Here is a 576,716-nt window from a genome sequence, read left to right on the forward strand (position 1 = left end):
AAAAGGAAGTTATAGACAGATCAGGTCCGAATCTGACAACATACTGATTGTTGAAAGGTATATCAATAAAACTAGTAGGACCTTATACGTCAACTTCTATAATTCAAGTAACAGTGCCTATAATGGTCGAAATATTGCTAATTTAGATAGCATTTTAAACTCAGTCTTACAGAATATCTCCTTTGTATTTGAGTTAGTTTTACTAGGTGATTTTAACATTCATTTATGCAATTTAATTTGTAAGGGAAGAGCAATATGTGATGATGAGGATGCTGCCTTGGATGCCCCCCACTTCGAACATACCATAGAGGGACAGGAGCTCGAAGACCTACTGGCTAATCATAACCTTTATGAGCCCAATTTCGGTGCCAGAACGCCAACTTTCAACGGCAGCCAGAATGGTTCCGTGATAGACTACATTTTTGTTTCCCTTGGTATTCTACCCCTCATCATAGCATATAGGACGGTAGAAACCCATTTCAGCGACCACAATTCAGTGCTCCTCGAAGTGGCGTGGGGCAGTAAAATGGGCACAGCACCATCTCCCGTAAACTCAGCCTCCTCGTTGAGGCCTACAGACCAAGATAGAAGAATAAAATGGGCAAAGGTAATCCCGGAAGACTTCTATAAAAAATGTTTCCCCAAAATCAAAACGCAGACCGAGCTATGTCAGAACTCCGACACCCAAGGGAACCTACTGGTCTCTGCTTTTGAGGAAATTTGTGAACAGGTCTCGAGAGATCTTAAAGCTAAACCTCTTCCAGGAACCCAAGTTCATAAGCGTTGGTTCGACGCTGCATGTTCGAAGGCACATAGAGACCTGCTGGCGGCTCTTAAAATTGTTCCAAGACCAAAAGAGGAGATTGTGAGGCTGAGAAAAATTTACAAGTCAGCAGTAAAGAGCCGTAAAGACGCTATTAAGCGCGAAACATGGGAGGAACTCCTCTCAGCCTCGGTGCTTAAGGACAGCAGAAGATTCTGGGCAATCATCAAGCACCCTCTTTTTATGGAAGATGATAACTTACCGATGGACTGTGTGATCACAGAAGAAAAATGGCTATCCTTTTTTAAAAATGTGTATGGGGACAATGCAGCTGTTGAAGACAATAATAGTCATTTACCTTCTTATGGGATGGTCAACCCTATTGTTTTTAATCCCCAAGAAGTAGAAAATGCACTTATGGATACAACCAAACATAAGGCCCCGGGCCCGGACGGAGTCCCGGCCGACTTCTTTATGTTCTCTCCCAAAATGTGGTCAAGAGTGTTATCTAATGTGTTTAATGCAGTAAACTCCAGCACAGCACCCGCCTCATGGGCCAGTTCTATTATTGTCCCCATTTATAAAAACAAAGGCCAGAGGGACGATCCAGCTTTTTATAGGCCCATATCTCTGTTGGACTCTACTGTAAAGATTCTGGGGAAAGTTCTTCTAGTGAGATTGAGGGAGAACGTTGAGGGTTGTGGCGGGCTGTGTGACTTACAATATGGCTTTAGAGAGAGTAAAGGCACGATTGAGCAATGCATTAATTTGTATTTACTCATCTCTAAGTATACAATGGCTAAGGAGGGCTCAGTTTTTCTGGCCTTTATGGATCTTTCGTCGGCCTTCGACCTCGTCAACAGGTCCAAACTATGGCCAATCCTGTTAGATATGGGAATTGACGAAGCCCTAGTCATGTACATGGCCTCGCTGCATCAGGAGCTGTTCGCCGCTGTTAGAGTGTCCAACAATGGTAGGTGTACTTCCTCATTTAAATCCCTCAAAGGAGTACGCCAAGGCTGCATTCTGGCCCCTACGCTTTTCACCATTTATATTAACGGCCTTGGGGCACATTTGAGGGGCAGGGGCACGGATGTACCGCGTGCAGGAGACGCCCATATTCCGGCACTCTTGTACGCGGACGATGCCGTATTGATAGCCCGTACGGGTGTTGGCCTGCAGATTCTTCTTGACGCCTTTGGCTCCTTTATGGAAAATCTGGACCTAAAGGTTAACGCATCTAAATCCCATACCATGGTTATGGGAATAGAGGGCGCAAAGAGAAGACACAAATCATTTTTTTGCAGGGGGACCGCCGTGTCTGAGGTAACCACATTTCCATATCTGGGAGTGCTGTTCGATCAAAAATGCACTTGGGGTCCACAGATCAACGCAAAGAGGTTGGCAGTAACTAGATCTTCCTCCGCTATAGTGGGTTTTGCCGGGAAATTGGGTGCCAGACCCATGGAAGCGTTGTTGAAGTTATACAAAAGTAAGCCTGTTGCCATCGCATCTTATGGATCCCCTCTGTGGGGTTATGTAAATCTTGACCCCATTCAGAGAGCAGAAAACAGATTCATAAGATCCCTTCTTTCTGTCCCCCAATCAACCCCTACCTATTCTATCCATAAGGAGGTTGGTTTGCCATATGTATCGGACCTATTGAGCGCTGCACCCCTGATTTTGTGGCTGAAAATATGGCTTAACGCCGATTTACCTCTGAACCATAAAATTCTGAGGGATGTCCTATCCTTGGACAACCAGAGTAAAATTCCTTGGCTGGCCTATCTATGTAAATCATTTTCAGATCTGGGTCGCCCAGAACTTTTTCGTTCTCCTGAGAAAATTACGACCAGCGACATAGCTCAAACTAAAAAAGCCTTTTTAGAAAGGAAGGAAGCAAGCCGTGAGGCAGTTGAGCTTCAGAAGCCTGCAGTTAGGGCTCACTTCCTATTGCTGAGCGATTTTCAATTGGCCCCATACCTTCGTTTTGTAACTATCCCTTATCACAGGTTTTTATTAACCAAATTAAGGTTTAACCTTATTCATTTTCACCTAGGTTCCTTTAAGGGATGGCAGAAGCCAGAACTAGCCGCCCCTTGCAGCTGCGACCACTTCTCTGTGCAGGACACCATGCACTTCATTATGTTCTGTAGTTTATATCACGAGCAGAGAAAAAAGCACTTACTTCCATTGCTAAAAAACGCTGGGTTCACACAGGTGAGACCCGCGTTGCTCTATCTACAGCTAATGGCTAACCCATGTATTGCATTTGGTCTTGCAAATTTTTTGGTCGCGGCAGCTAGGGCGAAAGTTGCTGGTCAATCTTCGCCCTAAAAGTTTATTAAATGTATGAAATTACAGTATAGGCATGGTTTTTATATATACATACCTTTTTATCTAAGTGTAAATAGTATTTTAAATGTGTATTGATATAATGTATACTTTTTAACGTGTTGTTCTAATGCTTTTTCTCTTTGTATGACTTTAATAAGTCGAATAAAGATATTCTGACTGACTGACTAATACATGCGATCACCAGTTCAAAATACAGTAAGTAAATGAAAAAACATTGCAGTTGACTGCCAGCATACATGTTACAATATCCTGATGGGATCCTTAATGCAGTATTGCAGTTGGGTTTGACAGGCATTTGATTACACCAGCTAAGGCTTTGAAGGCACTTTCACCTATGGAAAAAGCAGGTTGATTGGTGTTTGGTCCAAGATTCAGGTCAGATGTACATTATGCCTGTGCTTAAAGGCAATCAGATTTTTCTTTGGCACACTTTTTTTGTGGTAGTAAAGGGGCCTTTAGTGTGGCAAAAGCATTCATAGGTTTGAAGGCTAGAAGCCTGTGTGCTCTTGTGTATTTCTGGGTCTAGCTGAGGTTGAAGGTGTGCATATTATTCTGACATCTCCTTCCAACTCATCTGAGTCTAAATAATCTTTCAGCATGGAAGCATAAATTAATGGTGGAAACAGCCATTAGAACACAGCCGTTACCACATACTGCCTTTATTAGTCTTCCTTTACAACGCAAGGGCCATTGCCACCCAGGATTTTACAATTCATATGCATTTACCACGCATGCCTTTACAATGAATTTTGTTGTAAAGTCATAAATGGTAAAGGCATATGCATTTTACATGCAAGTATTAGGTAAGTATTATATATATATATGTTCCAGCCACAATCGGATGATTTTAGGCATGTTAAAACTCTGTTTGGAACAGAATTACTTCATTTTTAATGGACAGATATATCAGCAACTGAGGGGTGTGGCCATGGGGGCTTGCTTCTCCCCCAGCTTTGCGTGCTTGCACATGGGGCTGTGGGAGGAGCGGGTCCTCATGGGGTCACATGGAGACATCATGAGAACCAATGTCATGCTGTATCTGAGATATATTGATGATCTCTTTTTAATTTGGAAGGGTTCGAAATCCAGTGCTGAGGAGTTTGTTAAATTGATAAATGTCAATTCTTTAAATTTGCAATTTACTTCTCAAATAGACAATGTCTCTGTAAACTTTTTGGACGTAGAGGTATTCATCAGCAACCACAAACTAGGGACTAGACTACATAGAAAAATAACTACGGGAAACACAGTACTTCACGCCATGAGTCAACACCCGCGCCACCTCATCAATAGCATCCCCTACGGGGAGATGCTTAGGTTGAGGAGAATCTGTAGCGCGGACAGTGACTGTGAAGCTGCACAACAGGAGAGTAAGAAACGCTTCCTAGAGAGGGGTTGGACAAAGCCATCAGAAGGACTAGAGCCAAAACAAGAGAGGAGGCCCTAATTCCTAAAATTAAAGAACCAATAATTAACCCTGACAGCACGCATATTAATTCTAGAGTCATAGTCCCCTATTGTCAACAACACTCAGATTAAAAAGATTTTCCTCAGGAATTGGAACCTAGTAAAGGGGGATCCAATCATTGGGGGTGATGTCTCGATAAGACCAGAAATCACTTTCCGTAAGTCTCCAACAATGGCGGATGCCCTGGTTAGCAATAACTTGGAGACAACCCTGTCCGGCACATGGGAGGCCCTAAACAAAGGTTTCAGAAAATGTGCTTTTTGCAAAGCTTGCCGCTATGGGGTGAATAAAACTCATTATGTGAGTCCATTCAGGGTGAAACCTATACCCATCATTAAACGCTTGACTTGTAAGATGGAGTCTGTAATTTACGTTTTGCAGTGCCCTTGCGGCTTAAACTATATAGGCAGCACGCGGCCCTCAGCACATAAACGTATACTCCAACACATTAGAGCGATAACTGGCAAGGATCAGTCTTACCCGGTGGCACGTCACTTCGAATCATTGCACAACAGTGACCCCAGTAGTCTTCAATATTATCTAATTGACACGGTACTACCCTTAAAACGGGGAGGAGATAGAGAGGGCAGGTTACGCCTCTTGGAGACCAGGTACATTTTAGAAATGAATAGTAAGAGTCCGGCGGGACTCAATGACCGGGAAGACTTATATACTTGTCTAAAGGAACTATGAAGTTCACTTAGAATAACATGTTTACTTGCCACCATAACCAATATCAGATCAACTAATATACATTTTTTTAATTTTCCCTCCGTTGTGTGTAGGTAGTTGCCCTTGATCATGTTCTGATTATGGATGCTAAGCATACCCCTGCTGATGCTTTAAAATCAATGTAGCACAGCTATTAAATAACTGTATGAATCTTTAATGCTCGGGTATCCACAACTTCCATCTTTTCTGTGAAACATTTTTAATATGATGATGCTATTATTGGAAATTTTCTATTTTTGTGGCACGGGCACTTTACTTCAAACACTTTAGGTATATTTCACAGCTGCTTTTGTGGGGTTTTGTATTAAATAATATATGGTAGGCGATGGCGGCGTATTTGTGGCTTGGATGAGTTGCTCACTTGTGCTCATCCAAGAATTATTTTACACAAGCATAGATTATTATGCACAAACTTATCAATTTGAACAATTTGATATTCTTTTCCCACAGGATATGTATACATGACTAATTTTTAATGTGTATATACTTACATGATATTTTTCTATATATATATAGATCAACATATTTTTGATATTTATATATATATATTTATGTGTTTTTTATAAAAGATTGTATATAGATATATTTTTGATAACTCTGATATTTTAGTTATCTATATTCAGATGTAATTAATTATGTACATAGAATGAAGATGAATTGAAATTCTATGTGTTTGATTTTACGTGTTAATCTTATGTGGGATCTAAGTTATTGGGCACTATGCCCTCAATTTTGTTTCAAATTGGCAAAAGTTTGAAAAAAGAAAAATGCATATGCACTGTTCACTGTAAACGCTATCAGGTATGCCACGCCCCCATTTGGGATTATTTAAACCCCTTGTTTGTTTCATTGCACGTCATGTGATCAAGCCTCGTTTGGGAGGTGAAACGTGTCATGGCGGATGGCTGGCAACACACTTGCACAATAAATCACTGAAGAATCAGCACAAATCCTGGGCTTACTCGCGTTATTCTTCTGAAAAGATGAATGGTTGTGAATAACGGTTTCGTATCTATCTATGTATATATATATATATATATATATATATATATATATATATATCTATATCTATACTACTATTATAAAGAGAGAACTGTGTCCTTTGAGCCAGGTAAACTCGAAAAGTACACCACCAATCCAAACACCCAAGACATCTTTGAAAACCTCAGGGCAAGCAGAAGGACATAGGCTATATAAAAATAAAAAATATACGTTCTTTAAAAAATTTAGGAATAAAAAAAAGTAGTCCCTTGCAAGTAGCGCCGGCCGTCTGCATTACACACCAATGTTAAAAGGTATGAAATGTTCAACCAATAAAATGGTGTAGCAGAGCAAGGGAAAACGAACTGAGCAATGTTAGTTTGTGATGGACTTTAAAAACAAACGCTGGAGAAATGCAATATTCAGGGCAGCATGACAATATGGAGCCGTTTTGTGCACTTGTGGAGTAATGAAAAATGAAAGAAAATCGTTCAGCCAACAATTCCACTGAAATAATGAATAATTGTGAAAATGAATTGTTGACTGGATCTAAAACTTATTATGAACTTCCCAGCGCATTATGGACATTTTAGTACACTAGGACTGCAAAGTGACGTCGCAGTCTTAGTTAAAGGGGGCACGAGGAAGGTCACGCCCTCAATTATCCAGAAGGCTCACCTGTGACCAAGACTCTATATGAGTTGAAACGCGCAAGGATTTCCATGCTGCCACTGCAAAGTTTTCATGAATAAAAGCGCATGTTTGCAGAGTCTGGTTTCGGCGCTCTTCTTTTGTTCTTACAAAGGAGGTTTCTGTGGATATATATATATATATATTCAATGAAAAAACCATAGGTTATAGACCATATATAGTTAGGAATTCGCATTTACAAAACCTTATTTTACTCGCATAAAACCATTGAAATTCCATATATAGTTAGTTGCGCTAACTATATATCGCGCACCCGCAATCCACTGCTGATGATGTCACATATTACATCATTCATGACATGGTCAGTGACATCTCAAATGACATCACTGATGACATCTCAAATGACATCACTGATGACATCACTGATGACAACATCCAGTGACTGTATGTTTCTGTGAAGTTAAAATATGTCTTACATATTGAAGAATGAGTGGATGTATAAGTGTCTGGATGAAGGATTTAGTAGGTGCATGACTGACTGTATGAGTGAGTGATTAAATGTGTCTCACTGAGTGCATGGGTTAGTGACTAAACTGTCTTAATTTGTGCATCATTATGTCTGTTGTTCTGTAAACTGTTGCATGTGTTGATAAGTAGCTATATGAGTAACTATATGGGTTATTGATTGGTTACCTTAGTATTTGTATGGGAGACTGAGTGTGTGTGTGGGTGGCTGGGAGGTGTATGACTCTGTGCATAGATGTGTGAGCAGTTGATTCACTAGAGGTATGGTTTCAAAAGTGCATGTGGTAACAGCTGTATGGGCGGTTGACTGTGTGCATGAGTGTATTGGTGAGTGAATGGATATCTCAGTGCTACATGTCAAAGTAAGTACATATGTAAAACACAGTACATGTGAGAGTTGACATATATAAATAACTGTGCATAAGAGCCAGTGAATGTGTGAGTGGCTGTATGGATCATTGTGAACTTGTATCAGGGATTGTATAAGAGAGTAAATATGTGTTAGTATATGTTTGAATAAGTAAAGTTTGCATAACTGTATAGTTGAGGAAATGGAGGTGTGATTGATTCTTTGCATGACTGACTAGGTGTGTGAGTAACTCCATGGATGAGTGACAGTCTGTGAGTGTCTGTTTACACTGATTGTATCTAAGGTTATATTAGAGTCTGAAGAGGTTCATCGTATTATCACATGAATGATAAAATCAGTGATGTGATCAGTAATGTCAAATGAGATGTCATCAGTGATGTCATCAGTGATGTCATTTGAGATGTCATCAGTGATGTCATTTGAGATGTCACTGACCATGTCATGAATGATGTAATATGTGACATCATCAGCAGTGGATTGCGGGTGCGCGATATATAGTTAGCGCAACTAACTATATATGGAATTTCAATGGTTTTATGCGAGTAAAATAAGGTTTTGTAAATGCGAATTCCTAACTATATATGGTCTATAACCTATGGTTTTTTCATTGAATTTCAATGGTTTTTTAAATGCAAATTTCTAACTATATATGGTCTATAACCTATGGTTTTTTCAGTGAATTTCATTGGTTTTTTAAAAGCTAACATCTGTAGCTGTAAAATGTATTATTCTTTAAATCCCAAAATATATTTAGATGTTTATTGATAATTTTTTTTTTAATATTTTTTTTCTTCGCTTCTAGTTCGCGAACCGGGAAGCTTTCCGTTAGCTCATCTTGATGCCGCGATCTAGTCCGCGAACCGGTCAACGTTACGTTAGCGGAACAGTGACGCGCCGCGGAAGCGCGACGTATCACGTTATCGCGTAATGCGTCTAATGACGCGCCGCGTTAGCGCTCCCGGAAGTGCTCCGGACCGCGAACCGGAAGCGATCTGGGACGCGGCGCGCGCCGCGTAACGTAAGCGGAACAGGTCATGTGACTTGTTTATCAAACTTCTCATTGGTTCATTTCACTTTTGGTTTCCAAATGATGTATGACTAGGTCATGTGACCTAAAAATAACACTTTTCATTGGCTCAGAACTTTTGTTTTCCCCAAATCAAGTAAACCCCTCCTTATTTCCTCACTCTGACTTTCATCTTGGTGAGAGAAAGACCATTTATCTGAAGATCCACAATGGCTTCCATTGTTGCTGCAGCTGGTGCACCCCCACCACCACCTCCACCTCCCCATAAGAAGAGAGGACCACCCAGTCAAATTATGACTAACAGAGAGGAGGAAGATGAGGAAGAAGAAGAAGAGGAGAGAGAGGGACAACAATTTGTTGATGAGTTGCCCCGGGTTTCTAAAAGAAAAACCAGTTTCATCTGGCAGTTTTTCACCATCCCTCCTGGAACCAAGAAAGTGAATGCAAAATATGCCACCTGCCTCATCTGTGACCACAGATTGTCGAGAGGCACAGAAAAGAAGTACAGTATGGGGAACTATACAATGCACCGTCACATGAGCAGGTGGCATCCCTTGAACTACAGCCGGGCTGAGTTAAGGGATCTTGTAGACAATCCGACGGCAACTCCTGTGGCAAGATCTACATCCACATTGTCTTTGACGGGAAGAGAGGCACAAGAGACTGTGCCAAACATCCAACGTAACTTCCAGCACATGAAGGTGTCTTGTATTTACTGTGGTGCTATGCTGTCATATGGCAACATGAGTGTCAACCTCATGAACATTGCATATGAAAATCATAAGTGCCCTAATGCACCCAAAAAGTAATTTTCTTTTTTTTTGCTCCAGTTGAGCCGTTTTGAAAGCCTGTTTTTTGTTGTCTCCCCTCCTTAAAAAACACAAAAAAAACATAAAACAGTTCTAAAAATACAAAAAAATCAAAAAATGTTCAAAAAATTACAAAAAAAACATAAAACAACAAAAACAAAAAAAAACAGTTCTTTTCAGAACTACCTCCCCTTTCAAACAAAATTGCTAGAATGTTTATCACTCTGGCAAGCTCTATTTCTTTTGGTTCGCTTCAAGTTCGCTGACCGGTTCGCGAACTTTAAGCGAACTAAAAAAAATATTTTTTTAAAAAAAAAGAAGAGTTAGTATAAGGGAAGTAAACAGAGAATAATGTAAAAAGAAAGACAGCTAGAGAGAGTAAATGAGAGATACTGTCAATGACATCATCAGCAGTGCATTGCGGGTAAAAAGAGTGGAAAACATTTACCTTATAATTCTTGTTACCTTTTTTAAATATTTTTTCATACTTTCAATCTGTAAAACAAAGAACAAACATTTCAAAAAATATTAAAACATGTATTTAAAAATTAGAAAAGACAAGGGAAGAGGTTCCCATAATCAAAATCTAAATTTGCCAAGCACAAGTGGGAGCGTATTTACAAGACACTTGTCCCATGAGGAACACTTTACATTTTAAAAGGCGAACACAACATCTTAGACACTCAAATACCTTATAAATATGGCCCAAAACAACCTATGAAGCTCTAGCAGTACATATCTAGAAATGTAATTGATTTCTTAAATCGTTTTTAAAAGCAACATATCTGTTTCAGCTTACATAACAGACCATGAAATGGCCTCCATGTATTACAATATCTTGTGTAACTGCATGCCAGAATGTTACACCAAATATGCAATTATAATTTCTCTTTGAAACTAATTCTATTAGTATATCACTAGAGACAAAACCACATTTTAAAAACACAGCTTTCTTCATCATTTTCTCCTTAAATCATACTATTCTCTATCTAAATTAAATAAATCTTTTCTCACCTTAGCAAATATTTTTTGAGTTTTGAAAACAGTCTCAGAAATACACCAAATTGTCTTCAGCAGAAGAAAAAGGATGCACTCCAAAGGCTGCAGCTATTGAAAGCACAGAAATACAGATATTCTTTTCACATATCTCTCATATTAGCCAATCATACCTCTTCCCTCACTTTTTTCAAATCAAAACCCTTCCCCCCTCTGCCCTGTCTGCCTTGTTTCCATAGCAACCACCTCCTGGAAGACCTCTCATGTTTGCAAATTCACACAACAATGTTTCAATTGAACTCTGAACTCTCAGTGCACCTGCGTATCCAGTGCAATCTTTCATTAAATGTTTCTTCCTTGACCATTCAAATTACATCTTTCAAAGAACACATCCATGCACCCTAACTTTCTGTTTTCAGAAATGGAAATGCACCAATCACTGCTAATGAATCATTAGCATTGTAAATCCACAGTTTTTTTTCTTTAGAAACTCCTACTGTTTCAACTGCCCTTTCATTACCACACTTCATCTGACTGCAGAACAACCTTCTTCCACCATGTTTAACGTCTGGATTGTTGGACATAGTTACATCCACTGGGCTCAAAGGTATGCTGAGAGCAGAAATTTACACAACCTCAATTTACAAGATGTGGAAATTAAGTGGTTGGGCCAAAGAGGATTAAAATGTCACCAATTGATACCATTGGTGAAAACCTTTATGCATTTGCCAAAACCTGACCTGTTAATAGTGCACTGTGGAGGTAATGATTTGGGCACTTTGACAGGGGTAGGTCTGGAAATGCTTTTAAAGGACACCTTGGAGCAATTAATGGCACTTTTTCCTCAAACTGCCTTGGTATATTCCAATATATGCCAAAGACAGAAATGGAGGTGGTCCAACCAATTTTGTCCACAAATTGAGAAAGCGAGGAAGCATGTAAACAAATCTGTTTCAGCTTACATGAGAGACCATGGAATGGGCTCTCTGTACAACAATAACTTGCGTTACTACATGCAAGATATCTACAGAGGAGATGGAGTTCACTTCTCAGATGAGGGCAACAGAATTTTCATTCTGAATTTAAGACTCTGCATTGGTACCTACTTATAAGTACCTAAATGTACCATAAACCCAAAAGCTCTTCTCAGAGCTACCCTACATCTGATCACTCACAATTATTATTTTTCTCTAACTTTTTTCACTAATTTTCCACAAAATTCGCTCCCCGGAGCGCTACCCGGTTCGCTAACCGAAAGCTAACCTCGCGGAATTTTTTTAAAAAAAATTTTTTTTCCGCACATATAAGCCTCCTCAGCCACGCTCAGAAAACCTAGGGGGTCAAGATAAGTCTACCATGACCCCTTCTACCCATTCTAAACATTATTTGCCCTCCATCTTGTATCTTAATGCGAACGAAACACAAAATGGTGGACTCCCGTGACGCTTAAGGTTCGCTAACCGGGCAGCTTCCCGGAAAGCGGTCCTAAAAAAAGGCGGGAAAGTAATTTACAGAATAACGACTAGAAACACTCTCACCAAATATAGATTAGCTCATACTACATAACAATCCCTTCCATTCTCACAAATTTCATTGAAATTCCATTTAGCCATTTAGCCTGTAGACCTCTCCAAGTACCGTGAGGTAAATTACTTCACAAAACACATCTGAATTGTTGGAATTGACAACCAATGAAAATGTTACTTTCATTTTCTACTTTTATTACCTGACATTTGATTGGTTATATACCTGTATATATATAAAGGGAGAGAAGGAAACACAGCCATTTTGACTACTACTTCTTGTTGTACCTCCTATTTCAAAAGCTTCAAAAAACTTCAACTTCTTTGTGAAGGTAAGTTATAATTTAATATATTGTGCACTATGACTTAATATAGTAGACTTTTTCTGCTACATATACACTATCCCTCTGTAGTAGTAGTGTCTTGGTTAAATCACATACACTTTTTTTTAGTCCTATTTCCACTCTCATACTATACACTGCCAAAAGATAAATTCACTGATAAAAACTGCCTATCTAAAATTAATCCCAACAGTGCCCTATCTCTACTAATATATATTTTTTTAATCCAAATTTCAGGCAAAATGGAAGGCGAGCAGCAAGTTTCATTTTCGATTGAACTGAAGGAGAGCAGCCAAGACAAACTTGATGACTTTATGGATGACAGTAGAGACCACGAACTTCTACAATGTGTTGAAGCAGTAGACAACTTGCTTCAAAATGAAAAACAATTACACCCTATAATAAATTATGACATTTCTGACAATGAAATGTTAGAAAATTTAATAAAGTATGAAACACAATCATAATAAAAAAAATAAATAAATAAAGAAAACAAAAAAAAACAAGAAAAACAACAAACAATTAACATACAGTATTAGAAAAGTCTTTCATTCTTTTATCCATAAAGTTCGCTGCCCAGAAAGCTATCCGGTTCGCGAACTTGGCGCTTACCACGCAAAAAAAAATTTTTTTTTTTGGACCCTCCTAGGCCCTTTTAAAACCTCCACATAAAACCTAGGGGGTCAACGAGGATCTACTATGCCCCCTTATGGTAATTTCCCCCTTTGTTTTGGCCTCCTCTTGTCTCTCGATCCTACCGAGAGACAAGATGGCGGCCGCTCCGGACTGTTTAGAATGTTGACAGACACCGGAGGGCCAATCAGCTTCTCATCGCAAAGTTCCGTTACGCGAAAGGTTCGCGAACCGGATCGCTGCCCGGAGCGCTGTTACAGATATATATCTTGATTTAAACGTTAATTTCTCAAAATCCACTGAAGCACATATATTGAGACCTAGCAAAGGCACATCGGGCTAACAGTCCCTACAATTTTGCCAAGTTTCGTGAAAATCCATTCAGCCGTTCGGGCTAAAAGTGAGTCCAACCGCCCTATGGAAATTAACATGGGAAAAAGGCGTTTTGGGACCCCCCTTTTTTCTCGGCCCCCCCTCCACAAAACCCCCCCAAATTTTCAAGGTCTGCTCAGAAACAAAATGTGCCATTTTCCTGAAAATTTCAGCCAATTCCGTCCACGAACGCAAAAGTTATTAGGCATAGAATTTTCAGAAATCCCATAGGGAAAAAATCCTAACTATATATACCTACTGGCGACCGCCAGTAGGTAATATATATATATATATATATATATATATATATATATATATATATATATATATATATCTATACTACTATTATAAAGAGAGAACAGAAACCTTTTGGCAAGGTAAACTCGGGAACAACAGCGCCAATCCACACACCCAATACATTGTTGTAAACCACAGGGTGTGTAGATGGACATAGGCTGCAAAAAATAAAAAATAAACGTAAATTAAAAAAATAAAGTTTTTAAAAAAAGTAGTCCCCTAAAACAAGCGCCGGCCGCGACGTAGCGCTGACCGCGACCTACACCTGCGTGATGACGCGCGGGGTGGAGCGGGGACGAGGGCCGACGTGCGGCGAGGAGTGACGAGTGGCGCGGCGGCTCAGGTAAGGCGAGGCGGGAGCCGGGAGGCGGTCCGGGCAAGGCAATGTCGGGGAGGGCGGGAGGCCCGGCCGGGACTAAAGAAATCCTCAAAATGCAGCCCCCAGCCCCCTTCTGCCCCCGGGCAACGCTGGGGCGGGCTGGAGGTGGCCGGGAGGCAGGCAGTCGGGCAGCGGTACAACCAATGTCGGGGCAGGCGGGGGGCCGGGACTACACGAACACTCAAAATGCAGCCCCCTTCTGCCCCCGGGCAACGCCGGGGCGGGCTGCTAGTATATATATATATATATATATATATATATATATATATATATATATTCACTGAAAAAACCATAGGTTATAGACCATATATAGTTAGGGATTTGCATTTACAAAACCTTATTTTACTCGCATAAAACCATTGAAATTCCATATATAGTTAGTTGCGCTAACTATATATCGCGCACCCGCAATCCACTGCTGATGATGTCACATATTACATCATTCATGACATGGTCAGTGACATCACTGATGACATCACTGATGACAACATCCAGTGACTGTATGTTTCTGTAAAATGTAAATATGTCTTACATATTGAAGAATGAGTGGATGTATAAGTGTCTGGATGAAGGATTTAGTAGGTGCATGACTGACTGTATGAGTGAGTGATTAAATATGTCTCACTGAGTGCATGGGTTAGTGACTAAACTGTCTTAATTTGTGCATTATTATGTCTGTTGTTCTGTAAACTGCTGCATGTGTTGATAAGTAGCTATATGAGTAACTATATGGGTTATTGATTGGTAGCCCAGGTATTTGTATGGGAGACTGAGTGTGTGTGTGGGTGGCTGGGAGGTGTATGACTCTGTGCATAGATGTGTGAGCAGTTGATTCACTAGATGTATGGTTTCAAAAGTGCATGTGGAAACAGCTGTATGGGCGGTTGACTGTGTGCATGAGTGTATTGGTGAGTGAATGGATATCTCAGTGCTACATGTCAAAGTAAGTACATATGTAAAACACAGTACAAGTGAGAGTTGACATATATAAATAACTGTGCATAAGAGCCAGTGAATGTGTGAGTGGCTGTATGGATCATTGTGAACTTGTATCAGGGATTGTATAAGAGAGTAAATATGTGTTAGTATATGTTTGAATACGTAAGGTGTGTATAACTGTATAGTTGAGAAAATGGAGGTGTGATTGATTCTTTGCATGACTGACTAGGTGTGTGAGTAACTCCATGGATGAGTGACAGTCTGTGAGTGTCTGTTTACACTGATTGTATCTAAGGTTATATTAGAGTCTGAAGAGGTTCATCGTATTATCACATGAATGATATCATCAGTGATGTGATCAGTAATGTCAAATGAGATGTCATCAGTGATGTCATCAGTGATGTCATTTGAGATGTCATCAGTGATGTCATTTGAGATGTCATCAGTGATGTCATCAGTGATGTCACTGACCATGTCATGAATGATGTAATATGTGACATCATCAGCAGTGGATTGCGGGTGCGCGATATATAGTTAGTGCAACTAACTATATATGGAATTTCAATGGTTTTATGCGAGTAAAATAAGGTTTTGTAAATGCAAATCCCTAACTATATATGGTCTATAACCTATGGTTTTTTCAGTGAATTTTCAAGGTTTTGTAAATGCAAATTCCTAACTATATATGGTCTATAACCTATGGTTTTTTCTGTGAATTTCATTGGTTTTTTAAAAGCTAACATCTGTAACTGTAAAATGTATTCTTCTTTAAATCTTAAAATATATTTTAGATGTTTATTAATAATTTTTTTTTTAATATTTTTTTTCTTCGCTTCCAGTTCGCGAACCGGGAAGCTTTCCGTTAGCTCATCTTGATGCCGCGACCTAGTCCGCGAACCGGTAAACGTTACGTTAGCGGAACTGTGACGCGTCGCGGAAGCGCGACGTATCACGTTGTCGCGTAATGCGTCTAATGACGCGCCGCGTTAGCGCTCCCGGAAGTGCTCCGGACCGCGAACCGGAAGCTATCCGAGGCGCGGCGCGCACCGCGTAACGTAAGCGGAACAGGTCATGTGACTTGTTTATCAAAGTTTTCATTGGTTCATTTCACTTTTGGTTTCCAAATGATGTATGACTAGGTCATGTGACCTAAAAATAACACTTTTCATTGGTTCAGAACTTTTGCTTTTCCCAAATCATGTAAACCCCTCCTTCTTTCCTCACTCTGACTTTCATCTTGGTGAGAGAAAGACCATTTTCCTGGAGTTCAGCAATGGCTTCTATACTTGCTGCAGCTGGTGCACCCCCACCACCACCTCCACCTCCTCATAAGAAGAGAGGACCACCAAGTCAATTTATCTCCAACAGAGAGGAGGAAGAGGAGGAAGAAGAAGAAGAGGATAGAGATCAACCAGAATTTATCCCGGAGTTGCCCCGTGTTTCTAAAAGGAAAACAAGTTTCATATGGCAGTTTTTTTCCATCCCTCCAGGGGACAAGAAGGTCAATGCTAAATATGCCACCTGCCTCATCTGTAAATACAGATTGTCTAGAGGCACAGAGAAAAAATATAGTATGGGCAACTATACTATGCATCGCCATATGGCCAGGTGGCATCCCTTAAACTACAGCCGGGCAGAGTTAAGGGACCTACAAGATAATCCCCCGACAACTCCTGTGGCCAGATCTACGTCAACAATATCTTTGACAGGAAGAGAGGCACAGGAAACTGTGCCAAACATTCAGCCAAACTTTAAACATATGAAGTTTACCTGTATATATTGTGGTGCTATGCTCTCGTATGGGAACATGAGCGTGAACTTGATCAATATGGTGTTCGAAAACCATAAGTGCCCTAACGCACCCAAGCAGTAATTTTTTTTTTGCTCCTGTTGAGCCCTTTTCAATGCCTGTTTTTTTGTTGTTTCCCCTCCATAAAAAACACAAAAAAAACATAAAACTGTTCTAAAAATACAAAAAAATCAAAAAATGTTCAGAAAAAAAAAAAAAAAAAACAACAACAAAAACAAAAAAAAAAAGTTCTTTTCAGAACTACCTCCCCTTTCAAATAAAATTGCTAGAATGTTTATCACTCTGGCAAGCTCTATTTCTTTTGGTTCGCTTTCCCGTTCGCTGCCCGGTTCACGAACTTGAAGCGAACCAAAAAAATATTTTTTTAAAAAAAAGAAGAGTTAGTATAAGGGAAGTAAACAGAGAGTAATGTTAAAAGAAAGACAGCTATAGGGAGTAAACCAGAGATACTGTTTAATAGATCTATTTATTAATTCAGGATGACGATAAGGTGTGATCTGTCCTGAGGTTTGTTTAAGGTGAGACCTACTCAGGGTTACAGATCAATTTTACACTTGTTGAAGAATACAGAGCAGATAATGCATGTGAAGGCCTACCAATGAAGTAAGTCATGTCCTCTTATTACATCATTCATGACATGGTCAGTGCCATCATCAGCAGTGCATTGCGGGTAAAAAGAGTAGAAAACATTTACCTTATAATTCTTGTTACCTTTTTAAAATATTTTTTCATACTTTCAATCTGTAAAAGAGAGAACAAACATTTCCAAAAATATTAAAACATGTATTTAAAAATTAGAACAGACAAGGGAAAAGGTTCAAGAACAAACAGTTTTTCAACAACTTTGACATTTACAGAAGCCTCTGCTTCTCTACGTCCCCTACACAATCCTAAACATATATATTTTAAACAAACTGTATCTTGATGTTGATGAACTGAGGCCTATTTTGGAACATGGTGCTTCTTTTGCACTGCTAATGTCTCACAATAGTGATGCAATAGCAGCGCAAAAAAGATGTAAAGCCATCATAAAATTGAGTCTAACATTTTAAATGATTGTTTCAGGATGCAAATAAGATGTGTGCTTTCAAGAGCTTTCTTTGAGGTGAGGCCTATTCATTTTTTTTAAAAAAAACAGTACCCAGAAGTACAGCTCTGTAAGCATTAACATTGACACTTACAGAAGACTCAGTTTCTCCATATCTACCTCACATTTCTAAATGTATATCATAAGTACAAAAAGCAGAACATTAATTATACATGTTAAATGGTTTATTTTTGCTGTTCTCAGAATGTATCAAATTTCACTTAAATCAGTGACTTGAAGGTATTCATCATGTAACAGCGGGGAAAAAAAAACACAATCAAAATGATTGTGTTTAAAAAACCCATTCAACATAAGAAATCTGAATTCAAAACTCCTTAAAATTAACTTACTTTCAATGACGTCGAAGGATGTCCTATGAACAGCGTCCACTGTGTTGTGCTATAAATATTGTCAGCCCGCCACTTTCTGAAAGAAAACCTCCAACGATTCGAAAAATATGTTACATACAAGAAAAGACTTCTCACATTCTACCACATGTTTCCACTTGGCCAAATCATGTTGCAGCTATTCACAAGTCTTGTAATTCTTCCAATCAAATCCCGTCATTTTCTATTTTCGCAACTTTCAAAAAGAAAACATTTAAGATAATTTTCACAATCCTGGACTACTAATATCTTACCCTTCTTTGTCACTCATGTTCTCCTTTTCCTATGACACTGATACTGCTTACTATGAAGCAGACTTACTTGCATCAGGTTTATATAGTCGGATTTTACAAAATGACATTATAATTAAAAGTTTTGGACCAATAATCTAGACAGCATTGCAGACTTACATTCCCTCAACTTCATGAACATTTTGCAATTCTTCACAGGAAATCCCGAGATTCTTTCTTTAAAATTTTGGTTTTAAAAACACCAGGTAAGAATTTTTAAGGTCAAACGGCAATTTTTTTTTGAAAGTTACAACGGAATCATTGCAGAATGACCAGCCGTTTCGAGACTTTAAATAAGCTGTATAATGTCCTGAAGTTGTTGAAGGACCGTCGTGATAGATAATTGCTACAGTTACAAAAGTCCTTCCTGATATTGAAAGCTGAGAAGCCACAACATTTTTTATTAAAGTTGACAATTTTGATCCATCAGGCCTACATCGTTGCATCATTAAAATGACATACTGTCCATATCTACGTATAAGTAATGTTGACATCATTTCAGATTTACATTGGCTACACTCCATGTTGTGATCCGCTGCATTTACTAGCTTATTAAAGGAGACTGATTTACTGTCTGGCAAAGTTAAATAAATAAATCTTTCTGAGTCTACACTAGTAGTACTTGATACCCTACAATTCTCGCAGTCATGCTGCCATTGATAAGAAAGCCCAAACAGGTGATCTACATCTACACCCTCATCTTGCAATATATCAAGCATATACATTAAAAACTCCTGACAATCTTGCTGATTATTTTCAGAGAAGTCTGTTTGACCTGAACATTCATCTAACAGATAACGAACTTCAGACACACTTTCTACTTTTGTTCGATCAGTGCTACATTTTACGAAAACAGAATTCAACAAACAGCATAAAATTTGTTCTGAATTCAACAGAATCTGTTCTTTTAAACTCTCTAGTGAAAAGAGAACATTAACCACTACATTTGCATAGCAGTTGACACCAGAACTGTTTTCAAATTGAAAACCGACAACATCTTCAACAGAATCCACTTTCTTTCTGCTAACAATTTTCGGTTCATTGACTTTTAGTCTTTTTGCAACAACCTCCCTACTATTACTGCTATTTCTACGTTTCCGGCCTACCACACGTTTCTCAAACAAAGGATATTGAGGCAAATGTGGCGCATACTCTCTTCTTAACCTATTGTATTCCTTAACACAATCTAGATCCGCACAAATGTTTGTGACATCACAGTCAATCAAGTACAATCCCGATAAAGTTCTAACTCGTGACAATGCCACATATGCCATACCCTCCTTGAACACAGAACTGCCAATATTCACCAATGCACAGTCTACACTTAAACCTTGCGATTTATGGATTGTCACCGCATATGCCAAGCAAACAGGAAACTGTTTACGGCGAACATATAAGTCTTTAACAAGCAAAAACCTAGCAGAACAACGACCAATTTGCTGTACTTCCTCAATGCCATCAAATTTAATTCTTAAAAATTCTACTCCATCTCTATTTCTGTATTTCTCAAAATCAACAACATTACCCATTGATCCATTTACCAGACCTCTTTCTACATGTAAATTCCATCTCAAAATGATTCGGCAATTTAAACACACATTCAAAGTCTTTTCAAAACCCGCTGTTTTAGATATAGTCTTCTCTAATGAATCCAATTTTGATTTCAAATTGTCTGACAAAATAATTGTTGATCCCATATGCTCTAATTTGTCGATAGCTTCAAGTTTCACAATCTCTTGCTTTTCTAAATTCAACATTTTGTTGTTGAAGATGGCACATTCTGCAAGAGTTGGCATGAGACATATCCCGGATTTCTTCTCAGTAATTTTCTGAAAAATATTCTCAGGCACAATCTCTTGTTTGGGATATAAATTTGACAGTAATCGTGCATTTAAAGCTTCTTTCCCATGCTCGGTCACTTTTCCAATTCTAATATCTTGTAGAATATTCTTGTAATCTTCATCCTTTGCCTGACGCATATTTTGATGCAGTTCAGCATAATTGAAGTTTAACCATATATTGACGTTGCCAATGCACCCTAGGCACTTCCTGGTATCTTCATGTGTGAGTATTTTGAACACAGGTTGACCTTTTACTGGTGTCAGCTGCAGAAGATCTCCGAAAACAATGATGTGTTTCCCACCAAATAACACATCATATTCAGTTTTAAGTACTTCTTGCATTCTCAAATGCACAAAGGCAAGCATGACATTGGAAACCATGCTTACTTCGTCAATGATAAGTAGTTTCATTTTCCTCAAGACTCTTGAAACTTCACAGCAAGCATCTCCAGATAACTTGTTGTATTGTAATTTGTTGTCATGCTCCACCGGCAGCATCAGTAGACGATGCAAAGTAATACCTTTAATGTTATGTGCTGCCAGTCCAGTAGGAGCGGTGACAACACAAGACAGCGATGACTCAGTCTTTTCCTGCAAATAACAAGAGATTGCTTTAATGAGGAAACTTTTTCCAGTTCCCGCTTCTCCACTCACGTACAGTCGGACAGGCTTCAACGATGTACATGAGCACTTGTTCTTCTCATGACTTAATCCGTGCTCAATTTCCTTGGTAACTTCATCATATATTTTCCTCTGCTCAACGTTGAGTTGTTTTTCCAAGTCTTCTAAGTTAACTGAATCCTCCTGAGCATGTGCCATGGCTCTTTCTACTTCATTCATAGCAGTGGCAGCTTCATTTTCGATAATAGGTCCTCCAAGTGGATCTTGACTCAATGAAACAGAACTCTGACTGTCCTGAGAACTGTCTCTGGCAATCTCGGCTGCAATCGTTGCTTCCTGCTCAATTTCCAAAGTTAGCATTTCTTGATATTTAGAAAAAGCAGGACATTCTATGGACTCCTTGGCTGCATTGAAAGAGTCTTCGTAACAGAGGAAATCTCCAAGCAGTTCCTCTTCTGCACGCCAAGGCTTGAAAAGTTGCAAAAGTGCTAAATAAAAAAACTCCTTTTTTTCTGGAGATTCACCACTCAATTTTCGATGGTTTACTAATTGGCATTTTCTTTGCTTGACCAGGCATCCCTCACTTCCAATTACAGCATACACTCCTTTCTCAATATCTTCTTTGATGTTCCTCTTGAATATATAATTTTGGAGAACCTCATATAGACAAACATTCTCAAGGTGACTGCTTCGATTTGGATAATATGTATCCAACATGTTGGTCTTCAAAATGTCGGTACTGTTTGGTTCCTTTTCTGCCAAATACTCAATTTCCCGGACAGGTTTTAGAACTCGATTTCGCGTTGCAGCAAGACCAAGACTCGCCCAAACGAGACTCCTGGATTTGGCATAGAGACTTGCTGAAGACAATCGATCAGAACATTCGTAAGCTCCGATTTCTCGATGCGACAACATCTTCAGACTGAAACTGTACAACTTCTTGCTGAGGCTCTTTTCATGGGAAATGTCCTCCCACATATCCTTCAGTTCGGTCTTTTCTTTTTTGGTGATGTAAGATGTCACATACCGAGCCACAGCCATACAGTTGTCAGCCACAAACTGTATATCCATGTTAGCATTCCACATGGACAAAATCACTGGGTTGTAGTCATTGATGTACTTGGACTCTTCGTTCCTTTTCAAATTGTATGTATTCTTGGGTGATTTCCTCGTCACATTATGTCGCAGCGAAGACATCAAACTGTTCACTCTTCCTTTAGAAATCACCGGTCGTGGAAAGTTGAAACGACATTTGGTGTAGAACTTGTCCTTGTTTCTGAATTTACGACGACAGTACTTTCCACAACGATGGCTTTGGAAACGTAGAACTTGTTCTCTTAGACTTTTTTTCTCCGTTGCGTTTGGAACAGCACACGTAGAATACTGTTCTATGAAATTCATCACTAAGTCATCCGGATCTGTTCCAAATTTAGGTGCATCCTTGATCCACAACAACATATGTATATGAGGGGCACCTCTTGCTTGGTACTCCTTTCTCCAGAAGAAATCCAACACCTCTCCAAGAGGTGGATTCTTTTTATTTGTGATGAAAGACATCATAGCTTCAAATCTATGATTGAAGTACCTGCATACATTCACTGGATCCAAAGAACACAGTTCTCCAGGTGTCTTGAATTCAATGTTTTCAATATTTCCATTTGCCTCTCGTAGAAATTCAAGTAAGTCTTCCCAGCCATACTCGGCACAGCTCAGAGTGAGGAACCATGTTGGAGTTCCTAAGTTCCTCAGCATACATTTTAAATCACCATGACGACGGTACCAGTACTCATTAGTACCACGCTGACACGCCATGAGATTAATTAAGTGAGAATCCAAAATACTGTCTTGGACATTGACTTTATGCATAAAGTCACTTGCCGAGATGTTTTGCATCTGTATACCACTTTTTAAAATGTGGTTCACTGCATATGACAGTCCTGACAGATCGCTTTCAAACAGGAGATGAAACAAATAGGGAATGCATTGCCGAAACCTAGGATCTTCTGCATACAATCGTAAAGTCCGGTATTCAGACGCAGGAATTTGATGAGGTCGCTCATCATATCTTCCTCCTTGACCTGTGGGAAATAGCTGTGGGAAACACCGAGCTTCCAAACTTTCCTCCCAAACACTAATGGGACTCCCTTTGGCTTGTTTCATTTGAAACAACTCAATAGCATTCCCCATGACTTCCTTGGAATGCAAAGGATGAACACTATAATGTTCATATATTTCTTCACTTTTAGAGGCCTCTACTTTCTCAATTTGGCCAGCACACAAATCGCTATCCTCTTCATCACTTACTTCCTCTTCTGCAACATATACATTCTTATAGTACTTATTATTTTTCTTCAAATACACTGTTGCCTTTTTGACTTTCCTAACATCCACTAAATCTTGCCATATTTTCTTATTCTTTGTCGGAACCCCATTAACCAAGATAACCAGAGGTTCCTCTTCCACTTTTTCTATTCCAATTGTGTTAATGTTTTTGTTCAAATCTAGAGGCAAATAAACAACTCTTCCCTTTAATCCTCTCTGTAAATCTGCTGGAGGCAACTTCCCTGTCTTTGGCTCCATTCTTACAATAGCCTGAAAGGGATGGATACTTTGAATCAAAATAGATTCATAAGTATTTAAATCCTTCAATTCTGAAGGAATCTCAACCAATTCCAGATTATTATGAACCGCCCTAGCAGGCATCTGGTTTTGGTTTAATTTGTTACAACAATAAGTACACACACGTTGGTCCACTCCCAAATCAAAACAATTTTCTACCATCAAGTATGTGGCAAAATCCTTCCATTCACTATTATTTTCCCTTTCACTTTTTGCATATAAATCCACTACCTTAGTCTGATTCTTATAATAAGTGCGTCGACAACATACACAAGAGAAATTAGGCCTCTCACTTGATTTCATCTGAAACGTGGCAATTTCCTTCTGAAAATAATCTGTACTGGAAACCTGTACATTATCTTCAACATTACCCTCTACTTCAGGGTCAATTTGAACATTCTCATCTTTACTACCAAAGTAACAAAACTCAATTTCTTCACAAATATTCTTCACATCTATTTCACAACCATGCAAAAGAGCAGCACATAATTGTTTAAGCATAATTGCTGGACTCTTAGCATAATACAACATTCTCACTAATTTTCTCACTTTATTATGATGCACTGCTAGCATCCTGAAATGATGAAAAACACTCTGGCATACTCTCCTGGAAAGACAAGCCAGTGAATGACCACGCAAACCTGTCATTTGTCTCACTCTGCAAGGATCTAAATCTTGCAACAACTTCATTTTCTGCTTCAAACTTTTCTTATTAAATGTCCGTATAAAATCACAAAGCAAATTGATGGAAACCTGTCGCACACTGCAAATAGAACTACACTTCCAAATGTACACAGGACCCTTAGGACGTCTTCCTAAAACCTCATCACTTAGCGCCTCTTCTGTCTCTGTTGTCACAAGTTGTTCTTTTTCAACTGGACAACCATCCTTCACTTCATAAGCTCGACCACTGGTGTCAACTGCAAACACCAAATCATTATCCTGAAAATAACTCTCTTCATTAAAAAATGCCTCACAACTTGAACTATGCATCCATTCTCCGAAAAAAACTTCACAAAAGTTAGTACGATTTACTACTCTCTTCCATCTACTTTTTGTTTTGAAATCAGAAATTACCTTGCTTAGTTTCCTAATTCTATTGATTACCAAAATAAACAACTTTCGCTTAATTTCAAAAGCATGATCAATAATTTTCTCTACATTTTTCTTCTTCTTATAAAATGCCGCTTTCTGTTGGCCTTTCTTTTTAATATTTTTCAATAAATTAACTAATATCCTATTACGGAACATTCGATTTCGAATGTCCCTAAACTGTTGTTTCCTTCTACTATCATGCACAGAGTTATCTCTTCCTCTACCAGTAACATTTGTGATGGGTCTCTCCTTTCCATTTAAATTACTTTTCTTTTTGTGGACTGAAACATTTTTTTGAGCAAAACTTTTTTTACTACAAATATTTCTTAAGAATGATTTCGTGCTCTTACCCGGACCTTTCTTGGTGTTTTGACAAGTATTTGGGGAAGAGGACTGCTGCAATAAAACATCATCCTGCTGTCTTTGACGTTTTCTAGCCTTTCTTATTCTACTTTTTGTAGGCATTTTCCAAACTATGAAAGAATCTGCAGTTGAATCTGTGGAAAAATATAATATAAAATGTTATTAACCACTATTACCAAACAGTAAATAAATAACAGTCATCTAAAACTTAATGCCCTACTAATTATTTAACATAGCAAATGTTTTCCACCAGCACTGCATCACAAAAATGACACTCAATGGTACAAAACAGGCATACAACAATCATAAATCACTCCCTAATATTTTAAATGATTAATTCAGGATGACGATAAGATGTAGCCTATCTAAAGATTTGTTTAGGCCCAGATCTTTAGACTGGGGTGAATGTGTGTCATTGATCCACATTCAGTCCATCACCTGTTTTGTTTATTTGAGGTGAGGCCAACACATGGTTGCAGATAAGATTTTCACTGTAAAAAACCAAGGTAAAAAAACATGTGAAGGCCTACCAATGAAGTAAATCATTAAACCAATACATTTCTGGAAATATGCACTGCTAGTGCTTCATAAGATGTTTTGGGTCATATTTATAAGGCATTTGAGTGTCTATTATGCTATTTTACGTTCTTCATGGTGCAAATTTATTGTAAATACGCTCCCACCTGCGGTTGGCAAATTTAGATTTTGATTATGGGAGTTACATAGGCATGTTAATAATTTCCCAAAAATGGTGTATGACCCCAAACAACCTTTGAAGCAAATGCTCTTAGCCATGTTATCCACCTCCCATTGGATAACATGGCTAAGAAGTGCTTGCAAATGGGAAAAAAAACGGCCGCAATGCATGAATATCGCAGAAAAGTCAGCGATATTCATGCATTTTCCAGCAAATGCTCTTAGCCATGTTATCCACTTCCTATTAAATAACATGGCTAAGAACTGCTCAGGGCCCCATGAGGAACGCTTTCCATTTAAAAAGGGAAAAATAACATCAAAGACACTGAAATGCCTTCTAAATATGACCCCAAACAACCTATGAAGCTCTAACAGTACATATCCTGAAATTTAATTGATTTCAAAATTCGTTTTTAAACACAGCATATAAATCAATTGTATACCTGCATTCATGAAGAAATGACTAAAAATGTCCTTGAGACACATGAAAGTGTTTTCTGGAATGCCCTAGCACCATTTTTGGGACACTATTAACATGGCTAGGTAACTCCCATAATCAAAATCTAAATTTGCCAAGCGCAAGTGGGAGCGTATTTACAAGACACTTGCCCCAAGAGGAACGCTTTCCATTTAAAAAGGTAAACATAACATCAAAGACACTGAAATGCCTTCTAAATATGACCCCAAACAACCTATGAAGCTCTAAAAGTACATATCAAGAAATGTAATTGTTTATCACAAATGCGATTAAAAACGGCCGCAATGCATGAATATCGCTGAAAAGTCAACGATATTCATGCATTATCCAGCAAATGCTCTTAGCCATGTTATCCACCTCCCATTGGATAACATGGCTAAGAACTGCTCGCAAATGCGAAAAAAAACGGCCGCAATGCATGAATATCGCTGAAAAGTCAGCGATATTCATGCATTTTCCAGCAAATGCTCTTAGCCATGTTATCCACCTCCCATTGGATAACATGGCTAAGAACTGCTCGCAAATGCGAAAAAAAACGGCCGCAATGCATGAATATCGCAGAAAAGTCAGCGATATTCATGCATTTTCCAGCAAATGCTCTTAGCCATGTTATCCACTTCCTATTAAATAACATGGCTAAGAACTGCTCAGGGCCCCATGAGGAACGCTTTCCATTTAAAAAGGGAAAAATAACATCAAAGACACTAAAATGCCTTCTAAATATGACCCCAAACAACCTATGAAGCTCTAACAGTACATATCAAGAAATTTAATTGATTTGAAAATTCGTTTTTAAACACAGCATATAAATCAATTGTATACCTGCATTCAAGAGGAAAGGACTGAAAATGTCCTAGAGACACAGAAAATCGTTTTCTTGAATGCCCTACCACCATTGTTTGGACATTATTAACATGGCTATGTAACTCCCATAATCAAAATCTAAATTTGCAAAGCACAAGTGGGAGCGTATTTACAAGACACTTGCCCCATGAGGAACACTTTACATTTTAAAAGGAAAACATAACATCAAAGACACTCAAATGCCTTATAAATATGGCTCAAAACAACCTATGAAGCTCTAGCAGTACATATCCAGAAATGTAATTGATTTCTTAAATCGTTTTTAAAAACAACATATCTGTTTCAGCTTACATAACAGACCATGGAATGGGCTCCATGTACCACAATAACTTGTGTTACTGCATGCCAGAATGCTACACCGAATATGCAATTACAATTTCTCAAAGAAACTAATTCTATTAGTATATCACTAGAGACAAAACCACATTTTAAAAACACAGCTTTCTTCATCATTTTCTCCTTAAATCATACTATTCTCTATCTAAATTAAATAAATCTTTTCTCACCTTAGCAAATATTTTTTGAGTTTTGAAAACAGTCTCAGAAATACACCAAATTGTCTTCAGCAGAAGAAAAAGGATGCACTCCAAAGGCTGCAGCTATTGAAAGCACAGAAATACAGATATTCATTTCACATATCTCTCATATTAGCCAATCATACCTCTTCCCTCACTTTTTTCAAATCAAAACCCTTCCCCCCTCTGCCCTCTCTGCCTTGTTTCCATAGCAACCACCTCCTGGAAGACCTCTCATGTTTGCAAATTCACACAACAATGTTTCAATTGAACTCTGAACTCTCAGTGCACCTGCGTATCCAGTGCAATCTTTCATTAAATGTTTCTTCCTTGACCATTCAAATTACATGTTTCAAAGAACACATCCATGCACCCTAACTTTCTGTTTTCAGAAATGGAAATGCACCAATCACTGCTAATGAATCATTAGCATTGGAAATCCACAGTTTTTTTTCTTTACAAACTCCTACTGTTTCAACTGCCCTTTCATTACCACACTTCATCTGACTGCAGAACAACCTTCTCCCACCATGTTTAAGGTCTGGATTGTTGGACATAGTTACATCCACTGGGCTCAAAGGTATGCTGAGAACAGAAATTTACCTAACCTCAATTTACAAGATGTGGAAATTAAGTGGTTGGGCCAAAGAGGATTAAAATGTCACCAATTGATACCATTGGTGAAAACCTTTATGCATTTGCCAAAACCTGACCTGTTAATAGTGCACTGTGGAGGTAATGATTTGGGCACTTTGACAGGGGTAGGTCTGGAAATGCTTTTAAAGGACACCTTTGAGCAATTAATGGCACTTTTTCCTCAAACTGCCTTGGTATATTCCAATATATGCCAAAGACAGAAATGGAGGTGGTCCAACCAATTTTGTCCACAAATTGAGAAAGCGAGGAAGCATGTAAACAAATCTGTTTCAGCTTACATGAGAGACCATGGAATGGGCTCTCTGTACAACAATAACTTGCGTTACTACATGCAAGATATCTACAGAGGAGATGGAGTTCACTTCTCAGATGAGGGCAACAGAATTTTCATTCTGAATTTAAGACTGTGCATTGGTACCTACTTATAAGTACCTAAATGTACCATAAACCCAAAAGCTCTTCTCAGAGCTACCCTACATCTGATCACTCACAATTATTATTTTTCTCTAACTTTTTTCACTAATTTTCCACAAAATACGCTCCCCGGAGCGCTACCCGGTTCGCTAACCCTCCTAGGCCCTTTTAAAACCTCCACATAAAACCTAGGGGGTCAACGAGGATCTACTATGCCCCCTTATGGTAATTTCCCCCTTTGTTTTGGCCTCCTCTTGTCTCTCGATCCTACCGAGAGACAAGATGGCGGCCGCTCCGGACTGTTTAGAATGTTGACAGACACCGGAGGGCCAATCAGCTTCGCATCGCAAAGTTCCGATACGCGAAAGGTTCGCTAACCGGATCGCTGCCCGGAGCGCTGTTACAGATATATATCTTGATTTAAACGTTAATTTCTCAAAATCCACTGAAGCACATATATTGAGACCTAGCAAAGGCACATCGGGCTAACAGTCCCTACAATTTTGCCAAGTTTCGTGCAAATCCATTCAGCCGTTCGGGCTAAAAGTGAGTCCAACCGCCCTATGGAAATTAACATGGAAAAAATGCGTTTTGGGACCCCCCTTTTTTCTCGGCCCCCCCTCCACAAAACCCCCCCAAATTTTCAAGGGCTGCTCAGAAACAAAATGTGCCATTTTCCTGAAAATTTCAGCCAATTCCGTCCACAAACGCCAAAGTTATTAGGCATAGAATTTTCAGAAATCCCATAGGGAAAAAATCCTAACTATATATACCTACTGGCGACCGCCAGTAGGTAATGTATATATATATATATATATATATATATATATACATATAGATAGATAGATAGATAGATAGATAGATAGATAGATAGATAGATAGATAGATAGATAGATAGATAGATAGATAGATAGATAGATAGATAGATAGATAGATAGATAGATAGATAGATATTACGTACTGGTGGTTGCCAGTAGGTATAGTTAGGACCATACTTGTATAGAAAAAGCTTCTCTTGACTTGCCTATATCTTTGGAGTAGTTTGTTCATGGAAAGTTTTGGGGTGATCTGTCAAACTGGGGCTGAGAAAAAGTGGAGAAAATACGATTTCCCATGTTAATTCGCATAGGAGCTTTGAACACAACTACAGCAGCCCGAACCACTGGACGGAATTACACCAAATTTGGCAGGAAGGTAGATTTTTGTTTGCAGATCATGCTTTCGGTTTTTTGGTGTAAATCCGTTTAGTAGTTGTTGAAAAATGTACGGGAAATCAAATAAGGATATGTGGGTGGAACCTCAGCACAGATCTAATGGTGAGATCTGATTAGCTGTCAGCTCTTCAACCAGAAAGTACTGGCAGCCATCTTGGGACCAATATACACAAGAGTATTAAGTAAGCACGGATACCACATGTATCTTTAAAGAAAGATTTATCCATGACTCGAGCCTCTGGCTTGAGCACTTCCAGCATAGAAGTCTTCCTTCTCTGACATCCCCTTTCCAATGACCGTAGTCGCTGTGTGACCTCATGATATTCTATGAGCTCGGGGATTACTCGAGCTCAAGCATGCGTACGAGTGAGCACAACACCTCCCCCTTCCCACAAAACAATAACATAAATCTTTGTCTTAACACAATAAATAATACAGAAGATACAATGGTACTATACTTGACTACCCATATAAATCTTAACATGTTATCACAAGAAAACTCAGGGAAAAAGTGAACCATAGACATATGCATACAGTCATAATATAGTCATTCAAGTGTTTAGGCTTCAAGCTCATTCTCCTAGACCTAGTTGTCTTATGAGGAATTTATTCCATATTTATAAAATTATTTGAACTTACATCCCTGGATGACTCTCAAATCCCTTCTCCCACAATTGAACCTTGACGCAATTGAACAGAGATAAGATTCACACCTGATCCAACTTTAGTGGATACATCATCCACCCAATCGTATTTTCTCACTTTAGCACCCAACTCAGAACCTTCCCCTCTCGAACTAGAAACAGAAGTCCTTCTGAATACTGTTTGTCTCTTGGCATGCCACACTTTCCTATCACTTAGCAGAGTAGAATTACACAATATCAAAATACCTTCAAGGGTGTGGAATATTTGTTTTCACCCTTGCACACCAATCTTCCTCTTTTAACTTTCATGAGGTCTCCACCACTAAGTTTGACTTTTATTTACACCATGCAGATACTCAAATCTATCCTTATACTTTACTTGCTTCAATTCCACGAGGTTCTTCACCTTCTCGGGTGACCATGAGAACATTTTTGGGCTCTCTAACCACCCCATGTTGTCCTTGGTGCATGGTGACCTCTCCTCATCAACTCAAAAGGGCTATGCTCTGTTGACTCGCACAGTGTAATACTGTAAGCGACCGCCGTCTTCCTAAGCTCATTTTCCCAGTCCATCCATTACTGTTATATACTTCAATTATCACATTTATGACACTGTTGAAAAGCTCAACATTCCCAATGCCTTTGGGATGAAAGAGGGATGTAGTCCTATTTATAATATTTGTTTTCTTAATAGAAGTTTTGAAATTATCCACTATGAATTGTCCTCCATTGTCAGAGAGTATTACTTTAGGTAATCCCTCTCGGGAAAACACCTCCTCTAAAAAACAGTACTATAGACCAAGTATCTACTGTCTGTACCTCCTTGACCTCAGGCCACCTTGAAAAATGGTCACTCAATACAAGTATATATTTGTGCAGTTCACTCACATCTTGCATTGGACCAAACATGTCAATCCCCCCTCTTTCCCAAAGCATATCTGGATCACAATAGGATGCAAAGGAGGCTTAAAAGTGACAATGGTTTTGTATGAATTATTACATTTCACACAGTCCCTTACAAACTTCTCAATCATCCTATCTATTCCTGCCCACCAATACAATGGTTTCACTATGCCAAGGTGGTCTTCATGACACAAATTTAGTACCTTGTCCTTAAATTCCCAGAGAGGAACCAGTTTGCCTCCTCTCAGCAACAACTTTTCTGCCATAGATATCTCATTTACACCTCTCAGACAGGGAAACAGTCTTTACTCAACTGATTTTTCTCTGGCCAATCCTCCGAAACATGTTTCAAAATGGTACATAACATGCCATTCTGATTGATGGCATCGGTCCTTCAGGACCTATGGATTGTAGTTCTTCTGTAAAACCCCTTGCAACCATACAATCATCCCAGTCACTTTTGACCCCATTGGCCGTAGGTAGAGGCAACCTGCTCAAGAAAACTGCTATCCTGTTACGGGTACCAGGAACGTACTGCACATCATACACATAATCTAATACTTGCATTGACAGTCTGGATATCCTAGGAGACACATTATTCAGACTTTGTGATGTGAGGATCTTAGTAAGAGGCTTATGATAAGTCCCCACTATGACTTTGGTACCCCAAATAAACTGTCTACAGTTCCTTATACCCCACACACACATAAAGGCCTTCCTTTCTATAATTGAGTACTCCTCAGCCATAGGAGTGAGTGCACTGGACTCAAAGACAACAATACCTTCTGTACCCTTGTTCTGTACTTGAGAAAGTAACCTCCCTAACCCCTTTTCGCTAGCACCTTTGGTAATGGAAGTCCTAAATTTGGATATGAATCTTTAAAGGACAGGAACAGAGCAGATATCCCTCCTAATTCTATCTAGATTAAACTTGCATTCTTCAGTCTACTTAAACTTGCAACTTTTCTTGAGTAGCTGACAAATAGGAAATATCTTCTCTGAAAAGTTAATAACAAATTTGGAGTAAAATTCAGCTAATCCTAAAATTGATCTTCCTTCGTCTTTATTCTAGGGTAAGGAGCTTTCCTACTGGCATTGACTAATTCAAACTTCGGCTGATCCCTTTGGAACTGATCTCACGGCCCAAATACGTGACAGTGTTCTTCCCAAACTTGCATTTGGACGCCTCGGCTGTCAACCCGTAATGTTCCAAATTTCTTAGTACATCAACCAATGTCTCACTGTGTTCCTTCTCATTTCTACCCATAATTAGGTTGTCATCCTGAATTATATTTGTCTTGCCTTTGAATAGTTGATACATCAGATGTTGAAACATGGCAGCAGCTAGTGCTCTGTCAACACTTTCCCAATTAGGTTTGCGCTTCATCATGTAAAAGCTAATGCGCAGATCAGAGCACAAACTGTTGTGACTGGCCAAATCCAAGTTTGTTGATGGTACCGTACTAAGTTTAGGAATTGTGGTGTGCTGTAAGTTAAATTCACACTGTGAAAAAGCCTTCCGCTGGGATTATATCAATCATGTTTAAGAGAAAATAGTTTTCTCATGATTTTTCCATAGAGGTTATAGACGATGCTCCAGAAGCTAAAATGAGAGCATATTTTCTGTAAATCCATACTGTGTTTCTCAGATATATGAGAATGAAGTCGAACATTTTCAGTAAAACGTACTTCCAACAGGAGCAGTCTTTTAGTTGATTCTTGTGTGTTCTTCTGCAGCCTCCTAGCGTGTTCAACGAACAACTAAAGCGCTAACAGTCTTACTTATTATAAAGGTGTGGTACACTTGAAGCCATTATGTTTTAATCAAACTGGTAAAACTTGAAACATTCAATTTAGAAAGAAACACAATGAGGGGGTTCAATTTGTCATAGAAATTATGGTTAGTGCTGTAGAAAGAAAAATTAGGACACATTTTAAGTGAGTTCTCAAAAATCTTCCTCTTCCATATCATTAAAACATTCTGACATGCAGACTGAAACATGCACTTTCAACACCAGCAGCAGACTGCTAGTTAACTTCCTGGTGATTAGCAGTTTGCTGCAGTGTTCTGATGAGCAACTACAGTGGTAACATTATTTGTTATGCCAAAAGTGTGGCACGTCTGACCCCCCATCTTAATGGAATCGAAGTGGAAAACTGAAAGCATTTTCTACTGATGATACTGCAGTACATCAGGAGATTAGGAAGCTTCATAACAAATGAGTCTCCCAAGATGGTCACCAGAGAGAAAAGATCCCAAATGTACCAAAAATATCACCCAAATGTAGCCCAAGTACAGCCCAATGTCAGAAGTGTGCAAAACACAAACACATTGGGCTTCTTTATAAAAGTACATGAAAGGGTTAACACACACTAACCATTCAGGAATGAAGTGACAAAAAAAACATTAATACATTTTTTTATTTGCTGCCTTCCACCCTATCAGAGGGTGCAAAGTTGAAAATGCTGTCATTAATGGTTGCTTTGTGCAAGAGTGGTATGCCATTCTTTATGCTTAGTTTTAAAGCACCTCCAGGCGCTGAGGGCTGACAGGAGCGGCAACGTCCGCGATGCTGGCTGGGACATATAGTCCTGTGTTCCCCTCTGGCCGGAATAAACAAACAAGTGCAGGCAGTAAAATCGGGGAGTCAAAAGAAATAATGTTTTTTTTTGTTGGCTGTGAAATGTTTTCTGAATCTGATAGATGCTCTCCTGCTCTGTAATAATACAAATCTTTGTTAGGGTAGAGCGTTAAATAATACATGCGATCACCAGTTCAAAATACAGTAAGTAAATGAAAAAACATTGCAGTTGACTGCCAGCATACATTTTACAATATCCTGATGGGATCCTTAATGCCGTATTTCAGTTGGGTTTGACAGGCATTTGATTACACCAGCTAAGGCTTTGAAGGCGCTTTCACCTATGGAAAAAGCAGGTTCATTGGTGTTTGGTCCAAGATTCAGGTCAGATGTACATTATGCCTGTGCTTAAAGGCAATCAGATTTTTCTTTGGCACACTTTTTTTGTGGTAGTAAAGGGGCCTTTAGTGTGGCAAAAGCATTCATAGGCTTGAAGGCTAGAAGCCTGTGTGCTCTTGTGTATTTCTGGGTCTAGCTGAGGTTGAAGGTGTGCATATTATTCTGACATCTCCTTCCAACTCATCTGAGTCTAAATAATCTTTCAGCATGGAAGCATAAATTAATGGTGGAAACAGCCATTAGAACACAGCCGTTACCACATACTGCCTTTATTAGTCTTCCTTTACAACGCAAGGGCCATTGCCACCCAGGATTTTACAATTCATATGCATTTACCACGCATGCATTTACAATGAATTTTGTTGTAAAGTCATAAATGGTAAAGGCATATGCATTTTACATGCAAGTATTAGGTAAGTATTATATATATATATGTTCCAGCCACAATCGGATGATTTTTGGCATGTTAAAACTCTGTTTGGAACAGAATTACTTCATTTTTAATGGACAGATATATCAGCAACTGAGGGGTGTGGCCATGGGGGCTTGCTTCTCCCCCAGCTTCGCGTGCTTGCACATGGGGCTGTGGGAGGAGCGGGTCCTCATGGGGTCACATGGAGACATCATGAGAACCAATGTCATGCTGTATCTGAGATATATTGATGATCTCTTTTTAATTTGGAAGGGTTCGAAATCTAGTGCTGAGGAGTTTGTTAAATTGATAAATGTCAATTCTTTAAATTTGCAATTTACTTCTCAAATAGACAATGTCTCTGTAAACTTTTTGGACGTAGAGGTATTCATCAGCAACCACAAACTAGGGACTAGACTACATAGAAAAATAACTACGGGAAACACAGTACTTCATGCCATGAGTCAACACCCGCGCCACCTCATCAATAGCATCCCCTACGGGGAGATGCTTAGGTTGAGGAGAATCTGTAGCGCGGACAGTGACTGTGAAGCTGCACAACAGGAGAGTAAGAAACGCTTCCTAGAGAGGGGTTGGACAAAGCCATCAGAAGGACTAGAGCCAAAACAAGAGAGGAGGCCCTAATTCCTAAAATTAAAGAACCAATAATTAACCCTGACAGCACGCATATTAATTCTAGAGTCATAGTCCCCTATTGTCAACAACACTCAGATTAAAAAGATTTTCCTCAGGAATTGGAACCTAGTAAAGGGGGATCCAATCATTGGGGGTGATGTCTCCATAAGACCAGAAATCACTTTCCGTAAGTCTCCAACAATGGCGGATGCCCTGGTTAGCAATAACTTGGAGACAACCCTGTCCGGCACATGGGAGGCCCTAAACAAAGGTTTCAGAAAATGTGCTTTTTGCAAAGCTTGCCGCTATGGGGTGAATAAAACTCATTATGTGAGTCCATTCAGGGTGAAACCTATACCCATCACTAAACGCTTGACTTGTAAGATAGAGTCTGTAATTTACGTTTTGCAGTGCCCTTGCGGCTTAAACTATATAGGCAGCACGCGGCCCTCAGCACATAAACGTATACTCCAACACATTAGAGCGATAACTGGCAAGGATCAGTCTTACCCGGTGGCACGTCACTTCGAATCATTGCACAACAGTGACCCCAGTAGTCTTCAATATTATCTAATTGACACGGTACTACCCTTAAAACGGGGAGGAGATAGAGAGGGCAGGTTACGCCTCTTGGAGACCAGGTACATTTTAGAAATGAATAGTAAGAGTCCGGCGGGACTCAATGACCGGGAAGACTTATATACTTGTCTAAAGGAACTATGAAGTTCACTTAGAATAACGTGTTTACTTGCCACCATAACCAATATCAGATCAACTAATATACATTTTTTTAATTTTCCCTCCGTTGTGTGTAGGTAGTTGCCCTTGATCATGTTCTGATTATGGATGCTAAGCATACCCCTGCTGATGCTTTAAAATCAATGTAGCACAGCTATTAAATAACTGTATGAATCTTTAATGCTCGGGTATCCACAACTTCCATCTTTTCTGTGAAACATTTTTAATATGATGATGCTATTATTGGAAATTTTCTATTTTTGTGGCACGGGCACTTCACTTCAAACACTTTAGGTATATTTCACAGCTGCTTTTGTGGGGTTTTGTATTAAATAATATATGGTAGGCGATGGCGGCATATTTGTGGCTTGGATGAGTTGCTCACTTGTGCTCATCCAAGAATTATTTTACACAAGCATAGATTATTATGCACAAACTTATCAATTTGAACGATTTGATATTCTTTTCCCACAGGATATGTATACATGACTAATTTTTAATGTGTATATACTTACATGATATTTTTCTATATATATATAGATCAACATATTTTTGATATTTATATATATATATTTATGTGTTTTTTATAAAAGATTGTATATAGATATATTTTTGATAACTCTGATATTTTAGTTATCTATATTCAGATGTAATTAATTATGTACATAGAATGAAGATGAATTGAAATTCTATGTGTTTGATTTTACGTGTTAATCTTATGTGGGATCTAAGTTATTGGGCACTATGCCCTCAATTTTGTTTCAAATTGGCAAAAGTTTGAAAAAAGAAAAATGCATATGCACTGTTCACTGTAAACGCAAACAGGTATGCCGCGCCCCCATTTGGGATTATTTAAACCCCTTGTTTGTTTCATTGCACGTCATGTGATCAAGCCTCGTTTGGGAGGTGAAACGTGTCATGGCGGATGGCTGGCAACACACTTGCACAATAAATCACTGAAGAATCAGCACAAATCCTGGGCTTACTCGCGTTATTCTTCTGAAAAGATGAATGGTTGTGAATAACGGTTTCGTATCTATCTATGTATATATATATATCTAATTCCCAAGTTTGCTTCAAAGACGAGTTCCGCACTCCCAGGCAAGGTAGGAAACAACCTTTATTGGTAATACAAGCAGTTTCTCATCCCGTTTTTCAAAGTCCTTTAGCCTGACGCGTTTCGGGGAATTCATTCCCCTTCCTCTGAGGCTTGCGTGAACAGCTTCGGTTTACAGATTTCTACCATGTCCCCTGCGTGTTCTTTCTTTAATTTATTGACCTCCGGTGTGTCATCACGCTGCATCAGCAATTATTTCGCTCCATTGGTGCTCCTGTTGCACGCTGGGACTTGTAGTAATTTGCATCTAATTTTACCCTTTGGTGGGTTAGTTTGCTCACGCCGTTTTCCGGACAACGTGTCATGGCGGATGGCTGGCAACACACTTGCACAATAAATCACTGAAGAATCAGCACAAATCCTGGGCTTACTCGCGTTATTCTTCTGAAAAGATGAATGGTTGTGAATAACGGTTTCGTATCTATCTATGTATATATATATATATATATATATATATATATATATATATATATATATATATATATATATATATATATATATATATATATATATATATATATATTACCTACTGGCGGTCACCAGTAGGTATATATAGTTAGGATTTTTTCTCTATGGGATTTTTGAAAATTCTATGTCTAATAACTTTGGCGTTTGTGGACGGAATTGGCTGAAATTTTCAGGAAAATGGAACATTTTGTTTCTGAGCAGCCCCTGACAATTTGGGGGGGTTTCATCAAGGGGGGGCCGAGAAAAAAGGGGGGTCCCAAAACGCATTTTTCCAATGTTAATTTCCATAGGGCGGTTGGCCTCACTTTTAGCTCGAACGGCTGAATGGATTTGCACGAAACTTGGCAAAATTGTAGGGACTGTTAGCCCGATGTGCCTTTGCTAGGTCTCAATATATGTGCTCCAGTGGATTTTGAGTAATTTAGGTTAAAAAAAAGATATATATTAGGGCGGAGCCTAACCACACATCTGATCTGATTGGCTGTCAGCACTTCATCCAAGAAGTGTTGGCAGCCATCTTGGGACCAATATACATGATAGCACCTCATTAAAAAGCGTTGTAGTTAATAGAGGGTTTTAGGACTTTAGTTACATTATAAATCATATGTTGATGGTACCATACTCGTTTTAGGAATTGTGGTGGGTTCTAAGGTGATTTTACCATGTGAAAAAACCTTCTGCTGTGATATCATTAATATTGTTTGAAAGAAAACTAATATCTCATGATTTTCCCACAGTGGTTTGGAAGGGGATCTATAAGCTAAACTGAAAGCATATTTTCTGTAAATTCACATTATCTTTCTCAGTCATGTGAAAATGAAGTCTGACATTCTCAGTAAAACATGTACATCCAACAAGGACAGAGACTGTCAGTTGATTCCTTTGTGTTCTACTGCAGCCTCCTAGAGTGTTCTAAAGAACAACTAGAGCGCTAACAGTCCTACTTATTACAAAGGTATGGCACACCTGAAGCCATCTTGATTGGAATAAAGTGGTAACTCTTAAAACATTTAATTTAAAAAGAAACAACATGAGGGGGTATATTTTGCCATAGAAAGTATGATTAGTGCTGCAGAATGAAAAATTAGGGCACATTTTGAGTGACTTCTCAAATCCTTTTCTATTTCATTAAAACATTCTGACATGCAGTCTCCCAAAATGGCCACCAGAGACAAAAGAGCCCAAATGTAGCCCAAATATCACCCAGATGTAGCCCAAGTATAGCCCAATGACAGAATGTCCCAGAGTGTTCTAAAGAACAACTAGAGCGCTAACAGTCCTACTTATTACAAAGGTATGGCACACCTGAAGCCATCTTGATTGGAATAAAGTGGTAACTCTTAAAACATTTAATTTAAAAAGAAACAACATGAGGGGGTATATTTTGCCATAGAAAGTATGATTAGTGCTGCAGAATGAAAAATTAGGGCACATTTTGAGTGACTTCTCAAATCCTTTTCTATTTCATTAAAACATTCTGACATGCAGTCTCCCAAAATGGCCACCAGAGACAAAAGAGCCCAAATGTAGCCCAAATATCACCCAGATGTAGCCCAAGTATAGCCCAATGACAGAATGTCCCAGAGTGTTCTAAAGAACAACTAGAGCGCTAACAGTCCTACTTATTGCAAAGGTATAGCACACCTGGAGCCATCGTGATGGGAATAAAGTGGTAACTCTTAAAACATTTAATTTAAAAAGGAACAAAATGAGGCGGTATATTATGCAATAGAAGGTATTATTAGTGCTGCAGAAAGAAAAATTAGGGCACATTTTGAGTGACTTTTCAAATCCTCTTCTATTTCATTAAAAAATTCTGACATGCAGTCTCCCAAAATGGCCACCAGAGACAAAAGAGCCCAAATGTAGCCCAAATATCACCCAGATGTAGCCCAAGTATAGCCCAATGACAGAATGTCCCAGAGTGTTCTAAAGAACAACTAGAGCGCTAACAGTCCTACTTATTACAAAGGTATGGCACACCTGAAGCCATCTTGATTGGAATAAAGTGGTAACTCTTAAAACATTTAATTTAAAAAGGAACAAAATGAGGGGGTATATTTTGCCATATGAATTATGATTAGTGCTGCAGAAAGAAAAATTAGGGCACATTTTGAGTGACTTCTCAAACCCTCTTCAATTTCATTAAAAAATTCTGACATACAGTCTCCCAAGATGGCCACCAGCGACAAAAGAGCCTAAATGTAGCCCAAATATCACCCAGATGTACCCCAAGTATAGCCCAATGACAGAATGTCCCAGAGTGTTCTAAAGAACAACTAGAGCGCTAACAGTCTTACTTATGACAAAAGTATGGCACACCAGAAGCCATCTTGATTGGAATGAAGTGGTAAGTCTGAAAACACTCAATTTAAAAAGGAACAACATGAGGGGGTTAATTTTGCCATAGAAAGTATGATTAGTGCTTCAGAAAGAAAAATTAGGGATCATTTTGAGTGACTTCTCAAATCCTCTTCTATTTCATTAAAAAAATTCTGACATGCAGACTGAAACATGCACTTTGAATACCAGCAGCAGACGTCCCTGGTGAGCAGTAGCTTTACTACAGTGATCTAATGTGCAACTAGAGTGCTAACATTCAGAATTTATGGCAAATGTGTGACACATCTGAATGCCTTCTTGATGGAACCAAAGTAAACAAGCATTGAAAATGCAATAGATCTCTCCCTCGTTTAAGTTAAAGCCATTCTGTTTGTAATGAGGTGGCTTTTTAGCTTTGCTTTTATTAGTGTTTTTTCAACTTTCATGTAAATAACATGCATCTGTATGCATATAAGTATATGTATTCCATACTATCCAAGTTAGACGCGCACTCAGAGGTAAAGTGTACACAGTGTCGCTTTATTTACAGCAAATAAAGCGACACTGTGCACACTTTACCTCTGAGTGCGCGTCTAACTTGGATAGTATGGAAAATAATTGACTGGCGGGGCTCTGCCAGCCGTGACCGCGCCACCGGACTGTGGGAGGTTCCGCCGCGAAAGAGCCGTGGAAAGTAAGCATAAGTATATGTATGCATGCATTTATGTTTGTATTTATATAGATATACAGATGATATATGTTTATATATGTATGTATATATATATATTCACTGAAAAAACCATAGGTTATAGACCATATATAGTTAGGAATTAGCATTTACAAAACCTTGAAAATTCACTGAAAAAACCATAGGTTATAGACCATATATAGTTAGGAATTAGCATTTACAAAACCTTGAAAATTCACTGAAAAAACCATAGGTTATAGACCATATATAGTTAGGAATTCGCATTTACAAAACCTTATTTTACTCACACAAAACCATTGAAATTCCATATATAGTTAGTTGCACTAACTATATATCGCGCACCCGCAATCCACTGCTGATGATGTCACATATTACATCATTCATGACATGGTCAGTGACATCACTGATGACATCACTGATGACATCTCAAATGACATCACTGATGACATCACTGATGACAACATCCAGTGACTGTATGTTTCTGCAAAGTTAAAATATGTCTTACATATTGAAGAATGAGTGGATGTATAAGTGTCTGGATGAAGGATTTAGTAGGTGCATGACTGACTGTATGAGTGAGTGATTAAATGTGTCTCACTGAGTGCATGGGTTAGTGACTAAACTGTCTTAATTTGTGCATCATTATGTCTGTTGTTCTGTAAACTGTTGCATGTGTTGATAAGTAGCTATATGAGTAACTATATGGGTTATTGATTGGTTGCCCAAGTATTTGTATGAGAGACTGAGTGTGTGTGTGGGTGGCTGGGAGGTGTATGACTCTGTGCATAGATGTGTGAGCAGTTGATTCACTAGATGTATGGTTTCAAAAGTGCATGTGGAAACAGCTGTATGGGCGGTTGACTGTGTGCATGAGTGTATTGGTGAGTGAATGGATATCTCAGTGCTACATGTCAAAGTAAGTACATATGTAAAACACAGTACATGTGAGAGTTGATATATATAAATAACTGTGCATAAGAGCCAGTGAATGTGTGAGTGGCTGTATGGATCATTGTGAACTTGTATCAGGGATTGTATAAGAGAGTAAATATGTGTTAGTATATGTTTGAATAAGTAAAGTTTGTATAACTGTATAGTATAGGAAATGGAGGTGTGATTGATTCTTTGCATGACTGACTAGGTGTGTGAGTATCTCCATGGATGAGTGACAGTCTGTGAGTGTCTGTTTACACTGATTGTATCTAAGGTTATATTAGAGTCTGAAGAGGTTCATCGTATTATCACATGAATGATATCATCAGTGATGTGATCAGTAATGTCAAATGAGATGTCATCAGTGATGTCATCAGTGATGTCATTTGAGATGTCATCAGTGATGTCATTTGAGATGTCATCAGTGATGTCATCAGTGATGTCACTGACCATGTCATGAATGATGTAATATGTGACATCATCAGCAGTGGATTGCGGGTGTGCGATATATAGTTAGTGCAACTAACTATATATGGAATTTCAATGGTTTTGTGTGAGTAAAATAAGGTTTTGTAAATGCGAATTCCTAACTATATATGGTCTATAACCTATGGTTTTTTCAGTGAATATATATATATATATGTATATATATATATATATATATATATATATATATATATATATATATATATATATATATATATATATATATATATATATATATATATATATATATATATATATATATATATATATATATATATATATATATATATATATATATATATATATACTACTATTATAAAGAGAGAACTGTGTCCTTTGAGCCAGGTAAACTCGAAAAGTACACCACCAATACAAACACCCAAGACATCTTTGAAAACCTCAGGGCAAGCAGAAGGACATAGGCTATATAAAAATAAAAAATATATGTTCTTTAAAAAATTTTGGAATAAAAAAAAGTAGTCCCTTGCAAGTAGCGCCGGCCGCCTGCATTACACACCAATGTTAAAAGGTATGAAATGTTCAACCAATAAAATGGTGTAGCAGAGCAAGGGAAAACGAACTGAGCAATGTTAGTTTGGGATGGACTTTAAAAACAAACGCTGGAGAAATGCAATATTCAGGGCAGCATGACAATATGGAGCCGTTTTGTGCACTTGTGGAGTAATGAAAAATGAAAGAAAATCGTTCAGCCAACAATTCCACTGAAATAATGAATAATTGTGAAAATGAATTGTTGACTGGATCTAAAACTTATTATGAACTTCCCAGCGCATTATGGACATTTTAGTACACTAGGACTGCAAAGTGACGTCGCAGTCTTAGTTAAAGGGGGCACGAGGAAGGTCACGCCCTCAATTATCCAGAAGGCTCACCTGTGACCAAGACTCTATATGAGTTGAAACGCGCAAGGATTTCCATGCTGCCACTGCGAAGTTTTCATGAATAAAAGCGCATGTTTGCAGAGTCTGGTTTCGGCGTTTCTGTGGATATATATATATATATATATATATATATATATATATCTATACTACTATTATAAAGAGAGAACAGAAACCTTTTGGCAAGGTAACCTCGGGAACAACAGCGCCAATCCACACACCCAATACATTGTTGTAAACCACAGGGTGTGTAGATGGACATAGGCTGCAAAAAATAAAAAATAAACGTAAATTAAAAAAATAAAGTTTTTAAAAAAAGTAGTGCCCTAAAACAAGCGCCGGCCGCGACGTAGCGCTGACCGCGACCTACACCTGCGTGATGACGCGCGGGGTGGAGCGGGGACGAGGGCCGACGTGCGGCCAGGAGTGACGAGTGGCGTGGCGGCTCAGGTAAGGTGAGGCGGGAGCCGGGAGGCGGTCCGGGCAAGGCAATGTCGGGGAGGGCGGGAGGCCCGGCCGGGACTAAAGAAATCCTCAAAATGCAGCCCCCAGCCCCCTTCTGCCCCCGGGCAACGCTAGGGCGGGCTGGAGGTGGCCGGGAGGCAGGCGGGCGGGCAGCGGTACAACCAATGTCGGGGCGGGCGGGGGGCCCGGCCGGGACTACACGAACACTCAAAATGCAGCCCCCAGCCCCCTTCTGCCCCCGGGCAACGCCGGGGCGGGCTGCTAGTATATATATATATATATATATATATATATATATATATTACCTACTGGCGATAGCCAGTAGGTATATATAGTTAGGATTTTTTCCCTATGGGATTTCTGAAAATTCTATGTCTAATAACTTTGGCGTTTGTGGACGGAATTGGCTGAAATTTTCAGGAAAATGGCACATTTTGTTTCTGAGCAGCCCCTGAAAATTTGGGGGGGGTTCTTCAAGGGGGGGCCGAGAAAAAAGGGGGGTCCCAAAACACGTTTTTCCCATTCATTTTTCCATAGGGCGGTTGGACTCACTTTTAGCCCGAACGGCTGAATGGATTTGCACGAAACTTGGCAAAATTGTAGGGACTGTTAGCCCGATGTGCCTTTGCTAGGTCTCAATATATGTGCTTCAGTGAATTTTGAGAAATTAACGTTTTAAACAAGATATATATCTGTAACAGCGCTCCGGGCAGCGCTCCGGTTCGCGTACTTTTCGCGTATCGGAACTTTGCGATGCGAAGCTGATTGGCTCTCTGGTGTCTGTCAACATTCTAAACAGTCCGGAGCGGCCGCCATCTTGTCTCTCGGTAGGATCGAGAGACAAGAGGAGGCCAAAACAAAGGGGGAAATAAAGGAAAGGGGGCAAGGTAGACCCCTTCTGACCCCCTAGGATTGATGAGGGGGATATTATAGAGCCACGCGGGGCAAAAAATTTTTTTAAAAAAAATTCAGATTTTTTCGCCGTAGAGACGCGTCCCGGTACGCGAACCGGGCAGCTAACCGGGCAGCTAACCGGCAGCGTAACGGGAGTCTGAGGAGTAGCTGATTGGCTGTCAACATTGTAAACAGTCCGGAGCGGCCGCCATCTTGTCTCTCGGTAGGATCGAGAGACAAGAGGAGGCCAAAACAAAGGGGGAAATGAAGGAAAGGGGGCAAGGTAGACCCCTTCTGACCCCCTAGGATTGATGAGGGGGATATTATAGAGCCACGCGGGGCAAAACATTTTTTTTTTAAAAATTCAGATTTTTTTCGCCGTAGAGACGCGTCCCGGTACGCGAACCGGGCAGCTAACCGGGCAGCTAACCGGGCAGCTAACCGGCAGCGTAACGGGAGTCTGAGGAGTAGCTGATTGGCTGTTAACATTGTAAACAGTCTGGAGATCGAGAGACAAGAGGTGGAAAAAAAAAAGGTGTAAATGAAGGAAAGGGGTAAGGTGAACCCCTAGGATTGATGAGGGGGCTATTAAAGTTGCCCGCGGGGCAAAAGAAAAAAATATTGCGATTTTTCGCGGTAGAGGTGCTTTCCGGTTCGTTAACCGGGCAGCTAACTGGCAGCGTAATGGGAGTCCGACATATTGTGTTTTTGGAACGTTTGTGATATGTGCACGTGTGGATTTTGTCTAATTAAGGTAAAAAAAATATATATATATCTTTAAGCGTGCTCTGGCGCGCTTACGTTACGGGTTTGGTTTGCGCTGCAGAGACGATACGTCACGGTTATGCGATGCATAATGAGGCGTCTCATGGGCTACGTGATACGTCACGTAATAAAGAATATATTTTACAGCTATAGATATTAGCTTTTAAAAAACCAATGAAATTCACTGAAAAAACCATAGGTTATAGACCATATATAGTTAGGAATTTGCATTTACAAAACCTTGAAAATTCACTGAAAAAACCATAGGTTATAGACCATATATAGTTAGGGATTAGCATTTACAAAACCTTATTTTACTCGCACAAAACCATTGAAATTCCATATATAGTTAGTTGCACTAACTATATATCGCGCACCCGCAATCCATTGCTAATGATGTCACATATTACATCATTCATGACATGGTCAGTGACATCACTGATGACATCACTGATGACATCTCAAATGACATCACTGATGACATCACTGATGACATCTCAAATGACTTCACTGATGACATCACTGATGACAACACCCAGTGACTGTATGTTTCTGTAAAGTTAAAATATGTCTTACATATTGAAGAATGAGTGGATGTATAAGTGTCTGGATGAAGGATTTAGTAGGTGCATGACTGACTGTATGAGTGAGTGATTAAATGTGTCTCACTGAGTGCATGGGTTAGTGACTAAACTGTCTTAATTTGGCAATCATTATATATGTTGTTCTGTAAACTGCTGCATGTTTAAATCAGTAGCTATATGAGTAACTATATGGGTTATTGAATGGTTGCCCAAGTGTTTGTATGGGAGACTGAGTATGTGTGTGGGTGGCTGGGAGGTGTATGACTCTGTGCATAGATGTGTGAGCAGTTGATTAACTAAATGTATGGGTTCAAAAGTGCATGTGGAAACAGCTGTATGGGCGGTCGACTGACTGCATGAGTGTATTGGTGAGTGAATGGATATCTCAGTGCTACATGTCAAAGTAAGTACATATGTAAAACACAGTCCATGTGAGAGTTGACATATATAAATAACTGAACATAAGAGCTAGTGAATGTGAGAGTGGCTGTATCGATCATTGTGAACTTGTATCAGGGATTGTATAAGAGAGTAAATATGTGTTAGTATATGTTTGAATAAGTAAGGTGTGTATAACTGTATAGTTGAGGAAATGGAGGTGTGATTAATCTTTTGCATGACTGAGTAGGTGTGTGAGTAACTCCATGGATAAGTGACAGTCTGTGAGTGTCTGTTTATACTGATTGTATCTAAGGTTATATTAGAGTCTGAAGATGTTCATTGTATTATCACATAAATGATATCATCAGTGATGTGATCAGTAATGTCAAATGAGATGTCAGTGATGTCATCAGTGATGTCATTTGAGATGTCATCAGTGATGTCATCAGTGATGTCACTGACCATGTCATGAATGATGTAATATGTGACATCATTAGCAATGGATTGCGGGTGCGCGATATATAGTTAGTGCAACTAACTATATATGGAATTTCAATGGTTTTGTGCGAGTAAAATAAGGTTTTGTAAATGCTAATCCCTAACTATATATGGTCTATAACCTATGGTTTTTTCAGTGAATATATAGATAGATAGATAGATAGATAGATAGATAGATAGATAGATAGATAGATAGATAGATTGATAGATAGATAGATAGATAGATAGATAGATAGATAGATAGATAGATAGATAGATAGATAGATAGATAGATAGATAGATAGATAGATAGATAGATAGATAGATAGATAGATAGATAGATAGATAGATAGATAGATAGATAGATAGATAGATAGATATTACGTACTGGTGGTTGCCAGTAGGTATAGTTAGGACCATACTTGTATAGAAAAAGTTTCTCTTAACTTGCCTATATCTTTGGAGTAGTTGAGTAGTTTGTTCATGGAAAGTTTTGGGGTGATCTGTCAAACTGGGGCTGAGAAAAAGTGGAGAAAATACGATTTCCCATGTTAATTCGCATAGGAGCTTTGAACACAACTACAGCAGCCCGAACCACTGGACGGAATTACACCAAATTTGGCAGGAAGGTAGATTTTTGTTTGCAGATCATGCTTTCGGTTATTTGGTGTAAATCCGTTTAGTAGTTGTTGAAAAATGTACAGGAAATCAAATAAGGATATGTGGGTGGAACCTCAGCACAGATCTAATGGTGAGATCTGATTAGCTGTCAGCACTTCAACCAGAAAGTACTGGCAGCCATCTTGGGACCAATATACACAAGAGTATTAAGTAAGCACGGATACCACATGTATCTTTAAAGAAAGATTTATCCATGACTCGAGCCTCTGGCTTGAGCACTTCCAGCATAGAAGTCTTCCTTCTCTGACATCCCCTTTCCAATGACCGTAGTCGCTGTGTGACCTCATGATATTCTATGAGCTCGGGGATTACTCGAGCTCAAGCATGCATACGAGTGAGCACAACACCTCCCCCTTCCCACAAAACAATAACATAAATCTTTGTCTTAACACAATAAATAATACAGAAGATACAATGGTACTATACTTGACTACCCATATAAATCTTAACATGTTCTCACAAGAAAACTCAGGGAAAAAGTGACTCATAGACATATACATACAGTCATAATATAGTCATTCAAGTGTTTAGGCTTCAAGCTCATTCTCCTAGACCTAGTTGTCTTATGAGGAATTTATTCCATATTTATAAAATTATTTGAACTTACATCCCTGGATGACTCTCAAATCCCTTCTCCCACAATTGAACCTTGACGCAATTGAACAGAGATAAGATTCACACCTGATCCAACTTTAGTGGATACATCATCCACCCAATCGTATTTTCTCACTTTAGCACCCAACTCAGAACCTTCCCCTCTCGAACTAGAAACAGAAGTCCTTCTAAATACTGTTTGTCTCTTGGCATGCCACACTTTCCTATCACTTAGCAGAGTAGAATTACACAATATCAAAATACCTTCAAGGGTGTGGAATATTTGTTTTCACCCTTGCACACCAATCTTCCTCTTTTAACTTTCATGAGGTCTCCACCACTAAGTTTGACTTTTATTTACACCATGCAGATACTCAAATCTATCCTTATACTTTACTTGCTTCAATTCCACGAGGTTCTTCACCTTCTCGGGTGACCATGAGAACATTTTTGGGCTCTCTAACCACCCCATGTTGTCCTTGGTGCATGGTGACCTCTCCTCATCAACTCAAAAGGGCTATGCTCTGTTGACTCGCACAGTGTAATACTGTAAGCGACCGCCGTCTTCCTAAGCTCATCTTCCCAGTCCATCCATTACTGTTATATACTTCAATTATCACATTTATGACACTGTTGAAAAGCTCAACATTCCCAATTATTATTATTATTGCATTTCTTATATAGCGCCAGAATCGACCCCCGAAGGGGTATCTCCGCGCTTGCCTTGGGAACCCGTCCTGGTTTTTCCCTGTGAGATAGCCCCTACAGGGCATCCCCAAGGTGAAAGCCAGGCATCCCGCTGCGGGGGGGGGCCGTTGTGGAGATTAAGCAAGCTTAATGCCCAGAGTTGCAGAGTGTGAACCCATGATTAGTTCAGGCACCGAAGCGAGAATTATCGAGTCCGTGGACATTTGAGCTCAACACCCTGCCGCGTCGGGAATCGAACCCTGGTCCCGGGTCTGACCTCTGCTTCAGGGTCTGCCTGCTCTAACCAGTGAGCCACACTTCTCCACTTTTCATCCCGAATGCCTTCGAATGAAAGAGGGATGTAGTCCTATTTATAATATTTGTTTTCTTAATAGAAGTTTTGAAATTATCCACTATGAATTGTCCTCCATTGTCAGAGAGTATTACTTTAGGTAATCCCTCTCGGGAAAACACCTCCTCTAAAAAACAGTACTATAGTAGACCAAGTATCTACTGTCTGTACCTCCTTGACCTCAGGCCACCTTGAAAAATGGTCACTCAATACAAGTATATATTTGTGCAGTTCACTCACATCTTGCATTGGACCAAACATGTCAATCCCCCCTCTTTCCCAAAGCATATCTGGATCACAATAGGATGCAAAGGAGGCTTAAAAGTGACCATGGTTTTGTATGAATTATTACATTTCACACAGTCCCTTACAAACTTCTCAATCATCCTATCTATTCCTGCCCACCAATACGATGGTTTCACTATGCCAAGGTGGTCTTCATGACACAAATTTAGTGCCTTGTCCTTAAATTTCCAGAGAGGAACCAGTTTGCTTCCTCTCAGCAACAACTTTTCTGCCATAGATATCTAATTTGCACCTCTCAGACAGGGAAACAGTCTTTACTCAACTGATTTTTCTCTGGCCAATCCTCCGAAACATGTTTCAAAATGGTACATAACATGCCATTCTGATTGATGGCATCGGTCCTTCAGGACCTATGGATTGTAGTTCTTCTGTAAAACCCCTTACAACCATACAGTCATCCCAGTCACTTTTGACCCCATTGGCCGTAGGTAGAGGCAACCTGCTCAAGAAAACTGCTATCCTGTTACGGGTACCAGGAACGTACTGCACATCATACACATAATCTAATACTTGCATTGACAGTCTGGATATCCTAGGAGACACATTATTCAGACTTTGTGATGTGAGGATCTTAGTAAGAGGCTTATGATAAGTCCCCACTATGACTTTGGTACCCCAAATAAACTGTCTACAGTTCCTTATACCCCACACACACATAAAGGCCTTCCTTTCTATAATTGAGTACTCCTCAGCCATAGGAGTGAGTGCACTGGACTCAAAGGCAACAATACCTTCTGTACCCTTGTTCTGTACTTGAGAAAGTAACCTCCCTAACCCCTTTTCGCTAGCACCTTTGGTAATGGAAGTCCTAAATTTGGATATGAATCTTTAAAGGACAGGAACAGAGCAGATATCCCTCCTAATTATATCTAGATTAAACTTGCATTCTTCAGTCTACTTAAACTTGCAACTTTTCTTGAGTAGCTGACAAATAGGAAATATCTTCTCTGAAAAGTTAATAACAAATTTGGAGTAAAATTCAGCTAATCCTAAAATTGATCTTCCTTCGTCTTTATTCTAGGGTAAGGAGCTTTCCTACTGGCATTGACTAATTCAAACTTCGGCTGATCCCTTTGGAACTGATCTCACGGCCCAAATACGTGACAGTGTTCTTCCCAAACTTGCATTTGGATGCCTCGGCTGTCAACCCGTAATGTTCCAAATTTCTTAGTACATCAACCAATGTCTCACTGTGTTCCTTCTCATTTCTACCCATAATTAGGTTGTCATCCTGAATTATATTTGTCTTGCCTTTGAATAGTTGATACATCAGATGTTGAAACATGGCAGCAGCTAGTGCTCTGTCAACACTTTCCCAATTAGGTTTGCGCTTCATCATGTAAAAGCTAATGCGCAGATCAGAGCACAAACTGTTGTGACTGGCCAAATCCAAGTTTGTTGATGGTACCGTACTAAGTTTAGGAATTGTGGTGTGCTGTAAGTTAAATTCACACTGTGAAAAAGCCTTCCGCTGGGATTATATCAATTTTATTTATTTCTGGTATTTATAGAGCGCGACATTCATCCCAAGGGATATCAAGGCACTAAAAAGAAAAGGGGACTGCTGAGTCAATCATGTTTAAGAGAAAATAGTTTTCTCATGATTTTTCCATAGAGGTTATAGACGATGCTCCAGAAGCTAAAATGAGAGCATATTTTCTGTAAATCCATACTGTGTTTCTCAGATATATGAGAATGAAGTCGAACATTTTCAGTAAAACGTACTTCCAACAGGAGCAGTCTTTTAGTTGATTCTTGTGTGTTCTTCTGCAGCCTCCTAGCGTGTTCAACGAACAACTAAAGCGCTAACAGTCTTACTTATTATAAAGGTGTGGTACACTTGAAGCCATTATGTTTTAATCAAACTGGTAAAACTTGAAACATTCAATTTAGAAAGAAACACAATGAGGGGGTTCAATTTGTCATAGAAATTATGGTTAGTGCTGTAGAAAGAAAAATTAGGACACATTTTAAGTGAGTTCTCAAAAATCTTCCTCTTCCATATCATTAAAACATTCTGACATGCAGACTGAAACATGCACTTTCAACACCAGCAGCAGACTGCCAGTTAACTTCCTGGTGATTAGCAGTTTGCTGCAGTGTTCTGATGAGCAACTACAGTGGTAACATTATTTGTTATGCCAAAAGTGTGGCACGTCTGTACCCCCCATCTTAATGGAATCGAAGTGGAAAACTGAAAGCATTTTCTACTGAAGATACTGCAGTACATCAGGAGATTAGGAAGCTTCATAACAAATGAGTCTCCCAAGATGGTCACCAGAGAGAAAAGATCCCAAATGTACCAAAAATATCACCCAAATGTAGCCCAAGTACAGCCCAATGTCAGAAGTGTGCAAAACACAAACACATTGGGCTTCTTTGTAAAAGTACATGAAAGGGTTAACACACACTAACCATTCAGGAATGAAGTGACAAAAAAACATTAATAAATGTTTTTATTTGCTGCCTTCCACCCTATCAGAGGGTGCAAAGTTGAAAATGCTGTCATTAATGGTTGCTTTGTGCAAGAGTGGTATGCCATTCTTTATGCTTAGTTTTTACATTTCCTGACAGTATTGTATCTATCTCATAAGGCATATTTGATCAACAAACTCAATTTTCATGTATGTGAATTACACTTAATTTGGAGATAAAATTATTGAAAAGGTAAAATGTCTATGTCGGAATGTTATAAGAGAGTATCACATATTTGTAAGAAAATATTGGAACTATTTGAGGTAATATATCAGTGGTTTTGTGAGTGGCTTTGTATGTTTAATAACAGGTGAATAAGACACTTTATGAGTGTATGAGAATGTGACAGTTTCTCTGATTTACAGACCAGGTACCTGAGAAGTTGGTTCACAATCTGTTGTTTTGAATTAGTATGTTGCACATTTGCTTCTTACTACATGGTGGAATTGAGAGTAAAATAACTGTAGATTAAGAGTTAAACTTTTAGTTAGCAAGGCAGTAGAAGACGTGGAACAATTTACATGTGTATATATGATGTGCTGTTCTCAAAGAGTGTTTTTCTTTTAATTCTGGGTCGTGTAGTTCTGTTACACAGCTTTCTCAGACAGCTACAGAAGCACATATACACTCAGTCACTTACCGAGAAACTACTTGTGCATGTAGCAGATTCAAACATAGTTGTAGTCATATCTATATTTCTCTCTTTTCCGTAACACAGGCACTGAAGTGTTCATTTATAGTTGCATACATAGCTATTTAGAGAGCCATATAGATAATAAAATAGACAGTCACACACAAGCACATTTACTTAATCGTCTAATGGCACTGCTACAAGTGTACTCCTACAATTTCTCAGATATGTTGGCAAGTACTGACACAACCTTCTCATTCATGTAGAGAAATACTCTTTCAAACATGAATGATGCTTGGTAGTACAGGTCTTGTGGTTGCACTTTCACTTGGAGCTTGATTTGCCATGTAAAAGCTGTTTGTCAAGTCTTGAATCCAAGTTTGAGTATGCACAAGTCACAACTTAGAGATGCTGTGGGTGTCCTATAAAGCATGCTGGTTTGTGATTAAAAGACGAGAAATGTGCTTTTCAGTTCACTAAGTTACTGGTGAACTTGCATGCCCCTATGCCAAGTACTAAATAGAGTTCATGTAGCATATAGGTACAATGAAACATAGGTTACAGTGGCAGTTTCAAACAGTGTTTATTCCTCAGAAGATCTGATCCATCATTCCCCAAAGCTGGAGTAACTGACAAATTCCATGACCATACATGAACTCCATGACCTGTACAGTGTTACATTAAGAGATGTGCAATGCCACAATGAACAAGCCCAGCTCCCACACACCTCCCTTTCTCAAACACACAAAAAACAATTTTCAAGAATGGCTTAAGTTTAAATATATCCATAAATAAGTACATTTAGACATAGTCCTCTAGAAAAGTAGGTTGTTTCTAACCCTGGGCATAGTGGGCATAGTGGGGCTACGCGAAGCACCACGAAGTTGGGGGAAATCTATGCCCACACACACACTTCGCGTAGACCCACTACGCGCCGCCCGCACCCTTCCTGCCCTCTTGTAAATGCCCTCAAAATGATTTTATTTTCTCGCCACTTCTTCCTGACAAATGCGCATGCGCGGGCGCCCGCATATGCGCATTTGTCAGGAAGAAGTGGCGAGAAACTAGGAAGAGGGAGCCCCGGGACGCGGCATGTCAGGTAAGTCGTTTTAATTAATTTTACAATGTTTAAAATCATTTCGAGGGCATTTACAAGAGGGCGGGAAGGAGGCGGGTGGCAGGCAACTTCTCTCTGCCATGGCGTGTGCGTAGTTTTGCCTACTATGCCTACTTTGCGAATCGCGAAGTAGGCAACACTACGCACACTCCGTGGACGGAGCGGAGCGCTACACCCACCCCTAGTTGTTTCACAAACTCTCTTAGGTTTTCTAACTACAGAATTTCTTTTAATTTCTTCGTTACCTCCAACCCCAGACTGATTCTTCCCATTCAAATTGCCAAGTGGGTCGGCATTCCTCTTTAAAACCACAAATCTGTTGAGATTCCAGATGTGAAAATCTTGAGTTTTAACAGCATTGTTAAAGATCTACACAACACATATAGGCTTCCACACTGCCTTCTTGTTGTCAAAATAAACTATTCTTTTCTCTACCTTCATCTGCTCCTTAGCACGTACTTTACTCTCTTCACACTTTTTTGATTGCAAGATCTCATAATTGCTAACCCATAATGGGTCAACCGAAGTGCGGGATAACCTTCCACAAAAAAAGCACCTCCTTCTTCCAGCTCACAGAATTGAGCTTGGTCATTCTTATAGTCTCCTTGAGCACCCTATTCAAACTTTCAACCATCCCATTGGCCTCTGTGTGATAAAGTGCACATTTTTTATGTTGAATTCCCCCCTTCTTTAAAAATTCTTCCCTCTCAAAAGAAACCAGTTGTACACCATTGTCATTTAGAATTGTCTCTGGAATCCCTTCTCTGTATGTTAGTTCTTACAGAAAACTGATAACATATTTGGTTTCTATAGTAGGCATGAAGAAAAACACTGGCCAATGTGAGAAAGTGTCTATCACCACAACTATGTATGTCAGCTGTACTTCCCCATGAATAGGTCCCAGAATGTCCAATGCAAAATCTTGCCAAGGACGAGTGGGACGCTCCTTTATAACCATAGGTTACACTCTTGGACTCTTAGACTTATCTCTCAACACACAAGGATAACATTCACGTACAACACTCTCCACCTGTTGATCCATTCCAGGCCACCAATGAGAAATCCTCAACCTCTCCTTGGTCTTTGTGATGCCCTGATGTGTCTTGTGGAGAAAATTACAAAAAACAATTTGATGGACAGAATGTAGATCAATGTCTTACATTCACCCCAGTACAAGGATCTGGGCCTAAATCCATCGTTTTTTGCACTCCACACCACCCTGGGTCAGATAATGGCTTTATGCAAATCAGCTCTGACCCTGTGCCCCATGGGAACAGTCCAGTCCGAACTACAACAGCCATATCTTTCCCAGACCGGAATCAAGCATCCGAGGACCGGACCGGTTTCGAGGTAACACCTCTCATCAGCCCGGCTAGCTTGACTCCAGTTGTGTGGAGGCTCTGGGACCCACGTCTGAGCTACCCCAGTACACTCAGGGAGAAAATTACAAAAAACAATTTGATGGACAGAATGTAGATCAATGTCTTACATTCACCCCAGTACAAGGATCTGGGCCTAAATCCATCGTTTTTTGCACTCCACACCACCCTGGGTCAGATAATGGCTTTATGCAAATCAGCTCTGACCCTGTGCCCCATGGGAACAGTCCAGTCCAAACTACAACAGCCATATCTTTCCCAGACCGGAATCAAGCATCCGAGGACCGGACCGGTTTCGAGGTAACACCTCTCATCAGCCCGGCTAGCTTGACTCCAGTGGTGTGGAGGCTCTGGGACCCACGTCTGAGCTACCCCAGTACACTCAGGGAGAAAATTACAAAAAACAATTTGATGGACAGAATGTAGATCAATGTCTTACATTCACCCCAGTACAAGGATCTGGGCCTAAATCCATCGTTTTTTGCACTCCACACCACCCTGGGTCAGATAATGGCTTTATGCAAATCAGCTCTGACCCTGTGCCCCATGGGAACAGTCCAGTCCGAACTACAACAGCCATATCTTTCCCAGACCGGAATCAAGCATCCGAGGACCGGACCGGTTTCGAGGTAACACCTCTCATCAGCCCGGCTAGCTTGACTCCAGTGGTGTGGAGGCTCTGGGACCCACGTCTGAGCTACCCCAGTACACTCAGGGAGAAAATTACAAAAAACAATTTGATGGACAGAATGTAGATCAATGTCTTACATTCACCCCAGTACAAGGATCTGGGCCTAAATCCATCGTTTTTTGCACTCCACACCACCCTGGGTCAGATAATGGCTATATGCAAATCAGCTCTGACCCTGTGCCCCATGGGAACAGTCCAGTCCGAACTACAACAGCCATATCTTTCCCAGACCGGAATCAAGCATCCGAGGACCGGACCGGTTTCGAGGTAACACCTCTCATCAGCCCGGCTAGCTTGACTCCAGTGGTGTGGAGGCTCTGGGACCCACGTCTGAGCTACCCCAGTACACTCAGGGAGAAAATTACAAAAAACAATTTGATGGACATCACCATCACCTGTTGTTTTTGCATATTCCGCCCTAAGTGCGCTGGGGATGCCCAGACGTGGGTCCCAGGCACTCCACACCACTGGAGTCAAGCTAGCCGGGCTGATGAGAGGTGTTACCTCGAAACCGGTCCGGTCCTCGGATGCTTGATTCCGTTCTGGGAAGGACATGGCTTTTGTAGTTCGGACTGGACTGTTCCCATGGGGCACAGGGTCAGAGCTGATTTGCATATAGCCATTGTCTAACCCAGGGTGGTGTGGAGTGCAAAAAAACGATGGATTTGGGCCCAGATCTTTGGACTGGGGTGAGTGTGTGACATTGATCCACATTCGGTCCATCACCTGTTGTTTTTGCATATTCCGCCCTAAGTGCGCTGGGGATGCCCAGACGTGGGTCCCAGGCACTCCACACCACTGGAGTCAAGCTAGCCGGGCTGATGAGAGGTGTTACCTCGAAACCGGTCCGGTCCTCGGATGCTTGATTCCGTTCTGGGAAGGACATGGCTTTTGTAGTTCGGACTGGACTGTTCCCATGGGGCACAGGGTCAGAGCTGATTTGCATATCGCCATTGTCTAACCCAGGGTGGTGTGGAGTGCAAAAAAACGATGGATTTGGGCCCAGATCTTTGGACTGGGGTGAGTGTGTGACATTGATCCACATTCGGTCCATCACCTGTTGTTTTTGCTGATGTGTCTTGTGTGCTGCATAAATCAATTCCTTTCTGAGACTACATGGAGAAACTAACGTCATGCCCCAAAATAATAAGTATATAGAGACACTGAGTTCCTTACTCGCACTCCAGAAAGGCTCCGAAGCATTTGAACCTTGCCTCTTGTTATACCACCCAATCTGAACAAGAGACATAGCCTCAACCAGCACTCAATTCATCTCATCATCTGTGCCCAGACACCGCATTACTATCCAAAAAACACACCCATTCTGCTCATCCTCAAGTCACTCTCCACCATATTGATGGGTATAAGACCTACCACGTGCTATCAATAAGATCTATCCATGGGAGAAATAAAGGAGGTATATGTGTTTATATCAATAATTTGCTGTGGGTTTTGAGAATAGAAGCGAGCATAACAACCACTTTTTACCAAATTGTTATTGTTTATTTGCATTGTAATTTAGCTGTACATGTCAATTTTTATAATAATATTGAGAGGGGTCAACTGGGGGAGTTTCCAAAAACACTTAGGGGGTCATTAGGATGGCGGGCGAACTTAGTCCGCCCGCCATCCTATCGGTGATTGGGACCGCCCGCCATAAGGGTGGGAATCCCGTGGGGGGCATTAGGATGCGCCCGCCACCGTGGCGGGCACATCCTGCATTTTTAGCATTGTGGCGGGTGGCGCTCTCACACCGCCTGCCACAATGCTAAAAATGCACATATGCATTTGCATACACAAAGCAGCAGGCACCGCGCGGTGCCTGCCGCTTTGTCTATGCAAATGCAGTGGAGTTTGCACCCCCCACCTCTCCTTCATTCTGGGGGCCTACAGGGGGCCCCAAAAGTGAAGACCGCATGCCTTTCCTTGGCGGCGATGAGGCATCTAAAGAAGCCCATGTTAATATGGATGGCGGTGTCTGATAGACACCACCACCATATTAAACCTTTTCCGTCCCGGTCGCCTTGTGACCGGGGTGGAAAAGCGGCAGACGGTCTTTCCGTCCGCTGCCGCCCCCCCCGCCATCCTAATATGGCGGGGGGTCATTTGGGTGAGGATGGCGGGCGGATTGCCCCCGCCAGGCCGGTGGTGGCTACCGCCAGCCATCCTAATGACCTCCGTAGCGAGGAATTAAATAAGATAAGAGCACAAAAACCTCTGACATGATTATAATCTGGGGAGGTGATTTTAATTTAAATATATGCACACTGGCAGGAACAGGGCAGTGTGGAGTAGTAAATGAAGGGAATGAACCCATGTCTCATTTCACATATACTGATAGGGGAGATAAGTTTAATGATCTAATGGCCACACATGATCTGGGTTTTGCAAACATGCTGTGTTCCCCTCCTGTGGATTTTGATCATACATTTATTGGCAGAGGCTGTAAATCCACAATAGATTTTATAGTTATTCCAACCCCTATATGCTACTTGGTTTGGAAATTTTGAAATACACACCAATGTCCTGAGTGACCATTTGCCCCTTAGTATTGAGCTAACTATCCCCAAGTGGGGGTCTTACTTTAATAGTTTGGCTTGAACACAGAATATTATCCTATCACGCCAAAATGGTTACTAACCGTTGGGGTACGAAAGACCCAGAGGAGTTGAACAAAAACATCATTACTAAATCATATGACCACATAGTAGAATGCCTAAATGAAAACACCACTTCTGAAGACACCTTGAGGGCTTTTGCTGAAATCACTACTGTGGTTCAAGATTCGCTTATAACAAAGATAAAGGGTGGCTCCACTAAGGAAAATGGTTAGTTTGATTCAAACTGTACTAGATCTAACACTAAACTGAACACTGCACTGCATAGAACTGTAAGAGACCAGAGGGAAATTAGAGAATGTAGGAGGGCATACAACCTTGCCAGAAAGGTACGAATGAAAGAACTAAAAGACCAAGCTTGGGATGCACTGTACGAAGCAGCTCTACGCACGGACTGTACCTCGTTTTGGCAGGTGGTAAATGCCCCGTTTTTTTCCTGTGGAGATGGAGCCAATATTGAGGTGCCAATTGATGAGAAATCATGAATTGATTTTTTTGCTAACGTTTATAGTTCTCAGTGGTTGGATGGTAATATTTTGGCCTATGCAAGCGAAGGAGGCAAGCCACCGGACCCTGATGGGGTCCCGATGGATTTATTTAGGTCTACTCTATCTTTATGGTCCCCGCTGTTGACTAGGGTCCTTGATGTTTGTGCAAGGGGTTTTATCAGGACATGGTTGGTATCCGTGATCATTCCGATCTTTAAAAAGGGTGATCGGAAAGATCCTGCCTGCTACCGACCAATATCTCGCCTAGATGCTTTGGTGAAAGTGGCAGGCAGGGTTGTCTTAAACAGATTACAAATATGGGCCAAAGATAACAACATACTGAGCCCCGTACAATACGGTTTTATAAGGGGGCTTGGGACCAATTAACAGGTTTAAATTTAAGTTTAGTTATGGGGAAGTACGTACAAGCTAAGGCTGAGAGACTATATGTAGCTTTTGTAGATCTCTCGCCCGCATTTGATTGCATCATCTATACCAGACTGTTGCAAATTTTGACGGATTTAAAGTTCGATCCAGTACTGGTACAATTTTGAAGACAATTATATTCGGGGGGCTAGTGCCAAGGTGAGGTTCGGGCTAAAGGGAGAATGCACAGCACCGTTCCGCGTGGAGAGAGGGGGTGAGACAAGGTTGCGTCCTGGCCCCATTCTTACTCTCCTTATATACCAATGCCCTAGAGGAGGAACTGGTGGCCGGGTCGAGAGACCCCCATCGGATTAACAACAAGCCAATAGTCTACCTTCTTTACGCGGACGACACAGTGCTTATGGCTAGAACACAAATCGGCCTTCAGCGAGCCCTCGCCATGTACGTCAGCTTCATGGATAGCCGAGGATTAAAATTAAATGTAAAAAAAACTTTAGTAATGTCTTGCGGTAAGGGGAAAAGTAAAGATAGTAGACTAGCGGTTGGTAAAGATAGGATTGATTCAGCAAGCCTTCTCACGTTCATTCTAAGATCAGCAACATTCTTAACAAACTTGCTATAATATTCCACCATTCCCAAAAACATCATCAACTCACTTTTGGATGAAGGAGAACTCCTTTTGTGAATGATGAAAAGCAATTCAGCCTTTGGTTTAATACCCTCTCCGGTGATATTATGGCCAAGATGGTTAATGGTATCAGTGCGGAATTTGCATTTTTCCAACAGTAACATTCCAGTCACTTAATCTTTACAAAACCTCTCTGAGACGTTTGTTGTGCTTTTTCTCATCCCTGCCAAAAACTAAGATGTCATCCTGGTAGATACACACCCCATCAATACCACGTATCCCTTTTTCCCTAACCAGTTAAAAAATGGGGGCTGCAGACACCAGCCCAAACAGAAGCTTCACAAATCTGCAGGTCCCAAAAGGCATAATAAATGCTGTAAAATCCCTTAAGGACTCCTCCAACTCAAGTTGATGGAACGCTGAACACCTTTGCACAATCGAGCAAGAACAACAACTCAGTAATGTTGAGCAGAGGGTACCTATCCATCACAACATTTTATTAAGCTGTCTTAAGTCTATGTATAAGCGCAATCTGCCATTTGGTTTTCTGGCTGCCACAACAGGAGCCAGCCATTATGTACCTTCTGCCTCTTCTATAACACCACCACTCAACAGCTTCAAAATCTCAGCATGCAACTCCTCTCTGAGGGTGATTGGTATATTTCTAACTTTCCAACAACTTGGTTGAGCATTTTGTTTGAGTTTTATTTTATGTTTGTAGTGTTTCTGGCAACCAAGCTTCTCCCTAAAAATCCTTGGAAAATCATGTTTCAGAACCTGCACAGAATCATCAACAGCTTGTGATTCAACAGTACATATGTTGACACTCTTTCTCAATACAATAGGTGGATCTCTATTGGTATCCAACATTATCCCTACATCACCCTGGTGCATCCAGCTAATGGTGCTATCACCTTTTTTGAAACATAAATTTTCCTAGTAACCAACCTTTGCTTGTATTCTATTGATCCTATCAAATAACCTTGTAAATTTATCGGTTTCCCATCATAGGCACAGGGTTTTATATCTGGTTTAAATTAAAAAAACTTTGTCCTGGAGCTTAGTATGAAAAAACCTGTTGAAAATGATGGTGATTTTAGCACCTGAATCAAATAAAACACTGGTAGCCTCCCCTTCCATTAGTATGCTATCCAAAGGACCAGACTTGCTTTTATTTTCTCCAGCCACCTGTAGCACAATCTGCCCACTCTTAAAATCATCTCCTGTGTATCACTGCCATGCTCAGCTTCCACACCAACCTTCCTGACGTTGGGTTTCTCTTTGCTCTTCCACACAACCACACATTGCCCTTTTTCTTACATTTCATGCCTGAGGATTTCAAAGCTGGGCATCTTTTATCATTGGCTAGATGACCAACCTTGTCACACATGTAACATTTACGTACCATCATTTTACTTTGGTCAAAACACTCTCCCCTTGATCCCTTATCTTAACGTCTTTATGTTTTTCTTTTACTACCTGCATCTTTTTGATCTTTTTTGCAGCCTTTTTTGATAACTGCTACACATTTCATAGTGTTTAATGCCTTTTGCTACCACCAAAACCTCGTAAATAGGCTCATCTCCTACCCATAACTCCTCCTTCACATTTTCAATGTTACATCCTACCATAAATTGGTCATGAATACGCTCTACAACAAAACCCACAAATTTACATGAAGAAGCAAGTTTCTTCAAATCAGTTATATAATCCTCCACAGACTCACCTTCCAATTGAATCCTCTTATCAAAACGGTATCTTTTTAACATAGTACTGATTTTTTGGAATAAAGTGTTTTCTAGTTTTTTTTTACTATTTCATATTTATTCAGGTCTTCAGCCTCCAAAACAGGGATATCAGAGAGATTATAAAAGACATCTTGTCCTTCCGAACCTAAACAGTGTAATTGTAAATATGTTTTCCTTTCTGCACTTACTGTGGTTCCACATTCTCTGCCATACCTGTCAAATACCTCTTTCTATTTTTCCATTTGATGGGAGGTGTGCCTGGAGTAGATGTAAAGAACGGTGGAGCGGTAATATTCTGTATACTTCCTTATGTGTGTTGTTATTTATACCAGTCACAGCACAAGACGAGAATATTAAGAAATATTATTGCACATAAATGTAAGATCACTTAAATAATTTAAAAATTATAGTTTAGAGATATAATAATTTATATAGTAAGAGTACTTGAAAATGTAGTCGGTTTGCATGACACAGATGTCAAACTCAGGAACATACTGAATTACAGGCAAACTGTGGGTGTCACTGCTGTTACGATAAACAGAAAAGGCAGAATTACCAAAAGTGTGAGTTTCACTGCAAACACAATGAACACAACATGCAGAATTATGCCTACAGGCTACGTGTCACTGTAAACTCAAAGAACAGGACACCCAGAATTATGCCAGAAGTGTGCGTGTCACTGTAAACACAAGGAACAGGGCCGGACTGGTAATAGCGGGCACCGGGCATTTCCCCGGTAGGCCGCTAGGGTGGGGGCCGGTTTAGGGCCCCTGGGGGGCCGTTTTGTTACCGGGGGTCGGCATAGTCGGCCCTCGGTAACAAAATCGGCCGAAACCGGCCCTGGCAAACGGCTCAGCTGGCCCAGCTGAGCAGTTTGCCAGGGCCGGTTTCTGTTCTCAGTCAGGCCCTGACAAGGAACCGGACATGCTGAATCATACCACAAGTGTGTGTGTCACTGTAAAGTCAAAGAACAGGACACGCAATCCTAAAGAAAAGGAATCGGTGTATTACAATCAAAGTGTGCCTGTCACTGCAGTAATAACTCACTGAACACACAAGGCAAGGACACATTGAATTATGCCAAAAGTGTGCATGTCACTGTAAACACAAAGAACAGGACACGCTGAATTACAACCTGAATTATGCCCAAGGTGTGCATGTTACTGCATTAATAAGTTGCTGGACACGAAAGATCACACCTATAGTGTGCGTGTCACCGAAAAGGCCCATGCAAAACAAAGATGTAGATGCCCCGGTAAACAAAATGTTTCTGCAGCTCTTCTGAGTTCGACACACAGAACGTCTTCAGAGGTGCCGACACGCCACCAGAGGAGCGGAACTGAAATGGTAGCGGAAGGAGAAACAGCTTCTGAAGAAAGAGAAGCTGTGACAGAAGCTGCAGAGAACAAATAAGACTTTCACAATTTAGTCACAGCGGAGTGCAGTGTAGTCTGAGAGTGCATCAGTGCTAACTTAGCACACGCGAGTGCTGGCCCGTAGGAGCAGCTGTCAAGAGCGAGACCAGACACGCGTCCAATTATGTCCTTCAGGCAGTCTGAGACAGGCGCTTACCGATAAACAACAGGCAAGTCCCCTTTAGGCTAAAGTTCAGATTACAGTTCTCTTCAAGCTAGCACACTAGGCAATAATAGATAGGAAGTCTACAAGAGAACAAACTTACCCAAAACATAGACTGAATCTGAAGATCCGCAAAACAGACCGGTAGTGTCTGTCGAATTCAAGAACATAACTTGTGTTGAGATCTTCGTGAGGCCTGCGACCAAGCCAACTGTAGAATCTAGATACAGTGAAACTCAGGATACAGTGGCAGGTTCAAACGATGTTTATTCCTCAGAAGATCCCATCATCCACTAAAGAGGGAGTAACTGACAACCCACACTTTCCATGGCACAGCCTATCTAATATGCACTTAAGACATATGTGTACTCCATAGAAGAACTCCATGACCTGTAGAGTGTTCAATTAGGAGTGTCCAATGCCACAGTCAACAAGCACAGGTACCACAGTATGCCATCCCTGAAGCAACTGACATATATGTTCAGAAAAACATAAAGCCTCTGTTTCCGCTATTGAGACAGCTACAGAAGCATGTACAGATTCAGTAATTCACCAGAGACTATTATTACGTGCAGCAGACTCAGAGGTAGTTGAAGTCACCCTTATGTAGCTCTCTGTTGTCTAACACAGGCACTGAAGTATTTCTGTAATCACTTACATACACATTTAGGCAGCCATAGAGGTATTTTAGCAGATATTTGCATACCAGCACATTTACGTAAAAATGTCATGGCACTGATAAAGGTGTCCTTCTACACTTTCTCAGATATATAGTGAAGTACTGACACGATCTTCTCAATCATGCAGAGAAATAGTATTTCAAATTGGGTGATGGCTACTGTCACTGCAAGCTTCACTTGGCATGTTATAGATGTTTGTGAAGTGTAAAACTCTAATTTTAATGCACCTAACACACTTCTAAAATATGATGCACGTATGCCATAAAGGATCCTATTTTGTGCTTTTAGACTGACAGATGTCCTTTTGAGTGGAATAAGTTACTTGAGCACTTGTAGGCCCCTCTGCAAAGTACTACATGGAGTATGCACCCCTAAAGCAACTGAAATGCATGTTCACAAAAGCATAGACCCTCCTTTCAACCTAATATGATAGCTGCAGAAGCACATATACATTCAGTCACTTACTAAAAGCTACTTTTTCCTTCAGCAGACTCAAAGGTCATTACAGTCACAAGTTCATAGCTCTCTGTTTCCTTACAGAGGCACTGAAGTATCTGTGCAGCCACTTACATACATATTACACAGCCATAGAGCTACTAAAACACCCCGTCACATGCCAGCACATTTATTTAAACATCTTATGGAACTCATACAAGTGTACTTTCACAGTCACTTACATATTTAGGAAAGTACTGACACAACCTTCTGAACCATGCAGAGAAATAGTCCATGAAACAAGGGTGATGGCTACTAGAGCAGACCTGTCTGTGTATTCCCACTCCGAGCTTCACTTGGCATGTTATAGGTCTTTCTCAAGTATCAAACCCACATTTTAGTGCACATAATTCACTTCTAAGATATGCTGTAGGTATGCAAAAAAATGATGTTTTGTGCTTAAGAGATTGAGAGATGTCCATTTGAGTTGAATAAGTTACTTTTGCACTTGCAAGCCTCTATTGCAAGTACAACCTAGAGTATGCTATCCCCAAACCATTTGACATATATGTTCACAAAAGCATAGAGCATGTCTTTCAATTACAGAGACAGCTACAGAAGCACTTATACATGCTGTCACTCACTAGAAACTATTTATACATGCAGCAGACTCAAAGGTAGTTGTAGTGACACCTACATAGCTCGCTATTTCCTAACACAGGTACTGAAGTAGAATCACTGACAGAATATCGACCTAGAAAATATCGGCCTACAGAAATCTTGACGCTGGAATATCAAAGGCAAGAATATCGACATCCTATCTACAAGATGGTAAGTACAAAAATATCGAGAAAAAAAATAGAGTTAAAAATATTGTAATTACAAATATCGTTTTTTTTTAGTTAGACATTTTTTGTAAAATAAAGTAAATAATACTTATAAATAAAATAAACATAGTTAAATATTTAATAATGTTTAACTTTAATAAAGATTACATATATAATAATAAAACATTAATTATCGTATACATAAAATATATAATATATACTTACTTAATAATTCGTTTTAATAATTATTTCAATAACTTATAAATTCTACACACATAAAACAATAACATAAATAAAAAGTAAATAATTATGTTTAATAAATTAAAAAAATTAAATATACTTTCAATATTTTTAAAATTAATTATATACTACATTATCTAAAATAAGACAACACATTTTAAATAGCTAAAGAAATAAAACTACTATTCAAAGTAAAAAAAAAGTACGGTAATGAAAATGTTGGATAGCGTAGGGCTTAAAATTACTATTCCCACTCCAGAAAATGCAACAGTAGGGAAAGCGTTGGATAGCGTAGGGCGTAAAAATTACTATTCCAACTCCAGAGAGTGAAACGGTAGGGAAAGCGTTGGATAGCGTAGGGGTAAAAATTACTATTCCCACTCCAGAGAGTGCAACAGTAGGGACAACGTTGGATAGCGTAGGGGTAAAAATTACTATTCCCACTGCAGAGAGTGCAACAGTAGGGAAAGCGTTTGATAGCGTAGGGGTAAGAATTACTATTCCAACTCCAGAGAGTGCAATAGTAGAGAAATTGTTGGATAGCGTAAAAGTTAATTATAACATACTTATAAATAATTTTTGTATTTAAAATATTTATTAATTACATTTTTTAATAACTCTACATCATTTACAAATACCCATTAATAATAATAAAAAACATAATTACTATTGAATAATTAATTAACAATAAATTAACAATAAATACCAATAAATATTATGTAATACATATTAATTACCAAATAAAAACATTGAATAAAATATTTTTCATAACAAAAACATATTAATTATTAAAAAATTGATTGACAATTTAAAAATATTAAACAATAAAGGGATTTTTTATCTCGAAAAATACATTTTATTAAACATTAGTTACCAATTAATAAAACATATTTTCCAATTAACAAAAATTAATTACCAATTAAAAATATGAATTGCCAATTCCAAAAATTAATTACCAATTAAAAAAAATAATTACCAATTAAAAAATTGCCAATTAAAACATTATTTACCAATTAAAAAATAATTACAAATTAAAAAAGTAATTACCAATTAATAATTAATTAAAAAATATATATTTATCAATACCAATAAATAAAAATAATTAATTACTTAACTACAATTAAATTACTTCCCACCCAATTCCCCTATAAACCCACAACCTGCTACAGAACTTAAACGCAAAAATGAATTTAAATAAATTTATAATTCCTAAAATTTAATAATTCATTTAGTATAATTAAATGACTTTCCACCCTATTCCCTTATAAACCCACAACCCGCTCCGGTAATAAAACACAAAAGTGACTTAAAAATTACATTATTAACATATACAAATAGTATACATATAATTTAAAACCAGTAGAATACTTAACAAAAAACATATAACACATACATATTAAATACATAATAAAATACATAGCAATAATACAAATATCTATATTAGTAACATCGATATATTTGATATCGATATTACTAACTTCGATATTACTTACATCATTATAATAAAATTAGATATTACTTACCTTAGGGTCGATATTCTGTCCAACAATATTCTTGACCTCTATATTCTTTACCTTTGATATTTCCAACTCGATATTACTGTGGGTCGATATTTGGGAATCGATATTTAGACTGTGTACCACTGAAGTATTTGTGCAGCCACATACATACACATTTAGCTATAGAGGTATTATAGCAGGCAGTTGCATACCAGCACATCTCATGGCACTGATAGAGGTGCACTTCTACACTCTCTCAGATATGTAGGCAAGTACTGACACAATCTTGTCAACCATGTACAGAAAAGAGTCCTTCAAACATGGGTGATGGCTGCTAGTGCAGACCATGTCTGTGCTCTCTCGCTGCAAGCTTCACGTGGCATGCTATAGGACTTTCTCAAGTGTCAAATCCACTCAAGACTCATGAACACAGTCACTCAGTCACTTACCCACTCAGACACTCATGCACCCACTTAGACATCTACTCAGTCAGAGACTCACTCAGACGGTGATGTACCCATGCACACACCCAGTGAGACTCTTATGCAGGTAGTCCCAGACCCACTCAGACACACACACCCAGTCACACACCCAATGAGACACTCCTGCATTCAGTCACACACCCAATGAGGCACTCTTTCACTCACTCATTTTTAAAATTTACAGGTAGGAAATAGGATTTAAAAAAATGTGTAAATTCACAGAAAAAAGCAAAAGTTACAGAGTCATTATAGTTAGGAAATAGAATTTTAAAAACGTAGAAATTAACTGAAAAAAGCAAATGTTACAAGGACGTTATATTTAGGCTCACATTTTACTCATAGCAAACCAGTGAAATTCAGCTGTTATAGTTACCTGACCTAATTATAACTTACTACCCCGCAATGCACTTCTTATGACTTCACATATTACATCACTGATGACATGGTCAGTGACATCACTGATGACATCTCAAATTACATTACTGATGACATCCTCCAGTGAGTGTGTGTTTTCTAAAAGTTTCTGAGTGTTAAGGATAGACACTAAGGAACTACAAAACTTAAGTATAGATTGTGTACTTCTAAAAAGTAATCCTAATTGTTTGTAACACATTTTATGTTAGTGGCGGTTTGCCTGTGTGTATCTGTGTGTGAGTAGGTGTCTGAGTGGCTCTATGGGTGTGTGAGTGGTTGTATGGGTGAGTGAGAGACTGTGTAGCTGTGTGGGTGAGTGGGTGTGTCAGTGATGTATGGGTAAGTGGGTATGCGAGAGGCTGTATAGGTGAATGATGGGGTGTGTGAGAGGCTGTTTGGGTGAGTGAGTGGATGCATAAGTGGTGTATAGATGAGTGCTAGGGTGTGTGTGAGTGACTGTATGGGTGAGTGCGTCCTTGTGTTGGTGACTATAGGTGTGTGAGTACATGTGTTAGTATATGTATTAGTAACTGAATGGGTGGTGAGTGACTGTATGGATGAGTGAGTAGTTTTGTGAGTAGCTGTATGGGTGACTGACTCAGTGTGTGAGTAGCGGTTTGGGTGTATGAGTAGGTGGGTTGGTGTCTGCATGGCTGTATGGCTAAATTTGAGAGTGGGTGTCTTGGTTGATTAATGAGTGGGTGCCTGAGTGGCTGTATGGGTAAGATAGTGGGTATGTGAGTGGCTGCATAAGTGAGTGGTTGTGTGAGTGACTATGAATAAGTGAATGGGTGTGTGAGTACGTATATGAGTCTGTGAATGTGTTTATGAGTCGTTGTGTGGGAGTAGGTGAATATGAAGTTGCATAGGGATATGAACGGGTGCGTGAGTGGTCCTGTGGATAATTTGATCAGTGATGTAATTTAGGTTGTCATCAATGGTGTCCTCAGTACCATGTCATGAGTGATGTGAGGTCATAAGCAGTGCATTGCGGGGCATATGTTACAGTTAGCTCAGTTAACTATAACTGCTGAATTTCACTGGTTTTGTATGAGTGAAATCTGAGACTAAATTTAACGCCACTGTTACCATTGTTTTTTTCAGTAAATTTCTAAGGTTTTTCTAATTGTATTTCCTAACTATAACATCCCTGTAACCTTTATTTTTTCAGTATATATATATATATATATATATATATATATATATATATATATATTACCTACTGGCGGTCGCCAGTAGGTAGTTATAGTTAGGATAATTTTCAATGTTAAATCTCAACATTCTATTTTGAATAACTTTGGCGCCGGTTGACGAATCTGCCTGAAATTTTCAGGAAAATGGTCTCATGGCGGTCCGGTCCTTCCCTGAAAGTTTGGGGGGGATTCGTCAAGCGGGGGCCGAGATAAAAGGGGGGTCCCAAAACGCGTTTTCCCCATGTTAATTTCCATAGGGCGGTCGATTTCACTTTTAGCCCGAACGGCTGAATGGATTTCCACCAAACTTGGCAAAATTGTAGGGACTGGTAGCCCGATGTGCCTTTGCTATGTCTCAAGATATGTGCTCCAGTGGATTTTGAGTAATTTAGGTTCAAAAAAATATATATATCTATAGGCGCTCTCCCGTGCGCGCACCGGAGTGCGCTCCAGGCGCGACACGCGACTTGCGCGCAGGAAGCTGATTGGATCTCAGTTGTCTGTAAACATTCTAAACAGTGCGGAGCGGCCGCCATCTTGTGTCTCGGTAAAATCGAGACACAAGGGGTTTGAAAAAAAAAGGGGCAAATGACCATAAGGGGGAAGAGTAGACCCCCTCTGACCCCCTAGGTTTGATGTAGGGACTAAAATAGGGTCCTGCAGGGCATTAAAATTTTTTTTTCGTTTTGCGCGGGGGAAGCGCATGGTACGCGCACCGGCGAAGCACGGGGAAAATCCAGGACCATATTTATGAAGGCCTTGCGCTGTTAGTTTTGCGCTTCCTGTGCGTCAATTTTTGTGACGCACCAGCGGTGTAAAAAAATGCGCACTGTTATGCAATATTTAAAAAGTGACGCATCTATCTAGATGCGTCACTTTTTAAATATAGTGCAACGAGGTACATTTTATTACACTGCTGGTGTTATGCGTCACTTTTCTGTGCGCACTCCTTATGACATTCCAGATGTGTCATATTTAATGTATGACGAATCATGTTGCAGATACAATATGGCGCAGAGTTTTAAAAAGTGACCCATGTACCTAGATGCGTCACTTTTTAAAAATAGCGTCAGGTATAATGCATGCAGAGGGGGTGTTCTCCCGCAAAAAGCTTTGTAATAGCGACGCAGTGAAATCTTTGAGATTTCACTGCGTCAGTTTTAGGATGCTGTTGCGTCAAAATCTTGTGCCTGCTTTACAGCAGGTGTTAGACTGAGGCAAGACCTTTCATATGCTGCTTTCCCCATTTGAAAGGACACATTACTGGAGTTGCGTCACTTTTGTGACGCACTCCAGCAATGCGTTACTTGGAATGTCATAAGGAGTGCGCACAGAAAAGTGACGCATTGCACCAGTAGTGTAAAAAAATGTGTTGCGTTGCGTTATATTTAAAAAGTGAGGTATCTAGGTAGATGGGTCACTTTTTAAAATCAAGCGCCACATTATATCTGCGTGAGGTATAATGCATGCAGAGGGGGTGTTCTCCCACTAAAAGCTTTGTAATAGCGACGCAGTGAAATGTTTGAGATTTCACTGCGTCACTTTTAGGATGCTGTTGCATCCTTTAAATATAGTGCAACGAGGCACATTTTATTACACTGCTGGTGTGATGCGTCACTTTTCTGTCCACAGTCCTTATGACATTCCAGATGTGTCATATTTAATGTATGACGAATCATGTTGCAAGGAGTTACAGATACGTCAGTATTTCTGACATATGTGTAAACATAAAAGTGATGCGAGGCCGGCGCAAAATTTTGACGCAATAGCATCCTAAAAGTGACGCAGGGAAATCTCATAGATTTCAGTACGTTGTTATTACCAAGCTTTTTGCGAGGGATTGCCCCCTCTGCATACATTATACCTGATGCAGATACAATATGGCGCAGAGTTTTAAAAAGTGACCCATGTACCTAGATGCGTCACTTTTTAAAAAATAGTGTCAGGTATAATGCATGCAGAGGGGGTGTTCCTTGCAAAAAGCTTGGTAATAATGACGCAGCGCGTCACTTTTAGGATGCAGTTGCGCCAAAATCTTGCGCCTGCTTCACAGCAAACCTTTCACATGGTGCTTTTTCCATGTGAAAGGACACATTACTGGAGTTGCGTCACTTTTGTGACGCACTCCTGCAATGCGTTACTTTTGTGTTTACAGATATGTCAGAAATACTGACATATCTGTAACTCCTTGCGAATTGATTAGTCATATATTAAATATGACATATCTGGAATGTCATAAGGAGTGCGTCCAGATAAGTGACGCATCGCTATTTTCACGTAGCGATGCGTCACTTTTCAGAAATGAGGCCTCCAGTTTATTCACTGTGTCATAACTTTCTTTTCTAACACTCACCTTCTTTCAGTCCTCCTACTTCACTTCCTTTCACCTCTCATACCTTTCTGTTCTTTCTTACTCATTCTCCTTTCAATTATCAATGCACTATATTTCACTTACTCTTCATTTTTTAAGATTATAGCTCTTTGATGAGAATTGGAGGTAGTTCTGAAAAGAACTTTTGGTTTTCTTCTTTTAACTGAAGAGGAACAAAAACAGGGAATAGAAACTGCTCAACAGGAGCAAAAAGAAAAGAAAAAAATTAGGGGTGGGAAGGGCAGTGATGGTTCTCCAATGCCCGAACCATGAGCAGGACACTTTGCTCCCCATAGGTGAGGAGTTGATTGCAGTATCTGCATCTGACGACCCCATGGTTGAATGCAGGTTGAATGTTTGCTACCTGCCCCTGAGATTGTTCTCTTCCAGAAGAAGTTGCTCCTCCTGTTGATGTAGAGGCCCCATCTCTGGGAACCTCCTGTGCCAGAGCCCTGACACTTTCCCGGGCAAAATTCTGGGGGTGCCTCCTCTCCACATGGCGAATCATGGTGAAGTTGCCAAAAGAGTATTTTTTTGGGGGGTTACCCCGTGACAGGACCTGTTTGCAGATCCTGCACTCTACTTTTGGTGCATTCACCTTCTTCTGGCCTTCTGGAAACTTAAAAAATTTCCAGATGAAATGTTCCTTCACCTTTGGGGTAGGAGGCTCTTCATCAATGAAATCATTGGAGTCATCTTCACTGCTGGATGGTCTGGCAGCCATGATGAATCCAGGAATATGGAGCAGCAAAAAAGGCAGGTCTTTCAGTCACAAAAGTGAAAGAAGAAGTGAAGGAAATGGGTGGGGATTTCATTCATTGTAAAAAAAAACTGTTAGCAACCAATGAAAAGTGTTATTTTAGGGTCACATGACCCGACGCGTTTACGCTGCGCACTCCGGAGCACTTCCGGGTGCGTTTACGCAGCGCGATCGTAGGCGCTTCCGGGGCGCAAACGTGGCGCGATCGTAGGCGCTTTTCCGTGCGTTTATGCGCCGCGCACGTATGCGCTTCCGAGGGCACTTACGTTGCGCGCCGAAGTGACGTCATCAATCTTTTATAGAAATGCATAATCATTTTCCATATTAAAAAAAACAAATTTTATTTGTATGGTACGAAATGTTTTGCATTATTATTAACTTTTCATTCATATTTTTTTTCACGAACGACAGTTGCGCTCTGGGTGCGCTTTCAGATGAGCTCTCGGAGAAGCTTACAGGAGAGCTTAGCTGAAAGCTTCCCGGAGCGCGCACCCAGAGCGCAAAAGAAAAAAATTATAAAAAAAATGAATACTTAAAAAAAAACAGCAAATTGTAAAAAAAAAAAAGGTTAGAAACTCGATATACAAAGGAATTAGCATTTAAAAAACTATGAAATTCACTGAAAAAACCATAGGTTTCACACCAGTTATAGTTAGGAATTAGCATTTAAAAAACCTATGAAATTCACTGAAAAAACCATAGGTTTCACACCAGTTATAGTTAGGAATTAGCATTTAAAAAACCTATTAAATTCACTGAAAAAACCATAGGTTTCACACCAGTTATAGTTAGCTGGAAATTTTACTGATATAAAACCATTGAAATTCCCATGTTATAGTTAGATGGACTCACTATAACTTGCGCGTGCAATGCACTGCTGATGATGTCTTATTAAGCCAGTTAACCAATCAATTTTTAAAAACCATCCATTTAGACACTTATTTAAACATTTATTCTTCCATCAACTTTTACATATACATATATAAAATATATTTATTTTTCAGAAAGACACACATTCACTGGATGGTGTCATCAGTGATGTCATGAGTGATGTCACTGACCATGTCATGAGTGATGTAATATGTGATGTCATCAGCAGTGCATTGCACGCGCAAGTTATAGTGAGTCCATCTAACTATAACATGGGAATTTCAATGGTTTTATATCAGTAAAATTTCCAGCTAACTATAACTGGTGTGAAACCTATGGTTTTTTCAGTGAATATATATATATATATGTATATATAGGGGGGGCCGAGAAAAAAGGGGTGTCCCAAAACGCGTTTTTCCCATTCATTTTTCCATAGGGCGGTTGGAATCACTTTTAGCTCGAACGGCTGAATGGATTTACACGAAACTTGGCAAAATTGTATATATGGTTTGCCCAACGTGCCTTTGCTATGTCTCAATGTATGTGCTCCAGTGGATTTTGAGAAATTAACGTTTTAAAAATAGATATATCTGTGACAGCGCTCCGGTTAGCGCCCCGGTTCGCGTACCTGACGCGTAACGGAACTTCACGAGGAGTAGCGGTTTGGCTCCCCGGTGACTGTCAACATTCTAAACAGTCCGGAGCGGCCGCCATCTTGTGTCTCGGTAGGATCGAGACACAAGAGGTGGCAAAAACAAAGGGGGAAATGAGCATAAGGGGGCAGAGTACATCCTCCCTGACCCCCTAGGTTTGATGAGGGGGCTCTAAAGGGTCCCCGCGGGGTAAAAAAAAAAAAAATTCTTATCGTTTTTTTTGCTGGGGGAGCGCCCGGTACGCGCACCGGGAAGCGGTCCGGGGAGCGTTATATAGGGAAAAAAGAATGAAAGAATGTTCAAATATTGTATGTTTATTGATTGTTCTTTTTGTTGTATTTTTTTTAATTTTTTTTTATTTAAGTACCAACATGTAGGTACCAATGCAGAGTCTAAAAATAAATATACACCGTTTCCTTTGTAGATATCTTGCATGTTGTTTCAGAAGTTATTGTGGTATATGGAATTCATAGCATAGTCTGTGAGGAAAGCAGAAAGAACATGGAGGCAGGAGATGATAAAGAGATGTTAAATACACATTGGAAATAATATAGTGAGAGAAAGGAAGTAACTATGAGCAAACTTACTATGTAACACAAAAAAGTTGCACAGTATATTTTAAGTCTCAGTTTATATTTTATCTTTTTGGGTACTATTTCATAATTTTCATATTAAAAAGAATAATGTCTCAAACAATTTTAACTTTTAAAATTTAAATTTATAGTTCAGATTTTTCAAAATCTAAGAGAATTTGTAACATTAAATCATCAGGAATGTCCTCCTTTTCATTCCAAGAATCACATTCACATTCTTCAGCACATTTTAATAATTGTTGGTCTACTGATTCATCCATAAAGTCTAGTTCTTCTTTTTCTTGGTTTGGATTGCTTTCAATCTTAATTTCAAATGAAATTGTATTTTCTTTTTGCTGTGCTTCCATTTTCTTGCTGTAAATTGCATTAAAAAATATATCAGTGGAGATAGGGCACTGTTGGGTTTAAGTTCAGACAGGTGCTTGTGATTTTTTAACAGTGAAGTAATCTTTGAGCAGTGCATGGTTTCAGGCAGGAAGTAGTACTATTAAAAAGTGCCTGTGATGAAGCCTAAGTAAATTCATAATTATACCACAGTAGCCTAACACAATCAATAATTTTAATAATTAAGTCTTTCTCAATGACTAACTCTTATAGAGGGACAGTATGTAACTATCTGAAAACGTTTTCCCTATTTAATTTAAAGTGCATAACATAGTTCTCCTTTCAAATGTTTTACATTATATCTTACCTTTGAAAAAGAAGTTAAAGTTGACAGTGAAAATGCTCTAGAAATGTACTTCAGGAAGTAGTAGTCAAAATGGCTGTGTTTCTCTCTCTTTCTTTATATATATTCAGGTACATAACCAATCAAATGTCTTGAAATAATAGTAGAAAATTAAAGTAACATATTATTTGGTTGTCAATTTTAACACTTCATATGTGTTTCTGTCATGTAATTTACCTCAGGATATTTAGTCAGGCCTACAGCATAATTTTCTCAATGGAATTCCATCAAATTTGGGTAAATGGTAGGGACTGCTATGTAGTAGGGCCTATTCTATATTTGATGAAAGTGTCTCCAGTGGTTTTTCTGTAAATTACTTTCCCACCTTTTTTTATCGAGCGCTTCCCGGTTCGCGCACCGGTACGCGTACCGGCAGCGTTACGGGAGTCCTCCATTTTGTGTTTCGGTAGAATTGAGACACAAGATGGAGGGCAAACAATGCTCGGAATGGGTAGAAGGGGCACGGTAGACACTTCCTGACCCTTTAGGTTTTCTGAGGGGGGCTTAGGACGCTCATATAGGCCAAAAATAAAAAAATAATTAAAAAATCGCAGGGGGAGCGCCCGGTACGCGAACCGGGCAGCGCTCCGGGAAGCGCAACAAAGAGAAAAAAAGAAAGACAGGGTGTAAAAATGTTAGCAATTTTGATATAAATGGAAGGTAGTTCTGAAAAGAACTGTTTTTTTATTCTTTTTCTTCTTTTTTATTTTTTTAATTAATTTTCAGAACAATTTTTTGATTTTTTAGGATTTTTGAAAACTATTTTGTGTTTTTTGTGTGTTTTTTTAGGGGAAATAACAAAAAAGCAGGGTTAGAACATGTCTCAACAGGAGCAAAAAAAAATCAAAAGGAATCAATGTTTTGTCTTCTTGTTGCATTTATGATTTTCTCCAGCTCGGATAATCAAATTAATACTCTTTTCTCCAAAACTGATAGTTCCTCCACAATATATACAAACTATTTTGTAGTTTTCAAAAGGAGTTTGAAAATTGTAGACCATTTCTCGGCCTTCTGGTCCGGCGAATGAGCTTTGTCCACTGGAGGTGCTGGGGATGACATTTGGGGGGTTGGCAGCAAGATCCCTTACTTGTGCTTGGGAATGGCTCTGCATGGTGTTTCTGTCAGGAACTGCTTTACTTGCTCTTCCTCCTCCTCTTCATCCTCATTATCTTCCTCTACACCAAAGTCCAGTGTTGGAGGTGGTCCTTTTGGTGGTGGTGGTGGTTGCTGAGAAGCACCAGCTGCAGCTAAAATAGAAGCCATTCTAAAAAACAGGTCTTGCTCTCTAGAAGTAGAAAGTAAGAATGAGGTAAAAAGGTGGGGGCTTTCATCATTTTGAAAAAAAAAATGTTCACAACCAATAAAAAGTGTTATTTTCAGGTCACATGACCTGTTACGCTTACGTTACCCGCCCCGGGCCGCGCCCCGGGGCGCTTCCGGGGCGCTGCCCGTCGCGCTCCGGAGCGCTTCCGGGTGCGCTAACGCAGCACGTCATAAGACGCATCACGCGGCAACGCGATACGTCCTGCTTACGCGACGCGTCACGATGTTGTTTTCTAACGCGGCATTTGCGCTAACGGAACGTTTACCGGTTCGCGGACCGGGTCGCGGCACCAAATTGAGCTAACGGGAAGCTACCCGGTGCGCGGACCGGTAGCGAAACAAAAAAATATATATATACATAAAAAAATTATATTAAAAACATATAAAATATATTTTTCCTTTAAAAGAAGAATACATTTTACAGCTTTTGATATTTGCTATTAATAAACCATTGAAATTCACTGAAAAACCATAGGTTATAAACCATATATAGTTAGGAATTAGCATTTACAAAACCTTGAAAATTCACTGAAAAAACCATAGGTTATAGACCATATATAGTTAGGGATTAGCATTTACAAAACCTTTTTTTACTCACACAAAACCATTGAAATTCGCATATATAGTTAGTTGCACTAACTATATTTCGCGCACCCGCAATCCACTGCTGATGATGTCACATATTACATCATTCATGACATGGTCAGTGACATCACTGATGACATCACTGTTGACAACTCAAATGACATCACTGACAACATTACTGATGACATCATTCATGTGATAATACGATTAACCTCTTCAGACTCTAATATAACGTTAGATACACTCAGTGTAAACAGACACTAACAGATTGTCACTCATCCATGGAGTTACTCATACACCTAGTCAGTCATGCAACAAATCAATCACACCTCCATTTCCTCAACTATACAGTTATACACACCTTACTTATTGAAACATATTCTAACACATATTTACTCTCTTATACAATCACTGATACACGTTTTCAATGATCCATGCAGCCACTCACACATTCACTGGCTCTTATACACAGTAATTTATATATGTCAACTCTCACATGTACTGTGTTTTACATATGTACTTACTTTGAAATATAGCACTGAGATATCCATTCACTCACCAATACACTCATGCACACAGTCAATCACCCATACAGCTGTTTCCACATGCAGTTTTGAACCCATACATCTAGTGAATCAACTGTTCACACATGTATGCACAGTCACACACCTCCCAGCCACCCCCACACACACACTCACTCTCCCATACAAATACTTGGGCAACCAATCAATAACCCATATAGTTACTCATATAGCTACTGATCAACACATGCAGCAGTTTACAGAACAACAGATATAATGATGCACAAATTAAGACAGTTTAGTCACTAACCCATGCACTCAGTGAGACACATTTAATCACTCTCTCATACAGTCAGTCATGCACCTACTAAATCCTTCATCCAGACACTTATACATCCACTCATTCTTCAATATGTAAGACATATTTTAACTTTACAGAAACATACAGTCACTGGATGATGTCATCAGTGAATTCTGTACAGGTTAACAAAATTCAAATATGCTGCTATTTTGGAATTTGTCATTTATTGCACTGGCACTTTATCCCCAAATTGACTCGCACTAAGCACTTGAACTTTATAATTAGCCTATATTGCGATATTAAAAGTGTAGGCGGTTGGGTTCATTACACATCAACATCATGGTACTTTAATTTACCTGTACAGGACAAACAGACATGCTATCTAGTAATCAACACATCTGTGATTTTATTATTCCGATCAATGAGGCTCTGGTGGCAGCAGGGTCTTGCACACTCAGTACTTGAGCCAGGCACTGACAGGATATAGAAAGATACCTATCGCCCCGACACATGATTCAAATATTGTGCTACAATAAAAGTTTTTTTTAAATGTATAAAAAGCAGTTGTTAGCCATTCTGACGCAAGTAAAAAACAAAAAGAGAAATTGAAAAAAACAAAACGAAATAAATATATGTGTGTATGAGATGTATGATAAAAATAAGAGTGGTCTCAAAACGGGGACAGTGCAAATAAGGATGGAAAGTAAAAAACTGAAATAAAAAAGACACACATACAGTATGTTGTCAGTGTCTATCAACATGTGATGTCAGAAAATGAGTTTAAAAATGATGTAATGAAATGGTGCTCGTTGTGTGAGCAAGGTAGGGGATCCTGTTGAAACACGTAACAGCCTTTCAAGACAAATAAATGTTTGGAAACCTACCTTCGGTTTGCGGTGTCGTCTTTTTGGTGAATCTGTGGAGACCAGAAGTGGTGAAGGATTTTGAGCCGCTATGCCAAGAGCAGCTGAATTGACACACCTTTGATTTGGAGCCTCTGCCGATACTTGACCCTTGTGGAAATGAGTGCGGTGCACACTGTGGAGGCCACCCCCAAGACAAACCAAACAATAGCAGCCACAGGACCCGAAGCAGGAGAGCTGCCGCGGCCGGAGCGTCTGAGGACGCCAGGAAGCAGTTAAGCGCCCGCAGAGGCGAGTGACTGCCCTGTTGGTAATGGGGGAAAGGGGTAAAAGTGCTCACGGACGCAGAAGATGTCCGGTTGTAGCAAAACCAAAAGGTCTGAAAAAAGAAGTGGACAAAGGGCTAGTGCTTGGCAACAAAGAAGTTGTCAGGCACTTGGAGCATAGACAATTAAAGAGATACATACATCTAAAAGCAATCTTGACAGCGCGTTTAAAACGCAGATGGAGAACTGGATTAAACTGCTGGAGGAAGCCAGAGGCTCGGTCTTTGACGAGGAAAGACCGGGTACGAGAGGAACAGACAATGCACAGGCAGGAGAAAGAGGCACACAAAATAATGATGCGCAAATGGTAATGCGAAAAATTTAGAAATTACGACGTTTAGAAATCTCCAAATGGTGGAAGATCAAATACCTAGATAAATATATTGAAGTGGGCAGAGTACCTCGAGGTCTGGGTATCCTGACCGCCCCAACTTTAGAAAACTCGGATTCAGAGATGCTGCAAGAATGGGCTAACAACAGTGCAGAATCTTCAAATAATATGATGAAGATATTAGTGAAATACGCCAAGAAGGACAGAGATAGAATTTTAGATGAAATCAAAAAGTTGGAATCAGAACTAACCAATTTGACAACCCTTGAAGTAATAAACAAATGTGAGAAAGATCTGGAAGTAAAACTGGGTAAATACGAGAAATCAATAAAAGAGAGAAAGGCGATAAAATTCACTAGAGACCGTTTGGACTACCAGAGGGGGCAAATCTACACTCTTGCCAAGCGGTTGATACTCTACTTAGACAAAAACTAAACAATACAACGAAACAGGCAAATAAGAACAAAGAAAAAAAGAGAGCCAGTGATACTAGCTCTGAATGGAGCTCAGAACTAGACAACAGATCTGGAGGATGGCGCTAGAGCCAAGGGAAATGTGGAAAAACCCTCAACTGTAATAGAAGAATTCTGTTTTCTAGGCCTAGACAGAAGCTTCAGTGCCAGACAAGGCCCCATAAAAAGAGTAAGAGGCCGGGGATACAGAGGAACCAACAAAGAAGTAGGAGAAGGCATGGAGCTGAGATCAGGAAGCAGAACAAAGAACTTGAAATGGAGAAACTAAACACAATGGCAACTTCCATCACTGTCATCAACCTCATGGATTTAGTGTTATCAGAATCAGCAATGGACATTTTAAGCCTGGGATTATCATTCTATCGCAGAACTAATTTTAATTATGCACAGACACAAATTGACTTGTTCCACTACATAAGAAAGCTTAAATTAAGAAAATATTTTAGTAACCAGTCAAACAAAAGGAATAAATGAATGGAAAACCAAGGACAAGACATAGAATATAATCTAGTGATAGATGATCTAAACCTACTGAGTGACCTGGAGAATCTAGGAAGATCTTTCACTGGCTGTCCCCAAAAAAACGCCAGATTGGTTATGTTTCCACGGATAATGGCGCCAATGTAGTTAGGGCCATGGATCTGGGTCACTATTTCAGAGTGCCGTGTTTGGTATAAACCTGGTTGTTAAAAAATTATTGAGTGAAGACAGTCCAGCGTGCGAGTTAGTGGCCACCTGCCGAAGAATGTGCAACCATTTCAGCCATTCTTTTAAGGCCCGGAAGCATCTGAGGAGCCTGCTACATGAACGTCGAATGCCAGTGAAAGCACTCATCCAGGAGGTGCCAACACGTTGGAACTCAACCTTCTACATGCTTGAGCGTCTGTATGAACAGTATACGGTACTCGATCACTATTAAGGAACAAATTCTACGAGCACTATGGACTTCCATTACAGTCGACTATGACAGTACACCAGTCTTATTCTTCTTCTTCTCTCTTGTTTAGGAAAATTGGTACGTTATCTTATGCAAGCCGGCATAATGCCAGCGCAGTGAACTTGCACCCAAAAAAACAGACGCACACCATGATGAGTGAGACAGACTTGCGTTACTGTACCGGTCCAGTACATGCAGGTGGTGAAGCTCTTACTTTTCTATTACGGGTGGCACTGAGAATACTCTGTTAAAAGGGCTTTGTCCTTTCTGCCGTCCTGGGAGTGCCGTCCCGGTTGCCTGCCTTCACCGCCTGCCAAGACTCAACGCCTCGCGGCCCCCGCTCCGCGGGTGCCGCTCGTAGGCTAAAGACATCAGAAGGGAGCAGGCTAATCCTTTTCCGTTGTGCATCGGAGCACCAACGCGCTATCTTAAAAGTACTTTGTCAGCTCAAGCCCAGAGGCGGGACTGCGAGGACCAGCCTGCTGTGCGGCGCAAATCGGCCGCAGCTGGTCCTCTTCCCGCCCCTTCCTCCTGCTTAAACAGCTGCGGAGAGTGTGTTCCTTGGGTTTGTCCTTTCTGCCGTCCTGGGAGTGCCGTCCCGGTTGCCTGCCTTCACCGCCTGCCAAGACTCAACGCCTCGCGGCCCCCGCTCCGCGGGGGCCGCTCGTAGGCTAAAGACATCAGAAGGGAGCAGGCTAATCCTTTTCCGTTGTGCATCGGAGCACCAACGCGCTATCTTAAAAGTACTTTGTCAGCTCAAGCCCAGAGGCGGGACTGCGAGGACCAGCCTGCTGTGCGGCGCAAATCGGCCGCAGCTGGTCCTCTTCCCGCCCCTTCCTCCTGCTTAAACAGCTGCGGAGAGTGTGTTCCTTGGGTTTGTCCTTTCTGCCGTCCTGGGAGTGCCGTCCCGGTTGCCTGCCTTCACCGCCTGCCAAGACTCAACGCCTCGCGGCCCCCGCTCCGCGGGGGCCGCTCGTAGGCTAAAGACATCAGAAGGGAGCAGGCTAATCCTTTTCCGTTGTGCATCGGAGCACCAACGCGCTATCTTAAAAGTACTTTGTCAGCTCAAGCCCAGAGGCGGGACTGCGAGGACCAGCCTGCTGTGCGGCGCAAATCGGCCGCAGCTGGTCCTCTTCCCGCCCCTTCCTGTCGCACCCTATGACATTGAGTCTCACCCACGCGCACGCGGGACGCGCGCGGGGCAAAGGCCGGGGCGAAGACCGGGCAAAGAGCGGGCCGTTGTGTGGCCGTTAGGTGGCTGGTGAGGCTGGGCTGGGCCCTGTCCCTGAGTCTTTCGGGCATAAACCCTGGTCTGGAATACTTAATGCATGTTTCCTCACTGTGCTGTACCACGCGGCTGAGGTGATTGTCAAGTGGCTGCCAAGTCCCTCTGACTCGGTGGCTGGTTAACTTGTGTGACGGTTGTTTTTAGTTATTTTCCATAGCTGTCATCTTTTGTTATAATGGACATGGTCTCACCTGGGAAAGCGGGGGCAAATCCCAACAAGGGCACTTTGGACAATTACTTTAAGAAATCCATCTCTGAGATTGAAAGAGAAGAAGCTTTGGAAGAGAAAAGGATGGAGCGTCGTCGCTCCATCGAGGGTCATAAGGCTAGATCCACCTTGGGTACATCCCTGCCTATACGAGTACCTAGTATAGAATTGATCACTGAGGACCCGTTCACATCTCAGGGTGTCCCTGAACTCTTAAGAGATATCTCTTCCGCACCACTTTCTCTTGTGGATCCCTTCAGTCCATCTTCTCCTGCCCCCCCATCACTGGGTAACTTTGATGCAGCCCCGAATCCCCCGTCAGTTCCTACCCAAATTGGAAAAGCCAATCCCAAAAATCAGCAGAGGAAGGTTGTGGCCCAGATAAATCATGGTCCTCCGCCCAAAAAGAGAATGAGGAAGGGGGGCTCCTTACAAAAAAGCAAAATTAGTCACACTGAATTTGGCAAGGGCAAGGGGGGGGGGCAGCTATAGCTTCTGCTTCTGCTTCTAAATCAACTGAAGGCACAAGACTTGAAACCCCAACAGTAACCATACAAGACACTCCATCTCTCTCAGTTGTTACTACCCCTCCAAACCTAAACTCTGAGGAGATCCTCCCGCTTGCCCCCACCTCGGAGTTTCTTGGGCAAATGCTCAGGACGCTCACTTCCCCAATTATGGACAAATTAAGGGCCATTGAAGAGCGGCTAGGGAATCTGGAGCAGACCATTCATAATAAACTTGACATCCAGATGGTAGCTCCCGTATCCACTACAGTGACAGCTTTAGCTAGCTCATCAAATGGTTTAAAATCCTCTGTACCTAAGAAGCCCCTCCCAACTTCCTCCAATCTAGCTAAGACGGCTCACACAACCACTACCATTGCCACAACGGCCTCTCTCTCCGTGTCCAATCTCCCCACCAACAAAGTGGTCAATAATCTCTTGGGAACTTCAACTTCCAAAAATGATTCTACAACCGACATGCACTCGAATGGTGCCATTCCCAAGGGCAAAAACACGCTACCTAGACCAACCCAGACGGTTGAAGAGAGGGAACCCCCTAGTATAGTTCAAAAACGTAGGATCCCTCAGGTTGAACTGCCTCCGGAATCACTACCTTATGTAGTGGTGCTTACGGGTGTTCCCCCCCTTGACCCTGATAAGCGAGAAGGCCCGCAACAACTTAAAAACAAGACCATGTATTGGCTGTCTAAGAACAGACCACTCCCTGGGAATGTAAATGGGGATATAGTGCATGTGCGCCGACTCCCTTGGTTGGGGGGGCGGGTGAAAGACATAGATGGCGACCTGATTGTGATTAACTTCAGGGACCCGGAAGCTGTCAGGCATATTCTGAGCTGGATGCCAGGGAATCTTGGAAAATCCATCATGCCGTGTGATCTTACATATTTTTACCCTAGAGCTCTAGTGGCCCCCCTGTCATGTCCATGGGCCTCTATGCCCTCGACAGGCATTAATGGTCCTAATCAAATCAACCACTATCCTCCCTTGCACCCTGACTCCTTGATCCTAAAGAACGCTCATAGGTGGGGATCTGTCCCTCAGAGGGGCTATGGCTCCAATTATAGGAGTCTGGACCATTCCTCCCAAATGGGGGGGATGGACCACCTGCTTCCTTTTACACCTTTGGAAGTTAGTAACAGATTTGAAGCATTCTCTGGCTTGGACTTCTGTGATTGACTCGAGGGGTGCTCCTCTGGTCACTCTACTGTTGAGGGGGCCTCAAGTGAACATCACGGTAATCCCGATGCCCAAGCTCTTAACCTTTCTCGGCAACTGCTTGGAGATGTCTATGGCATAACCCCAACCCATCTAGCGGGAAGTAACCACAGTTTATCTGGAGTCATTTTCGAGGGCCAAGGCTCCTCACTCCATACTAAGCCCAGAGCCCTGAGGGTACTTTCATGGAATGTTGCAGGGATTCTGAACAAAATACAAACCGAAGAATGGGATTCTCTGATAAACAATTATGAGATCTGCCTCTTTCAAGAGACATGGGCGAGGGAACCGGTCCACAAGACTGGTTATGCTGTATTTGAAATCCCTGCTACTTGGAATGGAAGGGGAAGGCCCTCAGGCGGTCTGGCGGTGTGGATAGCATCTCACACTGGGTGCATAGCGGAGTGTATAGCCACACTTTCCCAGGATATCCAGTGTGTTTTACTAACTTGGACGGGCGTCCCGAAGTTGGCAATAATAAACGTTTATTCCCGCCCAGTAGGACCAACGGCGGAGTCTACCACACTAGAAGACCTTGCATCCTTTTTGAGTCAGCTTCCGCCAGACTATAAGGTGATCTTGGGGGGTGATCTGAATTGTCATTTTGAACCCTTAGAGGGCCTGAGGGAAGGGGCCCTCATGGCAGAAGACGACTACTGGGGCATACCACCGTGCCAATCTCCCCATCCCAGAGCCTGGTCGCCACTTGCGGTTCAAATTATGGCGCTAACTCTTAACTATGCGTTGAGAGCTTGCAATGGCCGCACACCTTCAGATACCCCCTCAAAATGCACATTTAATAGACTAAACCATGAGTCAAGACTGGACTATATTTTCGTTGACACGAGTCTGTGGCCAAAGGTTGAGGATTTTAATATAAACCCCCGCACAGATAGTGATCATAACGCCCTTTCACTCACCTTGCGTTACCTTCCTGAGTCCATCGGACTCTCCTCTCTGGGGAAAGGAGATGAACGGGGAAACCTTGTATTAACTTCTAACAGGCGCAGGGTGAGATGGCAAAAATTCTCCAAGTCGGAAGAAAATATTGGGAAAATTTACAATCTCGTCCTCCCAAGATTTGAGGCTTTGGAAGAAGTAATTAGTCACTCCAGTGCCCAGGACCTATCTAAAATCTTACCTTCTATACACGAGGACTTAGTGGGAACTCTGGGTGAGGTCCTCTATCCAGAGGTACCTAAACCCAAGCACAAAACTAGAACTTCCACTTGGTACAACTCTGACTGCAGAAAGGCCAAATCTGATCTTATTGCTGCAGTCAAAGAGGGTGCTCCCCGTAATAGGGTGTCTGCTTTGCGGCAACTTTACAAGGACATTATGGCCCGTGCGAGGTCAGACTGGGACTGGGATAGATGGCATGGTCTCTCAGCAGCATTAATAGCGAAGGATGCTAGAAGATTTTGGTCTATAGTCTCCACTGGCTCAGGGGAACCCAAAGCCGCGGTTGAGCCCAATATAGCTGCATATATATGGGAAGACCACTTCGGGAAACTTTATGCAGACGAGCTAGAAAACACTGATGCCACTATTGCGGCACTTCTTTCCCTCCCTGGGGATACTTTGGAGTTTACATTAGGGGAAGTGGCTAGTGCAATAGATGGCTTAGCAATGGGCAAGGCCCCCGGACTTGATAAATTGCCTGGTGACCTCTTTAGGTCCCATCCAGAAATTTGGGCGCCGTATCTCCTTATCCTTTTCAACTCAATAGCAGGTGGAATGGCGATCCCCTGCACTTGGCTGGGGGCAGAGATAGTCCCTATCTTCAAGAAGGGCTGTCCTCTGCTCCCATCCAACTACAGGCCGATCAGCCTGATTGATGTCCCTCAGAAGATTTATTCGCGACTTTTACTAGACCAACTTATGGATTGGATGGAGGAAAATGAAATTTTAAGTCCCCTCCAGGCTGGCTTCAGGAAAAATACGTCCACCATGGACCAAATCTTCCGCCTCGTTCTCCTTTATTGGAAAACGGTGACCATCGAGGGCGGGAGATTATACATGGTGTTCGTAGACCTGAGGTCAGCCTTCGACCTTGTACCACGGAAAAAGCTCTGGGAGGTCCTGAGGGAGATGGGAGTACCCATTAATCTACTCCAGGCAATCATAAGACTTCACCAGGGTAACTTCGCCCAGGTACGTTGTGGGAGGGGTGGTGTTCTGACACAAAGGTTCCCTGTCTCCCGAGGGGTTCGGCAGGGGTGCGTACTTGCCCCAACTCTTTTTTGTCTTTATGTGAATAGTGTCATCTCGCATTTAGCCAATGTTGGAGACAACGACGCCCCGGTTCTGGCAGGTAGGAGGGTACCGGCAATTATGTTTGCGGACGATACCCTCCTGCTTTCCAAATCGCCCATGGGTATTCAGAGAACTCTGGATGGCTTTGATCTCTTCTGCAGGCAGTTTGGCCTCGAGATCAACGCCGGGAAGACCAAGTATATGATTTTTAACCCCTCCTCCACAACCAGACCCAACCCGTCCCTAAATTCTATAGTTTTAGAGAGGGTAAAAACATTTCAATACCTGGGCGTTACCCTTCAAGAGAATCTGTCATGGTGTCCACAGGTTGCAAATTCGCGATTGAGGCTATCTCAACTGTCTGGGGCTATCCTGAAGATTACTAACACCTCAACATATAAACCCATATCCCCCGCAGTTGAGATGTACAAAACCCAAGCAAAACCTGCTGCATTATATGGCAGCGAACTCTGGGGACACCAAGCTGCAAATGAGTTGGTACGTGTGGAGAACAATTTCATGAGGCGTCTCCTGGCCCTTCCAGTTGCAACTCCATTACTTCCCCTACGTCTTGACTTGGGCTTATCATCTATCAGGGAGGATGCTGAACTTAACCCTATAAGATTTTGGCACAGACTCTGGTCAACTAAGGAGCTTAACCACTACAGGAGTGATCTTGTGCATGTAATGAACCTAAACGTCAATGACAAGATCCCCTGGCTAACTTTTGTTAAAAAAGAGTTGTTCCGGTTAGGCCTCAGTGAACTGTGGTTGGCCCCCGAAACTGGTTGTATCAAGGTCCCTCGGAAAAGCTTAGCGAAAGCCTGCAAGCAACAAAATCTTGTAACCCAAATGACTGCACCTAGCACTGGCACTTTAACCCATTGTTTTACCCAATCCAAAAATACTTATAAATTTGAATCTTTTCTGGATTTTATTTATCCGGTCGCAGCAAGGAAGCTTTTTCTACAGTGGCGATTTGGAACCCTCCCCCTTAAATCCTTTACGAGTAAATGGACCAATGGAGGGGATAAATTATGCCCTGGCTGCAATTCCTGTGATGAGGAGGAAATCCATGTCTTATTTTTCTGCCCCACCTATAGGTCCCCAAGGAAGTATTGGTTGGTGCCTTTATGCAGAAACATGGCAATAAGAAACTGTTCCACTTCTTATAGAATATTGAAATCTGACTCCTCCCCTCACATTGTTTTTGCAGTCTCAAAATATCTGTTCGCCATGTGGCGTATTAGGTCCAAGTTGATTAAGGCTTCACCAACATAGGATGATAGTTCCGGCCACTGTCTTAAATTAAATTTTAGCCCTTTATGGCAAAGTTTTTATATCAATATTATTTAAATTGAATTAATAGAATTGTGATGTATCTTTTTATCCACTTTTATCTCATCTAACCTTTATTCCCAAAACTTGTATCCATTGTATTATATGTACCAAATGTTGATGTAAAATGTTGTATGTTTTTTTATGCATCTTTTATGGTCTTAATGGCCGAAATAAAGATCTTTTGGATTGGATTGGATTGGAAAAGGGCTACCGCTTAATTAATTTAACTTTCACCCTACAGTGCAAATGAGTACTAGAAAAGGAAAATGAAGAAGCTAAATAATCTGATTATCTATCACTTCACATGGGATGTATTTGATTACATATGGGATGACTTTAGGTGCTTTGCTTTTTATTGAGTGAACAGTGATACACCCACACATGAATGATGTACTACTACTAAACTAAAGTTATTACGAGAGGTAGGGAGTGTCCACCGTAATAACCGGATATATGCTGTGCTTGCAGTTGCAATACAAACTACTGCTACTATTCATGGTAGTATTTGGACAAAATTACAACTTCTTTTCCTTGCCTTTCCTACACTGGAACGGACGTGCGGGTGCGGTGTTACATGCTCCTCAAAGTAACACTTAGTTCATCCAGTGACCGTCTACTCTCTCTAGATACACATATGCTATCTAAGAGTCAGATAGTACCATGATCCAGGCATCCATCCATTCAAAGTATATGCACACATATAGTTTCTGTTTCACCCACCCAGGCTGTTCTCCTTCCACCCATCCTTGCTTCATCATTCACCCAGACATGCACCATACCATATTCTTTCCTTCCCAGCCACCTCGGGGACCAAGCAAACACATATCATTCTTCTTTGCCAGTCATCATTAAATTTCTCGTCCTTCCACACTTACTTACACCCTACTTTCACTTTTCGTTCATCCCATCCATCAAGTTCATCTCAGATCTGATTGGGATTCTTCTCGCCAAAAACTTCACAGCTAAGTCGAAGTACATTTAGAGGAGGCTACTACCTGGTTGATTTATAATACACCCGTGCAGAAAGCACACTCTGCAGTCTTCAATCTCAATAAGTAAGGAATATATAGCTTACCTCTACCCGCCGCCACCGTGTGAACCCTCACAGGCACATTAGTGTAGTCCGGCACTTGCATCGCCGCCTCCTCCCCAGAAGTGTTCTCCTCATCCAGCACCACCAACTCCGCGCTGGCTCCGCCACCAGATGTTCCACCTACAAAGTACATTTAAGAATGTTAGAATACACCACTCACTACTATATAATATTTGGTCTAGGAATAAAGAAATGTGAAAAAAACAGAAAACAATGTAATAATTTGTGACTGTCTACTCTAAAGTAAAAATGTCCCTTTTCCAGGGAAGGCTGTTGTCTTGCTGCACTTTTTGGCACAACTGATGAATGATTGCTTTTTATTTTTAACAAGCACCACTTTTTCTCCTAACAGACAGAAGCTTGACTTCTAAGAACACGAGCAAGATCAAGTTCAAACCAGGTGAGAGCTCGGCTCGACCACAAGAAATGTGTTCAATTAATCGTCAGCACTAAGCACTTTTCCATTTTCAGTTAAACGTTTAGTTTTATGACAAACTTGATTTTAATAAATGTGTTTACTTTTAATAAAGCTTTTAAACTTAAATAGACTCTGTGGTTTTTGGTCCTCCAGACTAGAGTGGCTGAGCTAAAGGTTTTGCAATTTTTGCAAGCATGAGTCCGTGCCTCTGACACTTCTTGACTCTTGTCCTGCATTGGATAATAATCATCATCGGGGATCAATCATCGGTGACTTTGGGAGCTAAATGACTCTGCCACACTATCTAGTCAGTAAGGAGATTGGGGGTTCAACTACAAAGTCTGTTATCACTGAGGTATGTGGAAAGTCTAACAGCGCCTATTATAATTGATAAGCTAAGCAATGCGTTATTTAGTGTCCATAGTTCTGTTTGTGCAGATTTGTCCCTGCAACAGTAGTAGAATGGATTGTCCTCCTATCCAAACCAAAAGTAAAGTAGTATCCTATTCTTTCTTGGTGGTCATTCACCTTTTTATTGTTGGCAATTGTCAAAGCATAAACATTTAGAAGACTTGAAAAGACATTATGGACAATCCCAGAGGACTGCACTCAGTGCATAGAGCTATTGCTGACTAGACTGGGAGTCCAATGGAATTGAAAAATGTGCAATCTTAGTTAGCTACACAGACAGACGAATAAGAATAATCTAGTAATACCACAGGGAGTCATAGTCGAGGCAGGATAAGAATTTAGATACAGTCTACAAGAAGAGCAAAGACGATTTAGAAAAAATCAAATGAGGAACGCTAGGAAAAAATAGGTACTCTATATTAAAATTAAAACTTACCGGGGCCAGCAAAGGAGCCCTCGCCTGCCCGATCCGGGCCTGCATCCTGTTGAACAGCAGCCTCCTCCTCCTGTGTCCTCTTGCCCCTGGGGGGAGCTGATGTACAACATGAAAGAAAGAAAGACCAGAAAACATGGATGATATTTGTCAACCAAATCAAACATTTCAAAAGAACAATAACAAAATATTTTGGCGAAATAGCAAATAGACAACTATTCCACGGGATATATTGACCGATCTCATGTGGTCTACTACGTTATTAGTATTGCTTGATTTGCACGCGAAGTGACAGACAAAGTCCATCGTGATTGCAGATCAGCGACAACACTAAAAAGTTTCCTACTACATTAACCAGTCATTAAACTACTCAAACTATCAATCCACCACCACTATTTCTTCTTATCGCCATGTGTACAAAGGAAGGACTGGACTTGAGTCTGTAGGGGCTGATTTAGAAGCCCCTTGCGGCTCTTTTGCTCCATTGTTGCGTGACTTTTGTGACGCAGCGGCAGAACAAAAGAGCCGCCATGGTGCGGCGTATATTAACAACGTGACGCATATGGGAGATGCATCACGTTGTAAAGCTCTGCACCATCAGGGGGCGTTCCTGCGCAGGAACGTATCCTAAAAGTGGCTGAGGGAAATCTACAAGATTTCAATCAGTCACTTTGAGGACAATGATGCGTGAATCAAACCCTGCTCCTGCTTGAAGCAGACGTACGGCTTGACGCAGCATTGGGGAGATAGGGCACCCCAGAGCATTGCTGGAGCTGCGCCATTGTTGCGACGCAACTCCAGCAATGTGCCGCCTTTACGGCACAGATGCGTAACGCCTTGGTGACATTTTGGGCCCATGGTGCGCCGCATTGTAAATACGGCGCACCATGGGTGGTGGTGGCGTGGCGCACAATTACTGGCGCATCCCTGCTACTTTGCAGGGATGCGCCGGTAATTAAAAATCTGACCCTTAGTGTCTAGCATTACGCAGTTCTTTAAACTACACTCATACATAATTTCACAGGCCAATGAAATGAACACAAAATTGGAAACAAATAAGCATAGTAGCAACGCTACTGAGAAGGAGAGCAGTGAACCTGAAATGCACAGAAGATTTTGAAATATAATTTACCTACAATGTAATCAGCAGCATTAATGCTCTTGGTAAAAAACAAAAATGTGCAATATAATAACACACAGAGCAGGAGAAAACAGAGTAGTAAAGAAATAGCTACTACTACTCACCAAGCCCGGGGATCTCAAGGCCAAGTAGGTTGAGCAGATCGCGTTCCCGGTCCAGGAGATCCGTCCAACGGTGGGTGGCCTGGTTGTAGGTGCGCCGGACCCGAGAGTGTTGGTACATGGCCCGGCACACCTTCTCCCACCGCTTCCGGCGCTCCTGGATCCCGTACCCGCGAGCGATCTTGCCGCCTGCCATGATGGTCCTGGGGAGGCGGCGCTGAACATAAAAAATTAGTGTGGCCACCTCCTCCGGGCTGAAGATCTCCCGGGGTGCGACCTGCTCCCCCCTCAAACGCCCGCACGGGAGTCGGGCACGGGGTGAGGGACCCTTCCCCTTCTCGGGATGCTTCCCGGCTCCCTTTACCATGGTCTGGGCAGAAAGGAAGCTAAATAATAAAGAAAATAGAATAGGGAAGAAGAAAAGAAAAGAGTTTAAAAAAGTAGTTTAAAATTAACCAAAAGTAGCAGAAAACACAAAAATATAGAGCTAGAAAAATAGAAGGATAGATAATAAGTAAAATAGATCAAAAAAAACTTCAAACAAGCAAAGGATGGCAGAGATTCAGAGAGGATACAGAAAGCATGCCCAGAACCATAGCAATGAATGAGAAACAAGATGGCCGCGCCCGTTCACGACCGCGTGGGTAAGTTCGCGCGAGATTTTCCTCGCAATCACACGCAAAATTGTACTAGCGAGCCGCACACTTTGCGAGATTACACATCGCTCCTGGAAACGGAAATACGTCATGCAAACAAGATGGCCGCGCGGCTCGCTAAAACGCACAAAACCTTGTGAACTAACACGCCGCAAAAAACAAATCGCATATTCGCACGAATTCGCGGCTTCCGAATTCGATCTCGCGCACGTTCGCGCCCCGCGAATCCCGCGAAATTGCAGAAAAACGAGTTTTGCAAAACTGAAAGCACTCAGCAGGTGCAAAAGTTCAAACTCATCATTAGTAACCATTCCCTGTAGTGCTTCCTGACTGGGGCCCCTCCAGAGTTCAGTTGCTAGTTGCAACAATTGTATGACCCTGCTCTGACCCTCACAGCAGGATCATAGAATAGCTATAAGTAGGCCACAAAGGTCCTGGAAAAAAAAATTGCACTGCAACAGAAAGCAAATTACAGATAAGGAAGCAGGTGCCAGACTGGAATTTTAAAACAGTGACACATTAATAAATCAACCCCAAATTAATTCATGTCAGTTGAAGCTAAGCATGAGCGAATTTTGCGGATCTCGCGTTCGCGAATTTTGCGGATTTGCGGATTCGCAATCCGCAAAATCCGCGAATTCCCGCGAATTAGCGGATTTTTTTTTTTTTGTGTTCGCCCGTGTTTCTGCCAGTTCGCGAGGGTTTTGTACACTTTCGCAAATTGCGAACTTACCTGTCGGGTCGCAAGTTTCGCGAACTTGTTGTTTCTACGTGTCCAGCCTGTTTGGGACACTCTTCTTCATCACTGCCACTCTCTGTCACCACTGCCACTCTCTGACTACTCATGCCACCCTCTGGCCCACCCATGCCACCCTCTGTTTCATCACCACACCCTCTGGTTGTCCAGTGTACATTATTTTCGGCAAAGCAAAGCACACCTTCCCTGCCTCAAGTGACCTGAATTAATTTGGGGCTGATTAATGTGTCACAGAATATTTTTTTAGCTGGCACCTGCTTCCTTAGTGCGCCCTGATTAGTGATCTTTTGCACTTGCTAAGTGCTTTCATTGTTGCAAAATTAGTTACAACACCTGCCCTGCCCCAACTGACAATAATGAATTAGGGGCTGATTAATGGATTTTAACTTCCAGCCTGGCTCCTGCTTGTCTCCCTTAGCTGTAATTCAGGACCTTTGTGGCATATGTGTAACTATTCTGAGGTTCAGAGCAGGGTCACATAATAGTTTCAACTGGCAACTGAACTCTGGAGGGGCCCCTCAGGAAGCACTACAGGAAATGGCTACTAATGATGAGCCTGAACTTTTGAACCTGGTAAGTAGTTACTTTCAGTTTTCCTAAAATCGTATTTCTGCAATTTTGCACTTATTCGCGGGGCGCGAACTCACGCGAACTCACGCGAACAGTGCGAGCAGTGCGAGCAAAATCCGCTGCTCGCGGATTTGCGGATTTTGCGGGAGATTCGCAAATCTCGCGGATTGCGGATTTCCCGAAAATCCGCAAAATCCGCGAGCGGAACGGATTTTCCGCCCATGCCTAGTTGAAGCAGGGCAGGTGTGCTTGCTTCCCCCCCCCATAATCTACAGTGATGATGATGAACCAGAGGGTGGCATTGATGTACCAGAGGGTGGCATGGGTGAAACAGAGGGTGGCAGTGTTGAAACAGAGGGTGCTGTGAACCTGTGATGATGAACCAGACGTAGAAACAACATAGTCGCGACCGTTGCGTGCCGACAAGTAAGTTCGCAATTGCAAACTGGTACAAAACCCTCGCGAACTGGCAGAAACCCTTGCGAACACAATAAAAACAAAAAAATCCACAAATTCGCGAGAATTCGCGGATTTTGCGGATTGCGAGTTTGCAAATACGCAAATTTGCGAAGCCAGATTCGCAAAATTCGCCCATGCTTAATCCCCTATGCGGAACAACTACGTAGCTCTAGCACAAGTGGAATTGACAGGAAGATTCAGGGAAAGAGGGTTCAGCAAAGCAGTTTTAAATCAGGCACTAGCGAAAGTAGAGAAAAACTCCTAATATCAGATCCTATCAGAGAAAAAAGAACAGAAAGAAATGAAGAAGTCCAGAGCTCAAGAAATCCGAATGATAACCAGGTACAGTGCCTATCATGCAAGGGTGAGAGACTGATGAATAGGCACTGGCACCTGGGGAAATCAGATCCTAGCTTGGGTAGCAAAATCTCCTGTAAACCCAAGCTTACATATAGAAGGGCTTTCTCTATGAGACAAGATCAAGTGAACAGCAGCCCTGAGAGAGTGGAGAGTGGGAGCTGGCTTACAGCCAATCCAGGCTTCACTAAAGGCCTACAATGTAAAGCTTGCAGACCTGGGAAAAACATGAAGGAAGTAAAACTGCCCCTCATTGAAAAACCGTGGAGGATTCCACGTTTCCTAAACTGCAAGAGTGACCATGTGGTTTACGTGTTGCAATGTACATGCCTCTTAATATATGTGGGAAGTACTATCCACATGGCTCACATTAGAATTTTGCAACATTTAAGGGTAGTAAAGAACAAAGATCAACCATACCCTGTTGCAAGGCACATGAATGAGGTTCATGGTGGCAAAGTGGAGGACTTGACATTGTATCTGGTGGACTCAGTCCCAAGATGAAGAAGAGGTGGGAACAGAGAAGTAAACCTAAGGAAACTTGAATCTAGACATATTTTAATGTTTGACGGCAAAACCCCAAATGAGCTGAACAGTGGTGAAGAACTGTATGTTCATTTGACTTAAAGACTTAAAAACGAAAAGATGCTCAGTTATGTTAGTCCTCCCCTCTTAAGATTTTAAGCAGTTTTTCAATAAATATGTTATTGCAAGAAATATGATTAGGGTGTAATATGAACTCTAGGTAGGCTAGTTGATAAAACTTATATTTTTAAAGATATTTATTTATACCACAACAAATGAACAAGGGTTATTTCATTAGATGATTGTAACTTAAGGGATGCCACCAGTATAGAAGATGATAGGGAAAGTATTGATAGCACTATAATGGAGAGTGATAAATGTATGTGTAGTTGAAGGACTAACAATTATTTATTGGTTCATCAAAAAAGAAAAGAACCGACTGGGAAAGAAAGCACTTGCACTTTAGTATATATAGGAATATATTTGCGCTATTTGCACAGGTATCATAGAGGTATCTGTTAAAGGAACTGTATCCAGAAGAGGGAAGGACAGTACACTCTATAGCACTTGCACTGTATCAAATTTGCCTAATTTGCACAGTACTCTGAAATCAGAGTACGCTGCTATGATATACGAGTTTGATACTCAGGTGCACTGGCACTTTATTCTCTTTGCATAAATTTGCACAATTACACTTTCAAGCGATGGAACTATAACAGCAGAACCAATTAACAAGCATTGGAAATGCAATAGGTCTCGCATTAGAAAAGTTGGAGTTATTGGTCTTGTAAATGACACATTTTATTTATTTGTTGGTTTTTAAAATTGCTAAATTGATGGCTTTGTCATTTACAATGCCAATAGTTATAACTTTCGCGAATGTGACACCTATAGCATTTGGAATGCAACATATTTTGTATTTACGTGACTTAGATGGCAGCTCTGGTCGTTAGGCCACATCTCTAGAGAGCAGGAGAGTGCAGCAGGGGAGAGAAGCACAGCAATGCAATAGGTCTCGCATTAGGAAAGTTTGAGCTATTGGTATTGTAAAGGACACATTTTTTATTTATGTGCTTGTTTTGAAAATAGCGAATTAATAGCTTTGTTATTTACAATGCCAATAGTTTTATCTTTCGCAAATGGGACACCTATTGTAACACAATATGTGTTGTGAGGGTGAGTGAGGGTGAGGGTGAGGGGTTGAGGGTGAGGGGTTGAGGGTGAGTGAGGGTGAGGGGTTGAGGGTGAGTGAGGGTGAGTGAGGGTGAGGGGTTGAGGGGGAGGGGTCGAGGGTGAGGGGTTGAGGGTGAGTGAGGGTGAGGGGTTGAGGGTGAGTGAGGGTGAGGGGTTGAGGGTGAGTGAGGGTGAGTGAGGGTGAGGGTGAGGGGTTGAGGGTGAGTGAGGGTGAGTGAGGGTGAGGGGTTGAGGGTGAGTGAGGGTGAGGGTGAGTGAGGGTGAGGGTGAGTGAGGGTGAGGCTGAGGGGTTGAGGGTGAGTGAGGGTGAGTGAGAGTGAGGGTGAGTGAGGGGTTGAGGGTGAGGGGTTGAGGGTGAGTGAGGGTGAGGGTGAGGGGTTGAGGGTGAGTGAGGGTGAGGGGTTGAGGGTGAGTGAGGGTGAGGGGTTGAGGGTGAGTGAGGGTGAGGGTGAGTGAGGGTGAGTGAGGGTGAGGGTGAGTGAGGGTGAGTGAGGGTGAGTGAGGGTGAGTGAGGGCGAGTGAGGGCGATTGAGGGTGAGTGAGGGTGAGTGAGGGTGAGTGAGGGTGAGGGGTTGAGGGTGAGTGAGGGTGAGGGTGGGTGAGGGTGAGGGTGAGGGGTTGAGGGTGAGTGAGGGTGAGGGGTTGAGGGTGAGTGAGGGTGAGGGTGAGTGAGGGTGAGGGATTGAGGGTGAGGGGTTGAGGGTGAGTGAGGGTGAGGGTGAGTGAGGGTGAGGGTGAGGGGTTGAGGGTGAGTGAGGGTGAGGGGTTGAGGGTGAGTGAGGGTGAGGGTGAGTGAGGATGAGGGGTTGAGGGTGGGTGAGGGTGAGTGAGGGTGAGGGTGAGAGAGGGTGAGTGAGGGTGAGGGTGAGTGAGGGTGAGGGTGAGTGAGGGTGAGGGTGAGTGTGAGTGAGGGTGAGTGAGGGTGAGGGTGAGGGGTTGAGGGTGAGTGAGGGTGAGGGGTTGAGGGTGAGTGAGGGTGAGGGTGAGTGAGGGTGAGGGGTTGAGGGTGAGTGAGGGTGAGGGTGAGTTAGGGTGAGGGGTTGAGGGTGGGTGAGGGTGAGTTAGGGTGAGGGTGAGGGGTTGAGGGTGAGTGAGGATGAGTGAGAGTGAGGGTGAGTGAGGGGTTGAGGGTGAGGGGTTGAGGGTGAGTGAGGGTGAGGGTGAGGGGTTGAGGGTGAGTGAGGGTGAGGGGTTGAGGGTGAGTGAGGGTGAGGGTGAGTGAGGGTGAGGGTGAGTGAGGGTGAGGGGTTGAGGGTGAGGGTGAGTGAGGGTGAGGGTGAGTGAGGGTGAGGGTGAGTGAGGGTGAGGGGTTGAGGGTGAGTGAGGGTGAGTGAGGGTGAGGGTGAGTGAGGGTGAGTGAGGGTGAGGGGTTGAGGGTGAGTGAGGGTGAGGGGTTGAGGGTGAGTGAGGGTGAGTGAGGGTGAGGGGTTGAGGGTGAGTGAGGGTGAGGGGTTGAGGGTGAGTGAGGGGTTGAGGGTGAGTGAGGGTGAGGGTGAGGGTGAGTGAGGGTGAGGGGTTGAGGGTGAGGGGTTGAGGGTGAGTGAGGGTGAGGGGTTGAGGGTGAGTGAGGGTGAGGGGTTGAGGGTGAGTGAGGGTGAGGGGTTGATGGTGAGTGAGGGTGAGGGGTTGAGGGTGAGTGAGGATGAGTGAGAGTGAGGGTGAGTGAGGGGTTGAGGGTGAGGGGTTGAGGGTGAGTGAGGGTGAGGGTGAGGGGTTGAGGGTGAGTGAGGATGAGGGGTTGAGGGTGAGTGAGGGTGAGGGGTTGAGGGTGAGTGAGGGTGAGGGGTTGAGGGTGAGTGAGGGTGAGTGAGGGTGAGTGAGGGTGAGGGTGAGTGAGGGTGAGGGGTTGAGGGTGAGTGAGGGTGAGGGTGAGTGAGGGTGAGGGTGAGTGAGGGTGAGTGAGGGTGAGGGGTTGAGTGAGGGTGAGGGTGAGTGAGGGTGAGGGTGAGTGAGGGTGAGGGTGAGTGAGGGTGAGTGAGGGTGAGGGTGAGTGAGGGTGAGGGTGAGTGAGGGTGAGGGGTTGAGGGTGAGTGAGGGTGAGTGAGGGTGAGGGTGAGTGAGGGTGCGGGGTTGAGGGTGAGTGAGGGTGAGGGGTTGAGGGTGAGTGAGGGTGAGAGGTTGAGGGTGAGTGAGGGTGAGTGAGGGTGAGGGGTTGAGGGTGAGGCGTTGAGGGTGAGTGAGGGTGAGTGGGTGAGGGTGAGTGAGGGTGAGGGTGAGTGAGGGTGAGGGTGAGTGAGGGTGAGGGGTTGAGGGTGAGTGAGGGTGAGGGTGAGTGAGGGTGAGTGAGGGTGAGGGGTTGAGGGTGAGTGAGGGTGAGGGGTTGAGGGTGAGTGAGGGTGAGGGGTTAAGGGTGAGTGAGGGTGAGTGAGGGTGAGGGGTTGAGGGTGAGTGAGGGTGAGGGGTTGAGGGTGAGTGAGGGTGAGGGGTTGAGGGTGGGTGAGGGTGAGGGTGAGTGAGGGTGAGGGGTTGAGGGTGAGTGAGGGTGAGGGTGAGTGAGGGTGAGTGAGGGTGAGGGTGAGGAGTTGAGGGTGAGTGAGAGTGAGGGTGAGTGAGGGGTTGAGGGTGAGGGGTTGAGGGTGAGTGAGGGTGAGGGTGAGGGGTTGAGGGTGAGTGAGGGTGAGGGGTTGAGGGTGAGTGAGGGTGAGGGTGAGGGTGGGTGAGGGTGAGTGAGGGTGAGGGGTTGAGGGTGAGTGAGGGTGAGTGAGGGTGAGGGGTTGAGGGTGAGTGAGGGTGAGGGTAAGTGAGGGTGAGGGTGAGTAAGGGTGAGGGTGAGTGAGGGTGAGGGTGAGTGAGGGTGAGGGGTTGAGGTTGAGGGTGAGGGGTTGAGGGTGAGTGAGGGTGAGGGTGAGTGAGGGTGAGGGTGAGGGGTTGAGGGTGAGTGAGGGTGAGGGGTTGAGGGTGAGTGAGGGTGAGGGTGAGTGAGGGTGAGGGGTTGAGGTTGAGGGTGAGGGGTTGAGGGTGAGTGAGGGTGAGGGTGAGTGAGGGTGAGGGTGAGGGGTTGAGGGTGAGTGAGGGTGAGGGGTTGAGGGTGAGTGAGGGTGAGGGTGAGGGTACATGCTTTTCACTTTCTTCAATGGTTGTCCGTGCATCAAGGGTAGTTGACTGAACTTTAAGTATAATAATTGTACATACTCTTCGGTGGCATTGAGCTCACACCCTCGAATGGTCTTCGGTAGTATTGTTTCCTGTAGGATTCTATTTCCTGCTTATAAAGCGCATGTCTCGGTCAGTATCAGCAAAGTGGTATGTGCATGTGAAAGTCGGAGAGTTGGAGGCGGTTAAGGAAATGCAGAACATTCTGCAAAAGTAATGGGAAACCATTTTTATCTTGAAACTGTTTTTAACCGACAGTCTTTTATTCCTAATCATAGATGAGTGGGAGTAATACAGGGACTGGAGCAGCAGTGCCTCAGTTTGGATTGGTGTGGCAGGCAGGAGAAAGTCAGGAGAGGGAGGAGAGGGAGGAGGGGGAACTGCTTGCGAAATGAAATTAAAAGCGGCCGGGCGGGAAATGCTCTCGGTAGCATTCGTTTGAAGTGTGAAGCAGGGGGCGGGAGCAGCCTTTGATGTGCGGATAATTAGGGGAGGAGCAGCCAGGAGATCCAAGCTGGGGAACAGATGGCTGGCGATTTGGTGCTGTGCACGCGCATTTTAGGTCAATGCGCTTGCGCATTGACCTAAAAGCCACGGGCACAGCACCAAATCGCCCAGTTAGTTTAACTCTGGTTAAAGCCCTATATCCTCGCAAGCTCGATGCGCATGCGCATCGAATAGCGAGACCTAAAAACTTCCATATGTCCCTGCACTATAGCTGAAAATTGAAATTCTGTACAGGTTAACCAAATTCAAATATGCTGCTATTTTGGAATTTGTCATTTATTGCACTGGCACTTCATCCCCAAATTGACTCGCACTAAGCACTTGCACTTTATAATCAGACTGTATTGCGATATTAAAGGTGTAGGTGGTTGGGTTCATCACACAGCAACGGCATGGCACTTTAATTTACCTGTACAGGACAAACAGACAGGCTATCTAGTAATCAACACATCTGTGATCGCATTATTCCAATCAATGAGGCCCCGGTGGCAGCAGGGTCTTGCATACTCAGTACTTGAGACTGGCACTCACAGGATATAGAAAGAAACCTATCCCCGACACTTCATTCAAATATTGTGGTACAATAAAAGTTTTTTGAAATGTATAAAAAGCAGTTGGTAGCCATTCTGACACAAGTAAAAAAACAAAAAGAGAAATTGGAAAAAACAAAACAAAATAGATGCAGGTGTGTATGAAATGTATGATGAAAATAAGAGTGGTCTCAAAACGGGGACAGTGCAAATAAGGATGTAAAGTAAAAAACTGAGAAAGAAAAAAGACACACAGAGAATACTTTGTCGGTGTCTATCAACATGTAATGTCAGAAAGTTAAAAAATGATGTAATGAAATGGTGCTCGTTGTGTGAGCAAGGCATGGGATCCTGCCGAGATGCGTAGCAGCCTTTCAAGACAAATAAATGTTTGGAAACCTACCTTCGGTTTGAATAGTCGTCTTTCTGGTGAAACTGTGGATACTGGAAGTGGCGAAGGATATATATATATACATATATATATATTTATTATTGCAGCTTGTAAAGTGCCTGGTTACTCCACTCTGTAGTGCCCCCGTGCTGAATTCCTTCAAGGCTAAGATCATTGGGGAAACTGAACAAAGTACGACTAGAGGGTGAGAGATTTATTTTTAAATAACCAAGTTTTAGGATGTTTACTGAAAGCTGCTTCTGATGCCTCCAATCTAAGATGCAGAGGTAAAGAGTTTCACTGCTTGGCAGCTAGATACTTGAAGGAGTTGCCACCAAAGCTTTTTCTGTTATATTTTGGGATGCTAACCAATCTAGTTCCAGCAGATCTCAGACAACGCGTAGGCTGGTAGGAATATATCATAGGGCGAAGATATTTCAGACCCGTGCCCTTTAGTATTTTGTTAACATAACATAGGGCTTTAAAAGAGATCCTCTCCTGAATAGGGAGCCAATGGAGAGTATCCAGGGTTCGTCCCGTGTACCGCATATCTAGGGATGTCCGGGCTGCTGCTTTTTGCCCCCGTTGGAGCATGTATATGCTCCTTTTCGATGCCCCCAGATAGAGAAAGTGACAGTAGTCTAACCAGGATGTCACCAGAACCTAGATAGCTGTCATTTTGGCAGTGTCCGGGATGAGTCCTTGAATTTTACTGAGCAATTTTTAAATCTCAAAACAAGTAGCTGGGAGGGCAGAGATTTGGTCGAAAAAGGATAATGTGGAGTCAAACTCCAAGATTTATTACTTTGTGGCATGGAGAGGGTGAAGATCCTAACTTGCTAGGCCATCAACTCGGGGACCAGATAGAAGGTTGTTTCCCTATCACTTAGATATCCGTTTTATTGGAGTTTAGTCTGAGGTAGCTACAATTCATCCAGTTTGCCATGTCCTCTAGGCATAGCTTAAAGTACTCTGCCACTTGGCCGTTGTCATGAACCAAGGTGAAGATCAGCTACGTGTCATCGGTATTTGACACCATCTGTACTCCATGTTTGTCCAAAAAGGTCTGCCTCCGGTCGCATATATAAGTTGAAATAGGTCGGGCTCAAAGCTGCGCCCTGAGGCACACCCTGTTTCAGCTGTTGAGTGGTTGGCGCATAGGGTTGAAGAGTAACTTGAAATGTGCGATCCTCCAGAAATCTCGCCAGCCAGCCTAGTGCAGTGCCACCTACCCCTGCCTGATATAATCTATAAAGTAGCAAACCATGAGAGACCATATCAAATGCAGCGCTCAGGTCAAGCGTGACTAGTGCTGCCGTTTTACCTTCATCAGGAAATTTACGGATTGAGTCCAACCCAAGAAGTAGCTCCGATTCAGTGCTAAAGGATGCTCTAAAGCCAGACTGTGTCTCATGGAGGAGTTCCTTTTTCTCCACAAACTGCATTTATTGCTGATTGACAGATTTCTCCGCAATTTTTGCAAAGTAAGGTAGAAGTGATATGGGCCTTAAATTCTCAGGCAGTAGTGGGTCTAGGTTTGGCTTTTTAAATAGAGTGTGTTCCCACTCTTCAGGGACTATGCCGGAGGGAAATGACAAGCTGAGCAGCTCCATTCCACTGGTGCAAAGATGACTCTGCCCTGTTCCAGAATCGATGGATATGCGGGGTCAAAAGGAGATCAAGATTTAACTTTAAGAATTAAGCCACATGTGTCAGACTCTGAGATAAGTTTTAGATTAAGAAGCTTACCTGGAGCATTAGGTAGCGTACAGTTAGAAATAGACATTTTTAATGTCCTAGCACTTTCAGGAAATGAGATGAAGATGTTGTCGACCTTTTTTCAAAAAGGGTTGTGCAATCTGGTCCAAGCAGTCCGGAGAAGGAGGAATTGTGGCTTCGGTATGTTCCAAGGACGTTCGAGACTATTATTTGAAAACTTTATTATTTGAAAGAGTTTCCTGGTTGAATTTTTTTCAAACGTTCAATTTGAAGCGCATAGTAATTTGCACTGGAATGCTTAAGATATTTGTGATGTGTCTTTAAGCTGCCAGGTACGTGAATTTATGATGTTCATTGTACTCTTTCTAAGTAGGAGCAGTCAAGTTGCGGTATGGTGTGACTGCGAGGCACTGCATCTAATATATCGGGGGCTGTGACTTCTGCCAGCCATGCTTCAGTTATAAAAAGTGCGTCTATATATATATATATATATATATATATATATATATATATATATATATATATATATATATATATATATATATATTACCTACTGGCGGTCGCCAGTAGGTAGTTATAGTTAGGATTTTTTTCAATGTTAAATCTCAAAATTCTATTTGGAATAACTTTGGCACCGGTTGACGAATCTGCCTGAAAATTTCCTGAAAATGGCCTCGTCGAGCTCCGGTTCTTCCTTGAAAGTTTGGGGGGGATACGTCAAGCGGGGGCCGAGATAAAAGGGGGGTCCCAAAACGCATTTTCCCCATGTTAATTTCCATAGGGCGGTCGATTTCACTTTTAGCTCGAACGGCTGAATGGATTTCCACCAAACTTGGCAAAATTGTAGGGACTGGTAGCCCGATGTGCCTTTGCTATGTCTCAAGATATGTGCTCCAGTGGATTTTGAGTAATTTAGGTTCAAAAAAATATATATATCTATAGGCGCTCTCCGGTGCGCGCACCGGGGTGCGCTCCAGGCGCGACACGCGACATGCGCGCAGGAAGCTGATTGGCTCTTGGGTGTCTGTAAACATTCTAAACAGTCTGGAGCGGCCGCCATCTTGTGTCTCGGTAAAATCGAGACACAAGGGGTTTGAAAAAAAAAGGGGCAAATGACCATAAGGGGGAAGAGTAGACCCCCTCTGACCCCCTAGGTTTGATGTGGGGGCTAAAATAGGGTCCTGCGGGCCATTAAATTTTTTTTTTTTTTCGTTTTGCGCGGGGGAAGCGCATGGTACGCGCACCGGCAAAGCACGGGGAAAATCCAGGACCATATTTATGAAGGCCTTGCGCTGCCAGTTTTGCGCCGCCTGTGCGTCAATTTTTGTGACGCACCAGCGGTGTAAAAAAATGCGCATTGTTACGCAATATTTAAAAAGTGACGCATCTATCTAGATGCGTCACTTTTTAAATATAGTGCAACGAGGCACATTTTTTTACACTGCTGGTGCGATGCGTCACTTTTCTGTGCGCACTCCTTATGACATTCCAGATGTGTCATATTTAATGTATGACGAATCATGTTGCAAGGAGTTACAGATACGTCAGTATTTCTGACATATCTGTAAACATGAAAGTGACGCGAGGCAGGCGCAAGATTTTGACGCAACAGCATCCTAAAAGTGACGCAGAGAAATCTCATAGATTTCAGTACGTCGTTATTACCTAGCTTTTTGCGAGGGATTGCCCCCTCTGCATACATTATACCTGATGCAGATATAATGTGGCGCAGAGTTTTAAAAAGTGACCCATGTACCTAGATGCGTCACTTTTTAAAAATAGCGTCAGGTATAATGCATGCAGAGGGGGTGTTCCCCTGCAAAAAGCTTGGTAATAATGACGCAGTGCGTCACTTTTAGGATGCTGTTGCGTCAAAATCTTGCGCCTGCTTCACAGCAAACCTTTCACATGGTGCTTTTTCCATGTGAAAGGACACATTACTGGAGTTGCGTCCACAAAAGTGACGCATCGCTGTTTTCACGTAGCGATGCGTCACTTTTCAGAAATGAGGCCTCCAGTTTATTCACTGTGTCATAACTTTCTTTTCTAACACTCACCTTCTTTCATTCCTCCTACTTCACTTCCTTTCACCTCTCATACCTTTCTGTTCTTTCTTACTCATTCTCCTTTCAATTATCAATGCACTATATTTCACTTACTCTTCATTTTTTTAAGAATGTAGCTCTTTGATGAGAATTGGAGGTAGTTCTGAAAAGAACTTTTGGTTTTCTTCTTTTAACTGAACAGGAACAAAAACAGGGAATGGAAACTGCTCAACAGGAGCAAAAAGAAAACAAAAAAATTAGGGGTGGGAAGGGCAGCGATGGTTCTCCAATGCTCGAACCATGAGCAGGACACTTTGCTCCCCATAGGTGAGGAGTTGATTGCAGTATCTGCATTTGACGACCCCATGGTTAAATGCAGGTTGTATGTTTGGCACCTGCTCCTGCGATTGCTCTCTCCCAGAAGAAGTTGCTCCTCCGGTTGATGTAGAGGCCCCATCTCTGGGAACCTCTTGTGCCAGAGCCCTGACACTTTCCCGGGCAAAATTCTGGGGGTGCCTCCTCTCCACATGTCGAATCATGGTGAAGTTGCCAAAAGAGTACTTTTTTGGGGGGTTACCCCGTGACAGGACCTGTTTGCAGATCCTGCACTCCACTTTTGGTGCATTCACCTTTTTCTGGTCTGCTGGAAACTTAAAAAATTTCCAGATGAAATGCTCTTTGACCTTCGGCTGAGGAGGCTCTTCATCAATGAATTCAGGCTCATCTTCACTGCTGGATGGTCTGGCAGCCATGATTATCCAAGAAATATGCAAGAGCAAAAAGGCAGGTCTTTCAGTCACAAAAGTGAAAGAAGAAGTGAAGGAAATGGGTGGGGATTTCATTCATTGTAAAAAAAAACTGTTAGCAACCAATGAAAAGTGTTATTTTAGGGTCACATGACCCGACGCGTTTACGCTGCGCGCTCCGGAGCACTTCCGGTGCGTTTACGCAGCGCGATCGTAGGCGCTTCCGGGGCGCAAACGTGGCGCGATCGTAGGCGCTTTTGCGTGCGTTTACGCGCCGCGAACGTAGGCGCTTCCGAGGGCACTTACGTTGCGCGCCGAAGTGACATCATCAAACTTTTACAGAAATGCATAATCATTTTCCTTATTAAAAAAAACTAATTTTATTTGTATGGTACGAAATGTTTTGCATTATTATTAACTTTTCATTCATATTTTTTTTCACGAACGACAGTAGCGCTCTGGGTGCGCTTTCAGATGAGCTCACGGAAAAGCTTACCGGAGAGCTTAGCTGAAAGCTTCCCGGAGCGCGCACCCAGAGCGCAAAAGAAAAAAATTATATAAAAAAAATGAATACTTTAAAAAAAACAGCAAATTGTAAAAAAAAAAAAAAGGTTAGAAACTCGATATACAAAGGAATTAGCATTTTAAAAACCTATGAAATTCAATGAAAAAACCATAGGTTTCACACCAGTTATAGTTAGGAATTAGCATTTAAAAAACCTATCAAATTCACTGAAAAAACCATAGGTTTAACACCAGTTATAGTTAGCTGGAAATTTTACTGATATAAAACCATTGAAATTCCCACGTTATAGTTAGATGGACTCACTATAACTTGCGCGTGCAATGCACTGCTTATGACGTCACATATTACATCACTCATGACATGGTCAGTGACATCACTCATGACATCACTGATGACATCATCCTTGAGACAGAGTGACAGACCTCCTTTCAGTGTAACGTAACCCATGAAACACATATTCAAAAATAGAAATTAACATTTTCAAAAAATGGAGATACACATAAAAGTTACAACAACCAATTCAATAATTCCACCATCTATATACACATCCACTCATTCACCAACAGTTCTATATAGTCACTCATACATATACTCACTCATCATATGTAGTGATACACCTATACATCCTGTTACACACCAACAGTCATCCAAAAGTTACTCTCACACATACTCACACATGCAAGTAAACTATTGAACATCCATTTATTTGCATATACATCTAAACACACACTACCACCTTACTTCTAAGGAAACTTACACATACTTACTCTCTTAAACAATCACTTATAGAAACACATACTTATTTAAACAGGAACTCTTACAATCTCTTACTCTCACATATACTCACTTATATACATCAATATTCACATATACTAGATTAAAACATATGTAGTTACTGATAAAGACACTAGTGAGACAGTCATTCACGCAGTAACACACACATATACACACTCATCCACCCATACAGTCCTGCACATATGCTGTCTTCAAAACACATACAAAGAGAGAGTCAGTCATTCATGCATCTATGTGATAAGTAATACCCCCACCAAACCATACAAACACTCATACTGATACTAAAAAAACATCTAATAACCCATATACCTACACATGTAGCTACTCACCAACCCATGCAGCCACTTATAAACAAAGTGAAACACTAATACATATATTTAAATATTTAAACATTACTCACTAATATATGTATTCACTAACATACACTTAATAAGCCAGTTAACCAATCAATTTTTTTTAAAAAACCATCCATTTAGACACTTATTTAAACATTTATTCTTCCATCAACTTTTACATATACATATATAAAATATATGTATTTTTCAGAAAGACACACATTCACTGGATGGTGTCATCAGTGATGTCATGAGTGATGTCACTGACCATGTCATGAGTGATGTAATATGTGACGTCATCAGCAGTGCATTGCACGCGCAAGTTATAGTGAGTCCATCTAACTATAACGTGGGAATTTCAATGGTTTTATATCAGTAAAATTTCCAGCTAACTATAACTGGTGTTAAACCTATGGTTTTTTCAGTGAATATATATATATATATATATATATATATATATATATATATATATATATATATATATATATATATATATATATATATATATATATATATATATATATATATATATATATATATTCACTGAAAAAACCATAGGTTATAGACCATATATAGTTAGGAATTCGCATTTACAAAACCTTATTTTACTCACACAAAACCATTGAAATTCCATATATAGTTAGTTGCACTAACTATATATCGCGCACCCGCAATCCACTGCTGATGATGTCACATATTACATCATTCATGACATGGTCAGTGACATCACTGATGACATCACTGATGACATCTCAAATGACATCACTGATGACATCTCAAATGACATCACTGATGACATCTCATTTGACATTACTGATCACATCACTGATGATATCATTCATGTGATAATACGATGAACCTCTTCAGACTCTAATATAACCTTAGATACAATCAGTGTAAACAGACACTCACAGACTGTCACTCATCCATGGAGTTACTCACACACCTAGTCAGTCAATCAAAGAATCAATCACACCTCCATTTCCTCAACTATACAGTTATACAAACTTTACTTATTCAAACATATACTAACACATATTAACTCTCTTATACAATCCCTGATACAAGTTCACAATGATCCATACAGCCACTCACACATTCACTGGCTCTTATGCACAGTTATTTATATATGTCAACTCTCACATGTACTGTGTTTTACATATGTACTTACTTTGACATGTAGCACTGAGATATCCATTCACTCACCAATACACTCATGCACACAGTCAACCGCCCATACAGCTGTTTCCACATGCACTTTTGAAACCATACATCTAGTGAATCAACTGCTCACACATCTATGCACAGAGTCATACACCTCCCAGCCACCCACACACACACTCAGTCTCCCATACAAATACTTGGGCAACCAATCAATAACCCATATAGTTACTCATATAGCTACTTATCAACACATGCAACAGTTTACAGAACAACAGACATAATGATGCACAAATTAAGACAGTTTAGTCACTAACCCATGCACTCAGTGAGACACATTTAATCACTCACTCATACAGTCAGTCATGCACCTACTAAATCCTTCATCCAGACACTTATACATCCACTCATTCTTCAATATGTAAGACATATTTTAACTTTACAGAAACATACAGTCACTGGATGTTGTCATCAGTGATGTCATCAGTGATGTCATTTGAGATGTCATCAGTGATGTCATCAGTGATGTCACTGACCATGTCATGAATGATGTAATATGTGACATCATCAGCAGTGGATTGCGGGTGCGCGATATATAGTTAGTGCAACTAACTATATATGGAATTTCAATGGTTTTGTGTGAGTAAAATAAGGTTTTGTAAATGCGAATTCCTAACTATATATGGTCTATAACCTATGGTTTTTTCAGTGAATTTTCAAGGTTTTGTAAATGCTAATTCCTAACTATATATGGTCTATAACCTATGGTTTTTTCAGTGAATTTTCAAGGTTTTGTAAATGCTAATTCCTAACTATATATGGTCTATAGCCTATGGTTTTTTCAGTGAATATATATATATACATACATATATAAACATATATCATCTGTATATCTATATAAATACAAACATAAATGCATGCATACATATACTTATATGCATTTTAGGGTTGTTAGGGCGTTTTCGTGTGTATTATGTTGCTTTTTTAGGGCTTTTGGGTCAATTAAGTAGGGTTCCCGGAGCCTAGGGCTGAGGGGCCGGTTCAGTTTCGTGCGTATTGGTGTTGGCAAGGTTTTGAGGGATTTTGGCGGTTTTTGGTCGAGATTTGGCCGTTTTATGGCTTTTTTTGTGTTTGCGGGGGGCGCGTATTCGGGTTGAAATTCGTCCCCGTTTCAGTGGATGGATTGGGCTAATTTTTGGTGAGATGTTAGGGAATCGCTGGAACTAGTTTCCAGCCAAGTTTGAAGCGGATCGGAGCAGTGGAAGTGCTTTAAAGAGCAATTTTTGTGCGGAGTAGCGAATTGTCATGTTATTCAATGGGAGTTTTTGGTGCGCATGGAGAAGGTGAATTTGGGGTGTTCCAGTTGCGCTAGAGGGACGGGGCTTGGGTGAGCTGTAGGGAGAGTGGATCGGCAGGTGTGCCGAATTTTTGGGATTTGTTGGCCGAAGGGAAGGGTGTGATTGGGCAAAGTCGATTTGGTGAAAACGGTGCGTTATTTACATGAAAGTTGAAAAAACACTAATAAAAGCAAAGCTAAAAAGCCACCTCATTACAAACAGAATGGCTTTAACTTAAACGAGGGCGAGATCTATTGCATTTTCAATGCTTGTTTACTTTGGTTCCATCAAGAAGGCATTCAGATGTGTCACACATTTGCCATAAATTCTGAATGTTAGCACTCTAGTTGCACATTAGATCACTGTAGTAAAGCTACTGCTCACCAGGGACGTCTGCTGCTGGTATTCAAAGTGCATGTTTCAGTCTGCATGTCAGAATTTTTTTAATGAAATAGAAGAGGATTTGAGAAGTCACTCAAAATAATCCCTAATTTTTCTTTCTGAAGCACTAATCATACTTTCTATGGCAAAATTAACCCCCTCATGTTGTTCCTTTTTAAATTGAGTGTCTTCAGACTTACCACTTCATTCCAATCAAGATGGCTTCTGGTGTGCCATACTTTTGTCATAAGTAAGACTGTTAGCGCTCTAGTTGTTCTTTAGAACACTCTGGGACATTCTGTCATTGGGCTATACTTGGGGTACATCTGGGTGATATTTGGGCTACATTTAGGCTCTTTTGTCTCTGGTGGCCATCTTGCGAGACTATGTCAGAATTTTTTAATGAAATTGAAGAGGGTTTGAGAAGTCACTCAAAATGTGCCCTAATTTTTCTTTCTGCAGCACTAATCATAATTCATATGGCAAAATATACCCCCTCATTTTGTTCCTTTTTAAATTAAATGTTTTAAGAGTTACCACTTTATTCCAATCAAGATGGCTTCAGGTGTGCCATACCTTTGTAATAAGTAGGACTGTTAGCGCTCTAGTTGTTCTTTAGAACACTCTGGGACATTCTGTCATTGGGCTATACTTGGGCTACATCTGGGTGATATTTGGGCTACATTTGGGCTCTTTTGTCTCTGGTGGCCATTTTGGGAGACTGCATGTCAGAATTTTTTAATGAAATAGAAGAGGATTTGAAAAGTCACTCAAAATGTGCCCTAATTTTTCTTTCTGCAGCACTAATAATACCTTCTATTGCATAATATACCCCCTCATTTTGTTCCTTTTTAAATTAAATGTCTTAAGAGTTACCACTTTATTCCCATCATGATGGCTCCAGGTGTGCTATACCTTTGTAATAAGTAGGACTGTTAGCGCTCTAGTTGTTCTTTAGAACACTCTGGGACATTCTGTCATTGGGCTATACTTGGGCTACATCTGGGTGATATTTGGGCTACATTTGGGCTCTTTTGTCTCTGGTGGCCATTTTGGGAGACTGCATGTCAGAATGTTTTAATGAAATAGAAAAGGATTTGAGAAGTCACTCAAAATGTGCCCTAATTTTTCATTCTGCAGCACTAATCATACTTTCTATGGCAAAATATACCCCCTCATGTTGTTTCTTTTTAAATTAAATGTTTTAAGAGTTACCACTTTATTCCAATCAAGATGGCTTCAGGTGTGCCATACCTTTGTAATAAGTAGGACTGTTAGCGCTCTAGTTGTTCTTTAGAACACTCTGGGACATTCTGTCATTGGGCTATACTTGGGCTACATCTGGGTGATATTTGGGCTACATTTGGGCTCTTTTGTCTCTGGTGGCCATTTTGGGAGACTGCATGTCAGAATGTTTTAATGAAATAGAAAAGGATTTGAGAAGTCACTCAAAATGTGCCCTAATTTTTCATTCTGCCGCACTAATCATACTTTCTATGGCAAAATATACCCCCTCATGTTGTTTCTTTTTAAATTAAATGTTTTAAGAGTTACCACTTTATTCCAATCAAGATGGCTTCAGGTGTGCCATACCTTTGTAATAAGTAGGACTGTTAGCGCTCTAGTTGTTCTTTAGAACACTCTAGGAGGCTGCAGTAGAACACAAAGGAATCAACTGACAGTCTCTGTCCTTGTTGGATGTACATGTTTTACTGAGAATGTCAGACTTCATTTTCACATGACTGAGAAAGATAATGTGAATTTACAGAAAATATGCTTTCAGTTTAGCTTATAGATCCCCTTCCAAACCACTGTGGGAAAATCATGAGATATTAGTTTTCTTTCAAACAATATTCATGATATCACAGCAGAAGGTTTTTTCACATGGTAAAATCACCTTAGAACCCACCACAATTCCTAAAACGAGTATGGTACCATCAACAAATGATTTATAATGTAACTAAAGTCCTAAAACCCTCTATTAACTACAATGCTTTTTAATGAGGTGCTATCATGTATATTGGTCCCAAGATGGCTGCCAACACTTCTTGGATGAAGTGCTGACAGCCAATCAGATCAGATGTGTGGTTAGGCTCCGCCCAGATATATATATTTTTTTGAACCTAAATTACTCAAAATCCACTGGAGCACATATATTGAGACCTAGCAAAGGCACATCAGGCTAACAGTCCCTACAATTTTGCCAAGTTTCGTGCAAATCCATTCAGCCGTTCGAGCTAAAAGTGAGGCCAACCGCCCTATGGAAATTAACATGGGAAAAATGCGTTTTGGGACCCCCCTTTTTTCTCGGCCCCCCCTTGATGAAACCCCCCCAAATTGTCAGGGGCTGCTCAGAAACAAAATGTTCCATTTTCCTGAAAATTTCAGCCAATTCCGTCCACAAACGCCAAAGTTATTAGACATAGAATTTTCAAAAATCCCATAGAGAAAAAATCCTAACTATATATACCTACTGGCGACCGCCAGTAGGTAATATATATATATATATATATATATATATAGATAGATATAGATATATATATATCCAAAAGAAAACACACTCCAGTGGGAGATTCCACGCCTTTTGCCGGGGTGGCTCGTAGGCGGCGGAGCAGCCAGTCAATAATATCCATACACAAAGCGGCGTTCCTACGAGCACTCGGGTCAATCAATTCACACACAAGGGTCAACATCTTCAGATCAGAAAACCAGGTTTATTAACTTCCATAAACCCGTTGTGACGTGTTTCGCGCTAAGCAGAGCACTTGTTCACACAACTTAAGTTGAATAAAGTTTGTTCATTTAAACAAAACAATACGAGCAGTAATCCATCAACATGAAAAGAGGACTGCCTCTTTGCAGCACAGCGCGCGCCATCTTAGAAAGGTTTTATAAACATAAACAATAGTGATTTTTTATCTATTTGCGATTCTAACATGTTAATCAAAGGTCTGTTTACTTGACCGGAATTGCACAATGTTATTATCGACTGTCGCAAAATGATAGCGTAACTTTCAATAGTTTTACATTTGGTAAACATTGACTATTCTTGTTGTAGCGCTGTAGATGGATGACAGGTTGAGATTGGTATTGCTGTAATACATGTTAGGATTCTAACCATCTGCACTCCTTTTGTATAGATTAAGTTAGACCCAAGGTGTTAAAATCTGATAGAGCATATGTGATTAAGTTGAAAAAGAGGTATATAAATGCCGGCTATAGATGCAATTTAAGATTAATGTTTGCATTCACATCACCCTTTGTAGGAATCTATATTAGAATAATCTCTTCCAAGGGTTGTTGATATTATTGGCTTGTTAGTGCCTTGTACCACATCTGGCTTGTATATGTATAACTCAGTAAGTGAGTTATGAAAAGTATAGATAAGGTGTAAGATCTCAGTTCAAAATGTTTCCTTGTCACATCTTGATACAGAATGGTGACTGTAGAGTGTATTAGTCTAGTGGAGTTATAAAGATAGAGCCAAGTTAAGTAAATTGGCATGTACTTGTGTGATAGCTACTTTAACTACCAGGTCTGAGAATCAGAATACTTGTTGTATGCAGTATAGGACGAACCTTATCAAATTTCCTGGTTATAAACAGTGTTTAACCCGTTGGCTGCTGCCGTCGGCCATTGGCCGACGGCAGCACTACCTCGCTGGTGCTGCTGTCGGCCAATGGCCGACGCGACCGCGCCTTTTTTTTTAAAACGGCCGCACTGCCGCAAAAAAGCGGAAGCAGCCAACGGGTTAAGTGCCCTCAAAAAATAAATCATCATATCTTAATCCACACCCAATATAAAAATCGGTTGTTGCAAAAGGAGAAAGAGTAGGAGGACACATTCATGGAGAAAGGTTTAGGGTGCTGATGCCGCAATCCTGAGACAGAGCCCCTCCCTTACTTCCTATGAACGAAAAGAAAGAAAAGAACAAGATTAAAATTCCCTTGTGGAACAATTTCAACATCAAATACAGTTTAGCATACTTAGGAGAAAGGTTTAGGGTGCTGGTGCCTCAATCCTGAGACAGAGCCCCTCCCTTACTTCCTATGAAAGAAAAGAAAGAAAAGAACAAGATTAAAATTCCCTTGTGGAACAATTTCAACATCAAATACAGTTTAGCATACTTATTAGATTCATTTTTAAAAGACAATTCCTAATATTACCACTAAGAGACTGATCAGGGCAGCACACTATACTTTGGGTGTATATCTTATCTATTGATTTTTCAAATGTACAGCCATTTCCTCATCCAAATTATGGCTTTTCGGATATCTAGTGCACATACTTATACTGTATCTAGATTCCTTTTGGCGGAGTTTCAAAATGCAGTTACCACCTCTGTGATTCAAGTTAACCTGTTCTAGGATAAAATAAGACAATTTATTGGGATCAGAGAAATGATGGGATTCAAAATGGCGAGCTATGGGGTATTGTTTATCGTTTTTTGTTATAGCTCTAATATGTTCTAGGATTAGTTTTTTTTGCCATGTGCGTAGTGTTGCCCATGTATTTGAGATCACATGGGCAGACCAGCACATATACGACAAAAGAGCCGGTACAGGTCAGAAATTGATTGATCTTATTGATGCTGCCTGTACTGGGATTCCAATATTCCTTGACCATGTGGCTGTTGTTACACGCTTTACAGTGTCCACACGGGTAAAAACCATGAAGATTTATCCCTCCACTAGGCCTACCGCTCCCTATGTCATTGTGTATTAGCAAATCCTTGAGATTTCGCCCCTTTCTGTATGTTATCTTGGGGCGGTCAGATAATGAATCCCCTAATATAGGATCATTTCTCAGTATGTTTCAGTTCTTATTAATGCATTTCCTTATCTGTTCTGAGTTGCCACTGAAATTCATGATGATATGAGTAGGTTCTGTTACCTCTTTCGATTTTTCAGTCGAAATCGAGGAATCAAACAGTGAATCTCGTTCAATCATTTTTACTTTATCAGTTGCTCTCTTTATTACCCATCTTGGATAGCCTCTTTCCTGAAATCTTTTTACCATTATGCTTTGCTCTTTCATGTATGCTTCAATTGTGCTACTGTTTATTTTGATCCTGAGCAGCTCCTCATATGGAATGCTCCATTTGAGGTTCTCTGGGTGGCTGCTCAGGCCATGTAGAAGGGTGTTACTAGCTGTGCTTTTGCGGTAGAGTATAGTTTGAAGTTTGTTGTTCTTTATTTCTATTTTGTGTCTAAATATTCTCCCTCTTTCTCACTCACATTGCTAGTTAAGGTAATATTCAGATGATTTTGATTACGTCTGGCTATAAAATCAAGGGCTTGATCTTTGGAACCCTGCCAGACGACAAAAATGTCGTCTATGTAGCTTAGCCAGATAATAACTTTCTCAAAATCACTTTGAAAATTTTCGCACAAAATGATATCATTTTCCCACGCCCCCATGAACAAATTTGCGAAACTCGGCGCAAAACAATGTCCCATTGCGGTGCCGTGGGTTTGCACATAAATGTCATCATTAAATAAAAAGAAATTGTTGGTGAGGCAAAACAATATCAGATAAAGGCGGTAATATTGTGATCATGCCCAGGACCATGTATATCAAAGAGGCTGAACGCCAACTAAATGACATGAAAACATACAGAGCCGTATGTATCAAGCCTTTTGCAATTCGTTAAGGCCGAAATTTGCAGAGTTTCGGCCTTAGCGAATTGCAAACGGCCTTTTTACTGATTTTGGAATGTATGAACAATTAGCAAAATAAGGAATCGCAAAAAATTGCGATTTCTTATTTTGCTTAAGCATTTAAGGAATCGCAATTTTGCGATTCCTTAAATGCTATGTATGAAGCTTTTTAGACTTGCGATTTCAGGTTTAGAAATCGCAAATTACCACCAACTTGTAGTTGGTGGTAATTTGCGATTTCTTGTAAATATGCACAATTGTGCATTTGTGAGGGTGCCATATGACGCACATACCTGCCCCTTGGGCAGGTATGTGCGCCATATGCACACACATGTAATTTACAGGGGTGCAGCAGGGTGTCCTTGAGACACCCCTGCACCCTTGCAATAATTCTCAAATTGCGATTAGCAAATTGCGAATTCGCAATTTGAGAATTATTTTGCAATTATTCCTATGGGCCTCCTGGCCCATAGGAATGCATTGGAAATTATTCCTTAATTGCGTAATCGCAAAATGCGAATTCGCAATTAAGGAAGATTAAGGAATCGCTAAAAAAAGCTAATTTCTTCATACATACCATTTTGAGATTCCTAAATAGCGATTCCTTAAAAATCGCTATTTAGGAATCGCAAAACGGAACTATGATACATATGGCCCACAATCTTTTTAATCTTGTTCTTTTCTTTCTTTTCTTTCATAGGAAGTAAGGGAGGGGCTCTGTCTCAGGATTGCGGCATCTGCACCCTAAACCTTTCTCCATGAATGTGTCCTCCTACTCTTTCTCCTTTTGCAACAAGCGATTTTTATATTGGGTGTGGATTAAGATAGGATGATTTATTTTTTGAGTGCACTTAAACACTGTTTATAACCAGGAAATTTGATAAGGTTCGTCCTATACTGCATACAACAAGTATTCTGATTCTCAGACCTGGTAGTTAAAGTAGCTATCACACAAGTACATGCCAATTTACTTAACTTTGCTCTATCTTTATAACTCCACTAGACTAATACAATTTACAGTCACCATTCTGTATCAAGATGTGACAAGGAAACATTTTGAACTAAGATCTTACACCTTATCTATACTTTTCATAACTTACTTACTGAGTTATACATATACAAACAATTTGTGTTATCCTGAGCACTCTGTAAACTCTTTCGACAAAGATTGCTTTGAATTTCCTGGTGGGAGCCCTCGTCGTCGCACGTAGCCTAAACGTGCCTTAGAAAATGAAACGAATATTGAGATTAGGACCACTAGCCTCTAGACTGGGCTCTCCAATGATCACGAAAACACAGTTTTCTCCTTAGATTATTCACATTTATTTCAGTTCAAACATTTCAAAATCTGTTTTTAGACTTGATATTTGATGTTTACATTTCTTGCCAACATAATAAACTCTTATGTTGTGTTAACCATCGTTGAATTAATCCAAAACTTCAAAGTTTTCAAAATACCCAATGCATTTCGGGTCAAACAACAGCCATGACCCTTCGTCAGGGGTCTAGATAAAGGAAATCAAACAGGACCAAATTAGTCACCTGACAACAAGGTCAACAGTATAGTCACCTCATTATACATCTCACTGTGTGGTAAAGGAAAACAGAAAAAGTGGTGCAACAAGAACCCAAATGAGCCAAAGTCAAACGATTAATACCTGGCTAAACAAAGCAGAAACGAGCAGAAGAAGGCTCCACCTATGTGCTTATAAAAGAATCTAAGCGTTAGTTGCTGGCTTAAGTTGAAGCGCACTAGCATTGCTATACACAAACGAAATGCAACACTAATATCCAAACTTACAGGTTTAAACGCGCGTTCGCGCTTCCATGGACATCAACCGGTTAGTCACTGTCCAACTAACTGCGTGCTCATAGGTTACACTGAGTGTCACGTGATCGCGGTTGCAACCAATGGCGTTGCACAACGGCGGTCACGTGAGATGAGTATGCTTGCTTCAAAACAACGAAAATGAAGTGATCGCGTTAAATAAACATGCACCCTCGGGAAGAAGGTCAATCAGCGCGTAGTGAACGCAAAACATAAAACATTGCAGGTGAAACCGAATGTAAAACGGAACTGACGAATTAAACAAAATGAAAAAATGAAAAATACAATATCAGAATAATTAAACATAACTACTATCGAAATACATCTCCTGGCAACTTAACATTTATGTAGGGACACAGGGTCTGGGCACAAGTCGATGAATCATAAAACCCACGCATACTCTATGCGATCATTCAACCCAATCGGCTGGGCGGAGTTCAATTTTTTGATCCAGTGAAACTCTGCTTTGAGTCTTTGTTTCATAGGATCCATGTCGGGGCGCTGATGGATGACCTCTAGAACCATGAATTTTAACTGAGATATCTGGTGATTAGATTCTTTCCAATGGCACGCTATTGCTGACTTAAGGTTACTGAGCCTGATATTGCTTTTATGTTCTGTGATACGGATTTTCACTTTGCGCTCCGTTTGTCCGATATATACCTTGCCACATGGGCATTTTATTAAGTATATGCAATTCGTAGTATCACAATTGCCAGAATGCTCCAATTCGATGGCAAAACCTTTGGTTGGATGCATCAAGGTATTTCCACAGATGACATTGTTGCAATGAATGCAATTAAAACATTTAGACATTCCTTTCCAGTTCTTTTTCTCTTTACTAGGGGTATTCAGCAATTCCTTCAAATTTTTAGATCTTTGATATGCGAAAGTGACATGATCATTGTATATCTCTTTTAAATCCGGCTCGTTTTGTACCAGGTGCCAATGCTTGTTGATAATTCTTTTGATTTTTCCAGAATCAGTAGAATATTTCAGTACGCATACAGTTTTTTGGGTGGTTGATTTGATTTTGGGTGTCAATAAATCAATTCGCTTTATTTTGTCAACTTTAGCTATGGCTTGTATGAGAATATCATCAGGGTACCCTCGTTTTTTGTACTTTGCTGTTTGTTGCAACATTGATTTTTTGGCTTGTTCTCCGTCCGATGTTATTCGCTTTAGTCGTGTATATTGCGAAAATGGCAAATGTTTTTTCAATGGCTCCGGATGGAAGCTTTGGAAAAGTAAACTGGAGTTTCTGTCAGTAGGTTTTTGGAATACTTTGGTGCTGATCTCATAATTGGCGATGTTAATGTGTACGTCAAGAAAAGATATCGAGTTTTGAGATATGGTGTAGGTGAATTTGATCCTTTCATTTTGATCATTGAGTATCTTAATGTTGTCTTCCAATGCTTCTCTGGAACCGCACCAAATCAAAAAAATGTCATTGATAAATCTTTTAAACATGGTGAGACCTTCAGTCCATGTTCGATTGCCAAGTATATGATCATATTCAAATTTTTGCATGAAAATGTTCGCATATGAGGGGGCCCCCCCAAAACCCATGGATGTGCCATTGGATTGATTATAAAATGCTCCATTCCATTCAAAATAACTATGATACAGTGCATACTGCATCAGTTCCAAAATCAAAACTCTCTGGTAATCTTCTAAGTCGCTGTTCAATAAACTCCATTCCAGAGCTTCAATGCCCTCTTTGTGTGGGATTGAAGTGTACAATGCCACGACGTCAATCGTGCATAACCAATACGTGTCGCTGGGTGATAGTTTCACACTGTTTAACATGTTCAAAAAAGAAGTGGTATCCTTGATGTATGTAACGCTTTTCTGAACAAGCGGCTGTAAGAATTTGTCGACAAACTTGCCAATTGGTTCCGAGATCGACCCGCAGGCCGAGACAATGGGTCTGAATGGTGGTCTAATGGGGTCCTTATGTATCTTAGGCAACATGTAGAGTTGCGGTCTCCTAGGAAATTTGAGATGAAAGAAAGCATGAGTCTTCTGGCTTATCCATTTCATACTCAAGGCGTGGTCTACAATTTGATACAAAATTTTTTGATACTCTGCTGTTGGATCTGCAGTTAGTGGTAGATAAATATCTTGATTCTGAACGTGATCATTGACGCTGGATGTGTAGAATTCAGTGTCCATGACTATCAGGGCACCTCCCTTGTCGGCTTTTTGAAAAGTTAGATCTTTGTCTTTACTGAGGTTTTTTAGAGTGTTCCATTCTTTGATGCTTAAGTTTGATCTCTTGGCTTTGTTGAAGGAAATTTTTTGAATTTCAGACATCACTGATCTCTCAAATGCTTCTAATGTTTTGTGAGTGGTTGGAGCACAGAAGGTGCTCGGTGGTTTGAATTCTTGATCCCAAACTGGGATGAGATCGGTTTGGCTGGTGTCTTTGAAGAAATATTTCAACTTTAAGTTCCTAAAAAACCTAAAAAGTGAAATTTCGGTCTCTCCAATGTTGGACCTGTATGTTGGTACAAATGTGGTTCCTTTATTTAGTACTGCCAGCTGCATGGAGGTTAATGGTTTCTCCGAGATGTTAATCACTAGGTTATTTTCTGTACTTGACTCCGTGTTCGCTTCGCGATTTCCTCTGCTGTTTCTTTTCCTTTTTGCCCTTCTTGTTGCGACATTGTAGGTGGAGCGTTTGCTGCTGGACTTATATCTAAAAAAGTTGGTTGTGACACGTTTGTTTGGCCAGTTGATATTACTTCTGTTTGTTTGCTGGTTTTCGTTAAGGGTAATCTGTTTTGCGCAATGTCTGTATCGGATACTACGCTTTCTTGAGAGGATGTGGTTGCTGATTGTTTTTGTTGAGATTGTGGTTGCCATTTCCTCTTATTATATATTTCAGCCCAAGAATAAACCTCTTCCAGTTTATAGTCTAATGTATCACGGCGATACTTGCGGATTTTCCTTTCGTTCACCTCCTTAGCGTATCTGTCCAGTTTCAAGTTTATCTCCTCCAATAGTTTTTCTAGATCAGGAATATTATTGAGCTCCTCTTTCACAGTTTTGATCTCTTCTTCTATTTCTATCAACACTTTAGATAGTTCCTCGACTATCAACAGTATCAAGTCTAGGGAACACTTGTTCAAAATTTGGTACCACTTTTCCAAAAAATTTTTGTTGTTAGAGCAGAGCATCGGCTTGAGCGCTATCCTGAGTCCCCTGGGGATCCTTTGGTTTTTATGATAATGTATGAGGGTGGTTGCATGCAACCGTTGATTTATTTCCTTTTTGCTTATGTATTCGAATTGCCTGAGAATTTGCGCTGTAGTAGTTTTTTGAGGGGTGACGCGTCTGGTCTCCTGGATGAGTCCATATATTTCCTTGGCGGCTTCTGTTGTGTAAACTAAAGTTTCAGCTCTATTGGTGGTAGAGAGTGCTATGTCATCCAATTGCATATTTAGGATTGGTGCTCAAGGATATATGAGGCTGTAATCCTGTGACAAACAATTTGTGTTATCCTGAGCACTCTGTAAACTCTTTCGACAAAGATTGCTTTGAATTTCCTGGTGGGAGCCCTCGTCGTCGCACGTAGCCTAAACGTGCCTTAGAAAATGAAACGAATATTGAGGTTAGGACCACTAGCCTCTAGACTGGGCTCTCCAATGATCACGAAAACACAGTTTTCTCCTTAGATTATTCACATTTATTTCAGTTCAAACATTTCAAAATCTGTTTTTAGACTTGATATTTGATGTTTACAAAGTACAAAAAACGAGGGTACCCTGATGATATTCTCATACAAGCCATAGCTAAAGTTGACAAAATAAAGCGAATTGATTTATTGACACCCAAAATCAAATCAACCACCCAAAAAACTGTATGCGTACTGAAATATTCTACTGATTCTGGAAAAATCAAAAGAATTATCAACAAGCATTGGCACCTGGTACAAAACGAGCCGGATTTAAAAGACATATACAATGATCATGTCACTTTCGCATATCAAAGATCTAAAAATTTGAAGGAATTGCTGAATACCCCTAGTAAAGAGAAAAAGAACTGGAAAGGAATGTCTAAATGTTTTAATTGCATTCATTGCAACAATGTCATCTGTGGAAATACCTTGATGCATCCAACCAAAGGTTTTGCCATCGAATTGGAGCATTCTGGCAATTGTGATACTACGAATTGCATATACTTAATAAAATGCCCATGTGGCAAGGTATATATCGGACAAACAGAGCGCAAAGTGAAAATCCGTATCACAGAACATAAAAGCAATATCAGGCTCAGTAACCTTAAGTCAGCAATAGCGTGCCATTGGAAAGAATCTAATCACCAGATATCTCAGTTAAAATTCATGGTTCTAGAGGTCATCCATCAGCGCCCCGACATGGATCCTATGAAACAAAGACTCAAAGCAGAGTTTCACTGGATCAAAAAATTGAACTCCGCCCAGCCGATTGGGTTGAATGATCGCATAGAGTATGCGTGGGTTTTATGATTCATCGACTTGTGCCCAGACCCTGTGTCCCTACATAAATGTTAAGTTGCCAGGAGATGTATTTCGATAGTAGTTATGTTTAATTATTCTGATATTGTATTTTTCATTTTTTCATTTTGTTTAATTCGTCAGTTCCGTTTTACATTCGGTTTCACCTGCAATGTTTTATGTTTTGCGTTCACTACGCGCTGATTGACCTTCTTCCCGAGGGTGCATGTTTATTTAACGCGATCACTTCATTTTCGTTGTTTTGAAGCAAGCATACTCATCTCACGTGACCGCCGTTGTGCAACGCCATTGGTTGCAACCGCGATCACGTGACACTCAGTGTAACCTATGAGCACGCAGTTAGTTGGACAGTGACTAACCGGTTGATGTCCATGGAAGCGCGAACGCGCGTTTAAACCTGTAAGTTTGGATATTAGTGTTGCATTTCGTTTGTGTATAGCAATGCTAGTGCGCTTCAACTTAAGCCAGCAACTAACGCTTAGATTCTTTTATAAGCACATAGGTGGAGCCTTCTTCTGCTCGTTTCTGCTTTGTTTAGCCAGGTATTAATCGTTTGACTTTGGCTCATTTGGGTTCTTGTTGCACCACTTTTTCTGTTTTCCTTTACCACACAGTGAGATGTATAGTGAGGTGACTATACTGTTGACCTTGTTGTCAGGTGACTAATTTGGTCCTGTTTGATTTCCTTTATCTAGACCCCTGACGAAGGGTCATGGCTGTTGTTTGACCCGAAATGCATTGGGTATTTTGAAAACTTTGAAGTTTTGGATTAATTCAACGATGGTTAACACAACATAAGAGTTTATTATGTTGGCAAGAAATGTAAACATCAAATATCAAGTCTAAAAACAGATTTTGAAATGTTTGAACTGAAATAAATGTGAATAATCTAAGGAGAAAACTGTGTTTTCGTGATCATTGGAGAGCCCAGTCTAGAGGCTAGTGGTCCTAACCTCAATATTCGTTTCACTTTATACATATACAAGCCAGATGTGGTACAAGGCACTAACAAGCCAATAATATCCAAACCCTTGGAAGGGATTACTCTAATATAGATTCCTACAAAGGGTGATGTGAATGCAAACATTAATCTTAAATTGCATCCACATAACAAGAGCCGGCATTTATATACCTCTTTTTCAACTTAATCACATATGCTCCACCAGATATTAAAACCTTGGTTCTGACTTAATCTATACATAAGGAGTGCAGATGGTTAGAATCCTAACATGTATTACAGCAATACCACTCTTGCGCCGTCATCCATCTACAGCGCTATAACAAGAATGGTCACTGTTTACCAAATGTAAAACTATTGAAAGTTACGCTTTCATTTTGCGACAGTTGATGATAACATTGTGCAATTCCGGTCAAGTAAACAGACCTTTGATTAACATGTTAGCATCGCAAATAGATAAAACATCACTATTGTTTATGTTTATAAAAAATTTCTAAGATGGCGCGCGCTGTGCTGCAAAGAGCCAGTCCTCTTTTCATGTTGATGAATTACTGCTCGTATTGTTTTGTTTAAATGGACGAACTTTACTCAACTTAAGTTGTGTGAACAAGCGCTCTGTGAAGCGCGAAACGCGCCACAACGGGTTTATGGAAGTTAATAAACCTGGTTTTCTGATCTAAAGAAGTTGACCCTTGTGTGTGAATTGATTGACCCGAGTGCTCGTAGGAACGCCGCTTTGTGTATGGATATATATATATATATATATTTGAAAGAAAAAGGTTGCCCTCCTTTGGTTCACACTCACTGGGGGGTATATATATTTATATACATATATGGGACCTCTAAAAACTTTTTAGAAAACGCTGAATCACCCCATTCCCGGAATTTTATATATATAAATATATATATATATATCAATCTGAGAACTCAACCTGACACACTTTTTCTAACTGAAGCATGGCTGGCAGAAGCCTCAGCCCTGATATATATTAGAGGAAAGGTTTTTTAACCGCTTCGATGCTAGGCCTTCCCCCGTGCTAAGTCTTTTAAAAGTATTTGGGGTAGTTCACGCTTAGGCCCTTGTAACTTTTTGTCCAAACAACGTATCCATGTCAAATTTGCACAATTTCTTTCCAACACCCTGAGGATTCTCAAGGTACCCAGGATATTTGTTTAAATGGGAACCAGTGCTGCAGGTGAAATAGTCTGTTATTTCACCTGAAAATGGCATCCACAAAGAGTTTGTGATGCTGAAATCAACATCTTCTCAGCTTACAGAGACAGGCATACTTTTGACAGAAAATCAAAATTTTCTACACAGTTTTGGCATTTTACTGAGACATAGCCTATTTTTGCTATTGTTTGTTCTTTCAATCTCCTTCCAGTTAGTGGTAGAAATTGGTGTGAACGCAATAATGGATCCTGGAAAGCTATACATTTCTGAAAAGTAGACAAACATTTTAATTCAGCAAGGGGTAATTAGTGTAGATCCTTCAAGGTTTTTATATAGAAATTGAGTTGAAAAAACAGCCATTTGTGCCAACGTTTTAACTTGTAACTTCTTCTAAGTATGTTAGATTTTTTAAAGCAATATACTGATACATCCACTGGACCCTTCTGGTTGTAGGGATATATAGGACTTGTAGGTTCACTATGAACTAGAGAAACCCAGAGCCAATAACTGAGCTGTGTCTCGCAATGGTTTTTCATTGTGTACCGGGTATATAGCAATTCATTTGGTAAAATTTGAAGAGTAAATAATAGGTACCAAGGAAACCTATATATTTCAGAAATGGAAACATAATATTTACAAGCAGTGGTTATTTGCACTTTTCCGAATTGTGGGTACCCAAACAAGCATGTGAATTAGAGGTCATTTTTCAATATGGCTTCTTTTTTTACCAATTGTCTTACATTTTGAGGCAGAAATGCAAAGAAAGTCTATTGTTAATAACACTTGTTCTAATATTCTGTGTTTCCTTAAGTCTTCCGATAAAAATGCTACCTCACTTGTGTGGGTAGGACTAGTGCCTGCGACAGGAAACTACCCAAAACACAAAATAGACACATCAGATTTTCCCACAGTAAATTGATCTTTTTTTTTAAATGTGCTTAGCTGTGGACTTTGAACCCTAGCTCAGCTGGCACCAAGGGTAACCTAGCAAACCTATACGTTTCTGAAGACTAGACACCCAGGGAAAACCAGGATGGGGTGACTTGTGCGGCTCTCACCAGGTACTGTTAACCAGAATCCATTGCAAACCTCAAACTTTGATTAAAAAAAACACATTCTCCTCACATTTCTGTGATGGAAAGTTCTGCAATCTGCATGGATCCACAAACTTCCACCCAGAACGCATTCCTCAAAGTGTCCCAATAAAAATGGAACCTCACTTGTGTGGGTAGGCATAGTGCCTGCAACAAGAAATGGTCCAAAACCCAACATGGACACACCACATTTTTACAGTAAAAACTGACCCTTTTTGTGCAAAATGTCTAGCTGTGGATTTTGAACCATAGATCAACCTTCACCTAGGGAAATATAGCAAATCTATACATTTGTAAACACCAGTCACCCAGGGGAATCCAGGATGGGGTAACTTGTGTGGTTCTCACCAGGTGGTTCTGTTACCCAGAATCCCTTGCACACCACAAACTTTGACAAAACAATACATTTTCCTCAAATTCATGTGATGGAAAGTTCTGGAATCTGCGTGGATCCACAAACTTCCACCCTCCCAACATTCCCCAAAGTCTCCTCACTTGTGTGGTGGGGCAAGTACCCACGACAGGGAAGGTCCCAAAAGGTATTGTGCAGTCATTAAAATGACCTATCACAAAACGACCTGGCTTTGCAAGGAGGTTCACCTGGGTTTTTGGCCCTAGGTTTTGCAGCCATCTAGAAATACCTATCAAATCGAGTCATTTTTGAGAACTAGACACACAGGGGAGTCCAGGGATGTATAGCTTACGTTGATCCCCCAATGTTTCCCTACCCAGAATCCCCTGCAAACCTCAAATTTAGCAGAACGGATTACATTTTTCTCACGTTTTTTATGTGGGAAATTTGTGGGATCACCGGACTGACACAAATTTCACACCACCCAGTGTTCCCCCAGGCCTCCTGATAAACGTGGCACCTCCCTAGTGTGGGTGGGGCAAGTGTCCGTGACAGGCAGGGGCTCATAATGTATTGTGGAGACATCAAAATACCTATCACAAACCTGGCCTGGTTTTGCAAGTGGGTCACCTGGGTTTTTGGCCCCGTGCTCGGTGGCCATCTAAGGAAACCTTCCAGACCCAGACATTTTTTAAAACTAGAAACTCGGAGGAGTCCAGGAGGGTATAGCTTGCATGGATCCCCAAAGTCTTCCTACCCAGAATCCCATTCAAGCCTCAAATGTTGCTGAAAAAATCAAACTTTTCTCACGTTTCTGTGTGGGAAAGTTGTGGGATCACCAAGCTGACACAAATTTTACACCACCCAGCATTCCCCCAGGTCTCCCGATAAAAATTGTGCCTCACTCGTGTGGGTGGGCCAAGTGCCCACGAAAGGCAAGGGCCCAAAATGTATTGTGGAGACATCAAAATGACCTATCACAAAACAACCTGGTTTTGCAAGTGGGGTTACCTGGGTTTTTGGCCCCGGGCTCAGTGGCCATCTTGGGAAACCTACCAAATGCAGACATTTCTGAGAACTAGACACCTGGGGAAATCCAGGGAGGTATGCCTTGTGTGGATCCTCCAAAATTTTCCTATCCAGAATCCCCTGCAATCCTCAAATTTATCTGAAAATATTATATTTTTCTCAAATTTTTGTGTGGGAAAGTTGTGGTATCACCAGGCTGACACAAATTTAACACCACCCAGTGTTGCCCCAGGTCTCCCTATAAAAATGGTACCCCACATGTGTGTGTGGGCCATATGCCCGTAACCTGGTTTTGCAAGGGTGGGTCTTCTGGGTTTTTGGCCCAGGCGCACTGACCATCTAGGGAAACCTAGAAAACCCAGACATTTTTAAAAACTAGACACCCGGGAGTCCAGGGAGGTATGGCCTGCATGGATCGCTTAATGTTTTCCTACCCAGAATCCCCTGCAAACCTCAAATGTAGCTGAAAATATCAAATTTTCCTCACGTTTCTGTGTGGAAAAGTTGTGGGATCACCGGGCTTGTCTCCCGATAAAAATTGTGCCTCACTCATGTGGGTGGGCCAAGTGCCAGTGAAAGGCAAGGGCCCAAACTGTCAGAAATCATACTTGCGCCTGCCTTACTGTGTTTGGGAGTTGACAATGTGCAGTAAATAAGACGGGCGCTTAGCGAACTACATTACCCAGAATCCTCGGTTAGCCTATTTGAGTTCCTGTGACACGCATCCTGTTGCGTGTTATTCCGCTTTGTTGCTTGGATTGAGCGGAGGGAGAAGGAGTCGGGGAATACGTGCTTCAGCAGGGAGGTTCTGTGTTCGTTGTTACTCTTCCTCCAGGTAGGAGCGGTTCCCCGCCTTGTTGTGATCGCCATTGAGCGGAGCGCTGTGGGGGCTCCCACGCGTTGCCGTGATTTCCAGCGCGCAGTGACGGAACTGCGGCGCTTGTTTGTTTTGCTTCAGCATTGTTAACTGTGGGGCGCGGAGGAGCAGGTTCGCCTCCGTGGGACAAACGCTGAGCTCTTGGTTATTGCCCGTGGTGGCATATGGACATTAGAGCGGAGCGTGGTAGTGTGAGGAGCTACACGCTGCCGTCTCTTATTTGGTTTCTTTCATTTTCTACTTCGAGTAGGTGGTGCACGGTGGTAGCAGCTGCTCCGTGTAGCCAGAACAAGCGCTTGTGTTTTCTATGCTCTATATCTATTAGTGAAGCTTGCGGAGCTCGGCGGTGGTAGTCACTGCGTGTTACCGTGGCTCGAACACTTGAATACATATCGAGTGAGCTGACTCAGTATCACAGTATACCATATCATTCATATTACCTGCAATAATTCTTAAACGTTACATTCAAGTACCTGTGTTCCTAACAGAGGCTGGAGTGCATTGACTCGCAGAGCGGAGTGCTGTGGTTCTTGCTTCCCACGCATCACCGTGTCTGTGTGGCTAACAACAACAGCTTCTCCTTATTATTTTCTTTGGTGTTCAGTTGTTCCTTTATCAAACCTTCACCCAGAACTCCTTATGATGGATAGCTTGTGTTTCCGCCAAGGTATATAGGAGCTTTTGATGTATTCATATGTATGAGTTTATGCAGGTGATGTTTTTCTTAACTTATGCCTGTTTCCATTAGGGCCCAAGCCTATATCCTTAGAGGGGAATCCAAGACCACCCAATTACCGAGTTTATGTTTGTTCTCACAGGTACTGAGTTGCAGAGGAATTAGTGGTTTATTTGATGTGTTGAGTGTATGGTGTTCTTACCTGTGTATGCTCTGTCGTTTCAGGTACATCCCTTCCCAGCTGACCCCTTTCTTCCCTTCCCTGTTTATTATTTTGACAATTACCCCTCGCCTAATGGCTCAAATCCTCTGTTGATATTTGTATATCAGAGTGTTTGTGACGTTTGGAGGTGGGCCTTCTATTCACCATCCGGATCCCGTGGAGCATATCCTGACAGAATAACACGCCCACGAATACAAGCTACACCCGATCCGGGTGGGGACTAAAATGGCTACCTTAGATGAAGTGCTTCAGGCATTGATATTGGTGCAACAGGAACTGGTTGCTTCAAAAGCAGAGGCTACTGCTCTGAAAGAAAAAGTAGATAGGCTAAGCAGAAACCCCTTCGATGCCTCTCCCTCACAAATACAGGTCACGGTACCACCTCCCATTCCTCTCGCTAATCCAGAAAGGTATTCAGGAGACCCAGCTAAGACACAGATCTTCCTGACACAGGTTTTGATGCATTTTTCGTGCAAGCCGGCCTCCTTCCCCTCCAATCACTCCAGAGTCGCTTTTGCCATTTCATATCTAATAGGTGATGCGGCCAATTGGGCAGTGCCGTTGGTTCGCAATGACGACCCCGTGTTAACAAATTGGAATGCATTCCGGGCAGAATTTGAGCGCGTATTTGACCAAAGGGCCACTACGTTTAGTGCAGATAGAGAGCTCCTGATGCTGAGACAGGGGAAAAGAGACTTGATTTCGTATTTGACGGATTTCAATAGGCTGGTGGCTGAAACAGCTTGGCCTGAGGAAAAAAGGATGTCTCTTTTTTATCAAGGATTAAGAGAAGGGCTTAAGGACATCATTGCTCAAATAGACCCTCAGCCAGCTACATGTAAAGACATGATCAATTTGACCCTACGTTTAGATGGGAGAATGAGTGACAGGAAACGTTGGGAGCGGGGTTATTCAGGGTCCGATTACAGTCCTCGCAGGACGGTGTCATCCCCCGAGTCCAGTTCAGAACCCATGGAGTTAGGGGCTGTAAAAACCCCTCTGTCTAAAGAAGAAAAGGAACACCGTCGAGCCCTGGGTCTGTGTCTCTACTGCGGGAAAAAGGGACACTATGTCAGGGATTGTCCTACTAAACCCAAGACGAGCGGGGGATGGAATCGTAACAAAAGATTAGCCATTACCGCTGTAGGGGTGACTGGGGATGAAGAAGCGAAGGTAGACCCTCCCCTAGCAATCAGGACTCCTCTCTATCAGATTCCATCCTTGTCAGTGATGACGCTATTAGAAACAGAGACTCACATACTCCTTCCCATGTATCTGGAGAGTCAGGCACAGAGTCATCAGGTGAAGGTGATGATAGATTCAGGAGCCACGGGGAATTTTATCGACAGTGGATTGGTAACTGCTCTGTCTTTAGTGCGAGTGCCAAGAGACGTTCCTGAGGACGTATTGGCAGTAGATGGTGTTTTGTCCGTGGATATTCCAGAGGGCTATCATAGGGAGGAACTGACCCTGAACATTATCGAGGCACCTCAATACGAGGTTATTTTGGGTATGCCTTGGTTAAGTCACCATAACCCCACGATTGATTGGAGAACGAAGGAGGTCCGGTTTGATTCCGAAGAGTGCAGAGAGCACGTGGTTTCCTCTTGTGGAACAACCACGGCTGTGTCATTCCTGCCCTTGATAGTAGCCACTGCTGCTGAGAAACAGGTGGTCTTACCCTCGCAATATAGGGGTTTTGAGGAGGTTTTCAGTGAACGTTTGGCGGAACAGCTACCGCCTCATCGTCCATATGATTGCCGGATAGATTTGGTAGATGGGGCTACTCTGCCTTCCTGTCGGGTGTATGCACTCTCAGTTCCGGAAACAGCACACCTAAGGGAATATCTCGACCACTATGTAGAGATAGGGTTCATTCGTCCCTCGAGGTCCCCTGCGGCTTCTCCTTTATTTTTCATCAAGAAAGCCAATGGGGAGTTGAGGGCGTGTGTCGATTATAGGGTGTTAAACAAAAACACAGTCAGGAATCGATACCCCTTGCCTTTAATATCAGTCCTGTTGGATCAGGTGAAGGATGCCAGAATATATACTCGTCTGGATCTCAGAGGTGCTTATCACCTGGTCCGGGTAAAGGAAGGCGATGAGTGGAAGACGGCCTTTAAGACCAGGTATGGTCTTTACGAATATACTGTCATGCCGTTCGGGTTGTGTAATGCCCCGGCGGCATTTCAGTATTTCCTGAATGATGTCCTAAAAGAGTTTGTCGACATATGTGCAGTGGTTTATATAGACGACATTCTCATTTATTCAAACACCACCACACAGCATCACGCTCAGGTGTCTCAAGTGTTACAGAAACTAGGAGAGAACAGGCTGTTCTGCAAATTGTCCAAGTGCGAATTCGATGTGTGTGAGGTGGAATTTCTTGGAGTGATGTTGAGCCATTCAGGGTTGCAAATGTCAGAGAGAAAGGTGAAGGCAGTACAGGAATGGCCGGTTCCAGCGAGTGTGAAGGATGTGCAAAGATTCTTAGGGTTCTCTAACTACTACCGTAGATTTATTGCTCAGTTTTCTCAGGTGGCTGCCCCCTTGTCCAGATTGCTTAGAAAGGGGGTTCCTTTTATGTGGACCAAGGACACTGAAGGAGCTTTTCAGACTCTAAAGAATGCATTCACCACCGCACCAATACTGGCCCATCCTAAGCCGGAACATCCTTACATAGTCGAAGCGGATGCTTCAGACGAAGCAGTGGGGGCTATCTTATCGCGAAGGAATCATATCTCAGGGCAACTACATCCTGTTGCCTACCTTTCAAAGAAACTCAATCCGGCAGAAAAGAACTACACGATAGCCGAGAAGGAACTGCTGGCCATTAAAAAGGCACTCCAAGAATGGCGCCAATATCTGTGGGGGGCGGCGTTCCCTGTTACCGTATATTCCGATCATCGGAACTTGCAGTACATGAAAACAGCACGCAATCTCACTCAGAGACAAATGAGATGGATGCTGTTTTTCTCTGAGTATGACTTTGTGATCACTTTTCGTCCAGGGGCTGACAACAGAAAGGCTGATACGCTTTCCAGGCAACATCAGGGGGAGAACTCAATAGGGATTCCCAAACTTGAGTCCATCGTGGATCCGGACAAGGTTGTGTGTGTGATACACGCGGATACCTTCTTGGATCGCGTCAGCCGAGCAAAGACCCCTGGAGAGTGGGTAGCATGGGCCACCCAGGGAAGAGGTCGCATGATAAAGAAAGGACTTCCTTTTCAATACACCAAACTCTTCCTCCCCGATGATGCTACAAAAAAGACCGCTTTCAACTGGTGTCACGATTCTCAGTTGGCTGGACATCAAGGGGTGGGTAAAACAGTACAGCTGGTGCAGAGGTATTTCTGGTGGGACACAGTCAAGAGAGATGTGGTGGACTGGGTAAGATCGTGTAGTGAATGTGCCATGGCCAAGAACGAGACAGGGAAAAGGAAAGGACTATTGGTTCCCCTTCCGACTCCTAAAAAACCATGGCAAACCATCAGCTTAGATTTTGTCATGGGTTTGCCTCCGGATCAAGGGATGACTGCCATATTAGTTGTGATTGACAGTCTTACCAAATTGGGCCATTTCGTTCCCTGTGTAAATCTGCCCACAGCCGGACAGACGGCACAGCTCCTATTGTCCAACATCATTAGGCTACATGGGGTACCCGAGGTCATTATATCAGATAGGGGTCCCCAGTTTATCGCCAGATTTTGGAAATTCTGGTGTCAGGCCTTGGGCATCCGTACCTCCCTTTCAACCAGCTTCCATCCGCAAACGGACGGACAGACGGAACGGTTGAACCAAACCCTGAAAAAATATCTCAGGTGCTATGCCGCGGAGGCACATGATTCATGGGTTTCCTTATTGTGGATGGCGGAGGTAGCATACAATAATGCTTGGCACTGTTCTCTGGGGGTCTCCCCGTTCTGTGCTACATATGGGTATGATGCTAGGATCCTTCCAGTTACCATCCCTGAAGCGATAGACAATCAACCAACAGTTTTGGGTCAAATGAGGAAAGTTCAAGCCATTCACCGGAAAATCAGGGTTCATTTGACCAGGGCTAAGAAAGAGTATAAGAACTATGAAGACAGACACAGGAAACAGGGACCAACGTATGCAGTGGGTGACAAGGTATGGCTGTCAACCAGGAACATCAAATTCAAACTCCGTAGCATTTTTCACCCTCGGTTCATTGGGCCGTATGTAGTGGTAAAGCAGATCAATCCGGTGGCATACAAATTGAGGCTGCCTGGTTCCCTTCGCATACACCCTGTCTTCCATTGTAGCCTGTTGAAACCTGCATTTTCAGACAAACGCAGGGCTCCCCCTCCGGTGTTGTGTGATGGGGGCTTTGAATATGTGGTGCGGAGCATCAAGGATTCCAAGTACAGGAGGGGTGTGTTGTGGTATCTGGTATCCTGGAAAGGATATTCGGTGGAAGACGACTCGTGGGAACCAGTATCCAATATCCATGCCCCTGATGCTATCCGGTCCTTTCATCGGAGGTTTCCTACGCGCCCTGGGCCTAGTAGGCGCTGAGAGGAGGACCTACTGTCAGAAATCATACTTGCGCCTGCCTTACTGTGTTTGGGAGTTGACAATGTGCAGTAAATAAGACGGGCGCTTAGCGAACTACATTACCCAGAATCCTCGGTTAGCCTATTTGAGTTCCTGTGACACGCATCCTGTTGCGTGTTATTCCGCTTTGTTGCTTGGATTGAGCGGAGGGAGAAGGAGTCGGGGAATACGTGCTTCAGCAGGGAGGTTCTGTGTTCGTTGTTACTCTTCCTCCAGGTAGGAGCGGTTCCCCGCCTTGTTGTGATCGCCATTGAGCGGAGCGCTGTGGGGGCTCCCACGCGTTGCCGTGATTTCCAGCGCGCAGTGACGGAACTGCGGCGCTTGTTTGTTTTGCTTCAGCATTGTTAACTGTGGGGCGCGGAGGAGCAGGTTCGCCTCCGTGGGACAAACGCTGAGCTCTTGGTTATTGCCCGTGGTGGCATATGGACATTAGAGCGGAGCGTGGTAGTGTGAGGAGCTACACGCTGCCGTCTCTTATTTGGTTTCTTTCATTTTCTACTTCGAGTAGGTGGTGCACGGTGGTAGCAGCTGCTCCGTGTAGCCAGAACAAGCGCTTGTGTTTTCTATGCTCTATATCTATTAGTGAAGCTTGCGGAGCTCGGCGGTGGTAGTCACTGCGTGTTACCGTGGCTCGAACACTTGAATACATATCGAGTGAGCTGACTCAGTATCACAGTATACCATATCATTCATATTACCTGCAATAATTCTTAAACGTTACATTCAAGTACCTGTGTTCCTAACAGAGGCTGGAGTGCATTGACTCGCAGAGCGGAGTGCTGTGGTTCTTGCTTCCCACGCATCACCGTGTCTGTGTGGCTAACAACAACAGCTTCTCCTTATTATTTTCTTTGGTGTTCAGTTGTTCCTTTATCAAACCTTCACCCAGAACTCCTTATGATGGATAGCTTGTGTTTCCGCCAAGGTATATAGGAGCTTTTGATGTATTCATATGTATGAGTTTATGCAGGTGATGTTTTTCTTAACTTATGCCTGTTTCCATTAGGGCCCAAGCCTATATCCTTAGAGGGGAATCCAAGACCACCCAATTACCGAGTTTATGTTTGTTCTCACAGGTACTGAGTTGCAGAGGAATTAGTGGTTTATTTGATGTGTTGAGTGTATGGTGTTCTTACCTGTGTATGCTCTGTCGTTTCAGGTACATCCCTTCCCAGCTGACCCCTTTCTTCCCTTCCCTGTTTATTATTTTGACAATTACCCCTCGCCTAATGGCTCAAATCCTCTGTTGATATTTGTATATCAGAGTGTTTGTGACGTTTGGAGGTGGGCCTTCTATTCACCATCCGGATCCCGTGGAGCATATCCTGACAGAATAACACGCCCACGAATACAAGCTACACCCGATCCGGGTGGGGACTAAAATGGCTACCTTAGATGAAGTGCTTCAGGCATTGATATTGGTGCAACAGGAACTGGTTGCTTCAAAAGCAGAGGCTACTGCTCTGAAAGAAAAAGTAGATAGGCTAAGCAGAAACCCCTTCGATGCCTCTCCCTCACAAATACAGGTCACGGTACCACCTCCCATTCCTCTCGCTAATCCAGAAAGGTATTCAGGAGACCCAGCTAAGACACAGATCTTCCTGACACAGGTTTTGATGCATTTTTCGTGCAAGCCGGCCTCCTTCCCCTCCAATCACTCCAGAGTCGCTTTTGCCATTTCATATCTAATAGGTGATGCGGCCAATTGGGCAGTGCCGTTGGTTCGCAATGACGACCCCGTGTTAACAAATTGGAATGCATTCCGGGCAGAATTTGAGCGCGTATTTGACCAAAGGGCCACTACGTTTAGTGCAGATAGAGAGCTCCTGATGCTGAGACAGGGGAAAAGAGACTTGATTTCGTATTTGACGGATTTCAATAGGCTGGTGGCTGAAACAGCTTGGCCTGAGGAAAAAAGGATGTCTCTTTTTTATCAAGGATTAAGAGAAGGGCTTAAGGACATCATTGCTCAAATAGACCCTCAGCCAGCTACATGTAAAGACATGATCAATTTGACCCTACGTTTAGATGGGAGAATGAGTGACAGGAAACGTTGGGAGCGGGGTTATTCAGGGTCCGATTACAGTCCTCGCAGGACGGTGTCATCCCCCGAGTCCAGTTCAGAACCCATGGAGTTAGGGGCTGTAAAAACCCCTCTGTCTAAAGAAGAAAAGGAACACCGTCGAGCCCTGGGTCTGTGTCTCTACTGCGGGAAAAAGGGACACTATGTCAGGGATTGTCCTACTAAACCCAAGACGAGCGGGGGATGGAATCGTAACAAAAGATTAGCCATTACCGCTGTAGGGGTGACTGGGGATGAAGAAGCGAAGGTAGACCCTCCCCTAGCAATCAGGACTCCTCTCTATCAGATTCCATCCTTGTCAGTGATGACGCTATTAGAAACAGAGACTCACATACTCCTTCCCATGTATCTGGAGAGTCAGGCACAGAGTCATCAGGTGAAGGTGATGATAGATTCAGGAGCCACGGGGAATTTTATCGACAGTGGATTGGTAACTGCTCTGTCTTTAGTGCGAGTGCCAAGAGACGTTCCTGAGGACGTATTGGCAGTAGATGGGAAACCTTTGAAGTCAGGAAAGATTACGGAACATACAGACAAGCTTGTTTTGTCCGTGGATATTCCAGAGGGCTATCATAGGGAGGAACTGACCCTGAACATTATCGAGGCACCTCAATACGAGGTTATTTTGGGTATGCCTTGGTTAAGTCACCATAACCCCACGATTGATTGGAGAACGAAGGAGGTCCGGTTTGATTCCGAAGAGTGCAGAGAGCACGTGGTTTCCTCTTGTGGAACAACCACGGCTGTGTCATTCCTGCCCTTGATAGTAGCCACTGCTGCTGAGAAACAGGTGGTCTTACCCTCGCAATATAGGGGTTTTGAGGAGGTTTTCAGTGAACGTTTGGCGGAACAGCTACCGCCTCATCGTCCATATGATTGCCGGATAGATTTGGTAGATGGGGCTACTCTGCCTTCCTGTCGGGTGTATGCACTCTCAGTTCCGGAAACAGCACACCTAAGGGAATATCTCGACCACTATGTAGAGATAGGGTTCATTCGTCCCTCGAGGTCCCCTGCGGCTTCTCCTTTATTTTTCATCAAGAAAGCCAATGGGGAGTTGAGGGCGTGTGTCGATTATAGGGTGTTAAACAAAAACACAGTCAGGAATCGATACCCCTTGCCTTTAATATCAGTCCTGTTGGATCAGGTGAAGGATGCCAGAATATATACTCGTCTGGATCTCAGAGGTGCTTATCACCTGGTCCGGGTAAAGGAAGGCGATGAGTGGAAGACGGCCTTTAAGACCAGGTATGGTCTTTACGAATATACTGTCATGCCGTTCGGGTTGTGTAATGCCCCGGCGGCATTTCAGTATTTCCTGAATGATGTCCTAAAAGAGTTTGTCGACATATGTGCAGTGGTTTATATAGACGACATTCTCATTTATTCAAACACCACCACACAGCATCACGCTCAGGTGTCTCAAGTGTTACAGAAACTAGGAGAGAACAGGCTGTTCTGCAAATTGTCCAAGTGCGAATTCGATGTGTGTGAGGTGGAATTTCTTGGAGTGATGTTGAGCCATTCAGGGTTGCAAATGTCAGAGAGAAAGGTGAAGGCAGTACAGGAATGGCCGGTTCCAGCGAGTGTGAAGGATGTGCAAAGATTCTTAGGGTTCTCTAACTACTACCGTAGATTTATTGCTCAGTTTTCTCAGGTGGCTGCCCCCTTGTCCAGATTGCTTAGAAAGGGGGTTCCTTTTATGTGGACCAAGGACACTGAAGGAGCTTTTCAGACTCTAAAGAATGCATTCACCACCGCACCAATACTGGCCCATCCTAAGCCGGAACATCCTTACATAGTCGAAGCGGATGCTTCAGACGAAGCAGTGGGGGCTATCTTATCGCGAAGGAATCATATCTCAGGGCAACTACATCCTGTTGCCTACCTTTCAAAGAAACTCAATCCGGCAGAAAAGAACTACACGATAGCCGAGAAGGAACTGCTGGCCATTAAAAAGGCACTCCAAGAATGGCGCCAATATCTGTGGGGGGCGGCGTTCCCTGTTACCGTATATTCCGATCATCGGAACTTGCAGTACATGAAAACAGCACGCAATCTCACTCAGAGACAAATGAGATGGATGCTGTTTTTCTCTGAGTATGACTTTGTGATCACTTTTCGTCCAGGGGCTGACAACAGAAAGGCTGATACGCTTTCCAGGCAACATCAGGGGGAGAACTCAATAGGGATTCCCAAACTTGAGTCCATCGTGGATCCGGACAAGGTTGTGTGTGTGATACACGCGGATACCTTCTTGGATCGCGTCAGCCGAGCAAAGACCCCTGGAGAGTGGGTAGCATGGGCCACCCAGGGAAGAGGTCGCATGATAAAGAAAGGACTTCCTTTTCAATACACCAAACTCTTCCTCCCCGATGATGCTACAAAAAAGACCGCTTTCAACTGGTGTCACGATTCTCAGTTGGCTGGACATCAAGGGGTGGGTAAAACAGTACAGCTGGTGCAGAGGTATTTCTGGTGGGACACAGTCAAGAGAGATGTGGTGGACTGGGTAAGATCGTGTAGTGAATGTGCCATGGCCAAGAACGAGACAGGGAAAAGGAAAGGACTATTGGTTCCCCTTCCGACTCCTAAAAAACCATGGCAAACCATCAGCTTAGATTTTGTCATGGGTTTGCCTCCGGATCAAGGGATGACTGCCATATTAGTTGTGATTGACAGTCTTACCAAATTGGGCCATTTCGTTCCCTGTGTAAATCTGCCCACAGCCGGACAGACGGCACAGCTCCTATTGTCCAACATCATTAGGCTACATGGGGTACCCGAGGTCATTATATCAGATAGGGGTCCCCAGTTTATCGCCAGATTTTGGAAATTCTGGTGTCAGGCCTTGGGCATCCGTACCTCCCTTTCAACCAGCTTCCATCCGCAAACGGACGGACAGACGGAACGGTTGAACCAAACCCTGAAAAAATATCTCAGGTGCTATGCCGCGGAGGCACATGATTCATGGGTTTCCTTATTGTGGATGGCGGAGGTAGCATACAATAATGCTTGGCACTGTTCTCTGGGGGTCTCCCCGTTCTGTGCTACATATGGGTATGATGCTAGGATCCTTCCAGTTACCATCCCTGAAGCGATAGACAATCAACCAACAGTTTTGGGTCAAATGAGGAAAGTTCAAGCCATTCACCGGAAAATCAGGGTTCATTTGACCAGGGCTAAGAAAGAGTATAAGAACTATGAAGACAGACACAGGAAACAGGGACCAACGTATGCAGTGGGTGACAAGGTATGGCTGTCAACCAGGAACATCAAATTCAAACTCCGTAGCATTTTTCACCCTCGGTTCATTGGGCCGTATGTAGTGGTAAAGCAGATCAATCCGGTGGCATACAAATTGAGGCTGCCTGGTTCCCTTCGCATACACCCTGTCTTCCATTGTAGCCTGTTGAAACCTGCATTTTCAGACAAACGCAGGGCTCCCCCTCCGGTGTTGTGTGATGGGGGCTTTGAATATGTGGTGCGGAGCATCAAGGATTCCAAGTACAGGAGGGGTGTGTTGTGGTATCTGGTATCCTGGAAAGGATATTCGGTGGAAGACGACTCGTGGGAACCAGTATCCAATATCCATGCCCCTGATGCTATCCGGTCCTTTCATCGGAGGTTTCCTACGCGCCCTGGGCCTAGTAGGCGCTGAGAGGAGGACCTACTGTCAGAAATCATACTTGCGCCTGCCTTACTGTGTTTGGGAGTTGACAATGTGCAGTAAATAAGACGGGCGCTTAGCGAACTACATTACCCAGAATCCTCGGTTAGCCTATTTGAGTTCCTGTGACACGCATCCTGTTGCGTGTTATTCCGCTTTGTTGCTTGGATTGAGCGGAGGGAGAAGGAGTCGGGGAATACGTGCTTCAGCAGGGAGGTTCTGTGTTCGTTGTTACTCTTCCTCCAGGTAGGAGCGGTTCCCCGCCTTGTTGTGATCGCCATTGAGCGGAGCGCTGTGGGGGCTCCCACGCGTTGCCGTGATTTCCAGCGCGCAGTGACGGAACTGCGGCGCTTGTTTGTTTTGCTTCAGCATTGTTAACTGTGGGGCGCGGAGGAGCAGGTTCGCCTCCGTGGGACAAACGCTGAGCTCTTGGTTATTGCCCGTGGTGGCATATGGACATTAGAGCGGAGCGTGGTAGTGTGAGGAGCTACACGCTGCCGTCTCTTATTTGGTTTCTTTCATTTTCTACTTCGAGTAGGTGGTGCACGGTGGTAGCAGCTGCTCCGTGTAGCCAGAACAAGCGCTTGTGTTTTCTATGCTCTATATCTATTAGTGAAGCTTGCGGAGCTCGGCGGTGGTAGTCACTGCGTGTTACCGTGGCTCGAACACTTGAATACATATCGAGTGAGCTGACTCAGTATCACAGTATACCATATCATTCATATTACCTGCAATAATTCTTAAACGTTACATTCAAGTACCTGTGTTCCTAACAGAGGCTGGAGTGCATTGACTCGCAGAGCGGAGTGCTGTGGTTCTTGCTTCCCACGCATCACCGTGTCTGTGTGGCTAACAACAACAGCTTCTCCTTATTATTTTCTTTGGTGTTCAGTTGTTCCTTTATCAAACCTTCACCCAGAACTCCTTATGATGGATAGCTTGTGTTTCCGCCAAGGTATATAGGAGCTTTTGATGTATTCATATGTATGAGTTTATGCAGGTGATGTTTTTCTTAACTTATGCCTGTTTCCATTAGGGCCCAAGCCTATATCCTTAGAGGGGAATCCAAGACCACCCAATTACCGAGTTTATGTTTGTTCTCACAGGTACTGAGTTGCAGAGGAATTAGTGGTTTATTTGATGTGTTGAGTGTATGGTGTTCTTACCTGTGTATGCTCTGTCGTTTCAGGTACATCCCTTCCCAGCTGACCCCTTCCTTCCCTTCCCTGTTTATTATTTTGACAATTACCCCTCGCCTAATGGCTCAAATCCTCTGTTGATATTTGTATATCAGAGTGTTTGTGACGTTTGGAGGTGGGCCTTCTATTCACCATCCGGATCCCGTGGAGCATATCCTGACACAAAATGTATTGTGGAGACTTCAAAATTACCTATCACAAAGCGACCTGGTTTTGCAAAGGGGGTCACCTGGGTTTTTGGCTCCGGGCTCGGTGGCAATCTAGGGAAACCTACCAAACCCAGACATTTCTGAAAACTAGACTCCCGGGGAGTCCAGGGAGGTATGGCTTGCATGGATCCCTCAACGTTTTCCTACCCAGAATCCCTTGTAAGACTCAAATTTAGCTGAAAAAAAGCACATTTTCCTCACATTTCTGTGTGGGATCACTGTGCTGGCACAAATTTCCTACCACCCAACATTCCCCTCAGTCTCCCGAGTAAAATGATACCTCACTTGTGTAGGTGGGCCAAGGGCCTGTGACTTGGGAAGGGTCAAAAACATAGGGATTAAGGGGATAGCACAGCAAACTGTAAGCGCTATATTTGTTTTTAAATATGTTTTTAGGTGATTCTGCATTGGACACCCACACAAATGAGATATCATTTTTTTCAGGAGACCGAGGGAATGCTGTGTGGTAGAACATTTGTGCCGGCACAGTGATTCCACACAAAAATGTTATCTTTTTTAGCTACATTTTAGGTTTGCAAGGGATTCTGAGTTGGAAAATGTTGGGAGATCCACGCAAGCCACACATCCCTGGACTCCCCCCCAGGTGTCTAGTTTTCAAGCCCCCAAGGGGGGCAGAAACAGCCAAGGTAATCACTCCCTAAAAGGTGATCGACCCTTGCCCAAGGGGCCGCCCCCCAATTGCAGAAATAGATTTTGACAAAATCCCAGGTGCGTAGTGGCTTCTGTTCCCCTTGGGGGCTTATGGGCCTAAAAACATATGGCTGATCTGCCCCCGAAGGGGGCACAAATGGCTAAAAAAATCACCCCCAATAAGGGGGAGGGACCCTTGCTCTAGAGGCCGCTCTCCGACATAAAAAAAAAGATAACCCTTGTTGCCTAGTGGGGCACACAAAATTCAAAATAATCAGCTGAAATGGACCAAATAAATGCTCTCCAAAGGGGAGCGGCCCTTGCCCATGGGTCCGCTCCCCCCAAACACAAAACTCATTAAAAAAAGTACATATATCCCTGGTGGCCTAGTGGGGCAGATAATATTCAAATTAGTGAGCCAAACTTCCTCCCAGGGGGTCAGAGATGGCCAAAATAATTGCTCCCCAAAGGGGTGCGACCCTTGAACAAGCCGCTCCCCCAAACACAAAACTGACTTAATAAAAATTTTTAAAACGAGATATCGTAGGAAAGGAAAACCCTTACCTTTGCTCTGACGCCTCTTTATGTAAACACCCCCCCCCCCCCAAGAAAAAACGTACCTGTTTTGTTTGGACACTCTGGAAGCAAATGGCTACCAGCGTGTCCGATTGCCTCTAATGATGTCGGCGTGCGGAGTGTGCTAACGTCTTTAGATGCCATGGAGGGGGAGCAAGGGGCAGCGGAAGGGCTTGTGCTAGGGTGGTAGGGAGTCGCACATACCCACTGTGAGCCGTCCAAAGCACAGAACAGGTTAAGGGTTTAGAGTGGGCATTTTTGTTGTTTAGGGTCGCTATAGGTATTGGTTTTTAGATGCCAAGGGTAATTTTAGGGGGATAGGGTGGGTAGGATTTTTTTGTTGGGAAGTCCAATGTTAGGGTTTAGGGTAGGTAAGGGCTTTTGGGTGCCAAGGAAATGAATATATCAGTGATGTCACTGACCATGTCATGAATGATGTAATATGTGACATCATCAGCAGTGGATTGCGGGTGCGCAAAATATAGTTAGTACAACTAACTATATAGGAGCAATTTCAATGGTTTTTTAAATGCTAATGATGGAGCAAGGATTCGCAAAGCAAAGCGACTTGCTCTGATTCAAGAACCTCGCCTAACTTGTAATCATATTAATTCAACTGTCCATCATTTGTTTAGCATTTTCCCCAACACGCGGGTGTCCCCAAGAGGCTTGCCTGTGTGTCTTTTCATCCTAAAAATGCTTGCACTACGGAAATGACTGCTTTGCCGAAATCCAGTCTGCGCATGCGTCGGTCATACTCACATGATGTGACGCACTCGCATTCTGGAGGGATTATGTTGCTCATGCGCACTGTTGCAAACATGGCCGCTTGTCTCTCACCACGCTCTCTGCTTGCCACCGCTGCTTCAGCCTATCTGTCTTTTTGCACTAAACTTTAATGCTATAGATATTATAAAATAAGGGGTGCAGTGAAATCTATAACGGTATACAGTGTGATCATTTTTACGTATGATTCTAATTTGTTTTCGCTTACTTTTCATGTACCACGTATCTGGGGGCTGGGGAAAACGGGAGCTGCGCCATACTTGAAGCTCTTCTGAACCCTGTCACGTGACATGGGAGAAACCCCACTGCGCAGAAGCTAAAACAAGCCAGCTGGCTCCTGAAGCCCGATGCGCCTGGGAACCCATCTCGACGATGCTGTATTCTACCTTGACCAAGATACACTGTTGCTATATACTGTGCACTTGTATTGTCTTCTGTATTCCTATGCCTGGGAACGTGAACCCAAGGGGCGGGTATGCAAAATTTCATAATAATGATGTGAACACGAAATTCTAGGAGGTGACAATGACCAGATCACCTCTCCTGACCAATCATAATGTGGGAATCTGTCACTTGCAACATTTGTGGGTGGTCTAAGGGTCCCAAAACTGTATATCTAGCCTAGTATAGCTTAGAAAAATTGTCCGACTTGTCCGAGTAGCAGACCTGTCACTGACCCTACGAACTCTATAGGTGATCAATCTAGGGTGCTGCGGAGCACTCTGTCCATACTTTCTACAAACTCCTAGGGGTGGAAATAGTCCTAAGTGCTGGCGAAGCACTTTGCTGGGGAAATTCGAAAACCCAATCGGGGTTACTGGCGGATTACTTGCAGAGAGGGGTAACGCAGGCGTTGCTTCCGAAGCTGTGGGTGTTGGTCGTACCTTGGTGAGCCCAGTCCTGACCCAAAATCTGAGGGGTATCCTGTCCTGTCTGTCCGTGAGCTGTACCTGCTCGCATTCTGGTATTCCATTCCTTGAGGGTCCTTGTCCCCGTCTTTCCAAACTGACCCATGGCCAGGGTTAGTCCTCAATCCTAATTAGGTAATTATTAATCTGAGGGTTTACGTCTTCCTATCTCTCTTTCTTCTCTTCTAAATAAAGCACTCTTGCCTGTGATATTGCCCTATCACCTTGGAATGCAAATTATATGCAATTGTTTATTAGAAATGTTCCACTTCTCTCCCTACCTGTAGGATATTATTAAACTATCGTATTTTATTAGTGTGTTCCATTTTTCCCCTTTCCTTTAGCATGGTTGCAGTGAAATCAGTGAGAATAGCATAACTAGCCTAGTTTAAGTGCAGATTTTAGGTCCTGTTTATGTCCCATGTCCTAGCTTAAACCTGCGGTGAATAGCTCTATTCCTAATACTCTTACCCTGTAGTGTTCCAAGTATTCTAATAGTACTTGCCCTAATCCATAGTTACATTGTGGCGTTAGTTTTAAATAATTGATGTGTTATTTTGTATTTGGCTTATCATCTTGGCATATTCATTCTGAAATTTCTTGATAAATCTTTAAAACTCATCAGGTGTCTGTGGTCATTTTACAGTATAAAAGTGTGAATAAATGTACTTGGTTTATAAAAGTTTATTTCCTCTAGGAATCTTGTCACCTGTCCACTGCTAGCTCCTGATCCGTCAGGAGTAATGTGCCTGTGGTAAGTCAGGTACATGAACAGTAAGTGGTGTGAATGTCACCCCCCGAATTACTCATAGTAGCGTGTAAGAATCACCCGGTTCACGCAAACACAGTCATCGTATGCACGCCAGGGCCCAGTGCGTGGAAATTGGTAAACTTGTGACCCGGGTGACCTGCGCGCTCTATCAGTAATTTTCTGGTAGCAGTAGTATGGTTAGGACTAGTTAAGATAGGTAGACAGGATAGTTGATAAACAAACCGTGAAAATAAAATGTGCTGCTGAAAATTTCTATTGCATTGATTCAAATATTGCGCAAATGTTTAAAGGATTCATATATGTATGTAAATGATTTTTGCATTGCTGCTATAAGTGTTATATGTGATATTAACAAAGAATAGTTTGTAAGTGTTCAGTGTAGTCCGAATCCCCGGGGAAGTATATAGCTAACAGTGAGCAGAATCCGGTTAGCTGGTAAGGTCACTTGTCTCGAGTCATTAGTGCAGGGTTAGGAATACCTGGAAGCACTAATTAGGATCTTTTTGCATCTGAATAAATGATAGCTACGAGTCCTTTTGTATAAAACTTCCATTGTGATATCACCTAGTAAGGGTCACATACGGAAGGAGTAATAGGGTCTCCGAGGCTTGAATGGTAAGTAAAATAGTCCGCTGGTGAAATCCTGACTTAGTATATATCCCGGAAAGAAGTGGATGAGTCAGAGGAGTAGCAGGTTCTATATTGCTCGTGTGAGAGGCTAGACAGAGAAGTCTATCCGGAGTGAATGAAAAGTAGACAGAAGTGGTTTACTTGTAGCGAGAGAAAATTTTTCTATCTGTTTAGAACACTCAGACACAGTGGCAAACGTTGTGTGTTGTTGACTAAAATTTGCACTCGCACTTTAGGAAAAGTTAAAAGTTTCCGTTACCTTGTGAAGGAGGGAGTCGGTCGGAAAACTGCTCTGACGTCACTCCGTGCCGCGCTGGTATTGGTCGAGACAGCGGGTGTGTAGGGAAGCTGAAATTGTAAGGGAGGGGTGAGTGCCGGAGCGTGAGACCTTGTCTTGCAAAAGGCCGCGCACCCATTGGATAAGGATTTTTGTAGTCGCGGTGTTGATTGGTTGCTGCGAGATAGAAGTCGCGCTAGCATTGGAAGCACAAAGGTAAACAAAATTAATCCAGCCGAGTTAGAAGCGAGTCTGGAAAGGCGTATGTGGTATCCCGAGTTTATACCTAATCCACAGTACCTAGGATTTCATAAGGATCAGATTTTACGAGGTAGACCGCGCATAATGTATGGAGTAAAAAGAAAAATGTCCTTTGCCGATAAAATAAAGAATTTTTTTTAAACGGATAAACCCATTAGAACGAGGGAGGGTGTGATCATCCCTCCACCAAATACTCCTGCCTCTTTCATGATGTTCGAAAAAGGGTATCATACCTGTGTATGGTTAGAAAACTGGGCAAAGTATACTGCAGATGACGGAGTCCTAGCATTCCCTATTGATGGTTCCTTTAATGGCAGAATCCTGTTTAACTTGAGGACCCGCATGAACGAATTACATCCCAGACCCAGATTAACGCAGTACGAAGCCCTAGAAGAATGGGAAATTGAGGCCCTGGAAAGAGATAGACCCCGGATGGACAAGGGAGTAAGCAAATGGTATCCGAGGGTCCATAGAGAAACCAAAGAGCGGAAAATGAAACAGTGGAGACAGAATATGATGGTCGAGGGATTGTTTCCAATGATGGGGGTACTAGAACAAGGGAAAGGGAAATGTAAAGAGAAAACCCATCACTTAATGGCCGTGGGGGACTCTGAAGATGAGCACCTAGAGGATTTATTGATGAAAACCCCCCCTCCCTATGTTGCAGAGTCAGAGCCTCTGAGTTCACCAAACCCGTTTTCTAGATATCCGAGATGTCGGAGGGATAGTGAGACAGATGGAACGGGAACGGATAGTAAAACCAGTGATGGGGATGGGTTTTGTAAACCTAGTTCCAAGGTCCCAAATTACCGCCCATTTGGAGAAGACCCACCTCGGTTGGTTACTCCGACTGCCCCAAGTATTTACCCTCCCTTGGTACCCCAAGTTTTGCATGACAATTCTGCAGAAAAGGCTTTACGAGAGCGAGAGAAGGAAGCTCTAGCTAGACAGCGAGATGATTTAGTTCGGACCATAGCCCAGATACATCCCCATCCAGATTATCTGACCATCCCAGTAACTATTGGCCCCGCTATTCCTCTTTACGGGGATAGACTGGCCAGTCCTCGTCCTCCTGTTATCACCCCAATTATGCCAACCCCAAGTATTCCACCCCCAAGAAAGGAGACACTCATAGTTGATGATCAAGAAAGTGACTGTGAGTCAGTAGTCCTAATGGATATGCCCATTAGGGAATCTAGAGCTAGTATGCCAGGACCAAGAAGTCAGAGTAGGGCAAAAGAAGTTCTGATTGAAAGCACATCAGGGGTTAGGAGTGCCACAGTTGTATCTCCAGAAGAATTGGACAGATGGACCAAAGAGTTAGAAAAAGAGACCACACCCCAACCAAAACCCTTAGAAATCTACAAATTAAGAATAGAAATAGAGGAACTAATGGCTGGAAATGTAGGATTAGACCGATTAAACTCCTTCAGCGAAGAAGAGTTACTGTTCATCAGCAAAAACCTTACCCGGAACGCTAGATTGCTCCATGAGAGATTGATGGACACTGCCACAGAAATGGGAATCGATGTCAGTCGCTCCAAAATCCTTCAGAAACCCTACAGAGTAGATTTTTCAGACAAAGACTTAGAAAGCTTGAATGTGGTAGGAAAACAGATCCAGATAAAAGAATTACTGAAACTCTTACAGAAATGGGGGGATGTAGGAAAGTGGAGAACCCGATGGGCAAAGAAAAAGGAAGACAGTAGGGCTAAGTCTCAAGCTTCAGAATACGTGCTCAAAGAAGTGAGTCCAGCAGAAAAATTGTGTCCCATGAGGGAGGTCCCGGGGGGAAAATACGTCCATGTCCCTTGGTCCCGACAGGATATTGTGTCATTTACAAATGACTTTCCAAAATTACGGGAAAAACCAGTTGATTGGTACCGACAGGTCGAACGTTTCATAAAGGTTCAGAAATGTCTCCTAAAAGACCTGGATGGGTTTTTCGACATTGTGGTGCCTGTAGATTTGTGGACCGAATGCAAAATTGAAATTGATTGGCCCAATGAGGAATATGCAAGAGACGACAAAACAGGAGCTCCCTCACCTGAAGTAATGAGGAAGTATGATCAAGTCATACAATACCTCAAGAAAAAGGTGCCCGCAAAGGAAACCGATTTGACCCGGATAGATAGAACTACCCAAGAGCGCGATGAAACTGTCCACTCCTTTTATGAAAGGTTGCTACAAGTATTCAAAACTTACAGTGGAATCGATAATGTGGACATGAAGGACATGACCCATTTCAGTTACAGATTCGTGCTAGGATTAAGGCCTGAAATATCCCAATGGATTCGAGACAATAAAATAAGTTGGCAGGGAAAGCCCATAGATGATGTCCTTAAGTACGCCAAGTACTGCGAAGATGAAATAGAGAATAAAAAGAAAGCCCTCAAGGAGAAAGTTATGTGGGCACAAGTGAAATTGGCTGAACAACAAGAAAAACAGTTAAGTAAATTGAATTCTAATAATAATGGCCAGAATACCAATGCTGGGGGAGGAGGGAAGCCCCGGGCAAAAATGAGTCGGGAAGAGGCTATGAAAAAGTTCCCCTGCCACGGGTGCGGCCAGATAGGGCATTGGAGAGACGAGTGTCCACACCTACAGGCCGGTAATGCCCCTATAAATGGTTTAAATCCACAGGTGCAGAAGAGAGGGGATAAGAAAGAACCAGCAACAGGTAAAGCTACCTCCAGTACCTCGCGCTCCCAGACAGAATTATAAGAATCAGGGTCAGCAGAATGAAAGGGCGGAAATATGGGAAGGTGAGAATGAGAGAAATGCAGCAATTCCGCAGTACTTGTTAAACGATTCTTTCCTCTGTGATGAACAAGATTGACGGGGCCTGAGGGGGGAGGATAAGGAGTGCGTGCTTGGCGCCTCCTTACCGGTAGACCAGACTGGACCATACATTGAAGGAAAGGTTGAGGGAAAAGACGTCACCTTTCTGTTGGACACTGGTGCTACCCGGTCCACTGTGAGAACAGTGGATGTTCCTAACCTACCCCTTTCGGGAGAAGCAATCCAAGTAGTGGGTGTCTCCAATCAAATAATCAGTACTCCAGTAACTGATCCTATGGAAATCTCTATAGGAAATTTTAAAGAAATGCACAGATTTGTGGTCTGTGATTCCAGTCCTGTGAACCTGTTAGGACGCGATTTGTTGTGCAAAATGAACTGCACCATCTTTTGCACACCAAAAGGGGTCGTAATTCAGACCCCCGATGAAGATGGCTTGTACAAACTGATGTTAGTGAGACCTGACACTGATATTAGACCCTTGTCTGTTGAAGACTTACCTGAAGAGCTCCAGTTAAGAGTGGTACCCGAAGTAAGGGATTTCACGGGAAAAGATGTAGGCTTAATGGCAAATGTGGACCCAGTTAAAATAGCAATAAAAACAAATGCTGTATACCTCAGAACAAGACAGTACAAAATGATTGCAGAAGTAAAGGCAGGAGTCGCAATTGAAATTAACAGGTTGCTCGAAGCAGAAATCATACAGGAAGTAATGAGCAGTCCCTGCAATTCGCCCATCATTGGGATTAAAAAGCCTAGTGGAAAGTACCGGGTAGTGCAGGACTTACGCAAGGTAAACCAAATTGTTGTACCCTGCTGTCCCATTGTGCCCAACCCTGCAGTGATACTATATCAGATTCCTTGGAATGCGGAATGGTTCACTGTCATTGACCTGTGCCATGCATTCTTTTCCATCCCATTGCATCCAGAAAGCAAGTTCCTTTTTAGTTTTGAATTTGACAGCCATATCTATGTCTGGAATCGTGTCCCTCAAGGGTACACTGAAAGTCCATCGATTTTCAACCAGATCCTAAAGAAATGCCTTGAATCTCTAGTACTGCCAAGAGAGTCCGTTTTGGTGCAGTACATAGATGACCTGTTAGTGGCATCTAAAACTCAAACTGACTGTGTCACAGACACCATCGCCTTGCTGAATCACCTAGGAAAGGGAGGACATAAAGTATCACCTGACAAATTACAGTTCTGTAAAAACTCAGTAAAATATCTGGGGCACCAGATAGAAAAAGGGATCAGAAAAGTCACTACAGAGAGGATCAAAATAATTAAACCAATGGACCTACCCCGAACTCAGAAAGAGGTGAGAATGTTCCTAGGAGTTGTGGGTTACTGCAGGCAGTGGATTGTAGGATTCGCAGCTCTAGCCAAACCTTTGATAAAAATGACCAAGAAAGGAGTAGAAGACCCAGTCAGTTGGGACAGTGAAAGCATGTCCGCTTGGGTAACATTGCGAAATTGTCTATGTACCGCTCCTGCATTAGGTATGCCTGATTATTCCAAGCACTTTGAACTGTTCTGTGACACAAGGGAAAATTGTGCTCTCTCAGTCCTGACCCAGGAGCATGGGCTGGTCAGGCGTCCCATGGCCTATTTTTCGGCCACTCTAGATCCAGTGGCTGCTGGATTACCAGGATGCCTGAAGGCAGTAGCTGCTACTTGTGTCAGTCTAGAACAGAGTGAGAATATTGTCATGGGACATCCTGTCACCGTATATGTTCCACATTCTGTTGTAATCCTACTGACGAGAACCAAGACCCAGTATCTCACACCTAGTCGGCTGACTAAGTATGAGAGGATTTTGATTGGTGCTGAGAATGTAATAATTTCTCGGTGCAATGTCTTAAACCCTGCAACACTGTTACCTGTACCTCTGGATGTAGACACCGAGGATGAAATGGAACATAACTGCATTGATTTAACAGAATTCAGCACTAAGCCCCGCCCTGACATCCGAGAAATAGCTTTACTTGATGGGGATCTTACACTCTTTGTGGATGGCTCGTGTTTAAGACATGAGAGTGGAGGTCTGTGTGCTGCCTATGCTGTAGTCACATTGACAAACACCCTGGAAGCCTCTTACCTATGCGAAGTGAAATCTGCACAAGTAGCAGAGCTCATCGCGTTGACAAGAGCATGTAAGAGGGGTAAAAACAAAAGAATAACTGTTTATACCGACAGCCAATACTGTTATGGGGTTGTTCATGACTTCGGCCACCTATGGTTACAAAGAGAATTCATGACTTCCTCAGGTACCCCTATCAGGAATGGAAAGGTGGTACAAAACTTACTGGAAGCTATTCAATTGCCCAAAGAATTGGCTGTGGTCAAGTGTGCGGCTCACAGATCCGGAAATGATGATGTGACAGCCGGAAACCGATACGCTGACCAAATCGCCCAGTTTTGTGCCCGCCACCAAATGTCCCTCCAAATTGGGTTATGGGGTGGTGGAAACAGCTGCCAACTGATGTTGTTTGAAAATGTGTCAACATGGGAGGAATTGAGAGACTTACAACAGGCAACAGACAGGGAAGAAAAAGGCAGATGGAGGGCGAATGAATGCAGAATAAGGGATGATGGTGTGGTGGTGAACTCAACTGGGGTGCCTGTACTGCCCGACAGCCTGATAGATCCCATGGTCAGGATGATACATGAACCAACACATATGGGAAGGGACGCAATGTGTCGTGTGTTTGACAAGGTGTTCTATAACTCAAGGTTCAGGAACCAAGCGGAAAGGCTTTGCCAGAGGTGCCTAGTGTGTCAGCAATTCAATGCAGGAAAGAGGACTGTAGTAGAACAGAGTACCATTGGAAAGGCAGTAGGTCCCTTTGTCAGGATGCAGGCGGACTTTATAACAATGCCCAGATGCAAGGGATATAGGTATGTCCTGGTCATAGTTTGCCTGTTCTCCAGGTGGGTGGAGGCCTACCCAGCAAAGAAAAATGATGCCCTGACCGTAGCCAAACTGTTGCTCAGGGAGTTGATACCTAGGTATGGAATTCCTGAGACGATTGAAACAGACCAAGGTGGGCATTTTGCCAACGATGTCCTAGAAGAACTCTGTACGGCATTTAAGATGAAGCAAAGACTGCACTGTCCATACCATCCAGAGGCTTCTGGGGTAGTTGAGCAGATAAATGGTACGATCAAGTCCAGATTGGCGAAGATGTGTGATTCCACCAAAATGAACTGGATAGAAGCTTTGCCCCTTGTGCTGATGAGTTTGAGAAGTATTCCGAATCGAAAAACAGGCCTGAGCCCCCATGAAGTGCTAATGGGGAGAGTGATGTGACAGGCATGGGTACCTGGACACAAACTGCTAAGCATTTCTGATGATTTGGTGCTAGAGTACTGCAAGCAGCTGGGTGACCAAGTGCGTTCTCTCTCTCACCAGATTGGAGAGACAGCTGACGACTGGCCCAAGACTCCAGCACATAAACTGCAACCAGGTGATTGGGTGGTGTTAAAGAAACACACCCGGAAGAGTTGCCTTGGACCAAAGTGGGGAAAGCCAAGACAAGTGATCCTTGTCACCACTACTGCTGTAAAGTGTGCTGGTGTACCGAAGTGGATCCATGCCAGCCACACGAAGCGGGTAACTGGAGAAAACGCGACTGGAGCTGAAGGCAGCACAGCTGAGGAGACTCCCGAAGAGGGTCCGGATCTCGCTGACATCGAACTGCCGAGCACAAGTCGAGACGTTGATTGGTTCCCTGCGGACGACCAGGTTCTTGATCCAATACGAACCAGGAAATATTCCTACCTAGACAGTGAGTGGGATAGTCCAGGTGAGACAGAACGAGAGGACGAAGGTCAGGTCAGCGAAACTCACATCACACCTGATCAGGAAATAGGCCAAATAGGGACAGATCAATACATCGACACTCCTCCTGAAACTCCGGAGTCCGGAAAGGGACAGATAGTGGTCAAAGTTGAAGTTCATGCGGAAGAAAATGAAGGGAACGAAGTGCATGAACAGGAGCAGATAGAGATAGATGAACGTGTTCAGGAAACAGAATCCAGATCGCCTGAAAGCAAAGAACACATACAAAGCCAACCTGAAGAAGGCCAGCTTAGGGACCAGGCAGAAGAAATAGATGAAAGACCTGGAACTAGTCAGACAGGAAGGGAAATAGACTCTGCCAACACCACAGTGCCACAAAGAAGTGAAATAAAAAGAGGACACGAGGAAGGCCAAGTTTCCTCGACCACGGAAAGTCACAGAGACAAAGGTGCACCCCGATACATCAAAAGGCTGAGGCTCCGAATAAAGACAGTCGAAGAAAAACTGAAAGACCGAAAGAGGGCTGAAAGTGAAAGGAAAGCAGCCCGAGGCAAGTCTCTGAGAAAGAGCGACAGAGTAAAGAAACAGAACAGGCTGTATCGGAGCCCTGAATGGACATACTTGGTGTTGGAAGAAATTGATGAGCCCAACCACAGTGGCAAAAGTGACAAAGAGTCCAGTGCTGATCCGAGTTCTGACGAAGATCCTCCTTGAAACAAAGCCGAGTGAACCCTTGGTGTAAGAAAACAAGGAAGGGTTGCAAAAGCCACCTGTAAGCTATAATGTCTGATTCAAGCGTAACTGGAAGATCCAGATTTGGGTGTTGCAAAACTTGCTGTAAAATATGCTTATGTAGTATAGCCATGCTAATAGTGATGTGGATAGGACTAACAGTCTTTATACCTTTTATGATAAGTAAAGATCCTAACTTGTCCCCTACTGAACCTGAAACGTTAGACACAGACATTGTACAGACTATAGAAACTCCACGAAGCTTGGAACGACGTGACAACCCAGTTAGTCTGAGACACACACGACCAAAATTAGAAGCATCAGATGAGGGCGGACTACATTTTCACAAGATGAGAAACCGGACACATTTAAATGTTTTCGCTAACCTTTTAGTGCATTATGTAGAGGCTATGGAAATAGAAGATTGTTATGTCTGCATGAAGCTACCCACTTCTGTAGCCGAAGGTGTGACATATCACCACTTACCCCTAACCTACGGAATTTCCTGTAGTATATTAGCTAGCTTGTTTTATAGAAGCACTTTACAGTACTACTATTCAAATGCTGACGTTATCTTTTCTGAACTTCCTATTAGGGGACACCTGAACCTTGTACATATTAGGAGCGAGGTAACCCGTTATATGGGAGAATATTTCCTGACTATAGGTGACATAGACTTAAATGAAGCAATCTGACCTGTTCTTTGCAAGATCAGGAAAAGATGTTTATAAAAATGGCAGACAGAAGGAGGGAAAAGTTTCAGAAAAAAGCAAATGACGAAAAGGATAGAGTCCCTAGGTGGGCAGAACACATGGACAACACCTCGCAAGGCGAAGCTACTCCTGCTTTGTTGCTGGATTTTGAACGGAAAGGGAAACTTTGTCTCCATAGAGAAAGGACAGAATATTATAACAATGTATTCATCGGTTCCAGCGAGTGTGAACATAATTACAAGGTAATTGGAGGTTGGGGTTTCAAAAATGGGTCAGAACCTGTGTTTCCCGGAATTTATTATATATGTGGGAACAAGGCTTATTTCAAATTGCCGGATCACTGGTATGGAAGCTGCTACTTTGGCATTGTCTTCCCGAAAGTATACCATGTGAATAATGCTGCTGGAAGCAATGAAGAGACTAATGGCTTAGCGCGCAGAAAACGTGAAAGCGTAGGCGAAATTATAGGTGATATTTTTAGTGCACTGATACCTGGAATGGGGGTAGTTCTGAATACTCACAGAATTTGCAAATTGTCTACAGTAGTGGATCGGTTATCAACTGACACTGCTGCTGGATTCCTGCTGGTCAATACTGAAATGGTTGCGATCAGATCCATGGTTTTACACATTCGCCTTGCTCTTGACACCTTATTAGCAAAAGAGGGCGGAGTCTGTAGAATGCTGAAGGCGCAACATTGTTGCACCTACATACCTGACAAAAGTATCGAACTTAAGAAATATGTAAGGAACATAACTAATTTGGAAAAAGAACTCAAACCATTAGAGGTTGACAGTGCCTGGACAAGACTGACTGGAGGTCTCTCCTCTATAGGTAGTTGGTTTTCTAACTTAGGTAAAAATCTTCTATGGAAAATACTGATGCCAATAGCTGGAATAGGGGTGGTTGCACTGATCATATTCATCTGCTGTAAATGTCAAAAATGCAAAAAGTACACTGTGAATAAGAGAGGAGTGAAGAGGAATATTGATGAGTTAGAATTAGAAGAATTGAGGAATCAAATCTACAAAAAGGCAAAGAATTACCACTCTCATAAAGATTCCGATAGAAAACTCAACAATAAGTTTGTTGAAATTGAAATGCATGATATGGAAGAATGAAAGTTGGCATCTGTTTCCTTTATAGTGATGATAGTAAATATCATCAAAGAGGGGATTGATGGAGCAAGGATTCGCACGTAAAGCGACTTGCTCTGGTTCAAGAACCTCGCCTAACTTGTAATCATATTAATTCAACTGTCCATCATTTGTTTAGCATTTTCCCCAACACGCGGGTGTCCCCAAGAGACTTGCCTGTGTGTCTTTTCATCCTAAAAATGCTTGCACTACGGAAATGGCTGCTTTGCCGAAATCCAGTCTGCGCATGCGTCGGTCATACTCACGTGATGTGACGCACTCGCATTCTGGAGGGATTATGTTGCTCATGCGCACTGTTGCAAACATGGCCGCTTGTCTCTCACCACGCTCTCTGCTTGCCACCGCTGCTTCAGCCTATCTGTCTTTTTGCACTAAACTTTAATGCTATAGTTATTATAAAATAAGGGGTGCAGTGAAATCTATAACGGTATACAGTGTGATCATTTTTACGTATGATTCTAATTTGTTTTCGCTTACTTTTCATGTACCACGTATCTGGGGGCTGGGGAAAACGGGAGCTGCGCCATACTTGAAGCTCTTCTGAACCCTGTCACGTGACATGGGAGAAACCCCACTGCGCAGAAGCTAAAACAAGCCAGCTGGCTCCTGAAGCCCGATGCGCCTGGGAACCCATCTCGAAGATGCTGTATTCTACCTTGACCAAGATACACTGTTGCTATATACTGTGCACTTGTATTGTCTTCTGTATTCCTATGCCTGGGAACGTGAACCCAAGGGGCGGGTATGCAAAATTTCATGATAATGATGTGAACACGAAATTCTAGGAGGTGACAATGACCAGATCACCTCTCCTGACCAATCATAATGTGGGAATCTGTCACTTGCAACATTTGTGGGTGGTCTAAGGGTCCCAAAACTGTATATCTAGCCTAGTATAGCTTAGAAAAATTGCCCGACTTGTCCGAGTAGCAGACCTGTCACTGACCCTACGAACTCTAAAGGTGATCAATCTAGGGTGCTGCGGAGCACTCTGTCCATACTTTCACAAACTCCTAGGGGTGGAAATAGTCCTAAGTGCTGGCGAAGCACTTTGCTGGGGAAATTCGAAAACCCAATCGGGGTTACTGGCGGATTACTTGCAGAGAGGGGTAACGCAGGCGTTGCTTCCGAAGCTGTGGGTGTTAGTCGTACCTTGGTGAGCCCAGTCCTGACCCAAAATCTGAGGGGTATCCTGTCCTGTCTGTCCGTGAGCTGTACCTGCTCGCATTCTGGTATTCCATTCCTTGAGGGTCCTTGTCCCCGTCTTTCCAAACTAACCCGTGGCCAGGGTTAGTCCTCAATCCTAATTAGGTAATTATTAATCTGAGGGTTTACGTCTTCCTATCTCTCTTTCTTCTCTTCTAAATAAAGCACTCTTGCCTGTGATATTGCCCTATCACCTTGGAATGCAAATTATATGCAATTGTTTATTAGAAATGTTCCACTTCTCTCCCTACCTGTAGGATATTATTAAACTATCGTATTTTATTAGTGTGTTCCATTTTTCCCCTTTCCTTTAGCATGGTTGCAGTGAAATCAGTGAGAATAGCACAACTAGCCTAGTTTAAGTGCAGATTTTAGGTCCTGTTTATGTCCCATGTCCTAGTTTAAACCTGCGGTGAATAGCTCTATTCCTAATACTCTTACCCTGTAGTGTTCCAAGTATTCTAATAGTACTTGCCCTAATCCATAGTTACATTGTGGCGTTAGTTTTAAATAATTGATGTGTTATTTTGTATTTGGCTTATCATCTTGGCATATTCATTCTGAAATTTCTTGATAAATCTTTAAAACTCATCAGGTGTCTGTGGTCATTTTACAGTATAAAAGTGTGGATAAATGTACTTGGTTTATAAAAGTTTATTTCCTCTAGGAATCTTGTCACCTGTCCACTGCTAGCTCCTGATCCGTCAGGAGTAATGTGCCTGTGGTAAGTCAGGTACATGAACAGTAAGTGGTGTGAATGTCACCCCCCGAATTACTCATAGTAGCGTGTAAGAATCACCCGGTTCACGCAAACACAGTCATCGTATGCACGCCAGTGCCCAGTGCGTGGAAATTGGTAAACTTGTGACCCGGGTGACCTGCGCGCTCTATCACTAATTCCTAACTATATAAGGCCAGAAACCTATGGTTTTTTCAGTGAATTTGCAAGGTTTTTTAAATGCTAATTCCTAACTATATAAGGCCTGAAACCTATGGTTTTTTCAGTGAATTTGCAAGGTTTTTTTAAATGCTAATTCTATTAGTGGATAACGTTTAAATATATAATATATATATATATATATATATATATATATATATATATATATATATATATATATATATATATATATATATATATATATATATATATATATATATATATGTTTATATATATATATATATATATATATATATATATATATATATATATGTTTATATATATATATATTACCTACTGGCGATAGCCAGTAGGTATATATAGTTAGGATTTTTTCCCTATGGGATTTCTGAAAATTCTATGTCTAATAACTTTGGCGTTTGTGGACAGAATTGGCTGAAATTTTCAGGAAAATGGCACATTTTGTTTCTGAGCAGCTCCTGTAAATTTGGGGGGGGTTCGTCAAGGGGGGGCTGAGAAAAAAGGGGGGTCCCAAAACGCGTTTTTCCCATGTTAATTTCCATAGGGCGGTTGGACTCACTTTTAGCCCGAACGGCTGAATGGATTTCCACGAAACTTGGCAAAATTGTAGGGACTGTTAGCCCGATGTGCCTTTGCTAGGTCTCAATATATATGCTTCAGTGAATTTTGAGAAATTAACGTTTAAATCAAGATATATATCTGTAACAGCGCTCCGGGCAGCGATCCGGTTCGCGTACTTTTCGCTTATCGGAACTTTGCGAAGCGAAGCTGATTGGCTCTCCGGTGTCTGTCAACATTCTAAACAGTCCGGTGCGGCCGCCATCTTGTCTCTCGGTAGGATCGAGAGACAAGAGGAGGCCAAAACAAAGGAGGAAATGAAGGAAAGGGGGCAAGGTAGACCCCTTCTGACCCCCTAGGATTGATGAGGGGATATTATAGAGCCACGCTGGGCCCAAAAAAAAAAAAAAAAATCCGTTTTTTTCGCCGTAGAGACGCGTCTTGGTACGCGAACCGGGCAGCTAACCGGGAAGCTAACCGGCAGTGTAACGGGAGTCTGACGAGTAGCTGATTGGCTGTCAACATTGTAAACAGTCCGGAGCGGCCGCCATCTTGTCTCTCGGTAGGATCGAGAGACGAGAGGAGGCCAAAACAAAGGGGGAAATGAAGGAAAGAGGGCATGGTACACCCCTTCTGACCCCCTAGGATTGATGAGGGGGATATTATAAAGCCACGCGGGGCCCAAAAAAAAAAAAAAAAATCCGATTTTTTCGCCGTAGAGACGCGTCTTGGTACGCGAACCGGGCAGCTAACCGGGCAGCTAACCGGGAAGCTAACCGGCAGTGTAACGGGAGTCTGAGGAGAAGCTGATTGGCTGTTATCATTGTAAACAGTCTGGAGCGGCCGCCATCTTGTCTCTCTGTGGGATCGAGAGACAAGAGGTGGAAAAAAAAAAGGTGTAAATGAATGAAAGGGGTAAGGCAGACCCCTCCTGAACCCCTAGGATTGATGAGGGGGCTATTAAAGTTCCCTGGGGGGTGAAAAAAAAATTGCGATTTTTCGCGGTAAAGGTGCTTCCTGGTACGTTAACCGGGCAGCTAACCGGCAGCGTAACGGGAGTCCGACATATTGTGTTTTTTGAACGTTTGTGATATGTGCACGTGTGGATTTTGTCTAATTAAGGTTAAAAAAATATATATATATCTTTAAGCGTGTTCTGGCGCGCTTACGTTTTGGGTTTGGTTTGCGCTGCAGAGACGATACGTCACGGTTATGCGATGCATCATTAGGCGTCTCACGGGCTACGTGATACGTCACTTAATAAAGAATATATTTTACAGCTATAGATATTAGCTTTTAAAAAACCAATGAAATTCACAGAAAAAACCATAGGTTATAGACCATATATAGTTAGGAATTTGCATTTACAAAACCTTGAAAATTCACTGAAAAAACCATAGGTTATAGACCATATATAGTTAGGGATTAGCATTTAAAAAACCTTATTTTATTTGCACAAAACCATTGAAATTCCATATATAGTTAGTTGCACTAACTATATATCGCGGACCCGCAATCTACTGCTAATGATGTCACATATTACATCATTCATGACATGGTCAGTGACATCACTGATGACATCACTGATGACATCTCAAATGACATCACTGATGACATCACTGATGACATCTCAAATGACATCACTGATGACATCACTGACATCTCATTTGACATTACTGATTACATCACTGATGATATCATTTATGTGATAATACATCTTCAGACTCTAATATAACCTTAGATACAATCAGTGTAAACAGGCACTCACAGACTGTCACACATCCATGGAGTTACCCACACACCTAGTCAGTCATGCAAAGAATCAATCACACCTCCATTTCCTCAACTATACAGTTATACACACCTTACTTATTCAAACATATACTAACACATATTTACTCTCTTATACAATCCTTGATACAAGTTCACAATGATTCATACAGCCACTCTCACATTCACTGGCTCTTATGTTCAGTTATTTATATATGTCAACTCTCACATGGAGTGTGTTTTACATATGTACTTACTTTGACATGTAGAACTGAGATATCCATTCACTCACCAATATACTCATGCACACAGTCAACTGTCCATACAGCTGTTTCTACATGCACTTTTGAACCCATACACCTAGGGAATCAACTGCTCACACATCTATGCACAGAGTTATAATCTCACACATCTATGCACAGAGTTATACACCTCCCAGCCACCCACACACATACTCAGTCTCCCATACAAATACTTGGGCAACCATTCAATAACCCATATAGTTACTGATATAGCTACTGATTTAAACATGCAGCAGTTTACAGAAGAACATAAATAATGATTGCCAAATTAAGACACTTTAATCACTAACCCATGCACTCAGTGAGACACATTTAATCATTCTCTCATACAGTCAGTCATGCACCTACTAAATCCTTCATCCAGACACTTATACATCCACTCATTCTTCAATATGTAAGACATATTTTAACTTTACAGAAACATACAGTCACTGGGTGTTGTCATCAGTGATGTCATCAGTGATGTCATTTGAGATGTCATCAGTGATGTCATCAGTGATGTCACTGACCATGTCATGAATGATGTAATATGTGACATCATTAGCAGTGGATTGCGGGTCCGCGATATATAGTTAGTGCAACTAACTATATATGGAATTTCAATGGTTTTGTGCAAATAAAATAAGGTTTTTTAAATGCTAATCCCTAACTATATATGGTCTATAACCTATGGTTTTTTCAGTGAATATATATATATATATATATAGATAGATAGATAGATAGATATAGATATAGATATAGATATGTATATATATATATATAGATATATATATAAGCTTACCCTTCGCGCGTTGCTGCGATCTCAGAAGAAAGGAAATTTATGGAAACTTGTTATGATAACATTCAATTTACATTGTGTCATTTTTATTGAAACTTATTCATTTTAATATGGAAATCATTTTAAAGTGTTTTAATTCTGTTCATTTATTGGAGTGCTTGTGGTTACACAGTATTTTTTGTTTTTCCATCTGGTGCGTACACAAATAAATCAGAAGGTTTTCCGACGTGTGAGCTGGCCACATACAGTTGTCCATGTAAGAAGCACGGATTCTCCAAATGTAGTCCACACACTTGCAGTGATTGTCCTTGTGCTTTGTTGATGGTCATTGCAAAAGCGAGTCGCACCGTAAACTGTAAAAGTTCAGTATTGGAAAGATTATGAGGGCCCTGGGGGGCGGGTGGGCCGATATTTAACTTTTTTTTTGTTGCCAGAAACCTTTGCGGGAGTGTACTCAACAACTTCCCAAAGTTTCATGGTGATCGGATGAATGGTGTAGTCCATACTAATATAATAAAGAGAGAGCCCAAACCTTTGAGGCGGGTAATCTAAGGAACCACCGCACCAATCAGAACACCCAATACAGCGTTGGAAAGGGCAGTTGCAGCAGAATGACATAGGCTATGCAGACGCCCACCATATACATTTAAAAGGTAAAAGAACCGTGCCAGCAAAGTAGTCCCTTGTGGGTGTGTCTGCGTTGTGCTGTAGGCGTGTGCTGGGGGCGTGACAAACGCTGGCGGCGTGTGGTACGTTCTGCCCTTCATGCCATGTCTCATATCGTGTGCTAATCCCACCCTGCTCCCTTTAAATACCCCTGCACCCCATAATCAACACCCTTAAACACTAACCCATCTTAACCCTAAAAATACCCCTGTACCCCAAAACACAAACCTAGCCCTGAACCCTATAAATACCCCTGTACCTCAAAAGCCAAACCCACGCCTGAACCGTAAAAATATCCCTCCACCCCCAAACCTAGCCCTGAACCCTAAAAATACCACTGTACCCCAAAACCCAAACCTACCCCTGAACCCTAAAATACCCCTGTACCCCAAAACCCAAACCTAGCCCTCAACCCTTAAAATAACCATGTACCCCAAAGCCCAAACCTACCCTGAACCCTAAAAATACCCCTGTACCCCAAAACCCAAACCTAGCCCTGAACCCTAAAAATACCCCTGTACCCCAAAACCCATACCTATCCCTAAACCCTAAAACTACCCCTGTACCCCATAACCCAAAACTATAAACTATACCTGAACCCTTAAAATACCCAAACACTCCAAAACATATACCTCAGTACCCCAAAACATATACCCCTATACCCATACTTACCGTATCCAAACATTAAAAAAAAACATGCTATTACCATTCATGCATTTGCAACGAATTTCGTTGTAAATGCATGCTTGGTAAAAGCATATAAAAGCATATAAAATGTAATGCCATGCGTTATAATGGCATTGCGGAGTCATGGTACTTTCGTAATGAAAGTATGCGGAGTGATGGTATGCGGAAAGAAAGTTGTGGGAAAATGGGTGTTTACCCTCCCCCAGTAAGTACATTGGTGGCACGGCGGCCCACATCTCCAGCAACATACTCATATTTTTTCACCACCCATATGAAAAATGCACAGGTCTCTCTCATTGATGGCCAGCACCGACATACACTTTTAGACACACCTCCCACCACAAGTTCTAGAATTACGAACTTTAGAGCTGGGGAGCTATGTTCGAATCTCGGCATCAGCTCAACATCCTGTGATTCTAGGCAAATCGCTTTGTCTCCCCGTGCCTACCACAAATGATTGTGTTCTTCTGTAATGTAAATTGTGCTCATGCCATGTTGTCGAGTTTGCGCTATGTAATATTGCAAGGAAAAATAAAGTAGGGAAACTCGAGTTCACACACTACTGAACGCGCACTCTTAAGTGCATCAGCAGTGAACTGTGAATCGGAGCGTTTCACAGGCCTGTCACAGATAAGAAGTGCTATCAAAACGAAACCCTACAGAACAATATACTACTGGCCGGCAGCAATTCATACCCGGACAACATCGGAACGGGCTGCTAGTAATGTATAAAGGACAAACAGATATACTTTCGTTTTTATATATATATATATTACTATTAGTAATTCCATTCTGAACCAATTCTGCATTAACTAACAACTACTCTTTTTTGCAACTAACTTTTTAAGTAAACTTCCTTTTCGTCCCCTCAGACTACTTTTTAAATAATGAAATATTTTATCACTTTTTTATCTAATTGGGCACACCTTTTTTTATTTCACACTGGTAGCACTTTATGAGTATATATGCGTGATGTTGCACATACAACCAACATGCACTGAACCTCTAGCGATTTTTGCACAAGTGAATGAATTGCCCACATGGGCATTATCAAAAAACATGTATTTTTATCATTATGAATTGATTTTAGAAAACATTGTATTTGATCAACATGTTTTTAATTGATTTTACATACGGTTAACAATTTTAACATGTTTACTATCTCAGCCAATCCTACCACAAAATGAGCTGTACACACTACGTGCATAATCAAAAGTTGTTGTTGTAAGTTCGGTGCCAGCAAAATCAATTCTGTGTATTTATACAGCTAAACTGAATTTTAATGTATTTTACTGACAGCATATCATGTTGGTTTTAATGATCTTGCCAATATTGTAATGCATTTGTCATAGTATGTTTACTATATCCATCACGCACTTTGCACTTTAAAAATGGTGGCCAGGCCCCATGACTGCGTCATGTGATCAAGGCTTTTGGTAGCCAAAACGCGTCATGGCAGACTGGTGTTGGGCGCAATAAAACTTTAACACCAAGATTTGGGTCTCGTCTCGTCTCTACGTCGATTTGACTGCATGTGTTGTGGTTAAGAAATTGGAGTACGATTCATACCGCATATATATATATATATATATATATACATTTATATATATATATATATATAATGAGGGGTTATGATGATAAAAAACTGCTATCCAGCATGATGAAAGCCAATAGAATGGACAGGCAGGTACTGTTAGACCCCCTTAGACCGAAAATCAATGTGACCCATTCCGAAACACAAGACAGCAATACCATACGTTTAATAACGGGGTACAGCCGTCAAGCCAAAGCAATCACCAAACTCATCAAGCGTGAATGGCCTATAGTCATGACCGACAATGTCCTTAGAGACATTTTGCCAGAATCCCCCACTGTCACCTTCAAGAGGGCTTATTCTATGCGTAACAATCTAGTTAAGAATAGCCCGGAAACACCATCTGATAACTGGCTTTCCCCACGTAAAGGTTTCTTTCGCTGCATAAGCTGTAGGGCATGTAAATTTGGTGTGAATATGAAATCTTTTCCAACACCATTTGACATACAACCCATCATGCTCAAGTCCCACTACACCTGTCGTACTGAATTAGCAGTATATATATTACAATGCAGCTGTAACCTAATATATGTGGGAAGCACCAAAGGGGCGGTATATCTACGCATCTTACAGCATTTGCGGGCCATAGTTAATGCTGATCCCACCTATCCGGTGGCTAGGCATTTTCAACTGGTCCACAAACAGAATTTAAATCACTTAAAATATTTTGTGATAGATGCGATAATCCCCAACAAGAGAGGAGGTGATAATGAAAAACGCCTACGCCAACTGGAGTCAAAATATATAGTTTTACTCAACAGCAAACACCCTGGGGGTCTGAATACAGGGGAAGATCTGCGCAATTTCTTGTAGGCCATTACATATCTAAGTCACTTATATGTCTATTAACTGAAGTATATTAGACACAGATTTTGAGCTACAATGGGGAGTGTGTATATGCATGGCTGCATTAGAGTTTCGATTTGTGTCCATATTTTGCATTGAATTTGTCTACAGGTACTAGAATTTCCCCTAAAGGTCACATGTGTTAGAAATGTCCAGTACAATTTGTATCTAATATGAAATTCTGAGTAAATGTACATTAATAGTAACTAGGGGCATCTAGATCTTTTTTGTCTTATAATATTTGTTTCATATATTTACACTTGAGCACTTTATTAGTTCAAACGCACATTAACACGGCTCTCATGATATTTATATGAGTAGTATCGTTTTTAAGCCTTCACTTTTTTGGAGTGTCCAACATCTAATGCAATGACCATCCCTGCATAAAAGAAGACGAGTAAAATTGATTTAGTGATGACATACTCATTACAGTCAATCAATTAGGGAACACAATGGTTGGCTATTTTTTGTACCATTGGCCACATGTGTGGGATCTTTCAATGTAAGATATTCTAGTTTGGGGTATTGGTGTAAACACCTTTACATAGCGAGTACCAAGGGGTACGGTTTATATATGTAATCATATCTCAACTTATATCTTTTTGTCTGAATTAGTTTTTAGACATTCATTGCCAAAGAAATTCATAGGCGTAGGAATAAATGTTCACACATTTGGCTTTTGAGTTTATCACACGTATTTGTACGGACATTGCCTTCTCGTCTTAAACTCTAACAACATGCAGTGGTATTCATATAAGGCATCGAGCAAATTTGATTTAAACATGACATGGGAAAATTTTTTTTTACCTATTGTACAGTCCTAGTATGAGGAGATACATAAAAACAACAATGTATTGTTCAATTGCAATTGACATACTGTGTGGCATTTGAGAAATTGCTGAAATAATATGTATTTGAGCAAACACTGTATATAGTATTGTCCACGCATACCTGTGAAATGTGCCACAATGCTCTCCTCTGGCATGTACATATGTTAACATTTTTTCATTAATTTTTATGACATGATTTATTTTGCTCGATGTAACCACAACAATGCTATACATAAATGCATATTATGGTCTAAGCACGCATTTATATTCCAACCAGTTACCATTACAAAATGGCGCCCACCATTTAGGGCTTGGTATATGACTTTATTTTTGAGTCCACCAACTATGTTTTGTTTTCTGGTTTAGGCGCGAATTACAATTGTGTACTAACCTTGTATATATTGTGGACCTCCATTTCACTCGCTCATCAGTGAGCAAGGACGTAAGTCCGAAACGCGTCTGATGACTGGCGCCACCTTTGCCATTTGGTAATAAATATCTTTTGTAACCGAAGCCTGGTTTGCGGAGATTATTGCAGTAGTCTGTGAACTTGTGTGTGCTGGCTGACGGCTGCCGCCGGCAACAGGTTGGATTTGATATATATATATATATATATAAATATATATTTATTTTTATTTTTTCTGAATTACAAAAGTGATTTTGTGACTCACTCCGAATTGCAGTTAGGACCAGGCATGAAATAATCATTCCTCTCTCCTGCTCACTCTTTTCCATCTTTCATTCATCCCTCAGTGCTTTGAAGCATCCTTACGGTTACATAAAATGCTACACAAATGATCAACATACTATGACATAATGTACGGTCTTACTATATATGATTTGACTGTGAGTGGCAGGAGTTACCGAAAAAGCCAGAACTATAAGTTTTGCAGGAACACCAGATCTCCATGGTGTTAAACACAGAGACTTTGCCCACTGCAGGCAGACGGTGTATCCAGGAGGGTAATAACGTGTAAAAATAATCACATGTCAGATATTCACAGTTTATTTCATAAAACCTCATCATTCTTTTTATGTCCCCAACCATGGAATTCCAGGACTACTGATAACAGTATTTTTTGATGGGGATATAAATGAAGTGATCACAGCCCCCTTTCTTGGGCTGAATTTAACTTTCATCTATTAGAAAAAGATACAATTACTAGCTATAGTTGGGTAAAAACACCTTTTTTAAATAAAGGCATCAGTTTGAGATATGTGTTATAGAAGTGGACAGAAAGACGGTATCATATTTATAGTCTGAGGTGTTTTCTCTACAGCACTGGCAAGGGTGAGGAGCCCTTCAACAGATTCTCAACTGGCAAAGACAGGGCAAGCAATGCAATTAGTCAGCAGGTAACCATGGAGACTGCAGACTGCAGGTACCAGAATTTACAGAGAGCTCAGACAAGAATTGTGTGTGTAGGGAGGGGATAGCCCTTCCCAAGCAGGGCAGAAAGTAGTCCCTATGCCCCCTCCTGCACTCTGGTTGTATGCTACCAAAAATATCAGCTAACTGAAATATCCTACTCCCTACATGTCATGACCATTATAATTTATTTTTTTAGAGAAAGAAAATTACAGCTATGGGAGTTTCTTTTCTCCAACCCAAAAAGTTTGCTAAATGGGTTCTTTAAACATGGCACATTTTCTGCCAACCTCAGCTCTGTGAGGGCAGCCATGGTGGCTCTAGTCAGATCTAAATAGGTCAGATGGGTTTCTGCCTCTGGTGGACCATCCACCACGGCATAAGTGGCCCATACGTTTTCTTAAGCAGTGTGAGTTGAATTGGACATTGACGGGTCTGGCTGGTAAAACACTTTCACTCCGCATTTTTCACTCCGCATACATTCACTCCTCATACCATTACAATGCAAATACCATTACTCCGCAATACTTTTAAATCGCATACCATTAAATTTTATATGCTTTTACCACGCATGCTTTTACAACGAAATTCGTTGTAAAAGCATGAATGGTAAAAGTATATGTTTTTAATATTTAAGTTTAAGGTAAGTATATGGTTTTAGTTTGGGGGTGTTGGGGTATATGTTTTAGGGGTTCAGGGGTATTTTAAGGGTTGGTTTGGTTTATGGGGTGCACAGTGTATTTTTTGTGTATGTTATTTTTAGATTATAGGGTTGGTTTTGGGGGTGCTTGGGTATTTTTAGGGTTTATGGGTAGGTTTGGGTTTTGGGGTACAGGGGTATTTTTAGGGTTCAGGGCTAGGTTTGGGTTTTGGGGTACAGGGTTATTTCTAGGGTTTAGGGATAGGTTTCGGTTTTGGGGTACAGGGGTATTTTAGGGTTTAGGGCAAGGTTTTGTGTTACGGGGTAATTTAGGGTTCATGGGTAGGTTTACCACATATATATATATATATATATATATATATATATATATATATATATATATATATATATATATATATATATAGTAAGTACATTTTCAAAGTTTACCCTGCATATAACTTCACCACACATGCCTTTGCGTTGTAAAGGCATGCGTGGTAAAGTTATATGCGGGGTAAAAGTTTGAGGAGTGATAGTATTGCGGAGTAATGGCTCCGCGTTGTAATAAATGCGGAGTCATGGTATACGGGATTTTGGATTGAGGGATTTCGTCATATATTCGTCTGGCTAGGTGAGTTTGAGTGAGATAGCGGGTCTTTCAGGTGGTTTCAGCTGGTTTTACTGTTGATGGATTTGGATAACTTTAGTATGGTGTACATTTAATGGCAGTCTACACGATAATGTAGATTAGGTAAAGGGAGTTTGGTTGGGAGTTGGCAACATTGAGTTAGTTGTGATGTAGTAAAATGGACTGCCATTTAAATTGTCCTAGTGTCAGGTGCTCTGGAAACTGACAGTATAGAGCTAGCCTAACTAGCCCCAGCTCGCCATTGCAGTCCATCAGAAAAATCACTGCAGCGTGAGTCCTTAGCAGCATGTCACTGACGTCAGTGGCACCTGCTCCTACTCCAACCCAGCACCTGCTCGTGGCTGAAGGATTAACACAATGCCTCCCTTGCATCTGTGAAATTGAGGCAGCAACTGCATCACCGTTGCAGCACGCCTGTTTTTTTTAACGCTTTGCCCCTCGACACTGACTCTTTGTCGACACACTGTACCGTAGTATGGAATTGAGGCTGTGTGTCCGGAAACTGATGCATCACCTCTCTTTTTTCTGTGAGTGATAGTCTGCACACCTTTTAAAGTTATGATAATCCACTCTTTATTGGTTGATGCTATTAGGCTAAATTTATGCATGCAGAAGCGTTTGTGCTATGCACCCACAGCACTTCCTCGATAATTCACCAAACTAGTGGAGCATAAGTAACCTTCCACACTTGCAACGCGCAGTAAAGTATGAATTCTGAAGAACTCTGGTTTATTCCATATTCCATTTTAATCAAAAAAATGTATCCACAATATAATCGATCATTTAATGACATTTATATTCGTTCAAATCTCACATATTTTTCAACTGTTGAAGAAACGCCTATACGGGCCATTTCGACAGCACGTGGGAAATACGCAGCCCCTTGCCAGTAAGGAATTGACAAATCATCTCCTGCGTCCAGCAGAAAGGAACTAACACATCACCTCCCATGCCAGTAATGAACCGACACACCACCTATCCTGTGTAGTAAGGAACCGACACATCGCTTTGCTTTTCTGGCGCCTCGCCTCCCCTGCGCCTCGCACCCACGGCCAGACTGAGAACGAAAACCATCCCGGGCAATTAAGTTGGATTGGCTCCTGGGGGATCAGAGGGCGGTGGGTGGTGCTGGGTGGTGTTGAGGGGGAAACACTGTTGCTGCTTTTGTTATTTTGTTACGGGGCTGCTGCAAAAAACGCCCCCAGTAACAAAAATATGTCCCAAACCGCTCCAAAACTGACACCACCCTCCCAGCCCACCGGGAAAATGCCCGGTGCCCGCCACGGCCAGTCCGACCGGGCTTGCACCGTTTTAATTTTCTTTTATGCATCTGTGGTACTTTGTGCTTAAACTAAAGCATCTATTGATTTCTGTGGACTAAACTTGCTTAGCCTTTTAAAAGTGATATTTTTACTTGTATATGTTGGATTTTTGTCATTTTAGTCTTGTTTTATTTGATAAATATTGGCTATTTTTCTAAACTGATGTGGCCTCCTTTTGTAGTATTTACAGTGTGTGTGTGTGTGTGTGTGTGTGTGCGCGTGTGTGTGTGTGTGTGACCACTAACACCTCATTTCTAACAGTGACAAGAAAACATTTTTAACAATTCTCTATTTTTGTATTGTGCTTGGTGCACAGAGACAAGCAGAGGACTGACTGTAGATACTACACCACTTATATAACATTATTAGTGTAGGCAGATGTATAGAGAGACCGTACATGTTTTACTGTTTTTACTATGTGCTAGTTTACTGAGAGTCAGAAACAAATTCTAAACTCTCAGCTACTTTTCCAGGATGTACTTACAGTTGTCAAATACATGGATTGTAAACTAAAAGCGCCTTGCACTGTCGCAACTCCCAAGTTACCTGTGAGTAGCCCATTCAAAGAAGGGATTTTGTACAATGGGATTTGTTGTCATGTTTAACCCATTATAAACCCAAGACTACCTCTGCCAGAATAATACAATGAAAATTCCAGTACTGGATGAGTTAGTCAGGCATGGAACTGGCAAACTTGGGAACCCTGGTATTATATGCTTATATGCTTATTACAGCTAGACGCACAGAAAAAATGTAAAAACTGCACTGTTTATGCCAAATGTTTAGTGTAGGCCTACAGGCAAACACTACCGAGACTTAGCACAACATACATACAATGCAGTATTTACTGTCTGTGTGTTGCATGTGTGTGACTGCACTGAGCTCCTGAAGCAGACAGTGTAGCAGCTTGCTCCCAGAGTCTTATAAAAATAGTGCGGACAGATGCAGGCAGCACAGGTAAGAGCTGTGGGGCAGAGCGTGGTGGGGATGGGGAAGTCGACAGATGACGGAATAGGCAAAATTAAATAAAATAAATAAATAAAACCTTTTACTTTGCGCCTGCCACATTGCCTGGTCGGGGATGCGCGAGTGCAAGGTAAGTGGTTTAATTCATTTTTTTATTTAATTTTACCTCTCCTGTCATCTAGCGACTAAACTATCCTTACCTGTGCCAGCCACACCTGAGTGCAGAAACCCCCATGAACAGAACTCCTGCTTTTTGGTAAGTATGTTTTCCACATTTCCATCTGTATTCCCTATATTTTTCTTTCTCCTCTTATCAGTATTTCTCCATATTTGTTATGTGCCCGGTGAAAAATGAAATTGAAACCTATTTATTTCCACAATTATTTCAATAATAAATGCATATGCACACTTGGACGCCCGAGTACGTTCTGTGACGTAAGAGCTATGTAGTTAATGTAAACAGACATCGATCTTAAAACATTAATATTGTAGTAGAAGCAGATGTGCATGTGCAGATATTTAAGCTCCAGGAGGAAAGTATGTCCCTTTCTTTAACTATTGTTTGCTAATTTGCACAGGAAAAGAACTAACAATCATGATTAAGAGTGTCAAAGAACGTATTTTCCATTATTTAAAATACGTACAGAGGAAAACAGGTTTAAGTTTCAAGTTTATTTTAATTTGATATAGACCTCGACTGAGGTCAACAAATATACAAACACAGTTTTAAAACATTTAACATAGAACTCATATCATCAACTTTAAACATTTATGATGTTAAATCCATTCATCATAGCTTTTTAAGATGACTTTAACTCAAATCTGTTTAAGAGTTATACCACTTAAAGTATTTTTGTTCGTCCTGTGGTTATTTTTCAAGATTTAGATAGACCTTATATGGAAATAAGGTTGGATCAGGATTAGAAAGGCCATAAAATCAACTTTGGATAGTTAGAAGTTTAAAATCGTTAGCATCATACACTTTAAAACAGCTATAATAAATCTTTAAAAATGTGTACAGTTGGCATCAAGCAAATTCATCCGGTGGTAATTTACAGAGAGTGATTAGGCTTTGTACAGAAGGAACATTGTATCGGTTTTTCTTAGGGGCATTAGATACCTCCGCCTGGCTTCTACTAAAGTTAAATTTGGGCAGACTGCTAATACATGAGTTCGATCTTGCATTCCTCCCTTACACAAATCACAGAGCCCTGTTGTGTTTTCAGAATTATTCCACTTTGCTGTATGTGCATTCTGAGGGAGGTTTCACAACATCAGTAAGAGAATACAGCAGTGAATCCTGTGATCTAATAGAAAATATGTATATTTCCCAGGGGATATATACACTATAGTTTTTGTATATTCTATATAGTGTTTAAATTTAAGACAATGTTCTACGTCCAGGTCAAAACTTAATTTAGAGGTCAGGTTCTTTAAAAAGAGCTTCAAATGTGTTGGTGTCCAAGTTTCTAAAACTGCTACTGTGCAATGAGATAGGCTAAAAGCTATCTTAAGATTCTTACTAAAAGTGTAACGTGACGGCTCTTCTTAAAGGTTTCCAATTTTTAAATATGCCTTAAGGTACCAGAGTCGGCGTGAAAATGATGGTAAGGCCATCTTATTCAATTAGAGATGGCCCTTACGTATATGCTAACTAAGGAGAATTCAAGGCGTAATGCTTGGGCCAGGACAGCTTGATGTATTCTTATTAGTCTCCGTAAAGCATTCCCTTCTCTCGTTTTTACTGATTTCCAGGTTTTTGGTTTTTATATGCATATATTCTAGACCATAGGTTAAGATAGGTGAGATTTTCATGCGATATACCTCTAGCATAGGTTAGAAATGCCTATTTCCAGAAGAGGAGTATAGCCTCAACAGTGCTCCTACATGGGCATCCACCTTTTGACCTATGTGTTGTAGATGGGAGGAGTTTTGTAGGGTTTGGGTGAAAATCCGACCTAAGTACATGTTTTCTTTAACTGACTTGAGTGGTTTTCCCCTAATGTCCAATTAAAGTGTCGCAATCGCTTTTTCCCCCCAAAAGGTAGGATTTTGATTTGCAAATTATTTGGAGAAAAAAAAATTATCATCTGCGTAGCTACTTGATGCAGTTGTTTTCTACCTGTATTTATGTGTACAAATCAGTAAATATGTAAAATATGAAACTTTATAAACAAACTGTAAACATTTGACTTTGTATCACACACCCAGGACTACCGGAATTAAGCTACTCTGCTGCAGCACTGTTTTCTGCATAAATATGGCTTTGCCCATTAGTCACATATATCATTATCTTCTGCATAATGTGCAGATTTTATAAACATCTTTATTATAAATGCAGTGACGTATGTTGCTGGGCAGTGGAACCCCTTCACAGGAGTTGACTGGTCACCTTTCAAATACCAGTCTCTTTATTGGAATGTTAAATTGTTACTAATTGGGTGAAATCTTTTCCCAGACAGTGCTAATGTGTCTACAAACAAACTAAATAATGTAGTAATACTGGCACAAAGCATGCCACATCATTTTCCTTTTTTTGCCACATGATTTACTCACTATGCCTCCTAATTTGGTCCTCCCCTGATTCATAATTCCAGTGCCCGCAAGTGCCATAACATGGTAAACGCACGTCTGTGATTATCACTCACAACATTAAAGCACTTTCCACTTAGGTTCAAAACAACAACACTCTTCCACCACACACCCTACATGGTGTAGCTTACTATCCATGTGGATAAGTGCTACAGTGCCGCATATAAGCGTAGTTCGAGTAGTGCAAATGCTATAATACTGTACTATCTAACACAATACAATAAAATACCTAGGGCCTCATTTAGGAGGCTGTGCGTCACTTTTACGCTGCCGGTGCGTCACTTTTTGTGACACACCAGTGGCGTAAAAAATGTGCCTCGTTGCGCCATATTTACAAAGTGGCGCAGCTAGGTAGATGCGTCACTTTGTAAACCCCTGCGCCACATTATACCTGCGCCAGGTATAATGTATGCAAGGGGGGGCGTATTGACGCAAGGAAGGGTCGTAGAAGTGATGCAGTGAAATCTATGAGATTTCACTGCGTCACTTTTAGGACGCCGTTGTGTCAAAATTTTGCACCTGCCTCACAGCAGGCGTAAGACTGAAGCAGGCCCTTTCACATGGGGCTTGCCCCATGTGAAAGGACGCATTGCTGGAGTTGTGTCACTTTTGTGACACACTCCAGCAATGCGTCACTTTTGCGCTTACAGATACGTCAGAAATACTGACGTATCTGTAACTCCTTGCGACATGATGCGCCATAATGTAAATATGACGCATCAGGAATGTTGCAAGGAGTGCGCACTGAGAAGTGACGCATCGCTGCTTTCACGCAGCGATGCATCATTTCTCATAAATGAGGCCGCAGGTGCAGCCAGAGAGAAAGACTGTAAAAAGTGAACAAACTATATTATTTGCTTACTGCTGGCAGACACAAGTCAGTCAAGAAGGAATGCCACTCTTGAGAACTCCTATTTATAGGGCATGTTAGTCTTGACCACCCCCTGCTTTGGTATCCCCTCTCTTGGTCCCTTCCCATCACTTTAACATTATATTGTGTATTTGAAATGATAACGCTGTTCCTAACCAGACAAAATTGAAGGTGAATCGAATTTTGAAGACTCACTTACTTTTTATGTATCACATACTCCTGGGTATGCTGACTCCTTATATCCCTGTGGCTGACAGAGCATGTATCTGTGATGCTTGCTTGGTATGGTACCAGAATTCTATTATCAAAATATCATCCCACAGAAATGTTGTGGTCAAAGTTTAGTTTACAAAAATACATATCCAGTTGGATATTCTTGCAAACAATATTTAGTTTACAATGTTTCTGTCATAATATATGTGTGCTAATAATATTCTGACACACAGCCGCAAAACATGGTAGGGAGTTTCCCCCCACTACAAATTGGCCAGGGTTGGCTCTGTAACTAAAAACAAACAAAAAACACCGGGGGGAGGGGTGCAAAAGCAAGGACTTGAGCGGGCTGCAAAGCAAAACGGGAGGAGCGGGTGGTACAGAAGCAACAGATGGATGGAAACAACATGGGAGGGGCAGAGAAGCACACGTGAGACAAAGCAACACGGGTGGGAGAAGAGGAGATCGAATGGCGAAAGAGAGAAACAGAGATGGGTGGAGCACAGAAGCACAAGGTGAGAGAGACTAACATGGAGACAGGGTGGGAGCAACACTGAGGACGAAACAACATGGGAGGCGAAGAGAATCACATGGCAAGCAAGACAGAGCAATATAGGGATGGTGGGAGCACAGAAGCACACAGTGAGATAGAGTAACACAGAGACAGGGGCAGGGAAGCCCCCTGAAAGTCAGAGAAACACAGAGAAGGGGAGGAGAGAAGCACACTAGGGCAGTAGATGAAAAAAACACACTCTTTTAGAGTGCTTAACTAAAAAGAAAGAAGTAGCACTAAAAAAGCAGTGAAAGGAGACAGTAATGCGTTGGTGCTCCAGGGGAGGGACAAACTAACAACAGGAATTAAATCAAGAAAATGAGAGTGACAATGTAGCCAACCAATGGTAAACAATGGGCGGGCTCTAATTAACACTTAGCTAACAAAATGTCTCACAGCAGACAGTGCACACGCTGTCATATATGAATCCTAAAAAGGCGCTAAACTTTGCTAATAAAAAGACCGAATAAAGAAGAGAATTGACATAGCTTTCTTAAGAGCCCATTATATGTAAAGCTAAGAAGTCATTGTTTGTGTGTTTCTGAGTATAATTCTTGTTGGCTTTTCAACTAGACCACATATTTGTGAAATGTTCCACATTTGAAGTAGAAATTAGCATTAATATTAGTCATTCCACATCTGAATTCCCATGTGTATTAATATATAGGTATTGCAATTGAAACATCCTTATGATGCGTTGTGTGTGTTTGTCGGGCATAGACTACACTAAGCCTCAGGTAGGCCTCAACGCCATCTTTGTTAAAAGGGCTGCCTTATCATGACGTTCCTTCCGCATTTATGTCTCTCTCATAACACAATACACAGGAAGATGTACATTGTATATTAGTAGGACATATTGCTCTTGAAGAACTCACTGGAGGAAGCCTTTTGCTTCAGTCCAAGGCTCTTCATGCTAGCACCCTTTTCTGCATCCATTCACAATTGTTTTCTGCTGTTCATGTAACTCGTTTGTTTTAACGCCTTTACATGGCATTAGGTCCGAAAGGTGAATCAATGTCTATTCTGTGGCTTAGAGATAAAATGATAGGGTTAAGTGATTTGCTGTATTGCAGGTAGCAGTTACCGTGATTTTTCCCATGATTTCTAATGCTGAAAATAGCTATATAAACTGCTGAAATTGGGGGTGAGTCAGAGATCCTCCTGGCTTCTAGGGATGCTTCCAGATTTTTTACTGATTTGATGCACATTTGAGAATCACTCTGTTAACTGATATTCGCTCATTACCGCTTTTTTTCTGTATTCAAGAGACTTTAGGGCTATTGACTTCTATGTACTTTATGGATTCAATGAGATTGCTGTTGCATGTTCACTTTCTATTTTTTCTGTTGTGCACTTTACATTTTTAATAAATCTCCTGCTATCTAGCGACCACCTGTGCCTCTAGCACGTGCACCTCCTGCTATATAGCCACCGTCTGTGCCTCTAGCGCACTCTCCTCCTGCTTTCTAGACACTGGCTGTGCCTATAGCACACGCATCTCGTGCTATCTAGCGACCACCTGTGCCTCTAGCACGAGCACCTCCTGCTATCTATCCACAGGCTGTGCCTCTAGCACACGTGCCTCCTGCTATATAGCCACCACCTGTGCCTCTAGCACACTCTCCTCCTGCTATCTATCCACAGGCTGTGCCTATAGCACACGCGTCTCCTGCTATCTAGCCACCGCCTGTGCCTCTGGCACACTCTCCTCCTGCTTTCTAGACACTGGCTGTGCCTATAGCACACGCGTCTCCTGCTATCTAGCCACCGCCTGTGCCTCTGGCACACTCTCCTCCTGCTTTCTAGACACTGGCTGTGCCTATAGCACACGCATCTCGTGCTATCTAGCGACCACCTGTGCCTCTAGCACGAGCACCTCCTGCTATCTATCCACAGGCTGTGCCTCTAGCACACGTGCCTCCTGCTATATAGCCACCACCTGTGCCTCTAGCACACTCTCCTCCTGCTATCTATCCACAGGCTGTGCCTATAGCACACGCGTCTCCTGCTATCTAGCCACCGCCTGTGCCTCTGGCACACTCTCCTCCTGCTTTCTAGACACTGGCTGTGCCTATAGCACACGCGTCTCCTGCTATCTAGCCACCGCCCGTGCCTCTAGCACACTCTCCTCCTGCTTTCTAGACACTGGCTGTGCCTATAGCACACGCGTCTCCTGCTATCTAGCCACCCGCCTGTGCCTCTAGCACACTCTTCTCCTGCTATCTATCCACAGGTTGTGCCTCTAGCGCATGTGCCTCCTGCTGTCTAGCCACCCGCCTGTGCCTCTAGCACACTCTCCTCCTGGTATCTATCCACAGGCTGTGCCTCTAGCGCATGCGCCTCCTGCTGTCTAGCCACCCGCCTGTGCCTCTAGCACACTCTTCTCCTGCTATCTATCCACAGGCTGTGCCTCTAGCGCATGTGCCTCCTGCTGTCTAGCCACCCGCCTGTGCCTCTAGCACACTCTCCTCCTGCTTTCTAGACACTGGCTGTGCCTATAGCACACGCGTCTCCTGCTATCTAGCCACCGCCCGTGCCTCTAGCACACTCTCCTCCTGCTTTCTAGACACTGGCTGTGCCTCTAGCGCATGTGCCTCCTGCTGTCTAGCCACCCGCCTGTGCCTCTAGCACACTCTCCTCCTGGTATCTATCCACAGGCTGTGCCTCTAGCGCATGTGCCTCCTGCTGTCTAGCCACCCGCCTGTGCCTCTAGCACACTCTTCTCCTGCTATCTATCCACTGGCTGTGCCTATAGCACACGCGTCTCCTGCTATCTAGCCACCGCCCATGCCTCTAGCACACTCTCCTCCTGCTTTCTAGACACTGGCTGTGCCTATAGCACACGCGTCTCCTGCTGTCTAGCCACCGCCTGTGCCTCTAGCACACTCTCCTCCTGCTTTCTAGACACTGGCTGTGCCTATAGCACACGCGTCTCCTGCTATCTAGCCACCGCCCGTGCCTCTAGCACACTCTCCTCCTGCTTTCTAGACACTGGCTGTGCCTATAGCACACGCGTCTCCTGCTATCTAGCCACCCGCCTGTGCCTCTAGCACACTCTTCTCCTGCTATCTATCCACAGGCTGTGCCTCTAGCGCATGTGCCTCCTGCTGTCTAGCCACCCGCCTGTGCCTTTAGCACACTCTCCTCCTGCTTTCTAGACACTGGCTGTGCCTATAGCACACGCGTCTCCTGCTATCTAGCCACCGCCCGTGCCTCTAGCACACTCTCCTCCTGCTTTCTAGACACTGGCTGTGCCTATAGCACACGCGTCTCCTGCTATCTAGCCACCGCCTGTGCCTCTAGCACACTCTCCTCCTGCTTTCTAGACACTGGTTGTGCCGATAGCACACGCGTCTCCTGCTATCTAGCCACCGCCTGTGCCTCTAGCACACAATGTCTCCTGCTATCTAGCCACCGCCTGTGCCTCCAGCACATGTGCCTCCTGCTGTCTAGCCACCCGCCTGTGCCTCTAGCGCATGTGCCTCCTGCTGTCTAGCCACCCGCCTGTGCCTCTAGCACACTCTCCTCCTGGTATGTATCCACAGGCTGTGCCTCTAGCGCATGTGCCTCCTGCTGTCTAGCCACCCGCCTGTGCCTCTAGCACACTCTCCTCCTGGTATGTATCCACAGGCTGTGCCTCTAGCGCATGTGCCTCCTGCTGTCTAGCCACCCGCCTGTGCCTCTAGCACACTCTCCTCCTGGTATGTATCCACAGGCTGTGCGTCTAGCGCATGTGCCTCCTGCTGTCTAGCCACCCGCCTGTGCCTCTAGCACACTCTCCTCCTGGTATGTATCCACAGGCTGTGCGTCTAGCGCATGTGCCTCCTGCTGTCTAGCCACCCGCCTGTGCCTCTAGCACACTCTCCTCCTGCTTTCTAGTCACTGGCTGTGCCGATAGCACACGCGTCTCCTGCTATCTAGCCACCGCCTGTGCCTCTAGCACACAATGTCTCCTGCTATCTAGCCACCGCCTGTGCCTCCAGCACATGTGCCTCCTGCTGTCTAGCCACCCGCCTGTGCCTCTAGCGCATGTGCCTCCTGCTGTCTAGCCACCCGCCTGTACCTCTAGCACACGATGTCTCCTGCTATCTAGCCACCGCCTGTGCCTCTAGCACACAATGTCTCCTGCTATCTAGCCACCGCCTGTGCCTCCAGCACATGTGCCTCCTGCTGTCTAGCCACCCGCCTGTGCCTCTAGCGCATGTGCCTCCTGCTGTCTAGCCACCCGCCTGTACCTCTAGCACACGATGTCTCCTGCTATCTAGCCACCCGCCTGTGCCTCCAGCACGCGCGCCTCCTGCTTTCTAGCCTGTGCCTCTAGCATCTCTTCCCACCAGTCGATCACACCGTAGTGGTTAGACTGCACTTCCTACTTTTCCATCAACCTTCCTACCACCCAGAACTTACATTTTCCGAGACAACAAACAAGGGTGAAAAGCATCAGGGACCCAAAAACTTGAGTGCAAAAATTTGGAGGGAACAGTTAGTAACGAGGATTAAGTTAAGGGTCCGATAAGGAAAGAAACAAAGGAAAGGAGGTGAAGAAATATTGAAAGAGAAGACAATATTAAAAAAGAAGTAAGAAAAACGTTTCAAAAGTGGCCAAGGTACAGAGGAATCACGGTGCAACCCTACCCTAGCTAATACATTATTTAATCAAAATTAGCAACTTGAAAAATTGTTTCGTAATAAAGTGATATTAATTACACAATCTTAATGAAATATAACATCAAACATATGATCTCCCTATTAATCAATCTAGAATGAATCTTGAATTACGTAGCAATTAATTAACTTGATAAAATCAAAAGTTTGCCTTATCCTGAGGAGAATATGCAAATGGTTAAAACCTCTACCTTTAAAATCAGAGACATTGTGGACAATCCTTTAGATTGGACATTTTTCAGGAAAATGTTTCATACGGTGCATGTCTAAAGCACTTCTCACTTATTTTTCTTGGATAATTTGAATTTTAAAAAATCACAATGCCTCGTATTTAGAAGCAATCTGTCCCAATTTTCTGTCTATAAGTAGGATTTTAAGATACAAAAAAATCATAAATAGGCATAGGCGCTGGTCTCTTAAAAATTTCTATAAAAAGAGCTGAATGGTCACCGTTTAGCCAAGTAACGTTTTTAAAACGGAATAATTAATTGCTGCATTTGATCCATAACGTAGGCCAGACAGCAGCAACTGGCCCCACAGTGTAACGTTAGCCCACAATAAACACATAATCAGAAGGAAACAATACCATATTGGGAATACATTTCTTGCGTAATCCATCCTAAATTGCTGAGTCTGAGACAGTCCTGGATTACCCATCCACTAATGTACACAAATATTGTTAAGAAGCAGTTCATGATTAGGGCAAGAGTGGGCCGTGAGGAAAGGGAACTGCAGAAGCAGGCATGGAGAAGACATTATCTACTAGTGAACTCCATTGCACTTGAACCCTACCTAAGTTTTGTCACAAGGCCATTTCACAGGTTTCTTCTGACCAAGTTCAGATTTAACCTTATACATTTTTATTTGGGCGTTTTAATACATGGGATAAACCAGAGTCAGCCCCGCCTTGCACATGTGATCATTTTTCTGTTCAAGATACCTTGCATTTTGTTATGTTTTGTGGTTTCTTTTCAGAGTTTAGGAAAAAACATCTGTTACCTGTTTTAAGGGAGGCTTGTTTCTTCCAGGTGAGACCAGCTTTATTTTATCTCCAATCACTGTGTAACATTCGCATCACATTTTGCATCGCAAACTTCTTAGTGGCGGCGGCTAGAACTAAATCATGCAAGACATTACCAGGTCCTTCCCAATGAGTTGTATTTTAAAATCTTTTTATAGCCCAAATATTTTGTTACATGAATTTGATTAGTATGAAATTGTATAATAGTTTTTTATCTGTATATAAAAATGTTTTTATCCTCTTTGTAAGATTTTTAACTAAATCGAATAAAGATTCTTTGACTGACTGACTGACACTAATGTACACAAATAGTCTCAGTTTACACCTCTCACTCAGGCAGAGGATTATATGGGAAGAGAGAAGTGCAGGCACTCAGCAATGTTTGTGGGTGGAGGAGTCAGGTGAAGGGACAGGGCTAGGGTTTAAATGAAGGCTCTTGGGGTTAAGAGGTGGGACTTCTCAAAATTCCACCACCCTATCACAGAGGAATCCATTGATACGTTCACCCATTCCTCTCCCTGCCTCACGCCACTTCATAATCCCCTAGCAAATCATTAATAGTTAATTAATACCCTGTTCACACACCACCTTTGTTTGAAAACTGCTGCGTATAGTGGAGCCAAAAATAAAATGATACGTAGCAGAAAGTGAAATCCAGGACTAGATGAAACATTCACATCTAACATGATATGATATGACTTACACTGCGATAAATGATTACAAGCCCCCATGTAAAGGGCAGGAATAACCCGCACTGTTGTTGTTTTGTGCAGAGTTTTTTACAGCAGAAACTTGACCTGAAGGTACTACGTTTGGCACTGAGTCCAACCCAATAAAAAAGATAGTGACAAAGAACTGGCATCTTATACACAAAAATTGAACCACAACTGTAGCCACCTCGCTTTGCCTTTTAAAGGGCGTGGTTTTGAGAGTGGAGAAGATGTCAGTTTAGCCTTCAGCTCCTTCTTAACAGAACGGATAATCGCAGATGATCAAAGTAAGAGCCCATTTTCTTTGGCAAAAAGCGATGCCTCCGATGTCCCTCCGATGTGTGCGATGCGAGTGATCAAAAGCATTCCTTGAAGGGAAAGCGCAGTACTGCCAATGGTGGCGAGGTGCTGGAGGGCCCCACAGGGTGCTGCCGCTAAGCTCCCGAGTCCTCTGTGACACCGCCGTGAAGCTGCTGGAGTGCACTGCAGTCGCATCGGACCCCTTGTGTGAGGCAGCCGGCGCGATCTCAAACGCGGTGAGGCACTGCACAATTGACCCTCAGCGAGTCGGCGCTGCACGGGCTGTGCTGCCTAGACAAAGGGGGCACTTTCGAAAGACCCAATGACAGACTCCTGGGTCCGCCGCAACTGCCGCAATCAGCACTGAGACCCCCGCTGTGATTGTTGCAGCCTTTCCAGTCACCCGGCATTGAGCTTGGTCGGTGGAGGAAGCAGATCAAGCAGTTCAGGGACGTCTTTTAGACATCGGGTGCCACCAGATATTCCTCAAAAAAAAAAAGAAGGAATGAGACGTCACGCTTTGCCACGATGATCGGCAATCTGCGCCCTCACAGTTGCAAGGTGGGTAGGTTGAGTATCCTGGATAAAATGATTTTGTGTAACCGGATAAAGTGACTTTTTAGTAGCAGTTTTGGATTGCTCTGCTCCATTATCTATTGTTCTTTCACTGCTTACACTGTACACTTTTATGTACTGCTCACAGTAGCTGTCATACTTTTACAATAAATTACTACAAGAAAATCAGATTATAATAGTGGCATAAGGAAAGGAGGTTCAAGGAAATGCATAATGCATTAATTACCATATCTAACCAATGCGATACTAGCAATGTTACCGAATAAAACAGTTATGACACAATACCGATGCCTCTTCTCTGCACCTGACCTTAAGATGGAGGAAAGTTGCAATACTGCCAGCTATCTAATTGTAATCTGAGCATATACTGACTTCATTCCAGTGAATTCTGTCTGCAAATAACTGCATTTAACTGCAAATAACTGCATTTTGACTGCAAATAACCTCACAATGGAGGAAAGTTGCAATACTGCCAGCAATCTATCTGTAATCTGACCATATCCTGACTTAATTCCATTGATTTCTGACTGCAAATAACTGTAAACATCTGCATTTTGACTGCAAATAACTGCATTCTGGCTGCAAATAACTTAGAGAACCATCAGCTATCTATCTTCCTGCATGCCACTCCCCAGGGGAAACTCGCACCACATCTCATCTGGTTTATCTCCAAAAGCCAATAGTGTATCAATTTATAACTTGGCACCTGCACGTGCTACACGACCTGCTCGATCACTTGAGCTTAAAGACTCAAATTACAAAGAAAGGATCTGTACCGACATGGCTGAGAAAGACTCCAAGGCGAACCTAAAAAGAGTAAAATCGGACCCGCCATCACCAGACTCTCCATTCAAACCCAAACAAGACATCAGCACTTCCATGGAGACCATCTTAGTAAAACTAGCGGAAGTCCACAAAATTGCTAAATCTACTAAAGATGAGATATCTGCAATTCGCACAGATATGAAAGAGGCGAGTAATAAAATTACTGAAGCTGAAAATAGAATCAGTCAGCTGGAAGACGATATGGTGACAACAAAAAACTGATCACGACCGTGAATCAAATCTGAATCTTTTAACAAGCAAATTGCAGAATTGGAGAACAGAAATAGAAGAGGGAATCTCCGCATCTTTGGAATTCCTGAAGGAAGTCAAAGTGAAGCGGGCTCCTGCATTGGTTTCCGAGAGAAATGGTTGACACTAATGACAAAAATAAAATTTGACAAACCACTGGAATTTGACAGGGCCCACAGAGTCCCAACGAGGAGAAACCCTACTCAGTCTCATCCTAGACCAATTGTCTGCAAACCGCTAAGGTATCAGCACGTGGAGGTACTATTTGCTTTTATGAGGAAGTAAAATCATCTGCTTTGGAACTCAAACAAAATCTTTATCTCACAGGACTACTCAAAAGCAACCGTTGAAACAAGGAAGAGCTTCCTAGCGCTCCGTCCAAGAATGAAAAAACTGGGCTTCCAATATTCTTTTGCTGGCCCGGCTAGATACTGTGTTATTACCCAAGGATCTACTCATGTCTTCTGCGATGGCTCAACACTCAAAAACTTCTTAGATAGTTTCGAAGACCTCTCAACTGATGATCCCTCAATGGAAACATCTAAGATCCCAGATCATGTTCAGAGGGGCAACAGTGTGACCCGAGGCTTGAGGCTTGAATCACGGCCGTATGATCTCTTGTTGTATCCTGTTATATCTCTGTTATATCCTGTTATACATGATTATCCTAACTACATCCACTAACATGATCCCATTATATTTCAGGCTAACAAGAGATTAGCAAGAATTTACAAGAGTTAAAACACCTCTCATGACATTCGACACTCCTCTAATACTACCCGTATGCTAGTTGAATTACACCAAGGTTTCATTACCGCACCATTTACTAAAGAGCTGTGAATGTACTAACAATGGTTTTAGGTATTGGATCTGGAATACTTAGACATTGCTCGAGTTTTACCTTGTGCCCTAGTAGGCACTACCAATTCCTTTATACGTGCATCAAACAGACACTACAACACAACACAAATTCAAAACAACACTAATTCATATAATCCAATCATTGATATTATACATTTCTCTTATGGTTCAGCACGGTTTAAAGAGTTCCCAGAAAATGTCACACATAATGTTAAATGTTAATAGGGTTTTGACAAAACATAAGGTTTTACCTGTTCCAGTGGGGAATTGACATTTTCCTGCAATCGCCACGTCATATTACACGCATTTAGGGGTGGGTGGGGAGGGAGGGGTGGGGGTGAGGGGGAGTGGAGGGAATGGGGGATCCCGTTGATGGGGTTGTTGACAGGTTTAATGAGATTGTTACTATATGATAAGCCAGACTTAGACACCTTGACAAGATATGTCCCTCCTGATGTTATTTTTAGTTGCTTCGTTGTTTCTTTCCATGCATTTCTTTTTCTCACTTGTCCTTTTCTTCTTTTCTCTCTCTTTTCCTTCTTCTTTCTTCCGCTCGGTAGCCAAAGTACAATGAGAATATTTTGTCTTACAAATATTTTAAAAAAAGGATCACATACACACGTTACTCGCGGAGATGGTCTTCTATTATCCTCATTACCAACACAATAGACACAAAAATGAACTCGCTACTTAAGCAGATTAAAATTGTCTCTTTAAATGTTAAGGGCTTGAATCACACAGTAAAAAGGAGGAAAATTATGGACTACATTGACAAGCAGAGAGCTGACATCATTCTCCTACAGGAGACAAAAGTAGATAATAAATTAGCAGAATCGTTGAAAGGTAGCCTTTATTCAGAAGTTCTTTGTACAGGCGCATTAGGGAAGAAGAATGGAGTAATAACTATGATAACAAAAAGATCTAGGTTAGAATTAATATCATTTGTTACAGACAAGCTAGGGTGGTGGATTACCGCTAAATTACAGAGAGAAAACTCAGTCCTCTTTGTAACCAATTCTATGCCCCGACTAATGACGACAGCTTATTCAGGGAAGACCTAGAAAATAACATTATCAGGATCCCGGACTCTGCTCCCTCCATATTCGCAGGAGATTTTAACCTACCTTTAGATCCTTGTCTTGATAGGAACTCCTCTTGTAAATTCAAAGTTAATAAATAACACAAGGCACTTATACACTTATGCAAAAGATTCAATATGCTAGATGCTTGGAGGTTGCAAAACCCCACGGAGAGGGACTACACATTTTACTAGTTTCCCCATAACTCATACTCAAGGATAAATTTCTTTTTGATATCAGGGAATGATATAAGCAGGGTCGACCAATTGACTATTGAACGGAGAGTGGTATCCGACCACTCCTGCATTACATTGACGCTTACTGACACATCCTCACAAACCAAAGAATCTCTCTGGAGATTTAATAATGAGGTCTTAGACTCACTGGAGCACAAAAAAATTATTGAGAATTCCATCATTAATTTTCTGGTTGGAAAGAAAGTGAATGCCACCTCTCATCTTTCTAGATGGAAGGCCATAAAAGCAACTGTGAGATGAGTAATTATAAAACTTCGATCTAAGATGAACAAGGAGGCTAACTCAAAATTACAGAAGCTAGAGGAAGATATTTTAAGACTGGAAAAAACACACATCATTACTAATGAACCCTGGACTCTAACAGAAATCCTGAATAAAAAATACTAATATAACAAAATTATTAGGACGAGTGCGGGTATCTGGGCAAACAAACAAAAAAGACTTCACCTGTGTGAAGCAAACAAAGCCGGGAAAGCTCTGGCTTCTTATTTAAAATTTAAAGCCCAGAGGTACGCGATCAAACGTATCAGAGATGGAAAAGGAACAGTTCAGACAAACCCCCCAAAAATCTCAGATACTTTTAAAGAGTTTTACGAAAAGCTATATAGTCGCAATACCGAAATAAAATCACATAAAGCACAAGAATATTTAGAAAAGGCAGCATTGAACTCACTAAGTGACCATGAGAGGGACTCCATTAATGGATTCATCACGATGGATGAGCTCAAACTGGCCATTAAAAAAATTAAAACTGGTAAGGCCCCAGGACCCGACAGGTATAATGCATCCTTTTATAAGTCCTTCGAGGAACACATAGGTGTACCTCTGCTACTCCTGTACCAACAGTTTGCAACCTCTGGGCAAATAACTGGTACACCATCGGAAGCCATAATCACAGCTATCCCAAAAGAAGGGAAAGATGACTCATTGACAAAAAACTATAGACCAATTTCGCTCATAAATCTTGACTGCAAATTATATGCAATGATTTTATCCTCCAGATTACAAAAATATATAACTAAACTCATTCACCCCTCTCAAACAGGATTTCTAAAAAACAGGTTGCCCAGTGACAACATCAGAATATTTTGCCATGCGATAGAGAAAGCCAAATTACTAATCTCACTGATGGTCCCAATAACGCTCGAAGCAGTAAAAGCATTTGATAAAGTCGACTGGACATTCCTAGAGGCATCACTCAGGAAATATATTCTAGGTGAGAACATGATCAAGATGAACCAAGAGCTAGAGTGAGAGCGGGAGGAATGCTTTCAGAATCTTTCCTGTTAAAACAGGGCACCAGGCAAGGCTGCCCATTATCGCGCTCCTTATTCTTACTAGTGATTGAACCTCTCCTCCAACATCTACGGACCAATGAGGAGACACATGGCATAGATTTTGGAAAAAACACATTCAAGGTCGCAGCATACGCGGACCGACATTCTTGCCGTGACCAAGGACGCAGCAAACACCATTCCGGCCCTCATGAAGTCGATCCAAGCCTATGCCGAAGTTTCCAGGTATACCCTCAATAGGAATAAGACCAAAGTAAAATTACTCAATCTATGTGACTCCAGAGAGATCTTGGGCGAATCTGGACAGTCATGGCAACCTGGACCAATAAAATATCTAGGACTGGAATTCACAAACGACCTCATCTCCACTCTAGAGGTTAACAAATCCATCATTTAAAAAAAATCACAAATCTTCTGGATGGGTGGTCTCCAAAATTCTTATTGGGTGGGGAAGAGTTGAAACAGTCAAAATGACGATCGCTCCTCTCATAAACTATCTTGTTAGTATGCTCCCCATGATGCTATCGGATAACTTTTTAAAGAAGGTGGACAAGGCTATTAGTAACTTCCTATGGAAAAGGAAAAAAGCAAGGATCTCCACAAGTAAATTAAGGCTTGGGAAGAATATGGGAGTAGTTGGCCTCCTGAATTTCAAAAATTATCAAATATCATTCCTCTGCAAACAGGGAACTGCATGGTTCTTACATCACCCTAATTACAGACCCCAATGGGTAGATGTGGAATTAGAGCTCACTAAAGGAATCCCCCTTCAAGCGGTTATGACTATGCAGACAAATAAATTGGAACACTCTAAATACATCATAACAAATACAAAAAAAAAACTAAAGCGACTAGAGTCTATCCTCACAACAAAAATGGGTGCCTCTAATTTACAGGCGATCCGGAACAATCCTGCGATAAAAATAAATAAATAAAGAAACTGTATTCTGGAAAGATTGGTCACACAAAGGGATCAACTTCCTTAAATACCTATATAATGAGGCAGATCCGATTCCGTTCTCCACGCTTAAAAAAGATAAGGCATTAACAGAGTTAGATTTTTATGACTCTATACATTGTGGGAAATGGCTCATCCCTTATTTGAAGACTGCAGAGTATCTTGAATTCCAGAACCCTAATCCGAGGACAAATGGCTACCCGATTCCAATGCATTTCTTTAGGGGTAGGCATGCTGATTTCTTTAAACTGCGTTTTCAGCCTCTGTCGTTTATAGATCACTTATTTGTGAAACCGAAAGCAAACAAATATAGGGACCCTGAATGAGTCTACCAGTTATACGCTACAAAGAGGGTCGGAATAGACAAATGGCAGACAATAGTAAATCTGCATACATCATATAGTGAAAAAGATAAAGAGTTCATGGTGCCTCGCCAAATCCCAAGGGACCTCGGAAAGCAGTTGACTGCAAACCAAATCCGGTTATTGAAAAAAAAAAAACTTGCTATGTGTGTGGGTGAAAAAGAAATGTAGAAAAGGGATTCACCTAGCAAGTAAAACTTTGTTTCTCTAGAATAAAAAACACAAAATGTTAACAAATAAGTCATTGTAGTTCAGCCAGTACATATAATGTTGCACAACCAACATAATAAATTAGACTAGTACTAAAACAGGCAAAAATATTTGATAACAAAACTGCATTTATTAGTAGAAATGTCATCAAAGCAAAACATATGCTAGAAAGCAGGCTGTTCAAATTGTATTTTATCATTTATAATTGAAACATTTTTTTCCAACAGCAAGACCCATTTCTTAAATATGTTTCAGAACTTTTATTTTAAGTAATCCATATATATATATATTCACTGAAAAAACCATAGGTTATAGACCATATATAGTTAGGGATTAGCATTTAAAAAACCTTATTTTATTTGCACAAAACCATTGAAATTCCATATATAGTTAGTTGCACTAACTATATATCGCGGACCCGCAATCCACTGCTAATGATGTCACATATTACATCATTCATGACATGGTCAGTGACATCACTGATGACATCACTGATGACATCTCAAATGACATCACTGATGACATCACTGATGACATCACTGATGACAACACCCAGTGACTGTATGTTTCTGTAAAGTTAAAATATGTCTTACATATTGAAGAATGAGTGGATGTATAAGTGTCTGGATGAAGGATTTAGTAGGTGCATGACTGACTGTATGAGAGAATGATTAAATGTGTCTCACTGAGTGTATGGGTTAGTGATTAAAGTGTCTTAATTTGGCAATCATTATTTATGTTGTTCTGTAAACTGCTGCATGTTTAAATCAGTAGCTATATCAGTAACTATATGGGTTATTGAATGGTTGCCCAAGTATTTGTATGGGAGACTGAGTATGTGTGTGGGTCGCTGGGAGGTGTATAACTCTGTGCATAGATGTGTGAGCAGTTGATTCCCTAGGTGTATGGGTTCAAAAGTGCATGTAGAAACAGCTGTATGGACAGTTGACTGTGTGCATGAGTATATTGGTGAGTGAATGGATATCTCAGTGCTACATGTCAAAGTAAATACATATGTAAAACACACTCCATGTGAGAGTTGACATATATAAATAACTGAACATAAGAGCCAGTGAATGTGTGAGTGGCTGTATGAATCATTGTGAACTTGTATCAAGGATTGTATAAGAGAGTAAATATGTGTTACTATATGTTTGAATAAGTAAGGTGTGTATAACTGTATAGTTGAGGAAATGGAGATGTGATTGATTCTTTGCATGACTGGCTAGGTGTGTGAGTAACTCCATGGATGTGTGACAGTCTGTGAGTGCCTGTTTACACTGAGTGTATCTAAGGTTATATTAGTCTGAAGATGTATTATCACATAAATGATATCATCAGTGATGTAATCAGTAATGTCAAATGAGATGTCAGTGATGTCATCAGTGATGTCATTTGAGATGTCATCAGTGATGTCATCAGTGATGTCATTTGAGATGTCATCAGTGATGTCATCAGTGATGTCACTGACCATGTCATGAATGATGTAATATGTGACATCATTAGCAGTGGATTGCGGGTCCGCGATATATAGTTAGTGCAACTAACTATATATGGAATTTCAATGGTTTTGTGCAAAAAAATAAAGTTTTTTAAATGCTAATCCCTAACTATATATGGTCTATAACCTATGGTTTTTTCAGTGAATTTTCAAGGTTTTGTAAATGCAAATTCCTAACTATATATGGTCTATAACCTATGGTTTTTTCTGTGAATTTCATTGGTTTTTTAAAAGCTAATATCTATAGCTGTAAAATATATTCTTTATTAAGTGACGTATCACGTAGCCCGTGAGACGCCTCATGATGCATCGCATAACCGTGACGTATCGTCTCTGCAGCACAAACCAAACCCAAAACGTAAGCGCGCCAGAACACGCTTAAAGATATATATATATTTTTTTAACCTTAATTAGACAAAATCCACACGTGCACATATCACAAACGTTCAAAAAACACAATATGTCGGACTCCCGTTACGCTGCCGGTTAGCTGCCCGGTTAACGTACCAGGAAGCACCTTTACCGCGAAAAATCGCAATTTATTTTTTCTTTTGCCCCGCAGGGAACTTTAATAGCCCCCTCATCAATCCTAGGGGTTCAGGAGGGGTCTGCCTTACCCCTTTCATTCATTTACACCTTTTTTTTTCCACCTCTTGTCTCTCGATCCTACCGAGAGACAAGATGGCGGCCGCTCTGGACTGTTTACAATGTTGACAGCCAATCAGCTACTCCTCAGGATTTTTTTTTTGGGCCCCGCGTGGTTTTATAATATCCCCCTCATCAATCCTATGGGGTCAGAAGGGGTCTACCTTGCCCTCTTTCCTTCATTTCCCCCTTTGTTTTGGCCTCCTCTTGTCTCTCGATCCTACTGAGAGACAAGATGGCGGCCGCTCCGGACTGTTTACAATGTTGACAGCCAATCAGCTACTCCTCAGACTCCCGTTACACTGCCGGTTAGCTTCCCGGTTAGCTGCCCGGTTAGCTGCCCGGTTCGCTTACCAAGACGCGTCTCTACGGCGAAAAATCGGATTTTTTTTTTTTTTTTTGGGGCCCCGCGTGGCTCTATAATATCCCCCTCATCAATCCTAGGGGGTCAGAAGGGGTCTACCTTGCCCCCTTTCCTTCATTTCCCCCTTTGTTTTGGCCTCCTCTTGTCTCTCGATCCTACCGAGAGACAAGATGGCGGCCGCTCCGGACTGTTTAGAATGTTGACAGACACCGGAGGGCCAATCAGCTTCGCATCGCAAAGTTCCGATACGCGAAAAGTTCGCTAACCGGATCGCTGCCCGGAGCGCTGTTACAGATATATATCTTGATTTAAACGTTAATTTCTCAAAATCCACTGAAGCACATATATTGAGACCTAGCAAAGGCACATCGGGCTAACAGTCCCTACAATTTTGCCAAGTTTCGTGGAAATCCATTCAGCCGTTCGGGCTAAAAGTGAGTCCAACCGCCCTATGGAAATTAACATGGGAAAAACGCGTTTTGGGACCCCCCTTTTTTCTCGTCCCCCCCTTGACGAACCCCCCCCAAATTTCTAGGAGCTGCTCAGAAACAAAATGTGCCATTTTCCTGAAAATTTCAGCCGATTCCGTCCACAAACGCCAAAGTTATTAGACATAGAATTTTCAGAAATCCCATAGGGAAAAAATCCTAACTATATATACCTACTGGCGACCGCCAGTAGGTAATATATATATATATATATATATATATATATATATATATATATATATATATATATATATATATATATATATATATATATATATATATACAAGGGTAACATGGGAGCAAGAGTGCGTTCAAATGAAGCAGCAGCCCTGGTGTCCTTGCCTCATACAGTACTTTAAAAAGAACCAATCGACTCTAAAATGACGTTTTTCTTTACATCGCAGTAACATAGAAAAATATGAAAAAAATGCTTACATGGTATTCAACAACTTTAAATGGGTGCCTATAAAATATTAATGTGAGTGAATCTGGTGGCTTCTTGATTGAAAATATTAATTTAGTTCGGACATCAACACATAAATAAATGGGGATTTGAAAGAACTTTGCAGCCGTTTCCGGTTATGCATTAACGCTATTCTTTAGAACATGCTAGAACGGTCAACCCAATGGAAACACTATTTGAATCATTATATGAAACGCAGCATGAACATAGTGAAGCAAATGTTCTGTTGGAATGCTGAAAGTCCAAAACTAAAAAATCTATCCAACTGGCAACTGTGGACAAAGACTTAAAAACAACCCTGTTCACAGAAGCCTTCATCTCCCATCCATCCATGAAGCATTAAGCCCCATTTCTCCCCCTACCTCTCCCCCCTCTAGAATGGTCTTGGCCATGTGTACATTTTGAGTCCTTAGAAGATCTCGTCTGAAAAGTCTTGCTTGCCCAACCATCCACAATTGTGAATGCTGGTTTTATCCAATTAGTCCAGTACACCAACACACTCATCAGCTTTACTAAATGACAATCCATCTCTGTGCAATGCTTTCGCAAATAATTGAAATAAATATATTTATAATTCCTGCTATGCTTTGGCCCACTGAACAATTGGGTGTTTCTGAACCAAAGAAGATGGGTATCGTTTCTTAAGGCCGGCCTAAAATGTGATGACATTAATGTCTCAATTATTGGATTGTCAACAATAAGCACTGGACTATCTCAGCCTGTTTATGAAACTTAGGTACACTTGCAACGAAAGAAGTATATTTTAAGAAAAAAATAATATCTGAGCTTCAATGTCCTCAATAGCAACAAAGCATTGTCTGATCAGTCAAACATTTCTATTGAAAACCAGTATTAATCTCGATATTTTCTCTAGGGACTGCCTAGTATAACGTGTTGGGCAAGGGAGCAAACTAAGGATAGATCACTCCCGTAAGGGGTAGCTGAAAGAAATCGAAGGCGCCCTGTAGACTTTTGGAACTTTCATAATTTCTTCATGTTTTCCTATTGTCCTGGTCTCCATTCAAACATTTAACGACATCTCTGCCATTAATTACCCTATCAGGGAGAGTGCAATTGAGCATAATAGACTAAATTGTAAGAGAGTCCACTCTCAGTTCTATTTTTGGACCTAATTTTGCAGCGATTGTACACACTAGGAAAGATGTATGTGGCTTCCCATTGACAATATTTGGTGTTGAAGCGAGGTACACAAATAAAAATGCTGTTAATCATATGTAGTAGGTTGACTCAAACAAAGGTATAGTGCATCTTTTTTACAAGCTGGGATTTTTCCTGTAGATTTAGGTAATGTTGGGCACGTCTGGGTCGCCGGGAGGAGAAACAATAGTGGTGAGATAAAACTGTGTCCCAGTCAGAACAGTTAGTGGAGCCACTCCATATGTATTTCTTTTATATTATGCTGGCCACGGCCAACACTATCAATCAATCATGAAATTTGTAAAGCTCGCTACTCATCCGTGAGGGTCTCAAGGCGCTTAGGGCTGGGGGGGCTTAGTTCGCTACTGCTCGAACAGCCAGGTCTTGAGTTGTTTCCTGAAGGAGAGATGGTCCAGGGTCAGCCGCAGGTGAGCGGGGAGGGAGTTCCATGTCTTGGCTGCCAGGTAGCAGAAGGATCTACCTCCGACGGGTGGATTTCCGAAAACGTGGGACGAGGGCGAGGCTGGCGGATCGGAGCTGGCGGGTGGGTGTGTAGAAAGTGAGGCGGCTGTTGAGGTACTTCGGGCCCGTGTCGTAGAGAGCCTTGTGTGCGTGGGTGAGGAGTCTGAACGTGATCCTTTTGTTGACGGGGAGCCAGTGCAGGTTGATCAGGTGGGCAGAGATGTGGCTGTGGTGAGGGATGTCCAGGATGAGTCGTGCTGAGGCGTTCTGAATGCGCTGGAGTCTTTTCTGGAGTTGGCTGTGGTTCCAGCGTAGAGGGTGTTCCCGTAGTCCAGACGGCTGGTGATGAGGGCCTGGGTGACCGTCTTCCTGGTTTAGGTGGGGATCCACCGGAAGATCTTTCGGAGCATGCGCAGGGTGTTGAAGCAGGATGACGAGACGGCATTCACTTGCTTGGTCATCGTGAGGGAGGAGTCCAGGAGGAAGCCCAGGTTGCGTGCGTGGTCCGTTGGTTTGGGTGCGATGCCCAGGGCAGGGGGCCACCAGGAGTTGTCCCAACCAGAGGGAGATGGTCCTACGATGAGGACTTCTGTCTTGTCTGTGTTCAGTTTCAGGCGGCTGATCTTCATCCATTCTGCGACGTCTTTCATTCCTTCCTGGAGGTTGGCTTTGGCGGTGGTGGGGTCGTTGGTGAGGGAGAGGATCAGCTGGGTGTCGTTGGCGTAAGAGATGATGTTGAGGTTGTGTTGGTGAGCGATGGTTATGAAGTCTCGGGCACGCGCCAGATTACACTGTGGCCCAGTCACTACTTTAGCAACATATTTTTTAAATGCTAATAACGTATATGACACTTGCTTGTAAGTAATTCATTACAGGGCTCTGTGTAGTCCAGGATTGTGCATGGTCTATTGTTGGCACTGATTATTGTTTGATAACACTCAATAAAAAGATTTGAACCTAAAAAAAAATATATAGATTTTTATGACTTCCTGAAACTGAAAGTCCAGATCTCGTAACTTACCTCTAATTTTAACCCCCCTCACTCCCCTCAAGACTCACCCAATTAGTAGGAGTAGGCCACAGAGTTTCAAGGATTTACAAACTTCTGATCCGAGAGCCACGCAAACAACATTTGAATAACGTGGCAAAGTGGGAAGCAGAACCAAACAGTAAAACAATAACACTGGACTGGAAGCAAATACACACAATGGCCTTCAAACACAAAATCTCCCCTACTCTCTCACAAACAAAATTCATGATCATAAATAGGTCATATTGGACCCCTTATAGTTTATTTAGATTAAAGCTAATCCAATCACCACTCTGCTGGAACTGCAACGCCCACACAGGTGACTTATCGCACATGCTTCTGATGTGCCCAATGCTAGAAAAGTTTTGGAATAACATTTTCAAATACATTTCACTGACTTTTAACATCCGACCGGTTAAAGAACTATCTTATATTCTGGCTGGCTTTTTGGACCCTGACTTGACAGAAGAGGATGAACGCTTTCTGCTTGACTTAGGGGCCGATTCCAATCCGGTAAAAAGCGCTCCGAATAGCCGTTCGGAGCGTTTTTCCTGTACGAATCATACCCTGCAACGTCCCCCGTACGGGTATACAGCCCATACCCCCCATGATCACAGGGGTACGCGCCGTACCACTGCGATCATGGGGGGTACGCGCCGCACGGTGTGTATGTGATTGTGCGCTTTTCCGTACGAATCGCCCTTACCTGATGTGGACCGTACGACTCACGTCCTGATACCCCGGTCTGGATCGTACTCATCGGGTCGTACGGCGTGTGTACGAGTCGTACAGAGACGGCTCCGGATGCGATTCGTATGGACGGTAATTTTACCGGATCAGAACCGGGCCCTTAATGTTAACACTTGAGTGTAATTATAATCCTTTGTAATTGGAAGAACTTTGGTAAAATCACATTTAAGAAATGGTAAGAATAGTTAATGTTTTTAAGAGGAGCAGATAATATTGTGCTAAATACTTCCCCCTGGAAACCCAGACACAGGAAACTATAGAAGGCGTTTGACGCTAACACGCAGGTTTTTAAACCCCTTGAGCTGCTAGATCAAAATGATCAAGCCCCATATCACCTCACGACCTTACTGCCCTTTGAGAACTCCCGTGGGATCTAATTGAGGGCTTCCCCCTTTTCTATCTGACTTTATTCACTACCTCAAGTTCTTTGGCTCCGAGCTCTAGCCTACCTCCTTTTAATTTCTCCTCCTGCTGTACCTCTTCGCTCTCTGCTTTCCTTTCCCTTTCTCTTTCTGTTGTTCTCTCCTTGTTCTGCGGTCCTTGTGTTGTGCAGAATTCAAACCTTGCTAGAATTTGATCTACCAGCAAACTAGTGGATAATATGCTGTGCATGACGTCCGGTCTGATAGTATTATGTTGTCCATTCCATCACTCATTTCTTCTAGTATTGGTTACATGATTCACGTGATGTACATACAATACTTCGCCCGCTCTTTTATGGGTTTTTTTGTGTTGTAAGAAAACTCAATAAAATTTCATTGAATTAAAAAAAAGGGCAATACATTTGAGGGATCACCTGGTTAAAGCATATAGAGAACCAATCCCTACTGCGTTACAACATATATGGGGTTTAACGCCTATTGTAGGTCATTATCCATGTGGACATTGTGCAGCAAGTCCAACTACATCTATGGTTAAATCATGTAGTTTCAAAGGAAAGGAATGGGTATTGCGACAGCATTCTAACTTTTTAACCAGGAACATCATTTATTGTATACAATGCCCATGTTCTTTGTATTACATAGGCAAGACAACACAGGAGGTAAAAAAACGAATAATGCAGCACCAGTACTGTATTCTATGTAAAATTGCCACTGCACCACTGGTGGAACATTATTTAGAAAAGCAACACGCCCCGTTAGACATGAAATGGTTTGTTTTGGAGATTGTTTAAAGCTCAAGAAGGAGACAAAATGTGGATCGTCTGCTTATATTCAAAGAAAATAGGTGGATTTGGGCAGCTAAAACTGTGGAAAAAGGATTGAACTCTTTTGTGGAGTGGCAAACACTGGCAACCCTGTAAAGTTCATTACAGATCATTGAATACAAAATCTGGTTGTACCTTGATAATTTTACAATAAGTGTTGGGTACGAAATTAGCTGGATTTAGTTGGTGAGTGGTCTCTTCTTTAACTGACTTGAGTATTCAGATATATGTGGGTTCAGTAAATATGAGATGACACAATACCCTATATAATTGGTGACAGCAAGGTGTATATAGTTGTTGAATGTCCAAAGACATTAAGCTTACGAGGTTGGTGTTTATTATAAATGCCACCAGGCTTTATTTATTTAAAAGAAGAGACATAGTTTTTTATAAAAGAAGAGACATCGAGGGTTGTGCATTATCAAGCGTGCCTGACTAGTTGCTATTATGTGGAGCGTCAGTCACAAAAGATACTCCCAAAATGGCCAACATGCTTTAGCGCCAGAAAGGTCATAGGGCCTCTGAGACGCCGCATCCTTACTCGGTCTGATTGTCGAGTGAGGATCAGAGTAATACAAGTTTCCTAAAGTAAGTTTTTAACTTTATAAGATATGGACATGTTTCCTAACAGTAATGGTGAACACTATTGTAATTCCAACGCGTTATGTTCACCTTGCAGATAAAGTTTCAGGTTAATGTGCAGACTTCGCTGTCAGTATTATGGCATTATGTATCCTCACTCGAAGGTTATCAGAGTGAGTACCATTAACTGACAGAATATATATATGTGCTCTGATTTTAGATGAAATGACAAAGTGGCAGAAGGTAAGAGTAGGAGTAGGTTGTCACAAGTGGTGATTAGTGGTGGTTTTTGAGAGGTATCTCCGGAGTCATTCATGGTCGGATGTGGTTTTCTTTTAGGACACTGCTGTTGAGGACAGGTTTTAATTACCTGGCATCCCTGTGAGTAGTTTTTTGTGTGTTTTGGTGGATTTACTCACCAGTTTTTGGGTGGATTTACTCACCTGTGGTAATAAAGATGGTGGATTCTTCTTATAGGGGTTCTACACTAGTTTTACCTTTGATTGCACTGTGTCTTTGGTGGAGTTTATGAGTTCTGGCGTATGGTGACTTGTATATTGGAGCACTTAATTTTCAGATTGAATGATGAGCAGACGATACATATTTTGAACTCAAGGTTTTTATAAATATCTTTTCTGAATATGTAAATATTGTATGTTTTATGTTAGCTTCATGGTGCAACATACGTCCTGAGGATGGTCTCTTGGATTTGATTTACCGTGTATGAGACTAGTTGAGTTACACAAGGGCACATTCATTAGGTCTTGCCTAGGCAGCTTGCATGCCCTGCTCTAGGAGATGGCCTTTAGAAATCGGTCAGCTCTTTTCAAGCACTTGTGCTTGTGCTAGCATCCACCTTGCAGGAGCGAGAAGCGGCGCAAGTGCTAATTGAAAACAGATGGCCCACTCGCCGCTCCTCACTCCAGCAAGGTGGATGCCAGCACAAGCATGAGTGCTTGAAAACAGCTGCTGCTTGTTTTAGGTCTCTTTCTGTTTGCCTCTCAGCACCGCTCATTCGTCCGCCCTCTCTTGTTTTAGGTTTTTCTGTTTGCCTCTCAGCACGCTCATTCGTCCGCACTCTCTCTTTTTCATCTTTTGCTTAGATGCTCCCCTGAGCATGTCTTTCTAAGTCTGTGTCTCCGCCCGTCTCTCTCTTGTTTTCCCGCTCTTACACTTTCCCTCCGTCTCTCCGACTGTCTCTTTACCCCTACAGCCCTCGTTTCCCTTTGTCACTGTCCGCCATCCTCGCACGTTCTTCCTCTCTCTCTTGCAGTTGTTGGATGTCTCTGCAACTCTCTGTTTGTGACTTTCAGATGCTGCATCTGCCTGTTTGCTTGTCCTTTTATTACCTTTCATGACGTTATATATTTCAATGTGACCCCGTCTTTCTTGTTCTCTCTCTCTGTCTATCTCTCTTTCTCTCTCTCTCTCTGTTTGACTGTCCCTGTCTCATCCAGTCTCTATCTCCCTCTCCCTCGCTCCCTCTTTCGTTGACTGTCTCTGTAGCTGTCTGATTATAGCTCTACGTGTGCCTCTTGACTCTTCTGTTTCTCCTTCTGACGCTTTCTTGACCTGTGAATCTGTGTGTCTGTTTTGTGTGTGTGTTCTTCTCGCTCAGTATTTCAAGGCGCCTGACTCTCGGTCTTTCTTTAGATGTATTTCTATCTCTCCCTCTCTTACTCTTTTTCACTCTCTGTCTTCAAAAACCTCTTTCTCCCTCTTTCTATGTCCCTGACTTTGTGACTTCCTGGCTGTTCTCGGACATATTTCGTCTTCAGCTGTTGATTTTTTGCATATTTCAGGTCAATAGAGATTCGACTCTGTGATGGCATATATATAAATGACAGTGCTCATCCCCTTACTCAAAGTTTCATTATTTACATTTGCTCTGTCTGTTGCTCCCATCGTGCACTCACTACCTACTTCTCGTTCGCAGTGTCTCTTTTTTCCCTCAGCTATTTCTCACTTATACTCTTTCTTCTCTCTGTCATTGTTTCCTGGTCTTCCTCTATTGCTTTATTTCATAGGATCTGTCTCTAAGCCCTTCCCTTCGTCGCTTTCTGACTTTCCCTTTGTACAGGTCTGTGCCTACTTTTGTTCCCTGTTTGTCTGTTTCTCTTCTAATTGCGACACCTTCCCCGTGTCACCCTTTCACCTCTATTTGTCATTCTTTAACTTTCCCGCCTTGTTTTGATCTCATCTTCTCACTCCATTCGTCTCTACTCCTTTTTTCTGTGTCAGATTTACCTGTTACTTCTATCTCAGTGGCACTCTCCTTGTCTCTTTTCTTTTTCTGTACCTCTGTCGCTGCACTTTCTTTGTCTCTCTCAGTTCTTCCCACCCTCTTTCAGCTCACGGATGTATGGTGCTCTATCTCGGCTGCACTTTCTTTTTCTCTTCCGTTCTACTTTCTCCGTCTGTCTCTTTCTTTCTCCCCCCTCGCTTCTTCTTTACCTCCTAACTATCTGTCTCTTTCTCACTCTACGTGACTCTGCGATAATCTCCTTTATCTACATCTCTCCCATTACCTCTCTTTCTATGTGGCTGACTGTCACACTTGCTCTCTCACTGTCCCATGCTTGCCTTTCTGTGTCCTCCTCACCATCTCTTCTCTGACCTGCTCTCCCTTCTCCGTCGGTTGATCTTTTTTGCTCCTCTAGGAATGTAGCCATTCTTGTTTATTATAACTTTTCAACATGCTGCACAGTAGACACACTGCTCTATTACATAGCTTAAAAACAAATGCCAAGCCAAAACCTCTGGCTAAACACTTATAAGGTCCCAAAGGCGAGACCTATTGGCTATGCCAATGCTTGTTTTTGATAGGCACGGAAAGATTAAGTGATTTCCCCAGAATAACTGAATGTTGAGTGTCATTGCCAAGACTTGAACCCGGATTCCTCAGATTTGAGATCGACCACCCTAGCCATTATGCCACATCCGCTTGCCACATTTCTCTCAGTGACATTCTTGACTGCGCTGCATGGCACATGAAGGGGAGCAATGCATCTAACAACTTGAATAGTAGCTTCAACAGAAAGGATGGATATAAGCAGTGCTTAATTTGTGCCAGGGTTTTACTAGTGTTTGGCACTAGCATCTATTTTTAAACACTGGCCCAGATTTATGAGAAGGAACCACATGGTGGGGCTATGTATTTTCTTTAAGCAACATTCATTAGTTAAGTAGTAACCTATTTAAAATATGCTATATAAATGATCAAATGAACTTAAACCTGCAATTTGAAGTGATGTGTGCTATGCCAGCTGCAGTGAACCAGTGAGTATTAATACCTCGGGCCCTGGCACTTACTTTTTTTTACAAGTTAAGCACTGGACATACGATTGTATAATTTAACATCATAATACAAAACACTGTTCATATACAACAGGCCCTCCACTTTGCTACTAGTGTGCCAAGCATGAGTAAACCAGCCCAATACAGTTTTTATTTTTATTAGGACGAGCCTGGGTAGCGCATGCTCAGCTTTACGAGGCATGCAGTATTCAGGTAGGGACTTGAAGCTCAGCCCACTCTCTGGCCATATTTCTGATTGTCTTGTGTCATTGTCCATTGTAAAAAGTGGCTGTTCATTGGTTAAAAGGCTTAGTAGTCCCTATTTAGTTCCGCCTTGTTTCATTTTGTAACCTCCCAGAGCAGCTAACAGAAGAAGCACAGAAAAATAAAGAGAATGGCAAACTCAGATAGGAGTGGGAGAGTGATAAGGAGTGTACAAAGTAAAGTAAATGGAGAAAGGTAAAATAGTCAGGAAGAAACATAGAAAAAGGCATTTGGTAGAGAGGTAATGTTATAGAGAGAGGTAGGAAGGGAGATAGCTAGAGATAGGGAGAAGACATCATAGAGGCACTGCCACCCGGGTATTCCATGGTCAGAATTGATAGAGCAGAGGGTAGAGGTGGTGGGATTGCGATTGTCTCCAGATCCCCCCTGGAGTGCACTATGGAGCCTATCTCTATATGTGATAGCGAGGCGGGCCTGTTTACACTAAAGATTAATTCTAATTCCACGGTTACTGGGATTTTGATATATAGGCCACCAGGATCCTCTACACGTTTTAGACCCAGTTTGCTTGAGAGTTTTGCCCATCTAGTTATAAGACGAAGCAAGCTCTTCGTTTTAGGGGACCTGAATTTACATTTGGAGAATCCCCTACATAAGGAAGCATCCGATCTGCTTCAGGACCTACAGTCACTACATCTGGACTTAAAATCCTGCTGTCCTACACATCAGCAAGAAACACCTACTAGACCCGGTGTTTACCAGTTGGGAGGATGTGGAGGTGATGACTCCTCTCCCTATCCCCTGTTCCGACCATTTTCGGGTCCTGTTTACAGTATCTCTGTCTTCGCATGTTTGCCAAGTGGGCAATTCGAGTGGTAACCCGCGTAGAAAGTGAAAAAACTTTGATCAGGACAATTTTAACAGAGAACTGATGGGGGTGGCCCACCGGGAGGGTCTGACATTAAAACTGCATGTGAAAATCTAGAGAAGCGCATCAATGTTGCCCTCAATAGGGTGGCACCGCTTCTCCCAAATGCAGTTAGGGACAGAGGGCGTAAAACCGCTCCCTGGTTTACTCCCGCCCTACAGGTGGCCAAAGCGGCATGTAAACACCTGGAGAGGCAGTGGAGGAAAGGCTTTAAGATTCAGGACAGAGAGCTATATCGGCTGGAGCAAAGGAGTTATCAAAACATGCTTAGACGAGCGAAAGCCACAAACTATAAAGACAGATTTGTAGTGGCTGAAAACTCTACCAAAGAACTTTTTAACATTTTTAAAGAAATTTCCTCCTTGGCTATAGTTCCGAGCGCTGGGTTTGTTGAAGGATGCAATTGGATAGCAGAGTATTTCTCGGCGAAGAGGGAGAAAATCTATTCAACCTTCTTAGGGAGCACAGTCAGTGGGGCTGATTTTGAAGAATGTTATGTTATGTTAAAAAAATGTGTTACCGCGCACGGACACCAATTGGTTTCATGGCGCTAATAGACAAAGTGGAAAAACAAAGCGGTCGGTGTGAGTAGAGAAATTAATCATAAGCTAGCTGAAAAAGATAAGTTTTAAGAGTTTTACGGAAAATGGTGTAGTCAGAAGAAAGCCGGATTGAAAGAGGGAGAGAATTCCAGGTAGAAGGAGCAAGAAAAGGGAAACAAGAGCCACCATGTTTCTTGCGTTTGAACCTGTAGGTGATTAAGAGGTTATGTGCAGAAGACCTAAGATGCCTTGAGGGGATGTGGCGTTTGAGACTAAGAGAGGTAAAGGTGGGGGCAAGTGCAAAAAGAGATTTGAAAACAGTACAACCCATTTTGAAAATACAGCGGGAAGCGACCGGAAGCCAATGCAGTCTTTTCAGCAGGGGCATGACGTGTTGGTGCTTTGGCTGTTGGAAAACCAATCTGGCCGCCTGGTTTTGTACCAGCTGAAGCCGATGGAGGTGATACGCAGGAATCCCCACATACAAGCAGTTCGCGTAGTCAATGCGCGAAGTGACAAGGGCCATAATAACAAGTATGAGAGCCTCTGTGGAAAAGAACCTAAGGATTTTGCCAATTCTGCGTAGATGATAAAAGCAGGCCGAGGTAACAGAGTTGATTTGAGGTCTCATCGACAGGTCACTTGAAATGATGACACCAAGGCTCTTCACGGACTTGACTGGGCAAGGAGGAGGGCCAAGAGCTTGGGGCCAAAAGCTGGAACTCCAAGGATTTGAGGACCCTCCTATTAAGACCAACTCAGTCTTGCTGGGGTTAAGCTTCAGCTGACTGAAATTCATCCACTCAGAGATGGTGAGCATGATGGATTGAAAATTAGAGCAAGAGAAAGAAGAGGGATCAATAGGAAAGATTAGCTGTAGGTCGTCCGTGTAATTGAAGATGGTAACAGGGGTGTGACGGAGAGAGGCTAAGAGGGGTTGCATGTAAAGATTAAACAGAAGGGGCGATAGAGCAGAACCCTGGGGGACACCACAGGAAAGTGAGGATTGAGGAGCAGAGAAGGTAGAAAGCTGAACCGATTGAGAACGTTGTTGGAGGAAGGACCCAATCCAAGTTAAGGCCAGGTCCTGGATACCCGCATTTTCAACACGGTCGATCAAAATAGCATGATCGACCGTGTCGAAAGCGGCCGACAGGTCTAATAACACCAAGGCCTGGGCCAAGTTCTTGTCAGCCCCCTGTCTCAGCGCATCCATCACGGCCACAATGACCGCTTCCGTAGAGTGGGCCGGTCTAAAACCGGCCTGCTGGTCATCTAAGAAGTGAGATTTTTCAATGAAGGCGCTCAGACAACGGGTGACATGAGTCTCCAACACCTTCCCCAAATAGGGGAGGAGGGAGATGGGTCGATGATTGCCCAAAACAGTTGGGTCAGAACCTTGTTTTTTGAGAATGGGTACTACAACAGCTTTTTTGAAAGCATTGGGGACAGAGCCTGTAGCGAGAGAATAGTTAAAAAGGTCTAATGGGGGACCTGGACAGGCCAAGAAAGCATCTTTCAGAATTTGAGGGGGGCAACAGTCATTGAGGGAACCAGAACTTACTACATGTAATAAAGAAATGAATTCAGACTGAGAGATAGGAGGAAATTCGTACAAGCGGCAATGATTCGTGGGGGGTAGAACACAGACATTAGGTGAGGAAGGGGAGGGAATGTTATTTTTAATAGTTGTGATTTTGTCAATAAAAAATAGATTGAGGGAGTCGCAAAGAGCCTGTGAGGAGAACTGATGCAGGATAGGAGTTCAGGGCTGAGATTGACTACATTTGTGGTCCCTCCCCCTGAGCCCTTAAAGAGCATCTGTTTGAGTGTAAAATCTGGGTCCCCTAGAGACCCTGCTCCTCCTAAAGTGATGAACGCTAGTTTGGATGCCCTTGAACCGTATAACAGGCACGTACTGGAAACTTCGTTTACACAGCATACGTTGCCGGATTGCTGGAAACGAGCTATTGTCCTCCCTATTAGGAAAAAAACGAACGTTAGCCTGGACATATTGGAAAATCTGCGTCCTATCTCCCTCTTGCCCTGTCTGGCTAAAGTGGCGGAGAAGGTGGTCAATCAACAACTTATGGCCCATGTGGATGCCGCCTCTCTCCTTCACCCCTCACAATCTGGGTTCCGGGCGGGACACTCTACAGAAACGGCACTACTTCTTGCTACGGAAACCCTTAGACAAGGGCTGATGCAGGACACACCATGGCACTGATTATGCTAGATCTAAGCGCCACATTATACACTGCGGCACACTATACTTTGCTACAGTGTCTAAATAAGGGTGGTGTCTCAGGTGCGGCGTTGAAATGGCTTGAATCTTTTCTAATCGGTCGCAGTGTCCAGGTCAGGCAGGGAACACACTACTCCGAGGATACTAAATTAGAGCAGGGAGTTTCTCAGGGATATGCCCTTAGTCCCTCCCTGTTCAATTTATACATGTCTCCTTTGGCGGAGATTGAACAGGGCTTCGGAGTAGATGTAGTCTTGTATGCTGATGATACCCTGCTACTGATTTCCCTATCCCAGGCGCCCAGGCTTGCGGCTTCCAATTTCAGAGCCTGCATACAGGAGCTTGCCTCCTGGATGAATAGGAACTGCCTGAAATTGAATGGTAGCAAGACTGAGGTGTTGGTAGTGGGAGGCAACAACTCTAGCTGGACCTCGGAGTGGTGGCGTCCGAGTCTGGGCCCTACCCACAACCCTAGCACTGAGGCAAAAAACCTGGGGATTTGGGTTAATCCAACTCTCTCGTACGAAGGTCACATTATACGAGTTGTGGGGAAATGTTTTGGCATACTAACAAAACTACGGAAAACGCTGGATCTTCTCCCATTAGGTGCTAGGAAGACGTTGATCCACACATTAATCACGTCTCGCCTTGACTATGGAAATGTGCTCTACCTGGGAGCCACTGCAAAGGGCCTTGGGAGACTCCAGGTTCTACAGAATGCCGCCGCTCGGCTGGCGCTTATGCAGCCTAGAAGGGCGGCTTCAATAAAGGCACTTGACTCATAGCACTGGCTCCCTGTTAAACAAAGAGTACTGTTTAAAATGTTTCTTATATGCCACCGTATTGTCAATAGCGAGGGGCCGTCATAACCAAGAGATCTAGTTACTAAGTATGTTCCCAGTAGATCTCTTAGATCCTGCGGGAGGGGGCAGCTGGTAATCCCCAAGATAAAGAAGGCCAGAATGGGTGGTCGTTGTAGGAAGGTGGCTACCTGACTATGGTTACCCCAGATTTTTTGCCTTGTGTTTAGCTGGTTTTCGACTTAGTTGGCCTGGTTCCCTGCTAATCAGGGCCCCAGGATATCTGCTCTCTCTGTAAAATGGATTCCATGTACCCTAGGTGCATTACAAAATTGGCTTGGGTCACCTTAACAGCCCCTGTACAGTGCACTATTGGTGCCCAAGGCATAGGTGCATCCAAGGCCTACCAGGGGCTGCAGCATATCTTTTGCCACCCCTGGCTGGCTATCCAAAATTGACACAACTGGCTGATCACTCAGCTGGGGCAAGGTGGTGTAATCACCCCTTGCTTAGATATAGTATGCCTATATCTAAACCTATCTGGACACATATATACCTATAAGTCACTCCTATGGCAGGCCTTAACAATCCTGGAGGCAGAGTGCTTGGTTTTATGTGAGATGGTGCTCTAGCATGAGCTGAGCCTGTCTGCAGCTGTCGGGACCAATTCCCTAAGCTGTTCCGGGATAATGCCATACCATATACTATTAAGTGCATTGTAATCCTCGCGGTTATATGTTAACTTTGGTTTGGCTTTATCAAAATGTGTTGTGTAAGGTGTCATACGATTTGGAATACTATCCCCTCGACAGTCCTATTGACGGAGATAGCATTCCTCGCCTGTAGAGGGAGATGACATGTTACTTTGCTAAAACGTGGTTGATTTTAAAAGGAGCCTCAGCACCACAAAATGGATGCTTCTGCCACAGACACGAGTCTGACCTCCTGCTGCTTACCGAAACTCAGCAAAGGAGGCCTGGACAAAAGGTTTCATGTCACAGGGAGGTGTCACACCACCCCAGACAGGAGATAGTGGATTGTAGCAGGGAGGTTTGAAAGAAACCAGACACTGCCTGGGGAGCACAAGGCTTCCCCTTGCATAATCCGGTCAAACCGGTTCTGGGGCACACCAGCCCCAGTCCCAGCACGACCTGGACAAAGGGAAAGGGGTGTAACCACCCCCTTCCTGGGTCCCACCCATAGTAGGGGACCTAGCAGGTAATCCAGCCCCCTAGATTGGTATAAGAATGGGAGCAGTGCCAAAGCACTCAGATTATCCTGATGAAACATAAGAAACAAAACTCTGGACCCTTCGACATCCTACTCGACGTAGAAGACTGAAGAATCTCCCTTGTGGTCAAGGAGTGACCACCCTGTGCAAACAGGCACCATCCAGCACCTCGACGTTTGCTTTGTTGCAGTTCTCGCCGGAACTCAAGCAACAGAGATTGACAAGACCAAGCGTGCCTGCCTTCTAACAGCCCGATCCACAGTCCCTGCAGAGCTGAGACCCGTGGAGGCCTCAGGAAGCGTGGGGCCCGCCATCTTGGAAAGACCATGAGACGCTGACCGTGCAGCCCACGAGTGATCCTCGAAGCTGTACATCGGGGTTTAAGAAGCCCCAGCCCTGAGCCTTTTTTGCTCTGAAGCTCACCCCTCTACACTCACCGAATGCTGTGTGGGGCTCTTCTGCTTCATTTGGCTCAACGCGTTGGCCCGGTCACTTGCCCGTTGGCTTGTGGCCCCTGTTCCGGCGAACTGCAAAATCTAACTTGTGATTCTGGTTGCTCCAGACTTGCACTCGCTCCTCTGAAAAGGAGCACCCGCTCTGACCCTCCTGGTCCGAGTGAGAAGCAATCTTCCTGTCTGCGTGGATTGCTCTTGCCAAGTGTTGTTTGTTCCAATCCTGAAGCCATCACCGCCAACCGCGAGAACCTTTGTGGGACAGCTCGTGATCCGCTCCTGGACGTCGCAGATGCCCTAGAGTCGACGTGGCAGCAGAGAGAAGCTTCTCGACAACCACCTGATTGCGCCCGACATTGCCTGGTTCCGTCCTGGTTCCACCCTGGTCACTGCTGGGTGACCCAGACTCTGTCCCCTCTGCTTTCAGGTACTCTACAACTCCGATCCACCCTTGGATCACACCGGACACTTCTCCTTCACACCGCCTGCAGCATCTTCAGCTCCAAGCACCATCAACCAGCGTGACAAAACCCGACACTACTTCGCACCTGTGCACCCGCTTCCTGTGGGTGAGGTAACTCATCAACGCCAGTGTTCCCACACTGGTACACACCTCTAGTGTATGTGTCTAAAGTTTCATATTGCTATGTTAAGCGGAAGTCTCCTTAAACTATAACTTTATAACTTTTACGCACCATTGACTTTGCATTGGTGCATGCTTGTGCTTTAAGCTCTGCACCCGAATCCCGCGGGCTTTTCCCGACTTCAGCATTGCTAGTCCCGACTGTTCCCAGCGATTCCCTAGGCCCTAGTTCTAACCACTGTTCGATTGGTATCTCTTATACCACTTTTTTAATATATGGTTTGCGTGGCCCCCCGGCCTCATCCATAATTGTGCAACTTTCATATGTTTAACTGTGCTTTTGTTTTAACGCTTGTGCCTCTGCACTCATAAAGAGTACAGAGGATTATTTTAGAAATAAATACATATATTTTTATATATAACTTGTCTGGTGTCCTTTCATTTGGTATTACAGGATTGTGATTGGTAAAACAGCTCTCTTAACACGACCTCTTGAGTTTAGCATTTAAGGCTGCTTAGTCCATGCTACCACTAGGATAGCTTGTCTATAAGGTTGACTTACAACCAGACACCATAAGGGATTGTTTGGACTGATACAAGGTGGTTCCAGAATTGGAAACATTACATATCAGGCCAACTTCTCACAGTTGTTCCTTCCGGTTTCTAGCTGCTCAGAATTGGAATAGACTGCCGCTCCAGCTGAGGCTAGAATGTTCGGAAACCAAGTTTAAAAAGCTGCTAAAAACCCACCTGTTCGCTGCTTAGTGCGAGGCACTTCTGCGGTCGCTTCTATCTTCTCCCTCTCACCTAGCGCGGGGACACGCCGAGATGGCGTAACCAAGCGCTTTAGAAATTCTACTATCATTAAGATAATGTATATAGTGGAAGGAGTGGGTAAACCTAGGGGTGTGATAGAGACAGAAATAAGGTGGGAAGTGACACAATTTAAAGAGAGAGACACATGTGTAGAGAGACGTAAAGGAGGGAACTAGAGACGGACCTGGACAGGGAGATGCACAGAACAAAGAGGTGAGGTAGAGACAGGTGCAGAATAAGAAGAGGTATTGAAAGATAGGTCAGTTCATGAGTAATAAAACAATGAGGAAGGTACAGGGTAGCGACTGAAGAATAGACCGAGACATGTGCTGGGAGAAAAGAGGTGAGATGGAGAAACGGGTGAGAAGGAGAAAGAAAACCGACGCAGGTACAGGGTAGAGAGAGGATGAGGTTTACAGCTAGAGCTGAGGTAGAGATAGAGAAGGGGGTTAAAGAGGAATTAATAGAAGTAGAAAAGTCTGGTGGAAAGAGTGAGTTAAAATGTTAAGGATGTGCATAGAGTTGAGAGAGAAGGTCAGTCACAGCTGCTACCTGGAAGTAGCAAAGGGGCGGGGGGATCGGGTTTAAAAAAACACTTACTCACGGCTGGCCGGCCGCTGCCACCTCTCCTGCATCCTCTTCCTGGCTTCTTGGGAGAAACAGTGAGCAGGAAGCACCAGGAGTCCCACGCTCCTTGCAGCCAATCACAACGCTGCAAGACAGCATTGTGATTGGTCTGGCATTCATCCAGGGGCTGAAGGGGGTGGGCATGTTCTCCATGCAGGCTGTAATGCAGCCTGCATGGAGAACAGGGAAAGTGCGCATGACTGTTTTGGGTGCCCCGAGAGGGCCGACCAAACAGTCAATGCGCACTTAGGCAGGTTGTACCACTCCTCCCCTGCTCTGCAGCCCCGCCCCACCCCTCACGCAAGCTGCTACAGCAGGAGGACAAAAGAGAATGATAATAAAATGTGTTATTATCGTTTATTTTTTCCTTTCTTTTGCTGCTTCAAGGTAGTGGGGAGACGCTCTTCAGCCTTAGCGGAGGAGCCACTACTGGAGAAGGCAATGCTACCGATAGAGGCAGAAATATTATTATTATTCTTAAACAATCTTTATTTGGCAAAGAACACAGTCATAAAAGATACAAGATATTAAAACAATATCAAATTCATTAAGAGAACACATATATCATTATAACAAACAATTTTAAAATGACATTTGACAATATACACTCCTCATAAAAAAAACCTCTGGCATGTACACAGGTATAAATGCGTGTGCAATCCCTATGTAATCTGTCAACATGAAACCGTTCACAAATCCCCCCATTAGATTCAATCCTATCTGATTTTCCTAGATCTTATCATTGCTCTTAACACCTTCGCTGCGGCAACTATTCTGTCGCAGCGCTAAGGGGGCGGGGCAGCCGCGCGGCATGCCCATGCTGGTGACGGAACTGCTCCGTCCCCAGCCTCGGTTGAGCTATGCTCATGACGGAGCGGTTCCATCATGGCTCCGCCCGCTCAATGGAACGCCCAGCTTAGGCGCGGAATCCGCGCAGCGCAGGCGCGGTGAGTGGGCCATGATGGAATTGCTCCGTCATCAGCACAGCGTTACCGCGGCTGATAACGGAGTGGTTCCGTCATCAGCATACAAGGGGTTAACAAAAGAATGTGTCCATCTGTAACGTAACGGGTGCTCACCTAAAGCGCTCTGATACCTTCGAGTCCACATAGCGCTATGTAAAACTCCAAAAACAAAAATGCCGGTGAATGAATGATACATTAGATGGAATCAAGATGAAGCACCCTTTGTATTCTGCAACCCCAACATTCGGCAGCACCGGCCACGGGCTTCTATGAAAAACTTTGAGCATCTGCACATATACAGAGCAAGCACTGCTGGGGCACAAGTAATGATTGGTGAGTCAGTCGTGTGTAGTGGAACCCTGTATACCTGCACCCAAAGGTACAGAGATTGCCTGCATTGACTTTTCTGGGAAAATCAGTTTTTAAAATGGGACGGTACTGTCCGGTACTGAGTACCAGCACATTTTTATTTTCAGAAGGAGAGTCATGAGCAATTTTCAAGAGAAACGCAGTACTTTTAATTGGAGAGTACCGTCATTAGCTGCGGTGGCGCTGTGCTGATGACGGAGCGGTTCCGTCATGGCCCGCCCGACGCGCCTGCGGTGAGCGGGCATTTGAGCGGGCGGGGCCACGACGGAGCCGCTCCGTCATAAGCACAGCGCAACCGACGCTGGTGACGGAGCGGTTCCGTCACCAGCATGCGCCCGCCGCTCTTCCGCCCCGCCCCCTTAGCACTGCCGCGTAATAGCCGCCGCAGTGAAGGGGTTAAGCAGAGAGAGATTATGATTTGCTCAGAATCACAGGATGTTGAGTGTCCCTGCCGAGACTGAATCCTGGTTCCCTAGCTTGGAGGTCGAGCACTCTATCCGTTTAGGACACATCCTCTCATTCACTTTATTACACTATTGCTGGTTCTTTTTCATCCCTGCTTTCTCCTTTTGCCAGTGATTTTCTGTCTTTTGCGTGCTTGGTCTCCCCCTCCTTTCTGCCTTTCTCTGGCTCTTGTTCTGTGTCAAAGTCTGATGATGAAAAACAAATGCTGGTCATGGCCCAGGGGTGTCCCGAACCACTCGCCTTGGAGGCTTCAGCTGGGATGTAGGCTTCTATATGGACCTCTTCCGTCTGCAACTCCGCAGACAAAAGTTCACAATGAAAGCCTTACGTAAGAAAATGTGAAAGTCAGGGTTGATTAAATAAAAGTATTGTGATAGGATGAATGAGTAGGTGGATGAATGAGTGGGTGGATGGATGTCTGAATGGATAGATGGAAGGACGTGTGAAGGGATGGCAGAGTAAATGGAAATGTGAGTGGATGGATTGCAAAGAGGATCAGTTTTTTTAATGAAAGGCTTTACTGATGGATGTGTACAACAAAGCAGTCACGGCTGGCATGACTTACGGGTGGGGGGGTTGGAGGTTGCGTGGGTTGGGGGTGTCACATGGGGGAGGGGGAGGTTTAATTAAAAATTAAAATAAACAAAAAAAAAGTTAACTCACCTTCGACGGCCCGTTCCCGCGTCGTCTCTGCTCCACTCCTGGACGCAGAAAGCCTCCCTCCCATCCTCAAAGCCAATCACAACGCTGCAATGGCAGTGTTGTGATTGGTCGGGACACAGACTATGGGGAGGACATTTTCTCCCTTTAGGCTTCATTCAACCTACATGGAGAAAAGGCAGAGTGCGCATGACTGGTTTGAGGGCCAACCAAACAGTCAGTGCCCTCAGCAGTGGGCATGCCACTCCTCCCGTGCCCTAGAGCAGGACAGCCCACCCACCCGCCCCCAACCAAACCCTTCTGCTTTCTCGCAGTGCGAGATGCACAAACATAGAATGATATTTATAACATCATTTTATGTTTCTGCTTTTCGCACTGCGAGAAAGCAGTGGGGTGACCCTCCTCCGCCCACATGGGGGTGACGCTCCTCCGCCCACATGGAGGGGCCACCTCTGCATCAAAGGATGAATGTATGGGTGGATGGATATATGGACAGAAGCCTGCATAAATGGTGGCTGTGCGATGGAATGGTGAAAGATTGAATGATGGTTGAAAGAATGAATGTTGACAGCATGTAAAGGTGAAATGGTAGATTACAATGGGTTGATGGAAGGGTGAAGGGATGAATGGGTAGATACTCGGATGGAAGAAACAGGAGCGCCCTTCTGGGAAGGGTTGGACTCACTTCCTTCACTTGCTTGTGCCATGAGAGCTTTGTTGAAAGTGTGTGTGTGTGTGTGGGGGGGGGGGTGTTAATGTTCTGTATTCTCCCTTGCCCTTCATTCTGGTTCTCTACAAATAAGTTCTGGTGCCCCCCCTGCAACCAGTGGCTCAAATTAAGCCCTGTATGGCCAGTTCATGGAACATTAATCACCCTTGTTAAAAGAAGTGTCATTCTAGGTGGACTGCCACAGTCTAGCTGAGTCGGGAACTGTTGGTAATTGTATGAGGAATTCAGGTAGAGCTGCTGAAGGTTGACTCGTGACATGGGTCATGTGTGCTGGAAAACATACCAGATCTTTCAACACAATGAGATGGGAAGCAGGGTGACACATGGCTTTAAGCATGGCTTTAAGTGGGATGAAAAAACTGAGGGGGTCTCTCAAATGGGCGTGGCCAATGTAATTACGGACGTGGCTGAAACACGTAAGCTAAAAATCTGTGCTTAGCATAGTGTGCCGCCCGAGCTGTATTTTGCTGTTTCCGTCATTGCATCCTGTTATGATACAAGTAACATCATATACCTACAACAAGTCAGGACTATTGTCTTTGTCAATGGTTGTTAGTTGCATAAGATAAATGAGCAGCAACTATGGCTTGAATATAATATTGAAAAAGCTTTCACTTAAAGCCCTGGTGACCCCACAACAATGTTAGGGCTCCTGAGTTTCAAAAAGAGAAAAGGAGCAGTGTGTGGTGTGCAGCAGTGTGCGGCGTGCAGCATTGTGAGGCATGAGGCATGCAGTAGTGTGAGGCATGCAGCAGTGTGAGGCGTGCAGCAGTGTGAGGCGTGCAGCAGTGTGCAGCATGCAGCAGTTTGAGTAATGCAACAGTGTGCAGCAGTGTGAGACAAGCAGCAGTGTGAGGCGTGCAGCAGTGTGAGGCATGGAGCAGTGTGAGGCGTGCACCAGTGTGTGGCATGCAGCAGTGTGTGGCGTGCAGCAATGTGCAGCATGCAGCAGTGTGAGTCATGCAGCAGTGTGCAGCAGTGTGAGGCGTGCAGCAGTGTGAGGTGTGCGGCAGTGTGCAGCATGCAGCAGTGTGAGTAATGCAGCAGTGTGGTGTGCAGCAGTGTGTGGCGTGCAGCAGTGTGAGGCATGCAGCAGTGTGAGGCGTGCAGCAGTGTGTGGCGTGCAGCAGTGTGTGGCGTGCAGCAGTGTGTGGCGTGCATCAGTGTGAGGCGTGCAGTAGTGTGTAGCGTGCAGCAGTGTGTGGCAAGCAGCAGTGTGTCGTGCAGCAGTGTGTCGTGCATCAGTGTGCAGCATGCAGCAGTGTGAGGCATGCAGCAGTGTGTGGCATGCAGCAGTGTGTGACGTGCAGCAGTGTGTGGCGTGCGGCAGTGTGAGGTGTGCAGCAGTGTGCAACATGAAGCAGTGTGAGTAATGCAGCAGTGTGCAGCAGTGTGAGGCGTGCAGCAGTGTGCAGCAGTGTGAGGCGTGCAGCAGTGTGAGTCATGCAGCAGTGTGAGGCATGCAGCAGTGTGAGGCATGCAGCAGTGTGTGGCATGCAGCAGTGTGAAGTGTGCAACAGTGTGAGTCGTGCAGCAGTGTGAGGCGTGCAGCAGTGTGAGGCGTGCAGCAGTGTGAGGCAGGTGTGCAGCAGTGTGCAGCATGCAACAATGTGAAAAAATGCAGCAGTGTGAGGTGTGCAGAAGTGTGAGGCATGCAGCAGTGTCTGGCGTGCAGCAGTGTGTGGCGTGGCGTAGTGTATGGTGTGCAGCAGTGTGCAGCATGCAGCAGTGTGAGGCGTGCAGCAGTGTGTGGCATGCAGCAGTGTGTGGCGTGCAGCAGTGTGTGGCGTGCAGCAGTGTGTCGAGCAGCAGTGTGCAGCATGCAGCAGTGTGAGGCATGCAGCATTGTGAGGTGTGCAGCATACAGCAGTGTGAGTATTGCACCATTGTGCAGCATTGTGAGGCGTGCAGCAGTGTGAGGCGTGCAACAGTGTGATGCATGCAGCAGCATGAGACGTGCAGCAGTGTAAGTGCTTTGATACTAGAGTATGCATGCTCTCGTTTCTGTGCACGCATGCTCTGCTGCAACAGTGTGCGCGTTCCATTCTCAGGGTGAGTGCGTTTCGGGTTCTTAGTCACAAACAGTATGAATGAAGGATGAAAACAGGAAGAAGGGCAGTCATGCGGGGCGTGCGTGTTTTCTAATCGGAAATTGTGAGCGAGTGAACCAACGCAATGGTTTGTAAACAACAACAAAAGCGGACATCAAAGGAAGGGTATGAGGGAGCATATGGGGTGTGAGTGATAACGAAAGTTAATTGTTGTAAGAGGGGGAGCAGGAAGTGAGGCTGAGCGTGCGCTGGCAAAAGCAGTCTGCTGCTTTCAAGTCCGATGCCAGATGCCAGCTTCGTGCTTGAATGCCTCACATGCACTGGCAATAAACCGCATTCCAAAGGTCTTTGGGGGCATTTTCTGGTGCCCCTTACTAAATCTCTCGCATAGCGATCGCTTACGCGAGAGCTAGGCGAGACCTAAAAAGACTGCAAACAAGGGTGAATATAGAGTCGTTGTTTTATGACCCCGCCATACAGATATGAACGTTGGCCATTCGGAAGGCATCAGTATTAAGCGGTGGACCGTTGACATAGCGCCTAAAGCAATTGGTATGACCTCAAGGCACTTACACAGTATTGGGCACCTTTTCTAAGTCGGAAGGGAACTGTAAAGCAACCAGCATGGTCCGTTGTGGGTTAAGAACTCGCTCAGAAGAAATGTCGTGATCTGAAGGTCATGGCCCGGCCTTCCATCCTTCCGGAGTCAGAAAACTGAGCATCGTTAATTTGAACATTAGTAATACCTACCATACACAGCGCCTAAAAACAAGTAGTTCGAAAGGAAGCCCGACCTACAAAACAAGTTATTCTTGTAATTGTTTCTTGATTCGGCCTGCAGACGGACCTCAAGTGTGGGGCCTCAGGGCCGGACTTGGTGCCAGGCGCACGATGCTGGGTCGGAAGAGATGGGTTATGTTGCTTCATTAGCTGAGCACCGAGGCCTTTAAAGCCAGGGCTTTAAGTGGGCCAGGTCTCAGCGGTGCTGACCAACGGCAGTTTTTTTAAAGGGGGCCTCGAAACAGGTCTCTATCGTGTTATGTTTTGTGGCCTGGCACAGGCGGTCCGTTTTTTCCCAGATTGTAGTGACAGAAGGCACATGGATTTGTGTGTGCTCACACTGCTCACTTCTCACCAGTCACTACTTACTTTTCACCAGTGGAGAAGTTACAGCATGACGCATGTGAGGCATTCAAGCGCGAAGCTGGCATCTGGCATCTGGCATCGGACTTGAAAGCAGCAGACTGCTTTTGCCAGCGCGCGCTCGGCCTCACTTCCTGCTCCCCCTCTTACAACAATTAACTTTTGTTATCGCTCAGACCCCATATGCTCGTTCCCTCATACCCTTCCTTTGATGTCCGCTTTTGTCGTTGTTTACAAACCATTGCGTTGGTTCACTCGCTCACAATTTCCGATCAGAAAACACGCACGCCCCGCATGACTGCCCTTCTTCCTGTTTTCATCCTTCATTCATACTGTTTGTGACTAAGAACCCGAAACGCACTCACCCTGAGAATGGAACGCGCACACTGTTGCAGCAGAGCATGCGCGCACAGAAACGAGAGCATGCATACTCTAGTATCAAAGCACTTACACTGCTGCACGTCTCATACTGCTGCATGGATCACACTGTTGCACGCCTCACACTGCTGCACGCCTCACAATGCTGCACAATGGTGCAATACTCACACTGCTGCATGCTGCACACCTCACACTGCTGCATGCCTCACACTGCTGCATGCTGCACACTGCTGCTCGACACACTGCTGCACGCCACACACTGCTGCACGCCACACACTGCTGCATACCACACACTGCTGCACACCTCACACTGCTGCATGCTGCACACTGCTGCACACCACACACTACGCCACGCCACACACTGCTGCACGCCAGACACTGCTGCATGCCTCACACTTCTGTACACCTCACACTGCTGCATTACTCACATTGTTGCATGCTGCACACTGCTGCACGCCTGCCTCACACTGCTGCATGCCTCACACTGCTGCACACCTCACACTGCTGCACACTGCTGCATTACTCACACTGCTTCATGCTGCACACTGCTGCACACCTCACACTGCCGCACGCCACACACTGCTGCACGCCACACACTGCTGCATGCCAGACACTGCTGCATGCCTCACACTGCTGCATGCTGCACACTGATGCACGACACACTGCTGCACGACACACTGCTGCTTGCCACACACTGCTGCACGCTACACACTACTGCACGCCTCACACTGATGCACGCCACACACTGCTGCACGCCACACACTGCTGCACGCCACACACTGCTGCACGCCTCACACTGCTGCATGCCTCACACTGCTGCACGCCACACACTGCTGCACGCCTCACACTGCTGCACACCACACACCGCTGCACACCACACTGCTGCATGCTGCACACTGCTGCACGACACACTGCTGCATGCCACACACTGCTGCACGCCACACACTGCTGCACGCCTCACACTGCTGCACACTGCTGCATTGCTCACACTGCTACATGCTGCACACTGCCGCACGCCTCACACTGCTGCATGCCTCACACTCCTGCATGCCTCACACTGCTGCACCCCACACTGCTGCACGCCTAACACTGCTGCACGCCTCACACTGCTGCATGCCTCACACTGCTGCATGCTTCACACTGCTGCATGCCTCACACTACTGCACGCTGCACACTGCTGCATTACTCACACTGCTGCATGCTGCACACTGCCGCACGCCTCACACTGCTGCACGCCTCACACTGCTGCACACTGCTGCATGCTGCACATTGCTGCACGCCACACACTGCTGCATGCCACACACTGCTGCACGCCTCACACTGCTCCATGCCTCACACTGCTGCACGCCTCACACTGCTGCATGCCACACTGCTGCATGCCTCACGCCTCACGCCTCACACCGCTGCACGCCTCACACTGCTGCACGCCTCACACTGCTGCACGCCACACACTGCTAAATGCCTCACACTGCTGCAATCCTCACACTGCTGCACGCCTCACACTGCTGCACGCCTCACACTGCTGCACGCTGCACACTGCTGCACGCTGCACACTGCTGCTGTTGGACGTGGCCCATCTGGCAGGTCCGCCCCTGAAGTTTTTATGGTATATGTAACCTGGGGAGGGTGATTTCCCCTCTGAGTGAGTGTGAGGAGAGAGCGACCTACCCTTCCATAGGAATGCATGGGGAATGGATGAGTCCTCGGTAGTTCCCGATGCGTAGGGTGTGCAGGGTCAAGTCTGGTATGTATGAACTCGTGAGATTGAATGCTGCGCAACGGTATATGAGGTATGAGTGTGTCTAGTGTAGAAGTCCCCCTTTTGGAAGTTGGCATATTTGTGGAATATGTGCCTGGCGTATGATTGGCCGGGGCTGGCTGGTGAGCCTGGCTCCCAGGATCTGGGAGGGTCTGCCCCGGTGGTGAATGGAGTGTTTAGCATACTGATGTGAGGGGAGGAGTGAGCCTGGGTCTGCTTGTGGATTGACTGTCTGGTTTGAGTGTCATGAATGAGGCTGGGTTTTCCCCAGACAATGCTGGCTCCACCCCCTGGGGTGCGGCTGATGTTCCTAGCCTGGCCAGTGTAAAGAATCCCCCCATAACCAGTTCCAGCTGGTTCTCCCCCTGCCTGCCCCTTCAGACCAAGAATGTGTGTATAAAAAGGGTGCTGTGACACTCTGGACTTGTTCTTGTTCTCAACTTGAATCTACCAGGAGCTGCTGCTGCTTGGGCTCAGGGTTGGCTTGCCTCCCTGGGCCCTGCCCTACTCCTGGACTCCTGATGGTTTTCCCCCTCCCAGGAGCGGCTACGCTCCACCTGAGGTCCTAGACTCCCTATGGACTTTGCTACCTTCATCTGGCCTCTGGGGAGCGCTTTTCTCCTGATCCCTAGCGCTGAGAGCGCGGCATCTATACCCTAGCGCTTAGGAGCGCTGGGTTCATCGAGCCGGTGCCACCCGGCATTTGCCCTGCCCCACGGAGTTGCCAGACGCCCAGCGAGTGCCTACCTCGCCTACCCCCTTGCGTGGCATGTTTACGAGGGAGCCTACTCCTCGCTACCTCCCCGAGTTCACCGCTGCAGCCCGGAGTCGGCTGTGGAGGCACTGTGCCCGCCTCCCTATCCAGGGCCGCGCTGCCATTGGCGGCCCCGGAGAAAGCATTGCCGCCCCGCCATTGGTCCTGGCCGCCGGGACTCCTACCGCGTCATTGCGGGGCCGCGCAGGGATTGGCCCGACCTTGGAGGGCTTCCCCAGGCGCACCCGGCAGTCTATGGCTCTCCCGGAGGAGGGAGCGCCGCCATCGCCACGCCAAGGAGCTGAGGCCCCGTGAAGCCGCCGCCTCTATCAGCCGGTGAGTGCGGACGCTCCTCTGCCAGGGGGAGTGCTGTGGGCCCGCGAGGCCTCCTCCCTGGGCCCCAGAGTCCGGAAGGACTCCCACGATGCTCCGCATACGGCTCCTCCTTCCTTGAGCCCCAGAGAGGCTCCCTCTTGGCCCCCCTCATCTCTGAGCCCGGCGAGGCTCCCCCTTTGGCCCCCCTTACTTCCGAACCCGGCGAGGCTCCGCCTTGGGCCCCCTTCATTTCCGAGCCCGGCGAGGCTCCGCCTTGGGCCCCCTTCATCTCTGAGCCCGGCGAGGCTCCCCCTTTGGCCCCCCCTTTACTTCCAAGCCCGGCGAGGCTCCACCTGTGGTCCCCTCTCAACCCCAGAGCCCGAGAGGCTCCACCGTGCCAATGCCCCCCTCGTTCTCGAGCCCGAGTGGCTCCTCCAGTTGGCACTCCTTGTCCCCAGGGTCGGCGAGGCCCACACGACGTCCCTCAGTTGCCCAGCACTTAGTGGGCAACTGCTACGTTTAGGTTTGCCCTGGGCTCCCTGCCATGAACATCGAGACTCTGGGCCCCTTGCCCCAGAAAGGCCCGCTGGCCTGTGGATGGCTATGGACTAAGACTAAAGTGATCCCTACAAGTATTCTATGTTGCACCTCTACCGGTGCTCCTGTATGTTGTGTACCTTCACCTCCTTCGCCCCCCTCTGAATACCAGATGTCCCCTGTATGTGAGTCCTAGCAGTGGTCCCTTGGCCCTGCGCTGTACCTTCTTCCCTGTAGCCCCTGCCCGTGCCCCTGGCACCTTGTACAATGTATGTTCCTATGTGTCCTGCTTAATACAGAAACTATTTTTATATATATATATGGTGTGGAGTTCCTTTTGTGGGAGGCCGGGGATGTTGTTGTTGGTGGGTGCGTGCGCAAATGCTTCACATGTCCTCCGAGTTAGGCCTGGCTGCCCGCGCCGCGTTACCTAGGGGGCGAGCAGGGGTCGATTTTACATAGGAGTGGTGGTCTCTGACTGGCTGGGGTGCAAGTCCTGGCCGGCCGGGGGTCTCATTTCCTACAGCTGCATTACACAAACTGCTGCATGCTGCACACTGCTGAATGCCTCACACGGCTGCACGCCTCACACTGCTGCACTCACACTGCTGCACACCTCACACTTCTGCACGCCTCACACTGCTGTACACCTCACACTGCTGCATGTCTCACACTGCTGCACACTGTTGCATTACTCACACTGCTGCATGCTGCACACTGCTGCACGCCTCACACTGCTGCATGTCTCACACTGCTGCACACTGTTGCATTACTCAAACTGCTGCATGCTGCACACTGCTGCACGCCTTACACTGCTGCACGCCTCACACTGCTGCATGCTACATAGTGCTGCACGCCTCACACTGCTGCATGCCTCACACTACTGCACGCCTCACGCCTCACACTGCTGCACGCCGCACACTGCTGCACACCACACACTGCTGCATGCCACACACTGCTGCACACCACACACTGCTGCACGCCTCACACTGCTGCATGCTTCACACTGCTGCACACCTCACACTGCTGGACACTCCACACTGCTGCATTGCTCACACTGCTGCATGCTGCACACTGCTGCACGCCTCACACTGCTGCACGCCTCACACTGATGCACTCACACTGCTGCACACCTCACAATGCTGCACGCCTCACACTGCTGCACGCCTCACACTGCTGCACACTGCTGCATTACTCACACTGGTGCATGCTGCACACTGCTGCACGCCTCACACTGATGCATGCCTCACACTGCTGCATACCTCACACTGCTGCACTCCTCACACTGCTGCACACCTCACACTGCTGCACGCCTCACACTGCTGCACGCCTCATACTGCTGCACGCCTCACAGTGCTGCACACTGCTGCATTACTCACACAGCTGCACGCCTCACACTGCTGCATGCTCCACAATGCTGCATTACTCACACTGCTGCATGCTGCACACTGCTGCACGCCTCACACTGCTGCATGCTACACACTGCTGCACGCCTCACACTGCTGCATGCCTCACACTACTGCACGCCTCACGCCTCACACTGCTGCACGCCGCACACTGCTGCACACCACACACTGCTGCATGCCAAACACTGCTGCACACCACACACTGCTGCATGCCTCACACTGCTGCATGCTTCACACTGCTGCACACCTCACACTGCTGGACACTCCACACTGCTGCATTACTCACACTGCTGCATGCTGCACACTGCTGCACGCCTCACACTGCTGCACGCCTCACACTGATGCACTCACACTGCTGCACACCTCACACTGCTGCACGCCTCACACCGCTGCATGCCTCACACTGCTGCACATTGCTGCATTACTCACACTGGTGCATGCTGCACACTGCTGCACGCCTCACACTGATGCATGCCTCACACTGCTGCACGCCTCACACTGCTGCACACCTCACACTGCTGCACGCCTCACACTGCTGCACGCCTCATACTGCTGCACGCCTCACAGTGCTGCACACTGCTGCATTACTCACACAGCTGCACGCTCCACACTGCTGCATTACTCACACTGCTGCATGCTGCACACTACTGCATGCCTCACACTGCTGCACGCCTCACACTGATGCACTCACACTCCTGCACACCTCACACTGCTGCACGCCTCACACTGCTGCACGCCTCACACAGCTGCATGCCTCACACTGCTGCACACTGCTGCATTACTCACACTGCTGCATGCTGCACACTGCCGCACGCCTCACACTGCTGCATGCCACACACTGATGCACGCCTCACACTCCTGCACACCTCACACTGCTGCACGCCTCACACTCCTGCACACCTCACACTGCTGCACGCCTCACACTGCTGCACGCCTCACACAGCTGCATGCCTCACACTGCTGCACACTGCTGCATTACTCACACTGCTGCATGCTGCACACTGCCGCACGCCTCACACTGCTGCATGCTACACACTTGCTGTTCACCCTATGTGGGAAGGGTATGCCCAGACGTGGGTCCTATGCTCACTACGCCACTGGAATCAAGCTGTCCTGGCTGAAAATGGCTGATAGCCAGAAACTGGTCCTAGGATGCTTGATTTCGGTCCAGGGAAGACATGGCTTGGCAGTTCGATCTGGACTGTTCCCATGAGGCACTGGGTCAAGACTGATTTGCATATGGCCATGTCTGAACTGGGGTGGCTTGGTGAGCAAAATAACGATGGATTAAACCCCGATCTGTGACTGGGGATGAATGTTTTGACATTGTGCAACATTCTGTCCATCATCTTGTGTGTTTTGCTGGTCACCCTATGTGGGAAGGGTATGCCCAGACGTGGGTCCCGTGCTGACTGTGCCACTGGAATCAAGCTAGCCTGGCTGAAGGATGGATTAAACCCAGATCTGTGACTGGGGGTGAATGTTTTGCCATTTGCAACATTCCGTCCATCACCTTGTGTGTTTTGCGGTTCTAAGTACCAAGTCAGACGTTTGGCTCGGCTCTGGCTCGACCTTTCCTGTTAGCTTGCTGGCTCCACTCCACTAACCTCTGTTTTCACCAGAACCTTCCAAGACACCCAGATCTTTGATTTATGGTGAAAAGAATGCATTGTTTTCCATACCCAAGGCCTAGTTGCTTCACACTTGTGCGGGAATGTGCTTAATGGATGATATTGGCAGGTTCCAAATGCCAGATGCCTGGTCGGTATGCGGGCTGGTAGGCCCGCGAAGGTATGTATATATGTATGTCTTGGACACGCCCATCCAGGCCCTCGAAGCGAAGTGGGGTGAGCGTCAGATATCTCATTTAATAAGGCAGGGGATCCAGGGGCCCGCCCGGGGCTCTGTATGACGCATAACTGCAGCCAGAAAGGGGACGGCGGTGGAGGCAGGAGGGGGGCGGGGGGCGAAGGGAGAGGGGCCCTGCACTATGAATAGTGCTGCAGTGTTATGGCTGTGGATTTTAATGGAATATCTACTTCTGCTCTATGGGAAAGGAGCTAAAAATAGCGCCGGTCGGTCTCGGAGGGCTGATCAGTCTGTGACAGTAACTGGAAGACACCGGAGCCCGGGCACAGCACTGCGGGGCTGCACCGGGGGGAGCACAGCCTGTGGCGCCCGGTTTTTATCCTGTTGGGTGTTTTTTTAGCGGGGATACTTTAGACCCTGCTGCAGAGACGCCGGTCTGGGCGCGCGCGTCTATAAATAACGCCGGCGCGAGGGATGCAGCATCCGAGGACCTGGGTACCGGGGATGCGGGAGGATGTAGCCGGGATGAGGCGCCGGTGTGTCCCAGCGGGTACCAGAGGACGGAGGACAGCGGCCAGAAGGTACGGCGCTCCGAATCAATGAACTATGTTAAAAACGCGTGCCTGTCCCGGTGTTTGCGATCCGGCCCGTGCCGGCTGGAGGGACTTTGGGGGTTGGCAAGCTAGGGGCGAGAAGCCGCGGATTTGGACTCGGCGCTTTGCGGTGCCGCTCAGAAAATGGGATGCCCTGGCTCGAGCCACTCCAGGGGATGGTGCTTGGCAGCAAGGTGGCATAGGCAGGGCTGCGGTCATACCTCTGCAGGCTGTGCCAGCTGCACCCAAGGTTAATACGGTACAGTGGCACCGCTTCCCGCCCTCTAGGAATCTGCTCGGCAATGCACATATTCTATAGATACCATCATTTGATGTGCTTGACTTGATTGTATAATGATCTATGTATGCATGCTCGTATGTCTGTAGGCATAGCGCTTCAACGCCTCCTCAAGGGCAGCTGGCGCTATATAAATGCAATTATAATGTAATATGTATCTATGTGTATAAAGAGAATATATAATTCATATGCAATCCTTCATTTGAACAAAAGTACACGTTCCTGACAGTGTATACAACACGAGCAGCCTAGCTGCACCCCTTTAGAGAGAGCCCTCTCCCTAGAACCAAGGCACCCACAGGAGCAGTGGGTAGTCAAACTCATATCATAGGGGGATCATGGTAGCATGTGTGTGTTTGTGCGCGCGCATGTGTGTGTACACAGAGAGAGAGACAGAGGTATCTTAATGAATGCATGCATCACATCCATGGATATAGGGAAACAGAGAGCTAGGTACAGCGATGGGTAGAACGATAGATTAACTGTCACTCACACAGCCCGTTAAAAGACAAGTGGTTAGATAGATAGATAGATAGATAGATAGATAGATAGATAGATAGATAGATAGATAGATAGATAGATAGATAGATAGATAGATAGATAGATAGATAGATAGATAGACAGATAGGCAAATAGATAGATAGATAGATAGGTTGATAGATAACATAAGGGCATATGGATTAAGTGACTGGTGGGTGGTAGACAGAATAATGGAGAAAGAAGGATAGATAGATAGATAGATAGATAGATAGATAGATAGATAGATAGATAGATAGATAGATAGATGGATGGATGGATGGATGGATGGATGGATGGATGGATGGATGGATGGATGGATGGATGGATGGATGGATGGATGGATGGATGGATGGATGGATGGATGGATGGATGGATGGATGGATGGATGGATAGATAGATAGATAGATAGATAGATAGATAGATAGATAGATAGATAGATAGATAACTGAATGACATATGGATGATGTGACCTGTTAGTGGGTAGAAAGAAGAACTAATGTACAGAACGAGAGATAGATAGACAGACAGATAGATAGATAGACAGACAGACACAGAGGTTTCATTAGCATCTCTTCTCTCTCGAGGGAACCCTTTGCTGCTGTCCTCTGCCGCGAGCCTCTTTCATTTCTCATTTCTCCACTGAGTTGGCACGTCATTCGAAAGCCCATGTAACCATCGTTTTCACAGTGCTGTAATGCATCATGTTCCTGCCCTAAATCTGTAGGGCTATATTTGGTCCTGTGTTGTCAGATTGCTCAGTAATAAGAGAGAGTCATGCATGTACACGTTGTCAGATGCGTTGTTATCTAACTGATCATATATTTACATAGAATAAAACCGAAATTCGACCTCTGAGCAGTTAGATGAAAAATGGAAGCGCTTGGAATGGAATCTCCCCTGATGTGTCCAGGGGCGCGAGCCCTATTTTTAGCAAAGCGTTTACAGGGAAAACAGAGGGGTCCTGGACTGAGAGGCAAATGCTTTTTAAATATATGTGGGTCTGACCCCCTGTTCAGCTCTCTTTGCTTCGATTGTTTTAATATCAATCATGGGGGATTTGTACATACATGAATGAGTGCATGAAAAAAGCATGTACTTGCACAGGTATGTAACGCTGCAGTCGTTTCCACTTAAATCCAATGTTGAGGGTAATCTGTTGAAACTGACTTTCTGTTTGAAAAGTAAACTTTACCAGCAGCTCATTTTAATTTTATTTGAAAATCTAGGCACCACGCCTCATAAGTAAAGTTGTCCCTCGAGGCCCACCATAATTGTTGTTATTTATATCGAATTTAATGTTAACCTTTTATTCAAGCTCAGATTTATTAAAGCCTGATTCCACTCTCACGAAATGTCTAGAAAAGAGCCGGGCGCTGCAAGCAGAGCTCTTGCGAAGGCGCTCGCAATACCACACTAACCTTACGCTGCTTTGTGTGCAACCCTAAAGGAGTAAAACCTGTGCATGTTTTTATTAATAGGACAAGTGTATCGTGCCCGTTCCTTTATGTGCCCTGCTCTTTATGCCGTAGGCCCCGTCAATGGAGACATTATTCCCCCTACTTTACCTCTATGGTTGCATCCACCCCTCACTACCTCTAATAAATATTAATCTGTCCCTTACCTCTATGAATATATTAATCTGTCCCATTCCTCTATGATTATATTAATCTGTCCCTTACCTCTATGAATATATTCATCTGTCCCTTACCTATATGATTATATTAATCTGTCCCATTCCTCTATGATTATATTAATCTGTCCCATTCCTCTATGAATACATTCATCTGTCCCTTACCTCTATGAATATATTCATCTGTCCCTTACCTCTATGAATACAATCATCTGTCCCTTACCTCTTTGATTATATTCATCTCTCCCTTACCTCTATGAATATATTCTTCTGTGCCTTACCTCTATGATTATATTCATCTGTTCCTTACCTCTAAAAATATATTCACCTGTCCCTTACCACTATGAATATATTCACCTGTCCCTTACCTCTATGAATATATTCATCTGTCCCTTACCTCTATATATTCATCTGTCCCTTACCTCTATGATTATTTTCATCTGTCCCTTTCCTCTATGATTATACTCATCCGTTCCTTACCTCTATCAATATATTCATCTGTCCCTTACATCTATGATAATATTCATCTGTCCCTTACCTCTATGATTATACTCATCTGTCCCTTAGCTCTAAGAATGTATTCATCTGTCCCTTACCTCTATGATTATACTCATCTGTCCCTTACCTCTAAGAATGTATTCATCTGTCCCTTACCTCTATGAATATATTCATCTGTCTCTTACCTCTATGAATATATTCATCTGTCCCTTACCTATATGATTATATTCATCCACCCCTTACCACTATGATTATATTCATCGGTCCCTTACCTCTATGATTATATTCATCCGCCCCTTACCTCTGAGAATGTATTCATCTGTCCCATACCTCTATGAATATATTGATCTGTCCATTACCTCTATGATTATATTCATCTGTCCCTTGCCTATATGATTATATTCATCCACCCCTTACCTCTATGAATATATTTATCTGTCCCTTACCTCTATGATTATACTCATCTGTCCCTTACCTCTAAGAATGAATTCATCTGTCCCTTACCTCTATGAATATATTCATTTGTCTCTTACCTCTATGAATATATTCATCTGTCCCTTACCTATATGATTATATTCATCCACCCCTTACCTCTATGAATATATTCATCTGTCCCTTACCTCTATGATAATATTCATCTGTCCCTTACCTCTATGAATATATTCATCTGTCCTTTACCTCTATGATTATACTCATCTGTCCCTTACCTCTATGATTATACTGATCTCTCCCTTACCTCTATGAATGTATTCATCTGTCCCTTACCTCTATGATTATACTCATCTATCCCTTACCTCTAAGAATGTATTCATCTGTCCCTTTCCTCTATGATTATATTCATCTGTCCCTTACCTCTATGGTTATATTCATCCGCCCCTTACCTCTATGAATATATTTATCTGTCCCTTACCTCTATACATATATTCACCTGTCCCTTACCTCTATGATTCTACTCACCTGTCCCTTACCTCTATGAATATATTCATCTGTCCCTTACCCCTATGATTATATTCATCTGTCCCTTACCTCTATGAATATATTCATCCGCCCCTTACCTCTATGAATATATTTATCTGTCCCTTACCTCTATACATATATTCACCTGTCCCTTACCTCTATGATTCTACTCATCTGTCCCTTACCTCTATGAATATATTAATCTGTCCCTTACCTCTTTGATTATATTCATCTCTCCCTTACATTTATGATTATATTCATCTGTCCCTTACCTATATGATTATATTCATCCACCCCTTACCGCTATGATTATAATAATCTGTCCCATTCCTCTATGATTATACTCATCTGTCCCTTGCCTATATGATTATATTCATCTGTCCATTACCTATATGATTATATTCATCCACCCCTTACTGCTATGATTATATTCATCTGTACCTTACCTCTATGGTTATATTCATCCACCCCTTACCTCTATGAATATATTCATCTGTCCCTTACATCTATACATATATTCATCTGTCCCTTACCTCTATGATTATACTCATCTGTCCCTTACCTCTATGAATATATTGATCTGTCCATTACCTCTATGATTATATTCATCTGTCCCTTACCTCTATGATTACACTCATCTGTCCCTTACATCTATGATTATATTAATCTGTCCCTTACCTCTGATTATTTTCACCGGTCCCTTACCTCTGATCATATTCATCTGTCCCTTGCCTCTGATTATATTCATCTGTCCCTTACCTCTATGAATATATTCATCTGTCCCTTACCTCTATGATTATACTCATCTGTCCCTTGCCTATATGATTATACTCATCTATCCCTTACCTCTATGAATACATTCATCTGTCCCTTACCTCTATTAATATATTCATCTGTCCCTTACCTCTGTGATTATATTCATCTGTCCCTTACCTCTATGATTACACTCATCTGTCCCTTACCTCTATGATTATATTAATCTGTCCCTTACCTCTGATTATATTCACCTGTCCCTTACCTTTGATTATATTCATCTGTCCTTTACCTCTGATTATATTCATCTGTCCCTTACCTCTATGAATATATTCATCTGTCCCTTACCTCTATGATTATATTCATCTGTCCTTTAAATCTTTGATTATATTCATCTCTCCCTTACCTCTATGAATACACTCATCTGTCCCTTACCTCTTTGATTATATTCACCTCTCCCTTACCTCTATGAATATATTCATCTGTCCCTTAACTCTATGATTATAATCATCTGTCCCTTACCTCTATGAATGCATTCATCTGTCCCTTACCTCTTTGATTATATTCATCTCTCCCTTACCTCTATGAATATATTCATCTGTCCCTTACCTCTATGATTATATTCATCTGTCTCTTACCTCTATGAATATATTCATCTGTCCCTTACCTCTATGATTATACTCATCTGTCCCTTACCTCTATGATTATACTCATCTGTCCCTTACCTCTATGAATATATTCATCGGTCCTTTACCTCTATGAATATATTCATCTGTCCCTTACCTCTATGAATATATCCATCTGTCCCTTACCTCTATGATTATATTCATCTGTCCCTTACCTCTATGAATATATTCATCTGTCCTTTAAATCTTTGATTATATTAATCTCTCCCTTACCTTTATGAATACATTCATCTGTCCCTTACCTCTTTCATTATATTCACCTCTCCCTTACCTCTATGAATATATTCATCTGTCCCTTAACTCTATGATTATACTCATCTGTCCCTTACCTCTATGAATATATTCATCTGTCCCTTACCTCTTTGATTATATTCATCTCTCCCTTACCTCTATGAATATATTCATCTGTCCCTTAACTCTATGATTATATTCATTTGTCTCTTACCTCTATGAACATATTCATCTGTCCCTTACCTCTATGAATATATTCATCTGTCCCTTACCTCTAAGATTATACTCATCTGTCCCTTACCTCTATGAATATATTCATCGGTCCTTTACCTCTATGAATATATTAATCTGTCCCTTACCTCTATGAATATATTCATTTGTCCCTTACCTCTATGATTATATTCATCTATCCCTTTTCTCAATGATTATATTAATCTGTCCCTTACCTCTAAGAATTTATTCATCTGTCCCTTACCTCTATGATTATATTCAACTGTCCATACCTCTACGAATATATTCATCTGTCCCTTACCTCTATATATTCATCTGTCCCTTACCTCTATGATTATTTTCATCTGTCCCTTTCCTCTATGATTATACTCATCCGTTCCTTACCTCTATCAATATATTCATCTGTCCCTTACATCTATGATAATATTCATCTGTCCCTTACCTCTATGATTATACTCATCTGTCCCTTAGCTCTAAGAATGTATTCATCTGTCCCTTACCTCTATGATTATACTCATCTGTCCCTTACCTCTAAGAATGTATTCATCTGTCCCTTACCTCTATGAATATATTCATCTGTCTCTTACCTCTATGAATATATTCATCTGTCCCTTACCTATATGATTATATTCATCCACCCCTTACCACTATGATTATATTCATCGGTCCCTTACCTCTATGATTATATTCATCCGCCCCTTACCTCTGAGAATGTATTCATCTGTCCCATACCTCTATGAATATATTGATCTGTCCATTACCTCTATGATTATATTCATCTGTCCCTTGCCTATATGATTATATTCATCCACCCCTTACCTCTATGAATATATTTATCTGTCCCTTACCTCTATGATTATACTCATCTGTCCCTTACCTCTAAGAATGAATTCATCTGTCCCTTACCTCTATGAATATATTCATTTGTCTCTTACCTCTATGAATATATTCATCTGTCCCTTACCTATATGATTATATTCATCCACCCCTTACCTCTATGAATATATTCATCTGTCCCTTACCTCTATGATAATATTCATCTGTCCCTTACCTCTATGAATATATTCATCTGTCCTTTACCTCTATGATTATACTCATCTGTCCCTTACCTCTATGATTATACTGATCTCTCCCTTACCTCTATGAATGTATTCATCTGTCCCTTACCTCTATGATTATACTCATCTATCCCTTACCTCTAAGAATGTATTCATCTGTCCCTTTCCTCTATGATTATATTCATCTGTCCCTTACCTCTATGGTTATATTCATCCGCCCCTTACCTCTATGAATATATTTATCTGTCCCTTACCTCTATACATATATTCACCTGTCCCTTACCTCTATGATTCTACTCACCTGTCCCTTACCTCTATGAATATATTCATCTGTCCCTTACCCCTATGATTATATTCATCTGTCCCTTACCTCTATGAATATATTCATCCGCCCCTTACCTCTATGAATATATTTATCTGTCCCTTACCTCTATACATATATTCACCTGTCCCTTACCTCTATGATTCTACTCATCTGTCCCTTACCTCTATGAATATATTAATCTGTCCCTTACCTCTTTGATTATATTCATCTCTCCCTTACATTTATGATTATATTCATCTGTCCCTTACCTATATGATTATATTCATCCACCCCTTACCGCTATGATTATAATAATCTGTCCCATTCCTCTATGATTATACTCATCTGTCCCTTGCCTATATGATTATATTCATCTGTCCATTACCTATATGATTATATTCATCCACCCCATACTGCTATGATTATATTCATCTGTACCTTACCTCTATGGTTATATTCATCCACCCCTTACCTCTATGAATATATTCATCTGTCCCTTACATCTATACATATATTCATCTGTCCCTTACCTCTATGATTATACTCATCTGTCCCTTACCTCTATGAATATATTGATCTGTCCATTACCTCTATGATTATATTCATCTGTCCCTTACCTCTATGATTACACTCATCTGTCCCTTACATCTATGATTATATTAATCTGTCCCTTACCTCTGATTATTTTCACCGGTCCCTTACCTCTGATCATATTCATCTGTCCCTTGCCTCTGATTATATTCATCTGTCCCTTACCTCTATGAATATATTCATCTGTCCCTTACCTCTATGATTATACTCATCTGTCCCTTGCCTATATGATTATACTCATCTATCCCTTACCTCTATGAATACATTCATCTGTCCCTTACCTCTATTAATATATTCATCTGTCCCTTACCTCTGTGATTATATTCATCTGTCCCTTACCTCTATGATTACACTCATCTGTCCGTTACCTCTATGATTATATTAATCTGTCCCTTACCTCTGATTATATTCACCTGTCCCTTACCTTTGATTATATTCATCTGTCCTTTACCTCTGATTATATTCATCTGTCCCTTACCTCTATGAATATATTCATCTGTCCCTTACCTCTATGATTATATTCATCTGTCCCTTACCTCTTTGATTATATTCACCTCTCCCTTACCTCTATGAATATATTCATCTGTCCCTTAACTCTATGATTATAATCATCTGTCCCTTACCTCTATGAATGTATTCATCTGTCCCTTACCTCTTTGATTATATTCATCTCTCCCTTACCTCTATGAATATATTCATCTGTCCCTTACCTCTATGATTATATTCATCTGTCTCTTACCTCTATGAATATATTCATCTGTCCCTTACCTCTATGATTATACTCATCTGTCCCTTACCTCTATGATTATACTCATCTGTCCCTTACCTCTATGAATATATTCATCGGTCCTTTACCTCTATGAATATATTCATCTGTCCCTTACCTCTATGAATATATCCATCTGTCCCTTACCTCTATGATTATATTCATCTGTCCCTTACCTCTATGAATATATTCATCTGTCCTTTAAATCTTTGATTATATTAATCTCTCCCTTACCTCTATGAATACATTCATCTGTCCCTTACCTCTTTGATTATATTCACCTCTCCCTTACCTCTATGAATATATTCATCTGTCCCTTAACTCTATGATTATACTCATCTGTCCCTTACCTCTATGAATATATTAATCTGTCCCTTACCTCTTTGATTATATTCATCTCTCCCTTACCTCTATGAATATATTCATCTGTCCCTTAACTCTATGATTATATTCATTTGTCTCTTACCTCTATGAACATATTCATCTGTCCCTTACCTCTATGATTATACTCATCTGTCCCTTACCTCTAAGATTATACTCATCTGTCCCTTACCTCTATGAATATATTCATCGGTCCTTTACCTCTATGAATATATTAATCTGTCCCTTACCTCTATGAATATATTCATCTGTCCCTTACCTCTATGATTATATTCATCTATCCCTTTTCTCAATGATTATATTAATCTGTCCCTTACCTCTAAGAATTTATTCATCTGTCCCTTACCTCTATGATTATATTCAACTGTCCATACCTCTACGAATATATTCATCTGTCCCTTACCTCTATGAATATATTTATCGGTTCCTAACCTCTATGATTATACTCATCTGTCCCTTACCTCTATGAATATATTCATCTGTCCCTTACCTCTATGGTTATATTCATCTGCCCCTTACCTCTGATTGTAGTCATCTGTCTCGTATCTCTAAGAATGTATTCATCTGTCCCTTACCTCTATGATTATATTAATCTGTCCCTTACCTCTAGGAATTTATTCATCTGTCCCTTACCTCTATGATTAAATTCACTTGTCCATACCTCTATGAATATATTTATCTGTCCCTTACCTCTATAATTATATTCATCGGTTCCTAACCTCTATGATTATACTCATCTGTCCCTTACCTCTATGAATATATTCATCTGTCCCTTACCTCTATGAATATATTCATCTGTCCCTTACCTCTGATTGTAGTCATCTGTCCCTTATCTCTAAGAATGTATTCATCTGCTTTCCCTTACCTCTATGATTATTCTCATCTGTCCCTTACCTCTATGAATATATTCAACTGTCCCTTACCTCTAAGAATGTATTAATCTGTCCCTTACCTCTGTAAATATATTCATCTGTCCCTTACCTCTAAGAATATATTCATCTGTCCCTTACCTCTATGATTATACTCATCTGTCCCTTGCCTCTATGATTATACTCATCTGTCCCTTACCTCTATGAATACATTCATCTGTCCCTTACCTCTATTAATATATTCATCTGTCCCTTACCTCTGTGATTATATTAATCTGTCCCTTGCCTCTATGATTATACTCATCTGTCCCTTACCTCTATGAATACATTCATCTGCCCCTTACCTCTATGGTTATATTCATCCACCCCTTACCTCTATGAATATATTCATCTGTCCCTTACATCTATACATATATTCATCTGTCCCTTACCTCTATGATTATACTCATCTGTCCCTTACCTCTATGAATATATTGATCTGTCCCTTACCTCTATGATTATATTCATCTGTCCCTTACCTCTATGATTACACTCATCTGTCCCTTACATCTATGATTATATTAATCTGTCCCTTACCTCTGATTATATTCACCGGTCCCTTACCTCTGATCATATTCATCTGTCCCTTGCCTCTGATTATATTCATCTGTCCCTTGCCTCTATGATTATACTCATCTGTCCCTTACCTCTATGAATACATTCATCTGTCCCTTACCTCTATGGTTATATTCATCCACCCCTTACCTCTATGAATATATTCATCTGTCCCTTACATCTATACATATATTCATCTGTCCCTTACCTCTATGATTATACTCATCTGTCCCTTACCTCTATGAATATATTGATATGTCCCTTACCTCTATGATTATATTCATCTGTCCCTTACCTCTATGATTACACTCATCTGTCCCTTACATCTATGATTATATTAATCTGTCCCTTACCTCTGATTATATTCACCGGTCCCTTACATCTGATCATATTCATCTGTCCCTTGCCTCTGATTATATTCATCTGTCCCTTACCTCTATGAATATATTCATCTGTCCCTTACCTCTGTGATTATATTCATCTGTCCCTTGCCTCTATGATTATACTCATCTGTCCTTTACCTCTATGAATACATTCATCTGTCCCTTACCTCTATTAATATATTCATCTGTCCCTTACCTCTGTGATTATATTTATCTGTCCCTTGCCTCTATGATTATACTCATCTGTCCCTTACCTCTATGAATACATTTATCTGTCCCTTACCTCTATTAATATATTCATCTGTCCCTTACCTCTGTGATTATATTCATCTGTCCCTTACCTCTATGATTACATTCATCTGTCCCTTACCTCTATGATTATATTAATCTGTCCCTTACCTCTGATTATATTCACCTGTCCCTTACCTCTGATTATATTCATCTGTCCCTTACCTCTATGAATATATTCATCTGTCCCTTACCTCTATGATTATATTCATCTGTCCTTTAAATCTTGGATTATATTCATCTCTCCCTTACCTCTATGAATACATTCATCTGTCCCTTACCTCTTTGATTATATTCACCTCTCCCTTACCTCTATGAATATATTCATCTGTCCCTTAACTCTATGATTATACTCCTCTGTCCCTTACCTCTATGAATATATTCATCTGTCCCTTACCTCTTTGATTATATTCATCTCTCCCTTACCTCTATGAATATATTCATCTGTCCCTTACCTCTATGATTATATTCATCTGTCTCTTACCTCTATGAATATATTCATCTGTCCCTTACCTCTATGATTATACTCATCTGTCCCTTACCTCTATGATTATACTCATCTGTCCCTTACCTCTATGAATATATTCATCGGTCCTTTACCTCTATGAATATATTCATCTGTCCCTTACCTCTATGAATATATCCATCTGTCCCTTACATCTATGATTATATTCATCTGTCCCTTACCTCTATGAATATATTCATCTGTCCTTTAAATCTTTGATTATACTCATCTGTCCCTTGCCTCTATGAATACATTCATCTGTCGGTTACCTCTTTGATTATATTCACCTCTCCCTTACCTCTATGAATATATTCATCTGTCCCTTACCTCTGTGATTATACTCATCTGTCCCTTACCTCTATGATTACACTCATCTGTCCCTTACCTCTATGATTATATTAATCTGTCCCTTACCTCTGATTATATTCACCTGTCCCTTACCTTTGATTATATTCATCTGTCCTTTACCTCTGATTATATTCATCTGTCCCTTACCTCTATGAATATATTCATCTGTCCCTTACCTCTATGATTATATTCATCTGTCCTTTAAATCTTTGATTATATTCATCTCTCCCTTACCTCTATGAATACATTCATCTGTCCCTTACCTCTTTGATTATATTCACCTCTCCTTTACCTCTATGAATATATTCATCTGTCCCTTAACTCTATGATTATACTCATCTGTCCCTTACCTCTATGAATGTATTCATCTGTCCCTTACCTCTTTGATTATATTCATCTCTCCCTTACCTCTATGAATATATTCATCTGTCCCTTACCTCTATGATTATATTCATCTGTCCCTTACCTCTATGAATATATTCATCTGTCCCTTACCTCTATGATTATACTCATCTGTCCCTTACCTCTATGATTATACTCATCTGTCCCTTACCTCTATGAATATATTCATCGGTCCTTTACCTCTATGAATATATTCATCTGTCCCTTACCTCTATGAATATATCCATCTGTCCCTTACCTCTATGATTATATTCATCTGTCCCTTACCTCTATGAATATATTCATCTGTCCTTTAAATCTTTGATTATATTCATCTGTCCCTTACCTCTATGAATATATTCATCGGTCCTTTACCTCTATGATTATATTCATCTGTCCCTTACCTCTATGAATATATCCATCTGTCCCTTACATCTATGATTATATTCATCTGTCCCTTACCTCTATGAATATATTCATCTGTCCTTTAAATCTTTGATTATACTCATCTGTCCCTTGCCTCTATGAATACATTCATCTGTCGGTTACCTCTTTGATTATATTCACCTCTCCCTTACCTCTATGAATATATTCATCTGTCCCTTACCTCTGTGATTATACTCATCTGTCCCTTACCTCTATGATTACACTCATCTGTCCCTTACCTCTATGATTATATTAATCTGTCCCTTACCTCTGATTATATTCACCTGTCCCTTACCTTTGATTATATTCATCTGTCCTTTACCTCTGATTATATTCATCTGTCCCTTACCTCTATGAATATATTCATCTGTCCCTTACCTCTATGATTATATTCATCTGTCCTTTAAATCTTTGATTATATTCATCTCTCCCTTACCTCTATGAATACATTCATCTGTCCCTTACCTCTTTGATTATATTCACCTCTCCTTTACCTCTATGAATATATTCATCTGTCCCTTAACTCTATGATTATACTCATCTGTCCCTTACCTCTATGAATGTATTCATCTGTCCCTTACCTCTTTGATTATATTCATCTCTCCCTTACCTCTATGAATATATTCATCTGTCCCTTACCTCTATGATTATATTCATCTGTCCCTTACCTCTATGAATATATTCATCTGCCCCTTACCTCTATGATTATACTCATCTGTCCCTTACCTCTATGATTATACTCATCTGTCCCTTACCTCTATGAATATATTCATCGGTCCTTTACCTCTATGAATATATTCATCTGTCCCTTACCTCTATGAATATATCCATCTGTCCCTTACCTCTATGATTATATTCATCTGTCCCTTACCTCTATGAATATATTCATCTGTCCTTTAAATCTTTGATTATACTCATCTGTCCCTTACCTCTATGAATATATTCATCGGTCCTTTACCTCTATGATTATATTCATCTGTCCCTTACCTCTATGAATATATTCATCTGTCCCTTAACTCTATGATTATACTCATCTGTCCCTTACCTCTATGAATATATTCATCTGTCCCTTACCTCTTTGATTATATTCATCTGTCCCTTACCTCTATGAATATATTCATCTGTCCCTTAACTCTATGATTATACTCATCTGTCCCTTACCTCTATGAATATATTCATCTGTCCCTTACCTCTTTGATTATATTCATCTCTCCCTTACCTCTATGAATATATTCATCTGTCCCTTAACTCTATGATTATATTCATTTGTCTCTTACCTCTATGAACATATTCATCTGTCCCTTACCTCTATGATTATACTCATCTGTCCCTTACCTCTAAGATTATACTCATCTGTCCCTTACCTCTATGAATATATTCATCGGTCCTTTACCTCTATGAATATATTAATCTGTCCCTTACCTCTATGAATATATTCATCTGTCCCTTACCTCTATGATTATATTCATCTGTCCCTTTTCTCAATGATTATATTAATCTGTCCCTTACCTCTAAGAATTTATTCATCTGTCCCTTACCTCTATGATTATATTCAACTGTCCATACCTCTACGCATATATTCATCTGTCCCTTACCTCTATGAATATATTTATCGGTTCCTAACCTCTATGATTATACTCATCTGTCCCTTACCTCTATGAATATATTCATCTGTCCCTTACCTCTATGGTTATATTCATCTGCCCCTTACCTCTGATTGTAGTCATCTGTCTCGTATCTCTAAGAATGTATTCATCTGTCCCTTACCTCTATGATTATATTAATCTGTCCCTTACCTCTAGGAATTTATTCATCTGTCCCTTACCTCTATGATTAAATTCACTTGTCCATACCTCTATGAATATATTTATCTGTCCCTTACCTCTATGAATATATTCATCAGTTCCTAACCTCTATGATTATACTCATCTGTCCCTTACCTCTATGAATATATTGATCTGTCCCTTACCTCTATGATTATATTCATCTGTCCCTTACCTCTGATTGTAGTCATCTGTCCCTTATCTCTAAGAATATATTCATCTGCTTTCCCTTACCTCTATGATTATTCTCATCTGTCCCTTACCTCTATGAATATATTCAACTGTCCCTTACCTCTAAGAATGTATTCATCTGTCCCTTACCTCTATAAATATATTCATCTGTCCCTTACCTCTAAGAATATATTCATCTGTCCCTTACCTCTATGATTATACTCATCTGTCCCTTGCCTCTATGATTATACTCATCTGTCCCTTACCTCTATGAATACATTCATCTGTCCCTTACCTCTATTAATATATTCATCTGTCCCTTACCTCTGTGATTATATTCATCTGTCCCTTGCCTCTATGATTATACTCATCTGTCCCTTACCTCTATGATTATACTCATCTGTCCCTTACCTCTATGAATATATTGATCTGTCCCTTACCTCTATGATTATATTCATCTGTCCCTTACCTCTATGATTACACTCATCTGTCCCTTACATCTATGATTATATTAATCTGTCCCTTACCTCTGATTATATTCACCGGTCCCTTACCTCTGATCATATTCATCTGTCCCTTGCCTCTGATTATATTCATCTGTCCCTTACCTCTATGAATATATTCATCTGTCCCTTACCTCTGTGATTATATTCATCTGTCCCTTGCCTCTATGATTATACTCATCTGTCCCTTACCTCTATGAATACATTCATCTGTCCCTTACCTCTATTAATATATTCATCTGTCCCTTACCTATGTGATTATATTCATCTGTCCCTTGCCTCTATGATTATACTCATCTGTCCCTTACCTCTATGAATACATTCATCTGTCCCTTACCTCTATTAATATATTCATCTGTCCCTTACCTCTGTGATTATATTCATCTGTCCCTTACCTCTATGATTACACTCATCTGTCCCTTACCTCTATGATTATATTAATCTGTCCCTTACCTCTGATTATATTCACCTGTCCCTTACCTTTGATTATATTCATCTGTCCTTTACCTCTGATTATATTCATCTGTCCCTTACCTCTATGAATATATTCATCTGTCCCTTACCTCTATGATTATATTCATCTGTCCTTTAAATCTTTGATTATATTCATCTCTCCCTTACCTCTATGAATACATTCATCTGTCCCTTACCTCTTTGATTATATTCACCTCTCCCTTACCTCTATGAATATATTCATCTGTCCCTTACCTCTATGAATATATTCATCTGTCCCTTACCTCTTTGATTATATTCATCTCTCCCTTACCTCTATGAATATATTCATCTGTCCCTTACCTCTATGATTATATTCATCTGTCTCTTACCTCTATGAATATATTCATCTGTCCCTTACCTCTATGATTATACTCATCTGTCCCTTACCTCTATGATTATACTCATCTGTCCCTTACCTCTATGAATATATTCATCAGTCCTTTACCTCTATGAATATATTCATCTGTCCCTTACCTCTATGAATATATCCATCTGTCCCTTACATCTATGATTATATTCATCTGTCCCTTACCTCTATGAATATATTCATCTGTCCTTTAAATATTTGATTATATTCATCTCTCCCTTACCTCTATGAATACATTCATCTGTCCCTTACCTCTTTGATTATATTCACCTCTCCCTTACCTCTATGAATTTATTCATCTGTCCTCAACTCTATGATTATACTCATCTGTCCCTTACCTCTAAGAATGTATTCATCTTTCCCTTACCTCTATGATTATATTCAACTGTCCATACCTCTACGAATATATTCATCTGTCCCTTACCTCTATGAATATATTTATCGGTTCCTAACCTCTATGATTATACTCATCTGTCCCTTACCTCTATGAATATATTCATCTGTCCCTTACCTCTATGATTATATTAATCTGTCCCTTACCTCTAGGAATATATTCATCTGTCCCTTACCTCTATGATTATATTCACTTGTCCATACCTCTATGAATATATTTATCTGTCCCTTACCTCTATGAATATATTCATCGGTTCCTAACCTCTATGATTATACTCATCTGTCCCTTACCTCTATGAATATATTCATCTGTCCCTTACCTCTATGAATATATTCATCTGTCCCTTACCTCTGATTGTAGTCATCTGTCTCTTATCTCTAAGAATGTATTCATCTGCTTTCCCTTACCTCTATGATTATTCTCATCTGTCCCTTACCTCTATGAATATATTCAACTGTCCCTTACCTCTAAGAATGTATTCATCTGTCCCTTACCTCTATAAATATATTCATCTGTCCCTTACCTCTAAGAATGTATTCATCTGTCCCTTGCCTCTTTGATTGTATTCACTTGTCCCTTACTTCTATGAATATATTCATCTGTCCCTTACCTCTAAGAATGTATTCATCTGTCCCTTACCGCTATGATTATACTCATCTGTCCCTTACCTCTATGAATATATTCAACTGTCCCTGACCTCTAAGAATGTATTCATCTGTCCCTTACCTCTAAGAATGTATTCATCTGTCCCTTACCTCTTAGATTGTATTCATCTGTCCCTTACCTCTATGAATATATTCATCTGTCCCTTACCTCTAAGAATGTATTCATCTGTCCCTTACCGCTATGATTATACTCATCTGTCCCTTACCTCTATGAATATATTAATCGGTCCCTTACCTCTATGAATATATTCATCTGTCCCTTACCTCTATGTTTATACTCATATGTCCCTTATCTCAATGATTATATTAATCTGTCCCTTACCTCTATGATTATACTCATCTGTCCCTTACCTCTATGAATATATTCATCGGTCCTTTACCTCTATGAATATATTCATCTGTCCCTTACCTCTATGAATATATTCATCTGTCCCTTACCTCTATGATTATATTTATCTGTCTCTTATCTCAATGATTATATTAATCTGTCCCTTACCTCTAAGAATTTATTCATCTGTCCCTTACCTCTATGATTATATTCAACTGTCCATACCTCTACGAATATATTCATCTGTCCCTTACCTCTATGAATATATTTATCGGTTCCTAACCTCTATGATTATACTCATCTGTCCCTTACCTCTATGAATATATTCATCTGTCCCTTACCTCTATGATTATATTCATCTGTCCCTTACCTCTGATTGTAGTCATCTGTCTCGTATCTCTAAGAATGTATTCATCTGTCCCTTACCTCTATGATTATATTAATCTGTCCCTTACCTCTAGGAATTTATTCGTCTGTCCCTTACCTCTATGATTATATTCACTTGTCCTTACCTCTATGAATATATTTATCTGTCCCTTACCTCTATGAATATATTCATCGGTTCCTAACCTCTATGATTATACTCATCTGTCCCTTACCTCTATGAATATATTCATCTGTCCCTTACCTCTATGAATATATTCATCTGTCCCTTACCTCTGATTGTAGTCATCTGTCCCTTATCTCTAAGAATGTATTCATCTGCTTTCCCTTACCTCTATGATTATTCTCATCTGTCCCTTACCTCTATGAATATATTCAACTGTCCCTTACCTCTAAGAATGTATTCATCTGTCCCTTACCTCTATAAATATATTCATCTGTCCCTTACCTCTAAGAATATATTCATCTGTCCCTTACCTCTATGATTATACTCATCTGTCCCTTGCCTCTATGATTATACTCATCTGTCCCTTACCTCTATGAATACATTCATCTGTCCCTTACCTCTATTAATATATTTATCTGTCCCTTACCTCTGTGATTATATTCATCTGTCCCTTGCCTCTATAATTATACTCATCTGTCCCTTACCTCTATGAATACATTCATCTGTCCCTTACCTCTATGGTTATATTCATCCACCCCTTACCTCTATGAATATATTCATCTGTCCCTTACATCTATACATATATTCATCTGTCCCTTACCTCTATGATTATACTCATCTGTCCCTTACCTCTATGATTATATTCATATGTCCCTTACCTCTATGATTACACTCATCTGTCCCTTACATCTATGATTATATTAATCTGTCCCTTACCTCTAAATATATTCACCGGTCCCTTACCTCTGATCATATTCATCTGTCCCTTGCCTCTGATTATATTCATCTGTCCCTTACCTCTATGAATATATTCATCTGTCCCTTACCTCTGTGATTATATTCATCTGCCCCTTGCCTCTATGATTATACTCATCTGTCCCTTACCTCTATGAATACATTCATCTGTCCCTTACCTCTATTAATATATTCATCTGTCCCTTACCTCTGTGATTATATTCATCTGTCCCTTGCCTCTATGATTATACTCATCTGTCCCTTACCTCTATGAATACATTCATCTGTCCCTTACCTCTGTTAATATATTCATTTGTCCCTTACCTCTGTTATTATATTCATCTGTCCCATACCTCTATGATTACACTCATCTGTCCCTTACCTCTATGATTATATTAATCTGTCCCTTACCTCTGATTATATTCACCTGTCCCTTACCTTTGATTATATTCATCTGTCCTTTACCTCTGATTATATTCATCTGTCCCTTACCTCTATGAATATATTCATCTGTCCCTTACCTCTATGATTATATTCATCTGTCCTTTAAATCTTTGATTATATTCATCTCTCCCTTACCTCTATGAATACATTCATCTGTCCCTCACCTCTTTGATTATATTCACCTCTCCCTTACCTCTATGAATATATTCATCTGTCCCTTAACTCTATGATTATACTCATCTGTCCCTTACCTCTATGAATATATTCATCTGTGCCTTACCTCTTTGATTATATTCATCGCTCCCTTACCTCTATGAACATATTCATCTGTCCCTTACCTCTATGATTATATTCATCTGTCTCTTACCTCTATGAATATATTCATCTGTCCCTTACCTCTATGATTATACTCATCTGTCCCTTACCTCTATGATTATACTCATCTGTCCCTTACCTCTATGAATATATTCATCGGTCCTTTACCTCTATGAATATATTCATCTGTCCCTTACCTCTATGAATATATCCATCTGTCCCTTACCTCTATGATTATATTCATCTGTCCCTTACCTCTATGAATATATTCATCTGTCCTTTAAATCTTTGATTATATTCATCTCTCCCTTACCTCTATGAATACATTCATCTGTCCCTTACCTCTTTGATTATATTCACCTCTCCCTTACCTCTATGAATATATTCATCTGTCCCTCAACTCTATGATTATACTCATCTGTCCCTTACCTCTATGAATATATTCATCTGTCCCTTACCTCTTTGATTATATTCATCTCTCCCTTACCTCTATGAATATATTCATCTGTCCCTTACCTCTATGATTATATTCATTTGTCTCTTACCTCTATGAACATATTCATCTGTCCCTTACCTCTATGATTATACTCATCTGTCCCTTACCTGTATGATTATATTCACTTGTCCATACCTTTATGAATATATTTATCTGTCCCTTATCTCTATGAATATATTCATCGGTTCCTAACCTCTATGATTATACTCATCTGTCCCTTACCTCTATGAATATATTCATCTGTCCCTTACCTCTATGAATATATTCATCTGTCCCTTACCTCTGATTGTAGTCATCTGTCCCTTATCTCTAAGAATGTATTCATCTGCTTTCCCTTACCTCTATGATTATTCTCATCTGTCCCTTACCTCTATGAATATATTCAACTGTCCCTTACCTCTAAGAATGTATTCATCTGTCCCTTACCTCTATAAATATATTCATCTGTCCCTTACCTCTAAGAATATATTCATCTGTCCCTTACCTCTATGATTATACTCATCTGTCCCTTGCCTCTATGATTATACTCATCTGTCCCTTACCTCTATGAATACATTCATCTGTCCCTTGCCTCTATTAATATATTCATCTGTCCCTTACCTCTGTGATTATATTCATCTGTCCCTTGCCTCTATGATTATACTCATCTGTCCCTTACCTCTATGAATACATTCATCTGTCCCTTACCTCTATGGTTATATTCATCCACCCCTTACCTCTATGAATATATTCATCTGTCCCTTACATCTATACATATATTCATCTGTCCCTTACCTCTATGATTATACTCATCTGTCCCTTACCTCTATGAATATATTGATCTGTCCCTTACCTCTATGATTATATTCATCTGTCCCTTACCTCTATGATTACACTCATCTGTCCCTTACATCTATGATTATATTAATCTGTCCCTTACCTCTGATTATATTCACCGGTCCCTTACCTCTGATCATATTCATCTGTCCCTTGCCTCTGATTATATTCATCTGTCCCTTACCTCTATGAATATATTCATCTGTCCCTTACCTCTGTGATTATATTCATCTGTCGCTTGCCTCTATGATTATACTCATCTGTCCCTTACCTCTATGAATACATTCATCTGTCCCTTACCTCTATTAATATATTCATCTGTCCCTTACCTCTGTGATTATATTCATCTGTCCCTTGCCTCTATGATTATACTCATCTGTCCCTTACCTCTATGAATACATTCATCTGTCCCTTACCTCTATTAATATATTCATCTGTCCCTTACCTCTGTGATTATATTCATCTGTCCCTTACCTCTATGATTACACTCATCTGTCCCTTACCTCTATGATTATATTAATCTGTCCCTTACCTCTGATTATATTCACCTGTCCCTTACCTTTGATTATATTCATCTGTCCTTTACCTCTGATTATATTCATCTGTCCCTTACCTCTATGAATATATTCATCTGTCCCTTACCTCTATGATTATATTCATCTGTCCTTTAAATCTTTGATTATATTCATCTCTCCCTTACCTCTATGAATACATTCATCTGTCCCTTACCTCTTTGATTATATTCACCTCTCCCTTAGCTCTATGAATATATTCATCTGTCCCTTAACTCTATGATTATACTCATCTGTCCCTTACCTCTATGAATATATTCATCTGTCCCTTACCTCTTTGATTATATTCATCTCTCCCTTACCTCTATGAATATATTCATCTGTCCCTTACCTCTATGATTATATTCATCTGTCTCTTACCTCTATGAATATATTCATCTGTCCCTTACCTCTATGATTATACTCATCTGTCCCTTACCTCTATGATTATACTCATCTGTCCCTTACCTCTATGAATATATTCATCGGTCCTTTACCTCTATGAATATATTCATCTGTCCCATACCTCTATGAATATATCCATCTGTCCCTTACCTCTATGATTATATTCATCTGTCCCTTACCTCTATGAATATATTCATCTGTCCTTTAAATCTTTTATTATATTCATCTCTCCCTTACCTCTATGAATACATTCATCTGTCCCTTACCTCTTTGATTATATTCACCTCTCCCTTACCTCTATGAATATATTCATCTGTCCCTCAACTCTATGATTATACTCATCTGTCCCTTACCTCTATGAATATATTCATCTGTCCCTTACCTCTTTGATTATATTCATCTCTCCCTTACCTCTATGAATATATTCATCTGTCCCTTACCTCTATGATTATATTCATTTGTCTCTTACCTCTATGAACATATTCATCTGTCTCTTACCTCTATGATTATACTCATCTGTCCCTTACCTCTATGATTATACTCATCTGTCCCTTACCTCTATGAATATATTCATCGGTCCTTTACCTCTATGAATATATTCATCTGTCCCTTACCTCTATGAATATATTCATCTGTCCCTTACCTCTATGATTATATTCATCTGTCCCTTATCTCAATGATTATATTAATCTGTCCCTTACCTCTAAGAATGTATTCATCTTTCCCTTACCTCTATGATTATATTCAACTGTCCATACCTCTACGAATATATTTATCTGTCCCTTACCTCTATGAATATATTCATCGGTTCCTAACCTCTATGATTATACTCATCTGTCCCTTACCTCTATGAATATATTCATCTGTCCCTTACCTCTATGAATATATTCATCTGTCCCTTACCTCTGATTGTAGTCATCTGTCCCTTATCTCTAAGAATGTATTCATCTGCTTTCCCTTACCTCTATGATTATTCTCATCTGTCCCTTACCTCTATGAATATATTCAACTGTCCCTTACCTCTAAGAATGTATTCATCTGTCCCTTACCTCTATAAATATATTCATCTGTCCCTTACCTCTAAGAATGTATTCATCTGTCCCTTGCCTCTTTGATTGTATTCATCTGTCCCTTACTTCTATGAATATGTTCATCTGTCCCTTACCTCTAAGAATGTATTCATCTGTCCCTTACCGCTATGATTATACTCATCTGTCCCTTACCTCTATGAATATATTCAACTATCCCTTACCTCTAAGAATGTATTCATCTGTCCCTTACCTCTAAGAATGTATTCATCTGTCCCTTACCTCTTAGATTGTATTCATCTGTCCCTTACCTCTATGAATATATTCATCTGTCCCCTACCTCTAAGAATGTATTCATCTGTCCCTTACCGCTATGATTATACTCATCTGTCCCTTACCTCTATGAATATATTCATCGGTCCCTTACCTCTATGAATATATTCATCTGTCCCTTACCTCTATGTTTATACTCATATGTCCCTTATCTCAATGATTATATTAATCTGACCCTTATCTCAATGATTATACTCTTCTGTCTCTTACCTCTATGAATATATTAATCTTTCCCTTACCTCTATGATTACATTAATTCGTCCCTTACCTATATGATTATATTCGTCTGTCTGTCCCTTCCCTCTATGATTATATTCATCTGTCCCATACATCTATGATGGTAATGGTCTGGTTAAGTGTGCCCACCAGTGTAGCCAGGCCCCTCAGTGGAATATTAGGAGCATAATGCAGTGGCGTGTTCATAAAATGGAGGGCGCATCTCAAGGGTATAATGACATAGTGAAGCAGGAGAGAGAGACGAAGGGGGTCGTATCACTCAAGGTAACAACAGTCTGTGAAGTGTGCCCCCTCTCAACATATGTCCAGCATAAACAATTTCATTCAGCTGCAACTCTGCTAACCAATAGGACAGCCATTGTTAATACCAGGCCAAACAATGGACCTTAAAGTCGGGTACTCCCATCTTCCCCTCCCCTATCCCCGGAGGCAACTGTAACTTGTGTACGGTAACTCGACTTCTACTTGTACCCCAAATGAGGTCAGTCAACAGGGAATTCAATGTTCTGAATATAGCCATGGGGACCACAACCGGTAGGTTGACGAAGTAGTATAATAGATGCAGCATTATCCCCATTCTAGGCAATGTTACCCATCCTGAAATCAACAGGGGCAGAGTAGTCCAGAATTTGATCTGGGATTTTAAGGATGTGATGGTCTTAAACAAATTACTGTCTATCAGGTCTATGAGTTACTTGTAAATTTAGATGCCTAGGTACCGAAATGTTTATTGTGCAGCTGTTATAGACTGATAATCAGGGAATTTGTAAGCACAGCTACTACACTTTCGAAAAGGACTCAAGGCTCTGAAGGTGGGGGGGGGCACAGCACTTGGGAGATCACAGTGATTTGTCGAAGAGCCAGGTCTTGAGGTCCTTTAGGAATTTGGAGAGTGTTGGTGTCTGTCGGAGGCGGAGAGGGAGGGTGTTCCATGCCTTGGCCATGGGGAAGGGGTAAGGAGCGTCCTCCTGTTTGGGTCTTTTTGATGAGTGGTATTGTTGCAAGAGAGAGCTGGGCCTAGGGGAGGGATTTTTGGGGTGCGTAGAATGAGAGGCAGTAGTTCATGTAGGTAGGTCAGGTGTTGTGGAGGGCTTTGTGGGCATGGGTGAGATGTTTGAAGGTGATTCTCTTCTCAACGGGGAGCCAATGTAGTGTCCGTAGAGGTTGGTTGATGTGGCAGTGTCGCAGTAGGTTGAGGACTAGTCTGGTGGCGGCGTTCTGGATGTTCTGGAGTTTGCAGGTGAGGTTCTTATTGATCCTGGAATAGAGTGTGTTACCTAGTCCAGTCTGCTGCTGATGAGGGCTCCGGTGACGGTTTTCCTGTGTTGAAGGGGAATCCAGTAGGTCTTTCAGAGTAGTCGAAGAGTGTGGTAGCAGGTGGAGGTGACTGTGTTGATCTGGCGGTCCATTTTGAGTTCGGAGTCCAGGATGATTCTGAGGTTGCTTGCGTGGTCTTTGGGAGAGGGAGGTGTCCCTAGGGAAGGGGTGACAAATGCAAAAAGAACAATTGATGAACAGAATGCAGAACAATGTCATACATTCACCCCAGTGCAGAGATCTGGGCCTAGGGAAGGGGGCCAGCAGGTCTTGTTCCAGGCATTGGGGTGTGAGCCCATGATGAGTACTTCGGTTTTGTACGATTTGAGTTGTAGGCAGCTGTTCTTCATCCACCTGGTGACTGCTTCCATTCCTTCTTGAAAATTGTGTTTGTATGTGTTGGTTTCAATGGATAGGGAGAGGATGAGTTGGGAGTCATCTGCCTATGATACGATGTTGAGTCCGTGTGATTTGGCGATGGATGCGAGCGGGTCCATGTAGGATTTGAACAGGGTGGGGCAAATGGAGGATCCTTGGGGGGCTCCGCAGGTGGATGGTGTGGGCCCTGAAAGAAAGGGAGGGAGTCTGACACGTTGTATTCTGCCGGAGAGGAAAGAGCGGATCGAGCGAGGGCCTTTTTCTGAATTCCTGCTTTGTTGAGTCTGCTGGCTATGGTGCGGTGTGAGATTGTGTCGAAAGCAGGGGAGAGGTCCAGGAGGATGAGGGCCACAGTCTCTCCTCTGTTGCCATCTGATAGACTGCATGTCCAGTAGCAGGGTTTCCTGAGGAACAGCGTCCTGAAATGAGAGTGCATGAGACTTAAGACCTTATTACGAGCTCAGCTGTCCAACCGCCAAAGACCGCGTCCACAGCGGCTAAGAGACCGCTGCGCATGTGACCTACTTACCGCCATATTATGAGTGTCCCAGTGTGACTGCAGCGGTCTTGCAGTGGTAGGCAATGTATTTCCATATATATCAACGCCTGTGTGTACATTCCGCATGCATATGTGTCAAATGCAAAAATATGCATGATATATTTTGAAAATTACCACCTACCCATTACCAGAGTCCGACCCATATGTGAGCAGTCGTGGCAATGGGCACATGGTACCAAAGCACTTACCTGTATTTCAACGAAGACAGGGTTGTATTCCTCGGAGTGAAGATGCTTCTGTGTAGGGGCACCTGGTGAAAGGGATCCACATCGAAATCTGCTGGGAAGAACTAGAAAGGGGTGAGTATGCACCCCAAATCCTTTGTTTCCACCGATCTTCAGGCAGAAGTTCTGCTGCTGAGATCATCTCATCAGAAAGTTAACTCGTAATATGGACAGTGGTGTCGCCCAATGGAGGCTCCCTTCCCCTGACTGTGACCCCAGCATTCAGCGGTGTGCTGGCAGTGCTGGTGTCCAGACGCGGTCTACGCAAAGCTAATCTGCCAACTCATATACAGCGGATGGCTAACTGCAGTCGGCCTGCCACCGCTGGGGAGGTGGTCCACAGACTGCCAAACTCGTAATAAGCCCTTAGTTTAATTAACCTGGAGACCAGATAGGGCACCGAATGAGTGGAGTAAATCAGAGATAGGGCCAAAATCCATACTCAGATAATGAGCATAGATTATCATATCATCGACATACATGGAGACTGCATGGATTTGAGGTCCCTGTGTAATGCCCCAGCCTTGGACCTTTGCTTGTATGATAGAATTCCTCAGTCTCTTATCAGTTCAGTTCAGTTAGTCTTTATTCGATAATTTACAATCATAAAAGACACAATACAAACATAAAAGTGTCATAAAAAACAGTTAAAACCTTAAAAACATATATTTAATACAGGATTAATACAGATTTAACCCCACAGTATCGAAAACCTAACTAAACACAAAAGGTAAAATAGAATTTATCTAGTATAATGTTTCATACATTCATTCTCTGATAGGGAGCTACATTGGATTATGGCTCTCTAACACTAAGTTTAAATCCTCAGCAATCTCCAGTTTTTTCCTCCTCAGTGCCCCGGCCCAACTCAAAAATTTCGCTACGGCAATAACAATATCTGCACGCGTGTACGATATCAGGATACGCATAGCCATCATGCATGATCTAGTTCCAAGGTTGGAACAGAGTGGCTTTAGCCACCTATGGCGTGGGCCATTATAAACCTGACGAAATAACATTATTACGGGTTGCACACCTCTTGTTTCACCTGGTACTTATTAATGACACTTTTTATTCATTCTAGTTTCATGATTCGGCGTGCTCACTGCTTGACATGCCAAGCCCACTCCACATGTGACGAACATAAACATCCAAAATGCGGGGCTGCGTTTCAGCCCCACTCCAGTGGCAACAGCCTCTTTTTTCAATTGCATTTGCATCCATTTCTTTACTCTAATCTTTTTTCTTTTTCTTCGTGTTTTAAACCCGTCCATATTTCACAGTTGTACTCCTGAATCTTGTGTAAATAATCCTTTCTAATTCAACCTCAAGCAGGGGTTCGCATTTTTCAAAGTTTCTCATGCTCTGGTGGGCCCGAAGAACCTCTCTCCCCAAAACACGAACAGAAGCATGGTTCTTTGTTTAGCAGTTAATTTATTATCCAATGCATTTCGGACCTATACAAAGGTCCTTCGTCAGGGAAACACTGTCAACGAACAAAATAGAAAAACATTTACTACCATTTACATTTTATCTGAAACGACATGTTTTTTTTAAAATATACAATCACTTAACTGCAATCTGCTTAATGATAGAAATACTTCTCTTTCAGAATAATTAGCTTTCAACTTCTTTGTTCCTCACCATTAAGTTCCTATCCACCCCATTAATTGAAAAAACTCCTTTCCCCGGCGGGTCAAAACCACCCCTCTAACTGCTGTACCACACCTCTCATTCCTCACCCTCTCATACTGGTGGCAACTTCGTCATGATACTATCCACCCCAGTCTACTCCTCCCTCACTGTGTTCCTTCTTTCAAACACTCGGTTCCTCCCTTGTCTCCCTCGTTCTTCTGATGCTGCGCTTTGCACATACCTGCCAAACATAGCGTCTGCCTTGCTTTTCGTGATGCTGCAAGCATTACCTTCTATTCTACTCCCCGTTTCTTTTAAAGAGCATGAGAAACTTTGAAAAATGCGAACCCCTGCTTGAGGTTGAATTAGAAAGGATTATTTACACAAGATTCAGGAGTACAACTGTGAAATATGGACGGGTTTAAAACACGAAGAAAAAGAAAAAAGATTAGAGTAAAGAAATGGATGCAAATGCAATTGAAAAAAGAGGCTGTTGCCACTGGAGTGGGGCTGAAACGCAGCCCCGCATTTTGGATGTTTATGTTCGTCACATGTGGAGTGGGCTTGGCATGTCAAGCAGTGAGCACGCCGAATCATGAAACTAGAATGAATAAAAAGTGTCATTAATAAGTACCAGGTGAAACAAGAGGTGTGCAACCCGTAATAATGTTATTTCGTCAATTTTTTGAGCCCCCAAGGAGTTAGCACCCATCAAAAGCAAAGTATAAAGTACATAACTGAGGATGTATTGGACGCTTCAAGCAAGGGAAAAACATCCGGTTCAGCGTGCCAGTTAATTTACTAAAGAGTCGAGAGGAAAACGTTTTGAAACCCAATAGAAGAAGAACATGATCAACGACATGTCTTAATAATGTTTTAATAATGTGTAAGCATTCTGTTTGTGGTACAAACTGATTCGGCTCTGTGAGGGCCGCGGTATGAACATTTCCGGTTATTTCACCGCCAGTAAGATGGATTATGGTAGTTGAAGGCCAGCTGAAAAGCACGTGGATATTTGTGTGGTAATTGAGGGGGCGGGTCATAGGAAGTAATTAAGGAAGTGTTTCTTTAAAAGAAACGGGGAGTAGAATAGAAGGTAATGCTTGCAGCATCACGAAAAGCAAGGCAGACGCTATGTTTGGCAGGTATGTGCAAAGCGCAGCATCAGAAGAACGAGGGAGACAAGGGAGGAACCGAGTGTTTGAAAGAAGGAACACAGTGAGGGAGGAGTAGACTGGGGTGGATAGTATCATGACGAAGTTGCCACCAGTATGAGAGGGTGAGGAATGAGAGGTGTGGTACAGCAGTTAGAGGGGTGGTTTTGACCCGCCGGGGAAAGGAGTTTTTTCAATTAATGGGGTGGATAGGAACTTAATGGTGAGGAACAAAGAAGTTGAAAGCTAATTATTCTGAAAGAGAAGTATTTCTATCATTAAGCAGATTGCAGTTAAGTGATTGTATATTTTAAAAAAAACATGTCGTTTCAGATAAAATGTAAATGGTAGTAAATGTTTTTCTATTTTGTTCGTTGACAGTGTTTCCCTGACGAAGGACCTTTGTATAGGTCCGAAATGCATTGGATAATAAATTAACTGCTAAACAAAGAACCATGCTTCTGTTCGTGTTTTGGGGAGAGAGGTTCTTCGGGCCCACCAGAGCATGAGAAACTTTGAAAAATGCGAACCCCTGCTTGAGGTTGAATTAGAAAGGATTATTTACACAAGATTCAGGAGTACAACTGTGAAATATGGACGGGTTTAAAACACGAAGAAAAAGAAAAAAGATTAGAGTAAAGAAATGGATGCAAATGCAATTGAAAAAAGAGGCTGTTGCCACTGGAGTGGGGCTGAAACGCAGCCCATTATAAACCTGACACACAAAGAGTACGTTGATTATTGACTCTTCCTGAGTATGGCAAAAAGGGCAATTGGCATTCATGGGTTTTTTCCAACGAAAGATCTTAGAGGGAGAGAACCCACTCAGAATTGATGATATAATTTCCTATCTCTATGCTTAGTAATCAAATTCCAGTATGGTTCTGCTTTCGATGCAAAGAAAGGTACTACCCACCATTGACAGGGTCTTTCTGGTGATCATGTCCCAATACACATTTTTTAAATCATTTTTATTGGGAAAAATATTTCCTATTGGATCATCCCAAAATTGGCCAAGCCCCATTTCCTTCAGGTTATGCTTGATCTTCTGCAGCCATTTGATTATTTAAGATAGCTTGGTACTCCTAATGTGCAGTACTGCACGCGCATACAATGCTAATTAGGGGTGGTCCGAAGCCTCCTCCAGTAGGCTAGGGGTCTGAAACCTGCAACCTCGTCTAAGAAAATACAGCCCAAATCTAAGAGTAAAGGCTTCATAGGTGTTGATTATGGAAGGGCAGTCAGGGATCTCAAGAATTTATTTTGTGCTTGTACTAGGGGTAAAAGATTTTCGAACCCCCAAAGTTCAGCGTCATAAATAACAGAGGCCTTGATTTTCCCATTACAGATATCTATCTCTGGCCCTATGGGTTTTGTATGGGACAGTCGGTGTTCCTTTAGTAGGGCACCATCCAGCTGATTATGCCTTAAAACTATGACATCTTGATGGGAGGCCCAGTTCATCTTCCTACCCATAGTTACCCCTAAATAGGTGAATGTATAGGTCTGTTCTAATGCTACATTGTCCAATACTACCCTACTCTTGACACATTTGTGCCTATGCAATACCATGAACTTTGTTTTGTCAGCGTTTACCACGAGCTCATGGTCATTGCAAAAAACTACAAATCGGTCAAGGGCACGTTGCAGACCTGACTGAGTTTTCGATAAAATTAACGTATCGTCTGCAAACATTAATAAAGGTACCCTTGAACCGGCAAGAGATGGTGCATCAGTTGGAAAATCAGAAAAATATGTAATCACCTTGTTTATAAATAGGGAAAATAGGGTGGGGCGAGAACGCACCCTTGCCGTACTCCCTTCTTAACTGGGAAGGAATCCGTTAATTCGCCCTGTTGCCCCCACCTAACTTGAGCATAATTTGCCTCATGCAATTTAACAATGAAGCCAATAATTTCCTTATGCATTCCAGCTCCTTTAGCAAATCCCACAGCTTATGGCAGGGTACTAGGTCAAATGCTGATTTTAAATCAACAAATGATGCATAGACTGTTCCCCTTGCTAAAATCACTGTGGACCAATAAATCACCATAAATCTAAAAACGTGGTCAATGGTGGTGACATGGGGTCGGAAACCCGCTTGATAGGTAGTTAGAACATCCTGATCTATTATCCATTCATTAACTCTACCTAGGACAAGTCTTGCAGCTATTTTTTGTAAAGTAGCTGGCAGGGCTGGTGTCCAGACGGGGTCTACGCAAAGCTAATCTGCCAACTCATATACAGCGGATGGCTCGCTGCAATCGGCCTGCCACCGCTGGGACGGTGGTCCACGGACTGCCAAACTCGTAATAAGCCCTTAGTTTAATTAACCTGGAGACCAGATAGGGCACCGAATGAGTGGAGTAAATCAGAGATAGGGCCAAAATCCATACTCAGATAGTGAGCATAGATTATCATATCATCGGCATACATGGAGACTGCATGGATTTGAGGTCCCTGTGTAATGCCCCAGCCTTGGACCTTTACTAGTATGATAGAATTCCTCAGTCTCTTATCTCTATGGTACTGGTCCTCTACAACTTACACCTAAGACAGTATTCCTTACCCCTAAATTCTAGCCCTTATTTCTAAGACATGGCTCATTGGTCCCTTACATCCATGGTATTTTTATCAGTCCTTTCCTTCTATTATACTATCTTTCAACACCTTACGTGTAAGTTGGCATTCCTCGACCCCTCAAATATGTAATATTTTTCCTCGGTCTCTAGTGTTTGAGACATTATTTCTCAGTCATACATCTCTGATTCTATTCTTCAGCTCTCTTATTTCTAAGACATGGCTTCTCAGTCCCTTACCTTTGTTATGCTATGGCTTGACACCTTATGGATAAGAAATGACCATTACATTTTAAATCTATAATAATATTCCTTGATCCCTCCCACATCCAAGACATTAACCATCAGTGCCATGCATCTATGGTATTTTTCCTCAGTGCTTTACTTCTAAGAAATGGCTGCTCAGACCCTGATATCCATGATTTAATTCCTCGACTGATCGTGTTTATGACGCGATTCCTCGTGGTGACAGAAGCTCGGCATATGTCGGTGCCTGCACACAGCAGCAGATGAGACAGATGAGGCTTGCGGTCCCCAGGCAGCCTCTGTAGCATCACCTTCCCTCAGGGAGGCATTTAGAGGAGAGCTTGTTACTCTGTACCTAGATATGTGTCCTTGGAAATATACAGGTTTCTGTACCCTTGAGTGCTCAACTCAGAGATGGGCCCACCTATAGGGATATCTGGAGACCCGCCAGAGCCTCTGAAAGACCGTACACCCTTTCTGAGGCAGTTAATTGAGCAGGGGGACCAGTTGGGATGCAAGAATTGGTTGAGTGCAAAGTTTTTAGCAGGCGAGCAAATTTTTTGAAAGATCACAATTATTGAGTTTGGGATAGTTCAGGGATAGAGGTGGTCAAGGTATTTAATGGATCCTCAAGCCAGAAATGAGCCGAGCTTTCATGTGGCCCTGCCTGCCACCTTCGCTGTAACCTTATGCACCAAGAATTAAAAAGAAACTATTAACCTTGAATTTACAACTGAGGAAAGAAAGAGATGCACTTATGGGGGCTGAATTGCACAATGTGAAACTATAAATCCTAGGATCAATTCTGGTTTCCCCGTTGACCAAATTTTTGTTCCAATGCCAACATATTATTTTGCTCTGACTTATTTTTCTTCATTATCATATATGAGAGCCCCTTCAAATAAATGATTTAGTTATGTGTGCTGCTCCATTTTTAATAGATAGGAAAAAAGGCTACATGTAGGGTGTACTAATGGCATTGTTGTCAACATGGGGAGGTATGCATGTTTGTAAGTTCATGTTTAAAAATGATGGCCCGATTCACAAAGGTAAACTGAGAGGAAAGTCGAACTTTACACTTTCAGTATTCACAAATGACATTTACTACTTATAAATGTCCTTTGTGAATACCGAAAGTCGAACTTTACGAATTTTGGTTTTCACAAAGGGCAAAGGTACGGCATTCCTCTCAGTTTACCTTTGTGACTCGGGGCCTATCATTTGTAATAACTGCCCCTCAATGCAGTGATATAATCTTATGTACTAAGGTGAAATACTTCCACATGTAAAAGAACTCCACTTTTTTTTGAAGAGACTTTATCAGATTTTTACATGATTCCTTTGCATGATTTACACGGCAACCGTTTTCATGGCTCAGCTCGTGAACTGTCTCTTAGAGCCAAGCTCGTCTCCAGATCGCTATCTAGTCGTATGGCGCTACTCGGAATAGGTCTTGATGTTCATTCATCCGGATATTCATTCATAGCTCACACCACCTAGACAGGAATTGGCACTACTGGGTGCAATTGAAGCCAACACTGCATATCAGGGTAAACAAAATCGTCACTTTGACTCGGCTTGTGTTGCACATTGAGCTTTACCCAAAACTGCAAACACATTGTCAAAAAGATCTAAATTTGCGAGTCAACAGGTTTTGCTACTTTGTGAAATTAAAAACTTTTTTTCTGTGAAACTTCATGACAGTTGCGTACATCTATATGAAATTTGCCGTCATTAAATTTACTGTGAAAATTGATCAGAAGGGCATACCTCATGGTTAAAAGACACTTGGAACACTGAGGAGGGGACTGCATTGAGGAGAAAGTGACTTCTGCTGGAGATTTTCTGCTTGAAGGAGTCTCTAGGAGGGAAACCCTGCTTGGACCAGTCCCCTAAGGAAAAAAATTCGAAGTTTTGAAATTTGTGAAATTTGGCACATTATGTGTAAGTTCAAAGTTGTTCATTTTACACATTGCAAGGGAGCAGTATTCATTTTGCACACATCTAACCCCATAGTTATAGTGCACTGCTGTCTTGGATTGTACAGGACGCGGAAAGCACTAGACTCCCACTCAGCTGATTACATTGCATCAGACCCTGTAGGAGTGCACTTTAGCAGTGACTCGCAAAATAAGTTTAGAGCTCCGAAGCATAGATTTCTGCTTATCCTTTAAGGCTTGGGATTCATAAAAAGTCCCAGACGATCCTCTGGCCATCCACAAAATATCAAGTTTTCCAGGACTAGAGAGGGCATTCATCTGTCCTCCCCAACCCTATTCCTGGGTCTGCCTATATATGGACTTTCTGCTTGCTCATGGTAAATGTATCCATTTGGAGGAGAAATCCTTTCAAAAGTGGGAATCGCCCAGAACCAGATTAGATCTTTATTTGGGATCCAGGTGGACAGCTTGTGATGGGGAGGAGGGGAGTACTCTGTGGGCCTGATTCACAAAGGACCTCCGCACTCATGGCGGAGCCCCAAAGCCGTGGGGGAATCTCTACACTCGGGGCAAAATCTCCCCAATGAGAATTGTCATTGACGAGATTCTGCCCCGAGTGCGGAGACTCCTCCACGACTGTGGGGCCTCGGCCACATTTTGAATCAGGCCCCTACTGTCTTGAGTATGACCTGATGATTTTTAGGGTAGGGTGTGGGGGAAGTATAAACACAGGTGGTAGTAGTTTGTGAAAAAGGAGGTGTGCAGCTCATAAAGTCCAATAATCCAGTTGTAGTGTTAAAAATATATTTCTTTATTTCAAATTTTAAGATTTTGTAAACAAAGACATTCAGCCAACGCGTTTCTTTCTCTCACTGGGAACTTCCTCAGGGCAATGGCAATGGAATGCTGGAATGTGCCTGCTCACAAAGATCAATTTCTGAGTTCCAAGATAACATGCACTGTAAGTACTTCTACGGTTAAGTTCAACAATTAGCATTCATGTGTCGACCCAAACACAAAAAATATAGGTTTTGAGTTGTATCCGTCAAATATGCAATTCAATATGCAACGCAATCCTATCAAAGCACTCCCCAATCAGGTAACAAGTATTTGAACAAGAAGAATGATCAAAATCTTATAACAACAGCAAAGCTAATGTTGCTTTATGTTGCTTTATGCAGACACAAAACAATACATAGCAATTACACAAACATTTACATACAACCACTTAGTCGTTCTACTATACATAATTCTATATTCCTTCCTACCCCCCAATTTTGGAGTTTCGTGTTCGCTCTATAACTAACAGCTATCCACTGTGAGGTAATCCTACACAGCACATGATGTACAAACTACATCTTTGAAACCCTTTCACAGTGTGTATGTAAAATTTCAACACAAAGTTGTTTTCAATGGACTCTGCTATCTTCAGGCAGTTGACGCGTTTCAGCCCTTACATCCGGGCCTCATCAGGACAACAGTATGAGGAACAAACATTGCTCCACAAGGGTAGTGCTAAACATCAAAAGCGCGGTCTGCATAACTGGGACAATCTTTGTGGGTATAATGTATTACTTCAAGTTAGAAGCACGCTATGTCTTCATAGGAACAACATATCCTCTTCTGCGCACTATGCATCATATAACTACACCCCCATAAATGGAGTCAATCACCACAATGCCCTCTCAGTGTGCTACACTCCGTCACGGTCGCATACCAGTAACCGCCCGCCTTCTCTCCAGTCATCTACGTTTGCCAAGCACTTGAGTCTCTCTTTGCCTTGAGACAAGCGCTCTTGTATTTGCACTCTACCCGACCGAGCACTTCGCTTCTCTAATACTTGAACCTATGTATCACAGCCTCCTTTCTTACTGGGGCTAACTAAAACAAACATCCTAAAAGTGTCCCTTCCCCTACTCTGAGTCCTAAAACCGACAACAGAATGCAACCCCCTCTACACACTCTTAGCCCTAAATCCACCCCTTTCCCAGCTTGGTTAGCCCTAAAACTGCTCCAGCCCTGAGTCCTAAAACCGACAACATGTTGCAACCCCTCGCCACACGCTTAGCCCTAAAACCGCCCCTTCCCCAGCACCATGGTAAAGAGTGGCGTTCGTTGTACTGACATGCGTTGAAGTGCTATTCGTAGTAGTAAATGATTTGGCATTAAGACGAGCGTAGTAATGATGCTGTCATGGTGCTGGTTTCGTGGTAAAGGCTAGTCGTACTGAAGTCTTCGTTAAAAAGGTTGTTTCGATGATTAATTAGGTGTTTTAAGGTCTAGATAATGTGCATTTACAAAATGTAAGTGAATTGGTACAAAATCTGTTTTGTGCGCTTATCAATCTGCTCTATCTTGCTATGACTCTATTTGAGAGCTGTAATTCAGCCTTTTCACATTTCATAAATGTTTGCATAGGGTGCTAACATGCTGCTTGTTTACTATTGTGGGGAAATACCAAAATAAAGGTTGGTGCCAGCTCAAACAACTCATATAGATTTCTTTATGATCTGAAGGAGTCTTTTCCAAAATGGGACCGGGTCAGCCCGCCCTCTCCCATGTTGCAGCAGTCCTCTCGAAATGCATTTTGGTAGATGCAGTTCAGGTTACTCATTTTCCAGTATTTTTAAACCAAATAATTACTCATTCGTTAGGGAAATACCATGACATGTATTTAGTTTTTTCCTTTCTTTGGCAAAAAATATCCTTCCACGCACTCAGACAACCAATCTAGAACTCCTTGAGAGAAGAGGTCCTTTGAAACATTTTACGGTGTGTGGTTCACACTATTACATGTTGCATCAGTCAGTCGGCAGTGCATTATGGTAGATGCAGTGCATAACACTTGTTTGCATCAACAGTCCTTCACTTTAAATGTAACTTCTGTTATAACCTGTGATATGATAGCCAAGGGAGGGACAATACAGAAGCTATGGAGGATGGCACAATATAATTTTGAACTAAATATATGGGCACTTTAAATTTAAGGCAGTGATATGTTTTTATAGTTGTATAATCTGTACCAAACCTAGGAATATAGATACCAGCCTCATTCCATTTAGATTGGACAGTAACTGGATGCAACTCCAGTCTTTTTATTTCTTTTTTATTTGTTATTGATGTATGCTTACAACATTGCTGATAACGTATGACATTTGCAAATGCAAATCCAGTCTTGTGCAGAGCGTTGGATGGCAGAACACTCCAGCACATGATTTTCATAGTAATTTCTACCAAAAAATGTAAAGAAATCTCAATCAGGCAAAACCAAAATGGGTGAACAGGAGAAAAGTAGAGGTGAGAAAGTGGGTGATTTAGTTTATGAAGATCATCAATATAAAGGGGCTTATTAGGACCTGGCTTTTTGGTCATTCTTTTTTTTGAGTTTGTTGTAAAGTTGGATCTTTGATGTGTGTCTTACCTACCGGACCAGCTTGCTTTGCTTGACAAGGATCAATAATGTTCAACAAGGGGTGCAAACAATCCCCCCATTGCCATCACTCTCCAGGCTGCCTCTTGGTCACAGTTTGCAGTTTACTTCAGGGCTGCCAGAACTCCAACAATAATAATTGTTTTAGGGCCGCCGCTACAGATTTCAAATTTTAAGCCCAAAGGAAAAGCTGCTCATGTCATTCTCAAAGCATCCCTGGGAACACTGAAACCCTGTAAAGGAAATGGTCATGCACACTTCCCTGCAGTTGGTCCCCTCTTGAATGGGAACCTACTGCTGTCTAGTCAACATTATCATTGCCCACTCTAATATAGCTTTCTTCTAGTTGTAGGGAATGCTGTCTTCCAGCATAATGCTGCTAGGTTGATTTGCAAGGGCCTGTTTCTGATTTACCAGTGCTTAATTTGGGCCGGTGTTTGCCGGTGCTTGACACCAGCTTGTGTTTCTTTACACTAGTTCATATATATTACAGTTCACCACATGGTGGCACTGTCTGGCTATTTGTAAACCTCAGCAGACGATTTTTGCATTTCAAAAATCATAACAATATTATTACCAGTACTCCAGGCCATTCATACAGATATGGATGGGCAGTAATAGTTCATAATGCCACATTTACAGTAGTGGGATAGTACGTAGGTCATTGGTACTGGCATTTGGCAGGGAGAGTAGGTTGTGAAAGCTTCAGCAGCCCTCTCAGAAGTATCTTGTGCCCTAGCACTTATCTCTCCACAAATTAAGCACTGCACATTCCCTACTTAGTCTGTAGGAAAAGAAGTGGTGTTTGGCTCTCTGCAATGGTCCTAGGAAGATCCTATGCCTTAGGGTCTGGACATTTCTATGTCCGAATGTCATCAGACCTACTTCTGTTTAAACCCTACTTGCCCTGATATAATCCTTTCTCAGGTCTTGAACTGTAGGGTAAAATGGTACTACGTGCTTTGCATGATCGTGGAGTGAGGTGTAGGAAAGAGACACTTCAAACATCCCAATTAGTTCTATGGAGAGAAGCAAAAGCTGCTGTGTAAGGGAACCACCATTACAATTAACAATTCAAAACATGGGTATGTGCCTAATTTTAAAATCAAAAGGCATTGGACCTAGCCAGAGATGTAAGTGTTTAAACTAATTGAATTTCAGAACATCCAGAGGCACCAGTGTCCTCTTTCTGCACCCCCTTGACCCAACATCCAGGATCTCTGCACTCCTCAGTTTTATCACTTACGGAAATCACCGTGGCCTCCATGTATCACCGTGACCACCATGTATCACTGTGACCACCAGGTATCGCTGTGACCACCATGTACCACTGTGACCACTATGTATCACCGTGGATACCATGTATCACTGTGACCACCATGTATAACTGTGACCACCATGTATCATTGTGACCACCATGAATCACTGCAACCACCTTGTATCACCGTGACCACCACGTATTGCTGTGACCACCATGAATCACTGTGACCACCATGTATCACCGTGGATACCATGTATCGCCGTGACCACCATGTGCCACCATGGCTATCATGTATCGCCGTGACCACCATGTATCACCGTGACCACCATGTATCGCCATGACCACCAGGTATCACTGTGACCACCACGTATCGCCGTGACCACCATGTATCGCTGTGACCAACATGTATCACCGTGGACACCATATATCACCGTGACCACCACGTATAGCCGTGACCACCATGTATTGCCATGGCCACCATGTATCACCGTGGACACCATGTATTGCCGTGACCACTATGTATCTCCGTGGCCACCATGTATTGCCATGGCCACCATGTATCACAGTGACCACCATGTATCACCGTGGACAACATGTATCACCGTGACCACTACGTATTGCCGTGACCACCATGTATCACTGTGACCACCATGTATCACCGTGGACACCATGTATCTCCGTGACTACTACGTGTCACCATGGCCACCATGTATTACCATGGCGACCATGTATCACAGTGACAACCTTGTATCACCGTGGCCACCATGTATCGCCGTGGCCACCTGGTATCACCTTGGCCACCAAGTATTGCCGTGACCACCTGGTATCACCGTGGCCACCATGTATTATCATGGCCACCATGTATAACCTTGGCCACCATGTACTACCGTGGCCTCCGTGTATCACATTGGCCACTATATATCGCCATGGTCACCATGTATCACAGTGGCCACCATATATCGCCTTGGTCACAATGTATCACCATGGCTTCAATGTTTTGCTGTGGCCACCGTGTATCACCGCGGCCACTATATATCACCGTGGCCACTATGTATCACTGTGGCTGCCATGTATCTCCATGGCCACTATATATCACCATGGCTGCCATGTATCGCCGGGGCCACTATGTATTGCTGTGGCCACCATGTGTTGCTGTGGCCACCATATATGGCTGTGGCCACCATGTATCACCGTGGCTCCCATGAATCATCGTGGCCACCATGTAGTCGACGAGGAATGCTCCATATCTCTCCCTTGATGCTGTGATCTTGGCACAGGCCGCAGATGTAATGGGGCTCACAGCTGCCCGTGGTCGCAGTGGTAAAGCGAAAGGCATCCTGGGAAATGCTTCAATTGGGGCGAGATATTGACTCTCTTTTTTGCAGTGGACCCTGAGGATGAGACATGGGAGAATCTTCAGATAATAATAATTTTCAATGAAAAATATTTCTAACAACACATTATGGTTGTCTTCTGAGATCATTAACAAATCAATGTCAGAAAATTAACACAGCAATTACCCGAAAAAATGGTTGCAATAATATTTTCCTACACAGCAAACATGCCCCAGTGAACAGCTCTTAACACTAGGCATGACATTACAGATGACATCACTGTTGATATCACACATGACACCACCAATGGCGCCACTCACTATAGGGGCCTGTGTTTGACCTCATGGTCGTAGGCGCAAATCCCGGTGGGTCCACTCACCCTTTCATCCATCTGAGGTCGATAAAATGAGTACCATTGGGTTACAATAAACATCCGGTATTCAGTGACAAGATACCCTTCTTGGTCAACTTGTGCTTTAGAAATGCACTTTGTTTTGTGTTACGGGAGATACATTTGACCATTTTCACTTTTTTTGTTGGCAGTAGAAATATTGTCTTTCTTTTCTAGGTAATCAGGGCATTTCTTTTCTAACATTGGACAACAATTTTACTTATGCATTTACTGGAGGTGATGACATCTATTACTTGAGAGAGTAACTATAGCAACCTTTATTCACTATATAATCTTGGCAATAACATCTTGATGCTGACATTTTTACTGCAAACCTATACCTATTGAATATTGCTTATATCTATTGTATTTATTGTCTGGGATGATAATTATTCCATGAAAGAGTAGATGTAGTAACCTTTGCTATCCATATCATCTCCCCAAAGGCATTCTCATGATAAAAGTATACAGTGCACTTAAGTGTGCACTTAGCAGCTGTGCAGACATGTTTTATTACTCAGCTGAACAGTAGAATGACTTCTTCTCTATACAAACTCTCTGAGGCAATCTGGTTGTTGCAATTGGTACTGCAGTCTTCATGAGGACACCACTTCTGTCTAGTGACACATCTGTCCTCTCCACACAGTGCCTGAGAGGACAGCTTTCAACCAGCTATGGTCCTATATGATGTCAACGGAAATATTACTGATGATGTCATTCATTGTTATCATAGTCTATAGAATCACTTTACCTAAAGTATTTGATCAGCATTGTTTTTAATCGTATTATTAAAAATATAACAGGTTTTAGTAGGGAGAGCCTTAAAAAATCAAAAGCTATTCCAGAGATGCTTGGATTTTGTAAAGAAATCTTTTAACAGCTGCCTGGGATGTGCTGGTACCCCTGCAATTTGGGTTGCACTGACCCTGTCCCTCCAAGCTGGAGGATTCTACAAAGGAAGCAGCGGATTTCGCTATATTCTTCGATGAAAAAGTGAAATCACTTGTGGATCAGGTCGCTCATCCTACCCCTTCAGAGGAGGGCAAATCCTCAGCCATTTGGCAGAACTTTGACCCCATATCTGAAGATGCCCTCCTCAAGTGCATCCGAGAAACAAAGCCCTCCAACCATTCTCTGGACCCCATCCCCAGTGCCATTGCCATTGACTTCTATACCCATTCCCTTTCCTATTGGACCACTCTGGTCAACCTCTCCCTCTGTCAAGGCTCCCTTCCTGTCTCCTTCAAAACTGGGCAGGTCACCCCTCTGCTTAAAAAACCCACTGCTGATGCGAATGACCTCAACAACTTCCACCCCATCACTAATCTACCCTTTCTGGCGAAGATCACAGAAAGATGTGTAGCGAAACAACTCTCTCGTCATATCAAGGACAATGATCTTCTTGACAATTGTCAGTCTGGCTTCATCCAAAACTGCAGCACTGAAACAGCCCTACTGCAAGTGGTTGATTTCGCGCTGAGGATACTCGATTCAGGGGGGGGGGGGGGTCCTATCTTCTAATTCTCCTATACCTTTCTGCAGCCTTTGACACTGTCAATCACAACACCCTCCTCAACACTCTTCAACAGAGAATGGGCATGGAGGGCACTGTGCTTAAATGGTTTGCCTGCTTCCTCTCAGATAGATCCCAAATAATCATAATAGCGAACAGTCTTTCATCTCCTGTGGCGGTAGGTCAAGGTGTTCCTCAAGGCTCTATACTTGCACTCCCATTGTTCAATCTCTATTTAGAACCACTGGGAAGTCTCCTAAGTAAATCCGGGATCCACTATCATCTCTATGCAGATGACACTCAAATCTACCTTAAGGTGGCCTCCACTCACGATCTCTCCATCCTAAGCTCTACTCTCGACTCCATTCAAAACTGGATGTCAACTCATCAACTGATTCTGAATCCCTCCAAAACTGAATTCCTCCTCCTCTCCTCCTCACTCTCTCCTCCCCTGGTTCAATCATGGATGGATCAGATGAATCTACTTAACAATAAACTCATCATTGTCAACAGCGCAAAATCCCTTGGTGTCATGCTCGACAAAAAACTCAATTTAATCTCCCACATCAATTCCATTGCAAAGTCTGCTCGATACCAATTGCGCCTTCTTTGGGGAATTTGCCGCTTTTTCCCGGAGCAGGACCTTAAAACCCTGGTCCAATCGCTGGTCCTCTCCAGACTGGACTACTGCAATTCTCTTCTTACTAGCCTCCCCAAATCCCACTTGTCCCCCCTTAGATCGGTTCTCCATTCAGCAGCTCGTTTAATTTATGGGGTCAAAAGAAGCGTCCACATCACACGGATGTTATCCAACCTCCGCTGGCTTCCCATCGAGGCTAGAGCTATCTACAAGACTGCCTTTATCACCCACAAAGTCTTGCACTCCTCCTCTCCTCGCTACCTGGCGAATAAACTGAAACTCTCTGGAGGCTCTAGACCATCACGTAATGCGGAAAATCTACTGCTTGAACCTCCCACTTTCAAGAAGGAAAGATCGATGGCCCAATCCTTTTCAGGCAACGCGGTGAGAATCTGGAACTCACTTCCGCCTCAGCTCCGGACCACCACCTCCTCCTAGGTCTTCAAAACGGACCTCAAAGTTCTACTCCTCCAAAGACACCTCCAAAAGTAACTCAAGCCCTCTCTATTATCTGAAGAAAGACCTCCCATTACTGAAAACTCTATTCTCCATGACTATGGAAGTGCCTTCTCAGTGTGTTTGTGTGGTTGGAGTGTATGCCATTTATTGCAGTATTATCCTTGTACCTGTGTTTGGTACTCTTTTGTAACATGCACACGCCATTTTTCTCTTGTAACGCACTGTTTGCTACCTCTCACATTTTGTTTGCTTTTGATACTTGCACAAGTGCCACCATTGCCTACGTAACGTTTGTTCTTGTGCCTCTGTGTATAGCATATATTGCAGTATATTACCTCTAATTGTACTTTGTTTTCTCTTGTAACCTGCACACTTGTCACTCTTTCCTCCTTTAATGCACTGTTTGCTACCTTATGTATTTTGTTTGCTCACACTTGTCACTTTTACCTCATGTAACTTATGTCTGCTTTTGTAATTTTTTCACTTGTAATTTTCAGTTCCTATTGTGAAGCACTCTGACCCCTTCGGGTAAAGTCTGCGCTATATAAAAACGCATAAATAAAAATAAAATAAAATAAAGTATGTTTGGTCACACAATGTACCTGGTACTCCAGTCTACTATGCCGACAGGGCACGGTATTAGCCAGGCCAAGCACTCTCTATACCCAGTACTCCAGTTTCCACTAGATGCTGGGCACAGCATGGTAGTATCCTAAAGATATCCATTACAATAAAAGTTGACCGGATACAAAAAAGGTATATCTGAAACCAAAAGAGGAAGGTGGGTAGCCAAAAAGGGCAAGTAAGGTATTTAAAAAGTGACAGTATCTTCCTAGGGCACACAACGCAGGCCACAATTTTCATTCTAGCTACACCATACAGCTGGAAATGCTCAGACACAGCTGAACATATTAAAATACAATACATGGGACCCTGCAGTAGCTTGTTATATTGTTGCGTGCCTTGAACTATTACAATTGTAGAATTAGGTTATGTAGAAGTTTCCAAGAATAAGGAGGCTTGACAGAAGGTAAGTTGGAAGCCACTTTATTCTAGTCATCCGCTCAACTCAACTCACAATCGCCAACATTCTATCATGAACTCTGGTGGAACGTTCCAACAAGGAGCAAGGTGAGGGGGTGTAGGAAGGTACCATGTGGTGTAATAAGGAGAGAAGGGAGTAGGGTGAAGGGAGAGGGGAAGCTAAATCAGTATGATTACAACAGGTTATGTGTAGGAATTCTAGATCTCCAGAGCACTGCATCCTTTAGAGGGAACAGATGCAAGGAGGGTGAAGAGGAAGGATGCAGTGGGCTGGCTGGGTTGCAATAAAGAGCAACTGGAAATACCTACTTCACTGTGTTGGTGAGGTGTTGCATAGGAGATTTGGCAACGAGGATGGGAAGACATGGCACTTGCATAGATCATCCAGAATCCAATGTGGCAGTGGTGAAGAAGGAAGGATTTAGTTGGCTTGAAACCACTCTGCAGGAAAGGAGAGAAGATACAATGAGAGCTGATGAGGGTGAGAGTGTGGAGGAAAAGAGAGAAGATACAATGAGAGCGGATGAGGGTTTGAGTGTGGAGGAAAGGAGAGAAGATACAATGAGAGCGGATGAGGGTGAGATTGTGGAGGAAAGGATAGAAGATACAATGAGAGCTGATGAGGGTGAGAGTGTGGAGGAAAGGAGAGAAGATACAATGAGAGCGGATGAGGGTGAGAGTGTGGAGGAAAGGAGAGAAGATACAATGAGAGCGGATGAGGGTGAGAGTGTGGAGGAAAGGAGAGAAGTTACAATGAGAGCGGATGAGGGTGAGAGTGTGGAGGAAAGGAGAGAAGATACAATGAGAGCTGACGAGGGTGAGAGTGTGGAGGAAAGGAGAGAAGATACAATGAGAGCGGATGAGGGTGAGAGTGTGGAGGAAAGGAGAGAAGATACAATGAGAGCGGATGAGGGTGAGAGTGTGGAGGAAAGGAGAGAAGATACAATGAGAGCGGACGAGGGTGAGAGTGTGGAGGAAAGGAGAGAAGATACAATGAGAGCTGATGAGAGTGTGAAGGAAAGGAGAGAAGATACAATGAGAGCGGATGGTGAGAGTGTGGAGGAAAGGAGAGAAGATACAATGAGAGCGAACGAGGGTGAGAGTGTGAAGGAAAGGAGAGAAGATACAATGAGAGCGGACGAGGGTGAGAGTGTGGAGGAAAGGAGAGAAGATACAATGAGAGCGGACAAGGGTGAGAGTGTGAAGGAAATGAGAGAAGATACAATGAGCTGATACAATGAGAGAAGATGCGGGTAAGCGTGTGGAGGAAAGGAGAGAAGATACAATGAGAGCGGAAGAGGGTGAGAGTGTGAAGGAAAGCAGAGAAGATACAATGAGAGCAGATGTGGGTGAAAGTGTGGAGGAAAGGAGAGAAGAATCAATGAGAGCGGACGAGGGTGAGAGTGTGGAGGAAAGGAGAGAAGATACAATGAGAGCTGATGAGAGTGAGAGTGTGAAGGAAAGGAGAGAAGATACAATGAGAGCGGATGAGGATGAGAGTGTGGAGGAAAGGAGAGAAGATACAATGAGAACTGATGAGGGTGAGAGTGTGAAGGAAAGGAGAGAAGATACAATGAGAGCGGATGAGGGTGAGAGTGTGGAGGAAATAAGAGAAGATATAATGAGAGCGGATGAGGGTGAGAGTGTGGAGGAAAGGAGAGGAGATATAATGAGAGCTGACGAGGGTGAGAGTGTGAAGGAAAGGAGAGAAGATACAATGAGAGCGGACGAGGATGAAAGTGTGGAGGAAAGTAGAGAAGATATAATGAGAGCGGATGAGGGTGAGAGTGTGGAGGAAAGGAGAGAAGATACAATGAGAGCAGATGAGGGTGAGAGTGTGGAGGAAAGGAGAGAAGATATAATGAGAGCGGACGAGGGTGAGAGTGTGATGGAAAGGAGAGAAGATACAATTAGAGAGGACGAGGGTGAGAGTGTGGAGGAAAGGACAGAAGATATAATGAGAGCGGATGAGGGTGAGAGTGTGGAGGAAAGGAGAGAAGATACAAGGAGAGCTGATGAGAGTGAGAGTGTGGAGGAAAGGAGAGAAGATACAATGAGAGCGGATGTGGGTGAGAGTGTGGAGGAAAGGAGAGAAGATACAAGGAGAGCTGATGAGGGTGAGAGTGTGGAGGAAAGGAGAGAAGATACAAGGAGAGCTGATGAGGGTGAGAGTGTGGAGGAAAGGAGAGAAGATACAATGAGAGCGGAGTAGGGTGAGAGTGTGGAGGAAAGGAGAGAAGATACAATGAGAGCTGACGAGGGTGAGAGTGTGGAGGAAAGGAGAGAAGATACAATGAGAGCGGATGAGGGTGAGAGTGTGGAGGAAAGGAGAGAAGATACAATGAGAGCGGACGAGGGTGAGAGTGTGAAGGAAATGAGAGAAGATACAATGAGCTGATACAATGAGAGAAGATGCGGGTAAGCGTGTGGAGGAAAGGAGAGAAGATACAATGAGAGCGGAAGAGGGTGAGAGTGTGAAGGAAAGCAGAGAAGATACAATGAGAGCAGATGTGGGTGAAAGTGTGGAGGAAAGGAGAGAAGAATCAATGAGAGCAGACGAGGGTGAGAGTGTGGAGGAAAGGAGAGAAGATACAATGAGAGCTGATGAGAGTGAGAGTGTGAAGGAAAGGAGAGAAGATACAATGAGAGCGGATGAGGATGAGAGTGTGGAGGAAAGGAGAGAAGATACAATGAGAACTGATGAGGGTGAGAGTGTGAAGGAAAGGAGAGAAGATACAATGAGAGCGGATGAGGGTGAGAGTGTGGAGGAAAGAAGAGAAGATATAATGAGAGCGGATGAGGGTGAGAGTGTGGAGGAAAGGAGAGGAGATATAATGAGAGCTGACGAGGGTGGGAGTGTGAAAGAAAGGAGAGAAGATACAATGAGAGCGAACGAGGGTGAGAGTGTGAAGGAAAGGAGAGAAGATACAATGAGAGCGGACGAGGGTGAGAGTGTGGAGGAAAGGAGAGAAGATACAATGAGAGCGGACGAGGGTGAGAGTGTGAAGGAAATGAGAGAAGATACAATGAGCTGATACAATGAGAGAAGATGCGGGTAAGCGTGTGGAGGAAAGGAGAGAAGATACAATGAGAGCGGAAGAGGGTGAGAGTGTGAAGGAAAACAGAGAAGATACAATGAGAGCAGATGTGGGTGAAAGTGTGGAGGAAAGGAGAGAAGAATCAATGAGAGCGGACGAGGGTGAGAGTGTGGAGGAAAGGAGAGAAGATACAATGAGAGCTGATGAGAGTGAGAGTGTGAAGGAAAGGAGAGAAGATACAATGAGAGCGGATGAGGATGAGAGTGTGGAGGAAAGGAGAGAAGATACAATGAGAACTGATGAGGGTGAGAGTGTGAAGGAAAGGAGAGAAGATACAATGAGAGCGGATGAGGGTGAGAGTGTGGAGGAAAGAAGAGAAGATATAATGAGAGCGGATGAGGGTGAGAGTGTGGAGGAAAGGAGAGGAGATATAATGAGAGCTGACGAGGGTGAGAGTGTGAAGGAAAGGAGAGAAGATACAATGAGAGCGGACGAGGATGAAAGTGTGGAGGAAAGTAGAGAAGATATAATGAGAGCGGATGAGGGTGAGAGTGTGGAGGAAAGGAGAGAAGATACAATGAGAGCAGATGAGGGTGAGAGTGTGGAGGAAAGGAGAGAAGATATAATGAGAGCGGACGAGGGTGAGAGTGTGATGGAAAGGAGAGAAGATACAATTAGAGAGGACGAGGGTGAGAGTGTGGAGGAAAGGACAGAAGATATAATGAGAGCGGATGAGGGTGAGAGTGTGGAGGAAAGGAGAGAAGATACAAGGAGAGCTGATGAGGGTGAGAGTGTGGAGGAAAGGAGAGAAGATACAATGAGAGCGGATGTGGGTGAGAGTGTGGAGGAAAGGAGAGAAGATACAAGGAGAGCTGATGAGGGTGAGAGTGTGGAGGAAAGGAGAGAAGATACAAGGAGAGCTGATGAGGGTGAGAGTGTGGAGGAAAGGAGAGAAGATACAATGAGAGCGGATGAGGGTGAGAGTGTGGAGGAAAGGAGAGAAGATACAATGAGAGCTGACGAGGGTGAGAGTGTGGAGGAAAGGAGAGAAGATACAATGAGAGCGGATGAGGGTGAGAGTGTGGAGGAAAGGAGAGAAGATACAATGAGAGCGGACGAGGGTGAGAGTGTGAAGGAAATGAGAGAAGATACAATGAGCTGATACAATGAGAGAAGATGCGGGTAAGCGTGTGGAGGAAAGGAGAGAAGATACAATGAGAGCGGAAGAGGGTGAGAGTGTGAAGGAAAGCAGAGAAGATACAATGAGAGCAGATGTGGGTGAAAGTGTGGAGTAAAGGAGAGAAGAATCAATGAGAGCGGACGAGGGTAAGAGTGTGGAGGAAAGGAGAGAAGATACAATGAGAGCTGATGAGAGTGAGAGTGTGAAGGAAAGGAGAGAAGATACAATGAGAGCGGATGAGGATGAGAGTGTGGAGGAAAGGAGAGAAGATACAATGAGAACTGATGAGGGTGAGAGTGTGAAGGAAAGGAGAGAAGATACAATGAGAGCGGATGAGGGTGAGAGTGTGGAGGAAAGAAGAGAAGATATAATGAGAGCAAATGAGGGTGAGAGTGTGGAGGAAAGGAGAGGAGATATAATGAGAGCTGACGAGGGTGAGAGTGTGAAGGAAAGGAGAGAAGATACAATGAGAGCGAACGAGGGTGAGAGTGTGAAGGAAAGGAGAGAAGATACAATGAGAGCGGACGAGGGTGAGAGTGTGGAGGAAAGGAGAGAAGATACAATGAGAGCGGACGAGGGTGAGAGTGTGAAGGAAATGAGAGAAGATACAATGAGCTGATACAATGAGAGAAGATGCGGGTAAGCGTGTGGAGGAAAGGAGAGAAGATACAATGAGAGCGGAAGAGGGTGAGAGTGTGAAGGAAAGCAGAGAAGATACAATGAGAGCAGGTGTGGGTGAAAGTGTGGAGGAAAGGAGAGAAGAATCAATGAGAGCGGACGAGGGTGAGAGTGTGGAGGAAAGGAGAGAAGATACAATGAGAGCTGATGAGAGTGAGAGTGTGAAGGAAAGGAGAGAAGATACAATGAGAGCGGATGAGGATGAGAGTGTGGAGGAAAGGAGAGAAGATACAATGAGAACTGATGAGGGTGAGAGTGTGAAGGAAAGGAGAGAAGATACAATGAGAGCGGATGAGGGTGAGAGTGTGGAGGGAAGAAGAGAAGATATAATGAGAGCGGATGAGGGTGAGAGTGTGGAGGAAAGGAGAGGAGATATAATGAGAGCTGACGAGGGTGAGAGTGTGAAGGAAAGGAGAGAAGATACAATGAGAGCGGACGAGGATGAAAGTGTGGAGGAAAGTAGAGAAGATATAATGAGAGCGGATGAGGGTGAGAGTGTGGAGGAAAGGAGAGAAGATACAATGAGAGCAGATGAGGGTGAGAGTGTGGAGGAAAGGAGAGAAGATATAATGAGAGCGGACGAGGGTGAGAGTGTGATGGAAAGGAGAGAAGATACAATTAGAGAGGACGAGGGTGAGAGTGTGGAGGAAAGGACAGAAGATATAATGAGAGCGGATGAGGGTGAGAGTGTGGAGGAAAGGAGAGAAGATACAAGGAGAGCTGATGAGGGTGAGAGTGTGGAGGAAAGGAGAGAAGATACAATGAGAGCGGATGTGGGTGAGAGTGTGGAGGAAAGGAGAGAAGATACAAGGAGAGCTGATGAGGGTGAGAGTGTGGAGGAAAGGAGAGAAGATACAAGGAGAGCTGATGAGGGTGAGAGTGTGGAGGAAAGGAGAGAAGATACAATGAGAGCGGATGAGGGTGAGAGTGTGGAGGAAAGGAGAGAAGATACAATGAGAGCTGACGAGGGTGAGAGTGTGGAGGAAAGGAGAGAAGATACAATGAGAGCGGATGAGGGTGAGAGTGTGGAGGAAAGGAGAGAAGATACAATGAGAGCTGACGAGGGTGAGACTGTGGAGGAAAGGAGAGAAGATACAATGAGAGCGGATGTGGGTGAGAGTGTGGAGGAAAGGAGAGAAGATACAAGGAGAGCTGATGAGGGTGAGAGTGTGGAGGAAAGGAGAGAAGATACAATGAGAGCGGATGTGGGTGAGAGTGTGGAGGAAAGGAGAGAAGATACAAGGAGAGCTGATGAGGGTGAGAGTGTGGAGGAAAGAAGAGAAGATACAATGGAAACGGACGAGGGTGAGAGTGTGAAGGAAAGGAGGGTAGACTTGAGAGATGATGCGGGTGAGAAGGTGTCTATAGAACGTAGTGGAGAAGCTAGTGACTCAGGAGTCACCGGTAAAGTTTGGAAGGAAGAGGACGCAGCCTAAGAGGCTGGAAGATTTTTATTGCCTATAAATGTTTAGAATGAAGCAGTATAATTTTATTGCACATTTAGTGATTTAATATATTTGTGCTTTACCCTTATATGTTATAGCCTTATGAGCCTATACCATCATTGCAAACATGCTGGTGTGAAAATAATTGACTTTTATTTTTATTTATTTTGTTTGTTATCTGTTGTTAACGGACGAGGGAAGCGTTTTATGCCCTTAAGTTTTAGAGTTGTATAGTTACGTCTTATGTAGGTATTCTAGATTTCAAGAGTAAAGTATCTTTTAGAGGAATCATTTGCATGGAGGCTGAAGAGGCAGGATGCAACCTAGTCCAGGATGCAGTAAAGAGCAACTGGTAATGTCTACTTTGCTGTTTGGTGATGTGTAACATAACATAGTAGCATAAAACATGTCTCTAATTTTCTAACTAAAGACAACCTGTGACTCACCTAGTCTCCTGTAATAAAGAAATAACGAAGCTAGTCGACAGTAGTAATTTATTACAGATGAGTTCTGATGTCACAATGCCATATGCATAATTAAAGCTAAAATAAGAAAAAGAAAGACAACACAATATGACTGCCTTCTTCTGCTCTGTTCTTCTAGATGAGCAGAAAGGAGGTATTTATGGAAACATGTTTATTTTTGGCACATTTTAGGTAATTCCAAAAAAGGTAGATGCTTCCTTCGTGTTTCTAGACATACAAAGTTACAGTGTTTTTTTGTTTTTTTAAATCTTTTTAAAAACAAATATCTAGCTGCTTTTTTGGTGTATGTAATTTTACAATAGATATTCTACTTTTATTCTTCATGTTTGCAAACATGCTATCTCTTTCTTATGAAAGAATACCACACCATGGATTAAGTGGTTTGTGGGGGAGGTGATGTTCTGATCATCTATCATAAGAAATAATGCATCAACTGCAATGCGATATAAGGACATTGCAAGTCACCATGGATTTCAATGACCTTATAGAGGAACTTAGCCTTCCGCCTTGCTCCTCTGTTAGGTCACCGAACCCTTCAGTGACTTGTTATATCCTTATAATATACTGCAGGAGGTACTTTGATCCATATAAAAAAACATTCAAATCTTACATTATATACCATGTATGCAACCAAATCATTCTGCACAGCCAGATAAACAATACAACCAGAATTCTTCTGAAATGGAGTGGGAAAAAAGGCTTGCTTGTTCTGACTATATGCCTTTGTTTCCTAGCCCTCATTGTAATATTTTGCTGCAAACCCATCCAAATTAGGTGAATTATGCCAGCGTAATTGAAATTTCATCCGGGTCAAGTGGAAACATGCAATCCAGAGAGAGATGCTATGTACAATAATTTACAACCTATGCTGCAGCAAAATAAAAACTTTGGAAGATGTTCACAAATTAAGCACTACAAGACAGTTCCACTGCACTGCACTCAAAAAAAGTTGGGGAACGTCTCACTGGCGAAGGCAAGTGAAGATCTCCAAGTTTGCTCACCTTTGGTTGAGATAAAATTCATTTGCTGTGCCGTCTCGAGGATGATGTCCTTCATGCCCCCCTGTGAGATGAACTGAGCTGCAGGGGGGTGCCCCCAGGGCAGAGCTTTGGGCTAGGCAAGCTGGCCACAGGCCTCGGGTGCCAGTTTTCAGAATGATGTGCGTTTTATATTGTGAGTTTTAATTAACTGTACAATAAAGTAAGTTAAGTTTTCAGAGGAGCGCACAGTATTAAGGTCATGACATGAAACCACAGCATCCCTCTCAATTGGCACTAGTGACACGGTTTAATGTGCTTTTAGTTATTGTTTAACATGCCATGGACACTGTTGCTAATAACACCCTATCAGCCCACTCTGTGCCCTCCTGTGTCCCTCTCTCACTCCCTGCTGCTGTCACACATACTGACAACCCTCCTCCAAAGAAACAACTTAGCAACAGCGTGAGTGAATCAGGTGTATGGGAGGTGCAGAGAAATTTGTGTTCAGGGGCGAGTTGTAGCTCTGATGCAGCTTAACTTAGAGGAAATGTTGAAAGTATTTGTGCAACATTTCAAACAGTAAAACAGTGAAAACACCGCACAAGAGGTCCCTCACCAGGTTAGAAAAATAGAGGTTAGCTTAACTAATAAAACAAGACAAAAATGACAAAACTCCAATCAGTAGAACCAGAGTTGTGAGGTTTTAAAAGAATAAGGTGAAATATAAGCACCTAAAAGCATAAAGTGCCAACTGAGGATATCTGGTTGCACTAGACTGGGTCAAAGTCAAAGGTTCAGGTTGACCGCAATGTGTGTGGGTCGGATAGAGTCCCAGAATAGTCCTGCTGAAGGTTTACCTTTTTAAGGACAGTGCCAAGAGTACCGTTTGCATTGGAGAGGGTTGTGACGAGGAGCAAGGAGAGCATCATGGGCAGCAGTCGGCGTGGTGCAAAGAGCAGGCTTTCACGGACGGGCGGTCTGGAGCTTCACACTCGAAGAGATGGAGTGGCAGTGGCCTGCACTGGATTTCGGTGCAAGCAGCACAGTTCTAGTGTGAACTGTCCCTTTCGCTTTCCCAAAGAGCCTAGTAGCCGCACCCAAGGGTCTAGGACCTGAGAGGCACCACTTGGGGGCCATGAACTCACTGACGATTGGCCCAGCAGCTATTCTGGCTTCAAGTTGAAGTTGCAGGTCCAGTTCTTCCCCACTTAGAGCAGGAGTCCAGTAGTGTGGCAGTCCTTGTAGCAGCACAGGAGTCCTTCTTCCTGGCACAGTATCCACAGGTCCAGAAGTATACTGAAGAGTTGGTGTCTGAGATCCTTCTCTTATACACAGTTCTGCCTTTGAAATTAGGAGAAGCTTCTAGAGGCATGCCTTTGAAGTGCACAGATGCCCTGCATCCACACTGACTACAGAGGATATACAGCCTTTTGTGTGGAGACAGGACATAGCCTATTCAAATGAGGTTGTACCGAGTTCCTCCCTCCCTTCCTACCAGTGATGGGTCGTCTATTTACACCTAAGCTCCCATTGTATGTGACTGTCTAGGAGGAATACACAAAGCAACTGTCACTCACATCTAGTCATATGACTCAGAGACAGGCTGCAGGCGCCAAATGGCTAAGGCACGAAAATGCCAACTTTCTAAAAGTGGCATTTTCAGAATTGTAATATAAATTTCCCTTTACCATGAATTAGGATTTTAAATTAGGATTCCAAAGACACCAAACATGAACTGGTTATCTCTTTTCATGTGAAAATTACACTTGTAAGATATATTATGGCAACTCCAATGTTAAACTGTGGGACAGACATGCCTTGCAGTACTGAAAAACAAATTTAGGAGTTTTTCACTACCAGGACATGTAAGGTTAAACTTTTTTAATACAATGCACCCTACCCCTTGTGCTGTCTAGAGCCTACACTAGGGGTGAAGGAAGTTTTGGGCTTTGCCAGGTGGAAATAGCAATTTAAAACTGCCCACACAGATTTTGCAGTGGCAGGCCTGTGATGTGTAAAGGGCTATTTAAGTGGGTGGCACTGATTAAGTGGGTGGCACTGATTAAGTGGGTGGCACAATCAGTGCTGCAGGCCCACTAGTAGCATTTAACTTACATGCCCTGGACACATGTAGTGCCACTTTACTAGGGACTTACAAATAAATAAAATGTGCAAATTAGTGCAAGCCAATCATCCCATCCCATGTTTTAGGGAAAGAGCACAAGCATTGTAGCACTGGTTAGCAGTGGTAAAGTGTGCAGAGTCCTAAGTCCTTCACAAACAGGAGGTCTGAAAGCAAAAAGTTGGGGGTTAAACCACGCCAAGGATGCCAGGTCTAACTGTGATTCATAAAGCAAAGTTTCTGGGAGCTGCATCAAACAGGGGTCAGTCAATACTGTTCTTCCTTGACAGTGACAATGCTAATTTATAGAATGACCTCAGTTAAATGTTTTTACACTATTAGTAGCTTCAAGGACCATTAAAGAGCCATTTGAGAGCACATGTGTTCTTGTCGAGAGTCAGAAACTCCATTCACTACCATTGTCCTGCTTGAGAACTGGTTTGGTTGCAGCAATCTTTGGAAATTCAAATTCAGTTCCCCTATGCTTTGCATCTTGTGAGTTGTATTTGATTGTTACATGGTGCTGGATAAGGAATTCTGAAAGTTGTAGGTCTCACTTTAATAGTAGCTGTCAGTATCCTTACGACCCTCATGGCCAATTACATCCCAGCACGACCCTTGAGATCGGCAGACCTCGAATTGGCCGTGGTGCCGCGCTTTAAGCGAAGCAGGGCCGGCGGACGCTCATTCCGAGTGCGGGCCGCTGCTTTGTGGAACTCCTTACCCCCGGCAATTCGCGCTATGAGCGATTTGCTTTCTTTTCGTCGCGCTTTGAAAACGTTTTTATTTCCTTAGTTATTTGCTTGTGTTGTTTTATCCAGTTGTGTTGTGTAGCTGCCTTGTCGGGCGCCAGGACGCTCCTTAGCTGGAGCATCTGTGCGCCAAATAAAAACCACATAACATAACATAACATAACATAGCAGTGTGTCTTGCATGCTGTAGTATCTAGTTGCATGGTACAGCATCCAGTTAAAATCCTGAAAAAGAGTGGGTTCTGGCTATAGGTCCTGTGGTAGACCTGAACTGTCCATTATTGGAGGTGTAATGTCTGGTTTCAAGGTGTCTAACGTCAGCTACAGATTCTGCTTTCAGGCGTTCCAGTAGACAGACTAGTGCATTGTGGGTTGTGTAGTATGTTTGCCCTGTAAAATGAGAATGAGAACTGACAAAGGTTTCAGATATCAGCAAATCAAAAGGGAGAGAGAGGACTAGGTAAGCCAGTCCGGGTCCCCAGTTTATATGTAGAAATATCAATATAGGACTAGCTAGGTTGTGTTAGTGAGACTCAGGGGGTATATCTGCTGGCAAACCCTTAGGTTTGGTCATGAAGCCCTCACACACCAACCTAGTTGGTGTCATGCTTCATCATCGGGCCCACCACAGTGACACCGAATGTGTCCCGGGTGTGCTGCGACTCCAGATTACTGAGGAGCAGGTATGCTTGCTGAGTGTGCAGTGATGGTGAGAATGAAAGTGAAAAGTTAAAAGCTATACAGGTGGTCCCAGTTCCCGAGGGTAAAAGGTAAATTTAATACCTGGGCCCCTGTTAGCAAGATAAAAAGGCTGTGGACGATGTGGAGTGTATTAAGAGCTCCTACGTCCTTGTGGTCTACATGTTTCAGCCAGGCCTTTTGATTAAAACTGGCTTTCCTCAGGACCAATGAGTATGTGTGAGTGATAATAAACTATATTAAGTGACAATGTGTGGTAAAAAGTGTCGCACTCGCTAAGGTGCTGTACGTGTAAGAGGGGGATTCCCTCTACTTTAACTTGCTACTTGCTGTTAAAGCCTCATGGGTCACTTGGCAGGGAGAGAAAGAAGACCGGTATTTCCGATCAGTGTGCTCCTGCGACCTATCGTCCTGCTCCAGTGTCCCGAATTCGGGACACTGGAGCAGGACGATAGGTCGCAGGAGCACACTGATCGGAAATACCGGTCTTCTTTCTCTCCCTGCCAAGTGACCCATGAGGCTTTAACAGCAAGTAGCAAGTTAAAGTAGAGGGAATCCCCCTCTTACACGTACAGCACCTTAGCGAGTGCGACACTTTTTACCACACATTGTCACTTAATATAGTTTATTATCACTCACACATACTCATTGGTCCTGAGGAAAGCCAGTTTTAATCAAAAGGCCTGGCTGAAACATGTAGACCACAAGGACGTAGGAGCTCTTAATACACTCCACATCGTCCACAGCCTTTTTATCTTGCTAACAGGGGCCCAGGTATTAAATTTACCTTTTACCCTCGGGAACTGGGACCACCTGTATAGCTTTTAACTTTTCACTTCCATCACTGCACACTCAGCAAGCATACCTGCTCCTCAGTAATCTGGAGTCGCAGCACACCCGGGACACATTCGGTGTCACTGTGGTGGGCCCGATGATGAAGCATGACACCAACTAGGTTGGTGTGTGAGGGCTTCATGACCAAACCTAAGGGTTTGCCAGCAAAGGTTTCAGATAGGCACTTCATTTTATTTCAAAGTTCAAAACCCTTAAAATATTTATGGACCATGGACTGTATCGCAACAGTCCCTGTATCCATCAACACAACTTAGAGGTGATTTCGGACACAGTGCATTCTTCACAAAGACAATAGGGCCATTTAGAAACCCACGTGTGAGTTAAAATAAATGTTCATCAAGGAAATGAATGACAATAAGCTTATCATGGTAGGACACAACTTGACTTAATACCATACTGCCTTCCAATACCTATACACATACACACAAAAGAGAAAGTGGAGGGCATGCCATATTTTATTGAATTAAGAATACTACATAGGAAAAAATGCAAGGTTCTTTAAAAATGCCCTCACCCACTATATGACATGCTTCATCACTGGACGAGCTACAACGTCCCTGCACAGACCAATAGGGGCGAAGGAGCAAAGGGAATTGAGGAAGACAATACACACATTTATAGGGATCTACTCTGCAGAACAAAAATGCGAGTAAGTAAAACTTACTTAGGGATGTCCTAAACACTTTTTATTGATCCAATAACTGTTAAATGTCCTTGGCTTGGTGATTCCAATAATTGTTACATTTATTCCTCAGTGTACAGGGCTAGGGCTAAAGGTTAGGACGCTCGACCTCGGACCGGGGGATCTGGGTTTGAGTATCGGTAACAACGGCAAACATCCTGGGGCAGATTTACAAGCCCCTTGCGCCTCTTTTGCGCCGTCGTTGCGTCACTTTTGTGATGCTGCGGCGGCGCAAAAGATGCGCCATGGTGCGGGTTATTAACAACGTGATGCATCTGGGAGATGCATCACGTTGTAAAGCCCTGTGCCATAAGGAAGCGATCCTGCGCAGGGGGGGCGTTCCTGCACAGGAACGCCTCCTAAAAGTGGCTGAGTGAAATCTACAAGATTTCACTCAGTCACTTTTAGGCCAATGCTGTGTCAAAATCCTGTGCCTGCTTGAAGCAGGCATAAGGCTTGAGGCAGCATTGAAAGAATAGGCCGCCCCAGAGCATTGCTGGAGCTGCGTCGCGCTTGCGACGCAACTCCAGCAATGCGCCGCTTTTACTGCACAGATGCGTGACGCATCTGTGCCGTTATGGCTCCATGGTGCGCATCCCTGCTAATTTGCAGGGATGCGCCAGTAATTGTAAATCTGCTCCCCTGTGATTCTGGGCAAATCACTTAATCTCCCCATGCCTAACAAAAATGAATGTGTGTCCTCATGTAACACAAGTGGTGCTATGTAAAGCGCTCTGATACCTGATTCGGTTCAGGTCTAGTTCGCGATATAAAAAACTCTGCAAACAAAAAAACTGTTGTTCTTACTAAAGTTTGTGCTTGGAATTGAATTAGAGGCATTTTGATTTGAGAGTCTGTCCACTTTGGCTACCAAGGTATGTATTCCTTGGCCTTAGACAGAGGATCATGAACATGTCAATGCTAATGTTACTATGGATACTTATAAGAAGTTACAAATGGGAATGGATCGGTCATACATTTAAACACTGGTCTTAGGTTTGTGATAATCTACTTTAGTCATCTGCAACAGAAATTGGGGTACTTGATCCTGAGAGCAGGAAAATTGAATGATCATTTGAATGGTCAAATTCAGAGTGGAGTAGCAAACATCCTCTGCACCCTTTGGTTGAAATTATCAGCAGAATATTTCTATTTTTGAGAGCATGTCATTTTAAAATAAGCTGATGTATATTACACTTTCTGTAGTCTTGATCGCGGTGGAATTAAATAAATCCCATTTGTGATTATGTGCAATTGTTTGAACAATTCTTAGAATCAAAACTGATATTTCTTGTCTGTTAATCAATGATAGATTATGAAAACCTAACCACAGAATTGCTGATTCAATAAAACTTGCACTATTCAGTTCCAGAAAGTTATTCTTTTATTGGTGTTTTTGATGAAACAACGATTACAAGGCAATATTAATGACAAATGTGCCATATACGAGTTACTCTTTTGGGAAATGATGACTCCAAAAAGCGATTAATGAACTATGATTGTATTTTGTTAGCAAAAATATTTTGCTCACATGTAATAGCTTATTATGCCTTTTTCTAAAAAAACATCACATACATGTAAGAAGACAGGCTGTCTTCACTACATGTATGTAATGCTTTTTTAAGAGAAGAAAATAAATGCAAGAACCACTTGAAGCTCATATGTTTATTTGGGGGTCTCTTCCCCTTATCCAATGTTGGGTTATTGATGTGGTGCACCCCTGCATTCTATATTTCACTTGAAACCTATGTTGGCACATGCACCTTGGCAGCAGGTGCTGGTAGTGTGTGCACACACATACTGTAAATTCTCTAGTTTAACTTCGAATGTATAAAGAACTCAGAACAAGACAAATAAAAAGTAGTGTTGCTATAGTTTAGAAAAATACAAAATCATTTATCCATACTAATATAATAAAGAGAGAGCCCAAACCTTTGAGGCGGGTAATCTCAGGAACCACAGCACCAATCACAACATCCAATACAGCGTTGGAAAGGGCAGTTGCAGCAGAAGGACATAGGCTATGCAGACGCCCACCATATACATTTAAAAGGTAAAAGAACCGTGCCAGCAAAGTAGTCCCTTGTGGGCGTGTCTGTGTTGGGCTGTGGGTGTGTGCTGGGGGCGTGACAAACGCTGGGGGCGTGTGGTACGTTCCGCCCTTCATGCCATGTCTCATATTGTGTGCTAATCCCACCCTGCTCCCTTTAAATACCCCTGCACCCCATAATCATTACCCACCCTTACTCCTTAAAATACCCCAACACCCTTAAACACTAACCCATCTTAACCCTATAAATATACCCTGTACCCCAAAACCCAAACCTATCCCTAAACCCTAAAAATACCCCTTTACCCCAAAGCTCAAACCGAGCCCTGACTCCTATAAATACCCCTGTACCTCAAAACCCAAACCTACCCCTGAACCCTAAAAATACCCCTGCACCCCAAAACCCAAACCTAGCCCTGAACCCTAAAAATACCACTGTACCCCAAAACCCAAACCTACCACTCAACCCTAAAATACCCCTGTACCCCAAAACCCAAACCTAGCCCTGAACCCTTAAAATACCCCTGTACCCCAAAACCCAAACCTATCCCTGAACCCTAAAAATACCCCTGTACCCCAAAACCCAAACCTAGCCCTGAACCCTAAAAATAACCCTGTACCCCAAAACCCAAACCTACCCCTGGACCCTAAAATACCCCTGTACCCCAAAACCCAAATTTGACTTGAGCAGCGTACTAACTTCAGTCATTCATCATGCATTCAAACTTCTAAATTGATTTTCTATAATTCAATTCTTATTTTGATAGAAGTACATGTCATTGATCAGCTATATGCACTGTAATAATAACATTTCATTTGAACACATCATTTTCGGGTGGTTTCCAAGTTGCACACACTTCACTTAATTGTGTGAATTGTATTCTCGGTACAGCAGGTCAGGTGCGGTCCCCATGGTCCCCTGCCTCGTTCCTTTCATGGTTATCAGCTTATCACGGCCCACAATGTCGTTGGCCGTGAGTCGATAATGACAGGTTTCACATATAAACCCTCATTAAAAATCGGATAAAGTGGAATCAAATTGGGTTGGGGAAGGAATAGAGCTTTGCTAGATCAGGATTGGGCTGGGGTTCCCACACTAGAAAGTAATAATGCCAAAACAGTTTGCCAGGTTTTCATGGGCGTGGTTCCTCACCCAGTAAACCACAAGTCCTCTGGGCAGAGTTCTTGGGCACCAGCACAGCCTGGCTATCACTTCCCGCAGTGGTGGCTCAGTGGACTAATGCATCCACTGCAGGGGCCTGTGTTCGACCTCATGATCACAGGCTTCAATCCAGGTGGGTCCACTCAGCCTTTCATCCATCTGAGGTCGATAAAATGAGTACCGTTGGGTAACAATAACTATCTGTTATTCAGCCTCTTGAGACCCTTGGGTGATAAGTGCGCTTTACAAATACAAGTGTTAAGTTTATTTTTTTATGGCCATTTGCCAGAGCCCGAACCACTCTGGCACCCTGTTACCATTTACCACCTGCCTAAGGCGGGTGGTAAGTATCCGCGGAATAGTTCCGTGCATTGAGGGGAACATGCAGATGCTCACCTAGTATTTTGAGTATGTATAGATGGTCCATATTAGAGGCACTGGAACATGTAAGGCCTACATTAATGAGGGAATACTGACCGCAATCAGAGAATCTGTCCCTGCAATATCCCCTGATAGCTGGTTCTAGTTGCTTAGTCAACTGTAGGGGCCTGTATTCGACCTCATGGACACAGGTTCAAATCCTGGCGGGTCCACTCAGCCTTTCATCCTTCTGAGGTCGATAAAATGAGTACCATTGAGTTGTGTAACAATAAACATCTGTATTTCAGTGACAAGATACCTTTTGGTGAATGTGCGCTTTACAAATACATGTTATGTTGTGCAGCCCTGCACCGGAGTCCAGCTAACTCATAATAATGACGTTGGTGGCTGGGTTTTTATAAGTTTCTAGTGTTGCATGCAATACAGACTAGGGGGCATATTACCAAGCAATAGCGATAATTATCGCTATTGCTTGGTTAGAGACAAAAATTTACTGCTAAGCTGCGGCGTTTTTTATCGCAAATAAACCTTGGTATTACCAAGGTTTATCGCAAATGCGATAAAAATCGTCCGCAATGCATGAATATCGCTGAAAAGTCAGCGATATTCATGCATTACCGAGCTAATACTCTTTGCCATGTTATCCACCTCCCATTGGATAAAATGGCTAAGAACTGCTCAGGGCAGGTGTTAGCTTTTGGAGATATTCGCGCTTCGCGCGAATATCTCCAAAAGTTGATAATAGGAGATAGCGATGTTAGCGACTGTTTCCAGTCGCTAACATCTTGGCACGCCCACTTTGCATGTCATTAGTGATAAATATCACTGACATGCAAAGCGGGGCCCAAGATGGTCGCTATCTCCTACTAGCTGTCTCTAACTGGTGTTAGCCACAGCTAGGTAATAGGGAGATAATTTTATCTCCGCTTTCTTGGCTTTTAAAGCCAAAAAAGCGGAGATAAACCCCCTTGATAATATGCCCCTAGGTTTCTTGAATCATGTCCTCAACATTTCTTTTTTCATTTAGATGCTGTTCGTGCAATATGTTATCGAAAGGCCTAGGCCTAGGAGCAGAAATTGGGCCATTCTGCTACTAAAGCTAATACGTATTTGTGCCTTAATTCTTCTAACTCATCCTAACAAGACCAAGAAGGAAAAATGGAAGGACACACCTTGTGAGTTCTGTCTTGTAGGAAGAAGAAAGGAAAGTAGCAGAAAGCTGCTGTGGACCTCTTAGAACAAAACAGACTGCTCGAGTACCCTGTGATGATACAGGAGCCAAGCATTCTCGCTTCAGTGAATGCCATGCCTAGAAAAGGTATCCTTTATTATAAATGTATAGAGGGGCTGGTGGAACACACTGACTGCTTACTGCAGGGAGAGGGTTGCTGAACCATGGAGTTCCAAGCTGCAGCCTGACAGCCTCCTAAGGTATGCATGGAGGCATTGCATGGCTTGGCTTAAAAGCATCTTAGTATTTAACTGCAATGCACTTAACTGTGCCATTAGAAAGCAGGTTACAAGCACTTAAGGTAAAACTAGTGTTGTAGTGACAAGTGATCGAATATGATTGGGGCAATATGTTCTTTTACACAAATGCATAATTGATGCTGAGCTCTTTTTAATATTTACAATCATTATAGTGCACGTTTGAAGATCACTATTTATTAGTAATCCTATAGTACCATATTAACAATATGTTTGTGCATACTCATTTAACCCCTTAGCTGCGGCGGCTATTCCGCTGCAGTGCTAAGAGTGAGGAGGGGCCGCGCGGCGCTCCCGTACTCGTGACGGAACTGCTCCACCACGAGCCTCGGTGGGCTGTGCTTGTGACGGAACGGTTCCGTCACGGCCCCGCCCGCTCAATAGAGCGCTCAGCGCCGGCGTGGAATTCGTGCCGTGCAGGCGCGGCGAGCGGGCCGTGACGGAACCGTTCCGTCACCAGCACAGCCCACCCAAGGCTTGTGACGGAACGGTTCCGTCACGAGCACGCATGGGGTTAAGGCATACAGGCTAGGGCTGTAAATATGTAGGCTGTGAATTGGAGATTCTCTGACAGGATTGTCTGACTCAAAACATTCCATTCATCTTGTCCCTGATTCAGTGAGGGCACAGTGACAGACATCGGCCAGTACTCGTTTCATAGCATTTAGGAGGTTTATGGCGGTTAAGGGATCTACTGAATGTGACCCAAATAAACTGAGAGTAACACGACGTAAGCGTCTAAGACCTTTACCCATGATTGTACAACACTTCTAACTTATATTGTTAATTTCTGTGTTTCTTCTGGTGATGGCCCTCCAGGAAGACTGTGTCACATTTTTTTAGCAGGACTCATTCCTGGCTACCGATCACTTCCATCCTGTAGAGATTTCCATATATCTTTGTAACATTAGAGTCCTTCCTGGAGGAACGAGGGCTCCCTTTAGCTTTATAACATTAGATCCGGCCTGGAGGAACGAGGGCTCCCTATATCTTTGTAACATTAGAGTCCTTCCTGGAGGAACGAGGGCTCCCTATATCTTTGTAACATTAGAGTCCTTCCTGGAGGAACGAGGGCTCCCTTTATCTTTGTAACAATAGATTCCGGCCTGGAGGAATGAGGGCTCACTATACCTTTGTAACATTAGATTCTAGCCTGGAGGAACAAGGGCTCCCTATATCTTTGTAACATTAGATTCCAGCCTGGAGGAATGAGGGCTGCATATATCTTTGTAACATTAGATTACAGCCTGGAGGAACGAGGGTTCACTATATCTTTGCAACATTATATTCTGGCATGGAGGAATGAGGGCTCCCTATATATTTGTAACATTAGATTCCGGTACGGAGGAACAAGGGCTCCCTATATCTTTGTAACATTAGATTCCGGTATGGAGGAACAAGGGCTCTCTATATCTTTGTAACATTAGATTCCGGCCTGGAGGAACGAGGGCTCACTATATCTTTGCAACATTAGATTCTGGCATGGAGGAATGAGGGCTCCCCACATCTTTGTAACATTAGATTCCGGCCTGGAGGAATGAGGGCTCCCTATTTCTTTGTAACATTAGATTCCAGCCTGGAGGAACGAGGGCTCACTATATCTTTGCAACATTAGATTCTGGCATGGAGGAATGAGGGCTCCTTTTATATCTTTAACATAAGATTCCGCCCTGGAGGAACGAGGGCTCACTATGTCTATCTAACATTAGATTACGGCATGAAGGAACGCAGGCTCACTATATCTTTGTAAAATTAGATTCCGGCCTGGATGAACGAGGTCTCCCTATATCCTTGTAACATTAGATTCTGGAATGGAGGAACGAGGACTTACTATATCTTTATAACATTAGATTCCGGCATGGAGGAACAAGGGCTCCCTATATCTTTGTAACATTCGATTCTGGTCTGGAGGAACGAGGGCTCCCTATATCTTTGTAACATTAGATTCCGGTATTGAGGAACAAGGGCTCCCTATATCTTTGTAACATTAGATTCCAGCATGGAGGAATGAGGGCTCCCTATATCTTCATAACATTAGATTCCGGCCTGGAGGAACGAGCGCTCCCTATACCCTTGTAACATTAGATTCCGGCATGGAGGAACAAGGGCTCCCTATATCTTTGTAACATTAGATTCCAGCATTGAGGAATGAGGGCTCCCTCCACTTCTCATTCGCCTGGAAATCTAAGGGGCATATTAGCAAAGAGTAGCGATATTTATTGCTAAATGAGCTTAGTGCATTTTTTTTATCGCTGCCTATATCCGGATAATATTGCAGAGATAATGTGCTATTAGCAACGTTTCTCTCCAATGCGTTAATATATCCAGCGATAGCGGCTCAATGCGAGAATATAGCTGGAAATCCAGCGATATTCTCGCATTAACGCCAATGGGGGCTTAATGTGATAATCCACCCCCCATTGACTATACAGGTGAGTCAACTTTTTAGCAGGTGTTAGAATCTAGCGATAATCACGCTTAACGTGAATTTTTTTATCGCTTCGCCTGCCTTGATAATAGGCGATAGCTGTGTTAGCAGCTGTTTTCAGTCGCTAACAGTTTGGGTACGCCCACTTTGCATGTCATTAACGATAAATATAACATTAGATTCCGGCATGGAGGAACGAGGGCTCCCTATATCTTTGTAACATTCGATTCCGGTCTGGAGGAAGGAGGGCTCCCTATATCTTTGTAACATTAGATTCCGGCGTGGAGGAACAACGGCTCCCTATATCTTTGTAACATTAGATTCCGGCCTGGAGGAACGAGGGCTCACTATATCTTTGCAACATTATATTCTGGCATGGAGGAATGAGGGCTCCCTATATATTTGTAACATTAGATTCCGGTATGGAGGAACAAGGGCTCCCTATTTCTTTGTAACATTAGATTCCGGAATGGAGGAACGAGGGCTCCCTATATCTTTGTAACATTAGATTCCGGTATGGAGGAACAAGGGCTCTCTATATCTTTGTAACATTAGATTCCGGCCTGGAGGAACGAGGGCTCACTATATCTTTGCAACATTAGATTCTGGCATGGAGGAATGAGGGCTCCCCACATCTTTGTAACATTAGATTCCGGCCTGGAGGAATGAGGGCTCCCTATTTCTTTGTAACATTAGATTCCAGCCTGGAGGAACGACGGCTCACTATATCTTTGCAACATTAGATTCTGGCATGGAGGAATGAGGGCTCCTTTTATATCTTTAACATAAGATTCCGCCCTGGAGGAACGAGGGCGCACTATGTCTATCTAACATTAGATTACGGCATGAAGGAACGCAGGCTCACTATATCTTTGTAACATTAGATTCCGGCCTAGAGGAACGAGGGCTCCCTATATCTTTGTAAAATTAGATTCCGGCCTGGATGAACGAGGCCTCCCTATATCCTTGTAACATTAGATTCCGGCATGGAGGAACGAGGACTTACTATATCTTTATAACATTAGATTCCGGCATGGAGGAACAAGGGCTCCCTATATCTTTGTAACATTCGATTCTGGTCTGGAGGAACGAGGGCTCCCTATATCTTTGTAACATTAGATTCCGGTATTGAGGAACAAGGGCTCCCTATATCTTTGTAACATTAGATTCCAGCATGGAGGAATGAGGGCTCCCTATATCTTCATAACATTAGATTCCGGCCTGGAGGAACGAGCGCTCCCTATACCCTTGTAACATTAGATTCCGGCATGGAGGAACAAGGGCTCCCTATATCTTTGTAACATTAGATTCCAGCATGGAGGAATGAGGGCTCCCTCCACTTCTCATTCGCCTGGAAATCTAAGGGGCATATTAGCAAAGAGTAGCGATATTTATTGCTAAATGAGCTTAGTGCATTTTTTTAATCGCTGCCTATATCCGGATAATATTGCAGAGATAACGTGCTATTAGCAACGTTTTTCTCCAATGCCTTAATATATCCGCGATAGCGGCTCAATGCGAGAATATAGCCGGAAATCCAGTGATATTCTCGCATTAACGCCAATGGGGGCTTAATGTGATAATCCACCCCCCATTGACTATACAGGTGAGTCAACTTTTTAGCAGGTGTTAGAATCTAGCGATAATCACGCTTAACGTGAATTTTTTTATCGCTTCGCCTGCCTTGCTAATAGGCGATAGCTGTGTTAGCGGCTGTTTTCAGTCGCTAACAGTTTGTTTACTCCCACTTTGCATGTCATTAACGATAAATATAACATTAGATTCCGGCATGGAGGAACGAGGGCTCCCTATATCTTTGTAACATTCGATTCCGGTCTGGAGGAAGGAGGGCTCCCTATATCTTTGTAACATTAGATTCCGGCGTGGAGGAACAAGGGCTCCCTATATCTCTGTAACATTATATTCCAGCATGGAGGAACGAGGGGTCCTTATATCTTTGTAACATTAGATTCCGGTGTGGAGGAACAAGGGCTCCCTATATCTCTGTAACATTAGATTCCAGAATGGAGGAACGAGGTCTCCTCATATCTTTGTAACATTAAATTCCAGCCTGGAGGAACGAAGGCTCCATATATCTTTGTAACATTAGATTCCGCATGGAGGAACGAGTGCTCCCTATATCTTTGTAACATTAGATTCCAGCCTGGAGGAACAAGGGCTCCCTATATCTTGTAACATTAGATTCCAGCCTGGAGAAACGAGGACTCACTACATCTTTGTAACAAATCTTTGTAACATTAGATTCTGACTTGGAGGAATGAGGGCTCCCCATATATTTGTAACATAAGATTCCGGCATGGAGGAACGAGGGCTCACTATGTCTTTGTAACATTAGATTACAGCATGGAGGAACACAGGCTCACTCTATTTTTGTAACATTAGATTCCGGCCTGGAGGAACGAGGGCTCCCTATATCTTTGTAACATTTGATTCCGGCCTAGAGGAACGAGGGCTCCGTATATCTTTGTAACATAAGATGCCTGCCTGGAGGAACAAGGCCTCCCTATATCCTTGTAACATTAGATTCCGGCATGGAGGAACGAGGACTTACTATATCTTTATAACATTAGATTCCAGCCTGGAGGAATGAGGACTCACTACTTATTTGTAACATAAGATGCCGGCCTGGAGGAACGAGGGCTCCCTATATCTTTGTAACATTAGATTCCGGCATGGAGGAACAAGGGCTCCCTATATCTTTGTAACATTAGATTCCAGCATGGAGGAACAAGGGCTCCTTATATCTTCGTAACATTAGATTCCGGCCTGGAGGAACGAGGGATCCCTATATCCTTGTAACATTAGACTTTGGCATGGAGGAACGAGGGCTCACTATATCTTTGCAACATTAGATTCTGGCATGGAAGAATGAGGGCTCCCTATATATTTGTAACATTAGATTCCGGCATGGAGGAACAAGGACTTACTATATCTTTATAACATTAGATTCCGGCATGGAGGAACGAGGGCTCCCTATATCTTTGTAACATTCGATTCCGGTCAGGAGGAACGAGGGCTCCCTATATCTTTGTAACATTAGATTCCGACATGGAGGAACAAGTATTCCCTATATCTTTGTAACATTAGATTCCAGCATGGAGGAACAAGGGCTCTTTATATCTTTGTAACATTAGATTCCGGCCTAGAGGAACGAGGGCTCCTTATATCTTTGTAACATTAGATTCCGGCCTGGAAGAACGAGGGCTCCCTATATCTTTGTAACATTAGATTCCGGCATGGAGGAACGAGGGCTTCCTATATCTTTGTACCATTAGAATCCAGCATGGAGGAATGAGGGCTCCCTCCACTTCTCATTCGCCTGGAACTCTAAGGGGCATATTAGAAAGGAGTAGCGATATATATATTTTAGTAGTCAATATCATTGTTGAGATTTATCTACAGGTTGATAGTTCATATGTGATACTTAATATTCGCCATAAGTAAAATGCTATGTGGGACCTGTTGGCAAACCTTTAGGTAATTGATAAAGTTGTATAATTTAGTAGTCATAGGACCTGACTTATATTTCCGCTGGTGGGTTACTCCGTCACAACGGTGATGGAGCAACCCATCCGTCGATATATAATTCAAGCCTATAGTTTATAACATATATATACTGGCAGGACCTTCACCAGTTTGAAAGAAAAAACACCACATTCAAATACAGTGCCATGAAGCTCTTTTTGAATTCAAGACACTTACTATGTGCTTTAATAAAGAGGCACACGGCCGATATATGTTGCCCACAGATCTCTAACTTGTTTCACTCGTCCTACCCTTGGTGGTCATTATACAGATTTTTCAAGGAAACAAACAGGATATCATGGAATTTCCAATTTTTTTTTTTTTTAAAAGACCTATTAAAAACCACATAGAACGAAAAATGCAGGTAAATCTGTTCCTTTTTCTTAACGAATGAAGAACAACAGCAACATGGCCCTCAGTACCATTTCCCCAGATTTAGGAGCATGGAAACCGGAGTGCCAGAATTTAGGATTCTGGGGACTAAACTGATTTTCCCCAAAATAACTAATAATTTGGAAGATTCTGTCTTTTTCCCTAAACTCGAAACATATTTGCCCCCTGCCTGGAGTAGAGGCTGGTTTCAGGCTCGCGGTGCAGGTGGCGGGTGTGGGAAAAGACAGAGCCGGCGAGGGGAGGTTGTTCGCTGCTCCTTGTATATGGCCTTCAGAACATGGGGTGAAGTTCAGACACAGCGGCTGCCCTAAGCCTAGGCGCTTTTGTGCCCAGGCCCGGGCCCAATCTCCGGGTCTTATTTTGCTGGTCCAGAGGCTGCGAACCTGGTGATTCCAGGTCTAGAGACGTGGCACTGGGCAGCATCTCACACAGAGACACTACTGTGGGCCACTTGAAAAAATGGCCTACATCATCAATACAGCAAATTTTAATTCGGACACATTTGTAAAATGAAAACCTGTCATAGATATATATATAACTGGAAACTGTCTCAATTCTTAATGCTTTGACTTATCCAAAATCACAGCCTAGGAGGCTTGGCCAATCAGACTGTTCCTTTCCCTTCTCTTGGGTCAAATCCTACGCTCGGGCTTTCAACATATTTCAAGAGACAGCTACCCGATTAGCCCTTTATTGAAGTACAGCCTCCATCTTGGAGCAGGATGCTTTCATAAAACCCAACTTATGCCTCTCAATCAACATCAGAGAAGGTATGACATCCCTAGTTTGCCGTAGGGGTGGGTGATAAACTCCGCTCCGCCGGTGGAGTTCACAGGGGTTGCCCACTCCGCTTTGAATTTGTAACTTGGAGTTCTGGCAAAGCTCTGCCAACTGCCGCATGGTGGAGTTTTTTCTTGCATGTTCACCAACGTTAAGTTGGCGAGTGGGGGGGAGAATTTGTTTCCTCTAGCTCGATTTTCAGGCGCTAGAATGCTACCCATCAATATTTTCTCAATGCAGGCGGTTGAGGCAAGTCATAACCGTTCGCGTTGAGAAAGCTGCTACTCGAGTAGAAAATCAACTCGGCGGCCGAAAGAAGCAGCACCCTCTTGGCTCCTCGCGTGGTGCAGTTCACACTGATTTTACAGCATGGGACATGCACCCAGTGCTACAAATCAGCACTACGTGCCTATTTTCACCAACTCCAAGAATTCCACAGAATCTCCTTGAGTTTTCCTCCGTGAGTCCTGCCCACCCCTGGTTAGCACCAGCCTGTATAGTGTGTAGGGAACAGCCCTTGCATATAACTAGTGCTTAATTTGTGCTCGTAGTTGCAGACACTGGTACTCATTTTGGGGGAGCTTCACCCAGAGCAATAGGGAGAAAGGCAGAACCAAGGAGAAAGACAATTATATAGTATATTAAGAAATGAGGAGAAGCAGGGATGTAAAAGAACTTGCAAGTGTAAGATTAAGAAACAGCATGTGTAGAGGGCAGGAAGAAAGAGGCATGAGTAGGAATCAAGAGCACGCAGACCTGGAATCAGGGCCGGCTCTAGGCATGTGCAAGCTGTGCACCTGCACAGGGCCACCAAACCCCAGGGGCCACCACGCCAATATATATCCTTAATATATTAATCCTCTGAGGATGGATACATATTTGCGTGGTGGCCCCTGGGGTTTGGTGGCCCTGTGCAGGTGCACAGCTTGCACATGCCTAGAGCCGGCCCTGATTCCACTTCTAAACTCCCTGACCCCCTCCCCTCTTTACTGGCCTGTGCGCTCCTCCCCGCCCGGACCCCCTCTTCCGGGCCCCCTACCTACGCTCCCTGCCCAGGGCCACCATGAGCCTAGAGCCGGCCCTGCTGGAATTCAGCAACCTCATCATATAGCAGCAGCAAGAGTTGGTAAGAAAAATTGTGGGCCAATCCTCGCTGTGCCAACCCAAATAATGCACTGCATCAGCTAACAGGGTCGCCTGGGAAATTACTGAAGTAAGGCTTGGGCCTATCGTTGTTAGTCACTATATGTATTGACGGGTTAGTGATATCATATGTTATGATCTCAACGATATGAATATTGTAAAGCGTACGGCTACTCCCTGGAGTTTTTGCCATTAAGTTACCTGACGTAGGCAAACCGGGTAATTACTCTTCTTGGAAAAGTAAGGCATCTATGTTTTTTCATCATTATTTGTTTTTTTTCAACCAGAAAAGCACAAATAAACAATGTATAGGATACAGAATGAATATGTAAATTACCACAAAGACATACAAATTAATATAAAATCCCAAAAATTCAATCTTTAAAAAAAACAAAAAACAATACCAGATATGATAAAAACATGATGATAGAAAAATCAAGACAGATAAGAACACTTTATCCAATCAATGCATCCCATGGTTCATATACAAAATAGTCTGAAAGGTTACAAAAGCAGCATTTGTTAGAGAGTAACAGCCCTAAGGACAAGCTTAGGACAGGCTATTTCCTAGTGGCATGCCAGAGGTGGCCATGAGCTTGGCTCTTACGGCCCAGCTCCATTGCAGATATTTAGAAACAGCACAGACTACCACCTCTCTTGTTTCTGTGCACATTGTCTTTATGTTTTTTATGACACAGGTATAGCAGCCACTGAGCGTATCTCAGTAGGGAGCTTATTCTAAACCACTGGTCCAAGATAGGAGAAAGTCCGGCCCCCAGGTCTCATTCGGCGATTCTTAGGATTCCTCGCCAGCAGGTTGTCGGCTGACCGCAGGTTTCTGGAGGGGGCATAGGATTTCATTCTATCCCTAAAATAGCCTGCGCCTGTAAATTGCGGTGCTTTATGGACCAGGACTAGCGTTTTGAAGAGAATTATTTTATTTATAAGAAGCCAGTGAAGGCACGCAGGAGTGAAGACACACGAGTTCTTGGAGGCAGGTTAAGGAGAGTGCGGGCTACCATATTCTGGACCACCTGAAGCTTATTAAGCAGATAGTCAAAAATCCCAGATATAAGGCGTTTCCATAATCCAATCTGGACGTTATGAGTGCCTGGATGACCGTTTTTTTTGCAGAGAAAGAAAAGAAAGGTAAGAGCTTTTTTCGAGAACACAGAAGCCCAAAACATGTGGCAGACACTGATTTAATTTCTGAATGAAAGAAGAGAGCATTATCCAGTTTGACACCAAGTTCTTAGCCATTCCCTCCTGAGGGCATCCAAGTTCAGTTTCTTTTTTATTGCATACATGCAGTGGCTAAATATAAACCCTATCCGTTAGTCAGGATGAACTGGGATAACATGCTTGACTTTAATTAGCGGAAGGTCTTTCAACCTTCAGTTGCCAGGCGCAGGATTCGTGGTCCAGTGGCATTCACATTTTCTTTGAGTGTTGCAGGCGGGCATATTGAAACAATGGGATGCAGACGCTGAGGAGATAGTTGCACCTTTGTGGTGTAGATTAACAATTATTCTAAATTTGTATTTGATGAGAGTGAATCCCTGCCCTAGTTAAGTTATAAATGACATTTGAGACATTATAATGTTGCTCAATGAGAAGTAGATTACAAAAAAGGTTAGTCAATGGCGTAGCTAGGCCTTTTGCCGCCCATGGCGGACCCAGCCTTTGCTGCCCCGCGACAGCCGTAAGAGGGGGGGGTGTGGCGAGCTAATCCTGCATTTGCCGCCCCTTGCGGCCGCAGGTAAGAGCAGGGGGGCAGGGGAGGCTGCAACCCCCAAAACTTGTGCCGTAGGCACAAGTTTTGGGGGTGGACACAGTAGGACTCCATGTAAAATATTTAATTAGATGTACATCATTGACAACACTGAAATCTTAAGTGTAAGCAAAGCCTCCCTCTTTCATACAACACTTCAGCAGAATGACTACCACAACAGTGCCAACAACGACCAGTGCCAAGAAATATTAGCCATTCGCCAACAGCTCACACATGACAAGCCTTGCCACACACGTTCAACACAGGTGATATGTCCCTAAGGGTCGTAAACAACGAACTACCTGCAGCTTTTATGAATGAATAAATGAATGAATGAATTAATGGAGAAAAAGATTATGAAAGTGCATAACTAACCAATGGTCACTCTGGCACAAAAGAATCAGCATTTCCCAGAAAGGCCAAAAAGTTAACTGGAACAACCAGGCATTGATGTGTTTCCTGAACAGTTCATTAAAGAGAAGTAGATGAAAAGGGAGGAGGAAGTTTGGTAGGGAAAGAGGTGAAAGGTCGGCGTCTAAGTCTTCATTGGTTGGATTTAGGGCTAATACGATGACACAGTGCAGCTGAATGTAACTTTTTGGCTTGTGAGTAGAACATGAAGGGGAGAGGTTGTGATCCATACGCTGATTACTTTGCGCTTGGATTATGCGAACGCTCTCTATCAAGGAGCGGTGGAGGCTTTGGTGAACCGCCTCCTGGTGGTCCAAAAATCCCACAGCTAGGCTCATTTTGTGCCTGCCTAGGCCTCCCTCTATTTAGTCAGTTTTGAAATCCCTCCATTGGCTTCCCATCAGGAAACTGTTTTTATTTAAAGCCCCGGTCGTGGTCCATATTCAGTGTTTCTGTCCAGTCTTGGGTATCTGGCAAAGAGGTTTGTTCCGTACCTCGCCTCCAGAACTCTGCGTTGATCTTCTGCATCACTTCTAACTATTCTAGTGTGCGTTTGAAGGCGCAGCAAAGCCTTTTCTTTTGGTGCCACCAAAGCTTGGAATGAGTTCAGTCACGAATTGCATCAGATCCCCCTTGAGACCACATTTAATAAAAACTTTGCCTTTTTCTGTTGGGCAGTAAGGTTTTGGTTACAAGGTGAGCACCAGGTGTTCTTTCTGCTAGCACTAGGACTCTCTTTGGAGTAGCTGTGCGCTTTATAAATTCTCTTTATTCATTCATTCATTCATTCAGAGGATGTGGTGTAACTGCTAGAGCTGCCGATTGTGGACCTGGGGAACTAGGTTCGAGTCTCACGTCGGCTCAATACCCTGTGATTCTAGGCAAATTACTTAATCTCACTGTACCTAAAAAAGTGAATGTGACCTTGTGTAATGTAATTGATGCTCATGTAAAGCGCTCTGATACCTGTGGGTCAAATTCACGTAACATAAACCTGCAGGAAAAAAAGATCATTTTTAACTATACTGGCCCCATGTTATGAAGGGCTATATGCCTGAAGCATAGCACATTGAATACATTTACGGTCCTATAAAAAGTGCAGCGTACCTTGATTTTTAACAGAAGACTGTGTAAGAATATCAAGAATGAGTCTAGCGGCTGCGTGCTGATGGAGCTGTAGTGTCTCAAAATGTGTAACGGGGCCTCCATATACAGGGAGTTCCTGTAATCATTCTGAGAGGAGATGAGTGCCTGGGAAGCCGGTGGAAGTAGAGGAAAGATTTAATAGAGCGTTCGCAGGATATAGAAGCATAAAGATGCAACCCTTGTTAATCTGAGTGGCAAAGGATAGAGAGTTATCAACAGTCATCCCAAAATGTTTTGGTAATCACAACTGCAGATTGGGGGAGTCAATCTCTTTCAGCCACCGATCATGGGTCCGAGTCAGAGACTGGGTACCAAATATCGAAATTTCCTTTTTTTTCTCCATTGAATTTCAAAGAGTTGAGACTCATTCATCGTGCTACTGAAGGACACACAATTCAAGAAATTGATCTTAGTGCGTTCAAGATTTTTGGAAGTTGACGCAAGGATTTGTTTATTGTGTGTGTCCTTACTAAATGAAAAGCATAGGGGCATATTACCAACAACTAGCGATGATTATCGCTATGGTGGTTTAGTGGCAATATTAATATCGCCGAGCTCCGCCGATTTTTATCGCTTAGGAGCCTTGCTATTATCAAGTTTATTATATTGTTTTGTAACCTATGAAATTGCCTATCTTTGAACTCCAATAAAAAATTATGACACAAAAAAATCGGCCGAAATGCATGAATATCGCTGTAAAGTCAGAAATATTCATGCATTACCGAGCAAATGCTCTTAGCCAAGTTATCCATCTCCCATTGGATAACATGGCTAAGAACTGCTCTGGGCAGGCGTTAGCTTTTGGAGATAATCGCGCTTAGCGCGATTATTTCCAAAAGTTGGTAATAGGAGATAGAGATGTTAGCGACTGTTTCCAGTCGCTAACATCTTGGCACGCCCACTTTGCATGTCATTAGCGATAATTATTGCTGACATGCAAAGTGGGCACCTAAATGTCCGCTATCTCCTACTAGCTGTCGCTAACTGGTGTTAGCGACAGCTAGGTAATCGGGCGATACAATTATCGCCGCTTTAGCGGGAAAAATTCCCGCTAAAGCGGCGATAATGCCCTTGGTAATATGCCCCAAAATTTCTTCAGAGGAGCCAGCAGAGACATATAGATGTGGAAAAGTGTTGGGTTCAGGGAAGATACCTGAGGAACTCCACAACTTAGGGAAAAAGGAGCTGATTGAAAGGCAGTGAGACTTGTCAGAAAGAAATAGTTAAGTAGGGGTGGGCGGAACTCGCAGTGTTTGACTCTGTGGAATTCGGCGGAGTTGCATAAAAACCGCGAGATTCTACAGAGTTCCGCCAATGGGCAGAAAAAGACACACCGTGCTGCTCGCGTTAGTTTTTATCACAGGAGAGTGTTCTGTGCTGAAAAATCAGAGCGAAAGGCACTATGTGATGCACCAAAGGGTGCAGCTACTCAAGTTGATCTTGCTGCCGCTCAAGTAGATTTTCTACTCGAACAGCATCCTTCTGACCACGGTCACCCGCCTTAGAAAAATCTCACCAGATGTCCTCCTAGCGACCGAAAATCAAGCTAGAGGGCGGCAAATCTCACTCGCACAAGCTAGCTACTGTTCTGGAGCTGTGTGCAAGAAAACATTCCGCCTCATCTGGATTGATGGAATTTGGCTGGAAGCCGTGTTACGAGTTGCCAAAACTCCACCAAGTACGCCGGCAGAGCAGAACATTTCACCCACCGCTATAGATAAAGCCATTCCAGTGCTTTCTTAAAGATGGCGGATTCTGTTATTCTAGACAGCTGTGAGGAATGATACAAAGTCTTAAAGGCTGATGATAAGTCAAAAAGGACTAGAGTGGCCATGTCTTGCTGGTTCAAAATCAGTCTGAGATAATCGGCAAGTGCAAGAAGTCCAGATTCCGTCCTTTGAATTCTTCTGAATTCTCACTCAGTAGACTCAAGAAGTACGTTATTCTCCATGTAATCAGATAGCTGAGCATTCACTGCTTTTACAAATTATTTTATCCATTAGAGGCAAAACGGATATTGGCCTAAAGTTAGCTAGCAGTGACAGATCTGCTGTGGGTTTCTTGCATAGCGTAGTGTTAATAACTGTTTTCCAGGCAAACAAAACACATTATTCCATCATGTCCATGTATCCTTGCAATTTATTGAAATCCAATACAATACATTATACAGACCTAACCAACTGCAGGCATACAACTTGACACTGACGCCATTAGCTGGCAAAGCCTTGCCAACTAAATAGCATGTCCCATCCATCACACCAATAAACACCTTAGAAACATTGGGGCATATTATCAAGGACCGGCGTTAAAATTATCGCCGTTTTATCGGCAGGAAACTGCAGATAAAATGGCGATAATGGGCTTGATAATACGCCCTTGTTAATTCCCATAGAAGCCCATGTTCTGATGTTAACATGGGCTTCTATGGGAATTAACAAGGGTGTATTATCAAACCCATTATCGCCATTTTATCGGCAGTTTCCTGCCGATAAAACGGCGATAATTTTAACACCGGTCCTTGATAATATGTCCCATTGTGAGCAAGCTGGCTGAAACAAGTGACACCATCCTGTGCCCAACGGGCCAGATTTACGAAGCTTTTTTGCGTTAATAAATGGACTTATTTGCAGAATTGCCACCCTTGCTACCACAAGAAAGCCTCTTGGTATGTATGACACCCAAACTGCGATTCAGTAACACGTTATCGAATCGCAATTTGGGTTTGCGACCAAATACAGATTTGGTATTTGGAAGGGATGTGTTTAGGTCGCCCCTTCCAAATACCGAATCGAAATGGTATGTATTAAGGCTTTATGACTGAATTCCAGTCGCAAAACTTTAATATTGTATTAATTACAAATACGGAGTAGCAACCCATTCCCAAATGGTAGGGGGTCCTCATCCAATTTTTTAATGTAAAAAAATAAACAAATCTTGTTTAGGAGGGACAGTGGCTCACTGCCTCCACCTAAAGGAACAAAGAACAAACATGTTTTCTATTAAAACGCAGTCCCGTTTGGCTACATGAAATGAAAATAAAAATATATAGCTTTATTAAAAATCAATCACAAATAAGGTGATCTTCTGAACTCAGCATGCCACCAATCCTGTGAGGGCTGCAATTCATAGTGGATTGAAATGTGTGATATATCTCATTAATATTACAACACCAAACTACTAATACCCCGATCTGGATCCGACACATTTTTGTTTTCCCATTAACCTTGAGACAAGAAATCATGTCCCAGAAACTTCTGGAAAGCACACCCATACTCAGACAGCACTAGAGTACTTGACAACTGCTGAAAGTATGCAGTCGAAGTACTAAAAACAAAACATAACACATCACGACACAATATACATTTTAACTACAATTACATTTTGCAGCAGCTGCAAGAAGAAGCTCTCTGGAGCGTTTACTGTAAAACACATCTTTCAGTGTGTTTGAGTGAAACTATTTTAAGAGAGAAGACATAAAAACAATATGAAAAAATAACATTTTTATTTAATACATTTGTGAGTTTCCTTCATAAATTGGGAGGGTTAGTCCAGTGGGTAATTTTTAAAAAGGTGGGTGCCGGGGTCCAACATACACAAGTATGACAATTTGAACTATTGCAGGCCACCTTGAGTGCTAAGAATGGAGTAGGAGCACTAGTTCATTATATTTTTAAGTATATGGAGGTGTGAAACAGTTTGCTGTTATTAAAAAAAGATAGACAGCGCCACCATGTGGTAGACAGTCATAATTAAGTCCCAGTGTTCAGAAATAGGTGGCGGTGCTCAGAGACGGCAAACACAGGCACAAATTAAGCACTGAGTTAGCCTATAGGAGCTTACAAAAACACATAAATCAGCCATTTGTCATCAACAAATGCCATCAAATATTGTGGGCAAAATAGTTAAAGGTAAGTAGGTATAGGTTTCTATACCTATCCCTTGTAGATGTACATGTATATTTATATAATATTTACTTCTTTTTCAGGGGTGGGCATAACTCACATAATTCCGTGTAGTGTAAGCACACAGAATTACCTAAGAGTTCAGCGAGATTACGCAGAATTATGCAAGAAGAATTATTCTGCATTTAGCACTTAGTTCATTGTGCAAAAATGCCAGCTTGTGATCTTAATGGATGCAAGGGTGAATTTTGCGCTAAGAAATAGAGCTCAATCCAACAGAACATGAATAGCGAGTGCAAGCAGCCTTCCAAACTCGCTAATTGTGCTCTTCAGATTGAATTTCTTCCCCATCTTACTCCTGGCATTTAGTACTATTTTCTTAGCACAAAATGCACCACTGCACCCAAAATGGATGCAAGTATGCATGTTTGCGCTAAGAACACGAATTGCGAGCATATCCCCCCCAAAATTATGCAAGCAGCAGTAATCAGTAATCATGTAATTATCAGTAAGAATAATGCAGAACTACCAAAATTACTCTGATTACTCCAGTGTAAATATATATATATATATATATATATATATATATATATATATATATATATATATATATATATATATATATATATATATATATATATATATATATATTCAATGAAAAAACCATAGGTTATAGACCATATATAGTTAGGGATTAGCATTTAAAAAACCTTATTTTATTTGCACAAAACCATTGAAATTCCATATATAGTTAGAAGCGCTAACTATATATCGCGCACCCGCAATCCACTGCTGATGATGTCACATATTACATCATTCATGACATGGTCAGTGACATCACTGATGACATCACTGATGACATCTCAAATGACATCACTGATGACATCACTGATGACAACATCCAGTGACTGTATGTTTCTGTAAAGTTAAAATATGTCTTACATATTGAAGAATGAGTGGATGTATAAGTGTCTGGATGAAGGATTTAGTAGGTGCATGACTGACTGTATGAGTGAGTGATTAAATGTGTCTCACTGAGTGCATGGGTTAGTGACTAAACTGTCTTAATTTGTGCATCATTATGTCTGTTGTTCTGTAAACTGTTGCATGTGTTGATAAGTAGCTATATGAGTAACTATATGGGTTATTGATTGGTTGCCCAAGTATTTGTATGGGAGACTGAGTGTGTGTGTGGGTGGCTGGGAGGTGTATGACTCTGTGCATAGATGTGTGAGCAGTTGATTCACTAGATGTATGGTTTCAAAAGTGCATGTGGAAACAGCTGTATGGGCGGTTGACTGTGTGCATGAGTGTATTGGTGAGTGAATGATATCTCAGTTCTACATGTCAAAGTAAGTACATATGTAAAACACAATACATGTGAGAGTTGAGATATATAAATAACTGAACATAAGAGCCAGTGAATGTGTGAGTGGCTGTATCGATCACTGTGAGCTTGTATCAGGGATTATATAAGAGAGTAAATATGTGTTATTATATGTTTGAATAAGTAAGATGTGTATAACTGTATAGTTGAGGAAATGGAGGTGTGATTGATTCTTTGCATGACTGACTAGGTGTGTGAGTAACTCCATGGATGAGTGACAGTCTGTGAGTGTCTGTTTATACTGAGTGTATGTAAGGTTATATTAGAGTCTGAAGAGGTTCATTGTATTATCACATGAGTGATGTGATCAGTGATGACAAATGAGATGTCATCAGTGATGTCATTTGAGTTGTCATCAGTGATGTCATTTGAGATGTCATCATTGATATCATTTGAGTTGTCATCAGTGATGTCATTTGAGATGTCATCAGTGATGTCATCAGTGATGTCACTGACCATGTCATGAATGATGTAATATGTGACATCATCAGCAGTGGATTGCGGGTGCGCGATATATAGTTAGCGCTTCTAACTATATATGGAATTTCAATGGTTTTGTGCAAATAAAATAAGGTTTTTTAAATGCTAATCCCTAACTATATATGGTCTATAACCTATGGTTTTTTCATTGAATTTCAATGGTTTTTTAAAAGCTAATATCTGTAGCTGTACAATGTATTGTTCTTTAAATTTTGAAATATATTTTTCATGTTCTTTAGACAATTTTTTTAAAACATTTTTTTTTGTTCCGCTCCCAGTCCGCGAACCGGTCTGCTTCCCGTTAGCTCAATTTAAAGCCGCGGCTTAGTACGCGAACCGGTCAACGTTCCTTTAGCGTAACTGTTACGTTTGCATGACGTTTTGCGTTATCGCGTAATACGTCGTTGGACGCGCCAAGTTAGCGGACCCGGAAGTGGACCGGAAAGCGGAGCAAAGCGCGAAACGTAAACACAGCAGGTCATGTGACTCGAAAATAACACTTTTCATTGGTTCATTTCACTTTTGGTTTCCTAATGATGTAATACTTGGTCATGTGATATAAAATTAACACTTTTCATTGGTTTAGAATTTTTCCTTCTCCCAAATGATGAAAACCCCTCCTTCTTTCCTCACTCTGACTTTCATCTTGGTGAGAGAAAGACCTTTTTTGATTCATCAGCAATGGCTTCAATGGTTGCTTCTGCCAGTGTGCCCCCACCACCTCCTCCACCTCCTCATGGGAAGAAAAGACTACCTGCTTCACTAATTATAGAAGAGGAGGAAAATGAAGAAGAGGAAGAACAGCAAGAAAATGACGAGTTTTTGCCAGAGGAGCCCAGAAGATATAATAGGAAAGAAAATTATATCTGGCAATTTTTTAAATTTCCTGCTGACCAAAAGAAAGTAAATGCCAGATACGTCTTTTGTCGCATTTGCGGCGATCGTCTTTCAAGGGGCACAGACAAAAAGTACAGTTTTGGCAATCATACAATGCACAGGCACATGAGTCGATGGCACCCTAACAATTACAGCAATGCACAACTTCGCGACCAACAACAAAATCCGCCAGAAATGGCAAGAAGATCTGTTGTTGAGGAGGTATCGGGACCGGAGGCGAGGGAGGTGATCCCGAACATCCAAATCAACATGGGAGAAGTGAAGCAAGTCTGTGTGTGGTGCAACCAGACACTTTGCTACCGCGAAAGTAGCATTACCCTGATAATGAGAGCCATCACCAATCATGTGTGCCCAAAACGCCCCAAAAAGTAAATTCTTTTTTTTTTTGTTGCTCCTGTTGAGCCGTCTTCGATGAATCATTTTTGTTTCCCCCCTCCCCCCCAAAAATAAAAAAAAATACAAAATGTTCAGAAAAAAACAAAAAAATATAAAAAATGTTCAGAAAACTAATTAAAAAAATTTAAAACAACAAAAACAAAAAAAAACAGTTCTTTTCAGAACTACCTCCCCATTATTAAAAAAATTGGTAGAATTCTTTGAACTCTGCCAAGCTCTATTTCTATTAGTTCGCTACCAGTTCGCACTCCGGTACGCGTACTTTGAGCGTACCAAAAAATTTTTTTTAAAAAAAGGAACAGTAAGTATAAGGAAAGGAAACAGACAGTTATGTTACAAAAAAAGACAGCTATAGGGAGTAAAGAAAAGATACTGTTACCCGCAATTCACTTCTGATCATGTCATATATTACATAATTTTTTACATGGTCAGTGAGATCATCAGCAGTGGATTGCGAGTAACAGTTTTTTCTGTTTACTTCCTATAGTTGTCTTTCTTGTAACATAAATGTCTTTTCCTATCCTTATACTTACTGTTCTTGTTTTTAAAATTTTTGGAGATCATTCAGAAACAGTAACATTAATAGAGACAGAATTAGTGAATAATAATGAAGAAGTATGAGAAGAGAGGGACTGAGAAAAATACTGGAAGGAATAGAAAAATTAAGTAATAGAGAAAGGAAGGAGAGAAGTAGCAAACACAGGAAAGTAAAGATTAAAGAAATGAAGCAGTAGAACTAATAGATGTTAAATGTGATAGATTAAATGATTGAGTGAGGGTGACGATAAGGTGTGTCCTCTCTAAAAGTTTGTTTAAGGTGAACCGTACTCTGGGTTGCATATCAAATTTATGCTTGTTGAAGAATACAGACGAGATAATAGATGTGAAGACCTACCATTGCAGTAAAACATGCCCATTTATTACATCAATCATAACATAGTCAGTAACATCATCAGCAGTGGAATGTAGGTTAAAAAAGTAGAAAACATTTACCTTATAATTCATGTTAACTTTTCAAGCAAATTTTTCATACATTCAATCTGTAAAAGAGAGAACAAACATTTCCAAAAATATTAAAACATGTATTTAAAAATTAGAAAAAAGAAGGGAAAAGGTTCAAGAAGAAACAGTTTTTAAACAACTTTGACATTTACAGAAACCTCTACTTCCCTACGACCCCTACACAATCCTAAAGATATTTATTTTAAAAAAACAGTATCTTCATGCTGATGAAATGAGGCCTATTTTGAAACATGATGCTTCTTTTGCATTGCTTATGTCTCACAATAGTGATGCAATAACAGCGCAAAAAAGATGTAAAGCCATCATAAAATTGTGTCAAACATTTTAAATGATTGTTTTAGGATGCAAATAAGATGTGTGCTTTCAAGAGCTTTCTTTGAGGTGAGGCCTATTTCTTTTTTTTAAAAAAAAACAATACCTAGAAGTACAGCACTGTAAGCATTAAAATTGACACTTACAGAAGACTCTGCTTCTCCATATCTACCTCACATTTCTAAATATATATCATAATTTCAAAAAGCATAACATTAATTATACATGTTAAATGGTTTATTTTTGCTGTTCTCAGAATGTATCAAATTTCACTTAAATCAGTGACTTGAAGGTATTCATCATGTAACAGCGGGAAAAAAAAAACACAATCAAAATGATTGTGTTTAAAAAACCCATACAACCTTCGAAATCTGATTTCAAAACTCCTTAAAATTAACTTACTTTCAATGACGTCGAACGATCTCCTATGAACAGCATCCACTCTGTTGTGCTACAAATATTTTCAGCCCGCCACTTTCTGAAAGAAAACCTCCATCGATACGTAAAATATGTTACATAGAAAAAAAGACTTCTCTCATTATATCACATGTTTCCACTAGGCCAAATCATGTTGCCGCGATTCGCAAGTCTTGTTATTCTTCCAATCAAATCCCGACATTTTCTATTTTCGCAACTTTCAAAAATAAAATATTTGAGATTATTTTCACAATCCTGGACTACTAATAACTTACTCTTCTTTGTCACTCATGTTCTCCTTTTCCTATGACACTGATACTGCTTACTATGAAGCAGACTTACTTGCATTAGGTTTATATAGTTGGATTTTTAATCTAGACAGCATTGCAGACTTACATTCCCTCTACTTAAAATTTTGGTTTTAAAAACACCAGGTAAGAATTTTTAAGGTCAAACGGCAATTTTTTTTTGAACGTTACAACGGAATCATTACAGAATGACCAGCCGTTTCCAGACTTTAAGTAAGCTGTATAATGTCCTGATGTTGTTGATGGACCATCGTGATAGATAATTGCTACAGTAACAAAAGTCCTCCCTGATATTGACAGCTGAGAAGCCACAAATTTTTTTATTAAAGTTGACAATTTTGATCCATCAGGCCTACAACGTTGGATCATTAAAATGACATACTGGCCATATCTACGTATAAATAATGTTGACATCATATCACATTTACATTGGCTACACTCCATGTTGTGATCCGCTGCATTTACTAGCTTATTAAAGGAGACTGATTTACTGTCTGGCAAAGTTAAATATATAAATCTTTCTGAGTCTACACTAGTAGTACTTGATACCATACAGTTCTCGCAGTCATGCTGCCATTGATAAGAAAGCCCAAACAGGTGATCTACATCTACACCCTCAACTTGCAATATATCAAGCATATACATTAAAAACTCCTGACAATCTTGCTGATTATTTTCAGAGAAGTCTGTTTGACCTGAACATTCATCTAACAGATAACGAACTTCAGACACACTTTCTACTTTTGTTCGATCAGTGCTACATTTCTCGAAAACAGAATTCAACAAACAGCATAAAATTTGTTCAGAATTCAACAGAATCTGTTCTTTTAAACTCTCTAGTGAAAAGAGAACATTAACCACTACATTTGCATAGCAGTTGACACCAGAACTGTTTTCAAATTGAAAACCGACAACATCTTCAACAGAATCCACTTTCTTTCTGCTAACAATTTTCGGTTCATTGACTTTTAGTCTTTTTGCAACAACCTCCCTACTATTACTGCTATTTCTACGTTTGCGGCCTACCACACGTTTCTCAAACAAAGGATATTGAGGCAAATGTGGCGCATACTCTCTTCTTAACCTATTGTATTCCTTAACACAATCTAGATCCGCACAAATGTTTGTGACATCACAGTCAATCAAGTACAATCCCGATAAAGTTCTAACTCGTGACAATGCCACATATGCCATACCCTCCTTGAACACAGAACTGCCAATATTCACCAATGCACAGTCTACACTTAAACCTTGCGATTTATGGATTGTCACCGCATATGCCAAGCAAACAGGAAACTGTTTACGGCGAACATATAAATCTTTAACAAGCAAAAACCTAGCAGAACAACGACCAATTTGCTGTACTTCCTCAATGCCATCAAATTTAATTTTTAAAAATTCTATTCCATCTCTATTTCTGTATTTCTCAAAATCAACAACATTACCCATTGATCCATTTACCAGACCTCTTTCTACATGTAAATTCCTTCTCAAAATAATTCGGCAATTTAAACACACATTCAAAGTCTTTTCAAAACCCGCTGTTTTAGATATAGTCTTCTCTAATGAATCCAATTTTGATTTCAAATTGTCTGACAAAATAATTGTTGATCCCATATGCTCTAATTTGTCGATAGCTTCAAGTTTCACAATCTCTTGCTTTTCTAAATTCAACATTTTGTTGTTAAAGATGGCACATTCTGCAAGAGTTGGCATGAGACATATTCCGGATTTCTTCTCAGTAATTTTCTGAAAAATATTCTCAGGCACAATCTCTTGTTTGGGATATAAATTTGACAGTAATCGTGCATTTAAAGCTTCTTTCCCATGCTCGGTCACTTTTCCAATTCTAATATCTTGTAGAATATTCTTGTAATCTTCATCCTTTGCCTGACGCATATTTTGATGCAGTTCTGCATAATTGAAGTTTAACCATATATTGACGTTGCCAATGCTCCCTAGGCACTTCCTGGTATCTTCATGCGTGAGTATTTTGAACACAGGTTGACCTTTTACTGGTGTCAGCTGCAGAAGATCTCCAAAAACAATGATGTGTTTCCCACCAAATAACACATCATATTCAGTTTTAAGTACTTCTTGCATTCTCAAATGCACAAAGGCAAGCATGACATTGGAAACCATGCTTACTTCGTCAATGATAAGTAGTTTCATTTTCCTCAAGACTCTTGAAACTTCACAGCAAGCATCTCCAGATAACTTGTTGTATTGTAATTTGTTGTCATGCTCCACCGGCAGCATCAGTAGACGATGCAAAGTAATACCTTTAATGTTATGTGCTGCCAGTCCAGTAGGAGCGGTGACAACACAAGACAGCGATGACTCAGTCCTTTCCTGCAAATAACAAGAGATTGCTTTAATGAGGAAACTTTTTCCAGTTCCCGCTTCTCCACTCACGTACAGTCGGACAGGCTTCAACGATGTACATGAGCACTTGTTCTTCTCATGACTTAATCCGTGCTCAATTTCCGTGGTAACTTCATCATATATTTTCCTCTGCTCAACGTTGAGTTGTTTTTCCAAGTCTTCTAAGTTAACTGAATCCTCCTGAGCATGTGCCATGGCTCTTTCCACTTCATTCATAGCAGTGGCAGCTTCATTTTCGATAATAGGTCCTCCAAGTGGATCTTGACTCAATGAAACAGAACTCTGACTGTCCTGAGAACTGTCTCTGGCAATCTCGGCTGCAATCGTTGCTTCCTGCTCAATTTCCAAAGTTAGCATTTCTTGATATTTAGAAAAAGCAGGACATTCTATGGACTCCTTGGCTGCATTGAAAGAGTCTTCGTAACAGAGGAAATCTCCAAGCAGTTCCTCTTCTGCACGCCAAGGCTTGAAAAGTTGCAAAAGTGCTAAATAAAAAAACTCCTTTTTTTCTGGAGATTCACCACTCAATTTTCGATGGTTTACTAATTGGCATTTTCTTTGCTTGACCAGGCATCCCTCACTTCCAATTACAGCATACACTCCTTTCTCAATATCTTCTTTGATGTTCCTCTTGAATATATAATTTTGGAGAACCTCATATAGACAAACATTCTCAAGGTGACTGCTTCGATTTGGATAATATGTATCCAACATGTTGGTCTTCAAAATGTCGGTACTGTTTGGTTCCTTTTCTGCCAAATACTCAATTTCCCGGACAGGTTTTAGAACTCGATTTCGCGTTGCAGCAAGACCAAGACTCGCCCAAACGAGACTCCTGGATTTGGCATAGAGACTTGCTGAAGACAACCGGTCAGAACATTCGTAAGCTCCGATTTCTCGATGCGACAACATCTTCAGACTGAAACTGTACAACTTCTTGCTGAGGCTCTTTTCATGAGAAATGTCCTCCCACATATCCTTCAGTTCGGTCTTTTCTTTTTTGGTGATGTAAGATGTCACATACCGAGCCACAGCCATACAGTTGTCAGCCACAAACTGTATATCCATGTTAGCATTCCACATGGACAAAATCACTGGGTTGTAGTCATTGATGTACTTGGACTCTTCGTTCCTTTTCAAATTGTATGTATTCTTGGGTGATTTCCTCGTCACATTATGTCGCAGCGAAGACATCAAACTGTTCACTCTTCCTTTAGAAATCACCGGTCGTGGAAAGTTGAAACGACATTTGGTGTAGAACTTGTCCTTGTTTCTGAATTTACGACGACAGTACTTTCCACAACGATGGCTTTGGAAACGTAGAACTTGTTCTCTTAGACTTTTCTTCTCCGTTGCGTTTGGAACAGCACACGTAGAATACTGTTCGATGAAATTCATCACTAAGTCATCCGGATCTGTTCCAAATTTAGGTGCATCCTTGATCCACAACAACATATGTATATGAGGGGCACCTCTTGCTTGGTACTCCTTTCTCCAAAAGAAATCCAACACCTGTCCAAGAGGTGGATTCTTTTTATTTGTGATGAAAGACATCATAGCTTCAAATCTATGATTGAAGTACCTGCATACATTGACTGGATCCAAAGAGCACAGTTCTCCGGGTGTCTTGAATTCGATGTTTTCAATGTTACCATTTGCCTCTCGTAAAAATTCAAGTAAGTCTTCCCAGCCATACTCGGCACAGCTCAGAGTGAGGAACCATGTTGGAGTTCCTAAGTTCCTCAGCATACATTTTAAATCACCATGACGACGGTACCAGTACTCATTAGTACCACGCTGACACGCCATGAGATTAATTAAGTGAGAATCCAAAATACTGTCTTGGACATTGACTTTATGCATAAAGTCACTTGCCGAGATGTTTCGCATCTGTATACCACTTTTTAAGATGTGGTTCACTGCATATGACAGTCCAGACAGATCGCTTTCAAACAGGAGATGAAACAAATAGGGAATGCATTGCCGAAACCTAGGATCTGCTGCATACAATCGTAAAGTCCGGTATTCAGACGCAGGAATTTGATGAGGTCGCTCATCATATCTTCCTCCTTGACCTGTGGGAAATAGCTGTGGGAAACACCGAGCTTCCAAACTTTCCTCCCAAACACTAATGGGACTCCCTTTGGCTTGTTTCATTTGAAACAACTCAATAGCATTCCCCATGACTTCCTTGGAATGCAAAGGATGAACACTATAATGTTCATATATTTCTTCACTTTTAGAGGCCTCTACTTTCTCAATTTGGCCAGCACACAAATCGCTATCCTCTTCATCACTTACTTCCTCTTCTGCAACATATACATTCTTATAGTACTTATTATTTTTCTTCAAATACACTGTTGCCTTTTTGACTTTCCTAACATCCACTAAATCTTGCCATATTTTCTTATTCTTTGTCGGAACCCCATTAACCAAGATAACCAGAGGTTCCTCTTCCACTTTTTCTATTCCAATTGTGTTAATGTTTTTCTTCAAATCTAGAGGCAAATAAACAACTCTTCCCTTTAATCCTCTCTGTAAATCTGCTGGAGGCAACTTCCCTGTCTTTGGCTCCATTCTTACAATAGCCTGAAAGGGATGGATACTTTGAATCAAAATAGATTCATAAGTATTTAAATCCTTCAATTCAGAAGGAATCTCAACCAATTCCAGATTATTATGAACTGCCCTAGCAGGCATCTGGTTTTGGTTTAATTTATTACAACAATAAGTACACACACGTTGATCCGATCCCAAATCAAAATAATTTTCTACCATCAAGTATGTGGCAAAATCCTTCCATTCACTATTATTTTCCCTTTCACTTTTTGCATATAAATCCACTACCTTAGTCTGATTCTTATAATAAGTGCGTCGACAACATACACAAGTGAAATTAGGCCTCTCACTTGATTTCATCTGAAACGTGGCAATTTCCTTCTGAAAATTATCTGTACTGGAAACCTGTACATTATCTTCCACATTACCCTCTACTTCAGGGTCAATTTGAACATTCTCATCTTTACTACCAAAGTAACAAAACTCAATTTCTTCACAAATATTCTTCACATCTATTTCAGAACCATGCAAAAGAGCAGCACATAATTGTTTAAGCATAATTGCTGGACTCTTAGCATAATACAACATTCTCACTAATTTTCTCACTTTATTATGATGCACTGCTAGCATCCTGAAATGATGAAAAACACTCTGGCATACTCTCCTGGAAAGACAAGCCAGTGAATGACCACGCAAACCTGTCATTTGTCTCACTCTGCAAGGATCTAAATCTTGCAACAACTTCATTTTCTGCTTCAAACTTTTCTTATTAAATGTCCGTATAAAATCACAAAGCAAATTGATGGAAACCTGTCGCACACTGCAAATAGAACTACACTTCCAAATGTACACAGGACCCTTAGGACGTCTTCCTAAAACCTCATCACTTAGCGCCTCTTCTGTCTCTGTTGTCACAAGTTGTTCTTTTTCAACTGGACAACCATCCTTCACTTCATAAGCTCGACCACTGGTGTCAACTGCAAACACCAAATCATTATCCTGAAAATAACTCTCCTCATTAAAAAATGCCTCACAACTAGAACTATGCATCCATTCTCCGGAAAAAACTTCACAAAAGTTAGTACGATTTACTACTCTCTTCCATCTACTTTTAGTTTTGAAATCAGAAATTACCTTGCTTAGTTTCCTAATTCTATTGATTACCAAAATAAACAACTTTCGCTTAATTTCAAAAGCATGATCAATAATTTTCTCTACATTTTTCTTCTTCTTATAAAATGCCGCTTTCTGTTGGCCTTTTTTTTAAAATATTTTTCAATAAATTAACTATTATCCTATTACGGAACATTCGATGTCGAATGTCCCTAAACTGTTGTTTCCTTCTACTATCATGCACAGAGTTATCTCTTCCTCTACCAGTAACATTTTTGATGGGTCTCTCCTTTCCATTTAAATTGCTTTTCTTTTTGAGGACTGAAACATTTTTTGGAGAAATACTTTTTTTATGACAAATATTTCTTAAGAATGATTTCGTGCTCTTACCCGGACCTTTCTTGGTGTTTTGACAAGTATTTGGGGAAGAGGACTGCTGCAATAAAACATCATCCTGCTGTCTTTGACGTTTTCTAGCCTTTCGTATTCGACTTTTGGAAGGCATTTTCCAAACTATGAAAGAATCTGCAGTTGAATCTGTGGAAAAATATAATATAAAATGTTATTAACCACTATTACCAAACAGTAAATAAATAACAGTCATCTAAAACTTAATGCCGTACTAATTATTTAACATAGCAAATGTTTTCCACCAGCACTGCATCACAAAAATGACACTCAATGGTGCAAAAAAGGCATACAACACTCATAAATCACTCCCTAATATTTTAAATCATTAATTCAGGATGACGATAAGATGTAGCCTATCTAAAGATTTGTTTAGGCCCTGATCTTTAGACTGGGGTAAATGTGTGTCATTGATCCACATTCAGTCCATCACCTGTTTTGTTTATTTGAGGTGAGGCCAACACATGGTTGCAGATAAGATTTTCACTGAAAAATATCAAAATAAAAAAACATGTGAAGGCCTACCAATGAAGTAAATCATTAAATGAAAACCAATACATTTCTGGAAATATGCACTACTAGTGCTTCATAAGATGTTTTGGGTCATATTTATAAGGCATTTGAGTATCTAGTATGCAATTTTTCGTTCTTCCTGGTGCAAATTTATTGTAAATATGCTCCCACCTGCGGTTGGCAAATTTAGATTTTGATTATGGGAGTTAGATAGGCATGTTAATAATTTCCCAAAAATGGTGTATAACCCCAAACAACCTTTGAAGCAAATGCTCTTAGCCATGTTATCCACCTCCCATTGGATAACATGGCTAAGAAGTGCTCAGGGCCCCATGAGGAACGCTTTCCATTTAAAAAGGGAAAAATAACATCAAAGACACTAAAATGCCTTCTAAATATGACCCCAAACAACCTATGAAGCTCTAACAGAACATATCCTGAAATGTAATTGATTTCAAAATTCGTTTTTAAACACAGCATATAAATCAATTGTATACCTGCATTCATGGAGAAATGACTAAAAATGTCCTTGAGACACATGAAAGTGTTTTCTGGAATGCCCTAGCACCATTTTTGGGACACTATTAACATGGCTACGTAACTCCCATAATCAAAAACTAAATTTGCCAAGCGCAAGTGGGAGCGTATTTACAAGACACTTGCCCCAAGAGGAACACTTTCCATTTAAAAAGGGAAAAATAACATCGCAGAAAAGTCAGCAATATTCATGCACTTTCCAGCAAATGCTCTTAGCCATGTTATCCACTTCCTATTAAATAACATGGCTAAGAACTGCTCAGGGCCCCATGAGGAACGCTTTCCATTTAAAAAGGGAAAAATAACATCAAAGACACTAAAATGCCTTCTAAATATGACCCCAAACAACCTATGAAGCTCTAACAGTACATATCCTGAAATGTAATTGATTTCAAAATTCGTTTTTAAACACAGCATATAAATCAATTGTATACCTGCATTCATGGAGAAATGACTAAAAATGTCCTTGAGACACATGAAAGTGTTTTCTGCAATTCACTAGCACCATTTTTGGGACACTATTAACATGGCTAGGTAACTCCCATAATCAAAATCTAAATTTGCCAAGCACAAGTGGGAGCGTATTTACAAGACACTTGCCCCATGAGGAACACTTTACATTTTAAAAGGAAAACATAACATCTTAGACACTCAAATACCTTATAAATATGGCTCAAAACAACCTATGAAGCTCTAGCAGTACATATCCAGAAATGAAATTGATTTCTTAAATCGATTTTAAAAGCAACATCTCTGTTTCAGCTTACATAACAGACCATAAAATGGGCTCCATGTACCACAATAACTTGTGTTACTGCATGCCAGAATGTTACACCAAATATGCAATTACAATTTCTCTATGAAACTAATTCTATTAGTATATCACTAGAGACAAAACCACATTTTATAAACACAGCTTTCTTCATCATTTTCTCCTTAAATCATACTATTCTCTATCTAAATTAAATAAATGTTTTCTCACCTTAGCAAATATTTTTTGAGTTTTGAAAACAGTCTGAGAAATACACCAAATTGTCTTCAGCAGAAGAAAAAGGATGCACTCCAAAGGCTGCAGCTATTGAAAGCACAGAAATACAGATATTCTTTTCACATATCTCTCATATTAGCCAATCATACCTCTTCCCTCACTTTTTTCAAATCAAAACCCTTCCCCCCTCTGCCCTGTCTGCCTTGTATCCATAGCAACCACCTCCTGGAAGACCTCTCATGTTTGCAAATTCACACAACAATGTTTCAATTGAACTCTGAACTCTCAGTGCACCTGCGTATCCAGTGCAATCTTTCATTAAATGTTTCTTCCTTGACCATTCAAATTACATCTTTCAAAGAACACATCCATGCACCCTAACTTTCTGTTTTCAGAAATGGAAATGCACCAATCACTGCTAATGAATCATTAGCATTGTAAATCCACAGTTTTTTTTCTTTAGAAACTCCTACTGTTTCAACTGCCCTTTCATTACCACACTTCATCTGACTACAGAACAACCTTCAGCCACCATGTTTAACGTCTGGATTGTTGGACATAGTTACATCCACTGGGCTCAAAGGTATGCTGAGAACAGAAATTTACCTAACCTCAATTTACAAGATGTGGAAATTAAGTGGTTGGGCCAAAGAGGATTAAAATGTCACCAATTGATACCATTGGTGAAAACCTTTATGCATTTGCCAAAACCTGACCTGTTAATAGTGCACTGTGGAGGTAATGATTTGGGCACTTTGACAGGGGTAGGTCTGGAAATGCTTTTAAAGGACACCTTTGAGCAATTAATGGCACTTTTTCCTCAAACTGCCTTGGTATATTCCAATATATGCCAAAGACAGAAATGGAGGTGGTCCAACCAATTTTGTCCACAAATTGAGAAAGCGAGGAAGCATGTAAACAAATCTGTGTCAGCTTTCATGAGAGACCATGGAATGGGCTCTCTGTACAACAATAACTTGCGTTACTACATGCAAGATATCTACAGAGGAGATGGAGTTCACTTCTCAGATGAGGGCAACAGAATTTTCATTCTGAATTTAAGACTGTGCATTGGTACCTACTTATAAGTACCTAAATGTACCATAAACCCAAAAGCTCTTCTCAGAGCTACCCTTCATCTGATCACACACTTTTATTATTTTTTTTCTAACTTTTTTCTGTAATTTTCAACAAACTACGCTTAAAGAGCGCTATCCGGTACGCGAACTGGAAGCTAACCGCGCAAAATTTCAAAAAAAAGTTTTTTCTTCGCAAATATAGTCCTCCTCAGCCACCCTCAGAAAACGTAGGGGGGCAAAATACTTGTACCATGCCCCCTTCTACCCATTCAGAACATTATTTACCCTCCATTTTATACCTTGATTCGACCGAAACACAAAATGGTGGACTCCCGTTACGCTCCAAGTACGCGGACCGGACCGCTATCCGGGAAGCGGTCCAAAAAAAAGGCGGGAAAGTAATTTACAGAAAAACGACTAGAGACACTCTCACCAAATATAAATTAGCTCATACTACATAACAATCCCTTTCATTCTCACAAATTTGATTGAAATTTCATTTAGCCATTTAGCCTTTAGACCTCTCCAAATACCGTGAGGTAAATTACTTCACAAAACACATCTGAACTGTTGGAATTGACAACCAATGAAAATGTTACTTTCATTTTCTACTTTTATTACCTGACATTTGATTGGTTATATACTTGAATATATATAAAGGAAGAGAAGAAAACACAGCCATTTTGACTACTACTTCTTGTTGTACAACACCTTTTAATAGCTTCCAAAAACTTCAACTTCTTTGTGAAGGTAAGATATAATTTTTAAAAACGAAATATATTGTGCACTATAACTTAATATAATAGAATTTTTCTGCTACATATACACTATCCCTCTGTAGTAGTAATGTATTTAGATAGACTTCTCTGTTATAGTTATGAATGGAGTTAGGCTTGTCTTGGTTAAATCACATACACTTTTTTATAGTCCTATTTCCACTCTGATACTATACACTGCCAAAAGATAAATTCACTGATAAAAAATGACTATCTAAAATTAATCCCAACAGTGCCCTATCTCTACTAATATATATTTTCTTATTCAAAATTTCAGGCAAAATGGAAGGCGAACAACAAATTTCATTTTCGATTGAACTGAAGGAGAGCAGCCAAGACAAACTTGATGACTTTATGGATGACAGTAGAGACCACAAACTTCTACAATGTGTTGAAGCAGTAGACAACTTGCTTGAAAATGAAAAACAATTACACCCTATAATAAATTATGACATTTCTGACAATGAAATGTTAGAAAATTTAATAAAGTATGAAAAACAATGAAAATAACAAAAATAACTTTAAAAATAAAGACAACAAGAAAAAAAAGAAAAAAAAACAAACAATTAACATACAGTCTTTGAAAAGTGTATCATTCTATTATCCTTATAGTACGCTGCCCAGAACGCTTTCCGGTTCGCGTACTAGACGCTCATCGCGAAAAAAAAATATATATATATTTTTTTGGACCCTGCTGGGCCCTTTTAAAAACACCACATAAAACCTAGGGGGTCAGGGAGGATCTACTATGCCCCCTTATGGAAATTTCCCTCTTTGTTTTGGCCTCCTCTTGTCTCTCGATCCTACCGAGAGAGAAGATGGCGGCTGCACCGGACTGTTTAGAATGTTGACAGACACCGAAGAGCCAATCAGCTTTCCGTGCGCAAAGTTCCGATAAGCGAAAAGTACGCGAACCGGATCGCTGCCCGGACCGCTGTTACAGATATATATCTTGATTTAAACGTTAATTTCTCAAAATCCACTGAAGCACATATATTGAGACCTAGCAAAGGCACATCGGGCTAACAGTCCCTACAATTTTCCCAAGTTTCGTGGAAATCCATTCAGCCGTTCGGGCTAAAAGTGAGGCCAACCGCCCTATGGAAATTAACATGGGAAAAACGCGTTTTGGGACCCCCCTTTTATCTCAGCCCCCCCTTGCCGAAACCCCCCCAAATTTCCAGGAGCTGCTCAGAAACAAAATGTGCCATTTTCCAGAAAATTTCAGCCAATTCCGTCCACAAACGCCAAAGTTATTAGACATAGAATTTTCAGAAATCCCATAGGGAAAAAATCCTAACTATATATACCTACTGGCGACCGCCAGTAGGTAATATATATATATATATATATATATATATATATATATATACATATATATATTTATATTGCCGTTTACCGCGTTTCACTGGCAGCCTCTCGCCTGCTCGCAACGCAGCGCTGCAAAGAAAACCTCGAACACGGACCAGTTTGGTGCAACTCTTTTTACTGATACAGAGACTGCCGCATGACGTTTCGGCTCCTTGGAGCCTTGCTCACATGACAACGCCACAAATCCTGTTGCTCATTTTTAAAGTGCCAGTGCTCAGTTTAATCATCACCACGTGATTAATTTAAATAATAAACAGTGACGATAGATTCAAATGGATGCAGAGGTTCACCTATTAGGCAGCAAGGTCGTGGACCAAAACAAATTTAAGCACAAAGGCAAATATTGCCAATGATACATTAATTGATTAAATAAATAATGATGTTCAGTTGATTAAACAAGTTTTGTCAATAGCGGTTAAATATCTTAAAACTCATAAAATCATTGGGTATCCACATCTGCATGCCTAAAAATTAAAACGATTGACTGGGTCACTAGAGGCACCTCAATTCTGCATGTAAAAACCACATTGTATATCGCCATAAATTAATCTAAAATCGCAATGTTAAGAATAACGATAGATCAGGACTCATATCTATTCATGTGTAAAATAATGCTAATAGTGCAAAAATGCAATGTAAACATTTGATAATATAAAGTGCAAATGCTTTAGGTATATGTGCAACAAATGCTATGCAAACAAAACCCTATTCATAAACAATTATGAGTTTTCTGATCATCTTATACAGAACTGATGACGATGCTTTGCTATAAGATAGTATGAACAATGTGATGGCTGACACACAAGGAGATGCCTCCGTCTGATCAGATGAGTGACCCTCACATCTTTTATAAATTAATGTGATCGGAGTTTTATTAATGGTTAACCTGCCCATTGTGCGAATCCTATCCAAAAATATCAAATAAATGTGAAAACAAATTTTTTAAGTGCTCTTAGTGGTTATGAACCTGTGTATAATTATTCAATCTACTAATGTTAGATATAGGCAGTGGCAACAGCACATATACAGGACCTCTATGATAAAGAAATAAATCCTTACTGAACCCATGAGGATATTTCATGTATGTACAAACAAACTGAAGTCCCACCGGGGCCATATATACAGGAGCAGTACTGGTCGGGGCCCTGTAATCCCCTTACATCTAGATACCCTGAATCCATGCCCCAGCCGGAGCATGGCTGAATGTTTATCAATAGGAGTTAAAAAATACCCCAGACAAGAAGAGCCATGAAGATGTCATGTTCACTGCCCTCCAGGGACGCCAGCCGGCTATCCCTGCCTCCTAAGTGCAGCCAAATGTTCACTGAAGGAATGGTGGGTTGAAAGGAATACTAATGCAACTATATAATTATGGTAGGCAGGTGTACAGATCCTCTGTAGTATTTAGCCCGCCAGGTGTCTGGTGTCAAGTTGCAATATATATCGGGTTTCCAGCTTATGGAGTTTGCTTTCTCCATCACCCCCACGCCGGCTAGCCTTGACAGAGTCAATAACAAAGTATGTGAGACTGCTATTGTCGCTTTGATGGATTCCACGGAAATGCCGTGCCACAGGATAAGTATTGTCCTGATTTGTAATGGCACGTAAATGTTGAAGTATGCGCTTGTGTACAGGGAGCTTTGTGCTCCCTACATACTTCAACTGACAAGGGCACTCCAAGATATAAAGTGCAAACTCTGTTTTGCACGTCAGCACTTGGGTGATGGCATGTTCCTGTTTACTGAAACCATCAGTGAATGTGTTCTTGTTTACTCCATTCTGACAAGATTTGCAAATTTTACACTTGTAAAATCCATTGTTTTCCTTCAACCAGGTTGTCTGGTCAAGGACCTCAGGGCTGGTGTTAACTAGCTGATCTCTTAGTGATGGGGCCCTACTGAATGTAAGCGATGCCCTCTTGGGTAGCAAGGGCCCAATTATGGGATCCCCAGTGACAATAGGCCAATTCTTACTGATGATGTTATATATGGCCTTATGCTGTCTGCTGTAGCCCGTAATAACCCTGAATTCCGTTTTGCATGTCATGCCCTGATTTGCATCAGTAGCTGTAGTGATAATTTCTTCAGCATTTGCACTGTCACTATGGTAATTTGCAAGAAGTTCCTGCCTGCTACGTTGCATAGATTTAATGCGTGCACTTTCAACAAGATGTTCCGAGTAACCTCTCTGTAAAAATATTTCCTTGCTGGCCTGTTGTGCTATCCTAAGATCTATGTCATTACTGCGGACCCTCCGCAAGGCCACTGGAAGACGCGCACAGCGACCTGGAAGCAACGGGAGGAAGTGCACCAGCTGCAAAGGGCCAGCAAAGAGGATTCCAGCTATGAACAACCCTGCCTCCCAGCAAGCCCGGCAGATAGGGAGGCAGAGCAACAAACCACCCGCACGCAAAGCCAGGCAGCCAGGCGGGGGGAGGAGAGAAGAAGCGCACCCACCCCTGCCCAGAAGGAGCAGCACCAGCATCCAAGGCCTTTCTGTTATATATATATAAATATAAATATATATATATATATATATTTAGACATCAATCGGCACCTTTATTGGGGAGATTAATCAAAACTCTTTGAATCTGGAATTTGTGGGGAACTTTAGTAAGGACTCGATTGATTTTTTTAGATATCAGGGTCACCCCCTCCAATAATAAGCTTGAAACAACTGTGTTCCGCAAACAGACAGCAGGGAATTCGATACTGCACGCTGGAAGTGCACATCCAACCGCTTTAATAAGGAGCATTCCGTTTGGGGAATACTATAGGGCCAGACGGACATGTAGCAGCGATGAGCAGTTCGACACCATAGAAGGAGAAATGACCCAGAGATTCCTTGAGAGAGGATATAGCAAGAAAGTCCTTCAGGGTGCCGCTAGCAAAGCTAGAAAACTAACTAGGCAAACTTTACTTTTTGAACCATCCAGAACTTATAAGTCAAAGTCTAACCAACAGGATCAAATCAGTTCTAGATTTATCACTACGTATAATACTCAGCATAAACAAATTAGATCGATATTAAGAAAACACTGGTATCTGATAAAGAATGATCCAGTGTTGGGCTCCAAGGTGAAGAAAAACCCAGAGATCACTTATCGGAAGTCCAAATCACTTAAAGATCTAATTGTCCGTAGTGAGTTTGAGGACAAGCGTAAGAGTGGTGCAGATTGGATGAAGGCAAAACCAGGGTTTAAGAAGTGCTTTAAATGTAAGGCGTGCCTACATGGCATGAATCGTACTGAATTTAAAACATCTTTCAACAAAACTGTAACAATTAAGAGTGCCATCACCTGCAAGAGCGAGTTTGTTGTATACCTCTTACAATGTCCCTGTCCAAATATTTATATCGGAAGTACAACCTTACCAGTACACCAACGAGTGTTACAACATAGAAGAGCTATAGTGAACCAGGATAGGTCTTACCCTGTGGCCCGTCACTTTGAACTCCATCATCAAAGTAACCCCGAAGGTCTGTTATACTCCTGTATTGCAGAGGTCCCCAAAAAGAAGAGAGGGGGAGATAGAAAGGGGGATTTAAGGAGATTGGAAACTTACTTTATTTTGGAATTTAATTGTAAGGAACCACAGGGTTTGAACGTTGATGAAGACCTGTATACGTGCCTGGGTTGACTATACATACATGATGATTTATTTCTGAAACCTCGAGGACCCTGATACTGCATTTTTTAAGATTTTCTCATTATGAATTCTTTTATTGTGAAATCTCTTGTCGATTTTAATGGTTTAAATCTGAAGTTTTCCTTGCCTGTACTCTCAAATGCAGAGGTGGTTTCATGCGTGAATGAAGGCTCTGGGAGAAAATTCTTTACCTTTAATGTAGTTATGCTGTCTTTTATCTTGCGATTTGCACTGTGATTTTGGATTAATGTTTTTTTGATTGTGCAATTTGAGTAGAATGTTTACATTTATGAAGTACTGTATTATTGCTGCAACAGCACCTGTCACTTTATGATAGAACTTAGGAATTCCTCCTATGCATTTTAATTTTAAGCCATAGGAGGGTAATGTGGAGATATGGAATTCTGTAAAAAACACAGAAATATCTACACCCCTTGTGGGACATTGTTTACCTCTTAAGCACTAGCACTTTGTCACTTTCCATGTGCAATATCCAGTCGAATCGTTTACAGTATTTATTTTATCTGTGAACCAATGCACTTGCACTTTATGTTTATAATAAGGTAGATCTGTTGGGCAGCATTACCATAGATATAACTCCCTCACAATGTAGTAATGGAATTTTGATTATAAGAGCCAGGACTAACTCTTAGGGAATTGACTGTGTCAAATTGAAGACAGCGACCTTGTGGACAGTATACGGAATTTAGGACAGTGAATTATCTCTCACACATAAAGATGAGTTATGCTTCAGTAAAACTGGCACTTGCCAGATTTTAATTCAAGAACTCTTTTTGTACAAGGGAATTAACTTGTTTACATTTAATAACGTATGCACTTGCACTTTGAGAATTATATGTGATATTTATTAGATAGAGATATACGTATTTATATATCTCTTCTATTTTTGAGCATTTCTCGAATTTCTTTTGCGTTAATGTTCTGTTGTGAGAAGTCCAGAAACAGGTTATTCACTTGAATATCTATGCATTTGATATAGTGTTAAGATGGCCGCTGTGTTTTTACCAAACAGTCCCTCCCTCTGAGTCCCCTTTTCTGTTTTTACCACTCTGCATTTGTGTAAAAGGGAAACTCAGACCAACGCATAAACATCGTGAGCAAGGGAGCGTGACTCCCGAAACGCGTTGATGATATATGCTTAATAAATAAGCTTTTTGACAAACCCTGTTCGTGAGTGCCTGGATGCTTTCAGTTGCCGAAACTGCGAAATCTGGATTCCTATTCTGAATATATATATATATATATATATATATATATATATATATATATATATATATATATATATATATATATATATTCACTGAAAAAACCATAGGTTTCACACCAGTTATAGTTAGGAATTAGCATTTAAAAAACCTATTAAATTCACTGACAAAACCAGTTATAGTTAGCTGGAAATTTTACTGATATAAAACCAATGAAATTCCACGTTATAGTTAGTTGGACTCACTATAACTTGCGCGTGCAATGCACTGCTGATGACGTCACATATTACATCACTCATGACATGGTCAGTGACATCACTCATGACATCACTGATGACACCATCCAGTGAATATGTGTCTTTCTGAAAAATAAATATTAGTGAGTAATGTTTAAATATTTAAATATATATATTATTGTTTCACTTTGTTTATAAGTGGCTACATGTGTTGGTAAGTAGCTACATGCGTATGTATATGGGTTATTAGATGTTTCTCTTAGTATCAGTATGAGTGTCTATATGGTTTGGTGGGGGTATTACTTAGCACATAGATGCATGAGTGACTGACTCGCTGTTTGTATGTGTTTTGAAGACAGCATATGTGCAGGACTGTATAGATGGATGAGTGTGTATATGTGTATGTTAGTGAGTGAATGACTGTCTCACTAGTGTCTTTATCAGTAACTACATATGTTTTAATCTAGTATATGTGAATATTGATGTATATAAGTGAGTATATGTGAGAGTAAGAGATTGTAAGAGTTCCTGTTTAAATAAGTATGTGTTTCTATAAGTGATTGTTTAAGAGAATAAATATGTGTATTTTTCAATACAAGTAAGGTGGAAGTGTGTGTATAACTCTATATTCAAATAAATGGATGTTCAATAGTTTATTTGCACGTGTGAGTATGTGTGTGAGTAACTTTTGGATGACTGTCGGTGTGTAACAGGATGTATAGGTGTATCACTTCATATGATAAGTGAGTATATGTATGAGTGACTATATAGAACTGTTGGTGAATGACTGGATGTGCATATAGATGGTGGAATTACTGAATTGCTTGTTGTAACTGATATGGGTATCTCCATTTTTTTTTAAATTTCAGTTTCTATTTTTGAATATGTGTTTCAAGGGTTACATTACAGTGAAAGGAGGTCTGTCACTATGTCACAAGGATGGTGTCATCAGTGATGTCATGAGTGATGTCACTGACCATGTCATGAGTGATGTAATATGTGACGTCATCAGCAGTGCATTGCACGCGCAAGTTATAGTGAGTCCAACTAACTATAACGTGGAATTTCATTGGTTTTATATCAGTAAAATTTCCAGCTAACTATAACTGGTTTTGTCAGTGAATTTAATAGGTTTTTTAAATGCTAATTCCTAACTATAACTGGTGTGAAACCTATGGTTTTTTCAGTGAATTTCAAAGGTTTTTTAAATGCTAATTCCTAACTATAACTGGTGTGAAACCTGTGGTTTTTTCAGTGAATTTCAAAGGTTTTTTTAATGCTAACTCCTAACTATATAAGACCTGAAAGCCCACCAGGAATCTCCAGTATGCGCCAGGGGACTGCATTGCAGAGAGGTGTAATGAAGCCACAACCCTTTTTACACCTCTCTGCAACGCAGCCCCCGTGCATGTTTGAAGAGGGGAAACTAATTCCCCTTGCATACTGGGGGCCCCTGGGGGCCTATTAGCCCACCTGGAACCTCCAGTATGCGCCTGGGGCTGCATTGCAGAGGTGTAATGAGACTATGCCCCTTGTTACACCTCTCTGCAACGCAGCCCACTGCCGCGTTTGCAGAGGGGGAACTAATTCCCCTTGCATTCTGGGGGTCCCTGGGGTCAACTAGTCCACCAGGAGCCTCCAGTATGCACGAGGGAGCTGCATTGCAGAGAAGTGTAATGAGGCCACACCCTTGTTACACCTCTCTGCAATGCAGGCCACTGGCGCCTTTGCAGAGGGGGGACTAATTCCCCTTGCATACTGGGGGTCCCTGGATCATATCTGCCCAAACACCGATATTCCGAACGATTGTAAATGACTTTTCTTGAGAAACATTTGGATTTGGATTATCATGTCCTATACTTTGGAATTTTTGAAAGACTGACTTTGAGGATGCTATAAATTACTCAAGTCTGCCCGAATTGTGTGGGTAAAATTGATACCTAGTCACTTTTAATAAGAATATACTTATGTCTCGTCTAACATTTGGAAGAAATATCTAGTTATATGACAACGGGATACCGACATAACTTGAAGGAAATAAGAACGCCCTGAAGAAGTTCTGTTGTACAGAACGAAACGTTTCGGCTGGCTGTGGTACATAAACTTAAGGAAAATAAAAGCATTTGAATATACACCAAGATTCAGCGCTTCAATAAGTACTCTAAGTGATATGATTTGATTGGACTCATTGTGAAAGTGGTGCTGTGCCAAACTTTGGAATATTCTCCACTACTCTCTACTACTTACTCTCTCCCACTCTCTACTACTCACTCTCTACTGCTCTCTACTACTCACTCTACTACTTACTCTCTACTACTCTCTACTACTCAGTCTCTACTACTCACTCTCTACTACTCTCTACTACTCACTCTACTATTCACTCTACTACTCTCTACTACTCACTCTGCTACTCTCTCTACTGCTCTCTACTACTCTCTACTACTCACTCTCTACTCTCTATTACTCACTCTCTACTCTCTACCTCTCTACCTCTCTACCTCTACACCTCTACCTCTCTACCTCTCTCTACACGCACACATATAGACATATATGCATATATATATGTGCATATGCATTTATATATATGTATGTGTATATATAAAAAAAACAACTAAACATTTTTTTTTCTAATCAGCTACTTTTAAAACTGTCATTCTTTTTCCCCATGGTACACTCCCCGGTACGCTTACCGGTGCGCGTACCGGGCGCTCACCCCGCGAAAATCAAAAAAAAAATTTATTTTTTTTTTGCCCCGTGGGGCCCTTTTATGGCCCCCACATCAAACCTAGGGGGTCAAGGGGGGTCTACTCTGCCCCCTTATGGTCATTTCCCCCTTTGTTTTGGCCACCTCTTGTGTCTCGATCCTACCGAGACACAAGATGGCGGCCGCTCCGGACTGTTTAGAATGTTTACAGACCCCCCAGAGCCAATCAGCTTTCTCCGCGCAAGTCGCGTGACGCGCCCGGTGCGCGTACCGGGCGCTCACCCCGCGAAAATCAAAATTTTTTTTTATTTTTTTTTTGCCCCGTGGGGCCCTTTTATGGCCCCCACATCAAACCTAGGGGGTCAAGGGGGGTCTACTCTGCCCCCTTATGGTCATTTCCCCCTTTGTTTTGGCCACCTCTTGTGTCTCGATCCTACCGAGACACAAGATGGCGGCCGCTCCGGACTGTTTAGAATGTTTACAGACACCCCAGAGCCAATCAGCTTTCTCCGCGCAAGTCGCGTGACGCGCCCGGTGCGCGTACCGGTGCGCTTACCGGAGCGCTGCTATAGATATATATATTTTTTTGAACCTTAATTACTCAAAATCCACTGGAGCACATATCTTGAGACATAGCAAAGGCACATCGGGCTACCAGTCCCTACAATTTTGCCAAGTTTGGTGGAAATCCATTCAGCCGTTCGGGCTAAAAGTGAAATCGACCGCCCTATGGAAATTAACATGGGGAAAACGCGTTTTGGGACCCCCCTTTTATCTCGGCCCCCGCTTGACGAATCCCCCCCAAACTTTCAGGGAAGGACCGGACCGCCATGAGACCATTTTCCTGAAAATTTCAGGCAGATTCGTCAACCGGCGCCAAAGTTATTCAAAATAGAATGTTGAGATTTAACATTGAAAATTATCCTAACTATAACTACCTACTGGCGACCGCCAGTAGGTAATATATATATATATAAATGTCTTCAAGGTGCATAGATGTGAAGTTATGAACAGTAAAACTATGGTTCCCCTATTTATCCGTTGATATTCAGATGGCAATTTTAGTGTATTACAATATTCCTAGCCTGGATATTCCGTAGTACAGTCAGTCACTGGAGGTCGGATGAAGTACCCAACTAAGCTTCCATCATCTCCAGTTTTATAGGCAGTGCGGTGAGCTTTATCTTGCAACCTGAGTGGGTTCCCATGAAGCTCCTTCACCCTACGGGCAAACTGACAAAAGGGATATTACCCCCTGGTCCCTTATTTCTTCATTACTCCGGGTCCTGTTGTCCTCGTCCCATTCATTACTAATAACCATCTCCCGACAGAAAACAAGATCAGAAGAATGCTGGGATACTAACCCCGACCCTCGTACTGGGAGTGTATAAGAGGTACTTACCCAGTATTCCACCTGTTCTTTTTTTCTGTCTGTCAACAGAAAGGTCTTGGATGCTGGTGCTGCTCCTTCTGGGCAGGGGTGGCGTGCGCTTCTTCTCTCCTCCCCCCGCCTGGCTGCCTGGCTTCGCCGACGGGTGGTTTGTTGCTCTGCCTCCCTATCTGCCGGGCTTGCTGGGAGGCAGGGTTGTTCCTAGCTGGAATCCTCTTTGCTGGCCCTTTGCAGCTGGTGCACTTCCTCCTGTTGCTTCCAGGTCGCTGTGCGCATCTTCCAATGGCCTGGCCGGGTAGAAGTCGAGCTGTGCCTGCTCCCTTGGATTACGGCTGGTTGTTGGAGTGGGGACCTTTTTTTCTGTTTGTGTTTCGGCCCCCACTCCTGGTGAGTACCCCGTAGCGGTGTTTCTCTACTTTCCTACACTGGGCTCTTGATGTGGGGCGCGTGATGCCTGGTGTCAGTGGAATGCTTGTACATGCAGTCATTTGTTGTCTTTCAGAAGGGTGTGCTAACGGTCCTGGTGATCCGCTCTCCTGTCAATGTCTTGTGTGGATCTGTGTGCACTTCATATTCTGCATTGCACCGAGGTAGCTGCTTGGCGGTCTATCTGGCTATGGCTTGCCTGCACTTTGATGCTTTGCCTGTTGTGACTGCTGCGTTTCTTCCCCGCGGGGATTCCGGGTGGTAGGCTGGTGCCCGGTACGTCCCCTTCCCGGGGTGCTCGCTCGCTCTGAGGGGCTCAGGGTTCAATGATGCTCTCCCCCTTCCCCCCTGACCTCTGGCAGTTTTGTTGCCTTTTTCTGAGGGGTGTGCCTTTCACATAGCTGGTTGAGGTTGTGCTGCTGCTGGCTTTTTCGCGGTCTGTGCTGCTGTTTCAGCGCCTGCTGCGTTCGGGACCTGAGTATGACCTTGTGTACTATACTGCCCGGCTTGGCATTTGGACTGCCATGTCACTTCTGACGAGATTAGCGATTGCTGCTCTTTGTTCTGGTTTTGCTGCAAGTCTCGGCTGTCTATGGGATGAGTCTGTGTGCTCCGCTTCCACCGGGCGTTTTGCGCTGCGCTGCTGGAGTTTGGCGCTTCTTGTATTGGCTATTGTGGTTGGTTTCCTTTTGGACCTTTTTGGTGGGTCTTCACGTTCCGGTGCTCGTCCTCTACGGTCATTCCCGGGACGGGGTACTTTGTGCTGTGTTATGCACTGCCCGGCCCTCGCGGACCCAGGGAGCTGTTACCAGGGCTCGGCTCAGTAGCCCTGTTTCAGCTTCTGTCTGTCTGTGGGGCTTCCTCAGTTCGGCGTCGGGTCTGGTTCCGAGACCTCGTCTGTCCCTCGCAAGCTTTGCTCTTGTTCTGTGTGGGGGCTGTTTCATGTGGTTTCCCTCTGCTGGCGTTTTTCTGGTGCTCTGGTGGTGTGCCTACTGTACTACTGCACGTGGGAAGGTTGAGGCGGTCGCACTCCGGCTTCTGGGTCTTTTCGGGGTTGTTTGTCTCCCTGGTCGGCTGGATGTGGGTTTTTGGGATGTGGCCTGTTCTTTGCTCGCACTTCAGGCTCGTCCCTCACTGGGCTGCCTTGCATGGTTGTTCCGGTGTGTGTTTTCTGTTGCGGGGGGAGTGCTTGTTTGTGGATGCCTCCCCTCCTGTATGCCACGGTTCTCCTCCACTGTGGCCCTGTTCATTTTGACCGATGTCCGTGCGTTGGCGTGCAGCCTACGTGCAGTGGACGATTTGGCTTTTCTTGGCCCTTGTGTCCTGTGTTTTTTCATCTGAACTCTGGTGTTGCCGGTCTGTGGGCGCCTGGTCACCTCTGGTCTCGGTTCTGGCCTGGTCTTGGCGTTCCCTGTGTCTCTGAGGTGGTGCTCTGGGCCCCGGTTCCTCATGATGGCTTCGGTGGGTCTCTGCCCGTTGCTTCTCATAGTGGGTGTGCCTGTGGCTGCCGTGCAGGTTCTTGTCTCTGTGATCCTGCTGCTGTCCTGGCTCCTTTGGTTCCATATCTTGTTGCCTTTGCCTGCGATTCTGCCTGGCTCTTCTTAACGCACTGGTTTCTGCTGTGTTTTTGCCTTGGTTGTCTGCTGGCCCTTACGTTTGGGCTGGGTGCTGGGGCTCCTTAGCTGTGTCCTGTGCTTTGGGATTGCTGGTCCTGGCCTTCGGTGTTTTGCTTGTGGCCTTTGCTACCTCGGGTCGGCATCTCTCTTGGTTGGGGTCACCCTCTTGGGTTTCCGGTTGAGGTTGTTTTCTCTTTTCTGCTTCCCCGGGCAGCTGGTTCTTAGCGGGCCCTGTGGTGCTGGTCTGGCCTCCTTTTTGGGTCTGTGTCCCTTACCAGTGTGCTTTGGGAGGACCTGGTCAGCCTTAGCTGGTCCCCGCTGCTGCGTGGGGTTCTGGTTGCTTTGCCTACTCTGTTGTCTTGGTTGCTTCTGGCTTCTCCTGGGGTGTTTTGTGTTTGGCCTCTTGGCTGGTGACTGTGCCTCTTCCTTCGGCCTTTCCTCCCAGCTTCCTCTGGTCTCGTCTGGTGTCGGTGGTGCTTCTGGGTGGGTACCGTTGGATGCCTGGATGGGTTTCCCAGGTGCTGTTGGCCTCCGCTGGGTCTCTTCTGGCCTGCGATGTTCTTCTCCGGCTTGGTTCACTGAGGAGGGGGGTGCTTGACCCTGCCCTTTCTGGTGGTTCTGTTTGCCGAGGTTGTGTCTCAGCTTTCCCCTGTGCTCATGTTGTTCCTGGGGGCCATGTTCCGGTCTCTCCTGGTCTGCAGGTTTGCTGATGCTTCTGCTTGGCCTTCGGTGGTGCCTCCTTGTGGTTGCATGTTGCCTTCGGCCTTCCTTCCTGTTGGCGCCTGTTCTTGGGTTGTCGGCTGGTTTCCATTTGGTACGACCTGCTGGGGGTTGCCTGGCTGCGCTCTTGCTGTGGTCCTGGTGTGCCTGTTGGGGGCTCGTTGTGTGGCCTGCTACTTCTTTTGTTGGTGTCTTTTCTTCCTGTGGAGTGGCTGGTCGCGCTGTTATCGGGTTCTGGTCCTTGTGGTGTGGTCTGTTCCTGCCATTGTGGTCTCTTAGCTCTGGCTGTGCTTGTTTGGTTTTGTCACCCACTCCTGTATTCCCCTGCTCTTAGGTTTTTTTTGGGCAGTTTCTCTGGCTTGTGCTCTGCTGGGGCCATCCCTTCTTGGCCTTCCCCCGGTTGGGGGTTCGGCCTTCGGGCCCTTCTGATCTGGCGGGTTGCTTGGCTTCGGCTTTGGCTTCCCGGTGTCTGTGTCCTCAGTTGCCATCTTCTGCCCTGGGGGTTTATCCCCTGCTCTGGCCTTCCCTTCAGGACCTTGGGGTTTGGTTTTTTGTGCATTCCACCCTGGCTTCTGTGGTCGGGATGTTTTTGTTTTTGGTGTTACCTCTCCCTTGGTGGGTTGGAGTTTCGTGCTGTGTTGTTTGGGCCTGTCCCGCTCCTTCGGGCCTTTTGGGTTGTTGGCCCTCGGTCTTTGCTGGCCTCTGTGATTTTCCACTGCCTTCTGCTTGGGCTGTTTGGGGCCGTCTCTGCCTGGCCTGTCCCTGGTTGGGCTTGTCTGCAGCTGGTGTTGACTCCCTTGGGGTTCCCTTTCTCTGGTCTTGGGTTCTCTGGGTCGTTTGCCCGTTCTGTTGCACTCCTTCTCTGTTGTTTGGGGTGTGCCTTTTTCGTGCTGTGGCTTCCTGCTCCAGTTTCCACTTGTTTTCTGTGGGAATGTTGTGTTGGAGCTGTGTTCTTGGGTTCATGTGCTTCCTCCTGTTCCCTTTTCTTCTTTGTTTTCCCAGTTCTCATTGTCCTGGTTAGCTGCCCTTGTTGGTTCTTGCTGCTCTGGCTTCCTGGGTGTTCCTCTTTCCCCGGGGCTTGGTTTTCCCTCTTTCCCTGTCTGTGGGCTCTGTCTCGCCTTCCGGGCTGGGTGCTGGTGGGATTTCCACTGGTGCTGGCCCTTTTTTCTTGGGGTCTGGTGCTCTTCCTTGAGGTTCCGGGGATTGTCTCTGGTCTCTCTGCAGCCAGGTTGTTTGCTTCCCTTCTCTTCTGGTTTGGTCCTGCCCTTGGTGGGCTTCTCGACTTTTTTTTCCTGGTGGCGACTTTGGTCGTCTTTTGTTGGGGCTACTCGTTTCTCTGACCCCCTTGTCCGCTGGGTGTTTCTTTCTTTCCACGGCCTGCGTTTGGTTGGCGTGGGTTCTCTGTCCCTGGGTATGGCTCCTCTTGTCCGGACAGGGCTTGCTGGCCTGGTGGATCTTGGCCTTCCTCTTTGGGTGGCCTCCACGCTGTTTTGTTCCGTCTTGCCTCTATTGGCTTGTGTGTCCGTTCTCTCCCCCTTTTCTGGTTTGGTGTGGGGCGTTCCTACTGTGGGCTGATTGGCCTCTGTGGTTGTCGGGCTGGTCATCTGGATGTTCTCCCATTGTTTTATTGGGTGCGTCTCAGCTAGGTGGGGCTCCCTCGTGTCTGGGTGCTCAGCTAGGTGGGGCTCCCTCGTGTCTGGGTGCTCTGCCTGGGGTCTTCGCCAGTTCTGCCTTTTGCTTCGTGCGGGGGCTGCCTTCGTGCGGTTTCCTGGGTTGCCTTCTGTTTTGTTTGGGAAGGCCGGTTTTTCTGCTTTGGTATTCTCCACTTAGAAATGAATGGGACGAGGACATAAGGGACCGGGGCGTAATGCTCTATTACTTACCGGTAATCTTCAGTTATCCGGGTCCCGTTATCTTCGTCCCATTCATACGCCCCTCCCTCCCTCCCGGACGGCCGGCCTTCCTGTTGTGGGCTTGGTTGTTTAGGCAGAATACTGGGTAAGTACCTCTTATGTACTCCCAGTGGGAGGGGCAGGGTTAGTATCCCAGCATTCTTCTGATCTCTTTTTCTGTTGGGAGATGGTTATCTCCACTTAGTAATGAATGGGACGAGGACAACGGGACCCAGAGTAATGAAGATTACCAGTAAGTAATAGAGCATTACACAGGCACTGGGTGTACTCTCTGCAGAGCTTATAGTAAACAATTATATGCAGGACTAGCTGGGTAGAGGGATTTCCCAGCAGAACTAACAGCAACCCTTGTCTTGCAAGCCCAAAATGGGGGAGGGAGAACGCTTCAAAACTTCCAGTAAACGATCCATGCCCCCAAAAGGCCAGAGAGGGTCTCAGGGAGAAGGTGGAGGGAGAAGTTCTAGCAGAGCTTACACTATTCCCAGGGTTACAAGTGCATGGGCTGAAGAAAGCTCCAGTTAGAGCTCACAAAGGCACAGCTCATGCAGGCGTGAAAGGGAACTCTTTGCACAAATGGGAAACAAACCAGACTCAAAGGCATGGAGGGATGGGGCTTCATTCGGAGGAGCCCCCGCCCCTCCCGATGAACTACTCGCTGTGGAGCTGACAGGGGTACACATGACACGTGCACCCTGATGAGATGGCCGCCCCTTCTCAACAACCTTTCAACCACGCACCCGGAGAGCCACTTGGAACTACGCACAAGATGCAGCGCTCCGTTGACATCCCGGGGCTTCGAAGCACTATATAAATGATACATGTGGAGCAGCTACTCAGGATCTGTAAAGCGCTTTAGGCCGCACAAGGGATGGAAAGTCGAAGCGCACCAGGGACATTCCGGGGATATGAAGCACAACCTGAATGATACAGATGGAGAGGGACCACCTTACATGAATCACAGCAATACCAGTCTTTTAGGAGGTCAGAAGAAGCATCCATGCAAAGCTTACAATGTGAATGTGCCATATGTGATACATGACGTAGAACAGCAGACCCACCACCCCTCCCTGCAGAGCCACAGTGTACATGTGCCACATGTGATACATGACGTGGAACAGCAGACCCACCCACCCCTCACTGCAGAGCTTGCAATGTAAACATACATGTGATAGATGACATGGAACAGCAGACCCACCCACCCCTTACTGCAGAACTTGCAATATAAACATACATGTGATACATGACGTGGAACAGCAGACCCACCGCCCCTCCCTGCAGAGCCCACAGTGTACATATGCCACATGTGATACAGGTCGTGGAACAGCAGACCCACCCACCCCTCACTGCAGAGCTCACAGTGTACATGTGCCACATGTGATACAGGACGTGGAACAGCAGACCCACCCATCCCTCACTGCAGAGCTTGCAATGTAAACATACATGTGATACATGACATGGAACAGCAGACCCACCCACCCCTCACTGCAGAGCTTGCAATATAAACATACATGTGATACATGACGTGGAACAGCAGACCCACCCACCCCTCACTGCAGAGCTCAGAGTGTACATGTGCCACATGTGATACAGGACGTGGAACAGCAGACCCACCCACCCCTCACTGCAGAGCTCACAGTGTACATGTGCCACATGTGATACAGGACGTGGAACAGCAGACCCACCCACCCCTCACTGCAGAGCTTGCAATATAAACATACATGTGATACAGGACGTGGAACAGCAGACCCACCGCCCCTCCCTGCAGAGCCCACAGTGTACATATGCCACATGTGATACAGGACGTGGAACAGCAGACCCACCCACCCCTCACTGCAGAGCTTGCAATATAAACATACATGTGATACAGGACGTGGAACAGCAGACCCACCCACCCCCTCACTGAAGAGCTCACAGTGTACATGTGCCACATGTGATACAGGACGTGGAACAGCAGACCCACCCACCCCTCACTGCAGAGCTTGCAATATAAACATACATGTGATACATGAGGTGGAACAGCAGACCCACCGCCCCTCCCTGCAGCGCCCACAATGTACATGTGCCACATGTGATACAGGACATGGAACAGCAGACCCACCCACATCCCCCTGCTGAGCCTACAGTGTAAAAGTACCACACGTTATAAAATACTGTGGAAAAGCAGGCCCACCTGACCCTCCTTGCAGACTTTACAGTGTAAACATGCTGCATGTGAATCATGACATGGAACAGCAGTAGCAGAGCCCACAGTGTAAGTGTGCCACGTGCGAAACAAGGCTTAGAACAGCACACCCACCCGCCTCTACATGCAGAGCTTACAATGTAAATGTATCACAAGTGATATACGACTATTAACCCCTTCGAAGCTAATGACGAGCTGGGCTCGTCATGGCGCTTACCTGCCGTGCGCGGATGACAAGGCCAGCTCGTCATGATGTATGGTGTTTTATATTTTTTAGCGCAGGACGGGAAAACGCCTAGCAGCCATGTGGTTAACAGCAGACCCACCCGTCCCTCCCTGCAGAGCTTACAGTGTAAAGAAACATGACACATGTGATACATGACATGGAACAGCAAACCCATCTGCCCTCCCTGCAGAGATTGCAATATAAACATACATGTGACACATGCTGTGGAACAGCAGATCCACATCTCCTCCCTGCAGAACTTGCAGTGTAAACATGCTGCATGTGATACGTGACGTGGAACAGCAGACCCACCTGTATGTCCCTGCAGATTACACTGTGTACATGTGCAACGTGTGAAACATGACCTGGAACAGCAAATCCATCGCCGCTCCCTGCAGAGCTTACAGTGTAAACATGCTGATTGTGATACATGACGTGGAACAGCAAAACCAACGCCCCTCCTTGCAAAGCTTGCAATATAAATATACATGGGATGCATGACGTGGAACAACAGACCCAAAGCCTCTCCCTGCAGAATTTGCAATGTAAGCATTCTGCATGTGATACATGACGTGGAACAGCAGACTCATCCGCCCCTCTTGGAAGAGCCCACAGTGTAAGTGTGCCACTTGTGATGCATAACTTGGATTAGCAGACCCACCGCCCCTCCCTGCAGAGGTTACAGTGTAAAAATGCAGCATGTGATAAGTGCCGTGGAACAGAAGACCCACCCGCCCCTCCCTGCAGAGGCCACAGTTTAAACATGCCACATGTGATACATGACGTGGAACAGCAAACCCACCCGCCTCTCCATGCAGAGCTTACAATGTAAATGTATCACAAGTGATATACGACTATTACCAGCAGACCACCCCGCCCCTCCCTGCAGAGCTTACAGTGTAAACATGCCACATGTGATACATGACGTGCAACAGCAGACCCACCGCCCCTCCCTGCAGAGGCCTCAGTTTAAACATGCCACATGTGATACATGACGTGGAATGGCAGCCCGACGCGCCCCTCCCTGCAGAGCTTACAGTGTAAACATGCCACATGTGATACATGACGTGGAACAGTAGACCCACCACCCCTCCCTGCAGAGGTCACAGTTTAAACATGCCACATGTGATACATGACGTGGGACAGCAGACTCACCCGCCCCTCCCTGCAGAGCTTACAGTGTAAACATGCCACATGTGATACATGACGTGGAACAGCAGACCCACCGCCCCTCCCTGTAGAGGCCACAGTTTAAACATGCCACATGTGATACACGGCGTGGAACAGCAGACCCACCCGCCTCTCCCAGCAGAGCTTACAGTGAAATATTCCACATGTGATACATGACGTGGAACAGCAGACCCACCCGACCCTCTCTGCAGAGCTTACAGTGTAAACATGCTACATGTGATACATGACGTTGAACAGCAGACCCACCATCCCTCCCTGCAGAGGCCGCAGTTTAAACATGCCTCATGTGATACATGACGTGGAACAGCAGCCCCACCCGCCCCTACCTGCAGAGCTTACAGTGTAAACATGCCACATCTGATACATGACGTGGAACAGCAGACCCACCGCCCCTCCCTGAAGAGGCCATAGTTGAAACATGCCTCATGTGATACATGACGTGGAACAGCAGACCCACCCGCCCCTCCCTGCAGAGCTTACAGTGTAAACATGCCACATGTGACACATGACCTGGAACAACAGACCCACCCGCCCCTCCCTGCAGGGCTTGCAGTGTAAACATGCCACATGTGATATATGATGTGGAACAGCAGACCCAGCCGCCGCTCCCCGCTGAGCTTGCAGTGTAAACATGCCACATGTGATATATGATGTGGAACAGCAGACCCACCCGCCCCTCCCCGCTGAGCTTGCAGTGTAAACATGCCACATGTGATATATGATGTGGAACAGCAGACCCACTCGCCCCTCCCCGCTGAGCTTGCAGTGTAAACATGCCACATGTGATATATGATGTGGAACAGCAGACCCACCTGCCCCTCCCCGCTGAGCTTGCAGTGTAAACATGCAGCATGTGATACATGACGCGGAACAGCAGCCTTACCCGCCCCTACCTGCAGAGCTTACAGTGTAAACATGCCACATGTGATACATGACGTGGAACAGCAGACCCACCGCCCCTCCCTGAAGAGGCCACAGTTTAAACATGCCTCATGTGATACATGATGTGGAACAGCAGACCCACCCGCCCCTCCCTGCAGAGCTTACAGTGTAAACATGCCACATGTGACACATGACCTGGAACAACAGACCCACCCGCCCCTCCCTGCAGGGCTTGCAGTGTAAACATGCCACATGTGATATATGATGTGGAACAGCAGACCCACCCGCCCCTCCCCGCTGAGCTTGCAGTGTAAACATGCCACATGTGATATATGATGTGGAACAGCAGACCCACCCGCCCCTCCCCGCTGAGCTTGCAGTGTAAACATGCCACATGTGATATATGATATGGAACAGCAGACCCACCCGCCCCTCCCCGCTGAGCTTGCAGTGTAAACATGCTACATGTGATATATGATGTGGAACAGCAGACCCACCCGCCCCTCCCCGCTGAGCTTGCAGTGTAAACATGCCACATGTGATATATGATGTGGAACAGTAGACCCACCCGCCCCTCCCCGCTGAGCTTGCAGTGTAAACATGCAGCATGTGATACATGACGTGGAACAGCAGACCCACCCGCCCCTCCCCGCTGAGCTTGCAGTGTAAACATGCCACATGTGATACATGACGTGGAACAGCAGACCCACCCGCCCCTCCCCGCTGAGCTTGCATTGTAAACATGCCACATGTGATATATGATGTGGAACAGCAGACCCACCCGCCCCTCCCCGCTGAGCTTGCATTGTAAACATGCCACATGTGATATATGATGTGGAACAGTAGACCCACCCGCCCCTCCCCGCTGAGCTTGCAGTGTAAACATGCCACACATGATATATGATGTGGAACAGCAGACCCACCCGCCCCTCCCCGCTGAGCTTGCAGTGTAAACATGCCACATGTGATATATGATGTGGAACAGCAGACCCACCCGCCCCTCCCCTCTGAGCTTGCAGTGTAAACATGCCACATGTGATATATGATGTGGAACAGCAGACCCACCCGCCCCTCCCCACTGAGCTTGCAGTGTAAACATGCAGCATGTGATACATGACGTGGAACAGCTGACCTACTGCCCATCCATGCATTGCTTACAATATTACAAGCCATACAGACACAACGCGTGAGAGGGACCTGTTCTTGCTGCTTGCATAACTTATACAAACATGCACCGAGGGGCTAAAATAATATATTCCAGGACTGACAGATCTATATTTATCCATCCTCAGATGAAGGCAGGCTAAGCTGATGAGCCTCCTTTAAATGGACTCGAACCTGGGTCCTGCACTCAGTCCACTCTATAGCAGCAAAGTGACAACCCCTGCTGTTTCTTAAAACGCATTTATTTCAGTTTTGTTCAGAACTGCAACAGACATATTGTAGACTGTCATTCTCACCGTCTCGCCGATTTCAGACTGTGTCTCTGCCCGATCACCATGGCAACATGAAACCAGTTAGTGATGGGCACTGGGCATTTGGGGAGGGCTGGTCTGAATCCAGTAATGCTGATAGACAGATCTGATGAGACGAGATGGAAGTCAAACTCCTGAATCAGAGCTGCAATTACATTTCCGGCTGCCCATTTGGCTCACTGTGCGATCTGAGACTATTCGCAACTGCTGTGACGGTTATACTACTCTATAAAGGATGCAAGCACCGTACCTTATTTGGGGAGAATATTTAGGGCCTTATTTAGAGGCCTTGCGACACTTTTGCGCCACCGGTGCAAAAAATGTGCCATGTTGCTCCCTATTTACAAAGTGACGCATCTAGGCGGATGTATCACTTTGTAAACCCCTGCGCCACATTATACCTGTGCCAGGTATAATGTATGCACTGCGGGTGTTCCCCTGCAAAAAGCCTCGAAGAAGTGGCGCGTCGAAATCTATGAGATTTCCGTGCACCACTTCTAGGGCGCCATTGCATCAATGTCTTCCGCCTGACTCACAGCAGGCATGAGACTGCTGCAGTGTTATAGTCATAGCCCTCCACCTGCATTGCTGGAGTTGCGTCATGCTTCCGACACAACTCCAGGAATGCATCCATTTTGCTCCAACAGATAAGTCAGCAATACTGATGTATCTGTCATTCCATGCAACATAATGCGACATACATTAAATATGGCACATCCATCATGTTGCAAGGAGGGCGCAGTGAAAACAGTTGCATAGCTGTTTTCACGCAGCAATGCAACAGTTTTCATAAATAAGCCCCTTAGTGTTGGTCCTTATTCACAACTTACTGCGTCAAGAAAATACAAATGATCTGTACTGCACCAATATACATTTAAAATCATTTAGAAGCACATATTATTTTTACTGTGCACGTATTTGTGTTGGGATAAATACTGACCACTGACGATATCTTAAGCCCAGCAGCCGACATATGAAAAGAATAAACACAGCGGGAACAGCATGTTTATTTTCGTGCATGCCTCTGATTTCTTAAACAAGTCATTCCATGCCTCATTGCTAGTTGTAATCATGCAGCAGTGTCTTCAGTCCTCAGATCTTCTATTTCCCTGAAAATCACCACGAAAAAGCTACTCAGTTGCACCCTGATGGCAGTCTCTGCAAAGACGTCAAAGTTTGAATGGGTGTCTAGTCTTGAATTAATTTTGACCTTCAGGAGCAAAAGAGGCCAAGTTGAAGGAAGAGCTGGCACTGGTGGGCAGTTTGTGAAGCGGGCTCTGGCGGACAGAAAGAGGAGCTGCCAGTGGTTAAAGGTGGCAAGGGTGAGTGGCATGAGGAAGAAGGTGGCAAAGGTGTGTGGCATGAGAAAGAAGGTGGCACTGGTGAGTGGCATGAGAAAGAAGGTGGCACTGGTGAGTGGCATGAGAAAGAAGATGGCACTGGTGAGCACCATGAGAAGGTGACACTGGTGTGCAGCATGAGATGGTAGCACTGGTGAGTGGCATGAGAAGGTAGCACTAGTGAGCGGCATGAGAAGGAAGGTGGCACTGGTGAGCGGCATGAGAAAGAAGGTGGCACTGGTGAGCGGCATGACAAGATGGCATTGGTGAGCGGCATGAAGAGGAAGGTAGCACTAGTGAGCGGCTTGAAAAATAAGGTGGCATTGGATAACGGCATGAGAAGGTGGCACTGGTAAACGGCATGAGAAAATTGGCTGCACTGGTGAGCGGCATGACAAGGTGGCACTGGTGAGAGGCGTGAGAAGCTAGCACTGGTGAGCGGCATGAGAAGGTAGCACTGGTGAGTGGCATGAGAAGGTGGCACTGATGGGTGGCATGAGAAAGAAGGTGGCACTGGTGAGTGGCATGACAAGGTGGCATTGGTGAGCAAACTGAAGAGGAAGGTGGCACTGGTGAGTGGCTTGTGAAATAAGGTGGCACTGGATAGCAGCATGAGAAGGTGGCACTGGTGAGCGGCTTGAAAAGGTAGCAATGGTGAGCGGCATGACAAGGTGGCACTGGTGAACGGCATGAGAAGGTAGCACTGGTGAGTAGCATGAGAAGGTAGCGCTTGGCACTGGTGAGCAGCATGAGAAGGTATCACTGGTGAGTGGCATGAGAAGGAAGGTGGCACTGGTGAGTGACATGAGAAAAACTGTGGCACTGGTGAGCAGCATGAGAAGGTGGCTGGTGAGCGGCCTGAGAAAGTGGCACCGGTGACTGGCATGAGAAGGTAGCACTGGTGAGTGGCATGAGAAGGTAGCACTGGTGAGCAGCATGAGAAGGTGGCACTGGTGAGCAAGATGAGAAGGTAGCACTGGTGAGCAGCATGAGAAGGTGGCACTGGTGGGTGGCATGATAAGTTGGAACTGGTGAGCTCCATGAGAAGGTGGGACTGGTGAGCGGCATGAGAAGGTGGCACTGGTGGGCAGCATGAAAAGGTGGCACTGGTGAGCAGCTTAAGGAAGGCGGCACTGGAGAGCGGTATGAGAAGGTAGCACTGGTGAGCAGCATGATGAGATGGCACTGGTGAGCAGTATGATAAGGTGGTACTGGTGAGCAGCATGAGAAGATGGAACTGGTGAGCGGCATGATAAGGTGGCACTGGTGAGCAGCATGAGAAGATGGAACTGGTGAGCGGCATGATAAGGTGATACTAGTGAGCAGCATGAGAAGATGGCACTGGTGAGCAGCATGAGAAGGTGGCACTGGTGAGCAGCATGACAAGGTGGTACTGGTGAGCAGCATGAGAAGATGGAACTGGTGAGCGGCATGATAAGGTGGCACTGGTGAGCAGCATGACAAGGTGGCACTGGTGAGCAGCATGACAAGGTGGTACTGGTGACTGGCATGAGAAGGTAGCACTGGTGAGCAGCATGAGAAGGTAACGCATGGCACAGGTGAGCAGCATGAGAAGGAAGGTGGCACTGGTGAGTGACATGAGAAAAACGGTGGCACTGGTGAGTGGCATGAGAAGGTGGCTGGTGAGCTGTATGAGAAGGTGGCACTGGTGAGTGGCATGAGAAGGTAGCACTGGTGAGTGGCATGAGAAGGTGGAACTTGTGAGTGGCATGAAACGGTGGCACTGGTGAGCAGCATGAGAAGGTGGCACTAGTGAGCAAGATGTGAAGGTAGCATTGGTAAGCAGCATGAGAAGGTGGCCCTGGTGGGTGGCATGATAAGTTGGCACTAGATAGCTGCATGAGAAGGTGGCACTGGTGAGCGGCATGAGAAGGTGGCACTGGTGGGTAGCATGAAAAGGTGGCACTGGTGAGCAGCATAAGGATGGCGGCACTGGTGAGCGGTATGAGAAGGTAGCACTGGTGAGCGGCATGAGAAGATGGCACTGGTGAGCAGCATGATGAGATGGCACTGGTGAGTGGCATGATAAGGTGACACTGGTGAGCAGCATGACAAGGTGGCACTGGTGAGCAGCATGACATGGTGGTACTGGCGACTGGCATGAGAAGGTAGCACTGGTTAGTAGCATGAGAAGATAGCACTTGGCCCTGGTGAGCAGCATGAGAAGGTATCACTGGTGAGTGGCAGGAGAAGGAAGGTGGCACTGGTGAGTGACATGAGAAAAATGGTGGCACTGGTGATCAGCATGAGAAGGTGGCTGGTGAGCGGCATGAGAAGGTGGCACCGGTGACTGGCATGAGAAGGTAGCACTGGTGAGTGACATGAGGAGGTGGCACTGGTGGGTGGCATGATAAGTTGGCACTGGTGAGCTCCATGAGAAGGTGGCACTGGTGAGCGGCATGAGAAGGTGGCACTGGTGGGCAGCATGAAAAGGTGGCACTGGTGAGCAGCTTAAGGAAGGTGGCACTGGTGAGCGGTATGAGAAGGTAGCACTGGTGAGCGGCATGAGAAGAGGGCACTGATGAGCAGCATGATGAGATGGCACTGGTGAGCGGCATGATAAGGTGACACTGGTGAGCATCATGACAAGGTGGCACTGGTGAGCAGCATGACAAGGTGGTACTGGTGACTGGCATGAGAAGGTAGCACTGGTTAGTAGCATGAGAAGGTAGTGCTTGGCACTGGTGAGCAGCATGAGAAGGTATCACTGGTGAGTGGCATGAAAAGGAAGGTGGCACTGGTGAGTGACATGAGAAAAATGGTGGCACTGGTGAGCAGCATGAGAAGGCGGCTGGTGAGCGGCATGAGAAGGTGGCACCGGTGACTGGCATGAGAAGGTAGCACTGGTGAGTGGCATGAGAAGGTTGAACTTGTCAGTGGGGCATGAAAAGGTGGCACTGGTGAGCAGCATGAGAAGGTGGCACTGGTGAGCAAGATGAGAAGGTAGCACTGGTGAGCAGCATGAGAAGGCGGCACTGGTGGGTGGCATGATAAGTTGGCACTGGTGAGCTCCATGAGAAGGTGGCACTGGTGAGCGGCATGAGAAGGTGGCACTGGTGGGCAGCATGAAAAGGTGGCACTGGTGAGCAGCTTAAGGAAGGCGGCACTGGTGAGCGGTATGAGAAGGTAGCACTGGTGAGCGGCATGAGAAGATGGCACTGGTGAGCGGCATGATAAGGTCGCACTGGTGAGCAGCATAGGAAGGTAACGCATGGCACAGGTGAGCAGCATGAGAAGGAAGATGGCACTGGTGAGCGGCATGATAAGGTGGCACTGGTGAGCAGCATGAGAAGGTGGCACTGGTGAGCAGCATGACAAGGTGGTACTGGTGAGCAGCATGAGAAGATGGCACTGGTGAGCGGCCTGATAAGGTCGCACTGGTGAGCAACATGAGAAGGTAGCACAGGTGAGCAGCATGAGAAGGAAGGTGGCACTGGTGAGTGACATGAGAAAAACGGTGGCACTGGTGAGTGGCATGAGAAGGTGGCTGGTGAGCTGTATGAGAAGGTGGCACTGGTGAGTGGCATGAGAAGGTAGCACTGGTGAGCAGCATGAGAAGGTGGCACTAGGGAGCAAGATGTGAAGGTAGCACTGGTAAGCAGCATGAGAAGGTAGCCCTGGTGGGTGGCATGATAAGTTGGCACTAGTGAGCTGCATGAGAAGGTGGCACTGGTGAGCGGCATGAGAAGGTGGCACTGGTGGGCAGCATGAAAAGGTGGCACTGGTGAGCAGCATAAGGAAGGCGGCACTGGTGAGCGGCATAAGAAGGTAGCACTGGTGAGCAGCATGAGAAGATGGCACTGCTGAGCAGCATGATGAATGGCACTGGTGAGCGGCATGATAAGGTGACACTGGTGAGCAGTATGACAAGGTGGTACTGGTGAGCAGCATGAGAAGATGGCACTGGTGAGTGGCATGATAAGGTGGCACTGGTGGGCAGCATGAGAAGGAAGGGGGCACTAGTGAGCGGCATGAGAAGGTATCACTGGTGAGTGGCATGAAAAAAACGGTGGCACTGGTGAGTGGCATGAGAAGGTGGCTGGTGAGCTGTATGAGAAGGTGGCACTGGTGAGTTTCATGAGAAGGTAGCACTGGTGAGTGGCATGAGAAGGTGGAACTTGTGAGTGGCATGAAACGGTGGCACTGGTGAGCAGCATGAGAAGGTGGCACTAGGGAGCAAGATGTGAAGGTAGCATTGGTAAGCAGCATGAGAAGGTGGCCCTGGTGGGTGGCATGATAAGTTGGCACTAGTGAGCTGCATGAGAAGGTGGCACTGATGAGCGGTATGAGAAGGTGGCACTGGTGGGCAGCATGAAAAGGTGGCACTGGTGAGCAGCATAAGGAAGGCGGCACTGGTGAGCGGCATGAGAAGGTAGCACTGGTGAGCGGCATGAGAAGATGGCACTGCTGAGCAGCATGATGAATGGCACTGGTGAGCGGCATGATAAGGTGACACTGGTGAGCAGTATGACAAGGTGGTACTGGTGAGCAGCATGACAAGGTGGTACTGGTGAGCAGCATGAGAACATGGCACTGGTGAGTGGCATGATAAGGTGGCACTGGTGGGCAGCATGAGAAGAAGGGGGCACTATTGAGCGGCATGAGAAGGTGGCACTGGTGAGCAGTATGACAAGGTGGCAATAGTGAGTAGAATCTCGCACTCGTTGGCAGCATGAGAAATTATCACTGGTGGGCAGGTGGTGCTGATGGGAATGCTGGGCAGAATGAGAAGCTGGCACTGATGTTCAGCAAGGCTAGGAGGCCATTGGGGGTAGGTGGTGAAGGGCAGCACAGGTGTTCTGTATAAGAAACAGACACTGGTGGGCAGCATGAGTAGGTGGCTTTGTTAGGCAGTGGGTGTCAATAGCACCGTTGGGCAACAGGAGAAATTTGCACTGGTGAGCAGTATAAGAAGCTGGCAGCAGGAGAAGTTGGCACTGGTGAGGAGCATAAGAAGCTGGCAGCAGGAGGAGTTGGCACTGGCGAGGAGCATAAGAAGCTGGCAGCAGGAGAAGTTGGCACTGGTGAGGAGCATAAGAAGCTGGCAGCAGGAGAAGTTGGCTTTATGGGGTAGGGTGTGAAAGTGGTCCAGATAGGTAACATAAGAAACATGCTCTGGTGGGTGTGAGAAGTTTGGGTTCCTGCTGCTCAGCAAAAGTAGATACTCACGAGTAGGTTTCTGTCCCAGGCTCGTATATTCCCAGGATGGGGCCTAACTAAACGGCTGAAGCTTCAGTGCTTCATTTGTAAAAAAATAAAATAAGTGCCAGGGCTCTCATCGGAAGGCCACTGCAGCTTGCCCCACACATTGCTACTGCAGGCGCAGGCAATGACAGCATCAATACAACTACTAACCATCACACTGCCACAAGTGTCACAATTCAGATTGTTTTAGGGGCCCAAAGCTATAAAAATGGTTTTGGCTGCTGGTATTAGTTGTTTTTCATGTATACTGAATTAATAAACAACTGTTGTTGTGCTCATCTGTAAATTACACAAACAGTGCCACCATGTGGCAACTGTCATATGTGCTGGTGTTGAGAATTAAGTACTGGTGCCGAGCACTGGTAACCACTGGGTCCAATTAAGCACTGAGTAAGCTTGGCTTACCTGCTTAACCTAAACAACTACTCACTAAGCATGCTGCTCACTGAAGCAGGCACAAACTGAGGTCACTTTTCAATAAATGAATGCGCGTAGGTCATTGCTGATGTGTGAGTGTGACCAATGTTGGAGAGTTAATATTGCTCTGCTCAATACACTAATTCTTTAAACAGTTCTTAAAATTTCCAATTTTTAATTCGTAGCACTCTATTTCGTTTTCCTGAGCAAATTAATTGTTCCCACCTTGTTAGGCACTCCCCGGTCCACCGCGAGACTAACTCGATTGTTATGGAGGGAGTTAAAGCCATTTCCAGTTCTGCGGGGGGGGGGGGGGGGGGTAGGGTCGGCATTCTAGCAGCCCGGCTCCCCCCATCAAACCAGATGCTCTCTGCGACGCCCAGCGGACACGCGCAGCGGGCGCGCCAAAGGCAATCCCGTCTGCGCTCATCCACGCCCTTCTGTCGCCAGGGGCCAGACACCCTGCTCCTTCAACACCTCTCAACAGAAGTACTGAGATAGTTTATACCAGGAGTGATCTAATAAAGATGAGAAGGCATTTACAAACAGGATGTAATTGGCATAAACACGTGGAAAATCCTAGTTATGTAGAGGGACCTTTTACGTGCAGAGCATGCAGATTCCAAAGTGTGGACAGTGACTCTGTGCTCTCTACCCTAGGTCATGCCAATCCACCCACCAAGACCACCCGTGCTAGGATGACAGAACAGAAGCTTAATAATACTAGCACATCTACACCATTAGAGTGGAAAGGCTTTCTCTGCAACATTAGGTCATTGCCGAAACACGCCTTAGAAATATGGGACTGGCTGGACTCTGAGAAACCCGGCTTTGGCTTTCTGACCGAGACCAGGTTAAAGCCCAGTTCCACCCCCGTAATCCCAGTGGCTCTCCCTGAAGGCTATAAGTTACAAAGACTAGATAGACAACATAAAATGGGAGGAGGAATAGCCATTGTATATAGAGATTTGGTGACAGTTACTGTTCTGGAGGAACTAAGTAACGAAAAAAATTGAGATTCTTGTGTTTCGGTTAGATCTCACCCCTCAGTCGAGCTGGAAGGGAGCTTTAGTCTACCGGTCCCCAGGCCCCATTTCAGACTTCTCAACTAAGTTGGTGGAACTTATAGCGCCACATGCCATATCTACAAAAAAAAATAATCTCCTACTTGGAGATTTTAACATTCACAGTGAGTGCACGGACAATGCCGAAGCAATGGCTTTCCTCGCCGACCTTACAGCTTTAGGTATAACTAAGATCAACGATGGTCCCACTCATATAGCTGGCCATACCCTGGGTATTATTCTTACAAATTCACCCTGTATTACTTGTGAATTTCCTCGGACAATCAGCTGGTCAGTCCACGCTTTCATTGTTTTTAAGATTTGGGAACCCAGAGACCTGGAAAAGTCGGGCTCTGTTTCTAACTATTCATTCAGACAGTAGCATAAAGTCACCCCTGAAGCCTTTTCAGCTATTTTTCCTACCCCATGGGATGGGGAACACGAAAAGGTAGAGGAAGGGTTAGCTTGATTTAACGCTTTAACAAAATCTGCTATTGATCCACTTGCACCTTTGAAAACCTCGTCAGATAAGTCAAGACAGGTTCAAGCAGCTTGGTTTATCATGGAAGTACGCACAGAGGAAGGACATTGCAAAACCATGAGAGGCGGTGGAAATGGTCCCATGATATTGGTGATAAAGAAAAATATAAGAATATACTTGCCCAATACCACAAAAATATTAAAATCGCTTGGAAAACTTTCATCGCATTGCAGTTAACCAAGGCTGGGAGTGCCCCAAAAGTATTGTACCAGATCCTTAAGACCTTTACAAACCATAAAGCATGTGATCTGGAGGAATCTCCTTCTCAAGCCTTATGTGACACGATTGGGGAATATTTCAAACAGAAAATAGAGGCTATCTATGATAAAATCATTACAGCTAGTAATTTGAGTCCAGCCACAACTCATGAACATCTTCCAGACATAAATGGGACACCATTGACGAGCTTCCCTCCTCTGACTTGTGAAGAGGTGGAAGGCTTATTATATACCATCAGATCAGGCTCCCCTCTTGATGTTGTACCAGCCAAAATATCGGCGAGCCTCTCAAAAATATGTCTGCCTCTATTTGCTCCCTTTTAAATGCATCCCTGAAGGTCATCTACCTACAGAATGGAAGGCAGCACAGGTCATCCCACTACGTAAAAACACCAAGGCCTCCATGAAAGATCTATCTAACCTGCAACCTATATCTCTCCTTCCGCTCCTGAGCAAAATGTTGGAAAAACACATCAACATACATGTACCAGTCTATGTCAAAGCATCCAAATGCCTGGATGTGTCACAATCAGGCTTCCGGCCAAAATATAGTACGGAGACAGCCCTAGTGGCAGTCACAGACAATCATTAGATAGAGGACAATCCACCTATTGGTGCTTTTAGACCTCTTGGCGACATTCGACACCGTAAACCATCAAATTGTGCTCAGAAGATTAGAGGAGTCTGGGCTAAAAGGAAAGGCACTGCAGTGGATGACCAGCTTCCTCCCTGACCGCTCCCAGACAGTTAGCTTGGGTCCGCATATGTCCGAGTCTAAGAAGTTGTCCAAGGGAGTACCACAGGGATCCTGTTTAAGCCCTACTTTATTCAACATCTATATTGCTCCCTTGGCCAACCTTATAAGGACATTTGGATTTGTTCCAATATGTTATGCGGATAACACACAGCTTACCTTCTCCTTTGATAAACACTCCATTACACCTCAGACTAACTTCTCTGCTGGCATGCTAGCAATATCTCAGTGGATGAGTACCAACTATCTCCAACTAAATGCCGGGAAAACAGAGATTATATTTTTGGAAGAAGCCACCTTGTTGTGGACAGTAGAATGGTGGCCCAGGGAGCTAGGCACTCTTCCCACCCGAAGGCATCAGTAAAGCATCTTGGGGTGCGCATCGAACAGAGCTTAAACATGAAAGAGCAGGTGTCTCAAATGGTTAGCTCATGCTTTCATGTATTAAGCCTGTTGAGGCGGGTGTTTCCATTTCTTCCTGATCACACACGGAAGACCCTTTTCCAGTCTCTTGTCATAAGTCACCTTGACTATTGTAATGCCTTACTGATATCGGCCAATGAGGCTGCACTGGATCGTTTGCAGGTGGTGCAGAACACAGCAGCGCGTCTGGTATTGAACGCCCCCAACAGATCTCTGTCAAACTTGCTACTGCGGAAACTGCACTGGCTCCTGGTGCGCAAGCAAATAGTATTTAAGGTCTGCTGCATTACCCACAAGGCAGTATATGGCAACGGGCCAACATACTTGACGGAGAAGCTGAGTCATTACAGTCCCCTTAGAGACCTGCGATCCAGCTCAAAATCACTTCTCAAAGTTCCGTGCATTTACAAATCTAGGACCGGGGGTAGGCCTTTTCCTACCTTGCCCCTCGGAACTGGAATTCGCTCCCGTTAACAGTGAGGCAGTGCATGGACTACCTCCGCTTTAGAAGGGCCTTGAAAACATTTTTATTCTAGATGTCTCCCTCAGCATCAGCTTTTTCCCCTATTTGCCCGCAAGCGCGGAGATACCCCTTCTGGGGTGATTCTGGCGCTATATAAGCAAATAAATAAAAATTGTGTTGGTTATCTAAAATTGGTACCCACTGAGTACAATTGAGGAGATTGTGGACATTGATCTTCAGTCCCATCTTGAAAGAATGCAAACATGAACTCTGCTTCATTTCTTCTGCTAAACCATTACAAGAAAGAGTTCATCCTCTTCGTCACCTCAGTCTCAGGAAAACATTTACTCTCTCTCTACTGGACTCTTTGGGCCCAATTTCGAGCTTGGTGGACAGGGTATCCTGTCTTTTAACCCTCAGCTTACCAGTCTATAATGAGTCGAGGGCACTGTCATCTTTCTGAGGGTGATGCGGCTGTTGGCTCTGCGGTCGAAAAAAGGGTCTTTTGAGTAAGGACATCAGACTGTCCGCCTGATTTACAGAAGATAATCTGATGTCTTTTTTTCTGTCCATTACAGCCAAGAAAATCATGGTGATCTTGAACAGAAACAAAATATGTCCCACACATTGGGTGAAATCTTCTTGGGTGTGGGTGCCATTAGTTTTTTGTTTTCCAGTAACATACTCACACTTTGGGATTTTGTTTTGAAATGCAATAATGATTGGTGCGCAGCCTTCTGAAAGGCGGTAGCTACACAACAAACTGGCCTTATCTTCAGTGGACCCACCATGATGGCTTTTCTTCTAAAAGCACAGATGTCAAAGCTGGCTCAGCGTTGATCTCTTGATATGGTGGGCGGTAGTCCATCAGGGTGGTAGATGTAATGTCGTCTGCAACCCTGGTGCATGGTGAACCCCCAACCAATGTTTAGATCAGGCCTTTCAAATGTAAAAGCTTCTCTGCCTCGCTATCCCTCATGGCATGATAGGATGTTTTACTATTATGCCTGCCTGATGATCCAAAACTTTAACTAGGTAGCAACATTGACTAATTTTTATCTCCAAGTCTTCAAAATCAGGCACCTTTTTCACCAGACAAACTAAAGACTGCCCTCCTTATATATAGAATGGATTTTGAAAACATTGTCCTTTTTAGGAACTCTTGGTCTAGTATCACACCACACAAAGCAGCGGTACATTCATCGGCTGGTCTCATTAGGAATCTCATGCAAAATCAGCTACTTCATCACCATATTTCATGAACTTCACTGGCTTCCTCTCAATACCAGGATCTAGAGCAAAATGTGCAGCCTTACAAAGTCCTCTAACAAACCAACACGCCTTATTTAATAAGACTACTCTCTATTTCTGGTGATCTGGGAGGCCCTAGAAGATATGATAATGGTATTTGATATTTATTATTTGTAGGGCATCTCAGCGCTAGCATCTGAAATGAAGAAATGCTGCAAGTGAAGAGGATACCTTGATTACAAGGGAAGAGAGAAGATCCATGTTTTAAGGAGATTCCTTAAAGTCATTAGATCCGGCTTGTTCCTCAGGTGCCAGGAAAGCTGGTTCCAGAGCTTGCTTGTGGAATGACCTAATGGCTAGAGTGGTCGGCATTGATGCTGGGGAACCAGGTTTGAGTCTCAGTAGGGACGCTCAACATCCTGTGATTCTGGGTAAATCACTCAAGCCCCCAGTGTCCGTCTGTAATGCAACTGATGCTCATGTAATGCGCTCCAATACCTTTGGGTTGACTTTGTGCTATATAAAACTCCTCCCCCAAAAAAAAACAAAAAAAAAATCAACTGCCTCCCCAGAAGGCAGTGTCAGCTTGATTGTTTTGGACAATTCAGACTGAAGGTTTCTTCTGGGGGAATACCAAGAGAATTTGTTTTTAAAATAAGCTGGGCCAGTGACATGGAGCATTTTGTGTGCTGTGCACAGCGCTTTAAAAGCCACTCTCTTTTTAATTGGGAGCCACTGCAGCTCCTCTAAGGGCTTTTGAGACAGAGTCGAATTCCCTCATATTTTTAATGAGCCGTGTGGCTGCATTCTGCACTCTCTGTAGTTTTCTGAGGGAGCCTAGCTGCATGCCCATATATAAAGCGTTACAGTAAGCCAATTGTGATAAGACTAAGGCAATAATGACAGTTTTCTGCAAATCTGGCGGGATGAAAGGTAGATTTTTTGTCAGGGTTTCCAGCTGGTAAAAGCTGGGTGGAATCAGTGTGTTGGTCTGCTCTATGAAAGCGAGCTTGGAGTCGAAAATAACTTGAAGCTTTCTCGCTTTGGGAAGTGGGGTAGCAAGAGGTCCTAGAGTTTGTGGTCACCAAGTATCACTCCAAACGAAGGTGTCCTTACTGAAGAGGAGAACCTCTGTTTTCTCAGAGTTCAGTTTGAGACAGTGGCTATTCATCCAGCTAACCATTGCCCGCATTCAGTTCTTAAACCAATGCGCCACCTTCTTGATGTTGCTAGAGATGGACACCACAATGGTTTGGTCATCTGCACGGTTCCGGGTTGAGAAACCAAAGAATCATATACATTTTGTGAGTAGGGCCACGCAACTGTTAAATAAGGTTGGGTTAAGTGATGACCCTTGCGGGATGCCACACAGCAACAAGAAAGGACTAGAGATGAAGTCTCCTAGGGAGACCGACTGCTCCGAGCACAAGAGATTGTATGCTATGCCTCCGATTCCCATCGCAAACATATTTGCTTCAGGACAGAGTGGCTCACCTTATCAAAGGCTGCGGAAAGGCCTAATAGGACCACCACATCCTTACGTCCATTGTCCATAATCTCCCGAATCAGGATCCAGAGAGGGTTTTTCACAATGGCAATATGGAAACTTTTATCCAGTCTAGTGAGAAAATGCCAGTGTTGAGAATGGAGTTTAGTAATGAGGTAAGTGGGGGAGTCACCACGCCTGCTACTTCCTGGAGGATTCTAGGTGGGGAGGTGTCTGATGGGGCACCTGATTTCCTCTGATGGGAAACAGAAATGCCCTCTAGTTGTAAGTATCCTGCCCATTGCTATCTTTCACAGATACCACTGCCTCTGCCTGGAACTTCCTACCTCTCAATGTCAGAAAATTGCCCAATCTCCCTTCCTTCAGACAAAATTTAAAACATATACCAGTTCAGGACAAATTCTTAGAAATATATTTGACAGACTACTTTATTCTCCCTCTCTTTCTTCATCATAATTAATTTCACGTTTTCTTCTAATGTGTGCCTTTAGTTATTTTACAAAGAGCTTTGTACTGTAATATCTACTTAGAGCTACAGGATATGGTCAATGTGATCTGAAATAAGTGACATGTAATTCCCCTATACCTTGCGGGCCATAGTGCTATATACATTTTTCAAATAGAATAAATGAATAAATAAAAATAACAACATTAATATGAGCACTGGCTTAAATATTATGACTTTTATTCACAAATGTATTTACATTTGTAAGTTCAATTTACATCTGAAAAAGCTTGATTTATGGGTGGACAAAAACATAATTTTCCACCTGTGAATAGGTTTATAGATTCAAGACAATACCCCTTGATAGTGTATTTATTTATTTTATTTATTTATTTATAAAGTTTTATATAGCACGAACAAGATCCTGAAGGATATCAGAGCGCTTTACAATATGATGGAAGGAAGAACATAAATGCAATATCAACATCAGGTAGAGAGAAAAAGACAAAAAAAAAAACACCAAAAAAAACATGAATGGTCGCAGAATGCAGGATAATTGCGCCCAGGAGGGTAATACAATAAACAGGTTCAAGCGGGTAACGATGGGGGGTCACAGTGTGCAGTAAAGAGGATCCGTAGCAAATGGAGGTACCATGATAGTAGGAACATTGTCAAAGAGCAAGTGAGCCTATCCCTCTTAGGGTTAGAAATTGTTCATTAGAAATTGTTTGGCTTCCAATTTGAATCCGTCGTTGAAGAGATTCTGCGTACTTCCAGTGGAAGAGAGTTCCATATCTTTGGGGCAGCGCCGGAGAAGGCTCGGTGACAAGTTCATTTTTTGTTAAGGATGAGTGGTTTCACGAGGAAGTTAGTCGCCATTCTTGAGGGTCCTACACTACAGGATAGTTCATTTTTGTGCAAGGTACCTGTGAGTATTGAAGTGAAGGGCTTTTTGCGACATAACAGCAATCTTTAACTGAATTTGTGCTTCGTAGGGTAGCCATTTGCGAGATTTTAGGACTGGGGATATGTGTTCATATCGTTTCGTTTGGTGCCTGTGACCAGTCTAGCCGTCGCATTCAGTGATGATCTTAGTGCAGCCAGGGCATATTTGGGAAGGCCACAGAGGGTAGCACTGCCGTAGTCTAGCCTCGGCTGGACAAGCGCTTCGACCACCTGCTTAAAATCTTTTAGTAGAAGGAAAGGTTTGATATTTCTGAGTGACCTCAACAAGTGGTTTGCTCCCTTACATACATTGCTGATATGATTTTTTCATATTCAGGTGCTTGTCCATGATGACTCCAATAGATTTGGCTGAGTCTATGATGAGAGGAGTGCAGTTGAAAGCAGTGAGGTAACTCAGCAGCCGTAGGTCTAGCTTGGGGATGTGGTTTGGGGGAGATGAGCATAAATTCCATTTTGGAAGTGTTAAGCAGGAGATGGTTCTCCCGTAACCAGTTTTGAGTAGACGTTAGGGTAGTGTTGAGAGATATGATGTTTTCCGGGAATGAGATTTTCAAAAAGAGTTGCATGTCGTCTGCATGCATGTGGAAGAGAATGTTCATGGAGTTTAATGAGTTAGCAAGAGGTTCCAGTAAAAGGTTGAAGAGGATAGTAGATAGAGCGGACCCTTGGGGCACCCCCATGAGTACAGAACAGGGCTGGGAGAGAGAGGGGTTAGCCTTGACTCTTTGTGATCTGTGATGTAGGAAAGACGAGAACCATTGTAGCACTTGATCAACGAAACCCATTCTGTTTTGCAGGATGGATAGGAGGTTGTCATGATTAACCGTGTCGAATGCGGAGGAAAGGTCTAGGAGGATCAGGAGGCAGGATTCGTTTTGGTCAAGCATTTTTAAAATGTCATCCATAACGTGAGTGAGAGCTGATTCGGTGCTGTGCCCTTCCAAAAGCCGGATTGGTGCTGGTCTAGGAGTTGGTAATTCTCTATGTGAGCACAAAGTTGGGATTGAACACATTTTTCTAGAAGGTTCGCTAGGGTGGGGATGTTGGAAATGGGGCGGAAGTTATTGAGATCAGATTTGTCAGCGTTAGGTTTCTTCAGAATAGGTGATACCTGGGCTGCTTTTAGGCAATTGAGGATTGTGCCTTGAGATAGAGAAGTGTTTACAATCCTTATCCAGGAGGGGATGAGTGCCTTCCTCCCTGAGCATCCAGTGTATCGATATCTGAGATTAGCTCTGATACTAGAGTACCTGGCTGCGCACAATTTAAACAATGTAATGGATATAGCAGGTAGAAATTACTTTTCCATCCCCACCTTTAAAGGTAGAGGCTGATGCACAACAATAGAGTATACTTTTATATTATCTAGATTGGGGAGTCATTGTTGCATGGGAAAGGTGTCTCATCGCAATATGGAAACCACATAGGCGCGGCCGGCACAGGTAAGTGCGATGAGGCGGGGCAGGGCACAGGAGGTGGGGAGCCGACAGATGAAGGAATATGTATTATATATTTATTTAATTATAACTATTCCGTCGTCTGTCGACTTCCCCCTCCCACCCCTCCCCGTCCCTGACGCCCCAACGCGTTTACATGTGCTGGCCGCTGCTGAGACCACAACCCCATCGAGGTAGTATTCCAACTACCCTCATGCCTAATTACAGGAGAGATTGTATAGCTAGAAACCTCCAACTGACCACTGACAATTTAAGATTGGTATGGACAGTCGAAGACCCTGCCCAACGTTTTTTTACAAAGCGATTAGGTAGAATCCACTGTTGTTTGAGGCTTGTTTAGTAGAGGCTGATACCGAACACCAAGTAGCTGGTGCCTTTATCCAGGTTTGTCTTAATATAAGGGGGATGTTACTGAGACCTCTGCGCCCAACCAGTAAAAAGCCCAGGTGGTTTGACAAAAAAAATTCTAAGGTTAATCAACAGTGACGTAGGGCCATTATGGCAAAACCTAGGGACCCTCAGGAACGTAAGGAATATAAATTAATCACCACTAGGAGAAAGAGTTAAGCTCTAATTAAACAGTGGAACTCACTGTTGTCGGTGGCTAATACAAAGAACAACAGACTTTTTTGGTCTGCTGTGTCTGATATGAGACGCACGAACCGGGCACTGACCCCGAATTCTTGTGACCTCACTGGTGATTCATGGGAGGAGCATTTTACAGGTATTTATGCCGCCATCCCAGAGGATTCTGATATCCGTATGGTCCCAAGATGTACAGGGCCAACCGCTATTACAGTGCCTATCTTCAAAAAGAGTGACTGCATGCAGCCGGGTTGTTATTGGCCCACTTCCTTAATAGACTCAACATTAAAAATATTAGGAAGGGTTCTAGAAACAACAGCATTAAGGATTGGATAGAGGAGAAGCAAATTCTTTACTCATGCCGATATGGATTCCGAAGTTGGGTCGGGGCGACCAAATAGTGTTTAAATTTGACCTAGCTTATTTGGAAGTATACTTTGCCGGACAATGCCCTTTGTATTTGGCTGTTATGGGTTTGACCACAGTGTTTGATTCTATAAATCGTTCAAAGCTGTGGTCAAACCTTCTTTTATGTGGCGTGCATGAAGTACTGATGCACTTTTTTACGTACTTGCACAGGGACACGAAGGCACAAGTCAGACACAACATTCACAGGGAGGTCTCTAATGATAAAGGAGTCTTTCGAAGACTAAGGCAGTTGTGTGTGTTTAGCCTCGCTTTTATGTATCTAATATATTAATAATCTCCACCCCAGCCTATCTACCATACTGACATCCATAAGCCAAAGGCTATCCCCTTCCATCCCCCTTGTATGCGGATGATGCAGTGTTGATGGAGCACACCCCATGAGGCTTGCGCCTCATAGTACATGGATTTGTGAACTTTATAGGTGACTTAGACATGCCTACAAATTATGCTACATCTTAAATCATGCCCTGTGGCCCAAGAACTTGTCAGTGGTCCACTGTTGCCATTGGGGAGAACAAATTAAAATGCACTCTCACTTTTCATTGCTTAGGACTAACTTTCGATGCTACAGGTTCATGGTCAGTGCACTCTACTCACAGCAGAATCAACATGATTAAAACTATACCAACACTTTTTAGACTACCGTGACCAAGGGGAGAGGGATCTCTTACACCCCTGCTGTAAATTTACAAGATGCAGTGTGAGGCGAGTCTTACTACAGATATTATTAAAGACTGTCTCATTTGTGACAAAGGTCTTGCGATTCCATGGTTAGCAGGAGTGGAGGCAAGTTTTCGCAAGTTTGGCTATCGGCATGTATTTACAGACCCTGAGCACTCCATTGGTATTAGCAAAAAACATCTTCAGTGGTAGCCTATTTGAAGATGACAACAGATAGCCCAGTCACATAATTCATATGTTTGGACAAACGAGTCGTTGGAGGCACATTTTGTTGCATCGATATAAGGCCGGAACAATAATATACCTACTGTGCTTCCCTCTGGGGTCTCAAAGAAACCTTAATCTAACACCTTGCCCCTTTGATGGTAGGCGTGAGCAAATCAATTACTATTTATTAGTGACTTTATTCAATGTACACTGGGCAGTTCTTACTTCCCCTTATAAAGAGATGTAATATTAAAGATTTTAAGGTAGCTTTTAATATGTAATATCAACTTTCAGATGAAGAGGTTCACGTGGGCACTTTTGCGAGAATAGCAGTGAGAGCTGGTAGATCTAAAAATACGGATTAATTTTGATTAATTGATTATGCTGCTAAGAGTTGTGATTGCATTGAAGACAAAAATACTTTTTAAAAGAATGTTTTTTATATATTGCATATTGCTATGTATTTATTTGTTTATATGGCTGTGCTTTTATGGATACTTCTGTACCCGAATAAGGATCTTGAACTTGAACCTCAGTGGGGCTTGCATCCTATGCACAGGCAGGCAGAGGTGATTTAAAAGTTCTGTTTTCTGAATTTAATAAAATGAGCAAGTTGGTCACTAGTAAATATTCCTTATTATTAGTCAACAGGAAACAATTATTTGGTGTTGAATGCTATATGCATGTCGATACCGACATCATTTTTCAGCTCCATAAACAATATAAGACATAAAGACATATAATGTACATTGAGTAGTCACGTTACTTAACTTACCTATAGTGCATCAATGCTTTGTCAGTGGGGGTAAGCGTTATGCAAATGCAATTACTTTACAATACTTTAATTAGCGAAGAGAATAAGTAGGTGGCGCATTTTCGATTTCTGCAGTTGTTGTACTGTACGTTTCTGTACTGTACATTTCTGTAATCTTTTTCTGAATTCGTTGGGATTTATGAGCACGTGTGACATTGTATTGTTTTTATATATCTGTTTATCTCGTGTTTGACTTGTGAATTGGGGTGAAGTGCATCATCAGAGGAGTCTGACAGCTTTCCACTTTGGTCCAGTCTCCCTAGCTCTCCTCCCCTAGTGCTCATTGCCTTGCTCATCTCCTAGTTCTCATCCCCAGCTCTAATCTCCGAGCTCTCATCTTCTAGCTCTTATCACCTAGCTCTCATTGCCTAGCTCTCTACTTAAGTTCTCATCCCCTAGCTCTCATTTCCTAGCTCTCATCCCCAGCTCTCATCTCCTAGCTCCATTCTCCTAGACATCATCTCCTAGCCCTCATTTCCTAGCTCTCCTCTCCTAGTTCTCATCCCCTACCTCTCCTCTCGTAGCCCTCATTCCCTAGCTCTCCTCTCCCATCTCTCATCCCCTCGCTATCATCACCTAGCTCTCATCTTCTAGCTCTCTTTCATAGCTCTCATCTCCTAGCTTTCATCTCCTAGCTCTCATCTCCTAGCTCTCATCTCCCAGCTCCCATCTCCAATCTCTCTTCTCCTGGCTCTCGCCTCTTAGCTCTCTGCTCCTAGGTCTCATATTCTAGCTCTTCCCATACCTCTCATCTACCAGCTCCCATCTTCTACCTCTCATCTCCTAGGTTTTACCCCATAGCTCTCATCTCCTAGCCCTCATCTCCTAGCTCTCATCCCCTAGCTCTCCTCTCCTAACTCACATGCCCTAGCCCTCATCACCTAGCTTTCCTCTCCTAGTTCTCATCCCCTACCTCTCCTCTCGTTCCCCTTATTCCCTAGCTCTCCTCTCCCAGCTCTCATCCCCTCGCTCTCATCACCTAGCTCTCATCTTCTAGCGCTCTTCTCATAGCTCTCATGTTCTAGCTTTCATCTCCTAACTTTCATCTCCTAGCTCTCATCTCCCAGCTCCCATCTACAACCTCTCTTCTCCTAGCTCTCATCTCCTAGCTCTCTTCTCCCAGCTCTCCTAGCTTTAATCTCCTAGCTCTCTTCCCATAGCTCTCATCTACCAGCTATCATCTCCTAGGTCTCATTTTCCAGCTCTCATCTCCTGGGGCTCATCCCCTAGCTCTCACCCCCTAGCTCTCATCTCCCAGCTCTCATGCCCTAGCTCTCATCCCCTAGCACTCCTCTCCTAGCTATCATCCCCTAGCTCTCATCTCCTAGCGCTCACCTTGTAGCTCTCATCTCTTAGCTCCCACCTCCTAGCTCTCTTTTCATAGCTCTCATTGTCTAGCACTCATCTCCTGGGTCTCATGCACTAGCAGTCATCCTCTAGCTCTCATCTCCTAGCTCTCATCCCCTAGCTCTTCTCTCATGGCTTTCATCCCCTAGCCCTCCTCTTCTAGCTCTCATCTCCTAGCACTCACCCCTATCTGTCTTCCCCTATCTGTCATTCTCTAGCTCTCACCTCCTATCTCTCATCTCCTAGCTCTCACCCCTAGCTCTCTCCCCTAGCTCTCATCACCTAGCTCTCATTTCCTAGCTCTATTCCTTTGTTCTCATTCCCTAGATCGCACCTCCTAGATTTCATCCCGTGGCTCTCATTACTTAGCCCTCATCTAATAGATCTCATCTCCTAGCTTTCACCCCCTAGCTCTCATCACCTAACCCTCGTCTCCTAGCTCTCCTAGCTCTCATCCCGTAGCTCTCACCTCCTAGCTCTTATCTGCTAGCTCTCATCCCCTAGCTCTCAACCCCTAGCTCTCTTCTTCTAGATCTCATCTGCTAGATTGCATCCCCTAGCTCTCTATCTCCTAGCTCTTATTTCTTAGCTCTCATCTCGTATCTCCTAGCTCTCACCCCTAGCTCTCCTCCCCTAGCTTTCATCTCTTAATGCTTGTCTCCTAGCTCTCATTTCCTAGCTCTCAGCCCCAGCTCTCATCTCCTAGCTCTCAACTCCTAGCTCTCACCTTTAGCTCCAATCCCCTTGCTCTCATCTCCTATCTCTCATCTCCTAGCTCTCTTTCCCTAGTTGTAATTCCCTAACTCTCATCTCTTAGATCTCATCCACTAGCTCTCATCCCCAAGCTTTCATCTCCTTGCTCTCATCCTCTAGCTCTTATCACCTAGCTCTCATCTCTTAGCTCTCATTTCCTAGCTTTCATTTCCTAGTTCTCATCTCCTTGCTCTCCTCACCTAGCTCTCACCGACAAGCTCTCATCTCCTAGCTTTCATCCCCTGTCATTTGCTAGCTCTCATCCTCTAGCTCTCATATCCTAGCTCTCACCCCCTGGCTCTCATCCTAGCTCTATTCTTCTATCTCCCATCACCTAGCTCATATCTGCTAGCTCTCATCCCTTAGTTCTCATCCCCTAGTTCTCATTTCCTAGCTCTCATCTCGTAGCTCTCTTCTCCTAGCTCTCACCCCTGACTATCATCTCCTGGCTGTTATCTCTTTGCTCTCATTTGTTCGCTCCCACCCTTGGCTCTCTTTCCCAAGCTCTCTTCTCCTAGATCTCATCTCCTAGCTCTCTTACCCTAGCTCTAATCCCCTAGTTTTCATCTTCTAGCTCTCATCTCCTAGCTCTCATTCCCTAGCGCCCATCTCCTCACTCTCATCTCTTAGCTCACTTCCCCTAGCTCTCATCCCCTAGCTCTTATATCACAGCTCTAATCCCCTAGCTCTCATCTCCGAGCTCTCATCTCCTAGGTTTCATCCCCTAGCTCTTCTCTCCTAGCTCTCATCTCCTAGTTCTCATCTCCTATCATTTCCTAGCTCTCATCCTCTAGCTCTCATCACCTAGCTCTCATCTCTTAGCTCTCATTCCCTAGCTTTCATTTCCTAGTTCTCATCTCCTAGCTCTCTTCACCTCGCTCTCACCGACAAGCTCTCATCTCCTAGTTTTCATCTCCTCTCATTTGCTAGCTCTCATCCTCTAGCTCTCATATCCTAGCTCTCACCCCCTGGCTCTCATCCTAGTTCTCTTCTTCTATCTCCCATCACCTAGCTCATATCTGCTAGCTCTCATCCCTTAGTTCTCATCCCCTAGTTCTCATTTCCTAGCTCTCATCTCGTAGCTCTCATCTCCTAGCTCTCACCCCTAACTCTCATCTCCTGGCTGTTATCTCTTTGCTCTCATCCCTTCGCTCCCACCCTTGGCTCTCTTTCCCAAGCTCTCTTCTCCTAGATCTCATCTCCTAGCTCTCTTACCCTAGCTCTAATCCCCTAGTTTTCATCTTCTAGCTCTCATCTCCTAGCTCTCATTCCCTAGCGCCCATCTCCTCACTCTCATCTCTTACCTCACTTCCCCTAGCTCTCATCCCCTAGCTCTTATATCACAGCTCTAATCCCCTAGCTCTCATCTCCTAGGTTTCACCCCCTAGCTCTTCTCTCCTAGCTCTCTTCACCTAGCTCTCACTGACAAGCTCTCATCTCCTAGCTCTCATCTCCTATCATTTCCTAGCTCTCATCCTCAAGCTCTCATATCCTAGCTCTCACCCCCTGGCTCTCATCCTAGCTCTCTTCTTCTATCTCCCATCACCTAGCTCATATCTGCTAGCTCTCATCCCTTAGTTCTCATCCCCTAGTTCTCATTTCCTGGCTCTCATCTCGTAGCTCTCATCTCCTAGCTCTCACTCCTAACTCTCATCTCCTGGCTGTTATCTCTTTGCTCTCATCCCTTCGCTCCCACCCTTGGCTCTCATACCCAAGCTCTCTTCTCCTAGATCTCATCTCCTAGCTCTCTTACCCTAGCTTTAATCCACTAGTTTTCATCCCCTAGTTTTCATCTTCTAGCTCTCATCTCCTAGCTCTCATTCCCTAGCACCCATCTCCTCACTATCATCTTTTAGCTCACTTCCCCTAGCTCTCATCCCCTCGCTCTTATATCACAGCTCTAATCCCCTAGCTCTCATCTTCGAGCTCTCATCTCCTAGGTTTCACCCTAGCTCTTATTTCCTAGCTCTCACACCCTAGCTTTCATCCACTAGCCGCCTAGTTTTTATGCCCTAGCTCATCTCCTAGCTCTCATCCCCTAGCTCTTCGCTCCTAGCTTTCATCACCAAGTTCTCCTCTCCTAGCTCTCATCTCCTAGCCCTCACCCCTATCTGTCATCCCCTATCTGTCATTCCCTAGCTCTCATCTCCTATCTCTCATCTTCTAGCTCTCTGCCCTAGCTGTCATCTCCGAGCTATCATTTCCTAGCTCTACTCCCTTCGTTCTCATTCCCTAGATCTTACCTCCTAGATCTCATCTCCTAGCTCTCATCCCCTAGCTCTCATCACCTAGCCCTCATCTTCTAGCTCTCATCCCTTAGCTCTCATTTCCTAACTTTCCTCTCCTAGCTCTCATCCCCTAGCTCTCACCCCCTAGCTCTCTTCTACTAGATCTTATCTCCTAGCTCTCATCCCCTAGCTCTCCCCTCCAAGCTCTCACCCCTAGCTCTCATCCCCTAGCTTTCATTTCCTAGCTCTCATCTCCTAGTTCTCATATTCTAGCTCTCATCACCAGCTCTCATCTCCTAGATCTCACACCTAACTCTGATCCCCTTGCTCTCATCTCCTACCTCTCATCTTCTAGCTCTCTTCCCCTAGTTGTCATTCCCTAGCTCTCATCCTCTAGCTCTCATCCCCTAGCGCTCATCCCATAGCTTTCATCTCATCGCTCTCATCCTCTATCTCTCATCACCTAGCTCTCACCACCTAGCTCTCATCCCCTAGTTCTCATTTAATAGCTCTCATCTCCTAGCTTCCATCCCCTAGCTCTCTTCACCTAGCTCCCACCTCCTAGCTCTCATCTCCTATCTCTCATTTCCTATCATCTCCTAGCTCTCATCCCCTAGCTCTAATTTGCTAGCTCTCACCCCCTAGCTCTCACCCCTAGCACTCATCTCCAAGCTCTCATCCCCTAGTTCTTCTCCCCTAGTCCATATGACCTAGATTTCATCTCCTAGCTCTCACCTCTACCTCTTATCTTCTAGCTCCCATCTCTTAGCTCTCATCCCCTAGCTCTCACCCCTGGCTCTCATCCCCTAGCTCTCATTTCCTATATCTTATCTCCTAGCTCTCTTACCCTAGCTCTAACCCCCTAGATTTCATCCCCTACTTTTCATCTCCTAGCTTGCATCTCCTAGCTTGCATCTCCTCGCTCTCGTCTCCTAGCTCTCATCTCCTCACTCTCATCTCCTAGCTCGCTTCCCCTAGCTCTCACCCCTAACTCTCATCTCACAGCTCTAATCCCCTAGCTCTCCTCTCCGAGCTCTCATCCCCTAGATCTCATCTCCTAGGTCTCTTACCCTAGCTCTCATCTCCTAGTTTTTAACCCCTCGAATGTCATCTCCCAGCTCTCATCTCCTAGCTCTCATTTCTTAGCTCTCGCCCCTAGCTCTCTTCTTCTAGATCTCATCTCCTAGCTCTCATCCCCTAGCTCTCATCTCCTACCCCTCACCCCTAGCTCTCAACCCCTAGCTCTCACCTCCTCGCTCGCTTCCCCTTACTCTCATCCCTTAGCTCTCATCTCACAGCTCTAATCCCTAGCTCTCACCTCCTAGCTCCCATCCCCTAGTTCTCATCCCCTAACTCTCAGCCCTCAACTCTCTTACCCTAGCTCTCAACTCCTAGCTATCATCTAGTTCTCATCTCCTAGTTTTCATCCCCTAGCTGTCATCCCTAAACCAAGCCAGGAAACGTAAGGTTCCAAGTACATGTAACAAAGTATGACTATGACAGTCATTAAGTCCAGCTGTTAAGGTGAGATCTCGAATCCCACTTCATGTGCCACACTCAATTGTAAATCCAGGCTCTTACGTCAAGAGGTAAGGCACTTGTTCTTGGGCCATAGCAGTGTCCCCTCTTCTTGTTCAGGCTTATAGGGACCTTCGCTGGGGGCATGACCCGCTTAAAGTGCAGGGGACACTATGGTATTATAATGCTGGCAATTTAGGCATTAGAGCAGTACCACTGGAATTATGCGGCATAGGAGAGTAAAATTATGCTGCACGTTGATAAAATTATATGGCAAAAAAGGCAAATAATACTGCGTAATGTGGCACATTTTGTGACAATATTAACTCATCAGTTTGTCATTTGTACACATAGTAACACTGCTGAGGAATGATTTCACCTTATTAATACCAATTTAACACTCAAATACAGTATTAGCATCTGAAAGATGACCAGTGGAACTCCGCAGAGGGCCTTCCAGTGCGTAGGGACACTTGTCACCATGTTTTAGTAACTTTTGATCCTTATTTGTGCCAGAAACAATTTTGTTTTGTTGTTGATATGCCCGGTAGTGGGTTCCCACCTTAGTACCTTATCCTGCTAGCGCTCGCATCATAGCGCGGGGACACGCCGTTGTGCGTCACCAAGCGCTTTACAAGACCCCCCTATTATTATTATTATTATTATTACAGCCTGCGGATTCTGTGGCCAATGCTGCACGTCTATAATTATATGAAAAAGGCAGCAGCCATGGAATTGCCTAATTCCAGTGACCCTGTATTAGAGTTATAAAGATAACATTGAATCATTTTTCCATCTCAAAATATGCCCGGAAGAAGAGACCTTGAGCACGAATTTCACAAGTTGGGTTTACTGGTTTCACACCGAAATAGTGTTACTGAGTAGGGGTATACAAAACTACATATTTCTTTCCCCGAAATTTCTTGAAATTATGCAAAGTATGATTTGCCATCATATCGAGTTAGGGTGACCAATTGGCATGGGTCCAAATTCAGGACAGTGAGTGTAAAAAATCAGGATAAAGGGTCGAAATTCAGGACAAAAATTCAGGACAGGAGGTCAAAATTCAGGACAAAACTTTGGGACAACAGGTAAGTTTTACAGACACATCAGAGGAGTTCACACAACAGTATATAATTCAACCCATCCATAGCCAAACATATTCAACCATTTGCAAACTCATTTCATTTAATTTCACTCATCCATCCATCATTTCACTCATCCATTCATTATCTATCCATCCACCCTTTCACCCTATCCATCGGTACACTCATCCATCCACTCTTCCACCCATCCATCCATTCACTCATCCATACAGCCTTTTAGCCTTTCACCCATCCAGCCATCCTTTCACTTACTTATCAATCCACAGTTACTCATACTTCCACCCGTTCACCCTTGTCATCCATCCATCCTCCCTTTCTCTCTCCATCGACCCTTGCACTTAGCCATCCTTCCTTCCACCCATCCATCTACTCATCCACTCATGAATCCATCCATTGATCCTATCAGTCATACATCCACCCTTTCACTCCTTCACTCATCTATCCATCCTTTTGTCAATTTACCCTCCCTTTCACTCACTCATCCATCCTTACATCCAACCTTTCACTCATGGGTCCATCCATTCACCCTTTCACTTATCAATTCATCAATCCATCCATCCATAATTTTACACATACATCCGACCATTCACTCGCCCATCAACCACCCTTTAACTCTTACCTCAAGCCTTTCACTCATCCACCCACCCTTTTACCCATCCTTCTACCCTTCCTCCCAAGCATCTATCTTTTTACATTTTGTCTTATCCATCCTTCCACTGACTCACTCGTCCATCCATCCATCCTTTCTCTCATTATCCATCCATTCACCCTCACATTCATCCATTCAACCTTTCACTAATCTATCCAGCCATCCACCCATCTCTCCGCTTACTCACCCACTTTTTCATTTTAATTATGAGCTGAGCCTTTGTCTGCCGAATTGCAGGCAGAAGAGGCCCAGCAAGAACATCACCCTTGCTCTAGTTCCTAAAGCAAGGGGTGGGGTGGGGAAGGGTTCACTATGCCCTTGCACATAGGCATTCTGAGTCATGAGTCATGCATGATGCACAGTGTCAGGTCATGAGGTGACTGTGACATAGTGTTGTTTCCAGGGCTTTAAGTGGGATGAAAAAACTGGGGGGTTTCTTCAAAGTGGATGTTTGATGTAATTAAGGGTGCAGCTTTAAACACCTAAGGTAAAAATCTGTGCTTAGTATAGTGTACCGCCTAACTGGTATTTTGCGTCTTCTGTCATTGTATCCAAATAACACAACAAGTAACGTTACACCTGCAACAAGCCAGAACTATTGGCTTTTATTTTTTTTAGCAGAGTTTGATATAGCGCGAACTAGACCCGAACCGAATCAGGTATCAGAGCGCTTTACATAGCATCAGTTACGTTACATTCGGACACATGATCATTTTTGTTAGGCATGGGGAGATTAAGTGATTTGCCCAGAATCACAGGAAGTTTGGCGTCGTTACCGAGACTCGAACCCAGTTCCTCCAGGTGCGAGGTCGAGCGCCCTAGCCGTTAGGCCAACTCCTCTCCTTTGTTAATGGTTGTTAGTTTCATCAAATAAAAAAGCAGCAATCAGAGCTTCCTTTAATATTGAAAATGCATCCGTTCTAAAATGGCAATACTGTCACCCTAATAGCCTTTGACCCCAGTGGAATTAAATAAACGTATCCTTTGGCACGTGCAACCATGCACACAGTGCACCAGAAAGCCCCCGACTCCCCTTTTAGAGACTGGACAAACAAAGCTTTACTCTGACAGATGCCTATAATGATTACACGTTTATTCAGCAACATGTGCATTTAGATAATTAAGGGGGCATTCTATTGGGCAACACCCAATCCAAACTCCTCCCACTCAAAACTGCTAAATACTTCACTAACCCATTTTCAATTAAATTCAGTCATGTCACTGCAAGCATCATCTAGTTACATTGTCTTTTGTGTAGAATAACATTGAAGTTGAGAGCTCCTGCCTACAACACAATCCAAACTAACTCTCCGATTTGCCTCTCTAATCGTCCCAAACTAGCTGGCAGCCCGATAGGCCTCCTGCGTGAAAACAAAATGCTTCTGCAAACACCAAGAAACAAATAAACAAATCCACCCCCACCCCCCTCAGGTAGTCTTCTGTCTGACAGAATGCCTGCCGTGGACAGAGGTTGTAGGAGGCCGGCCACCAGATGCTTTGCAGCCCAAACTGGCCCATTGTCATTCTGGATGTGGCAATCAGCCCGCAGACAGAATGACAATGGGCGGGTGGGGCTGCTCTTGTGCTCCGAGGAGGAGGTTGTGGCGGCCCCATTAGGGAGTTGAGGCCTCTGGCAGGGAACAGTGCTGTTCCCTGCAGGGCCCAGAATTACGGACAAAAGGCGTCTGTAAAAGGGATCCTCACGGACAACGGACGTGAGGTCCAATTTACGGACTGTCCGTGAAATTTACGGACGGTTGGTCACCCTATATCGAGTGAAGATTCCTCGCGAGGACTTACCTTGTGTTCAGAAGAAACACAAAATGGCAGCTTGAGACCGGTTTGAGATTAAAAGTCTGTCGGGTGCAGTGCTGCCGTGCTTGCATCTCATTTTATCTGAAAACCAGTCTCTTGCAGAGTGAAAAGGATGCAAAATGTAATGAATTTTCTAAATTACAGGTGATACAGAATTTACAGATTTTACACATTTCTCCAGGATAATTAAAATGATGTGAGTCACAATTACATAGCCTACTCTATTGACATTGCCTCTCGACCCCCAACATTATATGTTACACCACATTTGTTAACTCCTTGCGTGCTCATGACGAGCTCAGCTCGTCATGAGGCACTGTGGCCGTGTGCTGATGACGAGCTGAGCTCGTCATGACACGCACGGCGCTCACACACGGGCTAATTCCCCCGCGGTGCTGAGTGTTCTAAAAAACGGGCGTGGTCATGACGAGCTCAGCTCGTCATCAGCACAGCGCCACCGTGCAGCGTGACAAGCTCGTCACGTGCACCGTGGCGCTGCGGCGCCCCCTTCCCCCCCAGCGCCGCGGGGGAATTAGACCCTCGGCGAAGGGGTTAAGGAAACAGATATCCTGGAGGGTGATTCAGGATACTGAACTCGGTTTTGTTGCACGCAGTGCTTAATTTTGAGCCGGTGTTTGCCGGCAGTGACACCGGCACTCATTTTTGTTGCCGGTGTGGACCACCCGCACAAAATTTTGGGAACTGGAATGTATATTTTCTCATCCAACATGTTCCCGAGAGCAAGAGAGGGAAAACGCACAACGAGAAAGAATGAGAAAGAGGAAGATGGAAAACCCGTCATAAAGGGAGAAAGCACGAGCACGAGAGATAGTGGGGCTGGAAGTGTCTGGTCAGTTAAAGACACGTGATTGATTCCAGACTATACAGCTTTGGGCTCCTGAGCAAAGGTTTGGGCACCAGCCCTCGCTCTTCAATAAATAAAGGACCTAATGCCCACATTGGATGAACTATGAGCTAAACCTTTTTTGTCCTGAGGCAGATAATATATTATTTTCCTCCATTTATTGATTAGGCACGCCATAGAGTAATTGTTATATGTGTCATTGATTGCATCCCACATAACTGGAATGCACTGAAGTCATTCTACCTAATTTACAGATAGATTGGCTTCAATAAGTGCAGAATGTTGCAGCATGCCCTAGCTTAAATATTAGATAGGTTAATATCCTCTCCCATGGTGTTCTGATGACTTCTCTATAGACTTCTGTAATAGCGGACAATAGGAAATCATCTATAAAATATTAAGCGTGATATACAACTGTCAGGCAGGAACTCCTTACTACTGGTCCCACTTTCACATCTCAACTAAACGTGAGTCAGATTTTTCTAAAAGCCTCCTGTGAAGCAGGGAACAATGTTTTCAAAACATTCATTCAGCATTAAAATCACCACATCGAATGAAGATTATTTGTTTTACAAATAAAAATTTGTGGATCAGAAGAACAGGGAAAATATGGCAAAATTTACTTGGAGACACAAAAACGAGATTAGTTGTGCGTGCTTGAAACACCACTCCGTCCAATACCTTATGGCTGTGTTCTGTTTGACTGCTCTTCGACTGATATCTAGCACTCAAACAGATCAGCAGCTGCCCCCAGCGCCTTAAGACCCTCACGGGTGAGTAGCCACACTTTACAAATCTTGATTGATTGATTGACTTCTGTGGATCCTCACTTAATCATTATTGGAAACCGGTGACCCTAATTAAGTCATAATGGGAAGCTGGGGATCGAGGCTTAAGCAATTTCGATCAATTGAATCACAAAAAAATACACAAAAATACAGAAACAAGCAATCATCAAGCAAATACACAAATGATGAAATATTTCATTTAATTAATAAAGAAGTATTTTTATTTTTTATTTTAATGGGAATATTATGTTCTGTTTGATGCATTTGCACTGCTCTGACGAATTAACCTGAGAACTCCAACTTCATTTTTAGCCTCCAGTTTCAAATTCTTTCCCATTTATAGGATGTTTTAAATTTGGCATTTCTTCATTTTCTAAGCAGTTTCGGGCCTCCTGAGTAGGTGTTGTGTATTACCAGTGCCCCCTGGATCCCAGGATAAGAACCGCTGCCCTATGGGACTAGAGAGAAACCTGCAAGTCCTCACTTAAATTATTTTGGAGAGAAAATAGAAAGAGGTCTTGCAGAAGATGCCTTGATCCAGAGCGGGATTATGGCTAACCGCCAATGGAATAGCATTGCTAAAAACCTGATTTTCATAGGCGAACGTGATATTTTTCACTCACTGCGTACAGTTTACGGAATTGGGCCTCATACAACAGCACCAAAAGCTTTGATATATCTACAGGCTTAGACTGCGCAACTATCACTCAGTGCATATTCAAATGTTACAGGCTTTCGCTTTACTGTCTACACATCACATAGTCACTGTCTACACCCGCATACTCATTGTCTACACTCCCCATATCCATTGTCTACACCTCCAAATTCAACACAACACACCCCACATTCACTGCCTACACACCCCACATTCACTGCCTACATTCCCAATATCCACTGTTGACAAACCCCATATCCACTGTCTATACACCCCATATCCGTTATCTGCACGTCCCATATCCAATGTCTACACACCCTGCATCCACTGCCTACACATCCCATATCCACTGTCTATACACCCCATATCCTTTATCTGCACACTCCATATCCAATGTCTACACACCCCAAAATCATTGTCAAAACAGCCCATATCCGCTGTCTGTACACCACAAATTCATTGTCTACACACCCCATATCCATTGTTTACACCCACCAAATTCATTGTTTGCACACCCCATATCCACTATCTACACATCTAAAAATCATTGTCTATAAACCCTGTATCCACTGTCTACACAAAAACAACAATTGATGGACAGAATGCAGAACAATGTCATAAATTTACCCCAGTACAGAGATCTGGGCCTAAATCCATCGTTTTTTTGCACTCCACACCACCCCAGTTCAGACATGGCCATATGCAAATCAGCCTTGAACCTGTGCCTCATGGGAACAGTCCAGCCCGAACTGCCAAGCCATGTCTTTTCTGGACCGGAATCAAGCATCCTAGGACCGGTTTCTGGCTATCAGCCGTCTTCAGCCAGGATAGCTTGACTCCAGTGGTGTGGAGAGCATGGGACTCACGTCTGAGCATACCCATCCCACTCGGGGTGACAAATGCAAAAACAACAGTTGATGGACAGAATGCAGAACAATGTCATACATTCACGCCAGTACAGAGATCTAGTCCTAAATCCATAGTTTTTTTGCACTCCACACCACTCCAGTTCAGACATGGCCATATGCAAATCAGCCTTGACCCTGTGCCTCATGGGAACAGTCCAGCCCGAACTGCCAAGCCATGTCTTTCCTGGACTGGAATCAAGCATCCTAGGACCGGTTTCTGGCTATAAGCCGTCTTCAGCCAGGATAGCTTGACTCCAGTGGCGTGGAGAGCATGGGACTCACGTCTGAGCATACCCATCCCACTCAGGGTGGCAAATGCAAAAACAACAGTTGATGGACAGAATGCAGAACAATGTCATACATTCACCCCAGTCCAGAGATATGGGCCTAAATCTATCGTTTTTTTGCACTCCACACCACCGCAGTTCAGACATGGCCATATGCAAATCAGCCTTGAACCTGTGCCTCATGGGAACAGTCCAGCCCGAACTGCCAAGCCATGTCTTTTCTGGACCGGAATCAAGCATCCTAGGACCGGTTTCTGGCTATCAGCCGTCTTCAGCCAGGATAGCTTGACTCCAGTGGTGTGGAGAGCATGGGACTCACGTCTGAGCATACCCATGAAGGACTGGGTTCTTTAAGACCCAGCGGTGCCAGGGCACAACACCTGAAACCTTCGTGGGTAACCTGCTCCGGCGTACAAGTCACAGAGACACGGGACACTTCCTTCGACGTCAAAGATTCAAGGTTTATTTGCTGCAGGGAACACAGAGATCACGACAAGTACACAGCGTGCAACTTGGGGAGACTGCTTCAAATTGGTTCTGTGGATCGCTCCTTTTATACAGTTTTTACCCATAGGATTACATTGAGCACAAAAGTTTACAACCCGGTTCCCACAATTATCCCCCAGAGGGGTCGCTTTGGTCACTTTGAAACACACAAGGTCCGGAACATAAGTGCGGAAACATTTGGCGGTTCCCAACTGTAAAAACCATCTTCCCACCATTAGCAAATTCCAATCAGCAGTAAAATAGATCGAAATAGGACGAAGACAGGTGCAGAGGAAGACGGAGACAGTGGGGAGATCGGAAAGGGTGTAAAAGGGGAGGTATCGGGAAACACGAGATACAGGCATCAAAGGGACGTGCCTAATGAGATGCACGGCTGAGACAATAAGTCCGTGCGGCAAGATGAGCCTCGAGCGATGCCATCTGCCTTACAGTAGCATCCCCCTCGTCATAAAGACACTCACAAAGAACATGTGTCTTCCGGAAATATCTTGGGAGTCCCAGGGTCGCGAAGCGGACAACGTCCGTTCGCTGGCTACTTGAGGGCAAGAGACAAAATGGATGCCGTATCTAAGATGGAACCCGTGGGTACAGATGAAAAACCCACATAACAAACGAACGGTTAAAGTTAGCACAGCGAAACTGCGCACACTTACTAAACTCGTCATTTGCGGTTCATAGATACCAGACTCGACCATATTCGTGCGAGTCGAAAACACCACTTACAATTGTCACGGAACCTCAGACGCTCCTTTTGCCCTCATGTAGGCAAGCACTAATCGGAATCATACTCGATATTCATCAGACCATCGAGATGTTGCTGTAGCATAGCTCTGTCCAACCGAGTCCCCTTGGTAACAGATGGTTGTCTCATACACGTTGTAGCACAGAGGCCACATAAGGCAGGACCACACTGCACACAAAGGCAACACGTGAACAGGAACACTACCACAACCCCAATGATCATCAGAATTTTCCAACCCCAAGTCGACATCAGGCCCCAAAACCATCCAAGCAGCGTCCAATCCCCTACATCCACGTGTATGGATTCGGAGATCTTATGCAACCTCGAGATGGCTTGATAGACAGTTGGAGCATTATCTGGAATGAAAATGCAGCAGCTCGAATGGATCACCTTACATACCCCACCACGATCTGCTAAGATGACATCTAAAACCATACGGTTTTGTAACGTCATAAGTCTCTCCGCCTGAAGTTCTGTGGTGATATTACCAAGGGCACTGGCAGTAATATTAGCTGTCGATTCTACCACTCGAGTCAACTGTCTCAGGTTCCTACTATTAACCATAGGTCCCCAAAACGGGAGGAAACCCTTGAAAAAGTCTCCTGCCTCTTGACCGGCAGTATCCTCTTCGCTAATTACGCCTCGCACAACTCTAGTCTTATGATAATCGGCATCTACAGTGAACGTCGGAGGCAACAGATTTGCAATAAAACATGAGCCCATGAAGTCAGCGGGCAGCCATGTGTATGCACGATCATAACAGATAAAGTATGTACCCTTGGCAGCCAGAAACACAGGGGACGAGAACATCGGCAGAATGTAATTTTCAGTGCAAGCACTTGCTCCAAGTCGGGCTTGCGATCTTCGGCCACGACCCATGAGACAAAAATTACCAGTGTGGGGTACGACCCATATTGGAGGCGAGCTTTTAAGCTGCTTTTCACTAGTGAACACACTATATTCACCTCTACTTAGGACCTTATAGGCTTGTACCTCTTCTTCGGGAATAAGCGAAGGATCATAGATCTCACTATCTAAGTCCTCTATGGCTATCGATAAAGGCTTCTGATACGAGGTAGGACCAGAGTAGGGGGAACGTGGTTCTCGAATGGGGTGGAAACCCAGTGCACTTCGAAACATTGTTTGAAATGCTCGAGCTGACCCCTGGGAACTATACGGTAACACCAGATATGGAATTCCCTTATCCGTAGTATGTGGCATCAACCCACACACCCAACAATTAGTAGTGTTAACCACTAACTGATGCTGATGAAGGAGCTGAATAAAGGAATTGTTGCGGAATTCTACACGTCTAGCCTGCTCGTGTTCCGGTAACATGTGAAAGGAATGGGGAGAAACAGTTGAGGTAAGATTAGGGTAAGGAGTAGGAGTAGGTGTAGCAGGTAAGAAATAAGACATCGTGTAATACACCCCACCCGCCAATAGTGCAGAAGCAGTCAAAAACATTACAAACAATTGAAATATGAAACATTTAGTACGACTAAGTTGCTGCAGCTTGAATCTATAGACTTGAGCCCCCTCCAAATCATTCAGCTTCGAGAATGCCATTCCCTATGACCGTCCGCAACGTTTCTTGACGCACTTCGTTCTGTGCAACAATAGTCAATCCCCAGGAGTTCCTAGGAACCGACGGCCTTTAACCTAGCGTCAAGACCTACTGTCCAGAAGGAAGTACGCGCGCGGCCCTACGGCCTTCAATACACAATATGTATGTACAAGCACAATGTCTCTCAGCTGTGGAAGTAAAAAGATGCAAGGAAGGAAACTCAATATATGTATATATATACACAAATCACAGTGATACGAATGTTCAAAACTGATCACGGGAAACGGGGATAATGCAGTTGTCAATTTTAGCAAAGCAAGGAAAATTTTATTTGTCCTTAGTGCGAGATCGCAAGGAATATCGGTGTTTCCCGGGACGTGTCTGCTCGTCGAACAACGGATTCGTTGATGAGACAGCGTCCTGCTGATCAGTTGATTGTTCTGGTCTTGAGTCTTTTGCTAACGATTTTTCAACAGTGGCTTTCTGCTGCGCCGAGGATTCTCCAACTGGCTGTGCGTCGCTGAAAGGTACAAACGCCGGCAATGTTTCTGTTTCTGTTGACGCAATGCCTTTCCTTACCCACGGGTCTGCCAGCAAAGGGATAGGGACTCGCTTGGTGTGCGTAGCGTGCACCTAATTTTTGCGCCCCTCAAGACGAACGGCAGTCCTCGTGGCCAGGAGCACCTGGTAAGGTCCGGTAAATCTTGGGTCCAGATTATTCTTGCGTGAAAAGTTGCGTGTTACCACCCAGTCTCCGGGCTGGAGCTGGTGGCCTGGACCCTCCGTCTGCGTCGGCAATGAGTCGTAAACCTGTTGGTGAATTAACCTCAGTTTAGCAGTCAAGTCATGTAAATAGTCAATCAGCATTGGATACTCAAGATCAGAAAATATTCCTGGCCTAGGAACCCCCCACACATTCGCAGGACGGCCGAACACTATCTCATAGGGACTAAGCCCTACTCGGGAGTGTACAGTCGCCCTAGTTGACAGTAATGCTAAGGGTAAAGCGTCAGGCCACGAAAGACCAGTCGTAGCCTGAATCTTTGCTAACTTTAGTTTAAGGGTACCATTGTACCCCTCAACTAATCCAGCTGACTGGGGATGATTGGCGCTGTGGAATTTTTGATTAATTCCAAGGCCCTTACACACACTCTTCATCACACTTCCAACAAACTCACTTCCGTTATCTGACCACACGACTCTAGGCATTCCATACCGAGGAAAGTATTCCTTCAGTAGGATTTTCGCAGTAGACAAAGCAGTATTGTCTTTGAGGGGATAGGCCTCGATCCATCGAGAGAATGCGCAAACCACGACTAAAACGTATTTCAGGTTATTGCATCTCTCCATATGGATGAAGTCCAATTGAATCACCTCAAAGGGATACGAAGGAGGAGCAAAACTGCCTGGAGGAGTTGGGGTTCCTTTGCCAGGATTGTACATTATACACACCATACAATTCTTCACCAGACGTTCAGCACATTTCGTAATGCCATCATTCTTCCACACAGGCGACAACAACTTACAAATACCTTTCGCGCTAATATGTGCTAATCCATGTGCCATTGTCACAACAGCCAGCACATACGCATCAGGCAACATCCATCTTTTCTGATCCGACAAATCAATCCAACAACCATTCGCATCCAACTTTCCCGTACTTTCTTTCCACTTCGCCTTTTCAGTCTCAGTGGCCTCATTCTGAATTGCTTTCACACTCTCAATAGTGTCTTCACACATACTCGATTCTGCAGGCCACCTAACCGAACTCGTCACATACATTCGAGTGCTAAGGTTCCGGGCAGTCTCCTTAGCAATCTCATCCGCAAACGCATTACCACGACCAACATCATCCGTCACTTTACGATGCGCACTACACTTAACAATCGCAACTTGTGTAGGCAAAGTCAATGCATCCAAAAGATCGTTCACAAGCTGGCCATGCTGTATCTTCGTACCATGCGATGTCAAGAAACCACGCTCTCGCCACAATCGTCCAAAACTATGCGCAACACCAAAAGCGTATTGACTATCAGTGTACACATTCACACGTTTCCCTTTCGCCAACACACATGCTCTAGTAAGAGCAATCAGCTCCGCAGCTTGGGCAGAATTCTGATTCAACCTTGCAGTTTCAACAACAGTGTTCAGTGTTACAACAGCATAAGCAGTAGTCACATCGCCATTCGGCAACTTAAAACATGACCCATCCACATACAGAGTGCCATCCGGATCTTCCAATGGGGTGTTTTTAAGGTCCACTCGACCTTTCGTTTCTTCTTCAGTCCTCAAGTAGCAGTCATGTTCTGCTACTTCATCTGACTCTGCGCTAATTGGTAACAAGGTTGCCGGATTTAGGACATTACAACGTTTTATCTGAATATGGCTTGCCAAGAGCGTCAATTCGTATCCAGACAACCTCGCACTCGTCAAGTGCTGAGTTTTCGTTCGATTCAAAAGAGTATCGACTGCATGCGGAACCATCACCGTAAGCATATTATCCATGACCAATCCTGCTGATTGTCGGATGGAGACCGCAGCTGCCGCTGTTGCTCTTAAACAACTCGGCAATGCTCTAGCTACTGGGTCTAAGGTCGAGGAAAAATATGCACATGGACGCTGTTTACCACCAAAAGGTTGCGTCAGAACACTCAAAGCACAACCTTCCCTCTCGTGAACATATAACGTGAACGGCTTACCGTAGTCAGGGGTACCTAACACAGGAGCCGAACACAATGAATCACGTAGTTCAGAAAAACTTTTCTGACATTCTTCCGTCCATGGTAAAGGAGTTGAAACATCCTTGCACGTAAGAGCCACCAATGGTTTCGCTAGCAATGAAAAATTAGGAATCCATTGCCTGCAGTACGACGTGATACCTAGAAAGGCACGCACATCTCTTTGGGTTTTTGGCACAGCCATTCGCGCAATCGCTGCAATTCTCTCTGGGGTCAATCTCCTTCCCTCCTTTGACAATAAGTGACCTAAATAGGTTACTTCTTGACAACAATATTGGAGTTTAGAAGGTGACACCTTGTGATTTAACTCACAGAGATGTTGCAGCAATGACACCGTAGCAATTTTGCAAATGTCCTGAGTATCGGCAGCCACCAATAAGTCATCGACGTATTGGATTAAAGCCGCACCAACCGGCAACCTAAACGCATCCAGTTGACCCTTCAAGGCTTGACTGTAAATAGATGGACTTTCACAGTAGCCCTGAGGAGCGCGTTTGAACCGGAAGCTACGTCCACCGAGAGAGAAACCGAAAAGGTCCCTGCTCTCCTCGGCAATCGGGATGCTGAAAAACGCATTTTTCAAGTCAATCACCGAAAACCATGATGCAGTAGCTGGAATCAGAGTCAGTAGCGCCGTGATGTCAGGCACAACAGGAAATTGAGGAACCACAATTTTATTTACCTCCCGTAAATCGATAACAAAACGATAAACAGGCGGTTTTGAAGGATCAGTACGTTTAAGAATGGGCAGTACAGGGCTATTGCACACGTTCCCCCGAGTCTCTTCAATAACATCTTTCTCGATCAGATCATAGATGATCGCTAACAATGCTCGTTCACCATCAAGGGAGATACGATACTGGGGAATACGTGGCAATCGCACATTCGATTTCAACTGAACAACATAGGGGGAGATATCAAGCAGGCCCACATCATTTGGACCCGTCGCCCACAAAGACGCAGGAAGAGAACTCAATTCCGGTGGAAGCTTATCGAGGGACAAATACATGGGAGAGACTACCCTCTCTCCTAACGTAAGCTTTACACCCGCAGGAGAACAATACAAAGTTGCGTACAAACGTTTAAGCAAATCCAGACCCAAAAGATTTTCACCACAACCAGTAGTCAAAATCAACGGAGCTTGGAGCTCACGTGGCCCAATTTGAAGGGGCAAAGGGCGCGAAACTGGATTGCTAACGGGGGCGCCAGAGAATCCAACGGAAACATTTGTTAAGCCAGACAAAGGTGCGCCAGGGAGTTTCGAATGCATGATAGAACTTTTCGCTGCACCAGTGTCCAACAGAAAAGGCTCAACGACGCCCGATGTAGCAACTGCGACGTAAGGCCCTCTCTGATCAACCGGAACTGATACCACTCCCTCTCCTTGTCTATGGCTGTCCTAGTAATTACTGTCGTCAGTCCCCTGATCGACGTAATAATCGTCTACATTATACTGCGCAGATCGTCCTTGCGATGATCCACGTTGATCGAAACAGTTATTAGAATTAGATGAGTTGTCTAAGCGATCGTTTTGAGCACCACGACCCCTACCACGCGATGCCTGCTGTGAACCGCCACGACCTCCTTTAGACGAGTTACCACTATTACGTTCATTTAAAGCAGGACAATTGAATTTAATGTGTCCTTCCTGTCTACAATAAGCACATTGATTGTACCCCAACGAGGACCTTTGGAAGGAGGAATCATTACGCGGCTGCGATCGATTCGATTGCGACTGTGATCTATTCTGTTGGGGCGCATTCTGATTAGAACGCGGCGGATACGCTTGTTGCAACAACACTTTAGTTTTCAGTTCTTTCGTCTTTTTGTCAGCACGGTCATTCTCCTCTTTCTCCCTATTCTCATAATATTGTGCCGTAGCCAATATCTGAGCTGAGGTAGAAACGGCCCATGCACTCTCTGAATTCTTTAATTTATTGCTCAAATCGGGCAACAAGTTCGACACAAATTTATCCACAAACAACCTTTGTCCACCCTCAGTACCCATATCCTGTCCACTGTGGTCAATGAATGCTTCCTCAAACCTCGTAAAGAAGTCGGAAACACTCTCGTCTGTCTTTTGTTTGCAAGCTGATAATTTGTCCCAATTAACCCTCATAGCTGGCATAAGAGTCTTCATCAATGTAATTATTCGCTGGGGAAGAGCAGCAATCAACTGCTCAGGCTTTGCACCACCAACTTGCAACCCATCCGCCGCTACAATGGCAGCCCAATCACCACCTAGTTCGTTTGTGTGATCTTGTTGACGAATCTTAGCCCATACCGGTTGCGGTACGACGTTACCAAACAACATATCGATATCGGCAAGATTCATTATCGTAGCATCTACGAGCTGCGATAATTCTTTGTAATACCCTGCAGGATTCTTGCGAGGGTCAGGCAAAGATTGCTTCACCTGTAACACTTCCGATCTTTTCCATGGGAGATGTATCCATACTCTCTGGAAATGCGGCGGAACAATAGGAATAGCAGTAGCATCGCCTGGCATCCACACTGGTGGAACTTCCCGCATAGGGTATTGGCCAGACTCGTCTTGTTTTTCAATATCCTCAACAAACAGTGCATGAGGAATGGGAGCGGGACGAAGAGATAGCAACCGCTCAATAGCACGTCGGACATTAGTATCTACTATCAGTCCAGTTGCGAACTGAAGCCGAAGTTCAGACAGGGCGGTCAGCACCTCGTCAGGCGCATCGGCCGCTATCTGATCATGTAGGAACTTGCACATTTCGTCAAACACATATCTCTGAGTTGGTATGTTGAATTGACTAAATGTTTCGAGGACAACACGGGGAGGACTTCTCTGAGGATTTACCATCCAACCCATCGCCATATTGTATAGCGCAACGCGTTCCCTGTTACCAGGAAGCTGACTACGTCTCTGAGGACCATCGAAACCAGCAGACCCATGAACAGGTCCGAGTGACTGAAAGAAGCTAGCCGCAAGGGGAGAATTGCGACTACGAGTAGAGGGAGAGGAATAAGACACAGGGCTAACAAGAGAAGGAGTAGAAACAGTAGCAACAGCAGGAGTTAACAAAACAGGAGCAGTAGCAGGAGCAGTAGCGGGAACAGGAGTATGTGGAAGCGGAGGAGCAGTAGGAATAGAAACAGACAAAGGAGCAGGAACAGTCGGAAGAACGGGTGCAGGTTGAGGAACAGGCGGAGGAACAATAGGTGGAAGAACAGGTACGGCAGGGACCACAGGAGCTGCGGTACCCTGTACGTACGGAGGTGGCGACTTCATAAGATAGGACATTAAAGGATCCTCAACTGCCTCTTCCTTCTTATCCGACTCCGTAGGCAAAACGGGATAACATTTATCTATGGTCATACGCTGTAGTCTTTCAAACACTTCCTTATCCTTATCCTCCTTATCACGCTGGAACTGCTCAGCTTTCTTCACTATGGTAGCAACATTATCTCGCTGACTACGTTTATTCTGTCTGATCTCTTTCTGTCGGGCTTCTTTGCGCCACAACCGAAAGGCATCAAACATGGCCGGCCTTGATTTACGTTCGAACAACTTCATTTCTAGATTATCTAAGATCGACGCCTCGAAGCTACCGTGAGGTGGCCAACGAAGGTCGCCGTCTTTCTTTGTATATTTAACCCAATAATCATTAAAGGTAATCGGGCCTAGCCCGTGTTTGCTATACAAGTCATAAGTAGGAGTTCCAACCGGAGGTATCGGACACGAGTCCTCCAGTCGGGAATCCGCACCACAAGGTCTGAAACAACTGAACAAAGTACTGCGACCAGGCATCTTGCACACTAGCCGAGTTTCACAGACTTCAAGGGTTACGGGATTTACCAAGTCCCAGCAAAGAACAAAAACCCTCGGTTTTTGGCGGCTGCAGTCGTCAAACAACACAACAAAGTACGCTAGCAAAGTGTCACCGACAAAAACACTCACACAGCGTGAACAACAAAAACACTCGCTAAAGTGTCAACAACCAAGAACTCTGGGAGCGACCCACAAATACTTAACTCAAAGATCGATGGCGTCACCAGGAAGGCCCGTCAATCGTCTCGCTATACCAAGGTCTACGCCAGGCGCCAAAACAGGTCTACAGTCAGGGCAGCAGTCCGTCGCAGCCGTCAGGAGGCGGGAATCTTCGCGGGAAAAGTCTTCGGGCCACTTATTTCGACAACAGGATCGATGAAGCGGAGTGCACCTTCCCTCGGAGATTTCACACGAAGTTCCTCACGATCGTCGGGCTTGGACCGGTACCACTGATGCAGCCCCACGTTGGGCGCCAACTGAAGGACTGGGTTCTTTAAGACCCAGCGGTGCCAGGGCACAACACCTGAAACCTTCGTGGGTAACCTGCTCCGGCGTACAAGTCACAGAGACACGGGACACTTCCTTCGACGTCAAAGATTCAAGGTTTATTTGCTGCAGGGAACACAGAGATCACGACAAGTACACAGCGTGCAACTTGGGGAGACTGCTTCAAATTGGTTCTGTGGATCGCTCCTTTTATACAGTTTTTACCCATAGGATTACATTGAGCACAAAAGTTTACAACCCGGTTCCCACAATTATCCCCCAGAGGGGTCGCTTTGGTCACTTTGAAACACACAAGGTCCGGAACATAAGTGCGGAAACATTTGGCGGTTCCCAACTGTAAAAACCATCTTCCCACCATTAGCAAATTCCAATCAGCAGTAAAATAGATCGAAATAGGACGAAGACAGGTGCAGAGGAAGACGGAGACAGTGGGGAGATCGGAAAGGGTGTAAAAGGGGAGGTATCGGGAAACACGAGATACAGGCATCAAAGGGACGTGCCTAATGAGATGCACGGCTGAGACAATAAGTCCGTGCGGCAAGATGAGCCTCGAGCGATGCCATCTGCCTTACAGTAGCATCCCCCTCGTCATAAAGACACTCACAAAGAACATGTGTCTTCCGCAAATATCTTGGGAGTCCCAGGGTCGCGAAGCGGACAACGTCCGTTCGCTGGCTACTTGAGGGCAAGAGACAAAATGGATGCCGTATCTAAGATGGAACCCGTGGGTACAGATGAAAAACCCACATAACAAACGAACGGTTAAAGTTAGCACAGCGAAACTGCGCACACTTACTAAACTCGTCATTTGCGGTTCATAGATACCAGACTCGACCATATTCGTGCGAGTCGAAAACACCACTTACAATTGTCACGGAACCTCACCCATCCCACTCGGGGTGACAAATGCAAAAACAACAGTTGATGGACAGAATGCAGAACAATGTCATACATTCACACCAGTACAGAGATCTAGTCCTAAATCCATAGTTTTTTTGCACTCCACACCACTCCAGTTCAGACATGGCCATATGCAAATCAGCCTTGACCCTGTGCCTCATGGGAACAGTCCAGCCCGAACTGCCAAGCCATGTCTTTCCTGGACTGGAATCAAGCATCCTAGGACCGGTTTCTGGCTATAAGCCGTCTTCAGCCAGGATAGCTTGACTCCAGTGGTGTGGAGAGCATGGGACTCACGTCTGAGCATACCCATCCCACTCAGGGTGGCAAATGCAAAAACAACAGTTGATGGACAGAATGCAGAACAATGTCATACATTCACCCCAGTCCAGAGATATGGGCCTAAATCTATCGTTTTTTTGCACTCCACACCACCGCAGTTCAGACATGGCCATATGCAAATCAGCCTTGAACCTGTGCCTCATGGGAACAGTCCAGCCCGAACTGCCAAGCCATGTCTTTTCTGGACCGGAATCAAGCATCCTAGGACCGGTTTCTGGCTATCAGCCGTCTTCAGCCAGGATAGCTTGACTCCAGTGGTGTGGAGAGCATGGGACTCACGTCTGAGCATACCCATCCCACTCGGGGTGACAAATGCAAAAACAACAGTTGATGGACAGAATGCAGAACAATGTCATACATTCACGCCAGTACAGAGATCTAGTCCTAAATCCATAGTTTTTTTGCACTCCACACCACTCCAGTTCAGACATGGCCATATGCAAATCAGCCTTGACCCTGTGCCTCATGGGAACAGTCCAGCCCGAACTGCCAAGCCATGTCTTTCCTGGACTGGAATCAAGCATCCTAGGACCGGTTTCTGGCTATAAGCCGTCTTCAGCCAGGATAGCTTGACTCCAGTGGTGTGGAGAGCATGGGACTCACGTCTGAGCATACCCATCCCACTCAGGGTGGCAAATGCAAAAACAACAGTTGATGGACAGAATGCAGAACAATGTCATACATTCACCCCAGTCCAGAGATATGGGCCTAAATCTATCGTTTTTTTGCACTCCACACCACCGCAGTTCAGACATGGCCATATGCAAATCAGCCTTGACTCCAATCCACTGTCTACTCACCCCGTATCCACTGTCTACACACCCATATCCACTGCCTACAAATCCCATATCCACTGTCTAAACACCCTGTATCCACTGTCTACACTTCCCGTATCCACTGCCTACACATCCCATATCCACTGTCTACACATCCCATATCCACTGTCTACACACCCCGTATCCACTGCCTACACATCTCATATCCACTATCTACACACCCTGTGTCCACTGTCTACACACCTCGTATCCACTGCCTACACATCCCAAAGCCACTGTCTACACACCCAGCATCCGCTGTCTACACACCCCATATCCATTGCCTACATATCCCAAATCCACTGTCTACACACCACGTATCCAGTCTCAACACATGCCTGTATCCTCTGCCTACATACCCCATATCCACTGTCTATTCACCCAAAATTCATTGTCTGCACACCCTATATCCACTGTCTACACACCACAAAGTCATTGTCTATAAACCCCATATTCATTGTCTAAACACCCTGTATCAACTGCTGACACATTCCAAATCCACCGTCTACACACCTGTATCCACTGTCTACACACCCGAATCCACTGCTTACACATCCCTTATCCACTGCCTACCCATACCATATTCATTGTCTACTCACACCAAATTATTCGTTTACGCCCCCCCATATCCACTGTCTACACACCCTGCAACTACTGTCTATACATCCCATATCCACTGCCTACACATCCTGTATCCACTATCTACATATCCCGTATCCACTGTCTACACACCCCGTATCCACTGCCTACACATCCCGTATCCACTGCCTACACACCCCGTATCCACTGCCTACACATCCCGTATCCACTGCCTTCACACACCATATCCACTGCCTACACAACCCGTATCCACTGCCTACACACCCCGTATCAACTGCCTACACATCCTGTATCCACTGCCTACACACCCCATATCCACTGCCTACACATCCCATGTCCCCTACCTACACAGCCTGTATCCACTGCCTACACATCCCGTATCCATTGCCTACATATCCTGTATCCACTGCCTGCACATCCCGTATCCACTGCCTACACACCCCGTATCCACTGCCTACACATCCTGCATTCACTGCCTACACACCCAGTATCCAATGCCTACACACCCTATATACACTGCATACACATCCCGTATCCACTGCCTACACACCCCATATCCACTGCCTACACACCCTTATCCACTGCCTACACATCCCGTATCCACTGCCTACACGCCCTATATCCAATGCCTAATCATCCCTGTATCCACAGCCTACACACCCTGTATCCACTGCCTACACATCCCGTATCCATTGCCTACACATCCGGTATCCACTGCCTGCACATCCCTCATCCACTGCCTACACACCCCGTATCTACTGCCTACACATCCTGCAACCACTGCCAACACACCCAATATCCAATGCCTACACACCCCGTATCCACTGCCTACATATCCCGTATCCACTGCCTAATACCCCATATCCACTGCCTACACACCTGTATCCACTGCCTACACATCCCGTATTCACTGCCTACACATCCCGTATCCACTGCCTGCACATCCCGTATCCACTGCCTACACACCCCGTATCCACTGCCTTCACATCCTGTATCCACTGCCTACACACCCCATATCCAATGCCTACACACCCCGTTTCCACTGCCTACACATCCCGTATCCACTGCCTACACACCCCATATCCACTGCCTGCACATCCTGTCTGTATCCACTGTCTACACATCCCTTATCCGCAGCCTACACACCCCATATCCACTGCCTACACATCCCATATCCACTGCCTACACATCCCGTATCCAATGCCTGCACATCCTGTATCCACTGCCTACACATCCCGTATCCACTGCCTACACACCCCGTATCCACTGCCTACACATCCCGTATCCACTGCCTACACATCCCGTATCCACTGCCTACACATCCCATATCCACTGCCTACACACCCCATATCCACTGCCTACACCCTGTATCCACTGTCTACACATCATGTATCCACTGCCTACACATCTCATATCCACTGCCTACACCCCCTGTATCCACTCCCTACACATCCATTATCCACTGCCTACATACCCCATAGCCACTGCCTCCATACCCCATATCCACTGCCTACACAACGCAAATCCACTGCCTACACATCCTGTATCCACTGCCTACACACCCCGTATCCACTGCCTACACATCCCATATCCACTGCCTACACAACCTGTATCCACTGCCTACGCACCCTGTATCCACTGCCTACACATCCAATATCCACTGCCTACAAATCCCTTATCCACTGCCTACACACCCCATATCCACTGCCTTGACACACTGTATCCACTGCCTACGCATTCCTTATCCACTGCCTACATACCCCGTATCCACTGTCTACACACCTTGTATCCACTGCGTACACACCCCTTATCCACTGCCTACACACTCTGTATCAACTGCCTACACACCCTGTACCCACTGCCTACACACCCTGTATCCACAACTTGCGCATGCCTACACACCCCATATCCACTACGTATACACCCTGTATCCACTGCCTACACACCCCGTATTCACTGCCTACACACCATCCACTGCCTACACATCTCAAATCTACTGCCTACACATCCAGTATCCACTGCCTACACATCCCATATCCACTGCCTACACATCCTGTATCCACTGCCTACACATCCCATATCCACTGCCTACACAACCTGTATGCACTGCCTAAACATCCCATATCCACTGCCTACACATCCTGTATCCACTGCCTACACATCCCATATCCACTGCCTACACACCCTGTATCCACTGCCTACACACCCTGTATTCACTGCCTACACATCCCATATCCACTGCCTACACAACCTGTATCCACTGACTACACACCCTGCATCCACTGCCTACACACCCGGTATCCACTGCCTACACATCCCGTATCCACTGCCTACACACCCCATATCCACTGCCTACACATCCCGTATCCACTGCCTACACATCCCGTATCCACTGCCTGCACATCCCGTATCCACTGCCTGCACACACCATATCCACTGCCTACACATCCCGTATCCATTGCCTACACATCCGGTATCCACTGCCTGCACATCCCTCATCCACTGCCTACACACCCCGTATCTACTGCCTACACATCCTGCATCCACTGCCCACACACCCAATATCCAATGCCTACACACCCCGTATCCACTGCCTACATATCCCGTATCCACTGCCTACATACCCCATATCCACTGCCTACACACCTGTATCCACTGCCTACACATCCCGTATTCACTGCCTACACATCCCGTATCCACTGCCTGCACATCCCGTATCCACTGCCTACACACCCCGTATCCACTGCCTTCACATCCTGTATCCACTGCCTACACACCCAATATCCAATGCCTACACACCCCGTTTCCACTGCCTACACATCCCGTATCCACTGCCTACACACCCCATATCCACAGCCTGCACATCCTGTCTGTATCCACTGTCTACACATCCCTTATCCGCAGCCTACACACCCCATATCCACTGCCTACACATCCCATATCCACTGCCTACACATCCCGTATCCAATGCCTGCACATCCTGTATCCACTGCCTACACATCCCGTATCCACTGCCTACACACCCCGTATCCACTGCCTACACATCCCGTATCCACTGCCTACACATCCCGTATCCACTGCCTACACATCCCATATCCACTGCCTACACATCGCATATCCACTGCCTACACATCCTGTATCCACTGCCTACACACCCCGTATCCACTGCCTACACATCCCATATCCACTGCCTACACAACCTGTATCCACTGCCTACACACCCTGTATCCACTGCCTACACATCCAATATCCACTGCCTACAAATCCCTTATCCACTGCCTACACACCCCATATCCACTGCCTTGACACACTGTATCCACTGCCTACGCATTCCTTATCCACTGCCTACACACCCCGTATCCACTGTCTACACACCTTGTATCCACTGCCTACACACCCCTAATCCACTGCCTACACACTCTGTATCAACTGCCTACACACCCTGTACCCACTGCCTACACACCCTGTATCCACAACTTGCGCATGCCTACACACCCCATATCCACTACGTATACACCCTGTATCCACTGCCTACACACCCCGTATTCACTGCCTACACACCATCCACTGCCTACACATCTCGAATCTACTGCCTACACATCCAGTATCCACTGCCTACACATCCCATATCCACTGCCTACACATCCTGTATCCACTGCCTACACATCCCATATCCACTGCCTACACAACCTGTATGCATTGCTTAAACATCCCATATCCGCTGCCTACACATCCTGCATCCACTGCCTACACATCCCATATCCACTGCCTACACACCCTGTATCCACTGCCTACACACCCTGTATTCACTGCTTACACATCCCATATCCACTGCCTACACAACCTGTATCCACTGACTACACACCCTGCATCCACTGCCTACACACCCGGTATCCACTGCCTACACATCCCGTATCCACTGCCTACACACCCCATATCCACTGCCTACACATCCCGTATCCACTGCCTACACATCCCGTATCCACTGCCTGCACATCCCGTATCCACTGCCTGCACATCCCGTATCCACTGATTACACACCCCATATCTACTGCCTACACACCCCATATCCACTGCCTGCACACCCTGTATCCACTGCCTACACATCTCGAATCAACTGCCTACACATCTCGTATTCACTGCCTACACATCCTATATCCACTGCCTACACACCCTGTATCCACTGCCTACACATCCCATATCCACTGCCTGCACATCCCGTATCCACTGCCTGCACATCCCGTATCCACTGATTACACTCCCTGTATACACTGCCTACACATCCTGTATCCACTGCCTACACACCCCGTATCCACTGCCTACACATCTCGTATCCACTGCCTACACCACTGTATCCTCTGCCTAGACATCCCGTATCCACTGCCTACACATCCTGTATCCACAGCCTACACATCCCATATCCACTGCCTACACACCCGTATCCACTGCCTACACATCGCGTATCCACTCTCTACACATCCCATATCCACTGCCTACACATTCCGTATCCACTGGCAACACACCCCATATCCACTGCCTACACACCCACTATCCACTGTCTACACACCCTGCATCCAGTGCCTACACATCCTGCATCCGCTGCCTACACATCCCATATCCACTGCCTACACACCCCATATCCACTGCCTACACATCCCGTATCCACTGCCTACACATCCCGTATCCACTGCCTACACATCCCATGTCCACTGCCTACACTCACCATATCTCCTGCCTACACACCCTGTATCCACTGCATACACATCCTGTATCCACTGCCTACACACCCCGAATCCACTGCCTACACACCCCGTATCCGCTGTCTGCACACCCCGTATCCACTGTCTACACATCCTATATCCATTGTCTACACACCCCATATCCACTGTCTTCTCATCCCATATCCACTGTCTACACACCATGCCCATTGTGCCTTTACTGTTACAGCATGCACTGAGAGGAGTACAATGAACAAGCAGAAGTGATCTGCATTTCACATGTTCATTCCTTGGTTCAGCATGCAGTGAAATGAAAGAAGTACATTGTCACCTGTAGCCTACTCATCACGTTATATAATGGCAGGAGCAGTCCATAGGTAAACATATTCTACACCTCCCACGTTCATTGTTCTATAACAATTCTGTGTCAGCATGCGATTAAGAAAATATAATGCTGGCACATTTATTTTCTATGCATCACATGATCATGTTTTTGCTGCAGCATGCCATAATACCAGTAAAATCCAGATACACCCTAAATCCACACTCCCCTTGCTCATTGTTTTACCGTATCATGCATAGTACATTGTAATACACAGGCATGCACATTCTCCATATAACATGTCCAATGTCATGAGACAGCATGCTATAACGAGTGCAATGAGCCATCACACAGGTTACATAATGCACATGGCTGTTAAATTCAGATCCTATGCTTTACTCCCATTTGGCGACCTGGCTTGTCCTTTCCCAGCCTGCTCACACCAGAGCTGGCTCCACAGTTGGCTTTAATGTGCACCGACGCCATCATCCGTCTTAAGAGTCTGGCGGCCATCTTAGCTCTGGGAAATCATTCTCGGTTAGACCGTCTGGCTCTCCGGGAAGCTTATAGCTGCAAGCACAGCAGCCCTGTAAAGGAAAACAAGGTTAGCAACTACTTAAAACACACTCATGGTTTTTAAAGTGGATCATTTCTCTGCTGTTCCATGACTTATTTTGTAAATAAACTGGGGTTGGTGCGTGGTAGCTGCTGGTGTTCTCAGTTTCCTGCCCCTGTTTAAACTCAATGGCATATGTGTCCTGTATATAGTATGTGCAACACTGTCTAATATAATCATGCAATATTTAGGCAGGGCTTATTCATGTGTAGGTCAGAGATGTGGGGAACCATGTCGGCCTCTACTCATGTGCGCTGCTTTATGACCATGGCCAGTGAGTGCAGGTATATTTGCCAACCTAGGCGAGGTGGGACATTTTTACGGCCTGCTATGCCATAGCCTGGCTCTCCCTGCTGGTGTATGCTATGGTGGCCGGATTATAAAGACCTCTCCTGCAACTGGCCTTGTTTGGGACATGTGGAAGGTTAAAGATAGGGCTACAGTCAGTTTTTATTTTAGAATTAAATATGAACAGGGGTCTAAAGTTTTCCTTTGAGCCCACGGTCCATACTGTTGAATCCAGCACCTTGGACTAGCAATGCTGCCTACTCTTAATTCAATCTCTCATCTTTTTCTTCCACCACCCTACAACTTCATTTCTTTTTCTGTACTTTTAAAGGCTCTCCTTCTTTCCTGCTGTCCATCTTTTAATCTTTTTTTCTTATCTTTTTTAAACATGTTTTATTAAGATTGTACACAGTGTGCAGGTCTCTGTCCCCCAGAGATAACTGCAGGAGAGTTAAGCTTCCAAAAATATATAGTACAATCCAATTTGCTACTGAACTGATCAGTCAACAAATACAGAGGCAAATGTAAACATTACCCCCCCAAACCACCCACCACCCAAACTCCCCCCTCCCCCAGCCCCCCCCACTCCACACCCCCCTTTCGCACGGTCATCAACCTTCGTCTCCATTTTGGTACGCAAACTCTGAACCTAATGCATACTCTGATTATTAGCATCTCATCCCACACCCACCAGAGGGTCCTGATCCTCCGGAGGCTCGAGCCACAGACCCCTATAATCTGCCGACCTTTTCCAAATTTTGAAGTGTTTCTGTGGGCAGCCCCTAGCAACAAATATCGGCCTCTCCAACCCCATGCAGAAATCGAGCCCCCTCTTCCAAGCCACCACCGTGGGAGCTCGCGTATCTTTCCAAGCTCTGGCCATATCCCTCTTGGCCAGGGTGAGGCCCAACAGAAGCAAATGTCTCTTATAAATATTCCCTCCTACCCCTCCAAGACATGAAGGAGACCTAGCTGTGGTGTATGGGGGAACTCCGATCCAAGCACTTCAGGCAGCCAGTCCCACACCCCTTTCCAAAATCTAGTCAGCGCAGAACAGCTCCACACTGTATATAGGAACGTCCCAACTGCCGGCCCACATCGTAGACAGCATTGGAGACAGCTCTCCTGGAGATTCAGCTTACCTTCCTTGAGGCATCTATTTTAGCTGTAACAGACTTCAAAACGGTACGGTCCTTCATGAGGAAATTGAGAGGTATGCTGGGAACCTACACAGACATATATGTAAGGTTGTGTACCTCGCCTGCAATCAGAAAGGTGAACATAGCATATATTATTGGGCACCATGCAAGACAGAGTTGCAATACGGCACAAATCCTCCACTCTGCGGCATTGCGGCAATAAAGGAAGCCGCATTCAAAATCATAGTATCTGTGTCTAGCAAAAGGATAATGGGCCAGATGTAGGTAAAATAGATGTACCGATTTTTAATTACCAAATTTTACCGATTCGGTCATTAAAAATCGGTAAATCTAAGGGGTGGATATGTAGGTATTCCAGATGTGCTGGAATACAGAATCGGATGAATTCGGTATTTACCGATTCGGTAAATACCGAATCGGTAATGCCCATTCATTCCTATGGGCTTTGAAGCCCATAGGAATGAATGGGCATTAGCGATTCGGTATTTACCGAATCGGTAAATACCGATTTTCACAAGGGTGCAGGGGGTGTCACTTTGACACCCTCTGGCACCCCCAAAACAGGCTTGGGTGCCATGTGGCAGGCATACATGCCCTAAGGGCAGGTCTGCCTGTCACATGGCATAGGTGTGCATGCACACATGTGCATGCACACCGGAATCGGTATTTTACCATCAAATTGGATTTGATGGTAAAATACCGATTCGGTAAGGCCTCTGGGACTCTGAAGAGTCCCACCTACATCTGGGTGCCTCAGAATCGGTAAAATTACCGAATTTTTATTTGACCGAATCGGTAAAATTACCGAATCGGTAATTTTACCGATTAGGTAAAATAATGCCCCCTACATACCTGTCACCCATTTACCGATCGGTAACGGCCAAAATCGGCCGTTACCGCTCGGTAAATGGCCTCAAACGGCCACCTACATCTGGCCCAATAACTTTGTCCATCAAAAGATTAATATATGTGTCAAAAACATGTCTAGTAAAATGATAGTATCTGTGATAGCAAATGGATATTGTGTGCCTCCAGCAAAGAATAGCATATGTATCTAGCAACAGGATAGTATCTGTGTCCATCAAAAGGAAATATGCGTCTAGCTAAAGGATATTATCTGCATCTAGCAAAGAGATAATATTTGTCAATATCGAATGGATAGTATCTGTATCAAACATATATAATATAGTACAGTTTTTCTTGACACTGATATCCTTTAGCTATACTCAGATGTCCTTTTGCTGGTCACATTAGACACCTATTTTATTCTTTTGCTAAACATGATTCTATCCCTATGCAGGACGTATATTTGACACATATATTATCTTTTTGCTATACACGGATACTATCATTTTACTACACCCTGACCATATCCTCCTGCTAGGCACACATATGTGCCTAGAAAAGGGATGATATTGGTGTCTGACAAAAAGGACAGAATCTGTGACTAGCAAAAGGATATTATGTGTCTCTAGCAAAGGATAGCACAGGTGCCTTGCAAAAGTAGAGTATCTGTGTCGAACAACAGTCTTTAGAAAAAGGATAGTGCCTATGTCTAGGAAATGACTCATAACAGTATCTAGTAAAATAGTATTATCTATGTCTGACAAAAGGATAATATATGTGTCTGCTAAAAGGATCACGTCTGTGATCCTGCGAATGATATCTGCGTCCGTCAAAGATATGTGTGTCTAGGAAAAGGATAACATCTGTGTCTTCGAATGATATCTGTGTCTAGTAAATGATCTGTGTGTCTAGGAAAAGGATAGCATCTGTGTCTTCAGAATGATATCTGCATCTAGCAACTGATATGTGTGTCTAGGAAAAGGATAACATCTGTGTCTTCAGAATGATATCTGTGTCTAGTAAATGATATGTGTGTCTAGGAAAAGGATAGCATCTGTGTCTTCAGAATGATATCTGCATCTAGCAACTGATATGTGTGTCTAGGAAAAGGATAGCATCTGTGTCTTCAGAATTATATCTGCATCTAGCAACTGATATGTGTGTCTAGAGAAAGGATAGCATATGTGTCTTCAGTATGATATCTGCATCTAGCAACTGATATGTGTGTCTAGGAAAAGGATAACATCTGTGTCTTCAGAATGATATCTGCATCTAGCAACTGATATGTGTGTCTAGGAAAAGGATAACATCTGTGTCTTCAGAATTATATCTGCGTCTAGCAAATGATATGTGTGTCTAGAAAAAGGATAGCATCTGTGTCTTCAGAATGATATCTGCATCTAGCAACTGATATGTGTGTCTAGGAAAAGGATAACATCTGTGTCTTCTCAGTGATATCTGGGTCTGGCAAATGATATGTGTGTCTAGGAAAAGGATAACATCTGTTTCTTCTGAATGATATCTGTGCCTGGCAAATGATTTGTGTGTCTATGAAAAGGTTAACATCTGTGTCTTCCGAATGATATCTGCACCTGGCAAATGATATGTGTGTCTAGGAAAGGGATAACATCTGTGTCTTCAGAATGATATCTGCTTCCGACAAATGATATGTGTGTCTAGGAAAAGGATAACATCTGTGTCTTCAGAATGATATCTGCACCTGGCAAATGATATGTGGGTCTAGGAAAAGAATAACATCTGTGTCATCAGAATGATATCTGCTTCCGACAAATGATATGTGCGTCTAGGAAAAGGATAACATCTGTGTTATCAGAATGATATCTGCTTCCGACAAATGATATGTGCGTCTAGGAAAAGAATAACATCTGTTTCTTCAGAATGATGTCTGCAACTGACAAATAATATGTGTGGAAAAGGATAAAATCTGTTTTTTCAGAATGATATCTGTGTCTAGCAAATGATGTGTGTCAAGAAAAGTGATAACAACTGTGTCTTTTGAATTATACCTGTGTCTATCAAATGATGTAGGTATCTTACAAAAGGATAACATGTGTCTTTGAAAAGGATAGTATATGTGTCTACTAAATGCATAATATTTTTGCATGGCAAAAGGATAATGTCTGTGTCTAGCTTACCAGCAATGCCATTCCTAAAATAAAGAAACACACAGAGGCATCGGGTTAGAATCTCAGCAGTTAGATTGAATGGGGAATTCAGCAGCTAGAAATAGGAAAAAGAACTCGGACAGGTCAAAGTGCCAAAAGAATATAACAATCAGTGATCTACAGAGGGAGAACCAACTGCTGTTAAAGCAGTACTGTTGTACTGTTAAAGCAAAATATAACCAGTAGAGGGAAAGCAAGCTGGCACAGAAAACTCAACTGGACAACAGGTAGGGTACCTACAGAGAATGCAGGATCCTGGCTAAATACATCTTACTTGAATGCAAAATCTCGTACACAATTGGATGCTTATGAAGAGAGGTACAGAGGGGAAAACAAGGCATATGGAGTTTCAGGCAGTAAGTGACAGTGTTACCACACAAGTGCCAGGGTGGCATCACTAAAGTACATATTCAGGAACAAGTAACAGGGTCAGGACTGCATCATGGCATAGCATGGAATAAGAGAAGGACATCTGCTCTTTGGTCAGTCTTAGAGACCCTGTCAGTCAGAATATCATGAACAAAAATATCACAGCCAAAATACATCTCCCACAATTTTGTGAAGAAAATATAGATTTTCTATCCATAACCCCACTTCTACATACCTTAAAAATATACATCATCATGATACAAATATGTAGAGTTCAATTATGAAATCTACTATGGATTCTGAAGGTTTTTTGATCAGTTTACGCTCCGGGTGCACTGCCCGTATGTACGCACACAATACAGAATTGCTATTATTAAGGTGCAAATCGGCGAGTGGAGAAACCCTTAACCACTCAATTAGAGTAGAGGAAACTACCCCTTATTCAACAGACTTGGTTGCCGATGCACTCAATATGGTACATATATTGTTAAGTAACAATAAACAACAAAATAGCAACAAATGACAGAAGTGTTTAAACAAAAACTCTCATGAAGGGTAAATCTTGGAGTCTTTAATGCAGTATACAGCCAGCCGACACGTGTTTCATCGCACTTGCGATTCCTCAGGGCTAGATGGCTGTGTCCAGGTCAAAAAGGTCGCTCAGCTGGTGATAATTCCGACCCAGCCGGGCCCTGGACCGAAGATACTCGGTATGAGTATACGTGAAGAGAAGTACGATTATTTACTGTCTTTGAATTCGTAGTATCAGGTTCGGAGGTCACAGTCTATCGTAAATTCAGATTACCGCCCACGTCGAACAAGGTGTTGTTCTATTTGGCGGGGAAAATCGTTGTATGCCAAGTATGGCTCTAACGTCACTGTATGCCCCAAGCTGGATCAAGCAGAGGAGCGGCGTATAGCGTGTCCGGACCCCCGAGCTGTGTTCCTGTTTGGACTAAAACGTGGCGGTAATCTGAATTTACTATGTCCCAAGTGATAAATCCCCACACAATTCTGAAGAAATTCCACTCTCGCTCTCCAATTAAAAACTTCAGTTCCCAGACAGGTACATGCTCCAGCCACATAATACGACCAGATAACACATCATTTTAATAGATGTTGCTCTCCATGTCAGAAATGAGGAAAACTACATTGTGTCACTTGCAAAATATGAAAAGTCCAGTATCTGAGCTCCCTTATTTGTTTAGCTTCTAATGCAGACACAACATCTATTCCTCAGTAGGCATCATCTATTAAACAATATCAGCTATATAAATGAAATTTGCGGCTACAGAGGAAGCGAGGTGGCAGTTTAGTTGCCCACAAAGGTTTTCACAAAAACTTGGTCAAATGTGTGTTTTTAAAGTACTTCAAATTAAATTAAAGTGCATTTGCCATTAAAAGACTGCAAATGGATGGTTGGGGGTTGCGCCCCAAGAGTTTTCATGACAAAAGATACAAATGGTATATTTCACTAGGCTGGTGCCTAGAGGACTGCCTGCACGACCACATCGCAGGGCTACCACTTCAGCTGCTCTTGTGGATTGCTTGTGAACGTTCAATCAGCATATAAAATGGGGAGGGTGCTGCTAAGGAAGGATAAATGTCTCCTATACCCAGCTTAACTTACAAAACAACTCACTACTCCCCCTTTTCAAATCCACTCCTAACATTCTATCCCTACCACAAACACGTCAAGAGCACAATCATAACACAACTAAAGCATAAGAAAACAATCATTGGCATAGTCAATAAGTCTCGCTTTTGGGACCTTCTAAGTATTTAGTTATGCAGTACAATATCCTGGTGCAACCACATCAACTGTTGCGTGGTTAAACACTTATAAGGTCCCAAACAAATATTAAACAAAAAGAAGTGCCAATACTGTTCTATGATTTGAATTTCAATCCACTCAATTCATACGAGTTAAATAATATGCTTTGTTTTCATGTTTATGTTTGATTACATCTTTTTTCATTATTTTGCAAAAAATTCTTTACTTCATGAATTTGGTTATTATTTCACCAATTTTCACATTTCACAAGACCTTATGTAAACAACATATACATTATCATAAAAATATTTCAACACATTACCTTATATACATTTTCCAATCATCACTCATTCAAGCATACCATCTCATACAACCACAGACATCATACATTCATATATTTACACTGGAATTACAATATTCACATAATGCCATAGATGAATCCTTATTTTTTAAGAAGACAATTATTTAGAGCAATTCGAAGCGAATTCTTGTGATCTTTTGGCTCTAACAGTCTACGCGTTTCGAACTCGCGGTGTTAGTGGAGTTCTCATCAGGACAAAAGCTCTGTTATTCAGAACTTGTGTGGTGGCTTTCAATCAACCCTGGCACAAAACCAATTTGTATGTATGAGTTTCTGAGCTTTCACATTATGGACTGCCTGGCTTGCATTGAAGGTGCAGGCTGCTGTGTACAGGGTGCTCTTAATGGGTTCTATCTGTTCGGTTCTTCTACGCCGAACAGAGGAGGAATCTCACTCCTTCTCGTGGCTCCGCCTCCAAACGATGCCAGCTTCCACCTGTGCAACTCCCTCTACAGGTGGAGCCGACCTTTCACAAAGTGTCCAGCTTGTCCGCAATACATACACAGTTGACTCGATCTTCGTCTTTCCTTCTCCTCTTTAGTCAAAGGACCACAAATCTATCCAACCTGCATTGGCTCTTCATTTGCTTGGGATTCAGAGGATCATTGGGTTTCTGATTTAGCCCGATCTAATCGAGGAGGAAACAGGCGGAAGTCTCTTCTTTTTTCATTACGTCGCTGACTGATCCAATGATCTAATTGCAAAACCAAGTCAATTAGTTCTGAAACTTCTGAGGGTCTACTAGGAATTTGAGCCAAGACATCCTTCAGCTCGTCTTGTAGGCCTCGATAAAATATTGCAGCTCTCTTGGATTCTGGCCAATTAATCTCCACAATTATCTTATTAAAGTGAGCGATGTATCCCACTAGATCTCTGTTACCTTGTTTCAACTCTAATAGCTCGTTGTCTGTGGCTTGAGGTGCAGATCTACGATCAAAAATACTTAAAAATTCAACCTTGAAATTCTCAAAATTACTTAATAACGGATCATTCCGGGTGACCAAAGACATTGACCATGCTGCCGCATCGCCAGTCAGATAAGACAGCATGAACGCCACCTTTGATTGATCTTCAGAAAAAATTATGGGTCTACACAAATAATGCAGTGAACACTGAGTTAAAAATACTTGGGCCTTCTGAGGGTCACCATTAAACCTTTCTGGGGGAGCCAAAGGAATGATTGGTGAAAACGCATGTATGACTTGAGTGTCAACTTCTGGTAAGGATTGGTTTCCTGAGAAAACTTGAGGTCCCTTTATGCCTGACCCAGAGGTAACTCCTGAAACAAACTCTTCTAATCTTTGTTTAATTTGTATTGACTCTTGACTGGTTCTCCTAACTTCAGCTCTTAAGGCTTTATTCTCTTCTACTGAATCATTCAATTGTTTCTGCATCCCATCTAAAATGGTAACTAAAGCCTTCAAATCTATTCCTTCTGCCATCTTGCTCGGGAGGAGATCTATATCCTCAAAAGAGGCGGGCCCTTCAATCTGTCAGATCTGGTTTTGCGATCTCCCCAGGAGCAAGATGACTGTTCTGCCAATTCCCTTACCCGAGACCAGCAACAGTATACGGAACACTGCTACTAAACTCATCTCGGGGGAAAGGGGAATGGGTAAGACAAACAAGAGAGACTGACTCAGCTGATGCCTTCTTCTGCTATGCGGTCTGGCACCTGAAAGTCAGCACAAACAATTATTGTTGTCCCTAACTCTAACTTGTCACTCTAGATAAACCTATTGTTGATTAGTTACCTATTTACTCTGAGGATTTAGCTTCTCTCTTGATGAGCTGTTATGTATATCTTGTTGACTCGAAGAATATTTGATCAACTCACGAAGCGCCTATGGCTGACAAATAGCGCTACTTTGTATAATATATTTCTGCACTGAATAACTACAATAGTTGAGTCATTACATTTCTCCTTGTACTTGAAATGTCTCTTGCAACTCTCAAGAATTTAATTTGAGAATAAATAATTCCACAAAAGGTATTTAGTAAATATCTCTGAAGCGCTTCTCTTAATCAGTAAATTCTGAGCGCCTTCTTTTATGTCAAGTCACAAGCGCTTGGAAAACACTAGTCTGTATTCGCTGCTAACAAATAGTAACTGGTACTGCCGACTTCCTGTCACAATGAGAATTAGTTCCCTAAGGCTGGCAAGTCACTGTGCGCATGTGTTGCTGTCTGGATGCTGCTCTCTTCTATGAGGCTTGAAGAATTGCCTATGCGCTTTTAATGTAAGACAGGAAAACCTTACTTGAAATACTGGAGAGTACTTCTCTTCACTGAAGTTACTCTTCCTCACTCAAAACTCCTCTGCTGACTAAATCTCCGATGAACGTCGAATGAAGGCTCTTCTCTCCTCATCAGAAACTGAGAGAATACAACACAGTTTTAATTTTCCAAATTCCCTCAAACGCTAGTCAAGGTTTAGGAGGGGTCGGAGAGGGGGAGCAAGAACGGAGTTCATTTTCAAATGCGGGAATTGCTATGAGGTACGATCAGAGCACGGAAAGAAAGCTAATGCTCCTGGCTGAATTCAGTTGAAGTGCGCGGCACGTGGGTCACGCATGCGCATTATTCCTGTTTGGGAATCTTGAGTATCAACCACTAGACCAAGAACCCAAACAGGAAGTGAACTTTCTCTTGCAGTGTGGCACCTGCGGAAACTTTACCTTCCGCAAAATGGTTTGTAATTCAGCCTTCCAACTCGGACTTAGTCTTCACCAATAGGGGTATTTCCAGACATTCAGTCCTCTTTTTAAGCCCACGCAAGCGCTTACAAGGGGGGTCTTAACACGTTGTGTGTGGTTGTGTGTGTGGTTGTGTGTGTGGTTGTGTGTGTGGTTGTGTGGTTGTGTGTGGTTGTGTGTGTGGTTGTGTGTGTGGTTGTGTGTGTGTGGTTGTGTGTGAGTGGTTGTGTGTGTGGTTGTATGTGTGGTTGTGTGTGTGGTTGTGTGTGTGGTTGTGGTTGTGTGTTTGTGGTTGTGTGTGGTTGTGTGTGTGTGTGTGTGGTTGTGTGTTTGGTTGTTTATGGTTGTGTGTGGTTGTGTGTGTGTGGTTGCATGTGTGGTTGTGTGTGTGGTTGTGTGTGTGGTTGTGTGTGTGTGGTTGTGTGTGTGGTTGTCTGTGTGGTTGTGGTTGTGTGTGTGGTTGTGTGTGTGGTTGTGTGGGTGTGGTTGTGTGTGTGGTTGTGTTTGTGTGTGTGGTTGTATGTGTGGTTGTGGTTTTGTGTGTGGTTGTGTGTGGGTGTCGTTGTGGGTGTGTGTGTGGATGTGTGGTTGGGTGTGGTTGAGTGTGTGGTTGTGTGTGTGTGTGTGTGTGTGTGTGTGTGTGTGTGTGTGTGGTTGTGTGTGTGGTTGTGTGTGTGGTTGTGTGGGTGTGGTTGTGTGTGTGGTTGTGTGTGTGTGGTTGTGTGTGTGTGTGGTTGTGTGTGTGTTTGGTGTGTGGTTGTGTTTGTGTGGTTGTGTGTGTGTGGTTGTGTGTATGTTTGGTTGTGTGTGTGGTTGAGATTGCATGTGTGGTTGTGTGTGTGTGTGTGGTTGTGTGTGTGCGTGTGTGGTTGTGTGTGTCCTTGTGTGTGTGGTTGCATGTGTGGTTGTGGTTGTGTGTGTGGTTCTGTGTGTGTGGTTGTGTGTGTGGTTGTGTGTGTAGTTGTGTGTATGTGTGTGTGGTTGTGTGTGTGTGGTTGTGTGTTTGGTTGTGTGTGTGGTTGTGTGTGTAGTTTTGTGTGTGTGTGGTTGTCTGTGTGTGGTTGTGTGTGTGGTTGTGTGTGTGGTTGTGTGGGTGGTTGCATATGTGGTTGTGTGTGTGGTTGTGTGTGTGCTTGTATGTGTGGTTGTGGTTATGTGTGTGGTTGTGTCTGTGGTTCTGTGTGTGGTTGTGTGTGTGGTTTTGTGTGTAGTTGTGTGTGTGTGTGTGTAGTTGTCTGTGTGTGGTTGTATGTGCGGTTGTAAATGTGGTTGTGTGTGTAGTTGTGTGTGTGTGTGGTTGTCTATGTGTGGTTGTGTGTGTGGTTGTGTGTGGGGTTGTGTGGGTGGTTGTGTGTGTGGTTGTGTGTGTGCTTGTATGTGTGGTTGTGGTAGTGTGTGTGGTTGTGGTAGTGTGTGTGTTTGTGTATGTGTGGGGTTGTGTGTGGGGTTGTGTGTGTGGTTGGGTGTGGTTGTATGTGGTTGTGTGTGTGGTTGTGTGTGTGTGGTTGTGTGTGTGGTTGTGTGTGTGGTTATGTGTTTGGTTGTGTGTGTGGTTGTGTGTGTGGGTGTGTGTGTGTGGTTGTGTGTGTGGTTGTATGTGTGGTTGTGTGTGTGGTTTTGTGTGTGGTTGTATGTGTGGTTGTGGTTGTGTGTGTGGTTGTGTGTGTGGTTGTGTGTAGTTGTGTGTGAGGTTGTGTGTGTGGTTGTGTGTGTGGTTGTGTGTGTGATTGTGTGTGTATGGTTGTGTGTGTGTGTGTGGTTGTATGTGTGGTTGTGTGTGTGGTTGTGGTAGTGTGGTTGTGGTTGTGTGGTTGTGTGTGTGTGTGTGTGCGTGTGGTTGTGGTAGTGTGTGTGGTTGTGGTTGTGTGTGTGACATTAATACTAAAAGCATCTCAAAATAAAGGAAAACAAACATCGAGTTTGTGGAAAAAGAAAGCACGTTGTAAGTCAAACGGGCAGCAGCATAGCATGTTCTTTGATGTTTGATGCTCTTTGAACGAGAACATCAAAGGAGCGCCGTGAAAGTGATCGCGGGCGCAAGTGAAAGTGATCGCGGGCGCTTAATGAGCATGAGGAGGTTTGCCATATGGCGCCTCTGCCCCTAAGCGTGCACCTGGGTACATGCACTGCAAGCTGTAGCCTTGCGTAGCATTTTTTTTGAAGCCCTTCTTACTTAAGGTCTGGCCAGACCATCACAAACGCTGGGTCCGCCAAGCCCTAAACAATTGTGCTAACCTACTAAATACTAATCTGGATTCCGGAGTACTCTGCTACTCGCTGAAAAAGCAGTTCAATGCCTCGTCAGGGGTCGTAAGCGCTATATGGATACTTTTATAATTACATGTAGAGTCTACCATAAAATGCAGGATCCACCTCCCTTTTTCAAAAGGTGTTTCTCACTAGTTTATGTTGAGCTTTGTGGTTTGTTGTGCCTTCTAGCTGCCTCATGTCTCCCTTCTGTTCTGTTATGGCCCTCCTAGGATACTGGCATTATACCACAATGCAGGGCCAAATTACGCATCAGGGCTGGCTAAATTATGCAATAAGGAAAGACAAATGATACGGAACTATATGGTTCACACATAACTATTATTTCATTATTTTATCGTTTTAGCACACTTACTACGCCTGGACAATCATTTCCCCTCTTTGATATCAGTCTCACCCCTGAATACAGAAATCAGCAGTGGTCAGGTGGCCGGTTCACCTCTCTATAATTCAACAAGAGGAGGTACCCCTGGTGTCTATCACAGGGAACATGTTAAAATAGGGCAAAACCACTAAACTAGTACTTTATGTTATTCTCAAACAGCCTATGAAATACTGTGAAAGAGCAATTCAAGCCTAAAGAAAAGGAAATTTGCAGCCTTGTTCATTTTAAATCAGGTAACTTCTAATAATGGCCACAGGTAGAATTTCGCTTGAAGCAAGCTCTCTAAACCCATGAATTGTATATAAAACAAGCCTGTGTGGTTTTATTAATAAGTTGAGAATGAACTGTATGTTTCTTTGATTAAAATATGTCTGATCTAGGGGTTGCAGATAAGAAATGTATTTAATAACAGCAGATGGGTACTATTTAAGCGAGGCAGTAGGAACGTAAGGTTGTTGGTTTGCAATATTATGAAGTCATATAGTAAAATATGTTTCTTAATTTTATAGATATTGAGTCAATATTGTACAAAAGTCCTGAAGAAGGTGTGAAGAATTAGAATACACTGAAACGCCGCGTCGACTGTTTTGTTCTACTATATTGTAATTGCCTTACCACCTTTAGTGGTTTTCAACCTCAAATGTTTTTTATCATGTTTTAGACTGTAACCCATATTGGGAGGTAATAAATTGTTTTAATCTTTTTTTGCAACCAACAAAATTCGATTTGTGGAGTATACTTTCTAATATTGCTGTGTGAATGCTCAGTCCCTGCCTGCTTTAATAGGTTAGGAGTAGTGAATTTGCATAAGGATAATTACTCACTTATTCTCTACCCTAATCCAAAATTATTTGGTCCGGCCACTTTAGCCTACTTGTTTAAACAGGGATTTTTTGTTCTTCGGTTCACCTCTCTGCCACTCCAAAGCACCAGGAGTGGACTTGTTAACCTTTGATCTGTTTCAGTTGGACACATGCTTTTCTTTTGTAATCTGGAATGTATGTGGCATATGATAAATTATGTGACAAGCTTGTTAGTCCCACATTAGAGCCGCAAAGAGACAGAAAACGCTACAGAATAGCAAAGTTCCAACGTTCCATGAGTATAGGGTCCTGGAATAAGAGTTTTAGCAGCTGCTATCATGCTAATGTGTTGCGATTGGTGACTGTCTGGCTTTTATGTGACTCAGTGAAGTAAAATTCGCTAGGTAGTTTGTCGGAAATATTTCAATTTCTTTACAGTGCAAATAGTGTCGCTATTTTACCCACTCCCTGCATGAGTTGTTGAGTGTCCAGGCCCATAGGATCCTCAGATTTCCAATTGTATCATAAAAAGGGAGAGCAGCTATCCCACTCCTTGATTTTTTCCGTTGCATTCTGGTACTTGTAGTTGTAGTTCACTACCAAGGAAGCATCAAACCCAATGTCTCTCTTAGAAGGTGTGAGTGGGGTGTTCAGTCCTTTTTATGGTTGCTTTCTTGGACATGTAGATCAGCTTTTCCCACAAAAACCAAGAGCAGAAATGCCAGAATAGCTTGAAGAAACATGGCAGAGTGCACTCATCTCACCTAACAAGGGATACTCTATTCTCTATGCATGTGATGCTCAAATTCTATTAAGTTCCAATAGCCACAACTTTACCTAATATTTATGAGAGGGAGTCATACAAGCCAATGTGTATGATTTTCGAAGTTATATCCCTTTTTGGAAGCATTAACTGATATATGTCCATGCAAACAATTCTGACTGGAAAGAACATATATAATGAAAATAAAGATATGGAAGTCATTATTAGGCGACTGGCGGTTTACGAGGTACGGGAGAATGTACCTGTTATTCCATCTTTCTGATTGGGAAAGTTGGTGGCTTATTATGGCCGCCTTGAACGTCGTGCCGTTTGCAAAGTGAACTTTGATTATCGATACCCTGGATTATATAGGGATTACTGTGTCTTTCTGTACAAACATATTCAGTCTATGCGACTTTTTCAGGAAACTGGCCACGTTTTATAATTCTTTGTAAATACTTATCTACTAAAGTGTGCTATTGATTCTTTTTTTTCATCTTTGGGAACCTCAATTGGTGTATTTCTCATATTCTTATGCCCTGATGAAGTTCCTCAAGTAGGAACGAAACGCGTTGGCTGTTTGTCTTGCATTACGTATAAAGAAGAAAAATAAAAGAAATTTCAAAATATCCGTACGTTTCGATTCGTGACTATTTACCTGGTGCTGCCTCCACGCTATTTGAAGTTTTTTATCTGGAAATCCAGTGGGATCAAAGCACAGCAGGTCCTGTAGGCCTTTTGCACAGAACTTGAGATAATTATTGGGACTTTTAGATTGAGGTGTTCAACTTTGTAGTCAGCTGTGGGTGCTATTTGAAGGTCCACTGTCTTGACTTTCTTTCAGCTCTGAGTGCACAGAGAAGGCAGAGCAGGCCTCCAATCATGTAGAGGCAGTGCGTAATGTATGGGCGCAGCATTCAATCTTAGAGACCAGGACTTATTTTTCATCATCAGAAGGGGGAAACAACGAGGACCATGAATACAGGGGAACCGCGGCAAAGGGAGAGAGCAGGGATGAAAAGGGACCTGCAGGAGTGAGATCTTGCGATCAGAGGTAGAGGGTGATGGAACAAGGCGCTATGAGATGGAATCAAGCCTAGTCAGCCTTCGATTCGGCAAACCGAGCATTTCAGAATGATGTGGCGGGCTCCAATGGAAACGCTGGGCCCTGTCCTTCCTTTTCACAAATCAAGCACGGGGGATTTTAGACATTCAAAATAAAGCGGCTAGGTTGGCCCCTGGCCTACCTCGAAGCGCTTCCTTTCGGCCCCACAGGATTTAGTCCACTGGCCTCCATAACATAACATAACATGCCATGCCATAACATACCATAGGATAGCACAGCGCAGCACAACACAACACACCATAACATCACATACCATACCATAACGTAACATAACATAACATAACATTCAAATAAAACTAGGCGCCCAACAGTTCAGAATACGTTTAAAGAATGTAAAGCCGGACATCATCATATTGTAAAAACAAATCAATCTATAGACATCATTGACTTCCTCGATTTTACATTTTGAGGTTTTTCAGCTTTTGTGTACTGACAACTTCCAAAAAGAGACTAAACTAAACACTGCCCATGTTGGGACACGGGGGAATAATGTGGTTATAGAGCTGGGATTTCTAGGGTTTGGTGAACACTGAGATATGTTACTGTTCCACATCAAGATAGAAACAAGCAAACTTCTATTCAAAAGGCAAATTCACTCCTCTGTGGTTCACACCCACTGGCACAACTACTGGTTCTCATTTCGCAACAGATTCAATAATGAGACCGCACTTGTTCAGTTTCCATGACAGCGTGATATTCGTGAACATTTATTAGAAATAGGATAGTGGGGAAAAAAACACTCTTAAAGTTCAAGGGAAGAGAAACATATAGATGGAAAGAGAAAGACAAACAGAGACACGGAATGGTGTGAGTAAAGGGTCAGTTGGACAACTCAATGGGTTGAGTGAGGGCTGTCTGCATGGACCCGTGTTTAACCAGTAGTTGGCAGGTAGGAGTCATTTAACCTGTAGTTGGCAGGTGGGAGTTGTTTGATTTGTAGTTGGCAGGTGGGAGTTGTTTAACTTGTAGTTGGCAGGTGGGAGTCGTTTAAACTGTAGTTGCCAGGTATGAGCTGTTTAACTTGTAGTTGGCAGGTAGGGGTCGTTTAACCTGTAGTTGGCAGGTAGGAGTCTTTTAACCTGTAGTTGGCAGGTGGGAGTTGTTTAACTTGTAGTTGGAAGGTAGGGGTCGTTTAACCTGTAGTTGGCAGGTAGGGGTCGTTTAACCTGTAGTTGGCAGGTAGGAGTCTTTTAACCTGTAGTTGGCAGGTGGGAGTTGTTTAACTTGTAGTTGGAAGGTAGGGGTCGTTTAACCTGTAGTTGGCAGGTAGGGGTCGTTTAACCTGTAGTTGGCAGGTAGGAGTCTTTTAACCTGTAGTTGTCAGGTGGGAGTTGTTTAACTTGTAGTTGGCAGGTAGGGGTCGTTTAGCCTGTAGTTGGCAGGTAGCAGTCTTTTAACCTGTAGTTGGCAGTTAATAGTTGTTTACCATGTAGTTGGCAGGTAGGAGTCGTTTAACCTATAGTTGGCAAGTGGGAGTCGTTTAACCTGTAGTTGGCAGGTGGGAGTCGTTTAACCATGTAGGAGTTGTTTAACTTGTGGTTGGCAGGTGGGAGTCGTTTAATCTGTAGTTGGCAGGTTCCAATGAGTCTTTTAACCTGTAGTTGGCAGGTAGGAGTTGTTTAACTTGTAGTTGCCAGGAAGGAGTAGTTTAACTTGTAGTTGGAAGGTGGGAGTCGTTCAACTTGTAGTTGGCAGGTGGGGGTCGTTTAACCTGTAGTTGCCAGGTTGGAGTCGTTTAACTTGTAGTTGGCAGGTAGGAGTCGTTTAAACTGTAGTTGCCAGGTAGGAGTTGTTTAACCGGTAGTTGGCAGGTAGGAGTCATTAAACCTGTAGTTGGCAGGTAGGAGTCGTTTAAACCAGTAGCGGCCCGTGGTGGGAGTGCTGCCGGGCACTGACGTGGGGCGGAGGAGGGGCAGAGTTGGGGCAGTAAATTGCAGAATACGGGTGCCAACTACAGGTTAAACGACTCCTACCTGCCAACTACAGTTTAAACCAGTGCTGCCCGTGGTGGGAGTGCTGCCGGGGCTGGGAAGGGGCAGGGTGGGCGATAGTAAACTGCGGGATACGGCTGCACTGAGGTAAGTACACAAACAAATACATAAACCGAATTTCGTTGCACGTGCTGCATCGCATTTGGCATTTGGTAGTTGTTTAACCTGTAGTTGGCAGGTGGTAGCCGTTTTACCTGTAGTTGCTAGGTAGGAGTCAGTTAAATTGTAGTTGGCAGGTCGTAGTCGTTTAACCTGTAGTTGGCAGGTGGGAGTCATTTAGCCTGTAGCTGGCAGGAGACATTAATGTGACATTTTAAGATCAGGCTGCTTATCGTCTGGTTTTCTTGAGATGTATTTGCCGCGTGACCCCTATTACTAGACTCTCTCTGAAATTCTTGAATCCAATCCCTGCTATAGTCATATGTGAAACTTGCACACACTGTATATTGCTTTTGGAATTGATGTCCTATTCCTGTCTCGACTAGAGCACACTCCGTTAAAAGTGCGGTTTCTGTAGGGCACATGTTAATCGCACACAATGTCAATTTGTGTTCATCAAAACAACATTTGGCGTCCATTATTAATTTACGCTGAAGCACTCAGGATTGGTCATTTACTGAAATAGCATCAAAAATGGAGTATGAATAGTGGATTGTGGTTCCTTGGGCACCAAATGTTGTTCGCAAACGATAAAAGGCACCACAAAATTACCAAGACAACTAGGCAATAATGAGAATGGGAACAGTGGTGGGATGAGGGTGGGAGCTTGGAGAAGCTTTTATTAACACTTGCAGTGTCACTTTACAAAGTTTGAAGTCATCAAGCCCAGGGGTCATTATTTTGTATTTCTTGCCATTAGTGTGATAATGGTTTGCTCCATTGAATTTGTGCCTCCAAAGCATCCACCATCTTTTTAGAAAATCTTTTTGTCCTGACCTTTCCCATCATGAACTCTCTTATTTTCTCTATCACTGTTAACTTTATAGAGCTTGGAAACCTTCGGATAAGAGAGAGCAGATCTAAATTCCTAATCAAGCAGTTAAGTGTAACCTGATTGGCGCAAGTAGATTAAACACTCATGTCAATGACAAAACGTCATTTCCTATTGTAGATCAGCTTGACCCGACTGTACTTCTGGTCATTGAATTCTATGGTAGCACATCTCCATCTGGGTGACCAATGAGCTTTCTTGTGATTAATTGAGAAATAATGCATTCTGGGAGAGAAAGGAATATTTGTGGTAGAGCAGACAGAAGTGTTTTTAACCTTTGTTTCAATAGAGGAATCAAGTTTAAGCTGTACATCTATCTGAACTTGTGCCTCAACTGGATGAAAAATAAATCCAAGGAAAACAGCTGGTGTGTATGGAAATCACAGAAATATAGCGATTTGGAAAAAAAAGGTTTCTGAAGATAACACAAACTGTGTGGCATGGCTGGGTGACTAACAGAGGTACACATTCATGCTAGGTTTTCTGGATTTCCACATGGTTACTTTCCATACAATAAATCTAAATGGAACTCATTTACCTTGACAATGGTTACCTTATAAAGCTATCACAGATTTGTCCGCCTGTACCTACGCTGCAACGCCTTGACTTTTACGGCACATGACTGAAAGACTGGAAAGCAAAGACAGACTAACTAGAAGAGAAATCAGGAGACACAGCAGGACAAGATTCAAGGCTTCTAATGCTACAATCAAAGAAGCACTGGTTCCTATTTGTTTTCAGTCCATTTAGGAGCACATACAAAACGAATATAAATTACAACATAACATCACACATATGTTGGAGCAGAGAGCCAGGTACCTTCACACATTGTTATTTTGTAACCTGCTGAATACATTCTTAAGGACACATCATCAAGACCAATACACTCAACACATCCAGTAAGATACCAGCAGAAAACTGGCCTTCTGTTTAATGAGGACATCAGAAAACTTGCCTTCTGGTTAATGTAGCCATCAGAAAACTGGACTTCTGGTTAATGTAGCCATCAGAAAACTGGACTACTGGTTAATTTAGCCATCAGGAAACTGGACTTCTGGCTCATTTAGCCCTAAAAAAAATGGACTTCTGGTTAATGTATCCATCAGAAAACTCGACCTCTGGCTCATGTAGCCATCAGAAAACTGGTCTTCTGCGTAATGTAGCCAGTGGAAAATGAACTTCTAGTTAATGCAGCCATCAGAAAACAAACTGGACTTCTGTTTAACGTAGCCATCAGAAAACCGGTTTTCTTGTTAATGTAGCCAGAGGAATATTGAACTTCTGGTTAATGTATCCATCAGAAAACTGGTCTTCAGGTTAATGTATACATCAGAAAACTGATCTTCAGGTTAATGTAGCAATCGGAAACTGGGACTTCTGGTTAAGTTAGCCATTGGAAAACTGGACTTCTGGCTCATGTAGCCATCAGAAAACTGGTCTTCTGGTTAATGTATACATCAGAAAACTGGTCTTCAGGTTAATGTAGCAATCGGAAAACTGGGACTTCTGGTTAAGTTAGCCATTGGAAAACTGGACTTCTGGCTCATGTAGCCATCAGAAAACTGGTCTTCTGGTTAATGTAGCCAGTGGAGAACTGGTCTTCTGGTTAATGTAGCCAGTGGAAGACTGGTCTTCTGGCTAATGTAGGTTTCCCACAGCTCTTGCTGAGTTACAAAGTTCCTGATTCCGTAGTGGCTATAAGACAATACATTTACATTAATACAACTCCAAAATAAATATACCCATATCATCTCACTTGTAATGTGCAATTATTGTAGGTACGATGCAGGTCCTACACTAAACTAAGGAACAAATCACAACATTGCAACATCCAATGGCAGATAACTGTGCAGAGCACACATAGATGTTAAAAGAAATCGGGGTCCTGCTACTACCGTGCGGAATAGTATACAAACATGGCCAGGACCATAGAAAGAGTATCTTCCCTACAACTGCACAAACACAAAAACTTGTTAAAGAATGTAAATCCAGGAGTGATCATGAAAATACAATTTCATAAAATATCATCAGTTCAATATCGGTGCAGCAGTACTTATAAAAGATTCTCAATCATACCTAGACGTGGGTCCTGTCCTCCATGCGGACGCCATCTTTGATATTCTGCAGGCACAATACTATAACAAAGGACTTGAATTAGAGTTTGGCGGATGGGTTACTGCGTCACAAACGTGACGGATATCTTGTCTGCAGTATTACAAGTGCATTATATTCAATGGCACTTATAATAAGGTGGACAGGCCCATATTGCTTTACGGAATGGTATGGTTTAGTATGGTATGGTATGGTATGGTATTGTATGGTATGGTATGGTTTGGTATGGTATGATATGGGTTGGTATGGTATGGTATGGTTTAGTATGGTATGGTATGATATGATATGGTATGGTATGGTATGGTTTGGTATGGTATGGCATATTATTACATTCGTGTACTCCATGTCTGTCATTTCTTTGGCTTTGCAGTGCTCTGGAAGTACTACAGGATCTTTCCAAAAGAGTCCACGTTTGCCCCCTATCAGTGAAAATGTACAACAAAAACCTGTTTAAAATGTAAATGATCTAGAACGTCTTTTATGAATATCAATAATGTATTTATGCACAGGAGAGTATTTAAAGAGATGGCACATAGCTGAGAAGCACTAAAATGAGGAGTATAACGAAAAGCCCGGGGTTCTGTATGGGTGCGGTGATAGTGTTGTATGAAGAGATATGTCTTATCTTTTTACTGAATTGCAGGAGGGTAGGAGTCTTTCTGGTGCTGATGGGGCTTGTGTTTGAAGTGCCCGCCTCTTGGTCTTTTATTTTCTTATTTATTTTTTTCCAGTCTGGTTATGCCTTATGAAGTGATTTAAATGTTGGCACACGGGGTACTCCATCGCGGAAATAACAGTGTCCCTTTTTTGCTAAAATGTTGATCTGCCCACCCTATCTAGGATCAGAAGGACCATCAGCTTTTTGTTGCCAGAGTCCCTGTTTGCTCCCTTGACAGAAAGCTTCTAACGATGGCCTGAAGTAGCCGGGGCCATCGGAGAAAGGGCATTACACTGCCTGCCCATATAATGCTCACTACGTTCAGGGAAAAAGCTCCCTGCGTGTGTGGGTAATTAGCTTTTTGTTTTTCAATAGCAAACTTTCACTGTGGGAGTGTTCTTTTAAAAAATAAAGCTTGTAAAAGTTTGGTGGATGGACTTCAAAACTGACAACAGCCGTCCATCAAACTTCTGATGCCGTGACAGGAACCCATGAGGGCATTTACTGCAAGGTACCAAGATCATTGCCGTCCAGCAGACATTTAAAATCTGCTGGATAGTAATCCTTCCTGGTGGCAGATATAAAGTCCTCTGCTACCCCGTCCATCATCTTTTGTGTTTTGCTGTTCACCCTATGTGAGAAGGGTATGCCCAGACGTGGGTCCCGTGCTCACTACGCCACTGGAGTCAAGCTATCCTGGCTGAAACGGCTGATAGCCAGAAACTGGTCCTAGGATGCTTGATTCCGGTCCAGGGAAGACATGGCTTGGCAAACCGTCCATCATCTTGTGTGTTTTGCTGTTCACCCTGAAAGATGGAGTACCATCCAGCAAACTCCAGGGCAGGCCCTGAATCTCCGATGTGTTGTCCACCACAGACAACTTATTTATCATACAGGCAACAAAAACTTTTTTAATCATTAGGAGGAAAAGTGCACTAGGTACCTTTGAAGCACCTGGTGGTGGTAATGGGAAAGGGACCCACAGTGCAATGATCACCATTACAGGACGGTGGAGTTCACCATAGGCCGCCTTTTGAGCTCAGTTCTCCAACTAGTACTCATTTTGTAAAATAACATAATTTCCAATGCTCCTCAGGAGGCCACTGCAGCTTGCACCACACATTGCCCCTGCTGTGCTGCCAGTGATGCTAGCAATACAGCTACTAACAATCCCACTCTTACAAGTGTGACAATTTGGACTATTCCTGGACCCCAAGGCTATAAGAATGGCTTGGGAAGTAGGTAATAGTCATTTGTAACGTATATTGAATTAATTATTAACTATTGTTGTGGTCATCTTTAAATTAGCCAGACAGCGCCACCCTGTGGTAGACTGTCACAAGCACCGGTGTTGACAATGAAGTACCGGTGTCGAGCACCAGAAACCACAGTCTCAAATTAAGCTCTGTCTCCAACACAGATGCAAAAACATAAGGTTGGTCGAATCCAGGTCAGCATCCAGAAGGATGATGATTCACAGGACTCCAATGGTGGAAGAGGTGGTGCTCTTGCAATCGGTGCAAAGTCACACGGAAGCAAGGAAGGCAACACAGAGGGAGCAGAGGGGAAACAGCAGTATGTGAGGAGCTCTGAGGGATTGTACAGCACATCTCCCTACGAAGACAAAACACACTAAACTATAAACATTATTTTAACTCAAGTATTCCCACTAAAACAAATACATCGCTATAATGTATCCTTCATTATTGTGTCTTCTTTCTCATGCAGATCCATGTAGGAAAAACCTCCCCACATGCCATGCCTCACAAATGGGATTCAACTTTGCCACAGCATTTATCAAACACACAATCCAGTCTGGGAGACATAAAACATGCAAAAAAAAGATGGAAGCTCATCTCAATCCCAGGAAATCCCCCTGACTTTACATCCACATCTGGTATTTCTGCAAAATTGATGACACTCTTCAACTGCAATGAAATCTTGCCTGATTGCTTGCCAGTAAATTCAGCTGTGGATCTGTCTTTTACTAATATGAGAACTATATATTTTTCTGTTTTATTAAGTTCTTAAATATCTGTTTTATTCTGTAGTCAGTGGAACCTATAATCATTGTTAGTGCAGGCTTCAATGCCATAAATAAAGAGCTACTTGCTTTGAATGCCTAAACCAAGCAGTGGGTGAGGTTAGGGGAGTCCTCAGTGGGTGAGGGTATGGCAGGTCTCAGTGGGCGATGTTAGGGGAATCCTCAATGGGTGAGGTTAGGGGAGGCCTCAGTGGGTGAGGGTAGAGGAGGCCTCAGTGGGTGAGGTTAGGGAAAGCCTCAGTGGGTGAGGCCTCAGTGGGTGAAGTTAGGGGAAGCCTCAGTGGGTGAGGCCTCAGCGGGTGAAGGTAGGGGAGACCTCAGTGGTTGAGGGTAGGGGAGGCCTCAGTGATGAGGTTAAGGGAGGCCTCGGTGGATGAGGAAAGGGGAGGCCTCACTGTGTGAGGGTAGAGGAGGCCTCAGTGGGTGTGGGTAGGGGAGACCTCAGTGGGTGAGGTTAGGGGAGGCCTCAGTGGGTAAGGTTAGGGGAGGCCTCAGTGGGTGAGGGTAGGGGAGGCCTCAGTGGGTGAGGGCAGGAGAGGCCTCAGTGGTGAGGTTAGGGGAGGCCTCAGTGGTGATGATAGGGGAGGCCTCAGTTGGTGAGGGCTCGGTGGTGAGGTTAGGGGAGGCCTCCGTGGGTGAGGGTAGAGGAGGCCTCAGTGGGTGAGGGTAGGGGAGGCCTTAGTGGTGATGTTAGGGGAGGCCTCAGTGGGTGAGGTTAGGGGAAGCCTCACTGGGTGAGGTTAGGGGAGGCCTCAGTGGGTGAGGTTAGGGAAGGCCTTAGTTGGTGAGGCTTCAGTGGTGAAATTAGGGGAGGCCTCAGTGGGTGAGGCCTCAGTGGGTGAGGGTAGGGGAGGTCTCAGTGGGTGAGGTTAGGGGAGTCCTCAGTGGGTGAGGGTAGGGGAGGCCTCAGTGAGTTAATTTAGGGGAGGCCTCAGTGGGTGAGGGTAGGTGAGGCCTCAGTGGGTGAGGGTAGGGGAGGCATCAAATGTGAGGTTAGGGGAGGCCTTACTGGGTGAGGGTATGGGAGGCCTCAGTGGGTGAGGCCTCAGTGAGTGAGGGTAGGGCAGGCCTCAGTGGGTGAGAGTAGGGGAGGCCTCAGTGGGTGAAGCCTTAGTGGGTGAGGGTATGGAAGGCCTCAGTGGGTGAGGCCTCAGTGAGTGAGAGTAGGGCAGGCCTCAGTGGGTGAGGTTAGGGGAGGCCTCAGTGGGTGAGGCCTCAGTGGGTGAGGGTAGGGGAGGCCTCAGCGGGTGAGGTTAGGGGAGGCCTCAGTGGGTGAGGCCTCCGTGGGTGAGGTTAGGGGAGGCCTCAGTGGGTGAGGTTTGGGGAGGCCTCAGTGGGTGAGTCCTCAGTGGGTGAGGGTAGGCCTCAGTGGGTAAGGGTAGGGCAGGCTTCAGTGGGCGAGAGTAGGGGAGGCCTCAGCGCGTGAGGTTAATGGAGGCCTTAGTGGGTGAGGGTAGGGGAGGCCTCAGTGGATGAGGTTATGGAATGCCTCAGTGGGTGACGGTAGGGGAGGCCTCAGTAGGTGAGGGTAGGGGAGGCCTCAGTGGGTGAGGGTAGGGGAGACCTCAGAGGGTGAGGTTAGAGGAAGTGGGTGAGGTTAGGGGAGGCCTCAGTGGGTGAGGTTATAGGAGGCCTCAGCTGGTGAGGTTAGGGGGGACCTCAGTGGGTGAGGGTAGGGGAGGCTTCAGTGGGTGAGGGTAGAGGAGGCCTCAGTGGGTGACGTTAGGGGAGGCCTCAGTGGGTGAGGCCTCAGTGGTGAGATTAGGGGAGGCCTCAGAGGGTGAGGTTAAGAGAGGCCTCAGTGGGTGAGACCTCAGTGGGTGAGGTTAGAGGAAGCCTCAGTGGGTGAGGCCTCAGTGGGTGAGGTTAGGGGAGGCCTCAGTGGGTGAGGGGAGGGGAGGCCTCAGCGGGTGAGGTTAGAGGAAGCCTCAGTGGTGAGGTTAGGGGAGGCCTCAGTGGGTGAGGTTAGAGGAGGCCTCAGCTGATGAGGTTAGGGGAGACCTCAGTGGGTGAGGGTAGGGGAGGCTTCAGTGGGTGAGGGTAGAGGAGGCCTCAGTGGGTGACGTTAGGGGAGGCCTCAGTGGGTGAGGCCTCAGTGGTGAGATTAGGGGAAGCCTCAGTGGGTGAGGCCTCAGTGGGTGAGGTTAGGGGAGGCCTCAGTGGGTGAGGTTAGAGGAGGCATTAGTGGGTGAGGCCTCAGTGGGTGAGGGGAGGGGAGGCCTCAGCGGGTGAGGTTAGAGGAAGCCTCAGTGGGTGAGGCCTCAGTGGGTGAGGTTAGAGGAAGCCTCAGTGGGTGAGGTTATAGGAAGCCTCAGTGGGTGAGGTTAGGGGAGGCCTCAGTGGGTGAGGCCTCAGTGGGTGAGGGTAGTGGAGGCCTCAGTGGGTGAGGGTAGAGGAGGCTTCAGTGGTGAGGCCTCAGTGGGTGAGGTTAGGGGAGGCCTCAGTGGGTGAAGGGAGGAGAGGCCTCAGCGGGTGAAGTTAGAGGAAGCCTCAGTGGGTGAGGCCTCAGTGGGTGAGGTTAGGGAAAGCCTCAGTGGGTGAGGTTAGGGGAGGCCTCAGTGGGTAAGGCCTCAGTGGGTGAGGGTAATGGAGGCCTTAGTGGGTGAAGGTAGAGGAGGCTTCAGTGGTGAGGCCTCAGTGGGTGAGGTTAGGGGAGGCCTCAGTGGGTGAGGTTAGGGGAGGCCTCAGTGGGTGAGTGTAGGGGAGGCCTCAGTGGTGAGGTTAAGGGCGGCCTAATGTGTGAGGCCTCAGCGGGTGAGGTTAGGGGAGGCCTCAGTGGGTGAGGACCCAGTGGGTGAGGTTAGAGGAAGTGGGTGAGGGTAGGGGAGGCCTCAGCGGGTGAGGTTAGGGGAGGCTTCAGTGGGTGAGGCCTCAGTGGGTGAGGTTAGGGGAGGCCTCAGCGGGTGAGGGTGGGGGAGGCCTCAGTGGGTGAGGTTAGAGGAAGTGGGTGAGGGTAGGGGAGGCCTCAGCGGGTGAGGTTAGGGGAGGCCTCAGTGGGTGAGGCCTCAGTGGGTGAGAGTAGGGGAGGCCTCAGCGGGTGAGGTTAGGGGAGGCCTCAGCGGGTGAGGCCTCAGTGGGTGAGGTTAGAGGAAGCCTCAGTGGGTGAGGTTAGGGGAGGCCTCAGTGGGTGAGGCCTCAGTGGGTGAGGTTAGATGAGGCCTCAGCGGGTGAAGGTGGGGGAGGCCTCAGTGGGTGAGGTTAGGGGAGGCCTCAGTGGGTGAGGTTAGGGGAGGCCTTAGTGGGTGAGGTTAGGGGAGGCCTCAGTGGTGATTTCAGGGGAGGCCTCAGTGGGTGAGGTTAGAGGAAGCCTCAGTGGGTGAGGTTAGGGGAGGCCTCAGTGGGTGAGGGTAGGGGAGGCCTCAGCGGGTGAGGTTAGGGGAGGCCTCAGTGGGTGAGGCCTCAGTGGGTTGGCCTCAGTGTTGATGTTAGGGGAGGCCTCATTGGGTGAGGCCTCAGTGGGTTGGCCTCAGTGGTGATGTTAGGGGAGGCCTCAGTGGGTGAGGGTAGGGGAGGCCTCAGCGGGTGAGGTTAGGGGAGGCCTCAGTGGGTGAGGCCTCAGTGGGTGAGAGTAGGGGAGGCCTCAGCGGGTGAGGTTAGGGGAGGCCTCAGCGGGTGAGGCCTCAGTGGGTGAGGTTAGAGGAAGCCTCAGTGGGTGAGGTTAGGGGAGGCCTCAGTGGGTGAGGCCTCAGTGGGTGAGGTTAGGTGAGGCCTCAGCGGGTGAGGGTGGGGGAGGCCTCAGTGGGTGAGTTTAGGGGAGGCCTCAGTGGGTGAGGTTAGGGGAGGCCTTAGTGGGTGAGGTTAGGGGAGGCCTCAGTGGTGATTTCAGGGGAGGCCTCAGTGGGTGAGGTTAGAGGAAGCCTCAGTGGGTGAGGTTAGGGGAGGCCTCAGTGGGTGAGGGTAGGGGAGGCCTCAGCGGGTGAGGTTAGGGGAGGCCTCAGTGGGTGAGGCCTCAGTGGGTTGGCCTCAGTGGTGATGTTAGGGGAGGCCTCAGTGGGTGAGGCCTCAGTGGGTTGGCCTCAGTGGTGATGTTAGGGGAGGCCTCAGTGGGTGAGGCCTCAGTGGGTTGGCCTCAGTGGTGATGTTAGGGGAGGCCTCAGTGGGTGAGGCCTCAGTGGGTGAGGGTAGGGGAGGCCTCAGTGGGTGAGGGTAGGGGAGGCCTCAGTGGGTGAGGGTAGGAGAGGCCTCAGTGGGTGAGGGTAGGGGAGGCCTCAGTGGTGAGGCTAAGGGCGGCCTAATGTGTGTGGTCACATAGTGTTAAGTGTTATATAGCGTGCTACTTCTGCAAGTGAGAGCTGGCAGAAGATGTTGCTGCAACACTATTCTCAATGTATTTAAGTTCATTTAGTGGGTAAGTTATCTTTGTAATAGTGTAAGTTCAAGTTATGTTTTATGTAGCTAACCATAACTGGCCAACTCATGGGGTATTTTGGTTTTATTTCATACCCATAGCTTCAATTTAAGTGTAATCGTGATTTTTTTGTAAACAACTATTAAGGTGTTAGGAACAGGCCACAACTTAAATTAACTTCCGCTGAAGAAAGTTTTTTTAAATTATATATTTTGTTGCTGATATACTACAGCAGTCTCTAGAATGGCAGGGTTCAGAGGGGTGATGACTGCAGGGCCAGCACCATCACACCAGGGATGACCAGCCCTCGCAGATTGCAGCTTTTGGATGTGCACAGCAGGGGCTGGCCTCCGGACTGAGTCCACTCCTCTGTATGTGGCGAACCACCCTGAGCACGGGCTTTGGCCATATACAATCGGGGCGAGTCCCAGAGCCTGGCCGATGGCACCCTCTCATCCCAGCTCTTCATGGAGTGAGAAACCACTGCTGTGCACGACCTTTGACCTCCGTGCCCACCATGGTTACTGTGCGTGGTCTTACTCGAAACATGTTTTTTTTTGTTGTTTTAACTTTTCAGGATTTGCAAGAAAAGGATATCTAGCTTTTTTTGTTTGTTTTTAAATTCCAACTGTAACCACAAAGTCTTTTATACATGGGCTCAAATTTAGATCCATGAATCCCAAGAGAAAAAAACAGGGTTGTTCTCTTAAAAATGTTGCCAGCAGTATATCCCCTCTTTTTCAAAAATTACAAATTGATTTACACCAACCCCAGCAAAGTCGCGTCTCTGGAAAAAATGTTAAGTTTCCTGCCCAGTTGGGGGTCATTCCTGCTGTTGTAGAGAGCACATTTTCCTAGGTCAGTTAAAATTGGAAAACTGAACTTTTTTTTACCACTGCCCTTTTATGTTTAACTCCCTGGAAGGATCTGCGGAAAACTTGCCATGTCGAAACTAACAGACAGACAGACAGTCAGACAGACAGACAGACAGACAGACAGTCAGACAGACAGACAGACAGACACACATAGATTGATTGATTGATTGATTGATTGGTGGGTGGGTGGGTGGGTGGGTGGATGGATGGATGGATGGATGGATGGATGGGTAGGTAGATAGATAGATTACCTGCTTATTTATGAGCTTGCTGACTGCTGGATCACTCTCCTTCGATCTTACAGGTCTGTCACAAGCACCTGGCATTTTCCTTGCAGTCCACAGCGAAGCCCCCGCCTCTGCCCTCTTCTCCTCAGATCTCGCGAGGCTCCCTACCCTCCACATACTGTCTCCTTTGTCACCAGCAGGAAGCAATAACAGTGCCAGTTCGGGGAAATGCGTGTAAACGGCACATCCGTAGCCGCTGGAACCACCTGGGCTGCAGTTTCATGAGACAGTAATGAGGGGCTTGACACCTGAAGGGAAGCGGTGGGTGGGGGTGGGGCTTGGAGCCTGACTTCCATGCTCCCGCAAGCCCTTCTGTTTTCCTGCAAACTAGAGCGGCCTCCTGTCCCCGACACAAGGCAATATTCAGGGTGCGTGAGATGAAAGCAATTTATTTTGCGCGCGCAGATGCAATGGGGAACCACACACTCTCCAGGTCTTTTCCTTCTAGCTCTTTGAAGCCTTGTCACTGCTTACAATGAGCGTGTAAGATAGCACTCCCAGACACCTGGGGTTTAAAAGAAGACACATGCACCTCCTGAGGAGCAAAAGACACACAATTGATGGACGGAATGCAGAACAAATCAAAACATTCTCCCCCAGTCAAGAAACCTGGATTAAATCCATCATTCCTTTGCTCACCGTGCCACCCCAGTTTAGACCTGGCCATATGCAAAGCAGTCTTGACCCTGTGCCTCATAGGAACAGTCCAGCCGAAACTCCCAAGCCAGGTCCTCCCTGGACCAGAAACAAGCATTCTAGTACCGGTTTCGGGGTTTCACCCCTCTTCAGCTAGGATAGTTTGAATTCAGTGGCACAGTGAGCCCAGGACCCACGTCTGAGGAGCAGGCGTGCCCCAAACGTTCAAAGGCCCCCAAACCTTTTGAGGGGCCCACCATTCCGCTGAAGGCCAATGATGATCTGTGAGATATTGGAGACTCCGGGACTCCTCTTCATATTCTGCAGGGGTGCCCCATATTTTGTGTTACGCCACTGCAAGGCACTTACATATTACAAGGCACCGTGGCCATGCGGCAACATGTGCTGCGCAGTCACATGCCACCAGAGGCATAAAGAGCATGACTGTACCATATATATACTATGTGAGGCGGAGTCCATGTTCTCCACCGTGATCAGCGAGCTCCATGTTATTGATAAACTATTTTCCAGTTCTAGGTTTGACTTACAGACTTTTGAAGGGCGAGTGCTCGGGCGCTTTCCCGATCAGGAGCGGAGTCAGGCAAGGCTGTGTCCTGGCCCATTCCGTTTTAATCTTTATGTCAATGAACTGGGGGAGGCCCTTCTTAAAGATAACCATCACTCTCCTCAAGTGGCCGGATGCCCAATGCCTGCACTCTTGTATGCAGATGACGCCGTGCTGATGTCCTGCACACAAGTAGGGCTCCAGAGAGTGCTTGATAGTTTTTTAGGTCTCGCCTAGCTAATGCGTAAGCAATCGCTATGCGAGAGATATAGAGGTGCTCCAGGAAAGCTTCCCAAGAGGGCTTAGGAATGCAGATTATGGACAGTTCATGTGGGCCAGGCGCACACTTGCCATTTGCTCCCCCCCCCCCATCACACTTGTCTCTATTTATGAATGATCTTGGTTTAAGAATAAATTCTTCCAAGACTTTCATTATGCGTTGTGGCCCTGGCATCAAGAAATTTAGAGATATTTTTGTGTCAGGAAAGAAGATTAGGGTAACCAAGAGGTTTTCATATCTGGGTATTCTGTTTGCCCACAACGATAACTGGGCTCATACAGTTGCAGCTAAAAAATGAGTACTCCTACGAACAACATCACCCCTCACTACCTTTGGTAGGAAATTGGCCAAAAAACCACCAGAGGAGCTTATCGCTATTTATAAGGCAAAGTGTGTTTCAGCGGTAGTTGATGGGGCAGGAGTTTGGGGGTTTACTGACCTGCTCCCTATCCAACGTGCAGAAAATTATTTCCTAAGATACATTCTAACCGTCCCTAATGGTACTTCAGCGTGTATATGCCATGCAGAGTTGGGGCTCCCCTTCATCTCTGATTTAATAAAACTTGAGCCTGTGCTATTATGGCATAGGCTCTGGACCAAAGTAGAGGCAAAATTGAACAGAGATATCCTCTTGGACACCCTGAAACTAGAAGGGGCCTCGAGGATCCCATGGATAAGATATGTTAGTAATTTGTTTGCAGATCTGGGACATCTAGAGTATTTCACTAACCCTAGTACCATTCGGTCAATAACCAGGAAGGAATTAAGAAAAAAATGGGATTCTGCTGTTGGACTCCATTAGAATGTCAACTGAGGTATTGAAACCTAAAGTCCTGCACAGCTAAATGATTTTAACTTCTTTTAACATCCAACCCTATTTAACCTTTGTTCCAGGAGCTTATGACATGTTCCTGTTAACCCGATTCAGGTTGGGGGTTTTTCACAGATTAGTCACCCATCCTAAGATGAACGATTGGGCTCAAGACCTCCAACCATGCCCCTGCGATAATACTTCTGCCCAATCCACGATTCATGTTCTTTTTTGTAAATGTTATTGCCACGTGAGGAGTATTTATTTAGTACCTCTTTTAAAGTGGTTCGGTCTTCGACAGTATCGACCAGCTTTTTTGGCACTGCAACACTTGGACAACGAGCACAGTTTTTTTAGGATAGCAATTTTCTTGGGAAAAGTGCAGAGTCAAAGGAAATGTATGCTCATTTAATGCCATATGAAAGAGGGCTATGTTAGCTTACCCCGTACTAACTAATATCCTTATTGAATTGCGTGTAACGAAGAAACACATTTCTTCTCCCAGTAATGTGCTTTTAAGACTGTTAGCTATGAGGAAAGCGATGAGTCAAATGAAACACATGCTCGCTTAATTGTTTTACATGAAAGAGGGCTAGGTTAGTTTAATACTGTTTTAACTAATATCTTAACTGAATATTTATTGTATGTAATGAAAAATATTTTCTTTTTAACTTACTTTTATGATTGTCTGATATAACAATCGAATAAAGCCTTCTTTTTATTTGATTTGATTTGATTTGACCTACACATGTCACTGTTAACAGTTCTTCATTCCAAATGGTCAACTTTAAACAGCACTTAATTTGAGCCAGTGGTTTCCGGAGCTCGGCAATGACACCTAATTGCCATCACCGGATCTAATGACAGTCCATCACAAGGTGGCACTGTCTGTCTAATATTGAGATGAGCACAACAACAGTTTTTAATAATTCAATATATATTAAAAATGAATAATACCTGCGGCTCATGTCGTTATTATAGCTTTGGGTTGCCTGGAACAGTGTGAACTGTCACACTTTTCGGAGGGCAATGATCAGTATTTGTGTTGGTACTGTCAGCACTGACAGGGGGCATGGGTGGTGCAGGCTGCAGTGGTCTCCCGAGAAGGGCACAGTCACTCACTGTTTTACAAATTAAGCACAAACTTGAAGGAAAGTACGCTTACAACTCTCAAAACGTCCTTGTTAATTGAATGAAAATCGTGAGTGGAAAATTGTATCTCAGTGACATGGCGGCTGATGATCTTTGTAGAGGCTGAAATTATGAAATTATTTGAAGTTAGCAAATATTCCTCTAATAAATAAATATATATCGAAAGTGGTGTGCAAGGGGATTGCGGCAGATTCTAGCGAGCGGATTGCAACAGACATCACCCACCGAAGGGAAGGAATTGTCAGGCTAACAATTCACTAATGGACCAGAATGCTCTATACTGCAGTCCACCGCGGCGCCCACTAGAGGGAAATCACTGTGATAAAAAATTTGCAATCACCTGGTTCAACTGTGTTTGTACGGTCATCCGAAGAAGAAGGCCAAAGGTTGACTGAAATGCATTAGGATTACCGGAGCTTGTTAACTGCTGCAAATAATTTTTGAAAGCTACCGCGATGTTTGCGGCTCACTCTTTCCCCCGGGAGAGGCTCTGTGAAATATATATATATATATATATATATATATATATATATATATATATATATATATATATATATATATATATATATATATACTTGCTTATAGCTTATAGGGACTCTCAGCCAGCCCTCTCCATCCTTTGGACTGTTCGGTCATTGACATTTTTCTTCCGCACACCTCAGCACACAGCAATGTGCTAATGGGTCATCCGACTTCAGCCATTGGCTAGCTTCACAGTGAATGGGTTCAAAGCTGGACATTGATTTAGCTTTCGAAGCCAGCACTTAGATTGTCCAAAAATAAGGGCGGCTAATTCAGGAAGCCAAGAAGTAATCACAAAACTCAAATGTGTGATTAACAGGTGCCAATGAGAAGCTGTCACAGGCTCAGGAAGAAAAAGCCATAGGTTTAAAAAAAATCCTCCTTCCAGGATGAGGAACACCAGAATGCAAAATGGGGCATTCCAGTATGTAGGACAGGAATTCCAAAAAATTAACCTCCAAGCACAACAAACAGGAACCAGAAGCGCAAGAGGGAAAAGCCACCAAAGGAACACAGCTGCGTTGTGACGCACCCTTCACCCAAACTGGAACCTTTGTATATGGAACAAACATGAAATTATGAAACTCCCCATGATGGATTGGGAAAGTTACTAGAAACTAAATAAAGCAATAGCCATTTTAGAAAGGGAAGAAACTGAAAAGAAAAAAGTCTGGACCGGACTACCAGCAGGGCCCACCCGCAAACTTTCAAGAGTCAAGCCCCCTGGAAAACAGGCATGTCCAGCATTACCAAGCAGCTCAGAACTTGCAGGTACGTCTTTCATCGTGCCTAGGCCATAGGGTTCAAAAAGCGCCTCAATCTGCGTTTGATCTCCACTTTTTAGTTTTAACAGGGATGCTTCCTGTTTCCTGCTTGTTTTTTGTTTACTTCACACTCCTTGCCTCCAGATCCTGCCATATTGCCACCTGTAAGTTCTGTGTTGTTTATGTATGCGGTGCAGGAAGCAAAATGTCCGGAAATAGGGATTGTGTGGCAGATGGGCTGCATACTGAGTAGATATAAAGGTTGCTGTTGTTTAATATTTAATGACCTTAATTGGTCACAAGTTATTGGCACCATAGACTTGAGGATCCTAGAAGCTCAGAAGCTGCACTGATTGTTGTAACCTTTAATTGGTGTTTAACTGTCACCGGTGATTAGTTGATATTTTGGTGATCTTTATCCTTAGTCTGCTCCCCCAAGAAAGGCTTCTACTACCCAGATTATTGGTGATCTTCAGCTCTTGTTGTCTTGTGTTATTGCAAGGATCAGTGTTGGCATCTTGTTTTTAATACCAGTATATTGTGATTAAAAAGCAGTAGTTTCAAAATGCAGATTTTAATAGACCGCCTAGTTGCATTTAATACCACTGGAACATACAGTTGTTCACAACTACCTTCCACAAGCTGGAATTGGGCATTGTATCTGGCACTGACCTGGCACTGGCTGCTTTCCTTATAGAGTGACCACAGCCAGCCTGTAGCTCTCCTTGTTCAATTTTCAGTCAACTGTTCATTCCTGCAGTGTGCCCAGTGGCTACCCATTGTCACCCTCCCATTCAACATATATACACATCTCCTGGCTCAACTTTTCACCTTCTGATGTTGTGTACACGTGCATTGATGGCACAGATCGTGCTCTGGTTGAACAGTGATCAGATAGAGGACACTGGTGCTGAAGCTGAGATTATGTCTCAGTATCATCAATCAAGGGGTTGACCTGATTGGATGAAAATAAATACTGATGAAACTAGGCTATGTGATGAGGCGTTGCCTGATCCCTTTGTAAGCACCTCATTACACAACCCTTCTTCCTTCTCCTGCGGTAATGCTGCGCCTTGTCATTAATTTTGCAGAGTGTGCTCGATCTGCCTGGCAGTATTATTGCATCATTAAGGGCTGAGCCTATAGAAGTGGGTAATAAGCCTGGAAATTGGTGCTTTTGCATCAATTCCCAAATGTTTTCCTTCATTATGGTCTCCTTTATTCTGCACATTTGCCAAGGTTTTGCCTGGAGAAGAGTGTGTGTTTGTGTTTTTTGGGGATGGGGAATTGTGAGTGTGGGGTCCTTCGAGAGCTTCTATTCGCAATTCAGCTGGTTACTTCTGTTACCACCCGATTCTGGATTACCGACAATTTTGTAGTGCAGGCCATATGTGTTAATGAGAGTGAACCTTGAAATCAAAAGTTATCATTTCCATAAGAAATCAATGGCGTGACCAGGCGTTTCTTGTAATCTACAAGTGCTGTCAAGGCATCTGAGGCAAGTGTGGTAATTTCATCTAGACTAAAATATTGTGGCATGTTGAGGTTTGGTGGGTTGGCTCAGATTGAGGCTGTACAGTTGGTACCTTAGACCATTAGGCGGGAAGACATTCTGAGGTTCTTATGCATGCGCTCATTGCTGATGTCTATCCTGTACCACCCAACAGGCATACTAAGCTATTTGACCTTCTGTCCTACACCCCAAATCATATAATTCTTGTTCCCCAAAAATTGTCATGTATTCCCACTCCATGTGCCATGTTTCCAAAGGTCCAGAACAAGAATCATTTCCTTCCCAAAATCTAAGTTGTGTAACTTATTTCCAACCCTATTCGTGAGACAGAAAACTTGAAAATTAATATTGTCCTAACCAATAAGATGTAGCTCATTATAATAGTCGACGATATAGTACTCGTTCTGAGGTTTCACACCTATTTAAATTAAGCCCCGACTTAATTGCTTTTACGCAATTATGCTATTCTACCATGTGGCGTAATTACTTGACATACTCTGCAAACCTTTAGTGCAGGAGCACGAGAACAACGCAAACTACCAGAAGGTAAGGGATTGATTTTTCTGAGACTTGTTTTTTTTTTGCCTTCCATTTAAGCTTGAAATGCGTCTTCTTGTCCACAGTGGGAACATGGATGTAATTTGTGTAACAATATAACATTAAATGCCAGTTTCTCCATTCTGAATAATTTCACATAATTCGTGTGGAATTTTGAGTAATTACACCAAATCAATTTAAGTGTATTTTGCCCATCGCTAATTAATATATGACATGTTAATACATTTCCCACATTTTTCTTTTGCAATACATGATGAGTGAAGAGTGGAAATAAAGTAACTTACAAAATGGTCACCTCAGTAACAAATGTAGACTAACAAATTTAGAACGTCGCACTGAGTATGCAGTTGGGAGAACAGTCGTTGGTGTGTATGAATGATGTATGGGTTGCGTATTTTTCAATTTTCTTTTACCATCTGTAAGCATTAGAATATTATAATTTGAGGTCAGACTTTTTGCTTAATATTCACTAATTGTTTATTCTCAAAAGAAAACATTTCTTCAAAAGGAGAGTGGAGAGGGGTGCGGTTAACTGCCGAGCAAGATGGCTGCTTAGTTGAAGAGCTCCAGGGACGGCATAGCCCTTCTCAACAATCCGACTACTAATCCATATTTTTACGGTGCTCCAGAGGCTGGCGCCGAGGTCCGGAACCGAGCTGCGACGACCGGAGGAACTCCGGAAAGAATCCAGGGCCGGGAAGAGGCAGCAACAGTGCGTAACCTGAGGCGGCCTACTCGGGGTGTGGAGACCGGGGCCTAAAGTAGAAAACAACCCCGGAACGAGGTGGGGGTGAGGCGGAGTGCGGCGAGCGGCAAGCCAGTGGCGGCGGACACAAGCTACAAAAATACCAATAGGGCGCCACACGAAGAGTCGGCGGCGGCCAGTGCCACGGGTACCGTAACAAAAATTCTGGCACTTATGCGGTGAGGCCCGGAGAGAACGCGACACACGAACGCTCAAGCCCCGCTGGGCTGCCGGGCCTGTCGAACTGCAGAGACCTGAGGCAAGTGATTTTGGACGACTGGCGCTGTGCTACAGCCGACAGTTTGAGGGCGCTAATCGCTGAACCCCCCCCCAAGTGGTTTGAATATACCGGCGAGGTGCGGTGGGCAACCTGTGGTGGCCTACCCACACGTACAGAGACCGGGACATTCAATGCCCCATGATCCGGAAATGAGAAATGGGCGAGTCGGATCATAACAAGAGGCAGGCCAGTGCCGGTCAAGGCACCCACCAGTCTTAAGGGCAGGACACTTCACGAGGGCCTTGTAGTGGCTGACAGAGAAGGGACGGTGGGGAGGGGCACAACGCGAATGCAGGGCGGCCCAGAGAAGACATACCAGCTGGGAGCTTGAGTCCTAGAGGACCGCCGCAACTGCGGAATTCAAGGGCGCTGAGGCGCGAGACTCACAACGACTGCTGGGGCGAACTGAGTATCGGTGGGAGAGAACGGATTGAGGTCCCCCCCTCCCCACTCCCTTGAAGGATGCTGGCCTGAATGCACGGCGTTCCTGCAGGCGCAGCTAGGCATCGGAGACATTGGGAAATAAGGCACGGGACGGGCGCAGATAGCCGCAGCACAGAGCAAGTGTCCGCTACAATATCAGACCCGTGTATGCTATAAACTCTGGGACAGTAGCGTGTAAGCACCCTCAACCAATTTCTCGCCAAGCCAGGGCACATACACATACCGACGCGCAACAACTCAGAGGATCAGTAACCAGAAGAGGGTGTATCACTGCATTGCGAGTTGCTCAACCCACTTAAATGTGCGACATGTTGGGCAGGGGTCCAGGAATCAAACCACAAAGGCCAAGCTGGACAAATTTGCATACGATAAGGGTTTTCCACCACTACCGGAGGGACGCACATCCACAGGAAAAGGGGCGGACGGTGAGGGGACGAAGAAGGTCACACTTGAAGACATTATGAAGGCCCCGTCGAGTGTCCAAACCACAGTGGGGTCGATCTCCACAGACGTCTCCCTACTACGTGCAGACTTCCACAAAATGGTGGACAGAGTCAAGGAAGTGGAGATAGTCACTAAGTCTCTAGTGGCGGACACATCAGAATTACAGATAGCCATCGCCTGCCTCGAAACAGAAAACAAGCTACTCACGGAGAATCGCGATGACCAAGAAGGATGCTCGAGACAGAATAATGTACGCATTCTTGGTATTCCGGAGAGTGAAGGCACCCAAGCAATGGACCTATACGTGGAAGAATTGGTGAAAACTAGACTACAACCCAAGGGACTCTCCAGCTTCTTTTCGGTGCAGCGAGCCCATAGGGTGCCCGGTGGCAGGCCCAAGCCAGGAGGACTCCCGAGACCAGTACTCGCTAGACTATTTAACTTCAGAGACAGAGATGTAATCCTGCAAACAGCGAGAGTCTCCCCGCCCATTCGAATTCACAATTCCACAATCACCTTCTTCCCGGATTACACGGCAGCGGTATCCAGACGCAGGCGAAGTTTTATGGAGGTTAAAAAAGCGTTGTGGGCACAGGAGTTACCCTACTCCATGCTCTTCCCTGCAAGACTCAGAGTGGTAGCTGAAGGCCAGACATGTTTTTTTGAGACACCGGAGGCGGCACATGACTGGCTCGAAGGATGGCGACCGGTGGGTAACGCCAGTCGTGGGAACAGGAATCACCGCCGACGAAATGGGGAGGAAGACGCAGGAAGTCAAGCGTCAAGATGCACAGAATCGGAACACTCGCCAGGACCGGCAACATAGGATGTTGGTTAGGGATAACGTCAGTACATGAATAACCCCCGGCAAACTACACAGCTGCATAGAAGACCACGGTTGAGCCGGCATGGACACTGGACTGAGGCAGGCCTTGGAGGGCAGGAAGGGCTGGTGCTTCCATTGGACCCTTTACCCCCGACAAGCAAGTAAGAAGCACTCTGCTGAGTTGGGGTGGTGGGCAGTTGTAGGTCCGTTAAGCAGGGAGGCAGGGAGTGTGGGAGGGACCCGGGGAGGGGAAGTTAGTAGTTTGCTTAGTTTTGTTGTACTTTTTGGAGGCAATGATGGCAGGGCGGAACATTGATCAGATGGCAGATCCTTAACTGAGATGGTAGTGGACACATTAGGGACATTTAGATACCATACCCATGGCGGCAGGTTTACCAACTGGGTTGACATGCCCAAAATTCGATTGGTTGGCAGATCCACTATTGAGTTCAGAGAGCAACAGTTCCTCCTACTTACACACTATACTCATGGCACTAGATTCACAACCTAACAACTTTGGCGGAGTAACAAAGGAGGCCCCAGTAGCCCCCCTAAGAATTGTAACATGGAATGTACGAGGGTTGGGTGATAGGATAAAGAGGAGATTGGTATTGCAGGCCCTAAAACACCACGGCCCAGCGCTGGCGCTTTTACAGGACGTAATAAGAATGGGTAAAGTAGCCTCCAAAGGAGTTCGTTGATTTGATTGAGTCTATTATTTAAATGTGGTATACAGGTGACTTAATCGTCCTGAGTGAAGTCAATTCCAAGTGATTGAGTGAACACATAAATACTTAAGACTAACTGTACATGACAATACTTAACGTTAAAACAATACAATTGAAACAATAACCAATGGACATGTGTATAGGCAGAAAATAGATTTAATCAAACTTCAATCATAAAGGGAAAATACAATACAAAAAGAATATGTAAAACAGGGATACAGGATGAATGTCAGACAATAAATCAAAATCACTGTAAAGCCTGTATAGCGCCTATCCAAAAATAAAGATGTAAACAATTCTCCTTTGGATAAAGCTGGGAGTCGACGTTTCGGTCTTTATGGGTAACTCTTTAAGACCATCATCAGGACGGAGGTAAGTTAATATTGTAACTCCCTAGAAAATAGAATAAAACAATTTCACTATGGCATGAAAACTCAATTCGATATTCATAGTTGCACTATACACATGGATACAACCAACTAAACATCAGACAAAAGACATAGCTTGTACTGAACTATGTACATAGTAACAACAAAAAAACAAATACACAATATTTACAATGAAGGCAAAGCAACAAGTGCTGTTCAATTTTTGCATAAAGAAATAATTTACTATGCATTGGATTATTGCGAGATATATTGGTCATTTAGAACTGATTATAACCAAATATTAGGATGCCTAAACTGTTCCTGGAATTGCAAAGGCTAAGCAATAGTCAGGTATGTCTATATTTACACACTATTTACAATGAAGGCAAAACAATAAGTCCTAATCAATTTTTGCACAAAGAAATTATTTACAATGTATTCACTTCTGGTCATTTTGAACCGAGTATTAGAATGTCTAAACTGTTACACAACTAAATATGGTTAAACGCTAGTCTGGTGTGGCCATGCCGGCGATTGCACTGTGGTATACAGACTTAATTAGTAACAGTTTAATGGGCATTGCATGCTTATATTCAGACATCAGGTCTACTGATCATTATTTTATAACCAAAATGAAATGAATACCTTAAAGCGAAAAACACTCTTTTCATGTGTTGAGAAGAAATGATATAAAAAGCCGGGGTAGAAATTTAATCTGTAACATTAAAAATGGCAGGTGGTTAATCTCTACATATATATCCTTTTCTAAGGTGATTTAGAGACAGTGTTTTGGTATTGTTACCTCCGTGGTAGCGGGGAAATAGGCAGTTGAAATTTTGCTTAGTCCGACCTCGCGGATATTTAAATGGATCCTAGAAAGTTTACAACGTCGTCGCGAATGAACGATCTGTTGGAGTTAATTTGAAGGAAAATTAGGACCCATATCTGAAAAGGCATAAGTGCAGAAACTAAAATAGATAAGCGGGGGACATTTACCTGTTAAAATGTTCTAGAAGAGAACGAGGAAATCTCCTCTTGGTTTTAGGAACTTGCAAATTTGCCAAGAAGTCAATCAGGAAGGAACAATCTAAGGGTAAAAAATGGGCGAAAAGTTACAACCCATGTATATATTAGCGAAGTGGAGCCAAGTCTGCAGACTCAGGACGTGGGCATGGAGCATTTACCTGTATCAATCTCGATAGTTCACAGATAGCGGAAGGTGTCAGCCGTCACTCTGCACGCAAGACGCTACTGTGAAGAACGCCTGTATTTAAGCACGAATTGTTTGGAAGTAGAAAGAGGACTATACTGCCTGTTATCTGGGCGCCATCTTTAGCTAGTCAAATACGTGTTTACAGAAGGTCTTTAGTAAAATTGGAACGTACTCATGCATTTGTAAACTTCTCTATGTAGTGCATAAAAATAAAACATTGGGTTTGAAAGGGAACATCAATATTAGAGCGGTTCCATCTGTATGTCCGTACTTAAGGCAATATCTGATCTCGTAAGACAAAGACAATTTTCTAATGTTTAAATAAATTAAACACAGTGTCTTGAATAGTGTTCCAAATTAACTAAGCCAAGTAATTGCATTGGTAAAGAGTATACAATGAAGTCAAGCTCCACCACAAGTTGTGGAATCACATTATTCAGTTTCTGATAAAAGGATATTGTGTACCAAGGTGTGATAAACAACTTATAATCATGGTGGGCGGACGCTACCCTAACTTAAGAGTCTTATCTATGGAATCGTAATTTTATGTTAAACATGCCAGTGCATGCCATTCAGTAGAGGAATTGAGTCCCTTGTTGACCGTGTCTGTGATACAGATCAGTTTACCCTCTCTCAGAGAGAGTATTCTGTCCAAATTATTATGTCTTTTACTGGATTTCATGACTTCAAGGACCCACCACGTCATGTCTGTTTCTTTGTGGCCAAAACGAAGGTAATGCTCAACAAGAGGTGCATTTTCCTTCTTGCACCTAATGCGTGATTGGTGCTGTAGGATCCTTTTTTTAACTGGTTGGATTGTTTTGCCAATGTAGTATAATTGGCACGGACACTGAATGCAGTATATTACAGTAGTTGTATTACAATTTGAGAAATTCTTGGCTGTAAATTTGATACCGTTAATTTCACAAGACTTGACTGTTAGAGTTGTTGCACAGGCTGTACAATTGTTGCATTTAAAATGGCCTACTACAGGTGTCGTTTGTAACATAGTGGTCAGTGCGTTTTTTGCCACTGGTTCTTCATAAGCATGGACCAGTCTGTCTCGAATATTGGTCCCTCTTTTAAAGGCAAACAATGTTTTTTTCGCTAATTCAGGAATGGATGTCAGTAGAGTCCAGTGTCTTGTAATTATTTTTTTGATAGTGTTTGAATGTGTGCCAAACGTAGACACGCATACAATCTCATTTTTGTTTTGGCGCTCTCGGGTGCTCAAAAGGGCTTCACGGTTATAATACCGGGCCCGTTTCATAGATTTGCGTAGTAGCCGTGAGGGGTAACCACGTGCCATCAATTTTGATTTTAATTTATTAGCTTCGTCAAAATAATCATTTTTAAAGGTGCAGTTTCTCCGAAGGCGGAGAAACTGGCCGAAGGGTAAACCGTCTTTGAGTGCTTGAGGGTGATGGCTATTGTAACTGAGAAGGGTGTTTCTGGCAGTTTTTTTGGTGTACAGAGTTGTATACAGACAGTTATTATCATCAATTTTTATAGTAATGTCTAGGAAAGGCATTTCTGTTGAGCTATGGTCTAAGGTGAACTTTAGGTTGGTATTTCTAGCATTGAGCCATTGATGGAATGATTCTAGTTCTTGAGTGCTCCCGTGCCAAATCATTAGGACATCGTCGACGTAACGAATCCACTTGCGTATATTGTCAACAAAGGGATTCGCTACATCGAAACATACTCTTCTTCAAAGGAGGAAACATAAATGTTAGCAATGTCTGGGGCATAAACTGCTCCCATTGCTACCCCCTTGAGTTGCTGGTAATAACTGTTTTGGAAGAGAAAGAAATTCTCACACATGGATATTCTGATACATTCCATGATAAATGATGTTGGTACCGGATGTGGTCTGGGTCTTGATTCAAGAAGTTTATTTAAGAGAGCTAATACGTCAAGTTGAGGGATATTGGTGTATAAGCTTTCTATATCCATAGAAACTAAGATATCACCAAAAGGATCAAATGTCAGGTTCTCTACTGCATTAATTACTGACATGGTGTCTCTAATGTAATTGGCGTTGTCTACTGCAAATGGTCTGATAAAAAAATCGGCATATTGTGCCAGGGGCTTTAGGATAGAATTGCACCCTGAGACAATTGGGCGGCCTGGGGGGTCCACCGGGTCTTTGTGTATTTTCGGCAGTAGATAAATTACTGGAATAGAAGCTGTCTTATTAACAAGGAATAGGGCTTCTTTTTCATTCAGCCATCCTCCGTCTAGACCTTGTTTACTGAGACTTTCAATCTCTCTCATTATACGTGCAGAAGGGTTGCAACTCAATTTTTTATAGTGGGATGGAACTGTCAGTTGTTTAAGCATCTCATTCTCATATTTAGTTTTGTCCCAGATCACGATTCCACCTCCCTTATCAGCAGGTTTTAGTAGAGCTGTGGGGAGATTCTGCAGATTCTGTAAGGCCAATTGTTGTGGTTTAGTTAAATTTGGTTTGTAACCTACAGGTTTTTTGAATAGGTTCTCTATTTCTATTAATATTGCATTTTCAAAAGTAAGAATTTCTTTGCATACCATTGCATTGGTGGGATAGAAAGTCGATGGATTTCTCAAGCCTGTGATACCTTTTTTGGGATCACTGGTGTTGGTGGCAAAATAATTGCGAAGGCGAATGGTACGGAAAAAACAATATAGTTCCAATTTTGTATTAAAAATGTCATTTCTGTAAGTTGGTACATAGCTGAGTCCTTGTGATAGAACAGATACTTCATGTTCTGATAAGAGATGGGAGGAGAGATTGAAAATTGGAATGGTATGGTTAGTTTCTACCACTCGTAATATTGGTTCCGGGTTTGCCGGAATCCCGGGGTGTACCGGTTGCGGTACCATCCCCGCTTGGGTGGTTGCGGTCTCCGAGGAGGTCTGGTTGACCTCTGGTCCTGGGGTAAAAAACTCTTATTAGATGTGGATGGTTGTTGGTCGTACCGGTGGTAATTAGGGTCATACGATTTCTCACTCCCTGTTTCAGAACCTGAATCAGAAAAGGTGACTCTTTTAGGTTGCTGCTGATTAGCCCCTTGGTTGGTATAAAACTCTTTTCCTGAGATAGGGATACGTGCGTTCTTTATTGTATCTCCTAATGTCGTTTTGCAGTTTCTCAGTTTTTTTATGGGAGTTAAATTCTTCAAATTCCTTTACGGTTTGTGTGACTTTATCTAATAAAGCTTTACTGTTGGTAATGGTGCTGTCACCTGTGATCTTGCCTTCTAGAGTCTCAATTTCTTTGGTCAGAATTTTAATTTGTCTAAATGCTGTTTCGATGCTCAAGACCATCCATGTTCTAGAGCATCGATTTGCGGAGAAACTAAAGCCTATTTTGAACTCCTCATCGTCAACAAAGATAATGGGAATATTGCGAATCTGAAGTCCCGCCGGTATGATATTAGAGTTTAGACAATCAGTCAAGAACTTGGCATTAACCCCTTCGACACTCATGACGAGCTGGGCTCGTCATGGTGTAGCCTCCTCAAACACTGATGACGAGCCCAGCTCGTCAAAAAACAATGTAAAACAACAATTTGCAGCACAGAGGGGGAAAACGCATAGCAGCCATGGAGTTAAGCTCGGTTTGTACCAATTTCTTCTTCAAGCGTTCCAGCTGGTTAATATCTGATTCATAGGGTAGTTGTGTGACTGGACCTTTATTGCCAAGCAAGGAAGGGCCAGATGCAACTTTTAAGATGTATTCATCTGTATAAGCTAAAGTTTCTGCCTCAGACATAGATGTTAGAGCAGAAAGAAAAACCACTTAGTTAAGCGGCTCACAACAGACAGCTGTCTGCGCAAGATTATAGTAAATAGAGTGAGCAACCCAATAAACCTTTGGGGGCTTGGGTAAAGACGTAATAAGAATGGTTAAAGTAGCCTCCAAAGGAGTTCGTTGATTTGATTGAGTCTATTATTTAAATGTGGTATACAGGTGACTTAATCGTCCTGAGTGAAGTCAATTCCAAGTGATTGAGTGAACACATAAATACTTAAGACTAACTGTACATGACAATACTTAACGTTAAGACAATACAATTGAAACAATAACCAATGGACATGTGTATAGGCAGAAAATAGATTTTATCAAACTTCAATCATAAAGGGAAAATACAATACAAAAAGAATATGTAAAACAGGGATACAGGATGAATGTCAGACAATAAATCAAAATCACTGTAAAGCCTGTATAGCGCCTATCCAAAAATAAAGATGTAAACAATTCTCCTTTGGATAAAGCTAGGAGTCGACGTTTCGGTCTTTATGGGTAACTCTTTAAGACCATCATCAGGACGGAGGTAAGTTAATATTGTAACTCCCTAAAAAATAGAATAAAACAATTTCACTATGGCATGAAAACTCAATTTGATATTCATAGTTGCACTATACACATGGATACAACCAACTAAACATCAGACAAAAGACATAGCTTGTACTGAACTATGTACATAGTAACAACAAAAAAACAAATACACGATATTTACAATGAAGGCAAAGCAACAAGTGCTGTTCAATTTTTGCATAAAGAAATAATTTACTATGCATTGGATTATTGCGAGATATATTGGTCATTTAGAACTGATTATAACCAAATATTAGGATGCCTAAACTGTTCCTGGAATTGCAAAGGCTAAGCAATAGTCAGGTATATCTATATTTACACACTATTTACAATGAAGGCAAAACAATAAGTCCTAATCAATTTTTGCACAAAGAAATTATTTACAATGTATTCACTTCTGGTCATTTTGAACCGAGTATTAGAATGTCTAAACTGTTACACAACTAAATATGGTTAAACGCTAGTCTGGTGTGGCCATGCCGGCGATTGCACTGTGGTATACAGACTTAATTAGTAACAGTTTAATGGGCATTGCATGCTTATATTCAGACATCAGGTCTACTGATCATTATTTTATAACCAAAATGAAATGAATACCTTAAAGCGAAAAACACTCTTTTCATGTGTTGAGAAGAAATGATATAAAAAGCCGGGGTAGAAATTTAATCTGTAACATTAAAAATGGCAGGTGGTTAATCTCTACATATATATCCTTTTCTAAGGTGATTTAGAGACAGTGTTTTGGTATTGTTACCTCCGTGGTAGCGGGGAAATAGGCAGTTGAAATTTTGCTTAGTCCGACCTCGCGGATATTTAAATGGATCCTAGAAAGTTTACAACGTCGTCGCAAATGAACGATCTGTTGGAGTTAATTTGAAGGAAACACACCTCAAGGGAACGGCATGTAAGGCAATGGACAGATGGGGGTACAAAATGGCGGCACACTCAGAATTCTTCTCGGGATCCAGGGGGACAGGTATCCTGGTGAGGAAAGCATCTCCATTCATAGTTATACAAACTAAAGTGGACGACCAGGGATGATTCACAGCAGTACAGGGCCAGTGGGGAGGCCGACTCCTGAATATAGTATCAGTACATATACCACCGGCACTTCACTCAGTGGCTCTTCCGGCACTTGGCGAATTCCTTCTCACCCTACCAGAGGGTGACCTCATTTTAGGGGGGGACTTCAAAACTACAGTAGACGCTACTATAGATAGGTTCCCTGCTAGACCGCAGACATCCGGGCCCTCCCTATTCCGTAGCTTCATAGAGGCTATGGGATTAGTAGATGTTTGGAGACACACACATCATACTGCTTGTCAATACACGTACCACTCCACTGTGCACAATAGTCTGTCCTGGATAGATTACTTTCTGATGTTAGGCGCAAGACTCCAAAACGTCGAAGAGGTAAAAATAAGGCCCAGAGGCTTCTCCGATCACTCTCCGGTATCACTTACCCTCTCCTGCCGGGAGAAATCCCGCCGACGGTTGTATCCTATTTACCCTAGCTACCTTAAAGTTCCCGGCATTCAGAAAGATCTCAAGAAAGCCACTAAGAACTATTTTGAGGAAAACACGGCGTCAGTAGATTCGCCAACAATAGTATGGGAAGCATGCGAAACGGTCCTTAGAGGTCAAGCAATTGCCTCTATTACTGGGCACAAATGGGCACAACAGAAGGAACTGGCAGAGTTAGAGTTAGCTCTGCAAGCAGCTGATACAGCACACACGACAGACCCATCACCGGACAAGGCACATACCCTAATCCTCTGACAGCAGCACTATAGGGACCACCTAAAAAGACGGACGCTTTATAACATCACGGCGACAAGACATAAAATATACGACGTAGGAGACAAAGCTAGTAAAATGCTGGCCTGGTTAGACAGAAGGGGGGATGGCACTAAGGGAATACAGCAGCTGCGGACGCGGGAGGGGCAACACCAGACGCACCCTAAAGACATAGTGCATACAGTAGCAGAGTATTTTCGGGAGGTTTACACTCCGACTTTGGAACTAACAGAGGCGGATGTAATGGACTCCCTCAGACATATAGAGATGCCAACCCTTACACCTGAGGCAGCCTTGGAACTGGAGGCGGACCTAACGATTGATGAATTGCAAACTGCAATCCGTTCGATACAATCAGGGAAAGCATTGGGACCCAATGGGATCCCTATAGAATGGTACAAGCAAATGGCTGAGACTGTAAGCGCACCTCTATTGGCAATGTATAACGAGAGTCTGGAAAAGGCCGAGCTCCCACTGGACCAACGAATAGCGACGATAGTAGCAATTCCAAAACCCGGTAAGCCCCTGACGGAGTGAACTTCGTACCGCCCGATATCACTGCTAAATGCAGAAGCCAAAATTCTAGCTAAATTGTTAGCGAACAGAATGATGGCCCACCTCCCACAGTTGGTCCACCCAGATCAATCAGGTTTCATGCCCAATAGGAACACAACCCTCAACCTTTGACGCGTGCAAGGGGCACTGGCACAGGCTCCATCATTGACAGATCCGGCGGTGATATTGTCTTTAGATGCGAAAATGGCATTCGATATGGTGGAATGGCAATATCTATTTGCGGTCTTTTCACATATGGGATTTGGTCCTAAATTTAGTGCATAGGTACGACTCTTGTACACTAGACCTTTGGCCCAGGTTACGGCCAACGGCCACATATCAAACGAGATAACGCTGGCAAGGGGGACACGCCAGGGATGTCCCCTGTCGCCACTATTGTTTGCACTAGTATTGGAACCTCTAGCGACATTGATTAGGACGACCCCATTGCTAAAGGGAATCAGTTGGAGGGAGGGATGGGAAGACCGTCTCTCGCTTTACGCTGATGACATATTAGTCTACCTTATGGACCCAGAACACGGTATACCAGAGCTTCTTAATATTTGCGACACCCTCGGGAGAGTGTCGGGATATACAATAAACTGGTCCAAATCAGTCATTTATATTCTGAAGGGACCGGAGCCGGCACTCCCCGCCGATTGCCCACTAGTGTTAGCAGAGGACTCCTTTAAGTATCTACGAATCTATATCACTAAAGACACAACAGACTTCTTCGCTAGGAACTTGGCACCCCCCTGGATTGCTTAAGGCGAGACGTAGCGCATTGGGCGTCTTTGCCACTTACGCTCCTGGGTAGAGCGGCATTATACAAAATGATGGCCCTGCCTAGATTTCTCTATGTCCTCGACAATATGCCCTATCCGGTCCCACCCCGCTATTTTAAACAAATAGCAGCACAGGTATCGGTCCTTCTTTGGGGTCACCACCCGGTGCGCATAGCACAGACAAAATTATATAAAAGTTGGTATGATTGCGGGATAGCGCTCCCGAATTTACAATTATATTACTGGGCGGCACAACTTAAAGTCATCAATCAATGGATCCATGCACATCATGATGACCCAGCATATAGGGCAGATAGGGCACAGTTGGGCACAAATAACATGCTAGCCGTGCTTTACAACAGAGGGCTTGCTTCGAAATTGGGGGGACCCACAAAACATACAGCCACGTTATGGTACACTGCGCAGGCAAGATTGGGATGGAGAGGGGTTGTAACTAAACTTACCCCGCTCTGGGATGCCAAGGCGCTAGGACATCTGCAGCGCAGTAAGGGCTTTACACAGTGGGACAATATAGGCATCTCCACTGTGGGAGATTTATGGGACAAAGGAACAGTGATACCCTTCACCCAGCTCCAACAACAATATGAACTGGGCCCGAACGAGACGTACAGATACATACAAATAAGACATGCATTGTTGATGGTACTCCCGCCGGATACTGAGGTCCCTGAGGCCTCCCCGCTGGAAGATCGTTTACTCACTGACCACATGCAGAAATGCGCCACATCACTCACATACCGGAAGTTACTCAATAACCTGCCAGATCCCACGGTTACACTACGAGGGAAATGGGCGACGGAGGTGGGAGACATGGATGATTCAGAATGGCTAGAAGCCCTGGCGTCACCTAAAGAGGTGGGAATCTCTGCCAAGCTTAGGCTAGTACAGCTTAAAATCTTCCATTGCATATACTACACCAGGACCACCTTACATAAACTACAGAGGGCACAGCACCCATATTGCCTTCGAGGATGCGGGGAGGAGGGTACTTTTCTCCACACCACATGGGAATGTCCAGCGATAGTTAATTATTAGCATCAGGTATTACGCACAATATCACAAACAATGGAGGTATCCCTTCTGCCAGAACCGCGAAGATGTCTATTGAATGTATGGGAGCCCAATGACCTCACACGCCATGGACAAACTTGGGTCTTAGTTGGGTCTCATAATTGATACAAGGGATATCACACAGAAGTGGGGAGCAGCAGAGTTGCCCTCTCTAGCAGACTGGTGCAGAAACATGGATCTTGCAATGATTACCGAACGCACAGTGTACGCAACTAGAGGGAACCCACGAAAATGGAATAAAATCTGGGCGGCCTGGAACACTTTCCGAGGGGACATTTGTGATCCGCTGCCGGAGTCTGGCACAGACAGCTCGGATGAAGAGTGAAAGGGTGGGTGGAAACAGGAAAGGGACCGTGGTATTGTAGGAACTGCTAAGAGATGTAAAGTGTGACATTAACTTCGTAGAGAATTTAAGTTTGAACATATGTAAATTAACCAAGCGAGATGCTCGTCTGATAACTGTCTGTATTGCCAATTTGATGTTTGTCTTTAATAAAAATATTTTTTTTAAAAGGAGAGTGGAGAGGTTAGTTAGAGTTGCCCACTATGTTGAAAGGGAGCAGCTATATTAAGGCGTGACATAACAGAAGACGTTTCGGCACTATCCCTTGGCTTGGTCATAGTTGTGCATATTCAGTGAAAAAAACCAAAGGTTACAGGAACGTTATAGTTAGGCTCAGATTTCACTTATACAAAACCAGTGAAATTCAGCAGTTATAGTTACCTGACATGACTATAACCTACGCCCCCGCAATGCATTGATTATGACCTCCCATTTTATATCATTCATGAGATGGTCAGGGTCATCACTGATATCTCGAATTACCTTACTGATGACTTCAACCAGAACATTTTAAATTCAATATACTACATAAAATACCATTTAGATTTTTTAAAGGTGAGAAGACAACACAGGTAAGTGGGTGTGTGAGTAGTTGTATGAGTGGGTGAGTGACTGTGTGAGTGGCTGTATGTATGGGTTAGTGTGTGTGAGTGGCTATATGGGTGACTGAGTGGCTCTGTGGACGACTGACTGGGGGTGTAATTGGATGTATGAGTGAGTGAAGTTGGTTGGGGGTATGAGTGGGTGTGTGAGTAAGTCAGTGGATAATGTCAGCAGTGAAGTCACTGACCATGTCATGAGTAATGTAATATGTGAGGTCATAAGCAGTGCATTGCAGGGGACATAACTTAAAGTTATGTCAGGTAACTATAACTGCTGAATATCACTGGTTTCGTACAAGTAAAATATGAGCCTAACTATAATGTCCCTATAACCGTAGTTTTTTTCAGTGAATCTTTAAGTTTTTTTAAATTCTATTTCCTAACTACAATGTCTCTGTAAGCTTTGTTTTTTTCAGTGAATATCTATGGTTTTCAAACTCTATTTCCCAACTATAACGTCCCTGCACCCTTTCTTTTTTTAGCAAATTTGTAATGTTTTCTTAAATTGTATTTCCTAACTGCAACCCCCAACCTTTGACACTGAGTGTGCGAGTGAGTGGATGAGTGTCTCAGTGGGTGTATGAATGTCTGAGTAGGTTTGTAAGGGGATGTGAGACAGTATGAGTGGGGCTGTAATGGGTATATGAGTGTCTGAGTGGGTCTGTGAGTGGGGGTGTGAGTCTCTGAGAGGGTCTGTGGGTCGGTGCTTGAGTCTTTGAGTAGATCTGTGAGTGGGTGGGAGAGAATATGAGTGAGTATGTAAGTAGGGGTATGAGTGTCTAACTGTGTGTCTGAGTGAGTGCATGAGTGAATGGGTCTGTGAGTGGCTGTAAGAGTGTCCGAGTTGTTTTGTGAATGGGTGCATAAGTTCCTAACTGGGTCCTGCTTGTTTTTAGTAGGCCGGGGAGGAGCTTGCAGAGTCTCATTTGCCAGAATTCCATGGAGTTGCAGAAAAACGCCACCAAATTCTACTGCGTTACGTGAGTGAAGTATTGCTGAGCCACCCCTACTGAAGATCCCTTGGCTCCTGAGGGTCGTTAGGGGCCAAGAACCCCTATTGTTGCCACTACTAAGTCCCCCATAGCGGGACTGCTGAGACTTTGTCAGAGTCCTCACCCCCTTTCTCAACCACTCTGCAAATGTTCAACCTGGTGCACTACTGGTTGGGGGTTGAACTCCCCAGGGCTGCCGAGGGTCATTGGGGGCCAGAACTCCTATTGTTGGGGCAAGTAAGTCCCACACAGTTGAATTGCTGGGACCTCGCCGGAGACCCCACCCCCTTTCTAAATCACTCTGCAAAGGGGCCTCCTGCCCCACTCCTAGGTGGTGGAGGAAGTCTCCTTGGCTGCTGAGGGTCAGTGGGGGCCAATAACCCTTATCGTTCCCACAAGTAAGTCTCCCACAGCAGTATTGCTGAGACCTCATTGGAGACTGAACCCTTTCTCCCAACCACTCTGTGAAGTACAAAGGGGCCTTCTGGTTAAGTTCTTGAAGTGTGCGAAGATTTGCCGACTCCGCAGAGAATGCAGATAATGTAAATCTCTGTACACTCCGCAGCAGAGCGGAGTTGACGGGCCCCCACTTCCACCCCCCCAATTAAGAATTAATTAAAACTTCATTAAAAGTAAAAGGATAAAGACTAACCTTGACTACGCTGTCCCCGGGCTGCCGTCCTCTTCTTCATCGCCGTCTCAAATCCCCTTGACTGCTGAGGGTCTTTGGCGGCCAAGAAGCCTTATTGTTGCCACAAGTAAGTCCCTCACAGCGGGATTGCTGAGACCTCGTTTGAGGCCCGCCCCCTTTCTCAACCATGCTGGAACTGGGCCTCCTGGTGCAGTTCTGGTTGGGGGATGAAGTCCCTTGGCTTCTGAGGGTCTTTGAGGGCCAAGAACCCTATTGTTGCCAAAAGTAAGTGCCTCCACAGTGGAATTGCTGAAACCTCGTTGGACGCCCACCCCTTTTCCAAACTACTCTGCAAACGCCCCTCCTGGAGCACTACTGGTTGGGGGATGAAGTCTAGGGCTGAGCACTCTAGCAGAGGTGAGTTTACCACCCACCCCTATATTTCTGCCTCTTTCTACTAATTGCTGACATTTATTTTGCTTTTTCTCGTTTCTTACCTTTATCTTGCCTCTTTTTGCTAGTTTCTAACCCTTATTAGGTCTCGCCTCTCAATGCGCATGCGCATTGAGCAGAGCGAGACTATAGGGCTTTAAACAGACTTTACCCAACTGGCGATTTGGTGCTGTGCCCGTGCGGTTTTAGGTCAATGCGCAAGCTCATTGACCTAAAATGCGCGTGCACAGCACCAAATCGCCATCTGTTCCCTCAGCCGCACTCCTCCCACACCCCCGCTCCGCCCCCTCCCCTGCCTGCCGTGTTGCATTTCTCCTCCCCCCTCCCCACAGCAATGCCCTCCGTCTTGGCTCGCTAAACTACTCGCTGCCTCTCCCCGCTCTCCTCAATCCGCTCTCCCTCCTCCCACACCCCCGCCCCGCCCCCTCCCCTGCCTGCCGTGTCACTTTTAAATCTGTATTTTCCCACCCTTTCACACCCTTATCGCCGCTCTCCCTGTTCCGCCCCCTCCCCTGCCCGCCGTGTCTCATTTCTCGCCCCTCCTCCCCTTCTCTGACTTCCCTCCGTCTTGTTTTCCTAGCAGCACCCGCACCCCCACCCCCCTGTCCCCTACCAGCCTCCACTGAATGCTCCAATTTTTCTGTGAAAGGAACTGGGCTCGTGAGAAGTTACGTTTTCTCATTCCAGTCCTGATGTGCATTGAGTGCGGCTCCGGCAGCTTCCAGTTCTGCAGCACTTCATCTATTGCTTTTGGAAAGCTGCATTTCTGTAATTTTGGCTCTCCCCGCTCCGCCCCCTCCCCTGCCCGCCGTGTCGCATTTCTCCTCCCCCTCCCCTTCTCTGACTTCCCTCCGTCTTGTTTTCCTAGCAGCACCCCCACCCCCACCCCCCTGTCCCCTACCAGCCTCCACTGAATGCTCCGATTTTTCTGTGAAAGTAACTGGGCTCATGAGAAGTTACGCTTTTCTCCTTCCAGTCCTGATGTGCATTGAGTGCGGCTCAGGCAGCTTCCAGTTCTGCAGCACTTCGTCTATTGCTTTTGGAAAGCTGCATTTCATCTGTTTAGATCAAATACTTGCTTGGGAAAAGGTTTACCTGTATGTTTCCCTTATTATATGCTTTTAGTTTTTGTCTGTTTTCTAAGCTCTGCCCAATTATTTTTTTGAGGGGCGTGGCTAGCAGATTGTGGCTTGTAGTCATTTGATTAGTCTAAGGGATGATTTGCCTAGGATCACACTGTGTTGTTAACCAGTGAAGCGGCAACATGGTGTTTCGAATAACAACTCTGTGACCAGTGCTGCATGTACTGTTGTAAGCTATAAAAAAAATTCAGAATAAACATCTCAACCTTTGTACTCACTGTGTACTGTCGCCTGCCCCAGAAGTGTGCAGCAGGAATGCCTCTGTAAAGTGGAAGCAGGCAGGTCTGTTGAGGATCCTGCTTAAAACATCAGTAGCTTCATTTCAGTCTTTAAGGGTTAGGCGGCGGCCCCTCCACCTTTGCAAAGCGTGCTCATGGGAGGAGGTGCAGTGAAAGCGGCTGCTTGGAGGGCGCTGTGGTGTCCAGGTTTATAGGAAATGTATCGTTCCTTTAGATCTATCCTGCTGTGAATTGAACTCGTCATTCTGGTTCCGTTTTTTTGGACCTGTAACCTTCAGTTCCAATCCCGGATTTCATCCTGGACCAACATTGTGTGATCCTCGGCAAATCCTTTTTCTACCTGCGCATTAGAGCATTTATCAGCTATAGCCTGGAGCACATCATAAAAAACTGAAATGACTGCATGGAATGGATTGCTCTAAGGGCCCAAGACTTATCCCAAATAACTAAGTGTAACCAATAGCACTGAACAAACCACTAACCTTGGGTTCCGGAGCAGCTTGCTGCTGGCGTAAAACACCTCGATCCCTCGTCAGGGGTAGTAAATGCTATATAAATACAATGGCAATTTTTATTTAATTTAATTATTAGTTGGCTAATGTTCCTGATAGCTGGGGATTAGAAATTAGTGTGTTATTTATTTTTAGAAAGTCAATCTTTGGGAAGTTGTTTTTTGGGCTAGTTTCTAGTTGCGACTTTGGCGCGATTAGGGGCTTAATACATTTGCAAGTATTGCATGTGTGGTTGCCTGACTAAATATTTGGGGTACCACTGACCACTGCTTTTTTGGGCTCTGTTACACAAAGTGCACCTGGTATAATATTAGACTCAATCTTTGATGTGCCCAGTTTTTTGAACTTTCTACAATTTTGACGTCTTTCACATCAAGTGAGTTAGCACAATTACTTTAGGCTAATTTACAAGGAGCAGACATGTTACCTGTTGGCAAAACTTCTTCTGTCGGCCTGCTCCAATCCGTCGAAATGAATGTTTTGGCCTCCAAGGATGTACTCTAAAAATTGTGATCAGTTTTGTCAACTTCTGCTGTTCTTAACTAAATCATGTGGTTTGTATATCAGCCTTAATTTTCTTCATGTGAAATGGCTAGAATGAAACTGGAGTTCTTTTACTTCTGCTTGTCACACCACTTAATGTAGTAGTACTCTGTGCTGCAGGTAAACCGCAGTTGTGGCCTAACGACCAGAGCTGCCATCTAAGTCATGTAAATACAAAACATGTTGCATTACAAATGCTACAGGTGTCACATTCGTAAAAGTTATAACTATTGGCATTGTAAATGACAAAGCTATCAATTTAGCTATTTTAAAAACCAACACATAAATAAAATATTTTTCATTTACAAGACCAATAGCTACAACTTTTCTAATGCGAGACCTATTGCATTTCCAATGCTTGTTACCTGTTTCTGCTAGTTTCTGTCAAAGAAATTATCCCCTTTGGGTGGACTTACAAATAGTCAACACTTATACCCACATCACATTAACTAGAGCAACAAAAAAGGAACAAAAATGATAATAATAATAGTAACAAATTTATAAAAGTGTACACTTTATTTCAGTATATATTAAAAAACATAGAATACAATATTACACCAATAAAAATACAGTTATACACATAATACTTCTACACACAGTGGGACAAAGGTAAGGAAAATGGTTCCAATTAAAATGAGGTGAATACATTAGTCAAAAAAACACATAATCAAACTCCAAATCATACGTTAATTTCGTAATTGGAGTGGTTGTTTCCAACGACTTAATGTGTCACAACTCAAAATTGCATTCTGCCTCTTTTCTGACCTTTATCTTGCCTCTTTCTGCTCACTGCCAACCTTTTTTGTGCCTCTTTCTTACTTTTATTCTGCCTCTTTCTGGTCGTTTCTGACCTTTATTTTGGCTCTTTCTCAACTTTCCCCCATGACCGCTCCCTGCCTCCTGCGAGAGCCAGCATTGCTCTTAGCCAGGGAGCTGCTAAACATGCAGCTCCCTGTCTGTCAGAGTAATCTTTTTGTCTGTTTCTCTTCTCGCTTGACAGTGGGCAGGAAAACAGACGAAACCTATGCTTCCAACAATCTAGCCCTGATCTCTTGACTGGGTGAGAGTATTCTGTTTAATTCAGAGACTCTGTCCCTCACCACCCCTTGTTGTAAATATTTTTGTCCACCCTAAGCGTGGAAGGGTATACTCAGATGTGAGTCCCTTGCTCATTGCACCATCAGGATTCAAGCAAGCCGGGCCGAAGAGGCTGAAATGCCAGAAACCGGTCCCTGGTAGCTTGTTTCCTTCCCAGTGTAAGAATTGGCTTTTGTAGTTTGGTTTGCCCTGTTCCCATCATGCACTGGGACAGGAACAGACTAATTTGCATACAGCCAGGTTCTGAAACTGGGATGGTGCAGTGAGCTAAAAAACGGTGTTGGATCTAGCCCTGATCTCTTGACTGGGTGAGAGTATTCTGTTTAATTCAGAGACTCTGTCCCTCACCACCCCTTGTTGTAAATATTTTTGTCCACCCTAAGCGTGGAAGGGTATACTCAGATGTGAGTCCCTTGCTCATTGCACCATCAGGATTCAAGCAAGCCGGGCCGAAGAGGCTGAAATGCCAGAAACCGGTCCCTGGTAGCTTGTTTCCTTCCCAGTGTAAGAATTGGCTTTTGTAGTTTGGTTTGCCCTGTTCCCATCATGCACTGGGACAGGAACAGACTAATTTGCATACAGCCAGGTTCTGAAACTGGGATGGTGCAGTGAGCTAAAAAACGGTGTTGGATCTAGCCCTGATCTCTTGACTGGGTGAGAGTATTCTGTTTAATTCAGAGACTCTGTCCCTCACCACCCCTTGTTGTAAATATTTTTGTCCACCCTAAGCGTGGAAGGGTATACTCAGATGTGAGTCCCTTGCTCATTGCACCATCAGGATTCAAGCAAGCCGGGCCGAAGAGGCTGAAATGCCAGAAACCGGTCCCTGGTAGCTTGTTTCCTTCCCAGTGTAAGAATTGGCTTTTGTAGTTTGGTTTGCCCTGTTCCCATCATGCACTGGGACAGGAACAGACTAATTTGCATACAGCCAGGTTCTGAAACTGGGATGGTGCAGTGAGCTAAAAAACGGTGTTGGATCTAGCCCTGATCTCTTGACTGGGTGAGAGTATTCTGTTTAATTCAGAGACTCTGTCCCTCACCACCCCTTGTTGTAAATATTTTTGTCCACCCTAAGCGTGGAAGGGTATACTCAGATGTGAGTCCCTTGCTCATTGCACCATCAGGATTCAAGCAAGCCGGGCCGAAGAGGCTGAAATGCCAGAAACCGGTCCCTGGTAGCTTGTTTCCTTCCCAGTGTAAGAATTGGCTTTTGTAGTTTGGTTTGCCCTGTTCCCATCATGCACTGGGACAGGAACAGACTAATTTGCATACAGCCAGGTTCTGAAACTGGGATGGTGCAGTGAGCTAAAAAACGGTGTTGGATCTAGCCCTGATCTCTTGACTGGGTGAGAGTATTCTGTTTAATTCAGAGACTCTGTCCCTCACCACCCCTTGTTGTAAATATTTTTGTCCACCCTAAGCGTGGAAGGGTATACTCAGATGTGAGTCCCTTGCTCATTGCACCATCAGGATTCAAGCAAGCCGGGCCGAAGAGGCTGAAATGCCAGAAACCGGTCCCTGGTAGCTTGTTTCCTTCCCAGTGTAAGAATTGGCTTTTGTAGTTTGGTTTGCCCTGTTCCCATCATGCACTGGGACAGGAACAGACTAATTTGCATACAGCCAGGTTCTGAAACTGGGATGGTGCAGTGAGCTAAAAAACGGTGTTGGATCTAGCCCTGATCTCTTGACTGGGTGAGAGTATTCTGTTTAATTCAGAGACTCTGTCCCTCACCACCCCTTGTTGTAAATATTTTTGTCCACCCTAAGCGTGGAAGGGTATACTCAGATGTGAGTCCCTTGCTCATTGCACCATCAGGATTCAAGCAAGCCGGGCCGAAGAGGCTGAAATGCCAGAAACCGGTCCCTGGTAGCTTGTTTCCTTCCCAGTGTAAGAATTGGCTTTTGTAGTTTGGTTTGCCCTGTTCCCATCATGCACTGGGACAGGAACAGACTAATTTGCATACAGCCAGGTTCTGAAACTGGGATGGTGCAGTGAGCTAAAAAACGGTGTTGGATCTAGCCCTGATCTCTTGACTGGGTGAGAGTATTCTGTTTAATTCAGAGACTCTGTCCCTCACCACCCCTTGTTGTAAATATTTTTGTCCACCCTAAGCGTGGAAGGGTATACTCAGATGTGAGTCCCTTGCTCATTGCACCATCAGGATTCAAGCAAGCCGGGCCGAAGAGGCTGAAATGCCAGAAACCGGTCCCTGGTAGCTTGTTTCCTTCCCAGTGTAAGAATTGGCTTTTGTAGTTTGGTTTGCCCTGTTCCCATCATGCACTGGGACAGGAACAGACTAATTTGCATACAGCCAGGTTCTGAAACTGGGATGGTGCAGTGAGCTAAAAAACGGTGTTGGATCTAGCCCTGATCTCTTGACTGGGTGAGAGTATTCTGTTTAATTCAGAGACTCTGTCCCTCACCACCCCTTGTTGTAAATATTTTTGTCCACCCTAAGCGTGGAAGGGTATACTCAGATGTGAGTCCCTTGCTCATTGCACCATCAGGATTCAAGCAAGCCGGGCCGAAGAGGCTGAAATGCCAGAAACCGGTCCCTGGTAGCTTGTTTCCTTCCCAGTGTAAGAATTGGCTTTTGTAGTTTGGTTTGCCCTGTTCCCATCATGCACTGGGACAGGAACAGACTAATTTGCATACAGCCAGGTTCTGAAACTGGGATGGTGCAGTGAGCTAAAAAACGGTGTTGGATCTAGCCCTGATCTCTTGACTGGGTGAGAGTATTCTGTTTAATTCAGAGACTCTGTCCCTCACCACCCCTTGTTGTAAATATTTTTGTCCACCCTAAGCGTGGAAGGGTATACTCAGATGTGAGTCCCTTGCTCATTGCACCATCAGGATTCAAGCAAGCCGGGCCGAAGAGGCTGAAATGCCAGAAACCGGTCCCTGGTAGCTTGTTTCCTTCCCAGTGTAAGAATTGGCTTTTGTAGTTTGGTTTGCCCTGTTCCCATCATGCACTGGGACAGGAACAGACTAATTTGCATACAGCCAGGTTCTGAAACTGGGATGGTGCAGTGAGCTAAAAAACGGTGTTGGATCTAGCCCTGATCTCTTGACTGGGTGAGAGTATTCTGTTTAATTCAGAGACTCTGTCCCTCACCACCCCTTGTTGTAAATATTTTTGTCCACCCTAAGCGTGGAAGGGTATACTCAGATGTGAGTCCCTTGCTCATTGCACCATCAGGATTCAAGCAAGCCGGGCCGAAGAGGCTGAAATGCCAGAAACCGGTCCCTGGTAGCTTGTTTCCTTCCCAGTGTAAGAATTGGCTTTTGTAGTTTGGTTTGCCCTGTTCCCATCATGCACTGGGACAGGAACAGACTAATTTGCATACAGCCAGGTTCTGAAACTGGGATGGTGCAGTGAGCTAAAAAACGGTGTTGGATCTAGCCCTGATCTCTTGACTGGGTGAGAGTATTCTGTTTAATTCAGAGACTCTGTCCCTCACCACCCCTTGTTGTAAATATTTTTGTCCACCCTAAGCGTGGAAGGGTATACTCAGATGTGAGTCCCTTGCTCATTGCACCATCAGGATTCAAGCAAGCCGGGCCGAAGAGGCTGAAATGCCAGAAACCGGTCCCTGGTAGCTTGTTTCCTTCCCAGTGTAAGAATTGGCTTTTGTAGTTTGGTTTGCCCTGTTCCCATCATGCACTGGGACAGGAACAGACTAATTTGCATACAGCCAGGTTCTGAAACTGGGATGGTGCAGTGAGCTAAAAAACGGTGTTGGATCTAGCCCTGATCTCTTGACTGGGTGAGAGTATTCTGTTTAATTCAGAGACTCTGTCCCTCACCACCCCTTGTTGTAAATATTTTTGTCCACCCTAAGCGTGGAAGGGTATACTCAGATGTGAGTCCCTTGCTCATTGCACCATCAGGATTCAAGCAAGCCGGGCCGAAGAGGCTGAAATGCCAGAAACCGGTCCCTGGTAGCTTGTTTCCTTCCCAGTGTAAGAATTGGCTTTTGTAGTTTGGTTTGCCCTGTTCCCATCATGCACTGGGACAGGAACAGACTAATTTGCATACAGCCAGGTTCTGAAACTGGGATGGTGCAGTGAGCTAAAAAACGGTGTTGGATCTAGCCCTGATCTCTTGACTGGGTGAGAGTATTCTGTTTAATTCAGAGACTCTGTCCCTCACCACCCCTTGTTGTAAATATTTTTGTCCACCCTAAGCGTGGAAGGGTATACTCAGATGTGAGTCCCTTGCTCATTGCACCATCAGGATTCAAGCAAGCCGGGCCGAAGAGGCTGAAATGCCAGAAACCGGTCCCTGGTAGCTTGTTTCCTTCCCAGTGTAAGAATTGGCTTTTGTAGTTTGGTTTGCCCTGTTCCCATCATGCACTGGGACAGGAACAGACTAATTTGCATACAGCCAGGTTCTGAAACTGGGATGGTGCAGTGAGCTAAAAAACGGTGTTGGATCTAGCCCTGATCTCTTGACTGGGTGAGAGTATTCTGTTTAATTCAGAGACTCTGTCCCTCACCACCCCTTGTTGTAAATATTTTTGTCCACCCTAAGCGTGGAAGGGTATACTCAGATGTGAGTCCCTTGCTCATTGCACCATCAGGATTCAAGCAAGCCGGGCCGAAGAGGCTGAAATGCCAGAAACCGGTCCCTGGTAGCTTGTTTCCTTCCCAGTGTAAGAATTGGCTTTTGTAGTTTGGTTTGCCCTGTTCCCATCATGCACTGGGACAGGAACAGACTAATTTGCATACAGCCAGGTTCTGAAACTGGGATGGTGCAGTGAGCTAAAAAACGGTGTTGGATCTAGCCCTGATCTCTTGACTGGGTGAGAGTATTCTGTTTAATTCAGAGACTCTGTCCCTCACCACCCCTTGTTGTAAATATTTTTGTCCACCCTAAGCGTGGAAGGGTATACTCAGATGTGAGTCCCTTGCTCATTGCACCATCAGGATTCAAGCAAGCCGGGCCGAAGAGGCTGAAATGCCAGAAACCGGTCCCTGGTAGCTTGTTTCCTTCCCAGTGTAAGAATTGGCTTTTGTAGTTTGGTTTGCCCTGTTCCCATCATGCACTGGGACAGGAACAGACTAATTTGCATACAGCCAGGTTCTGAAACTGGGATGGTGCAGTGAGCTAAAAAACGGTGTTGGATCTAGCCCTGATCTCTTGACTGGGTGAGAGTATTCTGTTTAATTCAGAGACTCTGTCCCTCACCACCCCTTGTTGTAAATATTTTTGTCCACCCTAAGCGTGGAAGGGTATACTCAGATGTGAGTCCCTTGCTCATTGCACCATCAGGATTCAAGCAAGCCGGGCCGAAGAGGCTGAAATGCCAGAAACCGGTCCCTGGTAGCTTGTTTCCTTCCCAGTGTAAGAATTGGCTTTTGTAGTTTGGTTTGCCCTGTTCCCATCATGCACTGGGACAGGAACAGACTAATTTGCATACAGCCAGGTTCTGAAACTGGGATGGTGCAGTGAGCTAAAAAACGGTGTTGGATCTAGCCCTGATCTCTTGACTGGGTGAGAGTATTCTGTTTAATTCAGAGACTCTGTCCCTCACCACCCCTTGTTGTAAATATTTTTGTCCACCCTAAGCGTGGAAGGGTATACTCAGATGTGAGTCCCTTGCTCATTGCACCATCAGGATTCAAGCAAGCCGGGCCGAAGAGGCTGAAATGCCAGAAACCGGTCCCTGGTAGCTTGTTTCCTTCCCAGTGTAAGAATTGGCTTTTGTAGTTTGGTTTGCCCTGTTCCCATCATGCACTGGGACAGGAACAGACTAATTTGCATACAGCCAGGTTCTGAAACTGGGATGGTGCAGTGAGCTAAAAAACGGTGTTGGATCTAGCCCTGATCTCTTGACTGGGTGAGAGTATTCTGTTTAATTCAGAGACTCTGTCCCTCACCACCCCTTGTTGTAAATATCCAACAAGCGAGAGCATTTTGCATGCTCGTGCTTGCTGGAAGCAGAGTGTTTGTTCTGACTTAGTGGGAGCAGTCAAGGCTCCCGCCAAGTCAGAGGGAAAAGTTCTGTCCCGGGGGTGGACAACCCGGGACGTAGCTGCAACCAGTCCTAGGTGGCACAAGGAAGTGGACCGGCCGGTTCCCCGCTTTGATCTGCACATGTTGGCCCTGAGGACGTGGTGTCACGGGGCCATAAGTATCCCAGGAGGGGGAGCTACACTGCCCTGCCCCATTTTAAAAATACTATTTGGCCTCAGAGAGTTTGTGGTCCCTGGGGCACAGGGGTACATGGGCCTCCTCGTTAGGTGTTATTTAGCTCCGGGTAGGTGGTGGTCCCAGGGGCTCAGGGAGGGCTGTGCGCCCCCCATCAATCCTTCTTTAACCCTGGGAAGGTAGTGGTCCAAAGGGCTTATAGAACTCATGGATGCGGGCCGTGCACTCCTTTTTATCAATAAAGCCCCGGGGAGATAGTGGTCCCCCGGGCTCAATGAGCCTTAAGAGAGGGGCCCGATAAACCCCTCTTTTTAAAAAAATGCCCCCAGGTCTTGTCCCACCTGGGGCTGAATTCAATGCAAGCGCATCAATTATATCATTTCAGATGTCATTAGGGATGCTATCAATGCAGTTATGGAACATTTTATGAATAATGTTATTTGTGAAGGTACAAGCAGTGCATGGTGAGTGGGGCGAGGTATATTTACTTTTGTGACTCTGACTAGGCCAATGTATCTTTAACTCGTTTAAACAAAATAGAATCCACTCAGAAGGTGGTAGTGATCCCTAAAGTGATGGGGAGCACACAGTGTTGTTTAAATGCCCCTCACACACCAACAGGCCCCTTGGTGTCATGCTTCATCATCGGGGCCTTCGCACCCCTCTACGGGATGCGGCGTGCTGCGACTCACGGATACGTAGGAGCACTGATAGTGAACTATGTGTTTGTGTATGTGAGAGAGGGAGTGTGAGCCGCGTTGAGGGGAAGGCAGTCTACTAGATCGTGCAGTAACCGTTGCTTTATTGAGCAGTGAGGAAGGAACCCCCAATACCATGCTTAGGCTCATGAGGTCAGACAACCTTGATCTATAAGTTCTTCAAAACGCCAATTGGGCGCAACAGAGCTTATCCGCAATTCTACACTAATAGGTACATTTCACCTAGTGTTTTTTGTAAAATACACATTCACATTTTACATCCATGTGAGTAAGGTGAGGATAACCGTGCATATCCTCGTCCTGAAGAAGGAGTCGTTGAACTCCGAAACATGTCGACGCATTTCATAGAGGTTGATATACCCTAATACGTATATCTGTCAACCTCACCTTGCACCTTTTTAACAATACCAGCCGAGGACATAATAAATATTTTTTTCCTACGAGCCAGGTATTTTTTAAACCCTCACTCTTTTCACCTCACCACTCACACTCCCTCTCTCACACACACAAACACATAGTTCACTATCAGTGCTCCTACGTATCCGTGAGTCGCAGCACGCCGCATCCCGTAGAGGGGTGCGAAGGCCCCGATGATGAAGCAGGACACCAAGGGGCCTGTTGGTGTGTGAGGGGCATTTAAACAACACTGTGTGCTCCCCTTCTGAGTGGATTCTATTTTGTTTAAACGAATTACCAGGGGAGACTGAATCCACTAGTTTCTCTCCCTCCCTCCTTTTGTTATATTCAATGTATCTTTAACTCCATTGGTGTGTCACTAAGTCAATGACGGTAAAAATATACAGATTACTCAACCGGAGAGGCTAAATGTCATAGTTGGACCCAGTAGATTATGTGAAATTGTTCTCATTATACAATCAAAAGGTTTTGAAATGAATCTTAGTAAAGTAGTGTTTAAAATGTTTAATAAATATATATTTTAAACAGAAACTGACATCTTATAAGTATATGAAACACATTAACACAACTATAAAGAATTGAAAAACCTTTCAAAGAAAGTGTACATGTTCATTAGATTTATGCATGGCGCTTCAAACTTCTCATTGATGTGACTGCATTTTCCCAGTCATCCTAACTCTATAAGACCCAGATCAGTGACATCCATTTCCAAAATTGAGTTGTTTCTGACTAACATTTCATTAATCTGGTCCACCAGAAAAAGTCATAGTAGCCTTTAGCTAATGTTGTCTTGACTAATGTCTCAAAAACCTTACACCGAATGGACCACTTTCATCGTCTTCCAAATGTAATAACTTTTTCATAACAATTTTGAACAGACGGTGTCTATGTATTGATGTTTTGGTATCTTGTTTACCTAGTGTTTGACTCTCTCTTCTTCTTCCTTCCAGGGACATCACTGGACTGTGAAATGTTCTGCTCCACTGTCAAGCAGTGCTACCTCACTTGCATAACATCTGACGATCCTCCTTTTACCAGCTGTCCTTGGCACTGATGAGCAAAGCCACCATGCTCCACACGGAAGGGAATGCCCTGCTGAAGGCTGTGTGGCAGGGCAAATTCAGACTCACACGTCTACTTCTGGAAGGTGGAGCATACATTAATGAAGGGAATGCTCAAGGGGAAACACCCCTAATGGCAGCATGCTTGGCCAAGTATGATGACCCCCAGAACAAATCCCGGATGATTAAGTACTTACTGGAAAATGGAGCAGACCCCAACATTCCTGATAAGTTGGGCAAGACTGCTTTGATGCATGCCTGTGCGAACCAGGCTGGAGCAGGCATTGTATCTTTACTACTTGAGCAAGGCTCTGATCCCAGCATGAAAGACTATTCAGGTTCTTCTGCTTTAATGCATGCGATCAACCAGGGTGACCGTGCAACACTCCAGGTCTTGTTGGATGCATGCAAAGCCAAAGGCAAGGAAGTCATCATCATTACCACAGACACATCTCCTTCTGGGACAAAAAAGACAAAACAATATCTTAACTCCCCTCCCTCACCTGGTATCGTTGAGAAGCAATCCCCAGGACTATGTATGTCACCTTCAGAAATTGAAATAAAGACCTCTCTCTCACCAGCAAGTGAGAAGGAAGAGGAACGTGATGTCTTCAACTTCAATATGGGAACCAGGCTTACCTGCCCTACTTTATCAAAACCAGAAATTGAGTCTTCTTCAGAACAGATACCCACTAAAAGTAGAGTGAATCACCTTAAACAATTGAAAAGGCTAAATTCTGAACCATGGGGCTTGGTGGCTCCATCAGTCCTGAGTGCGTCCCACCTCTCTGCCCCACAGGAGGTCTCTGCCACAGTCAGTACAGAAGAAAAGATCACCAGTGATCTCAATGGACTGACCATTACCAAGAGGCCTTTGCTTTCTAGGAGACACAGTATTGAAGGCCAAGACCCGTCATGTTTCAAGATGGCAAGTCATGCATCTGGTGAAGACTCAATACCAATAACATCATGGGCTGACAAGGTCCAGTTTAACCAGCTACACCAACCATTATCCAGACGCAACACTGCTCCCGAAGCACAAGAGAACACTGCTGTCACAGTGGTCCCTACCATCGGGACCAACCTGCGTGCAGGGGCGCACCACAAGTTGACTCGTATGGAACATTATGAATCAGACTCCCACCTTTGTCCAGACTCCATACCTGGGTCACCAGATTCAGGACGTGTGTCCATAGAAAGGAGAAAGTACAATGCGTCACCATTGACCCTTTTCACAAGCTCTTCTCGGGAGTCCTTAGAGAGTATACCCAGTGCTGTATCACCGATAACAGTACGCCGCAGGACACCTGGCCTTTTGGAACGAAGAGGATCTGGGACTCTTCTACTTGATCACATTTCCCACACCCGGCCTGGCTTCCTGCCTCCACTCAATGTCAACCCGCACCCCCCGATCCCAGATATCCGAGCCAATGGCAAGGCTACCTCCCCTGTCCATGGAAGCCAGAAAGGTCTGATCCCTGTGGCTCCCAACTCTCCAAAACATCTTGACACCAAAGCAAAGAAAAAGCTTGTGAGAAGGCATTCCATGCAAACAGAACAGATCAAACAGCTAGCCAACTTCCAGAATTTACTGTCTCATAATGAGTCTGTGAACTAATACCATAGCAAAAAAGCAAAGAAGGCAAAGGTTTGGAAATGTTTCATTCTCTTCTGCTTCATGCCTTTTGGATCTCTGTTGCTATAGAAAAGTTATGTTCCTCACTGCAACTAAATACTGATCAAGTCATTAAGTCTTCGATCAAGAAGGAGATGATGAATCAGGAGGTTGCCCCTTTGAAAGCACAATACTTTAGTTCATTTTCCAAATTTGATAGCAGTAGATCTGTGCTCTAGGCCCACTTTATCACTTGGGCCGCTATGGGATCCGTAGCAATTCACTGCATCTGATTTCCATTTTTTTGGGAGAGTGCCTTAGAAAAAGCAGATACTCATATCCTGATGTTTTAAAATTGCCTGATATGATCCCTGTTTTTTTAAACTAAGCATACAAAGTACCAGGGTAAAAATAGATGACTCAAAGTAGAATCCCTATACCCGCACCATTTGCACCCGGGTTAAATAAATATCACAACTATGAATGTTCTTCATAGCCTTTAAATCAATTAAGCAGTAAAGTGACCATTGAGCAGTGCATTTTGGTACTCAGCTCAAAATAAAGAAGAGTTAGGGCCCTTGGCAAAAGGTTTGCACTGTAAGTTGCAGGAGCATTCACTAACAGGACGCACCTAACACAGGCCCTTACAGCATTTTAAACAGTGAACTAACAAAGAAGTTACAACTTTTCCAGAATGCAGTAGCAAGAATAATGAAGGATAAAACCAACCACACCAGGTCTTTATCACTAAAAGTTTAGCTTACAGCATAATGTAAAATATAGTTTATCAAAAGTGCTTCTCCAAATTTTGCAAACTATATTTGCAAATGAATTACAAATTCATTCCACAAATGCGATTATTATACATTTTATAAGTAGCACTGAAGGCCAGGTGTATCTAATCACTTATCCTCGAAGGAATCAAATATAAATTGTCAGATATAAAGTAGGGGTGTGCAAATGTTGCAAAGTTCTTTCCTGTGCAATGATGAGAAACTTGATTAAACTTTACAATTTTCTTGATAGCCATCAAACGGGCAAATATTGAATAAATAGAATTTAAAAATGTAACGTTCTCCACAAAGTATTGTTGTGGGACAAAAACTCAACAAAAACACTTGTAGAGGGAGAATTGCGATTCTCCTATTAACATGACTAGAGAATTTGGATTTCATTAACGACTCGGAGGCTAGCATTATGCATGTCACTTTTAATGGAGACCCAAGCAGCCGCATACATCATAAAGCAAAGTTCCAAATAAGAACATTAGCAAAGATAAGAGGCATGAGCACATAACAATAAGTCTCTTTTAAATGTGGAGAACATAAAGAGAAGTCCAATAACATTTAACTTTAACCAGAGATGATAACGAATCTTTAAGCCATCACGAATAAGAAGGTATGAATGTTGGATAAACTTGTCTGATGAAGAAAAACCACAAAGTTATGAGAGGTTATCTGAAAGAAAGAGATAAAGTTATGAATAAACTAAAAATTGCTCATGAATCATACCTAAAAGAAAAGACTTAAGTCAATATGATAAACATAGCAAAACAACAGTACATAGGAATAGAAATAAAGAAATGTACATTGAATGTCAAAATAACCACCCAAGGGAAAGGATGGGAGGGATAATGCTAGCCTCCGAGTCTTAAATGAAATCCAGATTCTCTAGTCATGTTAATAGGAGAGTCGCAATTTCATTACAAGACCGGAGGCTACCATTATGCATGTTAGTAGCCATCTAAGACAACATCGGATAAATGAGAGATTGGTTTGCAATAGTGATGAGCAAAATTTCTAGAATTAGAACAATCAGCAGCTTTAAGGATATCATCCAACTTACCTTCAGACCAGAAGGATTTCATGGCCATTGCACCCCTGATAGAATGTGGTTTGAAAATATTCAGATCGATACCAGCTAGATTCCTAACAATTTTAACCCATCTAGCAATAGAGGCAGAGGTAATAGCTTTGTGAGGTTTAACAAAGGAGATAAGTAATTGATTCACACTAGAGGGGTGAAGAGCATTCATTCTGAGATCATATTCTTTCATACAGTCTACAACACAGAGTTTTTTTTCGATAAGTCAAAATGTGGATAAAAGATAAAATCAGACATAGTCTTGGTTCTTCTATAGATTTCGAATTTAACTCCAAACATATCGTAGGATCTATAAGAGATATCTAGAGCTTTAACATCAGAAACCCTGCGGCAGGATATTAGACAAAGTAAAGTAGCAAGTTTAATTGAAAGATTCTTTCTGTTCAAAAGGGAGTTATCAGGCCAGCTAGAAAAATGATTAAGAATTAAATTCACATCCCAGAGAGATTGGTATCTTGGTCTAGGAGGTCTCCTTAATCTAATACTCTTAAGAAATCTACAAATAATGAGATTGTTACCTACCATTTTACCAATGATAAGAGCATGGCCTGCAGAAATAGCTGATCTAAAACAAATCATAGATCTATAGTTAAGGCCTCTTTCGAAATGTTCCTCAAGAAAGTTAATTATATGAACGATAGGTGCCTCCACGGAATCCAGGTTCCTTTCCATGAACCAACAAACCCAGACATTCCAAATGTTGTTGTAGCGGTAGTGGGTTCCAGGGGCCCATTATTCACCGAGGAGAGCTGAAGCTGTCGACAAAAGTCCAGCGAGATCATTGGATCTCCTGACACTCCCCAGGCAAGAAGGCTCAAATTCCCTGTTTGAACAAGAGGGGGAATTTGTCCCTCTATGTCGGTAAGAAGGTTTATCAGGGAAGGAATTAGGAAGGGGAGATCGTAGGTCAGTTCTAGGGCAGTAGGGAACCATGCTTGGGATGGCCAAAATGGGTTATCAGGACAATTGAGGAGCGTTGATGTCTCACTTTCTGAAGGACTCTCTGGATCATGGCAAATGGAGGGAAGGCATAAGCTTGATCCCTTCCCAAGATTGGAGAAAAGCGTTTACCGCTAGAGCACCCGGGTCGGGCATCCATCTGTAATAAGTCTCCAATTGGAATGTTAGTCTGCTCGCGAATAGATCTATTTGGAAAGGGCCCCAGAAATTGTTGAGGGAATCGAAAACAGATGTGTTGAGTTTCCAGTCACTGTAGTCTTAAAGGAACCCGGTGTACCAATCCGCACAAAGGTTGGATTTCCCGGGGTGATATTCTGCTCTGAGAGAGATTTTGTGTTCCAGGCAGAAAATCCAAAGTTTCTTGGCTAGGTTGGAGAGGTCTTTCGATTTGGTACCACCCAAGCGGTTTATGTAGGCGACAGCGGACATGTTGTCCATTTTCAGAGTTACTGATCTGCCTTCAAGAGAGTGTTTGAAACTCATCAGAGCATAAAGCTCTGCGGTTAACTCCAGGTAATTGATGTGGTGAAAAGATTCTTCCTGAGACCAAATTACTCCAGTGTTCTGATCCTGGAGACAAGCACCCCAGCCATGAAGGCTCGCATCTGATTCCAAAATAAAATCTGGCACAGAACCAAAGATCGCTCTGCCGTTCCATGCGTCCAGATGTTCCAACCACCAGGTCAGTTCTGAGATGGCCTCCTGGTTCAAGGAAACACGATCTCCGTAGCAGAGGCCTGATCTCAGAGCCCTTGCTTTTATTCTTTGAAGGGCTGGATAATTTAGGGGGCCTGGAAAGATAGCTTGAATGGAAAAAGAGAGAAGGCCCAAGAGTCTGGCTAATTCTCTTAAAGTGAGATTTTGTTGCTTCAGGACATGTCTTATCTCTTTCCTGATTTTGGAAATCTTATTTGGAGGAAGAAGGAGAAGGCAATTTGTGGTATCTACGGTGAAACCCAGGAATTCCATGGTCTTTGAGGGAGATAGTATGGATTTTTCCTTATTTATGATAAAACCCAGGCTTTCTAAAAGGTCTACAACAGTTTTCAGATCTTGTATGATTTGATTGTAATCTTGAGACAGGATAAGGATGTCGTCTAGGTAGATGATGAGACAAATACCTTTTTTTCTTAAAGATGAGGCGACTGACCTCATCACCTTGGTGAAACACCAAGGGGCTGAGGAGAGGCCGAAAAGAAGGGCTTGGAATTGAAAAAGACTGTTTTTCCAAATAAAATGAAGGAAGGGTTGATGTTCTTCTGCCATAGGAATGGCAAAGTAGGCATCTTTCAGATCTAATAGGACTAACCAGTCCCCTTCTAATAAGAGGTCTCTCAGAAGATGGATGCCTTCCATCTTGAAATGTCTGTAAACAAGGTATTTGTTGAGTTTCCTCAGGTTTATGACGGGTCTCCAACCTTTGTCCTTTTTTTCTACAAGGAAAAGAGTGCTTATAAATCTCATAAATTCCATAGGGGCCTCTATAATTGCACCTTTCTGAAGCATTGAGGAGATATCTTCCTCTATTATTTTCTCCTGATCTAAAGTGAGGGGAATTACTTTGGGAAGTGACTTTTGAATTGGAGTTTGGGTGAAAACTATAGAAAATCCGACCACAGTATTTAAAACCCAAGGGTCTTGAGTGGTAAGTTTCAAGTTGTGGTAAAAGAATTTCAGTCTGCCTCCCACTTTTGGTTTCGAAGAAAGGGGGGAGGATAAGGGAGAGAAGTACTCACTTTGAGGGTTGGTGTCGGCAGAAGCTCCTCTCGCTCTGAATCCTCTCGAGCGGAAGCCCCGCCCTCTTGCGCGGTTGGAATTGAGGTTGATTGGAGGGTTGGTATCCTCTTCCACCATAACCTCTAGATCTGGAATAGGGGCTGCGGTTGAAGCGGCCGGAAGATTGGCCCCTTTTTCTGGCCCTTCCAAAAAGGTTGTTCGAATTGAAGACCTTTTTCATGTTTTGATGGATTTCGTCCAAAGCAGTGAATGTAGAAACATATTTACTGAGGCTTTTAATTAAGTCTTCCCCAAAAAGTAAACCTTTAGGATTAAAAGAGGTTTCTTTGTCAGCCAAGTCGCTTAGTTTTGGGCTAATCTTGGTTAAGGCTACTCTTCTCCTCTCTGAGTTAAGGCCTGCATTTGCATTGCCTAGTAAGACAAGAGCCCTTTGATTCCAAACCCGAATTGAATGGATGGGTGTTGAGAGGGGAGTCATTAAGGTAGCTCTCTTCGACGGCGTCAATGATTTTAGTTAAGGGACCTGGAATGTCTAAGACTTTGTCTTGGCAGATTTTAAGGGACCTTTCTAATCCCTTTCGAGGGTCTCTACCAAGTTTAAAAAGGTAAGTAATAAGTTTGGGGTCTGGAAAACTCTATCCTCGATTGAAGGTCTAGTGCATTCTGCTCTTAAAAGGTTGCGAGTCTCCCTCTCCAAAGGGTTCCTTAGCCATTTAGTAATAAATTTGCATACATGTTCATGGGGGATCTACTCTGAAATCCTAGGATGTTTAATATTAAAAGGAGAAAACATCTCCTCTCTTAGGGGGTCAATGATACTATCTTTTGTGGAAGAAGGAAGATTGTCGTCAAAGAGAAGGGAGTCAATATCTTGTTCATCCTCATCGAGGTCAAGGATATATTCATCCAGGAATTCTGAGGCATTATCATCATGGTCATCAACATGAAAATTGTCATCATGTACGAATTGGAGACCATCTTCATCACCTTGAGCACATTGATAGTTTGTGCCGCGAGGGACACCCATAGAGTTTGTGCCGCTAAGGACACCTTTCAATCTTGTGCCACTAAGGACACCTGAAGTGTTCGAGGTGCGAGGACCTCCTGTAAATCTCGAGGTGCTAAGACCTCCTGTGCTCTTTGGGATAAACTCAATATTTTTTGACTTCTTAGATTTCTTACCCCTTGTTTCAGTGAGACAGTGCTCGTCTGTTAGGTCAGGTTCGGGGGAGTCATCCTCTTCAGAAGGGAATGATCTTTTTGAAGCCATGACCTGGGAAAGTAATGAGAACATACAGGATCTCATTTCCTTATGAATTAGATTTTTTATTCGCTCGTTATTAAAGCCAGATTCAGCGGCGCTAGCCTGATCTGAGATCTTTTTTTTAAATGTAAATTTTTTTAATTTAATATATCAAATATAACTCCCTTTTTAAAATATTTTTGTTAAATAAGGGTTTAAAAAAGGTGGGGGAGTCTAAATGGAGAGGGTCCAGTAGGACAAAGAGACTAACAGGTAGATTCATCATTGAAAAATCAGCTCACAAAGGGCTAGATTCTGAGAATCTGGCCCTTTGAGAGCGCAATTTTTGCATTTGGGATTCATCATCCCAAATGCAAAAATCGGTAATTGCGAATTCGCTAAATTGCGAGGAATTACATTTAAGGAATCTCTACTTGAGATTCCTTAAATGCAATTCATTAACCATTTTTGAATTGCGAAATCGCAATTTCGTGTCGCTATTAACCGCGAGGTCAAACCTCGTGGTAAATAGCGAAACCTTAGAAAAATGCTTTTAAATGCATTTTTCTAAGTTGCATGTTACACACTCACATGTCCTTTGGACATGTGTGTGCGCAACACCAATGTAGATTACATTTCAGGGGTGCTACAGGGTGTCCTTTGGACACCCCTAGCACCCTTGAAATCGCATCCTTATTTGAGATTAGCAAATTGCTAATCGCAAATAAGGAATAACTCCCCATTCATTCCTATGGGCCTAAAATCGCAAATAAGGAATAACTCCACATTAATTCCTATGGGCCTTTAGGCCCATAGGAATGAATGGGGAGTTATTCCTTATTTGCGATTAGCAATTTGCTAATCGCAAATAAGGAATGTGTAGGAATCGCAATTTATTTAGCGATTCCTACATGAATCCCGTTTTGCAATTCCTTAATAGCGATTCCTTAATAATCGTTATTAAGGACTCCCAAATCGGGACTTTGATGAATCTAGGGGTTAGTAAGGTTATCACTCAATAGAGTGAGTAAAATGAAAATATAGGGGGTTAAAACTGTTCTTAAAATGAAAGCTTAAATATAAATGATAAGATCGTCCAAATAAGGCCTTCAAATGTGCACAAGAATAAATATTTTGTCGAAGGCGAGTCTAGTTCCGAAATCGCCAGCTGATTCAAGACGCGAGTAACCGAAAACTCAGCTCGAGCGTCTGATCAGCTGGCTTGGTGGCTGAGAGGTAGAGGTAAGTCCCCTGGCAACACGCGTACGCGATGCGGGTGTTGCCAGGGTGAATTCCTCTAACGGCGCCTGCTCGAGAGGTCCCGGAGAGAAGGGAGCATCGAGCTGGTAAGCGCTTATTATTATTTTTTTGTAAAACAAAGCCCTAATACGAGAGAGAGCACGGGGGAGAGGAGCCTACGAGCGGCGATCCTCTCCCCCGATTACTTAATAGCTCGGGAACAATGAACGTGGGTAGGGAGGGTGGTTTCGGGCCAGAATCTATGCCGGTCTCCGTAAATTGGACAGCGGGAGAAGACGCCTGAAAAAGGGGGAATCATCCAATACTAACGATGTTAAAAGGAAATTGAGTAAAGCGCAAATCCAAATATATAACCTTAAGAGTAATACAAGCAGCAATAATACTAGAGCATTGGTGATAACATCAGCATATAAATGGAAAAGGAATAAATCAAACAGTAACAAGAGAAGTAGTGAACTTATCTGCTTGGAGCCGCATTTAAAAGAGGCTTATTGTTATGTGCTCATGCCTCTTATCTTTGCTAATGTTCTTATTTGGAACTTTGCTTTATGATGTATGCGGCTGCTTGGGTCTGCATTAAAAGTAACGTTCACAACAAAGTATTGTTGTGGGACAAAAACTCAGCAAAAACACTATTAGAGGGAGAATCTGGACAAACGTGGGCTGTGTGAAATTGATAGGTAAGAAACTTCACAAAATGGGGAAATTGCGTAGTTAGCCAACTTTTTACGACTTTGGGGCCACATTCGATCACACTGTATGAAATAATACACTCTCTGCACCAAAATAAGGCCAAACATTAGCAAAGACTAAAGGGTCTTTTCATGAAGAGAACGCAATGTTTTAAATATATTCATGAAAGAGAACATATTCAATAAATATTAAGAGTTTAAAAATTTAATAATGGCACTGTATAAAGTGGCATGTATATTTTTGAATAAACAAATAGATAAATAAAGGTAGCTAAAAAAAACATGAGTTGAAATGATAGATTGGACCACCAGCCTTTGCACTGAAATGGACTAATATTAGGTGGATGGGCATATGTGCACAGGCAAAATGTCATCGCTCACATGGAAGGGAGTCAGAGGCTGATGGTGGCATGCCCCGTCTCATGCTGTATGTGGTGGTGGGAAGACGCACAATGTAAAGCAAACTTCAACAGACCAGTGGATGAACAGGGCTTTGACTCTCTCTTCTTGTTCCTTCCAGGAACTTTACTGGACTGTGAAAACTCCCATTTGTCTGTGTGTAAATTTATTATGAATTTTTGACAGAAATAAGTCTGACAAGACTACTAAAACTGCCTACTGACCAGACAGAAAATAATCTTTTGTGAGGATGATCATTAAATGTGTTGGAATAAAAAAAAGGACAGCACATGCTCAAAAAAACTAATTGAAAACAATTTCAAATGACTGTGACGGATGCTCAAACCCAGGCTTTTCAATAGCATGAAACTCTGAAATCTCGACAATTGCAACATGGCATACTCACTGCCCCATAAATCGATAATCAGCTGCTGACATAATGAAAACAAAATGCAATAATTAGCTTTAATCTTTAAAATGTGTCATTATCATCCTAATTAAGGCCCTGGTGATTGCTTTAAGCCATTCAGAAGCCAGTGCCGGTGGCACCTTACCAGTGAGATTGAGCATGTCTTTCATGGGACAGGAGATGTTCAGAGAACAGCTGAAGGGAAGAGGAGATCTAATAATGGAAAATAGAGCTGCATCTCCATCAATATAAACCAGGGATGTGCAAAGTAGATCTAAGAGGACCAGATCCACACCATTTGTTCACTATACCCAATAACTACTTAAAATAGTTCCATCTACATCCATCATATGTAAATTAATTTTAGGTGGATATCCAGAAAATATGGGCAAGACCGATTTGGCAGATCCCCGGTATAATGTGTATCTGTAGGCCAAGGACTAAAATGTTAAATACATCTCACTCAAATGATGTTGTCTTACTGAGAGAAGGATTCTCTGAAAGTGGGGACTTTATTTGGCTCTAGTGTTTTATGTTGAGCCAAATACTATCAAGACTGCTATCAGAGAGCATTTTGCATATTCTTTTTATCAGGGTTTTAGAGAGCAGGCCACAAATTTACAGAGTTCTGTAGTCCAAGTGGAAACCAAATTTTAATAGTAAGAAATACATAATCATTTTCAATGGACAGTTTTTTTTAAAGAGAGCTTGCGTCAATAGGCATCATTTAGAAAGACATATACCCAAATTACCAGGAGTGGTGACACATTTGGATCATTTAATTTATTTCAGAACAATTTGTAGGACCTCTGCCAATTGTATTAAATGCAGACAGTGGCCCTGAACCTGCTTTTTTGAGACTAAGCACCCACCTCACCAACTGACTGAAAACAAATCTGGCGGGATCCCCAAATGGATCTATAAAATATTTCTATACTGTGCACGTAAGCCAAAAGGCTGTAGAACTCTGTACATATTCAAAGACAAGCATAAAGTTAACACTTTAATAGACTTTTAATAGGGGAGGAAGCTGGATAGTGGGCAAATGCCATAATAGCTAATATTTTCCTCAAAATGAATGTGTGTTAAACATACATGTCAACTGAAATGTAGACATAAAAGGTATTTTAACTTACTACAATCATTCTGTATTTCATAGGGGGAATAAGGATCAATCAAAAAACAACATTCTGTGTGTTTTCTTGAAAAACAAATCCAGCATATGAGATATATTGTGAGTCCAGGGGTCTACTGTGGTTACGAGCATCGAAAGGAATGCACACACACACACACACACATATATATATATATATATATATATATATATATATATATATATATATATATATATATATATATATACACACACACACATGTATATAAAATTATATATCAAACGTATGTAGTCGTTCCTTCACAATCACAATACCATATTCAAAGCTTGTGCCAATGCATGTAGATTGAACGGTTCTATCCGTTTAATGGCATCTAAAGGTTTTGATATTTTTAATACAGTACTGGTATTACTGGTCCATTAAAGGTTCTCTAAGAATGTAATGCGGTCCAGATCTGCTTTTCAGACAGTACTAGCAAAAGATTTCGTACATAAACTCCTCGACCAACTTCGTTATCTTGTCCACTAATTTCCTAAAAAGCCACTACAACCCAACCATGAACAGATTGAAGCTGATCCATGTAAGATTTTAAGCAAAACCACAGCCTGCATAAATTGCACCAGTGTAGATTTATTGTATCTATCGGAAATTCTGGTCTACATTGGCTGTATTGTACGAATGTTGGGCATCTCAGAATTTTAAAAAAAAGCAAAGATCAGACCAGAAGCTTTGGCGGGCGTTCTTCCGTTTCCTGTCCGCTAATGCAAGAACAGCATGGATTCATAACCGCGTGTCTTTAATACAACTTCCAATTGGTTCGAGGAGGATGAAACATTTCAGAACCAGATATATGCATACATATGTAAGACAACTCTGCAGCACTGGATTGAAATCGATCACATCCACAAAATGTTACAGATTGTCAGGCACAAGCGTATGATATTGTGATCTATGAGACCACAAAAAGGTGCTGTACTCAATTGCTGGATAGAGATTTTTACTTTGTCTGTTGATAGACGACACAGCAACAAACTACATGACTTTCCATGGTGTCATGACACTATCCAACCGACCATTCTTCAAAAGGTGAAAACCAACATTTTCAAAGACATCTAAAATTATTTAGGCCCATCCAATTGGACTACCCATCTTCCAGCAGAACCAGTCCTATTGATTTTACCTTACATCTGTTCAAGCTTCCATCTTTTTACATTTTTTTGTATAACATTTGGCTTCATTCCATCTGCTGTCTGTTCATTTAGCACCTGGAAGCTGTCTATGGAGACATGTGGAGGACAGTACAAATCCTGACCTTGTTACAATCTGTGATAGTTTGTTTATGTAATCGATGATGACTACAAACCTGCATTGTGTTTAATTATATGCACATAACAATATGGGTTGACTATGTTATATCTGACACTTGTAGCTCTTAGAAACATGAGATTACAAAATTGATAGATTGAACAGAAACAAACCGTAACAGAGCATTAAAAATTGTATTTATTTTTAAAGTGTATGGGCTGACAAGATGGGTCTGATGGTCCTGCGTGGCAGAATATGGTGTTTTACTCTCTATGTATCCAGTTCATTTGGCTAGTGTATTATCATACAACATCCAAACAGCTGAACTAACTACAGTAATTTTAAATAAGATGCATCACTAGTGCCCTTGAAATTCTTAAAAGTACTTTTTAGAAGGTGACCACTATAGTCTTCTATAATGTAGAGAGGAATACAAGGAACTCCTTTCTAAAATGTGTAACGGCCTGTGTGTATGTAGGTAAATATGCATAGAACCTGTTCATTGATATACTGTCTTTGAATGTAACTTCTGGAGGTTTATGTTTAGTGGGAGGCACCAACGCCTTTATCTCCACAATGCACTACCCTTACTGCCACAGCATCAGTACACTCCTCTTCCACTGTAAAGAATCCCATCACGTATAATTAGATGGGAATATGTACTTGCGTATATTCGAGATTGACACCCAATTGTCCATACATCATCGAGGTCTGGGCAATATCACCGCGGACCAGTGAAGCAGATGTTGGATCCTTCAGCCTACAGCCCATCACAACCTTAACTTCCTGAAGCATTTACCCTCACCTCTGACCCATCCCATTGCATTCTCAATTTTGGGATCCAAGTTCCCACCAGCAAAGGGCATCGGCCGTAGTTGGGTGTCTTAAGAAATCTAAAGACATTCCACACCTGAACTACAAGGCACTGCTGCTTCACTTCTGTACATTACTGGATTGATTACTGTATGGGCACTTATGGATGCTATCACATTATAACTATCTACTTATAGATGTATTTGTATCGTTTTAGGTACGTGTGTGTGCATAGATATATACCATAAGTGTGTGTCTGTGCATATAAATATATATGTATGTATATAAGTGTATTTATATACATATACATGCTGCAATTTACCAAGAGAACTGCATTTTTTCCTCATTAATTAAGTCTCCCTGTATCTCAGTTAATCCGTGGTAACATTTCAGTTCATCGATAGCCAGTCACGATAGTCGCCGTTCTAAAAAGCAGACTCGTTCAGTCGCAGAGAACCACTAATGCCAACTTTTCATACATGGACCATTTCAGGTCTTTAGAGGGGAGGACTTTACATTGACAAAGGAATCTCAGAATGAAGACAAAATCGGGCTTAACTCGTTGGCAAGAGTGAAAATTCAACAGGATTAACATCTAATGAAACAGAAGGTCATTTACAACATACTATTTCTTAACTAGCAAGTTGCACAACTGTGAATGTGCCAGATACAGAAATTCTGCTGCAACTTTTTTTTTAGCTCATAGTGGAAAATGGTTGGGCCAACATATTGCCACTGCCTAAGTTTAACAGGTAATTCTCCCAATTCACTTGTTCAACTCGGTCCTGTAATGGCAGTAAATATCTAGTGACTGCTGTGTTTGGTGGTTCATGTGCAATAAGTTTCAACTGGTCAGGCATAATATTCTGGAGAAACACATCACCAACGTGAGTGCTTAATCTAAGCAATGACCTGCAGTAATGTCCTAAATTATGTTGTATGCAACACGTATGCCAGCTACAGTACAGGAGTAGACACCATGGCTGGTGACACAGTGGATATGTACTGCATCTCCACAAATGCAAGAGTGCCAGCATGGCCAATCCACCCGGTATCCCACGCCCATATAAGTTAAGTATCAAAAGTTGCAACCACAGAATAATAGTTTAAATTGATCCCAGCAGGACCAAAACTTCCACCAGGCCTGGCTTTTGAGACTAGATATACTAGGCATCTACCTCCAAGTCCATTGCTGCCAGGGCTACTTGTGTCTATAAGCTGCAAAGACATCCTGAATTAGGGCATAAGAAATGGTGAAAAGTCACTTAGCCTAAAATACATTAACACATTGTTACACTGTCTTTCAAACGCCTCTTAATGAGCCCAAATGTGCTAGTAAAATTTCCCAAGGTATCTGTCACTCTAAAGCTCAAAAGAATACCACTATGGCAAACATGTGATAACACAAACCCAGCAAGATGTTAACACAGCCTAAAAAACGATGGATATTAGACTCCAAAAGCAATATATACTGGGGATAAAAACTATCCACCAGACCCCCCCAAAAGATTTAATCCAAGTACTAAAATACTATTACCTTAGTACTGTATGAGTCAACCACATGGTACAGCCACTTAATGTAATGAGTTGGTCCCAGTAGTCAATAATAACTACATGATGCTGCACGTTTTTGGGCCTGATTAACAATACATTCATTTTGGGAGTATGTAAAATAGTACTTCAATAGAATGACTTCACATACTACAAACTGCAATTCAGAAACTTAAGGCTGGATATCTCCATCCCTATCTACCCTTTTTTTTCGGTATGGAAAATTTACACACCGTTAACAGAGATCTCCGCATATGTAACTATAGGAATTATTAGTAAAATTGGAATGGACAAGGGGGAGTGGGGAGAAAATGGGGAACAACTGCTACAAAATTGGTGGGTTATCGGAAAGGAGGGGTTTAGGGAGGGACATTCTAAAACTAAAGGCACATTCACTTAAGAGTAAGACAATTACTATTCACAAAATACACCTCTAATTCTACTATAGCCTTATAGTGCCAAAACATGTTTAAATATACTCCAGCCCAGGCTTGGAGTAAGTCAAGTGCTACACTTGGCCAATCACTGTTACTGCAGAGGTGTGCTGTTATATGAACATTTTATAGGAAATAATGTAAAAATGAATTAATTTAATAAATAAAATATTTATATATATATACACACACTAATACACATATGCATATATACATAGTATATTGTTTCAAAACTTAAGTGTCAATAAGGCTTCATTATTAGATTTAATATTATACATGAATCGAAAATAATTGAAATGATATCTTCAAGTTAAAAAGTCTTAAAATGACTGAAAAATATTAAAATTAAAAATATAACTTACAAACATTTAAATAAAAAATGAAATGCAAATAAAAATGTTAAGAATTGTGTGATTTTAATTTAAAAGTACTCTTAAAAATAATATTTTCACCATTAAAGTATTCAGATTAATTTAAAAGTTAGCACAAACTTAATTATAAGAGGGAGTGTGTTGCATATTTTTTTAAGTGGTCGCAGGTTAAAATTATTTGTATGAAACGATTTTACATTATTTTATTAAAGTATGTATTTATTGTTAAATAATATATTTTATTCAATTTCCCAATATTATCCTTTAGGGAGATCTTTGCTACGGTGGTGGAGATCTCCACAAGCAAGTGGAAATTTACTAATAGTAACTTTACAGTTGAAAATGTAGTCGTAGGACTCCATGTTCACACAGGAGGGAATGGAGACTCTTAAGTCGACATGTGGATGTACAGCTCCACTCAGAAATGGTGAAATGGCAAAAAAGTGGAGATTTACACCTAGATTTAGGAGAGAACTACACATGAAAACTCACATTTCTGAATTGTGCTCAGTATATCACCAGGCTTCCACACTGTCCAAAAAACTGCAAAACCTTTCATTGTAGCAATCTTGCAATGGTAAAAACAATAATGAACATATTTTTTTCATGATTTAGCTTTAAACTACTGTACACCAGGCCCTAAACTCTTTATTAATTCATTTAAGTGTGCCTTTATATTTATTGATAATAAAAAGCAACCACATTTACGCTATGGTCAGGGCAGTTGATGTTCAGGCCCTAATATTTAAGAAACAGAAAAAAGAACCTAATTTATCACAATTCTCATAATTTATCCCTGCAACATGCACAGAGTGGAATTAGAGCCGGGGTCTCCAACCTTTTCTGTAATAGGAGCCACTGAAATTATTAAAAATCCTCCAGAACTACTAATATTAAAGATGTAGAAATAACCATAACGGACAGGATTGCATTAGTGGCCAACTTATGCAAGATTACTAGCAATGATCACCTCTGCAATTCAAGCTCAGTTGCCAGTAGTGATGAAAAAATGCTTTGTCAATCATAACAGTCATAACTGCAATGCTCTTGTCATCAAGTTAATAATATTAGTCATAGTCTCCCAAACACCAATTGATTTTTATCACTAAAATATAAACTTTAAATTAGTCGGGCTGCTCCCGTGAATCAGTAGTGGGACAGGGAGGGAGGAAAGGGGGGCAATTTAAAAAAAAATATATTTTATCTGCCACCCGGCCAGCTGACTGGCTGCTTTTTCCGTCCTCTTCCTGGCTTTTGTTGGAATAGGAAGCAGGAAAGGCTCCCCTAAACCAATCACAATGCTGGATTGCAGCATTGTAATTAGCAGGCACCCAGGATCCCCTGAGCCAATCACAACGCCTCAATGCTGTGTTGTGATTGGTCGGAGCACCGTGGTTCGGCGCTCAGATGGAGAATTGAAGCCTGGGCATGTTTTCCTCCCATGCTGTAATGCAGCCTGGGTGGAAAACAGGCAAAGTGTGCATGAATGTTTGGCTGGGCCCAGAGGGCCGCACTTAGGAGGGTGCCACCACTCCTCCACCCGAGCAGCCAAGCCTGTCCCACAAAACTGTCCCAGCACAGAAAAATGAAATGATAATAACTTCTTGTTATCATTTTATTTTTCCTTTTTTTGCTGTGCTGAAAGGCAGTGGGGCGATGCTCCTCCGCCTAGCGGAGGAGCGGTCCATTTTTTAAAATATATTTTGGAAATTCAACCGTTTTTCTCCAAACATCAGCTTATGAATCCTGCAAATACACATTTTCGTTTCAAACACACACTTTTACAATTTGGCATACACACATGCATTCATTCAAATAACCACAATGTTCTAATTTAGCTCACTGTGCTGCGCACAGGAGAGCTACTTACAGGTGTCTGGAGAGCTACCAGTAGCTCCCCATCTACTCGATGGAGAAGACTGGATTAGAGGGATAGGAGGTGGAGGGCAAACATTTTTCTGTGGTCAGCCTTATCCCCAGAAAAATCACACTTTTTCATTGAAAGTGTTGTAGAAGTAACTACTAGTTTCTTATTATCTGCCAATCTCCCCACATTATGCTCCATGTTTCTATCCTCCCAAGTCTCCAGCTTTTCCCCGACTACAGCCAGAATTCCACTGCTCCTCGCTCTTTGAAATGCAGGCTGCTGACTCAAAACAAAGATCACACACACCAAGTTTTCAAACAAGCAGAATTGCCTGCTGCCTCTTACACAGGGAGACAACAACTCCTTTGCTTATTTCTTCATATAGCTGGACCGTGAAAAAGTGTTCAAACACCTGATGTTTTAAAAATTTCTGTTAACTGACTCCTATTCGGTCGTTCTCTTGTTTGCTGGGCAAACAGGCGGAGACGAAGCCCTCGCCCTCTTTCGACGCACTTTATGAAAACGTTCTCTCAGTGTCCCCGACTTCGAAGTCTTGAGCACCTGAACCCTAGTTTGTATAGTTCCAAGATGTACATAAGTTGTGCAGTTTGCTCTCTGGGCCTCACTTCCTCTATTCCCTTCCTGCTCCAATGTACAATTCCTCACTATAAGATGCGCCAAAGGGTTTTGCCCATTCTGTGTCTATGGGAAAATGTGTTCATGCATATGGTCTCTTGTTTGTGAACATGGCTGAGAAGGACCTATCCCGCTACGCCTCCTTCTCTTGAACTTCCAAATCAAGCTTCCAATGACGTCATACGTGCTGCATCAAGACGCACTGCCAAGACGTAATATGCCACCGCCTCGGAGTTTAGCGCTGTCTACACGTGACATTGGACAAACAGGGATGTTTAACTGTGACTCTGCTATTTATTCCTCGTAGGATTCTGTCATGTGTTAATGAGTTGTTAATAATGTAAATAGTATGTAAATAGTATAGTATATGTTAATATTAACAATAGTATTCACAAAATAAAATGTGGCTAAATACGGCGTTTCCTGTCCCAATGTCATAGAGGGTACCACTGATTAATCCTTTGTGTTACGAAATAAAATGCTCTTGTCCTGTTTTTCCAAGTATTGCTCGCCCAAACAGATGTTGCTGTTTTTAAAATGTTTCAATTATTAAAAGATGTAAATAGGCCTTCGCAAAAATGTATAGCTTTTCCGACAGGTCAACCAGTGCTTGCAGAAGCCGGTAGGGTTGGACAAAATGTAAACCACGTGTCAAGCAGGTGAGAGATTTCACGACAAGATGGCAAAACTAAGACGTGTCAGTCACTTGCAAGGTGGACAAGGATATTTTTCAAGAAGCCGGTTGAGTCAGGCCCGTGGCAGAGTCAGTTGTCAGTCTTTGCTGAATATTCTAGACCGGCGAATCGAAACCTTTTGACTTCTGTGAACCCCCACTTAATTCATTACTAGAATCCTGGGACCCCCACTGAGTCATTATTGGAAACTGGGGACTCCAGGCATAAGCAATTTCTATGATTTGAGCTTCAAAACAATGCACAAAAATAACAAAAACAAGTATACACCACACAAATGCTTAAATATTGAAATATTTTCCTTAATTCACAATCACATATAGAAAAATGTTCACATTTTCATTTTTGGTTCCTTATTTGTATATACTTTAATTTTAATGTATTTAATTTAATAATACTTGATTTTGTAATGCAGTCGTGGACCACACACAGTAGGCCTCATGCACCCCCAGGGGTCCTCATACCACCGGTTAAGAACCACTGTTCTAGAGCCTAATCTATCACTGAGGTTGATAATGATTTCTTGATGATGAAATTTGTCTCTTGCGCATGCAACACTCTGCTTGTAGGGTCTGAAAGCCTGCCTCTACTTTTACTTGTTGGCTTGGAACCAAAATGGTGCTGAAGCTTCCTGTGGTTGGGGTTCAAAGGTAGGTGCACTGCTGAGATATAAATAAGTGAATACAGAAAGGTTCAAAACTGGAAACTACAGGAAGCAAATGGTGAAACCCGCCAATCTGATTGTAGCACAGCAAAAAATAAACATGGACGGATTGGCAACACATTCCAAAGTACAGTGTAAATTACAAACTGAAAATGCACTGAATAGAAAAATCAATAGTAAAGCATGAGACTATTCAGAAATCAATTCAAGGCATAAAAGGACTGAAAAGGAGATGCATCCCTAGGGAAATCTACATACCCAAATTCCAAGACATACTTTGAGCAATTTAAATCCCATAGTCAAGATGCAACTGAAAACATGTTGATGAAAATGCTAAAATGTGAAGCTTCAACTTTTATTTAAGGGTTTACCATAAAAAGACTAAAGTACTCTGGGACTATTAGCAGTACATGTGAATCTAATCATGTTTCATTTATAAAAGTGGAATACAATAGAGCAGAAGAAATAAAAAGTGAGAAAACAATTATTTTACATTAAAGTGGTTGTAAATCTGTTTGCGGAAAGGGGCAAATCAACAGTGCTACAAGGTGTAGAAGAATACGTACTAATATGGAAGACACTAAAGAAACAAGCAATGGCCCTATTTTTTAACATGATGTAGATCTAATCATTTTTTCATTTATAAAATCTGTTTGCAATCGAGCAAAAAAAAAAGAAAAAACATTTGATAATAATGTGGTTATAACATTTGCAGTGGGGGGAAATAGGGCAAATGCATTTGATAATAATGTGGTTATAACATTTGCAGTGGGGAGAGATAGGGCAAATGCTATAGATCTACAATGTGTAAAAGAATAAAAGGCAATTTGTTGGATATTTGCCTGAATCCAGCTATTTGGTATTTTCTCAGTGAGCGACATGGGGATATGTAGGCGGTCGCGAGGTTTAACTTGGATGGGTCCTGTACAAGCCTTTTTCTTTTGAGGAGTGGTGTTAGTCAAAGGAGTATAATGACCCCTTTTTTGTTTACCCTGTACATTAATGATTTTGGGGTCCAGGTAACTTGATAAGCAGGTGCATTGCACCGAATAGGTTCCCGCCAGATCCCTGCTTTGCTATATGCAGATGATACTGTTCTATTGGCTACAACAGCACGGGGTCTCCAGACCCTGTTAGACAGATTTGTGAGCTATATAAATTATTTAGATCTTTCCACCAATTATTGCAAATCACAGGTAATGGTGCTGGAGCCAAAAAAGACCAAGTCGAGATATTTCCATGTACAGGGCCATAGTCTGTCTAGGGTGAAGGTATACACCTATTCAGGTGTGGTTTTTGACGACCAGAACACGTGGACCCTGCTACTTAAAGCTAAGGGATTAGCTCTCGCAAAAACTTTATCCACACTGTTCTCTTTCTCCACCAGAATTGGGAACAAACCACGGAATATTCTGATTAAGATTTACCAGGTCAAATCTGACGTACTTGCTACCTTTGGTAGCGATGTATGGGGTTATGTCAATCTAAGGGAACTCCAAGTAGTCAAAAATGGCTTTTGAAGGTGCCTACTCGTGGTACTGGCCTCTACTTCTGTTTTTACTTGAGTTGCCTTTCTTTCTGACTTTATTGCACTTTGCCCCTTGATTAGATTGCTTAATATTTGGCTACGACCAGAAAACCATCTGGGCAGAGAGGTCATTAAGGACTGTCTGGGGCGTGTCGGTTGGAGGTCAATCAAATGGTTGATATATATTAGGGACACCTTTGCTTTGTTTGACTCGCCCACTTCCATCTCTAAAGCTGAAATTTTCTGGAACAGGGACAACGTTTTACAGTGGAGGTCATCTGAGTGGGAAGCCATTATGGTCGTAAACCCCATAGTTCATGGCCATGCACTGATCAAAACAGGTACTGCCAATGAGCTCTATTTGCTAAGAACTATTAATGTTGATCATAGATTTCTCCTCACTTGGGGGCTCATTATGATGGCGGAAGGACCGCAACCGCCGGGACGTGAGGTCCACATTTCTCCCACTGCCATCATAATTCAGACCGCAACCGCGGTGGAAGCAAAACTCGTCCACCACAGAACCGCCCAAGGCAATCGTTACGAATGCCCGGCGGAGCGGTCTGCATTCACAAAATGGTGGTGGTACCTAGCAAGCACCGCCTGCCAAATTATGATGTGGTCTTCAGCCAGCCTTTCCATGGTGGTGCAACTGCCATTAAAAGGCAGGCAGAGGAGGTCGTTACGGGCCCCCCTTGTGGTCGGGGGAAGTGAGGGTGCATTTGGGGTGTACCCATGGTACCCCTCAACATTTCAGTGCACCAAGTGGCAGGCACAGTGTAGTGCCTGCCATGTAGTGCAGTGAAATGCACAACATGCTCTTTTTGGCATTGAGGCGGTGCTGCTGTCAGCAGCCACCGCCACAATGTTAACAGTGTGGAACAAGACCGCTGCGGTGGTGGTCCCATCATAATAGGGTATGCGGGACCGCCGCATGCATGGCGAACAGTCCTGGTTCATGCCACCATGGCGTACAGAGCCAGTCCATCCGCCATCGTAATGAGCCCCTAGATTCAGGTTTTACCAGTTCCATACATTGTTAGCTTTTACCAAACCTGATGTCTGGTGTACAAAATGCCCTTGTACTTGTGATAATTTTTCCCCTCAGAACCTATTGCACTTTGTTGTTTTGGTGTTTTTTATGAGTCTCCCGATGGGTGTTTTCGCTTCTTTTATTAAAAATGTTGCACTTTGTTCAAGTAAAGCCTGCCTTAATGTACCCACAGTAATTCCCGGGTGCATATTCTACATATGTTATAGCTTGCTTTCTTGCCTCCTCTTTGAGGTTAAGAAAGTCATTTGATGAGGGGAGTGATTTTGCTTAAAAGATTTGAGCCATATTTGGGAAGAAGTTGTTTGTGGATGTGCATTTTATTCTGTCTTTTAATTTTTTTTTAAATGTGTTGTACGAATGTTTATTGTTTTTATTGATGCAAGCTGATCATTGATAAAGTATTGGGAAAGGTACATAAATTTTTATGTTTCTATTGATATAAGCGATTCATCGTCATAGTACTTGGAATGTTTTTATTTTTTGTGCAAATCATTGTGTGTATTTTTTATGTTTCTTGTACTTTTATGGTCTTATTAAGACCGAATAAGTTTGCTTTTGACTTTAAATTTTCAAAACAATATGGTAAGAGCCTAAAGAAAGAAGCATTGGTAAAACCACTGGTGATCATTTTTGTATGTGTGTACCAAGAAATAGGCTCTGCCAATATTTGCTTGTGTAAAGTGTTGTTAAACAAAGGAGGAAAAACTAAATACCGAGGAGATCCCAAATACACTTCTTAAGGGATTTAAAAAGGCAGTTGCACATGAGCCAGCTTAAAAATAAAACAGTGGACTGTGTACTTGCAAGTACTTAAAAAAAAGTGTGCAGAAACAGGGAAGGAAAAAACGTGCCATGTCCTAATTTACTTTCCAAAGGATTTCGAACTTCAACAAATGCAAATGCTTAGCCATTTGGTGCTGTGTAGCAGAATGAGGCAAAGACATATGGGCTTCCCAGAGAAGAGACAGCTCCATTCCAGTCATGCTAAGTACACCTTCTGCCTCAAATACAGGCCAGCTAAGTACAGCGCCATGTACCTCTTTCTAGCGTGATACATGCTGCCTTTGAGTGCCAAAGCCCAAACTGTCTTGCAACATGTGGAACACAATAGATTAAAAGAAACACACAAACAACCTAATAAAGATCGCTCTTTAGTGCATTCCCGGACAAAAATATACCAAGAATACCAAAAAAAGGCACTGGTAAGCAGTGCTCAGATGAACTAGGAGGAACAGGGAGTAAAATGAAGAGCATGGGGCTTGGGATATGAGAGGTATGCAGCACATGAGGCAGGAGCAAAAAAGCAAATGTACAGACCCATGGAGTGGCCAAGAAAAAAGAAAAACATTGGTTGCTGTATGTAAGCAGGGGATGGAACCAAGTGACCCAAACAAAAGGATGGTAACAAAACTATGCTCCGGAGAAGAGAGACAACCACACACAGAGGAAGGACAAACTATTGATTAGGAAGTGAACAAATACCAAGAAATGCAAAACATCACAAACAATTTACTGATTCAATACTTATGTTAAGAAGTGGTACTGTATAAGTCCGGTTTTGGTAAGTGACATCTAAAAGCTGCATGTAGGTGAAACCTCAGAAAAGAGGCAGGATGGAGGGTAAGGGTAACAAGTCTAAACATGAATGCAATGACTTAGCATGGGACAGGAAAGAAGGACACAGTATGGTTGAATGAAACACCTACCACCTATCCCGAAATAGGCACCCTATTTTAAACATATTAGTAACTTTTTTATAAAGCACCTGCCATTTTGTCGCGCTGTAACTAACGGTGTCCCTATTACACAACTTTAAAATACTCAGGGGGATATTCTCAAGAACTGGCGAAAACTACTGCTAACCTCAGATAGCGTGCGTGCTAGCTGTGTTAGCGGCGTAGTCACAACACGCCACTAACAGGCGATAGTTTCAGGGAACGGTGGTGAAAACTGCCGCTAACATCAGCGTCAAGGCGATAGGATATCTGGTGTGAGTGGGCAAAAACTACTGATATGCCCATTAGCGGCAAAAAAACTCAAGTTAGCCAGCCCAACATTAGTTTTTTTTTCTCTAATGGAAAAAATAGCCTATCAGTCAACATTCAATAGAAAATAGGTCTAAAACCCCATAAATTGCAGAATGGAGCAGCCTGGGCCAAGTGCAGCACACATCAACAACCCCTGCAAGCCACCCAACATCCAGGAGGACCAGGATGAGAGTCAGGATGCCTTGCTGGACCTGCTTCTGGAGCCTGGATGCCTCGCTGAACCTGTATCTGGAGCCTGGATGCCTCGATGGACCTGCGTGTAGAGCCTGGATGCCTCGCTGGACCTGTGTCTGGAGTCTGCGTGCCTTGCTGGACCTGCGTCCAGAGCCGGGATGCCTGGCTGGACCTGGGTCTGGAGCTTTGATGCCTCGCTGGACCTGTGTCTGCTGCCTGGGTGCCTCGCTGGACCTGTGTCTGAAGCCTGAAGTGGGATGCGGAGGAGCTGTGGAGTCGATGAGCTGTGGCGGTAGACATTGAGGCACGACAAACGCAGCCGCAGTCGGTAGTGGGTGTACCTGCCGAGCAGTGACATGGGGAGGGGGAGGGCAGGGCGGGGGTAGTAATCTATAGATTACGGAGCTTTACAGGTAAGCATATAAATGAATAAAACGAATTTTGTTGCGTGCTTATTTACCTGTAAAGCTCCATAATCCATAGATTACTACCCCCACCCTGCCCCTGCCCCTCCCCCCCACGTCACCGCCCGGCAGGTACACCCATTAACAACCGCGGCTGGACAAACGCCCCCACCAGATGGTGAAGTCTGGCAAATCACATGGAGACATGTTGCTGACCTGTGCGAGGAGACCGCCTTGTGCACCTTGGAGTTGTTAATAGTAGAGGCGCTCCTGCGCCCCAACACAGGGAGGTCTACATCGCATATTACAATCGACCACTGCACCGGGGAGCACGGAGGGGATTACCAATGGTGGGTGCTGCCTCTCTGCATCACAGGCCAGATGATGTTGGGCTGGTCGGACGCTGTGGAGGGTGAGGGCCCTGAGCTGCGTCGAACTTGTGATTTTGGGAGCGCTGCAACTTCACACCTAATGGGGCCCTGCTGCATCATCTGCATTGAGAGGTTCACCAGTGGACTCGGCGGCGACTGCTGTACCCAGGCTTGTGAAATCCCACCAGGCTGAGGCTCCTGCTGGCTGAGTCACAGATTTGGAGAGAGTGCAGCAGATTGCGCCACGGTGTAAATGTCCTGGTAAGTAGAAGGTGGGACGCGTAGCGCAGGACGCCTGGGGGTCATGTCGCCCAGGCCTAGCACACGTAGATGACACACCCCCAGTGGCGGCTCATCCGATATTGTGGAAGAGCGTCGCTCCACTGCTTTCAAGCAGTGCAGAGGAGGAACAATCATCATATGATGATAACTTACTGATGTAACCATGCTATGTTTCCTTTGCGGTGGGAGGGTGGGTAGGACTGCTCCAAGCACAGGGCAAGGGTTGGGCAGATTGGCATGCCCACTCAAGTGCGCAATCACTGTTTGGTCGGCCCACTCAGGCCGCCCAAAGCAGTCATGCGCACTTCCCTGTTCGTAATGCAGGCTGCATTACAGCCTGAATGGAGAACATGCCCACCCCTCCAGCCCCTGGCTGCATGCCTTGTCCTGTTGCCAATTACCAATCCCACCGCCGCATCCCAGCATTGTGATTGGCTCAGGGGAGGGAGCCTGGCTGCCTAATTCCTGTTCCTAGAAGCAGATGCAGGAGAGCAGGAGCAACAAAGACAAGGGACCCGGCTTCGAGGTAAGACTTCCCTTATTAAAATATTTACAACACCTGCTCACACACATCCATGCCACCTCCAGTGTTCTTTCCAGCGTTTACCACCTCACAGCTGTCCAGTCTGCCCCCAGCACTTCTCAATGGTAGCCGCTGTGCACCCATGCACAGCGGGTGTACCACTTGTGTGCCAAAGGCACATACGTGGTTGCGACACATGCCATAACATTGCATTCCATTCCAATGAATACTAATACCAGGCACATTACATCAGTAGAGTAGGTGTTGCATAGCGGAGACATTAGTATCACTATTCCCACTTCAGTGAGTGCAACCCAAAACTAACCTTTGCACCCCAAACCCAACGTGAGCCCTGGAATTCCTTTTTGAGCACCCATAACACACCCAAAAATCTAATTTGACCCAAATTCACACCCCAATTTTCATATTTTACCCCAAAAAACACACCAATTTTTATATTTTACCCCGAAACACACCCCAATTTTTATAATTTACCCCATTACACATGCCAATTTTCATATTTTAAATCCGAAACGCACACGCACCCGAAATTATTTTAACTACCCTATTACTGACTTCACAATGTCTTGTAATCATATGAGATGTAAAGGCACCTGTGTTGTCGAAGTTGCGTTGTTAATGATGTACTGCCTGCATTGTAAAGGTCGTCTCCTGTGCAAAAGGCAACCCATAGGCTATGCCGTTTGCGTCCGTCTGCCCCTGGACCGCGCTCAGCACCAAGGAGCCTTCCTCTTGGACACTCCACCGCTACGACACCAACACCCTTCTCGCCATGAACCCTGGACGCCACCTCGCCTGCCAAGACCAACCTCTGCTCCAGACCGGACATCGCCATCACTGACGGCTGAAGTATCTCCCACAAGCAGCACCCCAACCGTCAAGCAGGAGGCATTGCCATCAGCTACAGAAGCACACTCCAACTGACCATGCACTCTAATAACCCAAGGGTGAACATGGACCACAACTCCCAAGTCCGGACCATGCCCAAGCACATCCTATGCGGCACCCTCATGTACAGGCCCCCCAGGCCATGGCCCCCATTCTCCAATACCATTGTAAACCTTATTGCACCCCAGGGTCTCCCATCCATCGACAACATCCTACTGAGTGAACTCAAGTTCCACCTGGACAACCCCAGTGACCAATCAGACGCAAGCAGCAAGTCACCTCAACAAGCCACATAGCAGGTCACATGGTTGAGCACGTCGCCTCCACCAGCAGGAACTTCAACTACAGCCACAACAACGGATTCTCCTGGACCGACCATCATTGGTAACATCACGTCTTCACCTTGCCCACTGGACACCACTCCCATCAGCGCACCCACTCGCAGCTGGATCAAGGCCACCAAAGAACGTCTCGTCAACTCCCTCCACACCAACACTCCACCAATGCTTCCAAACAATGACACCGCAGCACGCAATCACTACCGAAGGATCTCCAACAGCGCCGACATTTGAGCACCCCTCATGAATAGCACTGCGTCAGTACCTTTCGCCTGCCTAATGGCAGGTGCGAGAATGGCGCAGTGCCACAGTGATAGGCTGGCCCCATGCATTGATGGAGTTGCATCATGGTTGTGACACGACTGCAGCAAAGCGTGCCTTTAGCACAGACAGATGCGTCAGGATTCCTGATGTATCTGTCATTACTTGCGTCTGGAGCACTGTCCAGTGAATACAGTGCATCCATGCAGTCACATGAAGGGCATAATGAGTAGTGTTGCAACGCTGTCTTGTCGCAACGCTGCACCACTTTTCATGACTGGGGCCCAGGAATGTGCACTATCTTATTGATGGTGCACATTCATGCACTGTAGTTTTGTCGCAGGGCAGTGCTGCAACATTTCTGGTAGCACTGTCCAGCACCAAAACCTGGTGAGATGAGGCCCCAAGTGTTGTCCCCATTTTCTGGTCTTAAGTAACTGGCTTTAACTGCAGTTAAGGACAGTTTTTGTGGGCTTCAGGACTTCAAGGATCCCCTTATGAATATGGAGTAGTGGGCTTTGCAGTTATTTTTGCGCGGGAATGCCTCTCCTGCATATAATTAATGCTAACAGAAGTAGCGCTCTTTATTACAGACGTTTTCGCCTAAAATCTGTCGCTAACAGCTGTTAGCGACAGCTTGAGAATATGGCGATAAAAATATTGCCGCATTGGTGGCAGAAAAGTGCTGCTAATGCTGCGATATCTCTTGAGAATATGCCCCTCAGTTTATCAACCATAGAGGGATGACAGGCAGAGTTGGCCAGACACAGGCTCAAAAATGGGACCTGTTGGTGACAGACAGATCATAACAGCAAGAAGCACTTTATGCATCAGGTTAATATATTAGATGCTCTGGTTTACCCCTTGGAGTATACAATTTAAGGTTAGAAGGGCCAGATCGAGGCAGATTTTCTGGGTTTTTTAAGCATCCATGTAAGAGAAATGTACATGTAATTCTAAATGGAGCACATTTATTGCAAAACTATGATTTGGATCTGGACTCGCGGATCTACCTTTGACCCCATGGACATAGTTGTTTCGGATTTGAGCATGTTTCATTTAGATCACATAGGTATAGTTCCTAAGAGTACACACAGGGTGATAGTACAAGTGATACATTAGGACAACATATCCACTGTAATGTGCAGCAGTATGAATTGCAGTGAAAACAAGCATTAGCAAACTAATCGTGTTTTCTTGAGCAAGCTAATGCACTGATTATTTTTTTTAATGTATTTATTGCAAGCCTATACTTCAAATTAAAAAAACTGAACAATAGAAATGCAATAGTCACACTCTTTGAACTAGCTTTTCTAACTGAAGAGAAAGGAACTATTTCTAGGCGTATGCGAACAATGTGCAGAGGCTTTGTGCAGTCACAAAAAGTGAAGCTAGCCAAAGGGTAAAGTGGTCTGACTCTGCCCCAAGCAGCATGATGTGCTGATTGGAAACAAGTTATGAAGGATAATTTAATAGGCTAACAGATGAAACCCACTTCCCAAAAGCCTCTCTATGTATAGTGGTATATACCTATTTTGTTTCAGAACCACAGTAGGCTGGCTATGTTTCACTCCATCTTCACATTAAACTATGAGTTATTTTAACATTTCAAACTAATGTATCAACTGGCACCTCTAAAGCATGGATACAGATGAGGCTTTTACATAAAATAAAAGCGGAGTAAGGAAACAATGGGTTGACAACACCCAAGAGGTATCTGGGTCCCTGAACAAAAATTTAAAAAATGTAGCATGTTTGTTCAGGAAAAAAAAAAGTCCTATTTCACATTGAGTATCAAATCCTAACATTATCCTTGACCATTTTGACACAAAGTTTGTGTGGAAAGAATGTTATATAATTGAACTTTGTAACTAATCTGTGGATCTGATGCATGTTCAAGGCATTTTATGGATAAGGCTGGCCTACTTCCTGTGACATAGTATTGTTCAGATCCAAAACTTACCATAAGAGCAGCCAGAAACAAGATGGGCAGCATGAAGACCGGGTACTGCTACGCACAGTGACTGAAACAGCATCATCTGGTTCCGAGGTCAAGCGCCCTGTGGAATTGTCCGTTTAAGTGGTCTCGGAAACATAAAAAACAGTAGTTGTGGTAGGGTCAGTACTGACTTGCTTAAGGCGGGCCTTGGTCTAGAGTGACACAGTGGGTGAAAAACAATGGATTGGAATACTACTCTGAGCAAATTGCCAGTGGTTAGACATTTTTATTTATTTATGTATTTAATGTGATTTTATATAGCGCGAACATTACCCGAAGGTGTCAGAGCGCTTTACAAAATAACCAGTTGCGTTACATAAGGACTTTGGATTACATGAGTTATGTAAGAGATATAAACAGGAAAAAATTGCAAATGTACAAGTGGAGCGAAAGGAGGGAAAAATTGCTAATGTACAAGTTGTAAAGTCACTCAAGAAAGCATTCCTCCCATCACCTTTTCTATGATTGAGGATTTCTTACCCCAAAGACCTCATTGAGAAGTACAAGTGTATTCCTGAAAGTCAGAAAAGAGAAGAGGACGAATCATCGAAAAAGAAAGCATGAGCAATCCCAAAAAAGAAGGACACATAGGATGTAATTACTTAAGATAGGCATGCCACCCTAGGGTGGGCAAGAGAGCTTCACCAACACTGAAGACAGCAGCCGTGGCCCGTGCAGGTAAGAGCACTAGGTCCCGGTGAGGGGCGGTTTCGACAGACGATGACAAGGGAAAAATAATTATTTATTTAATTTGCCCTCATCATCGTCCGTTGAAATCTCCCCCACCCGACCCCCCCACCACCCCCACCACTCGTAACTGCACAGGCCGCAACTAGAAGACAGCCACCTGTACTCAATATCTGGAGGTGGTTGCCATCAACACTTATTTTTGTGAGCCTTGGCTTATATTTTAATAATGTACTATGGCAGATGGCAAGAGGGAGAGAAAGACAGAAAAGAGAGAATGAAGGCTGTGCAGAATGATAGGGAATAGGTGACGAAGGGAAATAAATAGTTGGGATGAAAAAGTCCCTGCATAAGCGAGATAAAGAAAAAGGAATTGCAGATGGTGAAAGGAAGGGCATGAGGTTGAATCAAGGCTAGGCAGTCTTGGCATTTGTCAACCACAACATTCAGGCTCCTAAGAAAAAAATTGAGCCACTGCCCATTTTATGTTTACAAGTTAAGTCCTGGCAGCTACAGATTGCAAGACAAAAGGGCAGTGGCAAGTCTCCCATTATTAGACTGGTCCGGGACATGCTTTTGGCTTCCACTATGTAAAAGCCAGGAAAGATAGCAGAGCCAGCCCACTCAGACGGATTCACGCTTCTAAAATCCAGCTGAACTCTTTCCAATGCACTATGCTTCTGGCACTCAGCATTAAAGCGTCAAATTCTTGGAAACGTGAGTTTCAACTCCCATGCACATAGCTCCTGCCTCCTCATTGGCAGAACAGATTTCAACTCATAGTATCCCTCTGAGGCACCATGGTCGTCTAGATGAGAAGGGATCTCTACGCTCAGCAGGCCACCTTCCTCCAGCTAGCAGTTATTAATACTGGACACATAGACAGCAGGTGACCCCTATCACCTCCAAGAAAGCAAAGTCATTCTGACAAGAAGCCCTGTCTTAACCTGTAGTATTTTCTGGAGGATCCTTTTATGATTCTTGTCTCTATGGAGAGTTGGGAATGGCCAAGAGACCCCTTTGGAGTGGTTGGCGCGAAATAAATGATGGAACTGCCCCGGACAACCAGGCACTTGGCTGCCCAGTGTTTCAAAGTCCAACGAGGAATAGTCATTCTGGTTGACCCAGTGTGTTTTCCTCATGTTACGAGTTTTCTGACATGTTCTTTTACTTCATTTTAGATCTTGCTCAACAAAAGGGTTCTAGACTGCGACAGGCCATAGAAGTCAGGTAGTCCAAAAGTGGTACTCTTATCTCGTTTAACATCCTCAACCAGAGGTGCAGCGGCCATTCTTATTCTCTGGCAGTTTTCCTGATTAGCTGCAGGCTAGGGGGCTGTTTTCAGAGTTGCCAGACTGCCAGTAATCAGACAACCAAAGCCCAAACGGCCCCACTCTAGTCTCAGTCCTTCAGCAGTTTGGGGCTGGCATGAACATTTCTGTCAAGGTTGAATCGAAATTTGCCTAGCTTACGTAACGGTAAGTTTCAATTCTATTAAGGACACGGAGGCGAGGATTATGCTATATCTTCCTTCGCTTTATTAACATAAAGAAACCACAGCAGCTTAGGAAAAGATATAATAAGAACAAAAAAATGCTTTAAACATAAAGCATTAACGTAATGTTCAACAAAAATCAACAACAACTCCCAAGAGTCTCTTTGTTATAATCATAGTCCACAGTCCTTTGTCACTGTTCATCATCCCTATATAACCGGACTTCCCATCATCTTCCTCCTCTTTCTTCGCGCAGATCACGCTTAAGCCTCATTGGTCCTGTTTAGCACCGTCGTTGCCTGTCAAAAAAGGAACAGCGTCAGCGAGGTGGCCCAGTAAAAGGCGACAACAAGGCGAGGAGCATTCAGTGAACAACACAGTACTGACAACGTAAAGGAAAACGCTTTACTTACTGCCATACGGGTGGGTAGAGACACCACCGTAGTCCGGGTGGGATAATCCTCGCCTCCGTGTCCTTAATAGAATTGAAACTTACCGTTACGTAAGCTAGGCAAATTTCGATTCTATGTCAGGACCGGAGGCTTCAGATTATGCTAGTTTAAAGCTTACTTACCACCAACTGAGCTAAATCCACCACTGGCTTAAAATAAAACCTCTTGAAGGTGGAATCCGAGGACCAGTCCGCCGCTCGCATAAGGTCCTCCAGACGAGCACCCACCGAGAATGCCTTAGAGGCCATGGCCCCCCTGGCGGAGTGTGCTCCAAAGAGAGAAGTATTGATGCCCGCTTCCTGCATGACCCAACGCACCCACCGAGCAATAGTGGGGGAGGAGACAGCTTTGTGTGGCTTCCGCAGGGCAATCAACAACTGACGCTCGCCCGGAGGGCGCAGATCCAAGGTCAGGTCCTCATATGCTTTGAGGCATTGCACGACACACAACTTAGGAGTGTCAGTAAAGGCTGGATAAGAAATGGAACGCGACGACGTCTTAGTGCGTCGGCCCACCGTAAAAGTAACCCCATCCGGGGAAAAAATGCGTGCAGAAACATCCAGCGCGCGCACGTCCGAGACGCGCCTACAAGAGACCAGACATAACAACATGGCTAATTTCGCCGAAAGCTCCTTAAGAGACAGATAAGAATTCGCTGGCCACGACAGGAACAGATTCAGAACCAAATTGACGTCCCAAAGGACGGAGTACCTGGGTTCTGGCGGCAGTGCGAGGCGAACCGCTCGCAGAAGCCGGCACACAAAAGGGTGTTCCCCTACCGGATGGCCATCGATGTTGTCATGGCCCGCAGAAATCGCCGACCGGATAGCATTGATCGTTCTATACGCTAAACCCTTGTCGGCCAAATGAGCCAGGAAATTCAGCACGGGAACAAGGCCGGCGACCATGGGATCCAAATCCCTTCGTAAACACCAACGCATCCACTTAAGCCAAGCGGATCTGTAACGCTTCGTCGTACTATCGGCCCATGCTTTGGAGAGCAAGTGCTCAGCTGACCCCGAAAGGCCCGGGAGCGTCCAGCGTCTCCTGAGAGCCTCCACGCCATGAGGCGGAGAGTGTTCTGCATGACGAGAGGGTGAGGTTCCTGATCCGGGCTCGTCAGGAGCAGAGGAAACAGGGGGAGTAGGATTGGAAAATCCCAGGAAAGTTCCAGAAGAACCGGAAACCATACTTGAGACCTCCACAGCGGTGTAACCAACACCAGGTCCGCACCCTGGCGGCGTATTTGAGCCGCCGTTCGCATGATCATGGAGAACGGGGGAAACGCAAACGGCTGTTCCCGACTCCAATCCTGCAAGAACGCGTCCGTGGCCTCCGCCAGAGGGTCCGGCCTCCAGCTGTAAAACCGCGGCAGCTGGTGGTCGAGACGGGACGCGAAGAGGTCCACCGAGAAGGGGCCCCAAAGGGAGTGTAGCCACCGGAAGACTCCCGAATCCAGTTTCCACTGGCTGGCATCCCTGAGATGTCGAGAGTGCCAATCCGCTACTTGATTGGACTGGCCTGGCAGATACTCCGCCGTCACCGCAATGTGACGAGACAGGCAATAATCCCAGAAGTCCTTCGCTAAATCCGCCAAGGCGCGGGACCGAGGACCTCCCAGGTGGTTCACATATCGGACCGCCGAAACATTGTCCATTCGGAGCAGGACACAAGCCTTGACCGAATCTTTGGTCCAACAGCGAACCGCGAAGGAGCCCGCCAGGAGCTCCAAACAATTGATATGCAATTGTTGTTCTTCTGACGACCAGGCGCCGCCGGTGGAAAAGTCCCCGCACCGGGCGCCCCAGCCCGACCTGCTGGCGTCGGATTCTATGACCAAGTCCGGAGCCGACCCGAAGATCGCTCGCCCATTCCATGCCTCCATGTGAGACAGCCACCACGACATTTCCTCCTTCACTTCGTCCGTGAGGGGAACCCACTGGTCGTAACACATCCCACGGCGCAAATGCTGTGCCTTCAGGCGCTGAAGAGCCCTGTAGTGCAGCGGGCCTGGGAAAATCGCCTGGATGGAGGACGATAGGAGGCCTACCACCTTGGCGACATGGCGCAGTGACGCACGATCCTTCGCGATCGTCTGCCGAAGCAGGTGTCGTATCTTTGCGACCTTCCGACTCGGTAGGCTCAAAACCGCCTGAACCGAATCCACCACGAAACCTAAAAAGGTGATCTGCTGAGTAGGGGCCAAGACCGACTTGGAGCCGTTGACAACGAACCCCAGCCTCTGAAGCAGGCCGACAGCCTGACGCAGCTGTCCCGCCAGCACCTCTGGGCACTGTCCCATGAGGAGGATGTCGTCCAGGTATACTATCATACGGACTCCCTGGCTTCTGAGAAACTCCACCACCGGGTGAAGGACCTTCGTGAAGCACCACGGGGCCGAAGAAAGACCGAACGGCAGGGCGGTGAATTCGAACACCTTGCCGTCCCACAGGAATTGTAGGAAGCGACGATGAGGGGGGTGGATGGGAACGACCAAGTAGGCATCCTTGAGATCCAGTCGCACCATCCAATCCCGAGGGAGGAGCACGTCCCGAAGGAGGTGGATTCCCTCCATCTTGAAGTGACGGTAGACCAACCACCCATTGAATTCCTTGAGGTTGATCACAGGCCTCTTGCCCCCATCCGTCTTGTCTACCAAGAAGACGTTGCTGAGGAACCCATGCGGGTGGCGCGTTGATAGGCGGATGGCTCCCTTGCGCAGCAAGTCCGAGACCTCCCCGTCTATCAATCGCGCGTCGGAATCTGAGAAAACCATTGGGCGCGGGGGCCTCACCTGAGCTGGCTGGTCGCGAAACTCTATATGGAAACCTCTCACAGTTCGCAAAACCCAAGCATCGGCAGTGAGCAACTCCCACTCCCCGTAAAAGCTTGCCAGCCGCCCCCCAATCGGAACCTGATCCAAGCAAAGAACACTCACCGGGGGCATGTCCTTGTCCGGACTTCTTCTGGAATCCTCTTCCACCATAGCGTTGTCCCCTCGTGGGGTAGAAATTGGTGTAGTTGGCCGAGGTCTGGTACTGACCTCTTCCGGAGCCTTGTCCACGGTTGTTGGTCTGCTGACCACGGCCGATCGCGCGGCCCCTGCCGCGACCGGCCCCTCCAGAAAAACGCTGGTGAAACACCTTCTTGATGCTGGACTGGGCCTTGTCCAGCGACGTGAACGTGTTCACGAACTTTCCCAGCTCGCGGATGAAAGGTTCACCGAAGAGGCCACCCTGGGCCACTGCACCTGCCTCCGACGAGGCCAGGTCCCCCAGCTTCGGATCCAGTTTAATAAGGAGCGACCGCCGTCGCTCCGTGGACAGGGCACAGTTGGCGTTGCCCAAGAAGACGATCACCCTCTGGGCCCAGTTGGAGAGCACCTCCGGTGAAATGGCGGTGCCATTTGCTCGAGCCTCCTCCGCCATGTCGAGGATCTTCGTGGCGGGCCCGACCGCATCCAGCAGCTTGTCCTGGCAGGCCCGCCAGGACCGATCGATCCCCTTCCTGGGGTCTTTCATGAATTTCGCCAGGAAGGTGGCCATCTTGGGGTCCAATTCTGGGGTCATAGCCACCTTCCCCTCCAAAGTAGGCCGCGGGCATTCCCCGCGCAGGCAACCCCTCGCTTCCTTCTCCAGGGGCTTGCGCAGCCGGCCCGCGACAAACTTCGCCACCGTCTCCCCCGGGGCCCAGGCCGCGGAACGGGGGTGGACAATCTCGTCCGGGTCCAGCATACCCGACTCATCTCGGGGCATTTCCTTTCCCGAAGGCGCCGGGAGCCAAGATCGGGTCGACTCCCCGTCGTCATCCGAGTCCGGAGAATCGTAGATCGGGGAAGCGGGCGCTGTTGACAGACCGCCCGAAGTGCCAGGGTCCACCAAGGGCGCCGGAGGCACCGCCGTCGCTTTGGCCAGGAAGGCGTCACGAAGACGCTCGAAGGCGTCCTTATCCACGCCCTGGGACTCCGATGAAGGCCCCTCACTCCGGGGTCTCTTCGGAGCGGGCGGCAACCCGCCGGACGTCCCCGGGAGCACGGGGGGCGGCGGCACCTGCGCCGCCGCCAGCTTGGCACACTCCTCCACGATGCGGGCCGAAAGGCGGTCCTCCATGGGCCCTACCACCTCCGTCACACAACGATAGATGGAGCTGTCCACCGCCTGATAAAACTCATCATCCTGCAGATAGGGGCAGGCCTCCTCCTCATACTCCCCTTCCATGTCGGAACCAAGGGCAAATGCGGGGCACCCAAGAGGGCGGCAACCGAGAAAGTTCTCGAATGTGGGCAGGCCCAGCGGCTGCGATCACGTTTTGGGCCAGCTGACGTGGCAGGTGGGCTGCACCAACCCCCAAGCGCGCAGACCCTCCTCGCCGGGACCGGGTCTACGTACCCCTCAAGCGCGCTAGGCCACACACTGTTCAAAGAGGTGCACAGATCTCGCCCGAAGGCGATCCACGCGGTCAAAACCGCTATACAGGCCCCAGAGGGCGTCAAAATTGTGAAAGTACAGACCCGGATCACCAGGTGTCAGAGGGGTACGCGAGGGTCGGCCCCTGCGCAAGCAGACCCCACGGCGCGGCTCCTCGCACTGCGGAGGCGCGCCGGAGGGTCGGCGAGACGACAGGCCGCCCCCTTGCGGTCTATGTACACACCGCACACGAGTGGGAATAAAGTCGCGTAGGAACGAAGAACGTTCCCGCAACCAGGGACTCTGAAAGGGAATAAACCACACAAGGAGTCCCCAAAGACCGCAAGACAATCAAGTACAATAAAGAAGACAAAATAGAAAAACACTTATCTGGCTGCGGGAGCAGCGAAGAAAGAGGAGGAAGATGATGGGAAGTCCGGTTATATAGGGATGATGAACAGTGACAAAGGACTGTGGACTATGATTATAACAAAGAGACTCTTGGGAGTTGTTGTTGATTTTTGTTGAACATTACGTTAATGCTTTATGTTTAAAGCATTTTTTTGTTCTTATTATATCTTTTCCTAAGCTGCTGTGGTTTCTTTATGTTAATAAAGCGAAGGAAGATATAGCATAATCTGAAGCCTCCGGTCCTGACATAGAATTTGTTTTCCAGTTTGGCCATGTCCCCATCACCAGAATCTTACACAATATATATATACATGAATGGATAAAGGCTTCACTTATGCCCTAATGGTAGGTCTGCTGAGGTTCTTGCCCTGGATGTATGTTGTTACAACGCATACTTTTACAACGCCTACCTTTACAATGCATTTTTTACACCGCAACATCCATTACAATGCATTCCATTACAACGCATGCCATTACAACAAATTCTTTGAAACTACCTTTACAACGCATTCCACTACAACGCATACTACATTTACAACGCATACCATTACAACGCATACCATTACATAGCATGTATGGTAAGTATTGGATAGTGTAGGGGTAAAAATTACTATTCTAACTCCAGGAGGTACAACAGTAGGGTAAGTGTTGGATAGTGTAGGGGTAAAAATTACTATTTTAACTCCAGGGGGTGCAACAGTAGGGTAAGTATTGGATAGTGTAGGGGTTAAAATTACTATTCTAACTCCAGGGGGTGCAACAGTAGAGTAAGTGTTGGATAGTGTAGGTATGCATTGTAATGGTATGCGTTGTAATGACTGTGTTGTAATGACATGCGTTGTGGTGGTATGCGTTGTAGTGACATGCGTTGTAATGGTTGCGTTGCAATGGCATACGTTGTAATGGATGTTGCGTTGTAAAAGTTTCGTTGTAAAGGTAGTGCGTTGTAAAAGTTGCATTGTAAGTGTTGTTTCCCTCTTGCCCTCTGTAAATCCGTGGACTTTGTCAAGTCTAAACTGTGTTGCCTCTCTAGAATCGCCAACTGTGTGCTATATACAATATATAGAACAAGAGAGTGTGTAGGTTTATGTAATGTGCCTAGACCAGTTAATGGATCATAAAATCTCCACTTCTGAGATCAGCAGCCTTGAAATCTCTTGTATTCAGGGACAGAGCTTCCATTGGTGCAGCAGGTGCAGTGGCACAGGGGCCCAGAGGCTGGAGGAGCCAACTTTTAATCAGATTATTACTGTATTTCACATTTAGGACAGCGGCCAAGGGCCCCATTTTCTCACTTGCACTAGGACCAGTGACATGCTGGCTATGCCACTGTGAGTAGCAGGCATCTCAGTAGTTTATTGCGGCAAATGTGTGACCTTTGAGTGTCACCCTAAACTTAAGGTTGACAGATCTGCTTCGTGACACAGTAAAACGCATGAAGAACATTGTATTTTTCCAAGCGAGCCAATCTTTGCATCAGAAGTGTGCACAAGACGGCATTACAGATTTGAAAGGAACGTCTCAGTAGACGGGGCCAGGGCATAACAGCAACTGGTGCAGCAGGTGCAGTTGCACCAGGGCCCAGAGCCCCGGGGGGGGGGGGGCATTGAACACTAATAACTGCTGTATTGTACTACCCCAACAGCAGTCAAGGGGCCATTTTCCTTGCTTGCAATAGGGCCCCTGGCATCTATCCTGCGCTAATGGTGGGCCATAACAAAGGACCACAGGCCATGTTTTATTTGCCAAACCTTCTCTCGTGTCAGAAGCTAAGATGATTTTCTTTTCTAAAATAGCACCCTTGAGATGCCCGGACGCCGATTCTGCACACAAGACATTTTCTTACATTCTCCAATGGGGTTGGAGGGGAGTGGTTTCAGGATTTAGACACCATACAATACATTGGTATTGCATCTGTGCTTCTCCAGAGCGCTGGCTGAGCTATATTTAGATTTTTCTGCACACATCACATAGGGCGAGAGCGAGGAGGTTGAGACGTAGCAATCATGTGGCGCGCGGCGACGCTCTCTCCAAGAACGCACGCACGCTCTACCCGCGCTCCATCCGAGCGCGCGCCGACCGCGCACGCTGCTCTGCCCCTCTGCCCCTCTGCTCTCCTCAACCATCACTAGCATGGCGCAGGCAGCTCATAATACAGCAGCTCTTTCCAATATACGCCCTCACCTGAGACACTGAAGATAATGTGTGATTCTAGCCCCCAAAAAACACCTGAGCCTTACACTTAAATATCTCGAAGCCCCGAGGAGACCGGTTCTTTTCCCAGACAGTGGAGAAGCCAACAGCATAGGTGCTGTGTCGCACTGTGTCGTCATATACAGCGCAGGGTAGGTGGGCGTTGGGAACACCGGCGTACAGGCTGCAGTTCAGTGTCTAAAAATATATGCAGAACAGGTGGTGTCAGGAAGGGAAGAACGCCTTGCGTAGGGGGGCTGAGGGAACCTGAACAAGCCTTGGCAAAGCCAATGGGGTTCGCCTTGTAGACCTATTGGCTTGGCTAGTCTTTTTGAGTGATGCTGTACAGCATCAATAAACCCACTGGCTTGGCTAATCTTGTTTTAGCCATGCTGTGCATCATTTCTTTCTTAAAAAAAGGCACAACAGTCCTGTGGCATTTTGTTGGGGCCTGCATGTGTTCATCATGGATGCACTCATCTAACAAAATTATGTGGGCATTTTTTCGATTTTATTTATCCATCTGAGATGAATGGGTAAACCCAAAAATAAGGATCTCACGTACGTCCTTTTAAAATGCAGTGCAACAGCGCTTCTAAAAAAAAATAGGATGACCAGGTTGCGGAAGGGTGTTGTAGGAGGGGACTGGGGAGAAGCAACATGGCTAGTGGGTGGAGAAACAACACGAGCAAAAAACAGTAACATGTAGAAGCATACAGAGGCGAGAGAGGACAACATGTGGAGGCAGGTAGAAAAACACTTAGGGAGATAGCTGGAAAATGTACGCCCTCTCTTGGAGTGTTTAAATAAATAGTAGTTCACTATGATCAATCAATGGTGCACTGAAGTCAGCCAATCAAGGAAGTGGTTATGCTCCATCTGAGGGACAAAAACATGACTGATAAGCTGAGACACTAATAAGAAGCAGGCAAATGACAGTGACAGTATAACCAACTAATCGTAGTCAATGGCTGGGCTGCAAGCCCCTGTATGTTCTTGGTACTCCCACAATATGTCTTCCTTAACCAGACAGCGTTGATTGCTAGGCACAACGTAAAAATGGTGTATATATAGCATCATCTTGCCTCCCTAAGCACCTGTTGTGAGGCATTATTTTACGTTAATACATTTTCATTTTGTCATCATGAAATGCCAGTCACTGATGAGTTGGTTTCACATCACACTTTTTGTAACACTATACATTAAAACATATAAAAAGTTGAGCATGACCCTGAAGGGACAAATTTTGGAGAGGTTTGTGTAAGTTGTTGGATACAGACTTGACACTGAGCAGGGCAAAATTAGTCCTTCATGCTTCCTAGGTCAGTAAAATCAGTACCATTGACTTGGATACCAATAGCACCGCTAATTTGAAATATATAGTTACAGATAATTGTCCTTGCGTGTGCTATAAACATTATCACTTTAAATAAAAAATACATTCATAAGTCCTGAATACAGGTGTTGGGTGGGTTTGAACCAGCGGGCTACCAACCTATGAAAACCTAACACCATATATTTATCTGGGCCCATATACACACTCACTCAATATAGGCTAGTTAACACCGCTGGGGGTACATTTATATAAAACTTAAATTAGATCAGTTACCTATCTCATCTTACTAATCTCTACACTGATCATAAAGCCTTTTCTTTTTAGTAATGGACCTGTTTAGTTAGAATTAGTAAAGGGTGATATGACATCGTTTATTTACCTCTTATCTATTAAATACCCACCGACTCAGGAAAGTTTAAATATTTGTATCTATTTATATCATATGAGCAGAACAAATTACAGTGTTAACTCTGTCTTATCCGAGGAAGTAAGATCATTATACCGAATTTAGTATTCTATTTAAAAGAGATTTTCACAACAACAAGTACCTCAGGAAAAGAGGATAGAGCGAGAGAAGCACATTGACACAATACACAGAGATATATTTACCTAGGATGGTGTGAAATCAGACACCTCTGGCCAAGGGTTTAATGTGTCCCGTGGAAGGATCAGGTGACAATGACTTCAGGACAGGATTCAGGACAGGATAGGTGACCTCTTCTGGATTCAACGCTTGTGTCTCACCCCTCTCTGACACTAACTTCCTCCTCGACTCTTCTGCAATCTTCTTCTAATTCTATTACCTCCTCGATTCTTCCGCGATCTTCTTCTAATTCGTTTAGCTTTTAAAAGTCAATGGGGTCCATTAGGATGTCAGGCGGTGGCACCACCGCAGTACTGGCGGTGCGGAAAAATGCATTTTCCCGCCCGTGAGCAGCAGGAAACACGTCCGCCATATTAGCATTGCCAAATATAGGCCAATTCCCGTCCGCCATAGTGCGATGCGTATCGCCATCCAAGTGTGCCCGCCACCGCGGCGGTGTGAACCAATGGAGACTCACCACCGTGCGGAAAGACGTCCGCCCGCTCCACAAATTAGAATGCCCCAAAGAAGCAGATGCACCGCTGTGGAGACACCCCACAATCAGAGACAGCGGAAGCTCAACAGCAGAGCATGAAACCAGAGTCCCGGTCCCCTCCACCCGGTCACGACCGCCATGGACCCCGTTCTACACGTGTTCCCTGTGCTGTACCTGCTACATCACTATCAACTCATGGCCCGCCGCAGACGCCGCCGCAGGTACGCAACTACACAAATACAACATGCAACCCACAGGCTGATACAGGGTCCAAATCCACAACAGACACCCTGCTGGGGGCAGTAACACATCCACAAGGGCACCCACACATGACCCACCTGCCACCAAGTCACCCCTCTGCATCCTGGACACACATCTACTGCGAACTTGCAGCAATGTCCCAGTCACGTCACCGCAGTGGTGAATACAAGGGAATACATGAGTACAATGCAGAAGGCAGGGCCATTCCAAGGCATGGGCAGGGCACAAAGACCCCAGGGACACACCTCCTCCCACCACACATCAGCACACCCCATGAAGGCACAGGCCATGTGCCCATCCTGTGTATTCCCATGCACAACAACAAGACCGGTGAAAACACACCCTGCACCACACAACAAACAACCAGGGAGACAGCCACTGCAGGAGTGGTTGTACAGGAACACACAGCACACATCACAATGCCAGGGAAAGACACACACCACAACACCACCACACACATGGAAACAAACATGAGTACAAGCACCAAATGAACACATACATATTGAATAGTATGCTTTTATGATTTTAAATAATCAAATAAAGTGGTCTTTGAATTGAATTGAACACATACAAGGAACAAATATACAAATGGACACGCAGCCGGCATAGTCACACATACATACCACATACCACACACTGACACACACACACACACAAAATGCCAACAGCAATGGAGCACGACAAATCAGCAAGCCACAGTGGGATTTACACAAATGGAAGGCCATGGAGACACACAACAAGCATGTGCACATCACATGCAAGACAAGGAACACAGAACACCCCCCCCCCCCAGACCATAAAACCACACATGGCTGGTACAGTCAGTGAAGAAAAACCACAGGCATCACAGTACAAAAACACTGGGAGACAGCAAGTCATACCAGGTAAAGGCACAAGGAAGAAAGGAAGGCCTGGAAGTCAAGCTGGGGACAGCCACACGTGCATACCACCTCACAAGAGTACACCACCAGCACAACACACAGGGCCAAACAAACACACACCCTGGGTGTAGCCACAAACATCACACACAGGGATGCAACACAAATGTCTGCATAAAAACATCCCACAAACACATAACTCAAATGAAACACACACAGAACCACAACAAAAACAGACACACCCTGTCAGCCAAACTGTGGCAAGGCAATTGGAGCACAGACACAACAGGAATGCAAAATCTCATCACTCAGGAACAAAGCACACACAACATACCACAAATCACACAAGAAGTGCCCCATCACAGAACAACACAGCCACATCAAACCAACTACAGATGCACCCGCCAAAACAATGAACAAACACTGCAGGACATCAGGGGATGCACATCAGGCAATGTCAAGGCCACATACACACAGCACTGTACACACAACAAGCAGCGTGTGCACACCAAGCATACCAGTCACACACAGACATGAAGTACACAACACAAACCCATACAACACAAATCAGCACAGTACAAACACAACGGCACACCCAGGAAGTGAAGCAACAACACAACCAACACACATACATCCAACACAACCACAACAGATGTACAGATCTGGGACACAATGGTGGAATCAACTTGAACATAGCACTGGCCAGCACACACAGCTGAACTGCAGAAGAGCAACCATGACTGTCAAACAGCACAAGAACACCACAAAGAAACAATAAGGGAAAGAACCTGAGTGGTACATAGCCCCAGCCCAAAGAAATGCACCACACAGCGCAATGTCACAAATGAAGTGACGAGGAGGCACACACACACACACACACACACACAGACCAAGGGGACAACCGACATCCAAGTGAAGTGTATTGCACGTCATTAGTGGACATGGCAGGAATGCACAAAACACAATCAGAGGGAGTCCAGGCCCACAAAGAGTGGGCACAAGAAGCACGCATAGGGGATGGCATTAGGCCACACACACCATGCCATAAAGGAGGATAAAAGTCAACATGTGCCTGCAGTGCATGAGAAACACAACCACAATGGCAGTGTGAAGCAGCATGTCTGCACAGTCTATACAAACAGAAACAAGACACATGGATGATCAAACAAACACAACACTGATGTGCCAGTCACACACTCTGCACACTCACAGGTGACTACAACAACAAGTAGGAGTCAGACAGAACAGCATGGACTTACCAACACACTGCACACCTCTTGACAACCGAAGAGCACACATCTCATGTAGGCCATGGGACCAGGATGACGGGCCATCACAAATGACCATATACATACACAGCTGGGCACACATAACAGAATAATACACATACATGATGACATTGCCCAGCCTGCATGCAAACCTATGCACAGAGTCACACTCTGTGCTGGCAGTGTCCCCCAAACTGACATGTAAAGAATGTAGCCAACAATTGTAAACCTTGAAGATGATACCTGCATCACAGGTTAAATTGACATCACAGATGCCACAAGTATCAGTGTCAGAAAGAACTAAAGGCCCTGTCACCACTGTGAAAAAAGAGTAGGCGAGCAAATACCTTGGCAATGTTGAAGTGCCACATAGAGCATGGGGCACAGCCAAACATATGCACACACACAAAAAACTTTATTCAGTAAGGACACTGACAAAACAGACAACAGGAGTAACTGTCTTTATTCACATGTTGCAGAGATAGGCACCAACAGTAGAGAAGAGCAAGGCACAAAATACACAGCATATCCATGAGAATTGGCAAGGGCAAAACAGTAAGGCCAGTGGCCAGTCCAGAGTGCAGAGTGAGTACATGAGAATCTGCACAGGCAAGGGCGAAACAGCAAGGCCAGTGGCCAGTCCAGGAGCACAGCATATCCATGCGAATCTGCACACTCAAGGGCAAAACAGCAAGGCCAGTGGCCAGTCCAGGGAGCACAGCATATCCATGTGGCCATCTCATGATGGATTTCATTGACATGTGTCCACTTTAATCTCAACTAGGAGGAGGCCAAATCTGATTCGTCACTTGACACTGCTGGAGGACATGGAGGATGTGGTGATCATTCGCAAATTCCCTCTAGATAGAGCCACCCTGAGGACCCTTTGTGATATGTTGGAGCCCCATATGCAGCCTCGCCGGACATATCCAACAGCTTTCTCCCCAACTTATAAAGTCGATGGCAGCCCTCCATTTTTTTGCCACTGGACCGTTCCAGGAGACTGTGGCCAGCGCTGGTGGGATGTCTCAACCAATATTCAGCAAGGTGCTGCGTGATATTCTGTCTGCCATGATGATCTACAAGAACAGATATATCCATTTCCTCAGGGGTGCTGAATTGCCAGCTGTGAAGGGAGACTTCTATCCCCTTGGGCACATCCCCCATGTTATTGGTGCCATAGATTGCACACATGTCTGTCTTTTGCAACCACAGGCAAGTGAGCACATTTTTCGTAATCGCAAACATTACCACTCTATCAATGTGCAGGTGGTGTGCCTGGCAGATATGATCATCTCGCATGTGTGTGCCCGATTCACCGGCTCAGCCCATGAATCCTACATCCTGAGGAACAGCATTGTGCCACGACTGATGGCTAATTTCCTACCAGAGCGTGCATGGATTGTGGGTGAGTATGCCTAGTCGTATGTTGTGATGGGTGTGTGACCTGCTGCCCTCTGCCTGTGCAACATTGCAATGTGTATTTGTCATACCTAGGTGACTGCATATCCCAGCCGTCCATGGCTGCTGAACCCACTGCAGAATCCCAGGACCCCGGCTGATATCCGATACAATGAGGCCCATGGGAGGACACGTTGTGTGGTGGAGCATACTTTTGGTCTGCTCAAGTCATGTTTCACTGCCTGGACAAAACCGGAGGTGCACTGGCATACTCGCCTGGGAAGGTGTGTCAGATCATAGTGGAATGCTGCATGCTCCACAACCTGGCCATTCGCAAGGATATTCCCCTGCTCCTGGATGATAATGAGGAACCAAGGCCCCCGCCTTCATAACAACCTAAGCCCAGTGATGACAGTGGAGAGGAGGAAGGTGGTGACATGCGTCAACAGCTCATCACCCGCTACTTCACTTGAAGGTGGGTGACAAAGTCCAACATATTCATTGTCTGGTGAGATTGCTGTTGTCGTGAAGAGCTATGTGCAAATGGTATGAACAGCCAGATGTAAAGTCACCTGTGTGTGGATATGTGACTGTGACATGTCATCTGTGAACATATACAGGACGTTCATGTTGAGACTTTTTGCCCTTTGTGATGTCTGCATGTTGGCTTATGTAGATGGTTGGTGTAGTGTAATGTCTGATGCCACACTCACACCAGTGAATGTTGTTCTGTTGTGTTTCCCTAGGTGCCTCAAACTGATCCTTGCCTACATACAGAACATACTTTGGATACATTATGTACATTTTGTAGCATGTACATTCTGCACTAAAGACAAATCTGACACAATAAAAGTGTGTAAGGTATTTTATTTCTAAAGTTGACATGTGAGGGGGTGGGCAGATTTACATAGAGGTGGTGATGGAGCAGTAAGTAAGTTGTCAGTCATGGTAAATTAGATGAAAGAGTAGACACCACATTGATGTGGTGACCCAGTCCAACAGACATGTGCCATACACAAGGCAGTGTGGAGAAGGACAGTCCAAACAGTCAATGCAGTGGGGAAGAGTGTTGCCATCAGGGCTGGCTCCGTGACTGGTGTTTGGTAGGTGCTTTGCCTCCAGAGACTCCTAGGCTCTTCTTAGGACGGCCCCTTGGTCGCTTGGCTGAGGAGGGGCCTCCTGTGGTGCCTGTGGAGGCCTCACCCCTCTCTGTAGCCACAGTGGAAGATGGTGAACTGTCATCCTGCGACCCACAAGAGGGGGGTGGAGGTGTTAGTTGGAACGGAGGCCTGTCACTCAGTAACGCCACTTGCTGACCCATGAGGTCCACCAATTGTCCAATGCGTGTGTCGATGGGCCTCATCAGCAGGACTAGTTTGCGTAAAAGATCGTCCGACTGGCCAGTTGGTCCCTGGGCCTGTTCGTATGCCCCAAGGACTCTGGTAATGTGTTCCAGGGATGGGGTCCCAACTTCCTGGTGTCTGGGGGTGACCCTGACCCCTGACCTTCTGCCACTGACCTGTCGCCTCACCACTGTGGGTCCCCCCACACTCTCCCTGCCGTCCTCAGTTGTTGGTGTGGGGTGCTCATCCCCTGGGACAGAGAGGGTGATGCAGGTGGCACTGGTGGTGGTGGTGGTGGTGGTGGTGGTGGTGGCGGGGCATGCACAGGCCATAACAGCAGGGGTCTGCTGTGCAGTTGGTGTTGCAGCAGACGTGGTGGTGAGGAGGATGGGGTCCTGGGACCTGTTGCTCCCTGGCACACCAGATGGGCCGGCCTCAACCTCATCGTCCTGAAAACCCTGGGAGTCTACATCCAAGAGTCCATGTACCGGGGGGAGACTGGCTCTGCTGGTCATTGGTGTTGTCCTCAGCTGGTAGTTCTTGGTCACCTGTGGATTAGATGGGGAATGGTCATTGTTGTGCACTCTGCAAGCACTCTGTTAGCTGTGTGTCATCCACTGTCTGTACACTACACAATTGACTGATTTTCACATCGTTTTCTATGTGCACTACTGTGCCTCCTAACATGGTGCAGAGGTACATACATTACTTGTACATGTTGTGAGGTATCAATGCATACCATGCAAATCGTGCATAAATCATGTTCACAGGGACCTGTTTCCAAGTAGGGACCAGCAAAACATATTTTCATTGTTGTCTCCTTGTTGATTAGTCTGACCTGGCAGACGTCACATCTCGCCATGGACTGGGCATTGTATTGTACTGCATGACTTGTCCTGTCCTGTACATATTTTGATTTATAAGCCCACACTAAGCATGGGCGAATTTTGCGAATTCGCGATCCGCGAATTTTCGGATTTGCGAATTCGTGATCCGCAAAATTCACGAATTTGTGCGAATTTGCGGATTTTTGTTTTTTTGCGTGTTCGCGGGGTTTTTGCGTGTTCGCGGGTTTTTTTACATGTTCGCGGGGATTTTTGTGTCTTCGCGAGCCGCTTGCAAGCGAAGTTACCCATGCAGTTGTTTATGGGAGAGGGAGAGAGAGATAGATAGATAGATAGATAGATAGATAGATAGATAGATAGATAGATAGATAGATAGGTAGATAGATAGATAGAAAGAGAGAGAAAGAGAGGGAAAGAGAGAGGGAGAGAGAGAACGAGAGAAAGAAAGAGAGGCCGGATCTCTGAAGGGCCAGATTCCTGAGTTGCCCCTACAGAACATGCAGCTTTTTATTTTTAGCAAAATGCATATGAAAATTGTGCTGTAAAGGTCTCTTTTAGTTTAACCCCTCCTGACAACTCAAAATGGGTGTATTTGCCATCCTCTCCCTTCTTCCTGTTTTTTATATCTGTAAGTGCTTCCTGATGAGGTTTAATTCCTTGGACAGGTGCCTCGTTGCCTACTTGTAACTATTCTCTGACCCTGCTTCAAGGGTAAGAGCAGGGTCAGAGAATAGTTGCAACTCGGCAACGAGGCGCCAGGAAGCAATTAGCAGCAGGTGTCCAAGTTGAAGTTAATTTGTTTGTAACCCTTTTGTAAAAGGTTACAAAGAAATTAGGTTTAACTTTTGCACCTGCTGCTGTAACCCTTGCTTGGCTGAAAATTCGTCCCCGCTGATTAGCGGATTTTACCGCGATTTCGCGAGATTCGCGGATCGCGAAATCGCGGAAAATCCGCAAATTCGCCCGCGAAACGGATTTTACGCCTACCCTTAGCCCACACATGCTTTCTAAATATTGAAATGGTCCTTGCTGATTGGGCCACATGGCAATGCACTCATCAGTGTGCTGTGCATGGTTGTGCCCAGTCTTCTTTGTGCCTGTGCATTACTGTGTGACTCTATGGTAGCTGTGACAGTTCCTTTTGCTTACCTGTGTGCACACTGTGCGTGTCAAGCGGGGCTGGTGTACAAATTTGTGCAATGAGAGGGCTGGTCTTGCCAGCATTTCATTTGTGACAAATGTGTGGGTGCACGTACAGGCTACCTACCTGTTAGGTGGAGGTGAACAATGCAATGGCTTCCAACTGCTTCTGGGTGGGAGGGAGTGCTCCATCATACTGGGGTGTGGGACAGGGGGCATTGTTGGGAGTACGGGTATAGGCCTTCCTCCCCCAAACAGACCCCCCAGGCAAGATGGCTACCTACCTGTTAGTTTGATGAGGGTGATGTAATGGTTGACACAGGCTTGTGGGTGGTGTGGGGGAGAGATCCATCTTGATGATGCTGTGGGACAGGGGGCATGGTGGGAGTAGTAGTGCAGGCCTCCCTCCCCCAAACAGACCTCCCAGGCAAGATGGCTACCTACCTGTTAGTTTGATGAGGGTGATGTAATGGCTGACACAGGCTTGTGGGTGTTGTGGGGAGGTATCCATCGTGATGATGCTGTGGGACAGGGGGCATAGTGGGAGAATTGGTACAGGCTTCCCTCCCCAAAACAGACTTCCCAGGCAAGATGGCTACCTACCTGTTAGGTGACGGTGAACAATGCAATGGCTTCCAACTGCTTCTGGGTGGGAGGGAGTGCTCCATCCTGCTGGGGTGTGGGACAGGAGGCATGGTGAGAGTAGTGGTAGAGGCCTCCCTCCCCAAACATCCCTCCCAGGCAAGATGGCTACCTACCTGTTAGTTTGATGAGGGGGATGTAATGGCTGACACAGGCTTGTGGGTGATGTGGGGGAGGGATCCATCCTGATGATGCTGTGGGACAGATGGCATGGTGGGAGTAGTAGTGCAGGCTTCCCTCCCCCAAACAGACCTCCCAGGCAAGATGGCTACCTACCTGTTAGGTGAAAGTGAACAATGCAATGCCTTCCAACTGCTTCTGTGTGGGAGGTAGTGCTCCATCCTGCTGGGGTGTGGGACAGGGAGCATGGTGGGAGTAGTGGTACAGGTCTCCCTCCCCCAAACAGACCTCCCAGGCAAGATGGCTACCTACCTGTTAGGTGAAGGTGAACAATGCAATGGCTTCCAACTGCTTCTGGGTGGGAGGGAGTGCTCCATCCTGCTGGGGTGTGGGACAGGGGGCATGGTGGGAGTAGTGGTACAGGCCTCCCTCCCTAAACAGACCTCCCAGGCAAGATGGCTACCTACCTGTTAGGTGAAGGTGAACAATGCAATGCCTTCCAACTGCTTCTGTGTGGGAGGGAGTGCTCCATCCTGCTGGGGTGTGGGACAGGGAGCATGGTGGGAGCAGTGGTACAGGCCTCCCTCCCCCAAACAGACCTCCTAGGCATGATAGATACCTATCTGTTAGTTTGATCAGGGGGATGTAATGGCTGACACAGGCTTGTGGGTGGTGTGGGGGAGGGATCCATCCTGATGATGCTGTGGGACAGGGGGCATGGTGGGAGTAGTAGTGCAGGCCTCCCTCCCCCAAACAGACCTCCCAGGCAAGTTGGCTACCCCCTGTTAGCTGAAGGCGATCAATGCAATAGCTTCCAACTGCTTCTGGGTGGGAGGGAGTACTCCATCCTGCTGGGCTGTGGGACAGGGGGCATGTTGGGAGTAGTAGTACAAGCCTCCCTCTCCCAAACAGACCTCACAGGGAAGATGGCTACCTGCCTGTTAGTTTTATGAGGGTGATGTAATGACTGACACAGGTGTGTGGGGGAGGGATCTACCTTGATGATGCTGTGGGACAGGGGGCATGGTGGGAGTAGTAGTGCAGGCTGTCTGTGCTCATGCACCCATGGTAATATTGCTAACTATGTTTAAGGTAAATGGGAGTGAGTGCAGGTTGGATCTGTGAGACAGGTTTTTGTGGGTGTGTGTTGCAGATGCATGGGATTTGTCTTGGGTGGTGTGGGTTTTTGGTTGTGCAAGACTGTAAGTATCAGTGTGTTGGTCAACATTTGTTTGTACTTACCAGCCTCCACTCCCCCGTATACTCCTGTGAGACTCTCGGGATGCAGTATGGCAAGCACCTTCTCCTCCCGTGGTGTGAATGTTTTTGGTGGGATGGGAGCGCCTATAGCACTGGGACACTCCCGGGCAGCCATGTGCTTTATAAATCTAATTTCATTTCATTCATTTCATTCACTGCCAGTCAGGTTAGCCAGCTCCCAGTTCTTGCTCCTCCTCTCTTTGACAACCCTCTTCAGATCATGCTACTGCTTCATGATCTCCTTCTTGGATCGCAGGGTGGTCCCTACTGCATTGACCCATTTGTACTATCCTCTCCCACATTTGGGTCCTTGTGGCTAATGGTGTCTGTTGGGCCAGGCTACCAAACAGTTGTGGTTCACTCTGACTATCTCATTTACCATGTCTGTCAACTCACTCTCTGTGAATTTTGGCATTTTATGAGTGGACATGGTGTGTGGTGTGCAAAGTTTTGTGGGTGCAAGGGTGTGGGTGGTGGGTGTGATGTTGGTGTGTGAGGTGTGTTATGTGCTGGGGGCTTGTTGGTGCTGGTGTGATGGTGGTGTTGGTGGTGTTGAGTGTGCTGTGTTCTATTGCCTCTCGTCTCAGATCTGGTGGATGCCCTTCTCTTCTGGAGTGTTGCAAATGTTTGTGGTCAGTGAAGGGGCGGGTTTTATACTCAGCTATGTGGGTGTGTCCAAATGGGGTTTTTCTGTCAGGTGTGTTGTGGGTGTTGTCCTGGGAATTGTATGTTTCTGTTTGGCATGAATTTGTTTCATTGGGATGTGTTTGGTGTATTTGGGGGCATGGCTACTTTGATTTGAGCAATGTTTGGCATTATTGTGGGGTTTTTGCATCGTCCGCCATGTTTTCTATGGATCGTCTGCTGAGGTGGCTATGCTGCCGCTCTTCCGCTGGCTATCCCATTCACTCCATTGTGCGACAGCGGCGGTCGGAGACAGCTCATTGTACTGTGGGGGCATCGGGGATATCCTAATTTCCCGTGCAGTGTCTCTGCTACGCTTGCAGCGGGTTGTAGATTTTCCACTGCGTTTCTGACCGCCGAGGTCGGATTTTGGACATCACCGCCCGCAACGGGCGTTTTTTATTTGCCAGCTACCGCCACGATCGGTCTTTTTTGGCGGTTGTTCCTAATTTGACCGACTGTTTACCCACGGTCCCGGCGGACGGTTGTTTTCCGCTTCCATGGTGGTCGGGGGAGTTTTCCGACTGCCATCCTAATGGGCCCCTAAGTCTGCTTCTTCAGATATTTGATCAGCATTCGGACAGCATCCCGGTCTTTCAGCGCTGTCTTGCTGTGACTGCAACTAACTACCTCAATTATACTTTTCTAATAACATGTACCTTCCCTAAATGTTTCAACTTTATTAAGCTCCTATTTCTGATGGGACAGGCTGAGGGGATGATCATCACACCATGCTAAGTTTTAATAATTTTTCTTTAGTTCATTGTTTTAAGTTCCCGTCCATTCATTTGTTCTCCCAAGCTTTATTTCCCACCTGGATTCTTAATTTTATCAACAACAATTATATATTTTACAGTTGTCTATTGAGTCTTCAGGATGTCCAGCTGGTTCCCAGGACATGTACCGATAACGGCCTTGGACGAATTTCAAGATTTGCATAACTGTTTCTGGCTTATCATTGCGCCTGCGTGAGGAACCACATGTGGTGCAGACTTTAGCATTGTTCAGATGCCCAAATAAGAACCAATAGAGAGGTTAAAAGAAAAAGTATTAATTTCAAAATAAAATGATTTCACTGTATACCACCTATCTCTACTCTAATCCCATTTGGTTATAAAGACTCTAAGAGCTGTGTGTTACCCAATGTCTTTGTATATTTGTACGGTAAGCAATCTAAGGGCCTTATAATCACTGTCATAGAGATTGGTTCACTATCTGCACCCCAATTAGCTACCAATACCAGGGATTTAGGTAATTTAAGGGTGGGAGGGACTATAGTTTTAGAGGATTGGCTTAAAATGATGAATTACCAGATTAATTCTGCTCATGATTCCACTAGTTACTCAGCATTTGCCCACAATTTCACCCGGAGACTCTACCTGCTTTGAGGAGGAGGAATCTCTGGACAGACACTGTCTCAGCAGAGTAGGTGGATCTTGCAATTCTTGGTATGCAGAAATAATATTGAGTTTTTATTATCGACTTAAAGTAATATTGAGTTTTGAATATCGTACGGACGGAATATCGATGTCAAGAATATCGGTGACCAGAATATCGACATTCAGGCAAGCAACATTGTTTTTTTTAATATCGAATTAATTTTTATTATCGATTAAGTTATCCTTATATTAATTATAATTATTGTATTATTATTTTTTATATTTATTGTTATTGTAAATTCATTTATTTTTAATTATTAATTGGTAAATCATTTTTATTAATTGATAAATTAAATGTGTTATTTTTTATGTGTAGCCTGTTGTGGGTTTTTAGGGGAATAGGGTGTGAAGTAATTTATTATAATTAAGTACATTCTAATTTGTATTTATTGGTATTGATTATTAATTTATTGTTAATTCATTATTAATTGGTAATTCATTTTTATTAATTGATTAATTGATAATTACATTCATTGTGTTATTTTTAATGTGTAGTGAGTTGTGGGTTTATAGGGGACTAGGGTGGGAAGTAATTTAATGTTATTTAATGAAATATTAATTTAATTTCCGTGTTATTTATTATTAATTTTTTTGTTTATTGATTGTTAATATGTTATTTATTTTACAAAAATTAATTCATTCATAAGTATGTTAATTTAACCCCTATGCTATCCAACACTTTCCCTGCTGTTGCACTCACTGGAGTGGGAATAGTAATTTTAACCCCTACGCTATACAACTCTTTCCCTACTGTTGCACTCACTGGAGTGGGAATAGTAATTTTTACCCCTACTCTATCCAACACTTTCCCTACTGTTGCACTCACTGGAGTGGGAATAGTAGTTTTAATCCCTATGCTATCCAACACTTTCCATACTGTTGCACTCACTTGAGTAGGAATAGTAATTTTTACTCCTACGCTATCCAACACTTTTCCTACTGTTGCACTCACTGGAGTGGGAATAGTAATTTTTTACCCTTACGCTATCCGACGCTTTCCCTTCTGTTGCACTCACTGGAGTGGGAATAGTAATTATTACCCCTGCGCTATCCAACACTGTCCCTACTGTTGCATTCAAGGGTGTGGGAATAGTAATTTGTACCCCTACGCTATCCAACACTTTCCCTACTGTTGCACTCAGCGGAGTGGCAATAGTAATTTTCATCCCTATGCTATCCAACACTTTCCCTACTGTTGCACTTACTGAAGTGGGAATAGTAATTTTTACCCCTACACTGTCCAACACTTTCCCTACTGTTGCACTCACTGGAGTGGGAATAGTAATTTTTACCCTTACGCTACACAACATTTTTCCACTGTTTCGAGTTGGAATAGTAATTTTATTCCCTCCGCTATCTAATATTTTTTGTATTATTTTAGTTAACGTAGTATATAATTAATTTAAAAAAAGATTACAAATAATTGGTAATTTTTCTTAATTTGTTATATATATATATTTTTTTGTATTTTATTATTTTATGTGTATAGATGTATTTGTCTTCATACGATATTTTTAAACAATTTATGTTATTAAAATAACTATTAAAACATAATATTGAGTAAGTATATATATTATATATTATGTGACCAAAGGCCAGGAGGCCCGAAATGCGTCATGAAGGAGCTTTGCACTTTAACTTAAAATAAATAAAGCAATATCTGGCATCAGATAAAGAAGTTGTCCGTACCTGTTTATTTGTGTGTACAGTGCAAAAGGGAGCGTAATTTGATTATATATTATATGTATATGTTACATTTAATTTTTACATTATATATATTAGTTATCATTTTTAACATTTTAAAATATTTTTAACTACATTTATTTTAAATATATGTATTATTAACTTTATTTAACATTATTTTTGTAACTTTAAAAAAAACAATATTTTTAACAACGATATTTTTTACATCGATATTTTTTTCCTCGATATTTTTGTACTTACCTTAATGTAGCTAGGATGTCGATATTCTTGTCTTCGATATTTTTGCGCCATATTTCTGTAGGTCGATATTTTGACTCTCGATATTCTGTAAGTGATTCGTAATTTTGAGGGAATGGTAACTCCAGTTGAAATGAAGACGCCACTCATAACTTGTCTTAAGTTTCCTAGTGGTCTCACATCAAATGTTGAAGTGGGGGGTTGTTATTTTGCCTTAATCCACTGAAAGCAATAGATATGTCAACAATTTCAACAAGAAGTCTCATATTATATTTAGAAGGTGCTTCTGTGCTCCTCAGAATTACCATTACCGGGACATAGTTCTGTCAATATACTCTGAATCCTTCTTCTCGGATCCCCTCCAGCCTTACACAATGCCAAAGGAAGGGCGATGAATGGGGAAATGAGGGGATGGGAGAGGAGGTGGTAAACATCAGCCATATATTTCATGATTTGAGGGCAAATTTACTCTGGTGAAGTTGTCTATACTGAAAGAGTCTACAATTTGGGAGAGTGAGGATGAAAGTGTGAGATGATGTTGGTGTTCTAAATTATGAACAAAGGACGACTGCATAATATTGGAATACAAAAAACGCACATATAGCTAATTGGCACTTCCACAGAACACTTAAAGGTATGATAAATTGACAGCCTAATGATACTGGTGATCTGGGTTCTGACGTCTCTACCACTGTTACAGCTATCACTCACTCTTTTCTGTCTTCTGACTGGCTTCCTCATCTAGCAGCCTCTTCCTGGTCATAACGGGAAGTGATGCAACAAGGAAAACGCAAGATCCGTAGAGAACACACTGTCACACAACATGCCAGTATGACACAATGACACAAGGGGCAGCAATGTACATGCAGTGCATCAACTTTCATTGCACTGGGCGCACATTAAAAATGGTGTGTCCAGCACACTGAAGGAAAATGCACCATATTATGATGAATCTGCTGCCCTCAGGACAACGGCAAACTTCTGCTGTTGGGGGCAGCGCAGTCATGTGACAAACGGGGCAGCAGTTTTGAAGCCGCTCTGTGTTTTCACTGTTTAGGCTGCACCATTCTGCACTTTGAAGGGGGATTAGAGATCCCCTTGCAGGCGGGTGCAGTCAGTGACTGCGCATGTCTGTAACAGGATGTCTGGGGGGTCCATGGAAACCCCTTCCCTCCATCCAGAGCGCTTCTATCATGGGGCGCACTGACAGTGTGCCACTTTTTAGATGGCGCACTGTTAGTGCACCTCCTGGGAGCATCTTTGCCTCTGCGCCTGCATCTGTATTACGCTTCAGAAAAGGGGGTGGTGATGAACAGAGTGTCTGAATTAAGCAGACCACTCTTACCCAGTCCAAAGATCAGGGCTTGATCCATCACCGTTATTTAGCTCACTGCACCATCCCAGCTCAGAACCTGGCTATATGCAAATTAGTCTGTCCCTGGCCCAGTCCTGTCCCTGGATGGTGCAGTGAGCTAAAAAACGGTGATGGATCAAGCCCTGATCTGTTGGCTGGGTATGAGTGTTCTGTTTAATTCAAATACTCTGTCCATCACCACCCCCTTTTCTGAATTGCATCTGTATTACGGCACAGGTGCAGAGGCAAAGGGATTCCCTCATTTGCATGAGGCACACCCCCATGCAAATAAGGGAACACCCCCTGAAGATAGCGCGGTTGCTTTATGTGCGCCAGCGCAATCGGTATTACAGAAGAGGTCGCGCAAGCGTCTGTGGCCCCTTCTGTAATACCAAAGTACCCCGGGGGCAGGCAAAGCGGGCACAAACTCCTGTTGCACCCTGGGGCACTTTGTGTAATATGGCCCCAGGTGGCCTCTGGTCTACCAGAATAGTATCACAAATTCGCTGAATTTCCCAGATGTGAACACAGGATCAGGACAGGAAGCTGCTGTTAATTAGATGTGCCATTACAATATAATGGGGTGACTCACAAAAGTCAAAGGACCTGGGTAACGTTTGGTATAGAAAACAATGGTCCTGTTTCTAGGCAAGATGGCAGCAGCATGATTTCTGCAGCAGCTCTTCCCCCCGCTCTGCTTCGCTCTCCGTGCTCCGTTGAGCCTGGGATTCGTGGACTGGCAGATTCCGTTCAGGGTTTTGTTTGGATCTGCCTCAGTGGCACCCAGAGTTTACACGGACTCCCTGGCTGGGACTGGAACTGAGCAGGCGATCTGAGACTATAACGCCGGCTGAGATATTGGACTTCTACGTGCTGAGAAGCGGTAAGGGTGGCGGGGGAAGCCGGTAGACGTGCTGATGAGAGCAGCGAGATCATTGTTCTCCACCTGCTGGGCGTTGGCGAGAATTGAAGCTAAAGTAGGACATAGGCTGTCTTTACAGAATTTCTGCATCAGAACAAGCTACAATCTGGTATTTGGGAGGATTCCACCCAAATCGGCAAAGCAAGTGAAAGTAGCGGTGATTAGAAATTCACCACAAACACATCTGCTTCAAGGTAACAGTCTGGACTCCCCCTTGAGTACCGGTGCTTAGGCAGGGAAACCCAACGAGCCCCGCAACGTTAAAAAGCAAGTAGAGAGTGGAGGGGTAGGGAGACGGAGGATTAAGACTGAGCTTACCACCGGGTGGAAGGGGATGAATATAAAAGTTTCAAAGAAGTGGTGATGCCTCTGAAGGGGATAAGACAAACACACTCTCTATACCACCTCAACCTACTATCACTGAATTCTTTAAAAAGACTGGAGATGGTACTTTGGAACATATAACAGTTCTCCTTGGCAATTCAGACTCAGCGGTGGTTGCCCAAAACCTGAGTGTAGATCCGGTGGATGTAATGAGGTGAAAATATTGTAAACATGGAAGCTCAGGATGAGATTGCCAGGAATAGTAAAGATGTTCGGAAAGAAAAAGAACCAGAAAAAGAAACAGAACTTGGTGATAACAGTGAGGATGATAATGGAACTATGACTGACCCTCAAACCTGTGGGCCAATAATTGACGAGGCTTCCGGGGAGCTGGGAGCTGTCATAGGTCCCGAAGATCTGCTTCTAGCAGTTGGAGATATTATCTCTGATGGAATGGATACGTTTTACTCCCTCACTGAGGAGTCACTATCAGGTGTAACCGACTCAGACCATAGTGAGCTCAGCCACAGCTTGTCTTCGTCAGGCTCCAGCACCCTGGAAGCATCGGAGACGGCACTGAAGCAACAGAAATCTCGGATAAATCCTAAGGAAGGCAAAAGCCACATTGAGATCCAGATAAATAAAGGAAGGCTTTCAGGTGGCCCGGGTTTGAAGTGGGGCTATTTACACACAAGGATAACAGGTCCAACAGTATCAATAACTGAACAGATGGTATCTCCCCCTGGTGCAGCATCTCAGGCAAAGGGAAAAACAGATATGAACTCTGCATTGAGTATTATATTGGATACTATAAAAGAGCATCATGCTTAGACTCGGGCAGCCGGAAAAAAGGCACGGCAGGCTTTTAAAAAACTGGAGGGGGCAATACGGAAAGTTGTAAAAACCTGTGCAGAGATTAGGGAGCGGATGAACTCTCGGGAAGAGAGAACAGCGGTGGTCGAAAAGGAGCTGTCTGTTGTTAAAGAAGATACTAAAACTCATGATGCTCAGCTCACCAATGCCATGTGGAAGCTGGAGGACATGGAGAACCATATTAGGAGGAATAACCTCCCCTTCTTAGGAATAAAAAAGGCTTGGAAGCGGAGAACAGTCGCTCCTTCATTGCAAATCTCCTTAAAGAATCCTTCCCTGAGCTCACAGGGTGAGAATGGGAACGGGAAGTCCATAGGGTCTACAGGTTCCCCTTCACTAGAAATATAAACTCTGGTAGAGACTCAAGCCAACCAATGGCCATTTTAGTCTTTTTTGGAATTACATGCTTAGGCAAGCTATTTTTGAAAAAGCCGGACCCTTAGGCCAGACTGCAATATAAAGGGTCCTCAGATTTTTTTCATGTTACCCTAGAGAGTAGATGGCGACTTCAGTAACTGATTAAGCCCTTTCAGGATACTGGGTTTGAGGCCTTTTTACTCTCCCCTGCTAGGCTGAACATGATTGTAAGAGGTGCAGTAAAGTTTTTCACCTCAGACATGCAGGCTAGAGTCAAAAGTCAAGTCAAAAAGTTTTATTTGTACTGGTACTCAACCGAGGACCACAAATATATCTCAACATATACATAATTAAAAATTTATCAATTTCTTAATACAAAGGTAAAAACAGTTTCAAGAATTTGTACAAATTATAACAGATGAATTCATTCGGGGGTTGTTTACACAGACTAATAAGGTCTCTCACCGACAAAATTCTACTGGAGCGATAAATGGGCTCAAGAAATCTTGTGCGGGCTAACGTTACGTTCTGGTTCGGGCATAGTGATAGTACATGCTCCAAAGTCTGATCGCCGCCTGCGCACAAAGAACATAAAGGAGATCCTCCCGGAAGCCATCTTGAGGTATATGAAAGTACGGGAAGGATACCCAGTCGAAGCATGGCAATTGTTCTCCTTGCACCATGGGTCAAGGTTAAACCGATGTAAGACCGGCATTGTTTGTATTCTAATGTGTCAACAAAAGGTTTATAAGTGGGTAATTTATTACAGTGCTTGGAATCCATCTCGAAACTTAATTTTGGGGTGAAGCATTTTAAAAACAGTTTTAATTGTGCTGGTGACCAGGTAAGCAACATTTCAGTGTCAATATTTGCAATACGGAATGCCTCGGTCATATTTTCTTGGAAAATTTGCTTTTTCGTATCGGACTCAAAGGTTTCTTTTTTCAGCAGTGACCTTAATGTATTTTCTTTTGCGTGCAGTAGTTGGTATGCCCACCTAATGACATTTGCAATTGCTACGGCATATGAACTAGTGACAGATAATTCCAGTCTTAGTGCTTGGACTGGAACTGCGTCTGATAGTTTCAAAATTTTCCTCAATACCTTTCCCTCTTTGCGGTCCATAAAAGCCCATTGTTTAATAGGTATATACTCCGTAGCGTAAGATAATACAGGTGGTATTTTTGATTTATAGACTTTTATTAGAGAGGAGAAATGTCTATTTCCTGTTGCGCTATAGAGTTTCTGGAGGGCCGCAGTGTGTATATCAGTTTTCCTTTGTAGGTTATTTATCTGCTTTACATTAGTAAGGTTTTTGGAGAGGGTCCTGCCAAGGTAGGGATAATCCGACACCTCTTCTATTTTATCTCCACCTAAGTTCCAAAGGTATCTTGCGCTTTGTTTCCTCCCAGAGAAAGCGAGCACTTTTGTTTTTTTGATGTTTGGAACTAAAAAGTTCTCTTTGGAGTAGTTGTACAGCAGATCCAGAGATGTTTGTAATCCGAAGGGGGTGAGGTCCAACAACACGATGTCGTCCGCGTATAGCAATGCATTTATTTTTTGATTTGCTATTGTCGGAGGTAGGTTGGAACCAGATTGCAGAAAGTTACACAGGTCACTTAAGTAGAGGGAAAATAGGATTGGGGCTAAAAGGCACCCTTGCTTTAGTCCATTTTCAGTTTTGATTTTTTCTGTATAACCTTTTTCTCCTCCCAATTGAACTTGGCACCAAGTGTCAGTGTGTAGGCTTACAATTGATTGTAACAGCTGTTCCTGTATACCAAGCTTCTTCAATTTCCTCCACAACGTTGGTCGATCTACGCGATCGAACGCTGTAGAGTAATCTATAAAGGCGGCATAGACAGTCTGGCTTTTTTGAGTTACGTATTTATCGAGGATGGCCTGGATAACTGCAATGTTGCAGGCTAGAGAGTATCTAGATCAAATCCTGTTAGAAAAAAGAAATGCCTGAGGTATCAATGTAATTGCGGGCTTAATTTAAATAAGATTTTTATTTGACATAAGTAAAAGGTCATATATGCATACAGAGGGGTCTTTCTTACTATGTGTTCCTTCTTTTCTCTCCTTTTTTCTCTTTCTTTTTTATAGGACACTTTTGGCTTGATAAAGTGCGGAGGGAGCCTAGGGGTTAGGGGCACTGTGATGATCTTCCCTGTCTCCATCACTCAGACCTTCTTTGGTCTGGCTGCTTCTAAGGGTAGGGGAGGGAGGGGGGTCAGAGAAGGATGGCGAGGGGATGGGTCAGGGGGTACGGTGGTAAAGAGAAGTGTAAATTGCAGCAGAAGCAAGAAGCTTATGATGGATATTATTTTATGGTTACTAATGGTTAGAGAGCAGTTTGGAAGGAAAACTGTACGTGACGGCCTGCAGGAAGAGTACAGTATTTGTATTAATTCAGATATGGTAGCACAGCTGGAAATAATTTCTTTTGGGAATTATGGCTAAAGTTCGTATTGCGTCTATTAATATATGTGGGCTCAATGATGTGGCTACGAGGAGGAGGATCCAGGAAGATCTCAAGGTATTAAAGGCAGATATCTAATGTCTGCAGGTGACACACATTGCCAGGAACGATAGCGACCTACTTAATTCACTGGGACTGAAGGGAGCAGCCTACACTACACAAGATGTGAAGACTAAGGGCCCCATTAGGATGGCGGGCGGACTTTGCCCGCCCGCCATCCTCATGGTACTAGGGACCTCCCGCCTTAAGGGCAGGGGTCCAGTTGCCAGCATTAGGATGCGCCCGCCACAGTGGTGGGTGCATCCTGCATTCTTACCATTGTGGCGGGCGGTGCACTCAGCACCGCCCGCCACAACTGCAGGAAAGCATGCTGTGCACTTCCATGCACAGCATGGCAGGCACAGCGCAGTGCCTGCCATGCTGTGCATGGAACTGCTGGGGGGTACCTATGGTACCCCCCCATGTGCACCTCCCACCCCCCTGGAGTCCCTGGGGGCCCGCAACGGGCCCGCAGGGATTCTCTGCATGCTTTTCTGTGGTGGCGTTGCCGCCACGGAAAGGCATCCACAATTACCCATCTTAATATGGCTGGCGGTGTCTGATAGACACCGCCACCATATTATTCCTTCTGCTTCCCAGCCGCAAGGCGACCGGGCGGAAAAGCGGCGGACGGTCTTTCCGTCCGCTGAGGTCCCCCCGCCATACTATTATGGCGGGGTGGAAACGAGTGTGGATGTCGGGCGGATTGCCCCCGCCAGGCTGGCGGTGGCTACCGCCACCCTGGCGGGGGCAATCCGCCCGACATCGTAATGCCCCCTAGGGGAGTTGCAGTTCTTATAAAAGGCAGTGTTATCAACCCTGGTAGGAAAGCTGTCTATAGGAATGGTAGATGGGTATTATTGGAATGTAGTCACACAACTGGTTCCTTCACACTATGTACAGTCTACGCCCCTGTTCTAGATGACCCAGGGCTACTCTGTTTCTTGACCAATTAATTACTATCTTGGCCAGCTCCGTTCGTGGTGTGTGGGGACCTGAATCTTAATGGGACCAGGGACACTCCCGGAACAGTCGAGACCCCCAATAAAAGGTGGAAGCCACATTCGATGAGGGAGCTTAAAAATCATGTAAAGGATATCAGTTTGGTAGATGCTTGGCCTAAACTTAGAGCTCCTGAGTCCAGCTATACTTTTTATTCAGCCCCAAATGGCAAGTTTGCTAGATTGAACTGCTTCTTAACCTCGCCATCTATACTCCAAGAGGCATGAATAGAGCTGTTCCCCAGAGTTATGTCCGACCATAACCCGGTAGTCCTAGAATTTTCAGTAAAAGGCATAAGAAAGGAATATGCTAGATGGGCTTTTGAGAGGGTGCTACTTTCAAATAAAAAAATTATTAAATATATGAAGGACTGTGTCAGGGAAGTTTTTGATAATAATAGCAGTAGTGCCCCCCCCCCCCCCCCCCCCAGGTATGGTCTGGGATGCTTTCAAAGCGACAGCAAGAGGTGAGATCCTGCAATACTGTTTGAGTGAGAGAAAAAGAGGCAGAACAGATTAAACAGTTTAATCAAAAGCTTGCCCGATTGGAAACAGAACTGATTAGTACTGTGTCTTGTGGTGGGGAGGTGGTAAGAATCCTGTGCTCTATTAACATTACGAAAGCCTGCCTGAATGATTTTAATACTGAGAGACTCGCGGGAAAATACTTAGCTAAGAAGCAGGATTGTTATGAATATAGCGAGACGGTAGGCAGATTACTGGCAATCAGGGCCTGACAGCAGGCGGAAGCAGGATATATAGACAGGATCAGAAATATTCAGGGTAAAGGTGTGACAGAGCCTGCTGAGATTAGAGAGGCTTTTAGAGAATTTTATGAAGACCGGTACTCAGCTTCATCTTGTGATGGTTATCTATCACATTTTGAAATACAGGAGTATGAACCAACTGGAAGGGTCCCAGAGGAGGAGGGTGCCCGGCTAGGGGCAGAGATTACACAGGAGGAGCTATTTAGTGCTCTACAAGCCCTCTCAACGGGCAAAGCATCGAGAACTGATTGCATTCCTATAGAGTTCTACAAAGTCTTCGTTAGTGAGATCTATCGTCCTATGCTTAGTTTATTTCAGGAGATCAAGGAAGGGGCCACACCGCCAGGTTCCTGGGGTATCGCGAATATTGTCACCTTTTTAAACAAGGGTAAATATCCAACGAATTTAGGCTCATATAGGCCTATAACGTTGCTAAACAGTGATGCTAAGCTTCATTCTAAGATCTTTGCCTCACATTTAAACTCTGTAATGCACTATCTTGTTTCAGTATGACAGCACGGTTTTATACAAGGAAGAGGGCCTGCAGATCAAGTTAGGAGGTTAATTACCCTCTTTGATGCTATTGAGATCACTGCTAAACCTATGGGGGTAGCTTTTTTAGACGCTGAGATGGCCTTCGACAGGTTGTCATGGAATTTCTTATGGCAGACCCTTAAGACTTGAGGCCTAGGGGATCCATTTGTGAAAGCAATACAGGTCTTATATGTCAACCCTGTAGCAAGATTACGAATTATGGGGGAAGAGCTGGCTTCTTTTTCAATCGGTAGGGGAACAAGACAGAGCTGCCCTGCTTCTCCCCTACTGTTCACTTTGTACCTAGATTCCCTTCTTAGGCGTCTGGAGGCCTCCACAGAAATTATTCTGGTCAGTTTGCAATGCAGGGACACCAAGCTACTGGCCTACGCTGATGATTTGGCTATTATTTCATCCGACCCTGACCGTGCGATGTCATCGGTTGAAAGTATTGCTGAAAACTTTGTGATCCAATCGGGTTTTTTATTCAATAAAGTTAAAACGCAGATCGTGAAAAATAGATTTGTTATAGGTATGGAGAATAGAACTGAAGAAAAAGCGGTTTACTTAGGCAGTACCATTACCATCATGGCTAAGGTGGACGATATAGTGGTTTTAAATATTACCCCTATAATCTGGAAAATTAAAACGATCTAAAATGTTGGCATAATTTGAACCTGTCAATAGTAGGGAGATGTAATCTCATCAAAATGATGATCCTGCCAAAACATTTGTATATTTTTTGTGGGATTCCTCTGGAAATTCATATTTTTTGGTTTAAGCAAATAGAGAAGGAGGTAGCTAGGTGTATTTGGTGTTATTTGGTGTTATCAGAGGACTAGAAGAGCGAATATATTACAAGGGATAGAGGAGATGAGGCTCCTGTATTTTAAGCTATATTATTTAGAGGCTTCATTCCAATACTACTGGCCTCTCTTTGGAGTTTAGGAAAAGGTCAGGGGGAATCCTGGTCAAGTACCAACAGTATATAAACTATTGATAGGTGCTCAAGCTAATGGATATCTTCTGAAATTCTATGAAGCAAGTTATTTTAAGAAAACGCGTTTTAAGGTATTGATCGCTGCCTCTCGCAATTGGGCAGGCATAAGGAAGAAACTTGGGATAAGTAGGTTCAGTCGTTATTCTCTTATAATTGGGATCAACCAACTGCCCAGGGCATTACAAGAAACATGTCTGGCAAGGTGGGGAAAGAGTGGTTTATACAGGATAGGGGATCTGTTAGCTGGGGATGACATAACATCATTTGAAGCAGTTAGAGAAAGGTTTGGTGCCGGCCCCCAGGATTTTTTTAATTCTTACAGCTGAGAGATTTTCTGCTTAAAAAGGCTGGTGGTGCGGCAGGGTTTGGACAAGTATCTCTGATGGAATTACTAACTAGTAATGCCAGACCCTCAGTTACACAAATATATAGATGTCTGCAGGAAGGAGTACTAGATGGTTTAGATAAACATAGGCTGAAAGGGCAGGATAGGTTGGGAGTTGAGGATTCTTTTTTTATGAGATCCTTAGAACTGTGGGACACAGTATTGTGCTCTGCCAAATTTGCGGGCTCAACACTTTAAAACTTTATTCGATTTATATATTACACCTGCGAAAAATTGTTAAATTGGGTGATACTGAGGGGACCGCTTGTTTCAGATGTTTAGTGCATATCTTTGCCACATACCCCTATAGATCGTGAAAATCTAAAGCTTTTTACAACAGATTCTTAATGTAGATGTTCCTTTGACACCTCAGCTGATGTTATTAGGGGTAAATGATTCAGTTGGCAATAAAGGGGAAGAACTTAACTTCATAGCAATGGCAGTTCTTAGGTTATGTGTTGCCTCAGCCTGGCTTGATTCACGACCTCCAACCTTACAGTAGTGGAAGGGACTAATTTTACATATATATAATCCAGAAAAAGCACTTTATGAAAGGAGAGGCGGAAAAGGCAGAATCAAAGGGAATAAGATCTGGGGCCCTCTTTCCTCCTGAATCGCACCCTTTTTACAAACTGAAAACCTCTTCTTTAAGCCCATCCTAAAAGTTCCGCGTTACATTAGGTTGCTCTCTAACTTATGATTTACTGGTTATTGTGCATAATGTATCACTTGATGGTTTTCTGCTGATCAAATGAAAATTTTAGCTTTACGTTTGGAATATATGTATAGGTAATCAATGCTGCAATTACACGGCTTTTTTATATATAATTAAAAAAAGAAAACAATGGTCCTAGACTACTTAAGTTTACACTTTAGTTCTGAGCAGCATTAATTAAATAAAAATATACCAGGTACATATAGAATTCACATTGTATCATTAATGTACCACCACAATTCCTTCACAATTCAAGCATGTACATCCTCAAATTGCACAAAGTATAGCTCAAATGGTGTCTGTTTTATTTCGCTATTATTTTTATATTTATCGCAGATCACCACATTCAGTTTCAGTTTCCGTAAGTCTTTATTTCGAAATAAAATTCATAAAAGACATAAAAACATTACAATGATTTTTTAAGAAAAAGGGGAAAACACTGTTAGACAATTGTTAAATTGTTAAAAAGTATTAAACAGTTAATTAATAATAACTTCCCGTAAAAGTGGTCATCAGACACTCTCATTAAAACATCTAGATTAGAAAAGCGTTCTTAAAATCAGGATAGGATATTTGGGTGTCTGCTACGGATAATCCATGCCCATCCCAAGAACTTGGTAACACCAACCACCACAAACTCAGACTGGTTAATACTAAGGGAACTCAGGGCGGTCAAGTGCCCCTTACAATCTAGCCTCCTACAAACAGGTTGGAGCCACTTAAGTTGAGGCGAGCGATAGGCAGGACATACAAAAAAGAAATGACCAATACTCTCAAGTTGATCTGGGCACCAAGGACAACAGGTGTTACAGTTGGTATTCCATTTTGCCTTAAAGGAGTTAATCGGAAGTGTTCCGACATGAAATTGATGATAAAGTTTGCGATCCAAATTTTTACAAATCACATCCCAATATGGCTCTAGGAAGGGTGACAGTTTATGGGATAAAAACTTTCCAGTTAAGTTAATCTGCTCTGATTGGTTCACTGCGATCAACTTAACTGAGGCCCAAAATAGGTCTTTAAAGTCTTGTTTTGATGGAAAGACGGACATCATCGGATTTATCCACAGCTGCTCAAGGCCCATCTCTTGCAAGATTAACTTTACTTCCTTTAGCCATGGGATTTTGGACGCTCCCCACAGTGTTCTGACCTCATCTAACTCCTTTGCGAAGAGGCTAAGTTCTGGAGTTGTCCAGATCCGACGCCAGAACGCCACCAGACGAAACCTGGCCACCACATTCAATGTTTTCAATAGAGAAAGGTTGCTCCAAAGTGAGTGTGAAAAAAGGGGAGAGTGCTTGTGAAGTAGGACAGATATAAAGGAGGGGAATCCAAAAGATAGACCAAATGATCACTTTCACATTCAAATATTCATTAGTAAACTGGTCGTGGTTCACCGTGGCACCAGTTTTACAAGTCGGCCTGTCCCTCATGTATTTACAAGTATTTCTTATTTTCTGATGGTGCACAGTTTATTCATCTGTGAAAAGGTTAGGGATGGGATGTTGCCGGGTACAGGCTCACTGGGGGAGAGTGTCGACATTTCGACCCTGGTGCATAGAGGGCAATTTATTCCTCTATTCCTCTGCAGGTGGGTCTTCCTCAGGACTTGGAGATGGAGGGGCAACCTAGGATGGGGTGAAGTCAGGATTACAGCCCCTCAGGCGGCGGTCCGCACTGAATCTGCAGCGTGGCAAAATTAATCATAGAAGATTCATGGCTGCAGTGTTTGGAGTAATCAATCAACAGGGTGAGTAATCGCCCTCAGCATCTCATTCGGTAGTCTAAGCACATCCCAGGGGATCCGTGCTGAACTCCTTGATACACAGATATACTCACAGCCATGCAAAAACACAAACACACACAATCATGCATGCATACGCACACCCCCGCTATTATTAAGATTTTACCTTGGGATATTTGACCTCTGCACAATACTTTCTCTGAGATTCTGTCTCCCACGTAGTCACAGACGCAACAATGTACAAACAGAAACCATCCTGATTTTGCTTGTCCTGGCCTGGAACACGTGCAGCACCTCTAACCGATGCAAGGATAGGGCTGGAGAAGGGCCCTCCTTCTCTATCTTGGCTTCTGATAGGATATGGGGATGAAGAGTGATAAACCCCGCCGTAGCCTCATTTGCAGAAATGCTGCACTGCCCGAGGCAAGTGCTTCATGTTGGCTATGTGTTGCAAATGTGTGAGGTGGGCTGAAGAAGCCACAGCCTGACACATGTGCAGTTCAAAGGAACAGCGGAGCCCCCTTTGCTGCTGGCATGATGCTGCACTTTAATTTGGAAACAAAAAATAGTTTTAATGAAAAAGTGTAACACCATGTCAGCAGCTAGTTGGAGATGCAGTCAGGCTTGGTAGTTCGACACCCTGGAGCCCTCTATGGGCAAGCTGCTGCTTTATTTAGAGAGCCAAAGCGATACTATAGCAGGCAATTGCATACCAGCACATTTACTTAAACATCTCATGGCACTCATAGCAGTGTTCTCCTACACTCTCTCAGATATGTAGGCAAGTACTGACACAATATTTTCAACCATGCAGAGAAATGGTATTTCAAAATGGATAATGGCTACAAGTGCAGACCCTGTCTTTGCACTGTCACTGCAAGCTTCACTTGGCTTGTTATAGGTGTGTCTGAAGTGTCAAACCCATGTTTTAGTGCACATAACACACTTCTAAGATATGCTGTTACTGTACGTATGCCATAAAGGATGCTGTTTTCTTCTTAAGAGATAGATAGATATTATTTTGAATTGAATAAGTTACTTGAGCACTTGTAGGCCCCTATGTGAAGTGCTACATAGAATATGCACCCCTAAAGCAACTGGAATACATGTTCACAAAAGCATAGACCCTCCTTGCAACCTAATCAGACAGCTGCAGAAGCACATATAAATTCAGTCACTTACTAAAAACTACTTATTCCTTCAGCAGACTCAAAGGTAGTTGCAGTCACATGTTCATCACTCTCTGTTTCCTTATAGAGGCACTGAAGTATTTTTGCAGCCACTTACATACACATTACACAGACATAGACCTTCTAAAACACACAGTCACATACCAGCACATTTACTTAAACATCTTATGGTACTCATACAGGTCTACTGGCACAGTCACTTACATAGGTAGGACAGTACTAACACAACCTTCTGAACCATGCAGATATATACTCCATAAATCATGGGTGATGGCTACCAGTGCAGACCCTCTCTGTGTATTCTTACTCCAAGCTGCAAGTGGCATGGTATAGGTCTTTTTCAATTGATCAAACCCATGTTTTAGTGCACATAATACACATCTAAGGTATGCTGTAGGTATGCAATAAAGGGTGATATTTTGTCCTTAAGAGATTGAGAGATGTTCTTTTCAGTTAAATAAGTTACGTGGGCACTTGCATGCCTCAATGACAAGTACTACGTAGAGAATGCCATCGCTAAAACAATTGACATACATATTCACAATGGCATAGAACCTCTCTTTCAGTTACAGAGACAGCTACAGAAGCACTTACACATAATGTCATTCACCAGCAACAATTTATGCATGCAGCATACTTAAAGGTAGTTGCAGTGGCACCTAAAAAGCTCTCTATTTCCTAACACAGGTACTGAAGTATTTGTGCAGCAACTTACATGTGCATTTAGACAGCCATAAAGATATTAAAGCTGTTAGTTATATACCAGCATATTTACTTAAATATCTCATGCATTAATATAGGCGTACTTCAAGTCTATCTCAGATATGTAGGCAAGTACTGACACAACTTTGTCAACCAAGTACAGAAATTTTCCTTCAAACATGGGTGATGGCTACTAATGCAGACCCTGTCTGTGCACTCTCACTGCAAGCTTCTGTTGGCATGTTATAGGTCTTTCTGAAATGTCAAACCCACATCTTATTGCACATAACACACTTTTTAGATATTTTGTACGTATGCCATAAAGGATGCTGTTTTGTGCTTAAGACATTGACAGGTCTCCTTTTCAGTTGAATAGGTTACTTGTGCACTTGGAGGCAGCTATGCCAAGTAGTACATAGAGTATGAAAACCCTAAAACAATTGACATAGATGTTCGAAACAGCATACAACTTCTCTTTCAATTACAGAGACAGAAGCACGTATACATTAATTCACTCACAAGAAACTATTTATGCAAGCAGCAGACTCAAAGGTAGTTGCAATGACACCTACGTAGCTCTCAATTGCCTACCACAGGCATATTTGTGCAACGATTTACATACACATTTAGGCAGCCATAGAGGTGTTATAGCAGGCAGTTACATACCAGCACATTTACTTAAACATCTCAGGGTACTGATAGAGGCGTACTCCTACACTCTCTGAGATATGTCGGCAAGTACTGATGCAACCTTCTCAACCATGACCAGAACTAGTCCTTCAAAAATGGGTGATGGCTACTAGCGCAGATCCTGTCTGTGCTCTCTCACTGCAATTTTCACTTATCATGCTATAGGTGTTTCTCAAGTGTCAAATCAACTAAAAAACTCATGCACCAAGTCACTGACCAACTCAGACACTCATACACTCACTTAGACATCTACTCAAACAGTCATAGACTCACTCAGACAGTGATGCACGTACTCACACACTCAGTGAGACAATTATGCAGGTACTCCCAGACCCACTCACAAACACACACACACACAGTTACACACCATTGAGACACTCACACACTCAGGCTCACACCCACTGAGGCAACCTTTCAAAGGTTACAGATAGGAAATAGAATTGGCAAAACCTTAGAAATTCACTGAAAAAAATTAAGGTTACAGGGATGTTATATTTAGGCTCACATTTCACTCATACAAAACCAGTGAAATTCATCAGTTATAGATACCTGAGCTAACTATAACCTATGACTTTACAATGCACTGCTTATGGCTCACTTATACTATTACTCATGACATGGTCCTTTCTCGAAGGCGGCTCTTGAAATATTGCAACTTCGCTCCCAATATATCCCCATGATTCCACATCAGTCTCAGGTGAGCACATAATAAGTTCCAAAGCAATGTGGGATTGGAAGTCCAAATATTACCCTCCTGGGTTTGCAGCCAAAACACATGCCAAAATTAATTTCTTACTGCCAGTGTAAATCAAATCTAAGTCAGTTACAATTCCTTAGCAACCTGGTTCCGTAATTGCTGCCTGAAAAAAAATAACACAGACCAGCTATTCTTTTCACGGTGGTGCAATTTCACTCCCAATCCCACATTGCATTGGACCTAATTATGTGCTCACCCGAGACTGATGTGGAATCATGGGGCTATTTTGGGAGTGAAGTTGCAGTATTTCATGTTCCGCCTTAAAACAAAATCTCCTTACAGGTAAGTGCAAGGGACCAATGACCCCAACATACCCCTAGTTGCTTTCAAATGTTTCTGAGGTAAAATACAGCTGTTCTGGCCTTTTGTAGTACAACAGTGGCCGTACTGCCTTCATTTCATCTCGTCCTCACTTTGTTGCTGCCAGCGGGCGTCCTTCCAATTATAACCCATATGACCACTGATGCTGTAAGGAATGCCCAGCCTCTCGGGTTGGGGCTTGTAAGCGGGCGTCATCCGCTAATGCATTCCAAAAGAAACACACTCACTGCTCCTGCGGCGTGAAAGAAGCCCACCAGACCAGTTAGATGAAGAATATCTTTAATTTCCAAAGGAGCCCAGCATAACAACCTATTTCAAGGTCTTAATCATATGCAAATAAGATGTAATTAGCTGTCTGTCTTTTAACAACGTGAAATGCATGACAATGGAAAACTGACTTCCCTACACATCTGTCTTGGTAAAATACATTTAGGAATCAGTGAAAAGTATTACCTCATACTCTGATTCAAATGAGCCCGAAATGTCCCCATATTGATTTTGGTAATTCATAAGTAAACCTCACTTAATAGTTCACTTCAAGGACTCACAGACTCCAGTAGAATTGCGTTGGCAAAATGTCAGCTTGATTCTATTCCACAGAGTCCCAACATTTCCATCACCAAAGTCGTAACATCATAGTGCCAGCCTCGAAGAATTCACTTTCATATAGGGCTCAAAAAAAGGTTGCATTCAGTGTGATTGCCCGCAACTCTGCCTTTCACGTATAGTATTGAATTGAAGGCAGTAAGGCCACTGTTGTACCACGGGAGGCCGGAACAGCTGACGTTTAAATCCGAAACATATGAAAGCAGCTAGAGTATGTTGGGGACATTGGTCCCTTACACTTACAGGTACAGAGATTTCATTTTAAACCTATAAAGGAGAATTGGAAACAACAAATGTAAAATTCAATACTATGCATGAAAGGCTCTCTGTGCCATGCCCACATACACTGCAGGAGGTATAGGTAAGTCACCCCTACTGCTGGCCTTACAGCCCTAAGACAGGGTGCACTATATCCCATGTGTGGAGATATCTGCAGGAGAAGATATGACCTTGATCCAGCTGTGCTACCTTGGTCCTGAGACCCTTCCGACCTACTCCCTTCAGTGGGACCCTTCATACTTACCTTTAAGTCCTTTTGGCCAGCGTATTTTCAAGTGGACCCCTTCTTCATAGCACACTAGCTACCATTGACGCTGCACCCTACTCCCGGCCGAATCCGGTACCCTCCAGAGAATCCGCTGGTGAAACATATGGACTGGCCTTGCTACCTACTTAAATTCCAAAGGTGAACCTTGAAATAGAACTGTGTGATTTGACAAGCATTTTTCTTCTTTCTCCCATGGACTTTAACAGTGTGTAATTGCGCACAAAATTAATGCGTTTTGCGAACTTGAAATATTCATAAGTTAAAAAGTGCTGACTGTAGAATAACGTTTTTGGTCTGAAAATTTTCATTAAAATCTGTTTCATTTTTATAAATTTATCTCAGATTTATACTTGAGTGCGTGTCTCAATTATTGCCTCTATGAGTACAACACATGCTTAACACTACCCTCTGATAAGACTAAGGGGTCCATTACGATGTCGGGCGGATTGCCACCGCCATGGTGGCGGTGGCGATCTGCCCGACATTAATGCCCGCCCGCCCGCCACCCATTTCCCCCCGCCATATTACTATGGCGGGGGGACCGCAGCGGACGTAAACACCGTCCGCCGCTTTTCTGCCCCGGTTGCCTTGCGGCTGGGGCGGAAAATGTTTAATATGGTGGCGGTGTCTATCGGACACCTCCAGCCATATTAGGATGGGCTTACAGACATGCCTTTCCGTGGCGGCAATGCCCCCACGGAAAGGCATGCGGCGACTCCCTGCGGGGGCCTGTTGCGGGCCACCTGGGACTCCGGGGGGTGCACATGGTGGGGACCTATGGTACCCCCCGCATTTCAAAGTGCAACATGGCAGGCACCGCGTGGTGCCTGTCATGTTGTGCTTTGAAATACACAACGTGCATTTTTACCATTGCGGCGGGCAGCGCTTTTAGCACCGCCCGCCGCAATGGTAAAAATACTGTATGCGCCCGCCAGTGTAGCGGGCGCATCCTAATTGCCAAGGCGGGACCGCCGCTCCTATAGCGGGTGGTCCCGTTTTACACGGGGATGGCGGGCGGGCAAAGTCCGCCCGCCATCCAATGGGGGCCTAACTGTTCACCCACACTACCACAATTAGAGCATTCATATTCATCTATTTTTGCCTCTGTATACCAATCAGAGTCTTACTGGACTCTGCACTGTGTACTTCATTTTAGTGCACTATATAGAGAGCCAGTGTCCTACATTGGTAGATCAGCGGTGGGATATACAACTTTGCGTATGCTGATAAAACTCTGTCAATAAGTGACCACAAATGAATCCGAAATGGTCTTTAGTCAGTTGTATTTTTTGATTGGTCTATTTTTCTAAATTGAATATTAACTGTTAGCGCCTTGGTTAAGTCCATGTACTTTGTTACATTCTAAAGATCTTACTCTAGTTATGATAAAAGAAAAATGTAAAGGTTTTTTAACTTTATAAAAAGGTCCTAACTTTAGGGAAAATAATGGATAACCCGCAGGAGCAAGCTCAGGAGCTTGACCTGACACCATACAAGGAGTTGTGATACTCCCAGCTATGGGCGTTCTGCAGGGGTTATGGTATTAAAAGTGGAGCTCATGCTACCAAAGAAAAGCCTATGATGATTTTGGCATCACATGAAAGAGATCATCCACTGAGTGAATATGATTCCCAGGAGAATCACACACTAGAAGAAGATGCTGAAGAGTTGGTAGAGACTCCTGCCTCAGAAGTGGAAGCTCCCTCCGAGGAGGAGCTTGTCCTAGAAAGATTGGCCAAGAGTCCGAAGCTCAAATCCTGGACATAGAAAAGAAAAGAAGAGTGCTGGCAGCAATATCATAATACCTCGGGAGAGGAATCATTTGACCCTAAACCAGGGACATTGTAATGATTTTGGGGGCCCTAGGCCAAAACTATTTTGGGGGCCCCTGTTCGAAACAGGTTTGAATATATGACTCAATATCTGCTCTCTGTGACACCCTCACATTTCTCATTTGTGAGGTCCTATTGTGATCTAAAATAAAACGTTTTTATGTATGGTACATTGAAAATTAACACAGTTTGCCTGTAAAATGTCTGTAGCACACATTACCCACATTAAAAACGGATTCAAGGAAATTGGTATTTAAAACAATCTGTTTAAGAATTATTCAAGGGGATGTGGGCAAGGTTCTCTGCAGAACAGAGCTGGCTCCATCAGGGCCGCCCCCTGAAAGGTTGGGGCCCTGGGCCAGAGCCCACTTTATCCATGCCTTAAAATGTCTCTGCTCTAAACTCCCTAAGGGAGTTGTCCCTAAATATGCAGAAGGGGATGACATCACCAAGGGATCACTGACAGAATATCGACAATCAAAATATCGAGCTGACAGAATATCGCTGACAAAATATCGACTACCAGAATATCGAATTCCTATCTACAAACAGGTAAGCACAAAAATATTGAATCCTAAATATCGTAGTAAATAATATAGTTTGCTAAAATATCAAATTTTTTAAATCTCCCAAAATTCATGTACAATTAATGAAATAATACCTATAATTAAGTAAAACATACTTAAAAATAATTAAATAACCTTAAAATTAATAAATAATAAATGTAAGTTAAAAAATAAAATAAACATGCATTTTTATTTTTTACTACATATATATTAACTTAATAATAATAAAAAGTAATTAATATTTTAATAATTAAATATTAAAAACATAACCTATAATATAAATATAAAAAGAAATTATATATAAGTTAAAACATTAAAATGTCTTATTTTTTATATTTTACACTACATTAAATATAACAATACAAAAAAATTGCATAGCGTAAAAGATAACATTTCTATTTCCCCCCCAACAAGTGGTACAGTAAGGAAAATGTTGAACAGCGGGTAAATAAAAATTACTATTCCTACTCCAGCGAGTGGAACAGTAGGGAAAGCGTTGGATAGCGGGATGGTAAAATTTACTATACTCACTCCAGTGAGTGGAACAGTAGGGAAACTGGTGGATAGCGGGAGGGTAAAAATTACTATTCCCACTCCAGTGAGTGCAACAGTTGGGAAAGCGTTGGATAGCGGGAGGGTAAAAACTTACTATTCCCACTCCAGTGAGTGCAACAGTAAAGGAAAGCGTTGGATAGCGGGAGGGTGACAATTACTATTCCCATTCCAGGGAATGCAAAAGTAGGGAAAGCGTTGGATAGCGGGAGGGTAAAAATTACTATTCCCACTCCAGTGAGTGCAACAGTAGGGAAAGCGTTGGATAGCGGAAGGGTAAAAATTACTATTCCCACTCCAGTGAGTGCAGCAGTAAGGAAAGTGTTGGATAGAGTAGGGGAATAATTTAATATACCCATTACTGAAATATAATTAATATTAATTAACAATTAATTACTTTGTAAAAATTAATTTACCTTCCACCATTTTCCCCTATAGACATCACCTACAATATTTTAACATATTAACAAATTAACATAATTAACAATTTACAATTACAATATAATTAATTAGCACACTTACAAATTATTTGCTAATATTAATATCTAATTAATTACTAATTGATAAATAATATTACACAATTAACACAATTACCAATTAATTATTATTAATACATTTATAACTAATTATTAATAAATTAATTAACTTAATTAACAATATAAATTATTACATATTAAATTGTTAAGTAATAAAATTATAAATTAATTTATTTCAATTAAACTAATTCCCACCCTATTCCCCTATAAACTCACAACCCGCTACAGAATTAAATTACACAAAAATTAATTAACATAAAATTCATTACTTTTACAAAATTCAAACATACATTACAAAAAAAATACATACTTTTAACACATATACTAACACTTAAAACACACCAAAAAATTATATTACTAACTTTGATATTGTGGAATTCGATCATGCTTACCTGCATTTTGATATTCTGCAACACTAATACTTTAGCAATTCAATATTCTGTCCATTCGATATCAAAAACTCAATATTCTGTCCAGTCAATTTTTTTTTCTCGTAGTTTGACTAGTTACCATCACCAAGTGGTCTACTGCCTTCAAGAGAGCTTGTATAAGTAGAAGGGTAGCCAAAAAGCACTGGGGCTCTCTCGTGTGGGTATTTGCATCAGGTAAATGCAGGAATAGACTGCCGACATTGAATGAGGAAGATACTGAGTTTTATAACCTCATGAAGGGTGCCCTGATTGAGGGCTTTGGGCTCACCACTGAAGAATATAGAATTAATTTCAGGGAGAGTCAGGAAACAAAGAGTCAGTCCTGGGTTGAATTTGTAGACTTTTCAGTGAAAACACTGGGGGGTCTTTTACAATGGCGGGCAGATCGCCACCGCCCGCATGGTGGTGGCGATCTGCCCGACATTATCTCCCACCCGCCTCCCATTACCCCCACCATATTATGATGGCGGGGTACTGCGGCGGACGGGAAGACCGTCCACTGCTCAATACCTAGTGGACCTGGGGCCAGTCTCTCCCCAAGGTTTGGAGAAGAAGGCTGATCATTGGGTAAAAACCAGAGTGCCCAAAACTAGACATAGTGGCGGTGACCAAAAGAAAAGGGCTAAAAGACCCCCCACCCCCCAGATAAGAAAGTAGATCAGTCTGAACAAGATAAAAGTAAGGAGTCCCCTGTAGTCCCCGAAATACCTGTCCAGGAAGGTGGGCCCAGAGACACCTCACAAAAAAAGATGGCTTTCAGGGTAAGAACTGGAACCCCAAGAAGACTTGGTGCCTTAACTACAACAAGACAGGGCACCGAGCCAGGGACCGTTCTGTCCTAAAAACAAAACCCCTAGTGTAGATCCAGGGTTTGCCAGTGTAACCTTTGAGGGGATTGCTCAGATGAGGAAGTCCTCTTAGCCTTTAACCGGGAAGTGGGCTCAAAGGGTGAGCTGAAGATTCCAGAGGGGAATAAACACTTCTACCACCTACTGGTAAATGGAATCCAGGCAACTGCCCTGAAAAATACCAGTGCCAGTCCCACTGTTCTGCATGACAGGCTTGTTCCTTCCGACCAGTATATCCCAGATGACAAAAATAATAAGGGTCATCGCAGGGGAGTTCACTGCTAGGCCTGCGGCCGTAGTGCCCCTAGAAATAACTGGATCCCTTATTTTAAGAAGAGTGATAGTCAGTAAAGACCTCCCCCTTGACGGTCTCGTTGAAAATGGTCACCCAGAGGTTGATCTGAGCCAAACAGAGGTACCGGCCCAATGCCAGACTTCACCCAATGATTCAGGGGGGGTGCTGAACCAGCTAGTGCAAGTAAGCCCCAAAAGAGAAAGCGTAGGAAAGGTGGGCCTCTGTTAGCTTAAGTTCCCGTAAGCCAGGGAGGTTCTACCAAAGTAGGGGAGAACTCCACAATGTGCACTGGTACAGCCCTGCCTGTCCCACAAGAAGTCCTGCATAGTCAGGCAGCTGTTCAGCTTGAGTTGGTGGCTTCTCAGCTGACAGAAGACAGGGTAGAAGAGTGTTTACTACAGGAAGTAGTAACCCCCCACTTTAAAACAGCAGACAGGAATCCTGGACCCCAATAAACCTGTAAGTTAGCTTCTAAACATGCCAGTGAAGAGCTAAAGGTGTGGTTCTGGGCACTGGCAGCTGTCAGTGGCCTCTGATGGGTATTAGCTTTTATTGCTGCACTTTTCCCATGTCTGACCCCATGTCAAATAGTAAGTTAGGCCCCCTGGCCCTGTTGGTCATGGTGGGGTTACTCCAGCCGTGGGTAACCTCTTTGGGTAAGTAGGGTGTTGCCCTGGCTAAGTTAGGTGTTGCTGAGATAGACACATCTGATCCCAAACGAAGATATTGAGAAGACTAGGAAGACTCTCCCAGGTTTGGCAGAGTCTCCTGGCCTGTGGGTTGGGGGCTTGTGTGAAAAATGTAATTCTTGTTGCAGTACCCCCATTTATTGCCTGTTTTTATGCACTTTGACTGAAGTGCACTGGGTCCCTGCTAACCAGGTTCCCAGTAAAATGATTATTTCCCTAAAACTGTCCCACAATTGGCACAACTTCAGCAAACACTATAAGTCCCTCGTCAATGGTACCTCTGGTACCTAGGCTACTGGGGCTGAAGAGGGCCCACTGGGGCTACACCACAAATTGTGCCACCCCAGAGAATCCTCCCAAGACCATGCGAACTGCCATAGCAGGCTGAGTGTCTTGGTGAAGAGAAAACTGAAGAGTCGACATGGCACTGAGCCCTCTGTGCCATGCCCACATACACTGCAGGAGGTATAGGTAAGTCACCGTTACGGCAAGCCTTACACCCCTAAGGCAGTTTGCAGTATATCTCATGTGTGGACATATATGCATGAGCAGATATGTCCCTATATTATTAAGTCCATTCTTGGATATTGTAAGTGCACAGGGAAGCCATAGAGAGTACATGGACTGGATACTAACGACATTGCTCGGTGGCAGGACCATTGTGTCTACCTGTTTTTTAGTGTACTAACTGCTTGCTTATGTAGTCCTTAACTCAACCTTTTATTTTTCTTGTGTGCGCTAAGTGAACAGAGGTGCCTAGCTCCGGTGGAGGGCTTGGTGGCATCTGAGCAAGAGCACCTTTACTACTTTTTAACTTTGTAGTTACTTTTTCTCTCTCTCATGTTTATTTTAAAAGTAGCTGTTTTATTTTAACTATGATAATTTAGCCAGTATCACCTGCCTGGAAGGGAAGCCTTCCAGACAGGTGCAGGGCTGCTGTTCTCCTGTTTGTTTTTCTTTGCCCCTTCCAGGTCTCTCTGACCTCTCACCTACAGCACAGCCATGCCGCTTGGAAGACGGGCTACATATTCACGGCCGGTGCACGGACACGCCTCTCTTGCGCCAAAGGTGTCTCTAAAGTAAACCTGTCTGCACCCGTCCATGTCTGGATGGTGCCAGGACCAGGACCCCTGTCCGTTCAGACCCCCAAACCAGACGGTATAGAGCCAAAGAACTTTCCCGACTGGTACCCACCCTAGCAGTGGAGTGCCACCCCACCTTAGATGTCTCTCAGAAAACCTGCAAGAAAACCCTAAGATGGGGTGTGGGGCAGATGTACTCTTTCTATTGGAGACCTGGCTTACAAAAAATTCCAACCTGGAGATCCTTAGCTCGATCCCGACAGGCTATCAAATAGTCAGACCGGACCGTATCGCTCAAAGAGGGGGAGGGGGTGGTTGCGATCATTTTCAACCAATCTACCTGCTATACTATGCATGACCCTGGTATCATAGATTGTGAAGCGGTCATTTTCATTCTAACCATTTCCAATAACAGGATGCTAGATGTATTTCTAATTTATCGTCCACCTGGACCAGCCACAAATCGTATTTCTTCACTAGCAGACATCCTGCCCTCTTACGCGCTGTGCTACTCTAACCTGACATTTGCAGGTGATTTCAATCTGCACTTTGATGATGAAACCTGTCTTCCAGCCTCCACCCTCATTGAGGATTTAGAGATCCTCCAGATTTCGCAATGGGTGACCGCTCTCACCCACATGCTTGGCCATATGTTGGATCCGATTTTCTCAAATTCCACTGCATTGACAGTTGGAGGCCCTGTCCCTGTCATTTTGTCTGACCACTCCATTATCCCTTTTAATTTCCCTCTGTCTAGTCCCATTTTAACCCGCAAGGAGGGTCTCAAATATAAAATAAAGAAATGGGGAAAGTTCACCTGAAGGCCTTAACTGACGCACTTGCAAATGAGGATCTCAGCCTAAACCGGCACTGAGTCGGTCAACCAGCATCTTGAAGATTAGATCACGGGGGCATTTGATAGGATCACTAATGGAAAAAAACTCCCTTTTCTCAGCTAGCATTGTATCTAAATTCTTAGCAACTGAAAAATTGACAATTTATCAGTTGCTAAGAATTTGGATGCAAGGTGATATTGTATAATTAAGTCTTTTTTATGTTGTTTTAAACTATTGGTGTATTTAAATTTTTTGCTATTAGATGAGTTAGAAGTGTATTAATTTGAGAACTGATATTCCTTAGAAAAATACACTTCAGAGAATTTGATATATGAAGAAATAAAAAATTATTTTATGACTCTGTATTTTATATATTATAACACAAAATTTTTTTTAAAGAAAAAACTATATAATAAATTTGACTTTTTTACATGAATACATGTATCCGTGTTTTTTGTTTTCATTTTTTAATAACTGGGAGTGAAATTGATTTTCTCTCAATTAATAACTATATTGAATGATGGATATAAGTTGATATATGCTTGCGGGGAAAAGAGAGAATTTTTACATTAGTGATTCTACTGTGTAACCCTGTCCCTTTTCCCATATAAAGGGTACCTATCCCAATCCTGAGGAGTACGTTACAGCCTTTGATAGGATTGCACCACTGATAGAATATCACGCCACCCACTCCAAACCATCTGCAGAATGGTTCATTGAGGTACTATTGCGATGGAAAAAATCATGAAAACGTCTAGAACGCATATGGGGTAAAGATTTCAGTGCCAATAGTAAAGCCAACTACTCTTCTGACCTGAAGGAATACCATAAGCTTTTTCATACTATGGTAAGCAAATTCTATATGCATAAGATTGAGTCCTCGTCTGTTGGACTTGGCCCGCAGGGCAGGTTCACCCCTAGACTTTTTGCCTTATGTGTGACCCTGTGTCAGTGATTTTTGGGTCTCTGCGCACTTTCCCCTGAGTCCCAGAGTGAAAGTGCGTGCGTGTAGTATGGCTGGCCTGCCCTCCCATAGGAATGCATGGGGAATGTGTGTGTCCCTGGTAGTTCCTGATGCGTGGGGAGTGCAGGCTCGAGTTTAGTATGTATAAACTCGTGAGAGTGAATGCTGCGAGATGGTGTCTGCGGCATGTGTGTGTCTAGTTGGGAAGTGCTACTTCTGGACATTGAGATATGTGTGCATGTGCTGTGAGGGTGCTGGAGCGTGATTGGCTGGAGCTGGCTGGCATGCCAGGCTCCAGGAAGTCTAGATGGGTTTGCCCGGTGGTGAGTGGGAGATTAGCATGAGTGATGTGTGGGAGGAGTGTACCTGTGTCCTGGATGGGCTGGGTTTTCCCCACACAATGCTGGCTCCGCCCCCCTGTGGTGTGTCTAACGACCCTAGCCTCCCCAGTGAAAGAAATGGGTGGTTGGGCCATCAAGAGTGCTCCAAAACCAGCTGCGACTGGTTTCTCCCCCCACCCTGCACCTCCAAACAAAGGATTTTACAGTATAAAAAGGGGCTGTGTCCCCACTGAAGTTGTTCTGCTTTTGGATCCTGCCAGAGGTGGCTATTGCTGCTGCTGGGGCCAGGAGGACCGCCACTTGGGGTGTCTCCCTGCCTGGAGACCCAGTGTGCTGGCTCTGGCCCAGCCTTGCCCCCCCTGCCTGCCTCCAGCCCCTGCTGGAGCCTTGTCCTGTCCTCCAGTGCTGGGAAGCACTGAGGACTCCTTGCCTGAGAGCGCTGCTCTCTGCCCTTCAGCGCTGGGAGCGCTGAAATCGCCTGCCTAGCGCTTAGAAAGCGCTTGATTTTGGCCATAGCACTGTGAGCGCTGTATTCTGTCCTGGAGGCGCTTGGGAGCGCCTGCCCTTCGTTACTAGCGCTGCTAGCGCTGGGTGTGCACAGCCGGTGCCCACCCGGCATCTGACTGCCCCGTGTGGCGAGTTGGCGGCGCGGGTGCCACCCCGCTCATTGCCGCTTTCATTGTGCCCAGGTCCGTTTGGTTGTTGATCCACGAGGGAGCCCACTCCTCGGATCATGGGAGCCCGCCTGCCTGCCTAAGAAGCGAGCCGCCGCGCTGCCCGCGGCGACCCGGAAGTGGTTGGGGGGTCCGACCAACCCTAGCGCGGCCCAGGAGAGGCCGACCGGAAGTCCCGCCTCTGTAGCGGAGCCGGGAGGAGAGAAGCTGCCGGCCGGATCCCCGAGGCTCCCCGAGTGGAGAGGAGAGCCCCGGGACCAGCGGGAGAGACCCGCCTCCACTGGAGACCAGAGCCGGTGAGTGTGGCCGTTCTGGAGGGAGGGGCGCCGGGACACATTGTCGGTGTCCGCCCCCCCCCCCCCTTTGCCCCCTCGGCAGCGCGACCTCGCGCCCTCGTGTTTGGAGTCTGAGAGGCTCTGGGGGCAGTTCCTGTTAGCGAGCCTTGGAGAGGCTCCCGCCTGCATTTGTTGCGAGCCCAGAGAGGCTCTGAGGGGCATTTCGTTAGTGAACCTGCGAGGCTCTTGCAGGCCATCTGTCTTTGCTCCGGGTCCCCAGAGAGAGGGACCCCACAGCCCAGCGAGGCTGCACCTTTGTTGCTGGAGCCCTGAGAGGCTCAGCAGTACCCTTATTTGTTTGAGAGGCTTGCGTGCCCCTTCAAAGTGAAGAGCCTGAGAGAGGCTCAGGGCGCCATTTCTTGTCTGAGAGCCTGAGAGAGGCTCCGCAGTGCCACAGTGGTGGTTCTTTGAGCCCAGAGAGGCTCCAACGTTGCCCTAACTTTCCCTGCTCCAGTTGCCCAGCACTTTGTGGGCAACTGCCACGTTTAGGCCCTGACATTGGGACACCGGGACAGTCACAGGTGGTGACTTGTGAGTTTGGCGCAATTGTTACTGTTTGTACACCTCTGAATGTTAATACATCATGTGTTTTATCCTTGCACCCCTATAGGTATTGTGACATGTAGGTGGTTGTTTTCTCCCTAGTACAGGTGGTGCTAGAGAGGTCCTGTTACCAGTGATTACTGGTTGTATGCTCTACTTTTATATTGTGTACTACACTGGCTATTACTGAAGGTATTGCTTCTAAAGTGCTATTGCTGAAAGTATTGCTTCTAAAAGTGCTGATACCCTTGACAGTGGTCCAAGTGGCCCTGTCCTGTACAAATATCCCTTGTAAATTCCGCCCGTGCCTGTTGGCACAGTGTAACAAGATGTGTGTTTTATCTGATGTATATTTATTATAATACAAAGGCTATTTTTATATATCCTTGTGTGGAGTTTTCCTTTGTGGTGGGCCTTTGGTTGTTGTTGCTGGGGTGCGTGCGCAAATACTTAACTTACATCGCCTCCAAGTTTAGCCTTGACTGCTCGCGCCACGTTACCTAGAGGGCGAGTAGGGGTTATCTTGGCGTGTAACTCCCTTGCCCTGACTTTGGGAATGGTGATCCCTGACTGACCTCGACGCGAGTCTTGGCCAGCCAGGGTCCCGTCTCCAACATTGGTGGCAGCGGTGGGATAAGGATTTGTGTTTGCGTTGTACCACAGTAGCAGCTGGCCGCACTACAAAGCTCTGCATTTTAGATGACCACATTTTGGGGATTATTGTGTTTTTGGTAAAGTTCCATTATTTTCTTCTCCTGAAGGTATCATTGTGCAATTGTGTCCAGTACATTTGTTCCCCTGCCCCGCGCCCAGAGTTTGGTACCTGTGTCACGTGTGGTCAGGTTGAGGAATCAGGGGTGGTAGAAACTGCCTTACCAGTCCGAGGGGGGGGTTGTGTGTGAATGAATGGTGTGTGGCACTAGGCAAGTGAGTGTGAGTTCTCTGGGAGAGGGAACTTGCTGAACCTTTGTGAATTGTGTACTCCTGTGTTAAGCTCAGACCCCTAGGTTCCCTGTGTAATCTTTTCACTAGAACGTCCGCCAGAATGGAGCCTGCTTTTGATTTCTGTGATCTGTTTGGATACAGTATGGGAGAGTTGGTAAGGTTCTGTGGAGAGAGAGGCATAGGAGTGGATGAGTCAGATACTCAGTCTGAACTTAGGAGCAGCCTGATCCTATGGCAAAAGGGTCAGTGGGATCTTGCGCGCAGTGAGGAAAGGGGCCGGGTCTCACGCCATGAGGGTGGTGGGTCTGTGGGGAGCCCTGAAGATTCAGAGGAGGAGGAAGAAGATGACAGCACAGGGACGCCAGCAGATAGTGAGGACCCCATAGATAGGGAGTCCCTTGCTGGGTCCAGGGTCAGATGTAGCACCCCATCCCTTTCCCTGTCCCCAGAGGAGTGGGTGGATAGGAGAGAAGAGAGGGAGCACCAGCTGGCCATGGAGAAGCTCAGGTTAGAGCATGCCAGAGAGATGGCGCAGCTGGGTGTGAATGAGCGGACTGCAGAGGCTGAGAGGGCCTTGGCCAGGGAGAAGATAGCCCTAGAGTGTAGGTTATCCCCTGACCGCAGTCATAATTTTCTGGATCCCCCAGGGAGGGTGGAGTCCAGTGGTGGCAGCTTTTTAAGTGTTGGTTTTGACAGTCCCACTCCCAGTTCCCAGAGCATGGTTCCTGTTTCCCCAGAGGAGGAGAATAGGTTGAGGTTTAGGAACCTTAGAAAACCGCCTCACCAGGAATGGAAGTATTTTGTGGATGACTGTTCAGATGCAATGTGGGACTGGCTGAAGGCTAACTTGAACGATGAGGTGGATGATGAGGTGGACAGTGTGGTAAATATGTTCCTCAAAGAGCAGTTGCTCAGTGTTGTCTGTCCAGAATTGCGTCAGCACCTGCTGAAGTTGAAGTGTTTTTGTCCTTGGGGCCTTGCAGATGAAGCAGAGCGCTGGGAGAGTGCCAGAGGTTCTGTAGAGTCATTGGAGAGTGAGTCCAACAGTAGTGGTACAGGGAGCTTCCAGCCCAGCGTGGTGGAAGAGGCTCAGTGTAGCCCAGCTAGGTCCCAGTATAGTGAGAAGGGCGGAGGGGCTGACCACCTGGCTCAGTGGAGCAGGAGTCAGTGGGTGGCTGAGAGCACCCAGAGGCCCGAAGCCCTGTCTCAGAACTTGGGTGGTTTCTTGAGGGAACACCAGGTTAGGGACCTAGGCTTTCCTGTTAGTACACTTGAGGAGGATCTCCTAGTGTCTAGGGAACCTGGAGCGTCTGTAACTAGAGCTCCAGGGGTTCCAGTGTCCGGCAGTGTCGCTCCAGTTGGGAGGGCACAGAAGTCCGAAGCGAGGAGTGATTGGGGGATGAGTTTCCCAGTGGATGCACCAGTGGACCAGAGACTAGCCAGTTGGGCTAGATCTTCTTGGGTGGACCCGGGTGGCGCCACTTCTGGTCTGGGGGATCTTTGCGCACTGTCAGGTGGACAGGAGGCGGGAGATCTGCGCCAGACAGACGGTCACACGACACATGGGTCATGTGTCAGCCTCAGGGGGATTGCGTGTGAGTCCCCAGAAGTCCTGGAGTGCCAGGCAATTATTCCACCAAAGGTTTTAGACCGGAGGTTGGGAGGCCAGGTTCAGGTTCTGCCTGACCTGAAGGGTAGGACGACTGTAACCAGTGTCCTGACCGGTTCTTCCAGAGGAACTTCTCCAGTTGGGAGAGGGCAGACCTCTGGAAGGGGGTGCAGAGGGTGGGAGAGCCCACCTCTGACCCCGGTGCAACCTGAGGGGTTAAACCCTGGGTTGGAATGGCGTTCTAGGTGTCCCCCTCGCACGGGGAGGAGGAACCCTAAAAGAAGAGGTAAGGGGAGGAGAGCCTTCCCTGAGACTCCTGGTCCGCCTGAAGTTGTAGACCAAAGGCTGGTGAACCAGTGGCAGTCTAGTCCTGTCTTGCAGACAGGGAGAGTGGAGAATGGGTACTATGTGCCAGGGGTTACTACCCCCCGCTCTGCGAATTGGCAAGGACCGGTGGCACCTGGGTGGCCCAGGGCCTGGTCCTGGCCGGGGACAGCTGAGGAGTACCAGTGGGGTAGCCCAGTTGGTCCTTACAGTAGCTTTAGAAGGAACCCTAGGGGTTCACCGTGGCATAGAACAGGAGGGTGTCCCGGCAGTGGCGGGCCTGCGTCCGTGTTCTATCGCCCCAAGCAGGGAAGTCCATCACGGTGGTGATTGTTCTCCCCTGCGTTTTGGCTGGAAGGGGGTTGTGTTGGACTTGGCCCGCAGGGCAGGTTCACCCCTAGACTTTTTGCCTTATGTGTGACCCTGTGTCAGTGATTTTTGGGTCTCTGCGCACTTTCCCCTGAGTCCCAGAGTGAAAGTGCGTGCGTGTAGTATGGCTGGCCTGCCCTCCCATAGGAATGCATGGGGAATGTGTGTGTCCCTGGTAGTTCCTGATGCGTGGGGAGTGCAGGCTCAAGTTTAGTATGTATAAACTCGTGAGAGTGAATGCTGCGAGATGGTGTCTGCGGCATGTGTGTGTCTAGTTGGGAAGTGCTACTTCTGGACATTGAGATATGTGTGCATGTGCTGTGAGGGTGCTGGAGCGTGATTGGCTGGAGCTGGCTGGCATGCCAGGCTCCAGGAAGTCTAGATGGGTTTGCCCGGTGGTGAGTGGGAGATTAGCATGAGTGATGTGTGGGAGGAGTGTACCTGTGTCCTGGATGGGCTGGGTTTTCCCCACACAATGCTGGCTCCGCCCCCCTGTGGTGTGTCTAACGACCCTAGCCTCCCCAGTGAAAGAAATGGGTGGTTGGGCCATCAAGAGTGCTCCAAAACCAGCTGCGACTGGTTTCTACCCCCACCCTGCACCTCCAAACAAAGGATTTTACAGTATAAAAAGGGGCTGTGTCCCCACTGAAGTTGTTCTGCTTTTGGATCCTGCCAGAGGGGGCTATTGCTGCTGCTGGGGCCAGGAGGACCGCCACTTGGGGTGTCTCCCTGCCTGGAGACCCAGTGTGCTGGCTCTGGCCCAGCCTTGCCCCCCCTGCCTGCCTCCAGCCCCTGCTGGAGCCTTGTCCTGTCCTCCAGTGCTGGGGAGCACTGAGGACTCCTTGCCTGAGAGCGCTGCTCTCTGCCCTTCAGCGCTGGGAGCGCTGAAATCGCCTGCCTAGCGCTTGGAAAGCTCTTGATTTTGGCCATAGCGCTGAGAGCGCTGTATTCTGTCCTGGAGGCGCTTGGGAGCGCCTGCCCTTCGTTACTAGCGCTGCTAGCGCTGGGTGTGCACAGCCGGTACCCACCCAGCATCTGACTGCCCCGTGTGGCGAGTTGGCGGCGCGGGTGCCACCCCGCTCATTGCCGCTTTCATTGTGCCCAGGTCCGTTTGGTTGTTGATCCACGAGGGAGCCCACTCCTCGGATCATGGGAGCCCGCCTGCCTGCCTAAGAAGCGAGCCGCCGCGCTGCCCGCGGCGACCCGGAAGTGGTTGGGGGGTCCGACCAACCCTAGCGCGGCCCAGGAGAGGCCGACCGGAAGTCCCGCCTCTGTAGCGGAGCCGGGAGGAGAGAAGCTGCCGGCCGGATCCCCGAGGCTCCCCGAGTGGAGAGGAGAGCCCCGGGACCAGCGGGAGAGACCCGCCTCCGCTGGAGACCAGAGCCGGTGAGTGTGGCCGTTCTGGAGGGATGGGCGCCGGGACACATTGTCGGTGTCCGCCCCCCCACCCCCCCTTTGCCCCCTCGGCAGCGCGACCTCGCGCCCTCGTGTTTGGAGTCAGAGAGGCTCTGGGGGCAGTTCCTGTTAGCGAGCCTTGGAGAGGCTCCCGCCTGCATTTGTTGCGAGCCCAGAGAGGCTCTGAGGGGCATTTCGTTAGTGAACCTGCGAGGCTCTTGCAGGCCATCTGTCTTTGCTCCGGGTCCCCAGAGAGAGGGACCCCACAGCCCAGCGAGGCTGCACCTTTGTTGCTGGAGCCCTGAGAGGCTCAGCAGTACCCTTATTTGTTTGAGAGGCTTGCGTGCCCATTCAAAGTGAAGAGCCTGAGAGAGGCTCAGGGCGCCATTTCTTGTCTGAGAGCCTGAGAGAGGCTCCGCAGTGCCACAGTGGTGGTTCTTTGAGCCCAGAGAGGCTCCAACGTTGCCCTAACTTTCCCTGCTCCAGTTGCCCAGCACTTTGTGGGCAACTGCCACGTTTAGGCCCTGACATTGGGACACCGGGACAGTCACAGGTGGTGACCTGTGAGTTGGGCGCAATTGTTACTGTTTGTACACCTCTGAATGTTAATACATCATGTGTTTTATCCTTGCACCCCTATAGGTATTGTGACATGTAGGTGGTTGTTTTCTCCCTAGTACAGGTGGTGCTAGAGAGGTCCTGTTACCAGTGATTACTGGTTGTATGCTCTACTTTTATATTGTGTACTACACTGGCTATTACTGAAGGTATTGCTTCTAAAGTGCTATTGCTGAAAGTATTGCTTCTAAAAGTGCTGATACCCTTGACAGTGGTCCAAGTGGCCCTGTCCTGTACAAATATCCCTTGTAAATTCCGCCCGTGCCTGTTGGCACTGTAGTGTAGTTCCTAGTTTCCCACTAGGCCCTGCGCATTGGAATAACATAAACAGTAGTATCGACGTGGAACTGCTTATATTCCAGGCCTCCACTGACTATGCTAAACTTAATTGGGTTGTGTTACCAACTAGCTCAGAGGTCACTGGAAACTTTCTTCTCTGCATAGGAAGTGATCAGCTTCCTTGGCACAGACAAGAAGGGATTCAGTTTTCCAACAACCGTGCAACATGACAACTTTGCTCCTCAGATCAAGAGTCGATCTCTAGGGTCGTGTGAAACAATAGACATAGATTTAACTCAGTCAGTCTAGTGCAGTTTACTTTCACAGTATGTAGAGAATAGAGAGACGGGCGTGTATCAATAAAGGGTTAACATTTATTGAACAGTCTTTCTTCTCATACAAGAGAAATGTATTGCCACAATTGCAATAACTGTTATTATAAAAAGTACGTACAGTAAGATAAGAATTGCGAAATAGAACTGTAAAAGCATTGATATGGTTTCTTAGCCATACAATGGTTTAAAAGTAATAAAACATATATACAGTCATATATACATTAGGCTAACATACTCAACTGGTGCTTCTAACTAAGCCTACCCCAGTGTGCCTGACCTAAGCCTAACACGTGAGAAGGGGGAGTAAGTAAGTAGCTTAAGTTAAGTTGGTTTTGCCAAGGTTTGTTTCAAGAATTCTCGTCTAAGGGTTTAGTCAACACCATACCTCTGAATAGAATGATGTAGGATTGGTATCTCCTTCAGGGGTCTCTCTCGATATCCCAGTCACCTGCGAGGGTAAACTGGAAGCGCCGGGACTGGATTTCTCTGCACGAGAAAGGCAGCGGCTTCTCTCAGCGCGTCGAGGAAGGAGGGGTGACAGCGTCTGCGGGCAGCTGGGCTGGATGTCTTCGCAGAGGACGGCTGCACGGCTCCTCAAGCGTACTGCACCATAGGTCGCGCTGTAGCGGCGATAATGGTAATCAGTAGCTTCACCACCACAGGATAGCAGGCTGCAGCGACAGAGTGCTAGTTTTTACCAACACGGGGTCATGCAGGCAGCTGGCATCAGCAACATGTTCGCGCCTTGCTTAAGGCAACGTTGGTAATATTTATACCTGACAGGTGCCGGGTTTGACGCAAGTTTGCTGGACATAAGACGTCAATTAAAGATGTCACTAGGAAGTGATAGTTATCAGTTGCTCATTAGAGTTCCATTACTAATCAAAACATAGCAAGCGGGGATTTCCAGGTTTGCTAAGTTTTTATCTTGTTGAAGAACTCGGAGTGTTATCTAGGAATATCAGATAGTGACTGCTGCTCTGTCATTGCACTAATTGGTCGCAAAGGAAGTAGCAGAGAGTCATGCTGGAATGTGGCTCTGTGGCTCTGCTCGTGTGAGGCCAGAGATGACTTTACAGAAAATCGCACTTGAACGGTTATGCCAATATAGGGAATAAATGGATTTATAGCCGAATAGGGGCATAAGGTCACAGTACCGATCAGGAACCTAGATAAGCACATGACACCCACTCCACGAATTCATGTCCATCAAAATTACTAAAACTAAGCAATTAGATGCATGTGTAACATGGTGTAACATAGCCCACCCCAAAATACATAAATGCATTCGAAATAGGCGTACTTGTAATACATGGAATTTAGGTACTGTACGTTTTTTTTTAAAAGCATAGTAATCATTCAAAAATTATTGCATATGAAATCAATGAACGATTATGCATAAAGAATTACACATGAAGTATCTCTGACAGAAGAAATGCGAGATAAATCATCACATAAAAATGCATTGTAATAATATGTGTGCTAGAGGCTGGTGTTATGTTGTTATGTCTCTAGATGTGTTTTTAGAAATAGAAGTGTGAAGCTTCTGTTCTCTAAGAATAGTTTTTACGTTAAGCAAAGAATCGTTCGTGCCAAAAGGAGAGGGTCAAAATTTTTTAAAAAATTGTCCAATTCAAAGAAAAAATCAGTTTACCAAAGCTCCTGGCAGTTTTCTGTTGATCAAAACTGAAGGCCGAATTCAGAGTTCACGGGAACGCTGTGTGTCGGAAAGTTTCTCAAAAGTTATTGTTTCTCTGTGGGTGAGAACATCGTATCAGACAGGCTCGCAAAGAATTGGTCTACAAAATCAGGTGATAGTTCAACCAAATTAGATAGCGCTGAAGCTTGGCAGGTGTGAGAATGATTGCTGTCATCGAAGACAGGACCAGCCCTGCTCACAGAACGTTGTACCTGGATGATGTTGCTTTTGTCACTCGCTCCACTGTTACCACTTGGCTGTAGTACAGGAGTCTCCACGAATGCCGTCATCAGGATTGGTAGCCGCTGGGGACAACACAATGCGTGAGCCGTTATTGGACTTAGCAAAGTATCGACGTCCATTGGTACTGCTGATGGAAGTGAAAGACAGATGTCCAACACGCATTCATCGCCGCAAAGCATACACCGTAGCACAGGTAAAATGCAATTTTGCCATATTGGTCTGAATGAAAGGAACCAGGTCATGTTTAGATCTCTCAGCCTGGCCAATCCGAGGACGTTAGTTATCCTGTCCCTGTAGCGCATTGCTAGGATTGTCTCTTCCATTCCCATGGGAGCTATGTCTGAGCCGAGGCTTGCCATAACGTAGCAGAAGGGTCAAAAATAGAATCCCTGCGATGAGTCCAAAAAATAGTGGAATACCACCAAAGATGGAGTGCACAAAATTAGGAAAGATTCTCAAAATTGCCTGGAAGGGTGTTAGCAGTCCCGTAAAGACTGTCTTAAATATGCCTGGGATGCTTGTAGCACTAGACATGTTAAGGAGTTGGTCGAGCATTTGTACGAAATGCACGGGGCAATTTGTTGATAAAAGGTCATGGACCTCAGTAGCCGTCCTTGCGACTAGAAGATCATACGTCTCTTTAGATGACGTTATAGGCACTGTTGTCTGTAAAAGTACAGATTTCATTTTGCTTAATGTATCAATTCGTATAGAATAGAGATTCAGACGAGGCCAGATGGGAGTCACTAAGTCTGGAGGCCCGCTCGGGAACAATGCTTGCATGCAACATTTGACCATGGACGTTACTTGTACTAGATAACTTTTTCCGGGCGCGAGGCCACAGCACCTGTGATCCGTTCTAAGAATGTAACTCCCGTTTGCGAGTTGCATAAAGAAGGGCTCTATCTGAGTTGCAGGTGTGACTAGCTGGTGGCATGAAAGGTTGTTTGAATTGCCATCACATGCTCCGTGTAAATTAATACCCTGACACAAAAGTATACCGCTTAGTGAGTGTTTACAGTTGTCACCACTAAGAAATACATTTTTGTCGCTGTCACTATAGCAAGAATGAGTGTATGGTAATTTCCATTCGGATTTTACATATCCCTTACCCAATTGTTCATACTGGCCAGCAGGTATGTATTCAAGGCATTTTTTAAAGCGGAAAGTTGTTATCGGAATTGTGATAATTCCGTGTATTATCCATTCAATGACAGGGCTCTCTGACATTGTCAATGGTAATCTCTCGAGTTTCTCGATGCTCAAGATTGTATAGTCTGCTCCTTTCTGTGCCAAAATGATCTGTTTATCAGTAAGGTTAAAAATGGAAAATAATGACGTTGTGTTTATCAGACGCCAAGGCACATAGCCTGAACGAAGATTTTGCAGCGTCCAGCCTAGTTCTATAATAGAGCGTAATTGAGACTGGCCATGTTGTAACATTAGCAAATCTCTGTCTATCACATCAAAGGCAGAGGATACAATATTGTCCAAAGAATATATTCTGGAAGACAGAGTCATTAACCCATTGTCTACCACAGAAAGTGATTTTTCCAAATTAATACGATCAATTTCTCGTATCTTTTCAGCAGTTTCAATTTGCTTTACTTTCCAAGCCTCGTTGTAAGCAGCATAGATGCTGGTCGCTATGAAACGCTTTTGACGCTGTTTGCGTGGTCCAAGAATTAAATCGCGCAAATCAGCACCATCTTTTAATAAAGACAAGTGTTGCTTAATTTCAGCCAGTGTGGATGTAGTTAGCCATTCTAGGCAGAGTTTCCCTACACTGTATGTCGTTACAATTCCTGGATGTTGTCTCTGGGAATATCTCGAGTCTAATCTGGTCATTTTTAAACCCTGTGTTTTATTCAGGAATCTATCTTGACAGCTATTTGTGTCTGTAGGCCAGATTAACCACTTTTTCCAATCAGGATGTGTTCTGTTGAAATGTAACATTTGTGACACGTCTAACTCAATATCAGCTGTTGCATTTTCAGGTATTGGCTTTGGTATAGACGGTGTTTTCAGGTCTTTGTTCTTGGCTAGGCCAAGACAAGATGTTTGGTGTACAGTGTCATTTAAAAATAACATTTGTTCTGGTATCATGCAGGTTCTAAACAGTGCTTCTATGCCTTGCACCTGCCAATCTTTTGTACCCCAAATTGATTTTGTTTCAATATTATTTTTCCAATAATCAAAACCAAATGTCATCATTTTGTCATAAAATGCTTCTGAATATATCAATTTAGAATTTGTCAGCATTGTTTTCATTCCTGTTTTATCTAACAGTTTATAATAAAACGTTTCTGCATCACTGGTGTTAAACCCTGAGAAGTATTTGAATTTCTCAAAAAATGCTTTAGAACTGCTTTTAGGTGGTGTAGCACAATGTTCCCATTGATTATACATAAAAACATTTCTAGGCTGTGCAGATTTATGCAAGTAATGATCCCCATAGTGGGTATAACAGAATAACTGCTCATAACTAGATGAACCTTGTAAATAATCATGATCTGTGAATCTAGCTGACATTACTAAATCAGACATCATGTCATTTATACTGTTAAAGTCCCAATCATCAGAGAATGTACTTGGTGTCACAAAGTCACTTAAGGAAACCTTTAGTTGATGAGGATACTTCAGGATTTCGACCGGACCATAGATCTCATAGTCTGTTTTCTCCCATACTACCCCACCAGGTATTGGAATTGCTGTGACATTTACTGTTGACAGTTCTCTTTTCTTCACGTGGGATGATCTGTGTTGTTTCAGGACTAGGTTGATGTTCTGACTTGCTGTGTCCATTGTAATATATTTTCCTTCAATGAATTTTCCCAAACACAGTACCATGATGAGCCAAAGCAGGAGGAAAAATACACCTAGACCAAACCAGAACTCTAGCCAAGGGGAAATAAGGTAGATTTCCTTCAGTTGATGAAAGAGTTCCGTTGCTTTTTCTTTAAAAGACTTTTTTTTTTCTAGCATCACTTCGGGGTCGTTTAAATCTTCAGAGAAGTTGTCGAAGTTGATGAAATAACCAGAGGCAGTTCTGTCAATTGATGGGATTGTTTTTTCAATCTGTCTCTCGGTAGCACTTTCTGATGCCACATCATTGTAGACTGGTGTTGTTTCTTGACGAACTGTTTCAATCTGTGTTTCAAGAGGCACGAGTTCCATGGCATTATTGCATAGTCCTTCATTGTGCACTGCAGGCTGATCGAATGTGATGAGTCTTTCAGTTTGAACCTCTTGGATTGTTGCAAGTTTGGGTATTCTGTTGTTTCTTGGGAGTCCACTGGGCCTACTGTTGATTATAGGCCACATGCTTGTGGTTTTACCAGATCGATGGACACGACTCTGTTCTCCTTTTTACCAGCAAGGGGCGGTAGCACAACTGATCTTGTTCCGGTGACTGCTAAGACAGATACTGCTTTTCTGTAAGAAGGCCCAAATTCCTTCTTAACCGCGATCTTTTCTCTGACTAGATCCCCAATCTTTGGAATCCAGACAGGCCTTGCTGGGGCTGTTGCGGGTGGTGCCTCGTCAGTGGTACTTGGCTGTTGCTTTAACTTTATGTTGCTTAATGATTTTCTTGTTTCATTCAGTTCCTGTAAAACAGCCAAACGGTCTTTTACATCAAAGTGCTTTGTTTCTTCTTGTACCACTGACATCTGACTATCGAGGTCCTGAACGTTCATTCTAATTCCGAACAATAGTTCGTATGGGCTGAAACCTTTCAGAGAATTTCTTGGCATGTTGTTAAGACTAGTCTGGACACTTATTAAATGTTTGACCCACCCAGCGCCTGAACCTAATACCTTCGCTGTTATAGATTGCTTTATATCCCGGTTTTTTCTTTCTACCACACTATTCCCTTCGGGGTGCGACGGACAAGAATACCGCAACCCAATTCCCATGCTGGCCATGGCCTCCTTATAGGCTCGAGAGCTGAAAGCAGGACCCTGGTCAGAATGGAACGTGGTAATTGCGTTTGTGCCGATAAAGACTCGCAAATCTTTTATAACCGTTCTAGCGTCAGCCGAGCGCTGGGGCCACATCCATATGAACCTCGTACAGGAATCCACTGCTACCATGATATATCTATAGTTACCGTCCCTTTGTAGGGGACCACAGTGGTCCAGGTAAACACATGCAAATGGTTTATCCGAGATGAGAAGGGGTGTCTGCGCTGGTCGTTTCACTGTTGATACTTTTATCCTTTGGCATATGTCGCATTCTAATACATATTTTTTAGTTTGTATTCTCAAGCGAGGCCACCAATATCTCTGTTTTAATAGTGATACTGTTGCGGAAACGCCAGCGTGTGCAGAAGCAAGCCCTTCGTGTGCCGCTTTTATTAGTCCTAGTCTGTGTTCCTTGTTTGGAATTACTCTATCCCCCACTCCAGGGATTCGAGCAAAAGGAACATTATTTGTATCCGTTAAGTACAAGTACTTTTCAGGAAAGCCTTTTGGGAGTGTTTTCTTATCATTTTTTACTGACGCACTGACAGCTTGTAGAACATCGCTGTCTATTTTTGTTTGTGACCGAGTTATCGCAGCTACGGAAGCCGTTTGCACAGCTGCCTTCGCGGCTTCATCAGCCAATGAATTCCCTGCAACGTGAACGCCATCACGTTGATGACTCAGTGTATGTATCACGTGAGTCTTTTGTAGTTCTTTTTGTAAAAGAACTACCTGTTCCCAAAGCATTTTATGCTTTATTGTGCCACCTTTTGCATCTTTGAAACCATTTTCCACCCAATTCTGCAAGTATTCATTATAAGATTGTACGCAATAAAAAGAATCGCACACTATTAGTGTGGGGAATTCGCGATCAGTATTTTCTAGCGCCATCTTAAATGCTACTAATTCAGCTCGTTGAGCCGAGCAATCTCCTAGAGATTGTGTTTTAGTGACCAATGGTCTAAATTTTCCTTTGTGCCAGCGACCTTTAACAATCGCGCACGCAGCACTGTAAGCTTGCTTACCCCCAACTGCGGGTTGTGCTGATCCGTCAGTATATATAATACTTCCGTATTCTTCGAGAGGCAGGATTTCAATTGGCAGAGGACATTCGTATTCATATTGTAAAAATTCCTGTGTTTTTAAGTTAGGATCAAATTCGTAAACTACGTCTGTTGCAGCAAGAGAATTAACCCACTGAATCCATCTCGGATGCAAAGCTTTAGCATTAGGAATGCTTGCTTTAGTTACCGCTTCTAAAGCCGGAATTGGTGTTACGATTATTATTCGTTTACCTTGTGCTAGGGGCCTTTCTTTTGCTACAGCAGTCTGAACCGCAGTTAGAATTTTCTCCGTTGAACTGAATTTTATTTCAGCCTTTGTGTACAAATGTGATTTGTAAGCTATTGGTACCTTTTCTCCCTCATTAGAGGTTAGGTACGTGAATCCGCATCTTCCTGGGATGACTCGGATTACAAGATCACGTGTGTTGTCACGTGTATCTAATTTTGTTTTTGCTAACATGTCTGTTTGCAGTGATCTCAAAATTTCTGTGTGTTTTTGAGTCCAATTGATTTGTTTTAAATCAGGTTTAATTAGTTCATAGAGAGGTTTAACCCTCTCTGCGTAATTTAGTATGTAAGTTCTTCCGAAATTCAGAAAACCTAGTATTGATTGTAAATTCTTCAGCGTTTTTGGAGCTTGGAGTACAGCGCACTTCTCTAAGAAGTTGTCCGCTAGGCTTTTCCCTTCACTTGATAATTCGTACCCTAAGAACAGTACTGTCAGATGGGCAATTCGGGACTTTTTAAAGTTGAATTTGTAACCCTCTGCTGCGAACCCAAGTATAATGGTGTTCACTCTTTTCAAGTGAGTATCCAAGTCGTCGTCTGTGAGATAAATATCATCTACGTAAGATAATGCTTCATCATCATAGATTTGTAGTAACTCTGTTACCCTAGCTGAGAATAGTCCTGGGCTGTTCTTGAACCCCTGTGGGAGTCGACAGAATTTTTTCTGCGACCCAAATGCCGAGAAAGCGGTCAAGTATCTGCTTTCTGGTGCAATGTTTTGACAAAAGAAACCATTAGAAATGTCTAATGTCGTTTTGTATTTTTTCCTAACTATGTTATTCATTAGGGCTGCACTATGCGAGTTTTGTACTGCAAAAGTTTTGCAACATGTATTAAGGTGTCTGTAGTCCAAAACTAGACGATATGAATTTGTCTGGCTTGGAGACAGGAAACAAAGGATTGTTCATTTGAGAGGTGCATGTTTCAATCACCCCCTGGTACTCAAGTTGATCTAAGATCTCCCTGACCTGTTTTTTAGCTTCTTGCTTTATGGGATACTGCCGTTGGGCAGTTGGTTCACTTTTTAGTTGGATTTTGTGAGGCGGTGAATCCTCATCCCATCCTACATGATTTTTATACAATGCAGGTGCCTGGGCTACTGCCCATTTCCTTGCATATGTATATTTTTTGTGAATCGGAATGTGATTCGAGAAGGCAGGCATAATCACTTCTTCGCCACGAGGGCACTCCCTGACAAACTCTGGGGGCCAATCTTTTTCAGCTAACAGAATATCATAGCCTTTTGAGAGCTTATCCCAAAATAGACCCTTAATTTTCCTAGTCTTATCACCCTCTATACGCAATGTTATTTCGTATATTTTATGGGGCTCGCTAAGTCTGGCGTCGGCAGTTTCAACCTGAATGTATTCATTCGTGTCCACTGTCTCCAGATGACTCATCAAGATCTTGCGCGCTATACTGATCTCTGCTGCACTGTCCAACATTGTCAATGCCCACTCCCCGTTTTTCAACTGTGTCCTCAGTATTCTCGGCATGGTTGATTACTCTAATACTGGCTACCTTCTTTTTCTGAAATTGAGATTTCTTATTTTGAGCAGGTTCCTTGTCTTTGGACTTGGTGTGCTCTCCTGGGTCTGACCGTCCTCTTCTTTCCGAATTCTGTGGAAGAGATCGAGAGGGACGTGTATCAATACTTTGATATCTATCAGGTTTTTTTATATTATCCCTATTTCTAAGGTTATATCTTTTCTCAGAGGGCTCCCGTTGGGGAGACTGGCGTTCTCGAGTCGGAGTTCTTTCCCTCCGTCGAGGAGACCTTCCTCTGGACTGGAAAACTTTTTTCCTTGGGACTGGATTGTTTATTTCCATCCCAGCTCTTTTTAGGAGTATTTGAATTATTTTTAATAAATAATTTTTCAGGATTTTCGAGCAGTTGGGGCTTAACTGGTTTCCCACCCAAGCTGTCTCTACCTAATTCTTCATAGCACTTTTCTATGATTTTTGCAAGCTCAACAGGATCTTTTATATCTGTTTCCCTCAACTTCTGGCGAATCGCCACAGATGCTGCTTCTCCCTTTATGTTGGCTAATAATATAGCCGTGACCTGCTTGAAGTCTTTTAGTAATTTCATACCTAGATTTAAAGCGGGCTCTGGACCGAATTCATTTTGAATCTGTTTTAGCACGTCTGGTATTACCGCCATAGACGGAACACCGTGTGTTTTTGTATAAATGGAAGCAAAGACTGTACTCCAAGTGTCGCAGTCCTCCACGTGTGGTGCGATTCCCATAGGAAGGCAGATGGTCAAGATTCTGTGTTTCTCAATAGGGGTAGTATCAGGAAATACTGCCTCTATTTGAGTGATTTTCTGGGCTAACCAGAAAGGAATTTGTTCCCGTTTTACGGGTGTTTTACCAAGACATGACTGTATGTTCTGTGGTGTAATTTTATTTGTGTTCCCCTGATGAGGGGTCAGCTGTGGTGTATTAACAGCTGGCTGGACTGTTGCAGTCCGTATTACATATTGGACTAATTGCCTATGTATTTTTATTAATGTGTTTAGCTGTACTAACAGCTCTTCTCTAGACATTTTTGCAATGTCAGGATGTGGTGTGTAGCTGGCTAGAACCGGCCACGTGGCTCCTGGTCTACCTAGTGGACCGAGCCTGGTAATGTGATCATTGTGTTTTAGGGCGCCATTAAACCAGAGCAGGTGCTCTTGAAATTTAAGTGGGATTTCAACCTCCTCGAAAGGAGCGTACTCTCCCGGAGGTTCCTCTATTTTGTAATAGTGAAACTCTTGTGTTATAGCGTTTACCGCTGGAAAGTTTATCCATGAATAGAATACCTCTGTCTGCCGATACTCGTGAGCCTCTATCACGAAAATTACTGTACCACCTTGAGGTGGCAGTCCATGTTCTATAAGTTTTAAAGTTATAGATCTTCTTAACTGGACCGGGATGATAATAGCACCCGGGTCTGTGTATTCGGGACCTTGCTGAGTCGCATCTACTGCGGCCCCAGGGGCTCCGTTTTCTGGCATTGTAAAAATGCGAGTTTTGCAGAGTAGGTCTCCAAGGAGACAAAGATTAGATGCACAATATTTTGGAACACTGTATCCTTCAACGTTGAATAAACCAGAGCTTTACATAGGAATCTCTTCCTACTAAGGTCGGGCGGATTTTAACCTTTCACCCACTCCAGACGTCTATTGGAGTATTTACGGGAGAAAGGGGTGTGAAATATGCACGACTGAGTTACTCTACAAGTCTTGCGTTAGTTTATCGCCTTACCAAACGTTAGGGCGCCATGTAGTGTAGTTCCTAGTTTCCCACTAGGCCCTGCGCATTGGAATAACATAAACAGTAGTATCGACGTGGAACTGCTTATATTCCAGGCCTCCACTGACTATGCTAAACTTAATTGGGTTGTGTTACCAACTAGCTCAGAGGTCACTGGAAACTTTCTTCTCTGCATAGGAAGTGATCAGCTTCCTTGGCACAGACAAGAAGGGATTCAGTTTTCCAACAACCGTGCAACATGACAACTTTGCTCCTCAGATCAAGAGTCGATCTCTAGGGTCGTGTAAAACAATAGACATAGATTTCACTCAGTCAGTCTAGTGCAGTTTACTTTCACAGTATGTAGAGAATAGAGAGACGGGCGTGTATCAATAAAGGGTTAACATTTATTGAACAGTCTTTCTTCTCATACAAGAGAAATGTATTGCCACAATTGCAATAACTGTTATTATAAAAAGTACGTACAGTAAGATAAGAATTGCGAAATAGAACTGTAAAAGCATTGATATGGTTTCTTAGCCATACAATGGTTTAAAAGTAATAAAACATATATACAGTCATATATACATTAGGCTAACATACTCAACTGGTGCTTCTAACTAAGCCTACCCCAGTGTGCCTGACCTAAGCCTAACACGTGAGAAGGGGGAGTAAGTAAGTAGCTTAAGTTAAGTTGGTTTTGCCAAGGTTTGTTTCAAGAATTCTCGTCTAAGGGTTTAGTCAACACCATACCTCTGAATAGAATGATGGAGGATTGGTATCTCCTTCAGGGGTCTCTCTCGATATCCCAGTCACCTGCGAGGGTAAACTGGAAGCGCCGGGACTGGATTTCTCTGCACGAGAAAGGCAGCGGCTTCTCTCAGCGCGTCGAGGAAGGAGGGGTGACAGCGTCTGCGGGCAGCTGGGCTGGATGTCTTCGCAGAGGACGGCTGCACGGCTCCTCAAGCGTACTGCACCATAGGTCGCGCTGTAGCGGCGATAATGGTAATCAGTAGCTTCACCACCACAGGATAGCAGGCTGCAGCGACAGAGTGCTAGTTTTTACCAACACGGGGTCATGCAGGCAGCTGGCATCAGCAACATGTTCGCGCCTTGCTTAAGGCAACGTTGGTAATATTTATACCTGACAGGTGCCGGGTTTGACGCAAGTTTGCTGGACATAAGACGTCAATTAAAGATGTCACTAGGAAGTGATAGTTATCAGTTGCTCATTAGAGTTCCATTACTAATCAAAACATAGCAAGCGGGGATTTCCAGGTTTGCTAAGTTTTTATCTTGTTGAAGAACTCGGAGTGTTATCTAGGAATATCAGATAGTGACTGCTGCTCTGTCATTGCACTAATTGGTCGCAAAGGAAGTAGCAGAGAGTCATGCTGGAATGTGGCTCTGTGGCTCTGCTCGTGTGAGGCCAGAGATGACTTTACAGAAAATCGCACTTGAACGGTTATGCCAATATAGGGAATAAATGGATTTATAGCCGAATAGGGGCATAAGGTCACAGTATCGATCAGGAACCTAGATAAGCACATGACAGCACAGTGTAACAAGATGTGTGTTTTATCTGATGTATATTTATTATAATACAAAGGCTATTTTTATATATCCTTGTGTGGAGTTTTCCTTTGTGGTGGGCCTTTGGTTGTTGTTGCTGGGGTGTGTGCGCAAATACTTAACTTACATCGCCTCCAAGTTTAGCCTTGACTGCTCGCGCCACGTTACCTAGAGGGCGAGTAGGGGTTATCTTGGCGTGTAACTCCCTTGCCCTGACTTTGGGAATGGTGATCCCTGACTGACCTCGACGCGAGTCTTGGCCAGCCAGGGTCCCGTCTCCAACATCGTCCAACTCCTCAAAGGAACTTTTCTCAATTGTTAAATCCCTATCATCTCTGGAATGTGTATCAGCACACATAGCTCCATCCTTAGAGAGTTGTCACCTGATTGCCTGCTTCTTTTTTGACAAAGTCGCAAAAATCTAAGACTCCTTTGCCGAGACAGTAAGAGATTACTGGTACCAAAAGGCCTGGTTTGATACTCCAGCCCAGAAGGATGGCCTTGCCCCTTTCACCACTCCCTCCTTAGACAAACTTTGCATGCTTCTTATCAAGGTAAAATCCGGATCCCCTTCTAATACGGCTCCACCTAGAATTCTGGTTCTGGGAACAGAGATTTTTTTGCCTAGGTCGACCTCAACATTTCTTTTTCAACAGGAGTAGCTCCTCCCAAGTAGAAGCACACTACTGTAAAGCTGCTCCTTAAAAAAAAACCTTCATTACCTTCCAGAAAAGTTTAGGCCCACTTCGCTCCTCTCCTTCTTCTCAAAAAATCACTGAGAAACATGCTAATGCTAAGTTTCATGGAGCCAAACAGTGTACTTCACGAAACACAATCAGGGTTCCAGGCTCAGACCAGCACTGAATCAGCCTTACTGCTGGCCTCTAAATCTCTTAGATTCTGTACTGACCAAAGTCAAACACTTGCACTGATTATGCTGGACCTGAGTGAAGCATTTGATACCATATCCCATGACCTTCTGTTAGAACGACTTGGGAGGTATAGTATCAAGGGCCTAGCCTTGACATGGTTGACCTCTTTCCTCCAGACCCGCAATTTCAAGTGTTGCAAACTCCAATCTCCTCCAAAGTACTGCCTCGGCCTCAGGGGGTGCCTGAGTGCTCGACATTGAGCACTATGTTGTTTAATGTTTACATGTGCCCCCTGGCTGATGTCATAGAGCAACACAATCTCACTATAGTGTCTTATGCCGATGACACGCAGCTTATTGTCACTCTCCCCCAGGAAGAGGGGGGCGGCAACCCTATTTAGATCTTGCCTGAGAGATCTTGTGGAATGGATGAATAGGAGTTGCCTTAAGTTGAATGCAAATAAAACAGAGGTACTCAATGTCGGGAAACAACCATCCATCTGGTCTTCAGCTTGGTTGCCAAATGAACTCGGTCCTACACCAGATCCCAAGCCCAAAGTGAAAAATGTGGGTATACTGTTTGATTTCAACCTTACTTTTGAGAGCCAAATATTCTGCTTGGCCAGGAAGTGTTTTGGCATTCTCGAGACTCTGGCCAAAATCATTCACTTCCTTCCTATATATGCCAGGAAAACAGTAGTTCAGGCTCTCATTGTGTCCAAATTGGACTATTGTAAGATATTTTACATCTGAGCTACACAGGGCAGATTAAAAAAACTGCAGAGAGTGCAGAATGCAGCAGCACGTCTAATGATGACGCTCACGAGGCAGACACCCACGGGCCCAGCCATGGAAAATCGACATTGTCTACCATTGAGCAAAATAATCTCCTTCAAAGCCATGTGCTATTGCCACAGAATTTTTAATGACAAAGACCCTTGTTCTCTTTTCTCGTTAGTGAAACCCCCCCAACCCAGTAGAAGACTCAGATCGACAGATGCCACACTGGCAGCAGTGCCGTCATAAAAAGATCCCGCTTGTGTGGTTGCTCCTTTGGTTTTCAGCCTTCGAAGTTGTGGAATACCCTGTCCATTCACATGAAACAAGAACCTCTTGAAAAAACCTTCAGGAAGAAACTTAAAATGTGGTTGGTTAGGCTAACCTAACTTTTTTGGCCTCCTCTTAGGCTGCTTTTCCACTTCCGGCTCTGCTTTTCTTTTTCTTTTTAAGCAATCTTCTCACTTTCTCTTCTTATGACCTCTGCATCTGAGTAGGGCAGCCCTAGCGTGGGGACGCGACAGTGTGCTTTAAAAACTTTTAACATAACATAACATGTGAGTTTTATAGCACCATGATGGCTTTACTGTCCCCTAAGATGTTTGGTTTCAAACATCTTGTCTTAATAAATCCTCACTAATGCCAGTGATGGATATATTAATAATTGCGCACAGGAGACCGTATAAAGGGTCCCCTGAAAATCTTCTAAGTACTGGTGTGGTCGCTGACTAGCCTTAGCCAGCCTGCCCCCACCAGACATGTTTCTGATCTCATGGGATGTGGGCAGGTGCTCTCTTGGGCCAGGAAAAAAAGCCTGCTCTGGGCACAGGAACTTCACACCTCCCCCAGGACAGGATGTCCTTCCAAGGCGGGAAGCTTCAAAGGCGATGCCTCAGTTGAAATGTGACCCCAGCAGCTCCAGCTAGTGGAGGATGCAAGCCCCCCTTTCCTACTCAAATTTTGGCGGGAGGACAGGTGGGAAAATTAGGTAAATTAGGATGTGGGTCCCCATTTAGCCAGCACCACCACTAAAGGGACACAGGGGATGCAGACCCCACTTTTCATTTTCCTCCATCTTGGTTTGAGGGGGAATCAGCCAGTTAGGGTCAGGGTAGTGCCCATTACTATAGGAAGTGGTCACTTAGAGAGTGTCGACACCCTAAAGGTAGGTAGCCCATTGGCTAATACCTGTCACTCCCTTTAATGCCCCATAATTTAGTATTTAAGTGGCATCCCTTGACACTGAACTTATGTTCGACAGACATAAAGAAGAAAAGGTCAAAGAAGCACTGCTGACCTGAAGACTTAAGCCCTGCTGCAGAAAATTAGCACCAAACCCTGCCTGCTGCCTTCAGGACCCGACAATCATGGTGTGCTGTCTCGTCCTGCAACTGTGAGACCTCCAAGAACCCCGGATCTCCTCCAGTCTTCTACAAATCATCAAAGAGGTCCCTTGGATTAGAGGTATTACTTCCCTGCAGTCCACATGCACCAACCTTGAAAACTCTGGTTTGTCGATGTGCTGCTCTCCAGCTACTCTGATACAGCACTCAAAGCAAAAGTAGTACCTCAGCTCCGGATGATCAGCTCTGTCTCCTTACCAAGTTTGGAGACACCAGGATCTTCCGGAGCCGTGCTGTACCAATACTCTGTGTACTGGACCCCTTACAGCATACAGCGAGATGGAGAGTCCCTTCTGGACTTTAGATGCCCAGGAAGCAAACACCTGTCGAGGGTCATTGAGACCCCGAGACCCACTGTGAAAGTGGCCGAGCTGTTTTGAAATCGCCTTTCCAAACTGCCTGCGACTGCAACGACATCTTGACGCGAGCCGCCCGGCAGACCTATCTGCTCTGCATCCGGCCCGACCAGCCTTGGTAACGACGATCCAGCTATGCTTCCGTGGTTCTGAAGCCCATGCAACTTGCTCCCTTGAGTGGGACCCTTTAATCCCCTTTGTGCAGTCTATTTTCAAGTGGCCGCCGTCTTCAGAGCACATTAGCTACCAAAGACCTCAGCACGCTTTTCTCGGCCGAATCTGAGAGGTTTCCGAGAATCCGCTGGTGGAATATTGGGCCTGACCTTGGTACTTAAATTCTGAAGGTGCACCTTGAAATTCAACTGATTGATTTTATATGCATTTTTCTCCTTTCTCCCATTGAATTCAATGATGCGTGATTGCGCAAGAAAGTAATTAATTTTGCGAACTTGAAAAATTCATAACTTAAAAAGTACTTACTGTATAATGAACTTCTTAGTCAGAAAATTAAGTAACAATTTGTGTTATTTTTATAAATTGGTCTTAGATGTATTCTTGAGTGTGTGCCTTGTTTATTGCGCCTGTGAGTACACCAAATTCTTAGCACTACCCTCTGATAAGCCTACCTGCTCACCCACAATACCACAAATGCCCGGTTACTCACCTGTAATAATCATTACTCCGAGTCATGGTCTCCCCATCCCATTACTGAGCCCTTCCCTCCCTGTATTTGGTTTTGGGGTGATTGTTTCGTTTCTGGGTTTTTTCTTTGTATTCTCAGGAAGTTTCTCTACCACACTTCCCCCTTTATTGTCACATGTTGGTGACGCCATGTTGGGGGAAGTGCAAAAGCTTGGCTAGGTAATAGGTTTCTGTAGAGCAGACTTGCTGCTCACTGTTAAGGAATGGGACGGGTAGACAGGACAATGAGGTAATAGAGAGTTAGTACTATCTGCTTTTTGCCTGTGTATACCCATCCGGGTCTCACAGGACTCCCTGCACAGTTTACTTCATTGTACTATATAAAGAGCCAGCATCTTACACATGATTTAATTCCACCGACTCGTTCCCGCGCCGCTGGGATGCAGGGAGGAAGGAAAGGGTTAAACCCTTGTAGAGCAAACGCTGTCAGAGCTTTCTACAAATCTAGCCTGAAAGAGGCAGCTGCGTGACAGGTACAGCCCTGGGACTTCGATGATGACTGTGGGGACGGTGATGATACACCCACGAGGTGCCAGGTGGGTGGGTACCGTGAGATGAGAGGCGCGTGGGCGGGGGAGGGGCGGCTCTGCTGCTACTTTGCGGAATCCCTGACTCAGCCGCACGCGCACTCTGCTGACTGCCTCGCGCCTCTCTTCACGGCGGTTTAAGTGCAGCACGTAACCAGGGCGGCGTTTTCTAAAAGGAAAAAAAATAGGAGAGGGCGATATAAAAAATAAATGAATGGAAATAAATATTAAGAGCGAATGTTGCCGAAATTAAATATACATTGGTATGGACTGCGTCTAAAATTAGCCGAGCACTACTGTATAAATGAGCATATATGTTGCGTTATATAACCCAGGGACGCTGTAGTGCCCACGGGCGCCATATTGATGAATCCACCCTTAGTGCAGTGTTTCGAAGCTGTCACTCTGAAAAGGTATTTGTCTGATGATTGGAATGGCCGCCGTGGGATTGTAGAGGTTAATTACCTATAGTCAAGGCATGCATTCTAAAACAGGTAATCACAGGGGATTAATTAGCATAGAAATGTGCAAGGAAGTAACGACCAAACTCTGTGGTGCCCCTGCGTTAAATGAACCTGCTTCAAGTGAGTAGTCGGTTTACTCACTTTGATAGAAATATGTCTGCACATCTCATTTACACTTTTGTCTTAATCTCTACTGTTTGTTACATTTTAGCGCCGAAACCCTGCACAATATTTTCCTAAAACTCAGGGGATTCACACACCCTGCGTTCACCAGCTTGTGACGATCAGGTCACTGTAATTCCGATTTAGTCTTTCTACATCTCCTAAGTTTTGAAAATTCTTTGGAGTGAGAACGATTTAGCATGTTTGATGACATCAAAGAAAGTGATGTCATACAAACGTTGACATCAATCACAACAGTGGAACTGATATTAGTTAAATTGTGAAACAATCCAAATGAATGCAAAACCCAAGAATAACATCAAAACCTCACTAATGGAGACCAGTGGGTGACTAAACTATGGAGCAGCACTTCAGTGTCTTAAGTAGCCCCTTCACTCATTTGAAGGAGTATTTTGGGGTGGCTCCCCACATGTGGTGTTGCTTCCTACGGCTCATGCAGGCCTTAGGAGTCACTCTGCACCCAACTGAGGCGCATTTAGAGGTCAGGTTCCAATCTGACCTCTAAAAGTGTGAGTCTCACTCGTAATGAGTGAGAATCAGCTCTGTCTTTTATGCTTGCAGTGGCATTGAATGAGTACCAGAATACACTCAGACATACTAATACCAAAGAAATATGTTAAATGAAAATGTGTTTATTTACAGGGGCTATATCAAAGAACACGTTTTCATTATTCTAAAACGATTGTTTATTCTCCGCCATGGTGATGAGATAGATGCCTTTGCTTCCTGTGAAGTTTTCTAACTTGAGTAGTATTTCCTCGAGCTTTTATCAGCCTTCGAGAAATTGACATAGATTTTTCATAGAGGTGGCAGGAGAGGCACGTTTCAGCTTGTTAAAGCCGTAATAGAGCACTGTAGAAAGTAAAAGATAAGACAGGTCAAATTTAGTGCTGAATTTGAAAAAAAGAGTTCTTTGGAGCCCTGCACAGGTGCACACAAATGCTGGGGTTGCTAAAAATGTAGACTGCTTACTCTTGATTTCTGCTCATGCCTCTATCTCCCTCCACTTGCAGATTCTATTTCATTCTTGTTTTTTCCCTTCAACAATGTTTTCATATCTTTTACTGCCGTAGTCTTTCTCCCTCTTCTGCATGGCACTCTTTTGCTCTGGGTCAAATCATGGTCCAGGCCCTCAATAATAATTGCTGGTGACCACCACCTGCATCTACTGCAGAAAGAACAATTGATGGACAGAATGCAGAACAATGTCATACATTTACCCCAGCACAGAGGTCTGGGCCTACATTGATCGTTTTTAGCTCACCATGCCATTCCAGTTTGGACCCATCCATATGCAAATGAGTCTTGACCCTGCGCCAAATGGGAACAGTCCAGCCCGAACTGCCAGGCCAGGTCCTTCCTGGGCTGGAAACAAGTATCCTAGGACTGGTTTCTGGCTTTCAGGCCTCATCAGCCAGTATAGCTTGACTCCAGTGGCATGGAAAGCTCGGGTCTCACATCTGGGCATACCCGTCCCACAAATTAAGCACTGTTCCTTCCCTTTGTAAATGGTTGGAAGTTCCAAAGATGCTCACCTCCAGGGACTGTCTTGCGGCAGGTGACGCTTTCATTGGATAAACAGAGCATCCTGAGTTGTATATGTGACACACATTATTCTCCCATGGCTTTAGGCTCATCAGAGTGTTTCTTGTCCATTCCTTCACTGATGTCTGGACAAAGGAGAAGGCTTCACCTCCCCATAAATAGTAAGGGTACCCTTTGCTTGCATTCACCATCCTTTTGCCATATACAAATATAGATTATTGTATAGGATTAACACAGCGTTTTTACCTGCTTCGAAGCTCTCCTATGTTTGGTAAGCAAGGGATTCATATTCAAACAGCATGGTCACATGTGAATGAAAGAGTCAAATACATATTCTTTGCTCCACAGTTCATGACTTAGCCAGTAACCCTTGGGTAGCATTATACATGCAGCGTATTTTCCTTGTTTGCTTTGGGTGCACCTTTTAAAAGGTGCGCCCAGGGCAATGAAGGAAGATGTGCCGTATTATGATGAATGCGCTGCCCTCAGGGCAGCCACGAACTCGCGCTGCCCTGGTAGCAGCAGATTTATGTGAAAAAACAGAGCGGCTGCTTTGAAGCCGCTCCATGTTTTCGCGGTGCAGGTGGCAACCGGCCTGCACTTTTAAGGGGGTTTAGAGATACACTTGCAGGCGGGTGCAGTCCATGACGGCATCCACCTGCAAAGGGATGTCCTTGAGGCTCATAGGACCTCCTTTTCCCCCTCCAGGGGACGCCTGTCAGGGTGAGATCTTCTTTGCCTCTGCGCCCTCATCTGTAATACGGTGTGGGCGTAGGTACAACGGGATTCCCTCATTTGCGTGGGGCATGCCCCCATGCAAATGATGGAACGCCCCCTGAAGATAGCATTGGTGCTTTATGTGCACCCGGGCTATCAGTATTACAGAAGGGGCAGCAGAGGTGTCTGCATCCCCTTCTGTAATACCAAAGTGACCGGGTGCGCACAAAGCGGGCTCAAATGCCTGTTGCGCCCCTGGGGCACTTTGTGTAACACAGCCCCTTATCTAAAAACTTCTTTGAGCATTATTTAGAGTTCGGTGTGGAGTGAGACACCTGTCAAAACGTGCCAGAATTCCCTCCTGCCATATTAAGAATGTGTTCATGTCAATGGTCTTCTGAATAAAACAGGTTCAGTGCTGGCATATTATTAAAACACAGGCCCGGGCTACCAATTAACTTTTGAAAGATGCAGGTAACAGACCTCATTTGTACACCCGTAAAATGCTGTTGCATACATTTTAAGGTGACTTACCAAAGTGATAAATATGACAATTTACCACAATTTCCCATTTTTAAGGCAGAGCATATGCAGCTGGGGACTGGTTTGCAGCCACAATAGTACAGCTGGCTAAGATGTCAGACATCCAGAGTATTATAGGGGATGCAAACATAGCAAAATAAGTATCTCCTGCTAGACAGCATAGTTCACTCAAGACAGAATCACTTTATGCCAGAGTTGGAGGTGGTGCCTGGAAAATGCTAGCGTCCTTTGACTCTATACCCTTATCTCTTCTGGTTTCTGAATGGGAACCTCAGGTTTTATTTAACAAGACTACGATTGAATCTATTGCACCCTATCGTTATTTTTCCTAGGAATATAGTCTGGGGAGAACCACTACCAAGACGTCCGTACAATAACACTGCCACTCAAAGCACATTGTACTTTGTTGCATTTTGCACTCTGTATTCTCATGCTAGGAAGTGATTTCTGTGCCCTATTTTCACTTTTTTACTATGAACTCCCTTAAGGAGACTTTTAAGTGCCTTTCACTGGTGTATAGAAACAAACATCGCTCAATATACCTACCCCTGCCTCTTCCATAAATGTATGTTGGATCTGATCTCATTTTAACAACTTTTTTACATTTTTTAATCATCAGTCTGAGACCCATCGGCCCTTTTTTATTTGTTTTAGCCATCTTATCATTTGTATGTACCCTATGTAGTGTCTTCCTTGAAACTAACCGCATTCTCCCTGGATGTGTCTTGAACATTGAAATGCTGCTCTATTTATTTATGAAATGTTTTTTATTATCCGCATTTGGCCAAATAAAGATTTTGTGACTGGATGACTCTACAGCACATTTCTCCTTACCTTAAATCTTCTTTCATAAGGCAACCAAGGGTCTCAGTTAACGGGAATCAACTGTTGTGGAACAAACGTCTCCTGAGCATGCTTTAAGGTCAATGAATATGTTGGAAGTGGCAGAGATTGACCTATCTTGGAAAGCACAATCTCCCTCCAAAGATGGGACACTTATGAATTTGGTGGTAAAACTTGTGGACGGTGCATCCAAATACATGCACCTTTATCTAATCTGACCCCATATGCAGGGACATCTCCTTGAAGGCATCAGTCCAGAGTCTTAACCGAAAGTCGGAAATTTGCATCCACAGGTTTCTGATCTTGCACAGTAGGTATTTCTGAATTCACACAAGTTTTCCACAGAAGCCCTGAAAACAAGGAGCATTGGCAGGTGGAAAACCTTTGTAAATCCCAGTTTTGCCTTCAAAATATATACATTTATAAGCCCCTGTTGCTCACTTTTTTCCCTCTCATGGGGATAGCATTTCTTGCCATGAGGAATACTCTTCACTAATCCCGCCACAATTTTTGGGAATCGTCGCCTTCACCTTCCCATCGTTAAAATTTGTATTTTTTTTTGCACAGAACAAGAATAATTCTCGGACCATTTCCAGGGTGGGAAATGGTCACAAATGATTTGTGGATACACACAAATGTGTAACTTTGGTGACGTTAACAACATTCCATGGCATTCCTGTCACTTCTGTCTCATTGGATGGGATTTACTCAAGTCAAGAATACCTTTATTCGGCACCAAGACCACAAAAGTATGACTAGCAGACAGAACATTTTCAAATATTAAAAATCCTTATCAATAAGATAAAATCACATGTGAAAAAGAAACATCATCGTCCATAAAATGTCAGATTGGTATTTAGTCACATTGAAACCTCCCTGTTAGTAAATCCTTTTGCAAGTGTGAAATCGACTTTTGAGAATTACAAAAGTGGTTTGCGCCCATAAAAAATATTTCCACGTCTCAGTCTGGCTCGTTCTTGCAAATACCTGTGTGAATCAGAGCATCTCATGTCCCGCTTGCATTGATTTGACCAATCAAGCACGGGTTTGCAGCCACTGTAGTGCTTGCTAGTTTCAATCTTATAGGTGTAATGCACAATAACTTTACCTGCAGGTATGCAACATTAGATGATAGTATATCTAAATTGGTTCTGGGGCAAAAATTCCTTTCAAGATTATAGAGAGCTCAAGTATTTTTTCGTTACTAGAATCTTCTAGTACGGGGCTGTAGTGGACATTGATACACTTCTAAACTTAATTTAATATGGACTTTTATGGGTTTGGTGATGTCTACCTGTAATGCACCATGGTGCATCAGGCCATTAGAGACCCTGGATCTGATGCAGGTAGAAGAAAATATCCTTATGTTTTTTACCCTGGTTCACAGATTTAATTTTTTATGTCATTACAGGACAATTCTTGCTTTGCACCACTTCAGACTCCACCCATTCATCTGTCATTGCATGGGATTTGAAATCTAAACATACACGCTCCTTCTACTAGGAGTCTTTCCTGTATGGCTCATCCTCCTCAAATGTTGTCGGGCAGGAGCTAAAGGGGATGGCTGTATCTTCTATGTTGGAGATAATGGGCCTGATTCACAAACGGCCTCCGCACACGTGGCCGAGGCCCCAAAGTGATAATTCTCATTGCAGAGATTTGGCCCGAGTGCGAAGTCTCCCGCGACTGCAGGTCCTCCGCCACGAATGCAGAGGCCCACTGTGAATCAGGCCTAATGTCTGTTCCACCATGATGAGTCTACTATGCTGCCTGAATTTACTCAAGATCCATCAACTCCCTAAGAGAAATTGGTTAATTCACTGGATTTTGAGAGGTTTTTATGGCCTTATAGAGAATAATAGAATGCAGATTCTTAGAACACTTGCTTATTGATTTCAGAACAGCAAGTAGAGAATAGAAACAATCTACTACATCCATGGGTCACTGGGTAAAGGTGGTAATTTGTGCTGCAGGTACCGAGCCGCAAGAGCCTTCCGGTAGATTCTTACCGTCCTTGCCGATACCACTTGACACCGCTCAGCAACGTGCGGATCTTCTCATTCCAAGACCGCGCAGGACGTGTAACTTCTACACGATAATTGATGTTTCTATTTACCGAAAACCAGTGGCATTCTCGCGCAAGCGTATAACCCTTCTTGAACTAAAGTTCGAAGCAGCGTACTCTACGCTAGGACTTCGTCCCCTCGCAACCCGAGGCGTACTATTCATTCCAACCAGGCAAAATAATTTCAATTTTAGTCCTGATGATGATCCGTTTTTGTTAGAGCAATGGATCGAAACGTCGTCGACTTTTTTAAGTGGACATACATGTAACTATTGTGTATTATTGTGTATAGTCTACGCTGGAGAACACTACCTACACTGATCTAAAAAGTGTCCAGGTTGCTCTGTTTCTTTGCCTGCAAACTCTTACCTTTGAATTCTCTCCACAACTCTTTCCTCTTCACAAGTACGGTACAGGATTGTCCCCTACTTTCGGTAATTGTTGCCTTTGTATTAAATTTTATTCTTCTATTTAAATAAATCCCTGGTCCGGCTGGACAGGAGAACTATATAGTTACCATTGTGTTCTATATTGCATTTGTTTAAATTTTTGAATGTGCTCAGGACCTTTGTCTTTTGAAATAGCAGAGTCCTCTGCAGCACAAATTCTTCGTTGGCTAGATGTGCTTCCATATACATAAAGCAGCGTACGGATAGCCGTCGGGTAGCGGTGCTTCCATGTGACTGGATGCTGTGTAATGAAGGCAGTTGCTAGTGGTGCTTTAATTTTCAGAGGTTCAGTGTAACAAAGGACATTGGCTAGGGGTGTATCCATGCAACTAGATGCTGTGTAAGGAAGTACATTGGCCAGGCATGGCTCCATATGCGTAGATTCCGTGTTAGGAAGGATATCTGCTAGGGGCGCTTCCATACCACGAGATTCTGTGCAATATTCGGTTAGTGGTGCTTCCATATGCACCAATGCTGTGTAAGGAAGGACATTGGCCAGGGTTGCTTTTGAGGACGGAATCAGCCAATGATGGTTTCTGGTACATCAACACCGTGTGAGGAAGCTTACTAGTCAAAGATGATTCTATGCACATTCATGCTGAGTTAAGAAGGTCATCCATCAGTGATGCTACTGTATATATTGATGCTGCATCGAGAAGGACATTGGCCAGAGGTGCTTCCATATGCATTGATGCTGTGTAAGGAAGGACCTCAGCCAGATGTGACTCTTTGCACATTTATGATCTTTAGAGAAAGGCATTCACCATAGGTGAGTCTACGCACATACAGCTAGATTCATCAAGCCAAAATCGGCTCGCAAAGGGCCAGATTCTGAGAATCTGGCCCTTTGCGAGTGCTATTTTTGAATTTGGGATTCATCATCCCAAATGCAAAAATCGCAATTCTAGAAATCGCTAAATTGCGAATAATTGCATTTAAGGAATCTCAATTTGAGATTCCTTAAATGCAATTCATGAACAATTTTTAAATTGCGAATTCGCAATCTGGGGCCTCTATTTACCGCGAAGTCTAACTACGTGGTAAATAGCGAAAACTTAGAAAAATGCACTTTAGTGCATTTTTCTAAGTTGTATGTTACACACACACATGTCCTTTGGACATGTGTGTGCGCAACACCAGTGTACATTACCATTTCAGGGGTGCTACAGGGTGTCCTTTGGACACCCTGGCACCCTTGAAATCACTTCCTTATTTGCGATTCGCTATTTGCAAATCGCAAATAAGGAATGATTCCCCATTCAATGCTATGGGCCTTTAGGCCCATAGGAATGAATGGGACAGCCATTCCTTATTTGCGTTTCGCAATTAGCGAATCGCAAATAAGGAAGCAGTAGAAATCGCAAAAAATATTGCGATTTCTACATGCATCCCGTTTTGCGAGTCTTTAATAGCGATTCCTTAAAAATCGCTATTAAGGACTCGCAAAACGGGACTTTGATGAATCTGGGGGATAATGCTGTCAGGAAGCATATCAGCCTGAGATGCTTCCAATAACATTGATGCTGTGTAAGGAAAAGCTTATAAGGCTGTGTAAGGAGGCATATCAGCCTGATGCTTCCGACACATTGACACTGTAAGGAAAGCTGTTGACCAGAGTTCAGTCTATGTACATTAATGGGATATCACCCCGAGAGGATTCTATCAATAGGAATGGTGTAGTCTGGCATGAGTCCAATCACTGTAATGCCGTATGATGAAGGACAGGGCCAGATATTGTCCATTCATATTGATGCTGCTTAAGGAAAAACACCTTCTTGAGAGGCTTCTATGTGTAAGAAAGAGGATTGGCCAGAGATGATGCTATGCAAATTAATTGACAAGACTGAGTCTAGGCACACCAATGCTAATTAGGCTAGGACATTGGCAAACAATGATTTTATAGTCAAGATTCTGTGTCAGGCAGAGTAGCAGCCAAAGACACACCTTAATGATGTGCTAGAGAGGACATCGGTCAGACGTGCTCCATGCACATTGATGTGTAAGGAAAGACATTGCGGCGCGATGCTCCATGCACATTGATGACACTAGCCAGAGATGATTCAAAGTACAAGAAAGGCTCCATAGACATTGATGCAGTGTAAGGAGGGCATCAATCGGACATGCTCCGCGCGGACTGCGCATTGGAAGATGATTCTTTGTAATTAGATGCTGTGCAAGGAAGGTCATCGATGAGAGATGATTCTTTGTACAATATTGATTTGCAAGAAGTATATTGGTTAGAAATTCTCTGTTCACATAGGTGTTGTGTACCTGAGGACATTGGTTAGAAAAGATTCTGATTGTATTATTGATGTACAAGAAAGCCCCCATGGCAAGTGAGGCATTGTAAGAATTGATGTTAGTCAGATATGTTCCAAGGATATGGATGCCGTGTAATAAAGGGAATCCGCCAGAGATCTTCCATGCACATTGATGAAGTGTAGGATGGACATCAGTCAGAAATGTTCCAAGCACATTGATGAAGTGTAGGATGGACATCAGTCAGAAATGTTCCAAGCACATTGATGAAGTGTAGGATGGACATCAGTCAGAAATGTTCCAAGCACATTGATGAAGTGTAGGATGGACATCGGTCAGAAATGTTCCAAGCATATTGATGAAGTGTAGGATGGACATCGGTCAGAAATGTTCCAAGCATATTGATGAAGTGTAGGATGGACATCGGCCTGAGATGTTACAAGCACATTGATGCAGTCTAGGATGGACATCGGTTAGAAATGTTCCAAGCACATTGATGAAGTGTAGGATGGACATCAGCCTGAGATGTTACAAGCACATTGATGAAGTGTAGGATGACATCAGTCAGAAATGTTCCAAGCACATTGATGTAGTGTAGGATGGACATCGGTCAGAAATGTTCCAAGCACATTGATGAAGTGTAGGATGGACATCGGCCTGAGATGTTACAAGCACATTGATGAAGTGTAGGATGACATTGGTCAGAAATGTTCCAAGCACATTGATGAAGTGTAGGATGACATTGGTCAGAAATGTTCCAAGCACATTGATGAAGTGTAGGATGGACATCGGTCAGAAATGTTACAAGCACATTGATGAAGTGTAGAATGACATCGGTCAGAAATGTTCCAAGCACATTGATGAAGTGTAGGATGGACATCGGCCTGAGATGTTACAAGCACATTGATGCAGTCTAGGATGGACATCGGTTAGAAATGTTCCAAGCACATTGATGAAGTGTAGGATGGACATCAGCCTGAGATGTTACAAGCACATTGATGAAGTGTAGGATGACATCAGTCAGAAATGTTCCAAGCACATTGATGTAGTGTAGGATGGACATCGGTCAGAAATGTTCCAAGCACATTGATGAAGTGTAGGATGGACATCGGCCTGAGATGTTACAAGCACATTGATGAAGTGTAGGATGACATTGGTCAGAAATGTTCCAAGCACATTGATGAAGTGTAGGATGACATTGGTCAGAAATGTTCCAAGCACATTGATGAAGTGTAGGATGGACATCGGTCAGAAATGTTACAAGCACATTGATGAAGTGTAGAATGACATCGGTCAGAAATGTTCCAAGCACATTGATGAAGTGTAGGATGGACATCGGTCAGAAATGTTACAAGCACATTGATGAAGTGTAGAATGACATCGGTCAGAAATGTTCCAAGCACATTGATGAAGTGTAGGATGGACATCGGCCTGAGATGTTACAAGCACATTGATGCGGTGTAGGATGGACATCGGCCTGAGATGTTCCATGCACATTGATGCAGTGTAGGATGGACATTGGCCTGAGATGTTCCATGCACATTGATGCAGTGTAGGATGGACATTGGCCTGAGATGTTCCATGCACATTGATGCAGTGTAGGATGGACATCGGTCAGAAATGTTCCAAGCACATTGATGCGGTGTAGGATGGACATCGACCTGAGATGTTCCATGCACATTGATGCAGTGTAGGATGGACATTGGCCTGAGATGTTCCATGCACATTGATGCAGTGCAGGATGGACATTGGCCTGAGATGTTCCAAGCACATTGATGAAGTGTAGGATGGACATCGGCCTGAGATGTTACAAGCACATTGATGAAGTTTAGGATGGACATCGGCCTGAGATGTTACAAGCACATTGATCCAGTGTAGGATGAACATCGGCCTGAGATGTTCCATGCACATTGATGCAGTGTAGGATGGACATCGGCTTGAGATGTTCCAAGCACATTGATGAAGTGTAGGATGGACATCGGCCTGAGATGTTACAAGCACATTGATGCAGTGTAGGATGGACATCGGCCTGAGATGTTACAAGCACATTGATGTAGTGTAGGATGGACATCGGCCTGAGATGTTCCAAGCACATTGATGCAGTGTAGGATGGACATCGGCCTGAGATGTTCCATGCACATTGATGCAGTGTAGGATGGACATCGGCCTGAGATGTTCCAAGCACATTGATGAAGTGTAGGATGGACATCGGCCTGAGATGTTACAAGCACATTGATGCAGTGTAGGCTGGACATCGGCCTGAGATGTTACAAGCACATTGATGTAGTGTAGGATGGACATCGGCCTGAGATGTTCCAAGCACATTGATGCAGTGTAGGATGGACATCGGCCTGAGATGTTCCAAGCACATTGATGAAGTGTAGGATGGGCATCGGCCTGAGATGTTTCAAGCACATTGATGAAGTGTAGGATGGACATCGGCCTGAGATGTTACAAGCACATTGAGGCAGTGTAGGCTGGACATCGGCCTGAGATGTTACAAGCACATTGATGTAGTGTAGGATGGACATCGGCCTGAAGTGTTCCAAGCACATTGATGCAGTGTAGGATGGACATCGGCCTGAGATGTTCCAAGCACATTGATGAAGTGTAGGATGGGCATCGGCCTGAGATGTTCCAAGCACATTGATGAAGTGTAGGATGGACATCGGCCTGAGATGTTACAAGCACATTGATGAAGTGTAGGATGGACATCGGCCTGAGATGTTACAAGCACATTGATGAAGTGTAGGATGGACATCGGCCGGAGAGGTTACAAGCACATTGATGCAATGTAAGTAAGAAAATCGGTCAGAAATACTGTGTGCAGAGTAATGCAGTGCAAGCAAGGATATGGGTCAGAATTGCTCCATGCAAATAGATGCAGTGTTAAGATGGACATCGGTGAGAGATGCTTCATGCGGATTGATGCTGTGTAACTGAGGACACCAGTTAGAGATTGTTCATGCAGTTTGATGCAGTGGAAGGAAGGGCATTGGTCACAAATACTCCATGCAGACTGATGCAATGGAAGTAAGTGCATCGGTTTGACATGCTCCATGCACATTGATGCTGTGAACGGAAGGGCATCGATCAGTGGTGCTCCATTCAGATGGTTGCATTGTAAGGAAGGTTATCCATCAATGGTGCTCCATGCAGATTGATGCAGGCAGGTTAAGGAAGTCATCAGTCAGAGCTGTTGCATGCAGATTGATGCAGTGTTAAGAAGGAAATCATTAGAGGTGCTCCATGCAGATTGATGCAGTGTCAGGAAGGACGTTAGTCAGAGATGCTCCATGCAGATTGATGCAGTGTCAGGAAGGACATCAGTCAGAGATGCTGCATGCAGATTGATGCAGTGTCAGGAAGGACGTCAGTCAGAGATGCTCCATGCAGATTGATTCAGTGTAAACAAATATATTAGTCAGAGATGTTCCATGCAGATGCATGCCGTGTAGGGAAAGATATCGATCAGAGGTGCTCCATGCAGATTGATGCAGTGTAAAGAAGGATATCGGTTAGAGGTGCTTGATGAAGACTGATACTGTATAAGGAAAGACATCGGTCAGAGATGGTACATGCAGGTTGAGGCTGTGAAATAAAGGATGTCAGTCAGAGATGCTCCATGCAGATTGAGGCAGTGTAAGATAGTTCATCAGTCAGAAATGCTCCTTGCACATGGATGCAGTGTAAGGAAGGGCATCAGTCAGCGATGCTCCATGCAGATTAATGCAGTGTAGGGAAGCCATCAGTCAGAGATAATCGTTGCCGATGGATGCAATGTAAGCATAGATATTGGCCTGACAATTCTTTGCATAAACACACTGTATAAGGAATGGCATTATCAGAGATGCTCCATGCTGAAAGATGCAGTGTAAGGAAGAACATTTACAACAAGGGGTGGTGAGGGACAGAGTCTCTGAATTAAGCAGAAAGCTCTCACCCAGTCAAGAGATCAGGGCTAGATCCAACACCGTTTTTTAGCTCACTGCACCATCCCAGTTTCAGAACCTGGCTGTATGCAAATTAGTCTGTTCCTGTCCCAGTGCATGATGGGAACAGGGCAAACCAAACTACAAAAGCCAATTCTTACACTGGGAAGGAAACAAGCTCCCGGGGACCGGTTTCTGGCATTACAGCCGTCTTCGGCCCGGTTTGCTTGAATCCTGATGGTGCAATGAGCAAGGGTCTCACATCTGAGAATACCCTTCCACGCTTAGGGTGGACAAAAATGTTTACAACAAGGGGTGGTGAGGGACAGAGTCTCTGAATTAAGCAGAAAGCTCTCACCCAGTCAAGAGATCAGGGCTAGATCCAACACCGTTTTTTAGCTCACTGCACCATCCCAGTTTCAGAACCTGGCTGTATGCAAATTAGTCTGTTCCTGTCCCAGTGCATGATGGGAACAGGGCAAACCAAACTACAAAAGCCAATTCTTACACTGGGAAGGAAACAAGCTCCCGGGGACCGGTTTCTGGCATAACAGCCGTCTTCGGCCCGGTTTGCTTGAATCCTGATGGTGCAATGAGCAAGGGTCTCACATCTGAGAATACCCTTCCACGCTTAGGGTGGACAAAAATATTTACAACAAGGGGTGGTGAGGGACAGAGTCTCTGAATTAAGCAGAAAGCTCTCACCCAGTCAAGAGATCAGGGCTAGATCCAACACCGTTTTTTAGCTCACTGCACCATCCCAGTTTCAGAGCCTGGCTGTATGCAAATTAGTCTTCCTGTCCCAGTGCATGATGGGAACAGGGCAAACCAAACTACAAAAGCCAATTCTTACACTGGGAAGGAAACAAGCTCCCGGGGACCGGTTTCTGGCATTACAGCCGTCTTCGGCCCGGTTTGCTTGAATCTGATGGTGCAATGAGCAAGGGTCTCACATCTGAGAATACCCTTCCACGCTTAGGGTGGACAAAAATATTTACAACAAGGGGTGGTGAGGGACAGAGTCTCTGAATTAAGCAGAAAGCTCTCACCCAGTCAAGAGATCAGGGCTAGATCCAACACCGTTTTTTAGCTCACTGCACCATCCCAGTTTCAGAACCTGGCTGTATGCAAATTAGTCTGTTCCTGTCCCAGTGCATGATGGGAACAGGGCAAACCAAACTACAAAAGCCAATTCTTACACTGGGAAGGAAACAAGCTGCCGGGGACCGGTTTCTGGCATTACAGCCGTCTTCGGCCCGGTTTGCTTGAATCCTGATGGTGCAATGAGCAAGGGTCTCAAATCTGATTATACCCTTCCACGCTTAGGGTGGACAAAAATATTTACAACAAGGGGTGGTGAGGGACAGAGTCTCTGAATTAAGCAGAAAGCTCTCACCCAGTCAAGAGATCAGGGCTAGATCCAACACCGTTTTTTAGCTCACTGCACCATCCCAGTTTCAGAACCTGGCTGTATGCAAATTAGTCTGTTCCTGTCCCAGTGCATGATGGGAACAGGGCAAACCAAACTACAAAAGCCAATTCTTACACTGGGAAGGAAACAAGCTCCCGGGGACCGGTTTCTGGCATTACAGCCGTCTTCGGCCCGGTTTGCTTGAATCCTGATGGTGCAATGAGCAAGGGTCTCACATCTGAGAATACCCTTCCACGCTTAGGGTGGACAAAAATATTTACAACAAGGGGTGGTGAGGGACAGAGTCTCTGAATTAAGCAGAAAGCTCTCACCCAGTCAAGAGATCAGGGCTAGATCCAACACCGTTTTTTAGCTCACTGCACCATCCCAGTTTCAGAACCTGGCTGTATGCAAATTAGTCTGTTCCTGTCCCAGTGCATGATGGGAACAGGGCAAACCAAACTACAAAAGCCAATTCTTACACTGGGAAGGAAACAAGCTCCCGGGGACCGGTTTCTGGCATTACAGCCGTCTTCGGCCCGGTTTGCTTGAATCCTGATGGTGCAATGAGCAAGGGTCTCACATCTGAGAATACCCTTCCACGCTTAGGGTGGACAAAAATATTTACAACAAGGGGTGGTGAGGGACAGAGTCTCTGAATTAAGCAGAAAGCTCTCACCCAGTCAAGAGATCAGGGCTAGATCCAACACCGTTTTTTAGCTCACTGCACCATCCCAGTTTCAGAACCTGGCTGTATGCAAATTAGTCTGTTCCTGTCCCAGTGCATGATGGGAACAGGGCAAACCAAACTACAAAAGCCAATTCTTACACTGGGAAGGAAACAAGCTCCCGGGGACCGGTTTCTGGCATTACAGCCGTCTTCGGCCCGGTTTGCTTGAATCCTGATGGTGCAATGAGCAAGGGTCTCACATCTGAGAATACCCTTCCACGCTTAGGGTGGACAAAAATATTTACAAGAAGGGGTGGTGAGGGACAGAGTCTCTGAATTAAGCAGAAAGCTCTCACCCAGTCAAGAGATCAGGGCTAGATCCAACACCGTTTTTTAGCTCACTGCACCATCCCAGTTTCAGAACCTGGCTGTATGCAAATTAGTCTGTTCCTGTCCCAGTGCATGATGGGAACAGGGCAAACCAAACTACAAAAGCCAATTCTTACACTGGGAAGGAAACAAGCTCCCGGGGACCGGTTTCTGGCATTACAGCCGTCTTCGGCCCGGTTTGCTTGAATCCTGATGGTGCAATGAGCAAGGGTCTCACATCTGAGAATACCCTTCCACGCTTAGGGTGGACAAAAATATTTACAACAAGGGGTGGTGAGGGACAGAGTCTCTGAATTAAGCAGAAAGCTCTCACCCAGTCAAGAGATCAGGGCTAGATCCAACACCGTTTTTTAGCTCACTGCACCATCCCAGTTTCAGAACCTGGCTGTATGCAAATTAGTCTGTTCCTGTCCCAGTGCATGATGGGAACAGGGCAAACCAAACTACAAAAGCCAATTCTTACACTGGGAAGGAAACAAGCTCCCGGGGACCGGTTTCTGGCATTACAGCCGTCTTCGGCCCGGTTTGCTTGAATCCTGATGGTGCAATGAGCAAGGGTCTCACATCTGAGAATACCCTTCCACGCTTAGGGTGGACAGAAATATTTACAACAAGGGGTGGTGAGGGACAGAGTCTCTGAATTAAGCAGAAAGCTCTCACCCAGTCAAGAGATCAGGGCTAGATCCAACACCGTTTTTTAGCTCACTGCACCATCCCAGTTTCAGAACCTGGCTGTATGCAAATTAGTCTGTTCCTGTCCCAGTGCATGATGGGAACAGGGCAAACCAAACTACAAAAGCCAATTCTTACACTGGGAAGGAAACAAGCTCCCGGGGACCGGTTTCTGGCATTACAGCCGTCTTCGGCCCGGTTTGCTTGAATCCTGATGGTGCAATGAGCAAGGGTCTCACATCTGAGAATACCCTTCCACGCTTAGGGTGGACAAAAATATTTACAACAAGGGGTGGTGAGGGACAGAGTCTCTGAATTAAGCAGAAAGCTCTCACCCAGTCAAGAGATCAGGGCTAGATCCAACACCGTTTTTTAGCTCACTGCACCATCCCAGTTTCAGAACCTGGCTGTATGCAAATTAGTCTGTTCCTGTCCCAGTGCATGATGGGAACAGGGCAAACCAAACTACAAAAGCCAATTCTTACACTGGGAAGGAAACAAGCTCCCGGGGACCGGTTTCTGGCATTACAGCCGTCTTCGGCCCGGTTTGCTTGAATCCTGATGGTGCAATGAGCAAGGGTCTCACATCTGAGAATACCCTTCCACGCTTAGGGTGGACAGAAATATTTACAACAAGGGGTGGTGAGGGACAGAGTCTCTGAATTAAGCAGAAAGCTCTCACCCAGTCAAGAGATCAGGGCTAGATCCAACACCGTTTTTTAGCTCACTGCACCATCCCAGTTTCAGAACCTGGCTGTATGCAAATTAGTCTGTTCCTGTCCCAGTGCATGATGGGAACAGGGCAAACCAAACTACAAAAGCCAATTCTTACACTGGGAAGGAAACAAGCTCCCGGGGACCGGTTTCTGGCATTACAGCCGTCTTCGGCCCGGTTTGCTTGAATCCTGATGGTGCAATGAGCAAGGGTCTCACATCTGAGAATACCCTTCCACGCTTAGGGTGGACAAAAATATTTACAACCAGGGGTGGTGAGGGACAGAGTCTCTGAATTAAGCAGAAAGCTCTCACCCAGTCAAGAGATCAGGGCTAGATCCAACACCGTTTTTTAGCTCACTGCACCATCCCAGTTTCAGAACCTGGCTGTATGCAAATTAGTCTGTTCCTGTCCCAGTGCATGATGGGAACAGGGCAAACCAAACTACAAAAGCCAATTCTTACACTGGGAAGGAAACAAGCTCCCGGGGACCGGTTTCTGGCATTACAGCCGCCTTCGGCCCGGTTTGCTTGAATCCTGATGGTGCAATGAGCAAGGGTCTCACATCTGAGAATACCCTTCCACGCTTAGGGTGGACAAAAATATTTACAACAAGGGGTGGTGAGGGACAGAGTCTCTGAATTAAGCAGAAAGCTCTCACCCAGTCAAGAGATCAGGGCTAGATCCAACACCGTTTTTTAGCTCACTGTACCATCCCAGTTTCAGAACCTGGCTGTATGCAAATTAGTCTGTTCCTGTCCCAGTGCATGATGGGAACGGGGCAAACCAAACTACAAAAGCCAATTCTTACACTGGGAAGGAAACAAGCTCCCGGGGACCGGTTTCTGGCATTACAGCCGTCTTCGGCCCGGTTTGCTTGAATCCTGATGGTGCAATGAGCAAGGGTCTCACATCTGAGAATACCCTTCCACGCTTAGGGTGGACAAAAATATTTACAACAAGGGGTGGTGAGGGACAGAGTCTCTGAATTAAGCAGAAAGCTCTCACTCAGGCAAGAGATCAGGGCTAGATCCAACACCGTTTTTTAGCTCACTGCACCATCCCAGTTTCAGAACCTGGCTGTATGCAAATTAGTCTGTTCCTGTCCCAGTGCATGATGGGAACAGGGCAAACCAAACTACAAAAGCCAATTCTTACACTGGGAAGGAAACAAGCTCCCGGGGACCGGTTTCTGGCATTACAGCCGTCTTCGGCCCGGTTTGCTTGAATCCTGATGGTGCAATGAGCAAGGGTCTCACATCTGAGAATACCCTTCCACGCTTAGGGTGGACAAAAATATTTACAACAAGGGGTGGTGAGGGACAGAGTCTCTGAATAAAGCAGAAAGCTCTCACCCAGTCAAGAGACAGACTGATTTGCATATAGCCAGGTTCTGAGCTGGGATGGGGCAGTGAGATAAATAACGGTGATGGATCAAGCCCTGATCTTTGGACTGGGTAAGAGTGGTCTGTTTAACTCAGACACTCTGTTCATCACCACCCCCTTTTTCTAAATCGTTTTTGGCCACTATAGGTGTGGCAGGGTATACTCAGACATGAGTCCCTTTCTCACTGCTCCATCAGGATTCAAGCAAGCCGGGCCGAAGAAGGCTGAAATGCCAGAAACCGGTCCCCGGTAGCTTGTCTCCTTTCTGGTGAAGAATTGGCTTGGTAGTTTAGTCTGCCCTGTTCCCATGATGCACTGGGCCAGGGACAGACTGATTTGCATATAGCCAGGTTCTGAGCTGGGATGGGGCAGTGAGATAAATAACGGTGATGGATCAAGCCCTGATCTTTGGACTGAGTAAGAGTGGTCTGTTTAACTCAGACACTCTGTTCATCACCACCCCCTTTTTGTAAATCGTTTTTGGCCACTATAGGTGTGGCAGGGTATACTCAGACATGAGTCCCTTTCTCACTGCTCCATCAGGATTCAAGCAAGCCGGGCCGAAGAAGGCTGAAATGCCAGAAACCGGTCCCCGGTAGCTTGTCTCCTTTCTGGTGAAGAATTGGCTTGGTAGTTTAGTCTGCCCTGTTCCCATGATGCACTGGGCCAGGGACAGACTGATTTGCATATAGCCAGGTTCTGAGCTGGGATGGGGCAGTGAGATAAATAACGGTGATGGATCAAGCCCTGATCTTTGGACTGGGTAAGAGTGGTCTGTTTAACTCAGACACTCTGTTCATCACCACCCCCTTTTTGTAAATCGTTTTTGGCCACTATAGGTGTGGCAGGGTATACTCAGACATGAGTCCCTTGCTCACTGCTCCATCAGGATTCAAGCAAGCCGGGCCGAAGAAGGCTGAAATGCCAGAAACCGGTCCCCGGTAGCTTGTCTCCTTTCTGGTGAAGAATTGGCTTGGTAGTTTAGTCTGCCCTGTTCCCATGATGCACTGGGCCAGGGACAGACTGATTTGCATATAGCCAGGTTCTGAGCTGGGATGGGGCAGTGAGATAAATAACGGTGATGGATCAAGCCCTGATCTTTGGACTGGGTAAGAGTGGTCTGTTTAACTCAGACACTCTGTTCATCACCACCCCCTTTTTGTAAATCGTGTAAGGAAGAACGCCAGTTCATGACGCTCCATGCAATTGATGCTGTGAAAGGATGCACAAAAAATCGAGGGGCTCAATGCAGATGGATGCAGTGTAAGAATGAACATTGGCCACAGATGATTGTTTGCAAATAAACACTGTAGAAGGAAGGACATTGGCCTGAGAAGTTTCATTCAGATGGATACAGTGTGAGGAAGGACATCGGTCAGAGGTGCTCCATGTAGACAGATTCAGTGTAACGAAGGGCATCCGTCAGACATGCTTCATGCATATTGATGCTGTTTTAGGGAACGACATTGGTCAGTCATGCTCCATGCAGGTGGGTGCAGTGTAAGGATGGGCATTGGTCAGAAATCCTCCATACAGATGGATGAAGGATAAGGAATGGAATCAGTCTGAGATGCTCCATTCTGATTCATGCAGATGGATGCCGTGTAAAGTTGAACATCATTTAGAGAGGCTCTATGCAGATGAATGCAGTGTAAGGGTGGACTTCGGTCAGAGATGCATCATGCAGATGGATGCAGTGTAAGGATGGACATCGGTCAGAGATGCTCTATGAAGATGGATGCAGTCTAAGGATGGACATCGGTCAGAGATGCTCTATGCAGATGACTGCAGTGTAAGGATGGACATCATTTAGAGATGCTCTATGAAGATGGATGCAGTGTAAGGATGGACATCGGTCAGAGATGCTCTATGCAGATGGATGTAGTGTACGGAAGGAATTCAGTCAGGGATGCTTCATTCGGATGAATGCAGTGTAAGGTTGAACATCATTTAGAGATGCTCTATGCAGATGGATGCAGTGTAAGGATGGACATCGGTCAGAGATGCTCTATGCAGATGGATGTAGTGTACGGAAGGACTTCAGTCAGGGATGCTTCATTCGGATGAATGCAGTGTAAGGTTGAACATCATTTAGAGATGCTCTATGCAGATGGATGCAGTGTAAGGATGGACATCAGTCACAGATGGTCAATCCAGATTGATTCAATGTAAGGAAGGACATTGGTCAGGCATACTCCATTCAGATTGATGCTGTGAAAGAAGGAGATTGTTCAGAGATGCTCCACCCAGATGCATACAGTGTGAGGATGAGCATCAGTTAGAGATGCTTCATTCAGATGGAAACAGTGTAAGGATGAACATGAATATGTGACATTATTCTACTGTATTTCTACCCGCAGGGAATCACAACGCGGTTGTTACAACAACTGCGTTGTGATTCTGCATACCATTACTCCGCAAGTCGGAACAACGACTTGCGGAGGGGGCGCTGGATGTTGGAATTGTATAATTTACTATTCCAACTCCAGTCTTTGCGGACAGTAGGGAAGGTGTTGGATTTTAATTCCAACACCTTCCCCTCCCCTCCACAAGTCGTTGTTCCGACTTGCGGAGTAATGGTATGCGGAATCACAGCGCGGTTGTTGTAACAACCGCGTTGTGATTTCCTGAGGGGAGAAACATTTGTGGTAAACGTTGTTTACTGATGAACATTGGTCAGAGATGCTCGACGCAGATGGATACAGTGTAAGGAAGGAGATCATTAAGAGATGCTCCATACACATGGATACAGTGTAAGTAGAGGCATCGGTCAAACATGCTCGATGCAGATTGATGCTGTTTAAGAAAGGACATCGGTCAGTCATGCTCCGTGCAGGTGGGTGCAGTGTGAGGAAGGACATCGGTAGAAGTTGCTCCACCCAGATGGATGCAGTGTGAGGATGGGCATCAGTCAAAGATGCTCCATGCAGATGGAAGCAGTGTAAGGATGGACATAGGTCAGGGATGCTCCATGCAAATGGATGCAGAGTAAGGAAGTACATTAATCAGAGATGCATCATGCAGATGGATGCAGTGTAAGGATGGTCATGGGTCAGAGATACTCCATGCAGATGGATGCAGCATAAGGAAGGACATAGTTCAGAGATGCTCCTTGCAGATGGATGCAGTGTAAGGAAGGGCATTGGTCAGTCATGCTCCATGGAGATAGATGTGATTTAAGCAAGAGCATCAGTCAGAGATGCTCCATTCAGATGCATGCAGTGTAATGAAGAAATCACATACAAAATATTCCTTGAGGAATTATTTAAATCCAAATTATTTCCACACTTGATATTGGTCCAGTATATAATCCGAGTGATTAATCACACAATTAAAAACTACAGCCACAGCCGTATTCAGAATGTAGATATTAATTTACTTCATTGATATATAAGTCATTGAAAGTTGGTATTATACATGTTATTCAAAAAATATATCCAGCAATATATACCTTTAATTGGTAACACGTACCAGACATTGTAGTCGGCGTGCGGTTGCTGAACCTCCTGTTTGGACCGGACATCTCAGTTGGCCGTGTTTTCATTGATTGCAAGGAGATGATAGAAATTAATTTATAATCTGTAATACACAGACTGGAGACTTCTGTTTTAAAACTGTGTTAGAAGGAAGCAAGTGTTTACAGGATTGTTTTTTCCACAATGCTGAGTCCTAAGGATGGTCTTGCCGACCTATTTGGCCATTGAAGACCAAAACGTCGACGCCCCATCCTTTATAACTTCAAACATCACAAATTAGTTTTTTGTCAGATCCCATTAATGTGAACACCTAAAGGATTGACCTACTGGGGTTGTAGATTATATTTACACTGTTTTAGTTAAAGAAGTGACTGCACTTCCACCAATCCCGGGATATGAAAAAGTTTAGAGAATTGAAGGGCTTGCTTGGATGTGCCAGTGTTGTTACCAATTAAATGGTTATACTGTTTGGGTACATTTTTTGAATAACATGTATAATACTAAGTTTCAATGAATTATAAATCAATGAAGTAAAAGAATATCTACATTCTGTGTGGAAATAATTTAGGTTTAAATAATTCCTCAAGGAATATTTTGTATGTGATTATTACCTTACTCAGTTCCTTGGGGGAAATTGAGTTACCCTATTGTGTTATTGCAGTGTACGGAAGGATATCGGTCAGAAATTCTCCATGAAGACGGGTCCTGTGTAAGGAGGAGCATTGTAGGAGAGTAGGGTCTGCTTCCTATGGTCACCCCCACTTTTATCTGTGATTTTCTGTTTTTTCGACTTTAGTGTGGCTGTGGGCCTGCTAATCAGGCCCACAGTCCAGCTGTTCTCTCTCTAAATTGATACCATGTACTTTAGGTACATACCAGATTGGGTATTGGGTCACCTTTGTGAGCCCCTGTATAGTGTACCATAGGTACCCAGGGCATAGGTGCATCCAAGGCCTACCAGGGGCTGCAGCATGTATTATGCCACCCCTGGAAACAGCCTGCAAAGTGCAAAAGGTCCCCAAGGAGCAGTGGTGGGCAGCAATCATGTGGCACTCCTTTGCAGACAAAGGTAGAGATAAGCTCCTGACAGTTAGTGAACAGGATGCTGACAACTACAATGTCCTGAAGAGTGCTCTGATAGATGGGATTGGCTTAACCACTGAGCAGTACAGGTTGCTGTTCAGAGATACCCAGAAGACACAGACTCAGGACTGGACTGACTTTGTAGATTGTGCTACTAAGGCTCTGGAAGCTTGGTTACTGGGCAGTAAGGCTAATGGCTACACAGGATTGTATAATTTGATCACGAGAGAACAAATTCTTAACAACTGCCAGAACCAGTTATTGCATCAGCATCTGATTGACTCTGATCTGACCTCTCCCCAAGAATTGGGAAAGAAGGCAGACAAATGGGTCAGAACCAGGGTGAAGCAGAAGGTACAGAACCAATGTGGTGATCAGAAGAAGCAAGACCAAAAGGGCAGGGAGAAAGCAAAATACCAGAAATCTTCTCAAGGTCCCAAAAAGCTTCTAATGGTGGGTATTCCCAACCTGCAAAAAAGAAAGAAGGTCCTAAGAATCCATGGTGCAAAGTGTGTAAGGTAAATACTCACTGGACCAGTGGATGCACCAAGAAGGAGGCAGCTCCAGCCACCATTGCCCCTAAGGTAACTGTTCCCCCTAGTACAGCTAATAGTGGTGGTTCTCAACAGAAGGGTGTAGTAGGGTTAACCCTGGGAACAGAGATGGATTCTGGCCTAGTCAGAATACCAACTCAAGCTGTTCTTGTCTGTGCTATGTCCTCTACTGTGAGCCCCAGTAACTTGGGCAAGTACAGACAGACTCCTTTAATTAATAACAAAGTGGCTCAGGCCTACAGGGACACATGTACTAGTGTCACAATGGTGACACCCAGCTTTTTGGACCCTGGACAGATAATACCAGGTGACAATTACCTAGTGACCAATGCAAGCAATGTCACTACCACCCATAGTATGGCAATTGTTAATTTCTCCTG

The 576,716-nt window shown here is 43.8% G+C and overlaps 1 protein-coding gene across 1 annotated transcript; it reads left to right on the forward strand.

Annotated features, from left to right (window-relative positions):
* The first annotated feature begins 220,236 nt into the window (after positions 1 to 220,236).
* On the forward strand, positions 220,237 to 449,736 carry ANKRD34A (ankyrin repeat domain 34A). The gene is made up of 2 exons (XM_086946497.1): positions 220,237 to 220,403; positions 447,630 to 449,736. Exon 2 carries the CDS (start codon positions 447,733 to 447,735, stop codon positions 449,356 to 449,358), a length of 1,626 nt encoding a protein of 541 aa, XP_086802623.1. The 5' UTR covers positions 220,237 to 220,403; positions 447,630 to 447,732; the 3' UTR covers positions 449,359 to 449,736.
* Positions 449,737 to 576,716: the final 126,980 nt, after the last annotated feature.

Source organism: Lissotriton vulgaris, chromosome 12, assembly GCF_964263255.1.
Source record: "Lissotriton vulgaris chromosome 12, aLisVul1.2, whole genome shotgun sequence".
Classification (NCBI taxonomy): Eukaryota; Metazoa; Chordata; class Amphibia; order Caudata; family Salamandridae; genus Lissotriton; species Lissotriton vulgaris.

Bases quoted from the DNA above. Each gene is read 5' to 3' on its own strand.
- ANKRD34A (XM_086946497.1), top strand. From the start codon at position 447,733: ATGAGCAAAGCCACCATGCTCCACACGGAAGGGAATGCCCTGCTGAAG.